Raw genomic sequence first — 490,018 nt, 5'->3', positions numbered from 1 at the left:
CTTGGGAATTTCAGAAGTTGTCCTTCAATGGTTTCAATCATACTTTAATGAAAGATCTTCTAAAGTAACATTTAACAGCTCGTCAGCAAATTTAAAACCAAAAATTTCAGGATTCCGCAGGGATCAATTCTATCCCCATTACTGTTTAATGTATTTCTGGCACCAGTATTAACTCTTAGTCAGTCACTGGTATTTATACCCTTTGCTTACGCAGATGATGTACAGCTTCTGTATCCTGTAGACACGAGTTCAGCTGTAAATATCACAGAAATTAATGAGAAACTCTCAAAAATAGCTAGGTGGTTACATGACAATAAGTTATCCCTTAATACATCCAAAACAGAAACCATGCTCTTTCCATGTAGGGAGAGACAGGAACTAGGAACCAACATAATTATGAACACAATTAACCTTAAAACAGTTACTAAGGTGAAGATTCTTGGAGTCATATTAGACCAAAAGTTTAGTTATCATGAGCAAGTTAGTTCACTTGTAAGAACATGTTTCTATAGGCTAAGAATGATCAGATCATTATCTGCTTTCCTGGATGAATCAGCATTAAACACATTAATACACTCATTAGTAATATCAAAAATCGATTATTGCAAAGCCCTATACAAAGGGAATATAAATTCTTCAAAACACTGCAATAAAAATAAAGGAAAAACACTGGTTACCAGTAAACCACAGAATCATCTATAAAATAGCTTTACTCACACATAAAATACTTATAAATAAAGCTCCCACATTTTTAGAAAGATATCTAATACCATACTCTTCCATAAAATCCTTAAGATCTGAAGATAAAGCTCTGCTAGTAGTGCCTTCCTTAAAAGTTATATATTCTAGGAGAGATATGATCTTTTCTGCCACAGCCCCTCAAATCTGGAATTCACTTCCATTTAATATGAGAAGAAAAATCACTGAGCAAGTTGAAAAGTCTCCTAAAGAGCTGGCTATTCAAGGACGCTTTCCAAAAGATTTGTTATAACCTATAATAGTTTCAGGAAGACGATCTAATAGAATTAAGCGGGTACCTGTTCCCCAACCTTCTATGTCTTGATCCTCCCCTGGTTTTATTTTTATTTTTATATTTTTAGAATTGTATTTATGTCAATTGCTGTCAATCGCCTCCCTCCTTACATGTATTACTGTATTAGTAGTGAATATTATGTTTGTCGGTTTTTAATATTTTACTTAATTTTTGAACTTATGTAAATCGCATTGGATTTGGACTATGCGAATTAATCAAAGAAATTAAATAAACTTGAAACTAATCTAGAATACAGGAACTTTATAGGTAACAGTCAATAAGAAATTACTAAATCAGTTCTGAAATTAAAATAATGATTTGTAATCTTGATTTTGATGCAGAATATCCAATCAGATAATTATAGTGCTCAGATAACAAAAAGACCAAAATCATGACTATCTCCAATGAGAAAGTCCACATAAAGACCAACAATGATGAAATAGAAGTGGTTGACACCTTCATTTTTCTTAGTTCTTTCATTGATCATAGTGGTGGTTTTACACAGAAACCCTAAGCAAGTCACTCAATCCTCCATTGCCCCAGATACATTAAATAGATTATGAGCCCACAGGGACAGAAAGGGAAAATGCTTGAGTACCTGATTGTAAACCGCTTAGATAACCTGATAGGCAGAATATAAATACATAAATAAATAAAGCGTTGATTAGCACTGGGGTGTGCAGCCATGGTTAGTATGGACCAAATATGAAAGTGCAAGGATATCTCAATCATCATCAAACAAAGACTATTGCTGCCATTATGTTCCCAATCATGACATGGCTGTGATACATGGACACTCATGAAAGCAAATTGAATAAAAATCGACACCTTTGAGCTGTGGTGCTCGAGAAGATTTCTATGAATCTCATGGACAGCCAGGATCACCAACAAAAATGTTCTTGATCATATAAACCCAGCATTGTCCCTGGAAGGCAAGATTGCCAGGCAGATACTGACCTGTTTTGGATATGTGATGAGGGTGAATTCACTAGAAAAGGAGGATCTACTTGGAATGGTCAGTAATAAAAGGAAGCAGGGGAGACCAGAGGGTCATTGGCTGGATACTATCAAGAATGACATGGGAATGAACATTAAACAATTGAAAGAAGCCAGATCGGGATGGTTCATTCATGTGACAAGGGGGAACAGTTCTTGATACAGCCTATCGGCGAAACATGTCGAATGATAGGTCCCTTCCCGATATGAAGAACAAAAGAAAAAACAGAATAAGTTTTTAGCTCTTTGAGCTTTTTTTTGTTAATCTTTATTCACTTTTAAAACTCACAATAAGTGTAACATATAATACAATCGTTTATACTTTAACATCACTTAATATATCAAATTCTAACTCACATCAAATATCCCACCTCCCTTATACCCAACAGTTATTCATAAGCAAAAGAAATCATAAAATATTCCCACCCACCTTCACCCTACCCTGGACGTGTATGAACAAAAGGGAAAAAAATAATATTTATTCTATAAAGTAATTTCAATCTTTACAGTATCTTGTTAATGGTTCCCAAATAACCTGAAATTTCTTAAAATTTCCCTGCGGCATGGCAATTATCCTTTCCATTTTGAATATGTGACACAGAGTTCCACCAAAAGCTATAATTCAGCCTATCCCAATTTTTCCAGTTATTCGTAATCTATTGTATGGCAACCCCTGTCATAATGAGTAGAAGCTTATTGTTATTAGAGGATATTTGGCTTTTTGCCCTCATTGAGATGCCAAACAATACGGTAAAATTGATTAAGTTATTGAATATAGCACTTTAGCAAATATAGTGGTACCTTGGATTACGAGCATAATCCGTTCCAGGAGCATGCTCGTAATCCAAAATGCTCGTTTATCATAGGAAATAATGGAATCTTGCTTTGATGCATTCCCCCCCCCCCCGAGAACCGGCATTGCTCCCCCGAAGGCCCCCCTGCAATCCGGCACCCCCCTGATGCGATCTGGCACCCCCCTGCCACGATCCGGCAACCCCGATGCAATTGGGCACCCCCCGCCACGATCCTGAACGTGAACTCGCAGGCCTTGAGCATGCGCAGATGCTCAAGGCCCAGCAGACGAGGAGTCCGATCTTCGGGGTGCCCAGATGAGGGTAATAAGCGGCGCGGGGGTGCCTAATCGTGTCGGGGGGGGGTGCCGGATCGTGGTGGGTGGATGCCCAATCGTGTCAGGGGGATGCCATATCATGGCGGGGGTGCCGTATCGTGGCGGGGGGTGCAGGATAGCGGGGGGGAGGGTGCCGGATTGCGGGGGGGTGCGCTCGTAAATCGAGCCATGCTCAGTTTCCGAGGCACTGATTTTGCAAATGTTTTGCTCGTCTTGCAAAACACTCGCAAACCGGTGCACTCGTAAACCGAGGTACCACTATACGCATTTTTTGGTATATAAAGCACTTTATAGAAAAGCACTTTACAAAAAAATTTAAACATTAAAAGAACTCACAGCAGGCCCAATGAGGAGGCCAGTGCCGAATGTACTGTAGCCATTGAAAACACTTGTCTGATACTGGCACTTCTGAGAACCTTGCTATAATGAATTTTTATGATACTATTGTGATTTGAACAGTTGATGGAAAACAGGGAAGCATGGCTCGGACACGACTGAATGGATAGTAGTAGTCAGATAACATCCTGCAGAATTGGATATTTCCTGGCAGTGTTCTGGTGACTTGCTTAAGCCTTAAACAATTAGCACCAATTACTGGTTGATGATGGAAGTTATCTACTAATTTAAAAATGCATGTGTGTAACTGACAGTATTTTAGAATTTGTGTGTGCAACTTTGTCTGTTAAGCGTAAAATTGTGCATGCAAGTTTATAGAGCTAAGGATATAGTGCCTAAGTACTGTATTTTTCACTCCATAAGACGTACCTGATCATAAGATGCACCCTAGATTTAGAGGAGGAAAACAAGAAAAAAAACATTCTGAACCAAATTCTCCCTGCCAGCTCTGCATCCTTTCCCCCCCCCTCCCTGCCAGGCTCTGTCCCCTGTCCCCCCCTCTGGTGGTCTAGTAGTAGGCTGGGACAGGGCACAGAACAGGCAGGCCTAGTGACAGGCAGGCAGGTCTAGTGGCAAGCAGGCCCCATATCCCCCCAGTACCTTAAATCATTCCCCACATACCCCCAGTACCTTTTTTAATCATCCCCCCATGTACCTTTAATCATACCACCTTGGTACCTTTTTAAATTACTCCCTCCCTAGACGGCTGTTTCATCTATTTCCCAGCCAGCGGAGCACAGGCCAGAAGCGCAGAGATCAGGAACAATCCCTCCACGCTCCTGCTTGGGCCCGCACTGATCTACGAATGGCTGCAGACCCGCAAGAGCTGACTGCAGCCATTTGGAGATCTGCGCAGGCCCAAGCGGGAGCGTGGAGGGCTTGATCCTGATCTCTACGTTTCTGGCCTGTGCACCGCTGGCAGGGAAATACGCTTGAGTTAGTTGCTGTATAAGGGACAGCTGCTGTTCAGCCAGTGTCTGGATGACATTATGGCCAGTGTGCAGGATCACAAGCCCAAGTCGCTGCCCATGAATAGATCCCGACCTTTCTGAGGTTCAGGGTGTTCTAATTTTCAGCCCTTCAGGCGCTCCCATCCATACTAGGGCCAATCCGCAGGCCAGACTATGATTCAGCGGTTCTCAACATCAGTCATCCACGGGAAGTCGTATGACAATTCCTGCAAAGAAGCAGTTCTGATGCCAGGCCGGTGTCTCTCCCCTCCCTCCACCCCACACACGCATAGGGGGCAGTTGTTGGCTTTTCTGGAAGAATGGCAGGCCATTACCTCCGACTACTGAGTCTTAGGGGTTCTCAGGGATGCCTACAAACTGGAGTTTCTCTGCCTCTGACCGAGTATTTTCTGGATTCCCCATCGGGCCATCCCAAGAAGGCAGTTCGGGTGCAGGTCATGGTCTGCAGATTATTTGATAATGCAGCCATAGAACCTGTTCCAGAGCGAGACTCGGGCTCTAGGAGAAATTCAGTATACTTCATCATGCCAAAGAAAGGAAGTATCTGAGGTTCCATGTCTTGGGGCACCATTTCGAGTTTGCAGTGATGCCCTTTGGGTTGGCAACGGCACCCAAGGCCTTCACCAAAGTGATGGTGGTGGTGGTGGTGGTGGCCCATTTTCACACCCTGTTTGGCTTCGTTCACTTGTATCTGGATGACTGGTTACTCAGAGCTCCCTCACAGTCTGAGGAACGTCAGGCTGTTCATCAGGTGGTACAGTTACCTGGACTGAGTGATCAACTTCAGGAAGAGTCACCTTTGAGCAGATGCAGCATTTGGAATACCTGGGAGTTTGATTTTACATAGGTCAGAACAAAGTGTTCTTCCCTATCTCTGTCAGGAGAAGCTTCAAGAGGTTATCGGGGACCTTCAGGCCACTCCGGTCCCAGCAGCTTGGCATTACCTCCAGGTTCTAGGGACCATGGTGGTGACTATCAGTGTGATTCCTTTGAACCAGAGTCCACCTGCGTCCATTGCAGGTTGTCCTGCTTTCGCACTGGAATCCCCAGTAAGACCCATTACATGCACCCCCTGCCCTGGAAGACTATGGCACGAAACAGAGGCCTTCCACTCTGGATCTTGGATTGGGTAATTCTGTCTAAGGATGTGAGTCTCAAAGGCTGTGGAGCAGTGTGTATTACCATCCCTGTTCAGGGCCAGTGGACGCCCTCAGAACTCAAGTGGTTGATCAATTGCTTGGAGCTTCAGGCGTTTCGGCTGGGTCTTCTCCATAAGAACATAAGCAATGCCTCTCCTGGGTCAGACCTGAGGTCCATCATGCCCAGAAGTCCGCTCACGCGGCGGCCCAACAGGTCATCAAGCCATCTGCATCTTCTTGGCAAAGCCATGGTGGTAGCTTATATGAATTAGCAGGAGGCAAGAGGAGTTCCTCTCTGAGTTTGGAGGCTCAGCTTTTCTTCTGGTGGGCAGAGAGACACCTTGTGGCACGGTCAGCAGTGCATGTGGCAGGAGTGGATAACGTTCAAGCAGACTTTTTCAGTCGTCATATTTTGGACATAGGAGAGTGGTCTCTGTCTCAGAGCATTTGAGTGAATAGTAGATCAATGGGGGTGTCCCACGTTCGATCTCATGGCAACTGTGGCCAACAGGAAAGCAGATCGGTTATTTAGTTGTCATTGCGAGACTGGCAGTACAGGCCTGAACGCTCTGGTTCAGCCATGGTCACGGGAAGGTCACCTATATGTCTTCCTTCCATGGCCCATGATAGGGCATCTGTTGAGATGGATAGCAGCCCATGGAGGTCCGGTGATCCTGGTCACCCCCGATTGGTCAAGGTGGCCGTGGTATGTCAACTTGGTTTGGCTCCAGCAGGATTGGAGATTCCGGCTATCTTGTTATTTTCACCTTGACTAGCCAGAGTTATTCTTCGGTTGTGATTATCACGTTACTACACAGCAAAAGGAAATCCACAGTGGCTGCCTAAGCAAAGGCTTGATGTTTTCAGGCCTGGTGCGACCTGTGGCAGATGGACCCAACTGTTCCGTTGTTTCATCAGGTACTGGAGTTTCTGCAGGATGGTCTGAAGGGCCTAGCAGTGGCTTCTCTCCACCTGCTCATCCACATGTGGCTCTTTTTCTGCAGGGTGCTCTGCAACTTAGGCCTCTGTTGTGCTTTCCCTGACTTAGAATCTTAACCTGGTTCTCCGTCTCATCTGCCATATGAGATTGATGTGGCGGCCAAGCAGGATGCTGCTTTTGATGCCTGTTTTGGCAGTGGGCTCATCAGTCCCACCCTGAATTTTCGGGACAGCTATGTTACGTGCATTGGTCCCGGAATAAAGTGGGATTGTACAAGAATGAAAGATTAGGTTCTTGCCTTTGCTAATCTTCTTTCTTGTAAATCCACTTTATTCCGGGAACCCACCCTATACCTTGCTGATTGGCCGATTATCTGCCTTTACATGTTTTGGTAAGCTGGATCTGTATTTTCTGACCAGCCTTTATAATATTGCCATTAGAATGGGTTTAGCATTTAGTTTAGGGGGTTCCTTAGTTCAGGCACCCCCTTTTGACAGTCCAGGCTGTGTCTCCTTATAGCACTGTTTTGTTGTTCAGGTTTCTTATATTTCATGACCTGTTCTCTTGTTTTTCATTGTTGCTGTTTTGCATTTGTTGATATGAGCAAAATTGATTTACTTGCATGGGAGTTTCCCCGTTCCCCTCTCTTGTCATTATCCTCTACAGCTGTTCCTGGCTGCTTTAAGACTAACTGTTCACAGGGATAGTGATAAGAGTTGGTGGGTTTTAAGCCTCTGAAGTTTGAGGCTTCCTACAAGGTCCTGCCGGGAGATGGAAATAACCCACTGGTCCTGGAATAAAGTGTGGATTTACAAGAAAGAAGATTAGCAAAGGTAATAAACTAATCTTTCGTTATGTGGTCTCTGAAGTCTGTTTATACATTTTATGGTTAGTTAAAAAAGTATTCTTGGACTGAAACTTTATAGGTCTCAGAACATCTGGGGCTGGATTTTTGAAATTTCTTTGTCCAAAGCCAAAACTCGAGAGAATCCTGGTTGGGGGAAGGGGAGGATTTCAAAGATCTCAGAGACTGGAGAGCCAGGAGAGGATCAGAGGAAGACCATGGTTTATTTATTTAGATTTCGCTCACACCTTTTCCATAGGAGCTCAATGTGAGTTGCATGCAGGTACAGTAGATATTTTCTTGTCCCTACTAGACAATCTGAGGCAATGGACCCCACAATTACAAGGAGCAGCAGGTTTTGAACTGGGCTTTCCTAGCAGTCTGGTGCTGTAACCAATTGATGGGGGTGTATAGGAAGTTGCCAGCTCCCCTTAACCAATGCTATCTCACATAGGCAACTTAAACCCTGTGAAACTGACCAGAAAGGGTGTTATTCAAGCAGTCAGATAAAAACACTGAGTAGAGGCAGATCCAGGGGGTCCCAAGGAACGGTTACCAGATGTCCTCTTTTTAGAGGACTGTCCAAGGTTCCGGACAGGTTTTCAAAACCCAGCACTTTGTCTGAGTTTTGAAAACTATTAAGCTCAGGCCCATGTCTGGAGGACATGTGCAGCCCTAAAGAGATAGGGTTTGTGTGTGGTCAGGGTTGTGGGTGGAACAGGGCAGGGCCACGTATTCCTTTTTATGAGGACAAAATCTAGCAACCCTAGCCCAAGGAAGAAGACAACAGCGCTCCAACATACGCCTTCATCATAAATGTGCAAGCAGTAGAGGTTTACTTCAGGTATACCTTGGAACTTTGCAAAATTCTAATCATTGAGGATATGCTAGAGCCAGGCATGGTTTTGATTAACCTTGAAGACAAAGACTAGGACCCTGTCAGGAACAGAGCTCCAGAAAGATTAAAAGTCTCTTGGAATGCAAATATATTCTTTAGCTTATCATGTGTGTGAAAGGAACATGGTTCAATATTCATGAGTATAAATTGCTTTATTTTACTTTCGCCCCCCTGACTGTGTCAGTTATGGCTCTGTGCCCACACCTCAACCACATTGCTACACACCAATAGGCCCCTCTTTCACTTCATAGTTGTGCATCTATGAAGCAACACGTGCATACATCCTTAAATCAAGGGGAAGAAAGCTCTTTGACGCAGACAACTGGTGCCTTCAAAATTTGGCACCGCAGGCAACTGCCTATCTGTAAATTTTGGGCCTGGGATAGAATACTATAATGCCTTGTACACTGATCTGACCACAAAGAGTTTGCATTAGCTCCAATTAATTCAGAATGCTGCATCACAGATGATAGAGGGTTGCAAGCTATGAGGAGCATAATAAAAAAAAAGTGTAAGTCTCTGTTTGGCCTAAGGCTTTAAGCGCCCAAAGTAGACAGCAGGGAAATGTCCCTTCTTGAAAAAAACCTCTAAAATGTGTGTGTGGGGGGGGGGGAGAGAGGGGGGGTTGAGAATGGCCTATCTGTACGTTCAGGTATTTAATTGCCCAGACCACCACTACGTCTACCTTTAAACCCTATTCCTTAAAAAAAAAACAAAAAAAAATCAACCAAGTCACAAAATCCCTTAGGCCATCTCCCATGAGGGGCCTAGGAAATCTGGCCAATCGGAATCTTAGGCTACTCCAAGTGCATCCCAGAATGCACTGGGAGATGGGCCTTAGGCACCTCCCCCGTGCATCCCCGCCATTCCGTTAACCAGCCTGATGCAGACAGAAGCCATCCAGCCGTCCATCTAAAATAGGTTAGGGGGGTCCAGGTGCACATCTTTGAAGCTTCTGCCATCCCCCAAAGGAGTAAGTCTAACTATACTGTTAAGGGAAATTGCATGATGTGGAGGCCCAGGATAGCTGTTTAAATCTCACTGCAACTCCTTGTGATTTTGGAAAAGTCAATTAACTGCCCATTGCCTCAGGTACAAACTCCAGGGACAAAAAAATACCTACGGTTCTTGAATGTACACCGCTTTGATAGCTTTCAGGCATTATATAAGAAGGCTTGGGATTTCTTAGCGAGAGGAAGAGATAATGGTAACTGCAGATAGGCAGACTTGATGGGCCATTTGGACTTTATCTGCCATCATGTTTCTGTGGCTTTGTAAAAGTCCCTGAGACCAGCTGGACACTACGGAAACAAGACAGAAAGAAGATTGACTCATTTGAGCTTTGGTGCTGGAGAAAGATTTTAAGCATGCTGTGGACTGCCAGAAGCATTAACAAATCGATTCTGGAAGATATCAAACCAGCTGTCACTCGAAGCCCAACTGAAGAAGTTATGACTGCCTTATTTTGGTCACACCATCAGAAGAGAGAGATCACTGGAGAAGGACATCATGTTTGGGAAAATTGAAGGAACTAGGCAAAGAGGGCGACCTGCAATCAAATGGTTGGATACATTGAAAACAACCATGGGGATGACGCTGGAGAACCTTTCCAGACTAGCACAAAACCAATTTCTTTCATGAAGTTGCTAGGTCTCTAACACAAGTCAATGGCACCTAATAACAAGTGAGACCAGTTCCACATACCTTTTCAACTGTGCATATAGGGGCTTATTTTCACAGCACTTAGACAAAGTACCAAAATACCCACAGTACTTTGTGTCCAAGTGCTTTGAAAATGAGCCTCTTAATCTATCCCCAGTCTAGCCAATTTTATTTATTCCAATGTTATAGGTGGATTTCTATGGTGGTTGTCTGCAGTGTGTCTAAACTTCAAAGGGGCAGGTTAGAGGTGTGGTTTTGGTGGGCTTATGATTTGGACATTTTTCTGCTATAATGTGTCTGTCACTATTCTTTTAGTTAAGTACTTTGACCAAATCTGGGGATTTATACTTGGATCCAGCCCTTCTGGTGAGAATTTGTGCTGTATCCAGCCTTCCTAATGGGAAATAAGAGCTGGATCTGGGAAGATGCAGATGATACCAAAATTTTGCAGATAATACCAAGATTTGTAACAGAGTAGACACCGAAGAGGGAGTGGAAAATATGAAAAAGGATCTGCAAAAGTTAGAGAAATGGTCTAATGCCTGGCAACTAAAATTCAATGCAAAGAAATGCAGAGTAATGCATTTGGGGTTAATGATCGGAAGGAGCCATATATGCTGGGAGGAGAGAAGCTGATATGCACGGACGGGGAGAGGGACCTTGGGGTGATAGTGTCCGAAGATCTAAAGGCGAAAAAACAGTGTGACAAGGCAGTGGCTGCTGCCAGAAGGATTCTGGGCTGTATAAAGAGAGGCGTAGTCAGTAGAAGGAAGAAGGTGTTGATGCCCCTGTACAGGTCATTGGTGAGGCCCCACTTGGAGTATTGTGTTCAGTTTTGGAGACCGTATCTGGCGAAAGACGTAAGAAGACTTGAGGCGGTCCAGAGGAGGGCGACGAAAATGATAGGAGGCTTGCGCCAGAAGACGTATGAGGAGAGACTGGAAGCCCTGAATATGTATACCCTAGAGGAAAGGAGAGACAGGGGAGATATGATTCAGACGTTCAAATACTTAAAGGGTATTAACGTAGAACAAAATCTTTTCCAGAGAAAGGAAAATGGTAAAACCAGAGGACATAATTTGAGGTTGAGGGGTGGTAGATTCAAGGGCAATGTTAGGAAATTCTACTTTACGGAGAGGGTGGTGGATGCCTGGAATGCACTCCCGAGAGAGGTGGTGGAGAGTAAAACTGTGACTGAGTTCAAAGAAGCATGGGATGAACACAGAAGATTTAGAATCAGAAAATAATATTAAAGATTGAACTAGGCCAGTTACTGGGCAGACTTGTACGGTCTGTGTCTGTGCATGGCCGTTTGGAGGAGAATGGGCAGGGGAGGACTTCAATGGCTGGGAGGGTGTAGATGGGCTGGAGTAAGTCTTAACAGAGATTTCGGCAGTTGGAACCCAAGCACAGTACCGGGTAAAGCTTTGGATTCTCGCCCAGAAATAGCTAAGAAGAAAAAAAAAAATAAAATAATAATTTAAATTGAATCAGGTTGGGCAGACTGGATGGACCATTCAGGTCTTTATCTGCCGTCATCTACTATGTTACTATGTTTATCTGCTGTCATCTACTATGCTACTTCAGCCATTCTGATACGTTTTACTAGCGGATCTGGCCCTTCTAGTAGAATTAGTGCTAGATTTAAGTAGATCCAGCACTTGTATTGGTAATTAGAGCTATGATGGATCCAGCTCTTTTGAAGAGAATTAATCCTGGACATAATGGGTTCAGCCATTTTTGTGGTAATGAGTGCTTGATCCAGTGCTGATGAGAATTAGTTTTGGATTTTGGTGGATCCATCCCTTATGGTGGGAATGGGTACTGAATATGCCGCTGTGGTGGAAATGGGTGCTCAATCTGGGTGAATCTAGTCCTGCTGGGAACGGGTGATGGATGTGAGTGGATCCAGCCCTTCTGGTGAGATCTAGTGCTGGATTCGGGTAGATCCAAGTGGGATTTAGTGCAAAATTCAGCCCTTCTACTGGGGAGAATGGAAGGAGTGTATCCAGCCCTTCTGGCGAGATCTAGTGCTGGATCCGGGTAGATCCGTGGGATTTAGTGCAAGATTCAGGCCTTCTAATGGGGATAGTGGAAAAGGGGAATCCAGGCCAGTAAGCACCTCCAGTCAAGAGGGGTAAGGGCACCCCCCCCTTTTGTGCTTCCGAAAGCCACTTCCAGCTCCGAACCAGTTCTCATCTCAACCCAGCATTTATTTCCTCCCCTCCCTACCATTCCATTTTTATTATCAACACGCTGTGTCCACCGACCCTTAGCATCCAGTATCTCTCTTGTTCCCTACCTCTCAACCTTCCCGAGTTGTCTAATGCTATTATCCAGCTTTCTCCCTCCCGCTCTCTTCGCTTCCCTCCCTATTATCCCCCTTCTTCATGATTCAGCCCGTAAAATGAAAAAAACGAGAAGCGATACTTCTCCGCTTCGCGTCTTTGTCGGCCGGGTCCCACCCCCTCTAACATGACTTCTGTTGCTGGAGGCGGGACCCGGCCGACAAAGACGGGTCACGTCGGCGCGGGGATTCGCGCCAGTCCATCGGAGGGGAAACGTCAGAAGCAGTCCAGCGGCAGTGTGATAAGTACGAGATCTGGGTCTTTTTATTTTTTAACCTTCTTTCCTGGTTTTTGGCAGCCAATCAGGGGAGTCTTCGGCCGTCCTGCTAAGATAGGGGGAGGAGCGTAGGCGGAGCTTGCTCTTTCCGGTTTGTTGTCTTCTAGTTCCTGCTCCTGCTTGTAGCCAATCAGCGAAGACGTATAAGGTACTTTCTTCCTGTTCTTTTTTTTTAACCTGTGGTGCAGCCATTCAGTAGTGTCTGTATGCTGGTGTAGCTTATCTTCTAGTCTAGCTACTTACCTGCCTCCCTCAAGGTACAAGGTGGGGAAGTGGAGCTCTGTTTGAATTTGGTTTCAATACTTGTTATTGCTGTCAGTACCTACTGAGAAGTGCGGTAGACTGCATGGTACTTTGCTTGCTAATGTTTAGTCTTTGTGCTGATCATAAGATCAAACCCAGTTTTAGCTCTGTTGTCTATGAAGCACTATGTGTTTGGTTTTGTATTTTAACGCACCCTATGAGAGATAAGACTGTCTGTGACAAGTGGAATCTTAGACATGACTAATGCACTGGATAGTATGTGATAACCCCTTCCTTCCCTTAGCCGGCCATTCCCCCACTACAACCTTGAGCCTTTTCTGTGTCTGCACCTGAGTTTTGGAATTGGAATAAGCTATCAAGTGACTTACCGGTACATGTAGAGACAAATTTGTTGTCCTTCCAGAAGCAGCTTAAACCAATTTTTTTTCCTGTAGTAAGAGTGAGGATAGTGATTGTTGAGAAAAACACTTAGCATATCTATTTGGGTAGTAACTTATATGGTCGAGTTTCATTAATAATGTAAGTGGGAGTGTTGTTCAAAGTAGTTAAGTAAAAGTAAATATAGATGTATATTTAATACTTAAGTAAAAGTAAAATGAAGAACATTAGCACATTTAAGTGAAAATAAAAACGTTTTTGCCTAATGTAATACTTTTTAAGTAAAAAGTAAAAGTATTATATAACACAACAAATGCAGCTTTTGTTAACATTTTTATCCCAGGAACTTTATTACTGTACAAGTCAATCCATTCTGCTTTTAGGGGTCTTTTATTAAGGTGCGCTATCCAATTTAGCATGCGCTAAATTCTGAGATACCCATAGGATATAATGGATGCCTTAGCATTTAGTTCGCGCTAATCTTTAGTGCACGCTAAATCAGTTAGCGCACCTTAATAAAAGGACCCCTTAGTAAAATAAATTTTTGAAAATGACTGTTACTCTTGTGAATTATTAATCCAGTATAGCTAAAAAGGTTCAACAAATGTGTTATCAGAAAGTGGATTGTTCATGCTGATAAAAGGTCTCTTCAAATCAGGCCAGGTTTACAATATTACTGATGTCTTCTGACTGGGTCTACAGGTTATGATAAAGGGAATCTCTGAAATACTTGACTTCCTTATAGCGCAGAGTACTTTATCATCATCACTTGTAATTATTATCATCTGCATTAGAAGTAGCGCTGTCTAATTCATCACATGCATCTTCATCTTTGTTTTCATTGTCATGCTGTCCGATTTCAAAGTCTACCTCTGTGAAAGAAGGCTTTCACAGAGTTGGAATCATTGTCGTTTGTTCTAACAAGTTTTCATCTGATGGCACAATCTGATTATCTTAAAGAACTAATGCAATAACGTCAAATGTGTGGGAACACCAGTCTTAAGACAAGAAGATTTCCTCTCTAAAGACTCTTATCAATCCAGTGGACACTCACCCCAATGTAGAATTTTCTCTGGGATGATGAGCAGTCAGTTGTGGTAGAGACATGTCTTTTCACCAATAACTGCTACCAGCTTCAACTCCAGCTCCACTTTAATGGAATAGTTATATTAAATTATATAACAAATATGCTAAATCATATTGTGTTTTGGACTCTTGTCCACTGGAAATTATGAAATCAGCTCCATTAGATTTTAAACTGAATTTGTTGAATTATATGACTGATAATTTAAAGAATGGAAAATTCCTCACTAATAATTGTCATATTATAATAACTCCAATCCCCCAAACCTCCAAAGAATCATTAGCATTAATCACTAATTATAGACCAATAGCATCCATTCCATTTTTTGTAAAAATTATGGAAGGATTGGTCCATTCTCAACTAATGGAATATCTTGATCAGTTTTCTCTTTTGCATGAATCTCAATCTGGTTTTAGACCTTTATTTAGTACCGAGACAGTAATTGCGGCTATTTTGGACAAGGTCTTAATGCTGTGATCATGCAATTTGATATGAGTTCTGCATTTGATTTAGTGGACCATGGGAAATTGCAGCAATGTTTGGATGCTATTGGTATTAGAGAAGTGTTAGAATGGTTTCAGGGCTTTCTCATGTCTCGCACCTATCAAGTTCATTTCAATAATGATCTTTCAGGTATTTGGAATAATTCATCTGGCATTCCGCAAGGTTCACCATTGTCCCCATTGCTCTTTAACGTTTATATGTCATCATTAGGTGCGCAATTGTCCCAGCTGGGGATGAAGCTGTTTAGTTATGCAGATGATTTTACGATCATTATTCCATTTACTATTTCTCTTTCTGAAGTTATTCCTAAAGCAACAGAAGTATTAGGTCTAATGAAGCAATGGATGACTGAATTTAGAATTAAGCTTAACTCAGAAATAAACAAAGGTTTTTTTGAGTTAAGCTTAATTCTAAATTCAGTCAGGTTTTTTTGTAGCTTCACTGCGCCCATTTGATACTAAAACATCATTGCATATAAATAAATTCAGCTATCCTATTCAATCTACCATTAAGGTTTTGAGAATAATACTGGACCAGGGCTTGACTATGAAGAACCAGGTGGACTCTTTGGTCAGAAAGGGTTTCATTTACTCTTTGCAAGCTTCGGTCCGTTAGGGCGTATTTTGGTGTTTCATCATTTAGAGTTTTGGTACAGTCTCTTATACTAAGCCAGCTTGATTACTGCAATATTGCGTATTTGGCAGTTTCCCAGAAGAATATGCAACGATTGCGAATAGTACAAAATGCAGCGGTCAGGCTGATTTTTAGATTGAAGAAATATGATCACATAACACCCTCCTATCAAGTACTGCATTGGCTGCCAATGGAGGTGTGGGTGAAGTTTAAGTTTGGTTGCTTCTGTTGCTTTGTTTGGTTTAGCTCCCAAATATATAATTGAGCTTTTCTCTTTTGCAACCAACAGACATAAAAGAAACTTGCATCTGAATTTTGTTTTTCCGGATGTAAACTTAAGCATCATCAAAATCTTTTTTTCATATCAAGCAGTGTTATGGAGTAAAGATTAAGAACAATTGCTTTTTCTTACTGACACTTATAGGAAATTTAGGAGACATCTAAAAACATATCTGTTTTCAAAGTATTTAGGCAGCTAATTCGTAAAAGTTTTATTATGCACTATTGTGATCATTTTAGTTTCTCTCTAATTATTGGCTTTTACCTTTTTTTAGTTCTATTCAACTTCTTTTATTGTTTGTTTGTTTTCTTTTTTTAAACTATTGTAAACTGCTTAAAACTTTATGGCCTTGTGGTATATAAACTGATTATTATTATTTAAAGTGACCAGACTCTTCACTGTTCTTTTTGGCTGGAGACCAATTACCATCTGAACAAATACAGACAACTCCATTGTTCTTATAGGCTATATTCATTGAAGAGCAAAATTTAAGATCGGATGATCCACTGTTTGTGTGATGACATATGCAATGGCAAAATCCTGTTCACAGTTTTGCTGTTTCATTTGGTTTACTAAGGAATCTTTATTTAAATCTCCCTTCCACTTTTGATTTTTACTTTTAACTGAAAGCATCAAATGTATCTGAATAAAAGTAGTAAAAATTAGTGAAATTATTACTTCAATAAAAGAACAAATGTCATCCTGTGCTTCGTTACAAGTAAAAGATGGATGCTGAGATGATGGAATAGAATGGCTGAAGGGTGGGTGAGCTAAAAGAGGAGGGGATAACAATTGCTGGAAGAGGAGAGAAAACAATTGAAATGGAGAGCAACTGAATGAAGCATACAGCAAAGATTTAAAAGTGGGAAGAATGAAAAGCAAAGGAGGTGATTAGGTGCCATTTATATTGTAAGTGCAAAAAGCAAATTTATAGGTGTAAATTGGCATACACACAAGCGATTTTAGAAAAGGTGATATATATAGCACCTTTTCTAAAATCACTTGTGTGTATGCAGTGTTCTCCCTAGCGCCTTTTAGCTGGGCGCTCCGTCTGACTAATTTAGGTGAGCGCCCGGCTGTTTTCCTCCAATGAGTAACATTTTAAGAGAGCAACATTTTTTTGAAAAAAAAAAAGTTCCGTGTCGGCATTTTCTCATGCTATGTCCCCTTCCCTGTTTCGAGGTCTGTATGGCTCCCGCTGGTTGGTCCTTGACAAGCAGCCGGCACAATTGGGGGCGGGAAACAGTGGTGGTAAGGCTGCGATCAGCTCAGCCAATAGGAAGAACAGCAGCAATGAGGGGCAGGTTTTGACTGGGGGAATACGTCACTCCCGCCACGATATTTTTTTACCTTGGCATTGGAGCACTGTGCAGCGGGACATCTTTGCATTCTCCCGCCTAGCCTCTATCACACACATTGCTTTCTGGGGAAGTTGCCATGCCTCCCGTGTTGGATATGTGGGGTCAGCCATCTTCCACTTCTCTCTCCGTAGAATGCGCTTCCACAAGGACCACGAGTTCTTTGAAGTAGAGAAGGCTGTGTTCCGAGTCAGTCTCCACTTATTAGTATCCTCATCAGGAGGCTTTAGTGTAGAAAATTAGTGGGTATGAGAGGCTGGGACTCAAATCTTGAATTTGTACTCAGATATCCCTCTTGTCTTGAGGCTCTGGACTTAAAAGCAGCTCGATAAAGTATTTGGGTGGAGAGAGCTTACAGGCCTAAAAGTTCCAGTATTATTGTATTGTTTCAGCAGTAATCCTGAAAGCTTTTATCACTAGCCATTGCTTAGACGTATGAAAGTATATCATCTCTGCCCATCTACTTTGTTGACTTTCTTTTATCTAATTGTAATAGATTAATATAGTTCTCCCTTTCTACCTGGATAACCTGTATTGTGAATCTGTGAATGTATTTCTGGAGTTCCCCTACGAGTCCAACTTTTCTTCCTTTCTCCTCCGCCCCCATTGGCAACATGTCTCCCTCTCTCATTCCCTCCCCTGCTGCAAAGGTGGGAGGACTCAAAATGTTAGCAGGAGTAAGATAGAGAGAGGAAGAAACCTGAAGCAAAGGGGAGGCAGACGAGAGGGGGGTAGATGTTGGACTTGGGGGTATATAGAGGGAAGAGAGAGAGAGACTGCAGAGAGGTGGAAAGATTCTGGACTAAGGAGGGAGGGAGGAAGGAAGATAGATAGATAGATATAAGTTGGACTATGGGAGGTGCAGAAAGAAGAGACAGAGGGGGAGAGTCCCTGAGGAAGAACAGAGAAATGCAAGATCATAACAGATGAAGGAGAGAGAGGGAGACATGTTGCCAATAGGGGTGGAGGAGAGAGGAAGAAAAGTTGGACTCATGGAGAGACAGAGAGAGATGTTGGTTTGGGAAGGGAATGAGATCTGGAGGAGAGGAAGCATGCAGGAGTCAGAAAGAAAGAAATGTTGGATGCACAGTCAGAAGGAAGTCCAACCAGAAACTATTTAAATCACCAGACAACAAAGGTAGGAAAAATGATTTTATTTTCAATTTAGTGATCGAAATGTATCAGTTTTGAGAATATATAATCTGCTGTCTATATTTTACACTAAATTTGTCTTTTTTTTAAATTCTTTATTCATTTTATAACTTACAACAATATTGATATTAACATTGTAACATAGATAATTCACTTGAGATTTTACAATTGATCTTTATCAAATTAAATTTATCCCCCTCCCTCCTTATATTTTATATTTCATAAAATCATTGTCTTCAATAATAAAATCCCCTCCCCCCGCCCTATTTTTCATTTATACTTAACAGGGAAGAAAAATATATACTTATTCTTTACAATATTCTGATAATGGCCTCCATACATCCTGAAATTTATTAAAATTCCCTTTTTGAATGGCTAGTGTCCTTTCCATTTTATAAATATGGCATACTGAATTCCACCAAAAACTAAAGTTCAGCCTATTTCTATAGTTGTTACTGATTGCATAGCTGTCTTGACCTCTTTGAAAAACACTCCAAATGTAAATGAAAATTAACATTTTCTCAGCGTACAGTATGCTTTGTGTTGGGTTTTTTATTTTGTGGTTACCATTATGAATTAATAAGATTATATTGTATGTACAGTGGTGCCTCACACAACGAACTTAATTCGTTCCAGGAGCAAGTTTGTTATGCGAAAAGTTCGTTATGTGAAACGCATTTTCCCATAACAATACATGTAAAAAAAAATAATTCGTTCTGTAGCATAAAATATGCTAAGATGACATAAAAAAAGATAAATTTACCTTGTTAGAGCTGTTAGCATGATATAGAGGGGATATATGTGAAGGGGAGGGGAGACAGGGGTTTTGTTGATCCTTGCTGTGTATTATAATCACCCCCCACATACTCCCCAGTACCTTTTTTAATTCCTCCCATCTTTCCCAGCCAGTGGCGTACAGGCCAGAAGCGCAGAGATCAGGAGCAATTCCTCTGCACGCCTGTGTGGGCCCATGCCGATCTCCGAATGGCTGCAGTTAGTTCTTGTGAGTCCCGCGAGAGCTGGCTGCAGTTAGTTCTTGTGAGTCCCGCGAGAGCTGACTGCAGCCATTCAGAGATCAGCGCAGGCCCAGGCGGCGGGGGGGAGGTTTAAAAATATGCGGTGGCGGCGGGGGGAGGTTTAAACATATGCGGTGGCGGCGGGGGGAGGTTTAAACATATGCGGTGGCGGCGGGGGGAGGTTTAAACATATGCGGTGGCGGCGGGGGGAGGTTTAAACATATGCGGTGGCGGCGGGGGAGATTTAAAAATATGCGGTGGCGGCGGGGGGAGGTTTAAAATATGTAGCGCCAGTTAAGCGATGCAGCTCGGGCGACTTCGTTGTGTGAAACGAAGTCCGTTGTACGGATCAAGACAAGAAGTTCGTTGTGCGCAGCGTTCGCTGTGCGAGGCGGCCGTTATGCGAGGCACCACTGTATGTGAAAAATGAATGGAAGAAATTGCATTACAATTAGTGCTATTATAATGGGGGTGAGGTCAGGGGCGGAGCTTGGGCTGGGGTACTTGGTTGGTATTTGTTAGACTTAGCTTGAAGAAGTTGAGAAACACTGGTCTAGGTGACTATGGAGTTCACCCAGTAAGGGCCCCTTTTACAAAGCTACAGTAGCGATTCTCCCATGGCAAATGCACCAAAGTCCATTCAATTCCTATGGGCTTCAGTTCATTTGCTGTGACAGAATTGCTATTGCAGGATGAAAAGCATTAACTGATTCCACATGAGTTTGAAATTGGTTGAATACCACTCTCTCAAGTATGGTAGTTTTGAAAAAAAATGGAAGGTTTAATACTTATTCGGAATAAGAGGATCTGCATTACTTTTTTTCAAGGGGGGCTTAAATGCTACTGGAACACTGCCTAATAATAATAATAATAATTTATTTCTTATATACCGCTATACCGTAAAGTTCAAAGCGGTTTACAATAAGGATACATTTAGTCAGTACATGAGATGCAAGGTGTAGAAATATACACGACTTGCGGTCAGTGCTTGAGATACAAGGTGCAGAAATATACAGTCAGTTCTTAGGATACAGGTGAAGAACATTCGATCGATCTAGAATTCGATCTAGGATTCAATTACAGTTGAAAGAAAATAAGATAGTCAGAGAACTTGAGTTGGGACGGTGGCGAGATTATGATGAGGACCGCTAGAGTGGATGAGGTGGATTGGGAGTTTAGAATTTGTCAAATAATCGAGTCTTCAGGGATTTTCTAAAGTCAGCGTATGTAGTGGCCTCAAGTATGGGTTTTCCAAGCCATGTGTTCAGTTTAGCTGCCTGGAAAGATAACATTCTATCTAGAAACTTTTTGTATTGGCAATATTTCAGGGAGGGGTAATTAAATAGGTTTGTTCTGCGGGTGCTCTTGTTAGAACCGTTAAGAGAGAACTAGGATGCAAGGTAAGCAGGAAGCATCCCAAAGAGAGCTATGTAGCAAATGCAGGCAAACTTGAAAAGGACTCTGGATTCTACAGGTGGCCAGTGGAGTTTCTGATAGTAAGGGGTAATGGGTTCCCATTTTTTTAAACCATAGATTAGACGGACCGCGGTGTTTTGAATTAATCTTAGCTTGTTAAGGTTCTTTTTATAAGCTCCAAGGTATATGATATTACAGTAATCTAGGGTGCTTAAGATGGATGATTGTACCAGTAAGCGGAAGAATGTTTTGTCGAAGAATTTTTTAATGGTGCGGAGTTTCCATAGGACCAATGTACTGTATTTGAAAAATAGGTTTGTGTGATTTTCTAGGGTTAGGTGCTTGTCAACCCCGCGCTGGCTAAAAACTACCGCCTGCTCAAGAGGAGGCAGTAGCGGCTAGCGCAGCCGGCCATTTAAAGCGCGCTATTATGCGTGTTAAACTGCTAGCGTAGCTTAATAAAAGGAGTCCTAAGTGTCAAACCTTAAAAAAGGAAGTCATATTGAGCGCTGGAAAATAATAATAATTAACTAATAAAAATAGTGCACATTAAATTATCCCAGGACAAGCAGGCATGATATTCTCACATGTGGGTGACGTCATCTACGGAGCCCCAGCGCGGACAGCTTTTCAAGCAAACTTGATTGAAGTTTCAAGTTTGCACACTGCACCACGCATGTGCTAGCCTTCTTGCCCACTAGAGGGCGCATCCCCACCTCGTGGTCCTCAGTTCAATTTCATCCGCGGAGCCAGAAGCCCTGTGGAAAAATTGTGCTATCAATTTGCCTTCTGTCGCCGCGGCTGTGTTCTCTTTTCGACGCGGTCGCTGCGTTTGTATTTGTTTCTTTTATTTCCTTGTTCGGTTATCGTAAAAAAAAAAAAAAAAGGTTTTATTTTTCCGTCACTCCGGGGGCTCCTGGTAGCCGCGGCCGTGGGACCTCGTCTGTTCCCGGCCGCTTTTTGGGCCCATGTCCCGGCCTGTGACCGGATTTAAAAAGTGCGGTCGGTGTGACCGACTCTTATCGATTACAGATCCTCACCAGTGCTGTTTGCGGTGCTTGGGGCCCCAGCACCCTACAGACTCTTGTGCCAGGTGTGCCACCTTTCAAAAGCGGGCTCTCAAACGCCGCAGGGCCCGCATGGCGGACCTTTTCGCCGTTGAGTCCCCGACCGGGAAGGCCTCGAGTTCGGCCTCGGCTTCGGCCCCGGCCTTGACCTCGGCCTTGGCCTCGGGCCCCTCGGCTTCGCCTCGACCTTCGGTTACATCGAAGCCTGTTGCCTCGTCCAAGCCGGCCTCGGGTAAGTCTCCACTTCCCTCCTCGGCTCCAGGATCCACCAAGCCATCCTCAGGCACCTCGACGGCGAGAGGGTCTGCCTCCGCCCAGCCCAGGGTGTCCAAATCGATTGCCCCGAGGGAATACTCGAGACCGAGGTCGCCCTCTGAAGCGCATCGACAGGTGTTACCACCGGGGATGACCATCCCGGCTTTCCAGGACTTGCTCCGGGCTTTGATCGCCTCGGAGCTGTCCGGGGCCATTGAGCACCTGCAGCAGGCTTCGGCCTCGACTGCTTCGGTCTCGGCTGCCCCGCAGTCGGCGACCTCGGGTACTGGGACTCCGGCTCCCGAGGTGCGTACTACCTCGACCTCGACTTTGCCCTCGGACCCGGCTTCGGTGGGACAGCCTGAGCGTAGCGTGCGGCCCCGTGACAAGATGCGCCGGGTGCGGAGGCTCTCGTCCACTTCGTCCTTGAGGTCCTCGCCTTCGGGCAGGCCTCGGGCGAGGCGCCGTCCGAGGAAGGCCAAGCGGTCTCGGGCCTCGCCTCGGAGGCGCGGTCGCTCGTCGCCGCTCGGGGGCGAGACCTTACAGGTCTCGGAGCTCCGCCTGGATAACCCCAGTCTTTTTCGCTCCCCTGCCGGAGAGAGTTCCCGTGCCTCCTCGCCGGGGCGGAAGGGACGGGCCTCGATACCTCGTACCCCGGGGGGTTCCCCCAAGGGGTTCTTCAGGCATGACCGGTCCCCGACCCCCTCAAGGTCCCGGGAGCGTGCCTTGTGGGGATCGGGGTCGGGTAGAGAGCCGAGGTATTCCCCCGAGGCCTCCCCCTTCGCCTCGGCGGGGAGATCTCGGTCTCCTTCTCCGCTTGCCAGACCTTCGTCATTCTCCAGGTTTGTGCAGGATATGGCGGAGGCTTTGGGTGTGGACTTGTTGGCAGGTTCCCATTATACCAAAGAGTTTTTGGAAGAGCAGGATCTTCCTGCTCCCCCACGGGAATCCCCTCGCCTTCCACTAAATAAGGTCCTCCACCAGACCCTCCTCAGAAATTTGGAAACACCTCTTACGGTCACGGTGGTGCCGTCCAAGATGGAGTCGAAATACCGGACCCTCCCTCCTAAAGGGTTCGAGAAGGCGCAACTCTCCCACCAATCGCTCCTGGTGGAGTCGGCGCTTAAGAGGACGCAGCCTTCCAGGGTGTCTGCAGCGGTCCCTCCGGGGAGGGAAGGACGGTCCCTCGACAAATTTGGTCGTCGCCTCTACGCTAACTCTCTTAGGGCGACGAGGGTCTTGAATTACGCATTTTCATACTCTTCCTACTTGCGCACCATGGTGAAGGACCTCCCTGGTTTTCGGGAGGTCATACCTGATTCCCATAGGGAGAAGTTCGCCACCTTCATGTCAAATCTCTCTCAACTGCGCTTGTACCTATTCCATGCTGTGTACGACACCTTTGAACTCGCCTCGAGGGTATCAGCCTGTGCGGTGGCTATGCGCCGCCTGGCGTGGCTCCGTACCCTCGAGATGGACCCCAACTTGCAGGAGCGTTTGGCGAACTTGCCCTGCGTGGGTTCTGAGTTGTTTGACGACTCTTTGGAGGCGGCGACCAAACGTCTATCGGAGCAGGAGCGCTCTCTTGCCTCCCTGGTCCGCCCTAAACCTAAGGCCCCGCCGCAAAAGCCTTTCCGGCAGCCCCCGAGAAGATACCCGCAGAAATCTATGCCGGCCTTCTCGAGACCTCCGCCCCGACGCCCACCCCAACAGGGTAGGGGAGGTCAGTCAAAACCCCCAGCGCAGGGAGCGTCCAAGCCTGCGCCGTCTTTTTGACGGGATCTGCGGTTGGGGGCGGGCCCCCTCCGCGGTATCGACGGACCCCCCTCCCCATCGGGGGTCGACTCCGGTCCTTTTACGGGGCTTGGACCGAGATTACATCCGACGCATGGGTGCTCCGGACCGTCTCCGAGGGCTATTCGCTCAACTTCTTAGCGCAGCCTCCAGACATGCCACCTAGCGCTTGCCCGTCCAATCGGAGCCAGTTGGCCCTTCTCCTGGTCGAGGCCAGGGCCTTGTTGAGCCTGCGGGCGGTGGAGCTTGTCCCTCCCGACCAGCGGGGTCGAGGGTTTTACTCCCGTTACTTTTTGGTCCCGAAAAAGACCGGGGATCTACGCCCCATTTTGGACCTCCGGAAGCTCAACAAGTTCCTGGTCCGGGAGAAGTTCCGTATGTTATCGCTTCCGGTTTTGTACCCCCTCTTGGAGGAAGGAGATTGGATGTGCTCCCTGGACTTGAAGGAAGCATATACCCATGTTCCGGTGCATCCCGCTTTCCGCAAGTTCTTACGGTTCCAAGTGGGAGAGTTGCACCTTCAGTATCGGGTCCTTCCCTTTGGCCTGGCGTCGTCCCCTCGGGTATTCACAAAGTGTATGGTGGTGGTCGCGGCGGCCCTGCGCTCTCGGGGGCTACAGGTTTTTCCCTACCTGGACGATTGGCTGATCAAGGCCTCGACCAGGGAGGGAGTTATTTTAGCGACCCAACAGACTATCATCTTACTTCAACGTCTAGGGTTCGAAGTGAACTTTCCCAAGTCCCAGTTGTGCCCGGCTCAGTCTCTCCAGTTTATTGGAGCCGTGCTGGACACGGTCTCCCCCCTCCTCGGCGGGAGGCCTTGCTTCGGTTAAGTCGCCAGGTTTTGGGGCACTCCGTGGTGTCGGCGCAGCGTATGATGATCCTTCTGGGCCACATGGCGTCGACGGTCCACGTCACTCCCTTCGCCCGCTTGCATCTGAGGCTTCCTCAGTGGACTCTTGCCTGTCAATGGCGGCAGGATCTCGACCCAGTCTCGTGTCTGATAACAGTGACTCCTTCTTTGAGACGTTCGCTCCGTTGGTGGACCAACTCTTCCAGTCTTTCAGGGGGTTTGCTGTTTCTCGTTCCTCCGTGTCGCAAGGTCCTGACCACGGACTCCTCGGAGTACGCGTGGGGGGCTCATCTCGATGGTCTGCGAACGCAGGGTCTGTGGTCGGCCGAGGATCGTCTCTGTCACATCAATGTGTTGGAGCTTCGTGCCATCTTTCTGGCTGCGCGAGCTTTCAACCACCTACTCCACGATCAAGTGGTGCTCGTGCGGACGGACAACCAGGTGGCAATGTACTATGTCAACAAACAAGGGGGAACGGGCTCTTGGCCTCTGTGCCAGGAGGCCCTGCGCCTTTGGGAATGGGCGGTCTCCCAGAACATATTCCTGCGTGCGGTTTACATTCAGGGAGAGAGGAACTGTCTGGCAGACAAACTCAGTCGTCTTCTCCAGCCGCACGAGTGGTCGCTGAACTCTCGGGTTCTACGCGAGGTCTTCGACCGCTGGGGGACTCCTCAGGTGGATCTGTTTACCTCCCCGGAGACTCACAAACTACCCCTCTACTGTTCTCGGATGTACTCCTGGGACCGTCTCGAGGCCGATGCCTTTCTGCTCGACTGGGGGGGGAGGTTCCTTTATGCGTTCCCTCCTTTTCCTCTGATCTTGAGAACGCTGGTACATCTCAAATCGACCAGAGCCACTATGATTCTCATTGCGCCTCGTTGGCCCAGACAGCACTGGTTCTCCCTGCTTCTTCAACTCAGTGTCAGGGAACCTCTGCTTCTGCCTGTCTTTCCCTCTCTGCTGTCTCAGAGTCGGGGTTCGCTGTTACATCCCAATCTTCAGTCTTTACATCTGACCGCTTGGTTCCTTTCCCCTTGACTTCGGTTCCTGTTTCTCAGTCGGTGAGGGAGATTTTGGAAGCCTCGCACAAGGCCTCGACTCGGCTTTGTTATTCCCAGAAGTGGACCAGATTTTCATCCTGGTGTTCCTCGAACCATCTGGACCCGAGTTCAGTTCCCGTGTCTTCGGTGCTGGAATATTTGTTGCATCTGTCGGAGTCGGGACTGAAGACGACTTCCATTCGGGTGCATCTCAGTGCCATTGCGGCGTTCCATCGACATCTCGAGGGTCGATCTCTCTCTCTTCATCCTCTGGTTACTCGTTTCATGAGGGGTCTCGTGAATGTCCATCCTCCTCTGAAACCTCCTCCTGTAGTTTGGGATCTTAATGTGGTCTTAGCTCAATTGATGAAGCCTCCTTTTGAGCCTATCGACAAATCTCATCTTAAGTTTCTCACTTGGAAAGTGGTCTTTTTGATTGCGCTCACATCCGCTCGTCGGATTAGTGAGCTGCAGGCTTTGGTTGCGGATCTTCCTTTTACTGTGTTTCATCATGACAAGGTGGTTCTTCGCACCCATCCTAAATTTTTGCCTAAAGTTGTGTCTGATTTCCACCTCAATCAGTCCATTGTTCTTCCGGTATTCTTCCCGAAGCCCCACTCTCATCCTGGTGAGGCGGCGCTTCACACGCTTGACTGTAAGAGGGGGTTGGCCTTTTATCTCCAACGTACCAAGTCTCATCGGAAGGTTCCTCAATTATTTTTGTCCTTTGATCCTAATCGGTTGGGACATCCTGTTTCCAAGCGCACCTTGTCCAACTGGTTGGCTGCTTGTATTTCTTTTTGCTACGCTCAGGCTGGTCTCCCGCTCTCGGGTCGAGTCACGGGGCATAAGGTCCGAGCGATGGCAGCTTCTGTTGCTTTCCTCCGATCCACTCCTATGGAGGACATATGTAAAGCTGCCACTTGGTCTTCAGTTTATACGTTCACCTCCCACTACTGTCTGGACACTTTGTCCAGAAGCAACGGCCGGTTTGGCTGTGCCAAACTTTAGGTGTGACCATTTTCTCCAGTGGAAGCATGGTGCAAAACCTCATGTGTAAAATTAGGCGCAGATGCTCCTTATTCTATAATATACACACATAACTTTAAGGAATATCCCCAATCTGCCCATTACCTTCCCATTTCCATGCCCCATTTTTGGCACCATGCATAAATTTTAAGCACAGATCCTGTGTCTGAATTTACACATACAAATTTAAATTCTGTTACGTCCCTTCCGGATTCCATACGCTAGGGAAGTGGTTCCCAACCCTGTCCTGGAGGACCACCAGGCCAAATGGGTTTTCAAGATAACCCTAATGAATATGCATGAAGCAGATTTGTATGCCTGTCACTTCCATTGTATGCAAATCTATCTAATGCATATTTATTAGGGCTAGCCTGAAAACCTGATTGGCCTGGTGGTCCTCCAGGACAGGGTTGGGAACCACTGCGCTAGGGGGCTCATCATCAAAACTTAAACATGTCTAAAAACCTGCCCAAGTTGGCATTTGGATGACCTAAAAGACAGGTCATCCAAGTGCCGATAATCAAACCAACTTTTTGGATGTGCTGCAGGACATTTTATGCCTCTGAATGCCGCTGTGCACCCAGAGCTGAAAGGGGCATATCTGGAGGAGTGGTTAGGGCAGTATGTGGGCGGGATGGGGGCTGATCTAGACTTAGTCGCCCTGCAGGGATAATCAAATGTTTTACTAGACATCCTGGATGAAACTTAAATGTTGTGAGTTACCATGGGCAGCGAGGCCAGTCTGAAACTACTAGAATCACCAGGCTGGGATTCGTCACTATCTGGCGGATGACCCGACCAACCAGAGGCTACAGAGGGAACACATACAGGAGCTCGTGAACCAGCCAAGATTGAACCAAGGTGTCCAACCTTAGGCTTCTGTACTGTGTTCTTCAACTGAAAAAGCACCTGCTTTCGAATTCTCTGCTGAAGCCATCAAGTCCAGCTGGGGCTGACCCCAGCGCTATAGAATCAGATGGAAATCTTTCTGCAAGAGGGACCATTCTCCAGGGTCCAGGATCTGTCAGCTGAGGAAATCTGCCTGAACGTTGTTGACGCTGGCCACATGGGCCACCGAAAGCAATAGAAGATGAGCTTCTGCCCAGAGAAAGTATGCAAGCCTCCTGGCTTAAGGGAGCACTTCTTGTGCCCCTCTTGATGATTTACATACGCCACCACCGTGGCATTGTCTGAGAAGACTCGTACTGCTTTTTCTATCAGAAAGGGCTGGAGAACTAGCAACGCCAGCTGAATTGCCCCAAGTTCCAGACGATTGATCGACCAACGTTTCTGACGAGGAGTCCACTACCCCTGAATGTAGTGTTTCCCGCAGTGAGCACCTCAACCCGACAGGCGGGGACTGCTACATTCAGAGGCAGTGGACTCTTCGTCAGAAACGTTGGTCGATCAGTTGTCTGGAACTCGGAGCAGTTCAGCTGGCGTTGCTTGCTCTCCAATATTTAAGCAGGTGCTGTTTTGTGAAGTGGCTTTTATGTTGTACATGCTATAAACGGTCAGTGAATCAGATGTTTGGGGAGGGGTGATATGGAGTTTGGTGGTCCAAGTTATAATCCTTGGTTTGCACTGCCATTCTGTCACCTCCCAATAATCATTCACTCGCTTTCTTTTCATGAATCCCATCCCTTACCATCACTCCATCTCTTTTTCTCTCTCCACCCCCCTTCACCTCAGTGAAGGCCTCAGTGGGGCCAATGCCTGCCTGAGTCTATGGCAGGAAGAATAAATAGAGTGATTGTCTCTTCCTTTTCCTGCTGCTGTCTCCCTGATTCTGGAGACAGTAAAGGAAATTAAATTGGATATGAGGCCAGAGTCTTGTGTGCACCGCTGCTGGCTCTGCTCATCTCTCTCTTCCCTCGTGATGTGCCTTCCTATTTTTTTTTTTTTTGTTTGGGGGGGGTGGCACGAGCAGATCCAGCAGTGGTGTGCTCAGGGCTCTGGCCTCACGCCTTTTGTGAGGGAGACAGCAGCAGGGAAGGAAAGAGAAAATCACCCTTCCTGTTTATTTTTCCCACTGTGGACTAGGGCGGGGAGAGGAAGTTAGTGCTTGGGGCTGGGAAGGCTTAGCCTCTCTCCAAGCCTCTTATAAGGGGCACCTATGGTGCGTGCCACCAAATATACACACTTTTCACAATTTTATATATTTTATAAAAGGATCTGTATTTTGTGAGATATTATGGTGGTTTTGGTCTATTCAAAATTAGACTGCAGCTGAACAACAAAAGTGAGAAAACAAGAAGGCAGCCAGCCTACTAGAGCCACCATGAGAAGTAATAGAGAAGCAGATCAAACAAAGTACAAAAACACAGTCTTTTTATTTAAGGTTCTCCCAAGATATAAAAATGTGCCCTGGTCACATTTCGCCAAAATGGCTGCGTCAGGGGCAGACTTACCAGCTGGTCAATGACACACTGAGAACACCAAAGCTGCGATACAAACATGCCTGGTGTTTTCAATGTGTCATTTGCCAACTGGTAAGTCTACCTTGATGCAGCCATTTTGGCGAAATGCGGCCAGGGCATGTTTTTATATCCTGGGAGAAAGTCTTTATTTAACAATGTTTTTGTACTTTGGTCTGCTTCTCTATTACACCTTGCTGAAAAACAAGACAAATCAAAAGTCATCTTTAAAGAGCATGTTTTATGGCAAGAAAAGCTGTTATGGTTTAATAATTGTAAAAAACATTATATATAATTTTTTTGTTAGAATTGTAGCAGGATGACCTTGGGAGTACTCTGTAAATGCTTCGTACTAGCCTAGGACACCATCATTTGCACTAGTGGAACAGAGCTTTTTCTTTCAAAAAAAACTTTTCTTTGACACTTATTTGGCAGTTTCTTCCTGCTTCTTTGAGTTTCCAGCTCAATCAGAGCCCAGAATAGGATCCTCAGAGTATGAGACTTCATTTGCAAATACTTTAGGACATTTTCTACCTCCCACCAACGTACCTACTCTAGTCATTGCAGCAACAGGCCTGGGCCAAAGGCTATACACCAGGGAGCGTTTCAAAACCTTGTAATCATGGGCTCTGAATTTGACCATTAAGAGTAACCATTGAGTGGTAGCAAGGACTTCTTGTGTCATGTTCCACTTCCTGGGTCACTTAAGATGTCCATAGTCTAATTGGGCATTGAACTGGAAACCTTCAGCATTGCTTTGCAACACACAGGCCTCAGAAATACTCTTTTAAGATGACACACAATTGTAGAATTACTTAACCATTTTGTTTATTTTGCTGTATGTTTACAATGTATATTTTCTATATTTACAGTGTACAATAATATTTAATAAAATAATAATAGTACTCATATTGTATTTTAGATCTGGCAGCAGTGATTGGCACTGTGTGCCAAGTTCTGAGACACAGTCGCACACTCCTGGGACTGGCCCTGATGGTGATGCATATTTTCAGCTGGAGTGGAACATTAAATAAACTATATAGGTAGAGTGTGCAAAGGAGACTTCCTGTCAAGAAGATGAACACTGAGAAGGATTTTTCACCACTTACACCCAATATAGTACGTGCCCTGAATGACAAACTGTATGAGAAGAGGAAAGTAGCTGCACTGGAAATAGAAAAGTAAGTCCAAGGCTAATCTTCCTGATACATTTTGATGTAGGGGGTTATCATTTCTGAAAATACACTTGAGGAGAGGGATAATTTTCTAACTGCATGCATAAAATATATGCTAGAAGAGGTGTATTTAGATTTTAGCAAAGCCTTTGACAGTATTCCACACAGGCATCTAATAAATAAACTGGGTGCCCTTGGGATGGGCCCCAAAGTGATGAACTGGATCAGGAACTGGTTGAGTGGAAGGCAACAGAGAGTAATGGTCAATGGAGATCTCTCTGAGGAAAGGGATGTTACCAGAGGTGTGCCTCAAGTTTTGGTTTTTGACCCTGTTCTTTTAACATTTTTGTAAGCGATATTGCTGAAGGTCACATTCACCTCTTTGTGGTGTGAAAAACATGAGGAAGGACTTAGCAAAGCTTGAAGATGGTGTGAAATTTGGCAGCTAAGATTTAATGCTAAGAAATGCAAAGTCATAAGAACATAAGAATAGCTTTACTGGGTCAGACCAATGGTCCATCTAGCCCAGTAGCCCATTCTCATGTTGACCAATCCAGGTCACTAGTACCTGGCAAACCCCCCCCAAAGTAGCAACATTCCATGCATTTGAGCTGCAAAAACTCAAGGGAATGGTACAATTTATATGGGGAGGGGTGAAGAACTGTGCACAAAAGAGGAGCGGAACTGGGGTGTAATAGTATGTGATGATCTAAAGGTGGCCAAACAGGTTGAAAAGGCAACGGTGAAAGCTAGAAGGATGGTAGGGTGCATAGGGAGAGGTATGGGCAGTAGGAAAAAGGAGGTATTGATGCCCCTGTGTAAGACTCTTGTGAGACCTCATTTAGAATATTGTGTATAATTCTGGAGACCACACCTTCAAAAAGATATAAACAGGATGAAGTCTGTCCAGAGGAAGGCTACTAAAATGGTCTGTGGTCTTCATCATATGACGTATGGGGACAAATTTAAAGATCTCAATATGTATACTTTGGAGGAAAGACGGGATAGAGGAGATATGATATGAATGTTTAAATACCTACAGAGCATAAATGCACATGAGGAAAATATCTTTCTTATTAAAGGAAGCCCTGGACCGAGAGGGCATAGGATGAAGTTAAGAGGTGATAGGTTTGGGAGTAATCCAATAATTTTTTTTTTTTCCAGAAAGGGTGGTAGATGCATGGAATAGTCTCCTGGTAGAGGTGATGGAGATAGACTGTGTCTAAGTTAAAGAAAACATGGGACAGGCATGTGGAATCTCTTAGGGAGAGGAGGAGGACACAGTAGATGCTGTGGTTGAACAGACTGGATGGGCCATTTGACTTTTAGCCACCTTCATGTTTGTGTGTCTGCGTACTTTAAATTTATTGAATACTAGCACAAATGGGAATGGATGTTTAGTAGATCGGGGAAGATTCTCAAAAGACAGTGTTTGTTGTGGAGTCAGCTAAATTTAAAATAGACAAAGTGATGTGGCCTAACAGGAAACATCCAAGGGTACTCGGGGAATCTCCAAGAGGTTTTGGCAGCTCTATTTTCTCATTTTTTCAATGCTTCTTTAGAGTCTGGTGTGGTCCTGGAGGACTGGAGAAGAGCAGATGTGGACCCTCTGCACAAGAGCGGAAGTAAGGAAGAAGTTGGGAACTACAGGCCGGTTAGTCTGACCTCGGTAGCGAGCAAACTTATGGAAATGCTTCTTAAGCGGAGGACAGAGAAATTTCTAGAATCAAATGGATGCAGAACCCAAGGCAACATGGTTTTAGGAGAGACAGGTCTTCTCAGATGAATCTGATTTCTTTGACTGGGTGACCAAACAATTGTATATGGGAGGGGTGCTAGATGTAATATACTTTAGCAAAGCATTTGACACGGTGCCACATAGGTGATTGATAAATAAACTGAATGCATGTGGTATGGATCCTAAAGTGGCAAACTGGATTAAAAGCTGGTTAAGTGGAAGGATACAAAGGGTTGTCGTAAATGGAATTTGCTCGGAGGAAAAGGATTTTGTTAGTGGAGTGCCACAGGGATCTGTCCTTGGGCCAGCTCTGTTTTAACATCTGTCTGGCAAAGTTTGTCTTTTTGCAGATGACGTCAAGCTCTGTAGTAGGGTAGACACCCCAAAGGGTGTGGATAACATGAGGTGGGATCTGGCGAAGCTTGAAGAATGGCTTGGTAATTGGTAACTAAGATTTAATACTAAAAAATGTAAGGTCATGCACTTGAGCTGCAAAAATCTAGAACAGTATAGTATAGGATGTGAAGTAAATATTCCTGTGCACGGAAGAAGAGTAGGTCTTAGGGGTGATTTGTGTCTGGTGATCTTGGGGTGCCAAAACAGGTAGAAAAGGCAACGGTCAAAGCCAGGAAAATGCTTGGGTGCATAAGGAGAGGACTGACCAGTGGGAAAAGAGAGGGGATAATGACGCTGTATAAGTCTCTGGTGAGGCCCCATTTGGAATTCTGTGCAGTTTTGGAGACTGCACCTTCAGAAAGATATATATATATAGGATGGAGTCGGTCCAGAGGGCTGCTACAGAATTGGTTAGTGGTCTTTGTCATAAATCGTATGGGGGCAGACTTGGGGAACTTAATATGTATATTCTGGAAGAAAGACGGGAGAGAGGGGATATAAGAACATAAGCAATGCCTCTGCTGGGTCAGACCTGAGGTCCATCATGCCCAGAAGTTCGCTCACGCGGTGGCCCAACAGGTCCAGGACCTGTGCAGTAATCCTCTATTTATACCCTTCTATCCCCTTTTCCAGCAGGAAATTGTCCAATCCTTTCTTAAACCCCAGTACTGTACTCTGCCCTATTACACCCTCTGGAAGCGCATTCCAGTTGTCCACCACTCGTTGGGTAAAGAAGAACTTCCTAGCATTCGTTTTGAATCTGTCCCCTTTCAACTTTTCCGAGTGCCCTCTTGTTCTTTTATTTTTAGAAAGTTTGAAGAATCTGTCCCTCTCTACTCCCTCAATGCCCTTCGTGATCTTATAAGTCTCTATCATATCCCCTCTAAGTCTCCTCTTCTCCAGGGAAAAGAGACCCAGTTTCTCCAATCTCTCAGCGTATGAAAGGTTTTCCATCCCTTTTATCAGACGTGTCGCTCTCCTCTGAACCCTCTCGAGTAACGCCATATCCTTCTTAAGGTACGGTGACCAATATTGGACGCAGTATTCCAGATGCGGGCGCACCATCACCCGATACAACGGCAGGATAACTTCCTTTGTCCTGGTTGTAATACCCTTCTTGATTATACCTAGCATTCTATTTGCTTTCTTAGCGGCCGCTGCGCACTGTGCCGTCGGCTTCATTGTCATGTCCACCATTACCCCCAAGTCCCTTTCTTGGGTACTCTCATTCAATAAAATCCCTCCTATCGTATAGTTGTACCTTGGGTTTCTGCTTCCCACATGCAATACTTTACATTTCTCAACGTTGAACTTCATCTGCCATCTCGCCGCCCATTCCCCCAGTTTGTTTAAGTCCCTTTGTAATTCTTCGCATTCCTCTTTAGTTCCAGCTCCACTAAATATTTTTGTATCGTCCGCAAATTTTATTATCTCACACTTCGTCCCTGTTTCTAGATCATTTATTTTTTAAAGTCAAATCTTTTTATTAAAGAAAGTAAGAACAACAGAAACATACAGCAAAATAAATAAATAAGCAACAATAAGAGCAGCAGCAGAGCAACACGACACATATGATGTTACAATAAGATGGTACAATTCCTAGCATCAACAGGAATTATGGTATGATGGTATACAGGCATATTAAGCAACGAAATCACAGTAGTATTGTAGTGGAGACCAGATGTCATGGAATGATCTTTGGGAGCCTCTACACTCAGCCAATCGTAATTCATATTTATAGCACAAAAGTACCATATTCCACCACTGAGTCGTTGGGATTGATGAGGTACATTTCCAGTGAAGAAGAATTGTCTTAATGGCTAGTCCCATAAGAATATCATAGAGAACGGAACATGGGCGAGAAAGTGGAGGATCCAGTAAGGTAGATCTTAATATTACCTGGCAATAAGTCATCTTCGGAGATAGAGAGAAAATTCGACCAATTATTGCCCCCACCTCAGACCAAAATGTAGAGGCAATATGACAATCAAAGAGCATATGCTGGAAAGTTCCCAGATGGGTCTTGCACCGCCAACATTTGTTAGAAGCAGTTGGGGAAGCTCGATGATGCTTGACAGGAGTCCAGATCGATTTATGAAGAACAAAAAATAAAGATTGTCTGAGAGACGCCGAGTGTATCGGTCTGTTACAGTAACTCCACATCTGCAGCCAGTGTTGTTCGGATACAGGAAGATTAAGATCCTGGGACCACTGTCGCTGGATCGATAGGGAAGTATCTGGATCAGCACTTTGTATTATATCATAAATCCTTGACATCAAATGAGGTTTAGTGCTCCAAGTATTTAGTAATTTGGTCGTAGGGAAAGAACTCCCCAGCAGACGCTCTAAAGTAGATCCAAATGCCGCATACATACTGTGACGCAATTGGAGGTATCTGTAAGCCTGATGAGAAGGTAAGTTATACTTGTACTGTAGTTGAGTGAAAGACATTAAGGTTTTCTTGATCAGAATGTCTCGTATATGCCATATACCCGCATTGATCCAAGACATCCAATGCACCATATTTGATCCAACAACAATGTTAGGGTTACCCCAAATATTAGAAAAGATAGTGGTATATATCGGATGCTTTAGAGTAGAACCCAAGGCCAGAACTGCCTTTTGGGTGGTGTGCAAAACCTCCCATTTGGTAAAACATGTAATAGTTTTAGAATAGATGGCTTCATGTAAGGTATATGGTAGTATTAGGTCTCTCTCTAGCTGGTACCAGTAAGGAACAATAGCACTGGTGGGAGATATAGCCCATATGCTAGCACCCCTCAAGATTGCTGCCGTAGCATATCGACTATATTGAGGGAAATTAACTCCTCCCAGAGAATATGGTTTCTTGAGGGTGGATAGAGCTATACGGGAGGGCTTTCCAGACCATAAAAACTTGGTCAAAATACGGTCAATCTGTTTGAATAAGGTAGGTGGTAACGGCAATGGTAACATTTGAAGCACATATAATATTTGGGGAGTCACCATCATTCGTATGGTCTCCAATCTACCCCACCACGTCAAGTGCAAAGGGGACCACTGCTGACAAATGGTGTGAAGCTTGGAGATCAGGAGTTTGCTATTATGATCAACCGTATCTTGCCAGGTATTACAAAATTGAATTCCTAAATATTTAAGAGTCGTGGAACACCACGTAAGACCATACGGTGCAATCATATCTTGTGTACAGTATAGGTTCAGAGGTAGCACTTCAGTCTTATCCCAGTTGATGGTATATCCCGAAAGACGACCAAAACTGGAGAGAAGATCGAGTATCGCCGGCAATGATTCAGTAGGGTTGGATACATACAAGAGTACGTCGTCAGCAAAGGCCGATAAGCGCACTTCATTGGGTCCTATCATTATACCTGTGAAGGCTGGGTCAGAATCCAGTCTGCGCAACAAGGGTTCCAGGGCCAGATTGAATAGGAGGGGCGACAAAGGGCATCCTTGTCTAGTTCCCCTAAATAAGGAGAACATAAGAACATAAGAACATAAGAACATAAGAAGTTGCCTCCGCTGAGGCAGACCATAGGTCCATCCTGCTCAGCGGTCCGCTCCCGCGGCGGCCCATCAGGCCCATTGCCTGAGCAATGGTCTATACCTATCTATACCCCCCAATCCCTTTTTCTTCTAGGAATCTATCCAAACCTTCTTTGAAACCATTTAATGTTTTCTTGTCTACAACAGCCTCTGGAAGCGCGTTCCATGTGTCCACTACCCTCTGAGTGAAGAAGAACTTCCTAGCGTTTGTTCTAAACCTGTCCCCTTTCAATTTCTCCAAGTGCCCCCTTGTACTTGTGGTGCCCCTTAATTTGAAAAATCTGTCCCTGTCTACTTTTTCTATGCCCTTCAGGATCTTGAAGGTTTCTATCATGTCTCCTCTAAGTCTTCGCTTTTCCAGGGAGAAAAGTCCCAACTGCTTCAATCTGTCAGAATATGGGAGATTTTCCATTCCCTTTATCAGTTTGGTTGCTCTTCTTTGTACTCCCTCAAGTACCGCCATGTCTTTCTTGAGGTACGGTGACCAGTACTGGACACAGTACTCCAGATGCGGCCGTACCATTGCACGATACAGCGGCATGATGACTTCCTTCGTCCTGGTCGTAATACCCTTCTTAATGATACCCAGCATTCTGTTTGCTTTCCTAGAGGCTGTGGCGCATTGCGCCGATGCCTTCAGTGTTGCGTCTACCATCACTCCCAGGTCTCTCTCCAGGTTACTAACCCCTAGTGATGTTCCCCCCATTTTGTATGTGAACATCGGGTTCTTTTTCCCCACGTGCATGACCTTGCATTTCCCCACGTTGAAGCTCATCTGCCACTTTTCGGCCCACTTTTCCAGCTGCGTTAGATCCTTTTGGAGATCCTCGCAGTCTTCCTTGGTTTGAGCCCTGCTGTATAGTTTGGTGTCATCTGCAAATTTAATGACTTCACACTTAGTTCCCGCCTCTAGGTCATTTATGTAGATATTGAACAAGAGTGGTCCCAGCACCGACCCCTGCGGAACTCCGCTCGTGACCCCTTTCCAGTCTGAGTAGTGGCCCTTTACGCCAACCCTCTGCTTCCTGTTTGCCAGCCAGTTTTTGATCCATCGGTGGACCTCCCCTTGTACCCCGTGGTTCCATATCTTTTTAAGCAGTCTCTCATGTGGCACCTTGTCGAAGGCTTTTTGGAAATCAAGGTAAATGATGTCTATAGATTCCCCTTTATCCACCTGGCTGTTCACTCCCTCAAAGAAGTACAATAAGTTTGTGAGGCATGACCTACCCTTACAGAAGCCATGTTGACTCGGATTTAGCTGCCCATTTTTTTCGATGTGCTCATAGATGCTGTCTTTAATCAGTGCCTCCATCATCTTTCCCGGGACTGAGGTCAGGCTCACCGGCCTGTAGTTTCCCGGGTCCCCCCTTGCGCCCTTCTTGAAGATGGGCGTGACATTTGCTATTTTCCAATCCTCCGGGATCTCTCCGGTTTTTAAGGATAGGTTGCATATCTGTCGAAGTGGCTCCGCTATTACGTCTTTTAGTTCCTTGAGTACCCTTGGGTGAATGCCATCCGGACCCGGCGATTTGTCGCTCTTTAGTCTGTCGATCTGCTTGAGTACATCCTCTTGGCTTACCTCTAAATCGACCAGCTTATCGTCTTGGTCTCCTATTACGATCTCCTCGGGTTCCGGAATGGTGGTTATATTCTCCATCGTGAAGACTGACGTGAAGAACTCATTTAACCTGTCAGCTATCTCTTTCTCTTCTTTTACAACTCCCTTTCTGTCTCCATCGTCCAATGGTCCCACTTCTTCTCTCGCCGGTTGCTTCCCCTTGACGTATCTGAAGAACGACTTGAAGTTTGTTGCTTCCTTTGCCAGTCTCTCTTCGTATTCTCTTTTTGCTTTTCTAACCACTCGGTGACACTCTTTCTGGTGTTCTTTGTGCCCTTTTTGGTTCTCCTCTGTTTGGTCTTTTTTCCATTTTCTGAACGATGCTTTCTTGTCGCTTATCGCCTTCTTTACTGCACTTGTTATCCACACTGGGTTTTTTGTTCTATTTTTTTTGCACCCTTTTCTGAACTTGGGGATGCATATGCTTTGTGCTTCGTGCACAGTCTCCTTGAATAAGGTCCAGGCCTTTTCTACGGATTCCGTCTTCCCTATGTTGCTTTTGAGCTTCTTTCCCACCATTTTTCTCATGGCATCATAATTTCCTTTTTTGAAGTTGAGTGCCGTCGTTGTGGTTCTTTTCCCCTTTGATGATCCAATTTCAAGCCTGCACTGGATCATGTTGTGATCGCTGTTACCTAGTGGGGGTAATACCGCCACCTCCTTTGCTGTCCCCCCTAGTCCGTTGAAGATTAGGTCAAGAGTGGCATCGCCCCTTGTTGGTTCCGTGACCAGCTGCTCCATGAAACAGTCCCTCGTGACTTCTATGAATTTTGTTTCTCTTGCGCAGTTTGAGTGCCCAATACTCCAGTCTATCCCAGGATGGTTGAAGTCCCCCATCACCACCACATTTCCGCTTCTGCATACCTGCTTCAGTTCAGCCTCCATCTCCTGGTCGATTTCTTCCGGTTGTCCAGGTGGGCGGTAGTACAGACCCAGTTTAATGTCTGCTCCTGCTCCTCCCTGTAGCTTAACCCATAGTGATTCCAGGCCATCCGCCCGTACTGTTGTTTCCGTTCTGGCTGATGGTATGGAGTCTTTTATGTACAGCGCTATTCCTCCACCCTTTTTATGTGTCCTGTCTCTCCTGTATAGTTTGTACCCTGGTATGGCCACATCCCATTGATTGTCCTCAGTCCACCACGTTTCTGTGACTCCAATTATGTCTAGGTCCTTATTGCTGGCTGTGATTTCCAGTTCTCCCATTTTGGCCCTCAGGCTCCTAGCATTTGTGTATAGGCAGTTTAAGACCCAGTTTTTTGTTCTCTCTCTTTGTTTCCCTTGTGCTTTGGTATTCCTGCAGTTTCCCTCATGGTTTGCCAGCCCCTGAGCTTCGTCCTCCTCCTGTTGTGTGTTTGTGACGTCCTCTGCCTGTTTCCCCTGCACCTCCTGCTCTCCTAATTCCCACTCAGTCCTGGGCTCTTTTTCACAATGACTTTGCCCCTCTGTTTCCTGTTGTTCTGTGTTGGTGCCGCTTACCTGGTCCATTTGTGCCCTCGATCCCTGCAATGCGTCTTTAGGTCCTTTTTCAACCCATACACCCTCAGACCCGAGTCCTCTTTTGCACTGTCCCAGTTCAGTACCTTTGTCAAGTACTGATGTCCGATGTGTCGAGGTCAGGTCGACTATCGGCTTTCCCCTTCTTCTCAGTTTAAAGCCAAGTCTATGACGTTCTGGACGTTGCGTGCCAGCATCCTCGTCCCAGCTGTGCTAAGGTGCAGTCCATCTCTTCTGTATAGCTTGTTCTTCCCCAAGAAGGTAGTCCAGTTCCTAACAAAGTGGAAGCCCTCCTCCTCGCACCATCTCCTCAGCCAAAAGTTAATTGATTGTAGTTCGCTCTGTCTCTTTGTGTCCGCTCTCGGTACTGGCAGGATCTCTGAGAAGGCTATCTTCCTTGTCCTTAGTCTCAGTTTCCTCCCCAGGGTCCTGAACTGGTCAGTTAGTGTAGTCCTGTTGAAGTTTCTCCTGCTGATGTCGTTGGTTCCGATGTGGATCACTACTGCTGTCTCCTCCGTCTCGGCTCCCTCCAGGATCCTCTCGATATTGTTGATGATGTCTTTTGTTCTTGCCCCCGGGAGACATGTTACCAGTCTGTCCTCTCTCCCTCCGGCTATATGACTGTCTACTCCTCTCAGGATTGAGTCCCCGACCACGATAGCCGATCTCCCCTTCTTCAACTGTCTCTCTGGTCTCAGATCAGTGTCATATATGTAGTCCGTTTGTCCTTCCTCTGGGCTCTGCTGTGTCTCCGCCCCTGGTCTCAGGTCTGTGTCATCTGCGCAGTTCGCTAGTCCTTTCTCCTGGCTCTGATGGATCTCCTCCTCCTCTGCCTGCCCAGGTCCTCCGCAAGGTCCTAGTTCGATGGTGTCTGGTGATTCCTGTCGTCCAACTGTCGGTTCCCTCCTGGTGTGTTGGTGGTCCTGTGCCCCTACCCTCCTGCAGGCCTCCTCAATGAATTTCTCGAGCTCCCTAACTTGTTCTGCGATGTGGCTCTCTCTAGCGGTGTCCACGGTTGTCCAGCACTGTTCTTCCAGGGTGCACAGTCCCTCCAGTTCTTGTACTCGAACCTGCAGTCTCCCGACCTCCTTCTTCAGGCTATCCAGTTCCTGACATCGATTGCAAATGTATACCTGCCTCCCGGAGGGGAGGTAGTCATACATATGGCACTCGATGCAGAAAACTGGGTAGCTCCCCTGGGTTCCTGTAGCCTCCATTCCTGTAGCCTCGGTGATTTGGGAGCGGTGCCTGTGCAGTTATCTGAAAAAGTAGAGAGAGAGAAAGAGTGATAAGTGGAGAATAGCCCCTGCCTCCTCCTCCGACCTGAAAAAAAAGGAAAAACGCCTCCTCTCCTCTCCCTTTGCCTCTCCTGTTTCCTCAGCCGCTGCCCGCCCTCGCTGCCTCCACGCGCTGATGAGCCTTAGCGCCGCTGGCCCCTCCTTTTAGGGGGGGGAGTCCAGGCACCGACGCTGCTGTGACGCGGCACGGGTGGGCGGAGCTACCTCTCGCTACCCGTTCCGCTCTGTCGCTAGCCCCTGCCTCCTCCTCCGACCTGAAAAAAAAGGAAAAACGCCTCCTCTCCTCTCCCTTTGCCTCTCCTGTTTCCTCAGCCGCTGCCCGCCCTCGCTGCCTCCACGCGCTGATGAGCCTTAGCGCCGCTGGCCCCTCCTTTTAAGGGGGGGAGTCCAGGCACCGACGCTGCTGTGACGCGGCACGGGTGGGCGGAGCTACCTCTCGCTACCCGTTCCGCTCTGTCGCTAGCCCCTGCCTCCTCCTCCGACCTGAAAAAAAAGGAAAAACGCCTCCTCTCCTCTCCCTTTGCCTCTCCTGTTTCCTCAGCCGCTGCCCGCCCTCGCTGCCTCCACGCGCTGATGAGCCTTAGCGCCGCTGGCCCCTCCTTTTAAGGGGGGGAGTCCAGGCACCGACGCTGCTGTGACGCGGCACGGGTGGGCGGAGCTACCTCTCGCTACCCGTTCCGCTCTGTCGCTAGCCCCTGCCTCCTCCTCCGACCTGAAAAAAAAGGAAAAACGCCTCCTCTCCTCTCCCTTTGCCTCTCCTGTTTCCTCAGCCGCTGCCCGCCCTCGCTGCCTCCACGCGCTGATGAGCCTTAGCGCCGCTGGCCCCTCCTTTTAAGGGGGGGAGTCCAGGCACCGACGCTGCTGTGACGCGGCACGGGTGGGCGGAGCTACCTCTCGCTACCCGTTCCGCTCTGTCGCTAGCCCCTGCCTCCTCCTCCGACCTGAAAAAAAAGGAAAAACGCCTCCTCTCCTCTCCCTTTGCCTCTCCTGTTTCCTCAGCCGCTGCCCGCCCTCGCTGCCTCCACGCGCTGATGAGCCTTAGCGCCGCTGGCCCCTCCTTTTAAGGGGGGGAGTCCAGGCACCGACGCTGCTGTGACGCGGCACGGGTGGGCGGAGCTACCTCTCGCTACCCGTTCCGCTCTGTCGCTAGCCCCTGCCTCCTCCTCCGACCTGAAAAAAAAGGAAAAACGCCTCCTCTCCTCTCCCTTTGCCTCTCCTGTTTCCTCAGCCGCTGCCCGCCCTCGCTGCCTCCACGCGCTGATGAGCCTTAGCGCCGCTGGCCCCTCCTTTTAAGGGGGGGAGTCCAGGCACCGACGCTGCTGTGACGCGGCACGGGTGGGCGGAGCTACCTCTCGCTACCCGTTCCGCTCTGTCGCTAGCCCCTGCCTCCTCCTCCGACCTGAAAAAAAAGGAAAAACGCCTCCTCTCCTCTCCCTTTGCCTCTCCTGTTTCCTCAGCCGCTGCCCGCCCTCGCTGCCTCCACGCGCTGATGAGCCTTAGCGCCGCTGGCCCCTCCTTTTAAGGGGGGGAGTCCAGGCACCGACGCTGCTGTGACGCGGCACGGGTGGGCGGAGCTACCTCTCGCTACCCGTTCCGCTCTGTCGCTAGCCCCTGCCTCCTCCTCCGACCTGAAAAAAAAGGAAAAACGCCTCCTCTCCTCTCCCTTTGCCTCTCCTGTTTCCTCAGCCGCTGCCCGCCCTCGCTGCCTCCACGCGCTGATGAGCCTTAGCGCCGCTGGCCCCTCCTTTTAAGGGGGGGAGTCCAGGCACCGACGCTGCTGTGACGCGGCACGGGTGGGCGGAGCTACCTCTCGCTACCCGTTCCGCTCTGTCGCTAGCCCCTGCCTCCTCCTCCGACCTGAAAAAAAAGGAAAAACGCCTCCTCTCCTCTCCCTTTGCCTCTCCTGTTTCCTCAGCCGCTGCCCGCCCTCGCTGCCTCCACGCGCTGATGAGCCTTAGCGCCGCTGGCCCCTCCTTTTAAGGGGGGGAGTCCAGGCACCGACGCTGCTGTGACGCGGCACGGGTGGGCGGAGCTACCTCTCGCTACCCGTTCCGCTCTGTCGCTAGCCCCTGCCTCCTCCTCCGACCTGAAAAAAAAGGAAAAACGCCTCCTCTCCTCTCCCTTTGCCTCTCCTGTTTCCTCAGCCGCTGCCCGCCCTCGCTGCCTCCACGCGCTGATGAGCCTTAGCGCCGCTGGCCCCTCCTTTTAAGGGGGGGAGTCCAGGCACCGACGCTGCTGTGACGCGGCACGGGTGGGCGGAGCTACCTCTCGCTACCCGTTCCGCTCTGTCGCTAGCCCCTGCCTCCTCCTCCGACCTGAAAAAAAAGGAAAAACGCCTCCTCTCCTCTCCCTTTGCCTCTCCTGTTTCCTCAGCCGCTGCCCGCCCTCGCTGCCTCCACGCGCTGATGAGCCTTAGCGCCGCTGGCCCCTCCTTTTAAGGGGGGGAGTCCAGGCACCGACGCTGCTGTGACGCGGCACGGGTGGGCGGAGCTACCTCTCGCTACCCGTTCCGCTCTGTCGCTAGCCCCTGCCTCCTCCTCCGACCTGAAAAAAAAGGAAAAACGCCTCCTCTCCTCTCCCTTTGCCTCTCCTGTTTCCTCAGCCGCTGCCCGCCCTCGCTGCCTCCACGCGCTGATGAGCCTTAGCGCCGCTGGCCCCTCCTTTTAAGGGGGGGAGTCCAGGCACCGACGCTGCTGTGACGCGGCACGGGTGGGCGGAGCTACCTCTCGCTACCCGTTCCGCTCTGTCGCTAGCCCCTGCCTCCTCCTCCGACCTGAAAAAAAAGGAAAAACGCCTCCTCTCCTCTCCCTTTGCCTCTCCTGTTTCCTCAGCCGCTGCCCGCCCTCGCTGCCTCCACGCGCTGATGAGCCTTAGCGCCGCTGGCCCCTCCTTTTAGGGGGGGGAGTCCAGGCACCGACGCTGCTGTGACGCGGCACGGGTGGGCGGAGCTACCTCTCGCTACCCGTTCCGCTCTGTCGCTAGCCCCTGCCTCCTCCTCCGACCTGAAAAAAAAGGAAAAACGCCTCCTCTCCTCTCCCTTTGCCTCTCCTGTTTCCTCAGCCGCTGCCCGCCCTCGCTGCCTCCACGCGCTGATGAGGAAGTAGGAAGAAAGATAACCATCCACATTCAATCTGGCCCTAGGATTTGTATAAAGTATATGGATCATATCTATGAAATCCTGACCCAGTTGAAACCATCTTAGCGTGTAAAATAAGTATTTCCATTCCACATAATCAAAAGCTTTTTCTGCGTCTAAAGACATCACGCATGTCGGAGTGGTAACATTGCGAGCAGCCTGTAATATATGACAAAAAACTCTAGAATTATCTGCTGTCAGTCTACCCTTCACAAAGCCACATTGAGTAGGATGTATAAGCAAAGGGAGGACACTAGCAAGTCTGTCTGCAAGAAGTTTTGCATATATTTTACAATCATAATTGAGTAGTGATATGGGTCTATAATTTTTTGGAAGCATGGGATCACGCCCCGGTTTGGGGAAAACTACTATATCTGCTTCAACAAAAGTACCTCCACCTGAGTTGTTATCCAAAAAATTAGAGTATAAGGCTGATAGTTTAGGAATCACAATTTTCCTAAAGACTTTATAAAATCCCAGTGAGAGCCCATCTCCACCCGGCGCCTTGCCAGATTTTAAACCGTCAATGGCCTCACCAATCTCCGCTTCAGTTATCTGATTATTTAACTTTTCTAACAGCTGAGATGGTAAAGCAGGAGGAGACATACCCTTGAAAAAATCGTCAAAATCATCCTCAGAAGGATCTACACCCGAATTATATAAGTGCTCATAAAAAGACCTAAAAGAATTTGTTATGTCATTTGGATCTGTGATAATAGATGCCGCTGGTTTAAGAGCCCTTATGCAGCCTGCCCTTTTCTTCTGCTTAAGGTAATTGGCCAACATTTTCCCCGCTTTGTTACGATGTTCATAATAAAGGGCTCCCTCTTTCACCAGTAGTACACCAGCTCGTTCTGATAGTATGGAGTTATACTGAAATTTAAGCTTGCGCAGCTGAAGTAAAGCAGGAGCAGAGGGAGACACATGATATTCAGTCTCTAGTTGTTTTATTTGAGTGTCCAGATTAGTGAGTTCACTTTTCCTCTTTTTGTTTAAGTGCGCTGAGTACCCTATAATTCGACCTCTCAGATATGCTTTATAAGCATCCCATACAATGTGAAATGATAATTCCCGGGTATCATTATGTGTAAAGTATTCCGCCGTCCAATTATCAACCTGGGATATAAAGTCTGTATCTGAAAGTAAGGCCGTATTAAGGCGCCAGACCGGCTTGGGAGGTGAAGAAGCGGCTAAAGAAAAAGAGACAATGACACCAGAATGGTCAGAGAGTGGGCATGAAATGATGGAAGTAGAACGAATACTATCCAATAAAGAATGAGATAGGAGATAATAATCTAGTCTCATGGCAGAGGCGTGAGGTGCAGACCAAAAAGTATATTCAAGATCCTTTGGATGATAAAGACGCCAAACATCCCTTAGTCCATATGAGTGAATAATGTGTTTGAGGATAGAAACCGTAGGAGGAGGACGGTAAGTAGATTGGGATCTCCTATCTAGATGAGCATCAAGTACTATATTCCAGTCCCCACCCATAATATAATGGTCAGTGGATATTGTGGCTAATTCTTTAGCTAAAGAATTGAAAAAGTCAGAGTCAGGAATATTGGGACCATATACAGTGAAGAAAGTATATCGGACTGTATTAATTTCTAGGGTGACTGTAACCCAGCGTCCCTGTGAATCATGAGATGAATGTATAACAGAGTAATTAAGACGTTTGGACAATAATATGGCTACCCCTCCCTTAGATTTTACTGCAGGGGAAAAGAAACACTGTGAAACCCAATCACGCTTTAATTTAGCAGATTCAATTAAATTCAATTTAGTTTCTTGCAGAAAGACTATCTGTGCTGAATGATGTTTGCAGTACATTAATGCTTTTTTTCGTTTGATAGGATGATTGAGACCTTTAATGTTTAGAGATAATACCTTACATGAAGCCATCAGAAACTATCAGGGAAGCAAAGATGATAAGCACAAGAAAACCAGACAAAAATAAACCATAACCTGTGCTGCAGCTGTGGAGTCGCAACAGACTCAGTAGCAGGATTTGCATGGCTTTGATGCTAGGAATCATATGCCAAGTACATAGCAAAGTCGTATTCCACTGTCTAGAGTTAGAACCAAAACTAAAAATAGAAAGAAAAAGAAAAACCCCATGCATTCCCACATACAAAGAACCCCTCCACCCTCCCCCATACATAACAACTCCCACCCACCCACAAGACAGAAGCCTTGTAACCAACCCGCCCAAAAGGCGACCCGAAGGCCTGCGGAGGGGAGGAGACACAGCAACAACATGAAGGCTCAGAGTCCTCTCACCCCCCCAGCGATCCCCTTGTAAAAGGATGAGGCAACAGTAAACATCAATGGTGTAAACACAGCACCTACAGCCACTACAACTGGGCTAACATGTACCAGAACAATTATTTAACCACTTGCAAATACAGCATCATATGTAGACACACTAAGCATTTTCATGAGCAGAGACATTACACTACAACATTATCAGGTATCCATACGCAGGAGTTCTTCTTGCTCCTTCAAAAATTTATCCACTTCGGCCGGATCTGTATAAGTTTTGGTTCTGTTTTGAAAAGTAATTTTAAAGCGTGCAGGAGCCAAAAGCCCAAATCGGGCCTCCAACGCACGCAGACGAGGGCGCATGGCTAAGAATTTTCGGCGCTTCTCTGCCGTGTCTTTGGTGTAATCTGCGGAGATATATATCGACTGACCTTGCCATTCCACTTTCTTTATAGATCTCATTTTGTCCAGGATCATGGCAACATGTGGAAAACGCAGCAGTTTTAAAACCATCGGACGTGCACGCTGGGAGCCCGAGGGCATCTTAGTCGGCACTCTGTGGGCTCTCTCCACCTCTAAAGCCCGATCAAACTTAAGGGAGAGTACCTTGGGGAGCCAGTCCTCAAAGAATTTGCAGGCATCCGACCCTTCCGTACCTTCATGTAAACCGTTGACCCGAAGGTTCTGTCTCCTGCCACGGTTCCCAAGGTCTTCCAGCAGGCTCTCCAGCGCGCGCACAGCTCGGCGATCCATCTTTTGATTAGTGGCGACTTCTTCTATGACCTGGGTTTTGCGTTCCAGAGCAAGCAATCTGGCATCCATAGCCGAAAACCGCTCAGTCAAGTTAATTATTTCGTGCTTGATATCCTTAATATCATCTTTACTCTCTGACATCATGTTCGATATTAGTTGTAGTTGCTCCGAGACGGTCAGGTCAGGATCGCCACATGGTCGGGCCGCATCTCCCTTTGTAGGTGTTGGTGGGTCCTGTTTAGGCCTTTTTGCACCCGAAGTGCCGACAAAGGCAGCCTCAATTTTACCCTGTTTAGGCTGAGGCATCGTTTCGTTGCAAAAGCAGCAGTTTGCAATCGAGTAAAGTTGTTGATTTTGTGCTGTGTATCGGGATCGCTAGCGGGAGCTCGGGACCTAAGCCTCCATCTTGTTCGGGCTCTCTAGCGCCCCCCCTTCTAGATCATTTATGAATATATTAAATAGCAGCGGCCTGAGCACCGAGCCCTGCGGAACACGACTCGTGACCCTCATCCAGTCCGAGTAGTGGCCCTTCACCCCTACCCTCTGTTTCCTACCTGTCAACCAGTTTCTGATCCATCTATGTACGTCTCCATCCACCCCATGATTCTTCAGTTTCCGGAGTAGACGTTCGTGAGGCACCTTGTCAAAGGCTTTTTGGAAATCAAGGTATATGATGTCTATGCTTAAAAAATATTTTTCTTTCTTTGGTCCCTTTCTACGAGAAATGATTTCCAAATCTTTCTCGGAATGCTTTGTTCCTATCGCATGGAAAACATCTTTAGTTTTTCCAAAACTCAAACAATATAATACTGATCCCTCCCTTCCTAACAACTACCGTCCTATTGCTAACTTACCATTAATTACTAAACTTACTGAAAAAATTATTCATTCCCAACTGTCAGAATTTTTTGATCAAACTCATGCCCTGCATCCATATCAAACCGGTTTTCGCACCTCTCATTCTACTGAACTATCACTGCTTGGTCTTACTACAACCATACAATACTTTCATGATCACTTAAAATCCGTTATATTAATTTCTCTCGATTTATCAGCAGCCTTCGATACCATAGATCATTCCCTACTTTTGGCTAGACTTTCGGATTGTAATATCACAGGTCATGCTCTCCAATGGTTTATATCCTACTTTCACGACCGAAACTTTATAGTTTCCTCAAATAATCAAATTTCTTCTTCGGTAACTCAAACTTTTGGAGTACCCCAAGGTTCAATTCTGTCTCCTTTACTTTTTAATATCTTCTTATCCCCTCTTCTCTCTCTAGCCCAATCAATAGGATTTTCAATTTTCGCCTACGCAGACGATATACAGCTGCTCTATCCAATCAATACATCAAACCCTTCAGATATCATAGATCTAAATATCAAATTAGATATTCTAAGTGATTGGCTCCTTTCCAACAAACTTTCACTCAATATTGAAAAATCCTGTGGTCTTCTTCTCCCGATCAAAACTTCAGAATCACTACCAGGAACTATCTACATTAAATCTATCCCATTACTTATGAAAAATCATATAAAATTATTAGGTGTCATTTTTGACAGTACGCTTTCTTATCATGACCACATAAGTTCTGTTGTTAAAACCTGCTTCTTCAAATTACGTATCATCCGCTCTCTCAGTTCTATTTTAAATACAGACTCAATTAATATCCTAATCCACTCATTAGTCATTTCACATTTAGACTATTGTAATTCTCTTCTTAATGGTCTACCTCAAAAAGAAATTCGACGCTTACAACTCATACAACATACAGCAATCAAATTAATAAATAAAAAAGGCAAATTCGAACATGTCACTCCTCTCCTTAAGGAGGCTCACTGGCTCCCTATCACTCACCGTATAACTTATAAAATTATTCTCCTCTCTTTCAAAATTAAAAACTCTCACTTACCTTCATTTCTTGATAAATTATTAATACCCCAAAGTTCACCCCGTTCTTTAAGATCTACTGATCAAAAACTTCTCTATATACCATCCTTAAAAGAATCCTATTACACTAGAAAAACTAATTTCGCAATAACAGCACCCACCTTATGGAACTCTCTCCCTCAATATCTTCGTGATGAACTACAACTACCAAAATTTAAGGTCAATCTCAAAACTTTCCTTTTTCAAGATGCATACGATAAATCCTAATCTTAAATAATAAATTTTTTTTTTTTTTTTTTTTTAGAGCAGTCCACCTTCTTCTTTATTATGCCCCCACCCCTTACGTGTCATCCCCTTTTCCCTCTATATCCTTTTTTCTTCTATAATTATGTAACTTTTCCCACCTCCCCATCTTTCCTCACTTTCTAGTTTGTCTGTAAATGTCATATGTGTACACTCTATCTACTCTTTTACACTCTTTTTTTTATTACTCTCTACTCTATATTAAATTCTTTTTTATTTTATTATTATATAATTGTAAACCGGTCAGATATTCATTTTATGATCGGGTTATTAAAAACTAATAAACTTGGAAACTTGGAAGAAGTCTGCATCCCTCCGACCAGCCATTGTAAGTAAGATAAGGGGGAGGGGTGGAGGTCATCTAAGGCACTGGAAAAGGGATTGGGCATCTCTCCCACTGCTGGGGGTGTCAGGGGGGTTTTGCTTGGTGGCAGGAGAGAGTGGGCACTTCTCCCACTGCCAGGTGGTGTGTCGGGTGATCATAGCTTGGCGGTAGGAGAGAGTGGGCATCTGTCCCACTATCGGGTGGGTTCAGGGGGTTGTTGCTCAGAGGCAGGAGGGAGTGGGCACCTGTTCCACTGTCAGGAGGGGGTCGGGGAGGTCGCTTGATTTTGGTGGCTCAATGGGCACATGCAAATTTAGCAAACCTTTGCTACTCTCCACCAATCTCATTTGCATGAGTGTTGTTTGTAGAATGACTTGCTTTTTTTAAATCGCTACAATAACGATAACGACAGTGGCCCATCAGCTTTTAATGTCCTGAGAATCTCTTATAAGTTGTGCTAATGGTAATGATTCAATAGTTAAAGCAAAATGTAGGGGGGAATTGTAATTCAATTTATATCAGAATTAAAAACTTGACTAATTAGGAGACTACAGCTGTTTCAAAATGCAGCAGCTGATATGATTTTCAAGAAATCTAGATTTGACCTTGTCTTGCATCTTTTAAGAGAATTGCATTGGTTTCCGTTTTGTAAGAGAATAAACTTTAACATTTCTTGCTTTGTTTTTAAAATTCTTTTCAGAGACGATCTAGAATAGTGTTTCTCAACTTCTTTAGGCCAAGTTCCCCCTAAGTCTAACAAATATCAACCAAGTACCCCCACCTAAGCTCCGCCCCAGACCCTTAATAATAGTACTAATTGTAATGCAATTTCTTCCATCCATTTTTCATATATACACACACAATATAATCTTATTAATATGTAATGGTAACCACAAAATTTAAAAAACACAAAACACATGGTACGCAGAGAAAATCTTAATTATTTATATTCGGGGGGTTTTCAAAGAGGTCAGGGCAGATGACTTAAAATGGCACCTCAGTAACAACTATAGAAAAATAGACACATATAGTGCAAAATATAGACAGCAGATATAAATTCTCAAAACAGACACATTTTGATCACTAAATTGAAAATAAAATCATTTTTCCTACCTTTGTTTGATGATTTCATGAATCTCTGGTTACACTTCCTTCTGACTGTGTATCCAATATTTATTTCTTTCTGCCTCCTGCATGCTTCATCTCATCCGGACCTCATTCCCTTCCCCAACCAACATCTCTCTCTGTCCCTCCATGAGTCCACTTTTCTTCCTCTCTCCTCCATCCCTATTGCCAACATGTCTCCCTCTCTCACTGTCCATCTGTCTTGAGAGATCCAGACATCTCTTCCAACCCCTCTACTGCCACATCTAACATTTCTCCCTCTCTCATCTCCTGGAGCATGTGCAGCATTTTTCACTGCTCCCCACCAGTCTCATGCTCATTTCTCCTTCTATCACCCATCTTCGACACCATGCCACATCTCTCCCTCCATCACTATGTCCAATATTCCTCCACCTTGCATCCCTTCAATCTGTCCCTCTGTTCCCTCTCCACCACCATATCCAACATTTCTTCCTTTCATCCTTTTTTATCCATGCATCTCTACTTCAAGTCTCTCTTTCTCTATGCCCAATTTTCCTCTTCCTTCCTTTTCCCATGTGTACCATTCATTCCCTCTCACTCCACACCTATATCCAACAATTCTCTTTTCCTGTTCCCTCACCCATTGGTAGCATCTCTTTCTCTCCTTTCCTAACCCCCAGCCCGTGCAGCATCTGTCCTTCCCACCCCAACCCCTGTGCAGCATCTGTCCTTCCGTTATTCCCAACTCCAGCCCCCATTCCTCTCAGCTGGATCCAACCTCTCCCCAGTTCCCGATTCCTTCACCTTCCAGCTCCCTGCTGCTGTATTTTTAAAACTTCGGCCAGCCGCAGGCGCAACGAAGCCAGCCTCCTGCCATCTGCCTGCCTTGGAAGTATTTTTTCTGCAGCATTCCACTTAGGCAGAAGGCTACAGAAAGAGCACTTCCAGGGCAAGCAGATGGCGGGAGGCTGGCTTCGTTGTGCCTGCGGCTGGCCGAAGTTTTTAAAATAAAGTGGCGGGAAGCTGGTAGGTGAGGGAATCGGGAACTGGGGAGAGGTTGGATCCAGCTGAAAGGAGGGGGGGGCTGGGGTTGGGTTGGCTTTGCAGAGGATGGCGGGCAGGAAGGAGGGATCCACAGAGGCAGCTTAGGAGAGTGGGCAGGCAATATCCATGGTGGCGCTTACCCCTAAGGGTTCGCATACCGTATGTTGAGAAATACTGATCTAGAACTTATGCATCCTTCCTTATAAAAAACAATCTTTTTCTTATAAGGCAACATTAATTTGGAATACTCTTCCTAAGATTTAACAACTCTTATTTTTTTAAAATATTAAGAGCTTGAAAATATTTATTGTAGGGAAATTTGCTTAGATTTTTTTGCTCACTGAGATTATATTTTTGTTATTTTGAAGCGGTTTTTAGCACAGGCCAGCGCGCTAAATGCTTTGCACTGTTCCCGACTCTCATAGGAATTCTGCGTGTTGGGAGCAGTTCAGAGCATTTAGCGCACCAGCCTGCACTAGAAACCGCTTCCAAGGTTTTGTAAAAGGGGGTAGGGTAATGTATTTTTTTATATCGGGGGTGTCCAACCCGCGGGCCACATGCGGCCCTGTGAAGTATTTTGTGCGGCCCAGCTCAAGGGTCAAGGGCGATGCCGGCCTGAAGGTAAACACCCGGGGCACAGAAGGGAGGGAGGGAGAAGGCGTGAAACTTGAGAGGACTTGAGAGGGAGGGAGCACAAACTTAGGAAAAATGATGGAAAGAAGGAGGGAGGGGCATGAACTTAGGACACAGAATGAAGGGAAAGATAGAGGGGAGCATGAGCCATAATATGGAAGAATGGAGGAAGTGAGGGAAAAAGATGCAGAGGTGAGGGAGATAATAGAAAGGAAGAATTGGGTGTCTGAGAGAGGGAAAGAGATGGTGCAATTGGGGAGATAAAGAAAGAGGAGAACTGTTGGCCAGAGAGAGGAGGGACGGAGACAGAGAGAGAATTATTGGACATGGTGGGGGGAGAGGAGTGAGGTAGAGATGCATAGGTGCAGAGAGAAGGGGGAGAACATGCTGGGCTGAGGAAGCCTCCTGGACTTTTTTTTAATGGGGGAGGGTATTAAAAGAAGTGCCAGATTGGGCATGGGGGGAGAGCTTATGGGACCAGAAACAGAGGACAGAGAGAGAGATGGTGGGCAATGGTCTGAAGGGAGAGAAGTTGGACCTGGAGTGGTGTTGAGGAAGAAGGAAAGAGATATTTGAAGGGAGAGAAAGAAAGAAATGGTGGACCTGGGGAAGAGAGGCAGGCAAGCAGGATGAGAGATGGGATGGGGGCAGTTGGGAAGAGAAAGGGAGAGAAGTTGGATCTGGGAATGGGAGGGAGGGAGAAATGTTAGGCCTGTGGATGTAAGGCAGAGAGATGCAGCATCTCTCTCTCTCTCTTTTTTTTTTCTCCATTTCATTGTTCAACATCAAGGGGGGAGGGAAGAAGAAAAACAGAAAAGAGAGGAAGCAAAATGTTGGACCATGGAGATAGAGGAGGAGAGATGGAACCATGGAAGGGCAGGAGGGAAGAGAGCTGGGATAAGATGATGCTAGGGGATGGAAAGAAAGGGACAGGGAGTTATAGCCTGATCAGTGGAGAGAGGGAGGGAGATTCTGAAAGTGGTGAGCCATGTGGATGAGTTCAAAAGGGAGATGACAAGATGAGTGAGAGAGCAGTGAGTACAGTGGTAGAAATATGGTAATGGGAAGTAGATAGAAGGGAATAGGAGGCTGGGAAAGGAGTGAGATGGGAAATGGGAGAGCTAAGGACTGAGAGAAGATGGAGAATTGAGAGGTATCTGAACATTTTAAAAAGAAGAAGGGTGAGAAAAGAAGACAAGATTTGAGTGGGAAAGAAGTGAGATGGGAAATGGGAGAGCTAGGGACTGAGAGAAGATGGAGAATTGAGAGGTAGTTGAACATTTAAAAAGAGGGGTGAGAAAGAAGGCAAGATTTGAGTGGACAGAGGCAGAAAAAAAATGTTAAGAATGCTGAAAGGGAAAAATCAATACATTGGAGATAGGCATAAGAAGGAAATGGAACGAGAGAAAAAGGAGAAAAATATGGACAGCAGACACTGGAAAGAGAATTAGTTGAAGATAGAGAAAAAGAAGAAAGAGAAACTGGGACCAAGATGATGGAAAAACAAAACATCCAGACAACAAGGTAGAAAAAATTGTTTTATTTTGAATTTATTAACTGGAATATGTTAGCTTTGGGATATGTGCATCACAATTATTTATTTTTGTATTCAGTGGCATAGTCATATATAGTTGATTTGGGGGAGGGACTGGAGCCCAAAATTAGTGGATGGGCACCAAAGCTTCTCCCCTCCAAGCTTTGCAGCCAATGGCAATATCCTCAAGCTGCCCCTGCTTTCATGCATGCATGAAAGCCAAGGGGAGGAGGGAAGACAGCAGCTCTGCAATATTGCTGCCAGCTGCAGAACTTGGGAAGTTGGAGGGGGAGGAGGTGGCTGTCAGTTGGTGAGGCTTGAGGATCCCTACTAGCTACAGCAGGGGAGATATTCATTTTGAGGGAGCCTAAGCTCAAAGTGGGAGGCCCAAAAAAGCAGTAATATTTACCCTGATTAAACGATCCTCCACATTCGCTGCTGACAGCTGATTCAGCATCCTCGCTCTGAAGAGGCTCATTGTAGCTGTAATAGAAGTGAATGGGAGAACCAGGAGCGCGCATCCCTTCTGATCAGAATGGGGATGCAGAAACCTGTGACTGTTTCCACTGTTAGCATTGTGCGTGGAGGATCACTCAGTCAGGGTAAGTATTGCTGCTTTTTTGGGTTCCTCTCCACAGTGTCCCTTTAATGAAGGTTTATTATTAGATACATACATCTTCTATATTAGTGATTGCAAATTTGGGACCTGCTCAACCTTTTTTTTGCTCATCAGCTAGTGTTAGTGTTTGTGTGGCCCCAGAAATTTTTTTTTCAGCCAATGTGACCCAGGGAAGCCAAAAGGTTGAACACCCCTGTTTTATATAAACCACTTCAGGACCATTCCAAGGGAAGAAGTGGTATATAACTTGTAAGACTGACAAATAGCACAATCTAATTGAATTTATTCTATTCTATTTAGAGACTAAATTGCTTCTACAACTTGCTGACTAGTTACAGAATAATTTTTTACCCATTTAACTTCATTCTCCTTTAACAATAAAATTACTTGCAAAAAGCTAGTGTCAAAACTTCAGTCTTCTTGACTTTTTCATGAAAGGAGTATGCAAGTTGAACACTCATGATATTTTAATTGCATTCTTAGGGGGCGCAAAGAATGCACAATAGAAAATAATTCTCTTGAAATTTTAGCTTCTTTTTGCATCTTTTAATCTTAATTTCATAGTTATAGTAGTCATGTAATCTTTCAGATTATAAGCATCTGGATTTTTTTGCCAACATCTCTTTTTTACATAACACCCTCTCTTCAATTTTAAACTGTTTTGTGCACCATGGTTACAGATTATTTAATGAATGTGTAACTCCTTAGCAAGGCCTCTCCATTGTCAAATTTGTGTCTAATTGTATCGCTTTACTAAAACTAATAAAAATGTTGTGAAAAAATGCAGTCATATATGCATAAAATAACCATATTAAGTAATAAAATTAAAAGTTTAAGCAACTGTTAGTGTTCAATATCACAAGTGTACAAAACTCCCAGGCAGCAAGTTGCCCGAGTGCTGAACAAACGGAGGCAGGTATCTATCACTTTCTGACAAGAAATGACCAAGATCATATTGGAGGTTGCATTATTTTACAAAATGTTATATTCATAGCTTATTTTGGTCTGGTTTATTCTTTGAAAGCATTGGTAGGGGAGGGGGTCTTTTTTGCTGAATTTTCAATATCACCAGACTTTTTTCCCTTGGATAGTGACATAGAAAAAGACGTGTGTTGCTTGATAGAGTAGTGTAATGTGAATTGTTCATTTGATTCATGATGACTTGGAAAGCTTTGAAAGATGAAAAATGTAATGCAAGGTGGCTTAAACACACAGGAGCTCTTGACAACATTCATTTTTGAGTGTCTCTGGTGCTCATTTTTAAAGCACAAAGGCATCTCAAAATACCCCCCCAAGCTCCCCCCCAAACCCCCCCCCAAAAAAAAAAAAACAACCGACAACATTTATCTGCCAAAAACATCCAAATAGTAATTTGGGAAAGGCAGAAGAAAAACCCCACCAACACTGCAGTTCATCCAAATAGCAAGGGCAGATAGGAAATGTTTTTTGGATGGGACTAGTAAAACCCAGAATATCCAATAGGAGGAGTAATAGACCCTGATCGATTTTCAGAGGGTTGTGTTCGTGAGGAGCTAGCTAAAATAAAGGTAGACAAAGCAATGGGGCTGGATGGTGTACATCCGAGGGTGCTGAAGGAACTTAGGGAAGTTCTGGTAGCTCCGCTGACTGACCTTTTCAATGAGTTTCTAGAGTCAGGAGTGGTGCCGGAGGACTGGAGAAGGGCAGATGTGGACCCTCTCCACAAAAGTGGAAGTAAGGGAGAAGTAGGGAATTACAGGCCGGTAATTCTGACTTCTGTGGTAAGCAAATTAACGGAAACACTTTTAAAACAGAGAATGGTATTACAGGACCAGAGGCATGGATTCACTAGAGGTAGGTCTTAACAGACAAATCTGATCAATTTCTTTTATTGGGTGACCAGAGAATTGGATAGAGGATGTGCGCTAGATGTGGTGTATTTAGTTTTTAGCAAAGCCTTTGACAGTGTTCCATACAGACGTCTGATAAATAAACTGAGTGCCCTCGGGATGGGTCAAGAACCGGTTAAGTGGAAGGTGACAGAGGGTAGTGATCAATGGAGATCGCTCTGAGGAAATGATGTTACCAGTGGTGTGCCTCAAGTTCTGTTCTTGGGCCTGTTCTTTTTAACGTTTTTATAAACGATATTGCTGAAGGGTTGTTGGGTAAGATTTGCCTTTTTGCGAATGATATCAAAATCTGCAATAAAGTAGACCCGCCGGATGGGGTGTGAATAACACGAAGAAAGACCTGTCAAAGCTTGAATGGTCTGAAATTTGGCAGCTAAAATTTAATGCTAAGAAATGCAAGGTTATGCATTTGGGCTGCAAAAACCCGAGGGAACGGTACAGATTAGGGAGTGAAGAGCTTATGCGCACAACAGAAGAGCAGGACTTGGGTGTGAGTGTATGTGATGATCTTAAGGTGGCCAAACAGGTTGAAAAGGTGATGACGAAAGCTAGAAGGATGCTAGGTTGCATAGGGAGAGGTATGGCTAGTAGAAAAAAGGAGGTATTGATGCCACTGTATAAGACTTTGGTGTGACCTCATTTAGAATATTGTGTACAATTCTGGAGTTCACACCTTCAAAAAGATATAAAAAGGATGGAGTTGGATGGAGGATGGAGAGGAAGGCTACTAAAATGGGGGACAGACTTGAAGATCTCAATCTGTATACTTTTGGAGGAAAGGCCGGAGAGGGGAGATATGATAAGAGATGTTTAAATACCTACATAATGAAAATGCGCATGAGTCGAGTCTCTTTAATTTGAAAGGAAACTCTGCAATGTGAGGGCATAGGATGAAGTTAAGAGGTGATAGGCTCCGTAGTAATCTAAGGAAATACGTTTTGACAGAAAAGGTGGTAGATGCATGGAACAGTCTGCCAGAAGAGGTGATGGAGACAGAGACTGTGCCTGAATTCAAAAGGGCCTGGGATAGGCAAGTGGGATCTCTCAGATAGAGAAAGAGATAATGGTTACTGCGGATGGGCAGACTAGATGGACCATTTGGCCTTTATCTGCCATCATATTTCTAACAGCTGTAATTGAACAGAAAGAAATGTCTACATCTTAGATTTAGGATTTCAATCACGTCAAGGGTTTAAAAAAAAATAAATAAAAATAAAAGGTGCTCTGATTGAGCAGATTGCCACTGTAGGGATTAAGGCATTACCCTTCCATAATTCCCCAGTGGATACTGCCCCCTTCTCAATAGTGAACCTAGAAAGGAATACTAGGCTGTAGGACAGCCTCAGATATTACAGGCATTCTGACCAAAACAGAAAGCAAGCATGAATAGCCTAATGGTTAATGTGATGGACTTTAAAGAGGGGACTCTGGTTCAAATCCCACTTGAGCTCTTTTTTTTTTTAATTGTGAGCCCTCTATAAACAGAAATAAACCTACGCATCTAAATATATACACTTTCCCCCTCTGTATTCGCGGTTATAGGGGAACAGCATGGCCGCGAATACAGAAAAACCGCAAATAACTTTTTGTATGCTATTCACGGGTTTTTTGTTAAAAACTCTAGAAAAGGCACAAAACCACGAATAACCTGACCTTTTTCTATGCGGCTGTAAAGGAAAGTGTGGGTCTGGATCCTGAGAACCGCTTCAGAACAGAACGCAGGGCTACCACTGTGCGAGGGAGAGAGCAGTAACCTGCTGTGGTGTGGCTGGGGACGTCTGGATCAGACTGTATGCCTGGTGCTGGCAAATGCCAGATACAGAGTCAGCACATGACCGCTGAGTTGCAGGTGCGTGTGCGCTTGGTGGCAGGCCGGGGCCTCTGGGACCAGAGCTGGATCCTGTCAGTTCATCGGCCTCGGCTGCAGGTTTCGGGTAATTCCTCCAATTTCCATTGATGTAAATTTTGGGGCGGAGATTGCGTTCAAATAACTGAAACCACAGATAATGAAATTGCGAATATGGTCGGGGAAATGTAAGCTATCTGCAAGCCTAAAAGTGGTGATACCAGATTTATGGGCTAATCTGGCATAGAATAACTCACCATGGCTGTTTCTCAATATCAGGCCTCAAATTGTAGAATGCTCTTCAAACTCTTTTTTTTTTTCTTTTTCATTTATTATATATTTATTATTACCAAGCATAACTTGTACAGAAAGCAACTATCAGACATATACATTTCCATCATAGCAAAACAATTTATCAATAAAGAATAAAATTTAGCTAATTATGCTCAAGTCCTCAATTAAGGAACCAAGATGTTAAAGTCAAGCGAGAACAAAGGAAATAAATTAAAGATTAAGGCTGGTTATAACGTTGAGTGGAGGTGCATATTCCTTTTTTTTTTTCCATTATTTTTTATTTTCAAATTTTACATAAAGTGTACAAAATATTAAAATACAATTGATAAATACATAGTATCACTTTTATATCTAATACATTATATATCTAAATTTAATTTTCCCCCTCACCCTCCCCCCACCCTTTTATTACTTTAATATAATATTTTTAATTTTCAAATTTTACAGAAAGTGTACAACATGTTAGAATACAATTGATGAATATTCAATAATATTTTTATATCTAATACATTATGTTCTAAATAAATTTTATCCCCTCTCCCTCCCCCCACCCTTCTATTACTTTTCAATCATACATTACATATTGTATAATATATTATAACATATTATGTAAAAATTATTTTCCTTACCCCCCCTCTATGTGTGTCATAAAAAAAAAAAAACCTTAAAAGAAGAAAAGAAGAAAAATCCTACTATTTATTCATTACAGTATTTTGTCAATGGCTCCCATATTTTTATAAATTTAGTATATGTCCCCCTTTGTATTGCTATTGTTCTTTCCATTTTAAATATATGACATATTGTATTCCACCAAAATGTATAATTTAGGTTGTTATAATTCTTCCAGTTGTTAGTTATATGTTGAATGGCAACCCCTGTCATAATTAATAAAAGCTTGTTATTTTCTGGTGAAATTTGACTTTTTTTCCTCATCATCATTCCAAATAATATTGTATCATATGATATTGCAATATGATTTTCCATCAATTTATTAATTTGTGGCCAAATTGAATTCCAAAAAGTTTTAATATAGGGACAATGATACAATAAATGATCTAATGTCCCTGGTTCTAGATTACAGTGCCAGCATTTATTAGACTTAGAACTGTCTAATTTTTGCAAACGTGTAGGGGTCCAAAAAGCTCTATGTAATAAAAAGAACCAAGTTTGTCTCATAGATGCTGACACTGTACATCCCATTCTCCAAGACCAAATTAGTGGCCATTGAGATGCATTAATCTGATGTCCAATCTCAATGCTCCAAATATCTCTTAGACCATTTTTTGGTTTTTTATTCAAATATCCAGATATTAATTTATACCACAGCGCGGCTTGATGTCCTAGGAAGTCTGCTTGAAAACATAAGAACTTTAAACTATATTGATTATTTAATGTTTTCCACTCAGGGAACCCAACCTGAATGGCCTGCTTCAACTGCAACCATTTAAAACTTTGTGTTTTATTAAGACCAAATCTATGTTGCAATTGTGAAAAATCCAGCAGTTTACCTTCTGAAATAACATCGTCTAGAGATCTAATGCCTGCAATAATCCAGTTCTTCCAAAGGATTTGAGCTCCGCCAATTTTGATCTTGGAGTTTATCCATATAGATTGATTAGTTGATTTGTTTATTGGGATAGGTGTTAATTTATCAATAAATCTCAACGTTTTCCAAGTATCCATTAATATTTTATTTTCTCTGTATCTTCTAGGTATGTTAATACTTGGTAGATGAACTAAATTTAGGGGAAACATAAGGCGCCATTCTAAATATAACCAATCCGGTGCATTATCCATAAGTTCTGGGAGGATCCAATACATACCCTGACGTAGAATATAGGCTTGATGGTACCTATAGAAATTTGGAAAATTTACCCCTCCCTCCTTAATTGATTTTTGCAAAGTTACTAAAGCTATTCTAGGTGTTTTACCAAGCCAAAGAAATTTTGTTAAAATGCTATTGAGCTTTTTATAAAAGGACCCCTGAAAATAAATAGGTATCATACTCATTTGGTAGCAAACTACAGGTAACATCATCATTTTAATAGTTTGAACTCTTCCCCACCAAGAAATATGTAATGGGTTCCATTGTTCACATAACTCCGTAATTTTTTTTAATAAATATTTTTCATTCTCTTTTACAGTATCTTCAATTGTATTTTTAACTTGAATGCCAAGATATTTAAATCCTTCTTCTTTCCATATGAATGGAAAAGTATCAAATAATCCTTTTACACAATGAACATTCAAGGGTATAATTTCAGATTTATTCCAATTAATTTTATAACCTGAAAATTTACCAAACTTATCAATTAATTCCAATAAAGAAGATAAGGTTGACTCTGGATTTCTCAAATAAAGTAAAATATCGTCAGCATAAGCCGAAATTTTATATTCCATATCTGAATATGGAATACCTTGTATCTCCCTCTTTTGCTGTATTGCTAACAATAAGGGTTCTAATACAACATCAAATAACAAAGGAGATAAAGGACAACCTTGTCTAACTCCCCTCTGCAATTGAAAACCATCAGATATCTTATTATTAATATTTAGTCTTGCAATCGGGAAGCTATACAATGTTTTTACCATTTGTATAAATCCAGAACCTATACCAAACCATTCTAAAGCCTGATACATAAAATTCCATTCTACCCTATCAAATGCTTTTTCAGCATCTAATGAAACTGTAAAAGCCGGTTCATCCATTTTTTTTGATAAGTTTAACATGTGAAACAATAGTCTAGAGTTATTAGAGGAATGTCTTTTAGCAACGAAACCCGTTTGATGCATATCTATAATATGTGGGAGAGCTTTGGCTAATCTCAAAGCCAAAATTTTCGCCAAAAGTTTATTATCAACATTTATCAAAGATATAGGCCTGTAGTTTGAAACCAAAGTAGGATCTTTATTTGGCTTAGGCAAAACAATTATTATTGATTCAGCCATAGTACCTTTAATATTACCTTTTATAAGTTGTGTCTGATATAAATTTAGTAAATGTGGGGAAAGGATATTTTGAAATGTTTTATAAAATTCTACTGTATAACCATCACCACCTGGAGCGGATCCAACTCTAAGAGATCTCAATGCTGTTTCTAATTCTTTTAAAGATATAGGTTCATCTAAACTCCGTTTTATATGATCAGGAACCTTAGGTCCATTAATTAAATCTAAAAAATTTTTTCCATCTTTTTGTCTCTCAAAATAAGGCTCGGAAGAATACAGGTCCTTATAAAATTTTAAAAATTGTTTTAATATTATATTTGTTTGATTTGTTATTATACCATTTTCATCTTTTATTCCATTAATATTAGTTCTTCTTTTTTTTGCTTTAAGATAATTTGCCAATAATCTCCCCGCCTTATTAGAATTTCCATAATACACTGTTTGCTTGGAAAACAAATCTCTTCTTATCATTTTTGAAGTTAATTCGTTATATTTACCTTTTGCTTTCAAAAGAGTTTGCAAAACTTCATTTTCCCATTTACTTACCAATTTAGCTTCTAATATTTTTATTTCTTTTTCTAATTCTATATATTGTATTTTAATCTGTTTCCTAATAAAAGCTGAATATGATATAATATTACCCCTCATAGTTGCTTTAAATGCATCCCATACATTCTCTATAGATGTATCCTCCACTAAATTTATTTGAAAGAAATCGTGCATATTCCAATTAAACAGGGCTCAAGTTTTTTCTTTTTCCAAGCGGGATAGATACAAAAAGGTTGTCAACTGGCATGGCTCAAAAAGACATATTTAACACCACAATATAAAACAATACATTTACAAGGGTACTTAGATAAAAAGTGGCACCCAGAGATATAACCCCAGGTTTCATCAATAAGAATTCACGGCGACGCTTCTGGGTTTCTTGTGTCAAGTCGGGAAACATTTGTATTTTAAGACCTATAAATTCTTTCTGCCTATTTTTTAAAGAAAAGTTTTAACCATGTTTTATCAATTGACATGAAAGGTCACTTGGACACACAAAGTCAGAGGCGTGAAGAAAGTACAAGAGATTTATTACAGAATGCATGCTGGACCCCTGAGCTCCAAGCTGGCTCAGAAGTGCCGAAACCAGGAAGTTACAGAGATATTTATTCATTTTTCTGGCTATACAACTGAATTCTAGAAAAAGCTTTTCACGTGTTACTTTTCTTAACACTCATTGGTTCTAAGCTCACACTAGCAGGTCACTAGCAGGACACTTATCTAACTCTTACAGTTAAATGTACAGAAGGGCAGGGTACATCATGGCTCAAACTCTTATCTATTTAGCTTACAATGTGGTAAGGCAGGGACATACATTTTAGGCAGATGAGATCAATAGATTGTACACTGTTTTCAGCTATGTAGGCCAGAGCAATATTTTAAACAACAGTTAACCATTTCATGACACTACAGACAGAGCTACTGATATAATCAAAGTGGATGGCATTACTACCTCTTTATCAGATATTTCCAACATTTCAGATACATTTAAAGCAGGGGTGCCCACACTTTTTGGGCTTGCGAGCTACTTTTAAAATGACCAAGTCAAAATGATCTACCAACAATAAAATTTAAAAAAAAACACAACGCACACTGTACGCATAGAAAATGTTAATTATCATTCCTATTCCAGGGTTTTTCAAAGAGGTCAAAGCAGATGACTCTATGCACTATCACCTCAGTAACAACCATACAAAAATAGACAAATATACCCCCCTCCCTTTTTACTAAACCACGATAGCAGTTTTTAGAGCGCAGGGAGCTGCGCTGAATGTCCAGCGCTGCTCTCGACGCTCATAGGCTCCCTGCGCTAAAAAACTATTGCGGTTTAGTAAAAGGGGACTTTAGTGTAAAATATAGACAGCAGATATAAATTCAGACACATTTTGATCACTAAATTTAAAATAAAATCATTTTTCCTACCTTGTCTGGTGATTTCATGAGTCTCTGGTTGCACTTTCTTCTTCTGACTGTGCATCCAATCTTTCTTCCCTTCTTTTAGCCTGTATGCTTCCTCTCCTCCAGACCTCATTCCTTCCCCCAACTTTTCCTTCCTCTTCCCTGCCCTTTCTTTCTCTCTGCCTCCCTTTCTTCTTTCCTTCTGTCTCCCTGCCTGCCCTTTTTCTTTCTTTCTCCCTGCCCTCCCCCAAGCCACTGCCATTGGGGACCAGGACCCAAACCGCCACCAATAACAGGCCCCAAACCGTCACCAATAACAGGCCCGAAAGCCGCCGCCGCCCCAAGCTGTCCCTGCTTCGGCCGACCAGCATTCCTCTCCCCGACGTCAATTCTGCCGTCGGGGAGAGGAAGGCTGATTGGCCCAAGATCGCGATCGACCTATTGGGGGAAATGCTGCCGGGTCCTGCCTTCGCGGAAACAGAAAGTAGGCAGGACCCGGCAGCAAGAAGAGCAAATGCTTCACTAACCTGTCTCCCTTAGCCCATAGCGAACGCTTGCTTCAGGGCTCTCAACATGTGCGTGCCGGTTTCCCTTCTCTCCCCCCGACATAACTTCCGGTTTCTGAGGGAAGAGAAGGGAAGCCGGCACGCACACGTTAGAGCCATGGAGCATAAGTTCGCTACGGGCTGAAATCTCCAAGCCGGTTTTTTTTTTGTTTTTTTTTTAATGTTCAGCAGCGGCGGCAGCAGCAGATGATAGCTGGGCGGACCGCCCAGCTAAAAGGCCCTAGAGAGAACACTGGAGAGGAAGGCTGATCGGCCCGGTAGATCAGGACGGCAACACAAGTCTATCACGGAGCCCGGAATGGGCTCCGCGATCGACTCGCGTTGCCTTCCTGAGCTGCTGGTTGATCGCGATCGACGTGTTGGGCACCCCTGATTTAAAGGCTCTCGATCTAATGAGATTTGATTTTTTTCAGGAAGATAATATACACGAGAAAATGGAGGTAACATTTCCTCCAAAATTTCCAGTATTTCTAGTAAATATCTTTTAAGCATTTCCGTAGGGGTTACAGATGTAAGCCTAGGGAAGTTAATCAATCTTAGGTTGTTATAACATGAATTATTTTCAAGGAATTCCACTTTCCTTCTAAGATTAAGATTGTCTTTTATCAAACTCTTACGCAACTGTTTAAAAGTTGATATTTCCTTGTCATATTTCTGAAGCAAAACATTAGAAGCAGTCACTTTGGCTTTCAAATCTTTCAACTCTTTAGAATGTTCAAGTGGTTTCCTGTCTATTTGCTGAGGATTAGGGCTTATGGCCTTACCCAAACCGGCCATAAGATCCCATAATGACTCCAAGGTTACCTCTGTAGGTTTCTCAAGTAATATTGTAGGTATAGTTGAAAAGTGCTCACCAGTTGTGAACCTTCCTGTTGTCCACCCATTTGGCCCAATCCGTCCACGAAAGTTGGTATTGTCCCAGATATTTCAGTTGGATACCCTTGGTTAGGGATTCCAACCTCCAAACTCGCCACCGAAATATTACTCGCCTCTGGAGAGTGAAACTCACTGAGCTTCGGGGTTTCCTCACCCCTGGGAGAGCTGGTAATCTGAGGCTGCGGGGGCGGGGCCCTTACATCAGGACTGAGAGTTGTTTCTAGCCCAGGAGGAACCGCTACGGTCTCGCTTGTTCCCGGGGTCCTCTGCAGGCCACCTCCCAACTCCACTGATACCTCCTGCATCCGCCTCAAGAGCTCATCTATATTGTCGATAACAGGCACTCCGGTGCACCGGAGATATAACCGTGTGGTGAGGTGGCAGCGGCACTCCATCCCCTCCGTTTCGGCATCTTATCTAAGAAGATATTTCTTTACAGAAACTCTGCTCCGGAGTGATTCTCAATGCGTCCAATAAGTTGCCATCTTGCTTAAGTATCACTCTTCAAACTGCTGATACAATCAATATCCTCACTCCATCACCAGGCTCCAAATGTTACAACCAATAGCTTCCCTGTAATCTTCTGGAAATGACCAGAATCTCTTCCTTTTTTTAAACCGCTAGAACCACAAGGTATTGGCGGAATAAAATAAGCTAATGTAATGTATTTATTGTAACTCTTTCCAGCAATTCAAAAGGTAGTTGGAGACTCATTTGTTTGTTAAAGCCTTTTCTTAAAGATCAGAGGTGAAAACTTGCCTGTTTTTAGAATTTATATATTTACTTTTTGTATGTGATGTATGTTTTATTTGGTGTCAATTAATAGGTATGTTTTAAATTGTAAGCTGCTTAGTTGTAAGAGGGCTATAAATTTGCAAAATAACTATTGAACTGGTGTACATTCAGGTACAGTAGGTATTTTTCTGTTTCTGGAGGGCTCACAGTTGCAAAATAAGAGTTAAAGTGGGATTTGAACCTGGATCTCTTGGTTTAAACTCTACTGCACAAGCTACTAGGCTACCCCTTTGCTTTGCCTGGAGGTCTGTGTGGCCTTTTTTGTCAAAATGATGCCACACAGACATCATCTCTATCACTGTTTTTTTTTTTTTGCTTTTCATAAGTTGGACATTTCATTTTGGATGTTCTTAGCACTCTTACTGCTACTACTATTAATTTATTTAGGACTACTAGGCGTATACAGTGCTGTTCACATTATATGAAAGGTAATTTCTCTATCTCTTACAGACTCACAGTTAAGGGATTTTTTTGTACCTGGGGCAGTGGAAGGTTAGGTGACTTGCCTAGGGTCACAGCCATTTTAGAACAGAAAATAGTTATTTAAAAATAGCTGAGAGATAGATGGGTTATTTTGGATGTTATGAGCAGGACATTTCAATTTTGAATTGAATGGAGGTGGTTTTTGGGTTTTTTTTTTTTAATGCCCCTCCAAGAGTGCAATTGTGTACAGATTGCTTCTGATCACTTGTGGAACTTTGCTATAATTTTACTACGAAATCTTCTAGCCTTGCTTACATCATTATGTGCTTCTGTTTGTATATTTTAGCTGTCTTTGAGGATGTATTCTCACGTACTGTGCTGTTTTCTCTTCTGCCATAAGGTTGGTACGAGAATTTGTAGCCCAAAGCAATACAACGCAGATCAAGCATGTAATCCAAATTCTATCCCAGGAGTTTGCATTGTCCCAGCACCCTCACAGTAGAAAAGGGGGCCTGATCGGACTGGCTGCTTGTGCCATTGCACTTGGCAAGGTGAGCTAAATTATTTTTTTTGTATATATATCTTTATTCATTTTCATTCTAAAAACAGTGCATACAAAAATTGCATAACAAGTTACCTGAAAAAAACAGCACTTATATCCATCAGTGAAATATATAAGAAATCATTTTCACCCCCCTCCACCCTGATTTCAATATATTCAAGATACCCATACAATAGTACTAACAACTCATAAATAAACCAGTCCCTATACATTATTCTTCTCTCTCCCACCCACCCCCCTTCCCTGGATGTAAAAAGTATAACCAAAAGTAAAGGGAAAAACCATTCAATTAGAATCAATAAAATTGGTCAATGGATCCCACGTCAGATTAAACCACTTAATATTACCCCTTTATTCAGACATCATTTTCTTGTAATGATAATACAAGCTTATTAAATTCCACCAAAAAGTGAAATTTAAACGGTAAAAATTCTTCCAGTTTTTCATAATCATTTGGATGGCTACCCCAGTCATTATACCCAATAACCTGTTTTTATGCCTGTCTACTGGAAATGTGGGCGATAACAGCGTCCTACATAATACCGCTTCATATGACAGCGGAACCACAGTCTCCAGAATCAGAGTAATATGTCCCAATATAGATCTCCAAAAACTGAGTATCAAAGGACAATAGAACAATAGATGATCCAGTGTCCCTATATCGAGATGACAGTGCCAGCATCTATGTGACTTAGAATTATCTAATTTCTGCAAACGAACAGGGGTCCAAAAACTTCTATGCAACGAAAAAAAAACAGATTTGTCTCATAGATGCTGACGCTGTACACCTCATCCTCCAAGACCAAATCCATGGCCATTGAGTAGCAGGAATCTGCTGCTTAATCTCAATGCTCCAAATATCTCTCAAACTTGTTTTTGGTTTCTTATTCATATAGCCAGATATTAATTTATACCACTTGGCTGCCTGATGCCCTAGCATATCTTTCTGGAAGCATAGACCCGGCAAGCTATACTGATTTTTTAGATTTTGGTAATCAGGGAACCCCTTCTGAATGGCTTGCTTCAACTGCAACCACTTATATATTTGAGATTTTGAAATACCGAATGATTGTTGCAGTCGTGAAAAATCAAGCATTTTCCCATTAGATATCACATCATCTAGCCTGCTTGCAACCAGTGCTTCCAGAGAATCTTAGACTCACCAATTTGAATCTTGGAGTTCAACCATAAGGACTGACATGTGGATTTTTCTACTGAAATATCTGTTAAGTTGTTAATAAATTTTAAGGTGCTCCACGTGGTTCTCATAAATTCTGGGCAATTTGATACTCACCGTATGACATAATCTTAATGGGCACTAGAACTATGGCACTAGTTTCAGTAGTCCTTATTCCAGTATAAGTCCAGAACTATTATAAAAAGTGTATACTGGATAATAATCTTAACCTTGCAGACTCATGAGTGGATAAATGAAAAAGCCTCAGCCCCACCACTCCACCGCTGTAATATCTTGTTACTGCGGGAAGAAATTACGTGGTGCAATCATCACTGGCTATTTCATTCATTTATAAATGCTTTTTGTTTAAATAGTATGTTTTATTAGGTAATAGTAAGAAATACTGAGGTTCAGTGTACTTATCTTATGCCAGCTAAACCCTGGGAACATGACCTGACATGTTTCGCACCGTCTGTGCTGTATCAAGGGTCCCCCGGGTTGCCTATGTCATCCGACTCGCCACAATTGGTTTTTGTAAACATACTAAAGCTATTCTGGCAGTTTTACCCAGCCAAATAAATTTAGTAAGAATACTATTTAATTTCTTTTTTTTTATTCTTTATTCATTTTTAAGCTATAAATAAGTGCAACATATTATACAATCATATTACACTATAAAAGCACTTAAATTCAATCAAAATGGTAATCTATGACAAATAGATATATCACCCCCCCATACTCCTATTCAAAAATTGCACTCAAAGAATTAAAAATATTTTCCTACCCCCCACCCACCCATGATCAAATGGCAAAATCAACAATCACTCTTTGCAAAATTTTGTCAATGGCTCCCAAATCTTCTGAAACATTTTATAATGTCCTTGTTGTATAGCTATAATATGTTCCATTTTAAAGACGTGACACAGAGACTCCCACCAAAAGGTATAGGTCAATCGATCCCAGTTTTTCCAATTCCTTAAAATAAGCTGTATTGCAACCCCTGTCATAATAAAGAGAAGTTTGTTATTGTGAGATGATACTTGTCTTTTGGCTCTCATCAAAGTGCCAAATAGCACAGTGTTGTATGTTAGTGCCACTGGATTTTCCATTACTTTGTTCACCTGATCCCAAATGGATCTCCACGAAAAGTTACTACAATGCCTAGACGCAATCGGCACTGGAGGCGAGGTGCTGGACTGGTTCCGAGGATTCCTTACAACCCGCACCTATCAAGTTCGCTTCAATTGCAATCTCTCTAAAATCTGGACAAACCCATCAGGCGTGCCACAGGGGTCCCCACTATCCCCACTACTCTTCAACGTTTATATAGCTTCACTAGGTACGCAGCTGACCCAGCGAGGCATAAAAGTATTTAGTTATGCAGACGACTTCACAATCATTATCCCGTTTATTTCATCTCCCTCTGAAATCACCCCCACAGCAACTGAAGCGCTAAACACGATGGAACAATGGACCTCAGAGTTCAAATTGAAGCTCAATCCGGATAAAACTAAACTCTTTATAGCCTCGCCACACGCACATAAAACGACAAAATCACTACACATAAACAATCTCAACTACCCCATTCAACCAACGATGAAGATCCTAGGAGTAGTACTAGACCAAGGTCTAACCATGAAAGACCATATAGACTCCCTAATCAAAAGAGAGTTTTTCACTCTCTGGAAACTTAGGTCCATCAAGGCGTACTTCCACACTTCAGCTTTCAGAATTCTAGTACAATCCCTAATACTAAGCCATCTGGATTACTGCAACATCACCCATCTGACAATCACCCAGAAGCAAATGCATAGACTACAACTGATACAAAATACAGCAGTCAGGATGATTTTCGGGCTGAAGAAGTCCGACCACATAACCCCTTCCTACAAACTCCTACACTGGCTGCCGATGGGGGCACGCACGAAGTTCAAGCTAGGATGTCTCTGCTTCAAGGTATTAAATGGACTAGCCCCCAAATACATTACAGACCTCTTCTCATTCCCAACCAACAGACATGAAAGAAAAACACACCTGAAATTTATCTCCCCTCCGGCCAGAGGGTGCAAATATAAGAAATACCATCAACAACTGCTATCGTACCAAGCAGCCACATGGGGTAAAGAATTAGAAAAACTAATTGCACACACAAACAACTATGGAGAATTTAGGAAACACCTAAAAACCTACCTGTTCTTAAAATACCTAGATAACGAACCAGGACATCAACCCTTGTAACACCATCACAAACCTGATCTTGTAAACTGCTAACCCTAACCCCTAATCACCAACTACGATCACTCCATTCAATTCATGGAATATTTCTACTTCTCTGTAAGCAGCATGGCACTTCTTGTCCTTGCAGCCCACAAACTGTTGTTACTACTATTAATGTTGATACTATCAGATGTACACAGCAATACTCCTTAATTCGTTGTATGTACAGCTTCTATTTATTGTATTTACAGTTTCCCTTTATTGTTAACCGCCTAGAAGTCGCAGATTGTTGGCGGTATATAAGAATAAAGTTATTATTATTATTATTATAATATAAAAAATGATGCAATGTCCCAGGTTCAAGATGACAGTGCCAGCATCTATTAGACTTGGAACTATCTAATTTCTGTAATCTAATTGGAGTCCAAAATGCTCTATGTAACAAGAAAAACCATGTTTGTCTCATATATGCAGACACCGTACATCTCATCCTCCAAGTCCAGATTCATGGTCAGAGACACAGTAATCTGATGCTTTATCTCAATGCTCCAAATTTCACGAAGATGAGTTTTTGGTTTCTTATTCAAGAATCCAGATATTTTATACCACTGAGCGGCCTGGTGATCCAGGAAATCTGCCTGGAATGGCAAACTATACTGATTTTTAAGATTTTTCCAGTCAGGGAACCCCTCCTGAATGACCTGCTTCAACTGCAACCACCTATAGCTTTGAGTTTTAGCAATACCAAATTTTTGTTGCAGTCGTGAAAACTCAAGCAGCTTTCCGTCTGATACTACATCGTCTAAAGTACGTATGCCTGCCTTCATCCAGTACTTCCAGATGACCTTAAACCCACCAATTTGAATCTTGGGGTTCAACCAAAGGGACTGACAAGTGGATTTATGAATTAGAATATCTGTTAAATTATCAATACATTTTAATGTCTTCCAAAGGTCCATTAAAATTTTATTGTCCTTACACAGCCTAGGCATCTTGATTCTCAAAATGTGACACAAATTATCTTGATATTGGAAGTCCCATTGTCTTTGTCGTACGAGGTTGTAGTGTTTGGTACATTATTAATGCCCAAGAGCCCAATCAATGTATATAAAAAAATTACTTCTTATAATTACAGGAGTTCGAATGCAGCTAATTATGAAAAATTGGAAGCAATGGGATAGAATTAATTATTGTTTTTGGTGGGAATCTTTATGTCAAGTATATAAGTTTGAACGAATGTGCTCGATACAATCGGGACATTATAATAAATTCAAGGAGATCTGGGACCCATTAACAAAATATTGCAAGAATTGATTTTTATGATCACCCTTTGTTTTCTGAATGAATGCTATACACATCCTGGGAGGGAGGGGTGATGGTGGGGAGATAGGTATTTATCTTAATAATATTTGATGGTACCGTATTTTCGCGGATATAACGCGCACCTGTGTAAAACGCGCACAGGGGTATAGCGCGCAGAAATCACGATGATATGTACCAAAACTTTTCTATACCGCGCTCAGGCATATAACGCGCATGATGCCCGACGCTCCTTTCGCCCGCCCTGACTTTCCGTGCGCTGTCCCGACTCTCCGTTCACCCCCCCTGACTTCCGTGCACTGTCCCCCCTTGAAGTCCTGTCCCCCCTTGAAGGTCTTTCCCCATCCTGAAAGCCTGATGCCCCCCCCCGACGTCCGATACATCCCCCCCCGGCAGGACCACTCGCACCCTCACCCCGAAGGACCGCCGACTCCCCAACAATATCGGGCCAGGAGGGAGCCCAAACCCTCCTGGCCACGGCGACCCCCTAACCCCACCCCACACTACATTACGGGCAGGAGGGATCCCAGGCCCTCCTGCCCTCGACGCAAACCCCCTCCCCCCAACGACCGCCCCCCCCCCAAGAACCTCCGCCCGTCCCCCAGCCGACCCGCGACCCCCCTGGCCGACCCCCACGACACCCACACCCGCCTTCCCCGTACCTTTGTGTAGTTGGGCCAGAAGGGAGCCCAAACCCTCCTGGCCACGGCGACCCCCTAACCCCACCCCGCACTACATTACGGGCAGGAGGGATCCCAGGCCCTCCTGCCCTCGACGCAAACCACCTCCCCCCAACGACCGCCCCCCCCCAAGAACCTCCGCCCGTCCCCCAGCCGACCCGCGACCCCCCTGGCCGACCCCCACGACACCCCCACCCGCCTTCCCCGTACCTTTGTGTAGTTGGGCCAGAAGGGAGCCCAAACCCTCCTGGCCACGGCGACCCCCTAACCCCACCCCGCACTACATTACGGGCAGGAGGGATCCCAGGCCCTCCTGCCCTCGACGCAAACCCCCCTCCCCCCCCAACGACCGCCCCCCCCCAAGAACCTCCGCCCGTCCCCCCAGCCGACCCGCGACCCCCCTGGCCGACCCCCACGACCCCCCCACCCCCCTTCCCCGTACCTTTGGAAGTTGGCCGGACAGACGGGAGCCAAACCCGCCTGTCCGGCAGGCAGCCAACGAAGGAATGAGGCCGGATTGGCCCATCCGTCCTAAAGCTCCGCCTACTGGTGGGGCCTAAGGCGCGTGGGCCAATCAGAATAGGCCCTGGAGCCTTAGGTCCCACCTGGGGGCGCGGCCTGAGGCACATGGGCCAAACCCGACCATGTGTCTCAGGCCGCGCCCCCAGGTGGGACCTAAGGCTCCAGGGCCTATTCTGATTGGCCCACGCGCCTTAGGCCCCACCAGTAGGCGGAGCTTTAGGACGGATGGGCCAATCCGGCCTCATTCCTTCGTTGGCTGCCTGCCGGACAGGCGGGTTTGGCTCCCGTCTGTCCGGCCAACTTCCAAAGGTACGGGGAAGGGGGGTGGGGGGGTCGTGGGGGTCGGCCAGGGGGGTCGCGGGTCGGCTGGGGGGGCGGTCGGAGGTTCTTGGGGGGGGCGGTCGTTGGAGGGAGGGGGGGTTGCGTCGAGGGCAGGAGGGCCTGGGATCCCTCCTGCCCGTAATGTAGTGCGGGGTGGGGGTAGGGGGTCACCGTGGCCAGGAGGGTTTGGGCTCCCTCCTGGCCCGATATTGTCGGGAAGTCGGCGGTCCTTCGGGGGGGGGGGGGAGGTATCGGACGTCGGGGAGTCGGCCGGGCAAGAGGGCTTGGGCTCCCTCTTGCTCCGATCGTGGATGCGGGTGCGGGTGGGAGCGCGTGCGAGCGGTCGTTCGGGGTGGGGGTGCGAGCGGTCCTGCTGGGGGGGTGAATCGGGCGTCGGGCGGGGTGGGAACTATGTTTAAAAACTTTTCTATACCGCGCTCAGGCATATAACGCGCGAGGGGTATGCGCGGTAGGTAAAATCGCGTATAACGCGCGCGTTATATCCGCGAAAATACAGTAATAAGTGCTGTTTTTATATATCATTTTGTTTGTAAATCTGTAGCACTTATTGTTGATGATTATTAAAATGAATAAAGAATATTAAAAAAAAAAATAGTGAAATCATTTCCTCCTTAATGTAGCAAGGATGTTTATGAATCTAAAGTGAAATAATTTCCTAAATTTGTTGGAGCTGAACCCATGCAGCATTTAATAGTTTTTCTTTCTATAGAGCTACACATTCTGTATTCACTTCAGAGTACAATATTGCTGTAAAACTAGTAGCAGAGCTAGTAGCAGAATTAAAGCGTTTGAGTCACAGAATGAAAGGGCCACAGCATTCCTAGTCTATTTTATTTCCTGGGTCTCTAAATCCATGCTATAACAGAGGTGTGTGTGTCAGTCCAATGACCTTTTTGACTTTTATCTGATTTCAGGACTCTGGCTTATACTTAAAGGAACTGATAGAGCCTGTATTAACATGCTTCAATGATGCTGACAGTCGTCTGCGATACTATGCCTGTGAGGCCCTTTATAATATTGTCAAGGTTGCTCGGGGTTCAGTCCTCCCTCACTTCAATGTGCTGTTTGATGGCTTAAGTAAGGTAAGCAAGCCTGTTTTCCTTCATAGTAAAAGAGTGAATTGATAAAGAGTTGAAAAGGCAAAGTGCAATCTCAACACAGCTTAAGACCAAGGCTCAAATTTGGCTTGCAGTATGAGTGCAATGTTATAACAATATGTAAGCGGGAAGTCCCAAAAAGTGCATTTTTTTAACAAAACATTACTCTCAATACTTTTGCTTATGAAAATTTTTTTTGCATCAGGCAGTGGGTATATCTGGAAACATTTAGGGGTCCTTTTACAAACCCACGCTAGCGGTGCTACTGTATTGCACGCACCGGATTAGCTATTCCGCGTGTTAAGGCCCTAGCACAGCTTTGTAAAAGGAGCCCTTAGCACTATCAGCACCTTAATTTGTCATTGATACTTTTTTTTTATCACTCCACAATTTTTGAGAAATAAAAAAAGTACAGAATTTGCATATGAAATTTTAGAAATTGTGAAAGTAAGTGTGTAAAATAGTCTAATACCAAAACCTTAATTCATCATTGATCCTTTATATAAGAAATATATCTTTATCATACCACAATATGCAAATTCTGTACTGTTTTGTTTCTCAAAAATTGTGGAGTGATAAAGATAAGATATAGAGGGGCATTTTCTAGATGACGTCTTAAATCTGAGTTTGGACATTTTGGGGCAGATTCTGTAAAGGACGTCTAAAAATTAGGCGTCGTTTAGACGTCCAGGAGCAGAATGCTGTGTGTAATTCTATAATTCATAGATGCACTATAGAGAATCACGCTCAATGAATCTAACCGTGTCTATATTGGAAGCCTTTTGCACTAGAGGTTGTGGCAACCATTTTGAGAACAGAACTAATATGGGTAAGAGTAACTGGAGATCAATCCTGCCCTGATTACACCCTTAGACCACCACGGATTGTAAGATAGACCTGAGGTGGGGGGAGGGTATTTATAATTGGGCAAGAGAGAGAAACAATTCCTGTTTGGAGGGGAGGGAGACAGGATGAAGCACACATTTTCAACTTCCACTGAAGACACTTGGTCAGCTTCAGCTGAAACTAAAACCGGGCAGAAAAAGGGATTTTTGGCACCATAACTGAACCCAAAATTCACATGGCCTCTGTCAATATTTTCTGAAGGTATTATAGACGTGCTATTTGATATGGTGTATTTGGATTTTCAGAAGCTGTTTGAGAAAAACCTTCATGAGAGACTCCTAATGACATTAAAAGTCATGGACTAGGAAGCAGTGTCCTGTTGTAGCTTGGGAACTGGTTAAAATGTAGGAAGCAGAGTAGGACTAATGATCAGTTTTCTGAGTAGACAAAGGTAAACAGTAGTATGCCCCATGATCTATACTGTGGCTCATGCTTTTTACTGTATTTATAAATGGTCTAGAATAGGGAACAGTGAATTAGGGGATCAAATTTGCGGGTGATACATAATTATTCAAAATCATAAGGCGATTGTAAGAAATTGCAGAAAGATCTTGTTAGACTGGAAGACTGAACATCTAAATAACAGATCAAATTTGGACAAGGACATAGGGAAAATAATCCAAACTATAGTTACACGTTACTAGGTTTCATGTTAAGAATTCTGACCCAGAATAAGGATATAGGTGTCATGGACAATATATTGAAATCTTTTGTTCAGTGTGTAGTGTGTAGTTGTTGAAAAAGCAAGCACTGGCCCTCTTTTATTAAGACACGGTAGAGGTTTCTACCACGCTCAAGGACGCTAAATGCTCCGATGCTCAAAGGAATTCTATGAGCGTTGGAGCAGTTTTGGAGCATTTAGCCACTGTAGTAACCTCTACCGCAGCTTAGTAAAAGGAGGAGACTGTTAGGAATTTAAAAAAGGAATGGAGATTAACATGGAGAATATCAAATACCTCTGTCTCTATGCGGAGTGATTTCACTTTGTATATGTATGACAGTTGTATAACAGTGTGCCTATTTTATAAAAGAAGTAGGATCACCCTTTCCTTTACCTAGTACCAAGTAATATGCCTAATTTGTAGGTAAATATTTTACCTGAGCACTTATGCCAGTGATGGAGCTGATGTAAGTTCTCATGTCCAAATGCTAGAGATATGCATATAGCATAGGCCCTCTTTTACGAAGCTGTTCTAGCGTTTTTAGCGCCGGTTTTAGCAGTAAGAGCTCTTAACACTCATAGGATTTCTGTGAGCATCGGAATTCTTACTGCCACGGCCGACACTAAAAACGCTAGCGTGGCTTTGTAAAGGAGGGGGTTAGAGTCCTGATTATGCTCCACCCAGACTTCATCCATGCATATACCTACTAGTAAAATACTGCACAGTATATGCCATATAAGATGTTCATATATTTATAGAAAAGTGCTTGGGTGGAATTTAGGCATGTGTGTGTACATGCCATTATTCTATCATTATGCCTGCATTTGGTGCATACATATTGGTGCCTGCTTGATAAAATTACCCCTATTCAGAGCAATTCTAGTTACTGTATTCCAAAAAGATGGAATGGAATTAGAAAAGGCACAGGGAATGATGACTGTAATGATTAAGGTGTTGGAATAATTTATTTAGGAAAATTTGATGTACACCGCCACAGTGGAATTCAAATGGCAGTATATTTTAAAATATAGTAACTGAACAAATAACACATGCAACAGAAAAGGGAGAAAAAAGTAATAATCAAATCTTAATTTTTGTTTTATTTTAATCTGCAGAAGCCTGCCTAAAAAAGTTTTTGCTAGAACTTTACATTTTTTAAGGGAAGATTCAGCTGGAATATCAGCCAGCAATGAATTTCAAAGTCTGGGCACCATAGAAGAAAAAGCTGAATCCCTTTAAAAAGCTGAGATCATTTTTTGAAGTGACAGAACTACTACTAAATTCGTATTTGAAGAGCAAAGTTGTTTAGATGGACAATAGAGATTCATAAATGATCCCAAGTATGAAGACATACCAAACAAAAAAAACCCCGACTGAAGCCTTATGGGCTATGAACTGCTGGTTAGGCGGTATATAAAAATAAATTATTATTATTATTATTATTAATAAATATAAAATTTTAAAATGAACCCTGTACTAGAGAATGACACGGGGGACAAATTTTTCCCCGTCTCTGCAGGTACTCATTTTTCTGTCCTATCCTCTTGAGTTCTTTTCCTGTCCCTGCCCCATTCCTGCAAGCTCTGTCCTCATCTGCACAAGCCTCAAACACTTTAATATTATAAGTATTCGAGGCTTGTGCAGTTAAGGCAGAGGATGATGCAGGACAGGAACAGCGACAAAACTTATGGGAACAGGTTGGGAAAATTGAGTTCCTGCGGAGACGGGGACAAATTTGTCCCTGGGTCATTCTCTACCCTGTACTGCACTGGCAACCAATGTTCTTTATATATTTGAGGAAATACGTGATCAAACTTCTTCGCATTATACATTAACTTTACTGCTGTATTGAAGACAACTCAAAGATTATAGTGGATCATCAATAAGGAGGGCATTATGGTTAGTAGGGCTATACTACTGTCTAAGAACCAGAATGAACACAAAGATGATAAAATATTAACATAAAGTAGGAAAGGAAAGAGCAAATTTAGCAGCACTATATATCCTTTTAAGAATCAAAGCATGAATCAAAACCAAAGCGTTAGGCAATAAGAATGGTTGCAATGATCTCTTTTTCTTTAAAGAGAAAAAGATTTCTGCACAATCCAATAAATATGATGTTTAAACAATAGTCTATTATCAATTAAAACCCCTAAAGACATAGAATTAAAACCCCTAAAGAAGGGCATAATAAAAAAAGTCTAAGTCCCCTTTTGGCCTAAGTCACTACTAGACGTTGAAAGTGGGCAGCAGGGAAATGTCCATTCTCAAAAGAAACATCCAAAATGAGGTTTTTTTTTGAGAATGGCCTACCTCCACATTCAGCAATCTACTCGCCCAGACTGCCACTACGTCTATCCCTCCAACACATTCCCAACCCAAAAATCGCCCAAGTCCCAAACGCCCAAAACCAAACCTTTTAGGCGAAGAAGGGGCCAGTCCTTCACCTAAAAGCAGGATTCTGTAGCCGGCGTCTGTCATAAACAATGTCAGTTACAGAATCCTGTAACTGTCTCTCCTGCCGCGATCCCCTCCTCCCCGCCCGAAACTCCTCGGCAGGAATGATGCCCAATCCGAGGATGGCAGGCCTGCCGGATGGATGGAGAGAGGACCTTAGGTTAGTGGGGGATTAGGGGTAGCGGGGGGGGCTAGGGGTGGGAGCCAGTCGGGAGGAGGTTTGCCGGCAGGAGGGCTTGGGATCCTTCCTGCCGTTGATGAGTTTGGGGCGGGGGGAATTCAGGGGGGGTGTAGGTTTGCCGGCAGGAGGGCTTGGGATCCCTCCTGTCAGTAATCGCGGCTTCGAGGGCATGAGTCTTTGGCAGGAGGGCTTGGGATCCCTCCTGCTGGTATTCGCGGCTTCGGGTGGGGGGGTGCATCTTCGGCAGGAGGACTTGGGATCCCTCCTGCCGGTATTCATGACTTCGGGGGGGTGCATCTTCGGCAGGAGGACTTGGGATCCCTCCTGCCGGTATTCATGGCTTCGGGGGAGGTGCATCTTCGGCAGTAGGGCTTGGGATCCCTCCTGCCGGTAATCGCGGCAGTTCGAGGAGGTGTTGGCAGGAGAGATTGGGTGATCAGCTCAGCGGCCCCTATTTGGAATTTATACCTGTTTTGACTTGGTCTAGGTCAAAACGTATAAGTTCCATCTGGCAACTTGTCAAACCTTTTTGATTATGGTTGCCAAGCGATTAAGGGCTCCTTTTACTAGGTGCGCTAGCGTTTTTAGCGCAAGCATGAAATTACCGTGTGCTACACCACGCGGTACGCTTCTAGAATAATGCCAGTTCAATGCTGGCATTAAAGTCTAGCATGCATGGCAATTTAGCGTGCGCTATTCCACGAGTTAAGGCCCTAACGCACCTTAGTAAAAGGAGCCCTAAGTCTAGATCGGTCTACCTCCCACCCTATCCACTCCTCCAAAAATGCCCCTTTTCGCTTTAGGCATCCAGAGGCAGGGTAAAGGCCTAAGCTGGTTTTAGATACGTCTAAAACCAGCTTTGATTATCGGTACTTGGACGATCTGTCTTTATGATCGTCCAAATACTGACTTAGGCCACTTTTTAATGTTTTTATTTTTTGATTTTGAGCCCCATAAGTTCTTCATTAATTGGAATTATAGTTTTCCTTAAAGATATTTTGTGGAGGAGTAGAAGCAAGAGAATTGGAAAATTTAAAGTCCTTCCGTTTTATCCCTATTAAGAACAAGTTTATGATCAATACACTATAATTCAATAATGAAGAGCTTCTGTTGAAGTTCATGTGAACAGTCAGTATTCCAAGTCTCATACTAATATTTGAATGTCATCAACATAAAAATGTGAAATCTTAAATACTGAATAAATGTTGTCAATCTATATATATAAAATCGGAGGTATGTATGTGTGTGTGTGTGTATGTGCCGCGATCACGCAAAAACGGCTTGACCGATTTGAACGAAACTTGGTATGCAGATCCCTCACTACCTGGGATGATATGTTCTGGGGATCTCGCGGCCCACCTGCACACTTGGGCGGAGCTACAAACTGAACATAAGATTTCACCCATTCATGTCAATGGAAAACATGTAAAAAGCTGCCATTCTCACAGTAATTAAAAAACGGCTTGATCGATTTGAACGAACCTTGGTATGCAGATCCCTCACTACCTGGGGTGATATGTTCTGGGGGTCTCGCGGCCCACCTGCACACGTGGGCGGAGCTACAAACAGAACATCAGATTTCACCCATTCATGTCAATGGAAAAAAAGTAAAAAGCTGCCATTCTCTCAGTAATTCAAAAACGGCTTGACCGATTTGAACGAAACTTGGTATGCAGATCCCTCACTACCTGGGGTGATATGTTCTGGGGGTCTCGCGGCCCACCTGCACACGTGGGCAGAGCTACAAACTGAACATAAGATTTCACCCATTCATGTCAATGGAAAACATGTAAAAAGCTGCCATTCTCACAGTAATTAAAAAACGGCTTGATCGATTTGAACGAACCTTGGTATGCAGATCCCTCACTACCTGGGGTGATATGTTCTGGGGGTCTCGCGGCCCACCTGCACACGTGGGCGGAGCTACAAACAGAACATCAGATTTCACCCATTCATGTCAATGGAAAAAAAGTAAAAAGCTGCCATTCTCTCAGTAATTCAAAAACGGCTTGACCGATTTGAACGAAACTTGGTATGCAGATCCCTCACTACCTGGGGTGATATGTTCTGGGGGTCTCGCGGCCCACCTGCACACGTGGGCAGAGCTACAAACTGAACATAAGATTTCACCCATTCATGTCAATGGAAAACATGTAAAAAGCTGCCATTCTCACAGTAATTAAAAAACGGCTTGATCGATTTGAACGAACCTTGGTATGCAGATCCCTCACTACCTGGGGTGATATGTTCTGGGGGTTTCGCGGCCCACCTGCACACGTGGGCGGAGCTACAAACAGAAAATCAGATTTCACCCATTCATGTCAATGGAAAAAATGTAAAAAGCTGCCATTCTCACAGTAATTCCAACTACCTGGGGTGATATGTTCTGGGGGTCTCGCGGCCCACCTGCACACGTGGGCGGAGCTACAAACAGAACATCAGATTTCACCCATTCATGTCAATGGAAAAAAAGTAAAAAGCTGCCATTCTCTCAGTAATTCAAAAACGGCTTGACCGCTTTGAACGAAACTTGGTATGCAGATCCCTCACTACCTGGAGTGATATGTTCTGGGGGTCTCGCGGCCCACCTACACACGTGGGCTGAGCTACAAACAGAAAATCAGATTTCACCCATTCATGTCAATGCAAAAAATGTAAACAGCTGCCATTCTCACAGTACATCAAAAACGGCTTGACCGATTTGAACGAAACTTGGTATGCAGATCCCTCACTACCTGGGGGTGATATGTTCTGGGGGTCTCTTCACCCAAGAATGTATATGTTCTTGCTCCTGGAGGTGAAACTAAATATGTTGTTTCTAATCAAGTTTTGTGTTTGTTGTATTGTATTCATTTTGTCAAATATTTCACATTATAATTTGAATATTGTACTTTTCATAAAGCTGTAAAAAAATAATTTCATTCACCACTATAAAGTATCTTTATTTGAATCCATTTACAGTGTTATTGCTATAATTAAATACCCGTGCAACGCCGGGGCATCAGCTAGTGGTGTAATAAAAACATTAACCCCCACCCCCATTTTCAAAGCTGTGCTAGCATCTGCTACTGCGGTAACTGCTCTGAAGCCCATAGAGATTTAAAGTGCTTCAGGGCTTCTACCACACGGAGGGGGGTTTAAAGTAGGTGAAAAATTAGAACCTTAGGGAACATCCTGAATTAGGAAATAACTTTGGTGGTCTGATTTTTTTTTTTTAATTCTTATTTCAAATGAACGAGCAGAAAAATAAGAACGGAACCAGTTCAAAGCCATACCTTTAATACCTATTTCATTAAGTTGAGCAAACAAAGATCAGAATCGGTAAGATCAAAAGCAGAACTAAGAGTTAATTTAAGTAATACTATTTCATGTCCACTATCAAGCTAGCAAATATCATTAATCGTTGATACCAATGCTGTCTCTGTACAATATCCTTTTCAGAAGCCTGATTGTTAAGGATGAAAAATATTATTTGAATTCTAAAATTTCAACACTTGCTGAACAGCTTTCTCACCTATTTTAGCTAAGAACTGTAAATTAGCTACAGGGCAAAAATTTGTGCTAGAAGCCGAATAAAATTAGGTTTCTTTAAACAAGGTCGAATCACAGATTTCTTCCATAAAGGCACAACACCCTGTGTCAAACTAAGATTAATGAAGTCTAAAAATAATGGCGATAACTGAGTGGAACACTGTTTCAATAGTCAAGTTAGAGCCCCTTCCCTGGGGGAGGCGATAACTGAGTGGAACACTGTTTCAATAGTCAAGTTGGAGCCCCTTCCCTGGGGGAGGCGATAACTGAGTGGAACACTGTTTCAATAGTCAAGTTGGAGCCCCTTCCCTGGGGGAACCAGAAGGATTAACTGAAGATATATATTTTTTTAAATCCAGCTACAGTCAGAGGCGTAAATGAAGAAAAAGTACTACATTGACCAGCATTATCAGTAGAAAGAGTTGAGCTACTTGGAGATGAAAGAGGGAGTAGAGGATATTCATAAGGAATTGATAAGATCCCTTGAAGATTATCTAATTTTTCCAATAATTAGGAAGCATAAGAATCAAGTGACAATTGAAAAAAAGCAGATGATTGCAAAGAACAAATAAATTCAGCTTCACTAAAATGTTGTTTTGGAAAATTCACATTTCATAATTCTTTTAGAAATAAACATTTAGCCTAAATTATTTTCCTTTTATAGTATGTAATGTTTCTTCTATTTTATGATCAGCTGTTTGTACAAATTGTTTCAAGACCTCAATACTGCATTAAACCAGGGATTACGTCCACATGTAGACTGAGCTACCTTTGTAGTGGAATCATAGTATCAAGAAAATGAATAAGAGAATCTGTAAAGACATCAATTTAATTTTCAGAAGCTAAAGCATTTAAACCTTGTTGAGGAAAACGATCCCTATTCATTTAAAATCGTAAACATATACTGCTGAAATGCCTGAAGAGACAGCGTAAGATTTTTCATAAGTAAAAGAAAAAGGAAGATAATGATGAGGAAAGGCTAAAGAGGTTAAGGGGTTTTTTTTGCTGGAGAAAGAGATGGCTGCGGGGAGATATGAGAGAGGTCTATAAAATGAATGGAATGTGTAAACACAGATCATTTACTCTTTCAAAAAGTACAAAGACCAGGGGACACTCCTTAATGATGATTAAGTAGCAGATTTAAAACTGAATTTCAGAAACTGTTATTTATTCAGCATACATAGATTGATTTAATTGAGCTTTGGTGTTGGAGAAGGATTTTATGCATATGCCGTGGACTGCCAGAAGAACTAACAAATCAGTTTTGAAAGAGATCAAACCAGCTATGTCACTAGAAGCCCAAATGATGAAGTTACAACTGTCTTATTTTGATCATACTGTCAAAGTGAAAGATCATTGAAAAGGACATCATGTTAGGAAGAGGGCGACCTGCAATTAGATGGCTAGACATGTTGAAAACAACCATAGAGGTGACTCTGAAGGACCTTAGTGGACTAGTACAAATCTGATTCTTTTTAGATCTGTAATTCATCAAGTCGCTAGGACTCAAGCATGAGACGATGGCACCTAAGAGGAAGATGTATATTTAAAATCTAGAATTTGTTGCCAGTGGATGTGGAGTTAGTATAGCTGATTCACATTCCTGGAGGAAAGTGCATAAACTGTTATTAACTAGGTAGACTTAGATATGTGTGTAGCTTTTAGGATCATGCCAGCTGCTTGTGACTTGAAATAGCCACAGTTGAAAACAAGATACCGTGATTGATGGACTTTTGTTTTCGCCTAGTATGGCAATTCTCATGTAAAATGAATATAAAATATTTTGGAGCTGGGTGGAACAGAACTTGAAGAAAATGCTTTTAGTCTTTTTTCAAAAAATTGCCATAAATAGGTACCGTATGTCATATATTATGTCTCTATACATTTTCACTGATTTTGTTTATATTCGCTTTAAACTTTCGACAGCTTTCTGCTGATCCTGACCCAAATGTGAAAAGTGGTTCTGAATTGCTAGATCGTCTTTTGAAGGTACATCATATAAAATTGTTGGATCATTTGTGAATGCTGATTTGAGATTTAAATTTGCTTCACTCTTTCTTTTTCATATGGGACTAATTTTCGACAGCAATAAATCGTGCTGTGTGTAATGTCTAGTTATCTCAAACAGTTTGGTTTCTTATGATGTCACTCTCCATTTATGTTTATTAAAACTTGATATCCTGCAATATTCCAAAGATCAATGCAATTTACAAAAACAATTAAAACAATTTAACCCATCCCCCCTTTTACAAAGCCATAGCACATTTTTTTTTAGCGCTGACTTTAGCAATAACAGCTCGGACTCTCATAGAATTCCTCTGAGCATTGGAGCTGTTACTGTCACGGCTGGCGCTAAAAACCGCACTACAATTTTGTAAAAGAGGAGGTAAGTTGAGAAAAAAAGGTCATAAATCATAGAAAAAGGCCTTATCACACATTCAGAGGATAAACAATAAAAATAAAACTAATCACTTTCTTAGACATACTGATACAATACCACTGGCTTTCAGTAGCTTATCGAATTCAATATAAATAAATCTTGTTTACATTTAAGGCTTTCAGATATGACTCTCCAGCCTATTTGTCATCTCTTACCACACCTTTATTCTCCTAATCAACTTTTTTTAATTATTTATTCTTTATTGAATTTTCACATAATTCACAAGATATCCTTGCACAAGAAAAACAGATGAAACAACCCTATAATGTATCGAAAGTCCAAAGGTAATATAATAAAATTTCTTAGACCTCTATAAATGAGTAGGAAGGATCCGAAAAAATAGTGCAGAGAAACTAATATTAATAAAAATCATAAGATAAAAGGAAAAGGCTTAACAGAGATTCCCGTTACATAGTATGTGCTCCAGACATTAAACACTAACAGTACCCAACTTCTTCATGTCAAGAAATGCTCGCACGTGTTCAGGCACAAAGAAAACATATTTGACTCCAAGGTACTTTACTAAACATTTACATGGGTAGGCTAAGAGAAAAGTTGCCCCAAGTGTCAGAGTTTCAGATCTCATCATCAGGAAAAGTTTTTGCCTCTCTTGTGTTTGCCTCATGACATCTGGGTAGACCCAGACTCTTTTCCCCAGAAATAGAGATTGAGAATTCCAAAAGTATATTTGTAGGAAAGAATTTGCATCTTGCTCAAAGACAAAATAAATTTGTAAAGTAGCTCGCTCTGTGGTATCTGAAACAGAAGTTTCAAGTATTTCAGTGAGATTCAGTAAATCTATAGCTTCAGCTCCTTGATCAGGGGCAGCCCCTATTTCCTTCTTTGTAAGAATATAATATATACGATTAATTGGTGGAATTAAGTCTGAGGAATACTTCAAAATTTCCATAAGATATTTTTTAAACATTTCTATAGGGGACGTTCCCACTGATCTTGAAAAATTGAGAATATGCATATTCAGTCTTCTATTGTAATTTTCCAGTTGCTCCATTTTCCTATTTAGATTAGTTTTGTCCTTGACCATTTCTGAGAATAGAGTTTGTAGGTCCATCACCTTACTCTTAACCTGGTTAAGTTCTGCTTTAAAATGTTCTGTACTGCCTTGGAGCTTTTCTGAAAGAGTATTTACAGTACTCACAAGCATCGCAATTTTTTGAGAAGATTTGTTCACTGTAGAGTTGATCTTCCTGAGAGCTTCCAAAATGCTCTCTAATGACACCGCTGACGATTTTCTGCTTTGAGAAGAAACCTCCCTGGTTTCTCCTACATCCGGAGGTTCTGTTGCGGCTACATCCCCTGATGTAGGTGTCTCCCTCAGGGAAGACATAATGGGAGATACTTCCTGCTCAGCCACAGTAGTCTCTGGGCGTAGCAGTAGAACGAACATCGGGGCGGGGGAAGAGAGAGAGAGCATAAGAACATAAGATGTTGCCTCTGCTGGGTCAGACCAGAGGTCCATCGTGCCCAGCAGTCCGCTCCCGCGGCGGCCCATCAGGTCCATGACCTGTAAAGTGATCCTTGTCTAAACCCTTTAATCCCCCTTTTCCTTATATCTATACCCTTTCATAGCCTATCTCTACCTCTATCTATATCCCTCAATCCCCGTATCCTTCAGGAATTTATCCAATCCTTTGAAACCCGATAGTGTACTCTGTCCTCCCATTCCAAGGCCCCAACCTCTCTTCCGGTCAGGGTACTGCCAGACATTCCTCCAATGTCACCACAGGAACCGGCTTTGATGAAATCCAGCATGGAACGCTGTGTAGGGGTAGAAGTTCGAGCCGCAGGGGTCTCGGCTCAAACAGTTCCCTTTCATTTTGAATGTGGCATACCGCCACAAAAGGAGAGAGCTTAGGAAACAAGGGAATAGCTCCTGCAGTGAATAGAATGGAGATGCCAAAGTTAAGCTGCTGCCATCTTGGATCCTCCCTGTTTCTCTCTCCTAGTCAACTTTTAAGATCAATTGATGTTACAGAATTGTTCTGCCTAGTCCATAATCTGCTCAAATAAAATTGACTTGCAATTATGCTGCTTTTTTTTTTTTTTTGCTGTTCCTTTTTACTTGAATAAATTACTCTTACCGTATATACTCGAATATAAATGGACCGTACATGGAACGGTTCGAGAAAACCAATGTAAAAAATGCACAGTAAATGGATTGTGGTATAGACCTCACATGGGCTGTGTTTCGGTCACAAAATTTCTTCTTCCGGGTCTGGTGCTTCTATAAACCACAAGCAACGAATTGCAAATTAGCAAAACAAAATACTGTGTGCTGACAAATTGTAGCCAATCGAGTGATATTACCAAAGTAGCTTCCTTTTGTGCAGTGCATGTAAAATTCACAAAAGTGTTTCTACATGCGTTGCCAATATAAATGATTTCTTTGGGAGCAAACCAACTATTTAATTTTATCGATGAGGAGTGTAGAAGGAAGGATCTTCGCTCCATCCCTGAGAAGTGTGGAACTCACATGCATCAAGTTTATTATAACTCACATTAGGAATACATCTCCCTTTTCATTAGAATCATTTCTTTTCTCTTTTGTAAAAAACAAAACAAAACCCGGTGGGAGGGGGAGTGGTTAAGTCCGAACTTAAAAGTTTTCTATATATAGATGCCTTTAATGACTAATTTTTCTTTTCGCATTTTTGAATTTAAAAGGTCAATTGTCTTTGTCTCCCTCCCTATTGTTTTTCCCCTGAATAAATATTTTAAAATTGAACTAATGATTTTAAAACTGAATGTAACCATTAAATAATTTTCCTTTTGTTTCATTTTAATTTGTTGAAATACCCTTTAAGAGTAATGTTATATTTGTATTTTAGATAATCGTCTGTTTTTATTTAATAATTGTAAGTGTGTTACCAAAAATTTTTTATTTATTTGTACATCGCCTTGAATTTTGAATTGGCGATAAATCAAAAATACTTAATAAACTTGGAAACTTGGAAACTTGGGTTTAATATTCAAGTGCGGTGTCTTTGCCTTGTACCCTATTTCCCCTAACCCTAACCCTAACCCTATCTGCTCTGCCAGGCTCTGCACTTACTCGCTCCCTCCCCTGCCAATCTCTGCACCTAGCCTCCCTCCCTCCCTCCCTGGTAGGTTCTGTACCCTTCCCCCCCCCCACGATGCCTTGCATGCCTTCGTCGGGCCTGCCATGAGACTTGATGGTCCAGCAATGTCCAGGATAGGAGGGAACCCTCCCTCCTCCTGTCCCAGCCGATTCTAATTGTTTTTATCTCCTTCCTGCCTCCCCCATGTATCTTTTAGTTTCCTCAGTGGCCCAGTGGTGAATTGCGGCAGGAGTGACCTTCCTTCACTCCTGCCTTTGCAGAGTCACTACTGTACTCCTGTAAAGGTGTTAACTGTGGGTCCACTGGGAAACTGTGATCATGACGTGATCAAATTTGAACTGATACCTGGAGTAACATAGCAAAAATATCTACTGTAGAGGCATTTAATTTTTGAAAGGGTGACTATGATAAAATGAGGAAAATGGTTAAAAAGAAGCTAATAGAAACATAGAAACATAGAAACATAGAAAAAGCGGCAGAAAAGGGCTATTGCCCACCAAGTCTGCCCATTCCAAGTATCCCCCCCCTGAGTTTACTCCCTTAAAGATCCCACGTGAGTATCCCATTTTTTCTTAAAATCTGTTACGCTACTGGCCTTTATCACCTGGGGTGGGAGTCTGTTCCAATGGTCCACCACTCTCTCGGTGAAGAAGTACTTCCTGGGATCGCCATGAAACTTCCCTCCCCTGATTTTCAGCGGATGCCCTCTGGTGGTTGAGTGTCCCGTGAGCCAGAAGATATCATCTTCTGACTCGATGCGTCCCGTGATGTACTTATACGTTTCAATCATATCTCCCCGTTCTCTTCTTTCCTCAAGTGAGTACAGCCGCAACTTCTTTAGTCTTTCTTCATACGTGAGATCCTTGAGCCCCATGACCATCCTGGTGGCCGTTCGCTGAACCGACTCGATCCTCAGCACGTCCTTTCGGTAGTGTGGGCTCCAAAACTGCACACAGTACTCTAAATGAGGCCTTACCATGGCTCTGTACAACGGCATCATAACCTCAGGTCTCCTGCTGACGAAACCTCTACGGATACACCCCATCATTTGTCTTGCCCTGGAGGAAGCCTTCTCCACTTGATTGGCAACCTTCATATCCTCGCTAATGATCACTCCTAGATCGCGTTCCGCCGTAGTTCTAACCAAGGTCTCACCATTTAGTACATAAGTTCTACAGGGGTTTCTCCTGCCCAAGTGCATTATCTTGCATTTTTTAGCATTGAAGCTTAGCTGCCAAGTTTTTGACCATTTTTCCAGCAGTAGTAGGTCGTGTGTCATATTATCAGGTAATAAGCATCTGCCTACTATGTTACAAAGTTTGGCATCGTCGGCGAACAGTGATACCCTTCCTCTAAGTCCTTTCGTCATATCTCTTATGAATAAATTGAATAGGATCGGACCCAGGACCGATCCCTGCGGCACTCCACTGATCACGTCCGATGCTTTGGATGGGGTACCGTTTACCACCACCCTCTGAAGTCTACCGCTCAGCCAATCCCCAACCCATGTAGTTAGAATGTCTCCTAATCCCATCGATTTCAGCTTGTTCAGTAATCTTCGATGAGGGACGCTATCAAATGCTTTACTGAAGTCCAAATATACCACGTCCAGTGACTCTCCGGCGTCCAGTTGTCTGGTAACCCAGTCAAAAAAGCTAATCAGATTAGATTGGCAGGATCTACCCCGGGTGAACCCGTGTTGGTGTGGATCACGCAGTTTTTCTTCATCTAGGATTGTGTCAAGATTCTGTTTAATCAGTGTTTCCATGAGTTTACACACTATAGACGTGAGACTCACTGGTCTGTAGTTTGCTGTCTCTGTCCTGCAGCCCTTTTTGTGGAGTGGGATTACGTTGGCGGTTTTCCAGTCCAAGGGGACCCTTCCTGTACTTAGGGAAAGATTGAAAAGAACAGATAATGGTTCTGCCAGGACTTCCCTTAACTCCCTGAGCACTCTGGGGTGTAGGTTATCCGGTCCCATGGCTTTGTTTACTTTGAGTCTTGAAAGTTCGCCGTAGACACTACTGGGCGTAAATTCGAAATCCTGAAACGGGTCTTTCCGGTTATCTCCCGTCTGCAGCTGTGGACCAGCTCCCGGCTCTTCGCGGGTGAACACTGAACAGAAGTATTGGTTTAGTAATTCTGCCTTCACAGAGTCTGATTCTGCAAAGTTACCATCCGATTGCTTCAGGCGAACTATCCCATCTTTGTTTCTTTTTCTGTCGCTAATATAGCTGAAGAAAGATTTATCCCCTTTCTTAATTTTCCGTGCTAGCTCTTCCTCCATTCGGAGTTTGGCCTCTCTGACTGCTGTTTTGACAGCTTTAGATCTGTCTAGATAGTCCTCTTTTGCCCCCTCTCTGCCTAAATGTTTGTAGTCGATAAAAGCGTCTCTTTTCTGTTTAACTAGGTCTGAAATTTCTTTACTGAACCATTGGGGTCTTTTGTTTCTCCTGCGTTTACTTACAGTCTTTATGTATTGGTCTGTTGCTTCGTGTAGTATGGACTTCAGAGTCAACCACATATCCTCCACATTATCAGTTTTTGCTTGTTTATGTAGCTCCTCATGGACGAACTCTCCCATGCGGTTGAAGTCTGTGCCTCTAAAGTTGAGAACCCTTGTTGCTGTGTTTGTTTTCGGGAATCCTTTCTTGAGGTTGAGCCAAACCATATTATGGTCGCTGGAGGCCAGTGTTTCTCCTACTGAGACTTCCGTGACGCTATCTCCGTTGGTGAGAACCAGGTCTAGCAACGCCTTGTCCCTGGTGGGTTCCAATACCAATTGCTTGAGGCGTGCGCCCTTTATGGAGTTTAATATTCTTCTGTTGCTACCCGTAGTCGCGGAGAGTGTGTCCCAATCTGCATCTGGCATGTTGAAGTCTCCTAGCATTACAGAGTCCCCGCGCAGTGTGATATTCTCTATGTCCTCGATTAATTCCATGTCTTTGTCCTCTTGTTGCCTGGGAGGTCTATATATCACACCAAGGTATAGGCATCTTTCATTTCCTCTGGCCAGGTTCACCCAGAGGGATTCCCCAGTGTATCTAACATCTGTGATTCTGGTGGTTTTGATGCTTTCCTTAGTGTATAGCGCTACTCCTCCTCCCAATTTACCCACTCGGTCGCAGCGAAGTAGGTTGTACCCTGGTATAACCATATCCCACCCATGTGATTCCGTGAACCAGGTTTCAGATATCGCTATCACGTCAAGATCAGCATTTGTTATTTCAGTCTCTAATTCTAGAATCTTATTGCCCAAGCTGTGCGCATTAACATACATGGCCCTCCATTTCTGTGAAGAGTTTACTTTATGAGTTAGTGTGGCTCCTAAATTATCAGTGATATTGCTCCCTGAATTAATGTGGATGTCATTGGTACTTACCTTAGACTTGGTAGTGTGAGTGCGACTTGCCTCCTCAGGGTGGTTTCTTACTGCTCTGGGATATAAGTATGTACCCTCCCCCAACTTACCTAGTTTAAAGCCCTATGGAGTAGGCGGGCCAATCGATGTCCAAATACGTTTCTACCTCTTCTGGTTAGGTGGAGTCCATCTGGTCCTTGTAGTCCCTGGAGCGTCTCGCCGTGGTTTAGAAATCCAAAGTTCATTTCTCTGCACCATTCTCGGAGCCATTCGTTAGTTCGTTGAATACGCTCTTCTCTAGCTCTGCCTTTGTTTCTTACTGGAAGAATTGATGAAAAGACCACCTGTGCTCCTATCTGCTTCAACTTCTTTCCCAGCGCTCCAAAATCTCTGGGTATGTTCTCTGTGGTATTTCTCGCAGTGTCGTTTGTGCCTACATGGATGAGAAACATGGGAAAATGATCATTAGGTTTTAGAATTTTGTCTATGTTAGTGGTAATATCCTGGATCTTGGCTCCAGGGAGACAGCAGACCTCTCTTGACTGCAAATTAGGCCTGCATATTGGTCCCTCAGTGCCCCTTAGCATGGAGTCACCAATGACTACCACTCTTCGTTCCTTCTGACGGGGCTGGTCCGCGTGCTCTGGAAATGATGTTGTGAGCTGGGCATCCTCTTGAGCCTCTTCTGATATTTCCTCGGTGGCTCCTTCCTGTAGGATCTGAAATCTATTTCTCAGAGTTAGCTGTGGTAATGATGAACTTCTATCCTGTTGAAGAGAAAAAGAAGAAGAGAGTGAGAATGAGGTGGGTTTATTTCGCTTGCCTGTAGAGGAGGTTACTAACTGCCAGGGGCCTGCTTCTCCAATCATCTCCTGTATTCCAATCGTTGTGTTTAGCTCTGTAGGTTTGGGCGTGTCGAGGATGGACCTGTTGTGGGCTCTCTCTGTGAGGTTCGATAGTTCCAGGATGGCGTCGTCGATGAAGGCCTCGTCATCCTTTATGCTCCTCAGGCGCTTTACCTCCTCCCTGAGGCTCAGTAGTTCCTGTAAGATATCCTCGCCTAAGCTTCCCAGCTCCTCTGTCTGTGTTGAGACTGTAGTGCACTTTGAGAGGGGGGGGGGGAAGGTCTCGGTCTGCACTGAGACCTCTGCCCTCTGATCCATGTCGCTCACTGCCTTCTGTGTACAGACCTCGACCATCCCCAGGGTCTCTCCGGATGCTGGAGTGTCGATCTTGATTGTAGCTTTGGTACTCCGTGTTCTTCCTGCCATTTCCAAGATTTATTTCTGTAAAGAGAAAGGTTGAGATGTCAGAGGGTATGTGAGGAGAAGGATGAAGATAGAGAGAGAAAGCGAGAGAGAGAGAGGTTTTTTTTTTTTTTTTTTTTTTTTTTTGTAAAATATATATAGGGTCTGAGAGGTTCAAGGGAGGACTATCTATCAAGCTAAGAGTGCAAGAAAGTGTATGGGTGTGAGAAGAAAGTGTAAGAAAGTGTATGGGTGTGAGAAGAAGGAAGAGGTAGAGTGTGATTGATTGAGTGGATCAATTGCAAAGGTTAGGACTGTAAACCAGGTGTAGATGTTATTTAAAAATACCATCGTGGAAGCTCAGACCAGATGTATTCCAGGTATTAACAAAGGTGGAAAGAAGATGAAATGAGAGCTGGCATGGTTAAAAGGTGAAGCGAAAGAGGCTATTAGAGCCAAAAAAACATCCTTTAAAGTTTGGAAAAAGGATTCGAATGAAGAAAATAAGAAGAGGCACCAGCACTGGCAAGTTCGATGCAAAGCATTGATAAAGAAAACTAAGAGAGAATATGAAGAAAAACTTGCCAAAGAGGCAAAAACTCTTAACAATTTTTTAGGTACATCAGAAGCAGAAAACCTGTGAGGGAATCTGTGGGACAGTTGGATGATCAAGGAGCAAAAGGGGTGCTCAGGGAGGATAAGGCCATAGTGGAGAGACTGAATAAATTCTTTGCTTTGGTATTTACAGAAGAAGATGTAAGAGATCTACCTCAACCGGAAATGGTTTTCGAGGGTGATGATGCGGAGGAACTGAAAGTAATCTCAGTGAATCTGGAAGATGTACTAAGACAAATCAACAAGTTAAAATGTGATAAATCATCTGGATTGGATGTTATAAATCCCAGTGTACTAAAAGAACTCAAACATGAAATTGATGACCTGCTGTTAGTGATCTGTAGCTTGTTGCTAAAATCTTCTGTAGTACCTGAAGATTGGAGAGTGGCCAATGTTACGCTGATTTTTAAAAAGGGTTCCAGGGGAGATCTGAGAAATTACAGACCGGTGAGCCTGACTTCTTTGCCGGGCAAAATGGTGGAAACAATTATAAAAAATAAAATTGTGGAACACGTACACAAACATGATTTAATGGGACAGAGTCAGCATGGGTTCAGCCGAGGGAGATCCTGCCTCACCAATTTGCTTCACTTCTTAGAAGGTGTGAATAAACATGTGAATAAAGGTTGATGTAATGTACATCTTGATTTTCAGAAAGCTTTTGACAAAGTTCCTCATGAGAAACTCACGAGAAAATGTCATGGGACATGAGAATAGCCCCACTGGTTCAGACCAATGGTCCATCAAGCTCAGTAGCCCGTTCTCACAGTGGCCATTCCAGGTTCCTAATACCTGGCCAAAACCCAAGGAGTAGCAATATTCCATGCTACCAATCCAGGGCAAGCAGCGGCCTCCCCCATGTCCTTCTCAATAACAGACTATTACATTACATTACTTTCTTTTATTCTGCCAATGTACTTTTCCTCCAGGAAACTGTCCAAACCTTTCTTAAAACCAGCTACGCTATCCGCTCTTACCACAACCTCTGCCAATGCATTCCAGAGATTAACTATTCTCTGAATTAAAAAATATTTCCTCCTATTGGTTTTAAAAGTATTTTTCTGTAACTTGATCAAGTCTCCCCTAGTCTTTGTAATTTTTGACAAAGTTAGAAATCGATCCATGGAATGTTGCTATTCTTTGGGTTTGTGTCAGATACTGGTGACCTGGATTGGCCACCATGAGGATGGGCTACTGGGCTTGATGGACAATTGGTCTGACCCAGTAAGGCTATTCTTATGTTAATTGGCTGCCACTCCTTTCAGCCCAACAGAGGATTCCTCTACGATTTCATATTGTAGGGATCCGGGATTGCCAACCAAGTACGAATCTGGATATATTAGCGACAGCGTGGGCTGAGGACTTGCATTGCCAGTTGACTGCTGAACAGTTACAACGGGTCCTGAAGAACATTCAGAAGGTGTCACCCAATATTACTCACTGGGAAATGCAATTGAAAATTGTTCTTAGACTTTACATTCCACCGGAACGTGCAGCCCGGATGGGGATTACTGCGTCACATTCTTGCCCGAAATGCAATCAGGCTCACGCATCTTTGAGTCACATGTTTTGGGCCTGCTCCGCAATCCAACAATTTTGGAGACATCTTGGCCTATATACCACATCGCTTTGGGGAAGGCAATGGCTTCCGCAGCCGAGGGCGTTATTTGGATTTTATAATATAGCCTCGCCCAAACCCAGGGGAATGTCAGCATTTATCTCCAGAGCCCTTTTGATGGGAAAAAAAGCCATCCTCACCAACTGGCTCTCCCGTGATCCCCCGTCATATGCACAATGGAGATCCCCAATGATAGTGCACGCAACACTGGAGAGACGCATGGTGGGAGACTTGACTCTTGGCTCGGGTCGCAAATTTTGTCAGGTGTGGAAGCACTTCTGGCAGGACCTCGCACCGCGTGCTCGCAGTAGACTTTTGAATCTTTAAGATTTTATTCCCACTCTCAGCTGTTGGACTGGCCATGGATTCTTGGGGAGGGGATGGGAGGGGGGGATGGGAGGGGAACTGATTATATTGTTGAAAATGTTATTTCCTGAATGGCACTACTGTTTGTATTTGCTTCTTACTGCTGGAATAATAAAAATCATTTAAACATAATTGGCTGCCACTAATGGCTCTTCCTGTGCCCTTTAGTATCCCTGGTGGTCCAACGGTGTATCATGGCAGGAGCGACCTTCCTTCCTCCTTCCCATGCAGAGCCACTAGCTAATTGGATGATGGGAGTTAGCTAGCTGCTCTGCATGGGTAGGAGCGAAGGAAGGTTGCTCCTGCTGCAATTCACCACTGGACCACAAGGGAAACTAATAGGTACATGGGGGAGACAGGAGGGAGATAAAAATAATTAGAGTCGTCCGGGACAGGAGGCAGGAGGGATCCCTCCTATCCCAGCCACCACTGGACTACCAGGTCTCATGCCGGCCCTACAGACCAGCAAGAAATTTCTGTGGACCGACACCTGTCCGTGGACCGGTGGTTGAACAATACTGATCTAAATGATCTAATTGTCTTTGGTGAGGGAAATTGAAGATAGTCTTGCTTCTATACAATATGACCTGGTCTTCCTGCTAGTAATGAAATCAATTCCACTAAATAAGATGACACTTGGTCATATAGAATATTAGACATTATAATACAAAGCTTAAAATAAATCCTTGTATTTACTGGCAACCTGTGTAATTTAATGAAAGCAATTGCTTGTATGCTAATCCTCCACTAGTTCTAGACAGTTGTGTGCTCAAGTTTCTGACATAAATAAGCAGTCTCTGGCCACAAAACTGCTGGACCACATAAGTTTCTTTAGTAATCTTGTTTTTTCTGGTGATTGAGTCTATGTCTGAAATGGGAGGCATCAGTCTGAAAGAATAATTCTTACTTATGTTTGGATCATAGGACATTGTGACAGAAAGTAATAAATTTGATCTGGTGGCTTTTGTCCCTTTGTTACGAGAGAGAATTTACTCCAATAACCAGTATGCCCGGCAGTTCATCATTTCCTGGGTAAGTGTTTGGTATAACACTGAGCCAGGCAGCCATTGTTATATATCTTACAGGCTTTATAATTCATTTGTATTATTTCCTGCAAAAAAAGGAATTGTGGGGTTTTTTTTTTAACCTACTCAGTATTTATTTGGATTTAGCTTATACCTTTTTATTGGTAGCGTAAGGGGAGTTACATTCAGGTAGGTACAAGTAGGTATTTCCCTGTCTCCATAGGACTTAGTCTGTTTGTACAGTGCTGTGAACAAATTTTATTTGTTTTCTTTATATCCATTTTTTTACAGTTTCTTTCCTCCTCTTGATTTCCCCTATTATTGCATATATGTTAAAATGTAGTATTAAACAAACAGAACCTGAGTAAACAAATAATGGTTTTTAAATTAATAAATTATTAATTTCTATAAGGAACAAACCCCCTCCCTTTTACAAAATTGTGGAAGCAGGTTCTAGCGCAGGCTCATAAGAACTCTTAAGGCTTCTTTTACAAAGGCACGCTAGAGCCTTAACGTGCGAAATAGCGCAGGCTAAATTGCCGCGTGTGCTAGCCGCTACTGCCTCCTTTAAGCAGGTGTTAGATTTTCAGCTAGCATGCGCTAATCTGGTGCGTGCATTAAAAACGCTAGCGCACCTTTGTAAAAGCGTCAGGAGCAATGCAGAGCATTCAGTGTGTCGGCCTGCACTAAAAACTACTTTCGCGGTTTTATAAAAAGGGTTGGGGGGGTGAGGAAGTTGTTCAAACCATATCACCCCATGTGAAAATAACTGCTCCTTTAATCAACCAATTGAGTACATTTAATAGATAATTAGATTCAGCTGATTGAATACAGCCAGGCTTGATTGTAGCCAGCCCTGCTGAGTCTAAACTTCAATGCTTATTGAACCTTACCAGGAGAGTGAAGTAGTCACCACAAATTTCTACAAGAATGCTATGCCACGATCCAAGGAAATTCCAGGAAATATTTTTTTAAAAGCCCCAAACAGTTGTTGAAATATTGATCTGGGAAAGTTTATAAAGTCATTTCTAAAGCTCTGGTCTCCACCTTACCACACTGAAAGCCATCATCTCCAAATGAAGAATTGAAACAATGGTGAATCTTTCCAGGAGTGGCTGATCTACTAAATTATTCCAAGAGCACAGAAACAACTGATCTGGGAAGTTGCAAAACATCTTGTGACATCATCCAAAGAACTTGCAACATCTCTAGCCTCTGCTATCATCGGTGTTTATGACTCTGCAATCAGAAAGAGACTGGGCAAATTAGGATCCATGAAGAGCAACAAGGAAGAAACCACTGCTTATCCAAGAGTAACATCAATGCTTGTCTTACATTTGCAAATCCTTCTGGGATAATGTTCTATGGAGATGAGTCAAAATTGGAACTTTTTGGACAACACAGATCCAATTACAGTATGTCTAGTATAAAGCACACAATAAGACCACCATACCGCTAGTCAAATATAGAAACATAGAAACTGACGGCAGAAAAGGGCCACGGCCCATCTAGTCTGCCCATACCAATGTCCCACCCCCTAACTCTGTGATGTATGGGGATGCTTTGCTGCCTCAGGACCTGGGAAACTTGCCATTATTGAAGAATCCATGAATTGTGCACTGTACCAGAAAATTCTGAAGGTGCATGTCCAATCATCTGTCCATGAGCTTAAACAGAAGCCTAATTGGGTTGTGCAGAAAAATGTTGATCCAAAACACAAAAACAAGTCTATATCTGAATGTCTGAGGAGAAAACAAAATTAATGTTTTGGACTGGCCTGGTAATGACCTGACGAATCCAATAGATATGTTATGGCAAGACCTAAAACGAACAGTTCATGCACAAAACCTATGAATGTGTCAGAATTTAAAGCAGTACTGCAAAGAAGAGTGGGCTAAAATTCTTACCAGTTATTAAGTTTAGGGGGCATTTACTCAGGTTCGCCTTTGTCTAATTACATTTTGTTTAAAAATCGAAAACCATTCAATGTGAGATATACGAGTTATGCAATATAGGAGAAAACAGGATGGGGGAAACTGTTTCACATCACTGTACCTGAACCAATAGAGATCAAATGGCTTGCCTACAGTCAAACAGCATCAGTGGAATTTTGAACCCTGGCTTCTCTGTCACTAAACTAGATGATTTAACTATTAGGCTGCTCCTCCCCATTTCATAGTTCCAGAATACTAGAAACTGGTAGCCACTTCCATGGTAGGTATCCAGGCACACTGTATAACTTCTTCTTCTTTGAATGAGAAAGGAAGAATATTACCAAATAGAAAGCCGAGTAAAGTAAAGTTTTTATTAAGACCAGAGGTCCAGATTAAACACCATTATCAGCAGCTGTCTTAAAAGCAGTCGCTGCTTGTGTGTCAGTCACATGATAGCACCATTTACAGAATTGTGCCTCCGGCAAAAGCAGGCGCCGGAAATGTAGATCAGGGTTTTCAAGACTGCAGTGCCTACTTTTGACGTGAATCAGGCCTCCGGAGGTGCCTACTGGCGCCTAATGCACCTCCAGCGTTAGCCACACCTCCACACCTCCTATTCCTACACAACTTTTTATTTTTGCTGGTGCGCACTGGGTCACATCTCTACCCTTTGCTCCTCCACTCTTGGCTATAGCCCTTCTAGCTCAACATTGCTCTTCTAGGCAAAATGTCAGCATCTGAGGGTACAAAAGTAGTTCCGTTTTATTGGACCTCTTTAGCAGTTTATATTTTTATTCCTCTGTCATCCTGTAGATCTTGGTGCTGGAGTCGGTACCAGATATTAACCTGCTTGATTATCTGCCAGAAATCCTAGATGGGCTGTTCCAGATTCTTGGAGACAACAGCAAAGAAATAAGAAAAATGTAAGTAAAGCACCTGAATGGAGGCCTGCTGAAGAAAAAAATAAAGTTGTTGCGGAAAGCATAAATAATTAGAGGTAGATGAAAAAGAGAAGCAGCATTTCTGGAAAAGCAGAGGAACGTGGAGAAGGCATGAGAACAGGCATAGAGAAGATAATAGCTAGCTAGCATGGTATAAATCACTGGAGAGTGTTCATTTTAGAGTATTGTGCTTAATTCTGAAGGGATTTAGATCAGAAGAAGGCCACCGAAATAGTGTAGGGTCTACATCAGGGCTGCCCAAGTCCAGTCCTTGAGATCTACTGGCAGGCCAGGTTTTCAGGATATCCCCAATGAATATCATGAGAGAGAGATTTGCATACCAAGAAGGCAGTGCAGGCAAATCTTTCATGCATATTCATTGTGGATATCCTGAAAACCTGGCCTGCCAGTAGATCTCGAGGACCGGACTTGGACAGCCCTGGTCTACATCATAAGCTTTGTATGGTAAGAGGCCTAAATTTGTGAATGCTGGAGGAAACGAGGGATATAGGAAAAATAGTTCTATATCTCTAATGTATGTTTATCTATTAGTACTTTTACTTTACCGCCCTTCAACAGAAATCAAAGCAATGTACAAACAATCAAAAACTTAGGAACAGAAGCAAATGTGAAAGAAATTGCAATGTAATAAAAAGAAAAGATATAAAAAAAGAATAGTTCTGCTATGAATTCATGCTTACTGTCTCATTATTCAGCATACACCAATGAAACACCAACCAAAAATAGGAATTGTCCATCAGGAAATGCCAGTAAAAAAAAAAAAAAATCTTCAAACCAGCTTTAAATCCAATTTGGACCTAAGGTAGTGTAACGACAAATTCCACAAAGTCGGTGCCAGATAAAAGAAGGCAGATGCACCTCAGCCAATAAAAAAAGGGAAAATTGATTTTGTCCTAGAGGTCATGAATCACTGCCAGCGGACTAGGGGATCAAAAGTAAGCAGAAACTCTCTAATAGAAGGCCAAATGCACTAGCAACAAACTTTTAAACCATATGCAGTAAATTACTAGCAACCAATGATACTGAAGTAGCAATGAAATTGATCAAACCTACCTAAACCCACCAAAGTTTAATAGCTGTGTTCTGCTCTAATTGCAGACGGGAAGCTAAAACTTGAAGGAGCCCATTATAGTGTGCATTACAATAGTCTAATCAACAAAGTGAACATCAGTCTTTAATGTGTCACACATGTGAACATTATCTGTCAGGTGAAAACATTCTTCCTTATTATATTGTTGAGATTAACCCCCCCTTCAAATCTCTTATCAGACCCTCTCTTCTACAACTTCTTTCTACCAAATAGGATGGTAGAGGCATGGTGCAGTCTTCTACTGGAAGAGACAGAGGCAAATATAATATTGCTATTCACACTATTATAGCCTGAGATACTTGTATGTATCCAGTTAGTACCAAATACATGTTTATTGTGAGCAGTTGCAATGAAATATTCTACTATAAGACAACAGGATATTTTATTTATTTATTTAGATTTAGCTCATATCTTTTTAGTAACAGCTCAAGGTGAGCTACATTCAGGTACACTAAGTATTTACCCTGTCCCTGGAAGGCTCATAACCTAAATTAGTACATGAGGCAATGGATGGTTAAGTGATTTGCCCAAGGTCACAAGGAGCTGTAGTGGGATTTGAATCAGATTTGCTAATGTTCCCATAATGTTGTACAATACCAGCAAACTACAATAAAATATTAATCACACAAAGAGCATAGGATTGGAATAGCCTATCCTTAACAATGGAGGTCAAGTAAGGTCTGTGTAAGTATGAAAATGGGCCAGATGGGCTTTGTCATAATTTTTTTATGTTTCTACAGGATTCATTTAAAAAAAAAAAAGATATCCAAAAAGTGGCATAAAGGGACAGACATTTTTCTTGCCAATTCGCTTCCAATTCGCTATATCGAAACCTATTTTCTAGACTGATTTCTGTTTATCCACAGTGTATCTAAATATCAAGGGAGCATGTTAGAGGCATGGTGCGAGTGGGACTAGGACGGGCTTTTGACCTGGATCTTTTTCTGCCATAATCGAACATTTTAGAATATGTTCAAGGGCATAGTTTGAACATTTGGCGCTAGATGTGTTTCAACAACAAATAAGTGCCAAAAAGGTACCCAAACTGACTAGATGACGACTAGAGGGATGTATACTTGGGCTTATCCACACTGACGATACATCCCACTTCTCAGGGTTCCATAAAAGAATGGCTGAAGGGCCTTCACAACCATTTAAATCAACACTAAAAATATGTTTCCAAATTATATTGGATAAAAATATCCAACTTGGGTCCTTATGGTTGCCTCCTTGTTTAATGTAGCTTATTGCTAACTGTTGTTTTCTAATTTAATACTCTTCAAAATAAAATAAAAAACAACAGAAAGTCTTTTCTTTATTTATCTTTAATATGCAGTATCTCTAGAATGCCCCTACGGGACCCGTTTCACCACAAAAGCTTTTTCAAGGGATCATAAGGGGCACTAATTCAGCGTCCTCTCTCATTTGGGGCTAGGATTAGTCCTCCAGTGATCATGACCCCTCCCACCTCTCAAATGTAAATGAGACAGTATATACCTGCCTGTATGATAGCTTCAGGTGTTCTGGAGGGAACCCAGGCCCATATCCTACTCTACTGCACTTATTATTGAGTGTGAGAGCCCTCCAAAAACCTACTGGACCATCATATAGGTGACACCTTGGGCAAAAGGACTATTCTAGTGCAATGTGTCTAGTGGTCCTGAATGCTAGGGTCTTGTATCTGAACTAGCAAGTTGTTTGCAGAAAACTGTCAATCATGTTTTCCAATTCCACCTTCCCAGGAAGCTGCTCCTGCCCCCTCAGTTTGTTTGCTGCAAGCAAGTTGCTCAGAAGTGTGTTTGATCTACTCTGCGGTTTTATTATTTTTGGGTAATTTTTCTAAGTGTTCTTTGGAGGCTTGGTGCCCAGAGGTTCCCACTTGGTGGGACCTCTGCCTGGGAGATGATACAGATTTGCATGGTGGAAGCATGCTGCCAGCAGGAACAGCTCCTCTGGGACACCTAGCTAGCCAACCTGATGGTATTTTTTATAGCTCATGGGCCATCTGCTGCATAGCTGCTCACATCCCTGATTCAGTCAGGAGCTTGAATGCAGACTGCTTGGGCTCCTTCCTAGCTCGGCCTGGACTAAAAGTGGCCCAGCTGCTTGGTCCCCCATCCCTTTTTATGGCGCAGTTTTCTGGGGGTTGAGGTTCAGTCCGACTTCTGTCTGACTAGCAGCAAGAATACCAGATTCATCAGCGAATCTGTGAGGCAGATTTCTTCTCCTTTGATTCCAGCTGAAATCCTATGCTGAAGCAGGCAGGCACCACATGGCACAGTGAGTAAGGCTATTGAAGCCTATGGGGAAAATTGGGATGGGGGTTCCTAAATGTTGAATTTGAGGGTTTCTGACTCCAGAGCCCAGGTCCCAGGTTCCCCTCTAAAACCCCTTTCCCTGTGATTGATTTTTTTTTTTTATTTTCCTTCAGGGAGGTCTTCATGGGCTGTTTTTGGCATGATTTATCTGGTGGCGGCCATCTTGGGTTTAAAATGATCTCTTTTTTTTTCTTTTGCCTCCATCTAACTCCAAACCATTGATTTTGCTCAAAATTGACTGGGATGGATTCATCAGGTCTTTTTACCCCTATATCATGGCAGGTTTGCGCTGGCAGGCCGAGGAGCAACTAGTTCTGCATGCAATGGAGCATGTGGGGGAGGAGCAGGAGTCTCCTACTCAGCCTCCTCCCAAGTCCTCAAGGTGGACCCTAGCATCCAATAACTGCGATTCAGGTTATTCTTCCCAATGTGCATCACTTTGTATTTGTCCACATTAAATTTCATCTGCCATTTGGACACCCAGTCTTCCAATTTCCAAGGTCTGCCTGCAATTTTTCACAATCCACATGTGTTTTAACAACTTTGAACAGTTTAGTGTCATTGCAAATTTAATCACCTCACTCGTTCCAATTTCCAGATCATTTATAAATAAATAGCACCGGTCCCAGTACAGACCCCTGCGGCACTCCACTGTTTACTCTATTATCCCTACCCTCTGTTTTCTATCTGATAACCAATTCCTAATCCACAACTGAACTTTGCCACCTATCCCATGACACTTTAATTTTCTCAGGAGCCTCTCGTGAAGAACTTTAGATTTTCAGAAAGCTTTTGATAGATACAGTATATCAACCAGCTCACCTTTATCCACAAGTTTATTCAATACCAGAAGCTGGACATTTCCCAGAATTTAATATCTGTGGTTATTTCAGCCCACGGCTTACAAGCTGCTTACCGCTGCAGGCTACAATACTAGGCCCTTAATTTCTATCTTCAAAATACTCAGGAGCCTCTTGTGAGGAACTTTATCAAGAGGTAGTCTGTACCTTCCACATCAGTCAGGAAGTTAATTTGCCCGCTTTTTGCCCTACGGTGTCTTAAGAAAAAGGATAAAGTGTTGTATTGTCAAACGAGTGCTGCTTTGGTACCTTGAAGTTACCAACGAGTTTTGCCTTTCAGATCACCATTTTAGTTCTCATCCATCAGGCCAATAGAGGGAGGTTGGCATCTAAAGCCTTGATTTCCAGTTAGATTAAGATGGCTATTTCCTCTGCATTCATAGGCTGTGATAAATAACTGCTGATCATATTGAAAGCACACTACACTAGAGGAGTTGCTGCCTCTTGGTTAGAGACTAGGGCTGTCTCGCATGAAGAGATTCACAGAGTGGCTACAGGGTGTACTCTGCATATCTTCACCAGGCTCTATAGGGTGGATGTAGCAACTGGGGTGGATGCCGCTTTCGGGGCCTCTGTCTTAAAGGCGGACACAGCGGGCCCACCTTAAACTTTGGGAACTAGACGTATTGCACTAGAAAGAAAGATTAGGTTCTTTTCTATGTAATCTTCTTTCTTGTAGATGTTTCTAGTGGTCCTAAAGCCCCACCTTGTGTATGACTTTGCCTGTCTTCTGCCTTAGAATCCATCTTGATTTGATGAATATTTTTTCTCAGAGGAAAAAAAAAAGATGCATAGGTAATTCATTATGACCATACAGTCTGGTTTCAATCTCTGCTTATCAGCAAGTCATAGAAGTAGCTATGAGCTCTATACATGATTGGTGCTAGTTGCACAAGTTTGGATGTTATACTATAACTTCCTATGTTTGTTACAGAACAGTACAAATATGTAGTGTCAGGGATTTTCCCCATTTTTTTCCTTCCTGTTAAATCTTTTTTATTACAGTGCTACTTGATTGTTTTTGTACAAATTGAGATGGCAGGAACAGCTTCTTGGGAAGGAGGTGGAGTTGGAAAACATGATTGACAGTTTTCTGCAAGCAACTTTCTGGTTCAGAAAACAAGACCCTAGCATTCAGGACCACTAGACACATCTATAAGAAAAAAGATTACTGAAGTAAGAACCTAATCTTTCTTTTATTGTTAAAAATGATGCAAGGAAATTTTTAAAATAATTTTAATGGAATTTAACTTTCCCCCCTCTTCTATTAAACTACACTAGCAGTTTCTAAAGCGGGGAGCCGCGCTGAATGGCCCACATTACTCCCGATGCTCATAGAGTTCTTATGAGCGTCAGGAGCTGCATGGGCCATTCAGCGCGGCTCTCTGTGCTAAAAACTGCTAGTGCAGTTTAATAGAAGAGGGGGTTTATTTTTATAAACTGTTAATTGAAATAAGTCATTAAATTTTGTTTATTTCTCATAGAAGTTTTAATCTTTATTTATCTAATCAGTGAGAAATCTTGGATTGATCAGTTGCATACAGTTTTTGATATGGGGTTGAATGATAGACAAATTCACACTAAACTTATTTTAAACAAGAAATTTTTACCTATCCTTGAGTCTTTACAGAGTAGAGGGTTAGGATGTTTCCCCTTTTAGCTCACTATATACCTACTGACCTGCTAACTTTCCACCTTCTCCACTCACCTGATTACATTACATTACATTACTGACTTATATTCCGCCTGTACCTTGCAGTTCTAAGCGGATTACATCAGAAGATAGCTGGACATTTCCAGGAACAAAAGTTACAATTAAGAGAACTGGACATATCCAGGAAAAAGTTACAATTAAGGAGTTGGATACAATGATTCCCTCTTCTGTCTCTCTTTTTATCCCATCCTTCTATTTCCACTATCTCTGTCAGTTCCTAGAACCCCATTTTCTACCCTTTATACTGAACATCTTCCCTAGCTCTCATTTGTCTTTCTTCTACCTCTCATTACTTCCCTAACCCTCAGCCGTTTCCTGACCTCCAACCCTTTCTGTGTGTCATATCCCCTTACACTTCCTCCCTAGCTCTTACAATTTTTTCTTCTGTCCCTTTCCTCACTAACTTGCAGTCCTCTTCCAGCACTTCTTCCTCTTTTACATTTCTCCACTCCTTCTTACTTTTCTATATTTTGCTTCATCCAGTTGTTTACCTTTATTGCCACTACTTCAATCCTCTCCAAGTCCTCTATTTAATTTCCTAAGCGCCCACACACTCTTATAGTCCCTGTGTCCTCATCTAATCCCTCTGCCTCTTTTCTCCTTAATCCCAATCCAAAATCCATGTATAAGAGACATTTGCTGCCCTTAACATTCCCCTCATGTAGCACTAGTGAACCAAACTCATCTCTCCTCTTCCATGTCCCCGGGTTCATCTTTCTCAGTCTCTGAGACCCCATCTCACCCTCTTACTTGACCCCACTTTTTCTTTTTTCAATGTTCTTCCCTCACAAGTCTTTCTTTTAAAACTTACTCTCTCCACCTAGTGATTAGAGCTGGCTTGAGAAAGAGAACAGGGTGTTTCCTCAGGTCATCTCCTGTACAGACAGCCACAGGACCACACAGTTTTGTCCTATGCTGGCAGTGGTGATTGCAGCCAAATGGGAGGGTGCAGAATGCAGCATTACTAGCCCAGGCTAGTGACAGCACATGTAGGTGCAGGACACAGTGCTAGTCATTGACAGGAGGGGGCTAGTGATTGCTGTGGTAGGGAAGTAAAAACAGGAACTGGGTCTGGAGATTTCAAATAGTTGACTCCCTGGCTGCTCTTCTCAGTCTGCATACAGACATGATCATTAAGGAAAGCATGGGTTTTCCTGTCAAAATTTTGGTGACACACTAATTGAGAATCACTAGGTCTATATAGTGATCAACTAACATTTTTGCATTCTGTAGGTGGTAAGTCATAACACTTAGCAATAATCATTTGTGTTCTGTTTAGTATACAGAGCACATTGTAAGACCTAGGACCTGTTGCTAACAACCAATTGTCTTCTATAGGTGTGAGGTAGTCCTGGGTGAGTTTCTAAAAGAGATTAAGAAAAACCCTTCCAGTGTGAAGTTTGCAGAAATGGCTAACATTCTGGTTATCCACTGCCAAGGTTCTGGTGAGTGAAGCACCTGATGAATATGGAACTTCTGAGCAATGCAGTTTATAGTTTTAACATAGATTTATCTGAGAAACTGGAAGATAGTTTGAACATTGCCAATATCTACTGAGCACAGTTAAATGAGTAAGAAATATTTTATTGTACATTTAAAGAGAAGGTAGGTGAGTATGAGAAGATCATAATAAATACTTGAATACTTTAGTAATGTTATGTAATAGTAGCTAAAATTTCACATCATATGACGACATAAGAATCTTCAAATAAACTATTGTTTAAACCTGACACAGGAATTAGGGACTATAGTAATATATGTTTGAGAGAGACTGTCTTTATTGTCCATGCTCCCCAGGCAGTTCTAATCACCTTCCAGGTTATCAGATCTCTGCAATGCCAAGTTTTGTTACCTGCCATAGGGGTCCTTTTATTAAGGTGCGCTAACTGATTTAGAACACGCTAAATGCTAAGACATCTATTATATTCCTATGGGCCTCTTAGCATTTAGCACGCGCTAAATTGGGTAGTGGACCTTAGTAAAAGGACCACATAAAAAAGAGAAAATGATCATAGTGATGATTTTGCTCCTATTTTATTACTTTTTCCCCACCTTTATAATTTTGGAACTAGAAAGTGGATTCTCTGTAAACTGTTATGTCTGTGCAGTTTTCAAAGCTTAACTGTCATCATTTTAAATTTTATATTGATCAAATACATATTATTGCAGCCTATAGAGAATCCAATTTGGTTCAAAATCAATACTAGAAATACTAGAATTCCACACAAGTAATGTTTGAGCAAATGGAAAGCAAAAAGTCTAGGATATTGATTTGTTTTTAGATCTGTAATTGACAGTTTCTTCTAAGCTTTTTTTAATTTAATTTTATTTGCTATTTTACAATCTTAGAAACAAGCATACAATACTTGAATGCAGATCCATAATAATAAACCCACTTAGTTTTTACAGTAAAACAAATCACCCAATAATAAGAAAATTAAAATTATTTAGTCCACTATTACAAGGACCAAGAAAGGAAACAAAAAGAAAAATCATTACATTACAAAAAGGACAGCAATAGGAGTATAAAGTCGGCAGCTGGCTCGTTTTAAGCTGTGGGAGAGACTATCGGCCTTATCATTACTACTCTCCCTTCCTTAGCCACAATAAAGTCCAGCAATTGCTTTGGTTCAAAAAATAAGAACTGATATTCCAGCTAATAAAACATAACATTTTGCTGGAAATCTTAATATAAAGGATGCTCCCAAAGCAAGGACTCTATGCCAGAAGTCCTTCCTTCTTTTTTGTGTTACTTGAGATATACCAGGAAACATATGAACGGTTGAACCTAGGAAGTGCTCGTTAATATATATGAAATAAGTCAGAAGAATTAGTTCCTTATCAAATTCTAAAGCAATTGTCACAATGAGGGTCGTCCTCTCCTTAATTACTTCCAAAGATTTTTCCAGAAAGTTTTAGATTCATCTCACCACCAACCTCTCCAGCCCTGTCGGTAGGACTAGAACTTCCTAATTTATTTCCAAAAGAGAGATATTGCGCTCTCAATATAGGTGGTAAATTTTCCGTTGAAATTGACAATATTTCTCTCATATATCTCCTTACCATTGCAACAGCTGACACGATTGGAGATATTGGAAAATTCAACATTCTCAAATTTTTTTTTCCTTTATTTTCCATGAATTCTAACTTTTTCTGGATATAAGACCTTTCTTTAATAATTTCCATTTCTAAAGTCTTAATTTGATTAATCTGTTCTTCATGTTTTTGGATACTCTCACTGTGTTCTCGCAGCATTTTATCTTGCTTATTTATAGTATTTTATCTATGGAGTTGATAGAGACACAGTCATTTCGTAGTGTAGTCACTGCTTTTCTCAGGTCGGAGTCCATGATTTCGATAGCCTTCCATAGCGTGTCAAAATTGACTGTCAGTTTTTACTAACTCTCCAAATTGTATGCTCTCTCTCCAGAAGGTCAAATTTTCTGTAGCCTCCTCACAGGATGCTGATGTCAGGGCTTCAACAGGACTAACCTCAACCACCAACTTCTCTCCCTTTGTTTCACCAGAGCTTGGCGCCAACTCCTTCTCTTGGGAGGAGTGTGCTACCTCCCCACCTGCTGGGCTCTTCCTTCTGGGTTGGAGATGAGCTCTGGTGAAATCTAATCTAATTCTTAGTCTTATATACCGAATCATCTCCTAAAGATAGGAGCTCGATTCAGTTTACATAATTAGATCACAAAGAAAGATCTATTAACATTCATTGGAGCTATAACCTAAAAAGCGATGAAACATAGTGGTTTTTAAGGTTTTGCAAAAGATCTGAAGAGATAAACGCGATCTAATTTGAGGAGGTAGTCCATTCCATATCACAGTTAGTAAATGTTTACTAATGAATTTGATTCCTCTTAATGATGGAAAAGAGAGCTTATACATATAAGTTGTTCTCGTGTCCAAAGATCTCAATACAATGTGATACATTTGGATTATCTATAGACTTTATTCATTATGAATTAATTTAATCCACATGACACTGGTAGTACAATGACATGTTTAATTAGGTGTACGTTTCATAGATCTACTTCCTAATGGTCTTCTCAATACATCTGGATATTCTTGTTACAATTGTGCATGGTTGGATGTGTGGCTACAGATCTTTCTTTAAGTACATTCTCTTACGCATGCGCTTATTTTTCCCGGTTCATTCTCATACTCGTTTGGATTGTTCATTTCATTATGACTCTTCTACAGCAGTGCAGAGGCAACACTTGGCATGTTTTTGCTGTGTTTTAGCCTTTTTATTTCTGTCCCAGTTTCACATAGTTATCTGCATTTTTCTCACCGGCACACAGTCATTATTAAGATAGTCTCCTCACTTTGATTATCTACATCTATGCCTAGATACTCAGAGCATTTATTTTTCCCTTCTTTATTTTTTCATTTTCCTTGTATTCTTTATCATTTTTGTGCACTCGTAAAGATCACTTTTATTATCATTATAATTCCCTTTTTCCCAATATTTCACGTTAGGATTCTTGGCTCAATTGAGTTTACGCATCACTCCTCATGCATAACACATGTGTGGCTGTACGACCTCTGTTGTCTTGTTCCCTAAGGACTCCTGAGGAAGGCATCACCTGCCAAAACATGGACCATGTCGTGTTCTGTTATATATTTCACCTTCTGTGACCTACTATTCTACTGCTGGATTTTTTACAAATTGTTTTATATTTTTGACTTTAACTCCTGTGTCATCCTTATACTGAGTTGTTTTCTTCCACTTTGCTTGGGATTTATGAAGAGACTGCAACACTATCCTGGACAGATAACTGAAACTAGAACAGGAGGACGGTGATCTCAAAGGTGGATAGTTTCCAGAATCATTTAGATTGACGATAGATTCCCCTAAAGAATAAAAGTCAATGTTGTTATTTTATTAGTGATACCATTTCTACTTATTTAGTATTACTCATTGTAATCACTGCTACTCAGTACCCCCAAAAAAGGAATATTTGCTTGTTTCAACTCTTTATTTCTTAATAACAACCTTATCAAAATGACGGTAACATGCAGTAATAATAACAAACATATATTTTACCCAAATATGATAGTTCCTCAAGGCAGTCTTTAAGAAATAAGATAAAATCGAAACATATTTGCCAACCTGAAGATCCTACCTGTTCAAACATGTTCCTTTTATCATCTTCAAAACACTTCTCATGATGGTTCATTTAGGCCAGTGTTCTTCAACCTTTTGACATCTATGGAACGGCGGAAATAAAATAATTATTTTGTGGACCGGCACCGGTCCGTGGACCAGCAGTTGAAGAACACTGGGCTAAGTCGTGGTCCAGACCCCATCCATCTCCACCCAATCTCCGCCCCAGACCCCACCCCCATAGTAGTACTAATTGTAACACCATTTTATCCATTCATTTTTCATATATATACACACACACACACACAATATAATCGTATTAACAACACATAATGGTTAACCCCAAAATTAAACTACACAAAGCACAATATATACTTATCAACATTCATTCCTACCAGAACACAGATAACCTCATGCAAATACGGGACAAAAAACTAAAAGTACTAATATATACAAACAAACCCCAAGATGCAAGACTGCATGCAGTACAACCCCAGAGGAAAAGAAACAAATGCATTTCTTCCTGAACAGACAGCAGATGTAAGTCATTCACTAAATTAAAAATAAAATCATTCCCCCTACCGTTGTTGTCTCCCTTGTGACCAGTCAGACATGATGCCTGCCAAGGTCCCAGTTGGGTCAGGAGAAAAAGTAAAAGGGAAAACCTGGAAGGCAAATTCCAAGGTCTCTCCTGGACATGATTCTGATAATATCTCCTTTGACCACCAGAGGGAGCCAGAACTATCTGAGAATGAGATAGATGAGCTAGAACATAAGCAGTGCCTCTGCCGGGTCAGACCATAGGTCCATCCTGCCCGGCAGTCCGCTCCCGCGGCGGCCCAAACAGGTCACGACCTGTCTGAATCACCAGAAGGGGCTCCCTTGCCACCTTGGTTTCTCATTGAAATCCTATCTTCCCATCGTAGTCCTAACACTCCAGTCTTGCACATGCACGACCTGTTGGGTTTCTATACTTATTACCTGGTTAGCTTTCTATACTTGTGTTACATCCCAGCTCCTCCCTCAGTATCCCACGATCCCTTTATCCCTCAGGAATCCGTCCAATCCCTGTTTGAATCCCTGTACCGTACTCTGCCTGATCACTTCCTCCGGTAGTGCATTCCAAGTGTCCACAACCCTTTGGGTGAAAAAAAACTTCCTTGCATTTGTTTTGAACCTATCTCCCTTCAGTTTCTCCGAATGCCCCCTCGTACTTGTTGTCCCCTTCAGTCTGAAGAATCTATCCCTATCCACCCTCTCTATGCCCCTCATGATCTTGAAGGTCTCTATCATATCTCCCCTGAGCCTCCTTTTTTCCAGAGAGAAGAGCCCCAGCCTATCCAACCTCTTGGCATATGGGCAGTGTTCCAGCCCTTTTACCAGTTTCGTTGCTCTCCTTTGGACTCTCTCAAGTACCGCCATGTCCTTCTTGAGGTGTGGCGACCAATACTGAACGCAGTATTCCAGATGTGGACGCACCATCGCTCGATACAATGGCATGATGACTTCCCGCGTCCTGGTTGTTATGCCCCTCTTTATGATGCCCAGCATCCTGTTGGCTTTTTTCGAGGCTGCTGCGCACTGTGCAGATGGCTTCAGTGATGCATCCACCAGCACACCCAAGTCTCTCTCAAGTCTGCTGTCTCCCAACAATGCCCCCCCCAATTTGTAGTTGAACAACGGGTTCTTTTTCCCTATATGCATGACCTTGCATTTTTCCACGTTAAAGCGCATTTGCCATTTGTTTGCCCAGTCTTCCAGCTTGTCCAGGTCCCTTTGCAGCTGTACCCAAGCCACCACAGGGGGAGCCCAAGAGCATCCTGGAACACTACTGACTCAGCTAGAGTAGGGCGTGGCCCTAGAGTATGTAAGCCAGCAGTGGAGATCAGACAGGCAGGCCGGCTAGGGAGGAAGTTCAGGCCTTGCCTCCCTGAGGAACCCCCTGGGCCAAGCAGGAGCAATAGACCCATTCCCATGGAGTTAACAGAAGCTGGACAAACTGAGGACTTGCCTTTGTTGGAGGTGTTCCGCCACTAATTTCTGACAAGTGGGATGATCAGTGACACTCAGAAAAGCACACAGACAATATCAAACATAAACAATAACACTTTATTTTATTCTTATATATATATATAAGAATAAAATAGCATCACCGTATCTCACGTAAACCCTCCCTTCACCATTCGGAATCCCTCAATGGATAGGCGAGTAGGACACGGGAGACTGCCCCTTTAGACCTCTTTTGGTTTCCGTTCCTAGAGACGTCTCGGATTCAAAGGTTAGAGGCAAGTCCCGTCTTTTATATTGGGTAAAAAGCTGGGAAAACTGCTTGCCTCTTAGTAAGACAGCTGGTACTGATCCTTTGTTATTTGTTTTGGCAACTCCTAGGTCAAAAAGGTCAAGATAGCAGATACTTGTCACTGTCCCTTTCTTTTTGATGTATTTTCCCATCTGTCTTTACTGATGATCATCTGGTTTTACTGTCCTTTGAAGATCAATGAGGTCAGATCTCAGATAAGCAAGGTTATTGTAGAGACCATCTGGTCTTACTGTTCTTTGGAGGTCAGGAGTTCAGGTAAGCAGACTTGAGGATACATATCAGTAATATTCTGAACATGTCAGTAATATGCGGAGGCATAACATTAGGTGGAACCCATGGACTGTCAAGAAAGTTTTGCAGAAGATGATACTAACTTTCCTGAGCCCATGAGTGTTTTTGATTGTTTGCCTGTTTGGACTATTTTGAATGTTTTTGTAAAGCTAGGAATGTGATATTGGGGAGAGGTTTTGTTAATACCCTGGGCGGGAGTTTTGAAAAGCCATTCCTGTGGCTTTATTTTTGCAAAACTTGACACACTCTCCTTTCCTGGCAATAATATGGAGTTGCCAGAGGCTTTACTTATTTGCTGTCAATTACAGTGAATTGTCGAAGCCAGTACCTTGAATAATAGCTGTGATAATTTAACAAGCTGCTTGGGAGCAGGCTTGTGTTAGCTCCACAGAGAGATGAAGACTTAGCTGCTAATTTGAACTTTATTTTTTAGCTGTTTTATTTGCTGCCCCTTTTTGCATTTTGTTGGTTTGTTGCTGTTTTGAATTCTGACAATTTTGCAGCTGTAATGATGAACTACTTACCTGAATGAAGGAATAAGTAAAACTGAATTATTTTGTTACAAACTTCAATTATTGTGACTTTGTTTGTTTCTAAGTTCCTGCTTAATAACAGTCCAGTCCTGCAGGGTGACTCCATCCTGGGTCACACGCTAGTGCTATTTTTCTTAGTAACCACTGGAGGAGCTGTGGAGTCCCGGCTGGACCACAGTACTGGTTACACCCTCCTTCCATGCTTTGCCTTGCCTTCTGGCCTGCCCACTGGTGTTATCTTCAGGCTGGCTCCCTCTTCCTCAATGCACAAAGCCGTGGGTAGCGGCTCCTTGTGTGTCCTGTGCCTCATTTGGAAGCCTTCCCTCTGACATTGCGATGTCAGAGAGAAGGCTTATGATTCAGGTGCAGGACTTTGTGCACTGCAGCACTGAGGAAGAGGGAGCCAGCCCTAAGACGTCGCCGCATTGATTGCACCATGGACCGGCGGCTGAAGAGCACTGTCTGGGGCCCGATGCACGTGCTGGCCCTGTGGACCGGCAGGAAATTTCTGCGGAACGGCGGTTGAAGAACACTGATTTAGGCCACCAGACCTGCATTTCTTTATTGGTGTTTGCATTTTGTGTTGGTGTTTACATTTTGCACATATGCCTGTTTTATCCATTGGTAGAGGAACTTCATTAAATTATTCCCAAACTGGGTCTCTTTTTTGGCCTGCTGCTTTTATAGGTTTTCTCCTCTAGGGGAGAGTAATATGATAACTCCAGGCTACACGCACAAAGATCCCAAGACTTGTGAAGTATTCTGATCAGAAGGTTCCACTTTAATTTTTACTGCTTGCCCCTCTCTCCTCAGACTTAGCACTTAAGAGGTAATGGGTTGATTCTGTGTATATCAATTTGCAAAGGAACAATAGGGCTAAGGTCTTTTTCTCAACTCTGTGTATTTTATAACATTTTTGCTGTGAAGAAGCATGTTCTCTGCAGACACAAATTCACAGATTTGAGAAATGCAAAACCATACATCTATGATATTATTGTATAGATAGAAAAATTGCCTGTGATATTATGAATCGATTAATGGAATTCATTTTCCCAAAAATTTAAGCATTGCTTGCTATACAGTCTCATGCTATATAATTAAAAACTAACCTTTATTTCATGATGAATAACTTTTGGACTATAATATATCTTAATTAGAAAACTAGCTTTAGATAGTTTTCTTCAAAAAAGCATTTTATTAAAAAAATTTTATTTAAATTTTGAAAATCCAATTTTTACAAAATCATTGATTTTAGTCACCCTGCTATCTGAACACTGAATATCAGGATTTTATTTAGAAGCCATAGCCAATATTTAAAAAAGAAATAATCAGCCACAGACTTTAAGTATTGACACAATGTTTCTAAAACATTGAATTCTTCCCAGCATTGCTTTATTTTGTACTAAATGTCTCCATTTTGTCTTGTTTTTCTCTCCAACTTTTAGATGACCTGATTCAACTGACAGCCATGTCATGGATGAGGGAATTTATCCAGCTGGCAGGCAGGGTAATGCTTCCCTATTCTTCTGGGATCTTGACTGCCGTTCTTCCTTGCTTATCTTACGATGACCGGAAAAAGAGTATCCTTAGCAGCTGCTGGTATCGGCCACATTTAGGCCAATCACAACTTCCTTTGTGTATGCTCATAGGGGCAAATTCTGTAAAGGATGCCTAAAGTTAAGCGTCCACAGTGTAGACATCCAGCAACTAAAATAAACTGAATAATAAGCCCAATTAACGACTTTAGCAAGCAATAATTGAAAGGCTGTGTGCAATTCACAAACTATGCGTCCACAATTTCATAAACGTCCATCGGAAAAAGCTGCGTCTAACGGGATGGGTGTGGCTTTCATATGGACGTCCATTTACAGAATCGCTCAGTGTCCTAACACGTCTGCATTCTCACCTAAAACATAGGTTTTCAGAATTCTAATGAATATGTATGAAAGAGAATGGAATGCATACTGTCTCAGTTGTGTACTTATCTTTACATGCATATTCTTTAAGGGTATCTAAAAATCTAATCTAATACACAACTATTAATCGCACTATACCAAAGAGGTTCAAGGCGATTTACGTTCAAAGAGGCCATAAAATCTATGGGAAAATACAAAAACAATCAATAATAATAATAATAATTTTATTCTTATATTCCGCCAAAGCCATGGAAGTTCGAGGCGGTTTACAGCAAGAAGCGCTGGACAATCAGCGAAGAGGTTACAATCAAACTCAACAGTACAGTCTTACATAATGAAAGAATTGGAAAGCTATATAGTTCTTAGCAGAGCCTGGAAGGCAAGAGTTCTGTCCAAGAATTTTTTATATTGGCAGGCTTTAATTGTCGGATAGGTGAACAGATGTATTCTTCGTGTGGGCCTAAAAGAACTTGCCAGCTTAAAATGGGAAACTAGGTAAGTGGGGGCCAGACCAAATATTGATTTATAACACAGACAAGAGAACTTAAACAGGATTCGTGCCTCCAGAGGCAGCCAATAGAGTTTTTGATAATAGGGGCTTATGTGTTCCCATTTATTCAGTCCAAAAATTAGTCAAACTGCCGAATTTTTAATGACTCTGAGTCTTAGAATGTTTTTTTTGAAGGATCCCAAGTAAATGATGTTGCAATAATCGAGCAAGCTTAGGATGGAATATTGAAAAAGTAAGCGGAAGGATGTTGCATCAAAGTATTTTTTGATGGTTCTGAGTTTCCATAGTACCGAAAAGCATTTTTTAACCACTAAATCTATGTGAGCATTTAGAGTGAGGTGGCGGTCCAGGGTGACTCCCAGGATTTTAATAGAGTGGTCAATAGGGAAGTCCTGACCATTCAAGGAGATCGCTGTGTCTGATTTTGTCATTAGGACTTGCAAGGAAAAATTTGGTTTTGTCAGTGTTGAGCTTCAATTTGAATTCGGTCATCCATAGTTCGATTTGCTTTAGAATGGATGATAGATGAATCTTAGTCTCGGGGGTCAGAGTAGTAAGGGGAATAACAATGGTGATATCGTCAGCATAGATATAAAATTTAACTTTTAAGCTTTGTAGTAAGTTCCCAAATGAGGCAAGGTAGATGTTGAACAATGTAGGCGAAAGAGGAGAGCCTTGCGGGATTCCGCAAGAGTTTACCCAACTAAAGGATTTTTTATTGTCACTATAGACTTGATATGACCGTTTGCTCAAAACCCCCGAAACCATTTTAACACGTTACCTGAAAAACCAATTGACTCTAGACAGTCAATCAGAATTGCATGGTCAACCAGATCGAAGACACTACTTAGGTCTAGTTGCAGAATTAGAGCACTGGTACCCTGACTGAATAAGGTATGGAGGAAGTCCAGTAATGATGTCATGACAGTTTCAGTGCTGAATCCAGAACAAAAACCAGACTGATTGTCTTGCAGTATGCTAAATTTGTCCAGATACATTACTAGTTCCTGGTTGACCAGTCCTTCCATTAGCTTAATGAACAAGGGAGTGCTCGTAATTGGTCTGTAGTTAGATGTCAGTTTGGTAGATTCTCTAGGGTTTTTGACAATTGGAGTGATCAAAATCTGTCCTAAATCCTCCGGGAAAGTACCAGTTAGTAAGAGAGAGGAGAGTCAGTTGTATAATTTGGCTTTAAATGAGACTGGAGCAACTTTCATAATGTTTTGGGGGCAGCAATCTAATCTGCAGTAGGAGATGGCATATTTTGTGTAAAATTTTAGAGAATTGTTGCCAGGATGGGGTAGTGAAATTATTCCAGACCATATCTACCCTAGGATCATCTTTGTGTTGGGCGACTGAGTAGTTCAAATGGTTGGCTGAGGAGCCCGCTAGTTTGGATCTCAGATTAATGATTTTGTTGTTGAAAAATTCAGCCAGATCATCTGCAGATGGTGGGGAATCTAGGGTAGAACATGAGAGGGCCTGTATTTCATAGAGATTGTTGACTAATTCAAAGAGATTTCTACTGTTGGTGTTCGGCGATCCGATTTTTGTGGCGTAAAAGTTAGTGCGTTTCTTTATTATTAGTTTTTTGTATTCATTTAATTTTAGTCTCCAATTTGACCTCCCCACACTGTCCCCTGATTTCAACCATTGTATTTCGAGTTTCCGTAACTCCCATTTCATATTTCCTAACTCGGTGTTGTACTAGTCATTCAGATTCTTGTTTCTTATTTTTCTTAGTTTAGTGGGAGCCATTTGGTTTAATATCTGTGTACTCATGTTGGTCCAAGAATCCGCCGAAAAGGAGTAAGTCTGGGCTAGAAGTTGACATAGTGTGACCAGAATTCTACTGGGTTCACCATACCTCTGCTAGCTACCATTTTATTTGGTCTTTTTGCCACCTTGATCTTACCTGCCAGCTAAATTGGAAATTGCATATACAGTGGTCTGACCATAGAGATCAGTCCATATGGCTTGGTTCCAGTAAATCTTGGGATTGGTTAGTTCTTTGGTGGGAAAAGTGATTAGATCTAGCTGGTGGCCTTTTTGATGGGTCTTTTCTGGAGGCGGCACAAAGAAATCTAGTGAAGAAATGAAGGATATTAGATCTTTGGAGTCACCCTGCTCTGTCTGCTTTAGGTGAATGTTTAGATCACCTGTCAGTAGGTTGTGTGGGCCTAGTGTAGAGTTTGTAAGGAGGAATTCGTAGAAAATGTCTTTGGCTGCGGGCCATTTCTTAGGAGGAATGTGGAATAGGGTAATTATTAGAGCATCTTCTAACTGATCTGACCAGAGTTTACAAGAAATGATTTCAAGGTCCGCTGAGGAATTTGAGGCTAGGATTGTGGACTTGAATGATTATTTTAAGATGATAGCTAATCCTCCCCCTTTACCTCTGCTTCTAGGTAGAGATAAAATTTTAAACCCAGGAGGTAGACAGTCACGTATAATAATGTCGCTGTCTGAGACCAACCAAGTTTCAGTTAGAAGAACAAAGTTGGGGTTGGCTTCTTCCAGCCAGTCTTTGACCAGCTGTGACTTGTTCCTAATAGAACGTATATTTAAGTAGAAACCGTGAAGATTTTGATGGTAAGGAGCGTCGGTGGTTACAGAATAGGTAATCTTTCTCACTTTCCGCTGTCTTTTGCAAAAGGGTCTGCTTGATTTTTGTGAAGGGGGTACAACCGGGATTTGGAAGGGACCCCATTCTGAACAGTCATAAAGAGAATGTTTATCGGCTCTAAGATGTTCTGAGTTAGTTGGGCGAGATCTTATAAGTACTGGGATAGGGATAGCAAAAAATGCTGCAACTGACCTGCTTTTGTAGCAAATCCAATAGACCATAAGGACCCAAATCAGGTAGTTAGTTAAGAGAGCCATCTTATATATAGTGGTCAAAGAGACTGAAAGGCTTAAGAGAAATAAGGCTTGTAGATTAAATCATGCAGAGAATTTGAATACTCCCGGATAGACGGGAGGGGCGGAGCATGCTCGCACGCCCTGATGGGGGAAGGGGGCCGCAGCAAAGCTCCGTGCAGGAGCCGGCCCGATCGCTGGTGGAAAATATCATCATAACATGAGTATTACAACAAGTCGTATAAAAGTTTTCAAATTTTTATGAAACCTTAAGTAATTGATATCAGTCCTAATATAAACAGGTAGATTATTCCAAATTGTAATGGCAATGTAAGCAAAAGAGGAGTTGAGCTGTCATTTATACCGTACTCCTCTAATCTGTGACAAATGTAGTAATAAAGTACCACATAATCTGGTGGAAGAATAATGCAAATGAGAAAAAAGCATAATTAGATTATCTGAAGAGTCAAGTCTGTAATACACGATGAACTATGCAAGCTGATTTAAACTTAATTTGCCTCTCAGCTGATAACCAATGAAGATTTTTATACTCTAATGCAACACTTTCATATCTTTTTAGCTTGTTGGCATTCTTTACCACCACCACTAGTCTATTGAGATCAGATGGGCCGATAGCATTAGATGAGCCCATAATTTGGGCCACTGGACAGAGAAGAAAGACAGGGGGATACCGGTGTTTTATCAATTGATGCTGAAAACAATTTCATAGTTGAAATGAAAAAATGTGTGTGGAAGTTCTTCTGGAAGTGAGCAAAGGCTTAGGTTTCATATGATTCATACGAGCTGCATGTGATAGTCCAGAGACAGATATTCAAGTTGGAGAGAGTTTGGGATGATTTTATTTTAACAGTATATAATAGGTTCACCCCCTTCTTCCATTATTGGTCACAACATTGAATAATCAAATCCCTGGTGAAAGAAAGTAAAATCTGGAATTAAGGTTTATTTGGGGAGGAGAGAGAACATAAAATTGCATTATTCTCAAACTTTTGTTATATGCTGTAAGTTCTCTAGAATCTATCCCACCATGGGGATAGTTACCATTGAGTGAGCTTGGTAGGGGTTGCCTGCTGTTGAATGAAAGTGTACTTTAATTCATTGGCTATCTGTTCTCCATACCCACTGTCTAGAATCTCTTACCCTCCTCTTTGTTCCGTCCGTAAGAAATCGTATGCTGTTTTATAGAAAAGAGGATTATCAAGGTAGGAACCTAGTCCTTCACAATTGACTTGGAACCTTAACTTGAGAGCTTCAAATTTGTGGCTATTGTGATCTTGTTTGTTTGTGGAAAAAGCAAAGCTGTAAACCTGTAATAGATGTTCACTGTGGACTGCAGTATCCAAGAGCCACACAATCCCTCTTACCCTTCCAGAGTGAAGAACGCTTTGAAGGAATTGCAGCATTCTAAGGAGGTCTATTGAGTGGGAATTCTAGTACATGGTCAGAAACTTTCCAGAGGTTCTATATAAGGACAAAGGACAGGCTTGACTCCATAAGGTGGTGAGGTTATGGAGAAACATTCATTATGTGCAACTTCACTTTCCTAGCACAATACGCTTTGCCATCTTCTCACCCTTCCCCCTTTTTTTTTTTATTATTTATTTATCAAATTTTTACATGTTATAAATCAAGTATCCACTTGTACAGAAAGTTGAAGAAAAGCAAGAAAATAATACTCAAAGGTAAAATACATAATAATCAAATCAAATCAAATAAATATTTAGCTTAAATTCAGCTCAAGTCCTCAACATTAGATCCAAGAAGGATAAGGCGGACATATTAACAAATGCTAACAACTATCAATTCAAATATTAGGAAAACAAGATCCCCTGGCTGAGAAAGGATATCATTATTCAAATGCACTTCACTTTGATTTTGATTTTCCTTCATCCAGCAGAGTTCCTGCCAAAAAGGCTGTCAACTGGAATGGTTCAAAGAATACATATTTCTTCATATGGTATTGTATTACACATTTACAAGGGTGTTGAAGGAAAAAAGTCCCACCAAGAGATGTAACCCCTGGCTTCATCAAAAGAAACTCTCGCCTTCTCCTCTGGGTTTCCCGTGCCAAATCTGGAAACATTAATATTTTTTGTCCAAGAAATTCTTTCATTTTATTTCTAAAGAACAATCTAAGCAACCAGATTTTTATCTGGAGCAAGAGCCACAGTAAGAAGCAATGTTGCCGGAGATACTAGCTCTCTATCCGAAAGTTCCAAGATTGCTGAAACATTAAGTAGTTGATTATTCTCCTGTTGTTTAGATGGTGATTTAATAGCTTTCATTGGTAGGTAATATACTTGAGTAAGTGGTGGTAATGTATCCTCTGGAATACCCAAAATCTCCAACATATAACGTTTCAACATATCCCTAGGTGTCACCGAGGCTATCCTAGGAAAGTTAATCAGTCGGAGATTATTATTACAAGAAAAATTCTCCAAAGATTCCAGTTTTCTACGCATATTTGTATTATCTTTTATTATTGCTTCATTAAGCTGTTTTGATACTTTTAACTCCTGTTGTATATTCTCAATAAAATTCTTAGATTCACCAATTTCAACTTTTATGTTTTTTATCTCAGTTTCTTGAAGAATAATTTTATTTTCCAGCTGCAAAAGCTGGGGCTTGACAGACTTGGCAGGGTCAGCCACTAAATCCCAAATTAAATCCAGTGTTACTTCTCTGGGTTTTTCAATAACATATGAAGGATTAAAAGTTTGAATAGTCTCACCAGTTTTCAGCTGTTCCTGGCAATCCTTCTGCTGGCCTGAAGTAATCCCTGGTGTTTCCAAGTCCTCGGTGTTTCTTGGACTCACCTGAAAACTCAGGGAGTCCATCTCCACGCTCTCCTCTCTGTTCTCTCTGGCCTCCGAGGGTGGATGCCTGCCTTCTCCTGGCAGCTCCTCCACTCGTGGGGAGCTGGTAACCCGAGGAGGTGGGGGAGGTGCCCTAGCGTCGGGGCTCAACGTTGTCTCTAGCCCCAAGGAGATCACCTCATTTCCGCCCCTCTGAGGCGTCTCCAGCGGGGGTGCCGAAGCTGCTGGGATATCCTGCATCCGACGCAGGAGTTCTTCTATGTTGCCGAACGAGGGGACCGCCGAACGCCGCAAGGCTCCAGCGGCGCTGCGACCTCTCCTCTTCGGCATTCTAGGTAGGTAAATCTGTTCAGCAGAAAATTTTCAGAAAGTCTCCTCCGGCGTGCTACTCAGCGTCCGGGTCCGTCGGCTTCCCCCTTTTTTTAATGGTAATGGATTTAAAATCCAAAATGTGCAAAATAAGTTGCCATACATATTTTGGTTTATTTAGCATCACTTAAAAGTATTTTTTTTAGGATGAAGCCTATCAAATCATTGAATATAAACTTGCATGTTATTTTATTTTGTAACCAATGTGAAATATGAAGTAAAAACCAGTTAAAGCATTTTATTAATATTTATAGTTTATAGGGTTTTTTAAATTTATAGTCCGCCTTTAACAAGGCGGATCGCATAATCTCAAACATAATAAAAGAACACACACAACATATAAAACAAATGACAAAATATAGTATACTTGGGCAATAATGTCCCATTTCCTCTGCTATGTATCTAATTTTTCAACCCCTGTACTTCATTTTACAAAACAAGTGTCATTTGAACAGTCTTTTACAAGTACACAAATCCCCCTGCGCATGCATAGACACTTGTTCTCGTTGTTTGCAATTTTAATTATTTTCTTGTTGGTATAGATAAGTCGCAATGTCCTGCAGAATGCAACTTTTGAAGCGGAAGTTTATTTCACATTAATTAAAAATACTTTCCTTGGATCTGACCATTTGAAAAAAGACCTGATATATGCTTTATGCATGGGAATGATCATTTTCAAAACTAAGGGCTTCTTTTACGAAGCCGCAGTAGCGGCTTCAGCACGCGCAACTTTTCATCACGCGCTAACCCCCGCGCTAGCCAAAAAACTACTGCCTGCTCAAGAGGAGGCAGTAGCGGCTAGTGCGGCCGGCGGTTTAACGTATGCTATTATGTGCGCTAAAACGCTACCGCACCTTCGTAAAAGGAGCCCTAAATAAGCATTTGTTCTGGTTAAAATGGTCTGTCTGAAAACCACTTTCAGCAAATGTTAAAACTCTGAATGGGTTCTATAGCACTTTACCTCCTTGGAATGCGAGTTTATTTTGGGCATGTTTAGTTTGGGGGAAGAAAACTGCAATCATGCATTTGATTTTCAAATATATGCACATTGTTTTGAACCTTCTCCTCTACTTCACAAATAGAAACATAGAAAACATAGAAAGATGACGGCAGAAAAGGGCTATAGCCCATCAAGTCTGCCCACTCTACTGACCCACCCCAATAAGTCTGAATGCTAATGACCCAGTTCCTTAACTCGACCTTCGTAGGGATCCCACGTAGATGTCCCATTTATTCTTGAAGTAAAGCACGCTGGTGGCCTCGACCACCTGCACCGGAAGCTTGTTCCAGTGATCTACCACTCTTTCCGTGAAGAAATACTTCCTGGTGTCACTACTAAATTTCCCCCCTCTAAGTTTAAGCGGATGCCCTCTTGTGGCCGAGGGTCCTTTGAGAAAAAGGATGTCATCTTCCACCTCGACACGTCCTGTAATGTATTTAAATGTCTCAATCATGTCCCCCCTCTCCCTGCGTTCTTCTAGAGTATAGAGCTGCAATCTGTTCAGTCTCTCTTCGTACGAGAGACCCTTGAGCTCCGAGCCCTAGTGGCCATCCGCTGAACCGACTCGACTCTAAGCACGTCTTAACGGTAATGTGGCCTCCAGAATTGCACACAGTATTCCAGATGAGGTCTCGCCATGGTCCTGTACAGTGGCATTATGACTTCTGGTTTCCGGCTGACGAAACTTCTATTGATACATCCCATCATTTGTCTTGCCTTGGATGAGGCCTTTTCTACTTGTTTGGCAGCCTTCATGTCTGGCACTGATGATTACTCCCAAATCTCGTTCTACTGAGGTCTTAGCCAATGTTTCTCCATTTAAGGTGTAAGTTCTGCATGGATTTCCGCTACCGAGGTGCATGACCTTACATTTCTTAGCATTGAAGCCCAGCTGCCATGTTGAGGACCAGTTTTCCAACGCAAGAAGGTCCTGTGTCATACTATCCTGCAAATAGGCGCAAAGTATGTAGGCTCTTTTAATGCATATATATTTGACAAAGCTTGATTCCTTTTAGAAGTACCACAATTCCTATAGGTTAAAATAGCCCATATCCTATGCACATAGTGTGAGCTGGTCCAGCTCTAGGGTAAATGGTACCCAGGGTAAAAAATTATTGATGATGGCCAAACATTTATTGGCTGCTGTCCCCTCTCTCCCTCCAGACATACTTTTTTTTTTAGTCTGTGTTTGTTTATGGAGAATTTGTGAATAATAATTTACAAAACAATACATAACATCATGTAAAACACTCAACAAGAGATCACAATACATGAGAAGTACTTGAACAGTCAGGTGGGGAGGAAAGGTAACATTTCATGGCAGACCATTTTTTAATCAAAATATTTAAGTGAATTAGGCTTTTTTTGTGCAAGTTAACATTCATATCTGAAAGTTAGGCAAGTGAAATTCCACCTTTTATCATAGCATAGATTAGAAAGGTCTTTTTTATGGCAATTACAAGTAAAGAATCTAATAGTAAACAACCATGTTCTGCCATTAGAGACTGAAAACATATGCCTTTTAGTAGAACAATTTTATAAGAAATTTTACTGAGTGACCCAGATTTTATACCAAAGGTTTTGACATATACACATTCATTTATGAGGTGTTTAATATTACCAGTATCCTATGTACAAGACCAGCACTTATTTGAAATGGAAGGATTAATTAGATGTGATTTCATAAGGACCTGTGAGCAATGAAATATAGTGATAGAGAAGGATCTAGAAGATTTATATAAGAAATGCCAAAATAAGTCCCATTCAGAATCAAATATAGTTTGACTAATGTCTTCTTCCCAAATTTAAGTAAGATATTGAGGTTTGGAGAATTCCATTTTTTTTAAGAAATTAGTGAAATTGGGATACTGCTTGGGATGTGATTTTTACTACAAAAATTATATACAGTCGTGAAAAAATTAGGACACCGCATGAAATATTCAGTTCTTTCTTAAGAAATGTTCACATATCTATGTCAAATCTTTTTTTTATTTATCTCTGGAAAAGAAAGTGATATAATTGTAGGTAAACACCAAACTTTTCCTTGATCTACTCATGAAACAAAAAATATCCACAAAAATGTGTATTCTATCTAAGGAATAAATTACCCTAATTACTAGTGTTACCCCCTTTGGCTGAAATAACTGCAGTGAGACACTTCTTGTAGCCATCTACCAGTCTCTGACATTGGTCTGAGGAAAGTTTGGCCCACTCCTCAATGAAGAATTCTTTCAGCTGTAAGATGTTTGAGGGGTTTCTTGCACGTACAGCCCGTTTTTAATCACCCTACAGCATCTCAATGGGATTAAGATCAGGGCTTTGACTTGGCCACTCCAGGACTCTCCATTTCTTAGTTTTCAGCCAGTCCTTGGTGGATTTACTGGTATGTTTTGGATCATTGTCGTGTTGCAGGGTCCAGTTCCGCTTCAGCTTTAAATTTCTTACAGATGGTCTCGCATGTTCCTCAAGCACCCTCTGATACACGGTAGAATTCATGGTGGATTCTACGATGATGAGCTGGCCAGGTCCTGCAGCAGCAAAGCATCTCCAAACCATGACACTTCCACCTCTATGCTTCACAGTTGATATGAGATTCTTTTCCTGGTATGCTGTATTTGGTGTGCACCAAACATGTCCTCTCTTCTGGTGTCTAAATATTTCAGAAGTCCTGGCGTTTGTCTACATTCTCTCTGGCAAACTTCAATCTGGTCTTTTGTTTTTTTTAGAGAGCAAAGGTTTCCTCCTTGCACATCTTCCATGCAAGTTAAATTTGTGCAGTCTCTTTCTGATTGTAGAGGCATGCACTTTCACATCAACAGTAGCAAGAGCCTCCTGTAGGTCCCGTGATAACATTTTAGGGTTTTTGGAGACTTCTTTTAGCATCTTGCAGTCTTAGTCTGCTCTGGGGGTCAACTTGCTTGGATAGCCAGACCTGCATGTTGGCAGTTGTTTGGAAAGTCCTCCACTTGTACACTATTTTCCGGACTGTGGAAAGGCTAATGTCAAATTCTTTTGAGATTTTTTTTTTAATTCCTTTCCAGATTTATAAGCTGCTACAGTCTTCTTTCTGAAGACCTCAGACAGCCCTTTTGATCTCACCATGCTGTTCATTCTCACCGCAGCATTTATGAGCACACCAAACTAAATGTCTGAGGTTTAAGTAAGGCAAACCTCCTTGAAAATATTGAGTAATGATGTTCTAATCATGTTCACCTGATGTGATACAGCTGTGTGTGATTTGAGCCATTTTAAGTAGGAGGATATGTGGGGCTGTCCTTATTTATTCCTCATATCCACAAAAATGTGTATTCTCTTTTGGTTCATGAGTAAATCAAGGAAAATTTTGGTGTTTACCTGCAAATTACATCACTGTCTTTACCAGAGATAAATAAATAAAAAATTGGCATCGATATGTGAACATTTCTTAAGAAAGAACTGAATATTTCATGGGGTGTCCTAATTTCTTCACATGACTGTGCATCAGGGGAGTTTTGTAAAGTAGTAAATGGAATCTTAGTTTTACGAAATACAGATCTTAGCTGAAGCCAAACAAAACATTTTGAGTTATATATTTTATAAATTGTTTTTAATTTCAAAGAAAGTTCTCCAGTTTTTCATTACAGGGTCTATAAAAGAGCTAATATCTCAAATGTTATGTTTTTGCCAATGAGACCAAAAAATTAGTTTCTTGTCTATTAAAAGCTGGGGTTGTTCCATAAATGTATGGCAAACAATTCATTTATAGTATTGGGATGCTTAAAATAGAATCAAGTTTATTGAGGATTATCTCTACCTATTTTAGGAAGAACCATTCCAATTAATCGAAGTAAATACTGCTCAATGGTCCTTCCAAACATACTTTGCTGTCTTATACATGTCCTCCCTCTAGGTATTCTCACCTTCTTTTTCCCTCCTTCCAAGTAGTTTCCCATCCTATTTTGGGATCTCCTTTTTCTCTGTTCATCAACTTTCCTTCTCTTAGGCATGTTCTGTGTCTCCTCCCCCCCCCCCCCCCCTCATCATCACTCCAGTCCCTCCTGGGAGGGAAGGGAGGACAAGGGAAAGAGAAGGAGAATAAGGCAGAGGCAGTAGCTTATATATGCTTTATGCTGTCCCTAGGCACTTCTGTCATCATCCTGCCCAGCAGTTTATGTGTATCTATGACTTCTCCTCAATGGTCTGTGCTCTGACTGTTCTGTTCTGGCCAATGTTGGGCATTAGTTTTATCTACCTGGGCCTGGTTACCTTGCTGTTTCTCACTCCTGTCTTAAGGTCTGTTGTTCGGTCTACCCCACTCTACCTCTTTCAGCATTACCACACTGGGCTTGGGGAATAAGACCTGTGGTTTTCACTGGGAGCCAGTGGTACATCTTCTGACTCAACATGTGGCGCAATAGCTTTTACTTTTACTAGCCCAGGCCTGTTTGTCCCTCTCCTCTTTGTCCTTGACTTGCAAACCTCATGTCCTGGCTCGTGCTGTCTTACACTATGACCACTACTTCACCTTCCCTGACACTGCTCCTTGTTCACGGTGGTTTTCATGGCATTGCTGAAGATGGCATATTCTCTGAGTTATCTCCATTTAAGATGCAAGAAAACATATGTCTGCAACAATTCCAATACAGTTGGCGTGGGAACACTTATTTAGTTAAAGAAACTTTCTGCAGTAAAGTTGCTTTCCCTATGTTGCCTCTTCTCAACCGGTCCATCACCAACCCACTGGCAGATGAGTCTAACAAGCAATATCTGTGGTGACTGGAATACTCCCTAGGCTGGCTATGAATAGAACTATAGAAAATTATACCCCAAAATATCTACACTCTATTAAAGATCCATTTTCTGTTCAGAATTAAAATATTTAGTATCACTGTATGGAATAAATGGCATAATTTAATTCACCTTTGGTAGCAAGATTACTACTTCTGACTGAGCCAAAAACTAATCTAAATATTCCTTACAATGACTTGTCAGGCATTAAAGAGGTGTCTAATGTGTGTAACCAGAGTCTGATGAAGCTGGTCACCCCAGAAGATGATGAAACTGATGAGGCAAAACACTCAGCGATGTTGCAAATGGAGAATAACCATGATGAGTCCCTCTCCAGGCAGGATACAACCTCCGATGGTGAGTTCTCTTTTATTTATTTTTTTTTCCCCAGGGTGAATTAAACCACATGAGCCCTGTTTCTAGAAATGATTTGAGAACAGTCCTAGTTTTCAAGATCTAGTCCCCTTTCATCACTTTAAGGTAAAATGAGAGAAGGTAACTGCAATGGATGGAGGTTGAATGTATAAGTAAGTCAAAAATGCATTATTTTGGGGGTCTGAAGTGAAAGGTTAGAGGGAGGAAAGAAGATGATGTGAAAATAATACTGACAGAATGATTATGTCTGGTAAAGTGTGAGAGAACCTGTGTCCCTATTAAGCCCTTTTATGCTTTGAAGTACCTGATCATTTTTGATTTTGAATATTCTGCATTCGTGGATAATCCTTAAGTTCTCTTTTAGTATCCTGATCACAAGTTCATTAATAGTGATGTGGCCTGGAAAGCTGTTCGCCAGTTGCAGTGTTAAAAAGATAAGCTGCTTGCTCCTTATTTATGATATGAGCTAGATTTTCAGCTGGCCCTTAAATTAATAGGCATATTTAGTGCTGCTCTTTTTATAGATAGTGGTGTTGAATATCCATTTTGAAACTTTCATATAATATAACCAAAAAATATAACCTGCTATTATATTTCATATAATATATTCAGCAGGCCTAAACTAAACATATAAAAGGGCTGCATTTCAATTAAAAAATTTAATCGCAATTAAAGGTATAGTTTTGTTTTTTTTCTCCGCTGCAGATTCTTGTGACTCTGGGCAATGGAGGGAATAGCAAGAAACTACAGTGAAGAAAACAAAAAAAAAAAACCATTTCTGTTATTTCCCCTCTGGTTTCTATATCACAGGTGTTCAATCCCAACCTGCAACCCGAGTATTGCAGAAATCCACACTTTTTCTGCATGTGCTCCTCTAACTTAACTGAGTAGACACAGAGCCCCCTTCAGTTTCAATTTCTGCAAGCGAACCATGCAGAAGTCTTTATGTTGTGCTCAGCTTCTTTTCTTAATTTTTTCGTCTTCAGTTCATTTTTTGGTGGCTTTGGTGCCATAAGACCTCTTTTGGAGAGGTTCTTTGCCTGGGATTGGAAGCAGTTTCTGCTGAGCAGGACTGCAGCATCACAGGAAACTTTGTGTAGACCTGTGGGGCCAGCCTGTTGTGTGCCACCTTTTGGGCTTGGGTTCCGTCCCCCTGGGAGTTTGCTTGCCTGCTGACCTTTTAAGAGGCTTAAGCGTAGGCTGATTTCATCCTGAGTAACAGCCCTTGGAGTATCAGGGTGCATTCTGCATTTTTTCCCATCTCTGGTTTCATGGAATGGTTCTGAGGGGGTAGAGGTTTCAGTCAGGGTCCATCCGGTGGGCAGCACAAAGATTTAATGGATCGGACCGTCTGAAGCAATTCTGAGGCAGAAAATCCTTTGCCTCCATTCAGCTGCTGTGAAAGAGCTGACAGGCCTGGCACGCCTGAATCTGTAAGTACACCTCCAATATATCCTATGGGAGAATTGGGGGTAGTCCAAAAACAGAGTTTTGGAAGGTTTCTGGGGTTAGGGTTAGGGTTCAAGTCTCCCATCTCCAAAACTCCAAAATCAGTGTTTTTAAAATTTTTCCTTAACGTTTATTTTAGCCGTTTTGGCACAAATTCACTGGCAGCAACCATCTTAGATTTTATTGATATATTTTTTTTCCCCCCCTAAGTTAAAATTCTGCCTCAAAACCCCTCGATTTTGCTTAGAATCAATAGGGATAGACTCCTCAGCCCCTAATATGTCGAATACATATGTGGATTGTGCTAGCTTGCTGGCAGAGGAGCACCCTTGTACCGGGTGCTGCAGTGCATATAAAAAGGGGGCGAGAGCTTCGATCCTTGCCTCCTCTAGGTCTTCTAGGGCTGGTCATTTCCTTGTTGAAGGTCCCTATTCAGGGCCCCTCTATCCCATCTCACACTGATCTGGACTGCCTTAATTGGCACTAGGATACTATGCTTCTTCTGTTGCCAGACACTGCATCCACCCCCTCCACCCTGGATGATGCTAATTAGAGAATGACACGGGAAAAAATCTGTCCCCATCACTGCCCCGTCACCGGACCACTGTCCCCTTCACTGCCCCGTCCCCGCAACATCCATACAAGCCTCAGTACTGCACTATTAAGCTTATTCCTTCCTTATAAATCAAAGTTCTGGCTACTGAACTGGAGAAAGATGCTTAGCTGGCAGGGCTTTGTTTATAAATTTTTATCAACACAACTAATATACTACTTTATCCTAAAGCAAAAAAAAAAAAAAAAGAAATAGAATTTTTTTCTACCTTTGTTGCCTGGTTTCTGCTTTCCTCATCTTCTCATTCAGTTCCTTCCATCCACAGTCTGCTTCTCTCTGCGCCTTCCATTTGCTCTGTTACTGTGCCTTTCCCTTCCCCCCAAATTGGTCTGGTACCCATCTTCTTTCCTCCATTCCCCCATAGTCTGGCATCTATGTTTTCTTCCCTTCCAGCGTCTTCTTCCCACTTTCTCTTCCCCATTTCCCTTCAGCGTCTTCTCCCCACTCTCTGTTCCCCATATCCCTTCAGCGTCTTCTCTCCACTCTCTGTTCCCCATATCCTTTCAGCGTCTTCTCTCCACTCTCTGTTCCCCATATCCCTTCAGCGTCTTCTCCCCACTCTCTCGTCCCCATTTCCCAGCGTCTTCTCACCATTTCCTCCACCCCACCTTCCCCAGGTCTCTTCAGCGTCTGTTTTTCTCCACCCCACCTTTCTTCCCTTTCTCCCTCCCTGCCCCTTACCTTCACGGCAGGCAATTTCTAAATATGTTTCCTACCAGCAGCCGGAGTGTTGAAATTACGTGTGGCAGTAGGAAAGTTCGTCTCTGATGCAACTTCCGGTTGCGTCAGAGATGACCTTTACGGCAGCCACACATGATTTCAATGCTCCGGCTGCTGGTAAGAAGCACATTTAGAGAAATTCCCTGCGAAGGTAAGGCAGGGAGGGAGAAGCTCAGGTGGCGGTGATCGGGCGGTGGCTATCAGTATGGAGGGAGGGAGCGCGATCGGTGACCGCGCGCGTTCCCTTCCTTCACTGCGGAGACAAGGCCATTCACCGCTCCACAGGGCTTTCTCCGTGTATCCGTGGCACCCACTTCCTTTCTCTCCCCCATTTCGGCAGGTTACCCGTGGCTACCCACGGGTAACAACCACCATGTCATTCTCTAATGCTGATACTCTCTGCGGAATGGTTCAGAAGGATACTAGGGAGAGTCCTGATCTGGGTGAGGATTCCTCCATCCTCCGGCTTTTTAAGTCAGTGTCATTCTACCATTTTATTTCAGATACCATGAAGGAACTGAAATTAGAGAGTCAGGCTTCTACGTCACAGTGTTGCTCTGACATCCCGTTTTCCTGCACATTCGGAACTCACTACTTTGGTCACAGATCAGTGGGACACTCCTGAAAGCTATTTCCAGCTGACTAAAGCTATGCCTAAGTTTTATCCTATGGTGCCCGAATTCCAGCAGCTGTTTGAGCAGCCTAAGGTGGATTCGGCAGTGGCTCAGATTGCCAGATGCACAGTTCTCCCTAGTGATGAGGGAGTGATACTTAAAGATTCCCAAGATCACAGAGTGGACAATATCTTAAAGAAGCTTTATATTTATATTATATTTTATTAATTTTAGTATTTATATACCACTTATGGCCTAAGTGGTTTACATTCAAGTACTCAAGTATTTTTCCCTATCTGTCCCGGTGGGCTTACGCTTTATCTAAACTTTTTGATGTAGCTTCTTCAGGCATCAAGGCTGCAGCAGCCACCTCATTTGCGGCATGTGCTTATAACATTAGATTGCACTGGTCGCCCTCAGTGGAGGAGGATGCTTGTCCTCAGATAGAACTGGAGGGCATGGATTATGTGGTGGATATCTTGTATGACCTCATCAGAGTCCTAAGCAAGGTCTCAGGTTATGCGGTATTGACACGCAGGATGCTTTGGATTCGTTATTGTGCCATAGATCCAGCCTCTAAGGTAATACTGAGCAGGCTACCTTTTCAAAGACAGATACTTTTTGGCAAGGGCTCGTGGATAGTGTGGCTGATCGCAGGCCTAAGTCTCTTTTGGACAACAAACCTCGCCGTCCCTCTGTTGGGAGTCACAGTACTTTTCATCCCTCACACAGATTTTGACAGTCTTGGGCCCGATCCTTTTCAACATATTTATAGGAGACATGACTCAGGGGCTTCAAGGTAAAATAGCATTATTCGCCGACGATGCCAAATTATGTAACACTGTGAGTGACACCGCAAGTAAAAATGATTTGTCCGACAGCATGAGGCAGGACCTGCTTTTACTGGAACATTGGTCCACAACCTGGCAGCTGGGCTTTAATGCGAAAAAATGCAAGGTCATGCACCTTGGTAACAATAATCCGTGTAAGACATACACACTGAATGGTGAAACCTTGTCCAGGACTACAGCAGAGCGGGATTTGGGGGTAATCATTAGTGGAGACATGAAATCAGCCAATCAAGTAGAGAAGGCTTCATCTAAGGCTAGACAGATGCTGGGATGTATCCGTAGAGGCTTTGTTAGCCGGAAGCCAGAGGTCATTATGCCGCTGTACAGAAGCATGGTGAGACCTCATCTGGAATACTGTGTGCAATTCTGGAGACTGCACTACCGTAAGGATGTGCTGAGAGTTGAGTCGGTTCAGCGAATGGCCACCAGGATGATCCTGGGGCTCAAGGATGTCTCGTATGAAGACAGGCTGCACAAGTTGCGGCTATACTCTCTCGAGGAACGTAGGGAGAGGGGAGATATGATAGAGACGTTTAAGTACATCACTGGTCGAATAGAGGTGGAAGACAACATTTTCCTTCTAAAAGGGCCCTCGTCCACAAGGGGACATCCGTTGAAAATCAGGAGGGGGAAATTTCATGGGGATACCAGGAAGTACTTCTTCACTGAAAGAGTGGTGGACCATTGGAACGAGCTCCCGGAGCAGGTGATCATGGCCAGCAGCATACAAGATTTTAAGAATAAATGGGATGCCCACGTCGAATCCCTACGAGGGTAGCATAGAGGAGGGCAGATTGGGGACGAGTGATAGAGTGTAGATTAGGGGAGGGTTGTTGGAGTGGGCAGACTTGATGGGCTATGGCCCTTTTCTGCCGTCATTTTCTATGTTTCTATGTTCTTCTGGTTCCTCAGCATCTTGGTAATATTTGGATGCGAAGAAAAAAAATGTGATCTGAGCCTTAGAGCTGCTCATAACTGAAAGTTGAGCCTCAGAGGTCTGAAGGCTCAAACTTTAATTTCCACAATGATTCTGTAATTATCTCTAGCAATGCCACCGGCTTAAAAAGGCGGCACACCATCTGGTCTTCCCCCTGATGCAAGGCTGCCACAGACTCCTCGCTGATGGCCCCTGTCTGAGATCCTGCATCCTCCAAGATTGAGAATTCAGATTGGGGTATTAAGGCCATTGACTCTGATACCCATTCCTCCCAGTCCTTTGTATTCTGTGGCCGACTCTTAGGTGGGAGAACCGTGCTCTGAGAGGGCAAAACACCCTGCACAATCACAGGTGTGACCCCCAGATGATGCCTGCAGTTCCCAATAATTTAAATAGGCTGCAAACATTAAACTCACAGAATACAGAGTATATCCCTGAAAAGGGAGTCCTGAGGACTCCTGCAGAAACCAGAAACTCCTTACAGGGCCAGAAGCATCTGCATGTCACTGATCCACTAAGTTACTACCTGAGATCTCTAGGGGGGATTTTTGACCCCCAAACCAAGCCACTTGCAAGTGGGACACCCAGAGGGACCAGAGGAGGCTAAGCTAAGCACTCCTGTCCCCCCTCGTGTGCCCTGTGGCATGTGGAATATGGACACTGCTCATCTGGTCATCCAGCGGAAATCTAGCATGAAGCTACATTAAAACAGCCTGAGGAGTCCACCTGGAATGATTTTAAGCAAAATCGAAGTGTTTTGAGGCAGATAAGAGGCTTTTAAAATCAAATTGGGACATCCAAGATGGCTACCAAGGCAGCGTTTCAGTGCCAAACAACGCCCTGGGAGAGCTAAATAAAAGCACAGAAAATTCAACAAAGGGGTTTTTGAAGGTGGGACCCAAATATCAGCCCCAGAAGCCTCTAAAACTTCAATTTGTAGACCACCCCAATGTCTCCCATAGACTACAATAGCCTGTACTCACTGTTTTGCTAGTGCTTTGCTTGCTTCAGCTGAAACTGCAGCTGGATAATGGAAAAGAAAACTGCCTCAGACAAGCATGAAATTCCATTTCAAATGTTTCTTTCTTTAGGCTGCCATTCAGACCATGAACGAGCCCGAGACTCCAAATCCCCACAACTCCTCAATGGGTGATAGTAGCTTTAAATGCTGGCCTACCTTGCCTGGACTGGCTAGTCAGGACAAACATGTGCATGTGGTTTAGTCTAAAGTTTCTTTAGCCAATCTACAAAGGGACCCTCAAATCGCATATTTCCCCAGTACCCAAAATAAATACTGTCATGACACACTGTCGAATGCCTTCTCCATGTCTAATCCTACTACCGTTGACATACCTCCTTTCCTATTGTGTTCAGATAAAGCAACAAGCACTCTTGTCAAATTCATCAAAGCATAACGCCCTGCTACTATGTATGAGGAGAGGTAGGTAGGCATCCTGTAACTGGTATGTGACTTTGGGTGGATCTCCAGATTGAGAGTGAATTGTGAAAAGTCTGAACTGCTGCCTCTATTGGACATCAAGACAGAACCATGGCGTAGCCTGTTGCCCATTAGTCCGGTTACTAAACCTATGAGCTATTTGGGGATATACCTTAGCTTCAAGGAAATGTATGAGTGCCGCAGGGCTCGGTCTTGGGCCCAATCCTATTTAACATCTTCGTAAGCGACTTGACTGAGGGGCTTCAAGGTAAAATTACATTATTCGCCGAGGACGCCAAACTATGCAACATTGTAGGCAAAAGCTCATCGGTCGTCGACAAAATGCCTGACAGTATGACGCATGACTTACTCCTGCTTGAACATTGGTCAAAGACTTGGCAACTAATTTTCAATGCCAAAAAATGCAAGGTCATGCACCTTGGTGGCAAAAATCCACGCAGGACTTACACCCTAAATGTCGAGATCCTAGCAAGGACTGTAGCAGAACGCGACTTGGGCGTGATCATTAGCGAAGACATGAAGACTGCCAATCAAGTGGAGAAAGCTTCCTCCAAAGCTAGGCAAATCATGAGTTGTATCCTTAGAAGTTTCATCAGCCGTAAGCCCCAGGTTATTATGCCATTGTACAGATCTATGGTGAGACCCCATCTGGAATACTGTGTGCAATTCTGGAGGCTGCATTATCAAAAGAATGTGCGGAGAGTTGAGTCGGTTCAGCGAAGGGCCACCAGAATGGTTTTAAGGTCTCAAGGATCTCCCGTATGAGGAACGCCTGGATAAGTTGCATCTATACTCACTCGAAGAATGCAGAGAGAGGGGAAATATGATCAAATATGTCACGGGCCGAAGGTAGAAGATCTTTTTTTCTTAAAGGACCCACGGCGACTAGAGGGCATCCATGTAAAATCAAGGGTGAGAAATTTCATGGCGATACCAGAAAATACTTCTTCATCGAAAGGGTGGTTGATCGCTGGAATAGTCTACCACAACAGGTAATTGAGGCCAGCAGCGTGCCAGATTTTAAAAAAAGATGGGATTGGCATGTCGGATCTCTTCAGGGAGGTAGATAGGGGGTGGGTCTTGGTGTGGGCAGACTAGATGGGCCGTGGCCCTTTTCTGCCATCATTTCTATATTTCTATGTTTAATATCCTGAACCAGATAGAAAAGATTTTTAAAAATTGTTCTCGGATGAACCTTGTATTATTGCTAGCAGGCAGGCTAGCTCTAGTGAAAATGATCATGATACCTAATTTACTTTATCTCTTACAAACTATACCAGTGTGGATAGCCTGGAAAGATGAAAAGTTGCTTCATTCACTATTGGGATCCTTTATATGGAAGGCATGAGGGGTTTGGGAGCTCTGGATATAAGACTATATAACGTGGCTGCATTGATATGATTAATCAGTGAAGAGATTACAGGTCAGAATAGGTTTTTACCACAGGGGTAGATAGAAGGATAGAGTGCCCTATTTACCTTTATGAATCTATTACACATGAAACTGGTACTAGAGGGACAACACACTCAAAAACTACAAATTTTTAACCCATCAGTTTGACATGGAACTGGTGGCAGAACAAACAACATAGGACACCAGAGGCTTCTAGTTTTCTAACTATAGCAGGAAATGGAAACTTTATTCCAGGACTAGGGAACATTAAGTTTCAGCAATGGGCCTAGAATGGGGTCTCTCACCATAGGTCAATTACTTGCTACTGGAAAACAGGGGCTTTTACCCTCATTCTTGCAAATTCAGACTAAATAGCAAATACCCAATAATCAATTCTGGACATATCTACAGGTTAGACATTATTGGGAATCCCTGCATTGGGAGGGGGGGAAATGGATGGGTTATTATTAAAAGCACCTGTTCATTTGAATAAGTTATCCACATGGTATAAAATTTTAATAACATACATACCTCTAACAGATATTGATAACATGATGCTCTTATGGAACAGGGAGTTGGGATTAGAGTTTACATGCCCTCCATACTATGATTAAATCTGTTGACCTCCAGGAAACGCAGTACAAGTTACTATACAGGGCATACATAACCAGAGAGAGAGGCTGCTCCATGAGGCTTGTGGTGAGGGTGCGGGGGTGTCTTCAGTGTCAGGGAGCAAAGGGTACCCTACTGCACTCATTCCTGGAGTGTCCCAAGCAGTGTTCCCTCTAAGCGGGCGGGTGTTGTGAGCAAACTTTTTTCACCGTGAGCCAAAAATATCGGGCGCCAGCAAGTTATGAGCCAACTCGCCCGATTCTCCTCTCGCCGCCCTGCCATCTGCCGTACGCCTCTTCCGATCGTGCGCTGTGACGAGAAACGTGTGCGCTGCGATGTAATATTTTGTGCGCCAGCGCACGCCAGCGCAGCTTAGCGGGAACACTGGTTCAAATGGTTTTATTTATTTCCCCAAATTTATTTTTGTTATATGCATTGAAAATATTTGATATTGCGTTTAAATCAAAATCTCAATAAACTTGAAACGAGTGCCCGTGAGATTGTGGGAGGGTTAAATACTCAAAACTTAGAAGTTTTTGCTACGCCAGCTTTCTGGTATCTTTACATACAGTGGCGTACCTAGCATATGTAACATCCGGGGCCCATCATTTTTTGGCACCCCCCCCCATCTGTAAGAAAAACATGATTTTTAGTAACAAACCACACGTCACACATGAGTACCTAGGAAAAGGCAGCATCTTACATATTGCAGTGAGCAGTACATCAATACACCCATTGTAAAACTAAACAAGCCAGACCAGCACAGATCAATCCTACACCGTCAATCCTAACAGAAAACCATGTCTTTCGAACACACAGAACACAGAAAACACCTTCGCCTAGTAAGGAATATGTAATCACAAACTAACCCCTCCCTCTTTTACAAAACTGTAGTGTGGATTTTAGCTACGGAGGTAACAGCTCTGATGCTCATAAAATTCTGAGCATCAGAGCTGCTACCACCAAGGCTGGTGCTAAAAACGCTTCACAGTTTTGTAAAAGGGGGGATAAAATAAAAATACATAGACAAAGGTTAAATTGAACCAGCAAGAAGCTGGACTCTGCATACAATGCTTCACAGAAACAGTGACACATGTCTCCTAAAGCAATAAATAAATAGAAATTTTTTTCTACCTTTGTCTTCTGTGGTTTCTCCTTTCCTCATCTTCTTGTAACTCTCTTCCTTCCATTCACTGTCTGCCGTCTCTCTTCCCCTATATGGCATCTTCTCTCCTTCTATGCCCCTTCCAGAAACTGTATGCCTCCCCCTTCCATCTCTCCTTTCACCCCATTGGTCTGGCATCTCTCTCCTCGCCTTCCCTCTCCCACACCTCTCCTCATAGTCTGGTATCTCCCCTTCCCTGATTCTCTGGCATCTCTCTCCTTTCCTTTTCTTCCATCTTTCGTTCCCCCTCCATGCTCTCACATCTCCCCCTTCCTTTTCCCTTAGACTGGCATACCTTCCTCCTATGCTCCAAGCCCTGGCATCTCCTTTAATTCCCTCCCTCATCTTCCTTCTCCCTCCAGCTGGGTACCGCAACACTCTTCCCTGCAGCTCTGCACTTCCCCACAATTGCCATGCTTCGGTTCCTCTTCTTCCTTCCTTCCTCCCCCCCCCCCCCCCGCGGGACCCTGCGGCACCATCAACTCTTACTCCCTCTAATGTCGGCCCTGCAGCTCCAGACTTCCTCGCACCTTCTCCCCTCCCCCTTTGGATCGCTATTATTTTAAATGTTATAGCCGCGGAGCTGTATCCATCAGTGGAGATGTCTAACCTCGGCCTGCCCCGGAACTCTTACTGCAGCAGCCGCCCGTCTAGGCAGGAACAGGAAGTCACTGTTGCAGTAAGAGTTCCGGGGCAGGCCGAGGTTAGACATCTCCACTGATGGATACAGCTCCGCGGCTATAACATTTAAAATAATAGCGATCCAAAGGGGGAGGGGAGAAGGTGCGAGGAAGTCTGGAGCTGCAGGGCCGACATTAGAGGGAGTAAGAGTTGATGGTGCCGCAGGGTCCCGCGGGGGGGGGGGGAGGAAGGAAGGAAGAAGAGGAACCGAAGCATGGCAATTGTGGGGAAGTGCAATCCCCCCAATGCGTCCCCTTACCTTACCTCCCCTTACCTTTGCGACGCGTGTGTGCGCTGTGAAGAGAAACTTTGCGCTGCGATGTAATATTTTGTGCGCGCGCGCAGGCCAACGCACCTTAGCGGGAACACTGCCCAAGCTAGTTATTTGGGGCCTCTATAGAGTGGGACTACAGTACTATTCTTTAGGGTAATCAGGATACTTTGATTGCTCAGAGTCTATATTGACATTATAGTGGCAAAACAGGTGATACTTCAATCTTTAGACTTCTCTAGAAGAAGTTACTTCGCAAAGGTGGTACCATAGGGTGAGTGAATTATCTCACTTTGAAAAATAAACTATTGAGAACACTAATAGAGTGGAGTACCCATCCTATGTGTCCTTGTGGTGTACGTCTCAGGTCTCATATCTGACACAATTAGCATCTTCTCCCTGAATGGGATGGGTAGGTGTAGGGGAGTATGGATGTGAGGAGGGTGTATGGGTGTGTCTGAAGGGTGAATGGCAAGGAAGTGGAGGGGCTTACAGTATGCTGTTGAATTAATTTGTATGGGCTTGTTTGGGAATGACTGAGGTCAAAGAGGATATCTTCCAAAGTTAAAAAAGAACATTGTGGGGAATTAACTCTTATTGTCTGTTTTAGGTATTTTTTGTCGCATTGGTGTTCCTGTTTCATTATTATCTAGATGTAACAAATGATTTATGTTTTTCCTGTGATTTATGTTCAGAAATAAAATAACAGTAAATAAAGATATCCAGGCTGCACCAGATCTTAAACGTGTATTGCCACTGAAACATTCAGTTACTCTACCTCTATCTACTGGTAGAAGAATATGACACATTAGGCTGGACTGGTCTAGCAAGATTCAAGAAAAAGAAATCAACAGATATGACTAAATCTCACCTTTTTGATATGGGAAGCTGTTGTACATGCATATGCCTTTACAAAATTACTCCCAAGGTGTTTAGATAGAAATTCACACCTGCTTTTTATTCTTCCATTTAGCCTTACATGATACATTACTTCTTACTTAGTCTACCTTTGTGTTGTTCTTTAGGTGCTCTCAATGCCATCAATAATTCCAGCTTTGGCAACAGCACTGTGTTTGGTCTTGGTAGGTAAGAAGATTTTCACTGCTAAGTAATTAGCCATGTGCTTGATACAGGTGAAAGGTGATTGTTTTAACCTGACCTGCCATTAACAAAATATTGAACTGCAACTGGTAGACAATTCATACCATATGTTCAAGTTTTTAAAAACTTGTTTAAAGGATTTGATTGGAAGGAAAATCTACAGGAGGTGCCAAAAGCATCTATGGTTTCCTTGCTAAGCCATGTAAATATTGGTATATCCTATCATGTAAGGCAGGCAGTATGCTTTCCCCTCATCTTCCCAAAAAGTGTTTTGATTGATTCAATTAATAGCCAACTGCCCCAGAAAGATTAAATTTCTAATTATAATTATTCATATCTCTGAATTTTACAGAACAAAGGCCATAGTATTTGCGACATAGAAAATACTTTTGTTGAACTTGTTGGTGTGCTTTGTAAGGAGTGTACACTGGACATACAGGAAATATTGTGTAGAGTGATAGAGGGAAAAACACTGAGCCTCAGTCTGGTAATTAGTTGACAACTGGCACATCTCAAAAGAGCCACACTAGCCTCTGTGTCCTGCTTTAAAGTTAAAATGATTTCATCACATAGCAATAAAGGTCAGCAAATGTGTTGGAGGTAATGCATTTAACTCTCTCTATAAATGAACAAACAGAGTGACTAAATCACTTTTACTGCACTAACTAATGCCTTCCACTGGTTGTCACTAGAGATATAGAAATAGCACTCTTCTATAGAAAAGTTGACCTATTTTTGAGAAAAAACTTTGATCCTAGGGAAAGGGAATATGGACGAATCCTTTTCTTTTTTCTTTTTTAATCTAATTTACTTGCCTTTTCAAACCAAAGAATATACTTTTTGTACCAATCAAGGAGGCTCTTGAACAAACTTGAGCTGAAGTTAGAACCTAAAGTGGTGAACTGGATTAGAAACTGGTTGACAGATAGACACCAGAGGGTGGTGGTTAATGAAATTCACTCGGAGGAAGGAAAGGTGAGTAGTGGAGTCCCTCAAGGATCGGTGCTGGGGCCGATCCTGTTCAATATGTTTGTGAGCAATATTGCCGATGATAAGATTTGTAATGGAGTAGACACCAAGGAGGGAGTGGAATACATGAAAAAGGATCTGCAAAAGTTAGAGGAATGTTCTGTCATGGAACTCCAGCAACATTTCAGTGCTTTGTCAACTGCCTATTAAAGCAACATGGCGGTTTCATGACCACCTGTCTGGATGATATCATCACTTATAGTAAAGACTGGAGGACTCACCTAATCCAGGTGGAATTGTTGGATAGTCTGAGAACAGCTGCTGTGTGTTAGGTGCCATCAACTCAGATTCGAGTCCTAGCAAATTGATGAGTTAAAGATCCAAAAATAAGTCAATCATGTGTTAGTCCAACGAGGTCCTTCAGTGTCATCCCTATAGTAGTTGTCAACATATCCAGCCGTGTAGTTGCAGGTCACCCTCTTTGCCTAGTTCCTTTAATCTTCCCAAACATGATGTCCTTCTCCAGTGATCTCTCTCTTCTAACAGTGTGACCAAAATAAAATAGTCGTAACTTCATCATGTGGGCTTCAAGTGACATTCCTTGTCTGATCTCTTTCAAAATTGATTTGCTAGTTCTCCTGGCAGTCTACGGCATGCATAGAATCCTTCTCCAGCTCCAAAGTTCAAATGAGTTAATCCTCCTTCTGTCTTGTTTCCATAATGTCTAACTTTTGATCCATAATTGACCACTGAGAAAATGAGTATATGGACCAGTCTAATTTTCGTTTTGTTATTTGCTTACCTTTTAATTACTGTGTTTTTTGCTCTATAAGACGCACCTGACCATAAGAAGCACCCTACATTTAGAGGAGGAAAACAGGAAAAAAAACCTTTCTGAACCAAATTCTCCCTGCCAGGCTCTATACCCTGTCCCTCCTCTGGTGGTCCAGTAGTTGGCTGGGACAAGACACAGGGCAGGCAGGCCTAGTGGCTGGCAGGCGGTAGAAGCAGGGACAGAGCACAGGGCAGGCAGGCCTAGTGGCTGGCAGGCAGGGACAGGGCACAGGGCAGGCAGGGCTAGTAACTGGCAAGCAGGGCTAGTGGCTGTCAGGCAGATAGGGACAGGGCAGGCAAGCCTAGTGGCAGGCAAGCCTAGTAGCTGGCAAGCAGGGTGCAGGGCAGGCAGGGCTAGTAGCTGACAGGCAGGTAGGGACAGGGCACAAGGCAGGCTGGACTAGTGGCTGGCATGCTAGTAGGAACAGAGTAGGCAGGGACAGGGCACAGGGCTGCCAGGCAGGTAGGGACAGGGCACAAAGCAGGCAGGCCTAGTGGCTGGCATGCAGGTAGGGACAGGGCAGGCTGACTTAGTGACAAGCAGGCAGGAGAAGCACCCCAATACCTTTTTTTACTTTTTAAAATCCCGGCAGGGCTCTCCATACCTTTTTGTTCTCCCTCCCCATACTCCCCCCCTTAGCATTTTTACATTTTTAACATCCTGGCAGGGCCCCCCTGTACCTTTTTGTACTCCTCCCTCCTGGTACCTTTTTCTATTCCCGGCGCTTCCCTTGCTAGACGGCTGCAGCAGTGACCTTTTGGAACTCCCAGCGCTTCCCCTGCTAGATGGCTGCGGCAGCGAGAGGCAGAGCGGCGAACAAAGCAGGCGCGAGCTTTTTGCGTGCCTGCCTGGTCCTACGCCGCTGCGTGAATGGTGTTGTCACCTCCATTGCTCACAATGTTGCAGCAGCCCTAGTGAATGCCAGATCCGTAAACGACAAAGACCTCATCCTCACAGACGCCATCACAGAGTACAACTTGGACCACCTACTAATGATGGAAACATGGCTCAAAGACAATGATAGAGCCACCTTGGGTGCTTTATGCCCTCAAGGCTACCATGCAATGGCATGCTCCCATCCCAACAAGAGAGGGGGAGGGGTGGCAGCGATTGCCAAGTCCAAGTTAAACTTACACCAAATACATTCCATAACACTACCAGGCCTAGAATGCCTCGTTTTCTCAATAGGCCACGACAAAAAAAATCATGATCATACTAGTCTACAGAGCACCTCCTCTCCTATGTCTGCGCTTGACGAACTGCTAACCATTATAAGCAACCTGTCCATAAACCATAAACAAATCATAGTCCTAGGAGACCTCAACTTCGTGAACTATCCAGAAGTCCAGGCACCCCACGAGATTTCATCAAAATACTGTCAGATCTGGGACTCACTCAACAAGTCACCTCTCCCACTCATTCCTCTGGAAACACACTGGACCTAATCTTTCTCCAAGACGGTCCACAAATTAACCAGAAAACATCCTCCCCGACAAACATAGTGGTCCCCTGGACCGACCACCATATAATCACGTTCGGCCTGCACACCAGAGTTAGAGGCAGCAGACCAAACAAATTCCCAGGAAACAATTACGTTCGACCCAAAGTCAGTAAACCCAACCACATTTTCCCGCGGCATCTCCAAACTACAACTAAGCACAGACTCCCTAGAAGAGAAGGCACTGACCTGGCATTCAGGCATTAAAACACTCTATGAGAACCTAGCAAAAGTCAAGTTGACCAAAACTAACTAATGACCATTCTCTTCACCTTGGTTTACAGAAGACCCGAGAGTACATCTTATAATGGAACAACACACTGATTTATTATGTAAGAAATGTATCTCTGTGCTTTGGAAGCTTCGCACCATTAAGAAATATTTTGATGAAGCCTCTTTTCGTTTGTTGGTACAGTACTCCATCTTAAGCATTCTTGATTAAAGCAATATTATATACTTAGGTGCTTATAGGAAAATTCTCAAAAAATTGAGAGTGGTTCAGAATACTGCTGTCCACCTCATTTTTGGATTAAAAAAATGGGAACATATTACTTCTTTTTATCATAAACTCCATTGGCTGCAGATAGAGTCTAGAATTTTCATGCATTTGTTATAAATCAGTCTTTGGTGTGTCACCAGGTTATCTTGTTCCTCGCTTCTCTTTGAGCCACTTTAATAAGAGCACACATAGAGTGCATTTGTTCACATATCCCTCCATAAAATCCTGTCATTATAAGAAGTTCCTTGAGAGAACCCTCTCGTTTCAGGCCACTAAATTGAATGTATGGCTTGGAAAATTATGTTAGAGGTTCCTTCTTATGCTGATTTTAGAAAACTGCTAAAGACACAACTATTTGATGGGTTGGTATCTTAATATATTCTGTTTTAGCTTTTAATAAGTTCTTTTTCATTTAACTTGTTGTATTTTTTCGGTATGGTGGTATATAAGAATAAAATTATTATTATTATTATTATTATCTCATGGCCTTCCCTCTGCCTTTGCAAAATCAGGAAGTTGCATGATAAGAAAGGACCCATCAGAGGGAAGGCCATGAGCAGTTCAGTGAGGATTGGCTGTCTGCAGAAGGTATGTGGTGGCGGGCAGATAGGAGGGTGGAAGGAAGACCCATGGGAGTGGTAATTGTTTTGTCTTCCCTGTGGAAACAAGGCTTTTTACTGTTCCCACAGGATGCTAAAAAGCTTTGCTCCCACATCTGTGGTATAAAAAAACATGTTTTTTGTGTTTACTGCAGGTACCCATGGGTCCCTTCCTCATATTCTCACACTCATATATAATGTGTATTTTAATATCACATTCCTATCATACCTCAAGGTATACTCAGAAAATCAGAAATCATCAAATAATCTTATTAAGCAAAGTGGGCTGCCTTTCCAGTGCTTCTAATTCTTGTGTGCATGTACAAGGCCATAATACACACACAATTGGAAGATGATTATGCATGTAAAAGATTAGAATATTGACATATATTTGCCTATATGCCAAAAATTCTGCCTAAGCGCTATGCTGTAAAGAAACTTATATTTATAGGTTGGCGTACACATAGGCAGAGTCTGAGTGGAAAAAAGGCAGAGTGTAAAGTTATGTACCTAACTTTCTAAATACAGTAAGTTATGCATTTATTTCCAGTGCTTGGGCGCCTAAGCCAGTTCTATGGATGGCATAAACACTCATGTCTAAATTATAGACATGCATTTTCCTTTACACTAGAATTATGTGAAGGAAAATAGGCACCCAACTTACTTTATAGATAGCACCTAGTTATTGTGTTGCCCCCGTATTCTCTTACTTGGTGTCTACTGTTTGGTGAACCATATTTGCTCTGGCTTTACTCTGAAACCATATGGCAACTCTGAATGTGCCTGTGTGAGAACTGATGGTCTAAGACTTCTAGGTTTATCCTTTATTTGTTAGTGATTATGTGCCTGTTCAAAAGTATTGATGTTTGCTTGTGTTTTTTTTAAACCCTTTTTTGTAGTGCAGAGAGAATCCAGGTGACACTTAACTTGGATGGAATAGTGCATGTCTTGAACCGCCTTCTTCATGACTCTGCTATAGGAATGATGACAAGGATAGCAGTGCTGAAATGGCTCTATCACTTGTACATAAAGACTCCTCGGAAGGTAAAATGCCAAGCAGCTAACAAAATGAGTATGAAGCATTTTCTTCTCCCATTATTATTTTGTTGGTAAATTGTGTACAAAATGTAGATTGTTGGTGAAATTAATTTAGTGATTATACATCTAATTCCTACTAGGTTTTTTCCCCTTATAAAACTTATTGCATAGAGGTCAAGTAGTGGAACAACTGAGTGCTTCAGGTCAGGATTAACTGTGTGGCTGCTAGCATAACAGAATGCCAGGATTAAAAGATAAATTATAAAGCACAATAATTCAATTCTTCGAGATGAAGGAAACCAACAAATAATTCACCTTAATACCTCAAATAATTCACCTTAATACCTCACCAAACATAAGTATTTAGTTCAATGTTGGACTTCAGTGGCTAACCTCAAGTAGTTCAACTATCCTTGAGGATTTAGATAGCAAATTTCTTCATTAATCCAAACTACTTAAACATTCATATTATACAGTATTAATTCCATTTATATACTTCATTTTCATAGTTTCCACTCGTAGTCACTCATCTTATTGCTGCAATGGTTTCAAACGGGAACTCCTGACATAACAGCATGTTTTGCCAAAGGCTGTCTCATGCTATGTTCCCTTACAATGCATGCATGCCACTTCATGAAAAACTCTTCTGATAAAAAAAAAAAAAGTGGCAAGCATGCATTGTAAGGGAACACTACCTTTGGCGGAACTCAGTTCCCCAGGATCACAGTCTGCTACACTAATCATTAGGATATCCATCCACTCTCTTAGGCTACTCCTCCGGTAATTGTTGTGGACTTTCATTCTAGGAACTTGTCTAAACCCAGCTATGCTAAATGCTTTGACAATATTATGTGGTACAAATCCCTTAGCTTAATTGTGTACCAAGTGAAATAATACCGTTGCTGATTGGTTTAAAAAGTGGCATCTGCCAATTTTATGGACTGTTCCCTAATCCTTGGTACTGTTTACCGTATCCGCCTACTCTTCCTGTGACCTCTGTCATATACCCTTTCAGTTATCTCTTCTCCAAGCCAAAAAGTCCCAACCTGTTTATCTTTTCTTTTAGGAGAACTGTTTCATCCCTTTTATCATTTATGTTGCCTTTCTTTTTAGTCTTTCTGTTTCTACTATACCTTTTTGAGATGGAGTGATCAGAACTGCATATAATAATTGTTTGGTTCCACTATGGATTGGTACAGCGGCATTATAACATCCTCAGTTTTATTCGCCATTCTTTTCTGAATAATTCCTAACATTCCATTTGTTCTTTTAAGCTTTGTTCTACACAAAAGTTCAAAGGAGTTAGCATGACTCCTGACTCCTACCATTTCTTCCCCCTCTGAGTCTAACAACAAAAGCGTGGGAGACGATTTCAAGTTTGTCTTCAACCCGTTAGTGTTGAGTGTAGCTCCTGCTATCTGATCCTTCATCTAATTTGAGTTCTAGTATACAAAAGTCTGCTAACCTCTGAAAATTAATTTGGGTGACATTCCGAGTCTGTTATATTACCCGAGAACCACTGACCTCTTTGCCCCTTTTTATTTGACCATAAGGAATTGGTCAATTTTTAACTTGTGTTCACATTACCTTCTAGATATAATCCAGGATGGGTCAGAACCTCTTTAGATGCTCATTACCGAGTAATTACTCTCTCCCACATATCAAATCATTATGACCGGTGTTTTACTGTCATCTTACCCAGTCAGAGAGTGAGCCACACTTGACCCAAAGTTTCAATGGTTTGTTTTCCATTGGTTGTTTGATGAATATCACAGGCCGCTAATCAAGGAACATGTCCACTAACCTAAATACTTCCTGGATTTGTACCTCATGTTCTATTTTCTCTATACAAACTTTGTAATCTATCACCATCTCATTTAAGACTTCAGAAATCTTTAATTCAATTTAAGAAATATCTTATATCTCTTTTCAGATGCCTACGTCTAATTAGACCATAAATTACTGACTGGGCATATTAGATTGGAAGAGCAATCCTTTTGTATTTTCTCCCCTTCCTTTCCTATCCGAATTGTAGTTTATCCCTATATCCCCTCAATTTCATGTAACATAGTAAATATAGTAGATGACGGCAGCTAAAGACCAGAATGGTCCATCAAGTCTGCCCAACCTGATTCAATTTAAATTTTTTTAATTTTTTCTTCTTAGCTATTTCTGGGCAAGAATCCAAAGCTCTACCCGGTACTGTGCTTGGGTTCCTACTGCCGAAATCTCCGTTAAAACCTACTCCAGCCCATCTACACCCTCCCCAGCCCATCCTCCACCAAACGGCCATATACAGACACAGACCGTGCAAGTCTGCCCAGTACTGGCCTTAGTTCAATTTTTAATATTATTTTCTGATTCTAGATCCTCTGTGTTCATCCCACGCTTCTTTGAACTCAGTCACAGTTTTACTCTCCACCACCTCTCTCAGGAGCGCAATCCAGGCATCCACCACCCTCTCCGTAAAGTAGAATTTCCTAACATTGCCTTTGAATATACCACCCCTCAACCTGAAATTATGTCCTCTAGTTTTACCATTTTCCTTTCTCTGGAAAAGATTTTGTTCTACGTTAATACCCTTCAAGTATTTGAACGTCTGAATCATATCTTCCCCTGTCTCTCCTTTCCTCTAGGGTATACATATTCAGGGCTTCCAGTCTCTCCTCATACGTCTTCTGGCGCAAGCCTCCTATCATTTTCGTCACCCTCCTCTGGACCGCTTCAAGTCTTCTTACGTCTTTCGCCAGATATGGCCTCCAAAACTGAACACAATACTCCAAGTGGTGCCTTACCAATGACCTGTACAGGGGCATTAACACCTTCTTCCTTCTACTGGCTACGCCTCTTTTTATACAGCCCAGCATCCTTCTGGCACAGCCACTGCCTTCTCACACTGTTTTTTCACCTTTAGATCTTCGGACACTATCACCCCAAGGTCCCTCTCCCCGTCCGTGCATATCAGCTTCTCTCCTCCCAGCATATATTTCTGGCCCTTCAGTTTAAGTTTGCCAAGGAAGTATTGATGACTACTCAAGTGATCCTATCTAGACTCTGGGTTCTTATGTGCACACTACTGGAAACAGTGTGAGCTAAACTTGCACAGACCATAGGTGAAGTTGTTACCTTTCCTTGAGAACAAACGCAAGCAGTGTCTCACTTCCGGTTCACCACACAATTGTTTCCCACGTATTCACCTTTATAGGAGCCCCAGGGACCCCTGAAGAAGACTTTTTGACGAAACACGGACCGTGTTGGGTCCTGTATCCCTAGCGGACTAGGTCCTTTAAGGCTTTTATGTGGATAACCTATTTTTATGTGGATGAATTTATTTTTATGTGGATGATTTTGGTGTAACTTTGGAACTTTGACTCTTTCAAATAAAGTCCATTTAGGAACATCGTCACTCCACAGAGTTTTTTTGGTTTTCTCTGGATTTTCTTCTCTGTGGATATCTTGGGGTGAATTCCTTTTGTCTTTTGCCTGTCTTAATCTATAATAGGACATTACCTCCTATCCTATAACTTTCTGATTTCCTCAGAAGCCTTTCATGAGGTACTTTATCAAATAATATCTCAAATAAAAAAAATGGTAATAAACAAAATAATCTAATCAAGATCCCCTAACAAGGAGTTCAATGGAAATGTATGCCACTATATTAATTCAAATGTTGTTGTTGTTTTTGAAGGAAAAAGATCTCAGAAATCCAAACTAAAGACTTCATTGATTTCTCTTGGTTGTAACGGGATTATATTTTCTTTCATTGATCCTAAAAAAACCTTCAGTTCTTTATAACATTAATTATTTTTATTAATGAAAATTTTAATTTAAATATTTTTCTTTTTTAAATATATTTTCTTCTTATTTAATTCATTTCAATCCTTTGACTTCTGATATGTGGCAATGTATTTCAAATTTCATTAAAAAATATATTGAGTGCCATTTGAACACTAAAAAGATTTTTTAAAATGAAGTTTACAATACATTGCCACGTGTCGGAAGTCAAAAGATTGAAATGAATTAAATAATAAGAAAAATGATTAAAATTTTCATTTAAAAAAGAATTAATGTTATAAAGAATTGAAGGTTTTTTAGGATTAATGAAAGAAAATATAATCCAGTTACAATCAAGAGACATCAATGAAATTTATGGTTTGGATTTCTGAGATCCTGTTCCTTCAATAATAATATTTGAATTAATTGATATAGTGCCACGCATTTCCATTGAATAAACTCCTTGTTGGGGTATCTTGATTGTAATTTATCAAATGCCATTTGAAAATCCAAATATACAATATCGACCAGCTCACCTTTATCCACATGTTTATTCACCGCTTTGAAGAAATGTAGTAGATTTCCCTTGATTAAATCCATGTTGGCTTTCTCTCATTAATCCATGCTTATGTACAGTATATGCTCTCTAACTTTGTTCTTTATAATACTCTCTACCATTTTGCTGGCACCAACATTAGACTCGTTGGTCTATAATTTCCTAGATCACATCTGTAACACTTTTTAAAAATCAGAATAATGTTAGCCACCTTCCAGTCTGCCGGTACCATCCTGGATTTTAAAGATAAATTACAAATTACTATCAGTCGCTTGTATCCTTTTATCTTTCATCTCTAGAACACCTGCAATTTTTTATAGTTCCTGCAGCCACCCTGTTGTGCATCAATATCCCCTCCCCCTCTTCCAAGGGAGAGGAACACTGTTTTCAAGAAGAATCCTGTGCTTAACTCTTACACCATGCACCTTTCATATCCCAGGTTTCTTAAATAGGACAAGCTTTATTATGCAGTTGACAGACTTAATTTGGCTGTCCTATATCCTACATGTTTTCTGTCTTTAAGGTGTGAACTCAATAATTTACTCTGCCAAAGTCAGTGGACCCACTTCTGCATCAAACTGAGGGTTCCTTTTACTAAGGTGCGCTAGGGTTTTAGCGCGTGCTACAATACTTGTGTTAGTATTTTTCATTTAGCGCGCGCTAAAAACGCTAGCACACCTTAGTAAAAGGAGCCCTGAGTCTTTTATAGGTTGGTTCCAGGAGTAGCGTTGTCTTCAACTGATGCAATACTGTCCACAATTTTTATTACTACTTATCATTTCTATTGCGCTGCTAGATATACATAAAGCTTACATTAAAACATTCAAGAGACAGTCCCTGCTAAGTAGAGCTTGCAATCTAATTAAAAAGACAAACAGGACAAGTAGGAGGTTAGGAAGTTTCTTAGGCATTGATACTTTACAAGTGAGAGGGGGTTAGGAGTTAAAAGCAACCTCGAAAAAGTAAGCTTTTAGCCTGGATTTGAATACTGCCAGGAACGGAGCTAGATGTACCTTTGTATATTAGTGAATAACTGCATTTCTCTTTGATATGAAATTTTAAGTTTAGATGGATAAATGAGAGCAAATCAAACATGGGAGATTTACCAGGCGTGTGCATGCAGGCACAACACCCAGCAGTCTGGGCCAAATAGTCTTGGAAGCACAGCACCTTCCTGCCATCAAAGTCCAGCTTCTTGCCTCCTTTTAGCGTCTGTAGGATCTCTTGGATATGTGCATAATTCATTAGATAAAAGCTCCCCACCCACAGTCTCCCAGTTTGTGTCTCAACAAGAACTAATTCTGTGTGCAGATTTTATATGCATAGGTCCTGCAGTACTGTTCAGTTGCAAACATTTTTGCATCCATGTTTCGAAAAGTCCTCAAAGTTCCCCATCTGTAACTGTTTAAAGAATTCCAATCAGTCTGAGATTGTTGTATCTAGACTGGTTTTCAAGGTTGTCTACTTTCTCTTCCATCATTTTCAGTTGTTCCTGCTGATGCATCCATGCTTTCTATGCACTCTGTAGGGTGTTATCCATCTTGTTCGTGCATTGCTTGATTGTGTGAAATTCAAGGCCTGTCCCTTACAGTGTATTGTGTATAAATTTCATTTTATCCAGAAGCAACTGAAAATTGTTCTCCAAGATATGTTCGACTGCCACTGTGACATTGGCTGTTATCTCTTTGGCCCATTCTGAACCAGTAGTCAGGGAAGATAGTCCTGCCAGCTCCATTTTAATCGCAGATGACATCTCTATTTTAATCCCAGTAACCAACGTGACTAACGACACTCTAAATCACATTTCCCATATCATGACTGAAATTGAACAATGGACTATCAATTTTAAACTGAAACTAAATTCAGAAAAGACAAAAATCTTCTTGGCAAGCCCAAAGAACAAAATCACCACAACAACAATACACCTAAAGGGTCACGATCACCCAATATCAAAAACCATAAAAATACTAGGAGTCACCTTAGACACCCACCTGACCTTGATCGATCACACAAACCTGGTGACAAAAAAGTGCTTCTCCACACTTTGGAAATTAAAAACCATCAAAAAATATTTTGACCCCTTATCCTTCAGATTATTGGTACAGTCATTGATACTATCCACCCTAGACTACTGCAATATCATTTACGTGGGTATACCTAAAAAAAACTGTAAGAAAATTAAGAATAGTGCAAAACACGGCTGTCCGCTTAATATTCGGACTAAAGAAAAGTGATCACATTAGTCCCTACTACAAACTTCTACACTGGTTGCCAATTGAGGCACGAATTTTATTCAAATTCTCTTGTTTTTGTTATAAACTGGTGTGGGAAATGGCCTCCAACTACTTCTCACCTCATTTCAAACTATACACTCCCACAAGGACAACCAGAAATCGCAATCTTTTTGCTTACTCAAAGATCACAGATTGCAAATACAGAACCTTTCTGGAAAGAATATTTAAGTTTCAAGCTAGCAGACAGCAAACCTGGCTAGGCGACTTCATTGATAGAGCCAGATTGACTTACGGTGCCTTTCGGAAAGTAATTAAGACTGCTCTGTTCAATAGATTTATTTCCTAGTCAAAATACTCCCTCCTTTCAAAACGATTACTCTTCATGTTGATTCTACACTCCCTCTCCAATTGTATTCTGTACTCACTGTCTGTTCAGTGTCTTCCTCTCCATTTGTATTTTGTAATTCGCTGGCCATCCAGCCCCTTCACTGTAACATGTTAATACTACATTGTAGTTCGCTGATTGTTAAGATTGTAATTCATTGGTCTTTAAGATTGTAATTCGCTGATTGTACAGCTCTCTTTATTGTGAACCGCCTAGAAGTCGTAAGATTATGGCGGTATAGAAAAATAAAGTTATCATTATTATTATTATTCTTTACCTCTGTGTGGTAGTTTTGTCAAAATTTTCACTACTGATTTATAGTCAGGCCGTAAATCCTATCTCTCTGTGCCCTTATTAAAGCCCATGCAGTTCTCGCAGGTTCCTGTGGTGATTTTACCAGGTGAGAGGGCAGACCGTGCTAGGAGCAGAGCCTTATAGCATTGTCCCTGATTCCACATTACTCTCCTCCCCAAATTCTTTTAAATACCTAGCTCTTTTAAGATGCAGCCCAGGAGCATTAGACCACAAGATAATGGCCCAGTTCTCCTAGCCAATATGAGAGCAAGTTGATAGCAAGCTGCATTGTTTATGTGCTGTTAGAGCCACTAGCCTGTAGTTCTGAGATACTGCAGGTTAGGGACTCCCATGGTAAACTAAGATACATTAAAGGCCAACTTATGCTGCACCTTAATAAGCACCCCCTAAGATTGAAATAGCAAATAGTTGGAGATTAGATGAATGGACATAAGATTATGCATCACAGTTACACCAAATCTTTAGGCTGTTTTTAACAGTCCTCTTTAAGAACAACTCAAGTTAAATCCAACTTAAAAGCTTGGCTGTAGAAAGTTTCCAAGTTTATTCTATATTTGATATACCGACCATCAGCAAGTATCTGGTTGGTTTATAATACTAAAGTTAAGGTACAATAAAAAAAAAAAAAAAAGAAAAGGGAACATTTCATAGATATAACATAAGTGATTATCAAGACATGGACGTTCAGCCTTGAGTAAGTTTGAGGTCTCTCTAGAATTTCACTGGAAAATCTCCTACCCTCTCCCCTATTTTTCTTCTTTCCCTGTAAGATAATTTCTAAGAAATAACCTATTTTAAGTGTGAATGTATCTTTTCTGTCAAAAAATAGAAGTTCTTTTCTTAATTTTTTACATATTTTAGGCCCTCTTTTACTTAACCACGGTAGAGGTTCCAGTACTTTAGCACTCCAGGCCACAGTAGAAACCTCTATTGTGGCTTAGTAAAAGAGGGAGGAGGTCAGTATTGTAAACTACTTAGTTAGAAAAGACGGTATAACAAGAATACAAAATAATTATATAATAATCACTAAATTCAATGAAACATTTTTCAAGAAGTACAGAAAAAATTTAAATTGTGTATTATTTCAAAAATTCAGATCTAATTATGAAGTCTTCCAATATGTCATATTTTTACTGTGAGTGTAATGATAATGATGTATCTGATTTCAGATGTTCCGGCATACAGACATCCTCTTCCCCATTTTATTAAAGACCCTTTCCGATGAGTCTGATGAGGTAAGTACCTCTTGAGAGACATACAAATGCTCTAAATCTTTTTTTGCCTTTGGAGAGTCTGGTGAAACCTATGGATCCTTTCTCAGAATAATTATTTAAATGCATAAAATAATTATATTGTATTACAAAGCAAACCAATTAAGTTTAAATATAGTCCTCAAAATTTAACAAAATAACAAATATGTGTTTAGTATTATCGATTGCTTGCTTTTGGAGAGAAAGGTATTTCACACAAAAATGCTGGTTTCGGTTTTTAGAGTAAAATAATTTTAGATTATGAGATTTACTGAAGTTAACAACCATTTTTGGAGTTTAGATTACATAAATTATTCTGTTGCCTGCATTCAGTTAGAGGTTAGTGAAGATAAAAATGTAATTTTCCCCCATACAAAGAGGTCTGTGGATCCTTGCTCTAAACTACTCTGCCTTACTTAATAGTCATTTTTTTAAATTCAAGTACCTAAAAGGAGTCCTTTCAGTGTTCCCTGGATTAGCTGGATGCATGCAAATTTTTTTTAAATATGAGCAACAATGTTTCTACGCTTTGGGTTTTTGCCAGATACTAGTGACCTGGATTGGCCACCATGAGAACGGGCTACTGGGCTTGATGGGCCATTGGTCTGACCCACTACAGCTATTCTTGTGTTTCCAGATTTGCAAGTATTTTTGTGAGTGATGCTCCTAGAACAGGGGTGACAGGGGTGGGCAACTCTGGTCCTCGAGGGCCGGAACCCAGTCGGGTTTTCAGGATTTCCCCAATGAATTACATTGCATTACATAAGTGACTTTTATTCCGCCATTACCTTGTGATTCAAGGTGGATTACATACGAGGTTATCTGGACATTTCCAGAAGAGTTACAGAGTTGAGCGGGTTACTTTGGGGGATTAAAATGCTTCCTGCAGAGTTAGTTTGTCTTGATGGATTTTTTGAATAGCAGGGTTTTTATTTCTTTTCTGAAAGTTTTGTAGTCTAGTGTCGTGATCAGTAGATTAGAGAGTTGGTGGCCTAGTTTCGCTGCCTGCGTGACCAGTAGGCCATCGTACATTTTTTTTGCGTTTGAATATGCCCTCGAGGACCAGAGTTGCCCACCTCTGTCCTAGAATGTATAAGCAATTGCTTACATGCTTGAAAAGTAGTGGAAATGACTGATAATAATAATAGAAAATAGGAAGCCCTAAGGAATTGGGTAAAGGGTTTGATCCCTTAGTGTTTGTATTGCCTTTAAGTTCTGCTCGACTCTGTGCAACAGTGTCGGTAAAGGAAGATAGAGCTTACCTTTAAACCCTATTCGTTGAAGAAGGGTATTGTAGGATAAAGCACTCTTGTTTAACAAAAATACCTTGTTGAACCAAGACTAGCTGAACCAGAAAGAAAGGCTTATAATCAAATAGGATCCCACTATCCTGGAGCTCTCGGCAGCCATTCTCTCAAAATTAAATTCACTTTGAAGAACCTTTAGCTTGTGGCAGTGTGACTAGTTGGTTCATGGATTAGGGGCAGAAGAGAAAATGTCTAGCCCCGAAGAAAGCATAATTCAATTTTTTGTTGAGGCAGTAATGTGACAAGGTCCAGTCTTTTTCTTAGGGAACTCTGGTCTGGGTTCCAGTCCCGGATCCTACACTACCAAATTGGTTTACAGTTAATTGCATAGGACATTGGCAGTCTTTTGCTGGGACTCTTTGTGACTGAGTGTCCTGTGGGCTTGTTCCAATGGTGTGTGACAATATGTGGGTGACAATTCCCATGTAATACCAATTTTACTCTGCTAATATTTATATGTGTAACTTCCATGGGGTGCATAGATTCAAAGTTAATGTGTTATGGACATGGTTTGAACAGTCCAACAATTTTATGTATATATTAACGAACTTGTTTACTTTTAAAATTTTTCCTGTCAGCTTTTGCATTTCCTCTCAGGTGTGCATAAGTACAATTCTTGTTTCAGCTGGGGTTTTAGAAGATTAAAGGCTCAATTGTGCTTAAGTACACTTTAAAAATGTAAGCATTTACCTTTAGGAAACTGGAGCCCTGAAGCCTTAATTGACTGCTCTTATATGTGTAATCTTCTGAAATATGGCTCTTATACATGTCAATGCCAGTACTTACATGTTTAAGTAGGGGGAAAAGCAAGTACTACAGAAAGGACAGACTGCACCTCAACAAGGAAGGAGCAAGAGTACTGGCAGGCAACATGAAGGGGGCCATCGAGAAGGCTTTAAACTAAAGGACTGGGGAAAGCCGACAGTCGATGGCCCGGGCGACAGGATGCCCCGAAGAAGAAACTACGGACAACTACTCAGACACAGGAGGGGTGTCAAACACAAAGCAAATGAGGGAGACAACACAGCAGCAGAAAAGGTTACCATGGAAGAAACAGTAGATACTGCTAAGCTTAGAAAGTCCAAGAAGGTAACACAAAGGGAACTCAAAGGTATGTATACAAATGCCAGAAGTTTGGGAAACAAAATGGGAGAGTTAGAAGCAACAGTAAAAAACGACGAACTGGAAATCATTGGCATAACAGAAACATGGTGGAATGGCGAAAACAAATGGGACACAGTACTACAGGGAAACAAACTATACAGAAGAGATAGAGTGGGGCAGAAAGGTGGTGGTATTGCCCTATATGTTCGGGAAGGAATAGAATCCGTGAGAGAGACTATGGCAGAAGAGAAAGAGAAATTGGAATCCCTCTGGATCAGGATTTCCAGACACAATGATGCTGACCTAAAGATTGCCCTTTACTACCAACTGCCAGGACAGAGGGAGGAGACAGATAGAGGAAATTAAACAAGAATGTAAGACAGGTAATGTCATAATCTTGGAGGATTTCAATTTCCCGGGAATAGACTGGGACCTGGAAACCTCTAACTATGGCAAGGAGGCAAAGTTCCTGCAAGCGCTAGGGGACTGCTTCCTGGAACAGATGGTAGGAGAGCCGACGAGAGGAAACATCACCTTGGACTTGGTCCTAAATGGCATTATGGGACCGGCAAAGGAAGTAGAAGTCACGGTCCCGCTGGGGACAAGCGATCACAACATGATCAACTTCAAACTTGATGTCAGGAAAAGGAAAGGTATCAAAACCTCAACCACGACTTTAAACTTTAAAAAGGGAAGATACAACAGCATGAGAGCCATGGTGAAAAAAACAGATCAAGAAAAAGATGGGCAAAGTTATAACGGTGGAACAGTCATGGTCCCTACTGAAAAATATTATCACGGAAGCACAAAGCCAATACATTCCGCGAATATCCAAAGTAAAGAAAACCAAAGGCAAAAGAGAGCCGGCGTGGCTTACCAAAGAGGTGAAGGAAACCATAAATGAAAAGCAGGACCCCTTTAAGACGTGGAAATGCACGAAAACATCCGAACCTTGGAACAAACATAGAGATGCTCAGAAAAAATGTCACAAGGTGGTGAGGATTGCCAAAAAGGTCTACGAGGAGAAAATAGCGCAAGAGGCCAAAAATTTCAAGCCCTTCTTTAGATACGTTAAGGGGGAAAAAACCCGCAAGGGAGGCGGTGGGACCGCTGGACAACCTGGGAGGAAAAGGGTGCGTCAAGGATGACAAACAAATTGCAGACAAACTGAATTCCTTCTTTGCGTCTGTCTTTACAAAGGAAGACACCGCAACAATACCTGACACCGTGAAAGTGTTCAAGGGAGTCGTACAGGACAGCCTCACCACAATAGAAGTGGACTTGGACCAGATTTACCACCATATCGCCAAACTTAAAAGTGATAAATCTCCTGGACTGGACGGAATTCATCTGAGAGTCCTAAAAGAACTGACATTTGAAATCAGAGAACTATTGCAAAAACTTGCCAACCTGTCAATCAAAACAGGACAGATACCGGACGACTGGAAGATAGCGAAAGTCACGCTGATATTTTAAAAAGGATCGATAGGAGTGCCAGGCAACTACAGACCTGTGAGTCTCACGTCTGTCCCTGGAAAGATGGTTGTGGCGCTGATCAAAGATAGCATAGTCCAGCACCTAGTCACACACGACCTGATGAGAGCCAGTCAACATGGGTTCAGGAAAGGGAAATCATGTTTGACGAACCTACTTCAATTTTTTGAGAAAGTGAACAGACAAATTGATAGTGGAGAACCGGTGGATATTGTATACTTGGACTTTCAGAAAGAGTGGGTGAGGTCATCATATAGAACCATTCTCCAGCCCCTGTAAAACCTTTTAGAACATCCAGTCATGCATGTGCACACCTTTCCACCACTGCTGTCACATGGGACTTCACCAGTCACCATTTTTCTTTAACAGTTGCACTTTTCTAGTGCTCCCTCCTGGCTCACATGTGCTGTTAGTTTTGAGGAGTTTTTATCTATAAATTGGATGGGGTTTTTTTCCATTGAGTAAATAGTGTTACTGTCATGCAGTGTCTTTCTTTTTTTCCTGATTTAGGTGTTTCAGTCATTTATAAATTTGCATTCTCTTAATTGGCTTGATTCTGACCATAGTAGACCTCAGGCACCTGGTTCGGTATTTTTAACTTGTTGAGGAGTTTGATTTTGCTTTGACTATTTCTCCGAACATATCCCAGAAAAATATCCCAGAGGCTTTAAGATGCTGCAGGACCATATCCATAATGGATGTTTTGTTGAAGGCAGCCTGTAGGTAAGGAGTCCCATATGTGAGATTATAATATTCTGTTTGTCCTTGGAGAAAACAATTACTTCCATTGCAAAATGAACATGAATCTTGACTAGTAGGTTATCAATCTTTACCTGCGAGTTTTGCAGAATGAATCCTCTACAGCTTTTTCAGCTCCATCTCGTGTCAGTGGGCAGTGCCCCATCTCCTCAGCTTTTCCTTGTGTAAGCGAGGTAAGAAGGTAGTATTTAATCAAGTATCAGAGTTCATAGAAAAAATGAACATCTTGCATCCAAATCAAACAGGCTTTAGACAGCATCACTCTACTGAACAGTCATTGATTGGCATGTCTACCTCCATACTTTACTTTCTGGATCATCATACATCTGTCCTTCTGATCTCTATCGATCTTCCATCAGTGTTTGACACAATTGACCACAATCTTCTTATAGATAGACTTCAGTCTATAGGCATTACAGATCAGGTTCTTCTTTGGTTTAAATCTTACTTTGAAAATCGCTCTTCAATTGTGTCCTTCAACAATGCAACTTCTGAAAGTTTCTCGGCAACATATGGTATTCCACAAGGATCCATTCTTTCACCACTTTTGTTTAATATTTTTCTTGTACCCCTCATGACCCTCTGCCAATCCATTGGCTTTACTGTATTTGCCTATGCAGATGATATTCAGCTTTTACATCCGCTTGATCCCAATAATTTTCTCGAAACAATAGCAATTAATAAGAAACTTGAACAGATTCACCAGTGGCTTGATGCTAACAGATTAGCTCTTAATGTTAATAAATCAAATGTCGTGTTCTTTCCCTGGAAAGATAGTTTTAAACTTATTTTTCCAATTTCTATTAAGGGTACCACTTTACAGTTGATAAGTAGCATTAAGATCTTAGGGGTTATCTTCGACGATAAACTAACCTATCATGATCACATTAGTAACATTGTTAAATCAACTTTCTACAGACTTCGTCAAATCCGTTCAGTTTCAAAATTTCTATGTCCAAAGTCTCTTAACGTATTAATTCACTCCTTGGTTATCTCAAAAATCGATTATTGCAATGCCCTATTCAAGGGAATAGCCCAAAATGAAATCAGACGTTTACAGATCATCCAAAATGCATCAATCAAACTTATAATGAAAGCTAAGAAATTTGATCACGTGACTCACCTTCTTAAGAAAGCGCACTGGCTCCCAGTCGCGCACCGTATAATGTATAAATTAAGTCTGCTTACTTTCAAATCGTTGCTATACAAAACTCAGGCTTTCATTTACAAATCATTGATTCCCTATACCTCAATCAGACTACTGAGGTCCAATGATCAACATTTACTAATTATTCCCTCACTTAAAATTATTAACACACGGCAGCATTTCATCTTTTCTGTTACAGCTCCTCAAACATGGAATTCCCTTCCTATTTACTTAAGGGAAGAAAACAATTTGGATAAATTTAAGAGAAAACTAAAAAGCTTTCTTTTTAAAGATGCATGTAATAATTAGAAAGCCTGACTAGGAGTTTCATTCCAATCCCATAACTTCTTTGAGGTTCATTGTTCTTTCCCTTCCTATTGTTTTTTACCATAATTGTCTTCTCTTCTATCAATCAATTTGTATTTCTTTTCCCATCTTTTCCTCATGTTTTATTATGTTTGTAAAGTTAGTCTTCAATATGTTTTGTAAGGTTTAGTTCTCTGTTTGTTTTGTTGCCCCCTTAATTTTGTAATTTTACTGATATGTTCTTCGCTTAGAATTTTGAATAAGCGATCAATCAAATTGATAATAAACTTGAACTTGAAACTTGTGTAGTTTCTTCTGCTCTTCAATTGGATTATTATTTTTTGGTTTTAATCCAAAGTTTGAGGGTTCACAGTACTTCAGAGGTTCCCAGAATTTCTGGAAGAGCTCTGCCTGGGAAAAGATACAGTCTCTGGTTCAGAGGACTGTAGCTTGTGGGGTGGGGAGCAACCCTTTTGCAGGACACCGACCTGCACTAACACTCAGGACAGCTCTGGGTGCATTCCCTTGGAAGCCTGGCTCACCCCTGTTTTATCAGATGCTTAATCGCAGGCTGAGTGGCCCTGCATTGATCCAGAGGGCTATAGCAGGTGATGGCCGCATCCCCCCTCAAAGCTGTGTCAGGAACTACTAGTGAGATCAAGGATTTGAAGATCTTAGAGCCTGTCTAAAAGACAGTCTGTGGAGGCAAGCTGCTGAATATTCTATGCTTGTCTGAGGCAGAAATCTTTGTTGTCCAGCTGCAGTATGAGCTGATGCAGGCATAGCACTAGGCAGTTCTTTGAATACAGTCTGTTACTAGCCTTGTATCATGCCAGCTTTGTGCTGGATGGCTGGCTGAGGAACATCCATGGGACACACAAGGGGGGCGGGAGCACTGGGCTTAACACACTCTGGTCCCTCCAGGGTCTTGGAGCTCGAATGTTGGGTCAAAAATCCCTCCTAGAACCCTTGGATAGCGATGTCATCATTGGCGAAAAGCAGATGTGCAGATATCTCTGAACCCATGAGGAGACAGGAAGTGTTCCTACAAAGGTCCTTAGGAGATCCAGCTCAGGGATTTGACCCTGATATTGTGAGCTTGATGTTTGAAGTGTATGTGAAATATAAAGGATCATCTGCACAACCTAGTAGTACGCCGGTCACTGATCAGGGGGGTTCTACGTAGGAACCAGATGTCTGTCTGATAAGGACTGAGATGACTGGGGATCAGGAGAGTTTCCTTTCCTCCCGCAAAATGAGTCCTCGGTTTTAGAGGATTCAGGCTCACAGGTTGGCACTACCAGCCAAGAGTCTATGGAAGCTCTGGACCAGGAAGAGGACCTGACTGTGTGCAGACTTTTTAAACTGGTGGATATAATGGAAGTCATTACAGTATCTCTGAGAGAGTTAAATTTGGAATTGCCGCAAACTCCCATGACTCAAGTTTCTCTTATAAGCAGTTCCAAGACCCAGTCAGCATTTTTTTCCTTCACATCCAGAGGTCACCATGATGTTCATGGAGTACTGGGAGGCACCAGAGCCATGACAAAATTGTATCCTATGGCTTCTGTGCTCCAGCAATTATTGGTACCACCTAAGGTGGATTCTCTGGTAGCACAAGTTACTAAGCACACATCCCTTCCTAGTGAAGGTGGAGTAATTCTAAAGGATACACAGGCTTGCAGAATGGACTTAGTCCTCAAATGGTAGTTTGACGCTCTAACTTTGGGTCTGAAAGCAGCAGCAGCAGCAGGTTCCTTTCCTTTGTGGTGCGCACCTGCTCTAAGATGCTGCATCAGGCTCCAGCTTCTTTGGAGAACGCATGCCCCCAGGTGGTACTTTAAGGGGATGATTATGTAGCGAACACACTATATGACGTGTTCAAGGTCATGAGCAAAGTATCTGCTTATTCTATCTCTGCCCGCAGAATGCTCTGGATCAGACAGTGGACAGGATATTTGGCTTCTAAAGCTACTTTGGGCATGCTTCTTTTCAAAGAGCAAATGGTCTATGGCAAAGGATTGGCCAATGTGGCAGATTGTCATCCTAAGTCATTATGAGACAATAGATCATGTGCCTGGGCGGGAGGGGGGTCAAGTTGTGGTTTCTTTTGTGGTTACAGATGGTCTCATTAGTCATCGTAAGGCTCCTCTGCGCAGAGGTCATTTCATAGATCTAGAAAGAGGTTCAGGGACTCCAGAAGAACTCAAACATCAGGTGCCTGCTCACCAACCACCCCTAAGAGCACCTAATGACATCCCGAGCTATCCTTAATGGGAGGGATACTCTCAGAGTTCAGGGAAGCCTGAGTGAAGATAGGCTCAGATAAATTAGTGCTGGACATTATTCGAGAGAGCTACAAACTCAAATTCCTTCATCCTCTTCAGGATTTATTTATGGATTCTCCATCTGGAAGACCCGAGAAAGCAATCAAAGTCCAAGCAACTATAAAACAGTCCCTGGTTTTTCAAGAATAGAGTCATGCTCGGGAAGATAATCCATAAACTTCATCATTCCCAAGAAAGACTCGAACAACTGGAGGCCAATACTGGATTTGAAGTCTGTAAATGCAGCACTAATAGTGTTCAGGTTCTGGATGAAGACCATGTGCTTGGTTATTGCCTTGGTGGTACCAGGGGAATTTCTAGCCTCACTGGACTTGATGAAGGCTTACTTACATATCCCAATATTTTCAGAACACTGAAAGTTTCTCAAGTTCCATGTGCTGGAAAAACATTTTCAATTCTCGGCACGCCCGTTTGGTTTGACAACAACACCTCATACCTTTACCAAGGTGATGCTGATTGCAGCAGCATATCTGTGCAAGGCAGGAATTCAAGTACACCCGTACTTGGACAATTGGTTAATCAGAGCTCTGTCCAACACCAAAGATCACAAGGCAGTAACACAAGTTGTCCAGCTCCTGCAAGACCTGGGATGGATTATTGATTTCCAAGAGAGTCACCTGGAACTGTCTCAATCCATGGAGTACTTGGGGATCTGTTTTAATATGAGTACAGCAGAAGACTGTTTTTCCCTCAGAGTCTTGCAAGCTGAAGCTAAGAACCTAGATCTTAGAGTTCCTTGCAATTTCAAATTCCTATGGCTTGCCACTACTTGCAAATGCTGGGGTCGTTGGTAGTGACCATAGACGTAGTACCTTGGCAAAAACTCATCTACACCTTTTTCAGAATGTGCTGTTATCCTGCTGGTCTCTGCAGATGGATTCACTCTGATGCCATTGGCCCGGGCTGTGGAATCGCATCATAGTTTGCATTAGTGGCTTTAAGCGGAGACATTGTCCAAAGATTTGCCTCTCTGCATTGTCTCCTGGGTGATACTGATGACTTTTGAACCGGATGGATGTATTAAGGCATCTTTCTTTAGAGGAAAATTGGTCAGTCATCAATCAGAAAGACATTTTCAGTTCTACTCAATTTTCCTTTAAGGAAAGATGCCTTAACACATTCATCCGGCTCAAAAGTCATCTGAATATCATTTGAGAAACTTTTCACTACATAGAGTTGTTCCACTAATTGTCAGTCATTGGAATTGTAGAGCTTTAAGTCATCGACAAACAGAAAGCACGATACAACCTCCAGAAAGAAATGCTCTTTACAATGATGCAGGTATTACAGTGAGCATTTTCAGTAAATTTGAGAGCTTGACATCATTCTTCACTTAGCCTTGCTTAAGAGTGAAATTCATTGCTGTCATGGTATTGCAAAACTAACTCATTGGGAGATAGTGCCTCAAAAGGGGGTCGAAGGAGAGTACTGCTTGTGATGGCAGCAAGTAGGTAATGCAACATGATGCTTAACATCTGTCAGTTCATATCACAGCACTATTTCACAGCTGTTGCTACTGGATGTAGTATGTCATTTGTAAGTCTCATGGGATACATTGGTGTCATGCACATTATTCTCTGTCATGGAGTAAAGCAAGTGTTTCACAGGAGTGCTACCTTTCTCCATTGTTGATAGTTAATCTTATACATATGGTCACTAATAACATTAGTATCATCATTGTTTTCATTTCCGTTCTCATCGGTAGTAATGCTCATTAGTGAAAGTAGAGACTGGGAAGCCTGCCTAATCGGCAGAGCAAGTCTAAGCAGCTGAGCCAGCACAATGCCTTTGTTTTTCCCATCACTGTCTCCTTGCACTCTACCTGATCTTCACTGATTTTATTTTATTTTATTTTTTTTTCAGATTAGTGGTGATGTCTTTCATTTGTATCTGCTGTTATGGGGGAGACAAAAGATTTAGTAACAGGTATAGGTGCCAAGTACTATATCATTTATCAATGAACAGTGCCTCGGTAATCTTTTGTGGGTAGAGTCTTTTACAGCCTTGATGTACTGTATAATAATGCCAATACCAATTCTGCTACACTGCAGCAGTGACTTGCCTGTGGATAAACCACAATCTATATCTATACAGTAGAATTCCGATTCACACAACCAGCACTCTCACTCAACCGGCATAAAAAGTTACCGGCAAAAGAAAAAAATCATCCCCAAAGCAGCACCAGTCCAGAGCCTTTTTGATTTTTTGGCCCCAAAATCTCAGTCAAGTAGTTGTCAGCATTCTTTAATGAAACAGAGTCTTAGGAGTCGGATGAAAGAGCTAACAGAGAACAAATAATGGGAAGGGAATGGTGTAGGAGTTTGTAATTCAAGAATTTTATAAACTGTTTTGGCTTCTTTATTATACAACACATTTATTTGATATACCGCCAGTATAAAACCATGGTTTAGACCTAAGCAGTTCCCAATAGAATAAAAATGGGAGGGGATCAAAAAAACAGACAAACCAACAATAACACAATGAATAAACATAGTAACATAGTAGATGACAGCAGATAAAGACCCGAATGGTCCATCCTGTCTGCCCAATCTGATTCAATATAAATTTTTTAAATTTTTTTTCTTAGCTATTTCTGGACAAGAATCCAAAGCTCTACCCAGTACTGTGCTTGGGTTCCAACTGCCGAAGTCTAGCCCATCTACACCCATCTACACCCACCCAGCCATTGAAGCCCTCCCCAGCCCATCCTCAACCAAAAGGCCATATGCAGACACATACCATGCAAGTCTGCCCAGTACTGGCCTAAGTTCTTCAATATTTACTATTATTTTCAGATTCATGTATTCATCCCATGCTTCTTTGAACTCTGTCACCGTTTTCTTTTCCACCACCTCTCTCGGGAGCGCATTCCAGGCATCCACCACCCTCTCCGTAAAGTAGAATTTCCTAACATTGCTCTTGAATCTACCACCCCTCAACCTGAAATTATGTCCTCTGATTTTACCATTTTCCTTTCTCTGGAAAAGATTTTGTTCTACGTTAATACCTTTCAAGTATTTGAACATCTGAATCATATCTTCCCTGTCCCTCCTTTCCTCTAGGGTATACATATTCAGGGCTTCCAATCTTTCCTCATACATTTTCTGGCATAAACCTCCTTTCATTTCGTCGCCCTCCTCTGAACCACTTCAAGTCTTCTTATGTCCTTCGCCAGATATGGTCTCCAAAACTGAATACAATACTCCACGTGGGGCCTTACCAATGACCTGTACAGGGGCATCAACACATTCTTCCTTCTACTGGCTACGCCTCTATACAGCCCAGCATCCTTCTGGCAGCAGCCACTGCCTTGTCACACTGTTTTTTCACCTTTAGATATTCGGACACTATCACCCCAAGGTCCCTCTCCCCGTCCGTGCATATCAGCTTCTCTCCTCCCAGCATATACTGTTCCTTCTGATTATTAATCCCCAAATGAATTACTCTGCAATTCTTTGCATTGAATTTTAGTTGACAAGCATTAGACCATTCCTCTAACTTTTGCAGATCCTTTTTCATATTTTCCACTCCCTCAGTGTCTAACTCTGTTACAAATCTTGGTATCATCCGCAAAAAGGCAAACTTTTCCTTCTAACCCTTCAGCAATGTCACTCACAAACATATTGAACAGGATCAGCCCCAGCACCCTGAGAGACTCCACTTCTCACTTTTCCTTCCTCCGAGCGACTTCCGTTAACCACCCTCTAGCATCTGACCGACAGCCAGTTTCTAACCCAGTTCACCAGAAACAAAAGGAAAGAACAAATAGGGAAGGATTACAATAAAATCACAGGCAGTTATAAAATCCTTGTGTGATTTAGTCACATCTGGAAACATCCTCAAATTAAAACTGCGATACAAACATTTTTTCTCTTATATGAAGTTTGATTGTGTTCTACCCTATCATTATTGTAGTTCCTTTTTCTTTATTTTAGTTTTATTATTGTAACCTGCCAAGATCTATTGTATATAACCCAGGCAGTACATATAGCAAGTTTTAAATAAACCATAAACTATATCAGGAAGCAGTCCCTCTCTGAATATAACATTAAAATGGCAATATATGCTAAAAGAATAGGGAATCTTCTAAATTCTCTAAAAATAAATATAAGAACAACAACAACAAAAAAAAAAAGGTTGTTCAAGATATTCAGGGAAATTTGAAATGGTGAAGAGCCACCTTCTCTCACTCTTCTTTATTTTAAGGGTAGAAGATAATAAGCTTTAGATACTGGGAGTGTTACTATAGCTGTTATCTTAAGAACTTCTTGCAGGTATTTTTAAACATAAATAAAAAATCAAATTTGAGCCAAGGAAAATTTTATGAAATCAAGGTTCTTTTTGATGATATTCTCTAGTATTTCCATTTTATATTTTGAGTAAATAAGAACATAAGAATTGACGCTGCTGGATCAGACCGGTGGTCCATCATGCCCAGCAGTCCGCCCACGCGGCAGCCCTTTGGTCAAAGACCAGTGCCCTGAGACTAGCCCTACCAGCATACGTCCTTGTTCAGCAGGAACTTGTCTAACTTTGTCTTGAATCCCTGGAGAGTGTTTTCCCCTATGACAGACTCCGGAAGTTTTCTACCACTCTCTGGGTGAAGAAGAACTTCCTTACATTTGTACGGAATCTATCCCCTTTCAACTTTAGAGAGTGATCTTTCGTTCTCCCTACCTTGGAGAGGGTGAACAACCTGTCCTTATCTCCTTCAGTACCTTGAATGTTTCGATCATGTCCCGTCTCAATCTCCTCTGTTGAGGGAGAAGAGGCCCAGTTTCTCTAATCTTTCACTGTATGGCAGCTCCTCCAACCCTTTAACCATCTTAGTTGCTCTTTTCTGGACCCTTTCAAGTAATACCATGTCCTTCTTCATGTACGGCGACCAGTGCTGTACACAGTACTCCAGGTGAGGGCGCACCATGGCCCAGTACAGCGGCATGATAACCTTCTCCAATCTGTTCGTGATCCCCTTCTTTATCATTCCTAGCATTTGTAACCACTCATTTGTTAAATTTTTTTCTGTGGATTCTGATATCTACTTAGATAATTGATCAATCTGACCAGACAGTGCAGCAATACTTCCTATATTGTTTAGGTTTAACCAACAAAAGACTGCTGCTTTCTTGTGGTTGGGAAAAAGTTGGGTGTGTTCTTGGATGAAAGAACATTTGCAGAAAATGATGAGGACTCCACAGGTCTCCCCTTCAAATCAATTTCTGTGCTATGTCTTTGTATCTGACCTGATAAGAGTAAATAAACAAGTCATAAGAGAAGCTTTGAAGGAATAGTCTTTTGGAAGGAGCTTGATGATGGCTGGGAATCACCCCAGGAAAAAGTTTTTAAGGTGTTAGACCAGCTTAAGTTGGTGAATAGTTATTTTATCACATGAAAATTTTGCTAAGTATTTTGAAGATAAAAATTAAGGGCCTAGTTTTGTAGCCTGCAGCAGTAAGCAACTTGTAAGCCCTGGACTGAAATAACCACAGATATTCAATTCTAGGACATGTCCAGCTTCTGGTATTGAATAAACTTGTGGATAAAGGTGAGCTGGTTGATATAGTGTATCTAGATTTTCAGAAAGCTTTTGATAAAGTGTCATGGGATAGGTGGCAAAGTTCAGTTGTGAATTAGGAATTGGTTATCGGATAGAAATAGAGGGTCATTTTTCTCAATGGAGGAGAGTAAACAGTGGAGTGCCGCAGGGGTCTGTACTGGGACTGGTGCTATTTAACTTATTTATAAATGATCTGGAAATTGGAACGACTAGTGAGGTGATTAAATTTGCAGATGACACTAAACTGTTCAAAGTTGTTAAAATGCATGCGGGTTGTGACAAATTGCAGGCGGATCTTAGGAAATTGGAAGACTGGGTGTCCAAATGGCAGATGAAATTTAATGTGGACAAATGCAAAGTGATGCACATTGGGAAGAATAACCTGAATCACAGTTACCGGATGCTAGGATCCACCTTGGGGATTAGCGCCCAAGAAAAGGATCTGGGTGTCATCGTAGACAATACGATGAAATCTTCTGCCCAATGTGCGGCAGCAGACAAAAAAGCAAACAGGAATTATTTTAAAAGGGATGGTTAAGACTAAGAATGTTACAATGCCCCATGGTGCGACCTCATCTGGAGTATTACGTTCAATTCTGGTCTCCTTATCTCAAGAAAGATATAGTGGCGCTAGAAAAGGTTCAAAGAAGAGCGACCAAGATGGTAAAGGAGATGGAACTCCTCTCATATAAGGAAAGATTAAAATGGTTAGGGCTCTTCAGCTTGGAAAAGAGACGGCTGAGGGAAGATATAATTGAAGTCTACAAAATCCTGAGTGGAGTAGAACGGGTACAAGTGGATCGATTTTTCACTCCATCAAAAATTACAAAAATTAGGAGACACTCGAAGTTACAGAGAAATATTTTTAAAACCAATTGAAGGAAATTTTTTTTCACTCAGAGAATAGTTAAGCTCTGGAACGCATTGCCAGAGGTTGTGGTAAGATTGGATAGCGTAGCTGGTTTTAAGAAAGGTTTGGACAAGATCCTGGAGGAAAAGTCCATAGTCTGTTATTGAGAAATACACGAGGGAAGCCACTGCTTACCCTGAATTGGTAGCATGGAATATTGCTACACCTTGAGTTTTGGACAGGTATTAGTGACCTGGATTGGCCACCGTGAGAGCAGACTACTGGGCTTTATGGACAATTTGTCTGATCCAGTGAGGCTATTCTTATGTTCTTATATACTACTACTACTAATAATAATTTCTAAGCATATGCATCGCTACATATTATATGCAGGTACTTCCTCTGTCCCTAGTTGCCTCACAATCTCAAGTTTTTGCACATGGAGCAATGGAGGGTTAAGTGACTCGAATATCTGGATATCTGCAGATACCTGGAAGTTAACTGGGCACTGACTGATAACTTAGTGGATAAAACTGGAACAGCTTTTTGGATGTCCTAACTTTATCTGCATCCTTAGCCAGTTAGCAGACTGAATATCGCCTTTAACCCACTAAATGGCAGCTCCACCCAAACTCCATCCCCGGACCACCCCCCTAACCTAGCCAGTTAGGGAATGGCTGGTTCAAACTGATATTCAGTAACACTACCTGGTTAAGTGCCACTGAATATTGGCAGCTGGCTAGCTCAGTTAGGTTTAACCAGGCAAACACCTCGTGTGCCTGGTTACACCCCTTTAAATATCAGGCTCTAAGCCAGGGATCTCAAAGTTCCTCCTTGAGGGCCGCAATCCAATCGGGTTTTCAGGATTTCCCCAATGAATATACATTGAAAGCAGTGCATGCACATAGATCTCATGCATATCCATTGGGGAAATCCTGAAAACCCGACTGGATTGCGGCCCTCAAGGAGGGACTTTGAGACCCCTGCTCTAAGTGTATATATTTTGGCCCTGATTCTATGAACGGCACCTAACATGCTGTGGAGCTCAAGTGCCAATCTTAAGCTAGGCAACATTTTATAGAATCACACCTAAAGAGCTCAAAAGCTCATACCTAATTACCTAGTTGATGCACAGAAATAGAAAGTACTATTTCAGGCCCATATGCTCAAAATTCACCATGCTTTTTACAGTCGATGCTAAACCAGCTTTAACCAGTTTAGCGTTTAAATATTTTACCTACCAAGCACATAATGGCTCCCTGCGGTCTTTTCCGTGCTTCTTAGCAGCCTTCGACTCTGCTATGCAAATGTTATATAATGAGCTCATTAATATTAAAATGAGCGCTCTGAGTGATGCATTGGTGATGCACAAAAAGAAGAGCCAATTTTTAACACTCAAAACATTCCGAAATCACCGACAGGTCTGGAGGTGCCAGTAGTGTTGAAAAAGCACCGAACAGCTGAGTGGCAGAGGAAGCCCCAAAACAGCCTCCTGCTGCACAGCTTTTCAAGGCAGGAAGAGTAAGTTGTTTTTTTTGTTGTTGTCTTTTTTTTTATGGGCACAGATGTCCTATTAAAAAAAAAAAAGCTGTGCCAAGACACCCTCCCCCCATGACGATGGACCCCTCCCCCAACCCCAAATTTAAAAAAAGCAAATTGTCAAGAGGGATGCTTACTTCCTCCTGCCTTGGCCCCCCCGCCCCTCCCCCCTTGAAGATTGGCAGGAGGTATGCCCACTCCCTCCTGTCTTGCCCCCCCATGAAGATCAGCAGGAGGGATGCCCACTCCCTTCTGCCTCAGCCCCCCACCCCCGAACCTTATTTAGACAACCAACAGGAGGGTTGCCCACTCCTGCCTGTCAGCAGGCCTGCCTCTTTAAAATGGCAAGCCTTCTCCTTCCAGTGCATCCTTTGATATGCCAGGAGGGGCCTAAGACTCTGATTGGTTCAGGCACTTAAGCGTAAGATAGATTTTCTCCTCTTCTTCTTCCACTGACTCTGCAACCTCCTCCATTTCCTCAGTGATGTGCCAGTCCTTGTGGGTCTAGGGGGTGCTGCTGCTGGTGGATGTTCTAGAAAGGAGGGAAACATAGACCTAGATTGCACCTACATATTTGGCCATAATATATTCTGAGGTGCACATTATCAACTGAGAGGTGAGTATGCGATGTAGGGACTAACCATTTCAATTTGCTTAAACCTTGGCACCTAGTAGCTACCATAGAGGTGAATGTGAGCTGCAGAGGGTCATGCGATACTGAATTGTTACTCTCCTACTTGGGCATGCAGCTCCTCACACCCCTCCCCTAGAGAAACTCCTTTCTTATGCTGGCACAGGTACTGACCGTGTTTCCTGAATCCTCCATCTGTATGGAGAGGAATGAGAGGCAGATTGAGTTCCATGTATATGACTGATGTTTCATATAGCAGTTTGACATGCCATCCCTCCTTGTGCCTCCACCTCCATGACATGGATAGGGAGACTGGTGTGATAGCCAATGTGTGTTTATCCTCGTTGCATATATGGAGTAGATCACACTAATTTGGATCTCTCTTTAGCAACTATATACAGTGAGATGAATATGTTGCTGTCCTAGTGGAGAAGTGATAATACCTGACACATTGCTGATGCAGTGACTTGTAGGAGGTAGGTTAGTGTTTAGAGGGCCTGCCTTCTCATTGGAGGGTGAGGGCTTTAAGTTCCATCACTGTTTTTGCACACCCCTCCTTAGGGAAGCAAACTTCACTGTTGTCAAAAGCAGTGCTATACAGGTGAGGTATTAACATGGTGGATGGAAAACAGACTTGTCATTCAGGGATGATCAGTTCAGATCCCAGCAAGCAAACCATCCCAACATGCACTACCCCAGGGCCAGCAAACCAGACAATCATGGAGATAACACAAGTACAATGCTTTGCCAATTTTTATACTTGCATCTTGGGGAAAGGAGGTGTGGGCATTGTATTCCTTCTTAAATGCAGGTAGCTGCGTATTTGACCTGGGAAGACAAAATATCTCTGCTTTTTGCACAGGAAGAGGCTTGCCAGGAGCTTGGAGTCTTCATAGGAGAAATTTGGCTGCCACCTCCTAGTTGCCATCTTTCCCAATGTGTCCCAACGCATATAACATTATGATGTCATAGCTGTTGTTGTATGCACCCTCTCATGTGCCCTCTTGTATGTATTGCTAAGCACGGCACCTGGTGCAGAAATGTGCTTAGCGCCACTAGTCGACATTGATTTTCTAGGCACCATGTATAGAATCAGAGCCTTAGTGCCTAAATGTGAGCACCATTTGTGTGCTAAGATTATAGAATACTTATGTGCAAGTAAATACAAAGGGCCATAAACAGGAAAAGGTGCATGAGTGGGACATGTCAAACATTTATGCCCGTAGGTTATCAAATACTTTCATTTATGCCCTTTAAAACTCTGTGGGCTTCAGGGCCGTTAGCACAGTACAGCCGCTAGCGCGGCTTTGTAAAAGAGGCCGTAAATTTTAGTTTAGTTTAAAATATGAGCATTCATTGTAACTCCTCCACTTCATCTGAACTCTGCCACTGGAGACACATAAATGCCGATCTCATAAGTAAACACATATTGTGGGCTTGATTTTGTATAGGACGCCGATCTCAATGGCCGCCTAAGATGCAGCTGAGAATCGGGTACCAGCATCCTATGCAGAATCGCCCTAACAAATAGATAACTAACTCCCCCCTATCTTGTCATCAGCCATGGATGCCCACTCCCTCCTTCCACTGGGCCTCTTTGATCCCCCAACACCCCCTATAAAATAAGCTTTACATACAGAAAAAGCTTTATAAAATTCCTTGCATTATGCTTGTGATAAGGATTGTTTGAATGTAACCTACTTTGATACCATTGGGAAAGGCAGAAAATTAATTGGGATACCTAAGAGAAATATTGTGAAGTACTCAGATTTCCATTTGATTTGTATAGATTTTAGCAAAAATCTACAAGAAGAAAATTGGACTAATTTTTTTGCTCTGGTTCCAAAGCAAATCTTTTTGTTTTGCTTGTTCCATTGTTTTGCGACAACTGCATTGGCCCAAGGATTCTTGCAGCAAGGACAGCTTTACAATTATGACAGCCCAAGACATTCTAATTGAAAGTGTGATTTCCCAGCAGGAAAAAAATGGACAAACCACTTAATTGTTCCTGACTCCTGTTGCTCACTTAATTCCATTTTCATGCTTTAATTTCCCAAGAGGAATGCAATTGTTTTAGGAATTACATTTACTAAAGAGTTAGCTTCTAGTAGGACCTCCTGTCTTTGCTGGGTATTTCAAAATATATTATGCTCCATATCATAGTATTAGATAAGCACCAAAATTATTTCCTACCAGCCTGTATTATTAAAAAAAAAACCTGCCTGCATGAACATACAAAGTTTAAACTAAAAAATAGAGAAACATAGAAACGTGGAGGGGCATAATAAAAAAAAAAAGTCTAAGTCCCCTTTTGGCCTAAGACCTTAAACGTTGAAAGTAGAAGCAGGGAAAATGTCCATAATTTTTAAAAAACATCCAAATGGAGGTTTTTTTTTTATAATGGCCTGCCTCTACATTCAGCTGTTTAAACACCCAGACCACCACTACGTCTACACTTATACCCCCACAACGTCTACACTTATACCCCATAATGAACCAAAAAACGCCTAAGCCCCAAGCGTCCAACACAAGGGCTTTTAGGCGAAGGAGGAGCCAGTCCTTCGCCTAAAAGCTGGATTCTGTAACCGGTGTCTGTCAAAAACAACACCAGTTACAGAATCCACACCAAACCCTCCCACACCAAGACATCGGGACAGGAGGGAACCCAAGCACTCCTGCCCTGCGGCACCGACCCCCCCCCCCCCCCAATTACGTTCGGGGCAAGATAGAGCCCAAGTCCTCTTGCCCCGGTCACCCACGGCACCCCCCGATTACAATCAGGCCAGGAGGGAGCCCAAGCCCTCCTGGCCTTTCGCCCCCATCCCTCTACACGATCGGGCAGGAGGGAGCCCAACCCCTACCCCCATCCCTCACTACAATACAGGCAGGAGGGATCCCAGGCCCTCCTGCCCTCGACACAACCCCCCCCGAACCCCCAATCGGCCCCCCGCTGACCCGCGACCCCCCCCCCACCCCCATACCTGTAAAATGTTGGCCGGACGGACGGATGCCAAACCCGCCCGTACGGCAAGCCAGCCCGCTGCAGAATGGGGCCGGATTGGCCCAGGCATCTGAAATCCCGCCTACAGGTGGGGCCTAAGGCACCTGGGCCAACCAGAATAGGGGGGCGAGAGGCCAGGAGGGCTTGGGTTCCCTCTTGCCCCGAACGTAATCGGGGGGGGGGGGGTCGGTGCCGCCGGGCAAGAGGGCTTGGGCTCCCTCTTGCCCCGATGTTGTGTATGTGGGGGGGTGATGTATTGCGGCAGGAGAGATGCCTCATCTCCCCTACCGCGATACCGTTACTCCTCTTCCTGAACTGCCGCGACCCACGGCAGGAGAGATAGGGCATCTCTCCTGCTGTGGGTTGCAGCAGTTCGGGTAGAGGAGTGATGGCATTGCGTTAGGGGAGATGAGGCATCTCTTCTGCCGCGATCATTGCTGTAGGGGGTAGGCAAGTTGCTGGGGCCGCTGAGCTGATCGCAGCAGCCACAATCAGCTCAGCGGCCCTTTTTCGGCACTTAGACCTGTTTTGACTTCGTCTAAGTCAAAATGTATAAGTGCCGACTAGGCAACCTGCCTAAGGTTTTGGTTATACCTGCTGCACGCCTAGGTGTAGGTCGGCCCACCTCCCGCCCACCACCCGCCCTTTCCTCTCCTCTAAACACGCCTCTTTTCTCTCTTTGCGTTTAGTGGCAGGGGAAAAGGCCTAAGCTGGTTTTAGATATGACTAAAACCAGCTTTGATTATGGGTACTTGGACGATCAGGCTTTTTGATTGTCCAAGTAGCCATTTAGGCCACTTTTTAGACGTTTTTTTTTTTTATTATGAACCCCATAGAGTATGACGGCAGAAAAGGGCCGTCGGCCCAACAAGTGCGCCCACTCGAAGAACCCTCCCTCAACAAGAACCCTCCCTCTAGGGTTTATGTCTCTAAACACATTTTAAATGTTTGGTTAAAGTAATTATCAACACAAAGTACATCTTTAAAGTTGTCTTGCTGGCTATATGAGTCTCTGAATAGGGAAAATTACAATAGTTATATATAACCTGTTTAGCTCTATATAGATTTTACACTGATAGATCATCTTGGATGAACTTCACTGCTGACATACAGGAATCACATGATATTTTATATATCGGAGGTTGGGATATGTTTTTTAAACGTAATATTCAGTCTGGATAGCCTGGAATTTTTTTTTTTTTATAGCATTGGGAACTTTCTGGAGCATGAAAGAGCAAACTGCTGATGCCAAATCAAACAGCTCAGTTGTGAAGGCGAGAAACTCACAAGAAAAAAATGAAAAAAGCAAAAATGTGTGACGAAAAAATCTATTAAAAAACCCCACAAAGGAATTGGACAAGGGGTTCAAATTAACCTTGTCAGCACCATGGGACTGTGATGCTGAGTGATAAGCAAAGACTAAGAAGCATCAGCATCAGTCCTCGAGGAACACTCACTTCTGTGGTAGCAGTGCTGGTGCAACAATCTCCCTACAGCTCTGACCCTGCTACCAATAGGGCCCAAAAATATCTTGGGCTATTGTTACATTGACCCCCCACCCAGCCTTTACCAATACCTGCCTTCAAGGAATAGTTCCAGTCCATGCTCCAGGAGATGCTGGATCACCTTCTACTGCAGTAAAGGGCAGCGACATTGAGGGTATTTGTGCCAGCTGTGAATTTGCTCCAGCCCATCTTGGAAGCCCAAGTTATGTCCATTGAGCAGTTGTCGACATCAGTGATTTGCCAGGCGTTGGTGCTGACACCAATCAATGTAGTGATTTTGTTTCTACATCGGGAGAGGAAACGTGCTTGAAATCTCAGAACCACATCTTGGCGCCTACTTTCAAGATCTGGACTTGCTTTCAGCAGACTGAGGCAAGCACAGATTCAGACCTTCCATGATAAATACTTTGCTGATTGACTATTTTGGGTTTCTGAGGAGGAGCCAGAAGACTTCTCAGAGGAGAGGTCACATGGCATACCTTGAGATTTGAGGAGCTCTCACTCATTGGCTTTTTATGAGAAATAGTTAAAGCTATTTCCTTTAAGTTGTAGGTCAAGGGTGATCCCAGGGCAGAGTTTCCTTGACTATGATTCTCTCCCCAGAGAGGCTGTGGCAGTGCCCGTTCGCAATGTCTTGAAGGAGGTACAGATGAAGAACCTCTCTTCATGCAGGTTGTACTGTACTTAAGAAGGCAGATTCTATGTATAGAGTCCAGAAGGCACCACAACACTCCATGGAAGTTGAATCCACCCTCAAAAGAGCCAGGAGATCAAAGATTCATGCCTCAGCTCCGCTCAGACACTGGATTCTTTTGGGAGGAAAGATTTTCAGACCTCAGTTCTTATCTCCCACATCCAGATCAACCAACTCTACACAAGCATGTTCTTGAAGCCCATGCTGTACAAAATGCTGGACTCTCTATCTAGAGCAGGCTGCTGAGCTTCACAAGGAAGACAATGCACAGAAGGAGTATCAGAAATATCTGAATAAAGGCACCTTCAATTATTTTGATTTGGATCCAGATTCTATACTTTAGGTGTCTGAATGCGTAGACTTTCCTAGCTTTGTGTCTTGGACTTAGAACCTGCAGTTCAGGAGAAGATGGTGGATATCTCATGTCAGGGCGATAATCTCACTGAGGACAAAGTAGAAGAGGTTACTAACTACTAACTCCCACTCAGTAGTAAAGTACCCATGTCTGTTTTATCATTCTTTTGGTGAGAGCACCTATTTGTTTTGTTTCTGTTTTTAATTAGATTATAAGCTCTATTGAACAGAGATTGTCTCTTAATATGTACAGTGCTGCGTATGTCTAGCAGTGCTATAGAAATGATAAGTAGAAGTAGTAGACTCCATCAAAAAGCATGCTGGTGCCATTAAGTCCCCATCTTGGCTTGCTCCTTCTGTGACCTCCACTGCTCAGAGGTTTTCTGGAAGGAATAGGATGAGTTTCTACTACACTCAAAGGCATAGGTTCACCACTTCATCCCACCTCCAACAGCAATATCCCCAGCTCCAGACCAAGGCAGCAGTGGGTTTAGAAGACCCAGCTTCCCAGTCTAAGCATAGCGAAAGCGCAGTGCACACCTTGGACTGCAAGCAAGTCTTAACCTACTATCTGGAGCAGACTAAAGCCCATAAACGGTCTACTAGATGGGGGTCAGCCATCGATAAATGCACTTTATCTAGTTGGCTTGCTGACTATATCTCTTCCACTTATGTCCAAGCTGGGCTGACCCTGGAGGGTCATGTCATGGTTCACAATGTCAAAGCCATCACTGCATGGACAGCCCACTTGAGATTAGCCTCTATTGAGGAGATTTTCAGAACTGCAAGGTGGTCTTCAGTCTACACATTCACATCTTATTGTTGTCTAGAGCAGCATACCTGATGCAACAGCTGGTTTGATCAGACAGTCCTACAGAATTTGTTTGGTGTCTAGATTCCAGCTACACTCTCCCAGGCTCCTTTTCCATTCCAGGCTGCACCTTTACAACAGGCGTATTTTAGTTGTTAGAGTTATTGGTTTATGTTGGGCTTATTGTTGTAGGTCCCTATTGCCAGAAGTTGTTTGTTTTAAATTCATCTAGTAGATAGGGATTTCCATATGTAAAAATCATTGTATTGCTTGTCCTCGGAGAAAGTAAAATCACTTACTTGTAGCAGAAGTTCTCCGGGAACAACAGGACATGAATTTTTACATTTCCTCCCACCTTCCCTAGGAGTTGAATTCTTTTAGCTATTTTATTGTGCTGATGGTCCTGTATACATAGAGAATGACACTGGGACGGGTTCCTGTGGGGACAGGGATAAGAGTATTCAAGATCCTGCACAATAAGGGTTGGTAATTTTTCCTAAGTGGACCTCAGCATCTTACAGTGGTGACTTTTCTGTGCTATACCTGATCAGAGCCAAAGGCACATTAAAATGCCTTGGTTCACTGGTTAGGAAACACTCTTCTATTGCATTTATTGCTATTCAGGAGATTCAAGAAAGTTTTAAAAGCATATTTTAATTAAAAAAAAAAAAAAGCAAGCAAAAAAGCCTTTTGTAATTTAATGTGAAATTCACGTGATATTGGCGGGTGTTTCCAGAGGACACAGTGAGCACTTTTTTTTTCTTGTATGTGATTGTATCTCTTTGGTATGTCTGTGTTAATTCTCTTTTCAATTATTGCCATTCCTTTACTTTAGACTGAAAACCACTTTGACTTGTATTAGAAAGGCAGTATGACAAGCATTTTAATAAACTATGCTGCTTCAATATTTTTCTTTTTAATGCTGGGAGAGACTTATTAGCAGAAAGTGACAGGAAGACGTGTTTCTCTTTTGTTGCAGTTGGTATATAGAGCTGCCTGCTTATAGCACAAAAAAACCCTTACATTAGACCTGAATGACTTCAGATTCTTTTCAGACATTTTCAGACTCCAAAGTTCACCAGCTAAAAAACCTTTTTTTTAAACAATAAGCATGGCCCTATTGCTCTAGCCACCACTAGAGGTCCTACAAAGACTGATATTGTTAGGCTCACATCACACCACTTTAAGAGTATCTCCTACACTTGTAAAAGGCAGCAGAGGGTCTCTGCACTAGTGCTGCCCAATTCAGGAAAAAAAATTTTGATTCGATTTTCCTGCCCAAGGGTGTTTTTTTCAAACATACTGGTAGCCTCTTCACCCCTTTTATAGCCTCTTCACCCCCTTTGCCCTCTCCTACCCACACTGGCGCTGTAAACAAAATAAAAAATACTTTTCCTCTCTGTTTAATCCTAGCTCACGTTCGCGGTCTAACAGCACAGGATACACATTTCAAATCTGACATATTGTAATCGCAAAATAGAAAATAAAATTATTTTTTCTGCGTTTTGTTGTCTGATCATTATTCAAATCATTTTGGTACCTAGGCTCTGGTTGTCTTCTGATAACTCGCTTGCCAGTGTCTCCTTGCCATTTGTCATTTTCTTCTTTCTCAGTGCTAACCATCCATCTTCCATCTCTGTCCTCCCCTTCCGTTTCCTTTCCCTCCCCCAGAGGTCTGGCATCTTTCCTTTTTTCTCGTCTCCATCCCCAGACCCACCTTTCCTCAACTACCCTTTCATCCAGCATCTCTCTCTCCTTCCCCACCACCCCAGGGTCCACCATCTCTCCCTTTCTCTTCCCAAATACTCTCCTATCCAGTATTTCTATCCCCCCTCCACACCATCCCTTGAGTCCAACTTCTCTCCCTTTCTGTTCCTTCTCTCCCTAAATCCCATTGTCCACCATCTTTCTCCCTCGCCTCTGTTTTTAGACCCATTATTTCCTCCCCTCCCAGTCCGGCATGTGCACATCTCTTTGAACTCCCCTTTCCCTTCCTCCTTCCCTCTGTGTACTAATACACCAGAGCCCCCCACCCCCAAAGGCCTGCACCCCACCCTTGAAGGTCTGCACCCCCTTTGAAGGTCTTTCCCCCCCGAAGGCCTGCAAACCCTTGAAGGCCTGCATCCCCCACAAGGCCTGCCTGTCTCCCCTGTAATTATGCACCCCCTGAAGGCCTGCCCCCCCTTTTCTTTCTGTCTTTCTTTGTCTGTCTGTCTTTCTCCCTGCCCCCCAAGCCAAGCCACTGCCGCAGATTTCTCCCTGCTTCCCCGACGCCAGGCCAGGCGCGTACAAGCGCCAGGCCCATAATACTTTCTCCCTGGCGTCAAATCTGACATCAAAGAGGAAGTTCCGGGCCAGCCAGATAGCGATTGGATAGCCCAGAATTTCCTCACTGACATCAGAATTGACATCGGTGGGGGAAGGCTGTGCGCCCAGTGCTTGTATGCGCCTGGCCTGGCGTCGGGGAAGCAGGGAGAATAGAATGTGTTGCCTTTGCGATCTACTGGTCGATTGTGATCGACCTTTTGGGCACCCCTGATATAGACCATACATGTTTATCATATGCAAATTGATATGGACAACCAGAGGTACCCTCATTATGGGACACTATCCCTCTAGCCTAAACAATTATAGGGTCTGAATTTGCAAGAGAAAGTAATTATGAACATACTCAAGGTACTAATTGGAGAAGAGATTCTCATTCTAGGCTATGGCTCATACTTGTACACTAGATCAATGGCTCCTAAAACTATGAGTCACAACCTCAAATGGTGTTGCAAAATATTGATTTTGGAACATTACCACAGCAGCAAACAACCCAGGAGAATGACATCATCAACCTGGCAGTCCAATAGTGTACTGTAACAGCTTAGTGAGAAATGGGGTCTGCAGTGGTAATATTGGCCAATACTACAAGTCGGCATTTTATGAGGCATAGCAAATAGAAGTAAGGCTGAGGCCACAGGAATGTGTTATGTTATAAAATCAGATTGCAGCGCCTAGAGCACTTTTTGGATTTTACCAGATAACAACTCCCAAGCCTAAAGGAATGTCAGGGTTTATAGCAAGAGTGCTGTTGTTTGGGAAAAAAGCCACTTTGACAAGTTGGCTGTCCACTGACTCTCTGACGTATAGTCATTGGAGGTCTTTGATGATCGTCCAAGCTTCCTTGGAGCTTAGACACTTTACCACTCTGGATGGGGGTCCGGGACGTCGCTTTCAGATGATCTGGGAACATTTTTGGATGGATCTTACTCCGCATGCCCGGAGTAGGCTTTTGAATGTCTGACTTGGAACAGTAATAGTTTTAAAGGCTCACATTCTTGCTGTGTAGGGTGGTATGGACGGGGGGGAGGGTTGTTTACTGTGCAAATTTTAAGAAACCTGTTTATTTTGTTCTTTTTGTATGTGTGCACTTTGATATTGAATAAATATATTTCAACATAAAATCAGATTGCAGACAAAAAAAAGAAATTTGAGAAGCACTGCACCCTTGTTCATAAAAAATAAGTGACCTTGGTTTTAATATCAGAAAATTCTTGGAATCTCTCCATAGTCTAACATTGCTAGGAATTTCAAGTGAAAAATATAAGTTGCACAATAGTATTTATGGTATCAAAATATTTATTGTGTAGGATTTCAGACCTTCACACATGTTGATTTAATAAAATGTCACAATATTTATGCATGCCTTTTATAGAGAAATATTTCATTCATTCAATTTTTTATATCGTTCTCCCAAGGGAGTTCAGAACAGTTTACATTAATTTATTCAGGTGTGCAAGCATTTTTCCCCATCTTTCTGGAAAAGAGAGAAATGGCCTTTATCTTCAATTTACACTACATTGAATTGCTTGAAGATGGACATTGACAAAATAAAAAAGATTTCTTTTTATTCTAAGTAGGGCCTGCCAAAGGTTTCAAACCTGAAATAAATAAGATATCTCTTACACTGGAAAATAGAAGAGAACTTGATTGTGAAACTGTTCCATTGAACAAGACCCTGTTATGTAGAAATAATGACTAGAATGCTTAGCTATTCTGCTCACCTGATTGGCTGAAATACAGGATTATTGCTAAGCAAGGGCTTTTAATAAAAAACAGTATCTTTCTGCTATGCCTGACTCCATAAAAGGAATGTAGTTCCCTACCTGAAGTCTGTCGGACTAACTCTGGCACCTACCAGAAACTAAATAAATCATGAAAGGTCAGTGCAAAAGTACCAAGCATCCTAAGTGAACCTTCAGCTTTGCTCATTATCCCCATGCCAACAAATTAATTTTAAGCACTGCCTCTCCAAGAGATTTTGGTAATTAAACTCAATTGCGATTACCACCATTCCTCCTAGAATCATCCTGTAAAAATGCATAATCGGACATCATATTTTTGAAATCAATATATATACACATAGAAGGTAATTCTGTAACAGTGCATCTATACCTAAGAACCTAGAGGATGCCTGATCTAGAGCTTATTTTATAAATGAAAGACACCCCCTTGATATAGTATATGTCAGACAATCACACATGGGGGGGTCACACAATCACACATGGGGTAGATATAAGTGGTTAAGCATTGGACTTTTGGTTTGTTGTTCTACTGGGGGATAGATGGGGGGGAATGGGACCGCATAGTTGAATGCTCTTATGTTACCTGTATTGGTGCTTTATATCTTTTTGTATGGTTTGTTATGTGACAAATGTTTTTTCTCTATTATTGTACAGTTTGGCAATAAATAGATTCAAACATAAATGAAAGACACCCATGTTCCTATATAAAACACTACAGTAACTGCATATATGCATGTTTATGGAAATAGGTGCAAGCACATAAGCCAGCCATATTGCTGGTGTACTTTCTTGTACCTAAATGCTGGAGATACGCTTGTAACTTTAGTATTCTATAAATTCTCCGAGGGCAAGTTAGACGATGTGTTCTCTCATATGGCAACATCCTACCATGTATGCATGAGTGCCTTCCTACCCAGCATGAGTGACTGGGACTAGCAGTCAGGGCTGTGGACGCCTTTATTTATATATCTATATAGGTGTGGGTTCTTGAGATTTTGTTTTAATTTATGTTTATCGTTTTTGGTTGGCTATTATGGATTTGGCATTTGTATTCTGTGTGTGTGACTGAGGTATTTTGTTAGCATGATTTTTCTATGCAACATTTTGTAATAATTTTTCTTGTTCAGTTTCTCAATAGTGGAGGGGATATTTGTGAAGGGGAAGGAAAATGGGTTTTGTTGATCCTTGTTCTGTATTTGTGATTTATTAAATGATAGTTGTACATAATATTGTTTCTTTTTATATTCAATAAAATGATTTCAATATAAAATCATAACTATTTGAGGCTTGTGTGGATGGGATCAGATAGAGTTCACGGGGATGGGGACAAACTTTGTTCCCGTGACATTCTCTAGGTGCCATTTAACTAATATAAATATCATAAAATATATTACATATGCTCCAAGTATTGGAGAACATTAATTGGGACCGCGTAAGTGGGAATGGATTCAGATTCTCTTCACTAATCCTTTGGGAGCTATCAAGGTGAATGGGAGCTATTCCAAAGTTTTCCAGCTTTGGAGAAGTACTTGGCAGGGTTGTCCCCTCTCAATACTTTTATTTGCTTTGGTTGTGGAACCTTTTGCTCAGAGTGTGTCAGAATGAGGAGATTAAGGACATTCAGGTTCGAGATGAAGTCTATAAATTGAGCCTTTTTGCTGATGATTTACATTTTACATTGCAAGAGAAAGAGATCTCGCTAGCTGTGGTGCTTACTGAATTGGAATCATATGGGTTTTGGGTTAATTTTACTAAATCTGAACTATTAAATGTGAACTTAGGAGAGGATCAAGTTAAGGATTTACAACATCTATTCCCAATTCGGTGGATACGCTCTACGATGAGATACTTAGGAATTCACTTTAGTCCTCTTGGGGCAGATTTATATGATCTTAATTATAGGCCTATTCTCCGTCGGATCCATTGGGATTTGGATAAGTGGGAAGGGCTCAGTTTTTTTGTGGCTTAGATGAATTGAAATAGTGAAGATGACGATACTGCCCCATTTGCTGTTTTTGTTTTTACTAGTTTGGGTAAAACGGTCAATTTTAGACAGTCTCCAAAGGAGGATTTTTAGTTTTATCTGGACACATCAATGACCCCAGATAAGGAGGAAGACTCTCTATTTAGCTAAGAGGGAGGGGATTTGGCGGTTCTCAATCTTGTTAAATGTTATCAAACAGCACAGTTGAGGGTGATTCTTGAAAGGCAGGCTCGACATCTTCACTCAGTTGAGCATTGTGATCTGTTTGTTCCATCTGTGCGGGACTTAAGGCCTTCCTCTTCCAGGAACAGTGTCTTCCACTGCATCGGCCCCAGGGAATGGAACAACCTTCCTGGACATATTCGCCAATAGCAAAATTTACAGACCTTTAGGAAAATGCTGAAAAGACACCTGTTCTGTAAGGTGAAATATAGGGTCTGAGTTTGGCTGAGAGAGAAGGAGTGATGACTGCTGAGTGCTGGTCGTGGAAGTCTTTGATGGTCTGGTTTGTTTTATTAGGCATAATGATGTTTGTCATTGAGGCATCTTGTATGCCTTATGCAATTTTACATTTTGATGTATGTTGGGGTTGGCCAGTTTTTGGCCTTAGATGTTCATCGTTGATGTGAAATGTATGTCATATGTAATTTGATTTTTATATGTAAGTATGTAATTTGTTACAGTGTATACTTTCTGTGATTTGTATGAGAAATGTTATGTCCAATTTTGTATGTTAATATGTAACTCGCCATGGATAAGGGCGGGTCATAAATAAACAAACAAACAAATGTAAACAGTGAGTGGATATTGAGTAGTCAGCAGCGGGCCCCACTCCTCTGATGCATAGGCTTTGGATTCCTAAGTTTCTCATGGGTGGGGGGCCTCCCAATTGTGAACACTACATTGAGGGTATAGAAGGGAGTGCATAGATTCCTACTAGAGGGCAAGTAGTATTCGTGGTTTACCCCATTGCAATTTAATCCAGAGTTTGCCCCAGGAAGAGAGTAGAGCGTCCTTGCATTGTGGGACGCAAAGGGTTTAGTATGGGTGGGACAATTGTATGATGGGATCACAAAGCAGTTACGACCTTTCCCAGAGCTTCAGACTGCATTTGATTTGGTCCCTAGGGACATGCAGTACTCCCCTGAAATTCGTATGGGTTCCGTTCCAGGAACCCCCGCAAATTTTGAAAAACCATGAATACGGTTAAAAGGCAGGAGAGGGCAGTTGGGGCGCCGGCAGGTGCAAAATCGCTCGAGACAGGAGAGGGCAGTTGGGGCGCAAAATCACTCGCAGTATTCTCCGACCACCTCTTCCTGTTACTAAAGTCAGGCTACATCAATCAGGAGCTGCTTTGACACGCAGCTCCTGATTGGTGTAGCCTGAATTTAGTACAGTAAGAGGCGGTCGGAGAATACTGCGAATTAGTGAATCCGCAAATTTGAGGGGGAACACTGTATTTTTTTATTTCATCAATCGTGTGGCTCTTCCTCCCATCCACTCTCCCCTTTCTGCTATGAGCAGAGAGGCAGAGGCTTAGCAGAAAAAAAATGCCAATCTAATGTCACTGTTGGCTCCCCAGGCCTTGCATCAAAAAACACTGACATATGATGTAAGTGGAGGTGGAACATATACTGTATAGGCAGATAAGATAGAATAACAGGAGTTATAAAATAAGGCGACTAAACCTAGGGAAATCATGCTCCTAAAAAGTATCACAACTGTCACATGGATGGAGGAAAATGTTTTATGTCTATTTGGGAACAAGCTGCATGGTACATATAAACATTGTTGCTAATTCCCTGCACATATGTGATCTTTTTTGCAGCACAGAATAGCATACAACAGAAAAATTATTGAGCAAAACAAACATGATGAACAGACTAAGGGCTCCTTTTATGAAGGTGTGCTAGCATTTTTTAATGCACGCACTGGATTAGCGTGCACTCTAGCGCACGCTAGCCAAAAAACTACTGCCTGCTCAAGAGGAGGCGGTAGCGGCTAGCATGCGCCATTCCACGCGTTAAGGCCCTAACGCACCTTTGTAAAAGGAGCCCTAAGTGTAAACCTAGTAAGACAGACAGAAATTGTTATGCTACAGTTAATCCCTGTCTGCTGTACCAGCCTTCCCTTGTGAAATAATTGTTCAGAGCTGCTGTTTATTACTCAATATAAATCTGTCCAGATCTCTTTGTTGAAAGTAAATTAGGACAATATTGACAGAGCACAGTTGTTATATATAAGTTGTGCTTTTGAGGCTGTGCCACCTCTTGGTGGCACTTTGCCAGAGGCTGGGACTTCGCTGCTGCTGAAGGCATATGCTTGTGGAGGTTAATTTTATAAGGGGTTGCGAATGTGTGAAGGTTGAGTAGGCAAGTATTTAAATAGCAAAGCGACTCACATCTGTGTTCCTTTATAAAATACTAGGGCAAACATGGCGGAATTCACATCTAGATTGAAACGGCACATGTTTATACCTGCATGGGAGAAGGTAAAAATGGTTGCGTGTGTTGTATAAAATGCGTGTATGAATTGAGATTCTGCCCACATGCCCCCAAATTCTGTATAAAGCGCCTAAAGTTGTAAATGTGCATCGGTGCGTGTAGCCGGTTAATAGGTCTACTTGGTGCCAATAATTGGCAATTAACGCTGATTGGAGTTAATTGAAAGTTGCGTACACAACTTCATAGGCGTATAGCAGAAAATATTATGTGTCATGTCCCCAGTGCGTGCATCTAAAGGTGTGGTTAGGAGTAAATCATGGGTGTTCTTTTGAATTATGTATGCGTTTTTCGCCTATGCGCTAATGTGTGTACAACTTAGGTGTGTAGACCAGGGATTTCAAAGTCCCTCCCTGAGGGCCGCAATCCTGTCGGGTTTTCAGGATGTCCCCAAAGAATCTGCATTGAAAGCAGTGCATGCGTATAGATCTCATGCATATTCATTGGGGAAATCCTGAAAACCCGACTGGATAGTGGCTCTCAAGGAGGGACTTTGAGACCCCTGGTGTAGACATTTAGGCCAAGTTTTCCTTGGCTTAAAATGGGTATGCCTATAAGTTGCGATGTATACCAGTACATACCAGTATAAGCATGATTCTGTAAGATTCGCTTAACTTTATAGAATCAGACTTAGCGCTATAATAGCTGGTGCCAATATTTCGAGTGACATTTATAGAATTGGGTCCACTGTGCCCAGAACTCATTCCTGAACCCTCCTATACCTGGCTCATGTTAAAATATGTACCTTCTTTCACCATGTGTACTTTTTCGTGGATAACCCCTGAACTAAGGTTATGAGTTCTTTTTCCCCTTACTCTGTAACACAGTGGTTCTCAATCCTATCCTGGGGACCCCCCAGCCAGTCGGGTTTTATATCCCTAATGAATATGTATGAGAGAGATTTGCATATAATGTAAGGGGCAAGTGTGCAAATCTCTCTCATGCATATTCATTAGAGATATCTTGAAAACTTGACTGGCTGGGGGGTCCCCAGGACAGGGTTGAGAACCACTGCTAACAGGTCACCTAAAATTAGATGTCAATTGCTCATGTAAATTATAGAATTTTAGCACTTACATACCAGACTGTTAAAGTTACATGTGTAACTGCTAGTTGGGTGATAGGCAGTAATTTGCAACTATTGTGTGCAAAGAACAGAGACATGGTCACAAGTCGAGATGATATGATCTTTATTGACTGATCTGACAAAGTCCTCTAGAGCATAGAAACATAGAAAGTGACGGCAGATAAGGGCCAAGACCCATCAAGTCTGCCCACACCAATGACCCTCCCCTACCTCCCTTTGCGAAGAGATCCCACCTTTCGATCCCATTTAGCTTTAAAATCAGGCACACTGCTGGCCTCAATCACCTGCATCGGAAGACCATTCCATCGATCCACCACCCTCTCGGTGAAGAAGTATTTCCTGGTGTCGCCATGCAATGTCCCTCCCCTGATTTTCCATGGATGCCCTCGTGTTGACGTGGGTTCCTTGAAGAAGAAGATATCCTCCCCCACCTCGATACGGCGCGTGAGGTACTTGAATGTCTCGATCATGTCCCCCCTCTCCCTGCGTTCCTCTAGGGAGTAGAGCTGCAATTTATTCAGCCGTTCCTCATACGGGAGATCCTTGAGCCCCGTGACCATCCGTGTGGCCATTCGCTGGACCGATTCAAGTCTCAGCACATCTTTGCGGTAATGTGGTCTCCAGAATTGTACACAGTATTCCAGATGGGGTCTCACCATGGATCTATATAATGGCATTATGACTTCGGGCTTACAGCTAACGAAACTCCTTCGTATGCAACCCATGATTTGTCTGGCTTTAGATGAAGCTTTCTCCACCTGAGTTGAAGATTCATGTCCTCACTGATGATTACTCCTAAGTCTCGTTCCGCTACAGTTCTCTCTAGGATCTCGCCATTAAGAGTGTAAGTCTTACATGGATTTTTGTTGCCAAGGTGCATGACCTTACATTTTTTGGCATTGAAGTTTAGTTGCCAGGTCCTGGACCAATTCTCCAGTAGGAGGAGGTCGTGTGCCATACTATCGGTCTTGGATTTGTTGTCAGGTCCTGTTGTGTTCTTGTCCACTATATTGCATAATTTGGCGTCATCGGCGAATAACGTTAATTTACCCTGAAGCCCCTCAGCCAAGTCCCTTATGAAGATGTTGAACAAGATTGGGCCCAAGACCGAGCCCTGCGGCACTCCACTTATCACCTCTGTCGTTTCGGAGGGGGAGCCATTCACCACCACCCTCTGAAGTCTACCTCCTAGCCAGTCCCCCACCCATGTAGTCAAACCTATAGAGCTCATCTTGCTCAACAACCTGCAGTGTGGTACGCTATCGAATGCTTTGCTGAAATCTAAGTACACGACGTCCAGGGACTCCCCAATATCCAGCTTCCTCGTCACCCAGTCAAAGAAGCTGATCAGGTTGGATTGACAGGACTTCCCCTTTGTAAACCCATGTTGACGGGGATCTCGCAGATTCCCCTCGTTAAGGACCATATCCAACTGGTGTTTGATTAGAGTTTCCATTAGTTTGTTTACTATTGATGTGAGACTCACTGGTCTGTAGTTCGTAGCTTCCGGCCTGCTTCCTTTTTTGTGGAGTGGAATGACATTAGCCGTTTTCCAGTCTAGCGGGACTTTTCCTTTGCTAAGGGAGAGATTGAAGAGTGTTGATAGTGGTTTCGCCAAGGTGTCTCTTAACTCCCTGAGTACTCTGGGGTGTATGTTGTCTGGCCCCATAGCTTTGTGAACCTTGAGTTTGGATAGTTCACTGTAGACACTACTGGGCGTAAACTCGAAGCTGCAAAACGGGTCTATCGAGTTATCCCCTGTTGGTAGCTGAGGGCCGGATCCCTGCGCTTCACGGGTGAAAACTGAGCAAAAGTATTCATTTAACAGTTTAGCCTTCTCGGAGTCCGATTCTACATAGTTCCCGTCCGTTTTCCTAAGGCGTACTATCCCTCCTGTGTTCCTGTTTCTATCACTAATATACCTAAAGAATGCTTTATCGCCCTTTTTGATATTCTTTGCTAGATTCTCCTCCGCCTGCAATTTGGCCTCTCTGACTGCTGTTTTGACGGTTCTTGACTTGGCCAGATAGTCTTCCCTGGAGCCCTGCTTCCCTGAATGTTTGAAGGAGATGAATGCTCTTTTCTTCTCTTTTATGAGGTTGGAGACCTCCGTAGAGAACCACAGCGGTTTGTTTTTTCTTCGTCGTTTACTTACAGATTTAATAAATCGGTTTGTTGCTTCGTGTATGGTAGCTTTCAGTGTTGACCACAATTCCTCTACATTATCAGTCTCTGCTTGGTTTTGCAGCGACTGATGGATGAATTCCCTCATGTCCTCGAAGTTGGTGTCCTTGAAGCTGAGGACCTTAGTTAATGTGTTGGATTTGGTGAAACCTTTTCTGAGGTTAAACCATACCATGTTGTGGTCACTGGATGACAGCGTGTCTCCCACAGAGACATCTGTGACACTTTCTCCGTTGGTAAGTATTAGGTCTAGAATCGCCTGATCCCTAGTTGGCTCCAAAACCATTTGCTTGAGTCTTGCTCCCTTTATAGAGTTTAATAGTCTTCTACTGCTGCCGGTGTTCCAATTCACGTCAGGCATATTGAAGTCACCCATCAATACTGTGTCCCCACGCAAGGTGATATTCTCTATGTCCTCGATTAATTCCATATCAAGGTCTTCCTGTTGCCTTGGAGGTCTGTATACTATGCCAAGGTACAGGCATTTGTCCTTTCCCCTGGCCAAATTTACCCAAAGGGATTCCCCTGTGTACCTAACATCTGTGATTCTGGTAACTTTGATGTCATCTTTGGCATATAGTGCTACCCCTCCTCCCATTTTGCCCTCCCTGTCTCGGCGGAACAAATTGTAACCCGGTATGACCATGTCCCACCTGTGGGAGTCCATAAGCCAGGTTTCGAATATTGCCACCACATCTAGGTCGGCGCCCCTCATTTCCATCTCCAATTCCAGAATCTTGTTGCCCAAACTGTGGGCATTGACGTACATAGCCTTCCCAATCCTAGGTTTGTTATGGCTATCTAGTGATATTCCCGATTGAGCTCCATCGGCTCCTTTGGTATTGTTTGCAATGTGTGTATTCTCCTTAGACCCTGAAACACAGTGTGAACTTACCCCGGACTCGAAAATGTCAGTATCCCCCCCGAACACGGAAATGTGAGCACCCCCCCCAGATCCATGATTGCTATGTTTATATACCTCAGATCCTAAATGGTATTTGCAGCTTACTTCATTAGATAGGTTATTAGTGCCCGTACCCTCCCCCAACTTACCTAGTTTAAAGCCCTATGGAGTAGGCGGACTAATCGGTGTCCAAAGACGTTCTTCCCTCTGCTGGACAGGTGCAACCCATCTGGTCCCTGTAGTCCTTGTAGTGCCTCTCCGTGGTTCAGGAACCCGAAGTTCATCTCCTTGCACCATCCTTGCAGCCAGTCGTTTGCCTTCTGGATCCGATTCTCTCTGGCTCTTCCCTTGCCCCTTACTGGAAGGATCGAGGAGAACACAACCTGCGCATCCAACCTCCTCAGCTTCTCACCCAGGGCACCAAAGTCCTCAGGTATCCTCTCCGGGGTGCTCCTGGCGGTATCGTTGGTTCCGACATGGATAAGAAGCATGGGGAAGTGGTCCTGGGGCTTGATGAGACTGTCCAAGCAGGTGGTTACATCCCGGATCCTGGCTCCTGGCAAACAGCAAACCTCCCTCGATTGAATATCTGGTCTGCAGATTGGGCCCTCCGTGCCCCTCAGCATTGAATCCCCAATTACCACCACTCTACGCTTCTTAGGGGAGGGCCGTACTGATGTCTCTGGGACCGGAACCTCCTGCTGGATATCTTCCTGTTCCTCATTGTCAGGTCTTCCCTGAAGCAGCTGGAATCTGTTCCTCAATGGGATTTGCGGGGTTGATGTAGAATAGAGAATGACACGGTGGCGGTTTACCCGCGGCAACCGCATTTTAGCCGCGGGTCACCCGCCGAAAACGGGGAAGAAAACTAGCAGTCGCTGCGGCGACGGGGACAAGGCCATTCACCGCCCGCGGGGCGGTGAATGGTCTTGTCCCCGCAGTGAGGCATGAAGGATCGCGCGGTCCCCGCAGCTCACACCCGCCTGCCCAATCGATTCTAGTGTTTAGCCAGCTCTCTCCCTTCTCCTCACCTTAGTTTGTAGATTTTCTTTTTCGGCGACCCGCACGCTATCAGAGAGCCACGCACGCGCGGCTGCTCAGTGTTCAATCTTCTGCTCTGACGCAACCGGAAACAGGAAGTTGCAGCAGAGCAGAAGATTGAACACTGAGCAGCCGCGCGTGCGGGTCGCCGAAAAAGAAAACCTATAAACTAAGGTGAGGAGAAGGGAGAGAGCTGGCTAAACACTAGGATCGATTGGGCAGGCAGGTAGTGGCTGCGGGGACCGTGCGATCGCTAGTGTTCCCGGCTCAAATTGGAAGGAGGGAGTGAAAGGGAAAAAGATTCTGGGCCAAGGGGATGAAAACGGAAGAAAAATCCACAGCAGGAAAGAAAGGGAAGGACAGGCAGGTGAGCCAGATGCTAGAAGCAGGGGGGGGGGGAAGAAAGAGGGAAAAAAGCTAGATGGGGTTGAAAAGAAGAGACACACTGGTATGGAAGAGGAAGATAGGGGAAATCTGGACACAGGAAGGTAACAGAAAGAGGGGAAATTATGTGCATGGGGCATAGGGACAGAGACATAAAGGGGACATGCCATGGGGATGGTATATGGACACAGGGGGGGGGTCAATGGCAGATACATAGGGGAGATATTAGAAATGGGGAAAATAGGAGCACAGAAGCAAGATGGTTTGTGGGGATGGGACAGGGACCGAGCTCGCAGGCTCCAGTGGCTTGCACAAATTACATTGTAACGTGCCATGAAAATAAGAGGGAGGAAGGTAGATAGATAGGCCACGCGAGAGGAGCTGAAGGGTGGTAGAAAGGAACAGATGGTAAAGGAGGGAGGGAAGGGTGGTGGTGGAAAGGAATAGGACAGACATTGAAGGAGGGTGGAGAGGAACAGACCCTGAAGGGAAATGTGGAAGACAGAATGGGAAGAAGACAGATGCCAGACTATGGGGGAGCGGAGGGAAGAAGATGGGTGCTAGACCAATTGGGGGGGGGGAGTGAAGGGAGAGGCACAGTAACAGCAAATGGAAGACGCAGAGAGAAGACACACAGTGGATGGAAGGAATTGAATGAGAAGATGTGGAAAGCAGAAACCAGACAACAAAGGTAGAAAAAAAATTCTATTTATTTTTTACTTTAATTGTGTTGATAAAAATTTATAAACAAAGCCCTGCCAGCTGAACATCTCTTTCTCTAGTTCAGCAGCAGGAACTTTGATTTATAAGAAAGGAATAAGCTAAATATTACAGTACTAAGGCTTATATGGATGCAGCGGGGACGGTGACGGGGCGGTGAATGGGATGGCAGTGGCGGTGACGGGGCGGTGAAAGGGATGACGGTGACGGTGACGGGGCGGTGAAGGGAACGGCGGTGACGGGGCGGTGCAGAGGATGGTGGGCCGGTGACGGGGACAGATTTTTTCCCCGTGTCATTCTCTAATGTAGAACTACCCTGTGTGTGAGAAAAAGAGACAGTATATGAGGAAGGTTTTTTGTGTTTGCCTGTGGAGGAGGTTACCAGCTGCCAGGAGTCAGCGTCGTCAGCCTCCTCCTGAATTCCAATTATTGGTCCCAATGATGCAGGATTGGTGGTTTTGGGCGTCCCGAGGATGGTCCTGCCAGGTTCCTGTACGGTGATCTGGGACAGTTCCTGGATGACTTCATCGATGTAGGCCTCGTCGTCCCGGATACTTCTTAAGCGCATGACCTCCTCTCTCAGGCTATTCAGTTCTTGTAAAAGGCTGTTCTCTAGTTGATCCGTCGTTTCTGTCTGCGTAGAAACTGTAGCCATTTTTGTGGGGATGGCCTTGGTCTGTACAGATACCTCTGTGCTCTGTCCCAGCTCTCCCTCTGTTTCCGTGGCCACCCCCTCGATCCCTTTGGTGACTGGACTGCCTACCTTGATTGTAGTCCTGTTGCTTCTGGTTCTACCTGCCATTTTTTTTATTTTTTTTATTTTTTAAAGATATTTGTAAGTTATTTAATCGGGTATTCGTTGGTTGTCAGACAGTTGAAGGTTAGAAGGATGAAGGGTGTCAGCTAATTGTTAGTTTATACTGCCTGTTTATTAGTTTGCAAGTTTGAGGATAGGGTGACTGCTGGTAAGAAGAAATTAGAAATTAAGCAGCAAGTTTAAGAAAGTTAGTGATAGAAGGTTATAGAGGGGCTGGGATAGCTTAAAAACTGGGTTAAAGGTTAATTAGCTAGTTATCAGTGAAGGTGATTGTACTCTGCCTTGTTGTGTATTCGGATCCTACGTTGGCAGTTTTCTGGAGCCCCTCCTAGAGGCCCTTCTCAAGGCCCTTCACAAAGGCGCTCTCGCTAAGGCGAGCGCCTTTGCCGCTCGCCGAACGGCTGCGCGCCGTTAGCTCACCCCCTTTTATGGGGGATCTCGGCTGTGACGTCGGGGGTGGGCGGAGCTACCACCCGCCTCTGTCCGCTCCCTTTGCCGCTTCTCCTGCCTTCTCCGCTCCTCTCCGCCCCCTTGTACCGCCTCCTCCGACTCTCCTGCGCTTCTCCTGCCCTGCACCTGGACTCAAGCACACACACACAGCACCTCTGATCCTCCGATCCTCTCAGCTCCCCACGTGCTTGTGTCCAGAAGGCTGGTTCAGCGATGTGGACCCTCTGCCTGCTCGCCCCCTTTTATGGGGGATCTCGGCTGTGACGTCGGGGGTGGGCAGAGCTACCACCCGCCTCTGTCCGCTCCCTTTGCCGCTTCTCCTGCCTTCTCCGCTCCTCTCCGCCCCCTTGTACCGCCTCCTCCGACTCTCCTGCGCTTCTCCTGCCCTGCACCTGGACTCAAGCACACACACACAGCACCTCTGATCCTCCGATCCTCTCCGCTCTCAGCTCCCCACGTACTTGTGTCCAGAAGGCTGGTTCAGCAGTGTCTGTTGGGACTTCTGTTGCTTCAGAGTTTATCTAGCAACCAGATAATTGCCTCTTCATAAGTACTGCATTGGAATTTGATTCTGAAAGCTTATCTGCTCTCGGACAAGCTAACGACCTTTGATGCATTGTGCTGAAACACAGTCATGTTGGGTCAGTCAGTAAAACTCACGTCCTATTTTTTGCTATCTCTGATTTATGTTATGTTGCCCCAGCTAATATTCTGTAACAGAATCTGAGTACCCAGATGTCATTATAGAATTTGTGCTTAATGTTCTGATTCTTGGCACTTAAGTTTCCAAGTTTATTTAACAATTTCTATCCCGCCCTAGGGAGAACCTAATTTCAGTGTTCCCGCTAAGCTGCGCTGGGGTGCGCTGACGCACAAAATATTACCTCGCAGCGCACAAGTTTCTCGTCACAGCGCACACAGTGTAGAGCACAGTTCTTCAACCGCCGGTCCGCAAACAAAATCTTGCCGGTCCGCGAAGGATTCGGTCCCCGCCGCAACGAAAGGCCGGCGTCAGCTGACTTGCAACTTCCTGTTGCAGTCGCTGTGCTGGGACTCCTGCCTTCGCCGGGACTCCTGCCTTCCACCGCGTTTGCCTCCTGCCTTGTCTCCGCACCTCCAGACCAGCAGCGGCAGCTGTGTATGCTTTTAACTTCGGCACAGAGCTGCCCCTAATCAATAGTTTAGCGCGGTTTCATAAGGCAGCCTCGGGGCCTTTGCTAGGCCGGCCCACATCGCATCATCGAAGCGGGCCGGCTATCAAAGGCCCCGAGGCTGCCTCATGAAACCGCGCTAAACTATTGATTAGGGGCAGCTCTGTGCCGAAGTTAAAAGCATACAGAGCTGCCGCTGCTGGTCTGAACTCTTGGGCCGCTGAAGGAGGGCAAAAAGCAGCTGTCCTGGAGGTTTCCCTTCCTCTCGCCTTTACAGGTTCCTTTTTTCCACCTTTTTTTCCTTCAAACGGCAACGGGCCCCAGCATCGACATCAATCAAGTAAGTTCCACTGTCAATCAAGCGGTTCTGCTCGGCCAAAGCTTCCCCTGTGACATGAGCCACCCTCAGGGGAAAGGAAAGAAAGTGACCCACAAAGGTGAGGGGAAGGGGGGCAGATGATGGAAGTTGGGGGGGGGGGGGGAGAGAGAGAGAGAGAGAGAAGGGTCAGATGATGGAATGGAGGAGATGAGAGAGAGAGAGAAGGGGACAGATGATGGAAGTGAGAAGAAGGGAGAGAGAGCAGAAGGCAGATGGATGTCAGTTGAGAAGGGAGAGCAGATGCTGAATGGAAGTGGGGAAAGAACACATACTGGATGGAAGGAGGAGATAAATAAAGGGGGAAGAAAATAGTAAGATAATGGAGGGGTGAGGGAAAGGGGTGACAAGCTGTGTGTAGACACAGTGAAAAGAGGGAAACGGGACTAAATAGTAAGAAAGAATTTAATTTAGATGGAGGCAGAAAATAGAGAAGGAAGACCAGAGAAGAAAAGGGAAGAGAGAGCAGAGAATGATCAGATCTGAGTGGAGGAAATGAGAAGAGAGATATGCTAAAAACCACAGGGGGGAGGGAAGGATAGAGATGCCAGACCATGAGGGGAACAGAAGGAAGATGATGGATGCTAGACCAAATTGGGGGGTGGGGGGGGCAGGAGGAGAGATGGCAGGGAAAGACAGACAGTGAATGGAAGGGGCAGATGCTGGACTGAAGAGACAGAGAAGGTTATCATGCTGCTGTACCGGGCCATGGTACGCCCTCACCTGGAGTACTGTGTCCAGCACTGGTACTTTAAGAAGGACACGGTACTACTCGAAAGGATCCAGAGAAGAGCAACTAAAATGGTTAAGGGGCTGGAGGAGTTGCCGTACAGCGAAAGATTAGAGAAACTGGGCCTCTTCTCCCTTGAGCAGAGGAGATTGAGAGGGGACATGATAGAAACATTCAAGGTACTGAAGGGAATAGACTTAGTAGCTAAGGCAGGGAGAACGAGAGGGCACTCTCTAAAGTTGAAAGGGGATAGATTCCATACAAACGTAAGGAAGTTCTGTGGTAGAAAGCAACATATTTATTTGGCTCATAACTTGCTGGCGCCCGATATTTTTAGCTCACAGTGAAAAAAGTTTGCTCACAACACCCGCCCGCTTAGAGGGAACACTGATTACAGCTATAACTTGTTGAGTCAGGTTTCAGAGATTTTTAATATCAAAATTGAATTGACTTTCACTTTTTTAGTACAGACAAATTTGATACCAGTTGTAGATACTGTCATCCTTATGTAAAATATAGTATACTGGGATCTGAGATTGTATGGTTTATTCATTCTTCTTCATGATTTTCATATATAATTTGTCTTGCTTTGTTAGGGTTCAGATGCAAATTAAAAAGTCATAGAAATCTGCTTTTTTTTTTCACCATATTTTGAGCCTTGTCAGTGCATAACATGTGGTTGGGCATCTTGGTGTTTAGGAGGAGGGAGGGTGGGGGGGGGTCAAGAGGTGTTCTGAGGGGAGGGGCCAGAGTTATTCAGGTAGCATAGGAGAGTGTGGTGCAGTGGTTAGAGCTACACTAGAGATGTTGTGTGTTCAAACCCAAATCAATCCCAAAGACCTGCTCCTAGTCCTTTGTATTTTATCTTTGCACATACACACCTACCATTCAAAAGGAAGAAATTGTATTAAGTTAGATTTAATATGGTTTACACAGGGTGACTAATCAGTTAATGGGAACTTCCTAAAAATTTTTTTATATATAAGGAGTTCACCTGGGTATATCCTCAGCGCATGAGCGCAGAAAGCGCCCTACAAGGTTTTACCCACAAACATCACCTTCTGTCAACCCATGAATCTTTTAAGTGCAAAAGTGCCTTTTTTTATATATGAAAAAATAAATAATAAAGTGCCATGTGCAAGTTTAGAATCAAAGAACTCATCAGTGTATCAATAAAAATGTTCAAATCAAACAGTTCTTGATAATAGCAGATTCCTCCACTAAATCAAATATGAAGGAAAACTTAGCTTTCATGAGTCCGCAAGGATTCCAAGCTTTCTCTTTTAGGGGTGTCTCAGCCGAATGCCCTACAGAGTCCCCTGTTTCGTTCTCTTCCTCAAGGGCACATCCCACTGCGTATGAAGAATATGTCCTTGACTTCTCTCCATGGCTGCTATAAGACTGGAGTCAAACATGCATTTATAATCAGGAGGCAGCCATACAAATCTCCACCCCCCTCTCTCTCCAACGAATGAGCACCACAAGCCTGAAAGCTGAGGGAGAAACAAAGCTCCGCCCTCTTACCTGCAATTAGCTGCTGTTAAACATTCAACAGATTCTTTCATACCATAGGGCACAAATACCATGGGTTTAAAGCGGGTTAAAACCACTGGCTCGCACTGCAGGGAAGGTAGGCAGAGCAGGAGAGTATAGGCAGGAGAATCGTGGCAGAGCAGGGCGGCAGAAAGGCAGGAGAATCGGGACTGAGAGCAGGGGTTTTGCACAAGCGACTGGTCCTCAGCAGTCGCTTGTTTTTGGATCAGCCAGCCCAGTTGATGTGCCTGAATTTTGTTAGTGAATCATGTCCTTCCTACTTTGCATGCCATTTCCCCTCATTTACATGCACAGATCAGAATCAAATCGGAGGCTCTCACTGCGACCCGCACCAAGGTGAACTCCTACTGTCCACCCACCCGCTTCCAGGTAAATCTTTGGGCAGCTGCCCCGGAGCACTTCATTCTACTTCCTAGGCAGGCCTGCACTGCGCAATGGCTGCCTGAAGACTTACAGCTGTGTCACAAACTTTCTGCTACTGTTGCGTATGCCAGAACGCCTGCCTTCCTCATCTTCTCTCCCCACCCCCGGACCAGCAGCGGCAGCTCAGTGAGCTTTTAACTTCACTGGCCGGCCTAGCAAAGGCCCCAAGGCTGCCTGATAGAACCGCATCTAAACTAATACTAGCAGCAGCTGTGTTGCAAAGTTAAAAGGAGAGGTATTGCTAAACAGGGGAGGAGGGGCAGGGAGGAGAGTTACTGCTGGACAGGGGGAAGAGGAAAGGGATGAGGGTTAATGTTGGACAGGGGGGTGGGAAAGGGAAGGGAGAAGAGGTGTTGCTGGCCTGCCAGAAGGAGAGGGAAAGGAAAAGTTCTACACACTAGAGGGGCATCCTCCCCTCTAGTGTGTAGACCCTTTCCTTTCCCTCTCCTTCTGCCAGGCCAGATGGTGCATGGGGAGAGAGCATGTTGGGTTGGGGGGTAGGATGGAGGGATGCCACTCAAGGGAAGAGGCAAGGACAGAGAGAGAAAGCGTCCAGGAGAGAGAAAGTGTTGCACTCATTGAGAGGTTGAGATGGATGGAGAGGCAGAAAGGAGTGAAGGAGAAATGTCACATTCAGAGGAAGGGGAAGAGGGCAGAGAGTGAAAAGTTGGACTCATGGAGGGAGGGAGAGAGAGATGTTAGGGGAGGGGAGGAGGACCGGAGGAGAAGCATGCAGGAGGAAGAGTGAAAGAAATGTTGGACTGGTGGAAAAGAGGGATAAATGTTGGACTGGGAGGGGGGCCAGAAAGGAGGAAGTGAAGGGAGATGGACTGCAGGGGGCAGAAAGGAGGAAGGGAGAGAGAATTGTTACACTGGGGGGGGGGGAAGAAAGATAACTAAAAGAAGGGCGAGATACCAGACCAGGGAATGGAAGGGAAGGAAGGGAGTCTGGTAGCGCTATTGAAATAATAATAGTAGTGGTAGTAGAGAGAGTTGCCAGATTATGGGAAGGAGAGAAGAGAGATTCCAGACTGGGAAGGGGGGAAACAAAGGAGAGAGATGTCAGACCACTGGGGGGGAAGGAAGCAGATGTCAGACTAAGGAAATGGGGAGGGAAGGAGAGAGAGATAGGGAGGGAAGGCAAGACATGGAAAATGCAGAAAAAATGGCAAGACATGGAGAAGAAAGCAAAAAAAAAGAATGTTAAGTTAATGCCAAAGATGGATGCAGAGCAGAAAGTAAAGAAGGAGTGATAAAATAAATAAGAACGCCCTGGAAACATAGTTAAAAACACATAAAAATAAAGTCACCAGACAACAAAGGTAGGGGAAATGATTTTATTTGCAATATAGTGTTTGAAATGTTTGAATTTATATCTGCTGTGTGTATATGAAAAATGAAAGGGAAAAATTGCATTACAATTAGTAAAGGAGGCAGGATCTGGGGCAGAGCATGGGTGGGTTTAGGGTTGAGCTTGGGAGATCTGTGGATGTCAACGTGATGATGTCACGCATGCAAGTGATGTCATCATGGCAATGTCCGTACACTTCCAGATGCCTCAAGCCGTGGCCACTACCTGTAGCCTGCGCTACATTTTCCGACTTCATTTTAGCCCCGGGTCAATTTTGAGTTGTGCAGACCGAAGAAGGTACCAAAAATAGATTTGTTTCACATAACTCAATATTACAGAGAAACAATGTTTCTCTTAAATCTACTTGGTTATTAATTTTTTGTGAACTTTTTTTTTCAGGAACTTGACAAAATCTCTTCTGGATTATTTTTGAGTCAACTTTCTTCCTCCTTTTTGGGGGGAAAAAGGTTACCTCAGTTTATATTCGGGTTGGCCTATATTCGAGTATTTATGATAGGTCCACTACAGTGGCATTTCTTTCCTGCTAGGATTTACCAGTAGTTCTTAAACATTTCGGCTGAGTTTTACTGTGCCTTTCTACATCTTTACATTTGACACCCACTTTGCGATCTTGTGCTGCTTGGTGTATTGTGTAATCATTTACTTTATTTTATGCATTTTTATCCTATGTGTTAATTATTTCTATGTCTAAACATAAACTGCTTTATAGAACTAATAGCCCCCTTTTTATCAAGCTGTGTTAGGTTTCTTATTGCGGGTCACTGCGGTAAAAGCTCTAATTCTCATAAGAATTCTAGGGGCCAATATTAGGAAATTAAGGCTTTGGAAGGCACATTACAATACTGTGTCATTTTCAACTTCACTCATTCACATGCATACTTCTCACTTTGAAAATTAGGGAAAAGATACTCAAAAAAGAAAATCTCAGAAGCGTTCTGCAGATGAGTGGTTTTCTCACCAAAATGTCTAAATCTTGATTTTCAAAAAGACGGAATTGGTGCATTCTTCACAAAGTTCGTACAGATAGCAAGGGGGCGTGTTGGAGGTGTGTTTTGGGCAGGACTTGGGCGGGCTCATATGATGGATTTTTTTTTTCAGCAGTAATTAGAATAGAAAAAAAGGCCCGGGGCAGACTTGTTTTATGACTAAGTCAGGAAAAGATTCCCTAACTGACCAGCTTACCACTGGAGGGATTAAAGCATGACACCCCTTAATCACCCAGTGGTCACTGATTCCCTCTCAACCCCCAAAGATGTGAGAGTAGATACCAGGTTTTATGACAGCTCCACATATATTATGGTCATTTCTAAGAAAGCAGCATGCAAGTAGATGGAGTAGCCTAGAGGTCAGTGCAATGGACAAGGAACAACAGGACCCAGGTTCAATTCCCACTTTAATTCCTCAGTTCAGTACAAATATGTGAGCCCTCCTGGAAGTACGTCCTGCACTTAAATATATAAGTGACTTGTATCAAGGAGGTCTATTGTAGTAGTGAGCCTTTAAGTACAAAGGTTTTCTCTGTTGCTGGAGGACTCACCATACAATAAAAAGGAATTTACGTAGGTGGGATTTGTACCTGCGTCACTTTAATTGAAGTCCACTGCACTGACCACTAGGTTGGCCCCTGCATTCCTGGGATGCCTGCATGGCCAGTATACTTGGAATGCTGCCCAGATAGATATAGTAAATGATGGCAGATAAAGACCTGAACAGTCCATCCAGTCTTCCCATTAGTTATTCTCATTAAAAAATACATGATTAAATTAACTTGTCTCTTCTTTGGTATTTATGGCCATAGACTAAAGTCCACCTATAGGTTGTTTTTATTCACTTTTTCCTGTGACCTTATGGTTGGGTTTTTTTTTTTTTCAAAAATAGTACTTACTGATGGATGTATTGAGCAGGGAAACATCTAGCTCGAAGCCATAATCAAAACAGAAATTTAGATGATTTTCTAGTTTTGTTATGGCTGTGAGCTATAATTTTTTATGAGAGGTTTTAGGCCAGGGGTGTCCAACCTTTTGGCTTCCCTGGGCCGCATTGGCCGAAAAAAATGTTTCTGGGGCCGCACAAATGCTGCAGCAAGACAGAGGAGGGAGCCGGCAAGACAGTAAACATCCAGGGGCAGCAGAGGAAAACACTACATCGCCCTCGACCAAGGCCGCACAAAATACTTCACTGGGCTGCATGCAGCCCTCGGGTCGCAGGTTGGACCACCCCTGTTTTAGGCAAACGTCTTAATTTGATCTTAAGACATCTCATCTAAATTGCCCCTTCCTGAGTTTATAGCTATGAGCAATTAGAAAATTACTATACTTGAATTCATCCGAGAGTCTTAAAAGAACTGAAGGTTGAAATCGGAGAACTATTGCAAAAACATGCCAACCTGTCAATTAGAACTGGACAGATACAGGACAACTGGAAGATAGTGAACGTCACACCAATTTTCAAAAAAGGATCAAGAGGATAACCGGGCAACTACAGACTTGTGAGTCTTACATCTGTCCCTGGAAAGATGGTTAAAGCACTGATTAAAGATAGCATAGTCCGGCACTTGGATACACACGACCTGAAGAGAGCCAGTCAACATGGCTTCAGGAAAGGGAACTCATGTTTGACGAATTTACTTCAGTTTTTTGAGACCATGAACAAACAAATTGATAAGTGGAAAACCAGTGGACATAATGTTCTTGGACTTCCAGAAAGCGTTCAACAAGGTTCCACAAAGCCATGGAATAGAGGGAGATATACTAAGATGGATAGGCAAATGGCTGGAAAACAGAAAGCAGAGAGTGGGCATAAATGGGAAGTTCTCAGACTGGGAGAAAGTGACTAGCGGTGTACCCCAGGGCTCGGTACTTGGGCCCATCTTATTTAATATTTTCATCAATGACCTAGAAGAAAGAACATCCAGTGAGATCATCAAGTTTGCAGACGACACAAAGCTATGCCAGGCAATCAGATCGCAGAAGGATAGCGAGGAACTCCAGAATGACTTGTGTCAGTTAGAGAAATGGGCAGAGAAATGGCAGATGAAGTTTAATGTGGAAAAGTGCAATGTAATGCATTTGGGCAGAAAGAACAAGGAACACGAGTATAGAATGTCAGGTGCAATTCTGGGTAAGAGCGAATAAGAAAAGGACCTGGGTGTTCTGATCGATAGGACCCTGAAACTGTCGGCACAATGCGCGACAGTGGCAAAGAAAGCAAATAAAATGTTAGGCATGATAAAGAAAGGAATCATGAATAGATCGGAGAAAGTTATAATGCCGCTTTATAGAGCAATGGTCAGACCACATTTGGAATACTGTGTCCAACATTGGTCTCCCAATCTAAAAAAGGACATAAAACTGCTGGAGAGGGTGCAGAGACGAGCAACAAAGCTAATAAAAGGTATGGAGAACTTGGAATACGAGGAACGACTTAAGAGACTGGGATTGTTCTCCCTTGAGAAAAGGAGACTGCGAGGGGATATGATCGAGACTTTCAAAATACTTAAAGAAATCGACAAAATAGAGCAGGAAAAAATTTATTTACAGTGTCCAATGTGACACGGACAAGAGGACATGGACTGAAGCTAAGGGGGGACAAGTCCAGGACAAATATCAGGAAGTTCTGCTTCACGCAACGAGTGGTGGACACTTGGAATGCTCTCCCAGAGGAGGTTGTTGCAGAATCCACCGTTCTAGGATTCAAAAGCAAACTAGATGCACATCTCCTTACGAGAGGCATAGAGGGATATGGGTGACTAGAATTACGCCAGGTGTACACCTGGCTGGGCCTCCGCGTGTGCGCATTGCCGGACTTGATGCCCCGTAACACAAGAAAAATGACCTAAAGCATTCTGCATTAGTTTTGCTATTTATATGTGCTAAGAGTGTGATAATTATATACACACAATTTTTGGGGGGGAGAGGAGTCATGTCAAGTGTGGAGAATGGGCATGGAAGTGCTATTCAGCTAGCACTCACTTTAACAGTACATTAATTATCACACCCATAATGCAAAAGCCCTTAGCATCTCCTAAATGGAAGACAGTAAGGCTTGGATTCTCTAAACTGTACTGTTGTCGGCACCTTAAAAGTGGACGTTTAGAGAATTGTGCCTCTGGCAAAGGTAAGCGCCAGAAATGTATGCCAGGGTTTTCAAGGCCTACATTTCCAGCGCCTACCTTTGTAACATAGTAACATAGTAGATGACGGCAGATAAAAACCCGAATGGTCCATCCAGTCTGCCCAACCTGATCCAATTAAAATTTTTTAAATTTTTTCTTCTTAGCTATTTCTGGGCAAGAATCCAAAGCTCTACCGGGTACTGTGCTTGGGTTCCAACTGCCAAAATCTCCGTTAAAACCTACTCCAGCCCATCTAAACCCTCCCAGCCATTGAAGCTCTCTCCAGCCCATCCTCCCCTGAACAGCCATATACAGACAGACCATGCAAATCTGCCCAGTACTGGCTTTAGTTCAATATTTAATATTATTTTCTGATTCTAGAGCCTCTGTGATCATCCCACGCTTCTTTGAACTCAGTCAGTGTTTTCCTCTCCACCACCTCTCTCGGGAGTGCATTCCAGGCATCCATCACCCTCTCCGTAAAGTAAAACTTCCTAACATTGCTCTTGAATCTACCACCCCTCAACCTCAAATTATGTCCTCTGGTTTTACCATTTTCTTTTCTCTGGAAAAGATTTTGTTCTACGATAATACCCTTCAAGTATTTGAACGTCTGAATCATATCTCCCCTGTCCTTCTTTCCTCTAGGGTATACATATTCAGGGCTTCCAGTCTCTCCTCATACGTCTTCTGGCACAAGCCTCCTATCATTTTCGTCGCCCTCCTCTGGATCGCTTCAAGTCTTCTTACGTCCTTCGCCAGATACGGTCTCCAAAACTGAACACAATACTCCAAGTGGGACCTTACCAATGACCTGTACAGGGGCATCAACACCTTCTTCCTTCTACTGGCTACGCCTCTCTTTATACAGCCCAGCATCCTTCTGGCAACAACCACTGCCTTGTCACACTGTTTTTTCGCCTTTAGATCTTCGAACACTATCACCCCAAGGTCACTCTCCCCATCCGTGCATATCAGCTTCTCACCTCCCAGCATATATGGTTCCTTCCGATTGTTAATCCCCAAATGCATTACTCTGCATTTCTTTGCATTGAATTTTAGTTGCCAGGCATTAGACCATTCCTCTAACTTTTGCAGATCCTTTTTCATATTTTCCACTCTGTTACAAATCTTGGTATCATCTGCAAAAAGGCACACTTTTCCTTCTAACCCTTCAGCAATGTCACTCGCAAACATATTGAACAGGATCGGCCCCAACACCGAACCCTGAGGGACTCCACTACTCCCCTTTCCTTCCTCCGAGCAACTTCCATTAACCACCACCCTCTGGCGTCTGTCCGACAGCCAGTTTCTAACCCAGTTCACCACTTTAGGGCCTATCTTCAGCCCTTCAAGTTTGTTCAACAGTCTCCTATGAGGAACTGTATCAAAGGCTTTGCTGAAATCTAAGTAAATTACATCTAACATATGTCCTCGATTCAGCTCTCTGGTCACCTAATCAAAAAATTAAATCAGGTTCGTTTGGCACGATTTACATTTTGTAAAGCCATGTTGCCTCGGATCCTGTAATCCATTAGATTCAAGGAAGTACACTATCCTTTCTTTCAGCAACACTTCCATTATTTTTCCAACAATTGAAGTGAGGCTCACTGGCCTGTAGTTTCCTGCTTCATCCCTGTGACCACTTTTGTGAATAGGGGCCACATCCGCTCTCCTCCAATCTCCAGGAACCACTCCTGTCTCCATAGATTTGTTGAACAAGTCTTTAATAGGACTTGCCAGAACCTCTCTGAGTTCCCTTAGTATGCTGGGATGGATCCTGTCCGATCCCATCGCTTTGTCCACCTTCAGTTTTTCAAGTTGCTCATAAACACTCTCCTCCGTGAACGGCACAGAATCTACTCCATTTTCTGGTATAACTTTGCCAGACAATCTCGGTCCTTCTCCAGGATTTTCTTCTGTGAACACAGAACAAAAGTATTTGTTTAGTACATTTGCTTTTTCCTCATCACGCTCCACATATCAGTTCCCAGCATCTTTTAGTGTAGCAATTCCATTTTTCATCTTCCTCCTTTCACTAATATATCAGAAAAAATTTTTGTCTCCCTTTTTTCATTTTTAGCCATTTGTTCTTCCACCTGTGCTTTCGCCAGACGTATCTCTCTCTTGGCTTCTTTCAGTTTCACCCTGTAGTCCTTTCTGCACTCTTGGGGTTTTTTTATATTTCATGGACGCCAACTCTTTTGCCTTTATTTTCTCCGCCACTAGTTTGGAGAACCATATTGGCTTCCTTTTTCCTCTTGTTTTTATTGATTTTCTTTACATAAATGCTAACATGAGTTCATGGCCAAAAATTCAACAAATAGAAAAATTTCTACTTTATGGCTATGCTAGATTTGGGTTTAATCATGGGAAGGTTCCATGTTAGAGCACGCTAAGCCCATTTACAAATGCAGTTTAGTAAAAGGGCCCAAAACAAACTTCTGCATACTACAGGACTACTGAATTCTATTCCTCGAGGTCCACAGGCAAGCCAGGTTTTCAGGATATCCACAATGAATATACATGAGAGAGATTTGCATACCAAGAAGGCAGTGCATGCAAATCTCTATCATGAATATTCAATATGAACATTTTTAAAATCAGGCCTGCATGTGGACCTTGAGGACCAGAATTGAAGATACCTGGCACAGTGGCCAAACAAGGAGAACACTTACATTGTTTACAGAATCAGTGCCTTATGCACCCTTTTGTTCTTAGTTTTTCTGTCTCTCTGTCATTTTACTTCTGCTGAATTGTGCTTGTTTAAATTTTAGGTCATCTTGAAGGACCTGGAAGTGCTGGCTGAAATTGCCTCATCCCCAGCAGGCCAGACAGAGGGCTTAGGTCTGTGTGATAGCCCTGACATGAAACTCGAGCAGCCAGAGCTGCAGGTGCCTGTGGCATCAAAAAGCACATACCTCAACCCCACAAGTAAGTATGTTATTTTTGAACTTTCACAATCACTGCAGTTATGATTAGAAAATGACTATTGTTAGTTGCCTGAAGGTGATTGATGATTTAAAAAACAAATGCACAAAATAGTACACTTATAGTGGACAATTTTCAAAACCATTTATATGGGCAGATAGGTGGGCTGAACATTTCCCACCATTTCCCTAGATAATACTGGGGTTCTAGAACCCATTGTATGGTGTTTACCAGAGATGCAGGTCTTGTCAGATATGTCTGATCAAATTTTTTTCACTAGATGATCAGAGAGGTGGATCAGGGAGAGTGCTTGATGTTTGTGTATTTAGAAATGAACTGAATGCCTTTGGCATAACTCCTAAAGTGACTGGAGGCGGAACTGGGTTGAATGGGCAGCGAAAAAGGGACAAGGTGAATGGAGTTCATCCTTTTTCCCCTCTGATCATGGAATCTTCAGCAGCTGTGTCACCAACTTGGGGTCCAAACTTCAGTCTACCAAGCTTCAGCATCATTTTCATGGGACACCTCCCCCCCACCATCACCACCCAGGTGTCTCTGCTGGAGGAAATCTATCACTACAGCTGGGCCAGCTCTTCACCCTACCTGAAATTGGCTTGACGTCCATGGTGTAACTGCTGTTTAATAGTTTATTATAACTTTCTATGCTGCTCTGATTGACAGAGCTGAACAGTGTGCAATCTAAAATTTAAAAGGTAAGAAAAGAACTCCAATATGAACAGGATAGGGGCATGTACACTCAAGTAAAGTGAGTAAAACATAAAAAGAGGAAGCAAACAAAAATAAGAGGAAGAGAAGCTAACCAGTATGGAGGCTGGAAACTCAACATCTAATCACATACCCCATGCAACCCAACATAATAAAACTGCTGGGAATAATGATAGAAAAAGGCTGCACCATGCAATTTCAAATCAGCAAAACGATCCAGAAGGCATTCACAACCATGCACAACCTAAGGCAAATCTGAAAATACTTCAACAGCGAACAATTCAAACTCTCGGTACAAGCACTAATACTAGGACTCCTAGACTACTGTAACATCCTATACCTGTCATGCCCAACCAACATGCTAAAACAATTACAAACAGTCCAAAATACAGCTCTTAGACTGATTTACTCGCTGAAAAAATATGACCACATTACCACCGCCTTCCGAGATTCACACTAGCTCCCAGTACAAGCACGCATACAATACAAATTCTACTGCACCCTATTCAGAGCCCTGTCAGTTTGACTATGGCGCTATAGAAAAATAAAGTTATTATTATTATTATTATTATTATTAAATGGAAATGGACCAAGCTATCTGAGCAACCGCTTAATCAGGAAAAACACATCCAGACCAAGGAGAACTCATGCACATTTCACCCACCCTCCAATCAAAGGTATACAAAGCAAAAAAATATACGACAGACTATTAGCCACCAAAGCAGCGAAACTAGACCGCCACCTCTCCAATCTGCTGACTATGACGCCCAACTACAAAACATTCAAGAAAGAACTTAAAACTTTTCTATTAAAGAAATTTGTCAAATGATTTTACTAAACCTGATCGACCCTCCACAGACCTCGACGCATACTACATCTATTAACCCTGGAAATTCCCAGGCCAACTCTTGTTGTAAACTGCCTAGAACTGAAAGGTATTGGTGGGATAGAAGACACTAATGTAATGTAATAATCATCTAATATTGTTATGTGCGTGGTTGAATAACCAAGTTTTTAGTTCTGATGTAAAGCTTTTGAATGATAAGTTGCTGTGGATGGGAAATGGGAGCTTATTCCAAGTGAAGGGGACAGAAAAAACCACTGTCTCGTTGATTCTAACTGTGCAGATTTAGGGTTTGGTAGTAGTGGGTGTTGAAGACCAGATTCTTTAAATGGCGCCTAAAGTTAGTCGATTAACTTAATTGGCAAATTACCCTTAATATCCTCAATAATTGGAAGAAAAATTTAATTATGATAGGTGCTTAGCCAATTCTATAAAAGATAGGTGCCTATCACATGGCACTTAGGACGTCTAATGCCTAAATGGGTGTTTCTATGAGTGGAGAATGACTTAGGCGCTGTTAAGCGCGATTCTCCTAAAACTTAGGTGCCTGAAATGTAGACCTTTAAACTCTTGCATATATTTGCAGCACCTAAGTTTTTACATAGGCGCCGCTAGGCATGATTCTGTAAATGGCGCCTAGGCATTTTTTTAGCTGCCAGCTGGTTTAGGCACCATTTACAGATTCTGGGTGTGATCGTTTAAGGAGCAAAGGATTCAGCAAGGAGAGTAAGGAATTGTAAGATCTGATAAATAATCAGGGAGACCAAATCTAAGAGCCTTGCGAATAAGTATTGCTGCTACTTTGTAAGTGATCTTCTCTTCTAAAAGCAGCCAGTGATGCTTTTTCAATAAGTAAGTTATATGGTCTGAACGACATACATGGAAAAGTAATCTAATGCAAAAATAAATACAATCGAGAGAAAAAATTTTTTTAACTAAATATATAACTCAATTCTCAAAACAATATAATCACAAAACAAGAGAATTCAAAAACACATACAGAAAAATGACAAAAAAGATAAATATAAATGTGTGCTCAGTGGAATCAGCATCAGAAATGCCATAGACAGGCTAAAAAGATGTTAAACATGCACATCATAGCACACGCCCTCCCTACCTCCAATTATGAATAAACAGAGTAAAAAGATAAGAAAAATACTTATCCCAGCTGTTTTCTCTGATGCCCTCTCTTGATCAGGAAGGCAATAGTTAATGTGCCATGGCGTTCAGTCTTGTGTGGTAAACAAAATCCGTGTGTTCCCCAGTCCCCAGATCTTCAGTGAAAATCAAGCCAAAAACAAAACTGCATCCAAAAAATAATCCATACACACTCCACATCCAAAACAGTAAAATCCAAATGCTTCTGAAAGCTCCCCTCAACTTCCTCGACACAGATCATGTTTCAACTGTTCTTTTCCAAGAGGAAGAATCCAATGCAGGAGGGGGGAAAAAACGCCACCAACTTCTAAGCACAGCAGGAACCACACCCACCAAACAGAGTCTTGTAGTTGGTGGATTCTTCCTCTTGAAAAAGAACAGTTGAAATAAATAATTCTGATTTTAATGTAATTCTGTAGTGGATCTGGATACGTTTTTTTCAGAAAGTATGAGGCAATTTTAGAATGTCAGTATTCGCATCGCTCTAAAGTGTTTTGTAAATAGAATAAGTTGAATTATTATCTTTTGTATTATTTCCTATATTCTGTTTGTTGTTTTTGTAGTGGCTTGGTTTTCTTTTGTTACTTGTTAGTATTAAATTATAAATGAGATTTGACACCAAATGTCCTTTCCTGTGTGTAAAACAGACTTTACACATGGAAAGACTTTTGCAAAATTATTTTTTAAATACGCAAGCCTACTTTTAACTGTCTCTTGTTGAGGCAGCTAAAACTTTGTTTTCTGTCACACACTGCACATACTTTTAGCTGTGTACACATGGAGCAAGTTTTAAAACATTTGAAAATTACCCTGTTTGTTTGCATACTTATCTAACTATATCAAATCAGAAGTACCCTAGCATTCACAACATGTTGTTATAGTAAGAACATAAGAATAGCTTTACTGGATCAGACCAATGGTCCATCAAGCTCAGTAGCCTGTTCTCACAGTGGCCAATCCAGGTCACTAGTACCTGGCCAAAACCCAAGGTGTAGCAATATTCCGTACTTCCCCCATGTCTTTCTCAATAACAGACTATGGACTTTTCCTCCAGGATCTTGTCCAAACCTTACTTAAAACCACCTATGCTATCCACTCTTACCACAACCTCTGGCAATGTGTTTCAGAGCTTAACTATTCTCTGAGTGAAAAAAATTTCCTCCAATTGTAACTTCATCGAGTGTCCCCTAGTCTTTGTAATTTTTGACTGAGTGAAAAGTCAATCCACTTATACCCATTCTACTCCACTCAGGATTTTGTAGACTTCAATCATATCTCCCCTCAGCCGTCTCTTTTCCAAGCTGAAGAGCCCTAACCATTTTAGTCTTTCCTCATACGAGAGGAGTTCCAACCCCTTTACCATCTTGGTCGCTCTTCTTTGAACCTTTTCTAGCGCCACTATATCTTTCTTGAGATAACGAGACCAGAATTGAACGCAATTCTCCAGATGAGGTCGCACCATGGAGCAATACAGGGGCATTATAACATTCTTAGTCTTGTTAACCATCCCTATACTTAGCTCACTTTTACTACATTTTGATTTCTAGAGTGGTGCAGTATAGAGAATGACACGGGGACAAATCTGTGTCCGTCCTCGCAGGACCTCAGTTTCCCTGTCCCATCCTTGTGAGTTTTGTCGCTGTTGTTTTGAAGATTTTGTTATTTATAAGTATTTAGTTTTATTTCTTGTATACTGCCTGCAAACTCAAAAGCTGTTGAAGCAGTGGAAAGTCATGCGCAGTAGGTATTTGCTTCTGTCCCTGTGGGGCTTACAATTTGAATTTCTACCTGAGCAATGGAAAGTGACTTGCCCAAGGTCACAAGGAGCTGCATTGGTTCTCAGCCTGCCATTTTTCCACTCGTAAATAATGACTGCATTATGTTTTTGTCATATTGTATAGAAAAACTGAGAGAAAATATCTTGTGCTGTAGCCAATGAAATAGTTTGAAATCCTATGACTTTTTATTTTGTCTATCCAAGGAATGTAAATGATGAACTTTGGTAAAGCCAATATCATGTCTTGCTATACTGTAGCTTCAATACCGGGTTCATCCTCTCATGTCACTGGTTTAGGAAAGTCGCAGCAAAGTTAGAGCTCAAAAACACTGGTTTTCCTCTGTGCTTCGGAGCCCTAACAACAGTGATGAGTGCTGTCTCTAGCACTGAGTAGTGAATATCGGATAGAAAGCTAATCGAGTTCAGTATCATAAAAGGAACATTACATTTCATGTTTTCATTTCCTGATGCTAATTGCCTTTGCGGCCTGTCTTAAAATTTGCCCTTTTCTCCCTCTTAATTTCTCATCTATTCATTAAAGGAGAATTGGTTTGCTTTTTGTTTTGCTTGAACTTAAAACTGTTTCTATTTATACCCTACATGAAAGAATCATTTGGCAAATAATGTTTCTTTGTTACAATAAAGTAGTTTGTGTGTGAAAATCAGTGCAGAATCATATACTGTATATCAGTGCAGATTTATTTTCCTCCCCCCCTCCCCCCCCTAAGAAGAATGCAGAGGTAAATTAAAATCTTTTCCCAGATATCTTTACATCCTCTTGTCTGTAGTCCTTTACAGAGACTGCAGATCTCTTGAACGAGTTTGTCCAGATATCCCTTACTTAGATCAGAGGATTTTGTCATGTAGAAAAACAAATGCAGTGCTTGTGGGATTTCATTGATCCTCTGCCTTTGTGTGAAGCTGTGGTCAGAGATGGAAGTGTATGTCTGCCAGATCCTTTTAACAGGATACAGATGAGGCTACAGTCGGAATGCGTGATTAACTTCTCTTTTGGAGGATGATCTAAAAATAGCATGTTGTAAGACTCATCTGTTTATAAGCTGTTGTAGTTTCGTCTTGGAGAGCTGAGGGATTGTGTAAGCTGGTTTTCCAGAATTCCAGACTGCTTGAAGTAAATTAGAAGATCAAAGACAAACCCTTGCTTTATTGTAATATGTGATAGCACTACAAAAATTGTGTGTTGAGAAGAGGGGAAAACACTTACCCCCGCTTCTATGAAACTGTGCTAGCAGGGGCAATGTTAGGAAGTTCTACTTTACGGAGAGGGTGGTGGATGCCTGGAGTGCGCTCCCGAGAGAGGTGGTGGAGAGTAAAACTGTGACTGAGTTCAAAGAAGCGTGGGATGAACACAGAAGATTTAGAATCAGAAAATAATATTAAATATTGAACTAGGCCAGTTACTGGGCAGACTTGTACGGTCTGTGTCTGTGTATGGCCGTTTGGTGGAGGATGGGCAGGGGAGGGCTTCAATGGCTGGGAGGGTGTAGATGGGCTGGAGTAAGTCTTAACAGAGATTTCGGCAGTTGGAACCCAGGTATAGTACCGGGTAAAGCTTTGGATTCTCGCCCAAAAATAGCTAAGAAGAAAAAAAAAAAAAAAATTTAAATTGAATCAGGTTGGGCAGACTGGATGGACCATTCGGGTCTTTATCTGCCGTCATCTACTATGTTACTATGTTTCTAGCGCGGGGTACCGCCCTGAATGGGCCATGCTGCTCTCAATGCTCATAGAGTTCCTATGAGCGTCGGGAGCAGCACGGGTCATTCAGCACAGCTCTCTACGTTAAAAAACTGCTAGCGCAGTTTCATAGAAGAGAGGGATAGTTTTCCTCAGGAAAGAAACAGAATTTGGGGTTGGAGAATATAGTTTGGGAAAATGCAAATTTTGGTGCATACATTTTAAAATAGATTTATATTTCCAAGCCTTAAATCCATATGCACTGTTCTTGTTTATCATTCCTCCAAGAACAGCAGTATCAGAGGGTGTATGATCAGTCTGTTGAAGAATATATACTTTGTCAAAACAGAGACTTGCCAGCCATCTTTCCTTTTAAGATTTGTTTTAGAGGGGAATTCACTGTTCTTATGTGCATAATTTGATCAATGGCCCTTCAACTGCAAACTGCCAAATGACGTTCTTACTCCCATTTCATACCGAGCCACTGGAATCGACTGCTCTCGCAGATCAGATCTTTTGAAGAACTCCTAAACTTTAAGAAAGCAATAAAAATATCACCTAGCTCCCTTGCCCTTGACCGATGGATTACAAAGAAATGTACATTGGTACTGGATCCCAGTACATACGAACATAAGAATTGCCGCTGCTGGGTCAGACCAGTGGTCCATCGGGCCCAGCAGTCCACTCCTGCGGTCAAAAACCAGTGCCCTAACTGAGACTAGCCTTACCTGCATACGTTCTGGTTCAGCAGGGACTTGTCTAACTTCATCTTGAATCCCTGGAGGGTGTTTTCCCTTATAGCAGCCTCCGGAAGAGCGTTCCAGTTTTCCACCACAATTGTACGGAATCTATCCCCTTTTAACTTTAGAGAGTGCCCTCTCGTTCTCTCTACCTTGGAGGGGGTGAACAACCTGTCTTTATCTACTAAGTCTATTCCCTTCAGTATCTTGAATGTTTCTATCATGTCCCCTCTCAGTCTTCTCTTTTCAAGGGCTCATTCAAAAGCAAAAAGTTCTAGACTTACAAAAAGGTTTCTCACCCTTAGAATCGCTCCTTTCAGTTTTGCCCACCTCATTTCCACTCCTTCCAGACATTCCCATCCAAACAACAATTCCTTGACGTAAACCCCCATCCGAACAAAGTTAATTTTTTTAGAGGCAAATAAGCAAAAGTAAGAGGACAAGAGTGCTGCTTTGGTTCTCAAAAGTAGTAGCTAAAAAGGTAAGGAATAAGAGGTTAGCTTTCACAAACTACAAAAGATCACAGAAATAGGGAGACAGGCAAAAATATCTGGAAAAGTTAAGAGAGGCTAGTTGTGTAGTCAGGAAAGCAAAGGTGCAAATGGAAGAAAAAATAGCTGACGTTAAAACAGGGAAACAAGATATTTTTTAGATATGTGTGTCACATTAGGAGAAACTTGTATTGAAAAATCTTGCACTATAACTATGGCAAGTTTAACCTGTAAACTGTTTATATGTGAAGTTAGGTTAAAACTTCTATTGGAAAACTTGCACTGTAAGGATAACTATGGCAGATTGTAACCTGTAAACTGTATATTATATATGTTTAACCTTTAACCCAGTCTGTTCTCTTTGGAGAAAACGGAATAGAAAATGAAATAAATAAATAAACCATGGGGTTGTGTTGCCCTGTCATGTGCTTTCCTCTGCTGCTGCTGCTTTCTACTACTACTTACCATTTCTATAGCGCTGCTGGACATATGCAATGCTATACATTAAACATTCAAGAGACAGTCCCTGCTCAGAGCTTACAATCCAATCAAGCAGACAAACAAAACAAGTAGGAGGTTAGGGAGTTACTCAGAGAGGAAATGATAAAACATGCATAGGTTCTTTACAAGCAAGTAGGAGTTAGAAGTTAAAAGCAATCTTGAAAATGTGGGCTTTTAGCCTAGATTTGAATACTACCAGAGATGGAGCTTTATGTATGGATTCAGGCAGTCTGTTCCAGGAGTAAGGTGTAACAAGAAAGAAGGGACGTAGCCTATATAGGAGAGACTTACCCAATGAATGGAGTTCCCGAAGAAGAGTGTAGGGAGAGATACTGAGGAGCTGCAGAGTGAATGCACTTGTAAATCAATAAGAGGATTTGAACTGTATGCGGAAATGTATAGGGAGCCAGTGAAGTGACTTGAGGAGAGGGGTGATGTGAGCATAGTAACTCTGATGGAATATAAGTTGTGGAGCTGAATTTTGAATAGATTGAAGGGGAGAGAGATGGTTAAGTGGAAGACCTATGAGAAGCAAGTTGCAGTAGTCTAGATGAAAGGTGATAAGGGTTTGGGTTTCCGTAGTGTGCTCAGAGAGGATAGGTCGGATTTTGGTGCAGTGGAAAATGATAGATTGAGAATCTGACAGATGAAAGGGATAACAGTAGGGGAGATAGTGCCAGATTGTTAGTTTGGCACCTTCCACGTGTCAATCGCATGTAGGCACCATTAACAGAATTGCGACTACAGAAAAACTTAGGGGCCGGTAATGTAGGCCAGAATTTTAAAGGCCTACATTACTGACGCCTAAGTTTAACTGAGAATCTTGGTTAATAGCGCCTGTATCTCTGCCCCTAATCACGCCTACTTTGACCTTATGTGCCATTACATGCCTCGTTTAGGTGCAATTCTGGTGCCTATTTTCGTTGGTGCCGCCTGACACCTACTTTTTTTAAAGAGCTTTTAATCTGTTTTTGATAGCACGGTCAATTCCCACGCCGATTAAAACAAATTAAAGCAATTAAGTTAAGTGGTGGTAGGGCGCCTACCATTACCTAGCTTACTGCGCTGCTTTCAGTATCTGGGCCTTACTATATGTTGCCTTTATAAAAAATTTTAATATACCCTCACTTTAATAAAATGTTTTTGTGGACCATCAGATAGTAGATATCTGGAATGATAGTCTAATGTCCATTATCAATAAAATAATTCTTCATTGGTCTATTATTAGTCAAAAGCGGATATTATGCAGGGCTGAATTAACACTTAATTGGGCACTAGGCAAACACATATTTGTAGGCCCCATATCAGGTACCTCTTTCCTACATTGTGATTTTCACCTATGTAGAAGTAGCAAGGAAAAGTGCACAGCCTAAATGTGAGGGTTATGATAGCTTAATAATTTGAGTGCGCGTATGGACTTGCAAGTACATGCTTTGAAAGGAGAGCTGCCAAGTTACCCTGTTTCAGGTAGGAAATTCTGAGATGGTGTTGAATTTCTACAATCCTATCCTGGTACTCCGAGACCCAAAGAGCTGATTTCAGATATTGATATTGATACAAATAGAACATTGAATTAAGTTCAGAAATAGGACTGGACACAGTCTCACTCCTGGAGCTGAACAACTTGTCAGCTCTGCAGCAGTGGACTGAGAATTAGGGAAGCTGGGCAAGCCATTCTCACTCTCCATTGCCCCTGGTTCAAACCAGAGATTCCAAGGGTGGATCTGAAAGAGTGAGAGGCAATGGAGCTTATAATCAAAACAAAAATACATCCAAAATCCAGCCTAAGTCAGTATTTGGACGACCTAAAAGACAGGTCATCCAAGTGCTGATAATCAAAATGGATTTTTGGACGTATTCAGAGACTTTTTAGGCCTCTGAATCCCGCTGTGCTCCCAGAGCTCAAAGGGACAGTTTTGGAGGAGTGGTTAGGGCAGGAGGGTGGGCAGGATGCAGGCCAACCTAGACTTAGTTGACCTACTGCAATAATCAAAAGTTTTACAAGGCTGCCTGGATGGAACTTATATGTTGTGACTTAGACAAAGTTAAAACAGGTATAAGTGCCGGATCGGGTTGCCCCTGAGCTGATCGCAGCAAGGGAATCTCCTGTGCCAACTTGAATCTTAGGCCTGTCTTCCATGCGGGGTGGCCTAAGGGATCTGGCCAATTGGAATCTTAGGCCACCCGAACACATACCAGAATGCACTGGGAGAAAGACCTAAGATTCCAGTTGGCCTAAGGTCCCTAAGGTTGCAACAAAAATGTCAGACTAATGATCTGGGCGGCAGCAGGGTTGGAGGTGGAGGATCATGTTTGGTGCCACAGTGGCAACAACATTGAATATATACTGTGCAGGAAAAAGATCCAGCAATCTACTTATGTATTCTGCCAAGAAAACTTGATGATGATGAGACATAAAGAATCGATGTATAGTGCTGGAAGATGGTCCCCCCTAGGCCAGAAGGCACTTGCCATGCTACTAGGAAAGAGCTGTTCATCACCCAGAGTACACCCAGTGTTTGTGAAGCTGACGGATCAAAGCCACCAGGATCCCCTGATGCTGATGTTTCTGGACAGAAAAGGGAGATCCAAGTTTATTTAATCTTTGATATACCATTTATCAAAAACATATCTAAACGGTTTACAAATATCAAAATATTATTAAAATAAAATATAAACTTCAAAGTAAAAAGTGAGGGAGATTAAATACAATAGAAAAAATAAAATGTTAAAAGGGAGGGAAGAAACTGAAGGGCTTTAACACACTAGGTTAGGGAATCGCTTCAAAAGAAGCATTTCATTTCAGTACTGCCAACTACAAAGAAGCTGTTAGGGCTATGGGAAAATAGTCAAGCTGGGAAGGCATCTTTAAAAAGGAATGTTTTTAGTTTACATTGAATTTTTCAAGTGACGTTTCTTGTCTAAGGTCTGACGGAAGTGTGTTCCTTACGTGGGGCAATGACTGAGAAAATGATTTTGCGGGTAGAATCAAGGAATAGTTCGTGAATAGAGGGGACAGAAAATAGGTTTTGAGTAGTGGAACACAGATTCCGAGATGGGGTATATGGAATGAGAAGTTTGTGGATGAATAAGGGGAAATTGGACAGCTTGGTTTTAAATATTAGCAGAAGTATTTTGTAAGTGATGCAATGAGGAATGGGTAGCCAGTAAGCTTTGCGCAAGAGGGGAGTCACATGATCAAATTTTTTTAGCTTTGTAGATAAGCTTAACTGTGGTGTTTTGTAATAGTTGAAGCCAGCAAATCTTCTTTTGTGTTATTCCTTGATAAAAGGTATTGCAGTTGTCAATGTTGGAAATAACAAGGGAGTGAATTAGGATGTTGATGGAGAGGGGATCTAGTAAAGAAAGAATAGAACGGATGAGTCTTGGTTTGTAAAAGCGTTTCTGGGTGACGTTGCTGATTTAGTGATGAAAGTTAAGATCTTCATCAATAATAACTCCTAGGAGTTTGATTTTGTTGTCAATTTGGATGGTGCATGAATCGATGCTGTTCGGATGGTTCAAAGTGCATTTTGGAGAAGTAGAGAAAAATACGCCCTTGGATTAGGAGATGTTTAAGGAAAGCATGTTTTGCCGAAGCTAAGAGTTGATCAAGTTGAGTTTATTATTGATTTCTTCTATTTCTGCTGGTGTTATAGAGTTTAGGGATGAAGTAATTGGATATCGTTGGCGTATGTGAAGATAGTAAAACCTATAGATTGTGCCAGGGTAAGAAGAGGGCTCATAAAGATATTGAAAAGAAGGGGAGAGAGAATGGATCCTTGTGGAACGCCATAGGTTTGAGTTATTGTTGAAGATGTGGTATTGTTAAATTGAACTTTGTAATTATGATTCTGAAAGTATGATGTGAACAATTGTAGTGAGGTCTGTGTGATGCCTATGGATTGTAATCTGTTAAGTAGTAGGGCCTGGTCTATGGTATCAAAAGTAGATGTCAGGCCAAGTGATATCAGGAGGACAGACTTACGGTGGTCTTGGAAGTAGCGAATGTTTGTAAGTAGAGAAAGTTTGGTGGAGTGGTGAGCTCGAAAACCTGTCTGGTATGGGTGGAGAGCTTTGGTTTTTTTCTACAAAATTAGAGTTGGGTAAAAAACAGCTTTTCGGCTAATTTGACTAGGAATGGTAAGAAGCTGTAAAGATATTCTCAACATAGGAAAAGCGAAACCAGACAGGATCCTGATGATAGAACATTTTGGTTAATCCTACATACTACAAATATCTTCCTTTGGACTTTTATGATTAACTTTTGAAGTGTTTCAAAACATACTGAAAGTGACTAAAAACTTGTATTGGAAATACTTGAACTGTAGCTATGACAAATTGAAACCAGTTAACTGTATATTATGTATATTAACCTGAAGCCCATTCTGAGCTCATTGGGGAGAACGGGATAGAAAACAAATTAAATAAATAAATATTTGTTATTATATCAGTACATATTCAGGAAACCTGATAATTGGCTGCAGATTGAAACATAGAAAATGACGGCAGAAAAGGGCCACAGCCCATCAAGTCTGCCCACTCAATTGACCCTCCCCCTTACTGTCCTCTTGGAGATCCCACTCTGATGACCCCTCCCCTTAACTCTACCCTCTTAGAGATCCAACATGTGCATCCCATTTATTCTTAAAATCTGGCATGCTGCTGGCCTCAATCACCTGTACTGGAAGCTCATTCCAATGATCAACCACTCTTTCAGTGAAGAAATATTTCCTGGTGTCGCCATGAAATTTCCCACCTCTGATTTTCAGCGGATGCCCTCTTGTGGCCGAGGGTCCTTTAAGAAAGAAAAAGTCATCCTCCACCTCGATACGACCTGTGATATATTTGAATGTCTCAATCATGTCTCCCCTCTCCCTACGTTCTTCGAGGGAGTATAGCCACAATTTATTCAGCCTCTCCTCGTACGAAAGATCCTTGAGCCCCGAGACCATCCTGGTGGCTGTTCGCTGAACCAACTCAACTCTCAGCACATCTTTACGGTAATGTGGCCTCCAGAATTGTACACAGTATTCCAGTATTGATTGTATTGTACTGTTAATGATAAATGTTTGTTTTCATTATATGCTTTACTCGACTAAGGAATATATTTTTGGATCAGTGGGTAACAAATGCTTTTAAATAAATCAATAAAAGAGTAGAGACCAAGACCTCTGACCCCTGCATTTGGCAGTAACTTACAATTTATGGGGAAATATATCATGCTTGCTGCCATGAGTGAGAAGTCTTGTGACAGAGATTCCCAGTGCTTTGTAGTTTTTTTCAGTAACAGAACCAGAAAATGGAATCAGGTAAAGGACTGCAAAGAAAATAGTTTGTCTGTTTTTGATACAATATTGCAGGGCCTATCCAATCTTGGATGTTACTCTTTTAACATTCTTTTGGAACTTGAGTGTTTTTTGAGTTTTATTTTTTTCCTGGAACACAGCAAAAGCAAAGATGTGGTTATAACAGTATTTCTACACACCTCTTTCCCGTTTGTCTCTCTGCTCCCTTAATCGGCCTTCCACATAAAGAACTCTGCCATAATCTCCTTCTTTCCTCAAAGACTTGTTAAGATCTTTCTTCTAGATACTGATTTACTGGATCCCATTTTGCCAATATCTTTACCAATTGCCCCTCTTCTCTGCCAGTCAATGCTTCCATTGTCGTCATATGCCCAATTTCAGCTCACCACTTTTACGCTATAGAAGAGTCTGTGTACTTCCACTTCTGCAAAATTACCTGCCATACTGCAAAACATAGGCACCCCTAAATACCCCTTTTTCCCTAATCCAAAAATTCCCTAATCCAAAAAAAGAATATGTAAACACTGGAGGATCTTCTTTCATTGTAATTCCTAGTATTTCCCTGTAATAGGACTAACGCTATCACAAAACTTTTGAACCGCTACACAATCATACAATATATTTGTCAAATGGCCTTTCTCACCTCACACACTCCAGAGCATTGTTGAAATGGACTCATATGTCACTTACACTCTTACTGTTGTGAAATAAACCTTGGAATAGGAAAGAGTAGAGACCAAGACCTCTGACCCCTGCATTTGGCAGTAACTTACAATTTATGGGGAAATATATCATGCTTGCTGCCATGAGTGAGAAGTCTTGTGACAGAGATTCCCAGTGCTTTGTAGTTTTTTTCAGTAACAGAACCAGAAAATGGAATCAGGTAAAGGACTGCAAAGAGTATATGATTACTATTCAATGTATTGTAAACCGCTTTGGGTGAATCTCTTCATGGAAAGGAAGTTAAATCCCAATAAATAAACAAAAGAAACAATACTGTTGATACATGATATTTGCTAAGATGGAAGATTTCCAGAAGCCAGTCACAAATTGATCCCAGTCTTATACTTCCCATTTCCCTCCTCTCGCTTTCTCCCACACACTGGTCATTGCCAAATCTGCATTTGACTATACATTATATGAGCTGACATTGCTCTTTCCCTTGAATTAAACAAATGCTGCTTTCTCTAGTTCCATGGAGCTCGGCAGAATATTTTGTTTGTTCTCTGGGGCTAGTGACATAAATTTTGACGTTTTTAACTTGCCTTACCAAACTGGAATGCAAAGGAAAAAACAGCATCCAATATAAAATTAGAATTTGTTTATTATTTATTTATTAGGATATATTTACTGCCATTTGGAAATAAATTCACCAAAGGCAGTGTTGCACAAGAATAAGTCAAACATAGGCAAATGGCAATTACAGCAGTAAAAATATTCAAATTATAGCATATAGTATGGCATAATATGCTACTTATCAAAATCAACTGTCCTCATTCAATCAATGGCTAGGAAAAAGCTCCCTTCAGTAACTCAAATCCTGTAGATACTCTTGAATCTGTTAAGTTAAAAAGGAGAAGTCCAAATTCTGAGGTTTTTTTTTTTCTTACTCAAAAGGTGTTTATTGAAGCAGTATTCTGAATATCTGAACTTGAGGTTCATTGTAATGTGGTTGCACGATAAACTGATTGATTTTTTTGCTGTATGGGATTTTTTAATGTGTTTTCTGTGAATGTCCCATGGTCCTCTTTTATATATATATTAGGGCTGTACATTGATTAAAAATTTTAATCGCATAATTAATTGCAATTAAATTGTTAATTGTATGATTAATCATATAAAACACTCCCTCACATTTCCTTCTGTATAGTACAATATATACATAGCAGACGTAAATTCTCAAAACTAACACATTGCAATTCAGTTGTCCCATAGAAAAGCCCCCTTTAATAAACTAAAAATAAAATCATTTATCTTACCTTTGTTGTCTGGTGATTTTATCTTTCTAATAATTTTGTTCCGCATCTCTGGTTCTGCTTTTTTCTGTGCTCTTTTCTTTCTTTTTTTCTCCTTTTTACTTCCTACCAAATATCCATCTTCTGCAATCAACTTTTCTTCCATTTTCTTCCTCCTTTTCTGTCTCTTCTCTTTCTTGCCATTCATAGGCACCATCATCTCTCTCCCTTTCCTTTCCTTCCCAACTATGGGTATCCTCTCTTTCCTCCTCTGTTCTCTACCCTCCCTCACCCACTTCTCCAAGCTCACCATTTCTCTCCTTCCCTCCTCTGTCATCATCTCCTTTGTTTTTTCCATCCCTGTTTCCAGAATCTAACCCTCTCAAACATCACCCTACCCACCATCCCTTTCGGCACCTCTTTTTAACAGCAAATCTTCCTGTTCTCCTATCCTCTCCCTCACTCTCTGCGTGGTCAGGTATCTCTCTCCTTCCTTCTTTCTTCCCTTCCTCTCTCCTCGTGGTCAGATATCTCTCTCTCCCTCCTCCTCCCCCCTCCCTTGGTTGGGTCTCTCTCTCTCTCTCTCCTTCCTTCCTCCTTCCCTCCCTACCTTCCTTCTCTCCACGGTCATGTCTGTTCTCTCTCTCCTTCCTTTCTCCGAGGTTGGGTGGGATTGGGTCTGAATCTCTCTCCTTCCTTCCTTTCTCCCTCCATGGTCAGGTCTCTCTCTTCTCCCTTCCCTCCCTCCATTCGTAGTCAGGTCCCTCTCCTTCCCTCTAACCTTTCATAGTCTGCTGGTAGTGCTAGCAATTAAAGCAATCTCTTATGGTCTCTTCAGTACCTGCTACATCGGAACAGCTGATGTAACTTCCTGTTCTGATGTAGCAGGGACTGAAGAGATCGCAAAAGACTGGAGCTGGCTAGCCTGCTAACAGTGTTCTGCTTTAATCGCTAGCACTGCCAATGGGCTGTGAAAGATGTGAGAGAGGGAAGGAGGGAAGAATATAGTGGACAGTGGTGGGTGGCAGCTGGAGACATATGGTGGACCACTGCAGTGGCAGCAACTGGAGGTAGATGCTATGCCACCCCAGTGACAGAAATTGGAGGCAAATGGTGGCCTAAAATGCTTTCTCTTTAAAGACGCCTATAATTGATTTATTACATATGTATTTAATTCTGCATTATTTAATATGTCCCTTTTTCCCTACTGTACTTTCCTTTTATGTGCTTTTTCATAATAAATTATAGTTCTTCCCTTTTCTCCCAATGTTCTCATGTCATAAGTAAGTTTGTTTTGTTGGTCTATGTTTAATATTTATTGTTCATCCCCTATCTATTTTAAATTACAATGTACAACGCTTTGTACCCCCGGAGAAGCATTTAATCAAAATTCAAATAAAGTATGAAATTATGACCATGGCAGCAGTGGTAAGGAGGTAAGGGGGCCTGTGTTAATATGCGTTAACATTTTTAATGCACATTAACCATTTAACACGTTAATCATGTTACTAACATGTTAAATGTGCAGCCCTAATAGATATATAATATGTTGTTTAGAAATGCCATTAAAATAAACATTAAAACATCTTAGACAGCATAACGTGTAAGCAAAGAGGGAACATAGATCAGGTATAATAATGAACAAATTTAAAGAAAGGTGCATGTGAAGTAGAGACTGAAATTGAAACTGCAGCCAAAATTCATCACCTGGTTTTGGTCAAAATCAAAACGTGTTAGTTGTATGAATGTGAACCAATGAGAGCCACTGGGGATTGATAGAGTTTGTAGTCTGCATCTCTCTGCTAAATCCACAGTATTCAAGCCAGACTATAATAATTTAAGTAATGAACGACCGTATGTAAACCACTTTGTACCATAGAAAGGTGGTATATCAAATCCATGACCCTTTACATGGACTGAAACTAATGAAAACTGAAACTAAAAACCATGGTTATTTTTACAGTAATTGACTTTTTATATTTGGTTGATTTTTTACTTTTTTTTATTAATGTTTAGTTATGTCCCCTGAGGAAGGTGTCACTTGGATGCCAAAACTAGGATCCTTGTGTTTTCGAATAAAGACAGTTTTCCAAGAAAAAGAGACTTGTGTCTTTGTATAAAGACAGTTTTCCTTGGCTGATTGGACTCCTCCCGTGCCTCTTCTGCTGTACTGCATCACTGATGATTTCATTAGTAGCGTGGCACACCAAAGGCCCCGATGAGAGAAGGCTGCGAAGCAGCCTGTTTAGAGTGCTGCCGGCCCAATACTGCTCTGGAAGGGGGTATGTAGGGCTCACGGTCAGTGGGGTTCGGATGGGATTTTTACATTTAATTTATATTAGTTCATACAACACTCCATCCATCTGCTCTTGATCCGGCCCCTCTGACAAATTTAAGAACCCATTGTGGCCCACGAGTCAAAAAGTTTGCCCACCCCTGACCTAACTGTATGTTAAGGTGTTTAATCGCCCAAACTGTCTATCTTTAAGCCCTTTTCCTGAAAAAAAATTTGCCCAAGTCCCAAACACCCAAAACAAGACCTTTTAGACATGGGAGGGGCTAGTCCTTCGCCTAAAACCACGATTCTTTAACTGGCATCTGTCATAATCGCCAGTTAGAGAATTGTGGCACTATCCCCCCCGCTCCCCCTGCCCCGGCAACGATCACGGCAGGAGAGATGCCCAATCCCTCCTGCCGGACACCCTGAAACCCCCCCACACACACACAAGCATCGCCGTAGGAGGGATGCTCAATCCCTCCTGCTGGACACACCCAAACCCCCTTACAAGCATCGCCAGCAGGAAGGATGCCCAGTCCCTCCTGGACACCCCCAATCCCCCTCCAGGGTAGGCCGCCTGACCCCCACATCCCATGCGGCCGCTGAACTGATCATGGCAAGGGAATCTCCCTGCCGTGATCGGTTTAGCAGCCACAGCAGAGAACCCTTCCCGCCGCAAAGTCGGCCAGCAGGAGGGCTACCCAATCCCTCCTGCTGCAACCCCCAAAATAATCCCTAGCAGGAGGGATGCCCAATCCCACCTGTCGCAAACCCCAAATAATCTGCCTTTCTTCAGGTTTTTACAATTGATGCAGACCACCGTCTATCAGTCTTTCTCCTTCTGTAGTGGTTTTTCGTGGCTGTTTAGAGTGCTGCCAGCTCACGGTCAGCGGGCCAGATTAAAAACCTAAACGGGCTGGATATGACCCGCAGGCTGTAATTTGCCATTGCCTGAGTTAGGCCATTCTAAAAAAACACACCACATTTTGGATGTTTTTTTCGAGAACGGACATTTCCCTGCTGCCTAGTTTGGGCACCTAGTGCCTTAGGCCAAAGAGGGACTCAAGACGTTTTTTTTCATTACGCCCCTCCACGTGTTTAAGTACTGGATTTTTCAAAACAGCATGTCTAAGAAAAACCAATGAAGAAGTTAAAACTCTAAAATAAACAAACAAAAATCTCTAAAGTTGTTTTAATATCTGAAAGAAGTACAATCAGCACTTCAAATATTCCTCAAAAGCCCAGATCCAAACGAGCAGTTAGCTAAAACTTATGAATGACTCTGAGCAAGTGTACAATCCAATGGAAAAATTTTTGAGAAACACGTGGAAGGGCATAATCGAAAGCGACGTCTAAGTCCGTTTTCGTCCAAGTCGTAAGTCGTCCAAAGTAAAAAATAGCTTAGGACACATTTTTGAAAAATACGTCCAATTTTTTTTTCATTTCGAAAATCGTCTAACTACGGTATACGTCCTGCCGATTTGATTGTCCAAGCTGCTAAATCATCTATCTTTATACCACATTTTTGTCCAACTTTTCATCCAAGTCAAAAACGCCTAGAACATGCCCTGTTGGACGTGGGAGGGGTCTGCAAAGTGATGGATTGAACACCCAGACATGGCACCTAAAAGGTGGGGCACCTTACAGGGCACTGCTGTGAACTTCACAAAAAGGGTGCCATGTCTTCTCCTCATTACAGCTCCCTTATAGGTCACAGTGAGCCCCCCAAAACACCTCCAGAATTCCCTAGACCCACTTATCTACCACCCTAATAGCCCTTATGGCTGCAGGAGCCACTTATATGCCAGTACAAAAGGGTTTTGGGGGTGTATAGGGGAGTACACATGTTTCAGTATCAATGCAGTGATTACAGGGGCTTATGGGCATGGGGCTTCCTATCTATGGGTCCCTAACCCACCCCCAAGATGACTTAAGCTGCCTCTGTGCAGGACGACTAGTCTTTCCTATGCCAGGCTGCCAGGTGATGATGTTCTGGAGGCTGAATTTTACAGGTGTGATTACGATTTCTATGGGGTTGGAGGGGTTCGGTGATCACTGGGGTAGTGTGTGGAGTTCTGTATTATGTGTTTGCAGTGCTTATCTGGTGACTTTAGGTGGGTTTTTGTGACTTAGACCAGTGTCTTCAACCTTTTTACACCTATGGACCGGCGGAAATAAAATAATTATTTCGTGGACCAGCAAACTAATAAGACTGAAATTTTTAAAAACCCCATCGCCGCCCTGTCCCCGTGAGCTCGGTCCCGTACAATTGTCATTTTATAAATATAAATAATACAGGGCAAGGATCAACAACCCCCCGTCTCCCCTCCCCTTCACATATATCCCCTCTACTATCAAGAAAACTGAATAAGCCTTGTCCCTCCTGCTGGAACCCCCAAAGCCGACCCCCATGCCCGAATGTCCATGGTAGGAGGAGTGCCAGAAGACCCCCCATCCCTGAGACATCCCCTTGCACCCCAACCACCCCTGAAGCCCACCTGGACCCACAAGTACCATTTTTTGTTGGCCGGCCAGAGGGATGCTTACTCCCTCCAGCCGGTAGACCCGCCTCCATTGAATGGCAGGCCTTCCCTATGGGATGCACTGGGAGTGGCCTAAGATTCTGATTGGTCAGATCCCTTAGGCCACCCCACCCCCATGAGCTACAAAAGGCTACAAATTGTGAAAAGCCCAAGTTGGATGTTCCTTTTCAAATCAAGACTTCAGACTATCTTTAGACAATAATTTTCTACAAATTCCAGAAATAGGGAAGAGGCAAAATGCTACAAAATCATATACTCCCCTATATATAAGAAAGTGACACTAGGGAGACATAACCATAAACACAGACTAAACAATGTTAATTTCAAAAGTATTTTATATAGGGGAGTATATGTTTTTTGTACCTTTTCAAATTTAGACAACCTATAAAATAATAAAAATTGGGCTTTTGTATTTAATTACCTGTGCAGCTGAGGTGCTTTGTTTATTGAAGGGCAGTAGTGCTATCTCTCAGGATCTTTCCTTATAAAAAGAAAACTTGATGCCTTCATCACAAATTCTTTGGCAATAAATTTTTATACTAAAACACTCCTTCTACATTGAGCTATGGCTTTCCATTACATCTTACTCATTTATAGCATTCTAGAACATTTGTTCCCTTCTCTACCTCTTTTACTTATTTTTTCCCAGTACGTGTTTATGCAATCACTTCCCCTCCCATTGAATTCAATTTCCTTCAAAAACAGCATCCTTTTTCCTGATCTTTTGCCTTCCTGGATTGGTTGACTTTTTTTTTCATTTATATTATTCTGTTTTTGCAAAGGAAGGGAACTTAATTACTGTTTTAAGCTGAGAAAGTTGTTCTTCATGAACCTTAAATGTGTTAAAAGTATAAAGAACAGTCAAGAAATGGAAAAGGAGTATGTGACCATTTAATATGGAAGTGAAGAGGGAATTTGAGATTTTTTAAAGTAATAAATAGAAATATACCAAAACATTTTTTTGATGTGCTCTCGAAGGTAACTCCAGATCAGAAATTCAGAAATAAGCAAATGATGAAATATATCAGAATATATATATATGTGAAACATAAAAGCATTCCAGTGACAGTCTCATGGGGAAGGTAGGAGTGGGTGAGCGAGGAGGATGAGAAATAGGGAGAGATAGATGGGTGAGGGTTATCAGAGGAGTTCAAAGTAGTATAATTGTATGGTTTATAATGTGCTAGGAATCTCAGATCTTGAAGTCCTGCCTGGAAAAAAAGACCTTCATGTAAGATGTAAGCATGTCTTAATTTAGAATGGGTGAGCTTGAGGAGCTATATGGTTTTTGTTTTGGTTTTTCTCTTCTTTCTCTCTTTTCTCGTTCTTCTATCACATGTAGGCTTGAGGGGATCGGGGCGGGAAGAGGGATTGTTATATTGTCAGTGGGCTATAAGAGTCCACGCCCACTGAATATGTTAATTGTACTTGGTATGAAGATCTTGGAATTCTGGGGAACAAAGGGGTAGGGTGGAGGTGGGGTGGACACTGCTTCGATTGTACTTTTTTTTTGTGCTTTGGATATTGTCTTAGGAGGGGGGTCGTTTGACTTATTCAATAAAAATTGTTTCAAATAGAATGGTGATTCTGTAGAAACAATCCATTTGGATAATTAAAAAGAAACCATTAGTTCTTGCAGAATGTATGTGTGAACGGTCGATTAGTCAACATTTTTTTAGGGGGTGATTCTTCCCATTACTTTGGGTTTCTCCCAGGACCCATCCAGTCTTTGGCCGCCTCCAGTCACTCAGTGGTCACTTCTGGCCTCTGCTCACCTCTGGCCACAGTGATAAGGTTTGTGTCCTTGGCCATGCTCTGGCCTCAATTGTATGGTTTGGACTTACTCGGGGTTAGGCAGGTGCCAGCATGTATCCTCCAAGAATTCTCCTTCCAGTGGCATAGCAAGGGTGAGAAGCACCTGGGGCGGTGGGGCCCCTCTCCTGCCCTCTTCCCTGCCCCCCTTTCCCATACCTTTTTAACTTCTCCGGCGTGAGCAGCGTGCCCACATCGGTGTCTGCTCGCCCTTTGATGTCACTTCCTGGGCATGGGTCCTGGAAGTAACGACATCAGAGAGAGTGTCAATGTTGATGCAGGCACCGGATAAGTAAAAAAGGTATGTGGAAAGGCAAGGGGTGCGTGGCAAGGAGAAGAGCGGAGGAGGAGTGCTGCACCCTTAGGATTCCAGAAAGGCATGTGAAGGTTCATAATTTTAGACCCAGGGCAGCATCAGGAGTATTTCCAAGATCAGCCTACACTGAAGAGATTTGTAAGGCTGCAATGAGGAGATAGATCATTACATTTACTTTCCCTTTAATATTTAGACATTCACTCCTGGTAACACATTAGTTTGAGTCACTCTGTTTTCCAGGGTCTCCTTGAGGAGTATAATCCTACTCTATCCACTTAGGGTCCATTGTACTTCTTTGGGTTTTCTTTTCACCCCTTCCCCCAAGTTTCCCTCGTATTATGAAAAATGTTTTCCTAAGAAAAATAGATTTGCTGCTGGTTGAAAATTTTGTTTTAAGTGTAAAAGGCATACGAGTCTTGACCAGTGGGTTATTCTCCTTTACTTGCAAGTTTATAGGAGGCATCATCTGCCATTTTCTCTCAGCTCCACCTCCTGCATCTCTGAGCTGTGCCTCATCTCCTCAGTTTTTCCTTCTACAAGTGAGTTGGAAGATGTCTTTCTGACCTGCTCTGATTTAGATATTTTATTTTCGAGTAGAGAATGACATGGGGACAAATTTTTCCCCGTCCCTGCGGGAACTCATTTTCCCGTCCTGTCCCGGTGACTTCTTTTCCTGTCCCTACCCCCTTCCTGCAAGCTTTTTCCTCACTACACAAGCCTTAAACACTTTATTTTTTTTTTTTTTTTTTTTTTAGTTCAATGATTTTATTGAATATTATAGGAATTATAAACAGAAAGCAGTTCAAACATATAGAATCATAATAAAAATCATGTATCAAATATTTGTATCTACAATCATTTGAATAAAACTAGATTAATGAAAAGGATCCAGAGTATCTGGAACTGCTTAGAAAAGGAACAGAAGAAGACAGAGAAGCAGGAGGGATAAAAGAAAGAGAGAGAAAGATAAAGAGAGAGAGAATGAGAAATAGAGAGAGATAGAGAGAGAGAAAGAGAGAGGCAGAAGTGTCTATAGAGCAGAACGAACATATGAGTCTAAGAATGGCCAAGGTGATTTGTTTCGTGTCAAGTTTGTGGAAGATCGAGAAAACAATTTCTTCTCATATGCATAAGATTCAAATTTGTGGTACATACTTAAAGAGTTCCACCAAAAAGTGTAGTCTAGTAATGAGGATGATTTCCAGTTTTTCAGAATATGCATTAGAGCTGTCACGAACATGGTGTCAATGAGTTTAGGCGGGCAATTTGATTGTGCAAAACATGGGTGTTGGGAACGAAGAATTATAATGTCCATGGAGATCACTTCTGAACATTTAGTGATAGATTTTATGGTGTCCCAAATACGAAGCCAAAAGGAATGAACCATATTGCAGTGGAAAAGCATGTGATCGAGAGTTCCGGGTGCTTTCAGACAGTTCCAACAGGTAGAATCTTGTTGTAGATTCGCTTTCCACTTACGATATGGAGTCCATACTGCATTCCACATAACAAAGTACATTGATTGTGAAACTCTGGATGATAAAAGAGGACGATTTGTGGAAGACCAGAAAAGTTCCCAATCTATTTCAGAAAGCGTGGTTTTCAAAATAGAGTCCCAATGGTTCATAGATTGAGTTGAAAAAGTAAAGAAGTGATCTCTTAGTATACCATAAAAAAAAGATATTGTCTTACCCTTCATTAAAGCCAGAGTAGACCAATGACGAACAGTATGAATAGAGGTCATAAAATCAGGGCGGATATGTATATTATCTAATATTCCAGTAAGCATAAGCCATTGTGATCGTATAGAGGATGGGAGTGAGTATGTGGAACGGAAAATATCAAAGGGGACAAAAGAATTAGTGGAGATCAATTGATTAACAAACCACACACCCGCCCGCTGCCACCTTTTCCATGAGAGGGATCTTCCGTTGATCTGAATTTTAGAGTTATTCCAAAGGGACATGAGTGGGCCTTCATCAGCGTGAATTTCAGCTGCTGCATCTAATAGGCGTAAAGCATGCTGCGTTGCACATAATAAAGAATACCTTCTCAAGTGTCTAGGTATTGACACTGTAAGAAAGCACGAGACGTGTAGTGGTGTACATAAAAAGCGTTCCATTTCAAACCATGCTGGTTGATCTTGAGGGTTCGAATCAACTATCCACTGAGCTCCATATTTGGCTAATGATGCAATATAATAGTAATAAAAATCTGGTAGATTTAGGCCGCCATTAATCTTAGAGGCCTTCAGCTTGGCGAGAGCAATACGAGGTTTTTTCTTGTTCCAAATAAATTCAGAAATTTTCATATTAAGCCAATGAAAGAATTTTTTCCGGCATAAAAGGGGAAGCATAGAAAGAATGTAATTAATTTGTGGAGCCAGAGTCATTTTAATGGAGGCTATTCTACCCCACCAGGACAGATAAAGCGGAGACCAACGCGTTGTAGTATTTAAAATTAAATTTTTGATTTTGGATATGTTAAGATCCTGAGCATGATCTGGATCTTTATGAATTAGGATTCCCAGATATTTCACAGCTCCTTGTGACCATGGAAAAGAGAAGTGAGCTAGATCTGAGAAGGAAATATGGTCATTAAGAGGAAAGATCTCCGACTTCTCCCAATTGACAGAGTATCCCGAGAGGCGAGAATATTGGGAAACTATGTAAATGAGATGGGGTAGAGAGAAAAGGGGATCTCTGAGAAAGAGGAGAACGTCATCGGCATAAGCTGCCAATTTAATGTCTCGATTGGATGAGGGAATACCTTTTATTAGGGAACACTGTCGGATAGCAGATAATAAAGGTTCCAATGCTAGATCAAATAATAATGGTGAAAGGGGACAGCCTTGACGGGTACCTCTGTAAAGGGAAAATCTATTAGAGAGAGAGTTATTAATCAGGATACGGGCCGTGGGTTGACGATATAATGTTTCTATCCAATTTGTGAAAAAGGAACCAAAGTTGTACCATTTCAGTACTCGGAATAAGAAAGGCCACTCCACTCGGTCAAAGGCCTTTTCAGCATCGATGGCCAGGCCAATCACAGGCTCAGACATTGTTTTAGCGTGAGCATTTATATGATGAAATAAACGTATATTATCTCCTATATATCTTTGTTTGATGAATCCTGTTTGATCTTTATGTATGAGGGTTGGGATCACTGTGTTAAGTCTTAGTGATAAAATTTTCGCCATGATTTTGTAATCCAAATTGAGGAGAGAGATAGGACGAAAATTTTTAACCATAGTAGCATCTCTATCTGGTTTGGGAATAACTACAATGGTGGCTTCAGTGAAGTTAAATTGTTTGTCCGGAGTGGAGTGGAGGAAATCAGCCTTAAACACTTTAAAATCATGTGTTCGAGGTTTGTGCGGTTAAGGCTGAGCTTAAAGGATTAGGGCAGGGACAGCGACAAAGCTTGTGGGAATGGGAGGGGAGAATTGAGTTCCTGCAGGGACAGAGAAAAATATGCCCCCGTGTCATTCTCTATTTGCGGGGCTTCATCCAAGCTGTGAATCTTGCAGTGATCCAGAAGTTTCCATTGTAACTGGGACAGGTTCTGCCTGGGAGAAGACACAGACTCTGTGGTCTGTAGCTGGGAGGGCAACCCTTTTACAGAGAATCTGCCTGGTCAGCCTGCCCTAACACTTTGGTGGCTCAGGGACTGTTTCCCCTAAGAGCACAGCTGGCTCCTGATTTTTCCTAGAGCTTGAGCACAGGCTGTGTGACCCTGTCTTGTGCTGAGGGCTTTAGTAGATGCCAGCTGTGTTCCTCCCCTCCCTCCCATCGAAGACTTGTGAAGAACTGTGAAGATCTGGGTCTCAGGCTCATTCAGGGTTTGAGTGTCAGCCTGAAGAAACAAACATTTGGAGTGAGATTTCATATTTGTCTAAGGAAGCTTTCTTCTCTAAGTCAAGATGTAGTTTCAGCTGAAGCAGGCAGAGCACCAGGACAAGTGCGAGTACAGGCTTTTGTAGCCTATGAGAGACATCGGGGTGGTCTACAGATTTAAGTTTTAGTAGTTTCTGGGACTGGTATTTGGGTTTTCCACTTCCAAAAAACCCTTTTGTTGAATTTTCTGTGTTTCTATTTAGCTGTCCTGGGCTGCTTTTTGGCACCAAAATGCTGACACTGAGGCCATCTTGGATTTACTGATTTGAATGAAAAAGCTTCTATCTGCCTCAAAACACCTTGATTTTGCTTAAAATCATTCCAGATGGACTCCTCAGGCCACCAGCCAGGAGTATGTGGCAGCCCTAGACCAGACTGTGTATCGCCTTTTTAAGCCAGCGACATTGCTGGAGATAATTACAGAATCCTTGCAGGAATTAAAGCTTGAGCTTCCGCAAACTTCTGAGCATCAGCTCTCAGTTATGAGCAGCTCTAAGACTCAGACCATGTTTTCCTTCGTGTCCAGATATTACCAAGAAAGCTGACAGAGCATTGGGAAACTCCTGAAGGCCCCTTGCGGGTTGCCAGGGCTGTGAGCAAGTTGTATTTGATGGCTCCGGATTTTCAGTAACTGACTAAAAATACTTCACTTCCAAATTAAGGCGGGGTAATTTTAAAGGATGCACAAGACTGCAGAGTGGATTTAGTCCCCAAAAGGGCAATTTGAGGACCTGACTTTGGGTCTAAAAGCAGCGGCTGTGACTTCTTTTGTTCATGTGCCTGCCATAACAGATTGTGCCAAACTCTGTTAATGGAGGACAATGCAAACTCCCAGTTTATAATTTCAGAAGTGGATTATGTAGCAGATGCTCTATATGATATTTTCAGAGTTATGAACAAGTGTTTGCTTATTCGATCTCCATTCTCAGAATCAGACAATGGGCAGGAGATTTGACGTCCAAGGCTACTTTCAAGGGTCAAATGCTTTCTGTAAAAGGACTGGACAATCTTATGATCAGTGTGGCAGATCGTCACACAAAGTCCTTGCCAGATAGCAGATCACAGGCCCCTGGTGGGTCATGCCATAGTTCCTTTCAGAGTTCTCGATGCTTACTCAGCAATGTCCTCTACCCATAATTTCAAGATAGAGGTTTAAAGACTCCTAAGAGAGCTCAGACCTTTGGTGCTTACTCTACACTAGCCTCCAAGAAGTAACCCCTCAGATTGGAGGAAGGTTGTCAGCTTATTGGGTGAGGATTTGCTCGGACCACGGGTACTAGATATCATTCAAGAGGGTTACAAGCTCAAATTCTGTCGTCCTTTACTAGACTTATTTGTGGACTCTCCAGCTGGTCGGCCAGAGAAAGTGGTCCAAATCTGAGCAATGTGGAACAGCTTGTGGATATTCAGGCAATAGAACCTGTACCAGCTGAAGAAATCGAGTTTTGGCAGATATGCCATATATTTCATTGTGCCCAAAAAAGATCAGACAACTGGAGACCAATCTTGAATCTAAAGTTGGTCAATGCCCACCTCTGGTATGACATCTCACCTGCACTGGCTACTGGGAGGGAGGGAAAGAGAGAGGTGCCTGCTCTTTTTGGGCTCAGGCCCACCCAAAATTGGTTGTCTGGCTATGCCACTGTATCTTAGACATGAATGTATTTCCAGATGTTGGTGTCTGTTGTCAAACAGATCTGAAAAGTACTAATTAATCTCCCTGTTTCAATAAGAAAAGTGAGAGACTTGAAAGCTACATAAGTGTTAGTGCTGGTTGCACTCAGGTAGGTGGCGTGTTCATTTCCATCTTGTTTTCAGTTATATTTTTATTGGAATTGATTTGTTGCCTTTTGACTTGTTGCAGAACAGAAATGGCTTGGTCAGTACCACGTCTCCTGTCTCCTTATTTCTCCTTTTATAGGAATGGTCAACTGCTTTGATATGAACTGAGGAGATGAGCCAAGATAAAAAGCTACAAACTCTCGAGTAAAGGAGAATAACCCAGTGGTCCAGACTCATATATGCCTTTCTACTATAAAGAGAGGTAAGAACCTAATGTTCCCTTTTGCATTTTCCTACCTTTGTTGGAAAGCAACCCTTACATGAGGATTCCCACATGTGTGGCTGATTCATCCTGCTTGCCCTCAGAGAAAATTAAATTGCTTATTTGCAGCAGGTGTTCTCTGTTAGCAGGATAATCAGCCATACCTAACCACTCTGTCTTTTAGGAGCTGAATTGCTTTTTAAATTTTTTTATAGAACTAAGGGCTCCTTTTACGAAGGCGCATTAGGGCCTTAACACATGGAATAGCGCGCGCTAAAATGCCGCATGCGCTAGCCACTACCGCCTCCTCTTGAGCAGGCGGTAGTTTGTCGGCTAGCGCACGCTAATCCAGTGCGTGTGCTAAAAACGCTAGTGCACCTTCATAAAAGGAGCCCTAAGTCTCTGCACAGTGGCTGCTAGGCAGGAAGTGATATGCCTGTAAAAGCCTTTTCGTGCTATCCACAGATGTCTTGGAGATTCTGGGTCAGCTTTATTAAATGATATCTTCACACTTACAGTATTTGTATTTATTCGAATATATTTACCACATTTTTGAACAAATTCACCCAAGGTGGTGTACAGCAAGAATAATCTGGACATAGGCAATAGACAGAACTACTAACGTGACCATTTATTTTTTTCATCAAAACGGGACACCTACTGATTTTCAGGCCTGCCCCCAATCTAGCCCCCAATTTCTTCCATTCATTTTTCTTGTGCACACAATATCTTATTAATTCATCATGGTAACCATAAAACCCCCCCACAAAGCACACTGTTTGAAAAAAAAAAAAATGTTAATTATCATTTATATTCGGGGGGGTTTTTTCAAAGAGGTCGAGACAAATGACTTTAAAATATGCAATATCACCTCAGTAACAACTGTAGAAAAATAGACAAATATAGTGCAAAATATAGACAGCAGATATAAATTCTCAAAACTGACACATTTTGATCACTAAATTGAAAAAAAATCATTTTTCCTACCTTTGTTGTCTGGTGAGTCTCTGGTTGCACTTCCTTCTAACTGTGCATCCTTTCCTTCTTTCTTTTTTTTTTTTTTTGGAATATATTTTTATTAGTAGAAAGGGTACAACAAGGCAACTGGCCATACAGAAAACAAAGGCTCAGGTACAAAGAAGTAAGAATAATACAATAAAATATACAGCCTCAATCACACTACACCAAAGCCATAGGGGGAACAGAAAGTAATCAAGCAACAGCAAGAAGGGATCGACACCCCCCCCCCCCCCCGCAAAAAAGACGCCAAAAAGTGAACACAAAGAGAAGGAAAACTACTGAATACAAACACAGGCACCCCGCCAACCCTTTACATTTTGTAGTAGGAGAAATCACACTCACGCAACCCCTACAACCCCAAAGTCAGACATACCAACAAACAAACACTCCACAATCAGAAACACACACCCCACTCAAACAACCCCCGACCCTCCCCTAGAACGTGTGACTAAGGGTAACTGCAGAAACACCTGCCAAAGTGCCAGATATGCCAACACCTCAGGATTAAGCGAGCATTTGTAATAGGTAAGCTCAAAGCGAGCCAATTCAGTCATCTGTCCCAACCAGCTCTCGAGAGGAATATCCCCAACCTGTGTCCAGTGATGCAATATAGTGCATTTGACAGTCAAAAAAGTCAAGTATATAAAGCGCCGCTGGGGCACTGTAAGGCCCTGAGCCTCTAGTAAGGTCTGGTCTCCTAAAAGCAGCGTCTTATAATCCCATTCCACCTCCACCTGCAAGACCAATCGAAGCTGCGCAAAGGACATGTTCTACAAAGTAAGGGTGGGACACTCCAAAAAGGAATGCAAAAGGGACCCCTGCGCCCCCTCGCATTTAGTACATAAAGCAGTATCCCAAAGGCCCAACTGGACGCCCCTTGCCCTGGTAATATAAGCCCTGTGGAGAATCTTAAATTGGGTTTCCTGCCAAGCCGCGGACTTCACAAAGACCTTCAAAGTATGAAAAAGCTCCTGGAAGGCCTCCGGTGTGTAGTGAGCCGACAGATCGCGATTCCAAGCGGCTCGTAACTGAGAAAGGCGACCTGCAGAGCAAACAGAACCGGCCACCTTATACCAGACAGACAGGGAACCCCCCTCAGCAGGAATCCGAAATAAATACTCATCTAAGGGCCCACATAACCACCAAGCCCCATATAACTGCTGAAGGCTGGAGAAATAATGTCTGGCTTGCAAATAAGCAAAAAATTGAGTATTTGGGAGAGCCCAGCGGTCCCTGAAAGAGGCAAACGAAGAAAAAGAGGCCGTGTCCCACTCTATCATCTCATGAAGAGTAGAGGCCCCACGAGCAGCCCAATCAGCAAAAAGGCTTCCTTCTTTCTTTCTGTCTTTCTTTCTCCCTGCCCCCCCTCTTCTTTCTGTCTTTCTTTCTCTCTCCCTCCCCTTCTTGCTTTCTTTCTCCCTTTATTTCTCTCTCCCTGCCCCCCAAGCCATTGCCGCCTCCCTGTCTCCCCCCATGCCACCACCACCACACTCCCCTAACTTTTTCTTTCTTTCTTTCTCTCTCCCTGCCTCCCTCCAACACCACCGATGACAATTTCTCCCTGCTTCCCCGCCGCTGAAACAGCAACGCTGCACTCGCCTGTCCTGGCCCTGTTTCTGCGTCTGCAGTGGGGAAGCAGGGAGAGAGCCAATGCTCTGCGATTGCCTGTCCCATTGTACCCAGGCACAGCTTCGGGACACTGTCTGAAAATGGGACATTTTGGCGTCCCGAAGATGTGCATGGGGACGACAGAACAGGGGATCTAAAAATGGGACGGTCCCGTTCAAAACGTGACATATGGTCACATTAGTTATGACAGAAGAAAATATTCAAATACTAATAATACATGATATGCTACTGACTATGTCAACACAATACACATTAAAACATCTTAGACAGCATAGGGTTTAGGTGATGATGGGACATATAGGCTGATAAAATAGAGTAATAGGAGTTAAATAGAAAATAAGGTGATTACCGTAACTTAAGGAAAATTGTGAGTGAAATCAGAAAAGATGCATTAAAATGATCTCATCTAGAGTGGATAAGCAAGTCCTGCTTAGTGTTAGTCCTTGTGTGTGACTAGGCAGTTGCTTCTGTTAACATCTTGGTAGAAGAGCTGATTCATCTTGATGTCTGCAGTAGATATCTGTTCAGGGAAGCAATTTAATTGTCCCCCGCTCTCTTTCTCTGGGAGTCACTGTAAAAGCAGGATTTTGTATCGTATTTATTTATTTAATAATTTATATCCCACTTATCCCTAGGCGAGTTACAAAATAAAACATACATAAATTATTAACACACAGACGTAATCCAATTATCTTACGAACATCAACATTCACATCTACATTCCTCTTTTCCATGTAAAACACAATAATCTAAAATATGAAAACATCCCCAAATAACTGCACTGCTTAAAATCTGTTCTATAATCTTGTAACATTTCTTCTTTGATCAATTAGTTTAAAATAGAAAAGCTTGTACAAATAAATGAGTCTTAAGATGTCTGTGAAATTGTGGACTGAGGAAAATCAATGGGATGTGGCCATACCAGGGTACAAACTATACAGGAGAGACAGGGCACATAAAAAGGGTGGAGGAATAGCGCTGTACGTAAAAGACTCCATACCCTCAACCAGGATGGAAACAACAGTACAGGCGGATGGCTTGGAATCAATATGGGTTAAGCTACAGGGAGGAACTGGGGCAGACATTAAAATGGGTCTGTACTACCGCCCACCAGGACAACCTGAAGAAATCGACCAGGACCTGGAGGCAGAACTGAGGCAGGTATGCAGAAGCGGAAAGGTGATGGTGATGGGGGACTTCAACTATCCAGGGATAGACTGGAGTATTGGGCACTCAAACTGCGCAAGGGAGACCAAATTCCTAGAGGTCATGAGGGACTGCTTCATGGAGCAACTGGTCACGGAACCAACACGGGGTGACGCCACTCTTGACCTAATCTTCAACGGACTAGAGGGGCCAGCAAAGGAGGTGACAGTATTAGCCCCGCTAGGTAACAGTGATCACAACACGATCCAGTGCAGGCTAGAAATTGGATCATCAAAGGGGAAAAGAACCACAACGACGGCACTCAATTTCAAAAAAGGAAATTATGATGCCATGAGGGAAATGGTGGGAAAAAAACTCAAAGGTAACATAGGGAAGATGGATTCCGTAGAAAAAGCCTGGACCTTACTCAAGGGAACTGTGCACGAAGCGCAAAACCTGTGCATCCCCAAGTTCAGGAAAGGGTGCAAAAAAAATAGAACAAAAAACCCAGTGTGGATAACAAATGCAGTGAAGAAGGCGATAAGCGACAAGAAAGCATCGTTCAGAAAATGGAAAAAAGACAAAACAGAGGAGAACCAAAAAGTGCACAAAGAACACCAGAAGGAGTGTCACCGAGCGGTTAGAAAAGCAAAAAGAGAATATGAAGAGAGACTGGCAGAGGAAGCAACAAACTTCAAGTCGTTCTTCAGATACGTCAAGGGGAAGCAACCGGCAAGAGAAGAAGTGGGACCATTGGATGATGGAGACAGGAAGGGAGTGGTAAAGGAAGAGAAAGAAATAGCTGACAGGTTAAATGAGTTCTTCACGTCAGTTTTCACGAGGGAAGATATAACCAACATCCCAGAACCTGAAGAGAGCGTAAAAGGAGACCAAGATGTAAAACTGGTCAATTTAGAGGTAAGCCAAGAAGATGTACTCAAGCAGATAGACAGACTAAAGAGTGACAAATCTCCAGGTCCGGACGGCATTCACCCAAGGGTACTCAAGGAACTAAAAAACGAAATAGCGGAGCCACTTCGACAAATATACAGCCTATCCTTAAAAACCGGAGAGATCCCGAAGGACTGGAAAATAGCAAATGTCACGCCCATCTTCAAGAAGGGCTCAAGGGGAGACCCAGGAAACTACAGGCCAGTGAGCCTGACCTCAGTCCCAGGAAAGATGATGGAGGCACTGATTAAGGACAGCATCTGTGAACACATCGAAAACAATGAGCAGCTAAAACCGAGTCAGCATGGCTTCTGCAAGGGTAGGTCATGCCTCACAAACTTATTGCACTTCTTCGAGGGGGTAAACAGCCAGGTGGATAAAGGGGAATCTATAGACATCATTTACCTTGACTTCCAAAAAGCCTTCGACAAGGTACCACACGAAAGGCTGCTTAAGAAGATATGGAACCACGGGGTACAAGGGGTGATCCACCGATGGATCAAAAACTGGCTGGCGAACAGGGAACAGAGGGTTGACGTAAAGGGCCATTACTCAGACTGGAAAGGGGTCACGAGCGGAGTTCCGCAGGGGTCGGTGCTGGGACCGCTCCTGTTCAATATCTACATAAACGACCTAGAGGCGGGAACCAAGTGTGAGGTTATTAAATTTGCAGATGACACCAAACTATACAGCAGGGCTCAAACCAGGGGAGACTGCGAAAATCTCCAAAAGGATCTAACGCAGCTGGAAAAGTGGGCCGAAAAATGGCAAATGAGCTTCAACATAGGGAAATGCAAGGTCATGCACGTGGGGAAAAAGAACCCGATGTTCACATACAGAATGGGGGGAACACTGCTAGGGGTCAGTAACCTGGAGAGAGACCTGGGAGTGATGGTAGACGCAACACTGAAGGCATCAGCGCAGTGCGCTACAGCCTCAAAGAAAGCTAACAGAATGTTGGGTATCATTAAGAAGGGTATTACGACCAGGACGAAGGAAGTCATCATGCCGCTGTATCGTGCAATGGTGCGGCCACATCTGGAGTACTGTGTCCAGTACTGGTCGCCGTACCTCAAGAAGGACATGGCAGTACTTGAGGGAGTACAGAGAAGAGCAACTAAACTGATAAAGGGAATGGAAAATCTCCCATATACCGACAGGTTGAAGCAGTTGGGACTTTTCTCACTGGAAAAGCGGAGACTTAGAGGAGACATGATAGAAACCTTCAAGATCCTGAAGGGCATAGAAAAAGTAGACAGGGACAGATTTTTCAAATTAAGGACCACCACAAGTACAAGGGGGCACTCGGAGAAATTGAAAGGGGACAGGTTTAGAACAAACGCTAGGAAGTTCTTTTTCACTCAGAGGGTGGTGGATACATGGAACGTGCTTCCAGAGGCTGTTGTAGACAAGAAAACATTAAATGGTTTCAAAGAAAGTTTGGATAGATTCCTAGAAGAAAAAGGGATTGAAGGGTATAGATAGGTATAGACCACTACTCAGGCAATGGGCCTGATGGGCCGCCGCGGGAGCGGACCGCTGGGCAGGATGGACCTATGGTCTGCCTCAGCGGAGGCAACTTCTTATGTTCTTATGTTCTTACACAACCGTTTCTATATTAATTTATTGTTCCATAAAGTTACTGCCGTCACTGAAAGTGCAGAGGTTGACTTGTTATTGCATAATGTTCAGTACAGTATTCACAACCAATTGCACAGTTGTATCAGATCTTAAGCTTTACACTTCTCCCTCTGTATTCGCTGTGATAAGGGATTAACAGACCCGTGAATACAGAAAAACCGTGAATAACTTTTTCATATGTTATTCGCTGTTTTCTATTAAAAACCATTGTGAATATGGTGAAACTGCAAATAACATGGTGGGAGACCTGGCCTGTTCCTGAAGGAGAGGCAAAACTGAAGAAAGTGCCGGGAATCAGCAATTTTTCTCTGTAAACGCTTGGAATCGGTGATTTCTCTATGCAAGCTGACGTAATTGTGGGGGGGAGGAGCCAGCAAGCTAAAAACCGTGAATAATCGAAACCGCGAATGCTGAAGCCGCGAATATGGAGGGAGAAGTGTATTTATCTGGGAGGGGAGGAGAGAAGAGAAACTAGGACCCTGAACAGAGCATATTTAAGAGAATGAAAATAGCTTGCTTTTAGAGATTTAAGATCAGTTGCAGGAGGAGTTACTTAACCCCTGAAAGGTAAGAATTACAAGGCTTATATGTAAAAAAAATTAAATAGTCATAAATAGTGTGCCAGAAGGAAATAGAACGTAGCTGTAGAATCATTGGAAATTAACCATTCAGACTGCATTGCAGCAGAATAAAATGGGCATGCCCCAGTTTGTTCAGATCATTTGTTTATAAAACTCACTGATACTTCAGTTTCACAGAGTTAATCTACAATTTTATTTTTAAAGCTACTTTTCCAGCAATATATAATTGTGTGAAAGTGAATATCTATTTTTCCTGCCCATCCTGCATGTCTACAGGAAGATTATAGTACTGGGCTTTCAGCTGTGCTAGTTCAGAGCCATCGCATCCATTCGAATGGTCGCAGATCATATAATAATGGCATTCAGAGCACTTCTATACTAATAAAATAGTCTGAGGAACGTCTTTGTGATCTCAAAAATTCAAATACATTGCTGTCCTTAGACACCCATATTCTCTCTAATGATCGCCCAGGCTATTATTAGAAACAATGAGTTTTCAGAAGACGAGAGTGGACTATTTTCTGAAGTCTAGGGTGGGAGGCAACATTTTTCTCCTCTACCCTGTTCCCCTACAGTAACCAGCATTACTCTCTTCCACTCTCCCCTCCCCTACTCTGGGATAACCGGATCTCTCTCCTTGCCTCTCATGGTTATGGCACTTGGCTGGGTCAGGGCCTTCAGCACTTGTCCATAGTCAAAGTCTTGAGTATCAATGCATGCTCAATGCCCTGCAATGACCCGGTGCCTGAACTGTGAGAAAAAAATAAGAGGGATCTGACTGAGGGGAGATATGATTGAAGTCTACTGAATCCTGAATGGTGTAGAAGAGGTACAAGTAAATTGATTTTTTACTTTATCAAAAAATTACGACGACTAGGGAACACCTGATAAAGTTACAGGGAAATACTTTTAAAACCAATAGGAGGAAATATTATTTTCACTCAGAGAATAGATAAACTCTCGAATGCTTTGCCAGAGGATGTGGTACCGGCAGTTAACATAGCTGGGTTTAAAAAGGGTTTGGACAAGTTCCTGCAGGGAAAAGTCCATAGTTTGCTATTAAGACAGACATGGGGGAAGCCAATGCTTGTCCTGCGATCAGTAGCATGGAATATTGCTACTATTTGGGGTTTTGCCAGGTGCTTGTGACCTAATTGACCACTGTGAAAACAGGATATTGGGCAAGATGAACCATTGGCCTGACACAGTAGGGCTATTCTTACGTATGTTCTTAATATGCACTCATTTCCACAGTGATCGCTATGCTCATCCATGTTTGCTCACATTAGTTGCCTTTGATTTGTTTACTGATCAGGCATAGAGTTTTTTTCTCCAAAGACACTTGTGGATGATGTCATCTGACAGAGCCTGGCACAGATGCTCTCCACGGCTTCTAATTCTAGATGGCTTTGGAAGCTGCATCATGCAAGCACATACCTTGCCACCTTTATGCATGCATTAGGAAACTATACTGAGTTTCAGTGTGGAGCTCTAAAGCAAGGCTTATACGGAAAAAACATCTGACGAGCTGAGCCTGTTCTATTAAGAGAGTGCAGTGGCCACCTCATGTGTTTATATAGCATTAAAATTTAGGGGACATCAGGGCAAAAATAGCAAAATCAAATGATTTTGGGGGGGTTTATAGAATACAATTTAAGTTATCATCTTGCATATCTAAACCTTTTGTAGGGGTTTGATGAAGATAGATTATTTTAAATCAATTATATTTTAATATTAAAGCAAGTGTGGAATTTTTCTATTAGATTAGGTTTCACATAGTAGCATCTCCATATACTGGTTCTTATGCTTCCAGCAGGGCCCAGACCTTCTCCTCTTTAAAATGCAAAATAAGTTGTACCACTGATTGGCAATGAAGGGTTTGAAACTGACAAAAATGGCTCTGAAAAAGCTGGTGTAATAAGCCTGAACTAGAGGTGGAGGGGGCTGACAGTTTCCTCGGTTCCTTTGTGGAGGCTGGGGGAATTTTTCACATGAAACTCATAGCAACGACATTAGCTCTGCACTTCATGTCCTGGCAGGGTCACTTTTTCTTTCAAGTGAAAAAAAGTTGTGCTTGCCTCAGCCCTTTTATTTCCCTCAGTGACAGAGTGTGGGAGCGTTCTTTCATCTGCCTCCTCTGCTGTTTTTGTGCCCTTCCCTTTTCTTGCTTCATCCTTCCTATGCTTCCTCTTTACAGTACACGCTGCTTCTTCTCTCTTGCCTTGCCCTAGAAATGTGTCATTTAAATATCTTAGAGTAAATAGTGTGCACAGCTGTACAGTGCAATAGGGACACATTTTCAAAAGCTTAATTGGGACCCATTTGCTTTAAATAAGGCTGATTGTGCTGACAATCCATAATTTACACCATCCTGTTGAAATGGTAAAGGTTTAGACATATTTTCTTAGGACAAGCAGGACACTACATACCACATTTGGGTGACATCATCCGATGGAATCTTCACATAGAAAATGATAGTGACAGAATTCATCACCATTCCCGTCCCCATGGATAACTACAGGAAACCATCCCGTGTCATTCTTTAGTGTCTATCTCAATCTCAGTCCCTCTACACCAGCATTCTTCAATACAAGACTTAAGGGTCAGTGGTTGTGCTTATTCATGCTCTGATTCTTCCCTTTCTCCTTAAAGAATGACATGGAGATGGTTTCCTGCAGTTATCCACGGGAACGGTGATAAATTTTGTCACTGTGACATTTCCACACCATGAAAGCACAGATGCCTTTCTGCACGTGGGACCAGTGGTCAGTATTTTTCTGTGGAGCAGAGCAATCACATCTTATCAGTTTTCCTCAGCCCATCTATTTTGAGATATTTTTGTGTCTTTGCCAAAAGTACTCGGGACCTTTTTTCTTCCTTTTGTTCTTTTTTTTTTTTTCCCTTGTTTAGTTTCTTAGTAATTTCGCCTGTTAAGTTTCCTTTCATTTTGATGCGACTCCTTTGGCCCTCATAGGCCTGAGCACCTCAATGTGTTTCTTTTTTGTTTAAACAACAACAAAAAGATTGTCATTTGATTTTGCTTTTGCTATTTTTGCCCTGATGTCCCTTAAAACTCACAGTGGTTTTCAAAAGTGTACTATGTGCAGCAGGACCATTTCTATGACTGATACTCACAACAGTTGCTTGACGTGCTTAGGAATTGAGCATAGAGCCTCTAATTTTCTCTGTTTTAAAATGCAGAAGAGGGGACAAAGTCGAGAGTCCCAGTATGAGAAATGTTTGATGCTTCTAAGTCTGGTCGGAGGTAAGGCTTCTGGGCCGGCGGCATGCAATCGCTGCACCTGCCTGGCCCTTCTCTTCCTCTACTTGCAGCGCGCCACCAGTAGCTGCAGCGGGCAAGGGGCAGGCACTGATTTAAATAAGGTAATGGGCGGGGGGGGGGTTGGTTATTCCATAGGACGCACCCTTTTTTCCACCCACTTTTGGGTGGGAAGTGCGTCTTATGGAGCGAAAAATAAGGTAAGTGAATTTCATAAATATATAAAAATCTCTCCAGTGAATCTCATCCAATATATAACTCCACTACGGGATCAAAAATTTCAAAATGATACTTAGCTCAAGTGTAATGGCCATATTTCATTCATAATTCAAAATTTTTTTTTTTTTTATTTATTTTTTTTTTCAATATCTTTATTAACAACTGCGAAGGAACAAACATCCACGGGCACAACCGCCAATAAGAGCCAATGACAACAGTCAGAAACAGCATAAAAGAGATGGCCAACAAGAGAAATACATAATGCAAAAACCCCATGGGTGAATGCCCATCACAATTGACATTTTGAAGTTATACCCCACCCCAAACAAACACACACCTGCCATCTCCTAGCCCACACCACAAATCTCACCAGCCACATCACTCACATGCCAACCATCCGCCCGTCGACACCCTCCCTCACGCACACACCCACACCACCACATATACAGCTACTCTGGGGACAAAGCGAAAAACAGAAGGGAAAAGAAGGAGAAAGGAAAGGCAAAAGCAAAAACACCAGCAGCAGCCCCCCCAAGAAAAGGGCGGGGAAAAGGAAAAGAAAGAGAGAACGAAAGAAGTCAAAACGTCAAGCAGTCAAGAATCAAGGGGAGGAGGAGGGCACATCCCCTGCCTCCAAGCTGGAACAGCCCTTCAACACCCGCTGCCATAAATCTCGGTAACAACGATGAGTCAGGGTCCCAGACAGAGGAACACGCTGAAGTTCATAACGCCCCACTTCAGCCAACCGAGCCCGCCAGAGCGGGAAGGAGGCCACAGAATCGCCCACCCAGTTCTGTAACAGGAGCTTTTTCACCACCAAGACAGCCATGTAAAGAACCCTGCGCTGAGGGAATGTAAGCCCCCCCTCAATCAATTCCCGTTGATCCCCCAATAGCAAAAAGCCATAGGACCAGGGCACAGCTCGTTGCAAAATACTCTCCAAAAAGGGAAGAGCATGCAACCAAACAGCAGTGGAAGGGCACTCTAAGAACTGGTGAGTAAGGGAGCCCACAGAGCGATGGCATTTGATACAGACTGCCTCCTCCCAGAGCCCCATCCGAGCACCCTGATCTCGAGAAATATACGCCCGGTGTAAGATTTTAAACTGCATCTCCCTAAACTCCGTGGACCCCCCCAAGGCATACACAGCGGCAAAGAGATCCAGGAAGGTCCCACGATCCAAAGGAGTACCAAGATCAGATTGCCACCGGGAAGCCAAGCGATCAACAGAGTCCAGGGCCGACGCATTCTTCAGAATCCGATACCAAGTAGCCAGCTTGTTAGAGGCCGGAGAGACCTGAAAAAACTGAACATCCAAGGGCCCACAGAGCCAAGCCTCCCCCCACCGCCGGCCTAAAGACAAGTAATAATGCCGGGCCTGGAGGTAAGCCCAAAAATGATTCTGAGGGAGGTGCCATTGAGTCTGGAGCTGGGCAAAAGACGGGAAAGGACCCCCCCCCCACCTGTAGGATATCCTGGAGAGTTCTACCCCCCCTCTGCTCCCATTGCCGAAACCAAGCATGGCCCACCCCCGGAGGAAAGTCAACATTGCCATACAGCTGCAGCAAAAGAGAAGCCTCTGGAGATTTCCCCTGCCGCCTCCGCCACCATCGCCATGCACGCCGCAAGGGCAAAAGATACGCAAACTTAGCCCCCCCACCCGGTATAGCCGACAACGGAGCGTGCAAGAGCGACAAGACGGAGTGCGGGGCGCACCAAGACTCTACCCATTCCCTTGAAGAGAATCTATAACAGCCCGACCAATCTTCGTGGATAAAGCGAAACAAAGCTGCGACATTATAATACCGAAGATCGGGAAGATTCAAACCACCCCTATATTTATCCAAAGCTAGGGTAGCATAACTGATCCGGGCTCGTTTATGCCGCCAGATGAACGTGGAGATAAGCGACCGAAACAAACGCACCTCTTTATCCGTAACCCAAATGGGCACAGCCTGCAATGGATACAGAATCTTGGGGAGAAGTACCATCTTAGTCAAGGCCACCCGCCCCCATACACCCAACGGAAGATCCCTCCATTTATCACACAATTGCCGAATCGCCTCCAGATGACGAGTCACATTAGAACGGTACAAAAGTGAGAGGTCCGGACTTAAATAAACACCAAGATAACGCATCGGCCCCCTCACCGGCGGAATTGCGAGACTCGCGTGCCAGGGTTCCACAGTAGGAGACCGCAAGGGAAGAAGTTCAGACTTATCGCAGTTAACGCGCAGGCCAGAAATATCCCCAAAAGAACGGACCAGTGCAAGGGCCCGGTCCAAGTCCCGTCGAGGTTGATCCAGATAAAGTAGGATATCATCTGCAAAGAGGTTAATGCGACTCTCCTTATCCCCAATGCGAATACCCTGAATAACCGGATCCCCGCGAATCTTAGCCGCCAAAGGTTCAATAGCAAGTACAAAAAGTAACGGGGATAACGGGCAGCCCTGTCGCGTCCCCCGTCCCAGAGCAAAAGGGGCTGTAAACTGACCGTTAACCAAAAGCCTCGCCTGCGGCAAGAGATATAAGCTACGGATCCACTGATGAATAGAGCCGTCAATGCCAAACTGCCGTAAAACCCAGAAAAGATATTGCCAAGAAATACTATCAAAGGCCTTCTCCATATCCAGGCCTACAATAGCCGAGTCGCTCACCAACCCCCGCCTGGAATGAAGGGCCATCAAAGCTCGAATAAGATTCATGGACGCGTATCTGCCCGGCACAAAGCCAGCCTGATCCTCGTGGATCAAGAGTGGCAGAAAAACATTCAGCCTACGCGCCAATATGGCAGCAAAAAGCTTGGCATCCTGATTAAGAAGGGAAATAGGCCTATAAGAGCCCACCAGGGCTGGATCCTTACCCGGCTTAGGCAGCAACACCACATGTGCCATGTTGGGTGTCCCCAAACCTCGAGACTCGGAAAGCGCATTAAATGCCCCCGCCAAAGCAGAAGAGATCTGATCCGACAGAATCTTGTAATACTCGGAGCCAAACCCATCCGGACCCGGCGCCTTAGTTAACTTAAGCTGTTTAATACCTAGCAGTACTTCGTCGGAGCTAATAGGGGCATTCAACTGCTCCAACTGAGCGTCCGTCAACCGAGGGAGCTGGAGCCCCTGAAAGAAAGTATCCCGAGCAGTGTCCGAGAATGGGCGGTTAGCGTACAAAGATTCATAAAAAAGAACAAATTGCTGCCGGATCTGCTGTTCCTGCGTGTAACTAGTACCCTTAGAATCCCGGATGGACAAAACAACCTGGCGGGTACGCGGAGGCCTAACCAAATTGGCCAACAGTCTCCCCGTCTTCCCCCCCCAAGCATACAGTTTATAACGTTGAAAATATACATCGCGAGTGGCCCGCTGTGTCAAGATTGCATCTATCTGCCGCCTAACAGTCAACAAGCGACCTTTGTCCGCCGAGGAGAGCGAGTTACAATGGCGCGTCCGCAATTGCCGAAGCTCCCCGGAAAGTGTCAGAAGCTCCGCATCCATGGCCTTCCTCTTGCGAGAAAGATAAGCAATAATAAACCCCCGCAGAACCGCCTTAGAAGCCTCCCAGTATGTCACCGGATGAACATCAGCGGTAAGATTATGAGAACTATACTCCAACCACTGTTCCCGAATGTATTTGTGAAAGGCGAGATCTCTATACAGGTAACACGGAAATTTCCAATGCCGCTCCCCAGATTCCGACGCAAACTGGAGCTCCAGGACGACCGGCGAATGATCCGACAGGGGAACCTCTTCAATGTCTATGCGCGTCACCCTAGGGAGCAGAGAGGGAGAAACCAACAGATAATCCAATCTAGCATATACATTATGGGGATGTGAGTAAAATGTGTAAGTGCGTTCCGTAGGATGCAAAATCCTCCAAGTATCCAATAACTGCAACTGACTTAACAAAAAATTTACCCCCCGAGCTCCATGGTCCCTGGCCCCTGACTTTGCCGGATTGCAGTCCAGGGCAGGATCTGCAGTAATGTTAAAATCTCCTCCCACCAGCGGTTGGTAATCAGGGTACATGGCTATCTTGGCGAGCAAAGCAGAAAAAAATTTATGATTATACCCATTAGGAGCGTACAGATTACACAATAACCATTTGAACCCCCACAATTCCCCCAGGACGATAACATAGCGGCCCTCCACATCCTGGAGAACCTTGTGAATATGAAAGGGCAACTGTTTATGCAGAAGAATGGCCACTCCCCGCTTCCGAGTACCGAAGGCAGACGAGCAAACCTCACCCACCCACTCTCTCCTCAGCTTCAGATGTTCCGCCTGGGAGAGGTGAGTTTCTTGCACAAAGGCAATATCCGTCCCCCTCCGACGAAGCCAGGTCAATATCTTCTTTCTCTTAATAGGAGAATGGATCCCATCCACATTGAGGGTCGTTATAGTCAATCTAGTCATGCAGAAAGGGTACTCTCAGAGATAAGGACAAAAGACAGCGAAATATCAGAGATGGGTAGCCCCCCAGCTAGGCCTCCCATCCAAGAATACTGAAGTCTGGACCCAGAGCGCTGCACCATCACCCACACTGAACACATCCAAACCCATACACACCACAGCCACACAAACCCCCATGCATCCCCCACTAACCATCCTCTCCCAACCCTCCCCATCCCCATCCCCACCCCAAATAGACTCAGCACCCCAGCCCTCTCCCAGTCTCCCCAACCCAGCAGAAAACGGAGAACAGCCCCCCCCCACCCCCGGAGCAGTCCATCTCCAGTAGCCCCCCCACAAACCCCATCCCCCCCAAGGAAAAAACAAAAAAGAAAAAATACAGAAAACAGCACTCCCAACGAGTGTAGCAACTAAAGTCCTTTGTTTGAGCTCTCCAAGTCCAGAGCCCCACTAGGCCAGTTCTGCTGTCCAACAGCCCCCAGAGGGAGCCCCCCACCAGCATATGGAAGAGACCCCCCCCCCAGTAATCCAAAATGAACAGACCACCATTACAAGATAGTGAAAGAGGGAGCTCCGGAAACCCCTGGAGGCAGGCTAGGCAGCAGCCGCAGGTTGAACAGCATGGACAGGTCGCGGCCCAATCCTCAGGCCTCTCCAAGTCCAGATTTTACCAGTCTGCCCCTCACATACCGGCATACAGCAGACAGCCCAACCCCGAAGAGCAGGGAGAGCAAGCCAGTGGGGTCAGTCGTACTCACAGATGAGAAAAGTTGCAAAGGCACCGCAGTGACTGCAAACAGCTTGTCCAGAGCAGAGTAGTGCAAACAGGGCCAACAGAGCCAAACCAGCACCGCACAGCCATCCGATCAATCTGCCGCTGGAACTCCTCCATCGACCCCCACCGGTAAAGAGTCCAAATATCGCTGAGCAGCCGCCCGATCCGGGAAAGTATGGGGTTTCCCCTCTCGCCAGACACGCAGGGACGCCGGATAGACGAGCGCAAAGCGCACTCCCCGCCGATGGAAAGCAGTGCAGAGAGGCGCCATAGCTCTTCGTAGAGAAGCCACGTGGGGGGAGTAATCATTAAAGAGCAGTAGCTTCTTTCCCTCGTACTCCAGCACACCAGCCCTCCGGTAAGCCTGGAGTATTAACTCCTTCTCCCTCCAGTTTAGATATCGCGCTATTGCCGCTCGGGCTCGATTTTTATCTTCCGTGCGCTGCCCCAGACGATGCGCTCTCTCACACAGGAAGCCCGCCGTCGGCGGCTCCAGTCCCAGCCGCGTGGGAAGCCAGACCTGAAAGAATGCATACAGCTCCTGATCAGCTCGCATCTCCGGCAGGCCCACCACTCGAATATTATTCCGGCGCTGGCGATTTTCCTGGTCGTCCAGCCGACCCGTCAGGGTAGCCACCTGAGCCTGCAACGCCAAGACACTGGTGCGCTCCTGGAGGGCCGCGTCTTCCCTGTCCGAAACCCGCTGCTCCACCGCCGCCAGCCGGGTGCTGTGGTGTTCAAACCGCTCATGGAAGCCCTCCACTGCGGACTGCAGCTTATGCAGGCGATCCTCCAGGGCTGCAGTGACCATCCTCGAGATCTCCTGGGCCCATTCACCCCACTGAGCCGGTGCAGCAGGGGGAGTCGAGGGCGCCACCATTTTCTTCCCAGACAAAACAGACTTAGATTTTGGCGTCTTCGCGGTTTTTACCGGCATCCCAGGAGTCAGCGATTTCGCAGAGCTCTGTGCAGCACTCACAACCCTAAGAAAGGGGTCCGGGGCAAGCGAAAACCAGCAAACCGCGGTATGTAGGGAGTTAAGCGGATTTTAGGGACTCAGACTCGAAGAGCTCAGGGAAACACGTCCTACCCAGGCAAACACATCACGTGGCCCCCCATAATTCATTCTAATCCAAAGTTTTTTCTTCAAAAACATTCCAATGTCCCAACTGGCAAAGTCCTATCAGGCTATCAGGTAGTGGAGTTATATATTGAATGAGATTCACTGGAAATATTTTTATATATTTATATTTATGAAATTCACTTAAAGCACTTTTGCGTTATTGCACTTTACACAAGTGTATGCCTGTGATGTGGGCGTGGCTTGCAAATAGCCTGCCGATTGATTTAAGCTTGGACTTCTGCTGTGGCAGTTGCCGCTATAGCTTAACAATCACACTGAGGATACACACATTCATTTATTAAGTAGTAGTGATTCATTGTTGGATATGTGGTATATATCTCCAGGGGACCTCAATCTTTCTCAAGTACTATTTTGAGGGATTTCTCTTGAGAAAGGCATCCAACACATATCCTTCAACACCTGTTGTTGGGAAGACTTTTCCAAAACTCAAGTAGGACCACTCCGTCAAAAATTACAAAGACTAAGATGAAGTTATAGGGAAAAACTTTTAAAACCAATAGGAGGAAATTTGTTTTCACTCGGAGAATAGTTAAGCTCTGGAACGCATTGCCAGAGGTTGTGGTGGGAGGGGATAGAGTAGCGGGTTATAAGAAAGGTTTGGACTATTTCCTGGAGGAAAAGTCCAAAGTCTGTTGTTGAGAAAGAGGTGGGGGAAGCCACTGCTTGCCCTGTGTCAGTAGCATGGAATGTTGCTACTCCTTGGGTTTTGGTCAGGTACTAGTGACCTGGATTGGCCACAGTGAGAACGAGCTACTGAGCTTGATGGGCCATTGGTCTGACCCAGTAAGGCTATTCTTATGTTAGGAACTATGATCCTCATTGCACCTTACTGGGCCAATGCAGATTTGGTTCCCGATTCTTCTGGAGTTAAACTCAGAATGACCATGGAGACTAGAGACTTCTAATTCTCATCACTCAGAATGAGGGCTCTATCTTGCATTCATGCAAATATCATCAGACCAAACACATTACTTAGAAACATGATAAAGGCCAAATGTCCCATCCAGTTTGCCCAGTACACAGTAAGTCTGTGAATAATTGGGAAAAGGACCTCAGAAAACCATGCTGCAGATATTAATGATTGTAAATTAAATTCATGTAATCTTTTTATATTTTCTTATTTTTAAAACGTATTAATTCTTTTAAAAAAACTGGCACAATACACCAGATATGTTTAATATGCACTTATCTCCAAAACCATTTCACCCTCCATTGGGGACTTCATCAGGGATTTTCAAATCAAGTACATATCTACAAAAGCAAAAAGAATAATTATGTTGGATGTTCTACAGAGATATACCAAGGCTAAATATCAAATGATGAATGAATCAGACTTAAAATCTACTAAATCCAGGGGTGAAATAGATATCTATATACTCATTTGAAGCCAAATCAACTAAATATAAGTTCTTTTGAAAAAATACATACGATACTATTGATTAAGAAAATGAATAAGAAAAGAATTACCGGTATACATATTTTCTTATACAAAAAAGATGTGGATCAATGAAGATAGAGGCTGACTTCTAGAGCAGTGTTTTGACTCGCAAAAGCAGTTATTGACTGACTAGCTATCTGAGAATCCATCAAAAAATGATTATGTATTAGATGAAATGTAAATTACTGGTGATTTACTAGATTTTCAAATGTTCTACAGAAACATATCTTTCTAACAGTCCATTTAGATTTTACTCACTGCATAATCTCTCATGGCTGCCTGAGTCTCCGCGAGCAAGCATAAAAAATGGCATCGGCTGTTAATTAAGATGCCCACACATGCGTACTCATCAATTATGTCATCTCAGAAAAAAGAATTCCATTCTGTCTCATTATTAAGACCTTGCAGTTCAAGAGATGTACATTTAAATATCCAGCATGCCTCTCTCCATTTTAATCTCTTTATTCTGTCACCGCCTCTGCTGTCAAATGGTTCAACATCAATGATGAAACACTTCAAATCATCAAACTTACAATTGGAAATCAGCAGCTCATTCATTCTTAATCTTTTTATATTTGACTTATGTTCCCTTAAGTGTAGCTTTAAATTTTTCTTTGTCACACCAACATACAATTTTAGGCACAGACATATTATCATATAGGCCACATGGTCTGTTTTGCAGTTGGTAAAATTTCTTAAAATTTACTTCTTATCAATTGGATTTACAAATTCTTTGTCTTGAATTGTAATGTTGCAAATATAACAGCTCCGACATTGATAATATTCATAAATAAACTTAGGACCCCTTTTATCAAGCTGCACTAGAGGTTTTTATCGTGAGCTGGTGTGGTAAATGCTCCAACGCTCATAGAATTCTTAAGAGTGTCGAAGCACATACATTGCCAGCCTGCAGTAAAAACCTCTAGTGCAGCTTGATAAAAGGGGTGGGGTGGGGGAGTCAGTTTTTTTGAAAAAATGAATAAGTTTTTAAAAATAATTAAAAAAATACAGGTATTATAAAAGGTTTACATGACATTATTAAAATCTGAATAATGGGTTTTTGGACTAGTGAATGAAATTGGATTTACAATCGATGATATCTGAAGTATGGTTTTCTGAGGTCTTTTTCTCTATTAAACATTCATTGACCTACTGTGTAGTAATGTGTTTGGTCTGATATTTGCATGAGTGTATTTCACTAGCACCCATTTTTAATTGGAATCTTTCTTGCATCCCAATCTCTAATCCCTAGCCCTCATGGCTTGGATGCTGAGAGTATAGAGTTCTTATCTCCAACTGCTTGAAAGGTGTCTCCCATGTCCTGCCTGCTTTCAGAAAAGATTTCACAAAGTGGTATATAATTTCAAGTGGAAGAGGTTTGCCAGCTGGTGTGAAGGCAAGGCCTTAGATCCCTTTTCCTGTCCTTCACATAAACAGTTTGAGTACCTTTTGCACCTTTCTGCGTTTGGTCTCAAGACAAACTCCATAAGAGTTCACCTCAGATAGGGCTACTATATTTTTAATTTTTTTAAAAAAAGGATGTGTGGCTCCCAACCTGTCCCCACAAAAACTTTGTCTCTTCAGGGCCGCTTGAGTGGATGCATGTGACATTATTGCATCACATCCATGCATGCGCAGATGCCCTCTAGACATGGCCCCAAGCTCAGTGGTTTTCAAAACCCGGACAAAATGCCGGGTTTTGTAAACCCATCCAGGTGCCTGGACAGTTCTCTAAAAAGAGGACATGTCCAGTTAAATCCAGACATCTGGTAACACTAACCTCAGTGCAGTTGGCACTTATCGCTGGGTGAAAGGTAAGCCCATCTTTGTAGAGCCTCTAGTTGTTCGATTTATGAGAGGTTTGCTATTAACCAAGCTGGAGCCTGGGACAATCAATCTACTGCTCCCCACTTCCCCCTGCTGCCACAGAGATTGACTAGCAGGAAGAAAGCCAAAATCTCAAACTTCTTCTTTGAAAATGAAATCTAGCAAAACACTCCAGTTCTATCTTTTTTTTGATGGTATAAATGAAATATGAGCCACACACATTCATCTGTCTGTCCTACAATTGCCACACACCTTTGTTCCTTTCTATTTGTTTTCTTTTTTTTTTTTTTTTCACGAAGACACCCACTCACAGCTCGCTCAGTCTCCACTCTCTTCAGTCCTGCTACTCTGTGAGTACGTCTGCCGGGTTAGCATGTTAATTCTGTTCTACCCCTCCTCCCATATGAAGTATTTCCTGTTTCCACATAAGTGGGCAGATGGGACATAGCAAGAAAAAGGAGAAGGACGCGTGGCCAGTGGCAGAATAAAATTAACGCAGTAACAACACAGCAGGAGATCTTAGCAGATTCTTCTGCCTGTGCCGGCCAGGGGGATTTAAAGTCATCACTCATCTGAAAGCAGTTCTCTTCTATTGCTGGTGCCAGCAAGACCCCCTTGGAGGCTGGGCCTGGAGATTCTTGCCCTTCTGCCCCCCCCCCCTTCTCAGGAGCCATGTACCAAGCCGCTCATCAAACTACCCACAGTGTCATAGGACCTCAATGTAGTCCTCGCCCAGCTGATAAAAGCTCCTTTTGAGCCACTAGACACCTGATATTTATTTATTTACATCATTTATATGCTGATTGACCTATAGGTTCTTGACCTAGAAGGTTCTGTTTGTGGTGATGGTCGCTTTGGCACTCGGAGTAAGTGAGCTTCAAGCTCTAGTAACTGATCCACGGTTTACAAAGTTTTGTCGTGACAGAATAGATCGCCACACTCATCCTAAGTGCCTTCCAAAAGTGGTGCCAATTTTTTAAAGTAACCAGCCAATTATTCTGCCAGCATTTTCCCCAAATCCTCATGCCTATTGTGGTGAAAGTGCAATAGACTAGCCTGAGCCTTTTATCTGGAGCGGTCTACGGTCATAGACAGTTCCCTCCGCTTTTGTTATTTTGACCCAAACAGGATAGGGGCAGCCATCATTAAATGCACTTTATCCAGTTGGTTAAAAGATTGCATCTCCTTTACTTATGCCCAGGCTGAGCTGATGCTCAGTGCATCAGTGGCGCACTTGAAGTCAGCCTCCATTGAGATTTGCAAGGCTGCAACATGTTCTTTGGTCTACATATTCACATCTTGAGCAGAAGCTTTTCCTGCCCAGTTAAATCACTTTGAATGTGCACGCCTTAGATTTCACTTGCACTAGCTGCAAGCATTAAGCTCTCACCTGAATAATTGTCATGAATGCTGAGGGGCCTGATTGGATTTCCTACTAAACCTACTGTATTTTGGAACATCATATTTTACTTTATATCTCAGAATATTTCATGTTTGTTATAAAAAAATATTCCTTTCCAGTGACTCATGAAATCTAGAGTCTGCCAGTTCCAAACTATTAGACAGTTTTATTTGTATAACTCCCATCCGTTTATCAAATAAATTGTGGGGCGCCTAAACTGGGCACGGATGGCACTTTTACGAAACACAAGCAGAGTTCCGGGAAAAAGTCTCCTCAGTCTGCTAATCTTGTGAGATCTGAGGTGCACAGAGTGGTTCCAGCCACTGGTGACTGTTTTTCCCCAGAATTTGTGGATCTGAGCTATCTGGCTGTATAAAAAATAGAAAAAAGGGCTTTGCCTGTTTCTCCCACTCAGACTCCAATACAACAGTCTGTTCCACCTTCAGATGCCAGCATGTCGATTTGTTCCTTTGCTGGGGTACCAGAAAGCAGGCGGCTTGTCCCTGCCCTTTCTTCTGCTTCGGTGCCTGTCCTTTGCTGTCGCCGGTTTCTTCAGCGGAAATAACCGATGTGGCTAACTTAGCGGATCTGGGTGATACCAGAACAACGGGTTCCAAGACCTTGCGGATCGCAAGGTGGTGTGCCGGCTCTTCAAGTCTAGCCACCTGCCCGACCTTATTTCTGGGTCACTGTGAACACGAAACTTGGTTTCAGAACACATGGTTCAGGCAGAATATACAGTTCTGAGTTCTGAAACTCCGCTGTCCGCCTCCTTGCTGGACAATGCGGTTTTGGCGGAAGTGCTGTTAGAGATCTGGGAGTCCTCGGAGGGTTCCCTTATCCTTGGACCATGGCAAAATTGTATCCCATGCCGTCCGACTTCACCCTAGTGCCTTATCCCACTGACGGTGGATTCAGCTATGGCTCAGGTCGCCAAGCGTACCTCTTTATCTTCAGATAGAGGGGTTGTCCTGCAGGATGTTCAGGACAGAAGAGTGAATTTTGTTCTCAAGCATCTTTCTGTTTCCGTTACAGCGGGAGTGCAAGCTGCGGCGGCCACTTCCTTGTGTCCTGGGCATGTCTGAATTTTTTTTGACAGACGCACTCTATGGCATTTTGAACTAAGTTAGGAGCTTCTTCAGTGTCTACTCGGCGAATGATCTGGATTCACCAGTGGTCAGGTGCTCCTGCAGCTAAAGTCTATGCTGAGTAGGTTCCCTTTTAAAGGTTCGCTCCTGTTTGGCCAGGGTTTGGATGACCTTATGGCCAGTGTTCAGGACCGTGAGCCTGAGGTGCTCTCTGGATTTATTCAAATGATTCACACCTTGTATAGTTCCCCCTCAGCTAGATTATATATTAATAATTCATTCTCGGAGCGTTTTTGTTTGAAAAGGGGAGTTAGACAAGGATGTCCCTTATCTCCTTTGCTTTTTGATATTGTTTTGGAGCCCTTGTTGTTGGCTATTCAGCAGGCTAAAAAGAGATACAGGGAATTCCATATGCAGGTAGAGATTATAAAGTTTCGGCTTATGCAGATGAGATATTGCTTTATTTGAAAAATCATGAATCAACCATCCCTTATTTATTGGAATTGATTGATCGTTTTGGTAAATTTTCTGGTTATAAGATAAATTAGAATAAATCAGAGGTTCTTCCATTGAATGTACACTGTGTAAAATGAATATTTAATCCATTCCCATTCTTTTGGAAGGAAGAGGGAATGGATACTTAGGTATAATGATTCAAAAGATATTGGAAGATACAATTACAGTAAATGAAAAATCCTTATTGTTGAAGGTCAAAGAAATATGTGAGCATTGGAATCCATTACATTTTTCTTAGTGGGTGAGAGTCCAAACCATCAAAATGATGATTTTGCCTGTAGTTTGTTACCAAATGAGTATGTTACCAATTTATTTTCAATCATCTTTTTACAAAAAACTAAATTGGATTCTTTCAAAATTTCTTTGTCTTGGTAAAACTCCTAAAATAGCCTTAGTATCATTACAAAAATCTCAATCGATGGGAGGGGTAAATTTTCCAAATTTTTATAGATATCATCAAGCTTTTATTTTGCGTCAGGGTATGTATGGGATCCTTCCTGAACTCATGGAGAATCTACCGGATTGGATGATCTTAAGAGAGTCATTTTATGTCTCCATTACATTTGTCACAAAAAATAAATAGAACCAAGAGAGGCTGTTAAATAAATCTATATCCACATAGCACAACCTCAAGAGTATAGGATAACAAGTCCAAGTGTTACTCTTAAGGGAGAAAAGACCTCAGTGTCTAATAGGAAAAATCAAAGCAACCCATATAGACAGGCTAGTTGCAAATATCACTTGCAGCCAGCAGACACATCCTCGGTCAAAAACTCCCAAAAAGTTGAGGACACAATTTCACAGTGAATTTCAACAGTCTTAATTCTAAGTCTCAAAAAGTTTTCAAAAAAACACTTATCTGAAAATTGTTGTCTTCTCAATCAAATTGCAAACACAAGAACGTGATCCTGGAGCTTGGAAGCAGGAGAAAATCACTCCATAGGAGACAAACTCAGAGCATAGCAGCTACTAAATATCACCACTAGCACTTGGACTTGTTATCCTATACTCTTGATGTTGTGCTATGTGGATATAGATCCATTACATTTGTGCCACATTTTGAGTATCAGGCTGCCCAGAATATATAAGGACAATAGTATTCTTTTTTCTACCTGGAACACATTAAAATTCATTAATAAATTAACATCTATTCCAATACAACAATCCACGTGTCAATCCTTATGGAGGCCCGCGAGAACTGACAGCAGCCATTCAGGGACCAATGCGGGACCAGGTAGGCACACTAAAAGCGCACGCCTGCCTTGTGCACTGCTCTGCCGCTGCCGGAAAAAATCAGGAGGCAGCCGTCCAGCGATATAGGAGCACGGAAACCGCGCTGGACCGCTGGAATATTTTTTAAAAAGGTACCTGAGGGGGGGGTTGTTATATTCGTTCCATAAAAAGCACCCTTATTTCCACCCACTTTTTTGGGGGAAAAAAGTGCGTCTTAAGGAGCAAAAAATACGGTAATTTATAAAATTTTGTGCAAGATCTGTGGGAAAACAGTACACACAAATATCACAGGAAAGTAGGCAATTTGAAAATTCCCTTTATAAGAATTATCCAGAAGTGATGATGAGGATGGTCATCATCATCATCATCATTGCAAAATTTCTAGAAATCTAAAGGAACAGATCTTGAAGAGTAGAAGAAGGGATCTGTTCATATTTATGTAGCTATAAAAGTGATGCAATGCTGAATTACTTATAACCATCCTCTATTGTGTCACCCTATTAATATATTATCAATTTATCAGCAGTTGAAAAACATGCATAGGGCATATTTATTCTGCTTCTATGAATTTTTTTTAATTTTATAATAGCACATAACTACAGGAAAGACAAAGACCTCCTGTTTTGATTTGAATACTTTCTGACTTTCCAAAACCTCCTGCAGTGATGCCCTGTGAGTAAGATGCAGATTCTTCACTGTCTGAGCTGTAAAAAGATATTATCTGACCTTGTCAAATTAATTGGTATTACTTGATACCAGTTTTAGTGCTGCTAATTGTTTGGAAGAAATAAACAGTTAAACAGCATTCAGCAAAAAGATCAGTGTCCATTTTAGTGCGTCCCAAATTTTACCCAGCATTTTAGCATTTGAAAATTTACCAGATGATGATGAAAATAAAATAGCAGTCATTCACTCTCCTCTGTCATCCACTTCTTCCTCCCCCACTTATCTAAAGCAGGAAGGCAGCAGCTGCAGCTGCAGCACAGAGTCCTGTGTATCACAGTGTGCTCTCAGACCTCAGTACTCTGAATAGGTTTACAGTTTAACAGGAAGCTCACACAGGAGGAGGGTGCAAGGCCTGTGACTGCTGACTCACAGACCCTATGTTGACTGTCATAATTGGCAGAAGTCACAGTGTGGAGGTCTAGAGAGAGATAAGAGCAACCAGTTTCTGTTACCTCATCTTTTCCTAATGTGACCCCATTTGGGAATCCCAGCCCAGTTTGGGAGCCACTTATATAGATATTAGTGATATGTTGAAAATATGAACAGATACAGTGACAGCTTTATTAAAGGGCAAGTAATGGACTACTGTTTCACAGACCATACCCAGAATGGTCTAGCATTGTATGTACTAAACTAAACTAAACTAAACCTTAAGTTTATATACCGCATCATCTCCATGGATGTTGTGGAGCTCGGCACGGTTTACAAGAACTTAAAATATAGGAAGGGAAGGAAAAAAAAGGTTTACATGAACTTATATATAGAAGAGAAGAGTAAGGGGGGATAGAATTACATTTTAGTGAAAAGCAAGGTTTTCAGTTGCTTGCGGAATAATTGGAGGGAGCCCAGGTTCCGTAGCAGGGTAGTAAGGTCGTTCCAAAGACCTGTGATTCTGAAGAGAAGGGATTTTCCCAGTTTGCTTGCATAGCAAATACCGTGTAGAGAGGGGAAGGATAGTTTATAGCTTTGTACAGTATATTAATGTTTTAATGTATTTATTTATTTACAATATTTATTTTCTGCTCTGTCCTATACAATTCTAGGTGGATCATAAGCCAATATACAAAATCAATACATAAAAATACATTCCTAGTATTAAAAGTAGTAACAATTAGACAAAATTTGGCACATTCACATTGGTTCGCCTGCTAGCATTTTAATCAGGGTGGATAAAAACTGATGATTAATTTTAATTGGAATTTTTTTAAATAAAATGCTTTTTTGAGGAAAAATCTATCTAAAAATAGTTTTCTATTTAAGATATATTATAGTCCAAAAGTTATTTATCATGAAATAAGGATTAGTTTTTAATTATGTAGCATGAGGCTGTATATTCATGCAATGTTTAAATTTTTTGGTAAATGAATTCCATTAATCCATTCACAATGTCACAGGCAATTTTTCTATCTACAAGATATTATCACAGATGCTTGGTTTTGCATTTCTCAAAACTGAATTTGTGTCTGCAGAGATAAGATTCTGCTTCTTCACAGTAAAAATGTTATAAAATGTAGAGTTGAGAAAAAGATATTAGCCCTATTGTTCCTTATTCAAATCGATGTACATAGAATCAACCCCTTAGCTCTTAAGTGTTAAGCTTATATATCTGCACAAGGAGCTCAGTGTGAGGAGAAAGGGGCAAGCAGTAAAAATGAAAGTGACACCTTTTGAGCAGAATATTTCACAAGTCTTGGGATCATTGTGTGTATAAGCTGAGGTTTATCATATTATTCTCTCCTTGAAGGAGAAAACCTTTAATGGCAGCAGGCTGTAAAAGATGCCCAGTTTGGAAATAGTTTAATGTAATTCCTCTACTTATGGGTAAGACAGGCAAGTGTGCAAAATGCAAACATGGAAACAAAAAAAAATGCAAGGCCTAGTGGCCCAAATGAAACATCATGAAAAGTGCTTTGATGAAGATGACAAAAGGAACATGTTTGAACAGGCAGGGTCTTCAAGTTGGTAAATGCCTTGAGGAATTGTCATATTTGAGCAAAACTATACTTGTTATTATTACCACATGTTGTCATCATTTTGATACAGTTGTTATGAAGAAATAAAGAGTGAATATAATAAGAAAACCTTGATTTAAATCAAGAATTTCTTAATTGTGATTTAAATCAAGTCTTCAGTTCAGGTGATTGTACCATGAGCGAGATAGTTTTATTGGCCTTCCAGATCTGTGTCTACCTTCATTTTCCCTTGTGTTTGAATATTATATGTCTGAAGAAGCACTTAATTGATATGACCCTAGCATTTCAAGCTGGTAGACAACAATCTTGGTTAGGTAAATGTATTCAACAAGCTATGTATCCTATTGTAGTTTTCTGAAATTAATTAAGACCACTTTGTTCAATAAGTTTATTACTTAGTGAGTTTTATTATTGAAATTCTATTTTACAAATATTTGTATTTTTTACTGTATTATTGTATTTCGCTGATTGTCCAGCTCTTTTTAGTATAAACCGCCTAGAACTTTTGGTTATGGCGGTACAAAAGAATAAAGTTATTATTATTATTATTATATAATTCTAATTGTTATGGGTATTTCTTAGCTTCATACCTTTCTGCTTCAGTTTCACCACATTTCCTGAAGAATCTGACCTACAGGCATCCATCTCTCTGAACTTTTTCCTTTCATTGGGTCTAGACAGACAAAAGTAGTAATAGTGATGATAGTTTTGGTGATATGAGGTTTCTCAGCTATCCTTTTTCTGTTGCAAGAAAAAATGAAGAAAAAATACTTTGGGGGTATACCATCAGTTCCAGGTGATATGCTGCTGTCCAGTTCAGTGATCTTTATTATTTTTGAATGGGGGGGGGGTCACTTTGCTTGTGAATATCTTCATAAAGGTGGTTAATAAATCTCAATGAATGAATGAATAATAAATTGGCAAATAGAGTTCAGTGTGAGAGCCAGGACTTGCACTGGATAAAGGGGATGGTGCCCAGAGACCTAGGCAATAAAGGAAAAACCCCATCAAATGATGTAGCCAGTCTAGCTGTTCAGACGCATTTGGAGTGATAAGTGTAAATAAAATAAAGTTTGATTTTCCGGGCTCTGTCTGCCTCTCAACACATCTTTTCTCTTCCAACACCCCCCCCCCCCAGCAAAACACACTCTCTGTCAACTAGTCTCATCAGCCTGTCCTCCCAATCAGCTACCATCATCCTGTCTCCAATCCCTTTAAGTTGCATCATCCCCTATTGGTAAAAGCCCACTAACTTTTTCCAGAGTCCTTCCAGAAGCACTGCCTCTGGAACAGCTGTTGTTTTCTTCCAACCACATGTAGCTCTCAGTGAGATTGATCCATGTGGTGTCAAATTTTCTTCATTGTTTGTACAGTCTTGTAAGAGTAATATAAGATGCTGGAGAGCTCCTAGAACTGTGCATTAGAAAGGGGGTAGAAACTTTTAGCATTGATTGCTAGCTATTTAAAATACATAGGTTAGAAACAGAGAACCAAAAGTAGCTGTATATCTTCTTGCAGCTAGACAACTGCTCTTCAATGACATATCTAATTTTCTTCCAGATATGAAAGGTACAGAATGCTCACCATCAACTCCGACTATGAATTCTTACTTCTACAAATTCATGATCAACCTGCTCCGAAGGTTTAGCAGTGAACGGAAATTATTAGAGTTAAGAGGAGCCTTTATTATCAGGTCAGCATTTCAGCTTCCAGTGCTATCTGCTGTTGTGGTTTATTTTGTTTAAATACATCTGGTCACTTCTTTTGCTTGTGCTCTACATGGATGTCAGAGTAGCAGGTTGGGACGATGATGATGATTTTAAGCTGGAGTATGGAAGTAAATTGTTTATAGAGAATGCATGTTGAGGTAACATCAAGATTTTTAGTGAAAGATAGTTGGGATAGAGGCACTAAAGGCTCTGATCATCTAATTATTGTCGCTAGACCTGGTTAGTGACAAATCGTATTTGCTGACTCGATACACAAAATGGTTCACCGCGTGTTTTTCCACGCAAGTGCCCATTTTCGATTCCGACCATGCAAATAAGGTGGTTAATATTAAAACGCCATGCAAAGTAGCTGACTGATTGATGCTCTAACATCGGTTCGCCATGCTCAAAAAATAGTGAAGATCTCTACAAATCCAAAAAAAACAACCTGTCAGTAACTGTTTACACTCAATATTCCAGGGTTGGTGGTGGCTGGCTCCACCTAAGATAAGTGTTGCCTTCTCTCTCTCTCTTTTCTAAGGGACATTTGATTGTTCACAACAAAAAGTGTTTTGCATATATAACACATATGAAAAAGGTTTTTTTTTGCATTGTTTTGCACTAGTGGATAATCAATTTAGATGGTGGAAGGAGGGGCAGAGCACAGATGATTACAATATCAAATTCAGGATGTGGACCTGGAATGATATATAGATCATAGGAGGTCCTATGATCTGATTCATCTAACATTTTATGATATGCTCATCTCCAACCCCAAGCGAGAAATTCATACAAAAATTTCTAGATGGAAACTTCACTTACTGAATAGGAAATGGTTTTTGATAAATTTTGTTAAAATCTATGTGAAATAGGTTCAAAGTAGTAGCTATATTTTTAGCACTTTTGAGTATGTAAAAGTTTTTATATATAGAAGTTCTTGTAAACATCATGTCACCTATTTTTTTCTCTAGGTAACTGTGTTACCAACAGGTCTGCCTGGTTTTTCCTATGGATACCCTCCGGGGGGAGGGACCTTAGGCTCCTTCCTCTATATCCAGAGATATGAGGGGGGAGAAGCCTAAAACCCTGATTGGCTCAGTCAACCGGTGGGCATACAGCGGCAGGAGGGAGTAGGCATCCTTCTTGCCGATTTTTTTATTTTTTATTTTTTTTTAATTGAAGAATAGTGGGGGAGGGGAGGGATCGCTTGGGGGGGTGGCAAGGTGAGGGGGGGTCAGTGCGGGAAGGGTAGTTGATTTACGGTAGCAGGAAGGAGTGGGCATCACTCCCGCTAATTTTGGGGAAAGCAGGTTCAGCATTTGGGGAGTTCTGGGGGGGGGGGCTCAGTGCGGGGGATGTTTGCAGTGGCAGGCGGGAGTAGGCATCCCTCCTGCTGATTTTTTGATATGGGGTCGTTTGTCGGAGGACCACCATTAAAAAAAAAAAAAAAAAGAGAGAGAGGAAAGTCCCAAACAGCTGAGTGAAAGGAGGCTGCTTTGGAGTTTCTCCTTCCACTCTGCTGTTTGGGCTTCCCCACTCTGCTGTTTGGGCTTCCTCAAACTGGCTCTGCGCATGTGTCAGTCGCTCTCTGTCACTCTCACAGCGATTGATCAGATGAGATTCCAGCAAGCCTCCGTTCAAATCATTTGCATTGAAATTTGTTTGAACATCAGTCACTGTTCCAGAGTCAGCCAAAAAATCAGCCAGCAACTCCTCATGTGGTCATAACGACTATGTTTTGTGCATTTAGTCTTAATGGAAACTGTTAATTCAATGCCATTACCAGCATTGAAAAATCCACTCACTTGTTTATCTGGATGGGTGGAATCTTAGGCGCCTATGGGCGGGGCCTTAGGTGCCTGGGCCAATCAGGCCTTAAGCCCCTCCCCGGTGCATCCCACAATGCACCAGGAAGGGGCAGGCCTGCTTCATTTTGATGGAGGCAGGCCTGCGGCCAGACAATAGGAAGACCCATCCGTCCTCCAACTTTTCATGTTAGTTGGGTTAGGGGGGGGTTAGCCATGAGGAGGGTGTGTTCTCAGGCCAGAGGGGGCAGGGGGCAGAGCCTGGCAAAGAGTGAGGGGGGCTGGGTGCAGAGCCTGGTATATTTTAGTACACAATTTGGTTCAGAATGTTTTTTTCTTGTTTTCCTACTGTAAATCTAGGGAGCGTCTTATGAAGCGAAAAATACAGTAGTTCTTTCTTGCTAATTTTCTTTTCTTTAGGCCAGTGGTCTCCAATGCAGCCCTCCATTGCGGTCCTCAAATAGTTAACTGAAATGCTCTTCAAATCCTGAAAATACAGTTAATTTCAATAACCTAGGCTTCTCTTCACAAAAGGGAAACAAATTATACTTTATTGGTAGACTATTTACTCCAGTTAGCAGCATTAGTGTTGCTTCAAGGTTAATCAAGAAGTCACCAAATCACCTATTATATAACCTCTTAATAGAAACAGTTTTATTCTAGCCTTCTAGTACTTTAATCCCCTTCAATTAAAACTACTAAACAAGCACAACTCTACACACCAGATATAAAAATACATTCCTAAACCTGAGAAGATAAGCTAATTCAGTGTTCTTCAACTGCTGGTCCGTGGACTGGTGCCGGTCTGTAGAAATTTTCTGCCCGTCCACTGGGACAGCATGTCCATCGGGCCCAAGACAGCGTTCTTCAGCCACCGGTCCACGGTGTGATCAACGCAGCGTCTTCGGGCTGGCTCAATGCACAAATCCTTGGGAAAAGGCTCCTATGAGCAGCATGCACCTGAACCGGAAGCCTTCTCTATGAAGTTGCAACGTCAGAGGGAAGGCTTCCAGATGAGGCAAGGGATGCGTATGATGAGCCATTGCCCACAGTTTTGTGCAATGCAGCACTCTGGGAGCCGGCCCGAAGACGCCGCGTTGATTGCACAGTGGACCGGCCCAAAGATAACACCTGGGGGCAGGCCAGAAGGCACATGTAGGGAGAGAGACAACAACAGTAGGGGAAATGCTTTTTTTAAAAAAATTTAGTGATTGGTCTGTTCAGGATTTTATTTAGTGATTGATTTGTCTGTTCAGGAAGAAATGCATTTGTTTCTTTTCTGGGGTTGTAATGCTTGCAGAGTCTTGCAACTTAGGGTTTGTTTTGTAAATATTAGTACTTTTAGTTTTTGGTCCTGTATTTGCATGGGGTTCTCTGTTTTCTGGTAGGTAGGAATGAATGAATGGTAAAAAGCATAATTTGTGTATTTTAATTTTGTGGTTAACCATTATGTATTGTTAATACAATTATATTGTGTGTGTGTGTGTGTATGTATATGTATATAAAATGGTGTTACAATTAGTACTATTATGGGGTCGGGGTCTGGGGCGGTCCACAAAATAATTATTTTATTTCCGCCAGTCCATAGGTGTCAAAAGGTTGAAGGAACACTGAGATAAATCACTGTATAATAGGTGAGGAAGTACATTGAACTACATCCACAAGGGAATCTACAAGTTCTTCAAATTCACAAAAGAGTAACTACCTGTTCCTTATTTACTTTACAAGTAAAAGAAAAACAGGGTTGCAACCTTGATAGGTACCATTCTTTCTACCCACAGGTTGAAAAAGCTTTTCCAAAGCCGGTATTTCTGCAGCAGTGCAGACTGCTTGATATATGAGGGTCTAGTTTTATGTACAAGTTGTATGCATGTTGAATCCTCATGAAACTAAGAGACAAGGTGGCAAGACTAAGGAACATCGGTGAAAATCAATAATCCATCCCAGATGTGCATTTTGATGCATCAGGGATCTCCAGCAAAGGGGTTGGAGACATTGGGCTAAAAGAGGACAGCTGGATGCAAATCACTAGACCCTGAAAAGTGAACCTCACTACTCCATCTTCTGTTAAACTGAAGAACCGATTTACAGCCCTAGAGATAAAAAAAAATAATAATACAAGAAGAACAGGAGAAAATAGAGCTCAAAAATCTCAAAGCTGCTGGAAAAGTAGCCAATAAGAGATGAAAGGTAGCTGTAGTTGGTGATTCCTTTCCGAGAGGTGCAGAGGCACCCATCTACCATCCAGACATGATGTCAAGAGAGGTGTGCTGTCTGTCTGGTGCCAAGTCTCATCAGTCCTAAGGACAGTTATCCTTTGCTGCTTATACGTGTTGGCACAAATGATATAGCTAGGCATCCCACTGAACGTATCAAAAGCAACTTCATGGCCCTGGGACAAAGGTGAAACAATCAGGTATACAGGTGGTATTATCGATCCTTCCTATCTCAGGTACAGGACAAATCAGAGAAACTTGCATTATGGAGCTGATACTTGGCTGTATGGATGGTGCAGACGTGAGCACTTTGGATTCTTAGACCATGGAATGATTTTCCTAGACCTGCTCAGCAGAGATGCTGTCCATCTATACAAGAAGGGACAAATTGTGTTCAGTAACAGAATGGCCAATGTACTGAAGAGGGCTTTAAACTAAATTTACTGGAGATGGATATAAAATGCCCCGAGGTAATTAATAACTCTCAGAAATATACCATTATTAAAATGATATAATTGGGCAGTAGCTAGAAAGCTTTCTATTCCAGATCTAAAAACTCTAATAGTAGAAACTGAATTGGATTTAGTGACGTTCACATAGAACCATGATTGGGTAGTTATACCTGACTATAATCTATTCAGGAGGAATAGGTTAGGTAAAAAAGGTGGAGGGGTGGCTTTATATGTTAAGAATAATAATAAAGTAACAGAATTGCAAGATATAGGGGTAAAGAAGAAGCACTGTGGGTTAATCTAGAAAGAGGGAATGGAAAATGTATTTATATTGGTATGATATCCAGGCCCCCTTCACAGTCAGAAGAAATGGATAAGGTTTTAATTACAGACATTCACAAAATAGCTAAGAAAGGGGAAGTGCTATTGATGGGTATTTTAAAATGTCTGATGTTGATTGGACCATCCCTGCTACAGGGTCATCTAGAACCAAAGAGATTTTGAATTCATTACAGGTAGAATTGTTCCGGAATTAGTAATGAGACCCACGCGGGATAGAACTGCTCTGGACTTAGTGTTTTCAAATAGGGGAGGTGTTTCTGATGTTACAGTAGGTGATCATTTTGACATCTAGTGATCACAGAATGGTGAGGTTCAATATTAGAATGAGGGAGGAGAGGACTTACTCAAATTTGAAGGTTCTAAGCTTCAAAATAACTAACTTTGGGAGAGGGATGGAGGGGGGGTCTTCCAGGGCCTATAAGAACACAAGGCTTTGGGAGGAGGATCATAGGGTTCGATGAGGATGGTGTAGAATTGGAGGGGGGCCTGGGGGGGTCACAGATAGTTCTATTGTTGTCTTTTAATTACAAAAAACAGATTATATGGAAATCTGGATGTTATATCTTATAGGGTACCTGCATTTTACCTGCTATACAACTGTTTCATTGTTCTGTATATGTTCTGTGTTATCAATAAAAATTGTTTTAGCATAAAAAGATATAAGATCATAACAAATTTAAATAATTGTGAAAAAAAATCAGAGAATGAACAGAATTACAGTTTAAACTGTGCCTGCATCAAATGAATAGCAGGTTTTCTTTTGCTTCAATTGGTCTTTTTAATGGGGGGGAGGGATGTTGTGATTTATTTTTCATTAAATCTTATCTAATAATGTACCTAAAAAAAGAACTAACTTTGTCAAGATGGGGAATACCTCAAGAAGGAGTTAATTGGATGGGGACAGCTGATTGAAGTAGAAAAGCAGTGGGCGAAACTGGAGAAAAGGTCTAAATTAGGGAGTAGTGACTATTCTCTGCTCTACTCCAGGCTTACTTGCTTCCTCTCCCCTTTTCTGCAAGCTGCTTGGAAGGGAGGGATAGAGAAAAACATGCAATGCCTCCACTGGGTCAGACCCGAGGTCCATCATGCCCAGCAGTCCGCTCACGCGGCGGCCCAACAGGTCCAGGACCTGCGCAGTAGCTCCCTATCTATACCCCTCTATCCCTTTTTCCAGCAGGAATTTGTCCAATCCTTTCTTGAAATCCAGTACCGTACTCTGTCCTATTACATCCTCTGGAAGTGCATTCCAGGTGTCCACCACACGCTGGGTAAAGAAAAACTTCCTAGCATTTGTTTTGAATCTGTCCCCTTCCAATTTTTCTGAATGCCCTCTTGTTCTTATATGTTTTGAAAGTTTGAAGAATCTGTCCCTCTCTACTTTCTCTATGCCCTTCATGATCTTGTAGGTCTCTATAATATCTCCTCTGAGTCTCCGCTTTTCCAGGGAGAAGAGCCCCAGTCTCTCCAATCTTTCAGTGTATGAGAGGTTTTCCATGCCCTTAATCATTCGTGTCGCTCTCCTCTGGACCCTCTCAAGTGTTGCCATATCCTTCTTAAGCTACGGTGACCAATACTGAACACAGTAGTCCAGGTGCGGGCGCACCATTGCCCGATACAACGGCAGGATGACTTCTTTTGTTCTGGTCGTAATACCCTTCTTAATATAACCCTGCTGCACTGGAGTCTGAAAATAAGTGGTGGAACTGTGTTCCAGGTAGTTCCCCTGCAAATTAAGCCCTGTAGAGAGATTTAATTTGGCCATTTTGTCTTATTATAGATGTTGGATTTGGGTTTTTAATCTCTTTTCTTTACATTTGAAGATTATACGTTTTTTCGCTCCCCCCACCCCGTTTGTCTTCTCTTAGGCCTATATCCACCAATGTCCAGAGGTTCAAATCAATAGAAATGTACCTTCAGCTCCAGTACAGGCTATATCAGGGATCTCAAAGTTCCTCCTTGAGGGCCACAGTCCAATCGGGTTTTCAGGATTTCCCCAATGCATATGCATTGAAAGCAGCACCTGCACATAGATCTCATGCATATTCATTGGGGAAATCCTGAAAACCCGACTGGATTGCGGCCCTCAAGGAGGGATTTTGAGACCCCTGGGCTATATGGCAACTTGCAGAGTCTCTAAAACTGTTGTGGAAGCAGTTCTGAATTGTGGTCCATGGACTTGCACCTCTGTTACTTTCAAATTTATTTCAAAGATTTGATTGACTAGGTGTGTAATAACTTGGTTGCTCTATCTTGCTATCACTATGACTGCAGCCAACATTACTGGGAAGCAGGGGAACCTAAATGATCAAGACTGGCATTAGTAATAGGGTAATGGGCATTATAGTCTGGTCTTTGTGGAATTTCAGCTCTACCTGGATATAAATATATGCTTAAGATTAGGGTTACCATATTTTCTTCCGCTAAACGCCAGACACATGGCCCCGCCCCATTCTGCCTCCAGCCCGTACCCCGTTCTACCCCAGCCCAACCCCGTTCCGCCTCCAGCTCTGCCTGGTTCAACACCCAGCCCTGCTCGGTTCCTCCCACAGCCCTGCCCCCCATACAGCCTCCTCTATTCCCCAGTGAGCTCCAGATACATCTGGAGGGCCTGAAGCATGCGCGGATGTGTGTGACGCCATTCATGCATGTTCAGAGGCCCTCCAGAAACGACTGGAGCTCATCAGGGCTTTCTAAAACTGGACAAACTGCTGGGTTTTGGAAAGTCCATCCGGGAACCCGGACAGTCCTCTAAAAAGAAAACATGTCCGGGTTTTCCCGAATGTCTGATAACCCTACTTAAGATGATATTGTTTTGGAGATGTCAAACTGCTGATTCATCTTTGGACCAACAGCTGGGAAATACAACTGTTAATTTACTGCATCCATTTGTTAGTGTTTTTTGGACTATTGGGATACAGTCCTAGAGAAGTTGTGGTTAATGTCCTAGTTATGGTATCAAATCATGAGTACTATGTGGAGCACTGTTTCCAACTCCCAATGTAATCATCTGCCATTCTTTCAGAAAAATTATTTTGACTTTGTGACAACTAATATCAATATATTGTAATGTTCAAATTTTATAACCACTGCACTTATCTAAGTGATCAAAAAGTGATCATTATATCGATATTTGCTTTGTTCAGAAATAATGTTCAAAAACACCACTGTTCTTCCTATTCTAAAGCAACCCTTTTCAAGGAGTTCAAAAGCATCAGTGAGACAGCACAATCATGATGAAATACCCAAGTCTCATTTTCACTCTAAATGTAATCTTACCTCCTTCTCTCTCAATAACACGTTGCTCAATGAGAGATGATGTGTTGCCATGGAAATCACTGATTGCAGTTTCATTTCCATTGTGCCTTTGTGTTTTACTGCAATTACCAGCTCGGGAGTATATCTTATCCTCTGTCCCTAGATGTAAACTATTAATAATATACGGTAATAAGTGTTGGTAGGCAGTTGTCATCCTTGGAGGTCAAGAGACAACCTTCCAATGTACCCTGTCTCTAAAGTTTTCTCTGAATTATTTTTTACACATTCCTCATGTGGGGACACATCATAATTCTGTTCCAAGATCGCCTACTCTGTGGCTCCAAGAACCTACATACAGATTACATAAAAGCAAATACAATCTTATGAAACAGCTAAGTTTTACATGTGTATAACCACGCACAATTTTATAAGAGTCATTTACATGTGTAAAAGATTACGCTCAGAAAATGCTCTATAAAATTACCACCAGTTGCAGAGTTTGTGGGCACTTTAACCTGCAGACTTTGCACCAGTTTTCGAAGGGAAAAGTGAATGTGTACCTTCCCTTGTGTAAGGGAGACTGACCTACAGAATTCTCCTTTTTTTCTGTGGATACTTTTCTACTTCTAAAGATGTTACTTTAGAACAGTGGTCTCAAACTCAAACCCTTTGCAAGGCCACATTTTGGATTTGTAGGTACTTGGAGGGCCTCAGAAAAAAATAGTTTATGTCTTATTAAAAAATGACAGTTTTGCATGAGGTAAAACTCTTTATAGTTTATAAATCTTTCCTTTTGGCTAAGTCTTAATAATAATATTGCAATTTATAGCTAAAGAGACATATGATCAAGAAATTGTTTTATTTTACTTTTGCAATTATGATAAACATACCGAGGGCCTCAAAATAGTACCTGGCGGGCCACGAGTTTGAAACCACTGCTTTAGAATATGCAAAAACATGCTATTTTGGACCTCTCATTTGACTTAACCCTGGCTTGCAATGTTGCTCACACTTTCTTTTACATAGGGAAGGGGTGGACATTTTTGGGAGAGCCAAGTTAACAGGGAAATTGTCAAACTACTTTTCTGCAGGACTTGCACAATATTAGTCTTATCCTATGGCAAGTATCAGAAGAATGTTGCATATGTATAAAGAGAAGAAATTTCAATGGCCACTAAAATTACAAACAACTTTTTAAGTTTGTGTTTAACACAGATTTTTAAAAAAGGAACAAGCTTCACTATTTTCCTTTGCAATCTAGAATTAGGAAAGTATGTGCACTAAGTCTTGGTTTCTGAAAGTGGCGCCGTTAGGAAGGCGCTGGTAGGCACTCTACTGGTGCTTAAGCTAATTGTTTTAATTGGCTATTAATGCCACGATAATTGACCAAGCTATTAAAAACAAATTAAAAACGCATTAAAAGAAAAAAAGTAGGCACCAAAAGGCACCTACAAAAACACAGCACCGGAATCACATCCACACAGACACTTAACAGTGCTGAACGTCAAAAGAGGTATGGCTATGGGTGGAGTTGATGTTCAGCGCTTACATTTCCAGCACCTACCTTCAACAGAGGCCACGATTCTGAAAACGGTACCGTAATTGGAGTGAAATCAACTGACACCATTTTTTCAGGCGCCTACCGATTATGGCGCCGCTTTCAGAATCCAGGTCTAAAAGAATATTTTATACGATTGTGTCACAAGTATCCCTGATAGAGATATACGTATAGCTGAAACATGGCCATATCGCTTTAGTGTTAGTGTTGATAAATTATTTCCTTTTTTTTGTATTTATTAAAAAATGTCCTTGGATACCACTTTGGCTTGGCATCACCATGTGTGATCCATTTGTGAGGGGAAGTCCCTTGATGATTTCTTCCATTTTCCTTATGTTAGTTTCTTGAGTTATTGCAAAGGGTTTTGCTCATCTTTTATCTTTTTTTTATTACCATGCCTACCTTTTATGGATGTATACTTCCCATTTCTGTATGCAAAAACATGCTGCACATTTGGAAAATGCTTTATGAAATTGCCTTCCCAAAGTCTCTGTCTTCAAATCCCCATAGACTCTTTTCTCCATATCGCCCTGAATTCACTAAAAAGTACAAAAAATTACACGTGCAAATTTGGACGTGCACCCAATTTTCTTGCACCATTTAACTAAGTAACTAGCCAATTAATGCTTATGATTGGGTTCATAATGAACAATTATTGGTGCTAATTAGTTTTAATTAAAATTTACATGCATAAAAAATTTTACAAGCATGTCAAAAAAAAGTGTATGGAAATGGGAAGGTCACAGGCAGATCAGGGGAATCTTTGCATTTATACTTATAAAATAAGAAGGTTCTGCACCTAATTTAGATATGAGAATTTGCATCACATTTCAGTTGGTGTAAATGGTCACGCCTAACTTTAGTCTGATGTGCTCACACCCAGAAATCTCCTTTAAAAATTTATGTTTGTATTACTGAAGTCAATTCTCATTCATCAATTAGAAATAGTGGTTAATGAATATTTTATTTGCCTATAGCAAAAACTGCTTTACTTGCTTTAGAACTTATTGCACTATACACACTTCACAATGATGACATGCTGCATTAATTTCACAACAGACAGAACCAGAGATTAAGTAGCACTTCTTATTCCTACTGTACAGAATTCATTGTTTATCCCAGGACAAGCAGGCAGGTATTCTCACTAGTGGGTGATGTCATCCAACAGAGCCCCGATACGGACGTCTCACAAGCATATTTTGCTTGAAGAAACTCAGAAGTTTCGAGATGCCCGCACCGCGCATGCGCCAGTGCCTTCCCGCCCGATGCTCCGGGCGTGTCTCCTCAGTTCTTTTTCTTCCGCGGAGCTGAGAAGTTTACTTCAATTCTGCGCCAGTTGAACCCGTTTTTTCGCCTTCTGCATCGCCGCGGTTTGAGTTCTTTTGCTCTTGCCGTGCGTTTGTTTCTTTCTTTGGTTTCTTTTAAAAAAAAAAAAAATTTTCCTTCCGACACCGGGTCGGCCGCGTGGCTTGGGCCCCGCGCCTTCGACCTTGCAGCGGAGCTTTTCCAGCCTATGTCCCGGCCGATCACCGTTTTTAAAAAGTGTAGCAAGTGCCAGCGCGCAATTTCGCTCACAGACCCGCATCGACGCTGCCTGCAGTGTCTGGGTCCGGATCACTTTCCGAAATCGTGCTGGCCTTGCTCCACTCTCACAGCGCGGGCGTTTAAGCGCCGCTGCTTTTAGTGGGAGTCGATGTTCAAGATGGAAGCTGCGTTGGATCCTTCGGCTTCGACATCGACTGGTGCTTCGACTCCGTCTGCGAAGCCCTCTGCCTCTCCTGCGGCTTCGGGCCTGCTGAAACCGGCTTCGTTTACACCGGTTTCGACTTAGGCGCCGGTGCCTCTCTCCGTCTCCTCGGAACAGGTACCGACCCCTACAGTTCCATCGGTGGTGCTCAAAGTGCCGAAGGCTGGCAAGCAAAAGCACTCGGCACCGAAAGAGCACGGAGGCCGTGCGGAAGGGCCCCCTTTTGGTGCGGATCACTCCATATCGGCTTCGTTGTGGTCCATCTTGGAGGCTCAGTTTGTGGAACTCATGACCACCATGGGACCCCGGCTGATTGTCACGATCCAGGGTGACCTCCCAGTTCCGATTCCGAGGGGCGGGCCGCCCCCTCCTCCTCCTCCGCGACGCACGACCTCGTTGCTCGGCGAGGAGGAGCGGCGGTCGATGGCCAGTCCCTCGAGGAAGGCCTCCTTTAGCGAAATGCCTCCCTTGGAGCCGATCCCCTCGAGGAAGGCCTCCCTTAGTGACTTGCCTCCTTTGGAGCCTATTACCCCTCCCCATGACACAGTGTGGCATCCACCCTCGGGACCTTCCAGCCCTGGGCATAGCAAGAAACAGGACGAGTTCTTCCGAACCCCCTATCAAGCATGGGCAGCGTCGCGGGAGGCGTCGAATCTTCCGCCTCTCCGATCTACGGCCTCGAGTCCTATCTGCTCTTTGGAGGCTTCTGGGGATCAGTATTCTCACCGGCGGTCTCGATCCCCCTCCAGACATCGAGAGGGGCATCGATCGAAGCACTCTTCGAGGCATTCCTCTCGGCACTCGACCGTCTCTCCCCAAAAGAAATTGCCTCGAATGGGGTACTCTGCTTCAGCTGGGTCTCCTCCTCCGGGTCTGGAGTTCGAGGACACCGAGGTTTTTCACTCACCCTGTTGTTCGCAGGCCTCTATGGAACCCGAGGCCTCATCTTCTCCAGTCCTTCTCGACAACCGGCGCTGGCGGACCAACTGTCTTTTTCCTCGTTTCTAAGACAAATGGCGGATGACCTAGACATTACCCTCGATTCTGGTTCTCAATACTCCAAGGAGTACCTCGATACCATGCACTTGCCTCATCCCCCAGCCGAGTCCCTGCGCCTGCCTCTGCATAGGCTCTTCGTCCAGACCTTCATGAGATGTTTTGAGTCTCCTTACTCTAGCCCTGCGGTCCCTGGAAAATTGGATGCTCGATACCGCATGGTGCATCATAAGGGCTTCGAGGGTCCTCAGCTTTCACATCAGTCCCTCCTGGTCGAATCCTCTCTCAAGCGGTCTCATCCGGCCCAGGTATATGCTTCAGTGCCTCCGGGCCGCGAGGGCCGAACCATGGATAAGTTTGGACGACGCATCTATCAGAATTCTATGATGGCGTCCCGAGTTCTGAATTATAATTTCCACTTTGCCACTTATTTGGAATTCTTTCTTCCTGTGCTTCGGAAGTTTACGCCCTACATCGAGTCCCAGGCTCGTTTTGAGTTCGAGGAGGTGGTTGCTTCACTTCCCAGCTTCGTCTTCAGTTGATGCAATCTTCCTATGATGCCTTCGAGCTCTCGGCCTGGGCTGCTGCCTGCTCTGTGGCGATGCGCCGTTTGGCCTGGTTACGTACCATTGACATGGATCCAAATCTTCAGGACCGACTGGCAAATGTTCCGTGTGCTGGGGCGGATCTTTTTGACAAATCCATCGAGACAGTCACGAAGAAATTGTCTGATCATGAAAAGTCCTTTCAGTCCATTCTTCGGCCGAAGCCTAAGCCTCAGCAGTCTCGACCCTCTCGACCGCCCTTGATTTATCAACGGCGTTATCAACCGAGGCAAGCTCCACCTGCGAGGCAACCAGCGAAGCGGCAGCCTCCTCCGAAAGCTCAGCAAAAGCCTCAGCCATCTACTGTCCCCAAGGCTCCTCAGCCTTTTTGACTGTCTCTTATAGAGCATAACCAACCTCGTTCTGCCTCCTCCTGTTTTTCCCATCGGGGGGCGCCTCCATCAATTTTATCATCAATGGGAGGCTGTCACCACCGACCTCTGGGTCCTTACTATCATCAGGGAGGGGTACTCTCTTCAATTCCATCGGGTACTTCCGGACCACCCTCCAAGAGAGTATCCTTCCAACTTGACTCAGACCGCCCTTCTCCTTCGGGAAGCTCAGGCTCTACTCCGGCTTCGGGCCGTCAAGCCGGTCCCTGTGGACCAACACAACCAGGGTTTCTACTCCCGGTACTTCCTTGTACCGAAGAAGACGGGCGACCTGCGACCCATCCTGGACCTTCGGGTCCTCAACAAATTCTTGGTCAAGGAGAGGTTTCGCATGCTGACCCTTGCTTCTCTCTACCCCCTCCTCGAGCAGAACGACTGGTTATGCTCTCTGGATCTCAAGGAGGCCTATACTCACATTCCCATTCATCCGGCCTCCCGCCAGTTCCTCAGATTTCGGGTGGGACATCTACATCTGCAGTATCGAGTGCTTCCATTCGGCCTGTCCTCGTCTCCCAGAGTCTTCACAAAGTGTCTGGTGGTCGTGGCCGCTGCACTCTGAAACAGGGGTCTTCAGGTATTTCCCTACCTCGACGACTGGCTCATCAAAGCCCCCTCAGCCCCAGAGGTCATTTTGGCGACCCTGGCCACGATTTGCTTCCTGCAGAGTTTGGGCTTCGAGATCAACTTCCCCAAATCTCATCTACAGCCCACCCAGTCTCTCCCCTTCATCGGGGCAGTCCTGGATACCATTCGACTCTGAGCATTCCTTCCTCCTCAGCGCATGGATGCTCTTCTTCATCTCTGCCAATCGGTGTCTTCTCGCCAGTCTATCTCAGCGAGACACATGATGGTCCTCCTGGGCCACATGGCCTCTACAGTTCATGTGACGCCTTTTGCAAGGCTCCATCTCAGAATTCCTCAGTGGACCCTGGCTTCTCAGGTGTCGGACCCGTTGTCTCGACACATCATGGTCACTCCTGCTCTTCGGCAGTCTCTACTTTGGTGGATGACCTCTTCAAATCTATCCAGAGGTTTGCTGTTTCACACTCCTCCCCACCAGAAGGTTCTCACAACCGATTCCTTGACCTATGCTTGGGGGGCTCATCTGGATGGGCTTCGCACTCAGGGATTCTGGACCAGTGCGGACCGACTCCATCAAATCAATCTTCTGGAGCTCAGAGCCATCTTCTAATCTCTTCAAGCTTTTCAACATCTGCTGCACGACATGGTGGTCCTCATTCGCACAGACAACCAGGTCGCCATGTATTATGTCAGCAAGCAGGGGGGCACGGGCTCAGCCTCCCTCTGCCAGGAAGCTCTCAGAGTCTGGGATTGGGCGGTTCGCCACAACGCCTTCCTCAAAGCTGTCTACATTCAGGGGAAGGACAATGTCTTGGCAGACAACTTGAGTCATCTACTCCAACCTCACGAATGGACTCTCCATTCCACCCCCCTTCATCAGATCTTTGCACTGTGGGGGACGCCTCAGATAGACCTCTTTGCGGCTCCCCACAACTTCAAACTGCCTCAGTTTTGCTCCAGGATCTACACTCCTCATCGCCTTGAGGCAGATGCCTTTCTGCTGGATTGGGGGAATTGCTTTCTGTATGCGTTTCCTCCATTTCCTCTCATTCAAAAGACTCTGGTCAAGCTGAAGTCCGACCATGCCACCATGATTCTGATAGCTCCTCGGTGGCCCAGGCAACCTTGGTTCTCCCTTCTACTTCAACTCAGCAGCAGGGAGCCGGTCCTTCTTCCAGTGTTTCCTTCACTACTTACTCAACATCAAGGATCACTGCTTCATCCCAATCTGCAGTCTCTCCACCTGACAGCTTGGTTCCTCTCAACGTAACTCCTCACCAGTTCTCCCAGGCGGTGAGGGATGTCTTAGAGGCTTCCAGGAAGCCTACTACTCGGCAATGCTACTCCCAGAAATGGACTAGATTTTCTTCCTGGTGTGTTTCCAATTCTAAGGAGCCTCAACGAGCCTCCCTGTCCTCTGTATTGGACTATCTTCTGCACCTGTCTCAGTCTTGTCTCAAGTCGACATCTATACGAGTCCACTGAGTGCTATTGCGGCTTTCCATCAGCCTCTACAAGGGAAACCTCTCTCTGCTCATCCTGTGGTTTCCAGATTTATGAAAGGACTTTTCCATGTCAATCCTCCTCTCAAACCTCCTCCAGTAGTTTGGGATCTCAATGTTGTCCTTTCTCAGCTTATGAAACCTCCTTTTGAGCCTCTCAAAAAGGCTCCACTAAAGTTTCTCACTTGGAAAGTGGTTTTTCTGGTGGCCCTCACGTCTGCTCGCAGGGTCAGTGAGCTTCAGGCCTTAGTGGCAGATCCACCTTTCACAGTATTCCATCATGACAAGGTGGTCCTTCGCACTCATCCAAAATTCCTGCCTAAGGTGGTCTCTGAATTTCATCTCAACCAATCTATTGTGCTTCCAGTGTTTTTTTCCAAAGCCTCATTCTCATCCTGGAGAATCAGCTCTTCATACTCTGGACTGTAAACGTGCTTTGGCTTTCTACCTGGATCGCACCAAACCACACAGAACTGCTCCTCAACTTTTCGTCTCCTTTGATCCAAACAAGTTGGGACGACCTGTATCGAAGCGTACCATCTCCAACTGGATGGCGGCTTGTATCTCTTTCTGCTATGCCCAGGCTGGATTACTCCTTATGGATTGACCCCATAAGGTCAGAGCAATGGCAGCCTCTGTAGCCTTCCTCAGATCGACACCAATTGAGGAGATTTGTAAGGCTGCCACTTGGTCCTCGGTTCATACATTCACCTCTCATTATTGTCTGGATACTTTCTCCAGACGGGATGGACAGTTTGGCCAAACAGTTTTAAAAAATTTATTCTCCTAAGTTACCAACTCTCCCACCATCCCATTGAGGTTAGCTTGGAGGTCACCCACTAGTGAGAATACCTGCCTGCTTGTCCTGGGATAAAGCAATGTTATTTACAGTAACAGTTGTTATCCAGGGACAGCAGGCAGCTATTCTCACGTCCCACCCACCTCCCCTGGGTTGGCTTCTCTGCTAGCTACCTGAACTGAGGAGAGACGCCCGGAGCATCGGGCGGGAAGGCACTGGCGCATGCGCGGTGCGGGCATCTCAAAACTTCTGAGTTTCTTCAAGCAAAATATGCTTGTGAGACGTCCGTATCGGGGCTCTGTCGGATGACATCACCCACTAGTGAGAATAGCTGCCTGCTGTCCCTGGATAACAACTGTTACGGTAAGTAACATTGCTATTTTCCATGTGGGCAAGACATTTCACTTTTTTCCTTGATTTATGGAACCAACTGAGGAGACTTACAAACTGTTGTAGAAAGGACTTCAAATACTCAGAACTTTTGGGTTATTACCAGGTGCTTGTGACCTGGATTGCTCACGGTTGGGCTTGATGGACCTTCGGTCTCTCCCAGTTTGGCAGCTCTTATGTTATTATGTTAACTTTACACTAATTTGTGAGCTCTGTAAGAGTTGGTCTGTCGTAGTACTATGTGATGATATCACTCACTTGTATGCTTAATTGATCCTACTGTCTATGAACAATACCTCTTAGAGTTACCCAACTTTGCTTTATTTATTCCTGGAGTAGACTACTGTGATAATACTTTATAGGTTTGCTGAGTAAAACCATTTCTGTCAACCAGCCAGATTGAGTTAGGCCAGGGGTCTGCAACCTTTAAGACATAAAGAGCCACTTGGACCCGTTTTCGAAAAGAAAAAAAAACTTGGAGCCGCAAAACCATTATAAAACAAATCTAACACTGCATATATTGTTTCTTATCTTAATGCTATATACAGGATCACTAAATTGAAAATAAAATCATTTTTCCTACCTTTGCTATTTGGTGATTTCATGAGTCTCTGGTTGCACTTTCTTCTTCTGACTGTGCATCCAATCTTTCTTCCTTTCTTTCAGTCTCCTGTATGTTTCCTCTCCTCCAGACCTCATTCTCTCCCCTAACTTTTTCTTTCTGTCTCCCTGTTCCCCCTTCTTTCTGTCTCCGTGCCCTCCCCCAAGCCACTCGGTTTGCTGCCACCGCAATCGGGGAACAGCCCCCAAGCCACCGCCGTCCCAAGCTTTCCCTGCAGAAGTGTTGCGCTGACCAGCATTCCGCTCCCTGACGTCAATTCTGACGTAGGAGAGGAAGTTCCGGGCCAACAAGGCATTTCTCCTCATTCCATCCAGCCTGAGCCCCATCTCTCCTTGAGCCAGCATTTCCCTTCTGTGTCTGTCAGAATTACCATTCCACCTATTTTCCAGCATCACCCTTCTTTGTGTCCATCTCACCTATATCCCTATCTCACCACTTTTTCAGAATCTTCATTTGTCTCTGTCCTTATCTTTACGCCATGTTCACCATTTGCCCTTTCAATGTCTTTATCTCCCCCCCCACACACTTTTTCAGCATTACTTCTATGTCTCTATTTCACCTCCTCTTCATGTCCCCTCTGTATCTCTATCCTTATTCAGTAGGTCCTGCTTACCCTTTCTCTTCTTTGTGTCACTATCTCCATTTTCAGCTTTCCCCCCTTTTCCTTAGTTAATGCACCCGGTAGCCAGAATCTTTCCACCCTCCCTCCACTCCGGCCCAGCCCAGTATGAAATATTTCCTTTTGTTTCCCTCCCCTCTCTCTTTCTCTCTCTCTTCTCCTCCCTCACCCACGAGTCCTGCATCTGGCCCTCTCCCTTCTACCTGCACCTGGCAACACCCCCCTGCTCCGCGGCTCTCTTCAGCAACTCGTCAGCAGCAGTGATCAAGACAAGCTGCCGACATCGAGGCCTTCCCTCTACGAGTCCCGCCTTTGTGGAAAAAGGAAGTTGAAACAAGCGGGACTCGCAGAGGGTAGGCCCCGACGTCAGAAGCTGCTGCTGAGTTGCCGAAGAGAGCCGCGGAGCAGGGGATGTGGCCGGAAGCAGGTAGAAGGGAGAGGGAGATAGGAAGGCTGTAGATCTCCAGAGCATGACACCGACCCCGGCCAGGATGATTTCTTTTTCAGGCACCTTACAAGTCCAGCGTCGCGGCGGGAAATAGCCATGCTGAGCAGTGAGCTCAGCACTACACAGATGAAAGCCTTGCTTGCTGATTGGTCCAGCGGCACGGCGGGGCGGGGCCGCCGGACCAATCAGCAAGCAAGGCTTTCATCTGTGTATGTGCTGAGCTCACTGCTCAGCATGGCTATTTCCCGCCGCGACGCTGGACTTGTAAGGTGCATGCCTGCGTGACACACTACCGGAGCCGCAGCAAAGGTGGAAAAGAGCCGCATGCGGCTCTGGAGCCGCAGGTTGCCGACCCCCGAGTTAGGCATACAATTGAGTGACATCATAATACATCACTGGGATAGAACAGTTCTCTCAGAGCTCAGCAGTCTTCTTAGTTGCTCAGCTTTGTTGTTCTGCTTAATTGAACAGACGCTAAACAAAACTTTCCTAACAAGATTTTTTACACCAAATTAAAACTACAGTGGAACTTTGGTTTACGAGCATAATTCGTTCCAGAAGCATGCTCGTATTTCAAAGCGAGTTTCCCCATAGGAAATAATGGAAACTCGCTTTGATACGTTCCTACCCGCCTCAAGGCTAGCGGCGCTGCTTCCCCCCCACTCGCAAAGAACCTCCTCCACGTGAACCGGCACCCCCTCCCCCCGCCCAAACAATTTAAACTTACTCCCCCCCCCCCCGGAGGGAGAATTAGAAGTCCTTGAGCATGTGCAGATGCATGCTCAAGGCTGGCAAAAGCAGGGAAGATCTTCTAGCAGCACCGGCACATCTTGTGGGCTGCGTGCTGGTGCCAGATGGGGGGATAAGTTTAAGTTCGGGCGGGGGTTGCCGGTTCGAACGGGGGGGGAGCAATGCCGGTTATCGGGGGGGGGGGGTGCTTGCAAATCGAGTCAACACTTGGGTTTGAGAGACATGTTTTGCAAGAATGTTTTGCTCGTCTTGCAAAACACTCACAAACCGGGTTACTCGCAAACCGAGGTTTGACTGTACTTCCAGTGTTGTTTTTGTAAAAAAAAAAAAAAAAAAAAGAGGGTTTTTGTTTCCTTTGGAGTTGATATTCAAAGGGGCTTACCCAGCCAGAAATGACTCCTGGTCACTAATATGCTGTAGCACTTAACTGGTTAGTGCCACTGAATCTCACCACAGACCACTAAACTCAAAACTGGCTAGTTTGAGGTTATCAAAACCAAAAAAGATAATTGGCAACAAAGTTTCAATCCCACTCAGAACAAACACCGGTGTCTGTATTCAACCAAAATATCAATACTGATATAAAGACTTCAGTACGGGTAAACCAAACACATTGTTATTCAATTTCTTTACCCCGGGCAGACAACTCATGGGTGACTAGCACCAGACAATAAGTTTAAATAAGTCCTGCCCCGTATATCATTAAGTCTTATTTATTTTAAATTAATTTGAATATTGATCATAAAATGTCTGTGACCAAAACCTTTTTCGCAAAAAAGAGACACATTGTTGTTTCAGTGAGTGGGAAACAAATAAGAGTTATAAATCCCCAAACTGGCGACAGTATCCCTATGGGACTCAGATAAGTTGGATCGTTTTTATGGTCACAACATTTTCATTATATCACGTTTATTTTTATGATTATTTTCACATTAAGTAATATAATTTGAGCAAATCATTGGACAGTTTGGGGTTTGGACATCTGGTAACCCTAAATATGGCTCCAAAATCAAGATTCTCTAGCTATACCAACAATGCAGCAGAAAAATCCAGAACTTCCAACAAGCTCTCCAAGTGCTTAATTTGCTTGAGTGTGGAGCATAATGAAAGTGAATGCAAAAATTGTGCTTATTTGTATGTTTGTTTATTAAAATTCTTATACAGTATACTGCTACACAATACAAATGAATGAATGATCTTAAGCATACATACGTAAAAACACTCATAAAATCAAAATTTTGTTAACATCACAAAAAAAACCTAATTCTAAAATTATTTTTACATCAAAACCATTGTCTGACAACCCCCTTTTTTACAAAACCGTAGCGCATTTTTTAGCGCCAACCGCAGTGGTAACAGCTCCGACACTCATAGAATTCCTATGAACGTCTGAGCTGTTACCGCCATGACTGGTGCTGAAAACTGCACTACGGTTTTGTAAAGGGGGGGGTTGAATTAGGTGGTAAAGAGACAAGTTTTCAATGTTTTCTTAAATTTCTTCACATTATTTTCCATACCAGCCACAAAGCAAGTATAAGTATGGGGACTAAGTGCAGAAGAGATGTGCGTAACTTATAGTATTCTGTAAGTAACATACATAAATGGGAGACCTGCATATGTCTCGCTCATGTGTACCCCCTCCCCCCTTTTTTTGCAAATATGTGCTGTGCAAAATAGTGATGTATTTAGCTTAGGCAGCATACTAGCATATACTCACATAAGTTGCTATTTGGACACGTATATGCTAGTAGTCTAATATTTGCGTACACAATGGATGCGTAAATGTTAGCACCCCATTTATATAATTGCTTTTACAATTTCTAACATTCTGTTTGTTTCTTTTGCATTCACAGCACACAGTGGGCAGAGAATGCCAACATATTGACCACAATTACTCCAAGACCCTAACTCAGAACTGAGTGTTTTGTATTTGTAGTTGGAATTATTTTTGCCTGCATGCATCACTTTGCACTTGTTGACAATAAGTTTCATACACCATTTATGAGTAGATGCCCATTCTCAGAATCACACACAATCTTTCTACAATCCCTAAAAAATTTTTTTTTGCTATTTTCATGACTTTGAATAATTTTGCATCATTTACAAATTTATCCCCCCCTCCCCATTTTTTTATTTATTTCTTTTGCAAAGCCACGCTTTAGTGGCTGCCACTGCGGTAACTGCCCTGAAGCCCAGAGGGATTTAAAGGGTTTTGGTCTTTTGCGACACAGTTTTGTAAAAAAGGATTAATAACTAACTTCATTGTTCCTTTCTCAGTATCATATATGAATAGATTAAACAGCACAAGTCCTACTATAGGCCCTTGTGGCATTCCACTATTGACCTTTTTTCCATTTGGAAAACTGACCATTTTATTCCTACTGTTTCCTGTCTTTCAGCCAGTTTCCAGTCTATAATAAAGCATTACCTCCTCTCCCATAATGTTTTGAATTTCCTGAAGAATCTCTCTTGAGACTGTCAGATGCCTTTTGCAAATCCAAATGCACTATAATGCTTATTTTAGAAGTGCCATTTGTGTTTTAAAACATGAATTAAACTGGCATTTAGACTTTCATATTGCTTAAATGTCTCTGTCCTGATTTTACCAAACCAAAATATTCATGTTTAAAACTAAAGAATGTACAAATGGAAAGGGGCTGGAGATGTTTTGGGTGGGCCTAAAAATGAACATTTATTCTCCATTTCAAAAGAGGAATAAATGTCTGTCCTAAAAAAAAAGTGGGGATTTGCGTTTGCTATGTGGGAAATTTGGGTTTCAAAAAAGTGTACCTCCAAGGGAGGTTGATGCCCCCCCTCCCCAAACCTGAAATGAAACTGGAAAGGATTATTAGGGTCTATGACAGGTTTGATAAACATTTATGTTCTGTCATTTAAACATTATGTTGCTGTTCCATTTTGCCTCACTGATGTTCCCAGTTGCTTATTGGTCTAAAATAAACGTTTATACTGCATGTAACTAGAACATAAAAGCCATTCTTCCATGTATTTTAGAACAGGCTTTATTTTGATAGATTCTGTTCTAAAATACTAACAGAACTTGACATGTTAATTCTGATTTGTAGATCCTTTCTAAGTAAAGTGGTGTGGTAGCCATGTTAGTCCACTTTTAAAGATAATGCCATAAATAGAAATAAAAATCAAAACAGAAAAGAAAATAAGATGCCTTTTTATTACTCTGCTTTAATTCATTTTTGATTAGCTTTTGAAGGCAATACCTTCTTCTTCAGATCTGAACAAGATATTTATTTCCTTCTAAAGCTAATCAAAAGACAATATTGTTAGTCCAATTAAAAAAAGGTATCATCTTCTTTTTTACATTTTGCTTTATTTCTATTTACATCCTTTCTAAAATATTGCTCCACATCAACTGACCCACCTTTATCCATGTTTTATACCTTCAAAAATGTATAATTAATTGAAATCTGGGTATGTGCAAACAGCTGGCTCTTAACCAGTTAAGTGTTGATATTCAGCCTTATACCAGTTAAGTTAAACCAGTCAAAAATAAGGGCTATTTATGTAGTCCTATTTGGCCAGCTAACTTAAACCAGTTAAGTGCTGACTCTAATCTGACTCCATTCTCAGCCCACCACTGAATAGCCAGTTTCAACTATCTGATAAAGGGGAATATCAGCAGATAGCTCTGCCTAGGCAATTTAGCCAGGCAGGAGCCATTTACGGCCTCTTTTACAAAGCCACACCAGCGGTTAAGAACATAAGAAGATCAGAACTGCCATCTCCGGATCAGACCCATGGTCCATCGAGTCCGGCGATCCGCACACGCGGAGGCCCAGTCAGGTATACACCTGATGTAGTTTTAGTCACCCATATCCTTCTATGCCTCTCATAAGGAGATGTGCATCTAATTTGCCTTTGAATCCCAGCACAGTGGATTCCTTAATAACCTCCTTTGGAAGAGCATTCCAGGCGTCTACCACTCGCTGCGTAAAACAGAACTTCCTGACATTTGTCCTGGACTTGTCCCCCCTTAGCTTCAAACTATGTCCTCTTGTCCGTGTCGCGTTGGACAATGTAAATAATTTATTTTCCTGCTCTATTTTATCGATGCCTTTCAGCATTTTGAACGTCTCGATCATGTCCCCTCGCAGCCTCCTCTTCTCAAGGGAGAACAGTCCCAGTTTCTTGAGTCGTTCCTCATATTCCAAGTTCTCCATACCTCTTATTAACTTCGTTGCTCGTCTCTGCACCCTCTCCAACAGTTTTATATCCTTCTTTAGGTTGGGAGACCAATGTTGGACACAGTATTCCAAGTGTGGTCTGACCATTGCTCTATAAAGCGGCATTATGACTTTCTCCGATCTACTCGTGATTCCTTTCTTTATCATGCCTAACATTCTGTTTGCTTTCTTTGCCGCTGCCGCACATTGTGCCGACGGCTTCAGGGTCCTATCTATCAGTACACCCAGGTCCTTTTCTTGTTCGCTCTTACCCAGAGTTGCGCCTGACATTCTATACTCGTATTCCTTATTCTTACTACCTAAATGCATTACTTTGCATTTCTCCACGTTGAACTTCATCTGCCATTGCTCTGCCCATTTCTCTAACTGATACAAGTCGCTCTGGAGTTCCTCGCTATCCTCCTGCGATCTGATTGCCCGGCATAGCTTTGTGTCGTCTGCAAACTTAATGATCTCACTGGATATTCTGTCTTCCAGGTCATTAATATAAATATTAAATAGGATCGGCCCAAGCACTGAGCCCTAGGGCACACCACTAGTCACTTTCTCCCAGTCTGAGAACTTCCCATTTATGCCCACTCTCTGCTTTCTGCTTTCCAACCATTTGCCTATCCACCTTTGTATATCTCCCTCTATTCCATGGCTTTGTAGTTTCCTGAGAAGCCTTTCATGTGGAACTTTTGTCGAATGCTTTCTGGAAGTCCAAATATATTATGTCCACCGGCATTCCACTATCAATTTGCTTGTTCATGGTCTCGAAAAATTGAAGTAAATTCGTTAAACATAATTTCCCTTTCCTGAACCCATGTTGACTGGGTTTCATCAAGTCGTGTGTATCTAGGTGCCGGACTATGCTATCCTTGATCAGTGCTTCAACCATCTTTCCAGGGACAGACGTAAGACTCACAGGTCTGTAGTTGCCCGGTTCCCCTCTCGATCCTTTTTTGAAAATTGGCGTGACATTTGCTATCTTCCAGTCCTCTGGTATCTGTCCAGTTCTGATTGTCAGATTGGCAAGTTTTTGCAATAGCTCTCCGATTTCAACCTTCAATTCCTTTAAAACTCTCGGGTGAATTCCATCCGGTCCAGGGGATTTGTCACTTTTAAGTTTGTCGATCTGGTAGTATATCTGGTCCAACTCCACTTCAACTGTGGTGAGGCTGTCTTCTATTACTCCACTAAACACTTTCACTGCTTCTGGTATTTTAGCGGTATCCTCCTCCGTAAAGACGGACGCAAAGAAGGAATTTAGTTTGTCAGCAATTTGTTTATCTTCCTTGATGTACCCTTTTCTTCCCTGGTCGTCAAGGGGTCCCACCGCCTCTTTTGCGGGTTTTTTCCCTTTCACGTATCTAAAGAAGGGTTTGAAGTTTTTGGCTTCTTGCGCTATTTTTTCCTCATAGTCCTTTTTGGCATCCCTCACCGCCTTGTGACATTTCTTTTGATCATCTTTATGTTTTTTCCATGCTTCGGTTGTTTTCATGTGTTTCCATTTTTTGAAAGAGTCCTTCTTTTCTTTTATGGCTACCCTCACCTGTCTGGTAAGCCATGCCGGTTCTCCCATTACCTTTTGTTCTCCCCTCTTTGGAGATCCTTGGAATGTGGAGATTTTGTGCTTCTGTGATAGTATTTTTCAGTAGGGACCATGCCTGGTCTACCGTTTCAAGTTTGTCCACCTTTTTCTTGAGTCGTTGTTTCACCATGGCTCTCATGCGATCGTATTTGCCCTTTTTAAAGTTAAAGGTTTTGGTTAAGGTTTTGGCACGTTTTCTATTCCCGATGTCAAGCTTAAAGTTGATCACATTGTGATCGCTCGTCCCCAGCGGTACCGTAACTTCTACTTCTTTTGTCGGTCCCGTGAGGCCATTTAGTACCAAGTCCAGGGTGGCGTTGCCTCTTGTCGGCTCTTTTACCATTTGTTCCAGGAAGCAATCCCCTAGCACCTCCAGGAACTTGGCCTCATTGCCGCAGTTGGAGGTTCCTAGTTTCCAGTCTATCCTCGGGAAATTGAAGTCTCCCAATATTATTACATTGCCCGTCTTGCATTCTTGTTTGATTTCCTCTATCATTTCTGAGTCAGTTTCCTCCGCCTGTCCTGGGGGACGATAGTAAAGGCCAATTTTCGTGTCTGCGCTGTTTTGGCCAGGAATCTTGACCCAGAGGGACTCTAGCTTCTCTTTCGTTTCCGTCGTAGCCACTTCAACAGATTCTGTTCCTTCCTGAACATATAGGGCAATACCTCCACCTTTCTGCCCTACTCGATCTCTTCTATATAGTTTGTATCCCTGTAGTACGGTGTCCCATTTGTTTTCTTCATTCCATCATGTTTCTGTTATGCCAATGATTTCCAACTTATCAAGTCTAGCTATTGTCTCTAGTTCCCCCATTTTGTTTCCTAGACTTCTAGCATTCGTATACATACATTTGAGTTCTCTTCGTGTTACCTTTTTGGACTTTCCACTCTTTGCTGTCCCTACTGTTTCTTTCACGTTATCCCTAACTGCTCCAGTGTTGTCTCCCTTGTTTGCTGTGCGGTCATCCCCTCCTGTGTCTGAGTTGTCCCTTCCTGTCTTGTCTTCCTTATTTGCTGTCAGGTCGTCCCCTCCTGTGTATGAGTAGTAGCCCATGGCTCCTTCATCGATTGCGCTGCACTAACAGCCCCGAAGCCCATAGAGATTTAAAGGGCCACACGACAGCCGCCAACGCGGCTTTGTAAAGAGGCTGTTAGTTTAGGTGTGTTTTTAAAAATATAGTTTTAACCATTTTGCCCAAATAGACAAGTTTATAGTTTCCCAGATCACTCTGGATCCCTTTTTAAAAATTGGCTTTATATTGACCACCCTTTATTCTTCAGATATAGTGATTGTTTCAAGTGATATAATACAAATTGCTAGTAGAAGTCATCAATTTAATGTCTGAGTTCTTTCAGGACACTGGAGTAAATACCATCTGATACTAGTGATTTCTTATTTCGTCTTGTCATTTTGATCTATTGCATCTTCTAGATTTATAATGATTTGCTTTAGTTGCTCTGAAGCGTCACCATCAAAGATGGTTCTAAGTATGGGTAGAACCCCTTCATCTACCTAAGTAAAGACTGAGGCAAGGAATTCATTTAGTTATTCTTTTACATTGTCTTCCCTAAGCACTCCTTTTACCCCTTTGTTTTCTAGAACAGTGGCTCTTAAACCTGTCCTGGGGGATCCCCAGCCGGTCGGGTTTTCAAGATATCCCTAATGAATATGTTTGAGGCATATTTGCATATAATAGAGGTGACAGACATACAAATCTGCCTCATGCATATTCATTAGGGATAGCTTGAATACTCTACTGGCTGGGGGGTCTCCTAGTACAGGTTTAAGAACCACTGTTCAAGAGGTTCAGCCTATTTTCTTACAGCAATTATGCTTTGAATATATTTGGCAAAAGCCAAATTTGCTATTAGTTTTTTTTCTGTATGACAAGCTTCTTCTCAAAGCCTCTTGTTGTCTGATATATGACTCATTTATATCCAATTTACTAGTACTCATTCTCCTCTATTTAGGTGCCAGCTCTGAGAATACTTGAGAACCCACAATATTGAGCAAGATCATTTGCTGTGACCAGATAACATTTGCTTGTATTGAATTTAGGACCCCCAACATTTTGAAAAGTTGGCCCCTGTACTTCTCTAATTTGACACCAAGGTAAATAGCTATCTGGGCTAGTAAATAAACAGCCCAGAATGGAAGGCTACAAAAGGTAATGGTCAATTGAGATCACTCTGAGGAAAGGGATGTTACAAGTGGTGGGTCTCAAGGTTCAGTTTTTGGGCCTGTTCTTTTTAACATTTTTGTAAGCAATATTGATGAAGGACTGTCTGGTAAAAGTTTGACTCTTTTCGAACGATACCAAAATCTACAATAGAGTAGACACCCCTGAAAGTATGAATAACATGAGGAAGGACCTAGTGAAGCTTGAGGAATGATCTAAAATTTGGTACCTAAGATTTAATGCTAAGAAATACAAGATCATGCATTTGGGCTGCAAAACCCGAGGGAACGTTATAGTTAGGGGGTAAAGAACTTTTGTGCGCAAAAGAGAAGCAGAACTTGAGTGTAATAGTATATGATGATCTTAAGGTGGCCAAAACAGGTTGAAAAGGTGATGAGGAAAACCTCAGGGCTCGACGTTACTCTAAGCCCCGATGTGAGGACGCCACCCCATCAGCCACTGCCGCAGGCAGCCAGCTCTCCACGGGACCAGAAAGCACCCGAAGAGGTAGCCCTCTCGTCTCCGGAGGCTAGTGTGTTGGAGGGCTTGCCGTTTGAGACATCTCAGAGTGGCCTGCTCACTCTGGTAGGACCTGCGACCGGGACAACTAAGGCTGGGGGAGCACAAGACTTCATGGAGGTAAACCAAAACTCGGAACAATCTCTCACAGCACAAGCACCCTTTTTTTACTGCAATTAAACCTCCAGAAGTCACTCTTGAAGCGCTATGGGACTTGGTAGTGAATTTGAGAAATTCCTTAAACCCTCAAATTAAAAATTTGGATTAAGAACTTAAAGAACAGAAAGGAGAAATAAAATTGATTAAACAAGATATATCTCAGTTAAAAGTAGAGGTACAAAATACAGGTAAAGAGCTAATAGTAGTAAAAAATAATCAAGACTTATTGGTTAAAGATAATATAATTTTGAGGAGGAAATTGGAAGCTCTGGAGAACAATGGTCGAGCTAACAATTTGAGGATTATAAATTTTCCTAAGATCTTATCAATCTTTCCTCGAGAAATGCTGAAGCGATACTTTATGGAAATATTGGAAATTCCTGAAACCTCTTTACCTCCTCTTACAAAGGTATATTATCTTCCTGTTAAATCCCAAGTCAAAGAAAAAGTTGAGGAACCTCAGGAAAGACCATTGGACATTTCCTCAATTCTGGAACAATCGGATAGAGAATTGTTGTCTATGGCTTTGGCTCCAGACAAGGATTGGATATTAAAACTTTTCTTTAAAAATAGATCCAAGGACTTCCTGGGACATCATATTCAGATATTTCCTGATGTCTCTAGAGAGACCCAAAAAAAGAAGAAAAGAATTCTTAATTTTGAAACCTGGAGTGACTCAAATAGGGGGTATTTTCTTTTTGAGATATCCATGCAAATGTGTTGTCAGATACTGTTCTTTGAAGTATATTTTTACAGATCCATCTCGTTTGATAAGTTTCCTCTCAATGAAGCGACTTGAGAAAGTAATAGCTGCGCCTAATGAAGTTTAGCTCTCTGTACTGCAGTAGACATATGTTTTTCCTTAAAAAATGTTCTTGATTAATTTAAATCTTGGTTCCAGTTATTGAGAACTAGTGTGTGATCAAATGAGTCTATTTTATGTGTTCATATATTTCTAAGTTTGATGTGTTTTTCAATTTTGGAAAATACGTTAATTTGGTTTTTGATCGCACTTTTCTGTACAAGATTTTTATGCTTGGTAAACATTCTAAAATTGTATAAATAAATAATAATAAAGAAAAGGTGATGGGGAAAGCTAGAAGGATGCTAGGGTGTATAGGAAGAGGTGTGGCCAGTAGGAAAAAGGAGGTATTCATGCCCCTGTATAAGACTCTGGTGAGACCTCATTGTGTTTAATTCTGGAAACTGCATCTTCAAAAAGATATAAAAAGGACTGAGTCAGTTCAGAGGAAGGCTACTAAAATGGCTACGTCATAAGGCATATGGGGACAGACTTAAAAATCTCAATATGTATACTTTGGAGGAAAGGCGGGAGAGAGGAAATATGATAGAGACTTTGAAATACCTAGATGGCATAAATACACATTAGGCAATTCTCTTTCAATTGAAAGGAAACTCCAGAGTGAGAGTTATTAGGTGATAGGCTCAGGAGTAATCTAAGGAAATACTTTTTTAACAGAAAGTCTAGTAGATGTGTGGAATAGTCTACCAGTAGAGGTGGTGGAGACAAAGAATGTGTCTGAATTCAAAAAAGCATGGGACAGGCACTTGGATCTCTTTGGGAGAGGAGGAGATAATGGATGCTGTGGATGAGCAGACTGGTTGGTCCATTTAATCTTTACCTGCTGTCATGTTTCCATATTTTGGTATTTCATTCTTGGAAGGAGCCTGTTTAGGTGTGGGTGCTGGCGCAAATTTACTCAGATTAATGTATAATTGAAAAAACTGTACCTCTCAGCTATGAAATACTAGAACTGCTTCATGTATGCATATATGAAACACCTGTTACAGATAAGGAACCTTGCTTTCATGTATAGATAAATGAAGTTGGTCTAGTATTTCAATTTCCTCAATTATACATTACTTTGAATTCAGTTTGCTTCTATCCATATATCCAAGCCTGTTTCGATATGAATTGGCAAAATATTTGCCAGACCAAATAGCTATTTGTCTTGGCCATTCTTCTAGCTTCAAAATGGGTAAATTAATCTCATTATCTTTAAAACCGCAAGGGACATTATTACATGTGTAGTCATAACTAGGCTTCATAAACTCCCTGCCCTCTGGAAGATGGGAATAGGGCTTTTACCCTTTGAGCTGCAGCAGCTTCCACTAATATCTTTCTTCCTCACATCTGATATGATAGCTTAGGGATCTGCTAAGCTATGATCTTCTCAGGTATTTTCACCTTCACATGGCTAGGATCACTAAGCTCTCATGATAGGAACCCCCACAACCAAAAGAAAGTGATTGTGACTCACCAGGTAAAAGCCCTGTGCTCATCTTCCAGAGGTCATGGGTTCAAATCCCAACACATATTTTAATTGTGGCATTCTACCTTGCAGGTGCATCTTGATGATCTCATAATGAGGTCAGTATTGTGCAGCTGCACACCTCCATTTGAAATGAAGTAGAAGCCATGCTAGGTCTGTATCTGTTTTTTTCAGTTTTTAAGATTTTGCAGATGAAGTTATGTATGCAATCTATATATTTTCTTCATGTGCTTCCTTTGCTTTCAAGAAAGAGCTGATTGGAGCACTGTTTAGTCAGAAGAAAATGTAGCTTTTTAGCAAGAAACCTAAAGCTATGTTTTTCATGTGCTATTCTTCAGTTAATGGATGTTTTCCTCTAATTAGCAAATAGCATTGCTGTTTGTCCATAAAAATAGAAGGTTTTGCATGCAATATATCTGTTTTGATGTGCCCTGTTTATGTATTGCCTTATTAAATGTATTTTGAGCTTAATAAAGCAAAAATAAAAACCCAGAGAGCTATTTAGCAGATCACATTAAGGACGTCCAAAGAGTGCCTAAGTTCCATAGAACTCAAATCTATTTGAAGCCCAAACTAAGCTCAAAAGTAGACCTGGTTTTCATTCGCCTACAATTTAGGCATGATATGGATGCCCTAGCTCACTCAGCGTTATGTAAATGAATCAAAGGACGTCTATATTGAAACCTCATCCAAACCACGCCCATTCCATGCCCATGCCTAGAGTTAGGTGCGAATTTTAAACATGGGCATCCATGAAATTGTGGACCTGTCTACAAAGTGACATCTACGTCCTTTGGATGCCTAAGTGCCAATTATCGCTTGTTAAGGCTCTTAAATGGTTCATTATCCACTTAGTTTGGATGCCTAAGCCACGCTCAGAGTTAGGCGTGATTTAGGCCCTTTATAGAATCAGGGCCCTAGTCTCTTCTCATTTGTCTTCTAATAGAAATTTCTTACCATTTTATTTACTCAAGTCACATGGAAGGTGATTCTATAAGAGGCACCAATTTTTAGGTTCTAAAAAAGTCTGTTTAAAAGCTATTCTGTAAAGCAATGTGGGTTCCTACTTTTCTTTATAGAATACTAGCATAACTGGCCAAATACTATGCTCATGCCTAGATTGTTAAAGAACATTGAAAAGGATTCAGGTCCCAATTCCTGCCCCATACTTTCTCTGTCTCTGTCATTTGCAAGTCAGGTACCTGGGGACACATCTTAAAGACCAGAAACCATCTTTCAAATATGTCCGTCTTTTATTATGAGTTTCACATATTTATACGAATCAGGTTTGCCAGCATGTGATGGCATGTGACGTAAGGTCACATGAAACTTTAAACACATCAGCATTTTTCCTAGCTAGAGATTGAAGTCCACAGAGGGTCAGAAAAAGCCTTGACCAGCAGAGCTTCTTAACTAAAGCTGTCTGTAAATACGGCTTAACAAAACAATTGAATTCACTTCACACTATCTCTGTTTAAACATTACCTGTCTTCAAAGAAGGGAAAGATAAACAGGGCCTACCTTTGCATCTTTAAACAACATATGCCTAAGGACACTTACTAAAGTTCTGATACGTGTCCCTTCAAATCCCCTCTTACGACATGTAAATGACGTCACAAATACACAGCATGAGCTGGAAGGGAGTGATACCTTAGGTATGTCTCTCAAGGAGGGGTCTTTTAGGAGCTGTAATACGAATAACACAGTACATGAGCAGTCAAGATAAGAGTGCAAATAATAAGAGATTATGCATTCAACTAAAGTGCTGATCCCAAAAATTAGATAAATCAGAGTTACATTTGAACTCAGCAAAGAGGTCTGCTAATTTCTGAATGTCCATAGGAGGACCTATATTGTCAGAAAGAAAAGTACAACAGCATAAAGTACTGAGGAGAATTTTTCAGCTAGAATCCTAGCTAGGGCCATACGATTTTGAGAACCATCTGAGAAGTGGAGCCTAATTGATCAGTAATACTTGCAAGGCGTCCCTAGAATAGTTCACAAAGCGTTGCTGATTATAATAATTTTAACTAATCCGATCAACATTCTTATTAATAGTAATAAAGGGAATAAGGAACTCAAACCCAGCCTTAACCTGAGCTCGGGCCTTAAATTCATCTGGGACCCCTCTTGGGACCCCTATAGCATCTATGTATACATCTGATCAGATTTATATCAAGACAAATAAAAGGAAAAACCATGTGAATAGGAAGGATGCCTTTCAGAAAAATATGCAGGAGCATGGTAACCTTAACTAAAGTGCACTGGCCTATCCACTGGCTGGGTAGCTTAACAGGGAGCCAAAAGTCTCCATAAAGCCAGTAAATATCAAATCTAATGTAGTACCAATGGGGCATACCTATGAGCCAAGACAGAACAATAACCTGGGGGTAAATTACCTACAAAACTACTCTGTGTCAAATTAGAAACATGACATGTGTAATTGCCCTTATAGATGATAACGGCAATATCAAGCTTTTGTTGTCCTGGCAACAAAGGGTATTTAGAACACTACAGTGCACAAAGGGGATAGGTAAATAACCCAAAAAGGCATGGTTGGATACCAGGAGGGAGGTCCAGATGTACGGTTCCTAGATGGGGTCTAGCTTGAGCACATATGTAACAATTACTCTTATTATGTTGATCAGCAGTGAATTTCATCCATTCTAACCAATAGGTTACGTTCTGAAAACCCTACCTCAACAGCCACAATATCTTCAAAAGTGGGATTGGCAATAGCCATCATGTCAGTAAGTTTATTGAATGTAGGGGCCAGTGGGTTAGCATTTTTTGGGGCCCCCCACAAAATGGCGGGAGAAGATGAGTGGAGGTAGATAGATCCCATAAGAAAACTGATGATAGCTAGACCCACCCTTAAACCTCATGTCCATAATGTACATACCTTCATCAGTAGGTCTAGGGTTGTCAATAGTAAGAGAAAGCTTAATAATTTGTGCAGGAACACTTTTCCTATAACAGTGTCCAACCTTATGAAGGGTCATACAAGTAAGCAGTGATTTACCATTTTGGTCCACTGTTTTTCAGAGTATTTTCTAGTTTATAAACCCAGTCAGTATTAATATTCCACCCTACCACTCCCCAGAATGCACACTTATCCCCCCCAACGTAAGTCAGTAACATATACATATATGTCCTTAGTTTTAGGAATCTCTGAGGACCAATGGCACAGCCTTGGGATATCAATTGATAAACAGTCCACAATGTCACAATACTCAAAGGAGAAGGTGGCAACTTGTACACTGCTGGAATTATACCAAAGGGTAGCATCGGTCTTTTCTGGATTCCAATTGAAGGACAGCCTTTGCGAGGGAGTAGTCCAGCTTGACATCGTGTTCGCAAAGAGGTGTCGGGGGTGCTGTTTACAGCAGGAGTGTCATTTACAGATGGGTATGGGCAGAAAGTGTCGTGGACCCAGAACACATCATCCCTGTAGACCCAGTGAAAAGGATTCATACAGGGAGAAAAACTAGCAGCAGCAGTGCCAGTAAGAGAATGATAAAGTTGGTAGAATGCTGCAATGAGATCATCATGTTGTTCCACTGGAGGAGGTGAAATCTGCGCAGGGAAGACTTGCTTCTGGGGTTTTAGGTTAACCCTCTTCAAGCGACTTGCGTGGATCCAAACAGGAAACTCCTCAGTGAGTGCAGCGGGCCTGGTCACAGGCGATCACAGTAGTGGGAAGGCCAAAGGGGAAATCTGTCTGCTTCGATCCTTGGAAAGCTGCTGGATAATCACCAGGCTGGAAAAAATGGGTAGGAATCTGTGGAGAGAAAGGAGAAGTGCAAGACACGTTTTCTTTGAACAAGCCCTAATATTTCAATTAGCTTTTGGACGTATTCCTCCTGTATCAAGGGAAAATCTACCCATGGGGCGGTGGAAAGGTCATCCGTGAGAACCTCAAAGGGAGAGCAGCCAGATGTCTGTGCATACAGAAAGAGATACTTGAAAAGAAATGCTTGAAAAGCATTCCAAATATCATTCAGCAGCTGTACTCCAATGTGATCCAAATAAGAGATAGAAAACAAGAGAAACCATGTTGCCTGTACTGAATGTGGCAACATGCAACAATACCAATTCATTCACTTAGCATAGCTATTGCAAAAGAGAGACAATACTCAGTTACTTAAGGTTCTTAATTGAACAATCCAAAAGGATATGTTTTTATCGTGCTGCATATAACTATTATGCACCTCAGAGAGACCATACTGATGTACTGAATGTATTCAGAAATGTATATTGAATGGATCATATGTAGGGAACACCACGAAATAAATGCTGTATAAAGTAAAACTTTTTTCTTAAACATATAACCCTTAACTAAACTATATTCAGAATATAAAAGCTAAAAGTAAAAGAACATTGCGCAGTTAGGCTAGTAAGAAGTGGAAAAAGAGCTCTAGAAATGGCCAATATTATGTATCCTGGGGTACCCACTAAACTAAGACAAGTAGACATGACACAGACAAAACATAAAGTTTTATAACGTGGAGCTATTTCTCCATCTGTCAAGTGTGCAGGGCTGAATTTACTCTGCAAATAAACACATTGATATAAAAAAAACCAAAACAACAAATAATGTATATCATAACCATCTCATATTTGAAAAAAAGGCATAAAGCTAATGTCTCTTTGGAGCGTCTCTATCTCTGCAGTGATAAAGAGGACCCGTGGAAAACATTAGAAATATCTGTGCCAAAACTGATCTGGGATGGCTATGTATACATCCGGACAAAAACATTTTAAATTAGCAACATCCTAACTTCAGCTAAAACAATAGAAAGGAATTGTATTTTCCAATTTATTTTCAATTCACAACCGTGCCAGCTGTAATTATTGAGCTATATATCTCTGTATCAAGGAGCAAAAGGTCAAGAATGAAAATATCACTAGCAAGAAGTTAAAATGTCGAGCGAGCACTACGATAACCAATACCATGATATTGGGCAATGAATAAGGGAGAGCTAGCAGCTGGTATCCAGGGTTTCCCCTCTTTGCACCAAAGTCCGTCCAGAAGGGCGGCTTTGGGCACCTGCCAAATACCAGGCATCAAATTCAGAGGAGGGGGGTGGTAACAAAGGACTGAAGCTGTGAAAAAAGAGAGGAAGAGAATCCTGTTCACCCTTGAGACCCAGAAGCCTATTTAAAAGAAGGGCTTGGACATCGTGAAAAGTATGAAGGGTAATGGGGTGACCTAGGATCAAAGAAGTAACCATCTCTACCACCATAGCACAAGCAGCAGGGCTTTCTTGAACAGGAGTGACTATAAAAAAAGGCAACAGAGCGTAATTTTACCGCCATGTTCTCCCTTCATGGTGTTACAATAGTCCCAAACAAAGAGATAAAACATGTGGGCATAAGCAGGGAAACCCAAACTTGAGCTAGAAACCAAAGCACATCTTAAATGTCCAACATTTCATAAGTCCATCTGATAAGAGCAGTCATTTCAGAAACCAGGGGTCTGTCTCAAAATCTGGTCATAGAAGGAACAAGCAGAGATCCATTGGCGGCAGTGACCAATCATAGCAAGAAAAGTAAGCATGTCTTTCTTGGTAGCTGGGCGGGCAGACACAGAATTAGCAGCAGTGCAGAAGTGCAGATTTTCCTCTGACCATGAGACAGGACAAAACCCAGGTATTTCACTTCAGATGTACACCAGTGCAGTTTATTTCATGACACCTTGTGACCACACACAGACATCATTATAAAAGGTACAAACTATCAGCCTGACAGGTCTCTAGAATTATGGAACACAAAAGTTGTACAAAATAAGGAATAGGACCATGAGGGGCAGTGCATGACTTGTAGAATAGCCCGAAGGACATTCCACATAGGTATACTGTTGCTTAATAGGTGAAGGCAGCCTCACCAAAGGGATTAAAAATAAAACATTCTTTAGGACAAATGACAGAAAAAAATCATTGGCTGCCGGTGGAATGGTGGAAGAAACATAAGTGCAATGAGAATTACCAAAACATTAACAGCCCGAAAATCTAGGACGAAACGAGGAAATGCCATGAGCTTTGACAACAAGAGCGATGGGCGTATTATAAGAAGAGATGGTGGTTTTGATAATGCCGGAGAAAGTCAAGAGACAAGCAGTGGAATCTCACCTTACTGCTTTATAAAACCAAGAATGAGTATACTTCAAAGAAGCACTATAGGGGGTCAGTGGAAGCCCAAACAGAGAAGTCTGGGGGAAGGGACAAAAACATTCATGCACAGACCCTGATAATGAAAGCAAAGAACAGATTAGCTTTGCTCTGCACAAGAAAGAAAACCTTTTTTAAACGGCAATTTTTCTTTTTTCTTGTTTACTTTCTTTTTTTCGTTTATGATCCAGCACAGAACACAAAGAAAGCAGCCGGTAGAAGAAAGCACAAAATTAGTCAGGACTCAAAAGGAGACAAGAAAATAGTGCTTGTGTACAAACTACAAGGGAAAGATCTTAGACTGATTCTCAAACAGCGCTTTCAATTCATTCCACATAACAGCATGTCCTACCTCAGTAGTAAACATTGGTGACACAGAAAGATGGAGCTGAAGGAAAAATGTCATACACACACACAGCCGTACATCAGTCTCATTTGTCTAGGAGTAAGTGCCTTTATGACTCATTACAAAACCCAATATAACAATGCAAAAATATTCGCTTATCTTACCTTATAAGCGAGGTTACAGTAATTAAGAGACAATAAATCTTATACTCTATAAAAAACCTTACAAATGACAGAGTGGGCAGGGGGGTTTCTATAAATAATTTCATTCTTTCCGAAAGAATGGCAGCTGCTTATATATATGAGGGGTGCTTACCAAAAGTACCCCGAGATTTTTCCCCAAAAAAACTCCATAATAGAACCAAAGCTTGAACTTAAAATAAAGGGTTTGGTACAGGTCACCACTACCCAGTGAGTATTAAAGAACAGAAAAAATTCAGAAATACTCACAAAATACCGGTGATATCATCTGCCCATCGCGGACGTTGCCCCCAACTGAAAAGGATTCAGGTCCCAATTCCTGCCCATACTTTCTCTGTCTCTGTCATTTGCAAGTCAGGTACCTGGGGACACATCTTAAAGACCAGAAACCATCTTTCAAATATGTCCGTCTTTTTATTATGAGTTTCACTATTTATACGAATCAGGTTTGCCAGCATGTGATGGCATGTGACGTAAGGTCACATGAAACTTAAACACATCAGCATTTTTCCTAGCTAGAGATTGACAGTCCACAGAGGGTCAGAAAAAGCCTTGACCAGCAGAGCTTCTTAACTAAAGCTGTCTGTAAAATACGGCATTAACAAAACAATTGAATTCACTTCACACTATCTCTGTTTAAACATTACCTGTCTTCAAAGAAGGGAAAGATAAACAGGGCCTACCTTTGCATCTTTAAACAACATATGCCTAAGGACACTTACTAAAGTTCTGATACGTGTCCCTTCAAACATGCATAATTATTAGTATTGTATAATTTACGTGTAATTGTGTGCCTAATTTGAGCTCCACCCAAATTCTGTTCATGTGAGCGCCTACCTGCAAAGTGCATGCCTGTGAAGATTGGCACATATTTACAGAATAGCACATAGCTGGAATATTGTCATTTATTTGCATATACTGTATGTTTACATAATGCAAATAAATGACTAGAACATCAACATTTACATGCATATTTGCTGCCTAAATCTAGATGGCTCTTTATAGAATGACCCACTTTATGCCCTTTGTAAGCTAGACAAAATGAACACTGTACTCCCAGTGAGATCTCACTAATGTCCTATATAGGAGCAGTATGACTTCTTCCTTTCTACTCTTTGTACAGCCTAGCATCCTTCTGGCTTTTGCCCCTGGGTTGTCATATTGTTTTTCTACCTTGATATTGTCAGGCACTACTGTTTTAAAGTCTTTCTCCTGCTCCATGCACATCAGCCTCTCCCCCTCTTATTGCATACAGTTGAGTATTTGCACCCTAAATGCATCTCTCTGTATTGCAAAAACACTACCTTTTGTTCCCTTGTCTTTGTGTTTCTTTTGATGTTTTATTTCCTTATTTTTAAGATTTTGTAAGCCACTTAATTTTTTGATTTTATAGTAAATCAGTTGATGATAGTGGTGATGTTGAACAAAATAGGCCATAGATCTGACCTCTGAGGCATGCCACTACTTGCTGTTCTTTCACCTGTCATTCAACCAATTTTTACCTAGTTGATCACCATCAGACCCATCCCCAGGCTTCTTAGTTTGTTTGCAAGACTCTTATGAGAATCATTATCAAACAAACTGCACAGTTTGGGGAGGCAAGGCAGCCCTGTCCATTCAGAGCAGCAAACATGCAAGTACAGTGATACTTTGAAATCCAAACTTAATCCGTTCCAGAACCCCGTTCGAGTTCTAAGACAATTTCCTTTCCCATTGAAAATAATAGAAACTGGATTAATCCATTCCTGGGTCCCACAAACTCAAATTTTTAACAGGAAATACACTGGATCTTAAGGTAAATATTAACAAATATTCCAAAGCAGCATTCAGATTCTGGGGCACAAACACACATATACAATGTGCAGGGCGTTTGGATTCCAAGACAAAATTTACTACAAAAAAAAGTTTGGATTCCAAGTCGTTCAAGTTCTGGGGCCTTCGGATTCCGAGGTATCACTGTGCACAGTTTGCATAGGGGATCACACTATCCCTGGGTTTTTATCAGGCCGACTAAATAGTTTCAGAATTCCCATATAATTATGGCTTAAGTTAAAAGACAGCAAAATTTGAACTTTAAAGAAAACAGATGTCAAAAGATCAAGGGGTCCTTTTACAAAGGTGCGGTAGCAGTTTAACGCGTGGGATACCATGCGTTAAACCGCCTGCCGCGCTAGTACCTAATGCCTCCATTGACGAGGCATTAGGATTTTCGGCTGCCGCGGGGGTTAGCACATGATGAAATGTCTGATGCGCTAACCCCCGTAGCGTGCCTTGATAAAAGGAGCCCCAAGTGATTGTCCAAAACATCAATGAATACATATAATAAAAGGAGAAGAAGTTATCTGCAGTTCTTTAAGCTTTTCTACTAAGTTCACTTTGATTTACTTGCAGGTTGTTTCTGAGTACTCAAAACTATTCTTTCTGCTTCCTCTTCACTTCCTCTTTGATTTCCTATAAAGGATACTGTGTCACTGTAATGCGTTACTAACTTAACCTCGCTGGGATTTTCACATTTTTAATCTCCAGTGATCTTGCTCTGATGTTGTTCCAGAATTTTGATGGTCCATCTAATATTCTGTTCCTTTCATTCCTGCTTCTTTCTTTGACTAAGTTTCCTGTCATACATGCTACATTCTTGAGACCTTAACATTGTAATAAAGTAGATCTGTCAGGAAGGAAGTCTTTGATAAAACTGCCTAAAGGAATCATGGATGTCATCCGGGGCAAGTTTTTAGTTTTACATTTTTTCCTTCTTGCCAACTGAGGCATTCTGATATACTGGATACCAACCAACTGCTATAATTAAGACCACAGTACCATATACAGTAGCTTCGGTCCTTTATTCCTACTTCCAGCCCCACAATGATTCCTTCAGAAATGATTTGAGATGCGTGTTCATCAAAGGAATTAACAACAGAGTAGTTTCATAGAACAGTATACTGAGAATTATTTAATGTTTTACTATTATATTTAGCTATATTCATATGAATTGTTTTACACTATTTTTATAAGACAGTAGCTTATCAGTTATTACCAAAATTTGTAGTAGGTTCAGTTTTCTAAGTTTCTCTCATATTCTGTGTGTGTGTGCTCATTATTTTAACTGTATATACAAGTGACATCCCATATTATGATATTTGATCTTAGTGCCCTACTACACTGGCTAAGTATAAAGGCACCAACACTCTTTTTTTCCTTCTTGCTTTTTCTGTTCTTCTTGCTCTTGGATTTCCCTCTATAACCCTTTAAAAATCGAAATATGTGAGTGTACCTCTCTTTCTTAATGCAATTCCGCATCACCTTAGGAATTCCCTCATATAGCTCAGTTACTTCTGTCAATGCAGGTGGCTCTTACTTAGACATTACACCAGGGGTACTCAAAGTCTGGACTACGGTCTACAATCTGGACTGTGAACCCAATTCCTTTGGACCATGGCTGAGCCTTAATTTGAAAAACATATTTATTAGAAAAACAGAGTTTTAATATATGCTGGCACTGTCATCTGGAAGTGGGGACTTTGGAACATTTACTATACTATTGTCCCTTGATACTAAAATTCTGGAGATCTATTTGGGATCAAGTTAATAATTTATTAGAAAATCCAGTGGCACTATCATATGATACCATTTTATTTGGAACATCTATGAGGGCAAAAAGTCAAATTTCTGCAAAAAATAACAAACCTTTGTTTCTAATGACGGGGGTTGGCATGCAGCTTATCTTAAAGAATTGGAAAAATTTGGACAGATTAAATTATTCATTCTGGTGGGAATCCTTATGTTATATCTTTAAAATGGAAATGTTTGTGGCCATTCAGAAGGGATATTATAAAAAATTTATGGAAGTTTGGTAACCATTAACTAAATATTGTAAGGATTGATTTATTTATATAAATGAGGAAAACATACACATCCAGGGGAGGGGGATATGTTTTGGCACTGATTAAGAGGTTTGGATAGGTTGTTTACAGGTATTTTTATGAGTTGTTCAATTGGGAAAAGGGGGGGGGGAAATAAGTCTTGTCATTATTTCTATTAAGTTTATTGTGCTGGAATGTTAATATTTTATGTAAATGCATCATCTCTTGTGCACAATTGTAGTTTTGAAAATGAATAAAGAATTAAAAAAAAGAAAAACAGAGTTTTAGCCCACATAGGGTTACCAGATTTGTTCAAGAAAAACAGAGGACATATGGCCCTGCCCTGTTATGCCCCCACACAAACCTTTTATTTTCTCTTTCCACGAGTCCAGGCCGCATCTGGAGGGCATGCGAGCATGCAAGGATGCAACACAATGACATCGCATGCATGCGCATATGCATGTGACCTCGCATCCACACATGCTTGGAAGGCCTCCAGACATAGCCTCAAGCTAGGAAGGAGCCTTCCAAACCCCAGGCAAACTGCCAGGTTTTGAAAATCTGTCTGGACACCTGGACAGTCCTCTAAAAAGGGTACATGTTGTCTGGGTTTCCCCAGATGTCTGGTGACCCAAAAGTACAAAACCTAAACATGTCAGCGCCCATTGCATAGCATCCAAAAATCATAAGTAGAGGATGCAGGTAGTAGGGAGGGTTGGAATTCAGTGACATTCCCCGGGTGGGGAGACTAGAGTTAGGCTTTGGTCATATCCCCTGGGCCCAGCTCTGCCCCACTTCCTCCAAGCCGTGAGGGAGAGGCTGACATGGAAGTGGCATCTGCGGAATGCAGGGCATGTGGAATTACTTTATGCAGTGGCACAGTGCTTGGACTCAGGGGGCAGCAAGAGATGTGTCCATGTAAGTCTACTGGTTTACTTAGTCTTAGATTTGCAGTAAAACATGTTGATAGGCTAGTTCATATTATAGCCTGCAAGCATCTCAGCAGTCAAAAAAGTGCACTGCTTGACAAAATACTTGAGTACATTTTTGTTTTATACCATCCTCTTCCTAATTAGGAATTCTCTGTGTTCATCCCATGCCTTTTTGAATTCCATCACCATTTTCATCTTAACCATCTCCCTTGGAGGCATTCTAGACATCAAGCTTCCTCTCCTGATGTTACTCCCAAGTCTACCACCCCACAACCTCAATTCATATTCTCTATTTTTACTATTTCCCTGTCTCTAGAAAAGATCTGTTTGTATATTAATATCTTTAAACATATGCATATATCTATCTCCCTTATCCCTCCTTTCCTCTAGGGTAGTGTTCTTCAGTAGAAGGCCTGGGGGCCAATGGCAGCCCTTGGAGACCTCTGAGCTGGCTCTCATAATCATTCTGACTTTTTTTTCTGCTACCCTTTGCCTCTCTAACCAAGTTAATGACAAATGTTACAGTATGTTATGTTAATCAGGTTTTCTATTCTGCCTTTACCTATTCAGTTCAAGATGGAATTACATTACAAGAGATTGGGTCAATACTCAAGAAGTTACAGTGGACAGTTTGACATGAACATTCAATCAGTGTCGTATTGGTGGGGGGTGGGGGGGCAGTCCACCCCAGGTGCCATATTGGTGGGGGTACTGACATCCCTCCTCCTTTTTGCCCCAACCTCTTCCCAATCCTCCCCTCAACGCGCGCGCCTCCATACCACTAGCCGAAGTTGTTGTTTGTGTAAGTCAACAACGTGCTCTTCACAACCCCATTGGCTCTTCCGCTGACGTCACTTCTGGGTGCTGTGCATAGGAAGTGACATCAGAAGGAGAGCCAACGGGGTCGCGAGGAGCATGTTGTTGACCACTATGAGCAACAACTTCAACTAGAGGTATGGTAGAAGGGAAGGGGGAGGGCGTGTGCATCAAGCAGGATCGGGGAAGGAGCAGGGGGTGCAGAGACAAGGGTGTGGGAGGGGCACCACCGTCCTTGGTGCCTCTCACCCTCGCTATGCCACTGTATTCAATAGAGTTGGTAGCATAGGTAGATCAGAACAGTTAGGTCATAGTTACAAATACATAGTTACAAGTTAGCTCATTGTTATTTCTCAAGAGTTGCATTAGATAGTTTAGAAATGGGCTTTTACAATTACCATTTCAGTTGTTTCAGGGTTGGCTCTGTGTCTTAGCATAGAAATGCTTTTAAAAGTTTTCTGAACCTGAGATAGTGCTCACAAGATCATAGTGTTAGTGGTAGTTGGTTCCAGCATTTTGTTAATTGATATTGGATGGATAAAGTAATTTGCCTGGTAGACTTTATATTGTTGCATGCTGGAAATTTTAAGTGTAAAATATTTTTATTAAGACCCAGTGATCTGGAACAGCAATACCGCCTTGTTTATTTTACAAAGCAGCCATGACTTCATTTCAACCTGCTTGTCTCATCGTAATGTAAAATTAAACATGGCCAAGACTGAGCTCCTTATCTTTCCACCTAAACTTGTCTCTCCTATTCCCCCATTCTCTATTTCTGTGAACAACACCCTCATCCTCCCTTTCTCATGAGCTCGCAACCTCGTAGTAATCTTCGACTCATCTCTCTCCTTCTCTTCACATATCCAACAGACTGCCAAAACCTATCGTTTCTTTCTCTACAATATCACTCTATAATATTGTAATCACAGCTATAATCTATTGTTAATAATATTGATTTCCTTGTATTATTTAAATATTATTGTGAAGTGCTCAGACCAAGTAACCCAAAATATAGTGAAGTCACTACAATGAGGTTAACAAGGGGACCATCATCGCCTTCACCTGTCCCCTGCCCTCCCTAGATGACCACAAACATTTTCAGATCAACTTAATGTACTTATCTGAATAGGAGGCTAGTTGGTTTCGTTAATTCTCATTGATGACTGTGTACTAATAAAACTCATGTGCTCCGTTAAAATCCTAGAACTGTTCATTCATTCTTCCACTCCCGTCCCCCCGACTCGAGTTTCACCTCTTCATCGGGGAGGGACACTGGTGATGGCTCACTGAGACCAGACTCATTCAAAGCAAACGGGCCTCTGTCATTAGCTGCATGATTTAACTTTATATATTTAAATCTCTCCTAAAGCTACTGGGGGAAAAAACTGTAATAGTGGCAATTTGGACTTATATGTAGTATTTTCATTATAAAGCCATCTGTTACTTAAGAAATGCGCAGCCACTTTGCTCCTGGCTAATTAACACTGTGCATATTCCATAGCAAGGAATCTGCTTTTGAAAGGAAAGAGGTTAGCCAGAGGATATTATTCACATTATAAACCATTTATATCTAGTAAAGCTGAAGAACTTGAAGGCATAGTGAATGGCTTATCTGTCACTGTGGTAAGATTCATATACCCTACACCAGCAGGAGAAACACTGACAGCAACACTAACCCAAGGACAAAGAATGAGCAATAAATATGAATAGACAAAAGGAGAGCTTGTCCAGCAATGAAAACCAAATCTTAGGAAGAGGAACAGAACCAAGCTACACTTATGTGGTCTAGAAAATCTTGGGTGTTATAGCTGAAGCAGAGGAGACAGAAAGCAAACAGATGAACCGATATGAAGAATGCAATGACAAAGAACATAAGAAGTTGCCTCCGCTGGGGCAGACCAGAGGTCCATCCTGCCCAGCGGTCCGCTCCCGCGGCGGCCCATCAGGCCCACTGCCTGAACAGTGGGCTCTGAACTTCAGGCATGCACTTGAAACTACTTCTGGATCTTGTGCTATCTTAGAAGGATACCTAAAATATTAATCTCAGAGGAATAGGGTGCAGCACAGGGAGTAAGATTACAGGTCACTGAAGTTAACCAGACCAGAGAAGGTAGACTGGTAATACTCCAGTCTGGACCAGAGAAGCTAAAGAGGAGGACCCGAGTGTCACATATGTGATGGCAGAGTGGGATTGTAACAGCCTAGACTCTTCAAAAGGCTGACTTTTCTAGGATAGAGAGATGATTAAAAAGGACCTAATAAAATTGTTATTTTATTTACTTACCTAATTGAAATCACATTAAGAGGTCCTCTAGGGAAAGCAGGCTTTAGTGCACTCTTACAGGAGTTTTTCCTAAGTCAACTTTTCCCTTAACCAGAAAATGGCTAATTTTCTATTTTTCAAATTAACGGACATGTGCTAATGTTGCCATTAATAAAGCTTTGTGCTGCCACCCATTTTGTAGGTGATAAGGGCTCATGCGCTAATTCTGTACTAATTGGTGTGCAATAATGTGGGCGAGTTAACTGATTAGCGCAGAAATACCCACTCTTTGCTGCTGACACTCCTCCTCATGGAAAATAAAAAATAAAAAATTTGCATGCAGTTTACATATGCTAATGCCCATCCTATCGCGCATCACTACTACTACTATTTATCATTTCTGTAGTGCTGAAAGGCTTATACAGCACTGTACATTTAACATGCAATAGATGGTTCTGCTCGAAAAGTTTACAATCTAATTTGGACAAATATGACATATAGGATTGGCATGAAGAGAGTTGGTTAAATGCTTGTAGTATTCTTGTTTGGCAAGCGAGAGGATAGATTGGAAGGATGTCAGCATGGATTTAAAGTGTATGAAGTTGGCACGCATGTGAGATTTAAGCCAAAGATGTTCAGCAGCTCGGGCACAGGAGCACAGGTAACAGATCTTGGAGGTCAACCAAGGATGGGGTTTGGCACGTCTTACAGAACATGAACTGGGAGAATGGAGTTATAGGAAACATAGAAACATGATGGCAGATAAAGGCCAATTGACCCATCCAGTCTGCCCATCTGCAGTAACCATTATCTCTTCCTCTCTCTAAGAGATCCCTCGTGCCTATCCCATGCCTTCTTGAATTCAGACAGACTGTTTCCACCACCTGTTCTGGGAGACTGTTCTACGCATCTACCACCCTTTCTGTAAAAAAGTATTTCCTTAGATTACTCCAGAGCCTATTACCTTGTAACTTCATCCTATGCCCTCTCATTCCAGAGCTTCCTTTCAAATGAAAGAGACTTGTCTCGTGCGCATTTACTTCATGTAGGTATTTAATTAAGCGTCTATCATTGACAGATATGATAGTTGGTTAAAATGTAGTAGTTGCCACTCATTAACAATGAAGCTGACAGCACAATGTGCAGCGGACACTAAGAAAGCGAATAGAATGCTAGGTATAATCAAGAAGGGTATTACAACCCGAACGAAAGAAGTTATCCTGCCGTTGTATCAGGCGATGGTGCGTCCGCATCTGGAGTACTGTGTCCAATACTGGTCGCCATATCTTAAAAAGGATATGGCGATACTCGAGAGGGTTCAGAGGAGAGCGACACGTTTGATAAAGGGTATGGAAAACCTTTCATACACTGAGAGACTGGAGAAACTGGGGCTGTTTTCCCTGGAGAAGAGGAGAATTAGAGGGGATATGATAGAGACTTACAAGATCATGAATGGCATAGAGAAAGTAGAGAGGGACAGATTCTTCAAACTTTCGAAAACTACAAGAACAAGAGGGCATTCGGAAAAGTTGAAAGGGGACAGATTCAAAACCAATGCTAGGAAGTTTTTCTTCACCCAACAGGTGGTGGACACCTGGAATGCGCTTCCAGAGGGCGTGATAGGACAGAGTACGGTATTAGGGTTTAAGAAGGGATTGGACAATTTTCTGAAGGAAAAGGAGATAGAGGGGTATAGATAGAAGACTACTTCACAGGTCCTGGACCTGTTGGGCCGCCGCGCGAGCGGACTGCTGGGCACGATGGACCTCTGGTCTGACCCAGCAGAGGCACTTCTTATGTTCTTATTAACTGCCATATTACCACACCCATTCTCTATCTATGTCCCGCCTAGTTACACCCCTTAACACAAAATGCCCTTAACGTGTGAATTAGCATAAACTGTACATTAAGGTGGTCCTGTATGACATTGGCAGGTGAAGAGGCACGCAAAGACAGTAAACCTTCTAAAAAGTTTCTTGATGAATATAGCCAGAGAAATATTCCCATGACAATCAGCTATGTTGTATCCACGGAGAACACACACCATAGGTAAGTGACTTGGTTTTGTCTCATTTGAACCAAAAATGAAATTGGCATCCAAAATGTATTACAGTTTTCAGATTCCTTTTATTAACCCCCCTCTTCTACGAAACCATGCTAGCGGTTTTTAGCGCAGAGAGCCACGCTGAATGGCCCACGCTGCTCCCGACGCTCATTGAGTTTTTTATGAACATCAGGAGCAGCGCGGCTCTGCACTAAAAACGCTAGCGCGGTTTCGTAAAAGAGGGGGTAAATTGTTAAGAAGCAAGTAGGATTGTAATCATAAATCTTTGATCAGCAAAAGCAATCTTAAAAAGAGTGAGAAGCTACATCATTTCTTGCCTTTGGACAATAATAAATAGTGCATTGCTAAAACTCCAGGAAACTGTGGATTGGAAGGAAATGTGGTAAACTGAATCATCTGGGAAAATATTTTGAGCTTGATATTAAGCTTGGTAAGGCAACGAGAGGAATTTAATGCCAGATGAGGTCCTGCTGGTGAAAGTACGTATACACCAACCTTATCATAGGAAGTGGGTGGGAGAGGAAATTTGGAGTTCACAGCCCTGCTTTGTAGCTCAGCATGAAGAATTATTCTGATAGGAAGAATAATGATCCTTTGCACGATAAAAAAAGAATGGACTTCCTTGTTGTAACTTCTGCTGATTGTTTCGTGTCTGCTGTTTCAATGAGGGAAATATAACCACTGGCAATATTTCTACAAAGATAGTAGGGATAATATAATATACAGTATAAGGTCATTGCTTTTTACTCTTGCGGACCCAGATACAAATGACTTAGGTTCTGGCAGGTCCACTGAAAGATCTGTTGTTCAGTAGATCCTTAAGAAATGGGATCGGGGAAGTGCTGATGTTGTTTTCATAACAGTGGTAACAGAAACGAATTTGGAAATTACAGGTTGATAGTCTTAAGACAATGCCAAAAAATTTAGTAGAGACAACCAAAGAAAAGGCTCCATGGTTTTACCACAGGATAGTCTTGTCTAATGTGGACAGTAGCTTTGATTGGGTGACTAGAGAATGAGATCAAGAGTCAGTATTGAGATATTGGAGGTAATTTTTAAAAGATTTGCTTTATATAAAACTGGATTTTATGTGTGTAAAGAATCATTTCTGAAATAAGGCACTGGACATCTGTATAAAAGCATGCATCTGCCGTAATCCTAAGCATACATTTAAACTTTTTTTTTTTCCTTTACATGGGCATTTCCAGAAGAGAAGTTTAAGGTTCAGACATACTCTTAGCATTCTGCAAAGTATTATGTGAAAATTCAGATAGAGAAACATTTGCATATTATATGCCTGCTCTGTCAATAGAAACATTAATTTGTAGGTAACAGTTTTAGAAGGGAAAAGAATGAATGTACTTTCCCTATTGAAAATATCTGCTATTTACATGTATATTGGCAACATCCATTTATGTGGCTAGTTTTGAAATTATCATCAATACCTTCTGTTTTACATATTTTAGCTACCACATGCAATATCTGTGGCTTTCTTATGTGCCTTGTTTGTAATCTCTCTGTAACTATATTTCAGGAGATACTTGTGTTTTGCTATCCAATATTTTTTAGATGCAGTTTCAGAGCATATGTTCAGTTGTGCCAATCAAGTTTCCACGTTTTGAACAAAAGTTGTTTTCTTACCTCCTCGTAGTATACAATAGTTCTGGTATAAAATGCACATTATACAGTATAGCCAGTTAAAATCATTTTGGGCCCCTTTTATCAAAATGTGCTTAGAAGTTTTTAGCGTGAACGGGTGCAGTAAATGCTCTGATGTTCATAGAATTCCTATGAGTTTCACAGCACTTACCTTGCCGGCCTGTGCGAAATACCTTTAACTCAGCTTGATAAAAGGAGGGGAGGGGTATCTTACACCAAGGCTGATTTTTTGTCTTTTTATTCATCTTAATCCACCCTGTCCTATTGCCAGTCTCAGTCTTTATTCCACATCTCTCTTAATTTGAGAGAAACTACATTCTTGTTAGAAATTCATATCACTTTTTTTCCTTTTCAACATTTCAGTTAAACATAATCCTACCCCAATATTCAGCCAGCGGCAGTCAGCGTATTTTTTAAATGCTTACTGTTGACAACTGAATTAGCCCCCAATATTCAATGCCGGGCCATGTCTGGGCACTGGCACTGAATATTGAGGGCTAGGTATGTGCAGGCAAGCTGCTATTATTCAACTGGACCCACATAATCAAATTATGCAGCCCCAGCTGAATATTAGGCCAAGACTACATAACTGTTGTTGTTGTTTTTTAAATCCCCTCCTGACCCCCCCATGGGAATTCTAAACCCCCCCAACAAATCCCTCATCCACCGATATTCATGTAGGCCCTCCCGAGCTGCTGAGAGGTCATGGCAGCCATTTTGAATAGCTGCTGCAAGGGGACAGGGGCAAGATTGTCTCATTCTTGCCCCCAAAGACCTCCGCTGGACCCCAGTTACATAGGTAGGCTTGGGGGTGCTACTTTGATATTGGAGGAGGGGGATTCATTCAGGGGAAGGGGAAAGGTGGGGGGACTTGATACATCGCAGGGAGGCTGGGTGGAGGATTTGAAATGCCTGCAGTGGGGATCAGGAGAGTATTATTTAAAAAAAATAGTTATGCAGGTGCCAGCCCAATATTTAGCACTGGCACCTTTATAACCTGGGTCTCTCCTCCCTAGTGCTGCCTCCAGTGCCACCCCTGACCTGCCCATTTTATTTTTGGGGGGGGTCTGAAGAGATATTCAGTGGCACTCTCCAGTTAAACGCCTTAAGTGGACAAAAGAGTTTCCAGCCCGCTTGAATCTCTCTGAAGATTGGCACCAATTTTTCTTAAGTATTCTTTTTTTTTTTTGGGCCTTAAAACTGCAGATATTTATACTACTGCTATTTATTATTTCTATGGCACTACCAAATGCATGCAGCACTGTACATTAAACACACAAGCTGCTTTAACGGAGCTTACAATCTAATTAACATTTCTTATCTGTATGTGGTAAAATAGTCTTTGGGGGGAGAATTTTGTTTTGCAACATCTGAGCATACATTGTGAGGGCACATGCATATGACAATCTTCTCATCATTTATATAGGGAAAGTAATCATATACACACAGAAATCGGGAAGCTGAAAATTGCCATTTGTTCCACAAAGCCTGTACTGTAAACTTCATTTACAGGAGACATTCCCAGGGGTGCATTTAGGTTAAGGAAACAAAATAATGTTGATACACTGCATTTCCACCTGTATGCCTGTTTTTCTTCCCTTGGAAAAGAACCTGCACAAAAAAAGTGGGTTAAAAGTTCCCACTGGGGTTTCAAAGTAAAAGTGCATATGTCCTTTATTTCTTCTGCACAATTACTGTATACTTGAATATAAACCGATCCAAATATAAACCAAGATAGCATTCCACCCCCCACCCCACTCTTTTTCGTGGCAAAATGTTAACTCGAATATAAACTGAGGGTTTATATTTAAGTGCCGCCCAGCTGCAGACCCACCCACCCTTGCTGAACCTAGCACTGGCCTCTCCCCAGGTCCACCTTGAATCCTGGTAGTCTAGTGTGGTGAGCCAAACCAGGATGGGAACAATCTCTCCCCCGAGGTGAGGTATCGTCTTGTCCCAGCTGGCTGTAAAATCATCGTGCACCACTTCCTTTCATCCTTCCCTCCCTCCCTCCCTGCTGTAGAATCACCGCGTGCCACCTCCTTCCTTCCTTCCCTCCCTCCCTTGGAGAAGCAGTGTAGGCTTTTCCCCCGGGCCTACCTTAATCACTGCTGGTCCAGCGGGTTGAGTCGGGGCAGGAGCGATACTCTAATACTCCTACCCATGCAGTCTCACTGAAAAAAATGGCTGCCGTCAATTTGTGAGACTTGAAGCAAAAATCTTAGTTTATATTCAGGTATAAATGGTAGTGAAAAATCTACAGGTGAAGAAGGGTAAAGGGGTCAAGGATTTGTTACATGCAGGTATTTTCTCTGTCCCTAGTGAACTAAAATTCTACATTTTTTAGTTGGGGCAATGGAAGGTTAAGTGACTTACCCATGAAAAAAGAACCCACAGACTTTGTCCCAAAGCAGAAAGACTAAAAATTGTCTCACATTGGTTCTTAATGGCCTATTCTCAAATTCTCCCATTGTTTTGATTCAGTATTCTTTCAATTAGCCTGGAATTTTGAAAGATTTCTCACAGATGTTCCTACCTATTTATATTATGCTTCCTCCTTAAATATTCCTTCCAGATCTTAACTGCTATAAGTTCTAACTTTCATAGTGATCCATATTCTGAACTATATCGTAAGTTCTCTTTTTTTTTTTTAAGTTCAATAATTTTTATTGAATTTTAAATATGCAGAGCATAGTAAACAGAAAATACATCAGCCAATTTCCAACTGGGTAATGAGTAGTAACAAAAAGAAAAGTAAAGAGAACAATAGTCATGAGCAAAATAAATTCTTATACTAAAAAAGTATAATGTAACATTATTTAAGTACAGTAAAACCTTGGATTGCAAGTAACTTGGTATGCAAGTGTTTTGCAAGACAAGCAAAACATTTTATTAAATTTTAACTTGATATGCAAGCAAGGTCTTTCATTACAAGTACATACAGTATACACACATCATATCATGAGCCAATGGTTTTTTGCTCTCTCTCTGACACTGCAAGAGTGTAGTGATTGTTCTAAACAAGTAAGGTCTTCTAGTACGAGTATATACAGTATTTTGTATTAATGTTTTTGGGTTGTGAAGTTTCCATTATTTCTTATGGGGAAATTTGTTTTGATATATATTAGTGTTTTGGATCACAAGCATGTTTTCGGAACAAATTATGCTCGCAAACCAAGGTTTTACTGTATACTCTTGTCTTTCTGAGAATAAACTAAACTAAACCTTAAGTTTAATATACCGCATCCTCTCCATAAAGATAGAGCCCGGCACGGTTTACAGGAACTTTAATATAAGGAAGGAAAAACATAATGAGAATTAGTGATTATAAAGAGGGTAGTGAGATTTACATTTTTGAGAATAGCCAGGTTTTCAGATGCTTTTGGAATAATTGGAAGGAGCCCAGATTCCGCAGCAGGGCAGGAAGGTCATTGCAAAGCTCAGTGACGTGTTAAGATGGGCTTAACAACATAAATTATTAAATATAGCATTATAAAGAGAGCTATGGTCTTCCCTTCTATTTTAATTTCCTTGACTCCTGCTAGACCAGAGCAGAGGTGGATTTATGCTATCCTACAGCAAATGGTGACGAAGAATACACTTCTTTCCAGTGACATCACTGGTAAAAGAAATGGTGCAGCCTAGACGTTTGCCTGTATAGAATCATCATAGCAGTGAACTGACCCTCTAAAATAGTAGAGAAAAGGGGATAAAAGCAAGACCCAAACCAAGTAAACCTAACACAAAAAGCACTCAACACACTTTTGTAAGAGACTCCCTTTGCACACATAACATAAAAGAATGCTGAAGACTGAGTAAAATCCAGAGTAGAGAAAGGCATGGGGACAATTTTTTCCCTGTCCCCTCGGGAACTCATTTTCCTGTCCCATCCCGGCGAGTTCTTTTTCTGTTCCTGCCCTGTTCCTGCATGTTCTGTCCTCATCTGCACAAGCCTGAAACACTTTAAAATCATAAGTGTTTGAGGCTTATGCAGTTAAGACAGAGCTTACAGGAATGTGACATGGTCAACAACAAAACTCATGGGGATGGGATGGGGAAATTGAGTTCCTGTGGGCACGGGGACAAATTCGTCCCCAGGTCATTCTCTAATCCAGAGCAGCCAAAGACTTCCTTGGAAGTTCTAGACTTCTATAATTGATCTTTTATTAAATTAAATAATATATATTGAGACTTGATATTTGAGAGAGAGAGAGGAGGAAGAAACTTTCTCTTCAATTTCTAAGCAACCTTTGTATGGCTCAGCAGAATTCCATTTAGCAACCAGAAGGCATTCCATGCCTGAATTTTGAAACACATGTGCGGGCTATAAATACAGTTACTGTCAAACATTTTAGAGAGCTGATGAAGTTTCCAGGCTTTAAACAGATGTTTTACAAAGTTTCCCTCATATAACAGGAGCTAGTCTGGAAAATGAAGTGGAAAAAGCTAACCTGTTTATAACAGAAACATGATGGTACGGGTTGAATAGTATGGGCAGTAGGGGGGGAGGAGGAGAGATGTGAGAATAGTGTTGCTTTGACAGTTACATATGGCAACAAAATGCACCCTGTGCATTAGGCAGTGTTTTAAACACACACACAGTATCTCTCTCCCCTCCCCCAACACACTTATTGATACCTAGATATATAATGCAGCTAGCTAGCTGGTAACACACACAAGGACTAATGTTACCTGCAGGTACTGTAGCAGGACTTGCTTGCAACATATGCACCTTTTGCAACCCATGTGCAATTTTTCCTTAAGCTAGTCACACTTATGTACTACCTAAACCCCTGTTGCTCTCTCTTATCAATAGTTCCACTTACCCCTGTGCTGTCCATTAAGATGTTTTAATATGTGTTGGACACTAGGTAGCAGGCTGTACTGTAGTGTATACTGTTGTCTGAATGCTTTAATCGTGTGAAGGGCAATTCTGTAACTGTGTGCCCTGTGTCCATAAATGCAGCAAGAAGTGCCATTATGTGCGCAAGCGTCATTCTATACGGGTTCATATAAGTGGCGTAGCAAGTAACCACAAATACCAACTCTTGCCAACTTTCAGACAACATTTAAAGCAAACAGTTCCATTGGAGAAACAATATCTATATAAATTTGAGGTTTTTTTTAAGGGAGCTCCTTTATGTAGAGTCCACCACCAGCAGGTCATCACATGATTCCCACTTTTGTATTTTTTTTAGTATTTAATTATTTGTGTTGTGTTGTATGAATGCTCCCTATAAGCTGGTCATGGGCAAAATGTGCAATGCAAGCCTGCTAAAATATTGGTAACCCCAAATATCTGTAAAAATGGTCATATTTATGTTCCTCAGAACCTTAAAAAGCTAATATATGTGTGCTTTCAAAAAGAGAGTCAACAAAAGAAATCTGTTACTGATAGTAAATTATAGAAAGCATCTTTTCTTTGGCAAAACAATGAAAAATATTTTTGTCATAGGCTTCAGAATAGGGAGTGCCACAGCTGTCATGGTTTCATGACCTGATGCCTACCCTAGACTGTGTACAAGAGTAAATAAATAGTAAAGACATGCTGGATGGGAGCTCTCAAAGGGGAAGGAGTCGGTACGGACGATTTATTTCTTATTTTAACACAGTCCAAATTGTCTTTGAGTGGCCCTGCAGGGAGAGGAGGGGAGGGGACATGGATGCTGGACCCATAAGTAGAGGGGAAAGGGGGTGAGAAGGAAACCCAGGCCAGAAAGAGCGATTGAGAAGGAAGAGATGCTTGATCGTAGAGAGAGGGAGAAAAATGCCAGACCATGAAAAGTAGGGAAGGGATTCAGGGTGCAAGCAAGAGAGGTGGTGAGTGGGGTAAGGGGACATGGATGCTGTACCCGCAAGTGGGGATGGGGGGATGGTAGAGAGAGTGAGCAAGACTAGAAAGGGGAAGGGAAGGGAGGAAGAGATTCTTAACCAGTGGAGAGAAGGAGAGGCCAGACTATGGGGGCCATGGAGGGGGGTTCAGGGTACAAATGAGAGAGTAGGAGACAGAACTGCAGTTGGAGTGAGAGAGGGAATGGAGGAGGCTGGAACCTGAGAAAGGAAAAAGCAGGAAGAAATTTTAGGGTTCAGGATAAGAGAATTATATGCAAAACACTACAAATAAACTTTGCAGAATTTCAGCACAGAATTTCACCAGGAGTGCATTATGTTTGTCTTCACTGCTGTGAGAATGTGGGTTCTAAATCTTTCCTATTTTATTGTAGCTCTGTGTTTCATGTTTTATTTTGATTAAACTGTTATGACCTGGAAAGCCTGGATGTATACTAAATTCTCTAATAAACATAAAGGTAGAAAAAAGAATATTATTTCTAATTTAAGATTAAGTAATGTGGTAGCTTTATTAATCCACTAGTCTTATAGCCCGTTACATTAACGGGTGCTAGTATATATGTGTGTGTGTCTGTCTTTATTTCTTTCTCTCTCTCTCCTTAGCCGCTTTCTTTCTTTCTGTCTTTCTTTTTCCTTGGCTGTCCATCACCACCCCTTGCCTGCTCCGCCTGTCCACTGTCCCTTCCCTTTACCTCCCCTGTGTCCACCAGCACACCTTCACTGCTCTCCTTATGCAGCAGCAGCCCTTTTCCCTTTGTTTTACCTCCCCTCTGTCCAGCAGCACAGCTTTCCTTCTCCCCCTGTCCAACATTAGGCCTCCATTCCTTTTTCTTCACCCCCCTGTCCATCAGCACCTCTTTCCTTCTCCCCCTGTCCAGCAGTAGGCATCCCTTCCTTTTTCTCCCCCCTCCTCCTTCTTATCCCTATGATACACTTACCTTGCTCTGCCCCTGATCAGAGGTTCCCGACAGCCGCACAGTTGCACCCATTGTAAAAGTTCTCTCTGCCGCATCCCGCACCCCTCCTGACGTGACTCCCGCTGTCTTTCTTTCTGTCTGTCTCTGTCCCTGGCCCCCTTTGTCTGTCTGTCTTTCTGTGTATCTCCCTGCCCCTGTGTCTTTCTTCTTTTCTTTCTGTCTCCCTTCCTCCCTCTGTCTGTCTGTCCAAAACAGCGTTCCCTCCCCCTCCATTTCCCTCCCCCCACACCAGTTCCCTGTGCACCTGCCCCTATGTCTTTCTTCTTTTCTTTCTGTCTCCCTTCCTCCCTCTGTCTGTCTGTCAAAAGCAGCATTCCCTCCCCCTCCATTTCCCTCCCCCCACACCAGTTCCCTGTGCAGCAGCATTAGCGTTTCCTCTACCCCCCTTTCCCTTCCCGCGGTCCCGACTACAAACGTGGTCCCGAGTCCTTTGCCGCCCCCCCTTCCCTTCCCGCAGGCCCGACTACACATGGCGATTCAAGCAGCGTGTGCAGCAGTCTTCACACGCTGCTTCGGGTCCTTCTACTGGCCTGATTTACTCTGGCACGTCTCTGATGACATTATCATAGACGCGGCAGAGCAAATCAGGGCAGTAGAAGGGCCCGAAGCAGCGTGTGAAGACTGCTGCACACGCTGCTTAAATCGCCAGTCGAGCCCGCGGGAAGGAAAGGGGGGGCGGCAAAGAACTCGGGTCCCGGGCAGCGGAAAGTTGCTGGGCTCCTTGGTGGGGGCGCTGAGCAGCCGCGATTCCTCTCCTCCCAGACCCACCCCCCCCTGCTGGAGGAACGGAGATCGGCGGCTAGCTGCGGGCCTGGCTTGTGGAGGCGATCGGTGGCTGGTGATGTATAAGCGTGCATGCGCACTCCTGCGACCACAGACCTACTGATCACGGAAGCACGCAAATAGGAGTGCGCATGCGCGGCTAGCCTTTTATTATATAGGATATTAACCCCCTCCCCCCTTTTTACAAAACCATAGTACGTTTTTTTAGCACTGGCTGCAGTAGTAACAACTCCGATGCTCATAGGAATTCTATGAGCGTTGGAACTGTTACCACCGCGGCCGGTGCTAAAGACCGTTCTATGGTTTTATTAAAGGGGGCGGGATAAAGGTTAGTAAATAAATAAGAAAGAAAAATGGATAATAAGGTGATAAACTTTTTTTATTGGCCAATATTCATTTTTTTACTATCTTTTGGAGGCTAAAACTTCCTTCCTCAGGTGGAGTCAGTGTATTCCTGTTATTGTATACTCTCCTGACCTAAAGAAGGAGGTTTTGGCCTCTGAATGCTAGTTTAAAAGTTTTAAAATTAGTCCGATAAAAGAGGTATCACTTTTGTTTGTTAATTGTTAATGTAGATAGGAATATGTCAGTTTTTTTAAAATTTACATCTGCTGTCCATATCTTTTGCATAGTACAGGGAGACATAAACCACTGTTTCTATTTCTCTGGTACTTAACTGTATACTTCGTGGGGTCTATCTGTGTTCTGTGTGTTTAAAGAGACCAGGTGATTAAACTCTGGAATTCGTTGCCAGAGAATGTGGTGAAATCAGTTAGCTTAACAGGATTTTAAAAAAGCTTGGATAATTTCCTAAAAGAGACGTCCATAGTCCATTATTGAGATGGCTTGGGGAAATTCACTGCTTATTCCTAGGATAAGCAGCATAAAATCTATTTTACTACTTAGCTTCTAGCTAGGTACTTGGGACCTGGGTTGGCCACTGTTGGAAACAGGATACTGGACTTGGTGGACCTTCAGTATGGACCAGTATGGCAATTCTTATGTTATTTTCTTGTTCATTAGCATTGAACATCTGTGTAGAATTGATTTGTCCTAATTGGCGGCATAGCCAGTCCGTTAATTTTCTGTTAGCCTGCTGCCAAAATGGATGAGCAAGTGTCTTCCCCCAACCTTCCGCGCCCCTACCCCAACTCAGATATTAAATAATTGAGCTGGTGGGGATTTCCAAGGCCCACCAGCTGAAAACTGAACATGTTCTAGGTGCTGGCATCTAGGACAGCTCACTAAAGCTGCTGCCAACTTGAAGCATGCTGGAAGGAATTCAGAGAATCTTCACAGATATCTTTGAATAGCAGGGCTTGGGGATCCTGCTGTTGGGTGGGTTGAGCACAAAATAGATAAGCCTGTTTTCCAGTAGGTACATTGATACACTGTCCGCTGAGATCAATGGGGAATAGGAGAGTTGAGGAAGACAGGAGAGTAAACGGCCAGTAGACAGGTGATCCTATGGAGTTAAGACAAAGGAAGGCTGAATGCATAGAATGAATGGAAAAAATAATGGTATTATCAATGTATTATCTTGGGGTGAGGTTGGAGCTACCCTCACCTCCCCATCAAAGAGGTATTCTATCGTCTTTGCTTTATGTACAGTAAAACCTTGGATTGCAAGTAACTTGGTGTGCAAGTGTTTTGCAAGACGAGGGATAAGGATTTGAATTCTTTAATTATGTTACTTGACTCTTATTCTCAATTTTGATGAGCTTTAAAAACGTATCTGTTTGTAGAATCCTTTCTCATCTTTTGTACTTATAATCTTTTGTGAACCGCATAGAACTTAGCAGTAATTGCGGTATAGAAGTGAGTTTTTATGTTATGTTTATGTTTTATTAAATTTTTAACTTGATAAACGAGTGAGGTCTTGCAATACGAGTATGTACAGTATACGCGCGTCACGTTATCACAACTGAGCTGATGGTTCTTTTGTATTAAAGTTTTAGGGTTGTGGAACAAATTGTCGGAGTTTCCATTATTTCTTATGGGGAAATTTGTTTTGACATATGAGTGTTTTGGATTACTCCTAGCCACTCAAGTAGCAAAACTAGACAACCAGACTTCTAATCTACAGATAACTACCCCAGACTACAAGATGTTCAGAAAATAAATAAAAACTATACTCTTCAAGAAATTCCTGAAATAGTCCTAACATCACATATACCATCCTTCCTCCCTTCCTCTTCCCGCCACACAGAAACTACCCGACCTACTCTTTATCTCTCTAGAAATGACAAATGATCTTCCATTATAACCCACCGTTTATAACTCTTTTGTAATCTACCTTGAGCCGCAAGGGAATGGCGGAATAGAAATCTCTAATGTAATGTAATTACAAGCATGTTTCCGAAATGAATTATGCTCGCAAACCAAAATTTTAGTGTAATATATTTCATCCAGAGCACCAAAGTGCTTTGCAGTTTTTCTCCTTCAGAAATCTGTATACTGTCATTACTGGGCATGGCTACTATTCATGTCATGGCTACAGATTTTGTTGCTTTGACAGATAGCTTCCAAGAGAGAGAAGAAATAAGACTTGTCTATTAACAGCTTTGTAATCTGATGGATTTTCACTTGCCTAAGATAACTCGTCTAAAACCTCAGCCAAAAATTGTGTATCTTAGTTCCCCTATCAGAATAGAAAATGTCACCAACCACACTAAGTACAACCCTTTTGTTGCAGCTTTCATTATTTCTTACCAGAGCTGGGTAGTCTGTATCGGGGTTGGTGTACTATTTCTGAAATAGAGATTAGTCTGCTGTGTAGTCTGTTCCACCATGGCTAATGAGCACAACAGAAACAGACAGAGAAAACAATCCTTCCTAATGTATACCTACAAATAAGGTTACCATATGGCTCCAGAAAAAGGAGGACGGATTGAGACATTCAGGTTTCAGCTTTCAGTGGAAGTAAAGTATAAATCCCAGGGTAGGAACTCTAGTTTTAAAGCACCCACCACCCTACCTCAGTTTGCCTATCTTTGAAGGTTTGCCATTCTGCCCTGTTTTCTTCCTGGATATAGCTGTTTTCATTCCTAGCATGCAGTGGCGGGTTGCCGTTGCTATGGAAACTCTTGGCCTGACTTCTCACAGGCAGTCTTCAGTGCTGAGCTATGCTGGCTGGAAGAGAATGGAGATTGCTTGTACTGCTTTCTTTTTCTATTTATTTCTCTCTTCTCACGCTTTCTCTTTCTAATATTTCACCAATTTGCGAATGACTATGATAAGTCTCTCTCAACTCTTTCCAGGTACATCCACGGGTTAGCAAGGTGACAGTGCATGATTGTTACCTGGAAGTAGCAAATATAAATTTATTTGCTGTGAAATTAAACAGCTCAAGGAATGATGAATAAGTCCAGACCAAGAGAAGAACATTTAAGATGCTAGCTTTTGCTTGCTCTCTATGATTCTTCCCTGCCTAAAAGCAATTCCTCATCTTTGTGATTCTGAGAATGAGGGCTCTTATTTGGAATTGCTGTTCTTCTGGTTTGTGTCTATAGCATAGAAAAAATATATACCTTGTTTCCCCGAAAATAAGACAGTGTCTTATATTCATTTGAGGCCCAAAAAAGTCACTAGGTCTTGTTTTCGTGTAGGGCTTATTTTTTTCATGTACATGATCATCTCTCCCTTCCTTTCCTTCACCCCAATTCTTCCTCTTTGCTTTCCCCCACATGTTCAACAGCTTTCCTCCCCTCTCACCCATCCCCTTGTGCCTTCTGCAGCATCTTTCTATCCCTCCATCCCTCCCATCCCCCTGTGCAGCAGAACCATTGCCCAGCTTCCATCCCTCCCATCCCTCATGCAGCAGAACCCTTTGCCCAGCTTCCAACCTTCCTTCCCTCCCTCCCATCACCCTGTGCAGCAGAACCCTTGCCCAGCTTCCATCCTTCCCTCCCTCCTATCCGTTGTGCAGCAGAACCATTGAGCACCCGCCGCCGCCCCGCCACCCAGCCAAACCAGCCGATGACCCTCCATCCTGCCATTGGATCGGGCGATGGTGCACCCGCATCTGGAGTACTGCGTCCAGTATTGGTTGCCGTACCTTAAGAAGGATATGGCGATACTCGAGAGGGTTCAGAGGAGAGTGACACGTTTGATAAGGGTATGGAAAACCTTTCATACACTGAGAGACTAGAGAAACTGGGGCTGTTTTCCCTGGAGAAGAGGAGAATTAGAGGGGATATGATAGAGACTTACAAGATCATGAAGGGCATAGAGAAAGTGAAGAGGGACAGATTCTTTAAACTTTCGAAAACTACAAGAATGAGAGAGCATTCGGAAAAATTAAAAGGGGACAGATTCAGGACCAATGCTAGGAAGTTCTTCTTCACCCAAAGGGTGGTGGACATCTGGAATACACTCCCAGAGGGAGGATTAGATAATTTCCTGAAGGAAAAGGGGATAGAAGGGTATAGATAGAGGATTACTATACAGGTCCTGGATTTGATGGGCTGCTGCGTGAGCGGACTGCTGGGCATCATGGACCTCTGGTCTGACCCAGCAGAGGCACTGCTTATGTTCTTATGTTATGTTCTTATCCTTCCCTTCCAACCGAACCCCACCGACCGCAACCATAAATACCTTGCTGCAGAGGAGCAGGCCAGCAGCACTCACAGGCTGCTTTGTGGCCTTCTCGCTTGGGCCATCTGTGTACTGATGATGTCATTGGTACACAGAAGGCCCCAGCGAGAAGGCTGCAAAGCCTGTGAGGCCAAAAAGCAAAGTGGTGTACAAAAAAAAATGTGGGACCAGCCTTGACTACAATGGACAGATTTTGCTGTCCATTGAGCTACTGGGAGAAGACTGATATTTTTTCTCCCAAGATGGGTTTAGGGTGTAAGGGCTAGTGCTGCCCAATTTGCCGATTCAAATTGATTCACTGATTCACTTTAGTGAATCAATTTGTTGTCTGAGAAAATTGGACTCACCAATTCAGCGACCCCCCCACCATGGTGAGATCTGACATACCTCTGTGGCCTCCTAAAGCAGCAGCAGCGGTACTCTGAACGGGCTAATTCACAGCCTTCCTTCTGCTGCGTCACTGATGATGTCATTGGTGACAAGGCAGAGGGAAGCCCTAGCGGGGCATTTCAAAGCAGCCCATATAGAGCGCTGCCGCTTTAGGATGCCTCAGAGGAATGTCAGTGGGATGGAAAGCTGCTGTACAGGAAGTTGGGTGGGAGAGGAGGAAAGTTGTTTCTCAGGGGATGGGAGAGGAAGAAAGAATGCTGCACATAGGGGGAGAGAGGAGGAATTGGGATGGTGGAGAAGAAGGAAGAGATGAAACAAAGAGGTAGAAAGGGGTGAGAGGGAGAAATCCTTCATATGGTTGAGGGGAGGGAGACATGCATGGAGAAGAGAAAGGGAGAAATGTTGGACAAAGGGTGGAGGGCATGGGGAGAGAGAAAGAAATGTTGCTTATGATAATGGAGGGGAATAAAGGAGAGATGCTGCATGGAGGGGAATAGAGAGGTTTGACCCAGGGCACAAGGCGGTGTGGGGGGGGGGGGTTGGGAAGAGAGAGAGAGAGAGAGATGGAAGACAGTGGTAAGGAAACAAATGTTGGATATGACAATAGAAGGTAGAAAAAAATAATTTGATTTTCTATTTTGTGATTACAATATGTCAGATTTGAAATGTATATCCTGCCAGAGCTGGTGTTAGACTTTGAGCATGAGGTAGGACCTAACAGAGAGGAAAAATATTTTTAATTTTGCCTACACCATAGCACCAGCGTGGGGTTTGAGAGGATAAGTGGAGGTGGAAAGACTACAAAATAAACCTGCCAAGATGTTTGAAAAAAATTCCCGATTGGGCAGGAAAAGTGAATCGAATTGAATCTAAAAATTGATTCAATAGGCTGAATGGAATCGAATTGAAAAAATTTTCCCTGAATCAGGCAGCATGAGTAAGGCAGACAAGAATTATGGGGACTCAGGAGCACATGGAATATGTAAAGGAAGGAGATGTAGCTAAGGTCATGTGCATACGGGGCCCCTCATACAGAGAAAAGCAATGGGTAGAATATTTTTTTTTTTCTCATGTGAATACATGCTGTCTTTGAGTGCTAGTAGTTCCTCATTTAACAGTTGACAAAGGCATTAATGTGGGGGGTGGGGGGGGGTTTCTGACTACAAGTATATGTGGTTCAGGAAAGTTCAGTGCTGTCTAGGGATTTCCTTAGTGAATGTTATGGATGAGGATGTAAATGAAGTCACAAAAAAACTGAAGTATGGCAAACATTTCAGGCTTCTTTCCTCTATTTTCCACTGATGTTGTATGGTCCATCCAGTATGCCCAACAAGACAGCCATATCAGTGTCCTTTTTAAAGTTCAAAGGTCATTTAAAGTTTTTTTTAAAAATTCTATCCTCTTTGTATATGCCACACGTTTTATGAATCACGTCACTGTTTTTGTCCCCATTGCCTTTCCCAGAATATTATTCCAGGCATCTACAATCAATTCCCATATATACCTTTGTCAGCAACCAAAGTTCTCCAGGATTTTTTTTTTCTGTGAACACAGAATGAAGTATCTGTTTAGCATGTCCTCTTGTTCCTCTTTACTCTGTTTTTCTGATTAATTGAAAGTGTGTTAGAAACCTTGTCTAACATACTCTCAATTCCGCCCCCCTACACCAACCCCTCCCGAAGCAGCAGCATGGCAGAGGTCCTGAGTCGCAAAGCCCTACTCCTGCCCACCCCCAAGCCCCAAAGTGGCAGAAGCAGGTGGCAGTCCTAAGCCACGAACCCCCTTCTTCTCTCTATTCCTTACCTGAAGCACAGCCAGTCATCAAGAGGCAGCTTCAAAACAGGCTGCTCGCGGCCAGCCCTGGCGCAGGGCCTTTTTTCTGATGTGTCGTAAGTGACACATCAGAGGAAAAGCCCTGCCGGGGCTGGCCACAAGCATTTATGTAAGGAAGAGAGAGGAGGGGGAGCAAGGGAGTTCGTAGCTCAGGACCGCTGCCTGCTTCTGCCACTTCAGGGCTTGAGGAAGGGAGGAAGGAGGCTTTGTGGCTCAGGACCACTACCATGCTGATGCTTCAGGGAGGGAGGGAGATTCGTAGCTGCTTCGGGGCTTGGAGGCTTGAAGGAGGGAGGGAGGATTTGTGGCTTAGAACGTTGCTGATGGTGCTTTTGGGGACATTTTATTTTCCACCGGTGATTTTTTTTCACGGGTGTGTGAGAGTTCTGGTTCAGTTTGGACCACTATCTTTTCACTTCTTTTATGTCCTATTATACCCTGTGCTGGTTTAGAGCATCTTCCTAAAAATGTAGGTATTCATGTGCGTGTATGTGTGTGTGTGTGTGTGTGTGTGTGTGTGTGTGTGTGTTTTCAAACACACACACATGTTATAAAGCAGTGTTTTTCAACCTTTTTACACCTATGGACCGGCAGAAATAAAAGAATTATTCTATGGGCCGGCATCGGCAACAAAATTAAACTACACAAAGCACACTGACAGCAGATGCAAATTCTCAAAATTGACATAATTTAATCACTAAATTCAAAAATAAAATCATTCCCCTCTACCTTTGTTGTCTCCCTCCCTCCATGCTATGCCTTATCTTCTGGCCTGCTCCCTCCTGGCCATTTTATACCGCCCCCGGTATTATCTTCAGGCCGGCTCCCTCTTCCTCACTGATGCAGTGCACAAAGCCATGGGCATCGGCTCCAACTACAATTGTGCCTCAGCTGGAAGCCTTCCCTCTGACGTTGCAACGTCAGAGAGAAGGCTTCCGGTTCAGGCGCAGGACGCACATAGGAGCCACTGCCTGTGGCTTTGTGCACTGAATCAGTGAGGAAGAGGGAGCGGGCTTGAAGATAACACCACATCGATTGCACCGTGGACCGGCGGTTGAAGAACACTGTTTTGGGCCTGATGCATATGTTGACTCTGTGGACCAGCAGGAAATTTCTGTGGACCGGCACCGGTCCACGGACCGGTGGTTGAAGAACACTGTTATAAAGAATACCTAAAGGGGCATTTTCGATATGATGCACAGAACACCATTGGGATGCAGAAAGGGCCAACATTTTTAGTAGACTAGCCACATAGACAGCCCAGCAGAGCAACAAGGTACCTTAGGGGGAGCACTGTAGAGAACCTCACATAAAATGTCCCAGATACAGATCTCACCATAGCCTCCTTATATTGTATGTGAGCCCTCCAAAATACACTATACCCAATTGTACACCACACCAATAGCCTTTATGACTGCAGGTAATACTTATATGTGGGTATAGTGGGATTAGGATGGGGTTTAAAAGCTCATAAATTCTACCATAAATATAGTAGTTAGAGTGGAGTATGAACCTGAGTCCCCATCTCTATGATTGACTACTCCTCCCACCAAGCTACTCTAGGAATTTGTTTGCTTGCTGTTCTACTAGATCTAGCTGTAATACCTGAAGCTGTCAAACAGGCAGATATATAAAGTTTCATTCACATCTCTGGGGGATAGGAGGGGGGTCAGTGACCACTATTGATTTATGTTTAGTATGTAGGAGAGTGTGTGTGTATGCAGGGGAGGGGAGGGGGAGTGTCATGCTTACATCCCTTCAGAGATCGTCTGGTTAGTTTGGGCACCTTTTTGGCACCTATTCATTGTTAAAAACTGGTCTAGCCCCAGATGTCCAAATTGTACCCTGGACATATTCTTCAGTGTTCAATTAAAGCAGAAAAACATTGAAATCATAATCCCATCCTAGTCCCACCCAAACCATGCCTCTAATACACCCTCTTAAGATTTAGACAAACTGCAAATGAACAGCATAGAAATACTTCTACTGTAGAAAACAGGTTTCGAAAATAGCAAATTGGAAGGGTTTGGCGAGACAAAAAAACATTTCTCTGCCCCCTTTAGACATTTGTCTTTTTTGAAAATGAGCCCCATAGTCTGCTAGGCTGCCAGCTGGATCCAGATTCACAAGACAGAGTTGAAGCAGTCCTGGGTTTACCCCATTATGTAAAGACTAGAGAATGACATGGGGGAAAATGTATCACCGTCCCTGCCCTGTCCCCGTGAGCTCAGTCCCCATCCCCGCCCTGCAGACTGTCAGATCCCATCCGCACAAGCCTCAAATAGTTATGATTTTATACTGAACTTATTTTATTAAAGTATAAAAAGAGACTATTCTGTACAATTGTCATTTTATAAATACAAATAAAACAGAGCAAGGTTCAACAAAACCCATCTCCTCTCCTTTTCACAAATATCCCCTCCACTATTGTGAAAACTGAACAAACCAAATTACTACAGAATGCTACATAGAAAAATCAAGCTAACAGAATACTTCAGTCACACATGGCAGGAATAGTGTTAGGGGAGTGCAACTAGGGCAACTGCCCCCTAGTCAGAGAGAGAGCCCTAACTAACTGGAAGCTAAAGAAGCAAAGCCTGGGCTTTGCAATCCCCAGTTATGTCTAATACCAGTTCTAGCAGGATACATATTTCAAATCTGAAGAATTCTAGTCACAAAATATAAAATAAATTATTTTTTTTCTACCTTTTGTTGTCTGGTAATTTTATTCTTCAAATCACATTGGTCTCAGGCTTTGGTTTTGGGTTCCTTCTGTCTTCATTGTGGCATGGCTGGCTCCTGAAGGTAAAATAGGTGCAAGAAGAGCTGGTGAGGAGATGCCGAGTCTGACATGGGCGTAATTTTTTTTATCACACGAACAAGACTTTTCACTGTTTCCACGGGGTGGTGTAAGGTCTTGTCTCCATTCCTGGAGGGCAGTAAAAGGTCTTGTCCCCATTCCTACGGTAAACCAGTTGCAAATGTCCCCATTACTGCGATGATCACGGTTTACCACGGTAAACGGTCCCCGTGTTATTCTCTAGTAGAGACTAGTTTGAGTTTCTCATTGCATTCCTTAAGAAAAGCAAGACTACAAGTCCCAGGACACACAAATGAGGTTTAACATGGATAAGTGTAAGGTGATGCATGTTGATAACAAAAATCTTATACACGAATACAGGATGTCCAGTGCGAAATTAGGAGAGACCCTCCCAGGAAAGAGACTTGGGAGTACTGGTTGACAAGTCAATGAAGCCGTCCGTGCAATGTGCAGCGGCGGCAAAAAGGGTGAACAGAATGCTAGGAATGATTAAGAAGGAGATCACGCTGTACCGGGCCATTGTTCGCCCTCACCTGGAATACTGCATCCAGCACTGGTCACTGTACATGAAGAAGGACACAGTACTACTTGAAAGGGTCCAGAGAAGTGCGACTAAAATGGTTAAGGGGCAGGAGGAGTTGCCGTACAGTGAGAGATTAGAGAAACTGGGTCTCTTCTCCCTTGAAAAGAGGAGACTGAGAGGGGACATGATCGAAACATTCAAGATAATGAAGGGATTAGACTAGTAGATGGAGACAGGTTGTTCACTTCTCCAAGGTAGAGAGAATGAGAGGGCACTCTCTAAAGTTAAAAGGGGATAGATTCCATACAAGCGTAAGGAAGTTCTTCACCCAGAGAGTGGTAGAAAACTGGAATGCTCTTCCGGAGGCTGCTATAGGGGAAAACACCCTCCAGGGATTCAAGACAAAGTTAGACTAGTTCTTGCTGAACCAGAACATACGCAGGTAAGGCTAGTCTCAGGGCACTGGCCTTTGACCTAAGGGCCGCCGTGGGAGCGGACTGCTGGACACTGGTCTGACCCAGCAGCGGCAATTTTTCATTTTTCACTTGCATATGCGTAGAAAATTAGATGTCAGAATTCCAGTGTAAGCCTATCACCTTCAGAGTTAGACAAATGGAGAGTATTTTCCAAGTGTGTATTATGTTTTCCATATAGAAAATGACTACTGTAAAAACATGTGGGGTTTACACACACAAAATATGGGTACACCAAAATATAGTACCTACTTTTATGCGATCTGTGAAAGCATAAACATTTCTAGAGGTGTTCTAAGGGCAGAGCTTGGGTGAAGTTGCAGTGTGGAATAGAAGTATACACACGGACATAATCTGGTCCCCATCCCCAGTCAATCCTTTATTGTTCCTACGCCATCCCCATCATATTGGTACCCTCCACTCACCATCCTCACAGTTTTTTCATTCCCATTCCTATACCCAACCCACATTTAAAAGATCTTATAAACTTAAAAAAATAAAATGCATCCTATAACTTGTTAAAATTTTGACACAAAATACCATATTTTCACCCATATACCACGCACCCGTGTAAAACGCACACACGGGTATAGCACGCGGGGAACACAAATTTATGTTAAAAAATTTTAATATAGCGCGCACACGCGTATACCGCGCATGCTAAAACCTCCTCCCGCCTACTCTGAACCGGCATCCCATCCTCCGCTCGCTTACCCGTGTTTTACAACTTTTTTTTAAAATCCGATCCGGCATCCCCCCTGCGAACTGGCATCCTCCCCCCCCGCGCTCACGTCACCCCCTCCCCCGCGATCCTACATCCCCCCCAGCACCGCAAAACATCTCTTACCCGATTGGGCACCGGCACCAGCACCAATGCACAGGATGTGCCAGTGCCAGTGCCCGAAGATCCTCCCTCGTTGGTTTGGGCTGGGCGGTGCGGTGCAGGAGATATCCTCCTTCTTCCTACGCCGGGCTGGACTAGGCTTTGAGCATTTGCGCATGCTCAAAGCCTTCTGGTCTCGCTCTCTCCGGAGATTATCTTGGAGAGAGCGAGACCAGAAGGGTTTGAGCAAGCGCAAATGCTTAAAGCCTAGTCCAGCCCGCCGCAGGAAGAAGGAGGATCTCTCCCGCACCGCCCAGCCCAGCCCAAACCAACGAGGGAGGATCTTCGGGCACTGGCACTGGCACGTCCTGTGCATTGGTGCTGGTGCCGGTACCCAATCGGGTAAGAGATGTTTTGCGGTGCTGGGGGGGGATGTAAGATCGCGGGGGAGGAGGGTGATGCGAGCGGGGGGTGGATGCCGGTTTGCAGGGGGGATGCCGATCGGATTGGAAAAAAAAAGTTGTAAAACGCGCACACACGTATAACACGCACAGATGTTATTTTGTAAATATCCAAGAAAAATATATTCTTATTAACATGGAAAATAATAATTTCAAATTATGTAAAAATAATAAACCATCTACAGAGCCAGAGCTCAGTTCTATTCTACGTTCCTCGATTGCTTGTCCAACTAGGGATCAAGTTTCAAGTTTATTAGGTCTTTATATATCGCCTATCAAGGTTTATCTAAGCGGTTTTACAATCAGGTACTCGAGTATTTTCCCTATCTGTCTCAGTGGGCTCACAATCTATCTAACGTACCTTGGGTTATGAAGGACTGAGTGACTTGCCCAGGGTCACATGGAATAGTGTGGGGTTTGAAAATGATAAGATTGCTGGTGTTGAGGCTGTAGCTCTAACCACTGCACCACACTGTTTAGCTATGGCTCTCAACCCAAAATGAAAGCTTTTTCACAGTTCACTTAGACAGTTTGGGGTTATGCTGGCAAAGTAAAGTGCATTGGAGTCATTGCTGTGATAATAACAGTGAATGGCAGCTCGATGATATGGAAATTATAGCAGCTGCTGCTGATACGTATTTCACCTAATTATTCTTTACAGCTCATGGCACACCTAGTAACATGTTTCAAAGCTATGGCATGTCAGGTGGATTGTAGTCTTGCGTAAAGATTTGAAATGACATAGTGATAAAATTTATGTAGGCAGGTCCAACCATCCTATTAAGCTTTGACTTAATGAGCACAAGTCAAGAAATGGCAGCCTCCGGAGGAGCGTTCCAGTTTTCTGCCGCTCTCTGGGTGAGGAAGAACTTCCTTGCGTTTGTATAGAATCTATTCCCTTTTAATTTTAGACTAAGAATGTTATAATGCCCCAATATTGCTCCATTGTGCGACCTCATCTGGAGTACTGCGTTCAATTCTGGTCTCCTTATTTCAAGAAAGATATAGTGGTACTAGAAAAGGTTCAAAGAAGAGCGACCAAGATGGTAAAGGGGATGGAACTCCTCTCGTATCAGGAAAGACTAAAATGGTTAGGGCTCTTCAGCTTGGAAAAGAGACAGCTGAGGGGAGATATGATCGAAGTCTACAAAATCCTGAGTAGAGTAGAACAGGTACAAGTAGATCAATTGTTTTACGTCAAAAATTACAAAGACTAAGGGACACTCGATGAAGTTACAGGGAAATGCTTTTAAAATCAATTGGAGGAAAATTTTTTTCACTCATAGAATAGTTAAGCTCTGGAACGCATTGCCAGAGGACGTGGTAAGAGCGGATAGCGTAGCTGGTTTTAAAAAAGATTTGGACAAGTTCCTGGAGGAAAAGTCCATAGTCTGTTATTGAGAAAGACACAGGGGATGCCACTGCTTGCCTTGTATCAGTAGCATGGAATATTGCTACACCTTGGGTTTTGGCCAGCTACTAGTGACTTGGATTGGCCGCCATGGGATCGGGCTGCTGGGCTTGATGGACCTTTGGTCTGACCCAGTAAGGCTACTCTTATGTTCTTATGACACATTCCAGAGAACCTCCACTGGTTCAACATTGGGATCAAAATTATCATCATCAGGTTAAAGATATACGCTGGAGAATAATTGATCATGTTCCATTGAACAATTAAGGGGCCATTGTAAAGCCGTTAAGGGGCTCATAATCGAAAGAGAAAAACGTCCATAAACCGGCCTAAGTTAGCACTTGGACGATCATAAACGAAAGACGTCCAAGTGCCGATAATCAAACTGGGTTTTGGAAATATTTCTAAACAACCTAGGCCAGGGGTGTCCAATCTGAAGCCCGGTGAAGTATTTTGTAGGGCCCTGGTCAAGGGTGATGCATTGTTTTCCTCTGCTGCCCTCGGGTGTTTTCCGTCTTGCCGGCTCCTTCTCTGTCTTGCTGCAGCGTTTGCATGGCCCCAGAATCATTTTTTTCGGCCATTGCAGCTCAGGGAAGCCAAAAGGTTGGACACCCCTGACCTAGGCCTTCATAGTGCCGCTAAATGACCATAGCTAAACGGGGCATTTCAGGAGGAGTGTCGAGGGTAGGATTTGGGCTGGACGTGGGCTGGCTTAGACTTAGTCGTACTGCATGTATAACCGAAAGTTATACAGCACAGCGTAGACGGAACTTGGACGCTGTGACTTAGACCTTTTAAAACATGGTCTAAGTTACAAAAATCCACCTAAAGTAACCAAATAAGCACTGCAAACGCATAATACAGGCCCCCACACACTACCCCAGTGATCACCAACCCCCCCACCCCCATAAAAATATTAATCACTACTTGAAAATTGTGCCTCTAGAATATCATCACCTGGCATAGGAAAACCTAGTCATGCTGCAGAGGCATCTTAAACCATTTGGGGGTGGGTTAGGGACCCATAAAGAGGTGGACCCATGCCCATAAGCCCCTGTAATCACTGCATTGATATTGAAGCATGTGCATTCCCCTATACACCCCAAACCCTTTTTTACTAGCATATAGGTGACTCCTGCAGCCATAAGCGCTATTGGGGTGGTAGATAAGTGGGTCTAGGGGATTCTGGAGGTAGTTTGGGGGGTTCACCATGTCCTATAAGGAAGTTGTAGTGAGATGAAGACATGGCACCTTTTTTGTGAAGTTCACAGCAGTGCCCTTTAAGGCCCTACTATTTAGGTGCCCAATATCAACAACTGGGTAAATGAGTTTGCAGTCGGAAAATGCCACGAATGACTGGGACCGCAAACCGCCGACCGCGAACGACCGGGGGAACACTTTATACCTATTTGAAAATCATTTCACTCTTACTGACTGATTACAGGTAAGAGATCTGCTGTAATATATGTCCCATGTATTACTGTAGAACATAATCTACCAGGGAGAGTTACCATTGGTTCAAATTTAGAAGTGCGCCATTCCCACAAGTAGAAGCATAACGCCTATGGAAGTGAGTTATTTGAAAATTATCTACCAGGTGTGCATGGAAAAGTACACAGGTTGTGGAACAACATGTATACTTCCACCTGCATTTGACAAAGATCTATTGGAAATGCAATGTAGTATTTTATTGTTATGTTTTCAAAAGTGCACGAATTGGTTTAATTGGAAAAAGTACCTGCAAAGGAAGGGCATGCAAGTGGCTGTGGGCACTTTTACTTCTGCAGTTTTAGCATACTTTCACTTTGAAAATGTATTGACAATAAGAGTTAGCTTTTTTTTGGTAGCTCAAGGTTGGTGCAAAGTACACACATAAAGCATACCTATGGGCACTTTCTTTTTTTATAATTCTTTATTAATTTTCAAAGATAAGAAAGTGCAGAACAGTATATAAATATGAATTAGAGAATGACACGGTGGCGGTTTACCCGCGGCCACCGCATTTTAGCCGCGGGTCACCCGCCGAAAACGGGGAAGAAAACTTGCAGTCGCTGCGGCGACGGGGACAAGGCCATTCACCGCCCGCGGGGCGGTGAATGGTCTTGTCCCCCGCAGTGAGGCATGAAGGATCGCGCGGTCCCCGCAGCTCACACCCGCCCGCCCAATCGATTCCAGTGTCCAGCCAGCTCTCTCCCCTCTCCTCACCCCAGTCCGCAGATCCTCCTCCTCGGCGACCCGCACGCTACCAGAGAGCCGCGCACACCCGCCGCTACTCAGCCTCGATCTTCTGCTCTGACGCAACCGGAAACAGGAAGTTGCAGCAGAGCAGAAGATCGAACACTGAGCAGCCGTGCGTGTGCGGCTCCCTGGGAAAGCGCGCAGGTTGCCGAAAAAGAAAACCCACAAACCAAGGTGAGGAGAAGGGAGAGAGCCGGCCAAACACCAGGATCGACCGGGCAGGCAGGTAGTGGCCGCGGGGACCGTGCGATCGCTAGTGTTCCCGGCTCAAATTGGAAGGAGGGAGTGAAAGGAAAAAGGATTCTGGGCCAAGGGGATGAAGTCGGAAAGAAAAACCCACAGCAGGAAAGAAAGGGAAGGACTGGCAGGTGAGCCAGATGCTAGAAGCAGGAGGGGGGGGAAGAAAGAGGGAAAAAAGCTAGATGGGGTTGAAAAGAAGAGACACACTGGTATGGAAGAGGAAGATAGGGGAAATCTGGACACAGGAAGGTAACAGAAAGAGGGGAAATTATGTGCATGGGGCATAGGGACAGAGACATAAAGGGGACATGCCATGGGGATGGTATATGGACACAGGGGGAGCAATGACAGATACATAGGGGAGATATTAGAAATGGAGAAAATAGGAGCACAGAAGCGAGATGGTTTGTGGGGATGGGACAGGGACCGAGCTTGCAGGCTCCAGTGGCTTGCACAAATTACATTGTAAAATAAGAGGAAGGAAGGTAGATAGGCCACACGAGAGGAGCTGAAGGGTAGTAGAAAGGAACAGATGGTAAAGGAGGGAGGGAAGGGTGGTGGTGGAAAGGAATAGAACAGACATTGAAGGAGGGTGGAGAGGAACAGACCCCCAAGGGAAATGTGGAAGACAGAGTGGGAAGAAGACAGATGCCAGATTATGCGGGAGCGGAGGGAAGAAGATGGGTGCTAGACAAATTGGGGGGGGGGGGGGGTTAAGGGAGAGGCACAGTAACAGCAAATGGAAGACGCAGAGAGAAGACACACAGTGGATGGAAGGAATTCAATGAGAAGATGTGGAAAGCAGAAACCAGACAACAAAGGTAGAAAAAAAAATTATATTTATTTATTTATTTTTTGCTTTAGGATAAAATAGTATATTAGTTGTGTTGATAAAAATTTATAAACAAAGCCCTGCCAGCTGAACATCTCTTTCTCTAGTTCAGCAGCAGGAACTTTGATTTATAAGAAAGGAATAAGCTAAATATTACAGTACTAAGGCTTATATGGATGCAGCGGGGACGGTGACGGGGCGGTGAATGGGATGGCAGTGGCGGTGACGGGGCGGTGAAAGGGATGGCGGTGACGGTGACGGGGCGGTGAAGGGATCGGCGGTGACGGGGCGGTGCAGAGGATGGTGGGCCGGTGACGGGGCGGTGACGGGGACAGATTTTTTCCCCGTGTCATTCTCTAATATGAATCATAAAGTAAGCACTTATATTCATTCAATAACCATACATAAGAATATATCCTCCCCACTATCTCTTCTAATATATTCAATCAAAGATTAAAACGAATCAAAGAGATATCCATCCCCCGCCTCCCTCCTTCCCACTCTGGATGTGTGTGCAGATCCCCAAACATTGAGGATAAAGACAATTATAACATGGTAATAAAAGACGTCAATTGGCCCCAAACCAGGGCACTTTCAAAACCATCTAAAGTACAGGATTATTTGCTCTTCTCTATTAATCAGATCTTCCCATTATCATGTCACTCTTCTTCTCATTGAGAAATGGGTGTTACTGAGAAGTATGTGTATATGAGCTCTCTCGTTCACTGTATTTAATGAATAGGTTAACAGAGAAAGCACAGGATATTGCCATACACAAGATCCTATTTAAAAGGGCTTTTCTATGCCAAAGCATTTTAGTGAAGGAAATTGTAATGAACTCAATAGAAATTAGTAGATTGTAGATTGACTACCATCTGACCCAGAGAGCATAGATGTTGAAGAGGGGTCAATATACCAGAAAAATATGACCGATCAAGTGCAAATATTTCAAAGCTGGAATACATTTAAGTCTCCCTTCTTTTTTCTTCCAGTGCCATATTCAAGATGGATGGTGCTTCCATTGACTTTTTAAATGTACTCAGTGAAAGGCAATTGATTCCAGCTTTGAAACTTTTGCACTTCGTTGGACATATTTTTCATTATATTGATCTTTCTTTAATATCCATGGCCTTCATGTCAGATGATAGTCAGTCTATAAAATACTAATCTCAATTGAATGTGGTAAAAAAGCTTTGTTAAATTACTCTTTGGAGCGATTGCCTATGTAAATGGCCATTTGTATGGGTACAATAAGAACATAAGAAGTTGCCCCCACTGGGTCAGACCAGAGGTCCATCCCGCCCAGTGGTCCGCTCCCGCGGTGGCCCACCAGGTCCTTTGACCTGTGAAGTGATTTGACCATTTTTATATCCTACCTCTGCTTCTATCTGTACCCCTCAATCCCTTTATCCTTTAGGAACCTATCCAAACCTTCCTTGAACCCCTGTACTGTGGTCTGGCCTATCACAACCTCTGGAAGAGCGTTCCATGCGTCTACCACCCTCTGGGTAAAAAAGAACTTCCTAGCATTTGTTCTGAACCTGTCCCCTTTCAATTTCTCCGAGTGACCCCTAGTGCTTGTGGTTCCCCACCGTTTGAAGAATCTCTCCTTGTCCACTTTCTCTATGCCCTTCAGGATTTTGAAGGTTTCTATCATGTCCCCTCTAAGTCTCCTCTTCTCCAGGGAGAACAGCCCCAGCATTTTTAACCTGTTAGCGTATGAAAAATTTTCAATACCTCTTATCAGTTTTGTCGCTCTTCTCTGGACTCCCTCGAGTACTGCCATGTCTTTCTTGAGGTACGGCGACCAGTACTGGACACAGTATTCCAGGTGCGGGCGCACCATTGCACGATACAGTGGCATGATGACTTCTTTCGTCCTGGTTGTGATACCCTTTTTGATGATGCCCAGCATTCTGTTTGCTTTCTTTGAGGCTGTCGCACACTGCGCCGATGGCTTCAATGTTGCGTCCACCATCACCCCCAGGTCTTTTTCAAGGTCGCTCACCCCTAGCAATATTCCCCCCATTTTATAGCTGAACATCGGGTTCTTTTTCCCTACATGCATGACCTTGCATTTGTCCACATTGAAACTTATTTGCCATTTTTTTGCCCACTCCTCTAGTCTCGTCAGGTCCCTCTGCAGGTCTTCATAATCCTCCTTGGTTTTGACCCTGCTACAGAGTTTGGTGTCATCAGCAAATTTAATGACTTCACATTTCGTCCCCGTCTCCAGGTCGTTGATAAATATATTGAACAGGAGTGGTCCCAACATCGATCCCTGAGGGACTCCGCTCGTGACCCATTGCCAGTCTGAGTAATACCCTTTTACTCCAACCCTCTGTTTTCTGCCCGCCAGCCAGTGTCTGATCCATCTGTGTATATCCCCTTGCACCCCGTGATTCCACAGTTTCTTAAGCAGCCTTTCGTGAGGTACCTTGTCGAAGGCTTTTTGGAAGTCGAGGTAGATGATGTCTATGGCTTCCCCCTTGTCCATCTGGCTGTTTATTCCCTCAAAGAAGTACAGTAAGTTCGTGAGGCACGACCTACCCTTGCAGAAGCCGTGCTGGCTCGCCTTCAGTTGTCCATTTTTTTCTATGTGCTCGCAGATTGTGTTCTTGACCAGTGCTTCCATCATCTTTCCCGGGACCGAGGTCAAGCTCACCGGCCTGTAGTTTCCCGGATCTCCTCTTGATCCCTTCTTAAAGATGGACGTGACATTTGCTATTTTCCAGTCCTCTGGGATCTCCCCAGTTTTCAAGGATAGATTACATATTTGGCAAAGTGTTTCCGCTATCTCGTTTCTCAGTTCCTTTATTACCCTTGGGTGGATGCCGTCCGGGCCCGGTGATTTGTCGCTCTTCAGTCTGTCTATCTGTCGGAGGACATCCTCTCGGCTCGCCTCTAATTGGACCAGCTTTTCATCGTGGTCTCCATTTATGATCTCCTCAGGTTCTGGGATATTGGATATGTCCTCTCTCGTGAAGACTGACGAGAAGAACTTGTTTTATCTGTTAGCTATCTCTTTTTCCTCTGTTACCACTCCTTTCCTGTCTCCGTCGTCCATTGGTCCCACTTCCTCCCTGGCTGGTTGCTTCCCCTTCACATACCTGAAGAATGGTTTGAAGTTTCTTGCTTCCCCCGCCAGTCTTTCCTCATACTCTCTTTTTGCTTTCCTAACCTCTCGGTGACATTCTTTCTGGTGCCTTTTGTGCTCCTTCTGGTTGTCCCTTGTTGGGTCCTTTTTCCATTTTCTGAAAGATGATTTCTTGTCACTTATCGCCTTTTTTACTGCATTGTTTATCCACGCCGGGTTTTGAGCTCGATTCTTTTTGCACCCTTTCCTAAATCTTGGGATGTACAGGTCTTGTGCCTCGTGCACCGTGCCCTTGAGTAGGGCCCAGGCTTCCTTTACGGTCTCCATCTTCATTGAGCTGTTGCTGAGCTTTTTTCCCACCATTTTCCTCATGGCCTCGTAATTTCCTTTTCTGTAGTTGAGTGCTGTCGTTGTGGTTCTTTTCACCTTTTGTGTTCCTATGTTTAGTTTGTACTGTATCATGTTGTGATCGCTGTTTCCTAATGGTGCTAGTACTACCACCTCCTTTGCGGGTCCCCCTAGCCCATTGAGGATTAGGTCCAGAGTGGCAACCCCTCGCGTTGGTTCCGTGACCAGCTGTTCCATGTAACAGTCCCTCGTTGCCTCTAGGAATTTAGTTTCTCTCGTGCAATTGGAGTGTCCAGTGTTCCAGTCTATTCCAGGGTAGTTGAAATCCCCCATAACCACCACACTTCCAAGTTTGCATACCTGCCTCAATTTGTCCTCCAGGTCCTGGTCGTTTGTTTCTGGCTGTCCTGGTGGGCGATAGTACATTCCCAATTTGATGTCTGCTCCATTTCCTCCTGTCAGTTTAACCCATATTGATTCCAAGCTGTCCGCCCTTACTGTCATTTCCATCCTGGTTGAAGGAATGGAGTCCTTTATATACAGTGCTACTCCTCCACCCTTCTTGTGTGTCCTGTCCCTCCTATAGAGTTTGTACCCTGGCAGGACCACATCCCATTTGTTGTCCTCGGACCACCATGTCTCTGTGACTCCTATTATGTCCAAGTCCTCTTTACTGGCTATAACTTCTAGCTCTCCCATTTTTGTCCTTAGGCTCCTGGCATTTGTATATAGGCAAATTAAGTCCCGGTTGGTTACCTTCTCATTTGGTTCTCCTCGTGGTTTGATGATCCTGTCGATCCCCTCACGGTCTGCCAGTCCCCGAGCCTCGTTCTGTTCACCTTCCTCCTGTGGTGTGTCTATATCGTCCTCCGTCCGCTTCTTCGACTTTGGATAGCCCTCTGTTTCCGGCCGTTTCTTCATTTTGTCGCTCTTTAGTTCCTTAAGTTCCTTTGATCCCTGCAAGGCGTCTTTGGGTTTTAGTCCAGAAAATGTCCACACAGTCTCGAGCCCTCTATTGCCATTTCCTGATTCAGTATCCTTGCTTGATAGTGTGGTCCGATGTGTCGAGGTCAGATCGACTATCGGCTTTCCCCTTGTTATCAGTTTAAAGCCATGTCTATGCTGGTCTGGATGTTGCGTGCCAGCATCCTCGTCCCAGCCGCACTCAGGTGCAGTCCGTCTCTCCTGTAGAGCTTGTTTTTCCCCAGGAAGGTTGTCCAGTTCCGTACAAAGTGGAAACCCTCCTCATCGCACCATCTCCTCAGCCATCCGTTTATTGCTTGCAGCTCGATCTGTCTCCTTGCATCTGCCCTCGGTACTGGCAGGATCTCTGAAAAGGCTATCTTCCTTGTCCTCAGCTTCAGTTTCCTCCCCAGGATCATAAACTGCTCAGTCAGTGTAGTTCTGTTGAAGTTCCGTCTGCTGAAATCATTTGTTCCGACGTGGATTATCACTGCTGTCTCCTCCGTCTCAGCTCCCTCCAGGATCCTCTCGATTCTGTCAGATATGTCCTTTGTCCTCGCCCCTGGGAGACATGTCACTAGGCGGTCTGGTCTGCCTCCTGCTATGTGACTGTCCACCTCTCTCAGGATTGAGTCTCCCATCACGATTGCAGATTTCCCTTTTCTCCGCTTCCTCTTGGGTCTCAGGTCTGTATCGGTGATTTGACCCTCCAGTCCTTCCTCTTCCTGATTGGTTCCTCCGCAAGGTCCTTCTCCCCCGGCTTCTGGTGGTGGGTCCTATCCTCCATCTGATGGTTCCCTTTCGAACTGCTGGTGATCCCGTGTCTCTACCATCTTGCAGGCCTCCTCGATGAATCTCTCGAGCTCTCTGACCTGCTCATTGATGTGGCTCTCTCTGGTGGTATCGTCAGTTGCCTTGATTTCCCATGGTTCCCCTGCGGCACAGAGTCCCTCCAGCTCCTGGACTTTGATCTGCAGTCTCCCGACCTCCTTCTTTAGGCTATCCAGTTCCTGACATCGACAGCATATGTAAGCCTGCCTCCCGGAGGGGAGGTAGTCATACATGTGACACTCGATGCAGTATACTGGAAAGCTTCGCTGGGATTCTGCTGCCTCCATTTCTCTTTCTTCGTGCCTAAGTTTCTTGGTGCGCTGGGGTGTGTGCAATGACTTCTGAAAATTGCCCGTCCTATATACGAGTAACAGTACAAGCATATTCCATGCATGTTCCAAACCACATACTTTGCTACTTCCACAACTTGAAGATTTGATTTTCATAGAAAAGGTATTTAAAAAAAAAAGGCAAGTGCAAATCCTTGAAGATGCTTATTCCTGGGCAATTTTTATAGCTATTTACACAGGGTGATGCTTCTAAAATAAGAGCTTTACTGTACCTGAGTGTAGCTTATCTTGAGCTACTACTGAAAAGGCATAAACTAAATCTGGTCCCTCTCCCCTCCCCAGCCATTAAAGCCATCAACATAGAAAAAAATGAATATGCCAACCTTCTTTGATTGGTTTCAAATTTTTGAAAATAGAGACACATAGCAAATGTTTTCTTGTGTATATGTTACCAGAACATTTTAAATTTAACACATTAAAAAAATATATACCGTATTTTCACATAGATAACACGCACCCGTGTAAAACGGGTATAGCGCGCGAAAAACACAAATTTATGTACAGAAATTTTTATATACCGCGCACACCCGTATACCGTGCATGCTGCCCGACTCTCCTTTCGCCCGCCCCGACTCTGCTCTGGCCACCCCGACTTTTCTTTCGCCTGCCCCGACTCTCCTCTCCCCCTTGAAGTCCTGTCCCAACCCTGAAAGCCTGATGCCCCCCCCCGACGTCCGATTCACCCCCCCCCCGCAGGACCGCTCACACCCCCACCCCGAAGGACCGCTCGCACGCACCCGCACCCCGAAGGACCGCTCGCACGCACTCCCACCCGCACTCCCACCCTGAAGGGCCGCTCGCACCCCCACAGCCTCCCGACCCCCCCCCCCCCCATCATGTACAAGCTCCTACCGGTGTCCTGCTGCTTCCTCTTGGCGGTCCCGACTCCCCGACATGATCGGGGCAAGAGGGAGCTCAAGCCCTCTTGCCCCAGCCAACTGCGGCACCCCCGACACGATCGGGGCAAGAGGGAGCTCAAGCCCTCTTGCCCCCCGACTCCCCGACACGATCGGGGCAAGAGGGAGCTCAAGCCCTCTTTCCCCCCCGACTCCCCGACACGATCGGGGCAAGAGGGAGCCCAAGCCCTCTTGCCCCGCCGACTCCCCAACTCCCCGACAATATCGGGCCAGGAGGGAGCCAAGTCCTCCTAGCCCTGGCGACCCCCCCCCCGCTAGTTGTTCGCGCCAGGAGGGAGCCCAAACCCTCCTGGCCACGGCGACCCCCTACCCCCACCCCGCACTACATTACGGGCAGGAGGGATCCCAGGCCCTCCTGCCCTCAACGCAAATGCCCCTCCCCCCAATGACCGCCCCCCCCAAGAACCTCCGACCCTCTGACCCGCGACCCCCCTGGCCGACCCCCACGACACCCCCACCCCCTTCCCCATCCGTCCCAAAGCTCCACCTACTGGTGGGGCCTAAGGCGCCTGGGCCAATCAGAATAGGCCCGGGAGCCTTAGGTCCCTCCTGGGGGCGGGGCCTTGGGCACATGGTCGGGTTGGGCCCATGTGCCTCAGTCCCCGCCCCCAGGAGGGACCTAAGGCTCCCGGGCCTATTCTGATTGGCCCAGGCGCCTTAGGCCCCACTAATAGGCGAAGCTTTGGGACGGATGGGCCAATCCGGCCTCATTCCGTCATTGGCTGCCTGCCGAACAGGCGGGTTTGGCTCCCGTCTGTCCGGCCAACTACAGAAAGGTACGGGGAAGGGGGTGGGGGTGTCTTGGGGGTCGGCCAGGGGGGTCGCGGGTCGGCTGGGGGGGGCGGTCGGAGGTTCTTGGGGGGGCGGTCGTTGGGGGAGGGGGTTTGCGTCGAGGGCAGGAGGGCCTGGGATCCCTCCTGCCCTTAATGTAGTGCGGGGTGGGGTTAGGGGGTTGCTGTGGCCAGGAGGGTTTGGGCTCCCTCCTGGCCCGATATTGTCGGGGAGTTGGGGAGTCAGCGGGGCAAGAGGGCTTGGGCTCCCTTTTGCCCCGATCGTGTCGGGGAGTCGGGGGGGCAAGAGGGCTTGAGCTCCCTCTTGCCCCGATCGTGTCGGGTGTCGGGACCGCCAAGAGGAAGCAGCAGGACACCGGTAGGAGCTTCTACATGATGGGGGGGGATTGGGAGGCTGTGGGGGTGCGAGCGGTCCTTCAGGGTGGGGGTGCGGGTGGGAGTGCGTACGAGCGGTCCTTCGGGGTGGGGATGCGGGTGCGTGCGAGCGGTCCTTCGGGGTGGGGGTGCAAGCGGTCCTGCGGGGGGGGGGGTGAATCAGACGTCGGGGGGGAACTATGTAAAATAAATTTTGTACAACGTACTCACGCGTATAACGTGCAAGGGTATGCGCGGTATGTAAAAACCACGTATAACGCGCGTGTTATATGCGAGAAAATACGGTACTTACCCCCAAATTCTATATATGATGACTTCAGCATACTAAGTTGATTTATGCATATAACTTAATTAAATAATAGGCTAATTGGCAATTAACACCTGTTAATTGACATTAACTGGAAAAAGTTAGGCGCATAAAGTGGTATGCTCCTTGTACAAAAGCATGTAGTTAAAAGTGGGCATAGTTAGGGGCAGATTGTGGGTGTATTTTTGAGTTAGGCTTATGTTTTTGACTTATGTGCCATTGTGCACACAAATTGGGCATAAGCATTTAGGCCAAGAAAACCCCGGCATAAATAGGGTATGCCTAATGTTAGGATGCTCAGCAACACATATCAGCACTTAGGTGGCACTAAGCATGATTCTACACAATGTGCATAACTTGGTGCTGATCTTTTAGGTGACATATATAGAATATGGCCTTCTCTGTGACATATGGCATATTTCACTTTCCCCTCAAACTGTATATCACTTTGCTTGACTTCAGAGCAAAAATAACATACATGTAGTACTGCACTCAGTGAGCCTAACAAATTAGAACCCTCAGAGGGGAAAAGTCCTTAGACAGTTAGCCTAGAGACTAAAATTTTTCCTTTACTGATCAATAAAAATAACTCCTCAAAAGAGTTTCATGTAATCATTCAATCACAAAAGGAGTCACAGATATGCCCCTAATTGCAACTAAGATTGAGAAACAAAGGCTTCCATTGGACAGTCTTTTGAGGACTTGTCAGCTGTGAAGCTAAGTGGACTATATTATTTATAAAGGTTTTTCATATTATGGGCACTATTAAATTTAATGTGGAATGAAGATATTACTCTGATGCCTTAATACATTAATAGGATTGAATTCACAATACTCTTGAGGAGTAATTCTAAGGACCAGTTAAAAAAAAAAAAAAATTAATCCAATGGTTTCTTGCCCTGAGGCAGGAATATTCACTATTTTTCAAGCGAGAGGCCAAATACATTGTCAGCTTCCCCCATCCTGTCTCTAGTCCTATCCCCTTCAAACTGCCACTCCACCTCCAGTTTTTAATCTCCCTTCTATTTTGTCTAGAGACAAAGTACCATCTTTTGAACTCATATTCTGGGGCTTATTTTTAAAGCACATGGCCATCTCAAAATGAAAAAGTAAAACTAAACTAAACCTTAAGTTTCTATACCGCATCCTCTCCATAGAGATGGGGCTCAGCACGGTTTACAGGAGCTTTAATATAAGGAAGGAAAAACATAATAAAAGTTAGTGATTATAAAGAGGGTAGCGAGATTTTCATTTTTGAGAATAGCCAAGTTTTAGATGCTTTCGAAATAATTGGAAGAAGCCCAGATTCTGCAGCAGGGCAGGAAAGTTATTCCAAAGCTCAGTGATTTTGAAGAAAAGAGATTTCCCCAATTTTCCAGCATAGATAATGCCTTTTAGCGAGGGGAAAGATAGTTTAAGTTTTTGGATGCATCTGGTAGTGTCAGGTCTCGTAGAATTTCAAGATATTAGAATTAGAGGAAGAAGAATGCCATGCAAGATCTTGAATGTTAGGCAGGCACACTTAAAGTGAACCCTAGAAATTACTGGAAGCCAGTGAAGTTTTGACAGAAGCAGGGAAGCATGATCAAATTTACTTTTTGCGAAGATCAACCTCGCCACAGTATTCTGGATCTGCTGAAGTCTTTGGAGACTTTTCTTAGTTAGACTTAGATAGATGGAGTTGCAGTAGTCCAGCCTGGAAAGGATGTTTGATTGTACAGGGACAGCAAAATGTTGTTGGTGGAAGCAGGATCTCACTTTTCTCAAAATGTGGAGACTAAAGAAACATTTTTTTACCAGAGTGCTGAGATGGTCGTTAAATGAAAGTGTAGAGTCAATAATGACACCCAAAACTTTTCTTGAGAATTCAATCTGCAGTGTGGGACCCAGAAGGTAATGAAATGAGTGTGGGTAGCTGAGCCAAAGTAATTTTGTTTTGGACTCATTCAGCTTCATTTGTACAGTGAGGGCCCAGAATTGGAGTTTCATTATGCATGATGTTATATTCTCAGTGAGGCTGGTAAGATTCGAATCTATCTCAAGGACAAGGATGTTATCTGCATATGTGTATAATGTTTCAGAGGGAGATAGTTGGAAAAGTTTCAAAGTAGACATATAGATGTTGAAAAGAATAGGGGACAGAGGTGATCCCTGCATGACTCCGCATAATGGCTTCCAAGGAGAAGACATTGTGCCATTCATATTAACAGTGTATGAGTGAGAACTTAAGAATTTTGAGAACCAGTCTGACTGTGGAATCAATGCCTATCTCAGAAAGTTGGTAAATTAGATTATCATTGTGGACAACGTCAAAGGCCGCAGATAGATTGAATTGTAATAAGATAGCAAACTTATTACAAGAGTGTAGTTATTGAACCTTTGAAATTAATGAAGCCAGTAGGGATTCGGTGCTGAAGTTAGGTCTGAAGTAGAGAGATGAATGGGGATGACGGGAATCTGATGATTTTATCACCATAGAAATTCTTCATTGCTTTTTTTAATACTGTGTTATAGAACCTAATACTATCCCTCCAAGACTATCTATCTGCAGGAATTTAGATTTTTTTCCATTTATGCTCCAGTACTCAGCATTTCTGTTTCAGTTCTCTGTGGTACGGAATATACCAGGGAGTAGGAGACAGTCTTACTAGATAGAGGAGCAAGAGAGCAGTAAGTAGCCTGAGAGAGGTTTACCCAATTGTGCCAGTTGACTACTGGGGCATCGGTCTTGGGACAGAAGGAAAACTGATTAAGAAATTGGGTCCAGAACTGTTCACTCACAATTTTTTTACGGAAGGTAATGGATTTAGAGGCACAGGGTTGAACCCCAAGGCGAGACATGAAAATGAAGAGACAGAAGGTACCTAAAAAGTGGTCGGACCAAGGGACCTGTTCCCAACAAACACCTTCGGCTGAAGTTTTGTAATCAGCAAGGTCAATGAAACTGATGATTTCTAGAGTATGCCCTTTTTCATGGGTTGGAGAGGACTCAGGAGAGGAAAAGCCCAGAGAAGTGCGAAAGTTGTTGAATTCAATCGCATCCTTACTAGTGTTATTGTCTAGGTGGAGATTAAGATCACCAATAATCAGTAATCTTTGAAATTTTAGGAAAGCGCGTGTTATGGTCTTAAAAACAAGTTTAGAGGATTTATTCCAAGGGATTGATGGACGATATAGTAACAGAATACCCAATGGGTGATAGTGGAGCTCATCGTTGACTGTAGCTAGTATATAGTCTAGTGATGTGTCGCTACCCTTTTCGAGGAGCTGTACGTCAAAAAATGATTTGTAGAGAAGTGCCAGGCCTCCTCCTTTCCTGCAATTTCTGGAAGAGAAGAGGCCTTGATAACCATGGGAGCACAGTTCATTTTGTGTAAATAAATCATCTTTTGCGATCCACGATTCCATAATGCACAGGAATCCAGGATCAAAATTCCCTAGTAGATCATTTAATATTTGGAGCTTGTTGCATGCTGATCTGACATTTCAATATAGTGTTGGGACTGGAGAGAGAGTCAGAGGCAAGACTGGGCAAGTTGGCAGTAGGTACAGGCTTTAAAGAAGCATAGTTAACATCTCGAGAGTTTTTTTAAAGGGGTAATTTCTGGAGCGCACCAGCACAGGGATTCTGAGGCCAGGGCAGATCTCACTATCATAAGTGGAGTCAAGTATATTGGGGGAGAGAGGTTTTTTGCAGTGAGTAGTATTGAGAAATGAACAGAGTAAGAGAAAAAGGAACCAAGGGGGTGGTTTCATGATGAAAATTAGCAGAAACCACAGGGACTATTCTGAAGCTGCTAGATAATAGAAATAGTAAGAGAAAGGTAAATAGACCGATAAAAAGTAGGGTAGGGGTTCTGGCTAAGGAGCCGATTAGGGGGCGGCCTGGTCTGCTGAGCCCTTAGGAAGGCTAGAAGGTGAGCCGGGAGAAGAGGAGGGGAAGCCTTGACCGCTGAACCCTTAAGAGAGCTGGAAGGCAAGCCAGGTGAAGAAACGGTGTGGCGGCGGCAATGAAAGCGAATAGATTGTTAGGCATGATAAAGAAGGGAATCACTAGTAGAGCGGAAAAAGTTATAATGCCACTATATAGAGCAATGGTCAGACCACACTTGGAATACTGTGTCCAACATTGGTCTCCCAACCTAAGGAAGGATATAAAACTGCTGGAGAGGGTGCAGAGACGAGCAACGAAGCTAGTAAAAGGTATGGAGAACTTGGAATACGAGGAACGACTTAAGAGACTGGGATTGTTCTCCCTTGAGAAGATGAGACTGTGAAGGGATATGATCTAAACCTTCAAAATAATAAAAGAATCGACAAAATAGAGCAGGAAAAAAAATTATTTACAATGTCCAATGTGACATGGACAAGATGACATGGACTGAAGCTAAGGGGGGACAAGTCCAGGACAAATATCAGGAAGTTCTGCTTCACGCAGCGAGTAGTGGACACCTGGAATGCCCTCCCAGAGGAGGTTATTGTGGAATCCACCGTTCTAGGATTTAAAAGCAAACTAGATGCACATCTCCTTACGAGAGGCATAGAGGGATATGGGTGACTTAATTTACCTGGCAGGGCCTCCGCGTGTGTGGATCGCCGGATTTGATGGACCATAAGTCTGATCTGGTGATGGCAGTTCTTATGTTCTTATGTACATGTCAGTTGTATAATGGAACAGCTAACAGACAGACAGAGTTTTCAATATACAAACCAGGAAAATCTATGTTGACTATTTAAATGTGATCTTGTTTGCTGCTGAAAAAAATGTAAAAACAGATGCGTCTTGAGGGCTTTCTTGAATTTGGAGAGAGTAAGGGTGTTTATGTTTATTAGAAGGTCATTTCCAGAGTTTGGAGCCTATGTAACGAAACACAGTAAGGTGAGAGAAGGAAAGTTGAATCTCAGAGAGTGGCAGTAGAATAAGTAGGTTGTTCTTAGTGAAGCAAAGACATTAAGGGACATACGGGTTGATCAGTTTACTGAGGTATAGTGCTGCGGATGGAGAGTGAGAGTTGTAAACCAACGTCAAGATCTTAAATACAATACATGTAGACAATGGGAGCCAGTGCTCTGATTTAAGCAACCAGGTCACTCGGTCTGGCATTGATCTCTCCTTTCCCTTCCCCTCCCTGGTCTTCCTTCTTCCTCCCCCCCTCCTAATTGGACAGCTTTCTTCCTTACCCCTCCCTTCCCACCACCAATCGGGTGCAACATTTCTCTATCCCTCCTCCAACGGATGGATACCTCTCTCTATGTATATATATATCGGCAGCGGCAACCTTCAGAACTCATTTCTCCTGCTGGCATCAGTCCTTACTCTCTGCTAGTCCTGTCTACTGTCTATTTCCACAAAGGAAGGACCCAGTAGAGGGGAAGGCCCAATACTGGCAGGTGTAGCGAGTGGTGAAGACTGCTGTTATTGCAAGGGTTAGAGGTTCCCAGACCACGACGCCAGCGCTGGGAGCACCCTACTGTGGTCTGCACCTGAGGTAGACCATTCCCCTGCCCCATCCCATCCCCCCTCCCCACTTGATTCGCCACTGCAAAGGACCAGCATAGCTGACAGCACACCAAAGTTTTATTCAAAATGGCTGCCAAGACTTCATGCAGCAGCTGAATCTCACGAGGCTGCCCCATGAAGTCTTGGCAGCCATTCTGAATAAAATATTAGCAGCGGGTGGCTACAGCAGCAGCAAGGGGCAAGAAAGAGTGGGGTTCTTTCCTGTCCCTGAAGACCCCACTAGATCACAAGACCATAAGGTAGGTCTCCAGAGGACCAATGGAGGCTTGGGAGCAGCCGGCACAATTTCCCCATCACCACAGGGATACCGATGTATCGGTTCCCATTCCCACAGTGATGCAGCTATTGCAGTATTCCTGGCCTTTTTCCTGGTTCCCTTACTGTTACCGTGTCACTCTCTAGTCTCTAAGCCACTCAGTTCATCTGTTCAGCAGGATAGTAAAATTTTAAATAAACTCTAAATGATCTCTTTTTTTGTCCTTTCTCTCTGAACTTCTTTTCCAAATTCTTTTTTTCAAGTTTTTTTTTTATCATTTTCACTTTCTTCAGCCACTTTCTACCTTTATTACCAACTCTTTACTTTATCTATATCTCTCATCCCTTAATCTCCCTACCTTGTTGCCCTTTCCCATACTCACAGATCAAGCGCTTCATCCTCAGTTGCTCTTACAAATAAATGCTAGCCAAGGTCAGTATATGATGTAGTATTTTATGAATGAATTTTTCATAAAGTTATGTGTCTGAGAACTGATAGTGAGAGGAGGCTTCTGTACCAGCACCAAATACAGTCGCTATGTAGAGACATCCTCATATGCTTTTTCTGTTGTGGGCCCAGAGACAAAGTGACTGAAGAAAGACTGGGAAAGGGAATTGAATCTCCCTAAAAGTTTGTCTACAGTTTCATTTTTTGACACAAATACACTGATAAAGATCTACTTTTATTACTCTCCAGGGACACGTTGCCTGAATAATAAATGCTTAAAAATGAAATGTATAAACATTTAGGATTAGAAGACCTAAGTATTGTAGAAAATCAAGGGGTCCTTTTACTAAGGTGCACTAACGCGTTCATAGACTATAATGGGCACATTAGCATTTAGCACACCTTAGTAAAAGGACCACCAAATGAGTAGAAGAAAGTAAAAAAGTATAGATTACTTGACAAAATATATATAGTTTGTGCTGAACAGAGCATTCTTATTGGTCAGGTGGATAGTCTGTCCCATTTCTTGATTTCTTTTGTTTCTGGAAAAAATAGTAGGCAAGTTATTGGGTTTATGATTGATTAATTCACTTTCATGGGTGATTAATAATAACAAATGAACCATTGTTACTCTTTGCACTTATTCCATGTTATTTCTTTGTGTTGTTACACAGGCAGCTCTGTCTCCTTCTGAATGCAGAAAATATCTTCCACTCGATGGCAGACATCTTACTCCGAGAAGAGGATCTTAAGTTTGCGTCTACCATGGTTCAGACTCTGAACACCATCCTGCTAACTTCTTCAGAGCTCTTCCAGTTGAGAAACCAGCTGAAGGATCTCAAGTCACCAGTATGTGTGTATTTACATTAACCTGAAATATAGGTGTCTCTAACTTTTTATTCTCTATCAGTAATGCATATCTTTTTCATTATCTGGGTTGATATTCAGTGGCACTTAACTTGTAGGAGCTGCTTTCACCCAGATAAGTGCCACTCATTAGAGCCAGTGCTACTCACGTGTTCATTGCGGGTATCCAGTTATGGCATAGTGCTGAATATTTATTTATTTATTCATTCAATTTTCTATACCGTTCTCCCAGGGGAGCGCAGAATGGTTTGCATGCATTTATTCAGGTATTCAAGAAGTTTTCCCTCTCTGTCCCGACGGGCTCACAATCTGTCTAACGTACCAGGGTCACAAGGAGCAGCATGGGTTTGAACCCACAACCTCAGGGTGCTGAGGCTATAGCTTTAACCACTGCGCCACACTCTCCCCTATATCTGTATATAAAAACCTGCAGTAGCCAGCTTTTAATGAAAAACCTGCTGGCATAGGCTACCCCATTCATAATTTCGGTACCCCATTCATAATTTCAGAAGCCAATTGCAGAAAATCATAGTGGAAAAGAAACTATGTCTTTCAGCACTGTATATAAATAGTGTAGATGGACAAGAAGAAAGGAGAAGTAGTATATATTGCACATTGTGAGCATATCTTCTATTTCCGTACGGATTAATTGAGATTCCTCCACTTGTTGTGTCATATTTTTAAAAGCCCGCATCTCCGTGATTAAAAGATCCAGCTGGGAATCGATAGTTTTCGGCGGTTGTTTTTCAGGGGACGGCACCTCGTGCTTAGGCCGCTTTCCACTCAGCAGTGCGGAGGTAGATGGGTCTCCCTTGCTATTCTTAGAAAGAGACATATTTAGATGGTAAGATACCTCAGAGTTTATGCAAGCTGACTTTTATCGCTGTGTGAAGGCGTTATAGATTCAGTCTGCCATCTCAGAGATCACAGTCAGTACGTCTGGTCACCATGATCATCAAGCCACGCCCCTGTGAGCATATCTTCTGAATGGTATCCTAATATCATAAGTATTGAGTCTTAAGCTGACCTCTATAGGAGTTTGTAAAATATCTTATACCCCATTATATATGTAAATGAATTCTGAATACCCTGGAGACTTGTGCAGATGGACTATAAAATCTTTTAAGTATGTCGTGCTACAGGGCAAAGTGACCTTTCTAGCCAGTCTGAACTGAGAATCACGGTAAGTTAATCCTATGATACGCTAACGGATATGGTATTCCTCAGATTTTGATTGGCACAAATTCAGCACTCACTTCACTAATTTGTTTATAAAGTGCAGTGCATAGACCAAACTAAATGTTATAAAATGTGTAAACATATGAATGCATTCTAAAATAATGACAAATTGTAAGGTCCGTTTATATTTAATGTTATTGCCCTTCATCACTGTCTATATTCACCAGTGACAGTCTCATGTTTTCACATTCTATAGCAGTGGTCTCAAACCATTTGCAGGGCCACATTTTGGATTTGTAGGTACTTGGAGGGCCTCCGAAAAAAATAAATTAATATCTTATTAAAGAAATGACAATTTTTCATGAGGTAAAACCTTTTCTAGTTTATAAAGCTTTCCTTTTGGCTAAGGTTTAATAATAATATTATAATTTATAGCTAAAGAGATATATGATCCATAAACTGTTTTATTTTACTTTTGTGATTATGATAAACATACTGAGGGCCTCAAAATAGTACCTGGTGGGCTCCGGGCTGCGAGTTTGAGACCACTGCTCTATAGCATTGCTAAATAAAGAATAGCTAAAAATATCTGAGATTTTTTAGCACTATACACCATGGATCAGATTCTGTAAACGGCACCTAAATCGGCAGCCGCCTACAAAAATGGCACTGGCCGCATGTCAATCACACCTGGGTGCTGTTTAAAGAATTGCAGCTAATGATGCCTACCACAAAACTTAAGTGTCTGCAATGTAGGCCAGGATTTTACTGGTCTACATTGCAGACACCTAATGTCTCCTGAAAATCGCATCTAACAGTACCTAAGGTCATCTCCGCACCTAACCATGTCTACTATGACCTTAGGTGCCTCCTTAGATGCCTTCATAGGCATCTACCAGCGCCTCCTTTTTTAATGAGTTTTTAATTGTTTTTTAATGGAACGGTCAGTTACTGTACCAATTAAAAACAATTAAAACATCCCCCCTTTTTACAAAAGCACAGTAGAGGTTTTTAGCGCCAGCCAGCGCGCTGAATGCTCTGCACTGCTCCAAAGGACATAGAGTTCCTATGAGCATCAGAGCAGCACAGAGCGATCAACGCGCCAGCTGACATGAAAAACCTCTTCCATGCTTTTGTAAAAGGGGGGTACGTTAGGTGGCAGTACGGTGCCTATTTCTGCCTAACTTAACGGCACCATTTTTAGAATCAGGCCTCAAGTGATATATTACTAAAATTCGGACATCATCACTGCTATATTATTATTATTTTATTATGTCTTCTTGAGCCAGTCTTATTTCATTTACTGCTTCTGACCAACTGATGTGGTGTCAAACAGTTGAAAAGGACATCTCCCCCTAGCCTTCCTGCACCTCTTTTCTCTTCTGCTTCACAGTTCATGGTTTACCTTGATATAACACTTGACATATAGGATCCTTCTTAAGCTGTGCAAATTAAACACCGTCTGATCTCCCTTAAAGGGTTTTCATTAATGGCCATGATTCTGCACTGGGGAACAGAGGGGATGTAACAGTACTATTATAGGCATACATCTTTGTTCGAGTTATTAGCTTTATTATCCCAGATGTTAGCCAGTCTGTTCACGACTGATGCCGCTTTTCCATTTCTAATCTTCATTTATTTTTCATCTATTATCAGATTTCCTAAGCAGGTGAATGCTGGTGCTTTTTCTAGTTCAGCTTCTTTTAATTTGATTGCTGTTTTTTCTGCCGTTTTAGTCATAAACTATGGGTAAACTATATTTATCAAAAAGACAATCTGTTCACCAATGTGTTCATTATGCTATCTTGGTCTGCCTTGCCTGATGAGAACTCGTCAACAAGGCCACATCTGCAAAATCTAAGTCTAACTGCATTTTCTCAAGCTGTTTGATTCCTAATACACTCCATATTAACCAGTCCATGGCTAAGCTGAATAACAATGATGACAATATACAACCTTGCTTGACTCTGTTTACTGTCTTAAACCAATTCATGTGACCATCTTCTACTCTGACACAGCATTCACTGTTCTCATACAGGTTTTTGATAACTCTGAAAACTATATAGTGTCAGATTAAAAATCTTTTTTTGCAACAAGAATTTGGGGTCCTGTTATCAGAGTAGAAGTACGGGGACAATCTGATGAAAATATGGGTGCTAAGTTACTGGTAGGTTCTTAGTGAATGATAAAGGTCTTTCCTAGGAGAGGGCTGAGTACATTGCACAGAATATATGACAAAAAACACCAAGGATCATCCAGATTAGGGATCATCAAGTGACTTTTATTGTTGGACCTGACTTGGGCTGTGTTTTGGGAAAAAATACCTGCCTCAAGGGTCAAAAAAGTGGAGAGACAAATATTAAAAGTAAGCAGTTGCTTAAACACCAGCAGTTCCAAAAAGTACACTATATAGTTTTTAGAGTTATCAAAAACCTGTATGAGAACAGTGAATGCTGTGTCAGAGTAGAAAATGGTCACATGAATTGATTTAAGACAGTATGTGGAGTCAAGCAAGGTTGTAAATTGATCACACTATAAAAATTTTAGGAGTCACTTTGGTTAAGAAATCACTAATAATAAAACCCTAAGCACACATGCGCACTCTTACCTGCATGATCCGTAGGTCCATGGCAGGTAGGAGTACGCATTCGCGCTTAGGGCTCTATTAGCTTGGGAGGAAATGCCTGGGACCTCCGGAGCGCAGAGGGTAACAGGAAGGGAGGCCTACTGCTGGACATGGGGAGCAGGGAAGAGGTGCTGCTAGACAGGGGGGGAGGTAAAAGGAAGGGAGAAGGCCTACTGCTAGACAGGGGGAGCAGGGAAGGGGTGCTGCTGGACACGGGGGAGGTAAAAGGAAGGGAGAAGGGCTACTGCCGGATAGGGGAGCAGGCAAAGGGTGGTGGTGGACAGCCGAAGAAAGAGAGAAAAAAAAAAGAAAGACAGACAGAAAGCGGCCACATCTATTCTAGCACCCGTTAATGTAATGGGCTTAAAGACTAGTGTTATTATATTCTCTGGAAATTGCGCTCTCTAAGGTCATACTTTGACTTTTCAGCGTTCAGGTTATTAGATCAATCTCTTGTATTAAATACTTTGGATTATTGTAACGTTATTTACTTGGGATCTTATAAAAATAAAAAAAAATCATCAAGAGATTAAGAATTATTCAAAACACAGCAATATGATTAGCATAGTAACATAGTAGATGAAAGTTGATAAAGACCTGAATGGTCCATCCAGTCTATCCAACCTGATTCAATTTAAAAATTTTTTAAATTTTTTCTTCTTAGCTATTTCTGGGCAAGAATCCAAAGCTCTACCTGGTACTGTGCTTGGGTTCCAACTGCCAAAATCTCCATTAAAACCTACTCCAGCCCATCTACACCCTCCCAGCCATTGAAGCCCTCCCCAGCCCATCCTCCACCAAACAGCCATATACAGACACAGACCATGCAAGTCTGCCCAGAACTGGCCTTAGTTCAATTTTTAATATTATTTTCTGATTCTAGATCCTCTGTGTTCATCTCACGCTTCTTTAAACTCAGTCACAGTTTTACTCCCCACCACCTCTCTCAGGAGCGCATTCCAGGCATCCACCACCCTCTCCGTAAAGTAGAATTTCCTAACATTGCCTTTGAATCTACCCCTCAACCTCAAATTATGTCCTCTGGTATTACCATTTTCCTTTCTCTGGAAAAGATTTTGTTCTACGTTAATACCCTTCAAGTATTTGAACATCTGAATCATATCTCCCCTGTCTCTCCTTTCCTCTAGGGTACACATATTCAGGGCTTCCAGTCTCTCCTCATACGTCTTCTGGCGCAAGCCTCCTATCATTTTCATCACCCTCCTCTGGACCGCTTCAAGTCTTCTTACGTCCTTCGCCAGATACGGTCTCCAAAACTGAACACAGTACTCCAAGTAGAGCCTTACCAATGACCTGTACAGGGGCATCAACACCTTCATCCTTCTACTGGCTACGCCTCTCTTTTTACAGCCCAGCATCTTTCGGGCAGCAGCCACTGCCTTGTCACACTGTTTTTTCACCTTTAGATCTCCGGACACTATCACCCCAAGGTCCCTCTCCCCATCTGTGCATATCAGCTTCTCACCTCCCAGCATATACGGTTCCTTCTGATTATTAATCCCCAAATGCATTACTCTGCATTTCTTTGCATTGAATTTTAGTTGCCAAGCATTAGACCATTCCTCTAACTTTTCAGATCCCTTTTCATATTTTCCACTCCCTCTACTCTGTATTAATTTTAGGTTTGAAAAAATTACACTAGTTACCAGTCGAAGCCATAATTATATTTAAATTTGCATGTCTATGTTATAAGACATTATTAGGTTCTGTACCTATTTACCTTTTCAAAACATTTTGTATTTTATACTAATTTATGACATACACGTGGAGCTTCTTTGTTCTCATTTCCTACATTGAAAGGATGTGTTTATAAAAGATTCTTGGTTAAAATTTTATCTAATCAGGCTAAAATCTGGGGTAAAGCCATAAGTGAATTGTTGCTAAACTCTTCTACATATCGTACATTTAGAAGATCTCTGAAAACTTACTTATATAATAAATTTATTTAAATTATCTTAGTGATATATTTCAGGCATATGTTCATGTATGTTTCTTCACTGTGTTTGACAGCTTCTCTTGATGTAAACCACTTTGAACTGCAAGGTGCTGCAGGATTTAAATAAACGTATTATTATTATCATTGTTATTCAGCTTAGCCATGGACTATTTAATGTATTTAATGTGGAGTATATTAGGAGTCAAAAATACAAGAATCAAATAGCTTGAGAAAATGCTGTTAGAGGACTTAGATTTTGCAGAAGATGTGGCCTTGTTGAGTTCTTTTCAGGCAAGGCAGACCAAGATAGCATAATATACACATTGGTGTCTTTTTGCTAGATATAGTTTTCCCATAGTTTGACTACAACAGCAGACAAAACAGCAATCAAATTAAAAGCTGAAAAATCACCAGAATTCACCTGTTTAGGAAATCTGATAAACCAGTTAAATCTGGGGGACGAGAACTGACAGTCAGCCATTCAGAGTGCAGCACGGAACCACGCAGCCACGCAAAAAACGTGTGGCTGCCTCGTGCACCACTGTGCCGCTGCTGGAAGAGAGCAGGAAAACCGAGGTAGGAGCACGGAAAGAATGCTGGACCGCTGGGATGGGAAAAAAAGGTACAGGGTTGTTAGGGGGGGGTTATATTCGCTCCTTAAGATACACCCTTATTTCCAACTCCTTTTTGGGGGGTGGAAAAAGTGCATCTTATGGAGCGAAAAATACGATAGGTTATTTTTCCTGATGACAGTAGGGCTGGAGAAGAAGGGCAAAATCCCATGTATTTCCCACCCTTGACCCAGCCTAACTAGCAATAATAATAATAATAATAATAATTTTATTTTTTATATACTGCCAAAGCCATAGTAGTTCGAGGCAGTTTACAACAAGAAGAGCTGGACAGTTCGTGAAAAAAAATAACAATGAAGAATTTGGTTACATAAAGTCACAATGTAGGGAAATCAAGAATATGTGATAGGAGTACAGTGGAAGGTTTAAGAGTTCTTGGTTACAAATCGGTTGAACAGGTTGGTTTTAACTAGTTTTCTGAAGTTAAGGTAGGATGAGGAGTGTTTGATGATGTTGCCTAGCCAGCTGTTTTGTTGACTTGCTTGGAAGGCTAGCGTTCTGTTAAGGAATCTTTTGAATTGGCAGGTTTTTATTGAAGGGTGGCTGAACATATGTATTCTACGTGTAGGCCTGGTGGAACAATCCAATTAAAAATGAGAGACCAGGTATAGGGGAGCCATGCCAAGAATAGATTTGAAACAAAGGCAGGCAAATTTGAACAGCACTCTTGCTTCTAGTGGCAGCCAATGGAGTTTTTGGTAGTAGGGGGTTATGTGGTCCCATTTTTTTATGCCGAAAATCAGTTGCACTGCAGAATTTTGTATGATTCGGAATCTTTGAATGGTTTTCTTGAGGGACCCCAGATAGATGATATTACAGTAGTCGAGCAAGCTCAAGATGGAGGATTGTACCAGTAGGTGAGAGGATGCTGCGTCAAAATACTTTCTGATGGTTCTAAGTTTCCATAGTGTCGAGAAGCCTTTTTTGATCAGCAACTCTGAGTGAATATCTAGAGTGAGGTAACGGTCTAGTGTCACACCCAGGATTTTTATGGAATCGACGATAGGAAAGGTCTGTCCGTTCAGGGAAATTGAAGTGTCTTTGATTTTGTCATTCAGGCTCGCCAGGAAGAATTTGGTTTTTTCAGAGTTGAGTTTCAGTTTGAACTCGGTCATCCATGATTCAATATGCTTCAATGTTGATGCTAGTTGGTTCTTCGTTTCGGGAGTCAGGTTTGTTAGAGGATCGACTATGGTGATGTCATCAGCATAGATGTAAAATTTGATTTTTAATTTTTGTAGTAGGGTCGCCAATGAGGCAAGATAAGTGTTGAACTGGGTGGGGGATAGGGGGGAGCCCTTTGGGACTCCGCATGGGTTTACCCAGCAAATCGATTGTTATCGATATGGATTTGGTATGATCGTTTAGCCAGGAAACCTTGGAACCATTTCAATACATTGCCGGTGAGTCCAATTGACACCAAGCAGTCAGTTAGGATGGCATGATCGACTAAATCGAAGGCACTACTCAAGTCTAGCTGAAGGATTAGTGCACTAGAGCCTTGGCTGAATAGATTCAGGAGGGAATCCAGCAATGAAGCAATAACTGTTTCCGTGCTGAACCCGGAGCGAAAACCTGATTGGTTGTCATGAAGTATTTTGAATTTGTCCAGGTACGATACTAAATCCTGGTTTACCAGGCCTTCCATCACAGAAATCTTCACTAAACTTTAACAATATTTAAACCTTTATGTCTATAGTTTTCTATCCTCTGTCCCTGCTTGTTCTTGGTTTTCTCTTATGTTGCCTTCACATTCCTTCTCATTTATTTTCAGTCTTCAAAATGACAGGATGAACCCAAAGGATCCTTACTTTGAAAAAGTAAAGAGATATTGGAAGTACATGCTAGTGACACCACAGGCCATAAGAGCCAATGCTAAGGGTTTTGGTGCCCTCCTTCAATCTATAAATCGGTGCCATTCTCTCTCTCCCACTGCAACCTCTCCCGTTTCTCTTGTCTTCCCTTTCCTCCTTCTTTCCTCCCAATCACCCATCTATTATTATCCATTCCCTTTTTCCTCCCCATGTCCCAACATTTCCTCTGTTCTCTTCACTTTCTTCAACCCACCTGTTCAATATTTACCCTCAAATTGCCTTACTTACTATCCTTCTGCTGTTGCCAGTGCTATATTCCCAGGCTAGTCGGCTTGCAGCAGTAACCAAAGCACCAATATTTGCAGATGAGCCTTCCAGCCCAAGTGTGCAGAACTCACAAAGACCCTTATGGCCCTGCCCTTTTTGAGAAGTACTTCTGTTGTCATGGGATGGGATCAGCAGAGCCTTCGCAAGTTGCAAGCATATGCATCTCCAGTTTTATTTCACAAATTCCATATTCCCCCAAAATTGAACGCTCTCTCTCTTAAAATTCACCAAATGAAAATATTCAACATGATTATCACCCCAGGACAGCACATGCTCCTTATAGTGCCAGACACTTTGTTTAAAGCAGACAGGTTTATGTTTGTGTAGTGACTTTACAGCAGTGGTCTCAAAAACGCGGGCCGCATGCAGCCCCCACAGGGACTATTTTGCAGCCCGCGATCTGTCCTCTCCACTTAACAAGTTTTTCAATTGTGGAGAGGACAATCGTGTACAGACCGCGACTGCAGCTCGCCTAAAGCAGGGGTCCCCAATCTGCTTCCCTTCCCGTTTCACTGCCCTTCCCCAAGCCACTGCAATCGGGGAACAGGCCAGCGCCGAGGTCTTAGCTCTCCCTGCTTATCTTCCCCAGCTCAGAGCCGACCAATTCTTGCCACCCGACATCAATTCTAATGGGGAGGAAGTTCTGAGCTGGCCTGGAACTTCCTCTCTGACGTTAGAATTGACTCGGGTGGCGAGAATTGGTCGGCTCCGATCTGGGGAAGATAAGCAGGGAGAGCTAAGACCTCGGTGCTGGCCTGTTCCCCGATTGCGGCAGTGGCGGCCTGTTCCCCAATGGTGGTGGCTTGGGGGAGGGCAGGGAGAAATAAAGAAAGAAAGGGGGGGGACAGGGAGACAGAAAGAAAGAAGGGAGATGGGACACAGACAGAAAGGGGCATGGAGAGAGAAAGACAGAAAGAAAGAAGGGGGCAGGGTGAAAGAAATAAAAAGTTGGGGGATGGAAGGAGACAGATGCTAGACCAGGGGAAAGGAAGGAAGGGGAAGGAGGGAGGGAGAGAAAGGAAAGAAAAAGATGTCAGACCATGGAAATGGGGACGGAAGAAGAGAGAGGTAGAAGGGAAGGTAAGACATGGAAACATAGATTTTGAAAAGAAAGCAGAAAAATTGAATATTAAGTTAATGCCAAAGATGGATGCAAGGCAGAAAGTGAAGACGGAGAGAAAAACAGTCAAAGGACAAGAAGGCCCTGGAAACATAGTTAAATGCACAGAAAAATAAATTCACCAGCCAACAAAGGTAGAGAAAATGATTTTATTTTCAATATAGTAATTGAAATGTCTCAGTTTTGAGAAAGGAAAGATATTAAACTTTAAATGTGAGGGTTGCAGAAAAAATAGTGTACTTGGAGGGCCGCAGAAAAAATTTTTAATGACAATTTTGCATAAGGTAAAACTCTTTATAGTTTATAAATCTTTCCTTTAACTGTTAAAGGAAAGATTTATGAACTATAAAAAGAGTTTTACCTCACGCAAAGTTGTCATTTCTTTAATAAGACATTAACTATTTTTTCTGCGGCCCTCCAGGTACCTACAAATCCAAAATGTGACCCCACTAAGGGTTTGAGTTTGAGACCACTCCTTTACAGGATGTGGGAACCACTGGTCTTCAGCATTTTAATTTTTGCTGCCAAAGACCTTCTTTCAAGCAGGATAAGACACTTTGTAAAATAAAAAGATGATCAGAACCTATATAGAAAACTTACCAAACTATCGGCCTCTTTAACAAAGCTGCACTAGCAGCTACCACGTGGCAACAGCCCCGAAGCCCTTTAAATCTCTATGGGCTTCGGGGCCGTATGTCAGCCCTAACCCACCTATGAAAAGATAAAAGTACCAAGTTATATTGTTAACAGATTCCTACACAGACCCTACATGTTAGCAGAATCCTTTACCTCAGTCACATGGACAGAACCTCATCTGATATAAAATAGGGAATCACAAAAAACATATAGACAAAATCTGAAATAGTCGTAACCCCTCCCCCCCCCCAAGAAAGCTAGATTCTATAAGCAGTGCAATACAGGTAAAACAGAAACAGAAATTCATTTTCTACTTTACTCTGCAAAATACAAACATAGAAAAGGAAGCAGGTGACGTCTAAGTATATACTTATATGTTTCAGAACAAGAAATAGTCTCAGGCAAGATGTCCTTCCAAAGGAATTGGGAAACATAGAGCTGCAATAGATTAAAAAAAAAATAATGTAGACATATGGCGAGGCATTTTTGATAAGACATCTAAATTCAAAAACATCTAGCTTATAGCTATAATCGAACCAGAAAAATGTCTAAATTTTTGGTTTGATTATGGTTTTGAGCTAGATCTTTTCATGCTTAACACGTCTATCTGCAAGTACCAGTAATGCGTCTATCTGCAGGTACCAGGGTAAAACAGAGAAAAACAGGCCATAGGACATCCGTCTAGTAGCATTCCTAGTAAACTGGCCACGCAGACACCCTAGCAATGCAGAGGGACAGCCTGGTCAGTGCTGTGGACTTCATATAAAGGGACCCAGGTACAAATCCCACCTAAAACCCTTCATATTGTACGGTGAGCCCTCCAGGAACAGAGAGAACCTACTGTACCTAAAAGTCCACCACTACAATAGTCCTCAGGCTTGAAGGTCACTTATATATTTAGGTCCAGGAGGTATTTCACTGTTCCAGAAGGGCTTATATATTTGTACTGAAATAAGAATTAAAATGGAAATTGAACCTGGGCCCCTCTTCACTGCACTGACCACTAGGCTTAATCCATCCACTTCTTTGCTGCTATCCTAGGAATGACCATAATAGCTGGAGCTGTCATAGGTGCTGATTTGTACGGTCACTGTTACATCTTTGGGGAGTGGGAGGGGTTAGTGAGCATTAAGGGATGGTCATGCTCAGAATGGGACGATTCATCACGGCCGTTTCATTATAGCTGCGATGAAACCGGCACAATGAATTATCCCATTACGGGGAGGCTAGGCTTCACGTTACACAGACAGAGATGCCCCAGTCCCCTCCCCAGTACCTGCAGCAAGCATTTGAAAGCTCCAGCCAGGCCTCCTTGCCAGTCACCACCATCCGCTTGTATCTGAGATGAGCAGGTGAAGGATGTGATGCAGAAGCTTCAACAGCAGCCTCTCCCCCCAGGGCCTGAGCTCCCTGCCAGCCACTTCAGCCTGTTTCCCAGCCTCACCCCATGGCCTGCTGCTCCAATTTGCTTGGAGGTCTAATTCTGGGGGAACTATGGAGGGACATCACAAACGCTGAATCAGATTTATTGCAGTCAGTTCATCGCGCTGAAACAGCCATGATGAACTGACTGCAATGAAATGGCCACGAAGAATCATCCTAGACCCATCATGCCTTAATCCCTCCAGTGGTCAGCTGGTCAGGGTACCTTTTTCTTACTTAGTTGAAACAGTTCTAGATAAAAACATACTTTTTTTGTCCTTGATCTTTTTTTTTTTGTTCTATTATCACTGAACAACATCTAGATTTTAAGTCCACCCAAGTCCAACCCACTCTCCTTTGCAATTTACACAAACTGAGGAGTAAAATGTCATAATTCTGATTTTCAAAAATCACAACTTAGATGTTTTTAACTCCTGTATCTAACAGTACTTAAATGAAGAATATAAATAAAACAATAATATGTTGATAAATTAAACAAGCATGATTGCATCAGTACCTGTGGGTTGAGATATGTGTATTTTAAAAACAGACTGGCCAATAATCAGTGCTATTTTATCAGCCAGAAATGGCACTGACCAGTTAAATAGTGCTTAACCAACTAAATGCAAATATTCAGTAGGGCATAACAGGTTATCTCCATTCAATATTCACGGTTAGCAGCTAAAATTGCAATAACTGACAATTATCAGTGCTGACCAGCAAAGTTTTGCAGCTAAAATAGGCCACGCAAATAGCAGTCCTATCTTTGGCCACTATAAACTTAACCAGCCAGTGCTGAATATCAATTAAGCTGGTTAAGCTTAACCAGCCAAAAGTAAACCCAATATTCATTGAACTTCCACAGTCAGCCCCAACCACAGGAGTTAGCTAGCCTGCCTTCCACAGTCTGAATATTGGTCTGAGAGACTTAAAACACCATTGTTTTTATGTGGTTTTTCTTCTGTTTTGGAGTTCTTCTTCATATGAGGATTGGCTTACAATATACAAACAGTTTCCACAGTTCAAACCAATATTTATTTTAAAATGTCTCTAATAATTACCTAGGCTATTATTAGAAATAGTGAGTTTTCTGAAGTCTAGGGTGGGTAATTAATGGAGGCAAAATTTCTCTTCTCCACCCTGCTTCCCTACAGTAACCAACATTGCTCTCCTCTTCTCTCCTCCACGTACCTCTCCTCGTGGTTATGGCACTTGGAGGGTACATGGCCTTGAGTATCTGTTCATGCAGTCCCCAGTTATATCTAACTCCAGCTCTAGCAAGATATATATTTCAAATCTGATATATTCTAATCACAAAATAGAAAATAAAATTATTTTTTTCTACCTTTTATTGTCTCGTCATTTTATTCTTCAAATCATGTTGGTCTCAGGTGCTGGTCTCTGTTTTCTTTTGTCTTCTCTTAACTCACTTACCAGGATCTCTTGATCATGTGACATTTCTTCTTTCTCCATGCTCACCATCCATCTTCTGTCTCTGTGTATGTAATGTTCCCCATGTTCAGCATCTCTAATCTATGTCTCCTATATGTCCCTTTCTAGTATTTCCCCTGTGCCCATCTCTCTGCCTTCATCATTTCACCATTCTATGAACCCCTCCCCCTGTGTACAGGGAGTGAGGAAAGAGAGATCCAGAGTGCATTTCTCCCATTTCCTCTACTGCCACATCCAGAATTTCTCCCCCCCCCTCATTTCCCAGATCATGTGCAGCATTTTTCACCACTGTCCACCAGCCCCATGCCCAATATTTCTCCTTCTATCAACCCTCTCCAGCACCATGCCACACCTCTCCCTCCCATCACTATGTCCGACATTCCACCTCCTTGCATCCCATTCAATCTGTTCCTCTGTTCCCTCTCCACTACCACTACCACATCCAACATTTCTCCCTCTCATCCTTCTCTTTCCCATATATCTCTACCTCACTTCTCTTTCTCTGTCTATGCCCAACAATTTTTCTCTTTCTTCCTTTCCTCATGTGTACCATCTCTTTCCCTCTCACTCATACACTCATGTCCGACATGTCTGTCTATTCCCTCCCTTCTTTGTGTCCCAAATTAATGTCCCCTTCCTCCCTACATTGTGTCCCAGGTTCATGCCCCCTCCCTTCTTTCTGTGGTCTGAGTTCATGCCCCTCTCCCTACCTTTGTCCCAAATTCATGCCCCCTCCCATGTCCTTTCTCCCTTTGTCCCACGTTGATATCCTCTCTCTCGCTTACTCGTTCCCTTCAGGGCCATTCAGCTGGGTTGATCCTTCCTGCCTTCAGCAGCACTTGTTTACAGGGAAGCGGGCAGTAGCTCTTGCTACACCTGGCTGACCTGGAAGCTTTCTCTCCGTCAGGAAAGATGGCTTCCAGGTCAGCATCGTGCAAAAGCTGCCTTCGTCCCTGCAAGAACAAGTTCAGCTGAAGGCAGGAAAGAGCAGACAGCCTGGAAGGAGGACTGCTGAGGTAACTGGTATCCCCGACTGACCCAGAAGGCTTCCCTCCTACATCAGCTCTGACATCAAAGGGAGGACTTCTGAGTCAGCTTCGGTGGGAGGGGCAGGAAGGAGGCCTGTTTATAAATGGGATCTCTGGCAGTGGCGGTGAACGACAGTGGCTCCACATTGGATGCAAGGGAGGGGGGCTATTGTACCCACTAAAGGGAGGTGGGGGGGCTGCTGATCGGGAGGGGTGGGAAGGGAGACAGCTCGTGGCAGATCCTTTACTGCAGGGACAAGGCCATTCGCCACCATGGGGTGGCCTTGTCCCCGTACCCACGGCAACTAGTTGAATTTTTTTCCCCCATTCCTGCGGGTTATCTGTGGCTAGCTGCGAGTAACAGTCACTGTGTTATTCTCTACTTTATATCTCTGCCCCGTCCCCCTGCCATCCTTCATCTCCCTAATACCTTCTTTTTTTATGCAGCCTTACCACTTTTTCTTTCCCTGACCCCCTCCCTCATATTTCCTCTTTCACTTCCCCATGTGGTCCATTATATCCTGTCTCTCTGCCCCTTTCCATCCAGAATCTCCCCCTCTTCAATCCTCCTTTATTCCATTGATTGTACCACAAGTGTTCACATTCAACTGGACAGGAATGGACCGTGGAGCCTCTTGCTAAAGCACTCTGCAATGCCCTACTAGTCCTGTAGGGACTGAGGGAATAGGAGTAGCAAAGCATTGCAGATTGCTTCAGCACGAGGCTCCACAGTTCATTTCTCTTCATTGTACTATGGACACTTGTAGCACTGCAAAAAGGAACAAGTACATAAACAGTAAATCAAACAAAAAGTACAAGAGCCTTTAGAACTGGGACACAAATATTTTTATTCACAAAAGACCCGACACTCTTAATGTTTTGGCAAAAAGCCTGAATCAGAAGTCTCTATAGTTGGTGGATGTAAATTTCTCAACAAACAATTGAATCCCAAATAAAAATCCCAATTTTGTAAACAGTAAAGAGCACACATGCTAACTGCGTTTTCCAGTCGTTAACAAAACTGTTAACAACTGGAAAACACGATTAGCGTGTATGCTCTTTACCGTTTACAAAATCATTTACAAAATTAAAAAGTAAAGGCAAAATATATTTCCAGTGCAATGGGTGAGACATTCTAGAAGACCATAGGGTTATTTCCCTTTACCCGCTTTACTAGCTCTGGGATAGGTGGTCATAGGGTTACCAGATGTCTTTGAAAACCCAGACATGTCCTTATTTTTAGGAGACTATCCGGGGTCCAGGACAGACTTTCCAAAAGCTAGTAATTTGTCTGGGTTTTGGAAAGCTCCGGCCACATTTGGAGGGCATCTGAGCATGCGTGGATGATGTCACACTTTCACGCATGCTCCAGGCTCTCCAGACGCAGCTGGAGCTTGTCGGGGAAGAAGAGAGGCGGTTGTGGGGGTGGTTCTGGATGCTGAACTGGGAGATGCTGGGGCAGAGGCAAAGGCAGAACAGGGCGGTGCCAGGGTGGAATGGGGTGGGGCCGGAGGCAGAACAGGGCGGAGCCATGTGTCTGGATTTTTGCGGCCTGAAAAATGGTACCTTAGGTGGTCAGAAATGTGTTAGGAATTGTAGAATGATGCATTCAAACATACCAAAGGCCTAATTCAGTAAGGCTTTAGTCCCTTATGTCTGTGGGGAAAGGTCTTGATGAATCAGGCTCTCTATGATATTTTAATGTCTACAGGACTCCATAGATTTTGAAACTTTAAGTTCCATTGGTTTCACTTCCTTGTATTGTATGAATGCATAGAGCCAAACACTTGTAAAGTTGGTGGAAAATAATATGCTAAAACAAATTAATTTTTAGAAATGACTGTATTCCATTGCTTTAAATGTCACTTTGTATTTCCTCTGCACAGGAAAGCTGTAACCTCTTCTGCTGCCTCTACCGCTCCTGGTGCCACAATCCTGTTGCCACAGTGTCCCTCTGCTTCCTCACTCAGAATTATAAACATGCTTATGACCTCATCCAAAAATTGTATCCTGTAAATATTTGCTGCACTACTCCTCTGTAATGCCATTCTAACACTTCTTTACTTCCTTACATACCACAGTATCACTGTAAAGCTCCAGTTATTCTGTTTTCAAAGTATTAACAATGCCAATAGTTGAGATAGCACTTTAAACTTGCCTAGAGTTTATTAGGAAATGAAGGATACGCTGGAAGGGGTAACTTCTTTGTAGAGCTATATAAATAATTAATAGTAGTAGTAGTTATCAATATGGCCATAGGGGAGGCCCATGAGATTCACATAAACAGTCGGCTGTAAGCCGGCAGAGGAGGAAATGACCAGATGTGCAGTGGTTCACTTCTTCCTCCTTTTGCCTTGTGAACCCTGCAATGGAAGGGAAGGAGAGCAGCTAATATTTGCTGAATGGGGAGGATGAGAGGGACATTAAGATGGGGGGACACGATAGGATGAGTGTGCCATTGGGGAGGGTGGGAGGAGGGCACAAGCTAGGTGAGTAATCCATAAAGCAAAGCGAATGTGTCATGGGAATGGTGGGGGGAGAGAGCAAAGTGAATGTGTTATCATTGCCATGTGGAGGATAGAAGGGGGCAGAGCAAGGTGACTGTGTATTATTGCCATGGGGAAGGTAGAAGAGGGACGGAGCAAGTTGAATAGGCCACACTGACAGGGGGAGGGGGGAGACAGAAGAAAGTGAGAATGTGATATGGGAAAGGGAATGACAGAACAATAGAGCATGGTGAGAATGAGCCATGGGAAAGGGTGGGGCAGAAAAAGCTGAGTGTATACCATGGGGATGGTAGAGATGGCAGAGAAGGCAGAAATTCTGCCTTAAGTGTGGTGGCAGGACAAATAGTGTGTGCCACTAGTATGGGGGGAGATCAAATTTGAGAGTGTACCATGGGGAAGAGATACAATGATAGCTGGGGTGAATGTGCCTGGGAGGAAGAAGAATAAAAGGTAGGGGTGTGTGCCTGGGGTGAGGGAGAATGAGAAATGGGAGTATTGCATGTGAGAAAAGACTTTGGGGGTACACAGTATTAGGGGTCTTGCTGGGAAGCAGAGGAAAAGAGAACTGTAGTTATAGTGAGAAAGGGAAATAGAAAGGCTGGAGCCTGAGGAGGGAATTTCAGGCTTTACGATGGGGAAATTCTGTGCAAAAACACTACAAACAAACGATGCAGAATTTTTAAATAGTGTACAGAATTCTCCCAGGAATAATTGAAGAGCTTATTTTCAAAAACTTTTCAAATCGAATGCAATTAATATGAACTTAGTGTGTTTAGAAAATAAGCCCTTCAATAAGTGTTACACAAAGGAAATGCTTTATAAATTTGCTGTTGTACACCAAGACACTGAGAGAAAAAATTCTGTATTATGAATTCATCTTTAATCCTTTTGGGGGTTCAGATATTATGCTATATTCTATTGCTGATGCTAAAAAGATAGATTTTATTGCTTTTCTAAAGGAGACTACCTTTATCATTTTTCTCTTTTTTTAAAGACTAAAAAGGTTATGTTGGAATTAAAGGAGCATTAAGTTATTCCTCTGAAAACTGAAAAGTGACGTTGCCTGAACTCTTGCAGTTGAAGTGTGGGAAGAAATAAAAGTATCTGTCATGATGGTATAGGATTTCCCAAATCAAATGCACTAGAAAGACATCAGCACAAAAGGGCCTGATTCTGTAAACAGCGCCATAAGTTAAGTGGTGGTAGGCGCTCTACTGCCACCTAACTTAATTATTTTAATTTGCTCGGTAATTGACTGTGCTGTTAAAAATCAATTAAAAACTCGGCACCATAATCGCATCTACAGCAAGGCGCCTAAGGTCAAAGGAGGCATGGTTTGGGATGGAGATGACCTTAGGTGCCATTAAACATAGAAACATGATGGCAGATAGAGGCCAAATGGCCCGTCTAGTCTGCCCATCCGCAGTAACCATCTCTTCCTCTCTCTAAGAGATCCCATGTGCCTATCCCCAGGCTTTATTAAAATCAGACACAGTCTCTTTCTCCACCACCTCTACCGGGAGACTGTTCCACGCATCTACCACCCTTTCTGTAAAATAGTATTTCCTTAGATTACTCCTGAGCCTGTCGCCTCTTAACTTCATCCTATGCCTTCTCATTCCAGAGCTTCCTTTCAAATGAAAGAGACTCGACTCATGCGCATTTACGCCACGTAGGTATTTAAACGTCTGTATCATATCTTCCCTCTCCCACCTTTCCTCCAAAATATACAGCTTGAGATCTTTACGGTGCAATTCTCAAAAGAACTTAGGCGTAAAACCCTGGCCTACATTACCGATGCCTAAGTTTTGTGATAGGTGCTGTTAGTCATGATTCCTTAAACAGCTCCTAAGCGTGATTGACATGTGACCCGCACTTTTTTTTTAATTTTTTTTTGTAGGCAGCTGCTGATTTAGGTGCCATTTACAGAATCTGGCCCAAAATGTTCAAGTGATGGCATGCAGCATTTCTTCTTGTGTTTCATTTGCTTTATTGTAAGATGGGTACATAGAAAATGCTTCACAAGGCTGCTTGCCAGACAAACAGAACATGAGGTGAGGTATGTGACTGCACATACAACCTGTTACTATAGTTAATCAGACAAATTTGTTTTTATAATAAATGCTGAATTTTGAAAAATGCTAAAACTTAACAAGTGAAAAATACAAATAAATCAAAACTGCCATCTTCTCAGTCCTGTTTCTGTTTGCCTCCGAAGTTAACATCACACTCTGTTTTTTCCTAATACAAGTTATCAAGCCCTGATCCTGCACTCAGAAGCCCCCTCTGTCTCACTATCACCTAAATCAGTGTATCTCAAACTGTATGCCGAGGCACACTAGTGTGCCTCCTGAGATTCCAAGTGTGCCACGACACACTGAGGAGGAAGAGAGGCACCTACCAGCTGACTTCCCTATGCGGTATAGCACCAGAGCTGCCCAATTTGCTGAAGGCCTGCATGTTTCCCCCTTCTCTCTAGTGTCCTCCGGCTTCCCTTGTGGCTTTCCAGTCTTATCTTTAAAGCTAATTACAGCAGCCTCCAGAGAATCGCCGGTAGGTTAAATGATTTTATTTTCAATATATTGATTGAAATGTGTCATTTTTGAGAATTTATATCTGCTGTGTATATTGTGTGAATATGAAAAATGAATGGAAAAAATTGCATTACAATTAGTAAAGGGGATGGGATCTGGGACAGAGCTTGGGTGGGCCCAGGGAGGTTTGTGGTTGGGGTACTCAGTTGATAGTTGTTAGACTTAGGGGTACTTAGCTTAAAGTAGATGAGAAACACTGCTGTAGGCAATCAGCTGGCGCCAGTGCCTCTCCTCTCCAGCCCTCTTACCTACTGGCACCCCCTACTGGCGTCTCAGGGCCCATCTGGAGGGCCTTTGCACATGCGCGGAAGTTGACGTGATGATGTCACGCATATGCGTGATGTCATCACAGCGACGTCCGTGCACTTCTTGGTGCCTCAAGCCGTGGCTACTACCTTTAGTGTGCCTTGGCTCGAGAAAGTTTGAGAGACACTGCCCTAAATGAATAAATCACAGCAATACCCTTTCTCACCCTAACTCTACTAATTTTTAACCATTCTCAGACTCTCTTAGGCCAGTACTAACCATCCCAGCCCCACTAAACAAATCAATAAGCTTTGTAAGAATGAGAAGCCACTACAAGGGGGATGAAGGCATGATAACTGACAAGCACAAAATTCAGGCACGTGAAGGCCCTATATCTGTAGCAGAGGTTCTTCTACCTACCCATTTAATTCAGCAGCCTCTGTTTAAGACTGCCCAAGTCCTGTCCTCAAGATCTACTGGCAGGCCAGGTTTTCTGGATATCCACAATGAATATGCATGAGAGAGATTTGCCTGCACCGCCTTCTTGGTTTGCAAATCTCTCTCATGCATGTTCATTGTGGATATCCAGAAAACCTGGCCTTCCAGTAGATCTCGAGGACTGGACTTGGGCAGCCTTTTAGCAGTCTCCTTGACAGGGGGGGGGAAGCTGTCATGGTAGTTTATCTTTGTTACTCTTTTCACTCTGTACATCTTACTGCCTTTTCTGTCTTGTGAAGGCAACTTTCTGAGGAAGCACTGAGACAGGTTGATGTGTCAGCTCTGTAAATGCATCTCCTTCCCAGACTGACCTCAGAGTTCAACTGACATCCTATCACAATGAAACCCAGGTCTTGTACTTGGTGGAACTACTAACTAGTTTGCAGGGTTAACCTTCTGTACACATTTTCTTTTCATTTACTCCCATCCCTCCCCCACATTCCATTCAAGGCATAACTTAGGAAGGGAATAACATCCTCCTTTAGAGATAAATGAAGGGAATCTAGAACTAATGATCGGCTGCTTTGTTAGAATTACTTATTTCAAGTTCAATTTCAAATTGTTTTGCATATCCACTGCAAGTTCCAGTGGGTAGGAATCGTAAGAATTGATCTCCATTGTACATGTTCTCTGTTTTCGTTTTAATGGAACTACCTTAACCAAAGCATATAGTGGATTCCTGGAGGTTACTGTGGATTTCCTCACAGAAGTTGACAAATTGGTGCAACTCATCGAGTGTCCAATCTTTACATGTAAGAAACTCATATATCTCTACCTCTTTCATTAGAGCATCAGACAGCTGTTTGTATAAATGTGAGGCACAATATATTTTTATGCTAAGGCTTAAATTCTTGCATGCGTATGTAAGATTTGGCTATGTATTTATTTTATGTTCTGCATGTTTACATGTCCATAGTTCTATTTTATGAAATGCTTGCATGTCAAAGAAGGATGTGCTTGAAAACTAGTGAAATAAGGAATAATAGCAAATGATTCATTACAATAACTGCTATGCCAGGGGTAGGCAATTCCGGTCCTCGAGAGGTCAGGTTTACAGGATATCCACAATAAATATGCATGAGATAGATTTGCATCTCAAGGAGGCAGTGCATGCAAATCCATCTCATACATATTCATTGTGGATATCCTGACCTGGCTCCAGCTCTCGAGGACCGGAATTGCCTACCCCAGTGCTATGCCAACTTAAATTAAAATAGCCTTGAAATTTAACAGTACTGTGCTCAGAATCATGTTAAAAAGCAGAACACTCCAGTAAGCATAATGGAAAAAGATACTGGGGTTCAAGCTGAGCATATTACACATAATGGGGAATAGAAATGAAAATATTCTTTAAAAAAAACAGTACCCATTTGAACTATTAAAATTGTATTGGCTAACCATTTAATTATTAAGATGACATTCCTTAAATAGTTTTAAGATTATAGATTATACTTGCTTCTGTTAAACACTCTGGGGTAGGTATTCAAATGAACATCTGGTTGAGTAGTTAGAAAGGGATCAACCATGTATGCAAGTTGTCAACACAGATTAATTGATTAGTGCTGAATATTGTATTAACTGGCTAAATTTTAAAAGACCATTCCAGATCCTTGAAGTGCCCCTGCCATGGGGACCACGCATTCTCTTCAACAGCCTCCAAGGATCCAACTGCTAATTTTCTTTTACTTAAATTACTGTAATACATTACATTATGGAATTTCTGCTAAGCTTCTCAGGAAGATACAGCTTTTGCAAAATTTAGGCCTTAGGTTGATATTTGGTTTGAAAATACATGATGATATTACCTGTTTTTTGATACAGTTGCATTGGCTTCCTTTGAAAACCCACATTTATTTTAAAGTTTGCTGTTCAGGTTTTTAAAAAAAATTTTGTATGGTGATACTTCTGAACTCTTTATCTCAACATATCGTACTAGTGAGATCTGATCTTACTCACTGATCTAAAGATCATGTTTTGCTTAATTTCCCTATTGTTAGAGGAGTGAAATCTAAGCAAGTTTTGGAAACTTCTTTCACCTGTCAGGCAGCTTTCACTTGGAATTCAATGTTTTTTGTATTTTAGACTGGATTAAAAACTGATTAAGTAGAAGGAGACAAAGGGTAGTGGTTAGCAGTGTGCTGCAAAGATCTGTCTTTGGGCCAACTCTTTTTAACATATTTGTGAGTGATATTGCAGAAGAACTATCTGGTAAAGTTTGTATCTTTGCAGATTATACCAAACTCTTTAATAAGGTAGACATCCCGGAGGTGTGGATAATATGAGGCAGGATCCTAGTGAAGCTTGAAGAATGGTCCAGTAATTGGCAACTAAGATTTAATACTAAAAAATGCAGGGTTATGCACTTGTACTGCAAAGATGTAGGAGAATGGCTTAGTATAAGGAGCAAAGTACTTTTGTGTATGAAAGACGAGCAGGACTTGGAGATAATTGTGTCTGATAATCTCAAGGTGGCAAAACAGGTAGAAAAGGCGATGGTCAAAGCCAGGAGGATGTTTGGGTACATAGGGAGAGGAATGGCCAGTAGGAAAAAGGAGATGATAGTGCCATTGTATAAATCTCTTGTCAGGCCCCATTTGGAATACTAATCTAATCCTATTATAATCAGAACATTTCTATTCCACTTAACCAATCAGCTCAAGGTGGATTACAAAAAGTATGGTTCAAATACAGAATGTCTTTTTTCCCTAGATCAACAGAGAATAAATAATACAATCAAGGTAAATGCATCTACTTATAATAAATGTAAGGAGAAAAGATAACTTTTAACTGCCTTTCTAAAAGAAACATAACATTTAGTGTCCCTGGATCCGGACGAGTGGGCCTTTACCCCAGAGGTATTTCAAGCGACAGTGGTGCACTGGGGGCGGCCCCGCTTTGACCTCATGGCCACGGCAAGAAACAAGAAAGCGGATCGCTTCTTCAGTCAAAGATCCAAGCCCGGCAGCACGAGACTCGATGCTTTGGTGCAGCCATGGCCTCATGAGATTCTCCTCCTGTATGTTTTTTCTCCTTGACTGAGGATCGTGGCTCATCCGGGCTGCATCATTCTGGTGGTTCTGGATTGGTCTCACAGTCCATGGCATGCAGATCTGATGCATCTGCATAAAGGTCGCAGCCTTCGGCTGAGCACCTATCCGGACCTTCTTACAAAGGGTCTGGTAGCCATGGAAGATCCAGATCACTTTGCTCTTATGGCATGACTCTTGAGCACACAGCCTTAGAGCATAAAGGATATTCTGCCCTGGTTGTTGATACTCTTCTGAAGTCCAAGTTGTCGTCCATGATGTCGGCTTACGCTAAGGCCTGGAAGGCCTTCCAACACTGGTGTGCCTAGGACCAGGTGGACCCTTATTCAGCTCCGATCTCGCTAATTCTTGCCTTTCTTCAGGCTGGGTTGGATAAAGGCATTACTGTGGCTTCTCTTGGGTCCAAGTGGCCATGCTCTCCTATTTTAGGTCTTCCTTGGCATCTCATCCTGATGTTGCTAGATTTTTGAAGGGGGCTCTTCATGTCAGACCACTTGTTAAGCATCCTTTCCGTTCCTGGGACCTTAACTTGGTGTTGTCTAGCTTTACAAAGGCTCCTTTTGATCCCCTTTGGGATGCTTCCCTCTTGGACTTGATGCTCAAGACCGTTTTTCTGGTTGCCATTACTTCAGCGTGTCCTGTGTCAGCAGGCTTTGTCTTGCAGAGACCCTTTTCTCCATATTTTGGAGGCAGGGGTTTCTCTTTGGACGGTTCCTTCCTTCCTACTGAAGATAGTTTTGGATTTCCATGTTAATTAGGAAGAGTGTTTGCCTTTCAACTGACAGGTTCCAAGACACAGGACTGCCTGTTGAAGAAACTGGATATATGCAATGTTCTTCTGCGTTATCTGGAGTTCACCAATGAGTTTTGTCTCTCTGACCATTTGTTTGTGCTGATTCATTCAGTTAAGCGGGGCACTCCCGCTTCCAAGACCATGATTTCTAGATGGATCCGTAGGGCCATTTTGTCAACTTACATTAACAGTCTTCTATTTCTGTCAAGGCGCATTCTACCAGGAATGAGGCTTCTTTGTGGGCTGAAGCTATAGCTGTCTCCCTTGAGGAGATTTGCAGAGTGGCAACATGGTCTTCACACGTTTGCCAAGTTCTACAGAGTGGACGTGGCGACAAGACAGGACTCTGCCTTTGGGTCCTCGGTCTTAAGGGTCGGTGCAGCAAGCCCATACTAGCCTTTTGGGGGACTGCTTTTGTACGCCCCTACTGTCTAGAATATTTCATCTATTGCACTGGAAAAAGAGATTATGTATTTACCCTGGTAAGCTCTTTTCTAGTAGATAGGTGAGATATTCTAGACTCCTGCCCTGTCCTTTCTGCGCCTGCTTACAGTTTCAGTCTGTTTATGCTTCTCCAAGCTGATTCTTAGATGCCTGTCAGCCCTTGAGGGCTGGGAAGAATTTGTATACAGGCAGTCCCCAGGTTAAGAACAAGTTATGTTTTTAAAACTTTCTTAAGTTGGATTTGTATGTAACTAAGAACTTGTAGATTTTAAGATCCTTGCTGCTTACCTCTGCTCCCAGCTGACAAAAGGGTCAACTGTCCCTACCGGTGTTTCCTGTAACGTACAGCATACACAACCGCACACTGTTATTAACGTGGCCATGCATCATTCCTGAATCTGTTGCAGGTGAAGTGTAGGAGTCTATGCCACTGGAAATACCACTCAGTGAAATCAAATGAAGCCACAACTGCGTTCTTAAGTACGAGTCATACTTAAGTCAGGCATCTATAACTTGGGGACTGCCTATATATATTTTATTGGGGAGTAGTTTCTGAGGTCCTTTGAAGCCTGTGTTGGCAATTGATGGTACTGTTTAATTACTTTTGAGCAGAACACTTTGTTTAGGCCTGTTGCTACAGGTGCCTCTACTTCACTAAGTGCTTGGGTTCTAACTGAAGGTGGAGCTAGAGAGTCCAGTGAAGTACAACAGAGGCAGAGTGAAAAATCCAGAGTGGATTCCTTCTGTAACAGCAGGTAGCTGTGGGGAAATAATCCTACTGTCTAGAATGTCTCACCTATCTACCAAAACTGCCATGCTTCACTTTGAAAGGTATTCCCCTGTCATATTAATCATCTACTAAGATTCTTGGAGTAACCTTACATAACACGTTGTCGTTCCATTCACACATTTCTAACATTGTTTCTTCATCGTTCCTCAAGCTTCGTCAGCTTCGTTCTGTTCAGTCACTCTTAAATCGCAACTCTCTTTGGATTCTCTTACACTCCATGGTCTTCTTCAAGATGGATTACTGTAATTCCCTTTTAATTGGTCTCCCCCATTATCAACTCCATCGCCTTCTGCTTGTTCAAAATGCCGCTCTCTGTCTCCTTTATTGCTGCTCAAAATATGACCATATTACACCTCTACTCAAATCTGAACATATGCTTCCGATATCTTGCAGAATACCATTCAAGTACAATGTACTCTCTTTCCAGTTTCAGTCCTCCGGCCTTTCTTTATTCTTGTCTTGCTTTCTGACCCCCTATTCCCCCAAAGGGGAACTTCGTCTTCTAATCAGCATCTGTTATCTGTTCCCTCTTTTAGACAGATGTTTCTTGACATTAACCAGGATTCTAGTTTCTCAGTCTTGGCTCCCACTCTCTACCACTATACTTAAGGTCAGAAAAATCTCTTAAGAACTTTAAGTCATAGTAAAAAAAAAACTACTACTTTATGAAGGCATTTGATGCATCTTCTTTGTAGACCTTATTACAAACAACATGTCAGTAATGAAAACCTTCTCAGAAATTTCTAACTCGGAATTGTAACACCTTTATAGAAGCTTGTGTATTGTAATACTATTACTAAAGCTCATTCATATAAACTGCTCTGAATTGAATTCCCAGTCATTAGTAGCGGTATAGAAACTTACAATAAAAAGGTATGAATAGGATGGATTTGGTCCTGAGGGCTGCTACAACTCCTGTTGGCCCAGGTGCCTAAAGCCCCTCCCTGGTGCATCCCTCCCGCTGGGAATTGTTTTGGTGGTGGCGGCAAAAGGGATTGTTCATTCCTCCTTCCAGGGATTGTTACGGGGATGGCGGCAAGAGGGATTCAGCATCCCTCTTGCCGGTGATTGTTTTGGGGGTTCCAGCAGGAGGGAATGGGCATCCCTGCTGATGGAGATTGTTTCAGGGTGGCGGCAAGAGGGATTCATCATCTCTCCTGCCACAGACAATGTGGAGGGGTTTCGGGGTGGCAGCTGGAGGGAGTGAGCATCCCTTCTGACAGCCGACTTGCGATGGGATTTGGGGGTTCCCTGCCATGGCTGCTCAGCTGATCATGGTAGGGGAATTCCCTCCATCAGCTGAGTGGCAGAGACTCCTCAAAGCTGTGATTCTGTAACTGGCACCCTCGAATGATTGACAGGCAATCTGACTTGGGCACAGATTACAGAATTGCAGGTTTGGGGAGTCCTTGCCACTCAGCTGATTGGGGAGGGGGGAATTCTCCTGCTACAATCGGCTGCTGTGGTCTAGCGGCAAAGATGGGCAGTTGGAATGTAGGCCAGGGTTTTCCAGGCCTACATTTCATCCACCTATCTTGGCGTGAATCACGGCTGGGTAGCCACTTTAGCCCGCCCAACGCCACTTCTGGTGTTGGCCACACCTACTTGGTGTTCCATGGCCTAAAGCAGCTATCTAGCCATGATTCCAGTGCTTCAACACTGCTGTTTCTGATTGCATTTTTCAGTTACTTAGGTATTGACAGGGCACCTACCGATGTCGAAGATTAGGCACTGGTTATAGAATTTCTCCCTAAGTGTCTATCTCAGTTGTGCAGCAGCCAAAATGACTACTTTAGAGTTGGACTTGATCTCTCAAAGTGGGAGATTAAATACCCATTTAGAGAAGATTGAACGGTTGGAGACTATCAATGACTCTATGGTGAAAGGGAATAATTTACTTGAAAAAAATATTCCAATTGGTGTGATGGAAGATGTACTATCAGTGGATCTAACTACTATGCTGGAAACATCTATACAAGAAACTACTTTAAGAGGCGCTCTTACTATATTGTGTCTTTTCTAGCAATGACGATAAAGTATTGATACATTTTTTTAGAAAATGATTAGCCCACTTTCATGGCTCTCCTATATATGTTTATTCTGATATATCTCGTAGAACACAATTTATTTCAATGAGAATTTCTTAAACTGAGATCTAGGGCTTTTTCCCTGTGAATGACCTTTTTCTTAAAATTCCCTAAGCAATGTCTGATGAAATTTCGGGAAAAGAATGATATGTGTCTAGATCCCATGCAGCTAGAGCATTTGATTAAAGCTCAGGAGACAGCGAGAGCTGCTACACCTGTTCAGACTGTTGTGAAGGATGTGTGATTTGTAGCAGTTGGTGGTTGATAAGGATTGATTTATTTAAGTAGGAGTATGTTAGTGTTGAGTGAAGATTAATTGTTTATTATCTCATTCATTTCCTTTTTATTTCCTCTTTGCTTTTTGTTAAAGCAGTTAAACTTTCCTATATGTGCCCTTCCCTTCCAATTTCTTTAATAATCTTTTGTTGCTTGGGATATTAATAATTTTTATATTCCAAATTTCATGTAAAAGATTATGTTTATTATCGCCATCATGTAATTTGAAAATTACAATAAAAATAAAATTAAGTTATCAAATCACATGCAGACTGAAAACAATTGCAGGAAGATTCCCTTTGCCTGAAGGGGAGAAATCGGCAACCGCGGGCAGTAGTGGACTGCCGGGATGTAAAAAAAAAATGGCGCCGGCGCACGTGGAATCGGACGAGGAAGAGATTGCCATTGAGAGCGCACCAGTTGAAGCGATCACCCCCCAAGTATTACAAGAGTGGTTTCGAGATCTTAAGAAGGAAATGGTGGGTGTTCGCCAGGACTTAAAAGCTGCAATGACGGAACTGCGGTCTGAGGTGGCTGAGTTGGGAGGTCGGGTGGGAGACACGGAGGATCGCGTTTTGGAGATGACACAAGATCTGCAGAATATGCGAGCTGAATTGAATCAAATGCCATCCTCCATCCAGATGTTGCAATCTCAGGTGGAGGATTTGGAAAATAGATCACGCAGATGCAACTTGCGTTTTAAGGGCATTCCTGAGCTGGAGGAGTATAAGGATGGGGCTGCAGTGGTGAAAAAGATCTGTGCTGATTTACTCACTGAAGCACATGGCTCCCTGACTGATCCAATAGTGCTAGTGAGGGCACACCGCAGTTTGGGTCCTGCACGAAGCACAGGGCCTAAGGACATTATTGCTTGCTTCCAGGATTTTGGGATCAAAGAAAACATTCTACAAATAGCGAGGCGCAAGCAGGAATACCGCTGGAATAATATCTCGGTGGGCATCTTTCAAGACTTAGCCTGGACCACTCTGCAAAAACGTCGGAACTTTCAACAGATAACGCAATTGTTGCGAGCTGAGGGCCATCTCTACCGCTGGTTATTTCCCTTTGGAGTATGGATCACGATTGATGGCAAATCCAAACGTGTTGGTGATGTGGATGAGGCGTGGGCAGCCCTGAAGGAACTGGGGTGCAAGAATGTTCCTGAGGTTCCAGTGCCAGTATCTAAGAAGGCGGAGAAGCGTTCTACTGGAGTTTGGTCCACTGTTGGACGTGCGGGGAAGCGGCATTTAAAGGATCAGACCTGATGGATTGAGGGGATTATTACCCATTTTTTCTTTGCTTCCTCCCCGTTTTTCTCTAGGACGTTCGGTCCTGGTTTAGGGGAGTCTGGCATTTGCCAGGGGTTCTGCAGATTGATTTTTGAAATGACTAATTTGATTTTGCATATTCTGAACGAGGTTATGTATAGAATTTAGTACGAGTTTTCCATGGCAAGAATTATTGTCTGTGGGATTATTATTTTCATTATACTATTACGGCTGTTGTTCATTGTAATGGGTATTTATGGTTTTTGGGGTATGGATGAGTGACGCTAGTATAAATGGGCTAAGTTGCCTTCTGTGGGGGGGAGACCTTACTTCTTCGTCTTGGCTGCCCAGATCTTGGGTATGTCAGGGTCGTATAGACAGCAGGGGGGGAGGGAGGGGGGGAGTGGGGATAGGGGGGGTAGGGGTAGGGGGGGTCATTTGAGGAATGATAGTTCTCTTGTCCTAGGCTCGTGGAATGTTAATGGATTAAATAACCCTGGAAAGCGTAGTATAGTTTTTCGTGAACTGCATCGGCTGAAGTGGGATATATGTTTGCTGCAAGAAACTCACTTAAGATCGAGGGACGAGCGGTTGCTGCACACTCAACATTATGATCAAGTGTGGACTCATAGGGCTCGAGGCACACAGAGGGTGGGGGGTTTAGCTGTTTTGGTTCGTAAGGGGATAGGGCTGGAGGTGGATGAGGTTTTCAAAGATAGAGAGGGACGCTGTTTAGCTATACGGGGTAAGATACAGGATAAAGTGACTACTATTATTAATATATATGGGCCTAACACTGATCAATCACATTATTATTCTGGTCTCACAGATGACTTGACTGCTTTCGCAAAGGGAGCGATTTTTTGTGGAGGGGATTTTAATGTGTGCCCAGATTTATCATTAGATCACTCTAAAGGGGGACGAGTGGTTCTCCGACGTCACAGTAAGGCCTTGATTAAGTTTATGCATCTATTGGGATTGGTGGATTGTTGGAGATTGCTACATGGTACTCAGAGGACTTATTCTCATTTCTCTAATGCTACTCAGACTTACACGAGAATAGATGGTATTTGGGTACATAGAAATCTTTGGGGCGGGATTCAAGAGGCGGAGCTTGGTAACATTCAGATCTCCGATCACGCTCCTGTCTGGGTGGTATGCAAGGGACTTAGGATACAATCAGGTAACAGATTTTGGCGTTTAAATGAATCACTTTTAGGGGACCCTATTGTATTGCAAGAAGTGCAGGATTCTATTGTAGACTATCTATATATAAATGACAATGGGGAAGTAAGGGATGGGACACTTTGGGATGCACTGAAAGCTGTTATTCGGGGTATTTTTGTTAAATGGGGGGCCCGTAAAAAACGGGACAAGGCTAAGCGCTCTTTGGGATTGCGGGAGCAATTGGTGGATTTAGAAAAACAACATCAATTAGATCCTAGGCCTAGGGTGTATGAGGCCTTGAGTAAAGTACGATTGGAATTACACCAAATGCAACTGGAGGATTTAGCTTTTAGAAAGACACAATTGAAACAGGCTATGTTCGAGAATGGAAATCGGTCTAGTGCTATGCTTGCCCGCTATTTGCGAGCTCGAAGGATGTCTGCTACTATTCAGAGTATTCGTGGAACTGATGGAGTTAGGTATAGGACTGATAAGGATATACATAACCAGTTTGCTACATTTTTTGCAGAGTTATATCGTGGGGACAACTTGAGTGAGGGATCTAAGATTTCAGATTTCTTAGATATGGTCCCTTTGCCAAAGCTCTCGGATTTGGAACAAGAGGGGTTGGATCTACCCATAACGGAGGGGGAGGTGTCTGGGGTCATACGGGGTTTAAAAGGAGGGAAATCTCCGGGATTAGATGGGTTACCGAATGTGTTCTATAAGACCTTTAGGGAGCAGATTGTTTCCCTGTTGGTGAAGGTTGGTAATGGAGTGCGAGACGGGGGCTCTTTGCCTTCTACTATGGGAGAAGCTGGGATCACAGTATTGTTGAAACCGGGACGGGACCCGGAGCAGTGTGGAGCATATCGTCCCATCTCATTATTAAATGTTGATGCTAAAATTTTGGCGAAGGTGTTAGCATTGAGATTGGGACAAGTGTTACCGGGACTTGTCCATGTTGATCAGGCTGGATTTATCCAGAAGCGTCAAGTGGGAGATAATATACGTAGAACTTTACATTTGATCTGGGAGGCACAGCAACAACATAGTAAAATGGTCCTATTATCCATAGACGCTGAAAAGGCCTTTGATCAGGTCAATTGGAACTTTTTATGGGCAGTAATGGAACGGATGGGAATTGGGGGAATGTATGAAAAATGGATAAGGAATTTTTATTTGACACCGAGGGCTTGTATTAAAATTAATGGGCTTTATACAGATTTCTTCCCTATTACAAGAGGGACCCGACAGGGTTGTCCACTCTCCCCTTTACTGTTTGCTTTGTATTTAGAACCTTTGGCTTGTTATATTCGGGATTTGGGGGCAGTTAGGGGAATTCATATAGGAGATCGGGAACATAAATTGGCATTATTTGCAGATGATATTCTTTTTTATGTGACGGACCCGGAGACTACTCTTACTGAGTTGTTGGAGGTATTTGGGACATTTAGAGGTCTATCTGGTTTTACGATCAACATGGACAAGTCCGAATTTTTGAATATTTCTTTAGAGGAGGGGGAGGCGCAGAGGTTGGCAGACAACTTTCCGGTGAGGCGGGTGCTGGGACATCTTAAGTATCTTGGTATTTTGATTCCATCTGATTTATCGTGTCTTTATGATCTTAATTATTCTAGGATAGTGCGTTTAGTGCGGAGAGATTTGCAAGCTTGGAAGGGTTTGTGGTTGTCCTGGTGGGGGCGTATAGCTGTTATTAAAATGAATATCTTACCCCGTCTATTATTTTTATTCCAAACGCTGCCCATAGCGGTGCCGAGGGGACTTTTGAAGCTGTTGCATAAGGAATTTCGATATTTTATTTGGCAAGGGAAACATCCCAGGTTGAGTCAACAAGTACTTTGGTCTGCTAGGGAAGATGGGGGACGGGCAGTGCCCAATCTGCACTGGTATTACGAGGCTGCCCAACTCCGTTTTCTTCTGGATTGGAAGATCGCAGTGTTTAAACCTGGGGTTCAAATAGAACAAAGCTATGTTCCGCATTGTACACTGAATAATTGGCTGTGGATCTCTTTCTCGCTGTCAGAGCGATTGCAGGGGCAAGGGAACCCATTCTTTTGTCATTTAATACGGATGTGGGGTTCTTTATGTCAAAGGGAAAAGAGTGGTAGGGGAGTTTCCATGCTTGCTCCTATTAAGGGGGAACCGCGGTTTATGGCAGGATTGGAAAGGGGGGCGTTTCGGAAATGAGAATCTATGGGGATTCTTACATTTCGAGATGTACTTGTTGGGGGATGCTTACCTACTTTTGATGCATTGGTGACTAAGAAGCCTGGGTTAAGAGGCGAATTTTTTGCATACATGCAATTGAGACATTTTATGATCTCGGAAAGTTGGGATAAAGGGAATCCCCAGGGGACTGAATCTTTGGAAAACTTATGGCTTTTGTTGAGTAAAGTACCGAGACCGATTTCCATTCTTTATAAGTTCTTGCGCGGTAGAGTGGTGATTTCCTTTCCTTTTAAACAACAGTGGGAACGGGACCTCCAGCTGCATCTTTCTGCGGATGATTGGTCACGTATTTGTATGGAGGTACAGAAAGCATCTCATTGTATATTGGTTCAAGAAAATGCTTATAAAATCTTAACACGCTGGTACTTCACACCTGCACGGTTACATATTATGTACCCTCAAGTTTCAGACTCTTGCTGGAGATGTGGTAAGAGCCCTGGATCTTTTATGCATATTTGGTGGGACTGTGGGGTGATTCAGAAATTTTAGGTTATTGTTACACGATCTTTGACATTGTGGATCCAGGATCCATTGCAACTTTCACCTCAAGTTTGTCTGTTAGGGTTACATAATGTTAGAGATGTTCCTTGGCAGACAAAACTGGTCAGAATGGGGTTGGCGGCGGCCAAATGTCTAATAGCATTATATTGGAAGAAGTTAACCGCTCCACCAGAAGAGGAATGGTTAGAGAAATTGCGAAAACTTGCACAGATGGAATGTATAGCTGCTAAGCATTATGGTTATTATGATTTACAAAGGCGGACTTGGGACAAAATATTTCAGCACATTTAATTACTTCCTCATGTGGGGTGGGAGGGTGGGATAGAGGGTGAGGAGAGGTGTGGTTAATTGGGAGTCTTTTTGAAGGAACAACGAAAGGACTTCCTCATGGTGTTTATTTGATGGGGGATATTATTGATTATATTGGTTTACTTTATGTAGGGTGGCGGGATTGAGATATATTTCTGTTAGGGGTTTTTTTTTCCTTTTTTTTTTTTATATGCTTTGTTGAAAGATTGTAATATTACGGATTGGTTTACAAATGGTGTCTGTATTGTTTATCTTCATTATAAAAATCTAATAAAAATTGATTAAAACAAAAAAAAAAATCCTAAATGCAAATTAATTGTTTACTCTTTCAAAAGGTGCAAAGACTAGGAGACACTTGCATGGTAGTACATTAAAACAGATTTCTTCATGCCTCCTTTTTCATTTTTAAATTGTATTTTGATATTTATTTCTGTAGATTTGCGATTGCAATTGTTGGATGTGGAGAATAACCCATATCTAATCAAGGCATTGTATGGACTGCTGATGCTCCTACCCCAGAGCAGTGCCTTCCAGCTCCTGTCCCACAGGCTGCAGTGTGTTCCCAACCCCGATCTCATGCGCACTACGTGAGTACTGATATGAAACATTTGTAGACTCAGATTGAATACACAATTGGTGATTTATTCCTCACTAAAATTGGTGTCCCATAAAATTAAACCTTACATAGAGGGTAATTTTATAAGTTGCTGCCTAGTTTTAGAAAGCAAGAAGGTGCATAGATGGCTTCTTAAAGAACACTGACCAGTGGAAAAGTATGCATCATGCTTTGATGGCATGCATTGTGCCTATGAGTATGGGCGGAGTTTGGACAGAGCATGGGCAGAGTGCGTGTGTGCCCATATAAATTATACAACCAGTAGTGTCCACCTCTATATGGTGTTGATAGTTTAGTGGTAGTCTATTAAACAAGAGAGGCTAGAGGGATAATACCCATATAAATTATAGCATACTATACTGTGCGTTCTCGCTATTCGTGGCAGTGTAGCGAATCTTTGTGAACAATGAAACAGCGCATTTGTGGGAAAATAGATGTGTGGTTCCTCAGAATTGCAGAAGGTGATTAATAAATCCTATAGGAAAAACAAGGTTAGGTTCCTGCATGGAATAATTCTTGACAAAAAACATACGCATAGAACATTAAGAATGTTGCAAACATTTTTTTATTTGCAGTACTGCTTATAGTAGTAACATTTTTAAAGGAAAAATAATTGCACAGAACAGTGCAGGACAATAAATACTGTAATAATAATAATAGTTTATATACCGCAAGGCCGTAAAGTTCTATGCGGTTTGCAATAGTTAAAAATACAACAAATTGAATAAAGCTAAAAAGGTAAAAGCCAATAACTAAAATACCCTAAAAAGACCTGATTATTGCATGATAAAATTCTACAAATCAGCTACCTAAGTATTTCAAAAACAGATATGTTTTTAGATGTCTCCTAAATTCCCCATAAGTATCACTAAGCAGAAGCAATTGTTCTAGATCTTTGCCCCATAATGCTGCATGATATGAAAAAAGATATTGATGATGTTTTTTTAAGTTTACATCCTCTAACCGGCGGAAGAACAAAATTCAGGTCTAAGCTTTCTTATGTCTGTAGAGTACTGTATTGTACAACAACAGTAAACAATTAGGCCTAGATTCTTTAACCCCATTGTTGGCGGCTGCCTTAAAGTCAGCCGCTGATCACATGACAGCACCAATTAGAGAATTGCGCCTCTGGCAAAGATAGGTACCAGAAATGTAGATCAGGGTTTTCCAGGCCTATATTTTCCAATCAAATAAATAAATAAGGGGGACCACAAACTTGGTACTCTATATTGTATGAGTGATTAGAGAATGTATAGCAAATCTGATACAAAATCACTCTTTAATATTCAGATGTTACTTCTCTCAAAGATCATATCAACTTATAATAGAAAAAATATGCTCAGAGACATAGGGCTCTTTTTACTAAGGTTCGCTAGCGATTTTAGCACGCGCTGCATTGCCCCACATGCTAACCCCGTGCTACACGCCAAGAACTAACGCCAGCTCAATGCTGGCGTTAGCATCTAGCGTGCGCGCTAAAACCGCTAGCGCAGCTTAGTAAAAGGAGCTCATAGAGGCAAAAAACAAGGGGCTAACCCCCAAGAATATCGCCTCACCACCCAATCATCGCATATTAAATATATTTCAATTGATATGAAAATTTTTCAATATACTGCGTTCCCGCAATCTATCACATTCTCATGGATTCAAAAATTCCAAAATAACAAACTTATCTTGAATTGCAGGTTCTGACGTGGCCCGTTTCGATCCTGCGTCAGAGAACCAATTAGTAGATTCAAAAAGATTTTTCCGAGGTGGTGGTGTCTCTGAAACATAAAAATTAAACATTAAATTTATTTGAAGACGTTTAAAATGCAACTAGCTTATAAACTTTATAACAAGGATCATGGCTTTACAGAGGGAGCTCACCAAAAAGTACTCAAAATCATTTCAAGATGTTGCCAACAGGCTAACTTCCGCAACCAGTTTTCAACAGCAAAAGAATGTCGTGAATCTCTTTTAAATACCAGCTGATGAGCCGATGTCCAATGCCTATCCTTGACGTGAATTGCACCTCCAGAGGCACCTACCAACTCCTAACACCACTTTTGTTAGCCATGGTGTTCAGACTACACAATTAGGGCTGATACTTTTCAATGTGTGTGTGTGGGGAGAGAGACCCTCTCTCATCTAGATCAGTGTTCTTCAACCACTGGTCCATAGAAATTTCCTGCCAGTCCACAGGGCCAGCACATGCATCAGGCCCAAAACAGTGTTCTTCAACCGCCGGTCCACAGTGCGATCAGTGTGGCGTTATTTTCGAGCCAACTCCCTCTTCCTAACTGATTCAGTGCACAAAGCCACGGGCAGTGGCTCCTACGGGCATCCTGCGCCTGAACCGGAAGCCTTCTCTCTGACGTTGCAACGTCAGAGGGAAGACTTCCAGATGAGGCACGGGACGTGCAAGATGCAATTAGTACTATTATGGGGGCGGGGTCTGGGGTGGAGATTGGGTAGAGATGGGCAGGGTCTGGCCCACGACTTAGCCCAGTGTTCTTCAACCGCTGGTCCACGGACTGATGCCGGTCCACAGAATAATTCTTTTATTTCTGCCGGTCCATAGGTGTAAAAAGGTTGAAAAACACTGATCTAGATAACTTGTAAGCATAATTTCTCTTCTCTAGCTGATATTATATGTAACAGTTAATTCTCTCTTGTCTGTTAATGTAAAACTTACATTTTGCTATTGCACCTTAAACCCTAATGCGCATGTTATCTGTCTCTAGGATTTAAAATCTTTCTCTTCTGTGCGACACCCCTGCAGGTAGGGTTACCAGATTTTACTCCTGTAAAATCCGGACCCAAAGCCCCACACCCAAGTTACACCCCATTCCACCCCACCCCCTCAACCTGTTCTCTTCTTTGGAACCGCGTCAGGAGGGCATATGTGCAGATGCAACGTGATGATGTCACACACATGCACGTGACATCATCGTGTTGCATGCACATGCTCTCCCGACACGGTCCCAAGGTGGAAGCTTTTCAAAACCTGGACAAAGTGCCAGGTTTTAAAAAGCCATCAGGGCAAATCAGGAAGTCTGATAACACTATCTCTCCTCACTTATCTCCCCCTTATGTGTCTCCCCTTATGTCGTCCTGTCCCCCCTCATGATCTCTGCTCAGCTGGAAAATCCCTTGTATCTGTTCCATTCTCCTCCTCTGACAAGTCCAGACTCTGTCCCTTCTATCTTGCTGTACCGTATTCTTGGAACTGCCCGAATCCCTATGGTGGGCTCTGTCTCTGGCATTCTTCAAATCCAAGTTAAAAGCCTACTTCTTCAGGATTGCTTTCAACTCCTAAATCCTCTCACCTTGGGTTCTATATCCCCAACCCTACATGTCATGTCTGTCCAAGTTAGATTGTAAGCTCTTCTGAGCAGGGACCGTCTACTAAATGTCACTGTACAGCGCTGTGTATGCCTTTTAGTGCTATAGAAGTGATAAATAGAAGGAGGAGGCGTGATTCCAGCGCCTTTTGTTTAGGTGCTGGTAGGAACTTAAAATTTTACATTAATTGCCGTTTCAAATTGCATTTGCTAATTAACTTAGGCGCTGGTTAGAGAATTTCCCTCAAAGTGTGCTCATCAACCAATGTAATGCAACATAGTTTTTTCACCATTAGGATAAAAAGGTGCAGTACTAGAATGCTACAGTGCAATCTGGGAAACGGACATATATAGTATATAAAAACATGGTAGCATTATGAAAACATTGCTTGAAAAAAATAAACAGTTTTATACAACAATTACGTGTGTATACTGTACTGTATCATGCAATGTCAACTTCTGTCAGATCAACCTTTGGAGAGAGACAGGCTTGCAGCTCCAGAATGACAGTAGAAGATGAAGACATCAGCGCTGGTAGATTGGCATCAGCTTGATAACCTCTGGCACATGAGTTGAAGCTGGCGAGTCGTCTTCTGTCACATTAACCTCTGGTGAATGAGTCTTGTGACTTGACTGAAAAAAAACGGTGTCAGTTTTGTCTGCTTGGCTTTCTTTCTCAAGTCCTTAAGGGGCTGATTCTATAAATGGCATCTAAAAAAAATACACTGGCCGCTTGTCAATCATGCACCATTTACAGAATCATGGCTAACGGCGCCTATGTAAAATCTTAGGCACCTGAAATATAGGCAAGGGCCTACATTTCAGACACCTAAGTTTTTGGAGAATCACACTTAATGGTGCCTAACTCACGCTCTACCCATAGAAACGCCCACTTAGGCATTAGGCACCTCTAAACGCACTGCAATAGGCGCCTATCGCACGACTTAAATTTTTTAAACTAATTATTGAGGCTGTTAAGGGTATTTTGCCAATTAAGCTAGGTGCCTATGAGATGCCTAACTTTAGACGTCCGTTATAGAATCAGCCCTTAAGTATATCAGCGTAAGAGGCAAATGCAGAGCTTGCCAGATGCTTGAATTTTAGACTATACTCTCAATATGTATGCTTTGGAGGAAAGGCAGGAGAGGGGAGATATGATGACATATTAAAACTGCAGAGGGGACACCAGCGCGCTGTCAATCCTACGCCGACATTTGCATGCAGGACAAACGCGCGCCGCCGCTTCCAACACTTTGAGGCCTTCTGTTTTACGCTCTGAAGGGGGTTGTTGGGGGGGAATCCCCGACTACAGTTAGAACTCCTCACACTCCCGTTGGGGGGGGGCGCGTTAGGGGGGAAGAACACCCACAGTACACTTAAAAACTCCTGTTCTCCTTCCCGTTTTCGGTCTTCGGGAGTTTCCAGTGTAGTAGGGGGTCCCCCCACACACACCCCCAACGGGAGCACAAGGACTTCTAAGTGTAGTGGGGGGTTCCCTCCCCCACACTCCCCCTTTGAGTGTAAAAGGAAAGGCCTCAAAGCAGCGGTGCGCATTTGTCCTGCGCGCAAATGTCGGCGCGGAATTGACGGCACGCTGTTGTCTTCCACGGTTTTGACGTGTCACCATCTCTATCATATCTCCCCTCTCCCGCTTTTCCTCCAAAGCATACATATTGAGATCTTTGTCTGTCCTACCAAAACAAAGATCGAGTTATTAAATGTATTATAAATATAGATGTTTAAACATATGAAAACAAACCTCATTCAACAATTCTTATTAGCATAGCCCATGAAAATCATAAATTGCACACACCAATAAACTTCAGTCTTGTGGCTTTGTGACTTCCTGAGCAGGAAAGCAATGCTTTTCTCTAACTCCTGGATCCCCCTGGCCAATCCAGCCTCAAACGGAATTATTTACTAATGCTGAAGCCTGATTCTTGCCAGAAAAACTGTGCATTCCATCAACATAGATTCCTATTAAATTTGAGTGGATTCATCATATTGGACCACAGATGAAGGATAATAACAGACTGTGTCCACTGATTGCCAGGGTACTCAATTATGCTGACAAAGCAGCAATTTTCTAATCTAAAAGGGCAATTCTATAACTGCACACATGTTGTAATGAGCACATAGAGAAAGGGGTGAATTTAATGGTAAAATAGAATTAATAGGTGCACAAGATGAGTTTACATTTTATTTATACCCATATGATTCCAAATTAAATTTTACTGACTGTGAGCTTATTCTTGCAGCCAAGGTAGAATCACTCATTATATTTGATCTTTCACTAGTTTGCACAATTTTAGCACTGACAGAGGCAAGGGGTGACTTTCTCTGGAAACAAAACCTAACTTTATTTCAGGCACTTCAAAGGAACAACATGGCGTGGCAGAATTTATGAGCAAGGCAACCAAACAGGGAAAGGAAGCTCATCATCTTTTGAGAGACAGCAAAGGCATTGATAAGAGAGGAAAATAATAGCTTACGCTTTTCATAGGAACAAAGGGCCTGATTCTACAAATGGCACCTAAATCGGTAGGTGCCCAAGAAAATGGCGGTCTACCACATGTCAATCAAATTTAGGCACAATAACAAAGAACAGGGCATTAAGGCACCACTTGATTGACATGGTACCTACCGGCGTCTAAATAGAGAATAACACGGTGACTGTTACCAGCAACCCGCTAAAACGGGGATGAAAAAAAGCCTGGTTGCTGCTGGTAAGGGGAAGAGGCTATTCATCGCCCCATGGAGTGGTGAATGGCCTTGTCTCCGCAGTTGATTGAGGGAACGCGCGCAAAATTCTTAAAATCCAATCGCATGGTCCGAGCATCTCCCTCTCTTGCCTTTACCTTCGCTGGCGATTTTTCTCTTAACAAGGAGCCAGAGCATTTCCTGAAGTCACATGCAGCTGGCTGCCTGAAACGTCTCCTTTAACGCAACCGGAAACAGGAAGTTGCGTCAGAGCAGAGGAGACGTTTCAGGCAGCCAGCCGCAAGTGACGTCAGGAAATGCTCCGGCTGCTTGTTAAGAGAAAAATTGCCAGTGAAGGTAAGGGCAACAGAGGGAGGGAAATGCACGGACTGCGCGATCGCTAGTTGTAATACATTTAGAATAATTATCCTCCTCTACCCTGCTTTGCAAAGTAGTATAATTTGCCTTGTATTTAAATTTGGTCACTTGAACTACAACTAAACCAGTTGGTTCATATGTGCTAGGCTGGTTAATGAGCTTTTACTGGTCTGAACCAGAACCAAATCGGAACAACCACAGCTGAATCTGAACTTTGGCTGAAACAAAAGATACAGATACACTGATTAAAAAAAAGAAGAAAGAAGAACCTTTTACATGCATTTATCAGTTATCTGGAACATGTCCTTGCGCAATTGGATTTTAAGTTGCCACAAAATGATTATCAAAAGGAAGGGGAAACGATATTGATAAATAGCAAGAGGTGCTTTGGGATTTGATGCCTCACACGTTTGTTTTTGCTTATATATGCTCACTTCAGAATGGCTCTCTAGATGTGCCACATTCTCTCTGCAATTGTAAATTTCATAGAACAAACAGCATCTCACCACATCAAGAGACACAACTTAGAATGTAAAATAGTTAATAGAGAATGATTTTACAGAGCACATGGACATTGGTATCCACAATGGCAGTTATTTCTCTTTTATGATCTCAACAGGCTGATGTATGAGAGAGTGCTGTATATGGACACAAGGGGGGCAATGCCGGACACAGGAGGGAGTATACAGATACAGAGAGGCGATATTAGAAATGGGGAAAATAGGAACACAGAAGGGAGATGGTTTGTGCACATGGGATCAGATGGTTTGCAGGGACAGGGACAAGCTCATGGGGACAGGGACAAATTTTTTCCCTGTATCATTCTCTATTAGACACCAGTATATTATGCCAGGGAACCTAACACTTCCACACCCAAACTCCGCCCCTAACAACGCCTGCTTTTTGTTTAGGTGCCACTAGGTCACTTTGGGTTCCATCCCAAGGGCACTCATTTTATTTATTAGATGTCTGTATAGTGCTTACGTCAGTGGTCTCAAACTCAAACCCTTTGCAGGGCCGCATTTTGGATTTGTAGATACTTGGAGGGCCTCAGAAGAAATAGTTAATGTCTTATTATAGAAATGACAATTTTGCAACAGGTAAAACTCTTTATAGTTTATAAATCTTTCCTTTTGGCTAAATCTTAATAATATTGTAATTTATAGTTAAAGAGACATATGTCCAAGAAACTTTTGTTTTACTTTTGTGATTATGATAAACATACCGAAGGCCTCAAAATACTACCTGGCGGGCCGCATGTGGCCCCCGGGCCGTGAGTTTGAGACCACTGGCTTAGGTGGTGTAATTACAGAGGTTATGATAAGACAGATATTGATGCTTAGAAAGTGGGTTAGAGTTTAGAATTGAAAGTAGCTTCAAAGAAGTGGGCTTTGAGTCTGGATTTGAATACTGCAAGAGATGGAGCTTGCCGTATTGAATCAGACAGTTTGTTACAGGCATATGGTGCAGTAAAGTAGAAAGGAAGGAGTTTAGTTGGCTATAGAGGAGAACCGGTAAGAGAGACTTATCTGATGAAAAGAGTGCCTGGAAAGTGTGGGGAGAGGAGAAAAACAGAGGTACTGCGGAGTGAATATACTTCAGTGTTCTCCCCAGAAATTTTTTCCAGCTGGGTGGCATGAAAAAGTGGTGGGGTGGGGCGGGACGGGGAAATTTGGTGGTGGGGAAAATTAAATGTGTACTATTTTTATTAGTTAATTATTATTAATTATTTTCCAATGCTCAATATGACTTCCTTTTTTAAGGTTTGACACTTGTGCCAGACTATTTTTACTAAATTTAAGAAGTATCCAATTCTAGAAGTGAATAATTAGATATTTGCCCTCTTTCAAATGGTATAGAGGTTTAAAAAAGGGAAATGCATTAATGAAGTCATTAGGTTCAATCTAGCCATTTATTTCTGCATGAATTTAAACAACTAAAAAAAAAAAGATAAATATAGCTCATCAAGTCATACAAAAAACGGCTCTACAGCACCTCTAATAATGTTTTGATCACTAGGTTCCTTCCTGAGGTCTCACTGAGGATATGAAATAGATGCAATCCGCACTTCTAGATCTCTTCCACATAATTTATGGAGAAGTGTTACTGAGCCTTGAATGAGACCTGTGTGATTGCACTACAGCAAAATAAAAAAGTAGCAGATAAAGATCAAAGTGAGAGCTAGGGCAAAACAGTTTAGGTAAAGATGCAGGTAATAATTAGCAATATATTAAAAATATTTTATTTTTATTTGCTTATAATGTCACTTAAAAGCTGCTTGATATTAATACAACTTTAATTTAATTCTTTATAGTGTGTGTGGGGGGGGAACAACACCTACGTCAACAGTAAAGTTAGAATAGGGTCATTAAATCCAGTGGCGTACCTAGTATATATGATAGCCAGTGCTGATCATTTTTTAACAACCCCCTCCTCTATATAAAAAAGTTATTTTTAGTAATAATCAATGAGTCGCACAACAAGGGTGCACCTAGGAAAAGGCAGCATCTTTAACACTGCAGTGAGCACTAGAACACCAACACGCATTATAAAACTAAAAAGTCAAATCCTGCACAGTCAATTGATCCTGTGCAGTCGATGCTAACAGAAAGCCATGTCCATTTCATACACACAGAACACAGATACACCCTTGCCCAATATGGAATAATCACAAAATAATATGTAGACAAAAGTTAAACTGAGCCGCTAAGAAACCAGACTCTGCATACAATGCAACACCACAGAAACAGTGACACATGTCCCCTAATACTACAAAATATAAAGACAGTATATGTAAATTTGAAAAAATTGTTACATAACAATCACCACTTTACAAATTAACTGGTCGCCGTACATGAAGAAGGACACGGTACTACTCGAAAGGGTCCAGAGAAGAGTGACTAAAATGGTTAAGGGGCTGGAGGAGTTGCCTTACAGTGAGAGATTAAAGAAACTGGGTTTCTTCTCCCTTGAAAAGAGGAGAGTGAGAGGGGACATGATCGAAACATTCAAGATAATGAAGGGAATAGACTTAGTAGATAAAGACAGGTTGTTCACCCTCTCCAAGGTAGAGAGAATGAGAGGGCACTCTCTAAAGTTGAAAGGGGATAGATTCTGTACAAATGTAAGGAAGTTCTTCTTCACCCAGAGAGTGGTAGAAAACTGGAACGCTCTTCAGGAAGCTGTTACAGGGGAAAACACCTTCCAGGGATTTAAGACAAAGTTAGACAAGTTTCTGCTGAACCAGAACGTACGCAGGTAAGGCTAGTCTCAGTTAGGGCACTGGTCTTTTTACCTAAGGGCCACCGCGCGAGTGGACTGCTGGGCATGATGGACCACTGGTCTGACCCAGCAGCGGCAATTCTTATGTTCTTATGAAATAAAACAAATAATGAGAAATAAGAAAATACCATTTTATTGAACTAATCCATTTTTCAATTAATAGTAATTAGCTTTCAGAGGCCAACTCTTTCTTCAAGACAGTACAGTATACTGCTGTTATGGTTTCCTGTCCTGACCTGAGGAAAGGAGTTTAGTCCAAAAAAATAGCCTTATTTCCATTTCCTATTGATAAAACTTTAATCAATACTGTTACAATACTATTTGATTCTACGTAAAGCAACAACAAAAAATTTTTTTTCTACCTTTTGTCATTTCTGCTTTAATCATCTTCTCTTCGCTCTCTTCTTTCTATTCAGCGTTTGTCCTCTCTCCCTTCCATGCAACATCTGTCCTCTCTCTTTGCCCCTTCCACCGAGCCTCTGCCCTCTCTCTCTCTACCTCTTCTATCTACTGTCCACCCTCTCTCTGCCCCTTACATCCACTGTCCACCCTCTCTCTCTCTTCCATATGGCATCTTCCCTCTTTCTGAGTCCCTTTAATAAACTGTATATCCTGTGCCCTTTCTCTCCTTTGTACATGATTCATTTCAGCTTCACCCCCCTCTCGATTTTTTGCTCCACCCCCTCTCCTATGCTCTGGCATCTCTCTCTTCTCCTTTCCTTCCCTTCCCTCCCCCCATGCCCTGGCATCGCTCTCCTCCTTGCTCTGGCACCTCCTCTCCTTTCCCTCTGGTCTGGCATTTTATGTCTCCTTAGTTTCCCTTCTGTCCCCCATGCCCTGGCATCTCTCTCCTCTCCTTCCATCTCCCCCTCCATTATCTGGCATCTCTTCTCCTTCCTTTCTCTCCCTCCTTCCTTCTGGCATCTGTCTCCTTCCCCCCCATATGCCCTGACATCTCTCTCCCCCTCTATGGTCTGGTATCTCCTTTCCTTTCCCTCCCTCCCACGGTCTTGGCATCTCTTTCCTCTCCTCTCCCTTCCCTGGTCTTCTTTCTCCCTCCTTCCCTACCCCCCATCTGGGTGCAACAGCATTTCTCTTTCCCCTCCCCCCCAATTGGATGCAGCAGCAGCAGCAGCATTTCTTTTCCTCCTCCCCCCCAATTGGTTACAGCAGCATTTTTCTTCCTCCTCCCCCCCCAACTGGGTGCAGCAGCATTTCTCTTCCCTTCCTCCCCACACACCCATCGGCAGATTCACTACAGACAGACTAAGGCACGTTGTAAGTTTCCCTCCGTCGCTGACCTATCTCCCATAGGTCAGTGATGGAGGGAAGCTTACAATTTGCTGCTCTTGCTTGCTTCGGGCCTTCCTCGTTGCCGGGTCCTGCCTTCGTGGAAACAGAAAATAGGCAGGACCTGGCAGTGAGAAAGGCTCTAAGCAAGCAAGAGCAGCAAGTTGTAATCTTCCCTCCATCGCTGACCTATTTCCCGCATGCTCCCGGGCTTTAATGGTACCACCGGCTTCCCTTCTCTTCACTACCCCCCGGCACGTGCAGTGGTACCGTTAGAGCCCCAGAGCACGGATTCAAGTCACTTGCTGCCTTTTTTTTTTTTTTTTTAAAGTCAGGCGGGAGTCACACTGAGGCGGCTCTTCAGGCTGTGCTGAGTCAGCCTGGGGAATCCCCAAGCCGGTGAGAGGGTTTTATTTTTTTTTTTTAAATGAGCAGCGGCGGCAGCAGGATTTGTGACAGATGATAGCTGGGCGCTCACCTAAATTATCCGGCTAAAAGGCTCTAGGGAGAATACTGCACTTATAGGTCAGTAAGAGGAGTTTGAACTGAATGCGGAAATGGATAGGGAGCCAATGAAGTCACTTGAGGGGGCAATGTGATGTTGGCAGAATATGAGGCATTAGCATAGTGACGTTGGTGGAATATGAGGCGTGCAGCAGAGTTCTGAACAGATTGAAAGGGAGAGAGATGGTTTAGCAAAAGGCCAGTGAGAAGTAGGTTGCAGTAGTCTAGGCGAGAAGTGATGAGGGTATGGGTATAGATGAGGGTTTTGGCAGTGCGCTCAGAAAGGAAGGGTCTGGTTGTAGAGAAATAAATGATAGGCTTTGGTAGTCTGTTAGATATGTGAAGAGAAGAATAGGGATGAGTCAAAGATTATCCCAAGATATGCGAGCCAACGAGACGGGGAGGATAAGGGGGGGTGTTATCTCGCCATACCTGTCCAATTTGCTATTTTCAAAACGTATATTCTAGATGGATATTTATGCTGTTCATGTGCAGTTCATATAATTTCAAGGGGAGGTATTAGAGGTGTGGTGTGGGCGTGACTAGGGTGGGCTTATGACTTGGACACTTCTCTGCCATAATTGAACATTTAAGAATATGTCCAGGCACAAGTTAGATGTTTGGGGCTAGACTTGTTTTAATAACGAATAAGTGCCATAAAGGTGCCTAAACTGATCAGATGTCCACTGGAAGGATATAAACATGATTGCCCCACACTCCCCCAGTGGTCACTGACCCCTTCCCTACCAACGATATGAATGAAACAGTGCATACCTGTTTGTATGACAGCTTCAGATGTTATGGCTAATTCTGGTAGAGTAGGAAGTAGGTTCCTGGAATAGCTTAGTGGGCAGTATAGTGTACCATAGAAATGGAGACTCAGGCCCATATCCCATTCTAACCACTACACTTATGGTGGCATCTGTGAGCCTTGCAAAATCCATCCAAATTCCACTGTACCCACATGTGAGGTGACACCTGCAGGCAAAAGGACTATTGGGATAATGCACAGTTGGTCCAGTAGGTTTTGGCTGGTTTTCGGAGGATTCACCTTATGCTATAAGGGGATTATGGTGAGATGTATACCTGGGACCATCTATGTGACGTTCACTATAGTGCCTCCTTTGGTGTCCCACTGCTCTGCTAGAATGTCTGTGTGGCTAGTCTAGTACATACATACATGGGGCTCATAATCAAAACAGAAAAAGTCTAAAAACCAGCCTAAATCGGCACTTGGACAATCTAAAAGACAAGTCTTCCAAGTGCTGATAATCGAACTGGGTTTTAAATATATTTAAAAATGACCTAGGCCTTCACAGTGCTGCTGAACGACCAGAGCTAAAAGGGGCATGTCAGGAGGAGTATTGAGGGCAGGTTTTGGGCGGGACATGGTCTGTCCTACATTTAATCGTACTGCATGTATAACCGAAAGTTATACAATACTGCCTAGACAGAATCTGGGCATTGTGACTTAGGCCATCTAAAACCAGGACTAAGTCACAAGGAGGTATCCAAAGTGACCAGATAAGCACTGCAGATACAAAGTACAGACCCCCACACACTGCCCCAGTGATCACTGATCTCCCCCCCTAAAAATCATAATAACAACTTTATATATCTGCCTCCAGAACATCAGCACCTGGCAGCCTGGCATAGGAAAGCCTAGTAGAGCTGCACAGAGGTGGCTTAAGTGGTCTTGGTGGGTTAGTGAACCATGGAGAGGAGGACCCAGGCCCATAAGCCACTCTAATCACTGCATTCATGGGGAAACATGTGCAGCCCCCCCCCGAAAAAAACTAACCCTTTTGTACTGCCATATAAGTGGCTCCTGCAGCCATAAGGGCTATTGGGGTGGTAGATAGGTAGGTCTAGTAGATTCTGGGGGTGTTTTGGGGGGCTCACCATGACCTATAAGGAAGTTGTAGTGAGATGTTTATGTGGGACCCTTTTTGTGAAGTTTACAGCAGTGCCCTGTAAGGTACCCCACTACTCTGGTGCCATGTCTGGGTGTCCAGTCCATCACTTTTCTGGCCCCTCTCGCACCCAAAAGGTCTTTTTCTAAGTGTTTGTGACTTGAACGAATTTATGGATGAAAATGGGGTATATAGATGGATGACTTAGCAGTCTGGACGATCAGACGCCTGGATGTATTTTTTAAAAAATGGACCTTTTCCCATGTCCAACTTTTGTCCGACTTTGGGCGACTTGTGACTTAAGCCCAAAATGGACTTAGACGATTCGTTTGATTATGCCCCTCTACTTGTGTTTCATTTGGATGGGTTTTAAAAAAATGATTAAAAAGATAGATGCTCAGAGGATACATGCATAGAGCACATTCCCCCCCTAAAAAAAAAAAGAGAAATTTTGAAAATGGGCATGATTTAACTAGGGTGTAGGACCATTCATCGAGGCCATTTCATTACAGCATCGCCCATGATATATGATGTCTGTCATCTGTATCTCTCTCTTCCGCTGTCCCCAGTCCAGCATGTCTCCCCCTGAGGTTACCCACCACCCAATCCTGCAGCTTGACTTCTCTCCCATGAATTGCAGGTAAACTCCCTGAATTGTAGGCATTCATTCCCTCCTCCTCTCCCATTCAGCACAATTCAACATTTTTTTTTTGGGGGGGGGGTGCAGTGCCCCCTCACACCCCCCCAAAATGCGATATCTGCCCACTCCCCTCTAAAATTCAACCCTGACCTCTCCTCCCTGTGCCTTGCCCCTCTCGAAATGGCACTCTACTGCAGCTTCCTTCTTCAGTGCCCATCCTCTCTCAGAATGGAACAATTAATAACAGCCAGTTCATCATGTCCCGCAATGAACTGGCCATGATGAATCGTTCCATTCTTTGTTTACTACTGGATTTTTGTGTATCTTCCACAAAATGTCCAAACTCAGATTTGGATGTCATATTGAAAATGCCCCTCCACATTTCACAAATTTTCTGAATAGCCACCCTAGTATTTTCTTCCATTGTTTGTAGTTAAATTTCTACTTATTTATCACAGATGGTCTTTGGAGCTCTGTGCATTTCCAGTTCTGACCTTACATAATGTTACGACCTGCTAGGGGTATTACTGACATTCATGTGACCCTTTGTGTATAAAGGTTGCCCATTCCTGCTCTAGAGTCAAATACATTTATGTGTGTGTCCAGAAGGGTTTCTATGTCACTGCGTTTTGGCTTCTCTGAGGAGTTTTAATTTTACTTTCTTTGTACATGTATATCAACTGTGGGCATGGCTTCTTCTGAATATGAAGCACATCCATAGCTATATGTGTTTCTCTTCCGAGGTCTGATTATATGCATATCTGTTAGTTTGAGTGTGCATATATATATATACTAGTCATTAAGCCCGTTACATTAACGGGTGCTAGAATATATGTCTGTCTGTCTTTCTGTCTCTCTCCCTCCCACTGTCTCTCCCTCTCTCCCTGGCCGCCTTTCTTTGTCTTTCTGTCCCACTTCCTGCCTCTGTGTCTTTCTTCCTTTCTTTCTGTCTCCCTCCCACCTGCTGTCTGTCTGTCATTCTTTCCCTGCATTTCCCTGTGCAGCTGCAACAGCATTTCCCTCTTCCTCCAGGTCCCTGTGCAGCAGTTGCAATATTTTCCCCCACCCCCTTCCCTACTCTTACCACGATGTGGCCTGCTCCTTTTGGCCCCTCCCCCTTCCCTTAATGCGTTCCCCACAGGCAGGCCCAGCTTCTCCCTGCACGTTACCTTTTTTTTCATTCTGTTGCCCTCCCTCGCGTGGCTGCCTGCCTGGTCCCATTGAGCGGCTCACGGCTGGAGTCTTTTTTGTCGGCACTTCCCTGCCTGCCCCTTAGTCTGGCCTGCTCCGGGCGAGTGTCACAGCGGTTCCTCTCGCTACCCGCCAGCGTCGGAAGCCTTCTCCGACGCTGGTACGGCTCATGAGAGGAGCCGACACCGCGATCTTGTGGAGAGAAGGGAGTCCAGAGCTGGTGGCCAGTCCTGCCAGCGAGTGTAGGTAGGTGCAGGGAAGCAGTAAGGCTGGGGACTCATGCATGCGCACTTCTGCGGCCACGGACCTACATCTCACAGATCAGGGAAAATGGAACACGCAAGTAGGAGTGCGCATGCGCAGCTAGGGTTTTATTATATAGGATATATATATATATATGTCTGAGGAGAGGCTATGATACTAGCAAATACATAAGCCTTAGACTTACTTCTTCTTTAAACTAAATAATACTTGCTATGTCCTGATTTAGTTATGGAAATCTAATAATTATGTTTGATATATCATTTTGATGATTCCATTTGTATTTCTTAACAGAATTATGTTAATTTCCTAGTTGTAAACTGCTTTGAATCTATTGAAGACGAAGGCAGAATATAAATATAAATATTGGATTGGATTATATTAGATTAAGAGCATATAGCTCCCATTGTCACATGGTACTATGTAGTCCCTTAAGCAACATCTCCTTTTATTTACCCATCAAAATGTCATTAACATGCAAAGATTTCTCTAGAGCCAATATATTGCACTGTGCTGCACTTCAGAATGTACAATATATTCCATGAAAGGTTTTCTGTGCAGATGGAAATACTCTTTTGATCTACACCCTAGAATGTATCTGAATCTGTCAGGGGATCTGAGTGTAAGTTAATGTATGTTTGCTGTGCTCTTAGTTCTAAATGTATGTGTGTGTACTGTATATATAGTATGAACATAGTAACATAATAAATGAACGGTCCATCCAGTCTGCCCAAAAATTATACCCATTAAAAAAATACATGATTAAATTGTCTCTTCTTTGATATTTCTGGGCAGACTGATGGGCACGATAGACCACTGGTCTGACCCAGCAGCGGCAATTTTTATGTTACATTACATTACATTAGGGATTTCTATTCCGCCATTACTTTGCAGTTCAAGGCGGATTACAAAAGAATTATCCAAGATGTATTACAACAACAACTTACCAAAAAAAAAAATTGGTCATTTTCAAAAAGAGTAAGAAATGGGTAAGGTTATTTGTTTGGGGTAGTTGGCTTTAGTGAGAGGTGGAGTTTGAGACTTGCGGTATTATTTCTTTTTTCAGAGTATGGTCTTTATTTCTTTTCTAAAAGTCTTGTAGTCGAGGGATGCCGTCAGTAGATTGGCGATTTGGTTGTCTAGTTTGGCTGCTTGAGTGGCCAGGAGGCCATCATATAGTTTTTTCCGTTTGACCTCCTTAATTGGGGGGTATGAGAATGGGGTGTGAGTTTTCCTATGTCTGATTGAGGTGTTGTGGATGAGGCGGTTATTCGGGTAGTTTGGACTGTCTCCGTATAAAGTCTTAAATAGTAGGCAGTAGAATTTAAATTGTATTCTTGCTGGGATCGGAAGCCAGTGCGATTGGAGATATGCTTCTGTAATGTGATCATGTTTCTTTAATGAGTAGATGAGTCTGACAGCAGATAAGGACTGTATGGGGATATCTCTGGGTTTGGTGTTTTTACATGTGTGCATCTCCTTCCAGTTGAAATTGTGAATATATTGAATTGTTTCTTGTTTCTACAGTATATCTAGGGCTCTCACCAGAGGATGCGTGTGTGTGTACATTGTTTTTTCATTTATTTGGATTTTACTCACATTTTTTCAGTAGTAATGCAAGATGAGTTTCATTCAGGCACACTAGGTATTCCCCTTCCCCTGGAGGGCTCACAATTTTATTTTGTGTCTGGAGCAATGAAGGCTTAAGTGACTTTCCCAAGCTCGCAAAGAACAGCACCCTCGGATGTCAAGCCCAGTGCTCTAACCACTTGACTATTCTTCCACTCTACATTTATGTATCTCAATGTATTTGAATAGCAAATTAATAAGGCTTAGTGAATTATTATACTTCATTAGTCGCTGAAGAAATGGGTATAACAGTTCACATTTCCTCATCTCTAGCACCCTGGAATCTGTCATTTTCAGCAGCTTCTGTGCATACCCTTACCATGATCAGGCCTCTTCTGCTTGGTAAAAGCTTTTATTTTGTCTATATTTGGTAACCCTCGAAGTGCTCACATTCATCCACAGGCATTTGGCATTAGAGTTGGAAAATTTCACTTGCATTATCACCATGGAAACAGAGAGCAACAGTGAAGATTTATACTGAATGGAGAAAGGCAACTTGCATCGTATACTGCACTCCTGAACCTTTAAAGGGATACTACTGGGTGCTTTTGTTAGACAGACTAGGGAAGAGAAATCTGTCCAGCCTTTTATTGCAGGGAGACTTGGCCTATTAAAGAAGACAAGCAAACAGCTGTGGTTTGCACACAAATCCTCACCCCCCCAAAAAAAAAAAACCCCACAACAATCAACAAACAAACAAACACAAAACCAACTGGCCTATCTCCATTACCTCAATTAGGTCTACACAAGGGTAGAAAATTAATTGGAAAACTTGAGAAACAAACAGTGTTTTAGGAGCTAGAGTCACAATTTTTGTTCTTGTAATCTCTAGTATTTTTTTCTTTCTTTCTTTTGTAAGGAGGAAGTAATTTTTGGACTTTGTTGCTTTCATTCTTTTTTTTATATATATATATATTTCAAATATCTTTTAGGCATAATTAGCTCCAGGAAATAATACCTATTGGGAATGTCTATCTGTGTCTCTTGTCCATCTATTCTTATGCATAAGTTTGCTCATGTAGAGACAAATAACTGCAAATAGAGCTGGGAAGAAGTAGTGAGTGGCAGAGAGGTCAGGCTTTACCATTTGAAGATGATAGGGTTGACAGCAGGCACCATATAGATGCCAAACACCACAACAATAAGAAACAGTGTTGTGGTAAAGCTGCAAATTGTGCCTTGGGAATCCCAAACCCTGTTCAAGAGAAGAGGTAGTGCCATGGAAAGGAAATCTCAATGAGTTCAGAGGGGAAAGAAGGAAGGGAAAGAGAGAAAGTTCAAATGGGGTGGAAAGGGATAAATAACATGGAAGAGAAATTAAAATACCCTGACATACATGTCTTAGAAACATATACCCCTTCCAATCTCCAAACAACCCAAAATCCTCACTCAAAATCTCACGCCTTCCTTGCCATCACATATATACCAGCTGCAGAATCACCCAAGACAGCCACCCAATTCTATCACACATCTGCCACTCTTTCCAACTGAGATATACTTACAGCGTCCCTTTAGTTATGCAGATCACACCTCTCACAGGGATACATAGTTCATATACACCATCAGTTCACAAAGACATGGTATTTACTTTCCCACATACACCCTACCACCTGGTGTTGCCTTCACCCAATTTCTCAATCAAATGTTTTTGAGCCTGCAAATGGAGGAAAGGGAAATGCACTATTGTGTCACACTCAGGGCTGGATTAAAGGATAGGCCCAGTAGGCATGGGCCTAATGCCCAAAATAGTCAGGGGGGCCCGCCGGTGCGGTGCTTTAGGGCTGTATGGGCATCTCTCTCACCCTTGCTGGATTCGCCGGCACAGCATCATCGCCCTGGGCCCCACTTCCCCCCAGTGTCATTGCCCCGGGCCCCGCCCCACCGACCCTCCCATCTCTCTCTCCCACCTCCCACCACAGCTCACCGCCGCAACTCTATGAAGGGAAGTGAAGGTCCCACAAGCCTTCCCCCGACGTCAATTCTGATGTTGAAGAGAAGGTAGGCCAGCCAATGTGTGCCTAGAGGCCCTCCAAGAATTAATCCTGCCCTGGTCACACTGTCAATGCTAGATTTTATATTTAGAGGTAGATTTTAGTAAGAATGTACAAATTGGAAATGAGAAGCCGAGGTTGAGATGTCTCAAGTTCCTCTGGTATTTTAGAGCAGAATCTGCTAACATAGGGGGCCTGATTCTAGAAATGGTGCTTATGTTAGGCGCCCTAATCACAGACACCAATTGACACCTAACTAAAATTTGCATGCGATTTAATTGCTCTTTAAAGGGTTAAATGGTGTGGTAGTTGGCCATGCCATTAAAAACCAATTTTTAAAAATTTGAATTGATAATTTAGGGTTGTGCACAGCACCTTCCAACGCCTAACAATACCTACTTGAAACGTAGACATGATAGAACTTGCTAGGCGTCTGAGGTAGGCAACGGTAAATTAGGCACCTACCTCTAGGACACCAAGCTATGCTTAGGCATCACTAGGCATGATTCTATAAACGGTGCTGAGTGGTTGATTGCCTACCGCAGGGGTGTCCAACCTGCGGCCCAAGGGCTGCATGTGGCCCCGGGAAGTATTTTGTGCGGCCCTGGTCGAGGGCGATGCAGTGTTTTCCTCTGCTGCCCTGGGTGTTTACCGTCTTGCTGACTTCCTCCTCTGTCTTGCTGCAGCATTTGCGTGTTTGTGCGGCCCCAGAAACATTTTTTTGGGCCAATGCGGCCCAGGGAAATCAAAAGGTTGGACACCCCTGGTCTACCAAGTTAGGCATCGCTAGGTGCCTTTTATAGAATCAGGCCCAGAGTGCTCTAAAATACATTGAGGAATGCACTGGTAAATTGCAGCAAATGCATCCATTTTAGAACCATGCATGTCTGAAATATCAACAGGGTCAAAATGGACACACACGTTTGTTTTGAAATAGCAACATATATGTTTATGTGCTGGAACATATGTTTGCCAGCCATTTTAGAAAATTGCACATGTATTTTTCTCGATGCTATCACATAGCCTAGTATCCCTTGCCAGTTTCACTTTCGTGTAGAATACAAACCACTGGGTGATTTAAGGGGGCATCCTCTTCTAGTCCCTCTGATGGAGTGCTGCCCAGTACATGCACTTTTCTGAAATCTAGACATCCCAGATAGCTGGTGTAAATTCTGATGTCAAGCTCTGTGGCTATAGACGTCCATTCCCCTTCTGAAGTAGGGAACACATGTTTATTTGTTAGAAACATAGAAACATAGAGGCAGAAAAGGGCTATAGCCCACCAAGTCTGCCCATTCCAAAGTATTCGCTCCCGAATTTACTCCCTTAAAGATCCCACGTGAGCATCCCATTTACTCTTAAAATCTTTCACGCTGCTGGCTTCAACAACCTGCAGTGGGAGTTTGTTCCACTGATCCACCACTCTTTCGGTGAAGAAGTACTTTCTGGAGTCTCCTTGAAACTTCCCTCCTCTGATCTTCAGCGGATGCCCTCTGGTGGTCGAGGGACCCATAAGACAGAAGATATCATCTTCCGACTCAATGCGACCCGTGATGTACTTAAACGTTTCAATCATGTCTCCCCTTTCTCTTCGTTCCTCAAGTGAGTACAGTCGCAACTTCTTTAGTCTTTCTTCATACGTTAGATCTTTTAGCCCCGAGACCATCCTGGTGGCCATTCGCTGAACCGACTCGATCCTCAGCATGTCTTTACGGTAGTGTGGTCTCCAGAATTGAACACAGTACTCCAAGTGAGGCCTCACCATGGATCTGTACAATGGCATAATGACTTCAGGTCTCCTGCTGACAAAACCTCTGCGGATACAACCCATCATTTGTCTTGCCCTGGAGGAAGCCTTCTCCACTTGATTGGCAGCCTTCATGTCATCACTAATAATCACTCCTAGATCACGTTCTTCCTTGGTCCTAACCAAGGTCTCTCCATTTAGTGTATAAGTTCTGCGCGGGTTTCTCTTGCCCAGGTGCATTACCTTGCATTTTTTAGCATTGAAGCCCAACTGCCAAGTCGTTGACCATCTTTCCAGCAGTAGTAAGTCCTGTGTCATATTGTCAGGTAATAAGCTGTTGCCTACAATGTTGCAAATTTTGGCGTCATCGGCGAACAGTGATACCTTTCCCCTAAGTCCTTGCGTCATATCTCTTATGAATAAGTTGAATAAAATCGGACCCAAGACTGAGCCCTGCGGTACTCCACTGAGCACGTCCGACGCTTCTGATGGGGTACCGTTCACCACCACCCTCTGTACTCTACCGCTCAGCCAGTCCCCAACCCAATTAGTTAGAGTGTCTCCCAAGCCCATTGATTTCAGCTTGTTCAATAACCTTCGGTGTGGGACGCTATCAAATGCTTTACTGAAGTCCAAATACACCACGTCCAGTGCCTCCCCGGCATCCAGTTGTCTAGTAACCCAGTCAAAAAAGCTAATAAGATTGGATTGGCAGGATCTACCCTGGGTGAACCCGTGTTGGTGGGAATCACGTAGATTTTCCTCATCTAGGATTGTGTCAAGATTCCGCTTGATCAGTGTTTCCATGACTTTACACACTATAGACGTGAGACTCACTGGCCTGTAGTTTGCTGTCTCTGTCTTGCTGCCCTTTTTGTGTAGTGGGATTACGTTGGCGGTTTTCCAGTCCAAGGGGACTCTTCCTGTGCGTAGGGAAAGATTGAAAAGCACAGATAATGGTTCCGCCAGGACTTCACATAACTCCCTGAGTACCCTGGGGTGTAGGTTGTCTGGTCCCATGGCTTTGTTCACTTTGAGTCTTGATAGTTCGCTGTAGACGCTATCTGGCGTAAATTCGAAATCCTGAAACGGGTCTTTCTGGTTATCTCCCGTCTGAAGCTGTGGACCGTCTCCCGGTGCCTCACATGTGAAGACTGAACAGAAATATTTGTTTAGTAGTTCTGCCTTGGCAGAATCTGATTCTGCAAAGTTACCATCCGATTGCTTCTGCAAAGTTACCATCCGATTGTTATTCCCATCCAAAGCACACCCTTGCCAGATGCATGTTTTTGCATTTTAGACATGTATATTCCAGCTTTGTAACATTGTATGCATCATATACAAGTCATACTATTTTAGCCCAGGGTCCCATTGCCTAAAATAGGACCCTCTATCAAAATAGTGTGGCTTGTGGTAAAATAACTCATCTTAATGGTAACCCATTTTGATAACCTCCCCCCTAAATGCCAGTTTATGCACATCTAACCTTTTTGTTTAATAAATGTCATGCACCACCATACATCACAATATGAAAGTGGTTTACAATAGAATAAGATTTCCAGTGCAATAGGCGAGTCATTCTAGATAAGTGGGTTCTCTCCCAATAGCTGCAAGCCATCTGCAGAAGGAATCCACTCTAGATTTTTTCTCTGACTCTCCCCTACTTCATAGGGAACTCTGCTGCCATCTTCAGTTTTTCCCTTCTGTATGTAAGCTGGAAGGAGTGTTTCTGTTCTACTCTCTTGGTTTTCTTATTTTCTTCGGTGTTTTTCGAAGTTTCTCGATGTTTCAGTGCTTGGAGCTTTCCCATTCAGCTCTGCCTTTGGGGAGAAGTAGCATACTATGTTCTGCAGCTGACAGTCCAGTCCCTGGTGGTACCTGTTAGCCAGCCTGCACAAATATCTTTGGAGCTTGGGGCCATCCCCGCATTTTCCTCACTTACTGCCCGACAGGGATTTCAGCGCAGGCTGTTAGGCATCTGTCAGAGCTCACAGGATGCCAGCTGCATTTTGTGCCTTCCTACCTTCTGAGCGCACATCCATCGGTCCATGGGGATGGGGGTACAGTTAGGCTCTGTGTCTGACCGGCAGCCCTAAGATCAGCGTCAAAGAGGCATTCCCAGCTTGTGTCTGTGATTCTTCTCGTACCAGCTACTGTAAAAGAGCTGAGGTAGGCTGCAGCACAGGTCACAATGAGTAAGGCTGTTACAGACTGTGAGGTGAATCGGGGGTCTGAAATTTGCAAATATAAAGGTTTCTGCATGTCCCCCCTAAGTTCATCCACCTGAAAAATCCTAAAATCACCATTTTTGAAGTTTGTTAAATGTGTTTTAATTGTGATTTATGGCACAAAAATCGTAGCAATGGCCATCTTGGATTTTAGCAATCTTTTTTCAAAAGTTCCCTGCACTTCCAAAACTGCAATTTTTGCCTCAGAACTTGTTGGGATGGAATCCTTGGGCTCTGATATTCCAAATTTATGTCAGGATTGCAGAAAATGTGTACCTAAGGAGCATCGTGCCATGTGGCACAGCCAAGAGAGGCAGGAGCACCAAGCTAAATCTCTCCCCTGATTAAGCAGGTGACAATATGAATGGCTAGCTCATTGGGGTGGCTTTTTCTGTTTTGGGGGCCCAGCAATGCTGAAAAGTCCATGAGAAAGGATGTGGATGCCCCACAACCCAAGAAACGCAAGACTAAGTCATCTAGGAATGATGCATTTGAGAGCTAAAGTTAGTGCCAATTATACAGCTCCTCTACAGATTTAATCAACTCATCCACAGTGACAACTCAGCCTTTTCAGGCCAATATCTCATCCTTCCTTCTGTTTTTACCTTATATGGTTTTTACCTTATATGGCTCCTTTTCTATTACATTTGTAGTTCTACCCTTCTTCCCTTCTGTTCCTGTCAATGGTAGTCTTGTCTTAGTTCTGTATGACTTATGTATTTTAACCCCGATTTTAATTGTAACTCACTCAGAAACCTATATAAGCATTTAATCAAATTTTAAATAAAACTTGGAAACTATGCTCCATGGTCCAGAAGCATTCTCGAACTTCATGAAATTTTTGTGGAATGCCTCTCCTGAGAGCCGTGCTTCTCCTGCACAGTCTAGTTGCACCTCGGACTTGTCTCCCAGTGCCTTTGCCTCACAGGACACATCTGTCACTATTCCAGATTTGGGAGACCCTGCCCATTTTGCAGATCCCTTATATTCAAGGGATGTTCTTCCCTTGGCTGGAGATCTGGGAATATATGCTGGTTCTCGGTATCCTGCTCTGGCCTCTGAACTGAGAGTTGGCCCTTTGGTTCTGCGCTTCTTTAAGTCTGTGGCCCTTACCAGATCTTCTCTCGGAGTCACTTCTTGAGTTGCATTTAGGAAGTCAGCCAGCTCCTTCTACCTCCTATTCTTTCATGTGTGGAGTGAGATCTCAGTCCCTGGAATCCGGATGTTAGCATCCTCATTTCAGAGCAGCGGGATACTCCAGAGGGGGCACTCAAATGGGTGAGAGCCATGTCCCGTTTGTATCCTATGGCACAGGAGTGCCAGCAGCTTTTCTGTCAGCTTTGAGTGAATTCCCTGATGGTTCAAGTTACCAAGCACACCTCCCGTCTGAGCAAAGGTGGCATGGTGCTCAAGGACATGCAGGACCACTGAGTAGATGCTCTCAAGAGGCTTTTCGAGGCAGTGGCTCTGGTGAAAGAGGGGAGTAGAAAAGTAGTGAGGCAGTGTACCTGCTACCAACTGATGCCCCAGCTGAAGACTCTTAATTACATTCTAACATAAAAGGTTTGAGTGAAAAGCTAAGCTTTAAGGTCAGCCTTGAACTTGGAATAAAGGCTTTCCAACCAAAGGTTTAGTGGCAATATATTCCATGGAGTTTGGCAGTAACACTGAATGTAGTATGGTATTTGCATTCAAGTCTAGTTTTAGTGATTGTAGGGCTAGCTAACAGTTTGCCTCGAGAAGAAGGAAGATAAGAAATGAAGAAATCAGAGCTGAGTTGTTTCCACATTTCCTATGTCGTAGTCCTGTGGTATCCTCTGTATATCTTGTGAATTCTATTGTACCTTGTACCATTCTGATACTGTACGATACCATGTATGCTTTGCTGATTTGTGGTTAGCTCTTGCTGTTCAGTTGCCTCCTGTCTCAATAAATATGATATTTTAAAAAAAAAAAAGAAGAAGAAATCAGAGCTAGAGTGCTATAATAGCTTGCCTAATTATCTGTTTTGATGATTTTATACTGAGGTAGGAAAGAAATCAGTAACCATTGTTGCTTCTGTATAAGAAGTTCACATAGGAGCAACAGAAGTCCGTACTTTATAAAGGCAACATAGGCATCCACTTGCCTTTATAAAGTAGCCTCCCAGAGCCAACTTCACAATAGCACACAAATGCCTGCTCCAAAGTTGATGTAAATGTGTACATGTTTTCTAGGCATGTTCTCTAGGCATGTATTCTATTAAATACACACACATATTACAACTCCTTCGCTGTTCTGCCCAAACCATGTCCCTGGGAATTCCTTCACGCAGCTTATATATAAACTATCATGGGGAATGTATGTGTCTAGTAAATTACAGCAGATCTAGTCTGCCCAGAAAGTTAGCCAGTGTGCAATTACCCCCCTTCTCCTTAGGTTTATAAACAGACCTTTTTTCTTTAAAAAAAAAAAAAAAGAAATAGAATTTTTTTTCCTACCTTTGTTGCCTGGTTTCTGCTTTCCTCTTGTTCTCATTCAATTCCTTCCATCCACTGTCTCTCTTCTCTCTGCGTCTTCCATTTGCTCTGTTACTGTGCCTCCCTTTCTCCCCCCCCCCTTCCAAATTGGTCTGGCACCCATCTTCTTCCCTCCGCTCCCCCCGTAGTCTGGCATCTCTGTCTTCTTCCCAGCCAGCGTCTTCTCCCCACTCTCTCTTCCCCATTTCCTTTCAGCGTCCTTCTTCTCCCCATCTTCCCCATGTCCTGTCAGCGTCCTTCTCCACCCTCTGTCTTCTCCATGTGCTTTCAGTGTCCTTCTCCCCCTATCTGTCTTCCCCATGTGCTTTCAGTGTCCTTCTCCCCCCCCTCTGTCTTCCCCATGTGCTTTCAGTGTCCTCCCCCCCTCTGTCTTCCCCATGTGTTTTCAGTGTCCTTCTCCCCCCCTCTGTCTTCCCCATGTGCTTTCAGCGTCCTCCCCCCGTCTTCCCCATGTCCTTTCAGCGTCCTTCTCTCCCCCCCCATCTTCCCCATGTCCTTTCAGCGTCCTTCTCCACCCCTTTGTCTTCCCCATGTGCTTTCAGCGTCCTTCTCCACCCCTTTGTCTTCCTCAGTGCTTTCAGCGTCCTCCCCCCTCAGTTTTACCTTAAGCGCCTTTTCCTCTCCACTCCACCTTTCCTCCCTTTCTCCCTCCCTGCCCCTTACCTTTGTGGCACTTACCCACCCGACTGACAACAGAAAAGGCCCGGTCCAACAAACCTCCCTGCCCTGTAGCCGCGAATCTAAATTACCTTCTTACAGCAGCTGGAGTATTGAAGCTGCCTTTTCCCTGCCTGCCCTGCCGCAGCACACAGCCGCACGGAAGTCTTCACGATGTCAGCGCTGATGTCGGAGGGAGGGAGGGCTTTGCTTAAGCGCTGACATCAGGAAGACTTCCGTTCGGCTGTGTGCGGCAGGGCAGGTAGGGAGACGAGCCTCGCGGCTGAATACATCCAGCCCCGCAGGAACCCCGCGACCCTAGGAGGCATCACCACGGGATCCCCGTGACCCTAGGGGGCGTCCCCATGAGATTCTCGTGACCCGAAGGGGGAACCCGCGGGATCCCCGTGGGTCCCGCGGGATTCCTGTCGTCCACGTTCCCGTGCAGCTCTCTAGTCAGGAGGTCAGACTAACCAGCTTTTAGTTTCCAGACTTTTCCTTAATTCGACTTTTTTAAAGAGGAACCACCTGATTCCAGTCATCCAGACTGACTCTAAAGAAGCACTGAAAATGGCAGACAACTGAGCCATCTTAATTTAGCTAGCTTTTCATAAATACAGTCATCTGAAAATCATTTTAACATCTATCTCACAAAAGAGAAATATTTGTTAAGGAACTCCACTGTATCCCCATCAACCTTTCACCCTTGGGCTTAATAGTACCATAGAAGTCTGTCTGGCACAGTTATCGAAGGATAACAAATTTTGGGGACTTTTTACTAAACTGGTTTAAATGGTAACACGGATAACTTGGGGAAAAAAAGACTTAATGAAAAACTTATTAAAGTGTTTTGCGGTAATTTATTTGTCAGCATCTTATCAATTGCATGCAATTTTTTTTATTTTGTTTTCAAGAGGAGGCAAGTGTCATAAGCAGAAAATGAATTTAAATATTTCAGAGCTCCAAGAGTTTCAAAGATTTTAAGAGCCTCAGCCCCACTACTCAACCGCATCAAAATCTTTTTTAGCGGGAGCTTGTAGTAATATCCTCATTGGCTCTTTTTTTATCCTTGTTTTTCTATTCTTTTTTTAATATAAAGTGCACTGTGCTTCATGCTACATTTATTAATCGAAGGTGTTTAGTGCTTTACCATTTCATATTTAGTATAATTTGTAAAAGTTTTAAGATTATCTCATTCTTAATTCATAAATAATTATTTTCTTTAGTTGATTCTTTAAAAACTTAGCTATTGATAGTTGTCAAGTTGTTAAGTTTAATTCATTCGATTCGGAAGGTTGGACCCAACATGTTTCGCCTATTGCTGTTTCAAGGGTCATCCCTATAAAGCAAAAATTTGAACACATATTCATCTTACTCCCAAAAGGATAAAGAGATCCCAAACACCCATACTACCATATAAATATATATTTTAAATATATATTTAAAAGTCTTACCAGAATCACCAGTATCGATCCACCAAGCTTAAATTTTCAAAATCAAGAGGCCGCGGTGTCTTTCTATTAATGTATTTAAATTTTTCTTCTACCTGTATATCTCCACCCCCTGTTTACCATTGGAAAGAAATTAAACAATCAGAGAACCCCATTAAATTTCAGCATTTAACCCTCCTGGTTCTACCATAGCCAATTGGTAGATCCATCTCTGCTCTTTAAAATTTAAAGTCCTCTCTAAATTTACACTCACCCACCCTTCTTGAAGCTGCTCAATAACCCGCCTTTTCAAATCCTCAATCAAATGGTTCTTTTGAATCCAATGAAGAACCATTGAAGTTTGTTCATTCCTTGCCAGTATACGAGACTTATGTTCGTTAAACCTCAACTTCACAGCTCTACTAGTTCTTCCTACATACAGAAGATCACGGGGATATAAAATACCATAAATCACATGTTTACTATTACAATCTGTATTGCACTTAGATCTTATTGTAAAATTTTCCCCAGGAATAACCCACTCAATACCTTCTATAGTGCTCATACACTACTGACACCTACCACATTTCTTATGGCTGCCTCCTCTCTGTTCCTGTTTCTTAAAACCAGAGAGTTGAAACTTTTGGAAATGAAACATCTGCCCTATAGTTTTACCTCGATTGTATGCTATTAATTGAAATTGTTGTAAAATAGGATGTAACTGCATTATATGCCAATAACTTTTCATTATAGTTACCAATTTCCTTGCTGCCTGAGAGTATGGTAAAACACAAGTAAGTCGTCTTTCCCTCCCTCCACCTCACCTTATATGCCGAGTTTGCCGGCTTTCTTTTTCCCGAGATGCACGCGTTCAAAAAGCTGCGCATGCGCGGCTGCGCAAGTTACATTACATTACATTAGTGACTTCTATTCCGCCTGTACCTTGCAGTTCTAAGCAGATTACAGTAGAAGATGGCTGGACATTTCCAGGAAGTTACAATTTAGGGGACGGTTACATAGTAGAGGCACAGGGAGTTACAATTTAGGGGACTTTAAATAGTAGAGGCAGAGGGAAGAAATTGAGGAAGGGAGGAGAATTGAGGATTAATAGTAGGGAAGATGTAGTTCAGGTTGGTTACTTGATAGGGTCATTGGGGAGATATTAGTAGAGGGGTAGGAGGTCAACTGGAAATTCAAGTTTCAAGTTTATTAAAAAATTTATTATACCGCTTATTCAAATTTCTAGGCAGTGTACAGCAATAATAAAAAGAAGGAGTCTTTAAAAGTAACAAAACATTTTGAAATTAAAATATTAAAAACAAGACAGTGTTAATTTAGTAGATGTTGACAAAGAACAAGTAAGTTAACTACACACAAATGGGAAAGAGGGAAGAACTACAATATTTAAATAAAGCACACTTAAGGGTAAAAACAATAGGTGGGGAGAGAGACTGCCATTAGTTTAGTCCTGAAAAGGACAGTTTTATCCGAAAGCATCCTCAAATAAAAAAGTTTTGAGTTTTGCTTTAAATTGCTTTATTGAAGTTTCCATCCGCAGATGGTGAGGCAATGAGTTCCATAGGGTAGGCACGGTGATGGCAAAGTTATTAAATCTCAAAGTGTTGATTAGTTTAAGAGATGGTACAACTAAAAGGATTTCTGATGTGGAGCGTAGAGATTTAGTAGGGTAATAGGGAGTAAGGAGTCGGTCAATAAATTATGGTTGACTGAATGAACGAGTGGTAAAGGTTAATAATAAAGTTTTATAGCTAATTCTGTGTTCGACTGGAGGGGGGAGGATGCGAGGGGGGATAAGAAGGCTGTATTGTTTTTTTGAATAGCAGAGTTTTGATTTCTTTTCGGAATGATTTAAAGTCAATTGTAGTAGTCAACAGGTTGGAGATGGAGGGGTCCAGCTTCGCTGCCTGCGTCGCTAGGAGGTCGTCATACATCTTCTTGTGCTGAGCTCCCTTGAGTAGTGGGTAGAAGAATAGGATCCGGGTTCTTCTTAGTCTGGGTGTGCGGTTGCGATTTAGACGGTTGTTGAGGTAGGTGGGTGCAGTTCCGTTTATTGCTTTGAATAATAGACAGTAAAATTTGAATTGAATTCGAGCTCATATCAGTAGCCAGTGTGAGTCTAGGTAGGCATTAGTGATATGGTCAAATTTTCCGAGTGAGTACCGTAGATCAGCCTGAAGGCTGTGTTTTAAATGGTCTGTAGTTGGTTTATCAAGTTTGTGGGGCATGGAAGGTAGAGGATATTGCAATAGTCCACTAGTCCTAGGACAAGGGATTGGATTATGATCCTGTAGTGATCTTTTTCAAAGAATTTTCTTATTTTTCGTAGGTTGCGCATGGTGAAAAATGCTTTTTGAGTAGTTTTGTTGATTTGGATTTGCATTATGCAGCATCTATCTATCGACACTCCAAGGATTTTGAGAGAGGGCTGTATGGGGTATTTAGTGACGTTTATTTCTAATTCTGATATGGATGGGGTTTTGTTCTTTTCAAGTAATAGAAATTTTGTTTTGTCCGAGTTCAGTTTCAGTTTGTAGTCTAGCATCCATTCTTCCACTGCTTCCAGTGTTATTTTTAGGTTGCCTAACGAGGTGGGGTCTTGGGTGTCGAAGGGGAGGAGTATGGTTATATCATTTGCGTAGCTGAAAGATGTTACTTTTAGGGTATCTAGAGTGGTGCCAAGGGAGGATATGAAGAGGTTGAAGAGCAAGGACGATAGTGGTGATCCTTGTGGGACTCCACAGGGGTCCGATTTGTAGTCGTGTGACTTGATTCTGTACGTTCTTGTTTTTAGGAAACCTTGGAACCAGTTGTATACCACTCCTGAGATCCCTATTGGCGTCTAGTATCTGAAGTAGTATGGTGTGGTCTACCAGGTCGAATGCTGCTGAGAGATCGAGTTGAATTAGCAACATTCTTCTTCCTTTTCTGAGGTGCTGTCTGGCTGTGTCTAGTAGTGTTGCTAATAATGTCTCTGTGCTATAGTTGGATCTGAATCCTGATTGGGAGGGGTGAAGTATGTTATGGTCTTCTAGGTAGTTGGTGAGGTATTGATCAATCTTCTCCTCTCCTGCAACTTCCTGTTTCTGGTTGCGTCAAAGGAGAAGATTGATCAACTCGTGCGCGTCTTTTTGAACGCATGCGGCTCGGGAAAAAGAAAGCCGGTAAACAGCATATAAAGTGAGGTGGAGGTAGGGAGCTGGCTAAACGCTGCGATCGGGCGGGTGGGGGCTGCTGGACCGCGTGATCCATGATGCCTCACTGCAGAGACAAGACCATTCACCGCTCCACGGGGCGGTGAATGGCCTTGTCCCCGTCCCCGCAGCAACTACTATTTTTCTTTCCCCGTTTCAGCGGGTTACCCGCAGCTACTCACAGCTAGCCGCGGGTAACAACCATCGTGTCATTCTCTATTTAGAACCTTCGTTTTCGAATGAGACCTCTCTACACTTATTTTAATATTAATCCACACCATGTGGTTTTCAGTGGATGCCAAATGATCACCCACTATAACATCAGAAACACTTTCCCCATTTGTAAGCACTAAGTCCAGAATGACCCCCATCTCACGTGGGTTCCATTACCTTCACAGCTCATGGTTAGGGGAAGTTAACCTATTGATCAGATCTCATATGCTATGTTACCAAAAAGAAGATTATCGAGGTAAGAACCTAATCTAATCCTTTGTTTTATATACCGCTTCATCGTTGCAAAAGAGGGCTTGATATGGTTTAAATTAAGACTTTGCACAGTATATTAATTTTAAAAATTTGTATGAATTATATCATTAAAAAAACTAATCTGAAAGAGCAGAAAACATGACAATCTTTAATCTTTTTCTGAAAGATTTGATAGGTAGTGCATGACCACAAACTGAGGGGTAATCATTCCATAGGTTGGTAAATAGAAAAGAGCAAGAACGGAAAACTTGACTTCTTAACTAAATACCTTTAAATGATGGAAAGGACAGCTTATAAGCAGTAGACAATCTAATCTTCCCTTAGCATTGCTGAGTAAAAAAGAAAAAAGGCAAATGCCTGGAGGAAAAAGGCCATAAACCTGAAAAAATCTTTTGCTTATCTCTAGGTCTATGTAGTATGGAATCATGCTAATTTTTGGGATCCTCCAAGGTATTAATGACCTTGATTGGTAACTGATGGAAACAGGATGCTAGACTAGATGGATCTTTGGTCTGACCTAGTATGGCAATTCTTAGGTCCCTAATAGCTCTTATGAACCAATATACAAAACTAGAATCGCAAGGGGCCAAAATGCAAGTTGTCAATAAGGTACATTAATGGAGAACTGTGTTGCCTAACACTGTATTAGCAGTGGGTATTACAGGTTAGGACTAGGGCTGTGGAGTCGGAGCACCATCCTCCAACTTCTGGATTAAATGTACCAACTCCACCCAACTTCAAAATAAAAACTTACATTATAATATGTGGTAAAGTTATCATTTTACACTCACATATGCACACATACAGTACATCTTTGTTCTGGATTTAAAGTACTAGTAAATATAATTTATATCATACTTACCAGAATTTTAGATTTAGGATAAAGATACATATGTGTTTATGTATACAGTGTAGTCTTTATTTTGAAGCTGAAGTCAGTCAGTCTATATTTTTTACTGACTTTGACTCCACCCAGAATTGCTTCCGAATCTGATTCCATGACTCCAATTCCGATTCCACAGCCCTAGTTAGGACTGAGGTGGTTGACAAAGCTATGTGAGAATCATTCTAGAATGGGAAGTGTCAGAGTTAAATAGAATAGGCAAGACACAGGCCAAAGTGTACAATAGGTCATACAGTAACTGAGGTATCTGGAAAAAGCCAGATGTATTAATCTCAAACTTTCATTAACTATAAGAAATTACTAAAATGGAAAGGAAGAACAAAGTTTTAAAGGGCAGGTGCAGTTCACAGTAGTTTCTTCACAGAGTCATGGCATGATATGAAATTCCTTGGGCTTCCTCTGACCTTGGTTCATCTCTAGGTAATGAATACTCAGCTGTTTAAGAACTTGCCCTAATCCCCCTTTCGTCCCTTTTTGTCTAACAACACAGCAGATGCTCTCTGAGAAGCATACTTGCAATTCCAAATCCTTGAACCAGACTCCTCCAGCTGTACAATTACATTATTTTTAATTTCTATGAATATGAGATGCTGGTGTTGTCTGATTGAACTACAAAGACTGAGAAACCCGAGATCACAGTCAAATTTAGGTCACATGCATTAAAAGTACTTCTGCTTTAATATTGAAACATGTGAAAACATGCATGCCCTTCACAATGACAGGAGATAATGTCAAACTATTCAGAACTAGGGAGGGTTATACCATAGAGATGGCCTACATTTGTCTATAGGAGGGAAAAGGATGTTAAGGGAGAAATCCACATCACACGCTGACAGCTATTTAAACTAAAAGTGGGAGGTGATGGATGGAAACCGATTGATTCAGGCTGTCACCCCTAAGGAATGAATGAAGCTAGTAGAAAAAGGCAAGGATCATACAAAGCTACCCTAAAACAACAGATACAGTAGATAAGGGTGGATGGATTATTCCACTGAGTCAGCCACCGACCCATGGCAACACACATAGTTTCAAGTTTTATTAAATTTTTGATTCAATCACAATATCTTAATTCAAAGTGATGTACAGTTAAAAAAGGGATGAGAAATCCACCCTGTGTTGTTTAGGGTTACCATATTTGTGAAGATAAAGAGAGTACATATGACCCTTCTCACACTCTACCCACAGCACCGCCCATAGTCCACCCATTTCCTTGGTCCCCCTTCCCATCCTCTGTACCCTTTTTTTGCTTCTCTTTCTCCCTTCCTCTAACCATCCTCCCCCATGGGTGCTTCTCTCTTTCTTTCCCTCTATGCTGTTTCTCCAACCCTCCCTCCATGCTTTCTCCAGCTCCCTCCCTCTATGCTGTTTTTCCAGCCCACTCTCTCCCACCCTCCATGCTGTTCCTCCTTCCTTCGATCCATCCATCCATCCATGCTGTTTCTCCTCCCTCCATGCTGTTTCTGCAGCCTCCCTTCCTTCATGTTGTTTCTGCAGCCTCCCTCCCTTCATGCTGTTTTTTTAGTCCTTTCCCCTCCCTCCGACCGCCAATGCTGCTTCCCCTCAAAACCTCTCTAGCTCCCGACTCCCTCACCTACCTCCTCCCTGGGCCTGGTCGCTGTAATTTAATCTTTGAACAGCCAGCGCATGCATGTGACATCACTGCATCGCATACACAGATGCCCTCCAGAAGCAGCCTCAAGCTCGAAGCTTTTCAAAACCCGGATAGAGTGCTGAGTTTTGAAAATCCATCCAAACGCCTGGACAGTCCTCTAAAAGGATAAATCCAGATATCTGGTAATCCTACCCCAATGATAGCACTAATTTGCAATAAAGAGCATCACACCTATGCTGTCTTCTCAAATGTGAGGGTTCTCCGGTTTTCTAGATGTTGGGCCAATGGAGATATTTGTACAGCGACCGTTTGAAATGGCAAAGGAGAAAGAGCAATCTGCTGGTTAGTGCAGTAGCCAATGAACCAGGAAAATGAGGTTCAATTCCCACTGCAGCTCCTTGTGACCCTGGACAAGTCACTTAACCTTCCATTGCCCCAGATACAAAACAAATACCTGTATACAATATGTAAACTGCTTTGATTGTAATCACAGAAAGGCAGTTTATCAAATCTCGACCCCTTTCCTTTTCCCTTCCCCCTTGAAATCTTTAGGGTCACTTAAATGGCAGTGGTAAAAGATTATTGTCTGAGGAACACCTGTGAAGGTCTCTGGTGGTGTACCTTCAAACATTCCCCCAAATTAGTCCATAAATCAGCAGCAACACCACCAACCAATACACCCTTACAGTTTAGCAGGATCTTCAGAATACTGTTTAAAATAGTTATAACAGTTAATAAATAAATATGTTAATGGGTTAATGTCATATTTCTTAGTAATGAAGATGTAAAGCAAGATGTTCTTGTCTTCATAATGATATGTATGTTTAATTGGAAACTGCTTGGTAACAGGCGGTACGGTATATACATTTTTAAAATAAATAAGTTAATTTCAAACAGCTTAACTCTCCTCATTGATCCCCAATTTTTCTTCATTTATAATCATAATCTTAATTCATTTTTCATTTGTATAATTTTTTAATTTTCAACAGAATTAATAGTGATAATAATCAATAACTTATCTAAATATTCTTTAGAGATTAATCACACCCCTCCCGACATGAATCCATATTTCACTTGCTTTGGCAGGGTCGAGGTAAACTGCTACTCCACCAAAGCTGCAACTATACTAAAAATCTTTCAGATTTTCAAATATTGAAATATAACTACGTATTACTGCAGCAAAGTTGCAATAGTAAAAACATTTCTTCAGCAATACAGATTTTAAAATATTTAGTTTCTTATAAAGTTTTGAAATGTTTTAGTTTCTTATAAAGCCCAGCACATAGGGCTTCTTTTACAAAGGCGCGCAACTTTTCATCACGCGCTAACCCCCACGCTGGCCAAAAAGTACCGCCTGCTCAAGAGGAGGCGGTAGCGGCTAGCGCGTCCGGCGGTTTAGCATGTGCTATTACACGTGTTAAACCGCTGGCGCACCTTTGTAAAAGGAGTCCTTAGTGTCTTTTTTTCTTAGCATACTCATTCAAACTTTGATTTCAAAATGGCCGTGGCGTCTCTGCACCCAGTTCTTTAAATCAAACAGCTGATAAATAGTAAATGACGGCAGATAAAGACCTGAACGATCCATCCAGTCTGCCCAACCATAAATGCTCCATAAATTAATTTAATTTAAATGGTCCTTTTTTCGGGCCAGAAACCCAGAGCCCTGCCCAGTAGTGTGCTTAGGTTCCATCTACTGGAGTCTCCATCAAAGCTCACTCCAGCCCATCTTAACCATCCCAGCCCTTCTAACATCATCAACACAAATGGAGAGATTAGACATTGGGTAATTCTGTTAATACTACTAATTCTTTAAATATCATGGAAAGAAGTTAGCAAAAACCAATTTCAGCCCTACATCGCTGCAGCTCAACAATCAATTTTTAGCACTATTGATCTATAGCAGTGTTCTTCAACCTTTTGACACCTATGGACCGGCGGAAAGAAAATTTTGTGGGCCGGCTCCTCGAGTGCTGCAGTGCACAAATCTGTGGGCAGTGGCTCCTCGCGCACGTCCCGTGCCTCATCTGGAAGCCTTCCTTCTGACATTATGACATCAGAGAGAAGGCTTCCGGTTCAGGCACAGGACGCATCTAGGAGCCTTTTCCCATGGCTTTGTGCACTGCAGCACTCAGGGAGCCAGCCCGAAGACGCCGCGTTGATCGCACCGTGGACCGGCAGCTGAAGAACGCTGTCTTGGGCCCGATGGATGTGCCGGCCCTGTGGACTGGCAGAAAATTTCTGCGGACCAGTCAACGGGCCGACGGTTGAAGAACACTGATCTATAGTAACGCCATCTAGTGAACTTCTTCATTCAGTCCAGTCAGGGCTAATATATTTAATTCAAAAATCCAGTGATTATCTTTAAGGTTGCGTCAATCGCTCAACATTACCACCCTCCCACCCAGCTTTAACATCACCAATCACTCGCCATTGAATGTCATTGAGTATGTCCCATAAGTTTCCAGTGACGCACCAAATGTGCAGCTTCATGTTCTGTATTTATTCTTGATTTATACTCATTTAGCCTGACCTTGATCGATTGCATTGTATGGCCAATATACATCAGGTGATATGGGCATAGGGTGGACTTCTTTGGTAAAATAATTACATCCTGAAACCAAGGTCCTGTCAACTGTCCCCTAATATGACATAAGGGCACCATTGGCATTTACCACATATTGTATAGTACCCTTTACCTTTATTTTGCACTATAGGATGGATAATTGTATTTATGATTTCTCCTACATTTTTTGGTTGCCGATAGGAAAAAGTCACTTTATCAGGAAGATCTTCACAAGCAAGTTTTTCCACATGCCAATATTTTTAAATGATTTGATTGATTTTGGTGGTGTATTTCTGCACAAATATCATGCCTAATTGGAATTTTTCTTCCTTATACTGTAACAAAAGGTGTGTCTGAGCAAATTTTGCTCTCAAATAAGCCTGTCGAACAATTTGTTTAGTGTAACCCCTCTGGTAAAATCTATTCTTCATTTGTTGAGCTTGCATACGAAAATCATCAATGGTATGGCAGATCCTTCTCAGGTGCAAAAATTGACCGATAGGCAGGCTATTTGACAATCTGTATGGGTGGAAACTATGATATTGTAATAAACTATTCCTATCAGTGGTGGTGTAAACATTTTTTTTCTGTTTAGCAGAAGCATCTGGTCTAGCAGAGGGCTAGAAGCCTGAATGGGCTTCTGAGATAGAGATTGGCTAGAAATATAGGCTGTAGCAAAGAAGTAACAAGGCATCCTTTATCCTGTTTTCTCTTTTTCTAAAGGGTACATTCCATATGACAAATTGTAGCTCTCTGTTGGTATCAATGGAGGCCAATTCAGGATATTTAAATTCCAAACAATATGTTTCATATGATCTAATTTATCTTTCTCCTGTCCTGCTAGCATTGTTTATCAAACTAGATTTTTTTTAAAAATTTCATTAAAAACAATATTTAGGGCTCCTTTTACAAAGCTGCGCTAGCGGGGTTAACGCACGTGACTTTTCATCACGCGCTAACCCCCGCGCTGGCCAAAAACAACCGTTTACTCAAGAAGAGGCTGTAGCAGCTAGTGCGTCCGGTGGTTTAGTGTGCATTATTATGCGCGTTAAACCGCTGGCTCCCTGCGCTAAAAACCGCTATTGCAGTTTAGTAAAAGGGGGCCATAATATAAAATATAGACAGCATATATAAATTCTCAAAACGGACACATTTTTTTCACTAAATTGAAAATAAAATCATTTTTCCTACCTTTGTTTGGTAATTTCATCAGTCTCTGGTTGTACTTTATTCTTCTGACTGTGCATCCAATATTTCTTCCCTTCTTTCAGCCTCCTGTATGCTTCCTCTCCTCCAGACCTCATTCCCTCCCCAACTTTTTCTTTGTTTCATCCTGCCCCCTTCTTCTTTTCTCTCTCCATGCCCCCTTTCTTTCTGTATGTCTGTCTTTCTCTCTCTCTCTGTGCCCCATTTCTTCTTTCTTTCTTTCTTTCACCCTGCCCCTTCTTTCTTTCTCTCTCCATGTCCCCTTTCTTACTCTGTATGTCTTTCTCTATCTCCATGCCCCATTTCTTTCTTTCACCCTGCCCCTTCTTTCTTTCTCTCTCCATGCCCCCTTTCTTTCTATATGTCTGTCTTTCTCTCTCTCTCCGTGCCCCATTTCTTTCTTTCTTTCACCCTGCCCCCTTCTTTCTTTCTTTCTTTCACCCTGCCCCCTTCTTTCTTTCTTTCTTTCACCCTGCCCCCTTCTTTCTTTCTTTCACCCTGCCCCCTTCTTTCTTTCTCTATGTCTGTCTTTATCTCTCTCCGTGCCCCATTTCTTTCTTTCACCCTGCTCCTTCTTCCTTTCTTTCTCTATGTCTGTCTTCCTCTCTCTCTTTCTCTCTGTCCAATTTCTTTCTTTCTTTCATCCTGCCCCCTTCTTTCTTTCTCTCTCCATGCCCCCTTTCTTTCTGTATGTCTGTCTTTCTCTCTCTGTGCCCCATTTCTTTCTTTCACCCTGCCCCCTTCTTTCTTTCTCTCTCCATGCCCCCTTTCTTTCTCTATGTCTGTATTTCTCTCTCTCCATGCCCCATTTTTTTCTTTGTTTCACCCTGCCCCCTTTCTTTCTTTATGCCCTCCCCCATGCCACCGCCATTGTGAAACATGCTGCTGCCACTGCCGCAGGGGAAAGGCTGCCACTACCGCCATCGGGAACAGGCCGGCGTGGAGTTCTCCCTCCCTGCTTTTCTTCCCCGCAACCAACACCCACATGAGAGCTGCAGCCACGGTGGACGGTCAGCATCAGCATCATTCTGAACGTGCTGCTCACGGCCTGCCCTGCATCACTGATGATGGGGCAGAGGAAAGCCCTAGTGGGGTAAGCCGCGAGGACCCTGTTCAGAGCGATGTCACTGCTGACAGTCCACCGCCGCTTTAGAAGGCCTCGGAGGTATGTCAGGTCTCATGGTGGGAGTCGGTGGGGTGCTGCTGTACAGGGGGATGGGAGGGATGGATGGAAAACTACTGTACAGGGGGATGGGAGAGGAGGAAAGCCGATGCACATGGGGGGGAGAAAGGAGAGAGGAAGAATTGATGGGGTGGAGAAGAGGAAGGGGAGAGAAGAGGAGCCCTAATTGCCAAAGCATCTCACATGGAAATTACTTTTCCTACTTACAGCTAACTCAGTCAGAAGGATCCGTGAACTTTAAGCTTTGGTCGACTTGGTCAGTTAGTACATCACAATAAAGTAGTCTTCTAACTCATGCAAAATGGCCAGCTTTCTTGCTGCAGTCGTCTGTGGGTAGCATCAGCTCCTCGCTCGCGATTCACGGCTGATTCGGAAGCCTTCTCTCTGACGTCATGACATCAAAGGGATGCTTCGGACACAGCTGCAGATCGCGCACAAGGAGCCACCGTCGCCCGCGGACAACTGTACCAAGGGAGCTGGCCAGAAAACTACCCACCGGAGAGAGGCACAGAAGGGACAGAGGGAGAAGCTGGGCTGCGCAAAACTCCTTGTTGGGCCGCATTCTCTAGCAGAGCCACACTCAAGTGGCTAAAGAGCCGCATGCAGCTCACAAGCCGCAGTTTGCCAACCACTGCCCTAGGTGCCTGCCGATTTAGGCACTGTTTGTAGAATCAGGCTCCTTGTGCATAGAACAATTGTTTATTCAACATTATAATCATAGCTTCCATAATTCAAATTATAATTTAGAGAGAGCCAAAGTTTTGGTTGAAATGGAATATGGTTTCAGGGTTTTTTCTAACTTTAAGTGGATAAACTGCTATGTAGAAAATAAATTTCTTATGCTATCAGGGACACAATGAGGATAATTTTATAAAGCAGTTTCCACGTATAAGTATACAGCATGTTTTATATGCCAAAAAGGCTCTTTTAATATAGCATGGTGGAATACATGTGCACTGAAAAGATCATGCATAAATATTCCCAAGGGTGTATGGTAATTGGCTGGGGCTGGGGCAATGCCCCCTCTAAGGATTGGTTGGGTGCATACAGATATTTTCTTCTGTGAGTGACAAGTTCTAAAATTATTTTTTGTGTGTATGACCAATAAGTTCTAAAAACCAACAATTTTCCAGATTTGCAGATATTTTTGTGAGCGACAATCTAAGATCTGTGACGCTCCTGGAATGTTTGAGTGATTGCTGATGTGCTCGGGGCTGGGGTAGGGTTAACAGACATCTGGATTTACCCAGACAGCTTTTCAAAACCTGGCATTTTGTTCTCCCAACCGAGACAAGCAGGCAGAAGGGGTGGGGCTAGGGGCGGGGCTGGGGCATGGCATGGGCGTAAAATCTGGTAACCCTAGGCTGGGGTAGAATTGTAGTGTAAGAATATATTGCATAAAATAACTGTGCACATGCACCTTCTTTGGAGCAGGTGATAAATTTGTGCCTATGATAAGGCAGTCTAAGAGGATGGCGACAATATTTTTAAGGACTTCGCCTTGAAAAAGCATGGTTATGCGAAACATGTTGGTGATAATTTGTCCCTGATTCTGACCACAGAAAGCTAAGTACTAGCAAGAACTTATTAATATTTATGAAATTTATTAGTATGGCTAAAGCTACATTTAACCTAACGAAATATTGAATAAAAATAAATAGATAAGAATCCTATGACGACAGAACACATAAAGCTCTGTGTAATAAAAAGCTTTTGAACACAGAGCGGCGTTTTTGAGGATCTAAACATTCTGAAAAGGTGATATTGTCGAGGGATATTGGAACTTTATGTCCTCTCAATGCTATAACTGGAGGATTTGCACCTTAAAACGTTTACTATAAAAGCACAGTTGTATTGATATACCTTTGTAAAACAGTCTTAAAATAAGCACCTTTTTGAACATTTCACACAAGCACCCTGTTAAAAAAAAATTACCACTCGCATGTGCAGTTTTAGTCAGACAAACTGCTTTTCTTGCTTATTTTGCCCATACTATAAACAAGGAATTTCTTTTGAAGGCATGGATATCATCACAACAAAAAACACAAACCCCCCCCCCAATACTCCAACCAAATCTATATGCAAGATATCAGTAAACTCTAGATATTGGTTTTTAATGGAAAGAAAATGTCTCAGTACCTTGACTAAGCACAATCATGACTCTGCTCACTAGTGTTTCAATCATAAGCTTAAAAATCTTCCAAGTACTCAAATTGTCTTAATCAGTGAAAATAAAATCTTTCAAATTGCAATCAAACTGAAAGAACTAACAAAAACAACTTATCAGTTCCACTGCACAGTGGTCAAATTCAAAAACGTCTGACAAAGGCCAGCATTTTTATTATTTGTATTAGCGAAGCATCAAGACCAACTCTAAAAACAGCTATTCTATTTAGTAAATCTGCATATTTAGTACAAAAAAATATTTTATAACAACTTGCTTTTTGCCTTACTTCAAAAAGATGCCCTGACCCATAGGTAATGAATGCAGCATTCAGTGCTGAGCTAAAACATTCAGTGCTGAGCCCTCCCCCTTCAATTAACTTTATTGTGCTTCATTGAACAATAAATCCAAACATTTCTGCTGTATAAACCAAATTGTGTATTCTAAAGCCCCAGATGAACATTTAAGCCAACAGGTTCAGCAGTGTTCAAGTGAAAGATCCAAGGTTCTTCCAGGCATGCAAGTTGATTTCTCACATCATCACCTTTCAAAGATGGGGGTCACTTGATCAATAATCCAACACATAAAGGCAAAAAAAAAAATAATTCTATATTGTCCCTCCAGTCTAGCCAGACAAATGGGTTTATGCACTTCTACTAGGCGGTAGAGTCTAGGAACTGATGACTTTTAGGCTAAGTATAGCTGGACTGTCCAGTCCTCCTAGAGACAGTGTCTTGTCAGTCTCCAGCAGGCAGAAGTTGTAAGTCTGTGCAGACCTTGGTCTGGTCTTTAAAATAAAAAAAAAGAAGAAAGCAAAATTTCAGTTCTTTGATAAAATAGTTGTTCAGTGCTAATTCAGGGTTTTTCCTGAACTGAGGTGGGGGCCCACGAGAGTCTCCTTGGCTTTGGGAAGTGCTAAACTTGAGTCCATCTCCCTACTCCCCCACCTCAAGATTATTTTACTCCCTGACAGCAGCTTAGAGAGCCAGTGGAATCTGCTCATATCTTGGTTCCTATTGTTAAAAATTAAAAAAAAAGTGCTCTTTCTAAGGTTCTTTACCTTTGGCATTTTCTTTTGGCTGTTTTGGATCCCTGGGTTCTGTTGTGGGCAGTTTCTTTACTGTTGAGTTGGCTTTCTCATGGTTGCTGTAGTCTGCCGGTATTCCATGCTATAAGCGGCGAATAATTGAAGAGGTATGCATCATGTTTCTGCTGGGGAGTTGACGTGCCTGATTCCTGCAAGTTTTGTTTGCAGGACCTGAATGCGTCCAGAAGGCTGAAATCAGCGTTAGAGACTTTTGGGTGGTTCCCCTCTCAGCGGGGAATCCCTTACCACCACAGTAGTTGCTTCCCCTGTGTTAACAGTGGTTGTACTTTTAATAATAATAATTTTATAATAATTTTATTTCTTGTATATCGCTATACCGTGAGGTTCAAAGCGGTTTACAGTAAAGATACAGAAGAGATGCAATTAAGTAAGATTAATTAAAATGAATGGGCTCCACTACCATTTTGTCATCAGCTTTGCACTCTGCAGCTTCAGCTCAGCCCCTCACACTGGAGTCTTCTGCAGTTGCTACACCAGACCAGACTTCCAACCCTGCAGTGAATATCTCAGTGGGGGAGGGGGCGTCTTTGTAGTTACAATGTATAAAGCTTTTTGTATGCAGCAGGCTGGTGGTGGCCCCATATTGGATTCTGCTGGGCCCAGTGGTTCTGTGGGGGCTCCTGCTACCTTGGCCTTGACTTTCCAACCTCCCCCTTCTCCTCCGAAGCACCAACATTTCTCTTTGGAGGAGGAAGGTTTAGCAGAGGACAGGGATTGGGCTGGCTTGGACCTCCTAGAGCTGGAGGGGGCTGGAAAGTCAAAGGTCTAGGTTTTGGAATTACCACTGGGAGAGGACTCATCTGCGGTCCATATTTTCCACCACGAAGAGCTCCAGGAACTCATTGATCAGGTTGCAGCAGTCTTGTGGTTCGAGTCAGCCTAAGAAGGCTACCCTGGTTGTTGATCCCCTGCTTCAGGGGATTTGGAAGATCTTTTTAATTTTTTTCCCATGCACCAGAATATCAGAGATGTGATCCAGACACCCAATTTGAGTGGCCCAGTCCATGTTGCATCTGTATCCCATCCCATAGGTGGACAAGGCCTCTGACTATGGATGCAGCTCTGCTCTTAAGGTATTAACGTAGAACAAAATATTTTCCAGAGAACATAATTTGAGGTAGAATTAAGAGCAATGTAAGGAAATTCTTCTTTACGGAGAGGGCGGTGGATGGCTGGGATACGCTCCCGAGAGAGGTGGTGGAGAGGAAAACGGTGACAGAGTTCAAAAAAGCATGGGATGAACACAGAGGATCTAGAATCAGAAAATAATAGTAAAAATTGAAGAACTAAGGCCAGTACTGGGCAGACTTGCCCGGTCTGTGTCTGTACATGGCTATTTGGTTGAGGATGGGCTAGAGAGGGCTTTGATGGCAAGGATGGTGTAGATGGGCTGGAGTGAGCTTTGATGTAAACTTCAGTAGTTGGAACATAAGTACAGTACCGGGCAGAGCTTTGGATTCATGGCCAGAAATAGCTAAGAAGGCACCTGCGCTGAATATTGTCAGCGCCCACATAATTTTTAGGACTATCCTAGTTCTATCCCCCAGTTATAGCCAATATTCAGTAGCACTCCTTAGTTAAGTGCCTCTGAATGTGGCAGACGGTCAGCTCAGTGGCGTTTAATTGGGCAGTATCCTTTCCTGTCCAGGTACCCCTTTTGAATATCAGACCCTGTGACAAGGTAGGTTTGTCCAGCCTAGGCCCACGGGCCAGAATCTGGTGTACCGTGTGCCACTATCCGACCCAGACCTGACTGATTTCAGCACAATTCTGGCTTCCCTGCAGTGACTCTATCTCTCTACAAGCTTGAGCCAAGCAGTACAGGAAGTTTGGGTTGGCCACGCGGTCTCAAGTCTTGCGAGACTGGAAATAATAAGAGCGCCCAAACTTCCTTCAATGTGCGGTTCAAGCTTGAAGAGAGCCAGAGTCACAGCGGTGAAGCCAGAGTTGTGTGACTTTAATGGAGCTGAAGTCAGCCAGGTGAGAGGCTGGGGGAAGGAGGTACATGAAAGAGAGATGGGGTGAAGAACATAAGAAGTTGCCTCCGCTGAGGCAGACCATAGGTCCATCCTGCTCAGCAGTCCGCTCCCGCGGCGGCCCTTCAAGCCCATTGCCTGAGTAGTGGTCTATATCTATCTATACCCTTCAATCCATTTTTCTTCTAAGAATCTATCCAAACCTTCTTTGAAACCATTTAATGTGTTCCTGTCTACCACAGCCTCCGGAAGTGCGTTCCATGTATCCACCACCCTCTGAGTGAAAAAGAACTTCCTAGCGTTTGTTCTAAACCTGTCCCCTTTCAATTTCGCCGAGTGCCCCCTTGTACTTGTGTTGCCCCATAATTTGAAAAATCTGTCCCTGTCTACTTTTTCTATGCCCTTCAGGATCTTGAAGGTTCTATCATGTCTCCTCTAAGTCTCCGCTTTTCCAGGGAGAAAAGTCCTAGCTGCTTTAATCTGTCGGTATATGAGAGATTTTCCATTCCCTTTATCAGTTTAGTTGCTGGGGAGGAACAAAGCACTGTCATAATTTGGCATGATTAGACAAAACATGTGGCAAAATACGTGGCCCTCTAAATGTTACAAAATATAGAATGTGGCCCCCCAATAGAAAAAGATTGGACAAACCTGTTATAAGGCATTTGTGTAGTGAAGGCAAGTATGCTGCACACTCTTTATAATTACCACATTATAACCATAGCCCTGACTTTTTTTTTCTAACCTTAAAACTTGAGTTGCCACTAAATTGTCATGGAACAGATTTAACTTCAAAGTGTCATTAATTCATATTGCATGCTTCAACCAGAAAATGAAAATTCTCAGTTCTTTTGCAAGAGACAAGCAGCAGCTTTTGTCTGGCAGCTGCAATTAGAAGGGAAAAAAGTTCTGACAGCCTACGCAATTGCTGGTCCCAGTGCCTGTGATTTTTTTTTATTCTGCCACTGTTATTTATTTATTTTTTTAGTTCAATATCTTTACTAACAGTCTCTTTTACAAAGCCGCGCTAGTGACCCCGAATCCCATAGAGATTTAAGGGGCTTCAGGGCTGTTGCCGCGTGGCTTTGTAAAAGAGGCCGTAAGTTTCTCAGTTATGTAAAAATTCACAAGAACAATGCTTTAGTTGCAATGTAGTGGAAAATGCAGTATATCAATAATATAAGTCTAACAACAACATCTTCTATTAGGAGATGAGCAATATAACAAAATGAAAAGAAAAGGTTCTCCCTATCAGATACAATGAACAAAATTATTTAACTACAGAAAGTTGCATCAGTTATCAAGGGAATTCCATTTAACCATTTGTATCATCTTTGTCTAGATAATCTTCCAGTTGTGCCCATACTCAAATCTATTTTTATAAGTCTCATTAATTTCAGCAATGTTTATCTCGTACTTGAAAATAAGTAGAACTGTATTCCATCAGAAATGAATATTAAGTAGATGAGTATTGTTCAATTTTTTCAATATGAACTGTATTATAAGAGCAGTCAAAATGTGTAATAGTTGAAGATCATTGTCTTACAAGTTCATGATCTCCAGGTTTATGTTAAATATTACTCCTGCATATGTTAACGAAGATAATTCTAATATTTTCTGTATATAGGACCAGACTTGTTTCCAGTAGTCTTTAACCATAGAATAGGTGGAGTTCAGAAAAAAAGAATCTACTGTATTAATGTTAACAATACAGATAAAAGCAAATGGCGATGAGGCCTCTATGTGATATAAAGTTTTAATTCAATTCTGAATTGTGATGCAAAATTGAAAGAGCTGAGAGATATCTGGTCAAATAAAATAAAACTACAACTAATAAATGAGCAGTGGGCTTCCTGGTGATGTAAAAGACTTTAATGTTCTAAATCGGCATCCATAATTCAATCTTATAGAACCATAAGGACGTCCATGAAAATTCACAAAATTGATCATTCTAAATCAAATCTATGTTGGTCCTGTCTGAAGGATAAAGGCTCAATTGAACACATTTTATTTGAATGTTCTGTGATTAAAGATTATTATCTATCACTGTTGTTATTTAGTGATGATAACTGTCTCATTGAAAAACTATGAAATTTAGCTGCCTAGATATTAAACAAAAATGTTTCTCTGGCAGTGGTTCCCCTGCCTTGTGACTTGAAAATATCTTGGTACAATGCAAATATTCTAGCACAGAAATTTAAATGAGAGGGCAATTCAGTCTGCATATGCTCAAAACTCAATAAGTCCTGCTCCCTCCAAATTTCCTGTTTCAGAAGAGGCTGAGTTCCAGCAGGCCTTGAGCATGCACAGAATTTCAAGGCAACTCACAGAATATGACAAATGTTTTGTTGGCAAGATGACTGGCATGCTGTTGCTGCTGCAGATGCGACAAGAAAAAGAAAATGGGAGATGCTGGACAGTACGGAGTGGGGATTGAATAGGGAAGGGGAGAGATGCTGTATACCATGAGGGGGTGGATAGTTAAGGAGGATATATGTCTGAAGGTTCAATTAGAGTGTTGGATACCTTTGGACCAGCTCTGTAGTCACATGGGGCTGGATTCTGTAAATGTCACCATTATCAACAGCCGCCTAAAAAACAGCATGCAAAAGCGTCACTTACAGAATCGTAAATTTCGTCAAATGCAGGCACCAGAAATGTAGGCCAGGGTTTTAGAGGCCTACATTTCCAGCACCTATCTTTGACGAGAATCGCATCTAAGAAGGTGCCATAGAAAGCATAAGGTTGTTTTAAGCACCAACCACGCCTTCTTCAACCTTAGGCATTCTAAGGTGCCTCTGTAGATATGATAAAGGTGCCACTTTTTTCTACATTTTTTTAAACGATGTCTACATTAAATATCCTACCACTGATCAATTCCAGTCCTGAGATGAGGAAGAGACAGAGCATGCCCTCCCACAGAAGGTCCTCTATACTTGAATACTAATTCAAATACTTTTATAAATACCCCAAACTCACCATGAAACAACCCTAAAGAAGGGAATGACTATGTGGAAAAATGTAACAAAAACAGATATTATTTTTATGTTTGGATTTCCAAAATAGCTACTGAAATTTCTGGAATGAAGGTTTAATCTTTTTTTTGTTGTTGTTGACACCTGCTTGACTTAAATGATTTTTTTTTTTTTTGTCCAGAGACATCTAGATATGATGACTAGTGATGAGTCAAACTGTCTTGTATGGTTATAAGGATTTATAGTGGCAATCATAAAGTTATCAAAGACTATCCTAAAACTCCTTCAGTGTCACACTGTTAGAGAAAAGGTGGATTATTTTGCCCCACTACACACAACACTATCTCAGAACTTTACAAAACATTAACAGCTGCCAAATCATTCTATATGTCTATTTATCAATGCCATAATTATTTTTTTTTTTCCCTTTCCAGGCACAATTCAAACATGCCTGCAGGGTCAAAGAAAGCAGAGTCTGCTAATGTTGACTACCTGGAGCTCTTGCAGCATTTTGAGAAGGTACAAAACAAGCACCTGGAAGTAAGGCATCAACGAGCCAACCGAGGGGACCACCTGGAGAAGAAGATTGGCCTTTGAGGGAAAGAAACATTCACAAGTGTAAACAGCAGCAGCAGTACTTGCTGGTACAGCATTTGTCCACTAGGAATTCTGGGATGCTTGTCTGTATTGAAGAGCACTGTGATGGAACTATATAAGGAGTAGCCATTGAGGTGTCCCATTTGTGTCATAATCATTTGGGGGTTTTTTTTTTTTAATTAAAGCGTTATATTTTATTTGGCAACTTTTACTTTTGGAAAGCAAGAAGAGAATTTATAAGTTCCAATAAATCTTTATGGACACTCTGTACATGCATACGTGTTTTCTCCAGTATTTAAAAGAAGTATGTTCAGTTGAGGAAAATATGTGATTTCCTGATTCCACCCACAGTGACATCTCCTGGTGTTATGAACCATCCTTTGCAAATACCCAAGGTCTAAACCACTATTTTATAACGCATTGTAGCCACAGCTATTGCAGTGACAATCCTTAGCCGAGTGCCATAGAGTGCTTCTCTTTATGGAACCTGTGCATGTGCTCTTCCAAGTCCAGCCAGTAGGTGTCAGCATTGAGTGAAGTCTAAGAAATTCATCTAGGAACTCTGAATTCATCCTCTGCAGCCCAGGGAACAGACATCAAGCCCAGAAAACAAACTATGGTGTACCATGCTGCTGCTAAACTAACGCCAGAAAACCTTTTTTTTTTTTTTTTTTTTTTTTTTAGAAAGAGGCTTGAACATTTTTTTTTCAATCTCATAAATACTTAGAGGGAGACATAGAGACAGACTGTACTGTCAGAGTCAGCTTTCTCATTAGGCAAGAAAGATACTCCCTGCCCAGAGGACACTGTGTCTTCTGAGGGAAGAAATGGTTGCCTGGAAGAAGATGGCTGTTGACTGAATAACATCTCCAGGGAATTTTTCTCCTTAATCCCATGGCTTCAAAGGGACACAGATTCCAATGCTTCAGCTGGAAACCACTTCCCCCATGTTCCTGCACCTAGGCATAGTCAAGAGATAGATTTGGCCCTGTGTATCATGGACTTCCATCTACAGCAGCCCAAGAAATCCCATGGTTTTATTGGTCCAATGCTACTGGTTGCTGAGGATATGAAAAATTAAGAGAGATTACAAAACAACATGGTTTCATTAACTACACCAGTGAAACATTTATAGATTTAGGTAGTATGTGTACTTGCTTTTTCAATTTATGTGTTATCACTATGGTCCCCCACCCACCCGCTTTGCCCAAAAATGATTCCCTTAAGAAAATGGATGTGGAGAAGAAGTCCTAGCCTTTTTTATTATTATTTGCCTGGATTCAACATAACTCCTATGCTGATCTATTCCTTATCTCTGTGATTCTAGTTTTATCCATTTTATACATTTGTTTTCACTATGCCATTTAGTTGCCCACTGTAACTGCCTCTCATATTAAAACAACCCTGCTTTCTTTGTCAATGGCCTTTGTGTATAGTAAGAATAAAGAAATTCAATGTTTAAGTACTTTTGATTGCAATACAGAAAGATTTGTATTTGTAATAAATGTGTAAGGATCAAGCTCCAATAAAACCTGCAGTTACATCAGGCTATTTTTTTTTTACTGCTGAGAAGATATGATCTTTCCTTCCCAGTGCAATATGGGGTAGAGCCCTGGCCTTCAACCTCTGGAGGTAAGGATTCAAGCATGATCAAAATGAATTTCATTATAGTAGGTTCTTGTTGCTTTCCTAGAAGCGGGATTGAAATGGATACCTTGGGCTAAAGTGACAGGGATGGTGCAGGACAAGAAAGAGAATAGGACTTGATATACTGCTTTTCTGTGGTTAAAGTCAAAGTGGTTTACATGATTTAAGGGACTTGCCAAAGTCACAAGGAGCTGCAGTGGGAATCAAACCCAGGTTCTCGTGCCACTGCACTAACCACTAGGCTGCTACTCCATGAACATCAGAGAGCTATCTGTGAGTCTCACTAATAACATAGTGGCAGATGCTGCAGGTATGGACTGAAGTACATTAGCTAAGTGTGTGGCATTAATTACTGCAGAGTGTATGGGGTGCTGGTACTAGAAAAGAAGGGAATGCTGAAATTCAGGATTCAATATCACATTTGCATCTGCTGATACTGATAGTGATAATTGTATTGTGCAGAATATAAGGGGGGCATAACTAATATAGTCCTCATAACCAATATATATTAGATACACTTTTAGTTAGAGCTCTGAACGACACTAATATTATAGCTGAATAATAAAAATCCTTCACACACAGCAAAGTATAAACAACAGAATTTGCAGTGTACTAATTTTTCCTTCATAGAAAAAAATATTATGGTTTAATGTCTGGAACAAGATGGAGCCATAACATAACAGGCCTTGCAAATGAGCTAAAAGTCACACTAATAAATTTGTTTATAAAAACATATTTTTCTCCCAGTAGTTATTTAGATGATTTACACATCTGTTTATAAAAACATATTTGCAATAGAGAGTAAGGGTCAGCGTGACCTCAGTCCACTTCTTTCTATAGCTGACAGAGGTGAGACAATAGCATATGATGAGTTAAGTCATTGTTGCTAAGGAACAAAGTAACCAATAGAATATTTCAATTTGTAAAAGGATTGTAATTGGACTATACACCAACTACATATGTTTAATAATGAATTAATTAATGATGTAAATAAAATGGCCAGTCACCTGTATTGGGTAAATCTTTCTGACATCCCATTATTTTGGGGATGCAGAAATGCTTCTCAAAGCTTTGACTATTACCTGCACTCTTTTGTGGATTTCTTTCTCTGATCTCCCCAGAAATAGAATTAAGAACTGAGGAATATATGGAAGTTTAGGGGGCAGGTAGCCTGTCCATATGGTTATTTCAACCAAACAGTACTGTCTTACTAAGAAAAATAGACTTTGGAGGCTCCAGAGTAGCATTTATGTGCCAACACTTGATGAAGCGGTGATGTACCGTGCTCGGTGGCTACCCAGGGTGAAGCACTCCAGGCAGTTAGGGGGGGTGTGCTGCATGTGCACAGCTGTCAGCTCTGCCGGCCTCCACCCTAGAACAAGAAGATAACATGGGGGTGGCAAAGCCGATGGCTGTGCATATGCGGGCTGCGACCACTGTAAACACACCCCAACTCCCTCTATGTGGGTCAGACTGCCCCGCCCTTAGTCTACTGTGATGAAGCCTATGAATAATATTCTAAATTGCATTACAAGGGGCCACTGAAAAGTTCTCAGCCCAAGCAACAATATTGGAGCAGTCTCCATCCACTTTTTTCATTCCATTGGAAAAAATACAGAACAAAAAAAGTGCAAAATTGTTGGACTAAGTGTATTGCCCTCGATGGAGACTGCCCTATTGTTGGTTGGGCTGAGAACCTTTCAGTGGCCCCCTCATACTTCTAAAGAAAATGAAGGTGATTAAACAAATTTGATCAGTCTGTGTCATTCATAAAAACACATTAAAAGAAATACCTAACAATACTCGCTAACAAAATAGCAGAATAAATAATTTGGAGGAGCAAAAAAAAAAAAGGATCAGAAAAAGATGTTAGGATGAAGCTAATTATCTAGTGCCCTAAAGTGTTAAATTAACCACAAAATTAACATGCAAAAAAAATTTGAAATACCAAGCTATCTTGAAAAATTATCTAAAAGAAATAACACCCACATTTTTAAGTTGCCCCAAAACTTGATACAATGTCTTAATCTGTACAATCTTTTGTGAAAGCACTGAGAATTGTAGTTGGAATGAACATTCCGAGCCCAAGAAGTGTTAAATTCAAAAGAAAATGAAACACCTAAAGTGAAGAGCCACTATACGTATGCGTATGGATCCTGAGTTTTTAATGTCCTAACTTTATCCAGGTATTTAGCCGGTTAAAGAACTGCAAATTGCCACTACCTAGGTAATTCCCAGCTCCATCCAGACTCTACCCCGGACCATCCTGATACCAACCGGATAGTGCCAAGGCAGTCTTACAAGATTAGGACAGGGCTATGTCAGTGAGAATTTACCAGGTAGAAGTCATTCTTACCTGGTTAATTCACACTGAATAGTGACTCCTAAGTTTCTGCCTGAGGAAATGGAAGATGAAATGACTTAATAAAGATCAAAAAAGAGCTTCAGAGGAACCCTGGCATCTCTGGTTCTCAGCCTACTTCTCTAAGTCACTTGCCTGTTCTGCAATCAAACTCCCTATACTGACATGGAGCATCACTGTGGTTCTAATCCAACTGATTAAAGTCCCACTGCAAACTTTGATCAATTGTGATCTCAAATAAGAACATAAGAATTGCCACTGCTGAGTCAGACCAGTGGTCCATCATGTCCAGCAGTCCGCTCATGTGGCGGCCCTCTGGTCTAAGACCAGCACCATAACTGAGACTAGCCCTACCAGTGCACGTTCTTGTTCAGCAGAAACTTGTCTAACTTTGTCTTGAATCCTTGGAGGGTGTTTTCCCCTATAACAGCCTCTAGAAGAGCGTTCCAGCTTTTTACCACTCTCTGGGTGAAGAAGAATTTCCTTACATTTGTACGGAACCTATCCCCTTTCAACTTTAGAGAGTGTCCTCTTGTTCTCCCTACCTTGGAGAGGGTGAGCAACCTGTCCTTATCTACTAAGTCTATCCCCTTCAGTACCTTGAATGTTTCGATCATGTCCCCTCTCAATCTCCTCTGTTCGAGAGAGAAGAGACCCAGTTTCTCTAATCTGTCGCTGTATGTCAGCTCCTCCAGCCCCTTAATCATCATAGTTTTTTAAATTATACCCATTTCAAGTCACAGAGGCAGTGAATTTCAGACTCTCATGATCTATGTGCCCTCTAAACTGAGCACATGATCAATCGCTCATACATTCTAGGAGCGTCGCTCACAGATTTTACATGGTCACTCACAAAAATACTTGCATATCTTGGAAAATTGTTGGTTTTTAGAACTTGTTGCTCACACAAAAAACTTTTTTAGAACTTGTCACTCACATGAGAAAAATTTTGCATACACCCAGCCAGTCTTTAGAGGGAAAACTGCCCATGATCTATCCATTTGATACTACAAGTTCCTCTGCTTGCACTGCCAATGAGCCACTATATTTACCTACTCCTTCTATCACCATTTGTCCATGGACATGTCAAGAACTACAGTATGAGGTGCATGGAAATATCAGTTCTCATCTAACATTTTCTTTCACTGAGGAAATCCATAAAGCTACAATACAGTATTTAGTTCACTCGTTGATATATCATTATTATGTAAACATCCTTACACCTAGGTATTAACTGTCCTCCAAGTCCGTCCTGACTGTTACTTTTTTTTTTAATTACTGTTAACCGAGTCGAGCTCCTTTCTGGCTGTAGACCCGGTATACAAAGCTAAGTTTTAGTTTAGTTTAATTTAGTAAGCTCAACTATCTCCCTCCTAGGTCATGTTTTTATAATTTGGGGTTTACGTTCTCTTTTTTAAAGTTAATAAGATACAGAAAATTTGCACCCCATCAAAAACAAACCATCTTTTTGCCTGCTGGTAGATGTCCTTGTTTTTTTCTCTTTTGCATAGTTGGGTATTCCATGTGTTTGCTTGGATGTGTTTGGCAAATCTGGTTATCTTCAGGAGATGATTAGTCTCCTATGACCATCCTTCTCAACTTGACAGTTTATCTTTTTCCCTCTCCTAGCTTTCTTAAATGAAAACTCGTTGCAACTGAAGGGCTTCTACTGTATGGGAACTCAGGTGAATCCCAGAATAAGACAGCTGCTCTTTGTCAGAAAGCTTTGTAACAGTTCCATCTTGGCTGCATGCCACCTATTCTGTTTTCCCTTTATGTATTGGTGGTGTATGCAGGTAAATGGAGAGCTAAACTCAAATTCTGCTTTGCATGTAAGACAGACTCTATTTTTAACTTCCACTGTATTACTGAACAAGTAACAAGAACTGGAAAATATACACCTTACTGTTTTTTCAGCAAATTAATGCTTGCATTGTGGGTCAAAAATTCTGAAAACTTCTGAAACAAAAGCAAACACTTTCATTAATAATAAAAATAAATAAGAGCAAAATGCAAGACCCTAGCATCTTCCACATGAAACTCAAGTATGTCCTCAGTCCTTTAGTGATTCTGATTTGTCTTTGGCATGGAGGAGTACCTAATGTTCTTACAGTGGGCTGAGAACCAGGTTCAAATCCCACTACAGATCCTCATGACTGGGCAAGTCACTTAAACCTCTACTGCCCCAGGTCTTGTCAGACAAATCTGATCAATTTCTTTGTGTGACCAGAGAGTTGGATAGAGGGAGAGCAAAGTCTTTGACTGTGTTCCACACAGGCTTCTAATAAATAAACTGAGTCATCACCCTCAGCAAAGGGGAGCCAGCACTTTTCTTAAATGGATTGTGTTAATCTTGTTGAAGTGCATTATGTTAAAGTGGCTGGATGTGGCTGCTCTTGACATCTCACTTTGAAGGACTCAGTTGATTACCCTTCTGATGTGGGAGCGTAGAGATGTTGTAGACTTCTCTGTTCGAGGGAGGCGCTTCCAGCTGGTGTGGGAGCCCTTATCGTCCACTATGACTGCACTGGCCCAGAGTCTCCTGAACTGTTGATGTTGTCTCTCTATTCTTTATTTTCTTTTTTGGTATTTGATCTCCTCTTGGTCTGCTTTGTTGTCTCTTGGATTAAGGACTGGGGGAGGGATGGTTTGGAGGAGGAGAGGGGTGGTATTGTTGGGGATTCGTTTTGCTTCTTTTTGAAAAATCTGAGCTTTGTTTTCTATACTTTATTCATTTTTAAAACATATACAATAAGTGAAATACAGAGTAAATTAATATTTTTACAATATAGACAACACTTAAAATTTTTCAAATATTCATGCTAATTAATACCCCACCTCCCCCTACCAAAACTTTTCCAACAATTTTTCCAACCTTCCCTGGATGTGCATATTATCTAATAACAAACCATAACTATAGAGATACTACAAAGGACATCAATGGGCCCCAAATTAATTTAAAGTTTTCATTATTCCCTAATATAGCAGCATTCATTTTCTCATATTTATATATTAGACATAAACTTGCCCACCAAAATGTAAAGTTGAGATGATCCCAGTTTTTCCAGTTTCATGTAATCAATTGTATAGCTATACTTGTTATAATTAAAAAGAGACATATTTTATGTTTATCTAGAGGATCTTTGATATGCAAAATAATACCACAAATTATTATTTAATAGGTTAAATGAATCTCAGAATTTAAAATATTATTAATATGTCCCCAAACTGATTTCCAAAAAAATCAGAATTCTAGGGCAGTAAAACAATAGATGGTCTAATGTTCCTATGTCTAGGTGACAATGCCAGCATCTATTAGATCTAGAACAATTTAATTTATTCAACCTAACTGGGGTCCAAAAAGAACAATGTAACAAAAAGAACCAAGTTTGTTTCATAGATGCTGATGCTGTACACCTCATCCTCCAAGACCAAATACGTGGCCATCGAGATGCAGAAATATACTGCTTAATCTCAGTGCTCCAAATAGCCCTAAGAGCGTTTTTGGGTTTCTTATTCATAAGTTCAGATATTAATTTATACCATTTGGCGGCTTGATGCCCTAGCATATCTGCCTGAAAACAGAGGAATTGCAGGCTATAAAAATTTTTCAAATTACGCCATTCAGGGAACCCTTTCTGAATAGCCTGCTTCAGTTGCAACCATTTATAAAATTGAAATTTTGAGATACCAAAAGATTGTTGCAACCGTGAAAAATCAAGCAGTTTTCCATTTGAAATAACATCCTCTAATGTTCTTATGCCTACTTGCATCCAATCTTTCCATGCAATTTTTGAACCGCCTATTTGTATCATGAAGTTGAGCCATAGTGATTGATACACAGACTGTTCTATAGGAATTTCAGTTAATTTATTTATGCATATCAGGGTCTTCCAAGTATCCAAAATAATGTTATTATCCTTAGCATAACTGGGTAGTTTAATGTCTAATATATGAGATAAACGCATTGGGGACATAATTTTCCATTCCAAAATTAACCACTCTGGATAATGTTCCATGAGATCAGGTAGGATCCAGTACATATCATGACGCAGAATATAGGCCTGATGATACCTATAGAAATTTGGAAAATTTACCCCTCCCTCCTCAATTGATTTTTGTAAAGATACTAAAGCTATTCTAGCAGTTTTGCCCCTCCAAATAAATTTGATAAGAATACTGTTCAATTTTTTGTAAAAAGAACTTTGAAAATAAATTGGTAACATTCCCATTTGATAACACACCACAGGCAAAATCATTATTTTCACTGTTTGAACTCTCCCCCACCAAGATATATGTAACGGATTCCATTGCTCACACATTTCTGCAACCTTTAACAATAAATATTTTTCATTTATTTTTATTGTTTCTTCCAGTGACTTGTAAATCCATATTCCTAAATATTTTATACCCTCTTCTTTCCATAGAAAAGGGAACTGATCAAACAATCCTTTTTGAGAATGTATATTAAGCGGAAGGACTTCTGATTTATTCCAATTTATTTTATATCCCGAAAACTTTCCAAATCTTTCGATCAAGTTCAATAAATGTGGAATAGTAGATTCTGGATTTCTCAAATGAAGCAAAATATCATCTGCCTATGCAGAAACTTTGTATTCCCGACCAGCATAAGGAATACCCTGAATCTCATCTGCTTGTTGAATAGCCAATAATAAAGGTTCCAATACAATATCAAATAACAGAGGAGATAAGAGACATCCCTGCCTGATTCCCCTCTCCAGATGAAAACCATCTGAAAAGGAATTATTTATATACAATGTGGCCAAAAAGGAGTTATACAAAGCTTTAATCATTTGTATAAATCCAGAGCCCACTCCAAATCAATCCATTGCTTGGTACATAAAAGTCAATTCTACACAATCAAATGCCTTCTCCGCATCCAAAGATACAGAGAAGGCAGGATCCTCCATGGATTTTGTTAATGTCAACATGTGAAGAGCCAATCTAGTGTTATATGAGGAATGTCTATGAGCAACGAATCCGGTTTGATGCATACCTATAATATAAGGGAGGGCCTTAGCCAAAAGTAGGGCCAATAACTTAGCCTACTCCAACGCCGTGTTAGGCCAACAATAGAACTAAGAAATCTTGTCAGCTCACTGTCAGAGACGAAGACTAGAATTCTCAAGAGCCCACGTTTAACTACCAGAGCTGGTCATGCTTGTTAAAACATTATCAGGGCCATCATCGAGTATAATCTTATTTTCTCTGTGAGCCTAGATTTTTATTTTTATTTTGTTTTTATTTACTCACTTAATTCATTATATTTTATTTTGTTTAGTTTAATTGGTAAATGTGCTTTAATTCGAATATTCTCTTTACAGTAATATTCAGTTATTTTTTCTACTAGTACTGCTATGAACGTGTGGTACTTAGCTCAAAATCAAGAGCCGACTGACGCCCACACTCTAAGGGACTTCAATGCTGTCTGAATCTCCTTCAATGTAATAGGTGCATCAAGAGATCCTTTTATATGCTCGGGAATTTTAGGACCCTTAATTAAATTCAAAAACTCTAAACCATCAAGTTCTTTATTTGAATAAAGCTCAGAATACAAAGTCTTATAATATTTCAAAAACTGTTTTAATATATTATCAATTTTAGAATGAGTAACCCCATTTCATCTGTAACAGCCACAATATTTATTTTTCTTTTTTTTTGCTCTTAAATAATTAGCTAGTAATCTTCCCACTTTATTCGAGTTTCCATAATACAAAGCCTGTTGAATAAACAATTCCTTCCTGGCCCATTTATAAGAGATCTCATTATATTTGTATTTAACTTTTAAGAGGGACTGAAATGTATCTTGTTCCCATTTTATTGTTAATTTTGCTTCTAATTCTTTAACCATTTCCTCCAATTCAGAAAAATCTTTTTTAGATTGAGTATTAACATAAGCCGAATATGAAATTATATACCCTGTCATGGTAGTTTTAAAAGCATCCCATAAAATTCCCAATGAAATCTCATCCGAGGAGTTAAATTGAAAATATTCCTCCATTTTTATATTAAATTCTTCTATAAATTTTGTATCCTCAAGCAATGTATTAAACCTCCAAACAGGTCTCTTTCCATCTTGGTCCTCCAATTCAAATTCTATCCATATTCCACCATGATCTGATAAAATAATTGGATCTATGGTAGCTTTTCTGACCTGTTGTACTAGATTATCTAAAACAAAAATATAATCAATTCTAGAAAATGATTTATGAACATGTGAACAAAAAGAAAATTCCTGAGCATTAAAGTGTAAAATTCTTCAAATGTCTTTCAACCCACAAACTTGAATCAAATTATCCAATCCTAATGATTTTATCAGTCTACTTGGTTTTTTTTATCTAATAAAGGGTCCACAACAGCATTAAAATCTCCCGCCACCACTAAATTAGTTGTAGCCAGAGGTAGAAGAATATGTTGGAGTGTTTTGAAAAATTCAGTTTGATTCGAATTAGGACCATATACATTAAAAAGCGTCAGAGTATCCTTGCCTGAATTCATTTTCACATATACCCACCTACTCATAGGATCAGCTGAAATCAAGTTAAATGAAGCATTACATTTTTTATTTACTAATATGGCAACCCCCCCTTTCTTCCCTACAGCAGGTACATAAAAACATTCTTTTACCCAACCTCCTTCTAACTTTTTGGATTCTATATTAGATAAATGGGTCTCTTGAATATAATAAATATCCGCATTTTGTTTTTTGAGAAAATTCTGTGTTTTTTTCCTTTTTATGGGATGATTAAGGCCATTGACCTTTAATGAAAATAATTTCATATACATGTTAAATTATTAATTAATAGTTCTCTATTCATGCTACTATTTATATAATAACCCATGCACATCCAGGGCCCTCCCCACCCTACACCCCTCACCTTACCCTCCCCCCAACCCATTAAATGATACGAATACTTGAAAACGCTTATCAGGACTAGCAACCAAAAAACTCCCCCAGGCACATATATATAATAAGATCGTTGGATTGTCAATTTGTATCTTCTGTATCTTTGCCGTGTTTGGCTCAATAAAAATTATTTGACAATAAATAAACTGAGTGCCCTCAGTATGGGCCTCAAAGTGACAGACTGGGTCAGGAACTGGTTGAGTTAATGGTGACACAGGGCAGGATTAATCAATAAGCCCAGTAGGCATGTGCCTGAGGCCCGAAATGGTCAGTGGGTCCAATGAAGGAGGGCATCAACATTGTTTTTTCCAAACGGCGATGGGCCCCTCCAGCATCGATCGGCAATGTGAGCCTCCCCAATCGGCAATGCAGGTCCTCCAATCAGCAATGTTGCCCCCCCATTGACGGAAAGTAAGATAAGCAAGCAATGTGGGTAAGAAAGGCAATGGGAACTGTAATTTTGCAAGCGGTGCTGCTTGCCCAAAGCTTCCCTCTGATGCATCTTCCTGTTTCCACCTGGGCGCATGGTGGGGTGGGGAGGACACAGTGTAGTGGTCAATGGAGATCTCTCTGAGAAAGTGATGTTACCAGTGGTGTGCCTAAAGGTTCTGATCTTTTTTTTATGTTTTTTTAAGCGATACTACTGAAGGGCTGTCAGATAAGATTTGCCTCTTTGCAGATGATACCAAAATCTGCAATAGATACCCCTAGTGGTATGGAAAACATGAGGAAGGACCTAGTGAAGTTTGAGGAACATAAGAACATAAGAAGTTGCCTCCGCTGAGGCAGACCAGAGGTCCATCTCGCCCAGCGGTCCGCTCCCGCAGCGGCCCATCAGGGCCATTGCCTGAGCAGTGGTCCCTGACTATTTCTATAACCTATCTCTACTCCTATCCCTATAACCTACCTCTACTCCTATCTATACCCCTCAATCCCTGGTCTGAAATTTGGAAGCTAAGGTTTAATGCTAAGAAATGCAAGGTCATGCATTTGGGCTGTAGAAACCCAAGGGAAAAGTACAGTTTATAGAGTGAAGAACTTTTGTGCATGAAAGAGGAGCGGGACTTGGGTGTGATAGTATGAGATGATCTTAAGGTGGCTAAACAAGTTGAAAAGGCAGTGGTGAAATCTAGAAGAATGCTTGGATACATAGGGAGAGGAATGGCCAGTAGGAAAAAGGAGGCATTGCTACCCCTATATAAGACTCTGGTGAGACCTCATTTAGAATATTGTGTACAATTCTAGAGTCTACACTTTCAAAAAGAGGTTGTAGTCAATCCGGAGGAAGGCAACTAAAATGGTTAATGGTCTACATCAGTGGTCTCAAACTCAAACCCTTTGCAGGGCCACATTTTGGATTTATAGGTACTTGGAGGGCCTCAGAAAAAAATAGTTGATATCTTATTAAAGAAATGACAATTTTGCATGAGGTAAAATTCTTTATAGTTTATAAATCTTTCCTTTTGGCTAAGTCTTAATAATAGAAGAGACATATGATCAAAAAACTGTTTTATTTCACTTTTGTGATTATGATAAACATACCAAGGGCCTCAAAATAGTACCTGGTGGGCCACATGTGGTCACATGTGGCCACATGTGGCCACAGAGTTTGAGACCACTGGTCTACATCATAAGGCTTAAAAACCTCAATATGTACACTGGAGGAAAGGCAGAAGAGGGGAAACTCCAGAATGAGAGGACTTAGGAAGAGATAATAGGCTCAGGAGTAATCTAAGGAAATACTTTTTTACAGAAAGGGTGGTAAATGCATTGAAGTTTCCCAGTAGAGGTGGTGGTGACAAAGACTATGTCTGAATTCAAGAAAGTGTGGGACATGCAAGTGGGATTTCTTAAGGAGAGGAGAAGATAGTGACTAGACGAGCCATTTGGCTTTTATCTGCCATCATGTTTCTAAGTACCTATATATAATACATAGACTGCTTTGACTGTATCCATATAAAGGTGGCATCCCATTTTTTTCCCTTCAAGAAGCAGCATTGAATTAAGGAGTTTAACCTCTTGTCAAACATCTGAGGTCATCTATGGTGCCCCTTGTTTAAAATGTTACACTGGAAATAACCAGGTTTTGAAAACAGATTTTTCTGGCCACCAACTTCCATGCATTTCACTCTATAGAACAACAGTATTGATTTTGAGGATTTAATGGTTTCTGATTTTTAAATGACAGATGAAGTTTAATGAAAGCTAGTGCAAAGTGATGCATGTGGGAATGAGGAAGCCAAACTATAGCTACATGATGCAGGGTTCCACATTAGGAATCACTGCTCAGGAAAAGGATCTAGGTATCATCATTGAGGATACGATGAAACCTTCAGCTCAATGTGTGGCATCGGTTAAGAAAGCAAATAGAATGTTAGGAATTATCAGGAAAGGAATGGAAAGCAAAGATGAAAATGATATCATGGCTTTGTCTCACTTTGATGCGGCCACACCTCAAATAATGATTGCAGTTCTGGTCACCACATCTCAAAAGAGATATAGCAGAATTAGAAAAGGTACAGAGAAGGGCAACAAAAATGATAAAAGGGATGGGACAACTTCCCTACGAGGAAAGGCTAAAGTGGCTAGGGCTCTTCAGCCTGGAAAAGAGACTGCTTAGGGGAGGTATGATAGAGTTCTATAAATTACTGAGTGGAATGAGTAGTTGTGATTGCTTGTTTACTCTTTCCAAAAATATTAGGACTAGGGGGCATGCAATGAAACTAGTAGATTTAAAACAAGCTGGAGAAAATATTTCTTCACTAAATGGGTAATTAAACTCTGGAATTTGTTGCTGGAGAATGTAGTAAAAGCGGTTAGCTTAGCAGGGTTTAAAAAAGGTTTAGACAATTTCCAAAAAGAGAAGTCCATAAGCCATTATTTAGATGGCTTGGAGAAATCCATTGCTTATTCCCAGGATAAGCAGCATAAAATCTGTTTTACTCATTGGGATTTTGCCAAGTACTTGTGACATGGGTTGGCCACTGTTGGAAACAGGATACTGATCTTAATGGGCCTTCAGTCTGTCCCAGTATAGCAACTCTTATGTTCAGTTTAGATTATTTTTCCCAATATGTTTCATTTTGCATTTGTCTACATTAAATTTCATCTACCATTTGGATACCTAAGGCCTTTGTGAAATTTTCACAGTCCTCATCTGTTTTAACCAAAGCTGTGGAATTGGAATTAGAGTCAGAATAAATTTTGGGGTTACTGGAATCAGAGTTGGACTCGGTGAAAATGTGCCAACTCCAACTCCGACTCCTAATGAGTAAAATTATATGTCATGCAAATATTACAATGCTTAAATTTCTTATTTCACAGATAATTTGATTAACCCATTTTTTCAGCATGTTTTACTTTTAGAATATATTTTGATATCAAGTTCTTTGGTGATTACAAAATTTAATATATTTTATGATATTTATATTGATGAAAGTGGCACCTAGAGAATGACACAGGGACAAAATTTGTCCTCATCCCCACAAACTCTGTCTGATCCCATCTGCACAAACCTTGAATAATTATGATTTTATATTGAAATAATTTTATTAAAGTATAAAAAGAAATAATAGTCTGTACAACTGTCATTTTATAAATCACAAATACAGAATAAGAATCAACAAAACCTCTGTCTCTCCTCCCCTCCCCCCTCCCAAATATCCCCTCTACTATCAAGACAGCTGACCAAGCAAAATTACTACAAAATGCTGCATAGAAAAATCAGGCTAACAGAATATCTCAGTCACATGCACAGAACACAAATGCCAAATACATAATAGCTGGCCAAAAATTATAAACATAAACCAAAATTCCAAGACACACCTTGCATGTACTACAACACCTATATAGATATGTTAATAAAGGAGTCAGAGTTGAAGTGGAGATGCTATAATTAAAGAGTCTGAGTCAAAGGTTTTATGTACCGACTCCACAGCCCTGGTTTTTACAACTTTTAATAGTTTTGTATCATCTGCAAATTTAATCACCTCACTTATCATTCCAATTTTCAGTTCATTTATAAATGTGTTAAATAGCGATATCATTCGGACATTGCCTGTTTACAAGAGACTCATTTAACGGACGCAGAACATCTCAAACTGCGCCGTTCTTGGGTGGGAGAGGTCTATTATGCTTCTTCTTCGGGTCGTCATGGTGGTATCACAGTGTTAGTCCACAAGTCTTCCCCACTTGGAGTTCAGATCCTTGATAAAGCTGCTGATGGTCGATATCTTCTTTTACGCCTGACGGGTGACAAGCGCTATCTTCTGTTGGTGGTCTATGGCCCCAATTCGTCTGAATCCACTTTTCTGCAGAAGTTAACTCAGCTTTGCCCTCGCTATTCGGGGGAACCCCTTCTTCTTTTGGAAGATTTTAATCTGGTCTTGGACCCCACCTCGGATAAGTCGGACATCTCCTCTACTTCCTTGGGGGCCAGAGGGCACCTTCTTTCTGATTTTTGTAATACTCTTTCGGTGGTGGATCCTTGGCATCTTCTGCATCCTGAGGTTCGTGACTATACTCACCTTTCTCGGGCTCATAACACTTGGTCTCGGATTGATCATATTTTTATGTCTCCGGCATAATCAGTCACATCAGCAGAAATTGGCATTTTAAGTATTTCGGACCTCACGCCTATCTGGGTAGACATCTATTTGGACATCGCCTATCTTCTCTCGCCTTCTTGGCGCTTTCCATTTTATCTTTCACAAGACGTGGAGTTCCAAACCTTTTTGCAGACCCAATGGGATGACTATTCCACTACTAATGCCACTCATATGGATGATCCTGTTTTATTCTGGGAAGCTGCTAAAACGGTGCTTCGGGGTCAGATTATTTCTTTTTTGAGCGCGCAAAACAAGCGTATTTCTAGAGGGATTATCGCTTTGGAACAGGCCTTGTGCACTGCCAAGAGATCCTTCCACTCGGCTCCATCGAGGGAAACTCGGGAATGTTATTTGTCTACTCAGGAGGCTCTTAACTCTCTTCTTCACTCACGTTTTCAGAAATGGGTGGCCTATCATAAACATCGCTTTCATCGTTTTGGTAATAAACCAGGGCGCCTTATGGCACGCTTAGTAAACACTGATTCTAGCAGGAAACCGATTTTGACTCTTCGAACCCCGAATGAGAGAAGGGTGACATATACGTCTGACGTTTCTGGGGTCCTCTTTGATTTCTTTCAACAGTTGTATGACGCTCCTGAGGATGCGTCTCCGTAATTGCTAGCAGACTATCTTCATTCATCGGGACTCTCCCGTCTTCCAGAAGACGTGGCTTCTCTTAATAGTCCCTTCCAAGTGGTGGAACTAGAATCTGCTATTAAAGCTCTCCGATCTGGTAAGGCTCCGGGCCCCGATGGTTTTTCTGGTGAATTTTATCACATTCTTTCCCCTCATCTCTGTGGCCCTTTGTTGGCTTACTTCAACACAGCTATTGCCTGAGGCTCCTTTCCTCACTATGCTAATGAGGCACTTATTACTTTATTGTTTAAACCTGGTAAAGAGGCTGATGATCCCGGCTCTTATCATCCTATTTCTTTGATCAACGTGGATCTTAAGCTTCTTTCTTGTATGCTGGCTGATTGTCTTGCTCCGCACCTTCCCTCGCTTATTCATGGGGACCAAGTGGGATTCGTTCGTGGCCGTCAATCTGTTTGTAATGTCTGTAAGGTCCTCTTTGCCCTAGCTCACTGTCAATATCACAATATTCCAGCTGTGTTTGTCAGTTTAGATGCCTCTAAGGCCTTTGATAGTGTCCACTGGTCCTTTTTGTTTCGTACCCTTGAACATGTTGGGCTGAGCGGCTTCTATCTGAATGCAGTGCGTTCTCTATACTCTAATCCGAGGGCCTCCTTATTAATGGTTAATGGGACGCAAACAAATTCCTTTCCTATTCTTCGGGGTACTAAGCAGGGATGCCCCCTCTTGCCCTTGCTCTTTCTTTTATCTTTGGAACCTTTACTCTGTACTCTTCACGGGTTTGGGGAGGTGCGGGGCCTTACATTCGCCGGGATTGAATTGAAGACTTTGGCTTTCGCTGACGACATGTTTCTTATTCTCACTAGGCCTGAGGACTCTCTCCCTACGGCATTGACCTCATTTCTGAATTTGGATTCTACTCTGGCCTTTTTCTCAACTTAGATAAGTCGATCACTTTATCCTCTCATCTCGAGGTACGTACGGCAGGAAGGGGTGCCTTTCCTCTGAGATGGGCGGACTCCTCATTCAAATATTTAAGGATACATATCCCGTTTGACTTATCTCGCTTGTACTCTTTGAACGTGGAGCCATTGTTTCAGACCCTTCAAGCTAAACTGCAGCTCTGGAGAGGTCTATCGTTTTCGCTCCTCGGCCGCGTACATTTATATAACATGCTTATTATCCCGTGTTGGCTGTATGTCTTTCAGGTGCTTCCTCTTTACTTGACTTCCCGAGATGAGCACCGTCTGGGGTGCTTGGTTCAGCGGTTTCTTTGGGTGGGCAAGAGGACCCGACTGCCTTATGGGTTGGCAGCTACACCGTGGTAAAAGGGTGGCTTGGGTTTGCTGAATATTCGCTACTTGACTATTAATTGCGGCATGCGGCATATTAATGATTTTTTTCAGGGTTCCTCTGCTTTCACCAATACCTCTCTAGAACTTTCCTGTTTCCGGACTCTTCACTTTAGTGCATATCTTCATTCTGTTCCCTCTACTAGTAAGGTACTTCATCGCTCTTTACGAAAGGTTTGGCACTTGGTCTATAAATTTCATTCTGTTACTCCTACTATTACTCCTTTTCTGCCTATTCGCTTCAATAGTAATTTCCCTCCTGGGGTTGATGGATTGAGATTTGCTAGATGGGAAACAAGGGGCATTCATTATGTGTTTCAATTAGTGGATGATGATGGGAGAATTAAGTCCTTCCTTCAGTTACGGGAGGAATTTGATCTACCTCCCACTGATTATTTTGCATATATGCAAATTCAACATTACCTTAATTCTTTACCCTCTAGTTCTCTTACGGTTCCTTGTCAGGAGTTGCTGTCTACGGCCTTTACTATTGGTTCCCAACTCCCTGTTCCTCTTATGTGTAAATATTTTTATTAAAGTTTTCAACAAAAAAACAACCCACACAATAGTACAAATACACTCCCCCTCCCCCCCAAGTCCCACCCCCCCACCCAATCCCACAAACACAATCACAATTACAAAGTAAATAACCAACTTCCAGAGAAGGAAATGTCATGGGTTTAGCAAATTACTTCGAGCTCTATGTGTGAGAGTAAGCCAAAACGGTTCCCAAATGGAGCAATAAATGCGTCCCTTAGGAGAATCCAGCGTTCGTACAAGCAAGCGCTCCATAGACGCTTGTCGAAGCATGAGAGTACGCCAAAGAGACAAAGTGGGCGGGTCAGGTACAATCCAACAGTGAAGAATAGATTTTTTCCCAAGCAAAAAGGCCCTCTCCAGAAATGCCCGAAATCCTTTAGGTGATGTCCTAGGAAGATGATCCAATGTAAAAAGCATTTCAGGGCCCTGATAATAAACATGATGCCACATAGAGGAAATGTGCCCATGTAGTAATGTCCAAAAATCTTGAATGTGAGGGCAGGTCCAGTATAAGTGCCCCAATGATGCCTGAGGCTGATGACACTTAAGGCAGGCGTCGGAAGTACTCAGTTTGACTCTATGAAGGTAGACCGGGGACCGGTGAAGTCGAAGAAGAAATTTATAGTTCATTTCAATCAAGACAACATGGGTCGTAAGTACATGTATTCGCTTAAGACCAGTCTGAATTTGTACTCCAGTAACCTCACATGGTAGATCTCTAGACCAAAGAGAAGCGTAATGATCGTAAGAAATTGATCCCTGACTCTCCCGAAGATATCTAATATGGAACTTCAGAGGTATATGGTCTTGAGCAGACAAACACAATGCTTCCGAAAGAGCTTCTCTACTACGACTGGTTAATCCTTTCTTCTGAAGAGACCGCACATAGGAGACCATCTGGGAGTATGCTAGCCAATCTCCAGGTGACCATTGATAATCCGTTTGCATAACTGTAAAGGGTGGTACAACACCATGCGAATCAACCACCTGGAAGACATATTGGGTATTAGTAGATCTCCATATCGATAGTGGGTAGATAGAGGTTCCCGGAGGGAAGTCCTTATTGTCCAAAAAAGGCAAATAAAGAGTATCAGTATGCGGTATTTGTAAAGACTTACATAATCTCCGCCACACCTGGCGAAGCGGAAGAAGAAACATACCTCCACCATATCCACTAGGAAGATGACGAGTGTGGAGCAAATAGCTAAAGTGGTATGAGCCACAAAGCGTAAGCTCCGAGGCAGTCGCCGAAAAGTAACGAGTGCCCCGGAACCAATCGTTCAAGTGGCGCATTTGACATGCTTGTGAAAGTAATCGTAAATTCTGTAATCCCAAACCCCCTTGGGACTTGGGAAGCATCAAGACCGGCAGTGCCAATCTCGCACGCTTCCCATTCCACAAAAAGGATGTCAAACTTTTACCCACCAGTTTATCATGTTTAATGGACAGTAAAACCGGAAGCATTTGAAGCACATAAAGCCATTGAGGCACCAAAACCATATTATATAGAGCAATTTTGCCCAGCAGTGATAAAGGAAATTCCCTCCAAAGTTGCAATTTTTGTTGAGTAAGAGTCAGGAGTGGCAAGACATTCAAGGAGTATAATCTAGATAAGTCAGATAATCTGTTGACCACCTTAGGGGAAAATCTCCCCTCCAAGAGCCAGGAACCTCACTAGACAGAGGCAATACCATTGATTTTTGATAGTTTAAAACCAATCCTGAATACAGACTAAACTCATCTAAGATGGTCAAAGCCCTGGTCAAAGAAGGCTGAGGAGAGGACAAAGTCAGCAAAATATCATCTGCGAAGGCTAGGACTCGAAGTTGAGAATCCCCTTCTGGGAGACCACGTAACTGATCATCATTTAGTAAAGTACGCAAGAAAGGATCTAAATAAAGCAAAAACAAGAGAGGAGATAGAGGGCTCCCCTGGCGCGTACCCCGCAATATGGGAAAGGACTCCGTCCCAACACCATTAACCAAGACACTAGCCGTCGGGGCCGAGTATAACAGTTGAATCATGTCATAAAACCAACCCGTTATTCTCATATGCGTGAGAACCGCAAACAGAAAATTCCAATTGACCTGGTCAAAAGCCTTGGCCGCGTCTAAACTAACCAGGATGCCAGCGGTGCGAGTAACTTGAGTTCTATGCATCGCAGTCAACAATCGCCGAACATTAATAACCGAATGTCGATTTTTCACAAAGCCCGCCTGCTCCGGTATTATCAATTGAGGGAGTAAGACAGCCAAACGGTTAGCTAATATTTTATCCAAAATTTTTATGTCAACATTTATAAGGGAGATTGGGCGGTATGATTCTATTTCCGACGCAGGCTTGCCGGGTTTCGGAATTAAGGTAATATAAGCATGGTTAGACCTCACAGGAAATGTACCCTCCACCAACGCCTGGGCATAATAAGCCTCCAAAGGGCCAGAAATGTGCGTGGACATAATTTTATAAAATTCGGGGGAAAACCCTTCGGGGCCCGGGGCCGTGCAATTCCTCAACTGTTTAATGGCAGATTGGAGCTCTTTCCCCTGAATCGGCCTATTTAATGCCGAACGCATGGGAGAAGTCAGCCTGGGCATACCTGCATCCTCCAAATAGTCCTGTGCCTCGGGCCCCCCCTCCCCCTCTACAGATGAATAAAATTGCTTATAATAAGTAAAGAACTGGTCAGCTATATCCCGAGTTTTGCTCACTTTCGTGCCATCAGGCAAATGTAAACAGGGGATATAGTGAAGAGATCTCTTTGGTTTAATCAAAGTAGCCAGTAATTTACCAGGCTTATTCCCATGCTTATAATAATTAAATTTAGCGTAATACATTGATTTTTTCGCACGGTCGTGCAACAGAGCATTAAGAGCATTCTGTGCTGATGTTAACCGTTCTCCAGTAGTAATCGTGGGACGATGTAGATGTTGCCGTTTAAGCACCGCACATTCCCGCTCCAACCTTAGAATACCCTGTGTTATTCTCTTCCTATAAGCTACCACATATGCAATAACATCCCCCCGGAGAACCGATTTCGCCGCCTCCCAGAACAAGAGTGGCGTCTCCCGATGTTGAGCGTTAAATCGAAGGTAGTCTTCCCATTTTTCAGTAATATATTTGACAAAATCAGGGTTATCCATTAGGTAAGCAGGGAAACGCCAACCCCCCAACCAAGGAGAGTCCCCGGTTAGGACATCCACCCATACCGGACAATGATCTGAAATCGAGAGAGGGCCAATTTCCGAAGAATCTATCAATGAAAAGGAACCCCGAGAAACCAAGATATAGTCCAATCTAGAATATGTCTGGTGGGCCCGTGATTGATGGGTATAGTCTCGCTCATGAGGGTGTAGCAACCTCCAGGGGTCGAGTAATTCCAGCGCTTCACATAAATAAGGAAGGCCTCTACCCATGGAGTTTTTTTGAGCAGATCCCGCACCCGACCTATCCTGGGCATTATCTAACACTTGATTAAAGTCCCCCAGAACCAACAATGGATGGTTGGTATCCCTACCACCAACTCGGGCCAGAGCCTTAAAAAATTTGTGGTCGTATTGGTTCGGACCATACACCATTAAGACATTAAATACTTGATCTGACATAGTCACTCTACAGTAAAGAACCCGTCCCAAATTGTCTGCAAAGAGCTGTTCGATCTTTCCAGGGAATCCCTTCCGAACCAATAGTACCACCCCTGCATGCTTAGTAGAAGAGGAAGAATGAAAAACCTGACCCACCCATCCCTTTAAAAGTTTAGCATGTTCTGTTTTGGACAACCTCGTCTCTTGAAGGCAAGCAAGATCTGCTTTATGATACCGTAATCTACTCAAAATCTTGGAGCGTTTCACCGGTGACGTGATGCCTCCCACATTCCAAGATATCAACCTAAATGTCTTACCACACACCAGGACCACAAAAGCATACCTGCCACCAGTGTAATTCCCGTGGACCTCCGGGCGCCCAGCCTTCACCCAGAGGACAACCGGAAGTAAGTAGCCATAAGAACCCAAATGAAACAACATACATACAGAATGAACCCACTCTGGAATCAGAAGTTATAACAGCAGTGATCAAATATCCCAACACCTTACCCACCCCCCTCCCACCCCTCCTTCCAATCCCAACCACCCCCATATCCCCCTGTTACCTTTTCCTGAAAAACAAAAATCTTCCAGTACCCAAACTGACACTGGAAGATAGAGCACGTCTCTGGTGCCATCGGAACCTGTCCCCTTTATAAACATAAACATTGTACAGTGCAGGGTAAACAATCTACAGTTCAAATAAACCTGAAATCAGCAAACTATATGTGCATACACAATTACTGCTCAGGTTGGAGGAGGCGTGCTAGCGCCCAACCTGTTGACAAAATCTCCAGCCAATGTATCCGAGTCAAACACATGCCATTTACCATCTAAATATATCTTCAGAATGGCAGGATACAAGAACAAAAAACGACATTTGAGATCAGCCAATTTTTTGCAGATAGGGTAGAAATTTTTCCTCCGGTCCGTTAAGGCTGATGAATAATCCTGGCCAATCCTTATTGGAGCAGTTTCATATTGTAAGGTCTCCCGTTTCAATCGAAATTCCCGCAAAATTTCAACTTTGTGTCGGTAATTGTGCAGTTTTCCTATCACCACCCTAGGCCGCTGATCCTTTCCATTGCGGGGCCCAACTCTATGAACGCGCTCAAATCGAGCCGGGCCTAGTGCTGCGGGCATAGGCAGTTCACTAGCCAGCCAAGATTCTAACACGGAAAGCAGCACAGAGTCAGAGATGGTTTCTGGGAATCCCATAAATCTTAAATTACCCCTACGGGACCTGTTCTCCAGGTCCTCGAGTTTATCTTGATGGTGGCGTAGCTGCACTTTCATCTGAGCCAGCTCTGTGTCTACCCCTCGGGCTTCGTCCTCCACCGTGGATACGCGCTCCTCCAGGGCCGTGACTCTTGTCGAATGATCTTCCAAAAGGGACTCCAGCTTAGTGAGTTGAGTCGACAGCTGTTCCATGCAGGGAGTAAGAGCCTGAGCAATTAATTGTTTAAGATCTGCTAGCGTCTCCGTGGAAAATTGTTTGAGCATGCCACCCGAGGGTTCCGCCATTTTCTCCTCAGTCTGCTTGCTCTTTTCTTTGTCTTTATCTTTTTTTGCCGATTTGGATGACATTGCCGGTGGAGACCTCGCTAAGAATCTGTCCATATATAATCCCCTCAAAATCTGTTAGAAATCGGCAAGAGAAAATTCGCAAAATCACCCGTTTTTTAAGTTGCAGAGGGATCAGGTTCCGGAGCAGGCAATGCGAGCTGCTTGCCGGCTCATAGCATCACGTGACCTCCCTGTTCCTCTTAAATTTCACCATTGTCATTTGAAGATTGAGTCCCCCTTTTTGACCATTTTAGATTGAGGGCTGCATGGGCACGTGATCTTGCTATAGACCTATCTGAAGAAGTGATTTTGCAAGCTGTTTGCAGGTTGCCTATCTATTATAAATATACTACTCTTTGGGAACAACATTATAAGCTTGTCCTTCGCTTGTACATTTCTCCTAAGAGGGCATACCTTTCCGGGTCCGGGAGTCAGCTTCCTACCCGCGACGTCAGACCCCCGAGGCAGGTCTGGGACACATGTTTTGGACTTGCCCCACTATTACTTCTTTCTGGGATGCAATTTTTCACTTTGTTTGGAGCTGTTCCCCACTATTCCCCCCGTATCAGGGAGGCTGCTTCCTTTCTCAGGTGGACAGTTCTTCTTGCCTTGAAATGTATCCTTTTTAAATGGATTGAGCAGGATGCTCCAGACTACTCTCTATGGCGATGCCAGATAATTACTCTTCTGATATGGGAACGCCGAGATGTGTTGGACTTTTCCTCTCTCCAAGGGTGCTCTTTTCAGTGTACTTGGGAACCTTTTTGGAATACCCTGATACCTGTGGCTTGTAGCCGCTTGCTTAAGTGTTAAGGGTTTTCTCTAGCTGTTTTCCATCTATGTATGCATTTGCCCCCTTTTCTATTGTAATACAGTTTCTACTGGGCTTGTATTTGGAAGGAGGACCGGGGGTGGGGTGGACGGGGGGAACTGTTGGGGGGGAGCTAGATAGTTGGATGTTGTAGGATATTTCATATAACTTGAGCTTGTTTTGCTGTCTTGTGTGCCTATTTCTGTTTTTTTCTATTGAGCTCAATAAAATATATTTGGGAAAAAAAATGTGTTAAATAGCATCAGTCCCAGTACAGATCCCTGTGGCACTCTGCTATTTACCCTCCTCCATTGAGAAAAATGGCCATTTAACCCTACCCTCTGTTTTCTGTTCAATAACCAATTTGTAATCCACAACAGAACATTGCTTCCTATCCCATGACTCTTTAATTTTCTCAGAGGTCTCTCATGAGGAACTTTGTCAAAATCTTTCTGAAAATCTAGATACCCTATGTCAACTGGCTTACCTTTATCTGCAAGTTTATCCAAACCTTCAACGAGGTGAAGCAAATTGGTGAGGCAAGACCTCCCTTGACTAAAGGTAAGAGCCAATGCTGGCGGTGTGGAGGAGAGGAGGAAGGGGTGAAGGGAGGTGCCAATTTGGGGGGGGAAGGTTGAAGATAGCCAGTGCCAATGAGGTGGAGGGGGGCACCAAAGCAACAGCTCACATGCTACAATGCCTTGAACAAGGTGGAGGTCATTTTATAAACTACTGTTTTATGCAGAGGCTTAAAAAGTACAGAAAACAGGGAGGAATGGAGGGAAGTATAGTATAAAAATATCACTCCAAAACAAAAGCACCACACAAGCCAAGAAAGCTAGCTTATTACTTAAGCGAAAGAAAAGCCTCAGACAAACGGAGAGGTGTACCCACACTCTTCCACCAAAGCATTATAGGCAAAAAAAACTTTTGCACAAGTTTAAAGTTAGCAGGTGGGAGCGAAAAATAGCCAAGAATGATTAATGGTAAAAACCACTGAACACAAACGGGCCAGGCCGACGATCGGTAGCCTTAACGCCAAATCCAGGCTATCAGTACGTAGATCCTAATTGCTGCTTAAAATATGCATAATGCAAATAGGAGTGTCCTTATATGCAAGATTAGAATAGGCATATACAGGGGAAAAGTTTATGGGGACCATGAGCAGAGTTACATGTATTATATAAAATACCCACATACTTTATGACCTGAGAAGACGTACAGTAAATATCAATACCTTCCATGTAGGTGTGACTTTTGCAGCATTTGTGCTGTTAAGTGCCATTGACTTGTGCTCGAGTTTTAGCAACTTGATGAATTGCAGATCTAAAAAGAAATCAGTTTTGTGGCCTCCAGGTCCTCCAGCGTCATCCCCCATGGTTATTTTCAACGTGTCCAGCCATCTGATTGCAGGTCTCCCTCTTTGATTTTCCCAAACATGATGTCCTTCTCTAGTGATCTCTCTCTTCTGATTGTGTGACCAGAATAAGACAGTCGTGACTTCATTTGGTCTTCGAGTGACACAGCATTTGTGCTAGTATTTTATAGATACGAGGAAGGGCATTTTTGAAAGTACACCCAGGTGTATGTTGGACATGTCTGAAATAGGGTCATCTTTCGTTTTAGACATGAACATTTCTTCACCTTTGGTAATTGCTCTTGGAGGTCCAGATTTCAGGCCATCCCTAGTCCCAGGTTCAAAATAGTCACTAGCCTCAATGTTGATTTCAATGGGTGAATGCTTTTGAATAAAGGCTATAAATGCGGTATCTAAACAAAGTATCCCATTTTCTTGTAGATCCTGAATATAGTAGCCTAATAGTTAATGCAGTGCTATGAGGAGCAGGGTTCAATTCCCACTACAGCAAGTCACTTAACCCTTCATTGTCCCAGGTAGAAAATTAACAAATGACATTGCCTGTACAGTCAAAGAGAGCAGGAACATTATATGTAAACTGCTTTGTAACCACAAAAAGTCAGTAAATCCTATTCCCTTGTTTCTGGTCATGACAAATGCACTATTTTTCTGTCAAATGCTGAACACCATATTTGGGGGCAGGGAGGGGTTTTTGTTTCCCTTAGATATCAAGAGTGTAGATGAATTGATCCAGGGAGCTGCATGTCTTTAATTTAGACATGCAGCATATTTCTATTACTTATTTTGGTTTGAGTTCTAAGTAAGTGTTTGGGTTATCCTGAAAGTCAGGTTAAAACTGTAGAGCTTCTCTCAAATGCACTCCACAGGAATACTTGCCTAATCACAAAATTGCTAGCACTGTCTCTGTCAGGATCTGCCTTTATATATTTATTTAAAAAGCTTATAACCCACTTATACCTAAGCAAATTATAAAAAACAAACACACATAATTATAACTTGAATGTATAAATGATATAAAGAGACAGGGGTGGCGTGTGGGCGAGTATTGTATGTAAGGGTAGGGGTGGCTTGTTTTGTGTATTTTATGTAGGACAAGGCAGTTAAGGCAAGTTCGTGATTGCATGTGTGTGTTTTGTGTGTGTGTGTGTGTTTTTTTACTATGTATGTGTTTTTGGAACCCGCTTTGTATAAAGCAGAGTATAAATAAAAACCACAAACCATAAAAACCATAAGATAAAACCACTATAAAACAGAATAAAACAAAACAATATACAGATAACATGTCCATTATTCACTTCATTCCTTCAGGCACTGCTTCTTAAACACTTAAAAAGTTTCTATATAAAGAGATGATTTTAATTTGAGTGCAATTGTTGGATATGTAGAAGGGGAGGGATGATATATGTATTTGATATGATATATGTATTTGTCATGAAATATAAGTTGATAGAATTTAAGGGTTCCTTTTACTAAGGTGTATAGCATATGCTACATTGCCCCGCGCGCTAGTCGCTAATGCCAGCATTGAGTTGGCGTTAGTTCTAGCCGCGTAGTGCGCAGTATAGCGTGCGCTAATATCCTGCATGTGCTAAAAACGCTAGCGCACCTTGGTAAAAGGAGCCTTAAGTGCTGTTAAAGTGTAAAATGTCTGTATAATATGTTGCACTTATTTTTAGCTTTAAAATGAATAAAGATTTATTTAAAAAAAGAGATGATTTTAATATTTTTTAAAACTCTGAATGTTATTATTCATTCTCTGTTGTCCAACCAGATTATTCCAAAGCTTAACCCCAGCCACCAAAATAGCCGTAGCTCTAGTACTAGCATACTTCACTTGCGCTAACTCATCCACAGATAAGCGCGTGTGTGTTTTCCGATCTTATTTAAATCATTTTTATTGAGCATACTTAAGAACTAACAATACAAAAAGAATAGCATTATAAATATCAAATATTAAGCTCAATCAATTTTCAATAACAATCATCAATCCCATCATATCAACCCACTCCCCCCACCCATCTAATCCCCCATTCAATATCTATAACAGATGTATTCAGCATATATAAAATCTAGCAATACAGAAAGAATATCTTTGCAAACATCAAAAATTAGGCTCAAACAATTTTCCAATGTCAATCCAAATCTACCCTACCAACCCACATCCCTGTGTTCTCTGATCTTAAGAATCAACAAGGCTGATATAGGACTCCTTTTATCAAGCCGCGCTAGCGGGGTTAACGCACGCGATGTTTCATCACGCGCTAACCCCCGCGCTGGCCAAAAACTACTGCCTGCTCAAGAGGAGGCGGTAGCGGCTAGTGCGGCCGGCGGTTTCACGGGCGCTATTACATGTGTTAAACCGCTAGCGCGGCTTGATAAAAGGAGTCCATAGTGTCATAGCATGTGAAAGATTTACTTTATATTTGAATTATTCCTTTCACCTGGCAGTTTTTTTCTGCTCCTCTGGGCTTCCAGTTCAATCAGAACTGATCCCAGCTGGGGTTTCAGAGCCACTGTCCAACAACTACCTGGATTTGATTTTCCTTTTTGTGCTCGTTCCTTCCCTACCTTTCTGCCTAGTATAGTGGAAATCCTTTTAGCCCGGGATAACAAACTGTGGCTCTCTCTAAAACTTCGTACACTTTCAGCCCAGTCTTTATAATGGTTAAGACCAGGAGTAGGCAATTCCGGTCCTTGAGATCCGGAGCCAGGTTAGGATTTCAGAATATCCACAATAAATATGCATGAGATAGATTTGCATCTCAAGGAGGCAGTGCATGCAAATCCATCTCATACACATTCATTGTGGATATCCAGAAAACCTGACCTGGCTCCGGCTCTCGAGGACCGGAATTGCCTACCCCTGGTCAAGACAGACTCCCTTTCTGCCTGAGGCTGTGAATAATAACATCTCTGCAGCTGTCCCAACCCTGACTGAAGAAAGGAGCAAAATCTGGGCACTGGAATCAAATCCACACTCCCACAGAGCAGTGCCCAGCTTTGCCATTGAGCCTTTTAGCCTGAATGAGGCCTTGTTCTAATGAACTCAATGCAAGTTCAAATGTTACTAAGATCCTTGTAATAGTATATTTGTGCAGAATATAAATGATGTTTTTATCCTCTCACTCTGTCTCTTCATATTAATGATGGGGCCCCCATTTCCACAAGCAATAGCTTTGTTAAATGAAGACCAGCAAGAATATAGTTTAAGGCTACAGAGCTGACTGACTGAAAGTTGCAAACTGCATGCACACAGAACTGGTTAAAGCGGTAAATAGTATAATAGTAACTGGAATAACAATAAGTACCCGTTCTACAGGTAAAACAGCATTTTTACTGCAAAAATGAGTTGTTTGCTGTCCATCAAGGACACAGAGGAAAGGATTTGCAAATATCAACAGTGCACAGCCACACACACACTTCTTCATGCATAATTTTAAAACTTTTACAAGTACAGTGTTTATCTATATTTAGGGGCCCTTTTACTAAAGTTTAGCATATGCTAATGAACATTGGCATGTGCTACGTGCCACAAAGGTATAACATAGGACATGCAGCATTTAGCGGAAGCTGCTGTCCATTAGCCCACACTAAATGTTAGTGAAGTAAAAGGGCCCTTTCTTTATTTAAAAATATTTGTATATTGCTGATCTACAATTCTCAGCAGTTTGCATGGATTCATTAAGCCCCTATTATGGGAGGGGCCTTAGGAACCCAGGCCAATCAGAGTCTTAGGCCCCTTCCCAGTGCATCCCAGGATGCACAAGGAAGGTGGCCTAAGGCCCTGATTTGCCCAGATACCTAAGGCTCCTCCCATAGGAGGGACTTAAGGTATCCAGGCTGTGATCACAGAGGGTTCCATGAGGCCTTAATGATCATATAAGCTGCAAACATCATATTGAAGGACTCAGGGGGAACCCCTGTCTAGGAAGTCCAGGCGGCCCCTGCAGATGCTCATGAGCTCATTTTATCCTGAAAGCTCATGAATGCTAACCAAGTAGATTTTGTTGGTGTCTTTGCAACAGTGAGCATAACATGATCAAATTTGTGGTGATAACTGGAATAAAGTGGTTCCAACACCTTTACCTTCTACACCAAATCCTGCACTTCATTAAGACTACATCTAAAATACCTACTCCTCTTTTTGTATTTTTTTTTTTTACTATTTTTATTATTACAGTCCAAAAATAAATTACAAAAATATCTCAATGTCCTAAATAATAACAATTAACCCAAAAAGAAAAACCATAAATCCTGTCAATTAACAAAGGAAAAGCAAGTGGGGGTTGTTAATTGACAGGATTTAAGGTTTTTCTCTTTTGGTTAACTGTTAGTGTTTAGGAAATAGTTTTATAATTTATTTTTGGATTGTCAGATCATCTGGTGGGGGAGATGCCAGGCTAGGGTCAGGGCTCCTATGCCCATCCACTTGGGGCTCAAGCCTGCACAAAATTGGGTGTCTGGCTATGCCCCTGCTTCTGCATGAAGAATAACTGTGAAGAGGGAGCCCTGACCCCAGCCTGGCATCTCCCCCACCAGATGATTTGACAGCTTCACTCCCCCAGCCTCCACCCCACCCCCACCCCTGTGCCTTTTAAATCCTTCATTGCTGGGCCAGCAGTGAGCCGTGATTCATCCTGGCTTCTCATACTGACCTTGAGCCTTCCCTCTGATGCAGCTTCCTGGTCCCGCAGGACCAGCGTGAGCAGTCGGTATAAGTAGGGTTACCAGATTTTTGCTAAAAAATAAAAAATGAGGACATGTGACCCTGCCCCATTCTGCCTCTGTCCCATCCCATTACGTCTCCTGATCCCGGCCCCACACATACCTCATCTCTTCGAGGCCATGTCTGGAGTGCATCTGCACATGCGCGCATGCTTGTGATGTCATCACTTCACATCTGCGCATGCACAGAGCCCCTCCAGACGCATCCTCGAGCTCAATGGTTTTCAAAACGCGGACAAACTGCCAGGTTTTGAAAACCCATCTGGACGCCTGGACAGTCCTCTAAAAAAGAGGACATGTCCTGGTAAATCCGGATATCTTGTAACCCTAGGTATAAGTCACTATTGGCTCAGTACTGAAGGATTCAAAAGGTACTGGGTGGATGGTTACGAGAGGAAATTATGAGATGTTGGATTACTGGAAGTCTTCAGCTGGTGGGACTTGGGGAGCTCCACCAGCCACAAACCAGATGTGTCACTGCTGGGTGGGCCTGAGCTTAAAGTGGATGAGTCTGTGGCAACAGAAATAGAGACTTCCAAATAATAATGTGCAACATATTAATGTCTCTTGATTTTGGAATCTGTTGCCACTTTATTTAAGGACTGAAACCTTGTTTCTTACATTTTAGATTTGATTAAAAACTTGGCTTCTCCAGCAGACTTTTAGCAGCTGAACATTATGGGCTGAATCAGCTGTTGCCTCTTCTTCTTGGTCCTCTTTCAACCTTCTTCCGTAACACTGGGATCTGGAATGGCCCTGTTGTGCCCATCCCCCTTCCCCTCATTAAAACTCTTACACATATACACAATTTCTTATTAATATCAGTAATAATGCAGCAGACTCTTTTATTGGAAAAAAAATTAGACTGCAGCTTTGTTTATTAAACATTTAAACTTCCTGGACTGACAAAGTGTAACTGTACAAATATAGGAACAGAGCCCTGCCCCTGCCATATCAGTTAGGGCCTAGGGGTGGGCACAGATCTCCGTGCCCCCTTTCCAGGTCATCTGACCCAAACAAAAGTGCTCACAGAAATTATTTCTTGCAGAACCACTCATCGACTGATGAGCCCCCAAAACCCAGTAGCCTGGGATTACCGCAGCTGCGATAATATCAGTGAAGAGATTCCAATTCCAATTGACTATTTTCCCTTCCCCCTAGGTTGGGTAGGCAGGAAAAATCTGCCTCCGAGAAACAGGACGAGATCTGTGACTCGGCACTTTAAATCCTTCTCTGAAGCCCATCCTTTTCTCTATCTTTACCCAATCCCCTATCTTCCCTATGGTGGGAAATCTTTCAAATTTCCAACTCCCATCTAACCTACCCGCTGTCCCCTCCCCTCTCACCCCCTTTCCTCATTCATTTACTGCCCTGACTAGCAAACCTCAACCTTTCTGAAAGCATTCTAACCAAAAAGTCTCAGTGGACAACCAACACAGGCCATCCAGCCCCCTGTTAAGGTCACCAATTGAGACTAGGACTCGGGCTCTAGATTCTTCTCCTGCTTCCTGCTCCCACTCTCTGCAATTTTATATCACTAGATTGTACAGTGCTTTGATGTTTTGTATCAAAAGGTAGTATAGCAATTTGTGTAAACTAAACTAAACTAACTATATGCACACATATAGACTCACAGCTGGCTGGAAAGATATATGTCTATATTTATATGTGTTTAAGAAGGTATAATATGAATAATTATATGATATTTTTATATAGGTATGTACAAGTACATATGTATAAGCAGGTAGATTGATTATATTATAGGCAGAAATAAGAGGATTTATTATGGTTTAAGAGGGCTTATTGAAACTATCCGAGGAAATGAAAACTCTGTATTGTAACACCATTATAGAAGCTCATATAAACTGCTCTGGATTGAATCTCCTAGTCATTAGCAATGATATAGAAGCTTTTAATAAACACTAAAACCTCACAGGATTACCCATGTCCTGTTTTGCACTCTTAGACACACATTCTTCTGCTGTGTTGCCACTCATGTGACTACTGAGTGTTGCATCATCATGCAAAGTTCTTGCATTTGCTGCCAGCTCGTTCCCTCAGCCTGCAGCAGCACTCATACTTTCTCAGTTCCTGTGCCTTTTCTGCTCCCTGCTCTCTGCTTGCTCAACACAAAGTCCATCTCTTACATTCTCAAAACCCAGTCAGCAAACACAGAAACTGCAGCAGAATGGAAGAGAAACCTCCCCCTGGCTCACTCTTCATTGTTCCTGAGTGCACTTCCCTTCAAGTGCTCCCATCCCCAGCACTTTCCCATTGGCTGCATTCTATCTATAGGGCTGCTTTAACCACCTATCGAGCCCTGGACAAACTCTCACTCTGGTCCAGCGGGAGAAGCTTCCTTAACCCCCCCTTCCATCCAAGCTACTTCCTGGGCAAAAAGGGGCATAAAAATGCAGACCTCCAAATAAATTTTTTAAAAAATATTTATTATGTACCCTCAATGGCTCTGCCAGTCCTGCCCGTCAGAAACAAGAAGTCATGGCAGAAGTGGCGGGGCTGGCAGAACCACTGTCAGCGCAGGCTAGACAACGGTTCCTCAGGTTCATGCTGCAAGACTAGCAGAAGCCAAACAAAAGAGGCACTGGAGATGTCAAATCCAACCAGTTGGTCAGAGATCCTTTATTAGCAGTTTGTATAAAGCTTAAAAACAAGCAAAATGCCCAAAGATGGGGTCCCGACTAGGATCCGAGTTTCGGCGAAAACATTGCCTTCCTCAAGGGACAATTGTAAACTGAAATGACATATTGGCATTAAAATTAAACAACGTTTGAGCAATTTGCACATTACAGCAAAAAACATATAGATAAAATAACAAATTAACACATTGCAAATGCAATATAAATAAAACCATATGAATTAAAGATTATTTTGAATAAAAGAGGCTATAAACTGAAAACCAAAAGCAAAAAACCTTTGAATAATGTAGAATACTGTTACAATTTAATCTTTACAACCAGGGATAAAACATGAAAAATTAATGTCACCTATGTGTGCTTCAGCTGATGTATTTCATAACTACATGGAAATCATCACCTGCCTAAAGGGGCAGTTGTAAACTAAAATGACATATTTCATAGAAATTGAACAACGTACGATCAATTAGACATGAATAAAACTCATAATAAGTACACATTTCATATACAGTGGTGCCTCGCATAACGAACGCCTCACACAACAAACGCTGCACACAACGAACTTCATGTCTTGATTCACACAACGAACTTCGTTTCACACAACGAACTTCACACAACGAACTTCGTTTCACACAACGAACTTCGTTTCACACAATGAAGTCGCCCGAGCTGCCGATGTATTGCATCCTTCCGCGCAGGCACTGCAGGCAGTCGTTAGTCACTGCGCTTAACTGCCCTCTCTCACTGTATACAGTCGTCCTTTTAAGATAAACTCAATATTTTTTATATATCATGGCTTCTAAAAAAAGCAGGAAGGTGATTTCTGTTGAAATGAAACGGGAAATAATTAGAAGGAGTGAATGTGGGGTAAAACAGTGTGACCTCGTCAAAGAGTTTGGCCTCAGCAAGACCACCATTTTCACCATTTTGACAAATTTATCTTTTTTTATGTCATCTTAGCATATTTTATGCTGCAGAACGAATTATTTTTTTAAACATGTATTGTTATGGGAAAACGCGTTTCACATAACGAACTTTTCGCATAACAAACTTGCTCCTGGAACGAATTAAGTTCGTTGTGTGAGGCACCACTGTACAATGCAAATAAATAATTTATGAATTAAAAAATAGTTATGAATAAAATAAAACACAAGTTTGAAAAATGAAAACTCAAATTGAAATGATGTAGAAAGCTGTGACTAGCTGAACTGGGGGAGGGAAAAGGAGACAAGAAGGATGCTAGACTGCTCAGAGTTGCTTTTATTTATGGGCTGAGCTGGGACTGATGCTCCTTTTGCCTCTAGATAAAAGCAGCCCTGCCTAGCCAACTGACTCTGTTTCTTTCTGCATTGGACTGGTTGTGGAAACGAGTGTCACCATGAAGCTGAAAAGGGCTGGCTGCTGCTTAAACAACTATGCTCTCTTTGTGGCTCTTATGCAGTGAGAAAATGACACCGCCATTTGAGGCCCATGTGAAGTTCAAACTGGGAACACTCTGTTATAAAACCTTATATGGTCATGCACCTGAGCACCTGTTATAATTATTTACTTTATTTACAACAAACTGTCCACTGCGTAATACTGCGTTATTAGTTTCCCCCCCTCCCCCCCCCCGGTTCGAGGTTGTGTGTATAAGAAGTTCCAGCAATGCTTTTCAGGCAGCCAGCTGGGATAGGGAGTTACGTTCTTTATTTGACAGGTCCTGTTCTTATATATATTACAGAAAGTTACTGAAATCAGTCTTGTTTGTAAAATTTTTAGAGAATTGAATTGATTGATGTCTACTTTGTATTTCAATGGAAATGTCCAGTTTTGTGAACCGCATCGATCCGTGAGGTTTTGTGGTCTAGAAATGTAATGTATATGATACTCACATAATGAGTGAGATTTGGCAGGTCTGGGTTTAGGGCCATACCTCATGGAATACCTCATGGCCTAACATACAGCAAGTGATAAGATCTTGAACATATAAGAAAAATGGGACGTGAGTTGGCAAGATAGAAGAGCACAGTGGTGACTGCTCCTCCCTTACACCTCCCTAAGTTTCACGCCATCGCTTCTCCGTTCTGTCATGTGCAATAAAAGTCTGTTTCCCTAACACACAAACTCAGTCAATTAAAACAAAATTTGTTCCTAAACTAGGGTTACCGTATTTTGAGCCTTACAAACCCGGACACATGGCCCCACCCCTTCCCTGCCCAGTTTTGCCTCCAGCCCCGCCCCTCAAAGCCTCATCTTCTTCCCCAACAAGCTCCAGCTGCCTCGAGCATGCACAGATGTGTGTGATGTCATCCGTGCATGATCAGAGGCCCTCCAGATGTGGCTGGAACTCATCGGGGCTTTCCAAAACCCAGACAAACTACCAGATTTTGTAAAGTCACCTGGACAGTCCTTTACAAAGAGGACATGTCTGGGTTTCCCCGAATGTCTGGTAACACTATCCAAAACACAAAGGGGCATATTTACTAAGATGTGGCAAACAGCTACCACATGAATTAGTGTGTAGCAACATGTTAATTTACAGCCATGGCACTAATTGTGCGCTAATTTGCACAATAAGGACTAGATAAATTTGGTCAGCGAAAAAAAATGAGCACTGATCGCTATACTATAAACAGTACTCCAAGTTGGGCACTATTTATAGAATAGTGCTTAGTGCCAGGATTTCCATCCAATTTTGGCCATGAAGATTTGAACCAACTAAAACCTGGTGTAAAGGGGATGGAACTTGATATACTGACTTGCCCAGAGTCACAAGGAGCGGCAATAGGAACTGAATCCAGCTCCTCACTTAATCAATGGAAATCAGGGACCAAAAACAGTAGCATGACTATACAATCAAAAACCAAGAGCCTTAGTGCAATACAGCAAGCTATGTGTTATTTAAAGAGAGGAAAAGGATCTCAGAAACCTGCTCAGTGCAATGTGAATACAAAAGTCCAGGACTTACTGGTTCCAGATTTCAATCACTGATCCTTTAAAAAACCTCTCCAAACCCAAACCCGTTACTCAAGAACAATGAGAGATAAAACAAGCAGTGATATAAAAAACAGCAATGTTGCTTAGAAACCTTCAACAACAAGAATAATCTCAATATTAAGCCCAGGTTAATGTACTAACACTGAGTGGTATAGTAGGCTGGAGACCCTACTGCATCAATACAGTCAGAGATTCAACGGATAGTACAGGATGCTCTCTCTGCTAATGTTATCACTAAAGGAGAAGGAAATTTTTGACTCAACGTCCAACGCTGTCTCCCTCCTTCTGTACCATTACCAAGATTCACAAGACTTTGGTAAACCCCCCAGGGAGACCTATTGTCTCCCTGCGGGGTACTATTCTTGAACCTCTCAAAATTCATGGATCATTTTTTTAAAGCCTGAGGTGAGGAAAGCTAAATCTTATATCCAAGATACTACACATTTTTTAAAGATGCATTAGATCAGGGGTGCCCACACTTTTTGGGCTTGCGAGCTACTTTTAAAATGACCAAGTCAAAATGACCTACCAACAATAAAATTTTAAAAAATACCTACAAAGCACACTGAAAGGCAGAGAAAATGTTAATTATCATTCATATTCCAGGTTTTTTTCAAAGAGGTCAAGGCAGATGACTCTATGCAATGTCACCTCAATAATAACCATACAAAAATAGACAAATATAGCCCCTCCGTTTTTACTAAACCACATAGCAGTTTTTAGCGCAGGGAGTTGCGCTGAATGCCCCACTCTGCTCTCGACACTCAGAGGCTCCCTGCGCTAAAAACCGCTATTGCGGTTTAGTAAAAGGGAGCCATAGTGCAAAATATAGACAGCAGATATAAATTCTCAAAATAGACACATTTTGATCACTAAATTGAAAATAAAATCATTTTTCCTATTTTTGTTTGGTGATTTCATGAGTCTCTGGTTGCACTTTCTTCTTCTGACTTCTTCTCACTTCAATCTGGCTGCACTTCTTCTGACATCTTCTGACTCCTGCATCCAATATTTCTTCCCTTCTTTCAGCCTCCTATATGCTTTCTCTCTTCCAGACCTCATTCTCTCCCCCAACTTTTTCTTTCTTTCTCCCTGCCTCCTGTTCTTTCTTTCTCTCTCTTTCCATGCCCACTTTCTTTCTGTCTCCCTGTTCCCTTTTTCTTTCTGTCTCCCTGCCTGCCCCTTTTGTTTCTTTCTCCCTGCCCTCCCCCAAGCTACTAGGTTTGCCGTCGCCACCGGGGAACAGGCCTCCAAGCCACCGCCCCCCAAGCTCTCCATGCAAAAGCCTTGCACTGACCAGCATTCTGCTCCCCTTCAATTCTGATGTCGGAGAGGAAGTTCCGGGCCAGCCAGGCAGCGATTGGCTGGCCCAGAAATTCCTCTCCGATGTCAGAATTGACGTCGGGGAGAGGAATGCTGGTCAGCGTGAGGCTTCTGCAGGCCCAAATCTCCGGATGCCCAGGGCCGAGGAAAAGAAAAAAAGCCAGTCTTCCATGAGAGCCGTTCCAGTCTCTGTTTAGCACAACACTTAGAAGAATGCATAGCCCCTCCCCTCCCCAATAGGAACCAGCTCAACTTCCCATTTTCAGGCTCAAGACGTCAGAGCAGCAGCAGCAGCTCATGCATTTTGGGGCAGAGCACCTCCTGCTCCCGACCGCCTTTCTCAAGTCTGGCTTGTCGATTCCGCCAGGGGCAGCCGGCGCTCAGCTCTCCAGGGTCGTGACTTCCCTAGACCTCCCTCCCGCCTTCTCCTGAAGGAAGTGACATCATCCCCCAGTCGGAAGACGGGTTCTGGCAGTCGGGCAAGGAAGGGCGCAGCGAGAATGAGTGTGCATGAAGTGATGACCGGTGGGGAACCTTGGGGAGAGGAAGGCTGATCGGCCGGTCGATTGGGACGGCAACACGAGTCTATCACGGAACCCGGGATGGGCTCCGCGATCGACTCGCCTTGCCTTCCCAATCGACCGGTCGATTGTGATCGACGTATTGGGCACCCCTGCATTAGATCTTTGACTATTCAACCTGCTGACCTGTTGGTCACCCTGGATTTAGAAGTTTTATATAGTAACATTCCTCAAAAGAAGGTTCTCCACATAGTGGATCTTACTTTGACAACTACTGTACGTGCTACTAGGTCATCTAAAGAGTTTTTGATGTCTCTTGCCACCTTGGTGCTTCAGAATAATTTTTTTGAGATCGAGAGTAATTTCTTTTTGCAGATTCACGGCATGGCTATGGGTGCAGCTATGGCCCTTAGTGAGTCAATTTATATGTCACTGCTTTTGAGGATTCTCATCTGTACAAATCTCAATGGGCTTCATCTATTATGTTGTGGCTCAGATACATCAATGATGTATTTTTGATTTGGTCTGACACAACAGTAAAATTTAATGAATTCCTCCAGTGGTTGAACTTGTTGGATTGACACTTAAGGTTTTCTGCCTCTGTTCATGAACAAACTATTACCTTTCTAGACATTAAGGGGCTCATAATTAAAACAAACAAACAAAAACCCCATACAAAAAGTGGCCTAAGTCAGTACTTGGATGATCAAAAAGGCAGATCGTCCAAATACCAATAATCAAAGCTGGTTTTAGATGTATCTAAAACCAGCTTAGGCCTTTACCCTGCCTCTGTATGCCTGTATGCATGAAAGCAGTGGCAGCTTGAGAATATTGCCATTGGCTGCAAAGCTTGGAGATTTGGTGTTGCCTGACTAGAGGAAGATGTTTTTCAGTGGGCAAGGCTTGGGAATCCCCACTAGCTCAAGTATTTATAATTTGCACTCAGGTGGGGAGAAACTTTGGTGCCCATCCACTAATTATGGGCTCCAGTCCCTCCCCCAAATCAGCTGTACAAAACTATGCCACTGAATACAAAAATAATTGATTTACATATCCCAAAACTAACATATAATAAATTCAAAATAAAGCAATTTTTTCTACCTTGTTGTCTGGATATTTTGTTTATCCATCATCTTGGTCCCAGTTTCTCTTTCTGCTTTTTGTCTATCTTCAACTAATTCTCTTTCCACTATCTGTTGTCCATTTTTTTCTCCTCTTCTGTTGTTCCATTTCCTTCTTATGCCTGTCTCCAATGTACTGATTTTTTTCCTTTCAGCTTTCTTAACAATGACTCCTTTCCCAGCCTCCTATTTTTTTCTTTCTACTCCCCATTACCACATTTCTACTATTGTACCCACTGCTCTTTCACTCAAATATCACCTAAAAAGTATCTACACAAACCTCTAAATCAATTTCTAATATTTCAAACATGTCCACTCCTGCGTATAAGACAATAATTTATTCTGGAAGCTGTATTTCTCTTATCTCTGCATATTGTAACTCGCTGACTGTCCAGCTCTCTTCATTGTAAACTATTGTATTTACTGCCTTATTTTTAAGATTCTGCATACTGTATTTCTCTTAACTCTGCATATTGTAACTCGCTGACTGTCCAGCCCTCTTCAATGTAAACCGCCTAGAAGTCTCACGACTATGGCGGTATAGAAGAATAAAGTTATTATTATTATTATTATCTCCTTTTTGACCTTTCACATGGCTTACCACTTTCTGAATCCCCCTCCCTCTCTCCACTGGTCAGGCTATAACTCCCTGTCCCTTTCTTTCCATTCCCTAGCATCTTCTTATCCCAGCTCCCTTTACCTTCTACCCTCCCATGGGTCCATCTCTCCTCCTCTATCCCCATGGTGTAACATTTTGCTCCCTCTTTTTTGTTTTTCTTCTTCCCTCCCCCCTTGATGCTGAACAATGAAATGGAGGGGGAAAAAAAGAGATGCTGCACCCTCTGCCTTCCATCCACAGGCCTAACATTTCTCCCTCCCTACCTTCCATTCCCAGATCCAACTTCTCTCCTTTTCTTTTCCCAACTTCCTCCCATCTGTCTCTCCCCCTGCCTCACTGTCTCCCTCTCCCAGGTCCACCATTCTCCCTTATCCCCCAACAGTTCTCCCTTCAAGTATCTCTTTCCCTCTTCCTCCACACCACCCTAGGTCTAATTTCTCTCCCTTCAGACCATCGCTCACCATCTCTCCCTGTCCTCTGTTTCTGGCCCAATAAGCTCTCCCCCACACCCAATCTGGCACTTATTTTAATACCCTCCCCCTCTGTACTTAAAAAAACAAACAAAAAACCTGTCAAAGAAAATTCCTCGGCCAAGCATGTTCTCCCCCTTCTCTCCGCGCCCATGCATCCCTACCTCACTCCTCTCCCACCACCATGTCCCATAATTCTCTCTCTCTCTCCCTCCCTCCTCTTTCTGCCCAACAGTTCTCCTCTTTCTTCATCTCTCCATGAGCACCATCTCTTTCCCTCTCTCAGACACCCAATTCTCTCTTACTATTCCCTCCCTCCATTCTTCACTCTTATGGCTCATGGGCCCTCCCTCCCTCCTTCCTTCATCATTTGTCCAAAATTTGTGCTTCCTCCCTCTCTAGTCCCAACATGACCATCTCTCTCCCTCTCTTTTGTGCCTCCCTCCGGCGGGTATTTACCTTCTGGCCGTCTCCGTTGCTGCAATTGTTTTTCTGGTGAAAGCTGTGGGCGGTGGTAACTGGCTCCTTACACGATCCACAGCTGTGCTGGAAATGTTTATTTTATGGCTATTGGTGATCCGTGCCTATGCTGGAAGTGTTCCCTTCAGTGTTTATTTTATGGCTGGCTCCCTTGCTGCAGTCATCCGCAGGTGGTGTTGGCTCCTCGCATGCAATTCACGGCTGCTTCAGAAGCCTTCTCTCTGACATCATGACATCAGAGGAAACGCTTTTGACACAGCTGCAGATCGAACACGAGGAGCCGACACCACCCACGGATGACTGTAGCAAGAGAGCGGGCTAGAAAACTTCCCGCCGGAGGGAGGCACAGAAGGGAGGGAGGGAGAAGCTGGGTGCACGAAACTCCTTGTTGGGCCACATGCGGCCTGTGGGCCAGGGGTTGGACACCCCTACTGTACAGAGTTAAATATGTTACAAAGAATTATACATGCCACATAAAGTTATCAAATTATACATACAGTTTGAGGAAATATACTATAAATAGCAGCTGACCATTAACATTGTCTTTGTTTTGCATTATTAGTTTGAGTCTCTTTGGATCCCTGGTAGGGATTTCTTAAAAAGCCATGTTTATAGATTGTATTGCATTAATTTGATTAATACTTAGGTCAATCACCCACTGAAACGTTTTGCTATGTTATCTGATTTATTTTCTGCAATCTCAGCAATATCTGCTCAGGCTTTGCTAAATGTAGAAAACCAAGCTCAGTGTTGTAAATCACAGATTTATACCCTGTACCTTTCTCTGTCTCTCCCATGGCCTTGACCTATCACTCTCACTTTGTACAGAGTTGGTTCAAATGATGCCTTTCTTGGACTGTTCAAAATTCCATCATTCGTGCTTTGTTTGGGGCAAAGAGATTTTACATCAGATGGCACCTAAATATTTGCAGTCTTGTGTGATATCTTACATGCCCTCTGCAGCACTTTCTGAACAAGTCATTCCTACCCATAAGAAACTGCATTTGGAAACTGATAGAACTAGGGTTACCAGATTTTCTTTAAGAAAATGTTGAAATGCTACCTATTCTGTAAGATGATGGCTTTGATGCATTTAGTATATTTTCTGTTATATATTGTATATTTTATTTTATTATGTATGTTTTGTTGTAATCCGTCTTGTTAAAGGCAGAATATAAATAATAATCCATAGATGGATAATGGGCTTTGTGTTAACTCTAAGAAATTATTCTTCAGATAACATGATGGAGTTAGATGGAATTTCAGTAATAGATATAAAACCGTAAAAGAGAAGAGTCACCTCACAGCTGTTCCTGAAAGCCCTAGGTACAAAAAGTTGAAAAACCTGGAGGGAGGCATTGATAAAGGATAACCTACTTGACATACTGAAGCCAAGTTTCAGCCAGACAAAAGAGCTCAATACCAGAATCAGTAATGAGGTCATAGATAAGGGAGGTTTTAGAACAAATGGATCTACAATTAAACAAAATTCATGTTATGATGGCCCAGTGATTGGGTGATAGGTATGTCACAAGAGTGCACAGTAGGAGGGAAGCAGGGCACAAGATACCTTACCTGTCTAGTCACAGAAGAGCCAAAGGATGTAAGGGATAAACTGGGATGGGAGATGAAGTAACCATCAAAATGGCCTTGGCAACCAACAATGCAAAAAAATACATTAGAAAAGGCCATGACTCCAGTGTAAGAGCAGAACATGAAAACAGAAAATGAAGGCCAATAAAGACCTTATGGTCTATACCCTGGGTAGGCAATTCCAGTCCTTGAGAGCCACAGGCAGGTCAGGTTTTCAGGATATCCACAATAAATATGCATGAAATAGATTTGCATCTCAAGGAGGCAGTGCATGCAAATAGTGCATGGTCAGACTGTACAGAGCAGGGTTAGGTAATTCTGGTCCTCGAGAGCCACAGGCAGGTCAGGACCAGAATTACCTAACCCTGGTCTATACAGTCTGCCCATGCATATCATCTACTATCCCTTTCTTTCTCTCTTACAGATCCTATGTATTTTTCCCACATATTCACTCCTCTTTCCATGAAAAAATATTTCCTCAAGTTATTCTTGAATCTGTCCCCTTTTACTGCTGGGAAATCTTAGTCCACTGTTCTTTGCAGAACTGCTCTAATTCAGACATATTCATAGATTTTCATGCACAAAATGTTTGTTTCAAGTTCTGCCATGTCATTTCTATTGAGCTCAAGTCAGAACTTTGACTAGGCTAATCCAGAACTTTCATTTTGTTTCCCCTCATCCATTAGGTGTTGACTTGCTTTTCTATTTTGGATCATTGTCTTGTTGCATTACCCAATTAAGCTCCAGCTCCAGCTTCAGCTCACAGACAGAGGACTGGATATTCTCCTTAAGAATTTTCTGTTACAGTGAAGAATTCACGGTTTCTTCATTAATGAAAGTTTTCCAGGTCCTGAGACAGCAAAGCATCCCCACATCATTATATTACTTGTACCATTTACTGTTTATATGATGTTCTTACTGTGAAATGCTGTATTTGCTTCTCTTGACGGGAGCAGTGGAACAAATTTTTTCTTAACACGATTTTTGTGCACATTGATTTGATTTTCACTTAACTCATCAGGCAGGATCCAGGGATGATTCACAGATGATACCCTTCTGGGTGTACTATTATGGCAGCAGAGCTTTGAGGGAGGCTTCCCCAGGCAGCTGTGTAAACTGAGGACCTACCCATCACCCAATATTATATCATGTAGCAATTACTTTGTATTATCTCATAGGATCGTTACGCTCTTTGCCGTCTAAGAATTGGGTTGGGAAGATTTCTCTTAGGAGATTTTTGTACTCTTCCCTTTTGGGCTCTTTTTATTAGGATTTGTTTTATGCATGACATAATGAGACCTGCATTGTCAAAGTGTTCCACGTTTGACTCTCCATAAAACATTATTCTTAAAAGCTCGGGGGATCATCCAGGTGTGGTTTTACAAACATGAGACATGCATTAATGTTACTCTTGGATAGCAGTGGTTTCCTCCTTGCTACTCTTTCAAGAATCCCATTTTTTGCCTAGATTCTTTCTTGTTGTGGACCTGATCTTAGTTGAAGTTGAAGAAGTCTGCAGTGTTTAAGATTTTCTTTTGGGATGTTTTGTGACTTCCAGGATGACTTATTCACTAAAACAAGACACAACAAGGAATACAAAAAAAGCAAAAAGCAAAAAATATTTTGTTTGTAATGTAATGATAATATCACAACTGTTCTGTCAAAAACTAATCTAATAACAGAAGTGATTAACACACATCATCAAAGTACCACCTAAAAATAATAATGGAGCAAAAATATTATGAAATGTGGATGAGAGTCCTCAGTTCATGATGCCAGTTTCAAAAACTGACACCCTCACCAGGGTCTTTCTTGTGGCCCTTAATAGGAGCCCTTGCCCCGATCCAGCCAGGCATGTGAGCTCCTCCCCCTATATCCCGTTTAAGAGATCAATCTACCTGCTTTAAATATCAGCAGCAGTAGAAAAACAACTGCTTTTACATACAAGCAGCAGCGAGACCTACCGCAACCACCAAGAGCCCACAGACCCGATCCTGCCAGGAGTGTGAACTCCTCCCCCTGCAGTCCATTGGAGAGATCAATCTGCCTGCTTTTAAATATCAGCAGCAGTGGAGATCAACTGCTTTTACACCTAAGCAGCAACGAGACCAGCCACAACCACCGAGAGCACACAGACCCGATACTACCAAGAGTGTGAACTCTTCCCCCCCTGCAATCCGCTAAGAAGATCGACTGTCGGCTCCGGGCGGCTTTCCCGCAGAGGAGAGAATCCTGCATTCACCGTGGGCCTCATCTGGGGCAGCCTCCTTTGAGGGGCTGGGGCACGGGCAGTGTGTCTGGGAGGGAATGCATGGATGGGAGAACATCTCAGGGGAGGAGATATAGGCATCCTGGGACTGTCGGCCAAGTCTCTTCCCTGAAGAAGCCCTTTCTGGAAACGTCAATCGCTCCTCCTAAACTTACTTGCTCCACTTCATCACTTCATCATGCTTCTATTCCTTTCTCTCCTCTCTTCTACCTTCCAAAGTATTTAGATCAATGCTGTCTTGTTAAAATGTTTATTTTATTTTTATTTTTCCTCTAACTCTACTTTTCACTTCTCTATTACCCTCCAGGTACTTTAGTTAGATTGTGAGCCTTCGGGACAGTAAGGGAATTTTTCAAGTACCTTTCTTATTTCTAATCTTAATGTATATTTTCTGTAAACCGCTTAGAACCTAACGGATGTAGCGGTATATAAGAAATAAATTACATTACATTACATTACATTACCTTATCCCAAACTGGTGTGGTCACCGAGAACATCACAGAACCTCTCATAATGTGATAATGCCTATAAATTATAATGAATTCAATTATGGTAAGTCAAAATCTCCTCTGCATAATCCTATATAATAAAACCCTAGCCGGGCATGCGCACTTACCTGCGTGCTTCCGTGATCTCTGATCTGTGATCAGTAGGTCCGTGGCCAGCAGGAGTGCGTATGTGGCGGCCAGACAAAGCGGAGAAGCACAGCACAGCTGGCGACTCCCCCCTCCCGCCCTCACTCACCGCCAAAGCCTCCTCCTTCTCGCCAGCTCACCCACGTTTAAATTCAGAGAAAAGCGCTGCACCGCGCTAACGCTGGCCTTGCCGTCTTCTGTCCACTGCGGTCTGCCATCTCTGACTACTTCCTGTTTCCGCTAGGGTTGGCCGCAGTGGATAGAAGACGCTGAAGCCAGCGGTAGCATGGTGCAGCGCTTTTCTCTGAATTTAAACGCGGCGGCTGGGAAGGGGGCGGCGGGAAATGCTGCTGCTGCACAGGGAAGGCCGGTAAATGCTGCTGCTGCACAGGGAAGGGTGGGAGGGAAATGCTGCTTCTGCTGCACAGGGAAGTGGAGGGGACGACGAGAGAAAGGGGGGCCTGTGAGCAATCTTGGTTTGCTTTGGGGGAGGGGAGACAGAAGGGGGCCATGGAGAGACAGAAAGAAAGGCAGGCAGGCAGCGCATTAGAATGAAAGACAGACACACAGAAAGACAGCAGGCAGGGAGAGAGACAGAAAGAAAGAAAGACAGACAGACAGACAGACGGTGCTAGAGAGAGAACCAGAAAGAAAGGACAGACAGCGGGAGGGAGAAAGACAGAAAGAAAGGAAGAGAGACAGGGGCAGGGAGAGACACAGAAAGTAAGAAAGAAAGACAGACAGACATATATTCTAGCACCCGTTAGTGTCCAATATTGGACACCCCGCTCTGTCCAATATTTCAATAAGTCTTTGAGCACACCTTTTGTAATAGGATGTGTGCAAAAATGTTTTGGTCCAAACAATTGCAAAAATCACTTATCCATTAACGTTTATTTGATATATTCCCACAGCATGTCATTTTCAGATTCAACAGAGCCCCGTTTCAGAAGCCTCTATTCTTTCTTCAGGAACCCGATGCTGCAAAGGAAGACACCAAAAAATGTGCTGGTAATGGTGGATAGTTTCAGGATGCATTTTCACTGTGCCCTTAGATTAATTTGACAGGGCAGTCACTCCTGGGAAGATTCACCACTGTTCCAAGTCTTTCATTTGGAGATGATTCTCGCTGTGGTTCAATGGAGTTCCAGAGCTCTAGAAATAGCTTGGCAACCCTTTTCAGACTGATATATTTCAACAAAGTTTTTTCTCATCTCTCTAGGAATTTAATTGTGGTATAGCATTCATTTAGAAATTTTGTGGCAACTACTTCCCTTTTATGGTAAGATTCAATATATGAGGAGCCACTGAAAAGTTCTCAGCCTAATCAAGAAAAGAATGATATGGAGCCATGAAATGTACAAGTTATTCCGCACTTTTCTTGACATTTTTGGTTTCAGTGATATAAAATGAAATGAAAAGTGCCAAAAAAAAGTGTGGAATAACTCATAAATTTAATGGCTCCACATCATTCTGATAGTAACATAACATAGTAGATGATGGCAGATAAAGACCCGAATGGTCCATCTAGTCTGCCCAACCTGATTCAATCTAAAAATTTGTTAGGGATTTTTTGTTCTTCTCCTTAGCTATTTCTGGGAAATAATCTAAAACTCTGCCCGGTACTGTTCTTAGATTCCAACTACTGAAGTCTCCGTCAAAGCTCACTCCAGTCCATCTACACCCTCACAAGCTCATCCTCCCTCGAACGGCCATATACAGACACAGACTGTGCAAGTCTGCCCAGTACTAGCCTTAGTTCTTCAATATTTACTATTATTTTCTGATTCTAGATCCTCTGTGTTCATCCCACGCTTTTTTGAACTCCGTCACCGTTTTCCTCACTACCACCTCACTCAGGAGCGCATCCACAACCCTCTCTGTAAAGGCATCCACAACCTCTGGGAGGCATCCACCACCCTTTCTGTAAAGAAGAATTTCCTTACATTGCTCTTGAGTCTCCCACCCCTCAACCTCAAATTATGTCCTCTGGCTTTACCATTTTCCTTTCTCTGGAAAAGATTTTGTTCTACGTTAATACCTTTCAAGTATTTGAACGTTTGAATCATATCTCCCCTGTCCCTCCTTTCCTCTAAGGTATACATATTCAGGGCTTCCTGTCTCTCCTCATACATCTTTTGTCGCAGACCTCCTATCATTTTCAACACCCTCCTCTGGACTGCTTCAAGCCTTTTTGTGTCCTTCGCCAGATACAGTCTCCAAAACAGAACACAATACTCTAAGTGGGGCATCAACACCTTTGTTCTTCTACTAGTTACGCCTTTTATACAGCCCAGCATCCTTCTGGCAGCAGCCACCACCTTGCCGCGCTGTTTTTTCGCCTTTAGATCTTTGGACACTATCACCCATGGTCCCTCTCCCCATCCTTGCATATCAGCCTCTCCCCTCCCAGTACATACAGCTCCTTCTGATTATTAATCCCCAAATGCATTACTCTGCATTTCTTTTCATTGAATTTTAGTTGCCAGATTTTAGACCATTCCTCTAACTTTTGTAGATCCTTTTTCATGTTTTCCACTCCCTCCTCGGTGTCTACTCTGTTACAAATCTTGGTATCATCCGCAGAAAGGCAAACTTTTCCTTCTAATCTTTCAGCAATGTCGCTCACAAACATATTGAACAACATTGGCCCCAGCACCGAACCCTGAGCAATTCCACTACTCACCTTTCCTTCCTCCGAGCGACTTCCATTAACCACAATCCTCTGGCATCTGTCCGTCAACCAGTTTCTAATCCAGTTCTCCACTTTGGGTCCTAACTTCAGCCCTTCAAGTTTGTTCAAGAGCCTCCTATGAGGAACCGTATCAAAGGCTTTGCTGAAATCTAAGTAAATTACATCTAGCATATGTCCTCGATCCAGCTCTCTGATCACCCAATCAAAAAATTCAATCAGGTTCATTTGACAAGATTTACCTTTAGTAAAGCCATGCTGCCTCGGATCCTGTAATCCATTAGATTCTAGGAAGTTCACTATCCTTTCTTTCAGCAACACATCCATTATTTTTCCAACAACTGAAGTGAAGCTTACCGGCCTGTAGTTTCCTGCTTCATCCCTGTGACCACTTTTGTAAATAGGGACCACATCTGCTCTTCTCCAATCCCCAGGAACCACTCCCGTCTCCAGAGATTTGTTGAACAAGTCTTTAATAGGACTCGCCAGAACCTCTCTGAGTTCCCTCAGTATCCTGGGATGGATCCCGTCCGATCCCATCGCTTTGTCCACCTTCAGTTTTTAAAGTTGTTCATAAACACTTTCCTCCGTGAATGGCGCAGAATCTACTCCATTTTCTTGTGTAACTTTGCCAGACAATCTTGGTCCTTCTCCAGGATTTTCTTCTGTGAACACAGAGCAGAAGTATTTGTTTAGCACATTTGCTTTTTCCTCATCATTCTCTATATATCGGTTCCTAGCATCTTTTAGTTTAGCAATTCCATTTTTCATCTTCCTCCTTTCACTGATATATCTGAAAAAAATTTTGCATCCCTTTTTTACATTTTTAGCCATTTGCTCTTCTGCCTGCACTTTTGCCAGGCGTATCTCCCTCTTGGCTTCTGCAGTTTCACCCGGCAGTCCTTTCTGTACTCTTCTTCTTGGGGTTTTTAATATTTCAGGAATGCCAACTCTTATGCCTTTATTTTCTCTACCACTAGTTTAGAGAACCATGTTGGCTTTCTTTTTCTCTTGTTTTTATATCTTGGTTGGGTTGAGAACTTTTCAGCAGCCCCTCGTATATAGTGAGGTTTAGATTCAGTAGGGCTGGCTGCAATCTAACTTGACTATTTTCAATCAGCTGAATCTAATTATCAAATTCATTTGGTCAATTATTTGATTAAGGGGACAGTTACTTTTTTATATAGGTCAAACTGGTGTTGGATAACTTTGTTCTTTAAATAAATTAAGTAATTCAAAATTTGTGTTATGTGTTTACTTAGGGCTCCTTTTACTAAAGTGCGCTAGTGTTTTTAGTGCACGCAGGAAATTACTGCTTGCTACACCGTGCGCTACGCTTCTAGAACTAATGCCAGCTCAATGCTGGTGTTAAGGTCTAGCACGCGCGGCAATGTAGCGCACACTATTCTGCGCCCTAACGTGGCTTAGTAAAAGGAGCCCTTAGGTTCCTTTTGCCTAACTGGCTTTTGGGTAATAGCCTTAAGTTAAATGCTAGCAAAACTATTGCTGTTTTCTTTCCATTATGTGGATCCTGAGGTCTTCCATGTCTACCTTGTGTGCACGATATCCAGTTCCCTTTATGTGACTCAGTTAAAATTCAAGGTGTCACATTGGACAATCGGCTTACATTTTTAAATCTCATTTCTATAGTTATTAAAAATGGTATTATGTGCTGTATCGAATATGAGATGTGAGTTTGTTGCTTGATCACCAATTAATCTGCTTCCTTAGCCACACCTTAGTCATTTCTAGACTTGATGGCTGCAACTCTCTGTTGCAAGGTTTACTGCAATATCAATTATGGAGATTAAAAATTGTTCAAAATACCCCTGATAAATTGCTTTATGGAGCCAGGAAAATGACAGTGCATCAGACTTACTGATTAAGGAACACTGGCTGACAGAGCTATGTTTAAGGCTCTAATCTTGCTTGAAACCCCGTCATTTTTTATTTAGCTTCCTCACATCATAAACACCTTCAAGGAACCTCTGTGCTATGCATTAGTGTTGACTAGTGATTGCCACTCACCTACAAATTCTCTCTCATTTAGTTAGTTACTTGTTTCAGATGACAGCTCCAACATTGTGAAATTCTTTGTAATCAGATTTTTGAAAGAATTTTCACTGAAGCATTACTCAAAACTTTTTACTTAAAACAAGCCTTTCCTACCGCAAGATATTCAATTAATGTCAGTGCCCAACAACTACGCCCTGACTCATTCTGATGTGACTTCCTTATCAGTGTCTTTGAAATCTTTATCACAACCTACCATTCTTTTGTGTCTTAGATGGTTAGATTGTACATACCCAATCTAAATGGGTAAACATGCTGTAATGATTCCTATCCGTAAGAAAAATGATCTTAATTCTAAAGATCCTACTCACTTTCACCAATCTCTAATTTGCCATTTGTCTTGAAAGTTATGGAAAAATCTGTCCTGGACCAGCCTTTTTGTTTCTTGGAGAAAACCCAGAATATTTCATCTAAGACAGGCTGGCTTCTAGAATGGTTATAGTACAGAGACACTCTTAACGGCCTTAGACAGTGAAATCCAATTGGCACTTGATCAACAGACCACCCATCCAACTACAGACCAATCGCTTCAATACTTCTATATATTAAACTAACAGAAGGATTAGTAGCCAAACTCCTCACCAACTATCTCGAGGACCATAACCTACTCCATCCCACGCAATCCGGCTTCAGAACTAACTTCAGCACAGAGACACTACTAGGCTCCCTTATCGACACAGCAAGAAAATACCTCAACATTGGGGAAAAAATGCTGCTCATACAGCTGGACCTGACGGCGGCATTTGACTTGGTAGACCATAACATCCTACTGAAAATCTTGGACTCAATAGGCATCTCAGATAAAGTATACTCATGGTTTGAAGGTTTCTTAAAGTCCAGAACATACAAAGTAAAATCAGACAAAGAAAAATCCAAACCTTGGTCCAACCCCTGCGGCGTATCACAAGGTTCCCCACTATCCCCTACTCTCTTCAACCTATATATGGCCTCTCTCGGTGTTTACCTGAACAAACACGGCCTAATCTCTTATAGGTATGCTGATGACATCACTATCCACATTCCTTTCGACCAACCAAAGCTCTCAATGACAGACACACTACACTGAACTGGATGGAAGACCACAAACTGAAACTCAACCCAGACAAAACTAAATTCATCCTCCTAGAAAATAACAAAATCCCAACCTAACCAATTTAGAAATCAACTCTATCAATTACCCTTTGCAAACCACCCTAAAACTACTAGGTATGACTATTGACAGAGGCTGCACCATGCAACCACAAATAAACAAAACAATACAGAAATCTTTCGCAGTTATGAGAAACCTTAGACAAGTCCGAAAATTCTTTGAAAAAACACAATTTCAGCTCCTAGTACAATCTCTAATCCTAAGTATCCTAGACTACTGCAACATCCTCTACCTCCCCTGCCCTGCAATAATGATTAAACAACTACAAACAATTCAAAATACAGCGCTGAGACTCATCTACTCATTGAAGAAACATGATCACATTACTGAGGCATACATCGACTCACATTGGCTTCCAATCCAGGAAAGAATACAATTTAAATTCTACTGTATACTATTTAAAACTATAAACGGAGACAGCCCAATCTACCTAAACAACCGCCTCATCTAAACTACCTCTACCAGGCATAGAAAAACACACACTCCATTCACTTACCCCCCAATCAAAGAAGTAAAACGGAAAAAACTATATGACGGCCTACTAGCCACTCAAGCAGCAAAAATAGATAACCAAATCTCCAACCTATTGATAACAACCCCAGACTACAAGATGTTCAGAAAGGAAATAAAAACTATACTCTTCAAGAAATCCCTTAAGAAAGCATAATACCACGAATACCCCCTTCTTACCATCCCCTCCCTAACCCCTGATCCTACTTATCCCTCTCTTGGAAACGATCTCTGATCTAACTTTGTAACCCTTCTTCCATAATTCTTTTTGTAATCCGCTTTGAACCAAAAGGTAATGGCGGAATAGAAATCTGTAATGTATAGAAATCTGTAATGTATAGAAATCTGCTATAGCCCTTTTCTGCCATCATTTTCTATGTTTCTATGTTATTATATCACCTGATTTACCATCTGCCTTCAATTAGTAGACCTTACATAGTTGCTTGCAAAGTAATATTATTGTATACAGTGGTACCTGGTTACTTGTTGTTAATTGGTTCCAGGAGGTGCGACGAATGCCAAAAACGACAAGTACTAAACAAATGATGTGAAGTAATTTTGTTTTCTGCTTAGCTATATCACTGCTCATTTTCTTAGAACTGATGATGAGAAAAAAGCTTAAAAATACACAAATGACCACAGAAGCTAAGATAAGAGCACATGGGGATGTGCACAGGGCAAGAGCTACGGCGTGACCCTTCGTTTCAGCTGGAAAGGATAGCGAGTCACGAGGCAACCGATACCAAGTTCTAGCTTGCGCGTCAAGTACCAAACAAACGATGAGTCCCAGGACAAAATTTTCATGTAAAAATGTGTTGAGTACCAAATACGACAAGTTTCAAAGCAGTCGACTACCAAAGTATGACTGTATAGGCATTTGAAGTATTGTCTTTGAATAGTTTACTTCTTTGTTTTCTAAATTTACAGTTCAGATGGTGTGTTTTCTACTTCTTACACTTGCAGTGACCCTAAGATTCCTTGGAGGGCCATTTTTGAAAAGGACTTCTCCGTCTGACTTGGATGTTTCCCGAAACCAAGTTACTTAAGACACCTGTGCGATGCTCTAGTAAGACAGGTTTGTACTCTTTCATTCAGATTTGTGAGAGTAGGATGGGGTCATACTTTCATGTATCCAGTGGTCATCTGGTTAGTTTGGGTACATTTGTGGCACTTAGATGCATCTAAAACAGGTCTACCTGTGAATATCTAAGTTCTGTACTGGATATCTTGAGAAAGGTTCGATTATAACTGCAAGATGTCCAAGTTAAGCCTGCCCAAAACATACCCATAACATGCCTCCCAACACGTCCCCTGGAAACTTTGGATGCACAGTGGGCAAAGTGTTGTGCTAGATGTGCAGAAAAATGGCTTAGAAAATCAGCACTTGGTTGTCCCATCGTTAGGTCGTCCAAGTGCCGACATGAAGGTTTTTGGACGTTTTTATTTTTTGATTATGAGCCCCTTACTGACTCATTTTCTCTTTAATATCTTTCTTGCTTATCTACTTCTATTCATTCAATCAATCATTAGGTAGCCACCCCTATTGCTATGCAGATGATGTTCAGGATCTTTACATAAGCCTCTCATTTTCAAAATTCCTTAACTGCAATAGCAAACTGGCTGTCTCACAATTGTTTCTTTTGAAATACTTAAAAATGTGAAGAAATTCATTGCCCTAAACCTAGAATTCTACAGCTCCTGTCCAACTATTACAGATATTAGCCTACATTTTCAAGGTTACAGTATGAATTTTGGAAGTTCTTATTGACTGTAAGCTTTCTTTTCAGGTTCATATTACCAATGTTGTTAAATCTTTCTTCCTGGCCCTGTACAGAATTGTCCATTACATCCTTTTAGAGAAGGCATGATTTCAAAACATTGCTTCTTGCACTTGTGATATCCTGCATTGATTATTGCAATGTGTTGTATAACAGCCTTCCACTCAGTTCTCTTCGTCGATCCAGCTCATTGACCTGCCATAAAATAATTCAGAATGCTTGCAAATACAATCATGCATCACCAGTTTCGAAAAGGAACTTTGGCTTCCAGTCACATATACAATTTAAAATATTGGTAATAGTCTATAAGATTTATTATACAGCTAATCCATCCTACTTAGTAGACTCACTGTACCCCAACTTGCTATTTGAGATCACCTCAAGCAGTTAAACCTGCTTTGCCTCTTCTGTTGAGGCTTCATTGAAACATCTGTGGAGGTCCTGCCTCTTCATATCTAAGTTTGTACCTTTGGAATGAAGTCCTCCTACAACTCTGCATGAAATCATCTACACAGAAATTCAAGAATGTACTTAGGGCTCCTTTTATCAAGCCGCGCTTGCGGGGTTAACACGCGACTTTTCATCACACGTAAACCCCCACGCTGGCCAAAAACTACCACCTGCTCAAGAGGAGGTGGTAGCGGCTAGTGTGGCCGGCAGTTTAGCACGCGCTATTACGCATGTTAAACCACTAGCACGGCTTGATAAAAGGAGCCCTTTGAAAATGTTTTTCATAACTTGTGCAATGTTCCCCCATTTTCCCATCCTGTAACTTAATCCTTGTAACTGTGAGACTTCTCTCCCTTTTTAGACCACCCGTTTTCATTTCTGAATCTTGCCATGATTTATTTTAGTCCAGCTTACTTTTATTATAATATTTTATGATGGTTTTATGTTACCTTTGTTTGTTTGCTAGCATTGTAAACTGCTGTGATATGTACTTTGAGCATCTGTAGCAGTATAAAAAGCATTTGTAATTTAATTAATACATATTCAAAAACCTAAGTGGTTCACTGAAAAGCATAAATCTATAGGGTCAGATATTCAAAATGATTTAAGCTGGCAGTGGAGGCTCCAGCACATTTAAATTATGCTGTGTGGGTTAGGAGATATTTAGTAGCACTTAGGCCCGGATTCTCTAAATAGTGCTTTTTTTAGGCACCAATAGGGCACCCACACTAAAAAAAAAAACCCAAACACTGTTGAAATGACGTTTTTAACCGAGTTTCAAGGTGCCTACCAGTGCCTATAAAAATCGGTGCCAGAATCGTGCCTCCATAGGTGCTTTAGGCCGTCTAACATCACTGTGGGTGTGGCTAACACTGGAAGTGACATTAGGCAGCCTAAAGTGCCTATGGAGGCGTGATTTCCATCATAGGTAGGTGCCAGAAATATAGACCGGAAAAACCTCGGCCTACATTTCCAGTGTCTTCCTTTGCTGGTGCGTCATGTGATTGACATGTGATTGGTGGCCGCCAAGAACGGTGCCAATTACGGAATTTGGGTTTTACTGAATATAACTTCTAACGTTTGATGCATTCCCCAGGAGTTATGGGGGCACTAGCGATATTCAGTGGCAGTGGTTAACTGGGTAAGCAGGACTGCTAACTTTGTTTGGATAGCTATGCAGGTATGGCACTGAATATTGACCATATCTGCATAACTTCCAGGTGGCTAGATATGGCCTCAATATCTGGGTCTAGTTTAGGTGATGATAGTCAGCAGTTAAAAAATATACTGACTGCCAATGGCTGAATATTGATCTGAAAATGTATATATGAAGCTAAAAAGGGCTGAACAGGATAGCTCTGATGTGAGCAGTGCCTGGTGGTCCTCCCCATGCTGAAGGGAATGGCAGCTTTCTCCCCTCCTCCACCCCTATTTAGTTAGCCCCTGTCCCCCAGAGCTAAAGGCCTGGGGGACAGGAGCTAACAGTACTTCCCCCCTCCCTCTTCCCGCCACACAGAAACTACATAACCTACTCTTTACCTCTCTAGAAAGGACATATGTTCTTCCATTGTAACCCTCCGTTTTTTTAATCTGTTTTGTAACCCGCCTTGAACCGCAAGGTAATGGTGGAATAGAAATCTCTAATGTAATGTAATGTCCATTTTGTTCTGAAGGCAGTAGTGAAAACCAAAAAGGTCAGTACGTATACTGCCTTGACAATACATACTGGCTGTATTACTAGGCAACTGAAATCAGATCCATTTCCATGTGAGAAGATGCTCTTTTCTTAATTTCCACCAGTTTTATTACAAATAAAGAATTTACTAAAGATAGTTGAACTGAAGAGTGCTGCACTGATTCTGAGACAATACAAGCGTGATGAGTCTTTTCATAGATTTCAGTTGAACAAAGTGAAGGAATTAATGAACGGTTTGAAAAAAACCAATGCTGCTTTCAGGGACAGAAAAAGGAGCAATCTTGCTGTGTCAGAAATGGAGATTTTACTCTGCTGGAGAAGCACAATAAAATACCCACAAAGATTTGAGATCTCCAGAGGTAACTAATAGGGTGAAAAGTTAAATTCTGAACTAGGGCATGAAAATAGGGAGACTTCAATAAACTGGAGGGAATGGGTCATATGCCAATAGCTACAAAATAGTAAATATTACATGATCCTTGCAAATGGCTGAGTTGCTCAAGTCAGCACTGCTCACAGGAGCATAATACCAACATACAAACACAAGCTGTTCATACAGACTGTGAGCCACTTTGAGGCTAGCACTTATCTCATGCCGTCGGCAGGCAGGAATTTCTTTTCTGTCAAAAATAACAGGTTTGAGGAGTCAACCAGCTTGATCAAATAATATTCAATCACATTATTGGTGAGGCGACTGCCTACCCTGTCCTACTGGTTCTGCTACTTATGAGAAACAAATTGAGAAAAAATTATTTAAACAACATATGTAAGTATTCAACACCTGCACTGAATTTGGTCTGTCTGCCTGCTAATTCCATATGTTTGAAAGTTTTCAGCAAGGTTTTACTTGTACAGAATCCCATTGAGCTAGGTCCAGGGTTGAACTCTTCTTCATATTCTCAGTGGGAAGTCATCTGCATACTCAGGTGGTCAGATCCACTCCTAGAGCCCAGGGATCTTCTATGAGTTTAAGGCTTGACATGCTTTATTCTGCCAATCTTCTTTTTCCTCTAAAACCTCCTCGCATGGCCATGGGGTCAGCATTGCTTCCCATCCAGTCTCAGTGAGGCCATGAGAGAAGTAGAGTAGGCAGAGCTACCAAAGTTACCCAGTTCAAAAGGTAAATCAGTTGCTGCAGATCCCATAATGCATCAGGACAGAACTGTCAGAAATCCATGACTGGCCTAAAATCTTCCTCCTGGAACTGGGTGACTTGGCAGCTGTAAGTAATGTAGAGAACATCTACAACACTATCTACAAATTCATGTGCAAAATTATATGACATCTAGCAATGCAACCCGGTGAGAGTGTGTGTGTGTGTGGGGGGGGGGGAGGGCTGGGCTCTAGAATTGCATGTGAAAGGGATCATCCTGTTTTCAGGCCCCCCATCTCGTTATCCCCCCACACAGTTTCGGGACACCAAAATGTCCCATTATCTGTGCATGGGGACAACGGGACAGGCGATCCCAGTGCGGCAGCCATTCTCACAAGATGCCGGCGTTGCCCCGAAGATTTCCCTCTGCTGTGATCCACCTCCATCTGATGCAATTTCCTGTTTCCTCCTGGGCAGATTGAGGCAGAGGAAAAGCTTCAGGGCAGCACTGGCATCTTGTGAGAATGCCACACCAGAGCCCCTCTGAAAAAGAAGATTTGGAGTTTGAAAGGAGACCAGGAAGGCGAGGGGAAGGGAGGAAGATGGGCAGAAGGGGAAGAGATACCCAGACCATGGGGCCCCTCGAGAAGCGGGGTCCAGGGTCTTGTTTGCTCTCTCCTAACGTCGGCCATCACAAAAACAAAACTATCATCCCTCATTGCCCCATCTCTCTCTCACCGTCAACCATCCAATATTGCCTTGTCTCCCCTTATACACTGCATTGGTTCATCTGTCTCCACCCCATATTTTGCATTGTCCCATCTTTCTCCTCCCCCTCCCCCAGACTGCATTTCGCCATTTCTCTGTACCCTTTATATCTTGCATTTGCCCATCTTTTCCTCTTCCTAGAGTCTGCACTGCTGTCTCTTCCCACCCCCATATCCTGCATCATCCCATCTCTTCCCACCTCCCCTATATTCTAAAGTGTACTGTTTTATCTCTTGTTCCCTCCCTCTCCTGCTGACTCACCTATGTTCTGTGATTTCAAGCTCCTGCAGGTCTGCTGCTTGTTTCCCATCTACATGCTGCCACTGGCTCTGTCAGTCACAAAGAGGACGGTACAGTGCTGATGTAATTTCCTGTTTTGGGTCTGGCAAAACCAGTGGCAGCACACAGTGGAGAATGTTCCTGCACTGCCAATTCAGCCATAGTGAAAACAAGCAGCAGACCGGCAGGAGCTTGAAATCACTGAAAATGGATGAGTCAGAAGGAGGGGGAGAAAACAGAGAGACAAAACAGTGCAATTTAGAATGTGGGGGAGGGGGAGAGAACAATGCTGGATGGGAGAGGCAATGATGTCGTTAATTGCATTAAAATTTTTTTTAACACTGTTAAACATTTAACGTGTCAATCACATTATTAATGTGTTAAATGTATAACCTATTTAAGACTGATTTTGGATTTGTACCCAAGGTCAAGGGGGATTTGGTCAGATATCCTGCCCTGACCCCAACAGTTGGAAATCAGAAAATGGACCAGAGGACTTGTGAAAGTTAATCGTTGGATTGGGTTATAGTTGAAGTTGAGGGGAGGGGACTTCCAATTGCAACATGAGTGGATTGATCAAAATGTGTGGGTTTGAATAGGTGGGATGGAATACATTTATCATGTGTCTGGATTTATTTCTGAATGATTAAGGCAGGGCCAGAGCAGAGACTCTAGGATCTTGCCGCTTAACTGCCAGGATGAGTGGCGGAGGAAAAGGGGTTATTTTCAGTAAAAATTGATGTTTGTAGCTTGGGTTGACTAATAGTTAGGTGCTATCAACTCATGTTCAAATCCAAGTGACTTGATGAATTATAGATCTAAAAAGAGATCAGTTTTGTGCTAGTCCGGTAAGATCCTCCAGCACCATCCCCATGGTGGTTTTCAACATGTCCAGCAATCTGATTGCAGGTCACCCTCTTTGCCTGGTTCCTTTGATCTTCCCACACATGATGTCCTTCTCCAATGATCTTTCTTTTCTGACAGTGTGATCAAAATAAGACAGTTGTAACTTCATCATTTGGGCTTCAAGTGACATGGTTGGTTTGATCTCTTCCAGAATCGATTTGTTAGTTCTTCTGGTCCATGGCATGCATAAAATCCTCCTCCAGCACCAAAGCTCAAATGAATCAATCTTCTTTCTGTTTTGTTTCCGTAGTGTCCATATTTTGCATCTGTAATTGACCACTGAGAAAATGAGTGCATGGACAAGTCTGACCTTCGTTTGGAGTGTTATTACCTTGCTTTGAATACTTTATCGAGATCCTTCATTGAAGAGCGACTTAAGGGCTCTTCTGCGGAATATTTCTTCCCTGCTAGTTGCTTTTTGTTAACAAAAGAGCCCAGGAGATTGAAATCCTTTACAACTTCTATTCTATCACCTTCAAGCTCAAAATCTTAATTATTTTCAATCTTAATTATTTTCCATGTTCATGATCTTCGTCTTGTTTATGTTTAGTTCTAATCCCATGTTATGACTTTCGGCTTTGACTTTTCTCAGTAGATATAACATGTCTTCTTTGTTCAAGTTCAATTTATTTAATATACTGCAAATATAAAAACAAAGTTAAAATCTAAGCGGTTTACAATGAATATAAATTGGGGAGGTAAAACAATACAAAAACAAACTCCCTAACACTTAAAGGGAAAAACAATAAGGTTAGATTACAATAAAGTTTGCGTAAGGAAAGGGAAGAAAAGGGGAAACTATAATATAACCTACTTAAAAAATAAAAAAAAATAAAAATTAGAGTATATTCTTTGCTCTTAACCAATATATATCTCCATATATACAGGTGTGTATATGTATGCTTGAGAGAAATAAAATGCCTTTAATTGAGCTTTGAATGTAGAGAACAATTTTTCTTCACGAAGATAAATGGAAAGAGAGTTCCAAAGAGTAGGTGCCACAACTGAAAGTGAAGAATTTCTGTGTATATCAAGAAATAAACTGCCTAAAAGGGGTGTTGTATCATCTGCATAGAGCAGGTTGTTTAAATTTCAGCTTTGATATTTCTCAATAGATACAGCATGTCTTTTTTTTTTCTGCTGGTGATGAGAGTTATATCATCTGCATAGTGCAGGTTGTTTATATTTCAGCTTCCAACTTTGAAACCAACACTCTTTTCTTCCAAATTTGCTTTTCTGAAGATAGCTTTGCCATAAAGGTTGAACAGGTAAGGTGACAAGATACATTCTTGTCTGATATCACATTTTATTGGAAAAAAACAAAAAAACT

At 42.7% G+C, this 490,018-nt stretch overlaps 1 protein-coding gene across 5 annotated transcripts; it reads left to right on the top strand.

Annotated features, from left to right (window-relative positions):
• Positions 1 to 12,704: 12,704 nt before the first annotated feature.
• On the top strand, positions 12,705 to 432,085 carry VAC14 (VAC14 component of PIKFYVE complex). Of its 5 annotated transcripts, none has more exons than XM_033943353.1 (20): positions 12,705 to 12,781; positions 30,096 to 30,354; positions 66,010 to 66,160; positions 73,344 to 73,511; positions 83,190 to 83,252; positions 94,936 to 95,043; positions 97,784 to 97,893; positions 105,253 to 105,359; positions 113,620 to 113,754; positions 126,638 to 126,790; positions 138,598 to 138,658; positions 143,973 to 144,117; positions 152,545 to 152,610; positions 204,672 to 204,828; positions 261,472 to 261,604; positions 349,085 to 349,259; positions 365,357 to 365,475; positions 369,988 to 370,067; positions 382,687 to 382,837; positions 430,376 to 432,085. In XM_033943353.1, exons 2-20 carry the CDS (start codon positions 30,251 to 30,253, stop codon positions 430,536 to 430,538), a joined length of 2,349 nt encoding a protein of 782 aa, XP_033799244.1. In that variant the 5' UTR covers positions 12,705 to 12,781; positions 30,096 to 30,250; the 3' UTR covers positions 430,539 to 432,085. The 5 variants fall into 5 exon arrangements, with proteins under 5 accessions (XP_033799244.1, XP_033799245.1, XP_033799242.1 ...); XM_033943354.1 differs by having other exon boundaries at positions 12,781 to 12,897; positions 138,598 to 138,654; positions 143,978 to 144,117; XM_033943351.1 differs by having other exon boundaries at positions 12,781 to 12,897.
• Positions 432,086 to 490,018: the final 57,933 nt, after the last annotated feature.

This window comes from Geotrypetes seraphini, chromosome 4 (assembly GCF_902459505.1).
Source record: "Geotrypetes seraphini chromosome 4, aGeoSer1.1, whole genome shotgun sequence".
Taxonomy (NCBI): domain Eukaryota; kingdom Metazoa; phylum Chordata; class Amphibia; order Gymnophiona; family Dermophiidae; genus Geotrypetes; species Geotrypetes seraphini.
Note: the sequence above shows the minus strand (reverse complement) of the source record. Positions and strands in the feature narration are given on the sequence as shown.

Coding starts and splice junctions, on each gene's coding strand:
- VAC14 (XM_033943353.1), top strand. CDS start 30,251: ATGAACACTGAGAAGGATTTTTCACCACTTACACCCAATATAGTACGT. Junction 261,605..349,084: donor AGAGGAGCCTTTATTATCAG/GTCAGCATTTCA, acceptor GTTGTTACACAG/GCAGCTCTGTCTCCTTCTGA. Junction 365,476..369,987: donor TATGACCTCATCCAAAAATT/GTATCCTGTAAA, acceptor CAAAGCATATAG/TGGATTCCTGGAGGTTACTG.